The sequence below is a fragment of the Diceros bicornis genome, chromosome 10 (assembly GCF_020826845.1).
Source record: "Diceros bicornis minor isolate mBicDic1 chromosome 10, mDicBic1.mat.cur, whole genome shotgun sequence".
NCBI lineage: Eukaryota > Metazoa > Chordata > Mammalia > Perissodactyla > Rhinocerotidae > Diceros > Diceros bicornis.
The window spans coordinates 43,951,213-44,482,847 of NC_080749.1; the positions used below are offsets into that span (position 1 = coordinate 43,951,213).

Sequence of the window (531,635 nt, forward strand, 5' to 3'; positions counted from 1 at the left end):
AGGTGTACACTTCAGTGGTATTAAATACATTCACATTGTTGTGCAGCCATCACCACCATCCATCACCGTGACTCTTTTCATCTATAAAATTGAAACTCTATGCTTATTAAACAATGACTCCCCATTCTCTCCTTCCCTAGGCCCCTGGCAACCACCACCATTATAGTTTCTATCTTTATGATTTTGACTACGTACCTCATATAAGAGGAATCATACAATATTTGTCTTTTGTGACTGGCTTATTTTCACTTAGCATAATGTCCTCAAGTTTCATTCAGGTTGTAGAATATTGCAGAATTTCCTTCCTTATTAAGGCTGAATAAGATTCCATTGTATGTGTATACCACCTTTTGCTTATCCACTCATCTGTCAATGGACACTTGGTTGCTTCCAGTTTATAGCTGTTGTGAATAGTGCTGCTATGAACATGGGTGTACAACCATCTCTTTAAGACCCTGCTTTCAAATCTTTTTGGTATATACCCAGCAGTGGAATTGCTGGGTCATATGATAATTCTATTTTTAATTTTTTGAGGACCTTTCATACTGTTTTCCACAGCAGCTGTACCATTTTACGTTCCCACCAACAGTGCACAAGGGTTTTAATTTCTTCACGTCCTTGCCAACACTTGTCTTTTCTCATTTTTTTTTTGATAGGCCATCCTGATGGGTGCGAGGTGGTACCTCATTGTAGTTTTTATTTGCATTTCCCAAATGATTAGTGATGTTGAGCATCTTTTCATGTGCTTGTTGGCTATTTGTATATCTTCTTTGGAGAAATGTCTATTCAAGTCCTTTGCCCATTTGAAAGTTCATGAGGCATATTGGTCTGTTGTTTTCTTTTCTTGTAGTATTTTTGTCTAGCTTTGGTATCAGGGTTATGCTGGCCTCATAGAATGAGTTAGAAAGTGTTCCCTCCTCTTTAATTTTTTAGGAAAGTTTGAGAAGGATTGCTATTAGTTCTTCTTTAAATGTTTGGTAAAATTGACCAGTGAAGCCATCAGGTCCAGAGCTTTTCTTTGTTGGGAGATTTTTGATTACTGATTCAATCTCCTTACTAGTTGCAGGTCTATTTAGATTTTCTGTTTCTTCGTGATTTAGTCTTGGTAGGTTTTCGGGTTTCTAGGAATTTTTTTCATTTCATCTATGTTATCCATTTTTTTGCCATACTATTGTTCATATAATATTTTTTATTTCTGTAGACTTGGTAGTAATATCCCCACTTTCATTTCTGATTTTAGTAATTTGAGTCTTTTCTCTTTTTTTTCTTAGTCCATTTTGCTTAAAACTTGTCCATTTTGCTGATCTCTTCAAAGAACCAACTTTTAGTTTCATTGACTTTTCTCTGTTGTTTTTTACTCTCTGTTTTTATTTATCTCTGCTCCAACCTTTTTATTTCCTTCCTTCTGCTAGTTTTGGGTTTTGTTTGTTCTTCTTTTTCTAGTTCCTTAAATTATAAAGTTAGTTTGTTTATGTTAAATCTTTCTTGTTTTTTTTTTTTTTTTGTAAGGAAGACCAGCCCTGAGCTAACACCCGATGCCAATCCTCCTCTTTTTTGCTAAGGAAGACTGGCCCTGGGCTAACATCCGTGCCCATCTTCCTCTACTTTACATGGGATGCTGCCACAGCATGGCTTAACAAGCGGTGTGTCGGTGTGCGCCTGGGATCCGAACTGGCGAACCCTGGGCTGCTGCTGCAGTGGAGCGCGCGTACTCAACCACTTGCGCCAACGGGCTGGCCCCATTGTTTTTTAACGAAAGCATTTATAGGTAAAAATGTCCCCCTTAGCACTGCTTTCACGGCATCTAATAAGTTTTGGTATGTTGTGTTTTCCTTTTCATTTGTCTTTAAGTATTTTCTAATTTACCTCGTGATTTATTCTTTGTTCCACTGGTTGTTTAAAAGTGTGTTAATTTCCACAATTTTCTGACTATTCCATTTTTCTTTATGTTATTGATTTCTAACTTCATCCTGTGTGGTCAGAATAGATACTTTGTATGATATCTATCTTTTAAAATCTATTGAGACTTAATTTGTGGCCTAATATATGGTCTATCCTGGAAAATGTCCCATGTGCACTTGAGAAGAATGTGTATGCTGTTTTGGATGGAGTGTTCTGTATATGTCTATCATATTGAATTCGTTTATTGTGTTAAGTCCTCTGTTTCCTTACTTTTCTTCTGTCTGGTTGTTCTGTCCAGTATTTTAAGTGGGGTATTGAAGTCTTCTACTATTGTAGAACTGCCTATTTCTCCCTTCAGTTTTGGCAGTTTCTGCTTCATATATATTCTGTCATTAGGTACATAAACATTTGTAATTGTTATATCTTCTTGCTGTATTGAACCTTCTATTAATAGATAATATCTTTCTTTGTCTCTTATAACCTTTCTTTAAAAAAATTATTTTATTGAGGTCATATTGGTTTATAACATTGTATAAATTTCAGGGGTACATTATTATATATCAGTTTCTATATAGACTGCATCGTGTTCACTGCCAATAGTCTAGTTTTTATCTGTTGCCATACCTATGTGCTCCTATAACCCTTTGCCCTCCCCCCACCCCATTCCACCTGGTAACCACTAATCTGTTCTCTTTATCCATGTGTTTGTTTTTCTTCCACATATGAGTGAAATCATATGGGGTTTGTCTTTCTCTACTTGGCTTATTTTGCCTAGTATAATGCCCTCAAGGTCCATCCATGTTGTCGCAAATGGCAGGATTTTGTCTTTTTTATGGCTGAATAGTATTCCATTGTATATATATACCACATTGTTCCTTATCCATTCATCTGTTGATGGGCATTTGAGTTGCTTCCATGTCTTGGCTATTGTGAATAATGCCGCAATAAGGATGCATAAATCGCTTTGAATTATTGATTTCATGTGCTTTGGATAAATACCCACTAGTGGGATAGCTGGATTGTATGGCATTACTATTTTTAATTTTTTGAGAAATCTCTGTACTGTTTTCCGTAGTGGCTGCACCAGTTTGCTTTCCCACCAACAGTGTATGAGAGTTCCCTTTTCTCCACATCCTCTTCAACATTTGTTATTTCTTGTCCTGTTAATTATAGTCACTCTGACGGATGTAAGGTGGTGGACTTTTGATTTGCATTTCCCTAATAATTAGTGATGTTGAACATCTTTTCATGTCCCTGTTGGCCATCTGTATATTTTCTTTGGAAAAATGTCTGTTCATATCCTCTGCCCATTTGTTGATCAGTTTGTTTGTTTTTTTGTTGTTCAGTTATATGAGTTCTTTAAATATTTTGGAAATTAAGCCCTTGTCAGATATATGATTTGCAAATATTTTCTCTCATTTGGTGGGTTGTCTTTTCCTTTTTCTCATGGTTTCCTTTGCCTTGCTTTTTAGTCTGATGTAGTCCCATTTGTTTACTTTTTCTTGTGTTTCCCTTGCCTGAGTAGACATGGTATTTGAAAAGATACTGCTAAGACTGACCTCAGAGAGTGTATTGCCTGTATTTTCTTCTAGGAGTTTTATGGTTTCAGGTCTTACGTTCAAGTCTTTAATCCATTTTGAGTGTGTAGTCTAAGATAGTGGTCTACTTTCATTCTTTTGCACGTGGTTGTCCAGTTTTCCCTACACCACCTATTGAAGAGACTTTCCTTTCTCCATTGCATGTTCTTGGCTCCTTTGTTGAAGATTAGCTGTCCATAGATGTGTGGTTTTATTTCTGGGCTTTCAATTCTGTTCCATTGATCTGTGTGTCTGTTTTCTGCCAATACTATGCTGTTTTCATTACCATAACTTTGTAGTATATTTTGAAGTCAGGGATTGTGATGCCTCCAGCTTTGTTCTTTTTTCTCAGAATTGCTTTGGCTATTTGGGGTCTTTCATTGTTTCATATAAATTTTAGGATTCTTTCTTCTATTTCTGTGAAGAATGTCATTGGGATTCTAACTGAGATTACATTGAATCTGTAGATTGCTTAGGTAATATGGACATTTTAACTATGTTTATTCTTCCAATCCATGAGCATGGATTATCTTTCCATTTCTTTATGGCTTCTTTGATTTCTTTCAATAATGTCTTATAGTTTTCAGTGTATAGGTCTTTCACCTCCTTGGTTAAATTTATTCCTAGATATTTTATTCTTTTTGTTGCGATTGTAAATGGGATTGTATTCTTTTGTGTGTGTCTGTCAGGAAGATTATCCCTGAGCTAACATCTGTTGCCCATCTTTCTCTCTTTGCTGATGAAGATTGGCCCTGGGCTAACATCCGTGCCCATCTTCCTCTACTTTATATGTGGGACACCTGCCACAGCATGTCTTGATAAATGGTGCATTGGTCCTTGCCTGGGATCCAAACCTGTGAACCCCAGAACCACCTCTGTTTGGGAGCACACAAACTTAACCACTACGCCACCAGGCTGGTCCCAGGGCTTGTATTTTTGACTTCTCTTTCTGCTAGTTTGTTGTTAGTGTATAGAAATACAACTGATTTTTGTATATTGGTTTTGTACCCTGCAACTTTGCCGTAGTTCTTGATTATTTCTAATAATTTTCTGGTGGATTCTTTAGGGTTTTCTATATATGGAATCATGTCATCTGCAAACAGTGAGAGTTTCACTTCTTCCTTTCCAATTTGGATTCTTTTTATTTCTTTTTCTTGCCTAAATGCTCTGGCCAAAACTTCCAGCAGTATGTTGAATAAGAGTGGTGAGAGTGGGCACCCTTGTCTTGTTCGTGTTCTCAGAGGAATGGCTTTCAGTTTTTCACTGTTAAGTATGATGTTGGCTGTGGGTTTAACATATATGGCCTTTATTGTGTTGAGGTACTTTCCTTCTATATTCATTTTATTGAGAGTTTTTGGCATAAATGGATGTTGGATCTTGTCAAATGCTTTCTCTGCATCTATTGAGATGATCACATGATTTTTATTCTTCATTTTGTTAATGTGGTGTATCACATTGATTATTTGCAGATGTTGAACCATCCCTGCATCCCTGGAATAAATCCCACTTGATCATGTTGTATGATCCTTGAAATGTATTGTTGTATTCAATTTGCTAATACTTCGTTCAGGATTTTTGCATCTAGTTCAGTAGCAATAATGGCCTGTAGTTTTCCTGTTTTGTGTTGTCCTTCTGGTTTTGGCATCAGGGTGTTATTGGCCTTATAGAATGAGTTAGGAAGCTTCCCGTCTTCTTTACTGTTTTGGAATAGTTTGAGAAGGATAGGTATTAACTTTTCTTTGAAGGTTTGGTAGAATTCTCCAGAGAAGCCATCTGGTCCTGGACTTTGTTTTTTGGGAGGTTTTTGATTGCTGTTTCAATCTCTTTACTTGTGATTGGTCTGTTCAGATTTTCTATTTCTTCTTGATTCAGTTTGGGGATGTTGTATGATTCTAAGAATTTATCCATTTCTTCTAGGTTATCCAATTTGTTGGCATATAGCTTTTCATAGTATTCTCTTATAACCTTTTGTTTCTCTGTGGTATCCTTTGTAATTTCTCCTCTTTCATTTCTAATTTTATTCACTTGAGTCTTCTCTCTTTTTTTCTTCATGATTCTGGCTAAGGGTTTGTCAATTTTGTTTATCTTCTCAAAGAACCAGCTCTTAGTTTCATTGATCCTTTCTACTGTTTTTTTTTCAGTCTCTATGTCATTTATTTCTGCTCTGATTTTTAGTATTTCCCTCCTTCTACTGACTTTGGGCTCTGTTTGTTCTTCTTTTTCTAGTTCTCTTAGGTATAGTTTAAGATTACTTATTTGAGATTTTTCTTGTTTGTTGAGGTAGGCCTGTATTGCCATAAATTTTCCTCTTAGTACTGCTTTTGCTGCATCCCATAAGAGTTTGTATGTTGTGTTTTCATTTTCATTTTTCTCCAGGAATTTTTTGATTTCTCCTTTGATTTCTTCTTTGATCCAATGGTTGTTCAGTAGTCTGTTGTTTAGTCTCCACATATTTGTGACTTTACCAGCTTTTTTCGTGTAGTTGATTTCTAATTTCATAGCATTATGGTTGGAGAAGATGCTTGACGTGATTTCAGTCTTCTTAAATTTATGGAGACTTGCCTTGTTTTCCAAGATATGGTCTATCTTTGAGAATGTTCCATGTGCACTTGACAAGAATGTGTATTCTGCTGTTTTTGGATGGAATATTCTATATATATCTGTTAAGTCCAACTGGTCCAGTGTTTCATTTAAGGTCACTGTTTCCTTGTTGAATTTCTGTCTGGATGATCTGTCCATTGATGTAAGTGGGGTGTTGAGGTCCCTTATTATTATTGTGTTGCTGTCAATTTCTCCCTTTACATCTATTAATAGTTGCTTTATGTACTTTGGTGCTCCTATGTTAGGTGCATATATATTCATAAGTGTTGTGTCCTCTTGGTGGAATGTCCATTTTATCATTATATAGTGCTCCTCTTTGTCTATCATTGTCTTTTTTATCTTGAAATATGCTTTGTCTGATATAAATATGGCTACACCTGCTTTCTTTTGCTTCCCATTTGCTTGGAGTATCATCTTCCATCCCTTCATTCTGAGCCTGTGTTTGTCTTTAGAGCTGAGATGTGTTTTCTAGAGGCAGCATATTGTGGGGTCTTGTTTTTTTTTTTTTTTTTTTTTTAATTGATGTTTTAATGGTTTCTAACATTGTGAAATTTTGGGTTGTACATTTTTGTTTGTCCATCACCCCATATATGACTCCCTTCACCCCTTGTGCCCACCCCCCACCCCCACTTCCCGGGTAACCACAGTCCAGTTTTCTCTGTCCATGTGTTGGTTTATATTCCACATATGAGTGAGATCATACAGTGTTTGTCTTTCTCTTTCTGGCTTATTTCACTTAACATAATACGCTCCAGGCCCATCCATGTTGTTGCAAATGGGACGATTTTGTCTTTTTTTATGGCTGAGTAGTATTCCATTGTATATATATACCACATTTTCTTAATCCAATCGTCAGTCGAGGGACACTTAGGTTGCTTCCACTTCTTGGCTATGGTGAATAATGCTGCAATGAACATAGGGGTGCATAAGCCTCTTTGGATTGTTGATTTCAGGTGCGTTGGATAGATTCCCAGTAGTGGGATGGCTGGATCATAGGGCATCTCTATTTTTAATTCTTTGAGGAATCTCCATACCGTTTTCCATAGAGGCTGCACCAATTTGCATTCCCACCAGCTGTGTATGAGTGTTCCTGTTTCTCCACATCCTCTCCAACATTTGTTGTTTTTTGTCTTGGTGATTATAGCCATTCTAACGGGCGTGAGGTGGTATCTTAGTGTTGTTTTGATTTGCATTTCCCTGATGATTAGTGATGTTGAGCATCTTTTCATGTGCCTATTGGCCATCTGTATATCTTCCTTGGAGAAGTGTCTGTTCATTTCCTCTGCCCATTTTTTGTTCGGGTTGTTTGTTTTTTTGTTGTTCAGTTGTGTGAGTTCTTTATATATTATGGAGATCAACCCCTTGTCAGATGTATGTTTTGCAAATATTCTCTCCCAGCTGGTTGGTTGTTTGTTCATCTTGATTCTGGTTTCATTTGTCTTATAAAAGCTCTTTAGTCTGATAAAGTCCCACTTGTTTATTTTTTCTTTAGTTTCCCTAGTCTGGGTAGGCATGTCATCCGAAAAGATTCCTTTAAAACCAATGTCAAATAGTGTGTTGCCTATATTTTCTTCTATGAGTTTTATAGTTTCAGGTCTCACCTTCAGGTCTTTGATCCATTTTGAGTTAATTTTTGTGAATGGCGATAGCACATGGTCCACTTTCATTCTTTTGCATGTGGCTGTCCAGTTTTCCCAACACCATTTATTGAAGAGACTTTCCTTTCTCCATTGCATGTTCTTAGCACCTTTGTCGAAAATTAGCTGTCCGTATATGTGTGGTTTTATTTCTGGGCTTTCAATTCTGTTCCATTGATCTGTGTGTCTGTTTTTGTACCAGTACCATGCTGTTTTGATTACCATTGCTTTGTAGTATGTTTTGAAGTCAGGAATTGTGATGCCTCCTGCTTTGTTCTTTTTCTTTAGGATTTCTTTAGCTATTCGGGGTCTTTTGTTGCCCCATATAAATTTTAGTATTCTTTTTTCTATTTCTGTGAAGAATGTCATTGGGATTCTGATTGGGATTGCATTGAATCTGTAGATTGCTTTAGGTAATATAGACATTTTAACTATGTTTATTCTTCCAATCCACATGCATGGGATATCTTTCCATTTCTTTATGTCATCGTGGATTTCCCTCAATAATGTCTTGTAGTTCTCATTGTATAGGTCCTTCACCTCCTTGGTAAGATTTATTCCTAGGTATTTTATTCTTTTTGATGCAATTGTAAATGGTATTATCTTTTTGAGCTCTCTTTCTGTTAGTTCATTATTAGCATATAGAAATGCAACTGATTTTTGTAGATTGATTTTGTACCCTGCAACTTTGCTGTAGTTGTTGATTGTTTCTAACAGTTTTCCAACAGATTCTTTAGGGTTTTCTATATATACAATCATGTCATCTGCAAATAGTGAGAGTTTCACTTCTTCGTTACCTATTTGGATTCCTTTTATTCCTTTTTCTTGCCTAATTGCTCTGGCCAAAACCTCCAGTACTATGTTGAACAGGAGTGGTGAGAGTGGGCAGCCCTGCCTCGTTCCTGTTCTCAGAGGAATGGCTTTCAGTCTTTCCCCGTTGAGTATGATGTTAGCTGTGGGTTTGTCATATATGGCCTTTATTATGTTGAGGTACTTTCCTTCTATTCCCATTTTATTGAGAGTTTTTATCATAAATGGATGTTGTATCTTGTCAAATGCCTTCTCTGCGTCTATTGAGACGATCATGTGGTTTTTATTCTTTGTTTTGTTGATGTGATGTATCACGTTGATTGATTTGTGGATGTTGAACCATCCCTGCGTCTCTGGTATAAATCCCACTTGATCATGGTGTATGATCTTTTTAATATATTGTTGTATTCGGTTTGCCAATATTTTGTTGAGGATTTTTGCATCAATGTTCATCAGCGATATTGGCCTGTAATTTTCTTTCTTTGTATTGTCTTTGTCTGGTTTTGGTATCAGGGTGATGTTGGCCTCATAGAATGATTCAGGAAGTGTTCCATCTTCCTCTATTTTTTGGAATAGTTTGAGGAGGATGGGTATTAAATCTTCTTTGAATGTTTGGTAAAATTCACTGGAGAAGCCATCTGGTCCTGGACTTTTATTTTTTGGGAGGTTTTTGATTACTATTTCAATCTCTTTACTTGTGATTGGTCTATTCAGATTCTCCATTTCTTCTTGGTTCACTTTTGGGAGGTTGTATAAGTCTAAGAATTTATCCATTTCTTCTAGATTGTCCAATTTGTTGGCATATAATTTCTCATAGTATTCTCTTATAATCCTCTGTATTTCCATGGTATCCGTTGTAATTTCTCCTCTTTCGTTTCTAATTTTATTTACTTGAGCCTTTTCTCTTTTTTTCTTAGTTAGCCTGGCTAAGGGTTTGTCTATTTTGTTTATCTTCTCGAAGAACCAACTCTTTGTTTCATTAATCCTTTCTACTGTTTTTTTGGTCTCAATATCATTTATTTCTGCTCTGATTTTTATTATTTCTCTCCTTCTGCTGGCTTTGGGCTTTGTTTGTTCTTCTTTTTCTAGTTCTGTTAGGTGTAATTTAAGGTTGCCTATTAGGGCTTTTTCTTGTTTGTTAAGGTGGGCTTGTATCGCTATGAGTTTCCCTCTCAGGACCGCTTTTGCTGCATCCCATATGGTTTGATATGGCATGTTATCATTTTCGTTTGTTTCCAGATAGTTTTTGATTTCTCCTTTAATTTCATCAATGATCCATTGGTTGTTCAGTAGCATGTTGTTTAATCTCCACATTTTTGTCACTTTCCCAGTTTTTTTTTCCTGGTTCATTTCCAGTTTCATAGCCTTATGGTCTGAAAAGATACTTGTTATGATTTCAATCTTCTTAAATTTATTGAGGCTTGCTTTGTTTCCCAACATATGGTCTATCCTAGAGAATGTTCCATGCGCGCTTGAGAAGAATGTGTAGTCAGCTGTTTTTGGGTGGAGTGCTCTGTATATGTCTACTAGGTCCATCTCGTCCAGTTTTTCATTTAAGTCTAATATTTCTTTATTAACTTTTTGTCTGGATGATCTATCCATTGCTGTAAGTGGGGTGTTAAGATCCCCTACTATTATTGTGTTGTTGTTGATTTCTCCTTTTAGGTTTGTTAATAGTTGTTTTATGTACATTGGTGCTCCTATGTTGGGTGCATATATATTTATAAGTGATATGTCTTCTTGATGGAGTGTCCCTTTTATCATTATATATTTCCCTTCTTTGTCTTTCTTAACCTGTTTTATCTTGAAGTCTACTTTGTCTGATATGAGTATGGCAACACCTGCTTTCTTTTGTTTGCCATTAGCTTGGAGTATTGTCTTCCATCCTTTCACTCTGAGCCTGTGCTTGTCTTTAGTGCTAAGATGTGTTTCCTGAAGGCAGCATATTGTTGGGTCTTGCTTTTTAATCCATCCTGCCACTCTGTATCTTTTGATTGGAGAGTTCAATCCATTTACATTTAGGGTAATTATTGAAATATGAGGGCTGAATTTTGCTGTTTTGTCACTTATTTTCTGGTTCTTTTGCATTTCCTTTGTTTCTTGTCCCATTTGTTTTGGACTGCCAATTCAGTTTGGTTGTTCTGTCTTATGATTCTTCTAGTTTTCTCTTTGTTTATCATATGTGGTTTTAATTTGATTATTTGTTTAGTGGTTACCTTGAGGTTTGGGCAAAAAATCTTCTGTATGAGATAGTCCATTATCTGATAGCCTCCTATTTCCTTATACTAAGTCAATTCAGTCACTTTCCTCTTCCCCTTCTAAGTTGCTCTTGTTATACCTTATTCTATCTTGTGTTGTGGCTGTGTGTTTACAGTGATGAGGTTAAATTTATTTTTGGTGAATTTCTTCCTTTGATCTTTGAGTTTAGTATTTAAGTGGTTGCTAACCTATTCCGGTAAAGATCTACTATTTCTCTGATTTTGTCTACCTACTTTTCTCCTTACTCCAAGCTTTGTGTTCCCTTTCTCTTCTTGTTTTCAGGCCTGAGGGCCTTCTTGAGTATTTCTTGTAGTGGGGGTCTCGTGGCCATGAACTCCCTTAGCTTTTGTTTATCTGGGAGAGTTACTATTTCTCCATCATATTTGAAGGATATTTTTGCTGGATAGAGTATTCTTGGCTGAAAGTTTTTGTCTTTTAGTATTTTGAATATATCATTCCAGTCTCTTCTAGCCTGAAAAGTTTCTGTTGAGAAATCCGCTGAGAGCCTGATGGGAGCTCCTTTGTACGTTATTTTTTGTTTTTGTCTAGCTGCCCTTAATATTGTTTCTTTGTCGTTGACCCTGGCTAGCCTTACCACTAGGTGTCGTGGTGAAGGCCTTTGTCTGTTAATATATATAGGCGTCCTGTTGGCTTCGCTTACTGGTATTTCCTGCTCCTTCCCCAGATTTGGGAAATTTTCAGCTATTATTTCCTTGAATAGGCTCTCTGTTCCTCTTTCCCTCTCCTCTCCCTCAGGAATACCTATAATTCTTATGTTACATTTTCTAATAGAGTCCGATATTTCTCGGAGTCTTTCTTCATTTCTTTTTAGTCTTAGTTCTCTCTCTTCTTCCATCTGGAGTATATCTGTATTCCTATCCTCTAAAGTACTAATTCTTTCCTCCATATTGTCAGCTCTGTTCTTTAAAGATTCCAGATTCTCCTTTATCTCCTCCATTGTGTTCTTCATCTCCATCAGCACTGATAGGTTTTTCTTTATGATTTCAATCTCTTTTGTGAAGAAACTCCTAATCTCATTTAATTGTTTGTCTGTGTTGTCTCGTATTTCGTTGAGTGTTTTTATGATAGCTATTTTGAAATCTCTGTCATTTAGTTTATGGATTTCTGTGTCTTCGGGGTTGATTTCTGGGTGCTTGTCATTTTGTTTCTGGTCTGGTGATTTCATATATTTTTGCATTGTGGTTCCTGTGTTGGTTTTGATTTTCCTCATCCTGGAAGTCTCTGGTTGCAATTTCCACCTGCCGCCACTGTCTGGTGGTAAAGGGCTGTGTAGTCTAAGCCCCCTGCGCTCTGCCCCAGTTTTTCTGCTGCGATCCGCAGTTTTGTTTTGTTTTGTTTTGTTTTGTTTTCCCCACTGCGATCCACGGGTCCAGTCCAGTTTGTTCAGGTCTGCCTCGGATCGCTAGATCTGGTCGAGCTGCAGACTCCGGGTTGCGGGGAGGGGGGAGCTCTCTCTTTTGCCCTCTGGGTCCCTGACGTGGGAGGCTTCTCGTTTGCCCCTCTTTATCCGCTCTCTGGGGTGCTCAGATGTTGATGGTAGCCCTGTGGCTCCTCTGAGCCCTCTGTGCGGGAGTTTCCCACTGGCTGAGAGAGCCCGAAGAGCTACAGTTTCCCGCCGAGGGCCGCCCCTCCCCCCTCTCTGAGAGCCGCGCGGACCGGATCGCTGATCTGATGGGGAGGGAGCGGAGTTCTCCTTACCTCTCCCCACTTCCTCCGGGGGCCCAGCACGTTCTGCTCTCAGATGTGCCGCAGTGTGGATCCCTCTGCTCTAGCTTTTCACTGTCTGGGATTCCGTTGTTGGTCTGTGGCTGTTGCTTTTATTGTATCTTGTGGGGGAAGAATTCACGGGAAAGCTCACTCCGCCATGATGCTGACGTCACTCTCCGGGTCTTGTTTTTTTAATCCATCCAGCCACCCTCTGTCTTTTGATTGGTGAATCAGTCCATTTACAGTTAGAGTGATTATTGATATATGAGGGCTTAATACTGCCATTTTTATCTCTTGTTTTCCGATTGTTCTATATTTCCATTGTTTCTTTTCCCTTGTATTTCTGACTACAATTTCAATTTGATGGGTTTCTGTGATAGTTTTCTCAATTTTCTCTTATGATTACCATGAGGTTTGTATAAAAGATTTCATAGATGAGATAGTCCATGTTCTGATAGCCTCTTATCTCCATTTTCTGATAGCCTCTTATCTCCATTAGCCTAAGCAGGTTCCATCCCTTTTCTCTTCCCCTTCTGTGTTTTTGTTGTCAAAAATTATTCTGTTTTGTGTTGTCAGTTTGTGACTAAGCTGAAGTGTTTATAGTTATTTTTGATGGTTTCTTTCCCTTTATCTTTTGTGTTATAATTAAGTGTTTGCTAGCCTGTTTTATTTTTTGTGAGGAAGATTAGCCCTGAGCTAACATCTGATGATAATCCTCCTCTATTTTTGCTGATGAAGATTGGCCCTGGGCTAACATCCTTGCCCATCTTCCTCTACTTTATATGGGATGCCGCCACAGCATGGCTTGACAAGCGGTGCATTTGTCTGCACCCGGGATCTGAACCTGCAAATCCCAGGCTGCCAAAGCGGAGCACATGAACTTAACCGCTATGCCACCGGGCTGGCCCCTCGCCTATTTTAATAGAGATCTGCAATTTTTTGATTTTGTTTGTCTGTTTATCTCCTTGCTCAAAGCTTTTTTTTGCAAACCTTTGCCTTTTTGTTTCAGGTAGGAGGGCTCCCTTCATCATTTCTTATAAGGCAGGTCTAGTGGCAATGAACTCCCTCAGCTTTTGCTTATCTGGGGAAGGTTTTATTTCTCCATCGTATCTGAAGGATAATTTTGCTGGATAGAGTATTCTTGGCTGATAGTTTTTGTCTTTCAGTATTTTGAATATTTCATTCCATTCTCTCCTAGGCAGTAAGATTTCTGCTGATAAATCTGCTAAAGCTTAATGGAGGGTCTTTTGTAGATTATTTTCTTCTCTTTTGCTGCCTTTAATATTTTTTCTTTGTTATTGACTTTTGACAGTTTTAATATTGTGTGCCTTGAAGAAGGTCTTTTTTCATTGATATAATTAGGAGTTCTATTGACTTCATGTACTTGTATGTCCAGTTCCTTCCACAAGTTTGTGAAGTTCTCAGCTGTTATTTCTTCGAACAAGCTCTCTGCTCCTTTCTCCCTACACTCTCTTCTCTCTCTGGGATACCTATTATCCTTATGTTACTTTTCCTAATTGAGTTGGATGTTTCGTGAAGAACTTCATTTTTTAAAAATCTTAGTTCTCTCTCCTCCTCCACCTGAAGCATTTCTAGGTTTCTATCTTTAAGGTCACTAATTCTCTGTTCCATAAGGTCTACACTACTTTTTATGATTTCTACGTTATTTTTTATCTTATTAATTGTGTTCTTCATATCCAGAGTTTGTTTGGTTTTCTTTTAGAGCTTCAATATCTTTGGTGAACTATTCCTTCTGTTCCTTAATTTTATTCCTGAGCTCATTGAACTGTCTTTCTGAGTTTTCTTGTAACTTGTTGAGTTTCCTTATGACAGCTATTTTTAATTCTCTATCAGTTAGATTGTGGTCTTCTGTCACTTCAGGTTTGGTTTCTGGAGAGTTGTCATTTTCCTTCTGCTCTGTAGTGATACTGTAGTTCTTCTTGGTGTTTGATGAGTTGATCCTCTGCTGGCTCATTTGTGGTAATAAGCACCTTTTCTTGTTTAGGTACAGCTTTGGTTACTTTGGTTCTGGTCACTTGGGTCTTGTGTTCCTCTGCTGCCTGTCCATGGGCTCAGATGCTGCTGTCCCATGCACCGCCTGCGCTGCTGTTTCTTGGTTGTCTTGGGGTGCTGGTTGCACTGCTGGTAGAGGTGTTGGGTTCACTAGTGTCACTGTCATTGGTGGGGGCCTGGGGACCCGGGGACTTGTATACAGCTCTCGCTGCTAGTGGAGCTGATATTAGGGATGCCGCCACTGGGGGTTGGGTCACCGGTTATGCTGTGATTCCTGTTGCATTTGGTCACAGATTCCACCTGCCACCATTAGGGGACAGGTGCTGTTTTTTTCTCTTCCCACCCCATCTGCTCATAGTTGTGCCAGTTGGCTGCTCTGTGTTCATGTGGGCCAGGCTGCATCCACTCGGCAGGGTGCCTTTGCACAGGCTGGGGCCCTGTGCTTGACAGGTTTGTCCTGCTTGTGCAGGTGGTGCTGTCCCTTGGGCAGGGTGCCTTCACATGGGCTGAGCCACTGCCATTTGGCAGGGAGAGTTCATGCAGGTGGGGCTGCCGTGGCATGGTGGGTGGTCCCAGAGGCCAGGCTACCGCTGCTTTGCAAGTGTTCACCCACGTGAGCTGGGCTGCCCCTGCCTCCACTCACAGTCATGCTGGCTGCTGTGTGAGGATCCATGACCTGGATCACTGCTGCCAGAAAGGGGGAGGGGCAGATTCCCTAGTTCCACTGCTTTCCAGGGGTCCAATCTATCCACCTTCAGATGTATAGTTGCATGGATCTTATAGGCATCCTGTTGTGCTGTGTAGGAATCTTCTGTTGATTAATGGGTGTCCGTTTAGTTGTAACTTAGAGAGGAGAGACAAAGGGAACAACTCACCCCACCATGATGCTGACGTCACTCCCTCTTGTAACCTTTTTTGATTTAAAGTCTATTTATTTTGATATTAGTTTAGCCACTTCTGTTCTCTTGTGGTTACTCTTTGCATGGAATATCTTTTTTCATCCTTTCATTTTCAACCTCTTTGTGTCTTTGGATCTCAAGAGAGTGTCTTGTAGACAGCATATAGTTGGATTATGTGTTTTTATCCATTTTGCCAATCTCTGTCTTTTCATTAGAGTTTAATACATTTACATTTAAATTAATTACTGATAAGGAGGGACTTATTTCTGTCATTGTGCTATTTGTTTTCTATATGCCCTATAGCTTTTTTGTCCCTCATTTCCTGCATTCGTGTCTTCTTTTGTGTTTAGTTGATTTTTTGTAGTGAAATGTTTAAATTCTTTTTTAATTTCCTTGTGTATGTTCTATAACTATTTTCTTTGTGGTTACCATTGGAAATACATATGGCATCCTGAAGTTATAACATTATCATTTTAATTTATAGCAGCTTAACTTTAATAACATACAAAAACTGTGCTCCTTTATAGCTCTGTCTCCACCTCTTTTGGTCGTTGATGTCACAAAATTACATCTTTATATACTGTGTGCCCCAAAACATAAACTAATAATCCTTTAAATGCATTAGTTTCCTAAATTATGTAGGAAAGAAGACTTGAAATTACAAACGAAAGTAGCAGTAATATTAGCTTTTACATTAATAATTGTTTTTTTTCCCTTTAAATGTGTTAGTCTCTTAAGTTAGGTAGAAATAAAAATCACAGTTACAATCCATTGTGAAAATAATACCAACTTTTATAATTGCTCATGTATTTACCTTTATTGAGATCTTTATTTCTCCATTAGGCTATGAGGTACTGTCTGGTGTCCTTCAATTTCACCTTGCAGGCCTCCCTTGAGCATTTCTTGTAGAGAAAGTCTAGTGGTCATGAACTCCCTCAGCTTTTGTTTATCTGGGGATGTCTTGATTTCTTACTCACCTTTGAAAGACAACTTTGTCAGATACAAGATTCTTGGGTGACAGTTTTTTATTTTAGTTATTTGAATATATTGGCCCACTGTCTTCTGGTCTCCAAAATTTATGATGAGAAATCTGCAGATAATCTTATTGAGGACCCCTTGTATATAAGCTTTGCTTCTCTCTTGCTGCTTTCAAGATTCACTCTTGTCTTTGTCTTTAGAAAGTTTGATTATAATGTGTCTTAGTGTGGGTCTCTTTGAGTTAATCTTACTTGGAGTTTATTGGGCTTCTTTGATGTTTATATTCATGTATTTCATCCAATTTGGGAAATTTTCAGCCATTATTTCTTCAAATATTCTCTCTGTTCCTTTCTTTCTCTCTTTTTCTGGGACTACCATCATGGGTATGTTGATCTGCTTGATGGGTGCCACAGGTCCCTTAGGCTCTGTTTGCTTTTCTTCAGTCTTTTTTGTTTCTTTTTCTCAGCCTTGATAATTTCCATGGTCTTGTCTTCAAGTTCACTGATTCTTCCTTCTGCCTGCTGAAATCTGCCTTTGAATCCCTCTAGTGAATTTTTCATTTCATGTATTGTACTTTTCAGCTCCAGAATTTCTTTTTGGCTTCTTTTAGGTTTTCTATCTCTTTATTGATATTTTCGTTTTGTCCACATATCATTTTCTTGGCTTCCTGCACATCTTCTTTCAGTTGTTTGAGCATCTTTAAGATAATTGTTTTAAACTCTTTGTCTAATATATCTGCCATTAAGATTTTTGCACACAGATTTTGTTGAATTATTTTTTCTTTGAATGGGCCATACTTTCCCGTTTCTTTGTATGCCTTATGATTTTCTGTTGAACACTGGAAATTTGAATCTAACAATGTGATAACTCTGGAAATCAGATTCTCCCTCTTCCCCAGGGTTTGCTGTTTTCAGTTATTGTTTTTGTTTGTTTGTTTATTTATTTATTTATTTACTTATTTTATTGTTGTAGGCTGTCTCTGTGCTGAGCATCAGCCTGAGGTGTAAATATAACGTCGTCTTATGTTTTTCTCTGAGCCTTTCCTTGGACATGTGCCATCAATTTCTATTTTTTGCCAAACATGCAGTTGTGTTTGAATGTCTTAGTCTTTAATGTCTGGCTCCCAAAAGGAGAAAAGCAAAAAATAAAAGGGGGTAAAAATGGTGCCAGCCTTTTAAATCTCCTAGAAGTCACTTCAGCCAGAAGGGGAGGGGCTTGCAAACATGAGGTGAGGTGCAGCAACAATGGCTGCCCACTTCTTTATCTGTACCTCTGTGATCAGAAGCAGCAATCAGCAATCAGATTACAAATCTCCAATATTTGGAGGACAGGGTCTATTTTACCTACCCTAGCTCCCACGAGCTATATGCAAGCTGCTCAAGGAACACATGCATGTTTGCTTGCCAAGTGGCTGGGAGTGGGGAGTGAGTAGCTGCTACTGTGCTAAGAGGTGAAATTGACCAAAATTAACTGAAATGTACTGTTCAAGCCTTCTCCTGGAAGTTTCAAGCCTTCAACAGACTCCAGAGTTCCAAAATGGTTATATAAGAGAGATTTTGCCAGTGAAATTGTTATCTAGATGGGGAGACAGATTCCTGGTGCTTCCTGCTCTACCACCTTCCCAAAATGACACTGAGTTTTTACAGTATGATTTATCTAGGCAAATTTTTTCATGCTACTTTTTTTTTCTTTTTTTTTTGGTGAGGAAGATTAGCCCTGTGCTAACATCCAATGCCAATTCTCCTCTTTTTTGCTGCGGAAGATCGGCCCTGGGCTAACATCTGTGCCCATCTTTCTCTACTTTATATGGGACGCCACCACCACAGCATGGCTTGACAAGCAGTGCGTTGGTGCACGCCCGGGTTCTGAACCTGCGAACCCCGGACCGCTGAAGTGGAGCATGTGCACTTAACCACTGCGCCACCGGGCAGCCCATGCTACATTTTTTTAAGAGACTAAAAGTATTAAGAGAGAGGGGTTGGAGTTACCTTTTATAATTGATAAAGTTTCATACCTATTTAAAATATTAGAACTTTTTCTCATTTTCCATACTTAATGGACTGCAGAGCCATAGGATACATTAATTTTCATGATTCCTGAAGAAGAAAGTAAGAGTGGAAAGGAGCTAATTTTTCAATCTGAAAATAAAAACAGGAATTTTAAAATTTATTATTCATTATGGGCAGCCATGAAGACAGTGGATGAGGAACTCATTTGGGATTTGGATGAAGGAGGAGATGAAATAAGGACCTTAAGGAGAAGGGATCTCTTAAAAATGGCAGGCATTAAAAAGGATCTCACAAAAAAGGAAGAGGCAGACAGTGGGTAAGTTATTGTAAAAATAGTAATATCTAATGTTCAAGTTCAAGTTATTTCCTACACAAGTATCCATTAATATAAGTCTATTACAATGGCTGGTAATACTTTAGGGAGCAAGGAGTAGTGGTTATATTCTTTCTTAGGGCACATCAAGGTGAAAAAAAGGGTAGCAGTTGTAGGAGGTAAGATGATGAGACTGGATTGAGAATTCAGATGAAGGTGGAATTCAGAGTAAAATATGATTGAAAATAGAAGGTAGGCTTTCTTAGTCCCCACTGGAAATCTTTGAGTGTACTGGGGCAGAGGTGGGGTACTGAACTTCTCAGGGATCTATGAAATGGGAGCTTGAGTCATTTTATTTGGCTCTTAATGGAAAGGCCACAGGAAGTTGGAGACTTAGGGACATCCAAATTATAAATAAATGAATGAGTTACCTAGTAGGGTAAGTCTGAGAAAACTTTCTAGAATGGTAGTATGTCTGTGGAGGGCTGTGAAGAAAGCAGCTAGAACAACTCAATGTAATGGTAAATTCTAGCTGATTATGAGTATTAAATCTATAGGTTCAAGCTGGAGGCTATAAATAAAAGGGAGGGATTTAGAAGTCTTTTCAGATGTTGTCTGCCTAGGAAATTCTTGCAGTGAGGTCAGAGTATAACCTGCTGGAACTTGATGGCTACCTTAATGTGATGAACATTGATTCTTTTTTTTCAGGCAGGTGTTAAATGTTTAAGTTTCTTTTCCCTATATAAATATTTTATATTTATGTATTCAAATGTATCAAATTTTCTTTATGGCTTTTGTGTTTGGTGTTTTACCTATAAATTATAAAGTAATTTACTCCTCGTGTTTTCCTCTCCTATATACATATTGGCTTTATTATTATTATTTCTTATGTTTAAATCTTTACTTTATCTGAAATATGTATTAATATAAGAAGTGAAATAAGAATTCAGCTTTCCTTTATTTTTAATAAAAAAAAAGTGACTAGCCTGAAGTGACTTCATCAGCATGGTGGAATAAGAGTTTTCTACCGTGTTCCCTCCCCAAAACGGCAATTTAGACAGTCACCCATGGACAAAGGAGGCTTTGTAGAAGTCCAGGACTCCAGTGGAGCAATTCCAGCACAACACTGCGGCAAAAAAAACCCCTCAGATTGGATGCGTTGAAGAGAGTAAGAGGAATCGTTTCACTTTACCCATGTCATTCCTCTCCTAAGGTGGCACAGCTCAGTGTCAAGAGATATCTTCTCAGCTCATGATTTCTCCCATGGGGGAAAATGAGAACATGTGAGTGAGCACCTGTCTACTCCAGCTGTGCAGGATGCTGTCAAAGAGACCACTTCTTTCCCACCCTATCTAGAATACTCTGAGGACTGCTGTGTGACTAGGTGGTGGGGAGCAGCTGGGAGAACAGCAGACAGTGGAAGGCATCAAAAGGATGCAGATTCTACTAACTGTGTCATGAACTCCATCAGGAAGCCTGCCCATGAGCCACTGGGGACTCCTTATTGCAGATCCCCCAAACTGGCCCACGGGCACCCCCAATACTCTGCGTACATCACCAACACCTCACTCACCACTCCATGGCTGGCTCTCTGTGTGCCACCCCTGATGGTGGCTGAGTGAGTCTTTGCAGATGGCTAGTGAGTATGAGCAGAAAGCCAGTTCGACTCTGTCAGATTAGGAGAAACCAGGCAAACTTGAGCATTTAGCACCACCCTAGGGACAGCAAAAGAGAGGCTATCAGCACCTGGCATGGCTTTGTAGGATTGAGAGAAGGCATACAATCTTAAGAATTCCCCTACAAGGGGGAACAAGAAGTGTGGATCAGGTGTATTTATAGAAAAAGTCTGAGAAAGTCTCAGAATTCCTAACAAGGCTGACAGGAGGTAATTCTCTCCTGAAGCCAGTCGGTAAAGATTGGAGGATTTGACTACTGCTTCACATATGATGATAGAAATGCAAGACTTCAAGGAACATGAATAATCAAAGAAACATAACACCACCAAAGAAACATAGTAATTTTCTAGTAACTGACCCTAAAAAAATGAAGATCTGTGATTTTCCCAATAAAGAATCCAAAATAGTTGTTTTAAGAAAGCTCAGTGAGCTACAAGATAACACACAAAGACAATTCAACAAAATTAGGAAAACACTACATGAACAAAATGAGAAGTTTAACAGAGAGATAGAAATCATAAAAAAGAACCAAACAGAAATCCTGGACCTGAAGAATCCAGTGAATGAAATGGAAAAAAAAAAAATACAATAGAGAGCAACAGCAACAGAGTAGATCAAGCAGAAGAAAGAATCTGTGAAATGGAAAATAGGTCATTTGAAATCATCCATTCAGAGGAGGACAAAGAAAGAAGAATGAAAAAGAGAAAAGAAAACCTACATGAACTATGGGTCTCTGCATTATTAGAGTGCCAGAAGGAGAAGAGAAGGATAAAGGGGTATAAAGCTCATTTAAAGAAATAATGGCTTGGAACTTCAAAAACCTGTGAGAGATTTGGATATCCAAATTCATGAAGTTAATAGATTCCACCAAAATTTCAACCTAAAACAATCTTCTTCAAGACAAATTATAGTAAAACTGTCTAAAATCAAAAACAAAGAGAGAATTTTAAAAGCAGCAAGAGAAAAGATATTCCTCACGTACAAGGGAATCCCCATAGGGCTATCAGTGGATTCCTCAGGAGAAACCTTACAGGCCAGAAGAGAATGTAATGATATATTCAAAGTGCTGAAAGAAAAAAACCTGCCAACAAAGAATACTCTACCTGGCAAACTTGTCCTTCAGAAATGAAGGAGACCTAAAGACTTCACCAAACAAACAAAAGCTGAGGGAGTTCATCACCACTAGACCTGCTTTACAAGAAATGCTGAAAGGAGTTTTTTAAGCAGAAATGAAGGACACTAATTGGTAACATGAAAACATAAAACACATGGGTAATGGTAAGTATATAGCCAAATTCACAATACTCTAATACTGTAATATGGTATTAACCACTTCACTCTAGTATAAAGATTAAAGCATAAAAGTATTAACAGGGACTAAAGCCACAATAATTTGTTAATGGATACACAACATAAAAAGTGATAAATTGTGACATCAAAAACAAAATATAGGAAGGGAGAAAAAGGGTAGAGTTTTTTATGCGATTGAAGTTATCAGCATAAAATAGACTGTTATATCTATAAGATATTTTATGTAAGCTTCATAGTAACAACAAAGCAAAAACCTACAGTAGGCACACAGAAGATAAAGAGAAAGGAATCAAAATACACCGCTATGGAAAATCATCCATTCACAAAGGAAGAAAACAAGAGAAGAGAGAGGAATAAAACAACAGCAAAACTCACATAAAGCTATTAACAAAATGGCAGTGGTAAGTCCTCACTTTTCAAAAATTACTTTATATTTAATGGACTAAATTCTTCAATCAAAAGGCATAAAGTAGCTTAAGGGATAAAAAAAGACTCAACTATATGCTGCCTACAAGAGACTCACTTTAGATTTAAGGACACATATAAGCTCAAAGTGAAGGGATGGAAAAAGATATTCCATGCAAATGGTAACCAAAAGAAAGCAAGGATGACTATATTTAGACAAAATAGACTTTAAGTTAAAAAACATCAGAGATGAAGATCATTATATAATGATAAAATGGTCACTTCAACAGGAAGATATAACCATTATAACCATATATGAACCAACACCAGAGCACCTAAATATATATATATAGTGAGTACTACCAGGTCTGAAGGGAGAAATAGACAACAATACAATAATAGTAGGGGAATTCAATACCTTGATTTCAATAATGCATAGATCATCCAGACAGTCATTAAGGAAAATCAATAAGGAAACACTGGACTTGAACCATACTTTAGACAAAATGCATCTGTCAGACATATAAAGAACATTCCATCCAACAGCAGCAGAATACATATTCTTCTCAAGAATGAAGTGGAGCATTCTCCAGGATAGATTATATGATAGATCACAAAACAAGTCTTAGCAAATTTAAGCAGATTAAAGTCATACCTAGTATCTTTTCCTACCACAATGGTATGAAACTAGAATGAATAACAAGGGGAAAATTCAATGTCTCTTTTTATGCAAAGTGAAATAAGTCAGAGGGAGAAGGTCAAATACCGTATGATCTCACTCATTAAGTAGTAGATAATAACAACTACAAACAAACACATAGAGACAGAGATTGGATTGGTAGTTACCAGAGGGGAAGGGGGGAGGGAGGAGGGTGAAAGGGATAATTAGGCACATGTGTGTGGTGATGGATTGTAATTAGTATTTGGGTGATAAACATGAGAACATGATGTAATCCATGCAGAAATAGAAGTATAATGATGTACACCTGAAATTTATACAATGTTATAAACCAATGTTATCACAATAAACAGAACAAAAAAAGAATTTAAAAAAAAGGAGGAAAATTCACAAATATGTGGAAATTAAACAACATGCTCCTGAACAACCAATTGGTCAAAGAAGAAATCGAAAAGAAAATTAAAAAATATCTTAAAAACAAATGAAAATGGGGACACAGCATACCAACACTTATGGGATGCAGCAAAAGCAGTTCTAAGAGGAAAGTTTGTAGTAATAAATGCCAACATAAAGAAAGAAGAAAGATCTCAAATAAACTAATTTTACACCTCAAGGAACTAGAAAAAGAAGGATAATATAAGCTCAAGGTTAGCAGAGGAAGGAAATAACAAAGGTCAGAGAAATAAATGAAATAGAGACCAGAAAAACAGTAGAAAAGATCAACAAAACTAAGGCTGGTTTTTAGAAAAAATAAACAAAATTGACAAACATTTAGCTAGACTAAGAAAAAAAGAGTGAGGGACTCAAATAAATAAAATCAGAAATGAAAGAGGAAATATTATAACTGATACCACAGAAATATAAAGGATCATAAGAGACTACTAAGAAAAATTATATGCCAGCAAATTGGATAACCTAGAAGAAATGGATAAATTCCTAAAAACCAAGACTGAATCATGAAGAAATAGAAAACATGAACAGACCAATAATGATTAAGGACTTTGAATCAGTAATCAAAAACCTCCCAACAAAGAAAAGCTCAGGACCAGAGGATTTCAAGGGTGAATCCTAGCAACATTTAAAGAAGAATTAATGCCAATCCTTCTCAAATTCTTCTACTAAATTGAAGAGGAGGGAGCACTTCCAAACTCATTTTATGAGGCCAGCGTTACCCTGGTACCAATGCTAGACAAAACAATTGCAAAGTGGCTGCTGGCTTAAAAAAAATAACAATTTGTCAAAATTGGTCATGCATACTTGGCAGTTGTAGATATTAAAATGTTAGCTATGGCTGTTGCAAAACATTTATAAAGTCAGGAAGACAATTTTAATACAAAGTGTGATGTTCCCCCTTTGTGTCTATGATAGTTAATGTTAGGTGAAGAAAGCCAGTTGTATATTTGTACCCAAGGAAATATTTTCAAATACTGACAATGAGTATCTTTAGGTGGTGGAATTGCAGGTTATTTTTATTTTCTACATCATACTTTTATTTCCCATATTTTCAGAAATGAATATTTATTTTTTTACTGTTACAGCCAACCCTCTGACAAATACTACCCAAATGGGCATGATACAACTTAATTCCTGGAACTACTTAGGGAAGAAAAAGTCTGTTTAAAAATCGTACTTATCGTGGTATCATCCCTTTTTTAAATGTGTGAATACAAAAATAAAAGACTGAAAAAATATGCAACTAATGTTCCTATTTCTAGGAAGTGGAATAAGAGGTACTTTTTTGTTTTTTCCAAAGTTTCTGATGAGTATAATTATTTTGTAATTTAAAGCTTTTCTAAATGTATAACTACATGTTATTAAGAGAAAGAGTTCACAGGTGAATTTTAAGGAGTCTGTAAACACTCTGAAATAGTGTGTAAAATTGTGCGTGTATATGCAAATATGCTTTTATAACAAATTAATCTATATATATTTAACATTATTTACAATTTTCATTTTGCATATGAAACATTTACTTTACCACATGGTAGATTTAGTAACTATCTCACTGCTGGCCCAAAACTTTAGAGGATAAGAAATTTCAAATAATTTCCAAGAATTCTCCCTTGTATTTCTCACATTGAACTTCAAACTCCTCATCCATCTTGAAAAGTAAATTCAAAATTCTGAGCACAGGTATTTCTCTCTTCTTCCTCCAAGAAAATTTCCATTGAAATGAGAGAAAATTCATAAGAAAAAGAATGAATCCATAACCATGCTAGACACAGGACAGGAGCCATTGCTGGGTGAGAAAATTTGAGGATTTTCTGGAAACAAAAAGCTAATGGGATGAGAAAAAGGGAGAAATCAGAGCAGAGCAACCACAACCAAAGTAGGTGCAGCTGAGGGCTACTAATGAGATAACATCCTTAAAGAATTCTAACCTCAGGGTTAACAATAGGAGCAAAAGCTTACTGTGGACAAGCCAGTGTTTCTCAAACCTTAATATATACTTGGGGATTTCAGGTCTTATCGCATAATTTGCATTTTAAGACTTTGCATTTCTAGTAAGTTCCCAGGTGGTAACAATGCTGATGGTCCATGTATAACACTGTGAGTCTCAAGGACTAATCCAGTGCACATTAAAATCACCCAGGGAGTTTTTTAAAAATGCCATGTACATGTCACAGCCCTTACCATTTAAATCAGAATATAGAGAGATGAGAACCAGGCATAAGTATTTTTTAAAGACCCCAGGTGATTCCGAAGTGCAGCAAAGTTTGGGAACCACTGGACTAATCAACAATAAATTAAAAGACTGCTTGAAGGATGCTAAAATATACTCTCCTTCTGTCTGTTCTTGTGAACACAAGGTGGCTGTTTATGCCATTTTCATTGTGATAAAGCTATGAGAGTTCTTTAAACAAAATGGAGGGGCCGGCTCAGTGGTATAGCAGTTAAGTTTGCGCATTTGGCTTCGGTGGCCTGGGGTTCACCGGTTCGGATCATGGGCAGGGACCTACTCACTGTTCATCAAGCCATGCTGAGGTGGTGTCCCACATAGAAGAGCTACAGCTCTACAACTATGATATACAACTATGTACCAGGGCTTTGGGGAGAAAAAAGAAAAAGAGGAAGATTGGCAACAGATGTTAGCGCAGGGCCCATCTTCCTTAAAAAAAAAAAAAAAAATGGAGATCCACCCAATTAGTGGGGACAGGAGGAGAGTGGAAGACATGGCTCCTGACATATATATAAGAGCTGGAGAGAGAACCCAAGTAGAAACTGAGGAAGATGATTTTAAGTCACCACAGGGTTTTGGGAGGAGACACTCAACCTAGAAATGAAGGACCTTAAAATACTTCATCTCTGGGGAAAAAACTTCCTTTACTAATGCTTCTTTGCTTACTCTCTTTCCACACATATAACCGCAATTAATCCTGATGACATTTTTGCAACGCATTACTGACAAAAAATAGTATCCAAAGGGTATAATGAACTCCTAAAAGACGAAAAACCCAATTAAAAAAATGGACAAAAGACGCAAACAGGAATTTCTCTAAATATGGAACACAATGGGCCTATAAATACAGAAAAGCTGCTCAACCTTGTTAGTAATCAAGTAACTGCAAATCAAAATTACAAGATAAAATTTCACACCCACAAGATTGGCAAGAAAAGATTTGATGGAAGTTATCAAGTGTTGGCAAGGATATGGAACAACAGGAATCTCATTCTTTACTGTTGGCCATGGAAAGTGATACAATCACTTTGGAAATACAATCACTTTGGAAAACAGGATAGCATTACCTGGGACAATTGAACTTGTTAATACTTTAAAATCACACATTCTCTTGTAAGAATATGCTTTAGAAAGGCTTTTTCACAAGTGTGCCAGGAAAAATGTATAAAAATGTTTATGGCAGCAAAGGTCATAATAGCAAAAACTGAAAATAACCTTTATGACTATAGAAGAATACACAAATAGATAGTAGTAATGATAGTGGTAATGGTAATAGTAATAATAAATAGCTATCAAGCTATTATTATTTGCTAAGCAATACTCTGAGGGCTTTATACATATTATTTAGTTAATAATTCTCCAACAGTTAAATGAGATAGGTACAATTATTATCCCCATTTTAAAATGAGGAAACAAAAATTTAGAGAGAATTACAGATTTGTCCAAGGCAGTAACTGGTTGAAGCAGCATTTAAGTCCAAGCCCGAGCTCTTCATCACCATGCTAACCAATTAGAATATAGCAGTAGTTCTCAAAGTGTGATCCTTGGACCAACATCATTAGTATCACTTGGGAATGTGTTAGAAAAGGTGGGGCACAGTAATTTATATTTTAATAAGCCTTTCAGGTGATTCTGATGTGCACAAAAGTTTGAGAACCACTGGAACATAAAGGGATTTACCAAATGAAAAAGAAGTGGTCATTTCAAACAGGAGAGAGGGGTGTTCACTAAATGATAATGAGTCAACTGCTTAGACATTATCTTTCTTGAAACTTCTTTATTTTTTTTAACTTTTTAATTTTTTCCAGCTTTATTAAGATATAATTGACATATAAGATTGTGTAAGTTTAAGGTGTATAATATGAAGATTTGATGTGTGTCTGTATTGCAAAATGATTACCACAATAAGGTTAATTGACACCTCCATCACCTTACATAATTATCTTTTTTTTGTAGTAAGGATATGTAAGATTTACTTCATTAGCAACTTTCAAGTATATAATACAGTATTGTTAACTATAGTCACCATGCTGTACATCAGCTCTCCAGAATTTATTGATCTTATAACTGAAAGTTAGTACGCTTTGACCAATATCTCCCCATTTCCCCCACCCCATATCCCCTAGCAACCACTATTCTACCCTCTGTATCTATGAGTTTGGCTTTTTTAGATTCCACATATAAGTGAGATCATACAGTATTTGTCTTTCTCTGACTTATCACACTTCATATAATGCCCTCAAGCTCCATCCCTGTTATTGCGAATGGCAGCATTTCTGTCTTCTTTATGTCTGAATAATATTCCATTGTATGTATACCCTACATTTTCTTTATTCATTCATTCATCAATAGATAGGTTGTTTACATGTCTTGGCTATTGTGAATAATGCTACAATGAACACGGGGGTGCAGAGATCTCTTCGAGATAGTGATTTCACTTCCTTCAAATATCTTCCCAGAAGTGGGATTGCTGGATCATGTGATAGTTTTATTTTTAATTTTTGAGGAACCTCTATGCTGTTTTTTTTTTTTTTTCCATAATGGTAGCAAAGTGTCCTCTTCCTTTTTCTGGAATAGTTTGTCATGTAATTATATTAATTCTTTTTTAAATGTTTGGTAGAATTCACCAGTGAAGTTTTCTGGCTCTGGGTTTTTTTTGGTGGGAAGATTTTAAATTACTGATTTAAACTATTTTACTTGTTATAGATCTATTCATATTTTCTATTTACTTTTGTTTGAATTTTAGTAATTTATGTCTTGAAATATGTCCATTTAATCTAAGTTATCTAATATGCTGGCATATTATTCCAACATAATGTTCCCTTATAATTCTTTAAATTTCTGTAAGGACGGTAGTGAGATCCATGTCTCTAACTAAAATGATTACTTCTTCCTCTACCTTCTTTTTTTTTTTTTTGTGAGGAGATCAGCCCTGAGCTAACATCCGCCAATCCTCCTCTTTTTTTGCTGAGGAAGACGGCCCTGGACTAACATCGGTGCCTATCTTCCTCCACTTTATATGGGACGCCGCCACAGCATGGCTTACCAAGCAGTGCGTCGGTGCGCGCCCGGGATCCGAACCAGCGAACCCCGGGCCGCCACAGCAGAGCGCACGCACTTAACTGCTTGCGCCACCGGGCCGGCCCCCCTCTACCTTCTTGAAGTATGGAATATAGTTATAATAATTGTTCTGTCTTTGTCTCTAAATCTGTTTATCTGTTTTATTTCTGGGTCTGTTGTTCTTGATTGATTTTTTTTAATCCTCATTATGGGTTGTATTTTCCTGCTTTTTTTTACAGGCCTGATGATTTTTTATTAGTTACTAAAAACTGTGAATTTTGCCCTGTTGGGTACTGGATATTTTTTAAATTTCTGTAAATATTCTTGAGCTTTTATTTAGGACACAGTTAAGTTACTTGGAAACAGTTTGACCCTTCCAAACCTTGCTTTTAAGGAACAGAGCAGCCTTTAAACTAGGGCTAATTTTGCCCGACACCTGAGGCAATACATTTCTGAGTACTCTGTCCAATGCCCTGTGCATGATGAGGTTTTCCACTCTGGCTGATGCGAAAATGTAGTATTCCTGGTTCTGTTTAATTTCTGAGGATTACTCCTCTGCTCCTTTCTGGAGGGTCTCCCTCCCCCTACCTTTCCTCAGGGAGTTTCTCACACACCTGTGCTAATCATCATCCAGCTGAAGACTGAGGGGACCTCCTCAGATTTCCCTCTCTGTTCATTTCTTTCCTCTTTGGTGGGCCTTGCCAACTCCCAACTTCATCACTTCAACTTCAGGAGACCATCAAGCTCAGCCTGGATTCCCCCATCCTGTGCTATAGCCATTCTCTAAAGAGTAAGCTGGGGCAGTCAGAGGGCTCACTTCCTATCACTCTCTCGGGGTCACTGTCCTGCACTGCCTGATGTCAAATGTCTGAAAACTATAGTATCACATATTTTGTCCAGGTTTTATGTAGTTTCATGCAGAAGAGTAAATCTGGTCGCTGTTATCCCATAAAGGCTGGAAATGGAAGGGGAGCTTATGTTTTAGTAGGGGAAACAGTTAATAAATTAACCAAAAGATAATTAATGTAAATTCAGATTTGGGTTCTTTAGAAAGCGTTCAGGGAAAACTTCTCTGAGGATGGACTTTTAGCTTGACATCTGAATGATGAGAAGGAGCAAGCCATTCAAAGATCTAGGGCAAGAGAATTCTGGCATAGGGTAAAAATCAGGCTAGTGCAAATGCCTTAAAACTGGAAAAAATGATTTGACTCAACCCTACCTTTTTATCCTCATCATTGCAGTTGCCCTGCTATTACCCTATTTAGCCAATGTGAGCTCTTTTCAATCCCTTATTCATACCACTGCTTTTCCTTCTCCACTCATGCCATCCTTTCAACTTAAAATGCCTTATTCTTTCATTTCCACCTCTGGAAATCCTATTCCCTTGCTAGCTAAGACCAGGTGGCCTTTCCTTCATGGAGTCTTCCCTGATAACCTGGGTCAGAAATGATACCTTTTTCCTCTGAATTCTTATAGCACATTTGTGTGTGTGTGTGTCCAGGGTTCTAAACCCTAAATAAGTACCAATTTGGGTACTTTTATAGTCTGATTTTTAAAATATTTTTTGTCCCATATCCTCATCCTCAGTGCCTAGAACAGCTCCTGGCCTAGAGTAGAAAATTAATAAATGTTTGTTGGATGAACGGTTATAATATACTTATTTGTGTATATGTCTTTCTCTGAAACAGGACATTTTGATATAGCCAATTTGAAGTAGCCATTTTGATGTATATAAATTATAAGAGTACTTTGTAGAATTTAAGTAATGTGTGCAATAAGACTGACTTTTGTCCATCCATGCACCTTACCCTGTGCCTTGCTTCCAACCAGTTCCTGACCCCTAACCTCCCCTCACTACTGAACACTACTTCAAAATTAAGTTTTGCTAGGCTTAGTGATAGGGTAAAAATATCTGCTGCACGTGTTCCTTGGTTGTTATAACATTTTATTTTACACCAAAATGTCATTTAACAATATTTATTCCATTCTACTTTAAAAGCTTCTCAAGGATGGTTAATATGCGTTAATTGTTTTATCTCCCATAGTATCTAGCACTTTGCTACTCAAAATGTGGTTTGCAGACCAGCAGCACTGGTGTCACCTGGGGGCTTGTGGGAAGTGCAGAATCTCAGGGCCCACTTCAGACCTACTGAACCAGAATTTGCATTTTAGCAAGATTCCCAAGTGACTCATACGCACAGAGCACTGGTTTAGTGTTTTTTCTTTGCACAGAGTTGTCATACTAAAGAACTATTTGTTGAGTGAATAGAAAGTTTCCAGGTCAAGTATGAGGTCTATCACAAGTCCTTTATTAACAAATTATGTTGAATAGAAACTTAATCAGTTATTAAGATTAGCCCATTTGCTTGGTAAAGTAGTTCTGCAAACTCATCAGTTGTCAAGTCTTTTGAGTATATTTTATAAATAGTCCAGTAAATGTTGAGATGCCCATAATACAGTAATTTCAGCATAGGGTAGTGGTTAGTGAAGGTGCACCGGTTTTGGAATTTGGATTTGGAATTTGCTAAGAGACAGAAATCTGGTTTAAACTAGCTTTGGAAAAGAGAGTTATTGGCTTTAGTAATCAAACCACAGGAAGTGCTGTACTGTATTTAAGTCTCAGGGATAATTATTATTTGTCACTCGTTACGTCTCTCCTTGGTTATTTTCTGTGATTTAGATTCTTTTTCCCCCAGATATTTTTCTTATGGTGAGAGACATGGTCTTCATCAGCTCTAGAACCTCAAATTTCCTCCACTAGAGAGGTGTGGAGACTAGGCCTGTCTCATATTAAGTTTAAGAATCCAGAGGAAGGATACTGGTACTGATTGGCTTATATTGGGTCAGATGGCCATCCCAGGACCAATAAACTCTAGCCAAAATGTTAAATGGGACATTTTCCAGAAGAAGGAAAGGAGTACTTTTCATGATAGGCAAAATAGTAGATTCCCGGTATAATATCCAAAACACAACTATGAACTTCCATCCCACAGATAGGGTGGTTAAATTTTTTTTCTACTAGTTTCCTTTACCCAATTAATGTCTGGGACTACCAAAGGAATTTTTATATGTTTCACTAATCTATCTTGGGGTTTTTTATGCTCTCTACCAGTTGTTCATACTCTGAAGTATTGTTATTCTAGAGATGTGCTGATGAATAAAGACAGTCTTGTAGTTCTGCAAGCTATCTCCCCCCGTATCAGTTTGCTCCCATGTGACGTCGTGTGGCGGGCAAACTCAATTCCCACTAAAGAGAAATCTATAGGAATTCTGGGCCCGGAGGCCTGAACTCTCAACTCTTAGTTTAAAGAAGCTCCTGTTCATGTCCAGTCTAAGACCTGCCCCGAGATGACTGACAGAAAGAACCATCTGTTTCTTTTATGGGGATTCTCACCCCCAGCCACTGATAAGAAAATCATTATCCGGAAAAGAAAATCAAAATATTGAACAGTTTATTTCTAAAAGTCTGTGTTATTTCGTCAAAAATTATATCACGTGGGAGACAAATATGTATGAATCTTTCTCTTTTTCAAGAAGAGCACAGTAAGGCTAAAGATTAATCCAATTGATATTGTTTAAACGGCACACATCTGAATCATCAATACCAGCATTCATATTTATGGTGACTTCACAGATTTCTTCATGCTTATTCTGAGCAAAAGTAGTCTTGCTCTTAAAAACAGTAACTGCTGCAAGCCCCTAGTTCTGCTAAAACAAAGCCAAGTTACATTTTTCTTCACCAGGCACCCCAGTGAGGTTAGTAACAATATTTTGTTTGGATAATCAGTGTAGATAACATATGTGTAGCCTTTAAAGTGTTCTATATATGTGGTACAAGTAGAGTTAGGTGTGGTGGTTATTTATTGTAGAAGTGTTTTAATAGATGAGATTCTACCTGTGATTTATTGTCTAATATTGTTTCATAGGGTCAAGGTACTCTTTATTCATTTAACTAATTCTTGCATGCTTTCATTCATTCGTTTATTCACTCAAAAATATTTATTGAATTCCTGTTATGCATTTGGCACCATGATAGACCCTGGGAAAACAACAGAGAACAAGATAGACTTAGTCCATATTGTCATGGAACATAGACTCTAGTGGAATCTTTTGAATGAAGCCCCAAATAAGTATCTGTTTTCCCTCTTGGTGGAAAAAAAAACAAAAAACAAAAAACTTCCATGCCCTTATGAAGAGAGCCACACTGTTGTTATCCCTGATGTCCTGACCTGACTCTGGAAATTATATTTAGTTTACCTTAATGGTTCATTCATTCATTCAGCTGAATGGCATTCTTTGCTTCCTGTCTCCAGCAGATCAATGTCTACCAGACCACAGGAATTAAAATTTCATGGTGAGAGAACTGATACCATGATACAATTTAAAAATATTTGTGCACTTCTTATGTAATCAGGGATTTTAATAAAGGAAATAACTCTTATTTATTGCTGATCAAACCACTAAGCTCTTTTCCCAGTGGACATTCCACCTCCCTTTTTGATACAAAAAAGATTTGTTACTTATTTTATACATGTTCTTACAGTTAATTTGTTTGAAGCATCATTGTTAACACTGTTATAATTTGACTTGAGTGAGTCCAATTACTTCATTATTTTACTAACTTGCTTCTCACAGGGAACGAGGCAAAAAAAAAAATCCTTCACAGATGGGATATGGGAAATAATTTGAAAAGACAAGATATTTGTTTTCACTTTACTGGTCTAGTTTGCAAGGTAAACAAAAACTGATTTCTATTTTTTTTTTTTTTGTGAAGAAGATTACCCCTGAGCTAACATCCATTGTCAATCCTCCTCTTTTTGCTGAGGAACACTGGCCCTGGGCTAACATCCATGCACACCTTCCTCTACTTTTTACATGGGATGCCGCCACAGCATGGCTTGAAAAGCGGTGTGTCAGTCTGCACCCAGGATCTGAACCCACGAACCCCAGGCTGCCAAAGCAGAGCGCACGAACTTAGCCACTACGCCACCAGGCTGGCCCCTGATTTCTTTTTTTGAGCCCACTTCGCCCTTCAGCTCCTGCCCTAATTCTTTGCTCCTTTTTTCCAATCTTCGGGAGTATAATTGTCTATACTCCAATTTCTCTCCTCCTATATTTCTTAAATTGCCTCCTACCACCCCATGAACTGCTCTTGTGAAAGTCCCCAATAACTTCCTTGTTGCTAAATACAAGTGAAATTCTCACTCTTCATCTGTCGTGGCTAATGGAAATGCTATCCTTCCACTTGCTCTGACCAAAAACCTTGGCATCATTCTCAACTGCTGTTTATCTCTTACGTCCCACATTCTACCCTTCAGCAAATACTGTTGGCTCTGCCTTCAAAAACACGTCCAGAATTCCACCATTTCTCATCTGGTCCAAGCCATTATCATTTCTTGATTGGCTTATTGCAATAGCTTCTTATCTGTTTTCTCTGCTCCCTCCCTTGCCCACCTTCTGTCTATCCTTTGCTCTTATCCTCTTTGTCTGGAAAACTGATTTACCCAAATAGCAACATGGTCTACTACCTCATTTCCCTCAGATCTTTATTCAAATGTCACCTTCTCAGTGAGGTCTTCTCTGGCTACCCTAATTAACATTGGATATCCAGATACTCTTTATTCTCCTTTCTTGCTTTCTGTCTCTTCATTTTACAATTAGCATCATCTCACATGCTACATGTTTTACTCATGTACCTATTTATTCTTTGTCTTCCTCATTCCCCTTCCACTAACCAGTATTTTTGAATGTTTTATTTCCCTGCTATATCCCCAGTTCCTAGGACAGTGAGTATTAAGTATTTGACACATAAAAGTACTCAAATAATTATTTGTTGAAAAGAATAAGTTTTGTTGTAACTATGATGATTTTCCATTGGGTCAGTGATCGTCTGAATAGGTTTGTTTTCTATAGACATAGTTTACTGAGAGGGAGAATATTATGCTTTTATATTCAACTGTAATTTTAAAATAAAAACTATGCATTAAAACAATAAGTATTAATCTTACAAGCACTCTTTATTGCTTTGTGTGATTTAAGTTTACTTGAATTTGAATAGCACAAGTTTCATTTTTAGATCTTTCTTTTTATTAGAGTGAGAATTGTTTGGAATGGGACAGTGCAGATCAAGCTCCTGGGCTTACAAACGTTTCGGCAGGCATAAGAATAGAGCAGAGCAGTGACATCTTGGGTAGGATAACTACTCACTTGTTACCCAGCTGCTCCTCAGTCTCTTCTCATTGCTTTCATTGTCTTATTTGTTGAATATTGCGTTTTTCTTTTTGGAGGGCGAGCATCTCTGTCTTTGTGATTGCCCTTTTGTCAGGTCTGAAAAGCATCATGGTGTTTCTTGAGGAAGCTCTGGAATCCTCTTTTATTCTCTCTAAAGTAGAAAGAAAATATTAATAAGAGAAGCACTTTTTGACAATTTAAATAAGTGAGGACCTTAAAGCTACAAGGTAGACGATTAGATTAGCATGTAGGAAAACTCTGACTGAGATGGTGTAAGCAGTGCCATCAGGCAGATGCCAAGGGACAAGGACCTTTTCAAAACTCACTTTTGGTCACAGTGTTTTTCTGAGAACAACAATGCTCATGGGTCCTAGTAGCTCTTAAACAAGAGCCAAAATTGTACATGAATGCAGACATCATCGATAACTTTTCCATTATTTGTGGGTGGTATTTGTGTATCAGTGAAGAAATATTTTAGTGTATATATAGTGTTTTAGGTGTAGGATTTTAGTTTTCTAGGGGAACTGAAATAGACAAATAAACATCAGCACAGATTTATACAAATAAAAGCAATAATTTCAAGCATAGGTCAAATATAAGGATATTTCTGAAGGGTTGGGAAATGATTTGATTTATTGGGAAAAAAGTTTCTAGAGTTATAAACTGGGACTCAGCTATAGTTGATACAAATATTTAGGATATTGAGTGGGTTGATAAAAATCCTGGAAGGCTTTTAAATGTTGGTGTTTCCTGAGAGATCTATTCATTGAATTATTCTAACTCTCCATAACCTTTTAAAGAAACACAATCCATCCTCAGACTTTCTTCTGGTCCCAAACCCAAATTTTCAGCTTTTTTCTAACCATCTGCCTTTAGACCTCCTCCAGCCATCTCAAACTCAATGGAGTAATGATAACAGCCACTATTTGTTGAGGAATTACCATTTAATTTCCAATATTCTAAGTGCTTCATATATGTTATGTGGTATAATCCTCAGAACAATTCTGAGTTGGTTCTTTTATTACCTTAGTTTTATAGATGAGGAAACTGAGACTGTAGGCATTTAGGAAACTTGCCCAAGATCACACAAGGTATTAAATGACACTCCAGAGTACAAAGCCTATGTTCTTAACCATTGTTATTACTTTCAAAATAGGATTCTTGAGGTGTTCTCTCAAACTGCTTCTTTCACTGTTTTCCATATATTGTTGAATGTCACGATTACCCATTAAGCCAGAATCCTAGACATGTTTCTCTTCTTCATTCCCTGCATCTGAATAGTCAGTAAGTCATATCTATTTTTCCTCTTATATATCTCTCAGAACTGTTTCCTTTTATCCATCATTACTGCTGCCATCATAGTTTAGGCTCTTATCATCTCTTATCAGCTTACTAACTGGTTTCTCTGCTACTAGTCTTGCCCCAACATCTTTTATGTTATAGCTTAAGTAATTTTTCAGACTGCTTGTATTGGCATATCACTTTTTTGCTCAAGATCCTGAAAGAGCTTCCTGTCACCTATAGGATAAAGTCCAATCTCTTGAGTGTGGCAAACAAAGCCTTTCATAATCTGGTCCTTGTCTTCACTTACACCCTTCTTTCTTGCCACTTCCTTTTATATATCCCATGTTTCAGCCAAAAAGAATTTCTTACAGTTCTTGAACACATGCTATTCCTCCTGTCTGGAATACTTTTATTCTGTTCTCCCCTAGAATCCATTCCATACCTTTATTATAGTCGTTGTATATGGAATGTTAAATAAATGTTTGTCTTTTCCCACTTCCAAATATACTGTAAGCTCTCTGAGGGTTTGATTTAATATGTCTATTCATCTTTATATTCTTTATATCTTATTTTTCTTTATATAGTCTTATTTATTTAGCACATAATGTAATTTCTAATTTGTTATAGTACGTAATGTACCTACTGATTCATAAGCCCTGAATCAATGAGTAAATAGATGGATGGATGCATACACAAATAAACTCCATGTCAGTAGGTTTATATTTGATTTTCAAAGGAGGGAACGCTCTTCAAAGACTGAGTAGTAGTATAGATAGCTGTCTGATTGGATTGGTTAACACAGAGGCACAGAGTTGAAAGAGTTTCCTTTCTGGTGTTGTTTGAAGAATTGTGAGTGTATGGCATATTTAGAAACCCCAGAAATTGTTTCTTAGTGATAACATGCACAATGGTTTGGATACTGAGGCTTGGAGTGTTGACTGACTTGCTTGAATTTGAGTCAGAGTCCTCAATTTTACTATTCTGCAGGTGCAGAATGTATCACATTTAGTCCAACCCTCTTATTTCACTAGTAAAGAAAATACTAGGGTAAGTAATCTGTTCATGGTTCCAGACCTACTTGGGGACAGAGGTTTCCAATCCCTTGCTTTCTCCACTGTAAGAAGCAGTACAGTGTAGTGGTCAAGAAGCTCAGTAAAGCCGGCCTCTCTGGACTCAAATCTCAGCCCTGCCATTTACTAGCTCTGTGATTTGGGGAAATTCAGTATTCTTATCTGTAAAGTGGGAGAAAGTATCCACAACCAAGGGCTAATGTGAAGGTTAAATAAGTTAATATAGTAAAGCCCTTAGAAAGTGGCTGCCTGATATTAAGCCTTATGTAGATATTACTCATCATTTTTTTGATTAAAAAGTGCAATAATAATGCTTTCTCTTCCACTGTGTTCCCACTGAGTCTACATTGTAGGTTCTGCCATGCTGTATTGCAGTTATTCTCAGGTCTGTATCCCCCTCAGTACGGTGGGCTTTTTAAGGATAGAGATCTTGTTCTAGTCAAGGACCTAGCATAGTGTCTGGCATGTAAGAGGCATTTGATACATATATATGTATTTTTTTTTTAAATTTTATTTATTTATTTATTTTTTCGTCCTAAGCCCCAGTAGATAGTTGTATGTCATAGCTGCACATCCTTCTAGTTGCTGTATGTGGGACGCGGCCTCAGCATGGCCGGAGAAGCGGTGCGTTGGTGGCGCCCGGGATCCGAACCCCGGCCGCCACCAGCGGAGCGCGCGCACTTAACTGCTAAGCCACGGGGCCGGCCCGATACATATATTTTTAAAGAACTAATAAACTTTTTTATTCTTAGAAAATAACTACTGGGTAAATATTTCACTGTCTTTGACACTAAACCAGAATTCATTGGAACTTTGTGAATTATCATGTCTATAAAAGAGACAGTAGAAAGCATGCTATGCGTTATTTGGCCGAAGAAAGACTTAAACCACCTGGCTCAGAGCATCACCACTGCAGATTTCTCACCCTGACACAGTAGTTATCACTCCAATTATTTTCTGTCAAGACACAGGATCACATGCTTCCTCCTCAGTGTTTTCTGAACGAACTTGAAGAAGCCTAAATATGAGGCAGCATTTATATGCACCATTGGTGATAGAAATACTCCATTTTTGGCTTGACCAGGTTCATTCTTTTAAAATTTTCTGACCAATAGTACCAACTTTGAGTTTGGGTGGTGCTCTTATTCTTCCTTGTGGTAATTAGAATTTGGGCAAACGTTTCATCTGGCAACCTGAACAAATTAGAGGTCAGTTACAGCACGATGCAAAAAGTAAGTGCTTTGGAGGCAGATAGCCTGGGTTGGAATTCTGACTCTGCTGCTTAATAGCTTTGTGAATTTCAGCAAGTTATTTAACTCCACTCAGCTTCAGCTTTCTCATATGTAAATATAAGTTAAATGCACGCATCTGAGGGTTGATATGAGAAGTAAATAAAATAATTATGTGAAATACTTAGCACAGTACCTGACATGTAGTCAACACTAAATAAATGGCAGGTTTTTGTTTTTAAACAGTGGATGTTGTGTTAGTTCAACTAAGGTCTATCCTAATATAGTGCTATGTGTTATCTGCTAAATAACTACAGATGTTTAAGCCAATCATTTTTCTTTTAAGAAAGATAAGGGCTATAGTTAGAGTAACAGAAAGTGTGGAAATAAAATTTGGAATAAGTGATGCACAGACCGCCTGTATCAGAATCTTCTGTTACAGATTCCTTGTCTGCAACCCAATTTACTAGATTTAGAATCTTTGGAGATGGGACCTAGGAATAAAGAATTTTCGGAAGCACCTGAGGTTATTCTGATATAAATTGCCCATGGATAAACTGTAAGAAACACTTATCTATAAGGTACATGTTTTCTTGAGAATTGTCAACTGATTTAAATATTTTATTCTTATATGAAGTTATTTCTACTGAATTTACTTAGCCTCTAACACTGATGATGTAGTAAATGGAAAACTTCTTACTTAATTTGTGATTATCTGAAGTTATAGCATCTGTACTTTCTAGGTGTGATTTCAAGGTCATATAAATTGCATTAATTTTTCTATTAACTCTGTTTTCCATCTTATTTGAAAAAAATGCTCTGATTATAGTTTAACGTCCAATTTAAAATAACATTTGCAACAAATTCGAGTAAAGTATTTAGTTTCTTTCCCTGTGTTAAGTATTTAATCTTAGTTTAGAGACTACCAACTTTGAACACCGAAACAAAAACAAAAGCAAAAAAAATAAAAAAGCAATAAAAGTAGAAACAAACTCCAGCCCATTCTTGTTCCTGAATCCTGCACTGAGCAACAGTTAGTGTTTACGTGTATGCATGTGAACGTAGTAATGCTTTCCATGCTTTTTATATGCTGCTACTAGTCATATTCTCCTAGCTTTTTTTTTTTAGTATGGCAAGCTCTTCTGTATGCTTCAGAATTTATCTCAGATATCACTTCCTTTAGGAGGTCTTTCTTGATCTCCCCTGCCTCTGCCCCAGTCTGGATTAGGTTCTCTCTCAATTTCTTTCATATATCTGTCACTCTCTCCTTGGAAATGTCTGATTGTTTGTCTCCCTTCCAGACTGTGAGCTTCTTGGGCCAGGAACTTTGGATTTCCAGTGCCTAGCACAATATTGGGCCATAGGAGACATTTAGTAAATGTCTTTTAATTGAATAAATCAGTTTTTATGTCTCTCTCTTGATTTATGATATGATTGTGTTCCTGAGAAGTGGCATTGAATTCAAACACTTCAATCAAAATTAATTTTTTTACCTGAAATAAAAGAGCAATTTTCAGTTGTTTAGTTTTACCTTATTTTATTAATATTGAAGTAAAGTCATCTTTATCTTAATCAAGGTTTTTTCCCCCCCTACATTTACTTAAATGCCTTCTATTCCTTCATTTAGTCATTGGCATTTAATGTCCTGGGAATGGATGATAAAGTAGAAAAGCTGGCTTTAAATTTCAGAAGTCTAAACCCAGAGGCATACAGTTTACAGATAAAGGCATTATAAGAAAAGATGAAGACCTAGGCTGTCGTTAGCAAAAGATTCTCTGGAATGGAGGAGGGAAAGAATTGGATGGGAACAAGAATTTAGTTGCCAGTGTACACCCTTGAGAAGGGGCTGTGTGTTCTTTCTCCATTACTTGAGGCCTGGTTTGGGGTTGGAGGAGAGAGAGAAAATGATAGGTAATTTAGATAGGTGTGTATAATTTAAAAGTAGAGAGAACTTATGTTCTGTTCCCAAGTAGAGGCTTTGCAAAAGTTTTCCTCTTTCCTGATGCACCATGGGAGAGGTAGGATGGATACATTTTTAGAGTTACTAAGGGTCAAATTTAAGAGGTTAATTGGATGTTATGTTTTTCTAATCAGGACTTCCATTTCATATTTATAACAGATAATTCCATTGCTTTAAATGTGATGGAAATAATAAATAAAAAGCAATTGCCACTCCTCTCTGCTGAATTTTCGAAAGGAGTCTATAAATAAAACATGCCAAAATGTTAACAGTGATTATCTCTGGGTGGTGGGATTATGAATGACTGTAACTTTTGTCTTTATACTGCTCTGAATTTTGAAAAATTTCCAGACTAGAATGGCTTTTTCACCTTGGTTTGTCTGACTAAACATTACTCATCCTTTAGTTCAGGTCTCATCTTCCCCCTTACTCGTGGGCAGTGTATCCCTGCTTGATGCTCCTTTAATATTCTGGACATCTCATTCTCTTATCACCACAGTATGTTGAAATAATCATCTGTTTCCTTTTCTAGAGAGGCAGGGATCATATCTTATTTATTTTTGTACCAACATAGAGCACAAAATAGATGCTTAATAAATCTTTTTGTTGAATTGACTAATAAAACAATTCAACAAAAATTATTTTATGGTTTGCCCAAATTGCAATTTCAGATAAGGTTTTTTCTCCATTAGAAAAAAACTGTTTATAAGTAAGTAATATAGAAAGACGTGTGAATTGTGGAACTCTGTGAAAATTATAGTAAAATTAGAACACAACTTCAAGTTCTTAGGTAATGTAAGACCATGTATAAATATATTTGAACATCACGTATAAAATGTATCTGAATGCTGTGTTCACTAATAGTTTGGTTGCTTGTGATGAAGCTGAAATATTGCTATAAGAAAGAGTTTTGATTTTTTTCTTCCCTTTTTCCTATGTGATATTTGTCATCTTTCTTTGACAGTGTAAACACTGAGAGATTTTTCTTGTTTGTAATCATTTGAGAATGTATAGTAAAAATTCACACATGGGATACTCTGAATAGTGATTATTTTAGTGTAATTCTTCCTAACTTGGTATAGAAAAAGAATGAGTCAAGGATTATTTAGCTACAAGATCAACTCTGTAATAAGTGTGATATTGATTATTTTCAAGTTAGGGATAGAAATGATACATTCAGGACCATTTACGAAAGACAGTGATAATTAGGCTTAAAGCCTGATAATTGGAGAAGTAATAAGTTGAGGCATGCATATACTTCTTGTTTATATAACAAGTAGAGGAAAATTAGATTTTTTTCCACAAAAAGAAATACCCTTAGGATTTCAAATTTCTACAGTAAGGGTGAGAAAAATGCTATTAAAAGTTAATCACTTTGTCTTCTGGTATACCTCTGTCTTTTGCACATATTTTTACTTCAGCACTTGTCAAATGATATTACAGTTCTTCTCTTCTAATCTATGACCTCTTTGAGTGTAGGGTTCATGTCTTGTTTGCTTCTGTATAGTTGCTAGCACATAGTAGTACTCAAATGTTTATTGAATTGAGTTAAATTGGGTTAAGATGTGGCCCTCCAGTACTTAGTCTAGAGAGTAGGCCTCATATGGGTTTCCCTGAATGGGTAAATTGGAGCAAAGAGTGAAAATCAAGTCTTTATCCCAGTCTTCAGGATTGGAAAAGCCAGTCATGAACTAAGAGAAGTGGGACTTGGAAAGTCTCTTAAATCTGGACATTCGCCCAACATTGGAATGTGCTTCCTAATTGCTTATTTCATATACTCCTTTTCTGCTAGTTGATGGCTAGAATCACTGCCTATCAGACTGGCGGCCAAGAAGATCTGTGAAAAGGAGTAAGATTTGCCACCTTTAGGGCCGGCCCCATGGCTTAGCGGTTAAGTGCGCGCGCTGCACTACTGGCGGCCTGGGTTCGGATCCTGGGCGCGCACCAACGCACTGCTTCTCCGGCCATGCTGAGGCCGCATCCCACATACAGCAACTAGAAGGATGTGCAGCTATGACATACAGCTATCTACTGGGGCTTTGGGGGAAAAATAAATAAATAAAATTATAAAAAAAAAAAAAGATTTGCCACCTTTAAACTCTGGTGTTATACAGTGAGGCTTCTTATTGTATGCCAGGTTTGGGAATGGCCATTCTTCCCCTTTTCCTTAGTGGTCAAATGTCATCATTTTTTAAAGCTTTCAAGAAAGAGCGTTTTTGATGTTTCTTGAGTTTGTCAAATGCAACTAAACACTTTTGGATTTATAAATCTGCCAAATCTACATAATCTGCTTAGAGTTGTTCAGGACCTATGTATAAGTCCCGAAGGATAGAAGTACAAAGAGATAACACATAACAGAGTGATATAAACAGTGCTATTGATACATTTACATATGTGAAAATAGTCATTTTTTGAAATATTAATTCTGAGCTAGTAATATCATCACAAACCTAGTATTAATGTCAGAATATATTTCTGAACTTGTTGCCTACCTAAAGTTCAGCTCTTTTATACTAAAAAGGGTCAAAGCAAAGGACTTTGAGATCTAAGCCAGAAACCCAATACTACCAGGACTGAAATGTGTTTTCTTGAAATACTAGTGTTGGCAATAACCTTTAGAATCCAGTGTCTTCTTCAAATACAATTAATATTAGATGGCCTCTTCTCTAAGATAAACATTGGTTTACTGTGCATATCTTAACCCCTGGGGCTTAAAACAGCAAAAGGAGGTAGGAACTGAAAAGACACTGGATCCATGCTGACTTGCATACTTTTGGGATTAGTAAAAATTGAGGTCAGCAAGAGTCCCAGGATGCAGGACAGATCAAGGAAGGATGCACACCATGGTGGCTGTGTTCCTTTCCTACTGGCCACGACATGGGCAGCTGGAGAGGAAGGTGGCTCTTCTTTTTGGAGCTTTCTGTAATTGCTCTCTGTCTGTATGGTTGGCCTGTGGCCGATCACTATTTTTATTTCATTCTTCAGAGAGGAAAATTCCACTTTAATATTGCTGGGTATGACAGGAAATAGCATCAGTAGCACAGTGCCTCACACATAGTAGGACTGACTGAATGAAAGTCAGACTATTGTCTCATTCCAGTAAGGTGTCTGGAACATTCAGTTCCTTGGACAAATTCAGTCTTGCAATACTTAATGTGACATTTGAAATTACGGCTGTCAAATTGTACTAATGAAATCTCATCGGATTTCTAAATAAGAACAGGCTAAACAGGATCCCATTTTTAATCATCTAGGATCCAAGGAAACTTGGCTGTAGTAGGAAGAGCTCCGGACTTGGAGAAATATAAAATTTACCCGGGAATATTCGAAAAAATATATCCCCAGCTACTTCCTTTCCTAGCCTCCATCAAGGACATATCGGAATCTCTAAGACTGACAATATGCCGTTGAAAAAAAGCTGTGCATGCAATTTGGATTTCCTCTTCCTTAGCTTCTGTTTCTCTTCACCTCCTGAGTTTGAAAGTCGGTGGAGAAGATGACTCTCAAGGGCCTACCTGTAAAATTCTATGGTTTTTTTTAGTAAAAATTCCTCTACCTGGTGATGCTTTTCTTTCCAGAAGTTATCAATTCTATACATATCTTCTTCACTGGGACTTGTTTAGTATGTGGATGTATTCTCTCGGGTTATATCAGGCCTTAATCCTAAAGTTTTCAGAGCTGTAAGATAGAAGTAGTGGATTAAATGAGGATCACTTTCCCTTTCTCTGCTTTCTTTTTGCTACACTGGTATTCAACATCTTGGATCAGAGAACTTTAGAGATATGAGCTTTCTTGATCTTTAGAAGTAGAACATCTCTACTGTTGAAACTCTGGCTAAGTCCTATTAAACTGGTAGAAATAGTAGCTCTAGCGTATAGTAAGCATTCAAGAAATGCTTGTTCCAGCTAAGTACCTATGTGGTTTAATAATACACACTGTAGGAAAATATTGATTAAAAGCGATTAAAAATACAATCTTGTTTTCATTTTGATTCTTGGAATAAAGAGTCAGACTTTTTCCTAGTTATACTTAAATTCATTTTGAAGAAATATAAACTGGGTGACCTAGGGTTTCTTAATGAGATAGAAATAATCTTTCTAAAGAGAAGTTATCATTTTTATTCTAATAAATTGTTTGCAATTCTATTATGGTCATTTGAGTGGGAAGGGAGGTTTTATTCATCAGTCCGTGGTAGAAAACCAAGGTGAGCCCTAAATTAGTAAATTCGTAATCAGGCCTCTTATTATTTAAGTCCTTGTTATCATGTCAATGTACTGTGCACAAAGTTGCCACTCAAATGTATCAATTGTTATGGTTTAAAAAAAATGTTTCTTATAATTAAAAATAATAGAAGTTTATTGTAAAGAATTGTATTGAGAAGGGAAACATAAAAGTTGTAATTCCACCTGTGATGAGCATTATGGAAAATTTTGGTGTAATTGCTGAAAATAATTTAATATTCACTCCTGTTGATGAAAGTTTTTTAAAATCTGCTGAAAATTTTCTTAAGATAAACTATCGTAATAATTTTCAGTCATCCTCTCTTAACCCTGGAAAGCTTTTTACCCCTCTTCATTTGTCACCTCCATACTCTTATTCTGGGGTCCCATGACATATGGGCTTCATTACTTAAAATACTCTAGATCCATAATCAATTCTAGGAAATAAATGTAGTCACTCAATAATCACCATCAACTACTTTTCTGTATGCAAGAGCTTCTCTAACTGGCTCCTTTTCTTTCATGGGTTAGAGAATCCCCTACCCCTCTTTTGTTGAGACTTTTAAGGCACAGGGGTATATGCTTGGGCTATTCTTATCAGATTCATTGTCTTTTCAAAGTGCTTTAGTATCTTGATCGCTGCTACTATCAAAATACTTTCTTTCCCTGTCAATTTTTTTTGGGAAATCATAGAAAAAATATATTTTATTTGTAATAGTATGTGACTTACCTAAGTTTCTCACAATTAAAATGCTGAAAGTATCTGTCTGCCCGATTCTTATTGAGTCAACAATGACTTAAATGTCTGATTGTTTTGTTAGGGCATAGTTCAATCTTACTAAGACATATAAATTTTGATGTCATGTTATCCCTTTTTAAAGACCCAGGTACTCAGAGCAGGACACCTAGTAAACCTTATTAACGTCATCTTGTTTGAATTATGTCTCCTCTGGGGTTCTGGGAATGAAGTGAATTGCCTCCAAGTGTCAAAATCTGCCTGAGCTGGTTGGAGTCCTCCTCGAACTACTTTATATAAGAAGTTAGCATCTGAGGTGAAATTCTTAATGTCCATTAGACTTGCAGCACTGCAGGCTGTATTTTATACCAATAGCCAGGTGTGGGCAGTGATACAGGGCTTGGGAGATCTCTCCTACCAGCCCAGGGATCCAAGGCATTCAGTGCAAAACCTGGCCAGCAGCCCGAGTGAGTAGGAGCCATGTGACTCTGGTGAGTTGGAGTGTGCAATTGCCTCCTGCTTCAGAGCTACCTGATCCGAATACTAAGCAGAGCGAGTGCCGGGCTGAGTATAAGACACTGAAGACACTGCAGAGAAAGGTGCTTATTCCAGAGGCGTTACAAAACATGGAGATTAAAGACCAGGGAGCCCAAATGGAGCCGCTGCTGCCTACGGTAAGAGACAACCTGCTGTCACATAGATTAACCGCTTTTGCTGCAAAACCTGTCAGGCAAGCAGTCGGCTAGCTAGGTGCAGTGAGTGTACTTTTGGGGTGGTGGATAGCTCCCACGACATATGGACAGGGGTCTCCTCCCCTCTCGGATGACTGAAATGCATAACGCAAAGCACATGATGTTTTTCCCCCTTCTCAATATGGATGCACTACGGTGATGAAATGTCTCATTTGCTGCTGTTTGAAGAGATGGCTAGGTTTTAGCAGCAGGGGCAGCTGTGTCTCTCCCTTCCTGCCTGTTACTGCCTCTCTCTCTCTCAGTCTGTGCGGTGGTGGCTTAAGCCCCTGCTCAAGCCCCCTTTTTATCACAGTCCATCCGTGATAAATTTCCTCTCCAAGCCTCATCCCCCTGACAGTGAGGTAAGGGAGTCTGCTGCTGTTACAGCTCTACAGATTTAATCTCTGCAGAAACCAGGGGAAAGAACAGGGGGATCCATGTGTGTGTGTGTGTGTGTGTGTGTGTGTGTGTGTATTCTGTCAGTCTCAAAGGGAAATGTGTCATGGTTCACATACAAAGAAGGTATGCATTTCTGGGAGACAGGCATGAAATCCAGATTTGAATATCTGAAAGGTTCCCAAATTGTCATTTGGAAATAGCCTGTTTATCTCTGGGTCTTAAGCCGCCTCCCTAGATCTAATTCTTGGGTAAGTAGTTGATTTGCCTATCCTTTCCTCATTCCATTCTCTCTGGCTGGCTCACAGACTTTGTTGGTCTTCAGGCAACATCTTCTTTCTCAGCTTGGAGCAGCTGATGTTGCTATGTTCAAGGAAAAAAAGAAAAACAACAACAACAGTGTTTTCTTGACGCAACAGAGATGTCAAACGCTAGCTTCCAGCCCTCTATCAGCACTATCACAGCTCAGAACAGCATAAATCTCCTCCCTGCACCAAACCAGGCGGAGGGGCTATTCTCAGCTCTCTGTTACTCAGGTTGGTGGCCCACCTTGCAGACTAGGGACTGGTGGCAAGCTGTCCATTTCAGAGTCCGTTCCTAGGCTTTGAACACATCTCTACATTAAATGATACTTCAGGTGGAGTGGGCAGATTCTGGGCCACTGTATTTTTACGGCCTTACCTCTCCTGCTGGACTCAAAATCTGCCAAAAGATTCCAGTTTGCATCCCAGAATTGGCTGTGGGTAGGAAGCATGCCCAGTTCTCCTCAGGATGCCAGGTTTGGGCAGGGAGGGAGCAGGGAGAGGGGAAGAATACAGGAGTCACCACCAAGAATGGAGCCTAAATAAAGGGTAAGGGCAGTGTCAGAGAGGGGGAAAAAAGAAAGCATGCCAATTAGCCTGCCTGCATAAAAGTAGAGACATTTATTTGTCTCTTTGTGGATCAAAGACATTATTGAAACTTTGTGGATCAAAGTTTCACAAAAATGAGAGTAAAAGATTTGTCTATCTTCCCAAACTTGAATAGTTATATAAATTAGGATTCCCTGGGTACTGAGAATAAAAGTGTCAAGGATATCAGAAAGCTGTTGTTCCCTAGATGGGAGAGAAGAACTATACACAGAGATTGGGGAATGGAGATTTAGGGAAGATTAAGATATAGAGATAGAGAAGAAAACCTCTTTTTAGGGGGAAGCGAGTTTGAAGTTGTCCTAGAAAAGCAGGCTGAAGTCGTTTTGATGTGGTGTATGGATTGTCACTTATGGGGAACAGTTAAAGGGTTTAGGACCAAATAAGGATTAACTGGAGGAATTTAGAAGAGACATTACTGGGCTAGATGGGCAATCAGTTTGTGGCTTAAAAGAGCAGAGACAATACAAGTTTGGCTAGAAAAGAAAGTCTGCAATAAGTGTGATGGAAATTTTTGAAAAATGAAAAGTTTGCATTGGCTGTGAATAATGGCCAGTACAGAATAGTTACATAGTTTAATGGCAAGAGAGGATCATGTTAGCAGTTCATTATAAGAAAAATAAGCCTGAGAGGCTAAAAAGGATGCTGAATTGTTGGCCTACTTTTATACCTGTATAGTATTTTCAACTTCCCCAATTGATTTTATGGCTTTCTTTTTTTCTTCTTTCAGTTCTCAAAATAATCATGTTAAGTAAAGAAATTTTATTATCTTAATTTTGAAGATGAGAAATTGTGGCACAGAGAGTTTGAATAAAATGTCTAAGGTCACAAAGTGACGTAGCCAGAACTAGAATATAGGTCTTCTAAAAGTAGTTCAGAAACAAAAGTAGTATTATTTTACATTACATTATTAACCAAGCTTCATAATCAGATCCTGGACTGGAGTTTTTATGCTTGGAAGAGGAAGGAAGAAATAACTTTGCGCTCCGTTTTAGAAAATTAATCAGATGACTTGGCAAATAATTATGTGAGAGGCAATATGGCATAGTATTTAAAAACACAGCCTGGTAGGTCCTTGCACTGCTATTTACATGCTGAATGATCTTGGGCAAGTGATAAGCCTTAGTTTCTTCAACTGAAAAATGGGAATGGAATGGTGCATATCTTTTGGGTTTTGTGACAAGTAAATGAAATCACCTATGTGAAGTACCTGGCATTTAGTAAGTGCTCAATAAGAGTTAGCTGCTATTATCATTATTGATAGAAATATAGACATTGAGATGAGGTTTTACGTGTTTTTGAAAGATGGCTTGTCAGTACGATCTACTAAGAAAGTAAAGTGGGGAAATGGAACACTGGAAAACACTGTACAGTGGAGGTGGAAGGTGAAATTTTTAGTTATAGCTACAGAAACTTTGCAGTATGTTTGGAAAGCCAATTAGAAAGACATTAAAAGCCAAGATTAGATATGGGACAGAAGCAGTGAGAGGTAGGAAACAGAGAGTGAGAGAGAAAGAAAAATCATAAGAATGGACAAGTATGCCAAATGAGTGAATGTATTAATTCTGATTCAAGTGAAAGGGAGGAAAAGATTCTTTCTAAGCCACCAAAGGCTTACCTTCTTTTAGTATATCTACAGTACATCTCAAGGGTACGTGTGGAGGAGGCCCTGACGTGTTTCCCTTTTCTCTCAGTCCTTTTTAGGGAGCTTCAAAGATAATTTTCTTTTGCTGGGTGAGGCGTCATTGCATTTTGTAGGCCCTAGTCGCTCTAAGGGTTACATTCTGGCTTTGATAGCACTTGCCTGTTATGTCTAAAGCCATACAGAACAACCATGTTCAGAAGATTCTTTCACTTATTAAATGTCTACCATTGACCAAACATGTTCTTGGTGCTGGGGATACAGCAATGAACAAGACAGACAAAAACCCTGTCCACATGGAGCTCACAGTCTAGCTGGGCTAGAGACAGGCTCATTTTAACTTTTTAAGGGATTGCTGCTTTCTCCTCAAATATTTAACCATTTTTATAAGCTCTTTGAGATGGGTATAAATGGAGACTATATGCAACAGTGATGATGATGATATCACTTTAGTAAGGATGAATTCATCTTTTAAAAGTACGAAGCCAGGAATTTAGGATATTGCATATGACTTCAAATTTTCCATTATTCAGTGTTGAATTTGCTTCTAGGAGTAACCTGACAGTCTTTAATTACCAGGCCATGGAAGAGGCTTCTAGGGAAATATTTTTATAACAAATATTTCTATCTCATAGCATTTAATCTTGGGTGGTATGTAGTGGGTCCATGTTGGATCCCTTCTAAGATTCTGATGTCCTAAAAGAAACTTCTAAGTTTAACCTGTTTATAAATCTACTCTGAGGTATGGAACTAGAGTAAAGATCACTTTTTTAAAGGCAATTTGATAGTATAGGGTAGGTGGTGGAATTTAGCATCTTTTTTTAATGCTAATTCCAGATTTCCAAATGGCTCATTTTATTGAGTTTTATTTGTGGGAAAAATGTTATGAGAAATCTTCTATATTATTAAATTAGGGAAAGGAAAATGGGACTAAAACATCAAAGTAACAAAAAGAACACATAGGTTGGCTAAGTAATATTGGTATTTCTATTTTATTTGAATTGTAATTTAGGTTATAATATGAATTTAAAGAAATACTCATTACACATGGTAATATATAGGAAGCGAAATGCAGTATAAGAAATCAGTCCTCATTTCCATTTTCATCACTTGAATTGTTACTCTACAGTGGTGAGTTGCTATAGAAATAAAATATACATGTAGGATGCTAAGGTTGGTAATGAGTGGTAGGATCTACAAGTATTAAGTTTATGATTAAAATATTGACGTCAGATGAGGAAGTGGGATAGTTTATGATGGAGGGTTAGAAAATGTCTGGGCCAAGGTCTGAAATTCAAATAGATACAGAGAGCATGGCCAGAAAATAATCACACTTCCAATGTATCATTTCTTTCTAACCTTGGAATGATAGTTGTTTCAGAAGTGTAAGCTGGGCATAGATAGACTACGGTGCATTGCAAGATGCTTCAAGTGAACGGAGAAGTGTGGGTGCCACTCTCACCCCTTCTGTGTAGAGAAACTTCCACTCTTCCCTACTCATACCTCATAGGGTACATAACACTTGATCATTTGACTTCCTGTGAGGATACCACTTTTAATCTATGTGGTAAATATTAGTTAAGTTTTATTTATTTTTGGATAAAATATTGTAAGTTAGAGTTCTAATAAATTCTCCCACTTCAAAGAGTTGTCTCAGATACTCCTTAGGGTGTGGTGTTCTTATTATCTTATCATCAAAAAGGGGAATAATTAGTATGTAATGCATCTATTTTGTGGAATTTTATGTGTTTTGGTTAGGAAAGGACGGTAGAGATCAACTGGAGACTAGATTTTAGATTAACTCCTTAATTTACAGGTAATGAGGCTGAACATCAAAGAGATAAGGAGATATATTTAAGGGGATGTCATTTACACTAGTTAATGGCAGAGCTTGGCCTGGAGTCCAAATCTCTTGATTCCTAGTTTATCATTCTTTCCACTATTGTAGAGTCCCTATTCTAGCCTAGAATAAATAGCTGAGTACAAAATTAAAATGATGATGGTAATTAGACAATTTTTATGAAGTAATAATAGGTATTGTCTCAGACTTGTGCTAAGCACAGGTATCTCTAGTTCTCATGATACTTCTGAAAATTGTTAATGTTATCCTTACATTAGCCTTACAAATAAGAAACTGAGGCTCAGAAGGCTGAATAAGTTTCCTAGGTTCACATAAGTACTGAGCTAGGGTTTGAAAATATTGTGTCTAATTTAAAAGTGACTTTGTTCCTTTTAATAAAAGCCAATTAAAAAATAAAAAGGAATCCCATTATAAAATGGGCTTTTATATCTACCCCTTCAAAAATGAAAGTACTATGATACAAGGTGCTATAAAATGTGAAGCATTGTAGGCCATATATTGCATGATTCCATTTACATGAAATGTCCAGAATTGGCAAATCCTTAGAGACTAAAGTAGATTAGTGGTTGTCAGGGCTTGGGGTGGAGGGGAGAATTGGGAGTGACTACTAACAGGTATCCGGTTTCTTTTCGGAGTGATAGAAATGCTCTGGAATTAGATAGTGGTGATGGTTGCACAGCATTGTGAGTATACTAAAAATCACTGAATTGTACATTGCAAAATGGTGAATTTTATGTTATGTGAATTTTATCTAAAAAAAAATTGCATACAAAAAAGTAAGTTATTGTTTAGGGAGAAGGTTGAGAATCTAAACAATGCTTATATCAGTCGTATTTATATAAATCGAGAAAAGGACAAATAAAATATTAATGAAAATTAAAAATAACTTCTCACACACACACACACACACACACACGCACACACACGCATACCCCAAATGGTCTCTGCCACAACATTTATTCTCTTTGTGAAGATAATGCTGAGGTTGGTCAGGGTTTCATCAAACTATTTGCAGACTAGAGGTCTTTTGGAATATATCTTTAAAACTTAGTTGAGTATATGGCATTCTCTATGTACAAGAGAGGAAGAAAACTATTATACTTGGGTCAAATTGTTATTTCTCCTCTAAGTCATCTTTCTGATTTTTTTCTTGATATACTTTAAACTTTAACATAAGGAACATCAAAGCAACTTAATTTCTAAGGAGCTACTTTTTGTTTTTTTTCATTAAACCTCACTTTATATTACTAACATTTTTTAAAGGTCATTACTGGTCTAGCTTCATAAAGTATCATATTACTGTATGGTATAGTAAGTCAAACTCCAAAGGAGATATCAATTAATTATTAACCATTTTAAATTGATTTTTATAGTATGTTTCTTCCAAGATCTTATGATGTTTAAGGAGAATTTTTACTTTATAAAATATCATATTTCCTTCAAATACTTTAAAGGGAAAAACAAAAGGAAAACAAACAAATCAGCAGAAAGCAAATCAGTGGGCCCTTAGGGCTGGGGTGAGTGTTAACCACAAAAGGGCACGAGGGAACCTTATGGGATAATGGAAGTGTTCTGCACTCTACATTGAAGCCAAGATAGTCTCATTAATAATATTTCATGTCAGTTGGTTAGGAAATATGTTATGGATATTCTGAACTGTGTAACAGAAAATTATTTTAAAAATGATTTGATCCATGGAAAAATTGTTTGAAATTCATCAATTGATTCATTAATTCACAGCAAATCAATCTCGCTGTTCGATGTACTGCCTCAAAAGGAAGTGAAAATGAAAACACACAGGAAAACTCATTTGATTTGTTTTATTAAATATATAAAAATAGCTCCCCACCCCCACCCCCAATAAAAAGAATTTAACACTGCAGAGGATGTTATCTTAGTTACTTGAAGTAATCAGCAAGCATTTAATTCTGAGATCATTATTAAACCTTTAATAATTCCGAGGGTATCAGTAAAAGGTTTCAATAAGTTTTTTGGCCATGATAAATTGATTTCTCATTGTATATTGGAATTGGAATACTTATTTGTTTTCCTTTTTTAGATGTTGGAGATGGAGGGTATATTATCTTCCTAGAGCTGCCATAACAAAGTACAACAAACCCGGTGGCTTTAAAAAACATAAATTTATTGTCCCACAGTTCTGGAGGTTAGAAATCTGAAATTAAGGTGCTGGGAAGAACATGCTCTCTCCAAAGCCTTTAGGGAAGGATCTTTCCTTGCTTCTTCCAGCTTCTGGTAGCCCCAGGCTTTCCTTAGCTGTGGCAGCATAACTCCAGTCTCTGCCTCGGTCTTCACAAGGCTGTCTTCCCTCTGCGTCTCTTCTCTTGTTATACGGACACCAGCCATATGGGATTAGGGCCCACCCTAATGACCTCATTTTAACTTGATTACATCTGTAAAGACCCTATTGGCAGATAAGATCATATTCACAGATACTGGGAATTAGGATTTCAACATCTCTTTTTGGATGACACAGTTCAACGAGTAATGGCAGAATTTCCCATGTTTTAGGCAGAATTTCCTATTTTTACAATCATGTTTCAATGGGATCAGAGCACTTTATACTGTTTATATCAAAATGTTATAACTTTACCACTTAAATATCATAAATTCTAATATTATTAAAACTACTGAAGAGGAAAACTAACATCAGCCTCATGTAGAGTACATACTAATGATTACAAGGTGTGTCAGCCCCCTATGCACATATAGTAAGTACTATTAATCCATGCGATCATGTCCACTATCGTCTAGTAACTGGGGAACTCTTACTTTTTATTTATTTAATTTTATTTTTTAACAGCTTTATTGAGGTATAATTTACATAAAATTTTCCCATTGTATGTATACAATTCAGTGATTTTCAGTAAATTTACAAAATTGTGCAATCATCACTACAATCTGTTTTAGAACATTTTATTATCCCGCAAAATTTTCTCCAGCCCATTTGAAGTTATCATTCGCTTCTGGCTCTAGGCAATCATTGATCTACATTCTGCTGATTTGCTTTTTGTCTCTATAAACTTGCCTTTTCTGGACGTTTCATATAAACAGAATTATACAGTAGGCAGTCTTGTGCATCTGGCTTCTTGCACTTACGGGAAATGTTTTTGAGGTCCATGCATGTTGTAGTGTGTATCAGAAGTTTGTTCCTTTTTATTACTGGAAAGTATTACATTGTATGGGTGTCTTATATTTTGTTTATTGATAGTTTATGGTCATATTTATATAGTTTCTAACTTTTACCTATTACAAATATTGCTGCTATAAATTTTATGTATATGTCTCCATATGAACATATATTTACATTTCTCTTGGATAGAGTCCTACAAGTAGAATTGCTGGATCGTATATTAAGTTGATATTTAATGTTTAAAGAAATTGCCAAACTCTTTTTCAATGAGATTGTGCCATTTTACATGTAACAGCTGTACAGGTAATGTAAGGGTTTTGGTTTCTCTGCATTTTTGCCAACACTTGGTATTGTTTGTCTTTTTGAATAGCTGTTCTAATGAATGTGAAGTGATATGCTGTTGTGATTTTGGTTTGCATTTTCATAATGACTAATTGCCTTGGTGCATTTGGGTTGCTATAACAAAATACCATAGACTGGGTGGTTTATTAACAACAGAAATTTATTTCACACAGTTCTGGAGGCTAGGAAGTCCAAGACCTAGGAGGGGACAGATTTGGTGTCTGGTGAGAGCCTGTTCCTTGTTCATAAATGGCCGTCTTTTGGCTATGTTCTCACATGGTGGAGGGGGCCTCTTTTATAAGGGCACTAATCCCTTATAAAAGTCCTAATTACCTCCCAAAGGCCCCACCTTCTAATACTATTATATTGGGGATTAGATTTCAACATATGAATTTTGGGGAAACACATCAGTCTATAGCACTAATGATGTTGAACATCTTTTCATGAGCTTATTGATTTGTAGATCTTCTTTGGTGAAATGTCTATTAAAATTTTTTGCCCATTTTTCAAATTGGTTATTTTTCATCTTCTTGACTTGTAAGAGTTCTTTATGTATTTTGGATACAAGTTCTTTGTCAGAAATAGGATTTGCAAATATTTTCTCACTGTCTGGCCTTGTCTTGTAAATTTCTTGATGATGACTCTTAAAACACAAAAGTTTTCAATAAAATCGAATTTATCAATTTTTTCTCTTATTGATCGTGCTTTGGGTGTTGAATCTAAGAACTCTGCCTAGACCAAGTTCACCAAGATTTTTTCTTATGTTTTTTTCTGGAAGTTTTATAGTTTCAGCTCTTATGCATAGATCAGAGATTCATTTTGAGTTAATTTTTATGTGTGATGTGAGGTAAGAGTCTAAGTTCATTTGTGTGTGTGTGTGTGTGTGTGTGTGTGTGTGTGAGTATAGGTATCCAATTGCCCCAGCACAATTCGTTGAAAAGATTGCCTTTCTCCATTGAATTTTCTTGGCAGCTTTGTTGAAATTAAATTGACTATACATAGAAGGTATTTTTTCTGGGCTGTCAATTCTGTTCTGTTGATCTATATGCATATTCTTTAATACCTGACTGTCTTGATTATTGAGGTTTTATAGTAAAATTTGAAATCTGGTGTATAGGTCCTTCAACTTGGTTCTTCTTTTTCAAAATTGTTTTGGCTGTTGTAGGTCCTTTGCATTTCCATGTAAATTTTCGGATCTGCTCGTGGATTTCTACAAAAAGCCTGCAAGGATTTTGGTAGAGATTGCTTTGAATTTGTAAATCAATTTGGGAAGAATTGCCATTTGGACAGTATTGTCTTAAAAGCGTGATGTGATCTGTCTCTCCATGTGTTTAGATCTTTAATTTCTCAGGGCAATGTTTTGTAGTTTTATTTACTTTAGTGAGGACTTCTATGCACTGTATCAAGGATGCCATGAAAATTCCTGAAGTGCCGTTTGTATGGAAGTTCCTATATTAAAGTTAGGCCAAATTCAAAATAATTCAGAACTCCAGAGTTCTTCTCATAGGATATAAATGAGATTAGTCAACAGACTCAGTGGGAGAGAGTGAGAATGTATTATAGCCAAGGACTCTTTGTATAGTTTTGAGTTAGTGATCAAGTCCCCATACCAGTGTCAGAAAGACTTGCTCATTCTTCATGAAAATTATGCTCTAAGGATCTAATAAGCAAGTTTTTTAAGAAGAATTTTCCCCTTGCATATTGAACATGTTAGGTTGCCGAGTGCCTCCAACACTTATTTGTACCTCTGCTTCTTCTTGCTAATTTTGAGAAACCAAAATTATTTAGAGAAGGCTATTGCTTCCTAATGACTTTTTTTTTCTTTTTGACTAAAGAGGCTTTGATATCAAAGATGATGACCTAGTGAAATTCTGAAAAGCAGGTGCCATGAAAAGTAGTTAGGTATATAACAACTAATGGATGGAATTTAAAGCATAGCTCTGCTTATTAAGCACATTTTACTATTGTTAGATTCATACTGCTTCTTTCACGGATACAGTGGTGATTTTCCGTTGATATTTAAGCTGCTCTGGGAATAAACCTATCCAAAATCTTCTGATTTGCTCAGAAACAAGAATATGGTTAAAAAGTGGAAAAAAAATATAGACAGCAAGACATAGACCTAGTGTATAATATAATTTATATGAGTGCATAACGTGTACTTTGTGTTTTATTAACAAATAACTTATAAATGTGTCAAAAAATCTGATGTTATATACTAGACAGAACACTTCTAGCAGACACAAAAATTTAGCATTTTTTCCCTCCTAAACAAAGGGATTATTGAAAAGCTTAAACTTGAGGACCACCTGCATCAGAATCACCAGGAAATCTCATTAAAATGCAAGTTCTGGGCCTTACTCAAACCTATAGGCTTAGAATATCGAGGGGTGGTGCCAATAAACCGGCAATTTAAAGAACTCTCTAGGTAATTCTTGTGTACATTAAAGTTTGAGTTTTTTTACCTTAAAAAATTAACAAAATAGGAAAAGTATAGTATGATTTTATATTATTTCAGCTGTGGGAATGCTAAGAGACCAAGATTTGCAATAAAACAAAGAGATCTAATTTTTATAAATCATAATGGATTAGAAAATTAAGTGCTTACTGCCCATTTTACTCATTTAGTGGTTCTTACATATTACATGTCACTTTGCAATTTATATGTATATAAAACTATTTTTACTTATATATAAATACACATACATGCAACTTGTTTCCTCAGTTAGAGTGCTAGATTCTTAAAAGTAGAGTCTATTTCAGATAATTTTGTGCTGCTCTTACAGAGCCAAGTGCATGGAAGTCCTTCTTAAACATACCATGGGTGATATATTAGGCAGCAACACTAGTAGATGTTAATTGTCAAAAGCTTGGCCTTTGGAGTTCAGACAGTCTTAACTGTTCGAATTAGTAGGTATGCCAACTTTGCAAGTTACCTAGCTGTTCAAAGCCTCACTTTTCTTATCTATAAAATAGGAATGGTAACAACACTAGTATCTACCTCACAGGTTTGTGAGAACCAATGAATTATGTAGGTGTGTGTTTGTATATACATACATACATACATGTACATACAAACACACACCTAGATAATGTATATATTTATATCTATAAATTGGAGCAATAACTCAAAAATAATAGCTATTATTGTTATTGTTATTATTGCCTGAATATTTTTCCTCTGATTGAAAATAATTACACCAAAGATTTTTGTGTCCAGTATGCATAATCCATTCTCTCATTGATCCAATAATGCTTATTTAATAAGGCAGTTTATCCATTTGACAGTAATAAGATATATGCCAATAATATAATCTAGTAAGTATAATAAAATACATTTTTTTAATTATAAAGTTAATACTTATTTTTTAGAGTAGCTTAGAAAGCATGGAAAAGTAAATATAAAAGAAAACATTCATTTTGTTATTTTTTAGCTTTTTATTTTGAGATAATTTTGCACTTACAGAATAATTGCAAAAATTGTACAAAGAGTTCCCATATACCTTTCATCCACCTTGCCATAATATAACGTCTTGCATAGCCATAGTTAATCAATCAAAACCAGGAAATTAGCACTGATGTAATTCCATTCAGTAAACCACAGTATTTATTAGGATATCACCAGTTTTTCCATTAATGTCCTTTTTTTGTTCCAGGCTCCCATTTTGTGTTTAGATATCATGTCTTTTCAGTCATCTTTGATTTGTGACAGTTACTCTGTCTTCCCTTATCTTTCATGACCTTGACACTCTTGAAGTGTACAGGTCAGTTTTTTTGTGGATTATCTTTCAGTTTGTGTTTGTCTGAGATTCTCTTAATTAGATTGAAGTTATGCATTTTTTTTTTGTCAAGAATACTACTGAAGTGAGGTTCCCTTCTCAGTGCATCATACAAAGGGATAGATGATGTCTTATTTCTGGTGATGTTAATTTTTATTATGGAGGTATCTGTTGGGTTTTTCCACTGTAAAGTTAAAAATTTCCCTTTTTTAATAAGGAGTATCATGAAGGAGATATTTTGAAACTATGCATATATCCTGTTTCTCCTCAAAATTTTTGCCCACTAAATTTAGCATTCATTAGTGAGTATGTCCTTCTTATTAGCTACTTAATACTGTTGTGTTTGCCTAATGGTGATTTTCTATTTCTCTCATTCTTTCTGCATTTAGAAATTAGAATTTTTCTGTAGGGAAAAGCTGTCATTTCTCCTCCATTTATTTTTTCAATTGCTTATGTCAGTATGGAATCAAAGATATTTATTTTATTTTATGGACCATACTCCAATACTCTCAGTATTTACTTTGTTCCTCAAATGGTTTCATCTTTGGACATTAGGAGCTCCTTCAGCTGGCTCTCGTCCTTTCAACATGCTCCCATTCTTTTTTGAGCACTTTGTTAGTATGTGGCACCACAAGATTTTCCTGATCATCTTGTATTTTCCCTGCCTCAGCCCTGGAATCAATCATTTCTTCAAGGAGCTACTAGGCTAATTTTTGAGGCTATTTATAAACATTGCCAAACTTCCTTTCTGAAAGATTGTTTAACCAGTTTTCACTTCCATTAGAAGCTTCCTTGGTATTTTAAAAAACTTTGAGATTGGCCTGGTAAGCATTTTACTAACCCTTCCTTTTGTATTCCAGCTTTGTTTGCTATTAGATAGTGTTTGTCTATGAAGCAGTTTTTTTTTTTTTTGAATCACAGTTCAGAAGAAACATTGAACTGTTTGAGAAATTCCTCAGTTTAGTTTGCCTTACTTGAAGTATTACTGAAATGCTGCATAAGACAATACTAACTTATCTCTTTTATACATGGCTCCTTTGTACAGTGAAGATATGAACCTCTAGCCCTATCACTACAGATCCATACTGGATACCATTTTGGCCATGAAAATTTTCAGTCTTCTTTGAATGCATGAAGTGGTTCCTCTACTTTGTTATAAACCACACATTCTTTTTTTTTAAAAAAGTTTTTAAGAACGAAGTTGAGAAACGTCCAATTATCAGGATGTTTCGGTGTCTTATCTGTTTCCCCAGCCTGTTTATCAGTCTATGATAGACTAGATATAAACGTTCATATTTTATTTGTTGTATTAAGATGATGCTTATGTATATACTTTCATCTATATCACTCCTTGAGACTGTCATTCTTATTTGAACTATCCAGTAACTTTCATGTCATCAAAACCATGTTGAAGAAATACCTGAAGATCCTGATAGATGACAAACTTGACAAAAGTAAAATTTCTAGACCTCTCTATATGTTGTTACCTAAGTAAAACATAATGATTTGGACCTTGCTCATAATCTCTGATTTAATAATTCTTTTTATCTTTGTGTGGTTTGAAAAAAATAATTAATTCTTAAGAACTGAGATGAGGATTAATCTATTTTAAATCAAAATTTAGTAAAGGTTATACAACAGTAATTGTTTTACATTTGTCTGGGCATTGTGAGTATGATAGTTCTTTCTATTTAGGTCTTTAACATAAATATGCATTATAAATGGTTATTTTGAAAGCTAAACAACAACAAATCCTGAACTTCAATTCTCTTAGCCTGCTATTGGAAGCTGTTTAGATACCAGTGCCAGTCTAATAAAGGGAATTGGAATCTCCAGTGCAGACCATTTCTGTAATGTAAAGCAATATATTATTTTGTCAAATTTTTGTGAGAGCAAAAATGCAGAAATGGTGAACTTAATATTGACTTTGTCCATTAAAAAATCCATGAAGCTGTCTCAAAATTCAAGAAATTCTGACCATAGTATATTCATTTAAAACATTTTGAGTCAGCCTTGAACCCAGCTTTAAAAAGATCAACCTTTCACAAAATTACTTTTAGTAGCTTATAATTTCACTTGTTCTGTTTTATAATTCAAGGACATTATTCCACTTCCTTCCACATACTTAACCTTCCCTGTCTCCCTTAGCCATATAATTCAGTATTCCTAGTCTTTCTCATCTTATCTAAACAGATTTCTCACATCTTTGGAGACGTTTGTGTGGTCTGGTATAGGACAAAAAAGGGCTTATATCTTTAATTCCCTAGGATAGTGATATATCTCAATGCAAAAATATCTAGTTAGCTCAAAGCTCTCTTTATGTGAAATAGACCAAATATTTTAGAATGAATTCTAACGCCTACCTTTCATGGTTACATTGAAACTTTTGACATTAAAATCAGTTTTTCTTGGAAAAATGCACCATCTGGATGTTTTTCTTGGTTCAGAAAATATCTTGAAGAGGAAAAGGAAAGACTTCAAAAGTTTATTGAATCTCAGATGGTTCCATAAAACAATAATTTGATGATTATGTTTCAATAATTTATAAACACATATTTGCATTTCTCTTAAAAAGTACCTGCATATTTAGAAAAGAGGAAGCAAGAGTGCTTGGAAAAATGCAATTGAACTTTAATACAAACATTAATATATGAATGGTTCACATAATTTAATGAATCTGAAATTTTAATTAATTCGTTTACATTAATTACCTTTATGGCAGCCTTGCTATTGAGTGAGAATGAACAGGGCAAAGAAGCAGCTTTCCTGTCTTTTGAAACATGCAGCAAGGGTTCCACCCACTTATGGAGGTGTGGCAAAGTGTTTCAGTCATGGGCATGAGAAACATTTGCACTGCTTTGATCATAACATCTTTGTGCAGATATCCATGATGAAGGGAGAATAAGATCAGTACCAAGAAATAAGAGTCAAAGATAATTCAGATTATCTTTTTAAGTCAATAGTTTCAGTGTTCCGTGTTCTTTTACGAGATGGTCAGTACTAGGGGAGGCTCAGGAAAACAAAGTTTTCCAACCCTATCACCTTTCTTCAAAGAAAAAGCAGACACACACACTAAAGAAAATAAAATTTATTTATTAAAACATTTTGGGGACTTTCTGGACAACAATTTGAAATGACAATAAGGTTACATTAAGATAAGGACAGGTGGATCTTAATCCACCTAACACTTCACAATAAGTGATTAGGCATGAGAGAGTTAAGAGACCATTTGGTTTTCAGAAGTAATAATTTAATAACCAGAAGCAATTGAAGAGGACATTATACTAAGTGAAATAAGCCAGACACAGAAAGACAAATACTGCATGATCTCACAGATATGTAGAATCTAAAATAGTCAAATGCATAGAAGCAGAGAGTAGAAGAGTGGTTGCCAGGGGGTTGGGGGCAGGTGGAAGTGGCGAGCTGTTAGTCAAAAGGTACAAAATTTCAGTTACGCAAAATAAGTTTTGGAGATTTATTAGTGAAAACGTGAACAGAAAATATATAAAAATACTAATGTGGGAGCACTATTATACAAAATATTTGTCAATATTAATTAAACAAAAGATATGATTAAAACTATTAGGTCAATTGATCAGGTATTGATAAATATATCAAGCCAAAATTATGTATGTGCCTAGAATAATATGATTACAAGTGACACTGCAAAATAGTGAGATAAAGAAAGAAAGTGATGCTAGGACATTTAGCTATTTTGGAAATTAAGTTTAGATTCTTGTTTCTACCTACTTCAAACTAAATTCCAGATTGAACATGGTAGAAATAGGTGTGGCAATCTATGTATCTCTTTAGGGATGTAAAACTGTGTTTAAACATTAAAGAAACAGCAGAAATTATATTTATATTCTTTCTTTCTTTCTTTCTATCTATCTATCTACCTATCTATCTATCTATCTATCTATCTATCTATCTATCTATGTAGTTAGGCAATTGGGAATTGGAAGGACTATCTTTTATCCCTAAAAGTAGAGTTTTGTTCTGTGATTTTGATGAGATGGTCAGTCAGGTGTGGCCACAAGAGGAGACACAGCAGAGGCTCAGGAAAACAATGTTTAGTATTCTCACAGGTCCCTAAGAAGAGGTGGCTGCATGCCACGCAGGGTCAAGCGGAAGCTCCTGATTTTGGTCAGGTGGCGGAGGACAGGAGCAAGCAAAAAGTCTAGGCTGGAGGCTTTATTGGGGTTTTCACAGGAAAAGCAAGGCAAAGAAGGGTAAACAGTTTAGAATTGGCCAGTTAGAATAATTCCGGCGGGCTTTGGGCTATAGGTGTGGTCCCTGGTTGTGTGGTACCTAGCCCTGGGATGATTTAGCGTAGAGCAAATATTGGCTTGGTTGTGTGACTTAGATAAGGATGGAGTTGGGGGTATAGGCTTGGGATTGGTTGGTTTGCATATGACAGGTATGTTTGTGGGCAGGTTGTTAATTATCTTTAGAATTTAGCTAGCCCTGGGAGGGGCAGTCTCTCCTTGGGTCTGTAAGGCCCCAAAATGCCAGAGCATCAATAATACAGAAAATTAAAAAATATAGTTCTATAATTAGCCCTGTGATAAATGGATGCCAAATAGACAAATACAGAACCTAGGAAAACGCAGAACAAGTGGATATCCTATATTAATCCATAAATTCTCTTTAAAAAGGAAATAGAAAAAAAATATACCTGTCAGGCCAGGTGTGAGCATTCCACTTTATCTATTGACATCCATGTATAGGAAGGATTTTGGGAATTCTCAGTAACTTTTTTTCTCTTGAAACTATGGATTTTGATGGAAATTTTATTAAAAATTACAGCTATATCGGTAATACTTTTCATATTACACAAACTTTTGTGATAATATTTGCCTATAGCTAATATATATTTGTTTATAAACAAAAACTTAATAAAGAGAAATATACAGGGAAGACAGCATATGATTTTCACTAGCCTCACTCTGATTTTTCTCCCCAGCCTTTCACAAGTGGATTAGTGATTATTTTGCATTGGTCTGACTTTCTAATTACGTATTCCTTTCTTATAAGCACTTGCAATGGTTTTATATTATGTGAATAAAGATACAAGAGTTCACCTTTGGTTATTTTGGATAACGCCTGTACAAGAAAACACATTGTATTATTTGGACTTTGTTATATTTTCAGGAAGCTAAGATTTTTAAAAATATAATATTCCCAAAGAATTTAGTGTTGGCTGAACATTCAAATTGAAAACCAAGTAAAAGAATTTTACATAAATCTGAGAGCCAGTCAAAATAAAGAGCAATGAATGTTTATCAAATGCTGAGGATGTTTTGGAAACTTCATCTTAATTCATGTTCATTTTTGTTTACCTACCTGTATTATATACAAAACTCCCTTTAATATGAGTAAGTATTTACCTATGGATGAGGGAAAGGAAGTAGCCTAAGGAAAAAGTGATAATGAAATTCGATACAGACAACTTCTGTTACTGCACATGACTATTCTATGAATTGAATCAAGTTTCTAAAAAAGTTTGACAGAAACTTAAATTTCCACTGAGTTTAATAGTTAACTATGTGCAAAATTTAGCTATTGCCCAAAGTTTTTATAAAATTTCTGGTTTTATAAACTAGCTTAGTGCTGGTGGCTTTTTTGGAAAGTCTATGTTATTTTGTGATCTATTTATAATGCAACTAAACAGATAAATTGATTAAGTTTCCATGAGTCAGGTTCAGAATCAGGGTAGTGATGCATAAAAGTAAAGTATGGGTATGGCTCATAATGCAATTGGAGTACTCTTTGGCCTCTTGGCTTAATCTCATTCAAGACTAGCTACATTTCTTTGTGTTCTTCAGTTTGAGCAGCTAAAATTTGTGTAACAATTCCTTTAAACTAAGTTGACTCTCAGGGTGCTAAAAATAAAACAATGCAAAAATTTCTCTTCAACTTGTTTTTACCAGTTTGAATTTTGCATCACAAAAAAATGGGAAATATTTTGATGCTGTGAAGCAAAAAACCTCAGGCTAAATTAATAATTTTCACAATATAATTCCAGATAGTGTGGAAGTCTTTATGGCTACACATTAGAGCTCAAATTCATTCTTGTAACGACCATTCACTGATTTAGAAGTCCTATGTAGGATTCAAAAGAGATTTGTGAACATGTTTTCAAATGTCTAAATAAGTAAATATATATTTTATAATCAGCATTGCTGATAATGCTCTAGAATTTTAACTAGCAAATGATTTCTCCCTTGTAAATTAAATTAGTTGCTTCAAAATTAGATATAACCAATGCCATAGATATTTTTATCCTTGATATATTGATAAAAGCTTATGGAAAGCCTAGCTACTATGATGATATAAAAACATTACGCATTTGTTGAAATCTCCCTTTTGCCTAGTTTTTATATGTATTGTTTCTGGAATATTCATTATCTTAGATAGCAAGAATTTTCTGACAGCATAATTTCTAACTTTTTCCTCATTTATTCACAATTCTGAAATAGGTACTATTCTTGTAGCGGTTGCATACTTTTTATACTTAGAGATTTTAGAGCAGGCTTTTTAAAAATCAACTTTTTCTTTTTCTGGAATGATTATTCAGGATCTTCTTAATTGAAGACTGTTAAAATCTATTGTAGTTGTTCTTTCAGTTGGAGAAATCAAATACCCTGATTTAACTTTGAAACTAGGTGCTTCCTTAAATGTCCTTCTAACTGTGTAGTTAGCAACATTTATATGCCTAGCAACATTTATATGCCTATCATGTTTAATAGTGTTGTAATTCTTCAAACAATTGAATGAACTAATTTCAGGTATTTCAACATCTGTCAGAGTGATTGTCAAGAAACATATTTATTTTTGTGTTCCAAATTAGAGGTGATTAAGCCATGAAGAATTGGAAAAATTAATTGATAATGAAAATGATATGTCCAAATCAATGTACAAGTCTCATTTTTCATGTCCATGACTGCAAAAACAAAAGTAACTTTTGATGTGTTTGATCAATATTTTAGAACATTTAACACAAAGTAATTTGTATTTTTAAGCTAGTGTAGACATCCACCAAAATTTGAAATTAGTTTTCAAACCAACTTAGAATAAATGTACAAATTAATTTGTCTAAGAAAAGAACTCCTGGAAAAAGATGTAAGACAACATAGTTATGGGAGGGATTAGTTATCTAATGTGTTTCTATTAGACAAAAATGGGAAACCTAGGTTGACTGAGCTAAAAATAAAAGTATTAGTACGATTATTGAAATTTATAGTAATTCTCTTTCAAATTCTTCTTTCTCTAGATTCAGGTTCTTTAAAATTTAAATATAGGTAATTTTTACTTCTGGATTTTATATGTTATAAAACTTCTTTCCAACATCCAGATGTCATATAGACCAGACAGATTGGGTTAGAGGGTTAGGTCTAGTGTCATAGACCAGTTCTTCAGTACTTAAGGTAGAGCAATGATAACAACCCAATTAAACAGCACGATTACTGGTATTTAAAAGTTCTTCAAAAGTTCTGTTGCTAGTATAGCATCCATGCAGTTTTCAAAATATTTTATTGTATCTGTGGTCTCATTTCTGTCTCCTCCTCCCATATCTCTATGAGGTAAGTTGGGCAGACAGCATTATTTTCCAGAATATGTGATCAACAAATTCAGGTTCAGTTGGGCTAAGTGATTTGACCATCATGCAATAAGTTAGTGGCAAAATCAGACTAGAACTCAGATGTCTTAAATCTTAATTTGGTCAACATTTTCCTGTTACTCAGTGAAATGGCAGAGTTCCCTTCTAATTTCCTCAGGTGAGGCTGCAACTGTGCTTTCCAAAACAGGCATTTTATGTAGTCACTCACTCACTCACTCATTCATTCAGATATTAAACACAAACTATGTGCCTTTGAGTGTTAAGGACTTGGCTCAGTTTCTTGACTTGATTTCAGTTTCCCTTATAAGCTTGGTGCTTCCTTGGTAAGAACTTTGAAGGGATGATTGTGATATTTATTGGAGTATTGTAATTGCTGGGACTCTAATAATTGATAAGTAGGACTAGAATGTTCTTAAGAACAAGAAATTTCTGAAGTTTTAAAAAATTTAATGTACTTGTGAAAAATAAAGAGGCTAAGGTTTCTATTGATCACCACCCTGAGTGCTGGCCTCCTCTGTTCTCACCAGAGTTAACCATGTTACCAGTTTGGTGAGTATGCTTCCAGACCTGGCATGTACCCATAGATAATACTTGACATTGTCGGTATTTCCAAAAATGGCATCATACTATTGCTTTATAAACTGCTTTTTAATTTAAGCAATATGTTTTGGAGATCTATGTATGTTGAATGAATCGATCTAACTCATTTTGCATTTCTGTAGTCTATGTTAACTGTTTCCCTATTATGGGCATTTAAGTTGTTTTCAAATTTTTTCCCCTTTATAAACAATGCTTCAGTAAAAAATTTATATATGTTCTTTGGAGTAGATACTGAGATGTCTAATTGCATTAAAAATTTTAATAGATGCTGAGAAAATTACCCTCCAGATTGGCTGACCCGATTTTTATGCAGTCTGTGAGATTTTTTTGTTAATCCATGCCTTTTCCCAGTGTGATATTATATAAAAAATTTGTTTTTGCCAATCTAATGGATGACAACCAATATGTGATCATTTTTAAAATTTGTATTTCCTTAGACTATATTTTCAAACTTATTGTCCATTTTTTCTTCTGTGAACTGCCTATTCATACTATTTGTCCACTTAAAAAAAGACTTTTTCTTATAGATTCTTATAGAATTCTTATAGATTCTAATATTTGTCTATTAATTACATTACACATTTTATTTTCCAGTTTTTGCCTGTTTATTTGTGGTATTCTTTCTATAGATGAGTTTCATTGTGAGGCAGTCGAATGTATTAATCTTTTCATTTGTCAATTTTTGCTTTTTGTATTTTATTCAAGTTCATAAGTATATTCTCCTATATTTATAGTATTTTAAAAAAATTGTTTGATCTTTAACCTAGCTAGACATTGTTTTTGTAGTGCTATGAGACAGATATTTGACTTTATTATTTCAAACCTAATGACAAAAAAAACGTCATTGGAATAAATTGAGATTTGCAGAAAAGATGCAGAGATGGAGAGTTCGTATATACCCTTCACCCAGTTTACTCTAATATTAACATCATATATGGTACATTGGTCAAAACTGATAAATTAACATTGGTTTATGAATTTCAACTATATTACAAATTCTATTTAAGTTTCACCAGTTTATTCACTTATACTCTTTTCTGTTCTGGGATCTCATTGAGAATACCGCATTGCATTTAGTATTCATGTCTCCTTAGTCTCTTCTGATCTGTGATAGTTTCTCTCTTTCCTTGTTTTTCATGACCTTGGTAATTTTAAGGAGTATTAGTCAGATATTTTCTAGAATGTCTCTCAATTTGGGTTTGTCTGATGTTTTTCTCGTGATTAAATTGAGGTTATGTAGTTTTGGGAAGAACACCACAGAGGTGAAGTGCTTTTCTCATTACATCGTATCAACGTGACTTACCATTGATCATGTTAACCTTGATCACTTGATTAAAGTACTGTTTGTCAGTTTTCTCCACTGTAAAATTACTATTTTACCCTTTCTATACTCTCTTCTTTGGAAGCAAGTCATTAAGTCCAGTTCACACTCAAGGAGAGAGGAAGCTCCACTCCTGGAAGGGAGGAAGTATCTACATATATGATTTGAAATTCTTCTGTAAGAAAGATTTATCCCTTCTCTCCCGTTTATCTATTTTTATAATAATTTATTTATATCAATATGGACTTATACATATTTATTTTATACATTGGGTTATAATCCAATACTGTGTTATTTATTTTTTGCTCAAATTGTTTCAGTTTTGACCATTGGGAACTTTCAGGTTGACTCCTAATAACTTTTTTTATTGTTCTTTTGGGGAATCATGTTAAATTAAAGGGAAATAATATATATGTAATGGATTTAAAAAAAACTAAAAAGTAGTAACATATACAAATATACTTATTTTTCCAACATATTGACATTTTGCTTTGAAAATACTTATGACTTAAAGTGATATAGAACATTTCATTTTTCAGGATTCTTTTGTATTTTGACAGATCTCTTTATAAAGTTGTTTCAACTTATTACTATCTAATTATATTTTAGTGGCAGAGTATTAAACAGTGAATGACTTGTTACTATATATAAAGGTTGATAAATTAAATTAAAATATAAACAAGAAATATATGAAACAATGTTGCTTATCAATTGCACAATTATTTGTTTTTAAATAAGCGAAGATGTGTAGAATATATTAAAACAAAAGTGACCACTACTCAACAATTACTTACTCAGAATTTTTTGAAAATCTCTTACCTTTGAAACTACATTCTAATAATATGTATAAAATAAGAGTATAACTCATATAAAATTGAATAAGATTTTTTTGCATAAAAGTGATAACTTTGAAATACTGTTTGGTGCATGAGTCACCTGTCATTCAAAAATTCCTAACTTGATGCTAATATTCAAGCCAATAAAACTTAGGCCTCAGAATTAGAACATTCTTTTGTAAGATTTTTATTTTAAATGTGCTTTGCTTTATAAATATATAGCTATATTGTGAAATGCACATGTATTCTTAGTTAATATAGGCATTTATTTTATTTAGTTTCACATGATGAAAACCAAAACTCATTTAAAATAAAAATCGAGAATGTTATTGGCTTAAAAATGATACCTTGAACATGAAGAACATATATTATGTGTTCAAATTTGCAAAGATTTATAATTTGCTGGATTCTAAAATATAATATTCCAGATGATATTTGAGAGGTATTTGATGATTTCTCTTTCTACTACAAATAGTAAATTTATTGTCATTAAAATGTTGTCTAAGTGTAGCAAGCTAAAATAATAAAAACAACAATAAATTTGCAGCATTACAGAATAAAGTATGTTCCCTTTTGAATATTTTTTGTTATTAATTACGCTATATGGATACCAGGTGGAAAGATAAAGGGCACTGAGTGTTAACTAGTTTACTCTGAAACTCAGTTTGCCTATCTGAAAAACAGAGATCTAATGATAGCTATTTTGCATGTTTTTTGTAGGCATTAATGAAATAATGTATTAGAAACATCTAGCATTAAGCCTGACACATAAAAATAGATCCACAAATGTTAATTCCTTCCTTTTCTGTTACACCAGACAAAATAAAAGTGTTTTTTAGTTTACTGATCTCGATTTTTTTCTAGAGTTAAGCTATTAGTTGTTATTTATAACATGTTCCTCATATTTGATCACTATGAGTACCTATAAAGAATCAATAAAAGCAAAAATTCTATAGGAGGTTTTTTTTTTTACAATGGAGCAAATGTGCATAATTGGCTGGGAACATGTTTTATCAAGAAATTATGGCACCAATTTTTATTATGTATGATATGAATATAGGCATTCATGGTAGATTTGATAAATTTTTAACAGATTTTTCTGTTATTTGGAGATTATTAAATGGGGAGAAAATAAAATTTTTCTATGACATTAAGGAGCTAGCTTAAAGAGCTAAAATAGGAAATTATAATAGACATGGTCCTCAGGCAATCCGCAAGATACAATCCTCAGGGCGGTGATAGTAAATGAGAAGAGTAATGTAATGGTTATAATATAATAACCATGTTATTACTTTTAATAACGTGGTTTTTTTTTTTCTATTTATGGTGAGCTTGTGTCATAATTTTTTATATATTTTTTCTTTCCCTGCAAGCAATGTGGCTTTTAGATGTTAACTGACTTGTTAATTTAGGAGATAGTCACTCTCCTCAACATATGTTTACATTTCTTCTAGGTTATCCAATTTCTTGGCATAAAAGTGTTTATAGTAGTCTCTTATGATCCCAAGTATTTCTGTAGTATCAGTTATAATGTCTCCTGTTTCATTTATTTGAGTCTCCTATCTTTTTTTCTCAGTCTAGCTAAAGATTTGTCAATTTTGTTTATCTTTTCAAAAAACCAGCTCTTAGTGTTGTTGATTTTTTCTATTGTTTTTCTGGTCTCAACATATGTTTACAAATTCCTTTGCCATTTCTGCAAAGGTTTAAAGTTCTTGGTTGGTCTTTTTTTCTTCTTCAAAGTCTGGGCTTCTTAAATCTGTGACTTGGTGCTTTTCATTAATTTTTGGAAATTCCTAGTAATTATATTTTCAAATATTTTCTCTTTTATTTTTATCCCCTGTCCTCCTGAAATTCAAATTGAATTTAAGTCAGATCAGCTCACAATATCTTCCATATCTCTTACTTTTTCTCCTGTATTTTCTAAATTGCCTCTTCATCCATTTTTTTAGATAATTTCTTCTGACCTAACCTTCATCCATTGAGGTCTTAGTTTTAGTCATGATAGGTTTTAGTTCTATATTTCTAGTTGATTCTTCCATAAATATACAATGTTACTTTTTATAGTTTTAGTTCCTTGTTGAAAATTTTGTTTGACTTTTATATTTGCCATAGCCATAGTAAATGCAATGTTTTTTTTTAACATTCTATCTCTGATAATTCTTCTCCATGGGGAACTGTTGGATCTGTTTCTCTTGTCTGTTGTTTATGGTTGCTCTTATTCATGTTACCATAGCTTCTTTTTTTTTTTTTTTTTTTTTTTGTGAGGAGATCAGCCCTGAGCTAACATCCGCCAATCCTCCTCTTTTTTTGCTGAGGAAGACGGCCCTGGGCTAACATCGGTGCCTATCTTCCTCCACTTTATATGGGACGCCGCCACAGCATGGCTTACCAAGCAGTACTTCGGTGCACGCCCGGGATCCGAACCAGCAAACCCCGGGCCGCCGCAGCGGAGCGCGCGCACTTAACCGCTTGCGCCACCGGGCCGGCCCCACCATAGCTTCTTTTTTGTCTGGTTAGGTTTGATTATGTGCTGAGTTCTATGTTTGTAAAATTATCCATAATAATTTACTGTCTAGGATGATGTTATAATCTTCCTAAGATGATTTTTATTCCTCTACTACTGTCAGACATCCAGGGAACCAGCCATTCTGGATCATCTTAATCTGATTTCAGTGTGTGAGATTTTCTGTGCTATTCAGACAACTCATTGCATGACTAAAGTCAATGTTAATGCTGTTTTACTCCCAGTTCATCCTTACATCTAGGTTACAGCCTTTTGACATCTCAGCCACAGCCACAAGTCCTCCAGATTTTGCTGTCTAATTCTAAGAGGCTGTCAGAAGTATGATTCAGCCTCTCAACCAGAGCAGATCAGCCCAGAGCAGCAAGTGGCTCCAAATCTGCACTCACCTATTTGGTTTTCAGTCATCTGTGTTTTTATCCAGTAATTCCTTACTGTTTCATAAGCTCTTCGATGCTTTTTGAAAGACGTTATTTAGAGTTCACCCAGATTTTTTTAAGTTCATATAAAGGATTTTAGAGTTCTCAGTAGAGGAGTGGTCTGAATTACCTAGTCCACCATCACCAGAAGTGCAAATTCCTCTACAATGTCTGTTTACATTGAAATTAAAATATATCTCTAGGTGTTTCTTTGCAGGAAAACAGGGACATAGAACTAAAACTTTAACCTGTCCTGAAAATTAAAAACAAATCCTGATAGCTATTTTTTGCTACTTATTTGTTAGTTCAAATTGAGATCTATTCTTATTCAGAATGTCTCAGAGTGGATGACTACATTGTAAATTAAAAGCTTTAGGGCCGGCCCCGTGGCTTAGTGGTTAAGTGCACGCGCTCAGCTACTGGCGGCCCAGGTTCGGATCCCCGGTGGGCACTGACGCACCGCTTCTCCGGCCATGCTGAGGCCGCGTCCCACATACAGCAACTAAAAGGATGTGCAACTATGACATACAACTGCCTAGTGGGGCTTCGGGGAAAAAAAAGGAGGAGGATTACCAATAGATGTTAGTTCAGAGCTGGTCTTCCTCAGCAAAAAGAGGAGGATTAGCACGGATGTTAGCTCAGGGCTGATCTTCCTCACACACAAAAAAAATAATAAAAAAATGAAAGCTTTACAGGAATCTATATTTCTGATAAGTAATTAACTTTTAAGGCAAAGCATTAGTGAGTATGCAGATGGCCATGTTGTTCCAATAAAAATAAAATTTGTAACATGTGTTTAAAAATTTGAGGCAACTAGAAGGACATGCAACTATGACATACAACTATCTACTGGGGCTTTGGGGAAGAAAAAAAGGAGGAGGATTGGCAATAGATGTTAGCTCAGAGCCGGTCTTCCTCAGCAAAAAGAGGAAGATTAGCACGGATGTTAGCTCAGGGCTGATCTTCCTCAAAAAAAAAAAAAAAAAAAAACTTGAGGTAGATTTGAACCCTCCTTTGCTCAAAACTTTTTAAAGATGAAATAATGTTGTGTCAGAAAATAGCATTACAGTAGTTAGATTATCCCTAATAAAAAGATTTAAAATGTTAGTTCTTGTCTAAGGTGTAGAATTTGATTTTACGTCTTCCATTTGATAGCGATCAGCCATGAGCATTGTAACTAAAATGTCAAGGTCATGATAAACTACTATAAAAAGATATATTTAGTTATATATTTAAGTTTTTAAAGATTTTTAAAAATAATTTTATAATTTACTTTATAATTTTTATAGGTATAGGAACAATAAGTAAGAGTGAAGGAAGTATTTCCTTAGTTGGTATTTGGGAGAATCCTATTCATTAGCTTTTAGAGGGAGAGTATCTTTAAATATAACTTTATCATTTATTGCCAAGCACTGTGCTCCTTTGTTCTCTCTCCTGGGTCAAGTGGTTACCATATATTTAGATTTTAACAGAGTTTTGTGAGATCACAACTCTTGTCTTCCCTAGCAGAAGTGATTCTACTGATGATCATATGGGCAGAGGCGAGTCAGTGAGAAGTATTTTGGACAGGAAGGGGTTTCAATACCACTCTTATTGCCTTAGTCATAGTACTTCTGCACCTTATGTGCTGACAGTGGTGACCAATGAGTAAGGGACCAAGTGGAGCATAGGAAGAAAAGATTAGCAAGTGATAGTAAATTTGATAAAAGCTTAATTGGTAGATGCTTAGAAATCAAGGACATATTTACCATTTCAAACATTCTAAAACCTATTTACCTTTTAGTAATAAAACATTTGCTTTTTTTGGTTTGTTTTTCTTTTCTTTTTTGTGTTCAGAAAAAAATATTGAATTAAAAACATTTTAATTCTATATTACAGATAATATGATTCCTAGAGATCTGATGAGGGCTTCCAGAACCAGGTACTATAACAGAGCAATCTGAAACTCTATAGGGAAAAAGAAGATAACGGTGTTAGAGGTTTGAAGGAGGAGTTAGAGGAAAATATGGAGCAAATAGGAAGAAGAAATTAAAAAACAGCTATGGATAGTGCAAAAACTAACAAAAGCATATGAAAGAGCAAGAGTAGAGAAATTAGGGCAGTCAGCTTTGCATGTCGTTTTTGCAGAAGGCTGGCGAAGGATAAAGGATAACAAAGGCAAAGGATATGCCAGTAGATCCCTCAGGTGACATTGTATCTGTGGATTGCATCTACTTTTTTGGGATTACAAAAAAAGGAAATACAGCATACGCTGCGAATAGAGAGAATTTAGTGACTGATGGAAGTAACTAGATTCTTGATTGTAGAAAATGGGGCCTCATCACTGTTAGAGGACAGCTGCAGTCAGAGCTACAGATGTGTTTTCTTTTCTTCTCCTTTTTCTCCCTTCCCAAATTCTGTCCTTGGCTTCGTCTCTGAAGTGTTATGGAAAAGAGTATTGTGGCAATGGTAGGAGAGACTAGGCATCTGAAGGCCAGGGGTCTAGTCCTCATTCACTAACTGAGGGACAAGTCAACCTCTGAATGGCAGTTTCCATAGCTATAAAGTGGAAATAATAACAAGTATACTACTATCTTACAAAGTAGTTTTAGTATAAGCTGAAATATTTTTGAAAAATATACAAAATGTAAGGTTTTATTTCAGTACTTATGAGAAGCAGTATGTTATAGAGTCTTAGCGACCTAAGTGTAAATCCTGTTACTCCCCTCTCCTCTTTGGTCTAGTTACTTAATCTATCTGATTAGAAATATTCTTATTTATACAATAAAGATGTAATAACTCCACATTATAGAATTGTGAGGATTAAATATGACACTATATGTGAAGAATCTAGCCAGAGTACCTGGCACACAGTAGGTGTTTGATAAATGCAGGCCCCTTTCTTTACATGGTGATATTAGAAGTCTGCTCCATGGCTACTGGTCGGTCGATTTATGTGGTGCCATTTCTTTATTCATAATTTATACCTACCTCATTTACACTATGATGTACTTTGTTTTTATGTTCCTTGTAGCTTATATGCCATGTCCCATAGTTATCTGTATATTTCCAACTCTACCAACAAATGTTAGCTGCTGAAGAATGGGAATCTATCTTGGTCACTTTATATTCTCCATTATGCACAAATCATAGGCAATTTGTCAATAAATGTTCACTATATTATAAGGGTCAACAATTAGGTTCTGAATGAAACTTCTGTGCTTGATAGGGTCTTTGGTTTGACTCTGAAGAGTGATTAACATCTATACTACATAATGGATGGTTATTTAGAAATTCAAGCATTTATTTATTCATCTACTTTTAGATTTTGTCCTCATGCAGGTACATGTAAGTGATGTCTTCAAGGGACACTTGAGTAGGTGCTGGGTATCTTTGTAATGTTGATGCTTCCTGTCTCTAATCTCTAGATCCTCTTTTAAAGGATATTTAAAAGATCCTTTAAAGGGTTCAATTGATTAGGTCAGGCCTTCTCAGAATAATCTCTCTTTTGATTAACTTATTAATGAGGAACCTTAATCATACCTACAAAATTCCTTTACCTGTGCTACATAACAATCATGGGAATTACACCCCATCACTTTTGCCTAATTCTTTTGGTTAGAAGCAAGTTACAGGTCCTGCTGACACTCAAGATGAGGGGATTTCACAAAGACGTGAATATCAGGGGATAGGAATCACGGGGCTCATCTTAGAATTCTGCTTTCTACAGTATTGATATAATTTTGTGTCTCCAGTTGTAAATAATGTTAACAAACAAATAAGAACTTATATGACTTGAGAAGTTCTACTTTGTGAGTGCATTAAAATTTTGCATCAAAATTGTTTAGACTGAATCTATTACCTTTTATATTCAACATAGAACCTCAACCCAGAAGCAAAAAAAAAAAAAAAAATCAATTTAAAGAAAAATCCAGGTGAATAAAAACATTTAGAATAAAACAAATGGTCGTGTTTGCCTTGCTGTTTAGTAGGTTCATGCCTTTTTGGTTTCCTTGGAAGAGAGCAGGAGATAAAGAGTTCTTGAAAAATTCCTGGCTTTGCTTCTCTTGAAACTTAAATCTGGTGATCATTTTAATGTATGGTAATTTCAACTGAAGTCAATCAGCAAAATAGAAGGGGAACTGGAATTGCATATAGTATGATGAACTTTATTTATGTTTTACTGATGATCATAACTACCAAGAAATGATTTTGAGGAACTTATAAAATGTTTCTACTATGCGTTTAAGAAAATACTTTCATATTTATTTTTTATTTTTTATTTATTTTTTGTTTATTGCATAACATTGGTTTATAACATTGTATAAATTTCAGGTGTACATTATTATACTTCTATTTCTGCATATATTACATCATTTTCACCACCCAAATTCATATTTCTTTTTTAAATGAGTATACAAAAATGAAATTGCAAAGGAAAACATACACCCCCAGAAAAACTTGTACAAGAATGATCTTAAGAACATTATTCATAATAGACAAAAAGTAGAAAAACACAAATGTGCATCAGCTGATGAATGTTTAAATAAAATGTGATATAGCCACACAGTGGAATATTATGTGACAATAAAAAGGAATGAAGTAGTGATATATGTTACAACATGAACAAACCTTGAAAACATTATACTAATTGAAAGAAGTCAGTCACAAAAAGACCACATATTGTATGATTCCCTTTATATGAAATGTCCAGATTAAGCAAATCCATAGAGACAGAAAGTAGATTAGTGGTTGCTTAGGACTGGTGAGGGGAGGAGGGTTGGCAGGGGAAGGAAAGTGACTGTTAATGGGCAGAAGGTTTCTTTTTGAGGTGATGGAAATGTTTTGAAATTAACTGTGGTGATGGTTGCACAACTCTGTGAACATACTTAAGATTATTGGATTATACACTTTAAATGAGTAGATTATATGTTATGTGAATATCTCAATAAAAATCAAAAATATAGAATTGCATAGCATTCTAGCATTTTGATGCAACCCTATTATTTACTGCTCTCCTTACGTCTCTTGACTTTGTTCTGAACATTTTTATTGTGTGGCATGTTCCCTCTGCTAAGGCATGAGTATCCAAAATTGAAAAATATAATTCCGTATTGACAAATTTTCAGTAAGAACCAGTGGAAGGATGTGAGAGCATTATTGTTGTCCAGGACTTTTACCAAATTTGGTCAAAAGCAGTATGCAAGTCTCTTGGATGAAAGTAAAGGGCAGAACCATATTGTTTGTGTATTCATTAACTACTTCAGTACCTATTTCTATTGAATTAAATTTAGAGATAAGCTCTGATTATATGACTAAGATTTTAGGAACACCCCAGATCACATGTTGTCAATTTAAAATTGTGGCCTGAACAATTTTTAATTTATATTGTATAATTTTCTTTTCTGACTGCTGCTCATTAGGATATTTTAATTTAATTCGTTTTTTATCTAGTGTAATGATAGAAAGGCAAATGAGAATAATGTTTAATGACAATGTTGATGAAACAGAATGGATGGAAGTCTTCTGATTAGATTCAGAGTAGAAATCTTCAAGACAGTCTGGATACTTAGCTTCTGTTTTAAAATGCTTTACAGAATTTTCTTAGAATGCCTCTGAAAATGTATTCCCATGCCTTTTAGCATTATTTGTTTATGGATATCTGATGAATTCATTAATATTTTTAGGCTTTTTATTTGCTGGTTTTATTCCCATTTTGCAGATTGAATTACTCAAACTGCATAAGTAACATGATTTGTCCAAAACTGAGTAGGCAGTACAAGTGTTGAAATGTAAGCTTCCAGCAACAAATTATTTTTTTTTTCACCGCAAATGAATATTTTAGTACATTAGAATAGTTTACTTCAGGCAACAGAATTTTATTTTAGCTTGTAATATTTATAAGGTAAACACAGGAACTCATATCTGTTACTTTTAAAAAGTAAAAATAGTAATCTTAAGAAATATGCTTTATGGAGATATTGTACTCATTAATAATTACTTTTAAAGTGAATAATATCCTGACTCTATGGAGTCTTTAATTTATTCCCAATGCTATGGCCTATATGAGTGTGTTAAGTGGTGTATACATTCTTTCTTTTTTTTTTTTTAAATTTTATTTATTTATTTTTTTTCCCCCAAAGCCCCAGTAGATAGTTGTATGTCATAGCTGCACATCCTTCTAGTTGCTGTATGTGGGAGGCGGCCTCAGCATGGCCGGAGAAGCGGTGCGTCGGTGTGCGCCCAGATCCGAACCCGGGCTGCCAGCAGCAGAGCGCACGCACTTAACTGCTAAGCCATGGGGCCGGCCATATACATTCTTGATATCATAGACAATTGCTAAAGAGACTCTAAGAGATCATCTAGGCTCTTTTCTTATCTCTAGGTAGATTATGTCTAAATTGTTTTAGAGATTGCTTTTTCTTTCTTTTTTTTATTGAAGTATAATTGACATACAATATTACATTAGTTTCAGGTGTACAACATAGTGATCGACATGTATATACATTATCAAATCATCACTATGATAAGTCTAGTTACCATTTGTCACCATTTTTATTACTGTATTTCAATATTATTGACTATATTCCCTATGCTGTACATTACATATCCTGTACTTATTTATTTTATAACTGGAAGTTTATACCTCTTAATCCGCTTCACTAATTTTGCCCATCCCCTCTCCCCCTTCTTTTCTGGCAACCACCATTTTGTTCTTGGTATCTATGAGTCTGTTTCTGTTTTGTTTTGTTTGTTCATTTGTTTTGTTTTTCAGATTCTACATATAAGTGAAATCATATAGTATTTGTCTTTCTCTGTCTGACTTATTTCTCTTAGCATAATACCCCCTAGTTCTATCCATGTTGTTGCAAATAGCAAGACTTCATTCTTTTTTTATGGCAGAGTAATATTACATTTATATATATACAACATTTTCTTTATCATTTCATCTATCAATGGACACTTAAATTGCTTCATATCTTGGCTATTGTAAATAATGCTACAGTGAACATAGGGGTGCATATATCTCTTGGAATTAGTGTTTTCATTTTGTTTGGATACATGCCCAGAAGTGGAATTGCTAGCTCATATAGTAGTTCTATTTTTAATTTTCGAGTAACCTCTAATCCTGTTTTCCTTAGTGGCTGCACTAATTTACATCCCCACCAATAGTGGGTGAGGGTTCCCTTTTCTCTACATTCTCACCAACACTTGTTATTTTTTGTCTTTTTGGTAATAGCCATTCTGACAGGTGTGAGGTGATATCTCATTGTGGTTTTGATTTGCATTTTCCCTGATGATTAGTGATGTTGAACATATTTTCACTTATCTGTTGGCCATCTGTATATCTTCTTTGAAAAAATGTCTGTTTGGGTCTTCTGCCCATTTTTTAATCACATTTTAATTGATTTGTTTTTTCAGTATTGAATTGTATGAGTTCTTTGTATATTTTGGGTATTAATCCCTTATCAGCTATATCATTTGCAAATATCTTCTCCCATTCAGTATGTGCCTTTTTGTTCTGTTGATGGTTTCCTTCTCTGTGCAAAAGCTTTTTAGTCGATGTAGTCCCATTTGTTTATTTTTGCTTTTGTTGCCTTTGCCTGAGGAGACAGATCCAAAAAAATATTGCTAAGACTGATGTCAAAGAGCTTACTGCCTATTTTTTTCTTCTAGGAGTTTCATGGTTTCGGGTCTCACATTTAAGTCTTTAATCCATTTTGAGTTTATTTTTGTATATGGTGTAAGAAAGTGGTCCAGTTTCATTCTTTTGCACATAGCTGTCCACCTTTTCCAGCACCATTTATTGAAAAGACTGTTTTTTCTTGATTGTATATTCTTGCCCCCTTTGTCATAGATTAATTGACCATTAAGCATGGGTTTATTTCTGGGCTCTTGTTCTATTCCTCTGATCTATGTGTCTGTTTTTGTGCCAGTACTACACTGTTTTAATTACTGTAGCTTTGTAGTAGAGTTTGAAATCAGGGAACATGATATCTTCGGCTTTGTTCTTCTTTCTCAAGATTGCCTTGGCTATTTGGGGTCTTTTGTGGTGCCATACAAATTTTAGGATTATTTGTTCTAGTTCTGTGAAAAATTCCATTTTGATAGGGATTGAGTTGAATCTGTGTATTGCTTTGGGTAGTGTGGACATTTTAACAATATTAATTCTTTCAATCCATGAGCATGGTATATCTTTCCATTTATTTGTGTCATCTTCAATTTCTTTCATCAGTGTCTTATAGTTTTCAGAGTATTGGTCTTTCACATCCTTGGTTAAATTTATTCCTAGGTTTGGTTCTTTTTGATGCGATTGTAAATGGGATTTTTTTTTAATCTTTCTTTCTGATAGTTTGTTATTAGTGTAAGGAAACACAACGCATTTCTGTATATTAATTTTGTATTTTGCAACTTTACTGAATTAATTTATTAGTTTTAATAGTTTGGTGGAGTCTTTAGGGTTTTGTATTTATAGTATCATGTCATCTGCAAATAGTAACAGTTTACTTCTTCTTTTCAAATTTGAATGCCTTTTATTTCTTTTTCTTGTCTGATTGCTGTGGCTAGGACTTCCAGTACTATGTTGAATAAAAGTGGTGACAGTGGGCATCCTTGTCTTCTTCCTGATCTTAGAGGAAATGCTTTCAGCTTTTCACCATTGAGTATGATGTTAACTGTGGGTTCATTGGCGTTTATTATGTTGAGGTATTTTCCCTCTATACCCACTTTGTTGAGAGTTTTTATCATAAATGGATGTTGAATTTTGTCAAATGCTTTTTTCTGCATCTATTGAGATGATCATATGATTTTTATCCTTGTTTTGTTAATGTGCTGTACCACATTGATTGATTTGTGGATATTGAACCATCCTTGCATCCCTGGAATAAATCCCACTTGATCATAGTGTTTGATCCTTTTAATGTTGAATTCAGTTTGCTAATATTTTCTTGAGGATTTTTGCATCTATGTTCACCAGGGATATGGCTTGTAATTTTCTTTTTTTGTAGTGTCTTTGTCTGGTTTTGGTATCAGAGTAATGCTGGTCTTGTAGAATGAGTTTGACAGGGTTCCTTTCTTTTCAATTTTTTGGAATAGTTTGAGAAGGATAGGTATTAACTCTTCTTTAAATGTTTGGTAGAATTCGCTTGTGAAGTCATCTAGTCCTGGACTTTTGTTTCTTCGAAGTTTTTTGATTATTGATTTAATTTCATTGCTAGTAATTGGTCTGTTCAGATTTTCTGTTTCTTCTTGATTCAGTCTTGGAAGATTGTATGTTTCTGGGAATTTATCCATTTCTTCCAGGTTGTCCAATTTGTTGGTGTCTAATTGTTTGTAGTAGTCTCTTATGATCATTTGTATTTCTGTGGTATCTGTTGTAACTTCTCCTCTTTCATTTTCTATTTTATTTATTTGGGCCCTCTCTCTTTTTTTCTTGATGAGTCTACCTAAAGATTTATCAATTTTGCTTATCTTTTCACAGAACCAGCCCTTAGTGCCAATGACCTTTTTCTATTTTTTTTTTTAGTGTCTATTTTATTTATTTACACTCTGATCTTTATTATGAACTTGCTTCTGAGGACTTTGGGCTCTGTTTGTTCTTTTTCTAGTTCTTTTAGGTGTAAGGTTAGATTGTTTATTTGAGATTTTTATTGTTTCTTGAGGTAGGCCTGTATCACTATAAACTTCTCTCTTAGAACTGCTTCTCTTGCATTCCAGAGATTTTGGAATGTTGTGTTTCCATTTTCATGTGTCTCAAGGTATTTTTTTATTTCCTTTTTGATTTCCTCGTTGACCCATTGGTTGTTTAGCAGCATGTTGTTTAGCCTCCATGTGTTTGTGTTTTTTCCAGTTTTCTTCTTGTAATTGATTTCTAGTTTCATATCACTGTGGTTGGAAAAAATGCTTGTTTTGATTTCAGTCTTCTTAAATTTATTGAGACTTGTTTTGTGGCCTAACATGTGAACTATCCTGGAAAATGTTTTATGTGCACTTGAAAAGAATGTATATTCTGCTGTTTTTGGATGGAGTGTATTGTGTATATCTATTAAGTCCATCTGGTCTAATGTGTTGTTTAAGACCAATGTTTTCCTATTGATTTTCTGAATGATCTATCCGTTCATGTAAGTGGGATGTTAAAGTCCCCTACTTTTATTATATTACTGTCAATTTCTCCCTTCATGTCTGTTAATATTTGGTTTATATATTTAGGTGTTACTATGTTGGGTGCATAGATATTTACAAGTGTTATATCCTCTTGTTGGATTAATCCTTTTATCACTGTGTAATGCCCTTTGTCTCTTGTTACAATCTTTGTTTTAAAATTGATTTTGTCTAAAATAAGTATTGCTACTCCAGGTTTCTTTTTGTTTCTATTTGTATGGAATATCTTTTTCCATTCCTTCACTTTCAGTGTGTGTATGTCTTTAGATCTGAAGTGAATCTCTTGTAGGCAGCGTATATTGGGTCTTGTTTTTTATCCATTCAGCTACGCTTGTCTTTTTATTGGAGCATTTAGTCCATTTACATTTAAAGTAATTATTGATAGGTATGTACTTATTGTCATTTTGTTAATTGTATTCTACTTGTTTTTGTAGTTTTCCTCTGTTTCTTTCTTCTTCTCTTGCTCTCTTCCCTTGTGATTTGATGACTTTCTTTATATAATTTATTTATTTTTTCCCCCCAAAGCCCCAGTAGATAGTTGTATGTCATTGCTGCACATCCTTCTAGTTGCTGTATGTGGGACGCGGCCTCAGTGTGGCTGGAGAAGTGGTGCGTCGGTGCGCACCTGGGATCCGAACCCGGGCCGCCAGCAGCGGAGCACATGCACTTAACCGCTAAGCCATGGGGCTGGCCCTGATGACTTTCTTTAATGTTCCGTTTGGATTCCTTTCTTTTCATTTTTTGTGTATCTATTATAGGTTTTTGGTTTATGGTTACCATGAGGTTTATATATATCAACCTATATATAGAGCAGTGTATTTTAAGTTGATAGTTGCTTAATTTCTAACATATTCTAAGAGCACTACTTTTTTACCCTCCCCCACATTTTATGTTTCTGATGTCATATTTTTCATCTTTTTATTTTGTGTATCTCTTAACTATTTATTGTAGTTATAGTTGATTTTGCTACATTTCGCTTTTAACCTTCATACTAGCTTTATATGTGGTTGATCCACTACCTTTACTACATGTTTGCCTTTACCAGTGAGGTTTTTTCTCTCATAATTTTCTTATTTCTAGTTATGGCCTTTTCTTTTCTGCTTAAAAAAGCGCTTTTAACATTTCTTGTAAGGCTGATTAAGTGGTGATGAACTCCTTTAGCTTTTGCTTGTCTGAGAATCTGTGTATCTCTCCTTCAATTCTGAATGATAACCTTGCTGGGTAGAGTATTCTTGGTTGTAGGTTTCTTCCTTTCAGCACTTTGAATATATCTTACCACTCTATTCTGGCCTGTAAAGTTTCTTCTGAAAAATCTGCTAATTGTCTTATAGGGGTTCCCTTGTGTGTAACTACTTGCTTTTCTCTTGCTGCTTTTTAGATTCTCTCTTTATCTGTATCTTTTGACATTTTAATTATAATGTGTTTTGGTGTGAACCTCTTTGGGTTCATCTTGTTTGGGACTTTCTTTGCTTCCTGTCACATTCCTTCATTAGGTTAGGGAAGTTTTCAGCTATTATTTCTTGAGGTAAGTTTTCTGTCCCTTTCTTCCTCTCTTCTCTTTCTGGTACCTCTATAATGTTAATGTTAGTATGCTTGATGTTGTCCCAGAGGTCCCTTAAACTATCTTCAATTTTTAAAATTCTTTATTCGCTGTTCAGCTTGGGTAGTTTCCACTACCCTGTCCTCCAGATTGCTGACCCATTCTTCTCTATCGTCTAATCTGCCGTTGATTTCCTCTAGTGTATTTTTCATTTCTGTTATTGTATTCTTCAGTTCTCATTGGTAGGTTTTTAGTTCTTTTTCTGAGGTTTTGACTTGTTCTTTCATTAGGAACATCTACTTTTGTCTCCTCATTTTGCCTTATTCTTGTGTTTATTTCTATGTATTAGGTAGATCAACTATATCTCCTGGTCTTGAAGGAGCTGCCTTCTGTAGGAGATGTTCTGTGGGGCCCAGCAGCACAATACTCTTTGGCCACTAGAGCCAGGTGCTCCAGGGGTGTCCCCTGTGTGGCCTGCAACTACTGCAGGAGTGCTGATGGGTGAGGTTATTGTCCAGCCAGCTGCGAGGTCTGGTGGAGTCACAGGAGTGAGCAGGGTGTGCACTGGTGCTAGCAGGCTAGAGAGAGAAATTCAAAATGGTACCCACTACTTAATGAAGGAAATCATACGGTATTTGACCTTCTCCCTCTGACTTATTTCACTTTGCATTATACATGTGTGTGGTGATGGGTTGTAATTAGTATTTTGGTGGTGAACATGATGTAATCTATGCAGAAATAGAAGTACAATGATGTGCACCTGAAACTTTTACAATGTTATAAACCAATGTTACTGCAATAAACAAAAAATTAAAAAAAACAAAAAACAAAAAACAAAATGGTACCCACGAGCACCCGTGTCAGCATGGTAGAACAAGATTGCAAAAATGGCTGCCACTGGTTTCTCAGTCCCTCGGGACAGTCCCAGCTGCCTCTTGCCTCTCCTCGGCGCTCCAAGATTAGTAAGTGGGTCTCTTTCACGTATGGTCTATGTGCTTTTCAATGTGTTGCTTTTACGCTGGTTTCCAGGTTGAGTGAGTCTGCAAATGAGCACTTTAAGAACAAGTTCTCTTTTCCCTATGGTTCTATAGTTTTCCTGGATGTTGATTCCCCTTTTGTTTTCAAAGCCAGGTATCATGGGGGCTCATCTCTCCTGTGCAGGATCTAAGGGTTGGGGTACCTGATGTGGAGCTTGAATCCCTTGCTCCTCAGGGAAAAGTTCTGTACCTTTGAGATCCCTTCCCACTGTGAAACACATGGTGTGGTTTTTTCCTTAATGGGACTGTATCTCTGCCTTTCCTACCCTTCTCAGTGCCATCCCTTGTTGTGGAGGCTCTGTTCATCCAGTTTCCAAGTCCCTTTCAGAGGGAATTTTTCCATATGCAGCTGTAGATTTGTTGTGTTTGTGGGAGGAGGTGAGCTCAGGATCTTCCTATGCTGCCTTCTTGAACTCCAACCTCTTGAGATTGTTTTTTTCTATAGTAAAAAGCATTGTTTGTGGTCAATTTTTTAAAAACTATATCTAAAATAACCAAACCTGTTTATACATTGTTTTGAGAAGACAAAACAGAGTAGTTCTCTAGCTTCCTTAAAATTGTAATTTATTATAATTAGCTTGTATTTAAAAGAGCTTTCTAAGGAGGTGCAGGCTTTTTTTTTTTTTTTTAACATTATCTGCCAGTAATCCCTGGGACTAGAAGTTATTCTATCCCATCAAAATAGGTAGGTTGTATTACAAACATAAAACAACAATAATAGCAGTAATAAAAACCAACTACTTTCCACTTGTTCCTAATCCCTTTGTTTCCCTGCATAGTTCCCCTCAGACATCTTGACCCATGGTTAATTAGATTTCCATATGATTTGCTAGGTGAAGGCCTGTATAGTTAAAATAGAAACTGGTACATTTCAGCCTTGGCCACAGTAGGATCTTTCAAAGCTATATGCATATTTTAAAATTTAGCTGTAGGCCTTAGTACATCCATATTCCAGTTTCTTTGCCCAGGAACTGGACCAGTGAACATATGCTCAGTAACAGTTACCTCTTGGTTCCTAAACCAACAAACCATTACTATCTGGGTATGTCCTAAATAAAGCTTCTTGGAAGTATCTATTGTGTTTTGAAGTGGAGGTTAATGAAAGAGTAACTAGTTGATGAGGATGATTGTTAGGTTGACAACATGGCTCACCTTAACTTCCAATTGAGAGGAAAGATAGGTGTGAACCTGGTAGTTTTGGTAGAGTGTGTTGCTCCCTCTGCTCAGCTATGTGTCCCTTTCGGGGTCCCCATAGCTAATCTGATAATCTGCTGTTGCAAATTAGATGAGGACTGTAATATCATGCTACTGCTCACAGTACCTCACTTGCCTTTTAGTAATCTCTTTATAGCGGTCAGTTTGTTTTAACTATCTATATCTTGTTTCATTTCTGAAGGGATTGAAATAATTTTTGAAATACTGGAACTAAGTTTTACACAGAAAAACAGACACTAAGTAAACCAATTTAAGAGAAATAGGAGTACTCCCCTAAAAAAATCCCCCAAAAAACTGAAGTGAAAAATGAGAAGTTTATCTTTGCTTATTTTGTGCTTATACTCACTCATCTTTTTCTTTAGTGGCATAGTGCTATTTCCACCACTTTTGTTCTTTCTGGGTTCTTGCTTTACCTTTTCAAGACCATATATTAAGTTGTGATATGGTATTGTGATTGTTGCATCCTGCTAGAATGTAATGTTATCTAACATTCCCTCTTAACATATCTGAATCTAGACTTAATCCTTATTAACAGAGAAAGAAGATATAAAGTGGAGGAAAATATAAGTTAAGAAACTATTTAGTTAAATGAGGTGGAGGCCAGGAAACTGTGGGGTGGGGGTGGTAGTATGGAAGGAAGGCAGGAAATTCTCTTTGAACATATGATCGTATTATCTCTGTTGCAATGTTCTACAATGTTGGAGCAGTAATAAGAATTTGTTTTATCTGTACATTATTTTTTTTGTGTGTGAGGAAGACCGGCCCTGAGCTAACATCTATTCCCAATCCTCCTCCTTTCCCTCCAAAGCCCCAGTAGATAGTTGTATGTCATAGTTGCACATCCTTCTAGTTTCTGTATGTGGGCCGCTGCCTCAGCATGGCTGGACAAGTTGTGCGTCAGTGCGTGCCCGGCATCTGAACCCAGGCCGCCAGTAGCGGAGCGCACGCACTTAACCGCTAAGCCATGGGGCGGGCCCCCTGCACATTATTTTTATTTCAGTTTGTTTCCAGAGATGTTGATAAAACAGTATAGTCTTGTCAAATTATTGCTATACTATAGTATGAATTTTTTTTAACAGCTGCTGGTTTAGTAAGAGACCTCCACATTTATGTAGAAATGTGGAGGCTGTACATCTCATAATTGTATATGTTTTTTGTTAATAGATATTTATGACATGTGTTTTCTACCTCCCAAGGAGTTTTCTGAGGCAAAAGCACATGATCTTGAGGAGCATTTCTCGGTTAGATTTGCTTTGTTGCACTAGTGAAATGTTAGGCTTCGCTTAGGAAATATTTTTAATAGTGGCTATGGCCTATTGGACATATAAAAACTAGAAACAAGAAGCTCTGGAGTTCTAACTGTGATTCTTCTTTTTGATCTTGCATGTAATACTGTTTTCTTAATAAAATACCTAAGAGTTTTGGCTGTCTCTATGACTTTTAATCCATTTGGGCTGCTGTAACAAAAATACCATAGACTGGGTGGCTTTTATTTAAACAACACAAATTTCTCTCTCACAGTTCTGGAGGCTAGGAAGTCCAAGATCAAGGTGCCAGCAGATTCAGTGTTTGGTAAGAGCCTACTTCCTGGTTCATAGAGAGCCATCTTTTTGCTGTGTTCTCACATGGAGGAGGGGGCGAGGAGCTCTCTGGAGTGTTTTTTATAAGGGCACTAAATCCCATTCATGAGAGTTCCATCCTCATGATCTAATGACCTCCCAAAGGCCCCACCTCCATATACCCTCACATTGAGGGTTAGGTTTCAACATATGAATTTTGGGGGACGTAAACATTCAGTCTATTGCAATGACCATCTCACAAAGTTAATATGAAGCAATGAACAGAATAGATGAAACTTTTGTGCAGTGTTATCGAAATAATACCTAAAAGTTACCTAGGCTAGCGAATAATCCAAACACCATTTGTGTTTAAACCTTGGTCAATTGAATGTTGATACAAGGTAAAATGGGGTATTTAATATCTAATGAATGAGCCAATAGGAAAGCATTTTAAAATTTGTAACCAGAGATAATGGCCCATATAGGAGCTATTGTACATTTCGTTGCAGTGGCTTTGTATAAATAAACTCCTCCAGTACATTTAGAGGCCAGGATATCTGTTGCTAGACCAAATTAGATCACTTAGATGTGTAGTTCATATTTGAAAACAGCCTTTTCCTATAATATTGCTCTTTTAAAAATTTACATAAAACTTAGAGAAAGACAATATAAATAGGAAACATTGACTTATTATTACTACATTTAGTGGGGATTTTTTTTCCCTTTGGTTTTTCTAGTTTATTAGGAGAGTGAAGAGAGTGAATTCATAAAACATCATAAAATTATGTAGTACCATAGTTGCTTTTATGGGCAAAGTTAGGTCCTTTAGCTGACCTGTGTTTCATATTCACGTGGTTTTATATGTACACATGGTTTTCTTGGTGGACACATTTTTTGTATGAGTTTTTGAAGTTTGGAGAAACAGTCTAAGAAGCAACGGCAACACCAAAAAATTCTATTTAATATTTTGACATTTATTTCACTTTAATGAACATGCTACAATTAAAATTTGAAATATATTCCTAGCAAATTCTTGTATGATGTTTAATATGCGAATTATTTCAGAAACTGAAGGATGTATTTCTGTAAGCAGAATTGCAGAAGCGTAACTGAAATCATCCTGTGAAAGATGAGTTTAATTTAAAAATAGTAGCAGCTTTTGATAAATGCTACTATGGCGAGTCCTTAGAATGAGTACATTTTCCCCTTGGAATTGATGACAAATGAAATAATCACACACTTTAACTTCTCAAAAGAGGTTATTTTGTTTTATTTTATTTTACTTTTCAGGACCATTTATCTGAGAGGCTGTGTAGTATAATGATGACAAAGGTAGAAGATTAACATTCTAGCCTGGCCTGTGACATGGATAGAGTCATATTTTGAAGGGAGCTAGCTGTGGTGTTCTGTATCACTAACTAAATATGACACATATGTTCTAATCTTGGTTGAATCAGTTTGTTTCTATAGTTAAACTCTGTGTGTAAAGTGGCAGTGATTTTCACAGAAAGAAGAAGAAATGGGAGAAAACAAGATAGGTGAAGTCCTATCTTCAAAAAGAAAGCATGTTTGAATATTGGTTTCACCTTTCATGTTGGGTTCTAGGGATTTCAAGAAAGGGCAGAATATCTAGTAGTAAATACTTTGGACCACTTAATTCTCAAAAAAGGGCCAAGTCCTAAGGTATTTGACAGATGGAAAGAAACATTTATTTTTATTTTCATGAGTAAACTTCATTTTAGTATAAAAATTGAGAATTTTGCACAAGCAAACTTTCACATATAGCACTGAGCCATAGAAAATTGGTTTGTGTAATTTAAATGGTCATGTTTGAGGTAGCTAAATAAAACTAGGAAGAGCCCAGAGGCCATCTTTTCAGTACAGTTTGTGTGTTGGTGTGTCATGAACATGCAAATGTTTCTCTTTTCTTTGTTTAAATTCAGGGCTTTCTGTGGAAACTCTTAATATAGCCTTTGAAAAGTTATGATTTAATGGGAAATTATTTTATTGAAATACACTATTTGTGATTTTTTTTTCTTGCCTTACCTACAAATAAACATGCATGCTTTCAGGCATTTAAAATTTCAGTGTAAAAAAACTCCTAAGTAATAAAACAAGGACAAGCATCATAGACTTGTGATATAGGCAGATCTGAATTGAAATAAAAAAGCTGTATTAGTCAAACTAATTGGTAACAATGAAATATTTTTGAGAATATCAAAATTAACATGTAGTTTCCTCATGACAGAATATTGTACCAAAGAAAATTTTAGAAGCTTTGAAATGATACTCTTTGTTAGAGTGCCAGTTCCTTGGTATGTGTTTCCTTTTGTCACCTGGGGCAATTTTTCCAACACGTAACACATGTGATGTTTTTTCCTGCATTTGGAATAATCAGCTTTTCCCTGTGCTCATTAAGGGGGAAAAAAACTGCAGCCAAGGTATTAGCACAAAGCAAGGTATTAACAGTGCCCAGTCTCTACCAAATACCAAGTTCCTTTGTCTATTACCTAATTAACATACTTTAATGAGTTCACCAAGTTTAATGAATACTTCATGTAAAACTCAGCGCTTTCTACCTCCTAGATTAATCTGACACCTGATGTAACAGATCTGAGTAGATATTATGAATAATTCATGAGCTAGTATTTCTCAAATAACAAATAATACAGAATATGAAACATTTAATATGGAAGGAGTTCTTAAAGATTTGCTATATACTTACTTGAATATGGTATAATTCTTTACAGCATCTATTGAAATTCATGTTCTAGTTAATAATAGCTTGAAAGAAACAATGTAATTTATGTAAATATATTTCTGTTCATGCTAATGATTTTTAAAATGCAATGAACCATTTACTAATAAAACACTGCTTATAAGTTATATTCTATAAATAGACTCGGTTACTTTGACACTACTGGGTTGGTCTGCAAAGTCTTTTTAGTTTAAGATGTGAATAATAAACATTTCTTTCATAAAAAATTGACTTTTTGAACTGTTGAAGTTGGAAAGAGTATTCATAATGATTTTGATACTTTCTATTGAGTTGTATTGACATATAGTTTGTGTATTCACATCTATGTACAGCATTTCATTTACCATTATATTTGGGGGTATAATAGGTCTGAGAATTTTAAGCACCCCATCTTAAGATAACAACTGGGTGTCAGGATCTATTTTCCCCCTATTTTGTTCATCCTACTGAAAAAAAGAGGAGCAGAGAAATATGGATAAGTTGTCTAGTTTTATGATGTTATTTTTGCAAATATTAAAGGTATTAGCAAGTATTGTTACTGTATTTCAGGATCTGTTCTAGGAGCTGGTGAAACAGAGATGAAAACCATCTCTGTCCTCAAGGAGTTTAGACTCCAATAGGGAAGACAAGTTAACAAATGATTGCAATACAGTATGACAAGACCTATGAAGGAGGTTATCAAGTACAAATACTTAATCGTTTATGATTTAGCAACAAGAAGAAAGGTCTAATTTGACATTCCACATAAGGGAATAGGAAGACATTGTGACATCCCTACTTACCATTTCAGCCATATGTTCAATATACTCTATAACCATAAGCTAATGTGGATTTTTTAACATATCAAAGTACATCTGTCACAATGAGTTGATATCAGTTATTTTGAGAAAAAAATATGTATATTCAAGTAATACTGCCATCATTCAAACTATTTTTTCTCTTCTTCCTTTGGACTTGTATTCAGGGCCTATGGCAAACTGTTTTGATTGTAGTAGCAAATTTTCATGCTTTGAGGGTAGATTTAGTTTTTCAGAAGAACCAGAAATTATCTAGAACAAAATATGCCAAATATGGTAGCTGAATAACAGTGCAAAATTATTTTTGTTGTTTACCAATAATAGTAGAATAACACATACAGCAATCAAACAAGAGTGTGACTATCAGGCAATGAGTCTGATTTTTTTCCCTGCTTGTAAACTGACTCTAAAGGCAATTTCAATAAAGGTATTATCAAAATATAGTGCACTGTAGCAGCAATGCTGATATAAGTTACTTCAGTAACAGGAACTTTATAGTTGCAGTATGTGTATGTTAGTTGTCTAATAAATATCTCTAACTACAAAACTTTAAAATACTCCACTGATGAGAGTAAGGAATGTCAGATTTTCATGAGCCCTGTTCTGGTCTGACTATGTACCTGGAATTTTGTGTTTCAGAGGAGGGCAGCTGGGGTTGAGGAGGAGGAGAAGAAATTTGAATATGCCACTAAGGGATGGGTGAAGGAATCAAGAAAATTTAGCCTAGAGAAGAGGGAATTCAGAGAGGATATGATAGCTGTTCGAAATTATCCGAAGGACTTTCTTGTAAAAGAATTAGGTTTAGTCTGTGTGTCATAAGAGAACAAAACTAAAGCCACGGAGTTAGTGATACAGAGGAACACTTTTTCCCCAAATGGAGCAGACAGCCTCAGAAGCAGTGAGTTCCTCATCACTAGAACTATTCGAGTAGAGAACACATGATCACTTGATTATATTGAGGAGGGAATTGAAATATTAGATGATAATGTTTTATCAACCCTGTGATTCTATCTATGACAGCTGAAGATTTTCCTTTCCAAAATAGATTTTACTGGTGCAGGGAATCCATAACTTTCTTTACATACATTTCAATTCTCATATCTTGGAATATATTCAGGTTATAATATAGTCTTTTGGAACACATTACTGGATTTTTTTTTTATCCCCAGAGAATATGGATATGTATAAATTTTCCCTTTTTAGAAAAGTCTTTTATAGAAGATTTCCAAATGGCTTAATTTATCCTTATTCCTGGTTCTCTACAGCTAGTTTGTGCACAGAGAAATGAGGCTGCATCCTCACCTTTAGGTGTGTTTCACTTTGAATGTTCTACAAGATGCCGTCTTGGGTTATTAAATGAAAGCGTTGTATCATGCTGTCAAGTTCTAGCTTTTCATGTTTTATGCTAAGAATTTTGTGTAGAAGGTCTTTTCCCCCTTTTGAATGAATGAGTTTGTATCTTCTTCATGTGGAAGCTTGCCTTCTGTCAGTATTTGTGATAAATTAACTTCTGAATATCATTTGAAATGCTAGCTACAAGCTATGACTCTAAAACAATTTCCATTATATCAGATGAAACAATTCGTTTTTAGCCCACTAGGTTGACTTTCTTTTATTTTTGTGAGGAAACAAGTTAAATTTAATGTCTTTGCTACCTAATTGGAATTATGGGACTGGGTAGGATTTGTGGCCTTTGTGGACAAGCTTTTCCTATTCAGGGACACTGAAGGATGTATCCAGCTGAAAAGGCACTTGGTCTGTTTCACCTATTTGAGGTTATATATTAAAAAAATACAGACTAGTATTTTCTTGGACTGCCCCTTTTTAAGTCTAAGCAGATTAATTTGGCAATTAAATGTGCCATGGGTACTTTGAGTGCAATTAATTTGGTATACAGGTACTGTTACATGCAATGCTAATGTGAGTTAACACGCTTGGATTTAGCGATCATTTTATAATGGTCGGTACCTTCTATAATATTAAGTTGGTAATAAGAATATCATGTGATGTGTAAACATAGGGCACAGTTAGTATTTTAAAATATGATTAACTCTCATTATTCATCTAGATTGTCTGTTGGTTGTCATACTGTGACGGCTGTGTGTTGCTGTGTTGCTGAAAGCTGTGCCACCAGTATTTCAAATACCGGCAGGGTTACCCATGGTGGACAGGTTTCAGCGGAGCTTCCAGACTGAGACAGACTAGGAAGAAGGAACTGGCCACCCACTTCTGAAAAAATTGGCTGTGAAAACCCTGTGAATAGCAGCGGAGCACCGTCTGATATAGCGCTGGAGGGTGAGAGGGTGGTGTAAAAAGACTGGGTAGGGTTGTGCTCCACTGTACACAGGGTTGCTAGAAGTTGGAATCAACTCGAGGGCCCTAACAACAACAAATTCATCTAGAGTAGGCAGAGGAAAGTATGTTACTCTTATTTTTATTTAAAGATGAGGCAACAGATGCTTATGTTGCTGTCACTCTGTAAAATAGTAGTGTAGTGAGTCATAATTTAGATTACTAATCCAGGCCTCCAACTGGGTGGCTTGGTGAAACTGACTAGACTCATTCTGAAGCCATGGTTTGATATATTCTCCAAAGGCTAAGGAAAACCATGACCTCCTTTTCAGAGTTGTAAGTGTAGGGTCTGGAGTCAAATGGTCTGAGTTAAAATCCTGGTTCTCCTGCGTACTATCTGTGTGTGTTTTGCTGTCTCTTTGATCCTCAGTATTTGCATGCATAAATTTGTTATAATAATTGTACCTGCTTCTTGGGTTGTGGTGAGAATTAAATGAATTATTACATATAAAGTGTTTGTAACAGTGCCTGTCACACAGTAATAAATAATATTATCATTATTATTTCAGACTCTAGAGTCTTTCATAGCACAGTCAGCCCTTTGTATCCATGAGTTCTGCATCCATGGATTCAACCAACCACCGATTGAAAGGCTTATGATGGTTGCATCTGTCCTGTACATGTGCAGACTTTTTTGCTTGTTATGAGTCCCTAAACAATACAGTTTAACAGCTATTTACATAGCATTTACATTCTATTAGATATTATAAAATAAGTGATCTAGAGATAATTTTAAGTATACAGGAGGATGTGCCTAGGTTGTCTGCAAATACTATGCCATTTTATATAAGGAACTTGAGACGCTGCAGATTTTGGTATCTGGGGGGGTCCTGGAATCAATCCCTGGTGGATACAGAGGGACTGACTGTATGCAGTTTTCTGAGACACAGCCTTTTAAGTTGCTGCTATTCAGAGCCTGCCCTCCCTCCCTCCCCCTTCCCCCACCTCACTCCTTCCCTCTTTTCCTTCCTTTCTTCTACCTGCAAGCATTTATTGAGCATTTACTATGCTCTAGGTATTGGATATGAGGGGAAGAAAATTTCATTTTCCCTGTTTGTTAGACTGAACAATCTGCTGGTCTAGAAGGAACTTTCTTTGAGTTTTTCAGTCATTCTAGAGTGAATGAGGCAAGGGTATTGGAAAATTTGATCCCCTAACTCTTCCTATCTTTCAAATTTTGAGTCCTTTCTGCTCTTGGCTAGGTTTTTGTCTTAGTCCACATAATTTACTCCCCTATTAACCTTGTTTTCAGATAATAATCAAGGTCACAAGATTAACTCTTTCTGCAAGGATTTTTACAGTCTGGTCCAACCCAATGTCTCTTCCTTATTTTGCAAAAATTACCTGTTTATTTCTCTTGAGCATGTCTATTTCCACACCTTTGCTCACATATCTCCTTGTACTTAAGTATAGTATTTCCTGTAGTCAGGAAATTAAATTCTCCAGAATCCAAATCAAACCTCACTCTTCTGTAAAGCTTTCTCAGACCACTGTAAGTGTAAGATGTTTCTTCCTCCTCTGAGAGCCTGTTATATTCATCTGAGGCTCTTATGTGGTCCTTCCTGAGTATCCTTTGAATGCAGAAACCATTTTACTATTTCTTTGTATTCTTCCTTCCAGTATTTTGTGCTGAACAGATACAATACAAATCTTTAGTAAATATCAGTTGATTTGATTTGTTGACATAAGGGGCAGTTTCTTTATATTACATATCTCCGTGTAAAATATAATGTAAATTAAAAAATTGCCTGAGAATAATTATGTTGTCTTTTCATAGCATTTCAGAGTTTAGGGAATTTTTAGCTCTTAAATTATAACCATAGTGCTAAGTACTAGGGGCACATATAGATAGATAAAAGTGGTGTTTGATCTCAAGGAACTTGCAATTCAGAAAGGGGAAAAAAAGCATAAATCAAGGCAGAAAGAAATAGGTTCTTGAGAAGTGGTAACGTATTTTGGTGGTGTGGGGCAAGGCCTATTTAATTTTGATTGGGTGAGTTAGAGAATGCTTCCTCAAGAAAGTGGCATTTGAGCTGAGCTTTGACTTCTGAAAGGAATTTGGTAGAAAGAAAATGGGGGTGTGGGCAAATTGTCATGGTAGGAAGATAGGGTACTTGGCGGGATGTGCTGAGAAGTGAGGCTGGTGAGGTAGTTTGGAATCAGTTCATTAAGAGCTGATGGCTTTTGAGAAGTGAAATAACATTGGCCAAACTGTCTAAGCACGACAGCCCTGGTGGCCTCTTTAGAGATAAATGAAATTTAAATGAGTTGAAACTTTAATTTTATAATAATAACTTTTCCTGCTTTATGCATTTTTAGAAACTTGAGAAATATCTGAAGAGTGCCTTTCAAAATTTAAGGTTTGAAAAAAAATCAAAATTCTAATAAGGGATGAAGTAACAAATATCCACTCCCCCCTTTCTTTTTTAAATTAGAGACAGCAGTCCTTCTGGTTAACTGAGTTCTTTCTTTGCCTCACTAGTTTTCTGCATCGTCTGATACTTGGAGGAGTGTTAAAAATTTGGAAACATATTATGATGCATTACTTAGCTTATTGTCCTTTCAAGTTTATACATAAACAAGCAGTTCACAATTCAGCAAAATGAATTGTGGCGTGAACAATTGAGGTTAATAGGCATTAACTTCATGATCCAAATCATTGATCTAATTTTCAGTCAGTATTAAATCTCAATGCTGAATTATACCAAAGTGATTATCTAATTTTGTACTTCTTTATGTATAAAGAATGCTGTGATGGATTTTTGACTTTTTCATTTAATTGTAGTTATTTTGGTTATTTTAAAAATATGTGTTCAGAGATACACGGTAAAGGAAAAACATCTTGGGATGGTGCAGTTCAGGAAATGAGGACAGTTATTTTAGGTCATCAAATAAAGGTCAAACCATTGTGGAATTTTCTATCAGGCCAATGCTTCCATCATCTGGATATGTTAATGTAGTGTTATTGCATAGGGAAACTGCCTTGGGCAGGGGGCTGAGGAATGAATTGTGTACGAACTGATACACTGAACTGTCCAGCTAACACTCTTGATGAAGCAAGGAAATAACTAAGAATAGAATTAGCTATCACATTCTTGGATGGATGTTGAAGGAGTCTGAGGTTATATGGACTCTTTCCCTAACTCACTGTGTGGCCCTGAGATTTTAGTTTCCTGTCTTTAAAACAAGGCACACAACACATTGCCTTGATTACAGTTGATGATGGATTTGTTGTGAGGGTCATTTTCATCAGGTGAAGGTGTACTTTTGAAATATTTGATAGAAATATTTTAGGGAATTTGCAATCACTGTTTCCAATGTTGGTAGTACTTTAAAAAAGAGAAATTAGCATTAATTTTGGATAAATGGGTGGAGTTGGGAGAGGGGAGGAGAAGAATTTTTTCAAAATTCTAGAAAAGGTGCAGCCTGGTAAGATTTTCCTAGCAGCAATGAGTATTATCTACTTTAATAAACAGATTAAACAAACCACATCTTTGCTTCTATATTTCATTAAAATGCCACATAGAAATTTTAAAAGGTTACCTTGAAACATGAGAATCTTGGGTATAAAGCAATTAGGTAGTAATGCATTTTTTAAAAATGAGGATTAGAAGTTCATTGTTTTCCAGATATGTTTGAAAAATAGAATCTGTATTTAAAAATAGATAAGTTTCAACAAGATGATCATATTCAGTATCAGCTGAAATGGTTAAAAACATGCTTGTACGAGTCATTAACTGGATAAATATTTATTAAATTGTTCCCAAGAAAGCAGTGCGGTCTACTGAAATGATGTGGAATGTAGCATTAAGTAGGTCTGATTTTGAAATCCAGATCTACTATTCCTGAATGTGAGACTCCAGGAAAATATCTTAACCCACCTTTGTGTCCTTATCTGTAAATTGGGATGGAAATGCCTGCTTCTCAAGAATCGGGAAGATTATGGATAGTGCATTTAAAGTGCCTGGTACCTGGTAGATACTAAATGATGTATTATAGCAGATATTGAATAGATGGTAGCTCTTCTAATGATTTCTGCTGCTGCTGCTGCTCCTAAGCACTGTGCTAGTAATTGAAAATAAACATCTTTCTATACCAAAAGGAAACTTTCCTTTTTGAATATACTGTTCTAATGAAAAGGGAGATATCTGGTTGGTCACCTAAAATTATATCACAAAATGTTTTGATTTTCCTAATATGATTGAAAATAGATGCCATGTGATCAAGAGGAGAAATATATACATAGCCTGTTTATATATACCCTAACTTGGAAAGAAAATTATCTTCCTCCCTTCCTGCTCCCCCTCCCTCTCTTCTACAAATAAGTAAATATTTTGCTGAGCACCTACTTGGCACAAGCTACTGTGTTGTGTCCTAGGGAAACAGCAGTGAACAAGATAGAAATGACTCCTACTATTAAAGAGCCTACATTCTAGTGAGAAACACAGACATAAAGAACCAAGGGAAATAATTTTAAGTTAATCGAAACATTTAAAAAAAAAAAAGAAAAGAAACCAAACACCTTTAAACATGACATTTCTCAAAATGGGCAAGCAGCTAGTACTTGTTTTTCCTTCCAAGTTATAGCAGCTTAATGGTACTTTTAATAAAAAGTTCTTAACACAGAAGACCTATCCCATTTCAATGATCTTAAGAAAATAAAATCCATTTCAAGATTAGAATTGTAAAGTTGCAATCGGACCAGCTTACTGTAGCTGTAATTAACTTTGTGTGACAGTGGCCTGTAAGGCCAGAGCCTGTATTATGTGACGGGAAAGCAACTCCCACTTGGCCACTGACTTAATTGTGCCCTTGAGGCCTTCTTGAAACATCATTAGTTTCCTCCCATTCTATTTTTGCATTTGATTCTCCTTCCCATATGCTAAAGATGACCTTCATCATGATGAATATCTTTCTGACAAAGGGAGGGTGGACCTGAAGCCAGCTCACACAGTGTCTGCCCAGCTTAGAGGATAGCACAGACAGGGCATCCAGGGGTTCCCACGACCCCTGTCTTGCTCTGGTAGCTTTTTTCAAATAATAATTTTTCCAAAAATAAAAAAAAATAAGTTTTTATTTTGAAAGACAGTTATAGGATTTTTAAAACTAGGACGTAAAAGTAAAGAAACCGTAATACATGCTACTACACTTGTTAGCTGTGTGACTTTAGGCGAGGCTCCTAACCTCTTTGGCTTTCCTTTCTCCTCATCTATAAAATAAGAGGACTCAACTGGATCTTTTCTAAGCTCCTTAACTCCCAAAGAATTCTGTACTTCTATAATTCCATGGACTCTTTTTTTCTTATATTTTCTTCTACATTTCTACATTTTGTTTATTTAAACATAAAATAGTAATTTTTCTGTTCCAATTCACTTTTACCAAAAAATTATGAAAAATGTGTAAAGCATATACTGTTTATTAAAAAATTTATTTCAAAATAAACACCATGTATGTTGGCTTTGCTGTCCTATGCCTATATGCCTATCTTTTTTTTTAATTGAGTTAACATTGGTTTAAAACATTATATAGATTTCAGACGTACATCATTATAATTGGACTTCTGTTTACACTATATTGTGTTCACCACCAAAAGTCTAGTTTCCACCTTCACCGTATAAATGACCCCCTTCTGTGCCTACTTTTTTTTTTGTCATGAGTATTTGAGTCCCTCAATGAAATAATGTATTTTTTTCTTTTGGATTTTTATTCAAAATTAGAATTCTGTTTTTTAATTAAACAGTCTGAGAAAACACCCTTTATGCTAAACCTCTAGACTAGAACCTGAGGGCCAGATTGATTTCAATGTTCCATGAATCACTTGAAATTGTAAGCACAACACTTTGTGGATATATGTGCCTTGTATACTTATGTGGGCAGAGAGCTGTCAGATTATCAAAGGAGCCCATAATCCCCCCAAATTTAAGAACTACTTACTGTATCAGGTAGGTCAGCAAAAAGGTGTTACTTTAAGATTTTTGGTGGCCTTTATGATATAGCCATGGGCTCAGGGTAGATGGGAATGATCAGCTATGTCCCCTCTGAGAAGAGTGTGGGCTCTATCATGGACCATGGATGCAAATGCTGAAATGCCATTTGAAATAAGTCATTCATTGCCTTTTTTGTTGGTCTTTTGTTGGTGTTTATATGTCAGATTTCTCATTTCCTTATTTTCTGCCTTATGTCTTATGTCAAATTTACACATATGGCGAAATTGGGTTATCTTTGCTAAGAGACTTGCTTTGTAGCTAATACAGATTTTTAAAACTATGTTATAAATTAAATGAAGTTGTTTAATGTAAAGGCTAAAGCATTTAAGTTTTAAGAAGAACTGTATTGAAGTAAATTGAATGTACCAAAATGGAATGGGCTGTTTCTCTACTTTGGAGAGTTTAATTATATCTATAAATATTGATGTATATGTATAATATAATATATATTTTATATAAAACACTGATACAAGAAATTGACCTTAATTCACAATTTCTGGTGATTACTTATACCTTGAGTTGCTTCACAGAAAAATATTCAGATATGTTTGGAAAATACAGGGCTTCGATGTGTTGCGCTCATGTTTGTAGTTTTATGTAAATGGTGCCTTCTGGAGTTGTGCTGTATGATGACCCTAGGTAAATGTTATACACATCTCCTTTTAGCTGATTAAAGGCTCTGAGAAGCCCTACAGTAACAGTTTTAATTTTGTTTATTTGGCTGGACAGCTTGAAAAAAATCATATCTATCAAAATTTGGTGAAGCTAGTGCTCTGCAGAACACCAGGAAATCAATGCAAATGGATTTAATCAGATATCTTACTCTTGAAATACAGAATGTTACATACCTTGAAATATTCTGTTCAGTTTAAATGGTATGGGCAGACACCCAGACAATTTCCCCTAAATCATTATAAAGTTTTGGTCAAGTAGTGGTAGGTAACATTTATTGAGCACTTACTATGTGCAAGTGACTATCCTAGTTATGCCATAGGTGCTATTACTAACTTTATTTTATATATGAAAAAACTGATTCATAGAGAAATCAGGTGACTTGACAAGATATGGCACAGTTAGCTAATGCTAGAGTCAGAAATGAACCTGGATGGTTTCATTATTGAACATGGCGCATAATCCATTTATTTTGTCCCCCAAATCTTTGATTCTTATCATGGCAATAGACTACTACTTTTAGAAGAGGTCACAGATGCAGGGAGGGCAAAGAGTATGTCCTGAAATCACATGATCCTCCCTTTCCCCATTTGCGCTGCTCATGGGATCTCTGATGTTGCAAAGGTTTAGATGGGAGGTCTTTTTGCTCATTATCTTCACCCGTCTCATTTTCTTGCTTTTCTCTTTTCCCCTGTGCGTTTAAAATATTAACTCTAGACAGGTTCATCTTTGCTTATAATCTGACTTCCTTTAGGCCCAACTGAATTCCTTTGAGGACCCAAATCTGTTCTAATCTGGATGATTGGCTTAGGTAATGAAGCTGGGAAAGTTTTGGGAAGTCATTGAGTACAAAATGGGAATAGATCATTGCATTCAAGTTCTGGGTACTTCTGAACACCTTCTAAGATATAGAGAAAGTACTTTACTATTTAAAAACTTGCTCATTTTTGCCATTTATAGAGAAGAAATACTGTACACAGGAAGTCAGATGCTCATCAGTTCCCCTCAGACTTTAAATCAATATAGAAAAAGTTGTTTTGATTAATGCCAAAATGAGGGATTACACAGATATTTAAAATTTTTTATTGAGTTATAAATACTTATGTTCACAGAATAAAGTATATGAATCTTAGGAATACAATAGGTGAATGTTCACCACTCTGATGAAGACATACAACTTTTCCAATGCCCAAAACGTCTCCCTCATGGCCCTTCCCAGTCCATTCCCTCTCTTACCCAGAAGTACCCATTATTCCAATGTAATCAACACAGATTAGTTTTACCTGTTCGTGAGATTCATATATGTTGAAATCATATGTATGAACTCTTTAGTGTCTTCATATGTATGAATTCTTTAGTGTGTGACTTCTTTTGCTTATCATGTATGTGAGGTTCTTCCATGTTCTTGCATGTAGCAGTAGTTCACTCTTTTTTTTCTATTCAGTATTCCATTGTATGACTATACCGTGATTTATTTATCTATATTACTATTGATGAAACTGAATTATTTCAGTTTTGGTTATTGTGAATAATACTGATATGAATATTCTTATACATTTATTTTTTATAGAGGTGTGAACTTCTTTCTCTTGGGTATATAACTAAGAGTAAAATTGTTGGGTCATAGAGTATGCATACATTTTGCTTTAGTACCTATTGCCCAACAATTTTCCGAAGTGGTTTTATCAATTTACATTCCTGCCAGTAATATATGAGAGTTGTAGTTGCTCCACATACTTGCTGACTCTTGGTATTGCCAGTCTTAAGTTTTAGCCATTCTGGTGAGTGTTTAGTGACATGGATATTTCATGCACAGGGAGGAATTCAAGACTTGTCTATCTTTAGTTTGTTTTGCTGTTCAACAAATATTTATTTGGAGCTATTTTGTTCAGAGTGCTCAGATGTACTTAGTTCAAGCTCATAGTCTAAAGTAAGTCATGTTTTGCTTAATGGAGCTTAAAATCACTTATTCAGTACATATTTACTAACACTTGCTAAAGCTTGGGTAGCTGTGTGCTGTGTTCTGAGAAGGATCAAAAAGTAAAAGGAGAAACCTAGTCCTTGCCTTCAGTGATTGTGAAGTCTATGTAGGGGGGTAAAAACAATGCACATAATTGAGAAATCCAAATGACATGATGCCATTGTAAGTGCTAAATTGTACGTGGTAGACTGTAAGTAATATAGGAAGAAAGAATTGATATTGGTGTTTCTTAGGTTACCTTTAGAAACTCTCTTCTCCCTCAGCTTCCCATGTTGAAGCAATCGCTAAGTGCTATCAATTCTGCTTTCTAAATATCTGGACTCTCTTTGCTTCTTCTACTGTGACTGTAGGTCAACATTTTTACTTGTTTGTGTGTATTGTATTAAAATTACCTTGGGGGTCGGCCTGGTGGTGCAAGCGGTTGGGTGCGTGCGCTCCGCTGCCGCAGCCTGGGGTTCGCCGGTTCGGATCCTGGGCACACATCGATGCACTGCTTGGCAGGCCATGCTGTGGCGGCATCCCATATAAAGTGGAGGAAGATGGGCATGGATGTTAGCCCAGGGCCAGTCTTCCTCAGCAAAAAAAAGAGGAGGATTGGCAGGTGTTAGCACAGGGCTGATGTTCCTCACAAAAAAAAAAAAAAAAAAATTGCCTTGTAAGTGGTCTCTCCACCTTCATTTTGAGTTCTCTTTTATCCATTCTCCTATTAGAAGGTTCTTCCTGAAGGCTGGGTCTCATCACTTGAAGTCACTCTCCTACTTAAAATTCTTTAATTGTTTCCCATTGTTTTTTCGGCAAAATCAAAACTCTTGAGCATCTCATCCAAGACTGTATCATACTCTATCCCTGGGCAGTATTTCTAGCCTCCTATATTGCCACCTCTCTCAGGTATACATATAATTTTCCATACATCCTGAATTCCTTCCATTTTTCTGAACCCACTAAGATATTTCATGCTTTTGCCTATGGTGTTTCCCTTTGTGTTTCTTTTCCTTAAAGATTTGGGTAAAAGTTCACTTATTCTAGGAAGCCATTTATGATCTACCATCTATGTCTGGTTTAAATGCCCCTTCTCTGTGCTCTATGCATTTATAACTCCATGCATTCTGTTCACAGAGTATTGTAATTGTTGGTTCATTTATTCATTTTCTCTACTAGACTGTGACCTCCTTGAAAGCAAGGCTGCTGTCATTCAAACTTAATAGATGGTCAGTAAATACATAGATTAGCTGGAATTTTGGCCACTTATTTTATAGGATTTTTATAGATGAACAGGATGGGATAAAGTATTTCTAAGAGGTGGAACATATTGCAAAAGCATGGAGATAAGTTGTGTGTATGGAGGAAAGGAGAAATAAGTGGAAGGGGATATGGGAAGGGTGGCCTGTTTTGGAAGTATTTGACTAGAGTGGATAGTTTATGTTGAAGGATACTGCAATAGAGACTGAAAAGGTGGGGCGAGGTCAGATATGAAGGGCCTTGAGAGTCTGATGGAGAGGTTTAGGCTTGATATGTATCCAAGAGGGAGTCATTATAGTTTTTTGAATAGGAGAATAATATGATGAAAGCAAGTTTTGAAGAATATTATTTTAATAGCAATTACATTTTTAGAGGATTTTTTTAGATTTTTAGAGGAGAGATTAGAGCCAGTGAGATCCAATAGAAGGCTTTCAAGGTAACGTAGATGAGATGATGAGAACTTAGACGATGGTAATGGCTGTGTAGATACAGAGGAAGACATAGATACAAATAATATTCTAAGGGACAAATTGATATGACTAGCAATAGAGTGGGACATAACTTCATTTCTCTTTAACTTTCCTCAGTTCTGTAAGAAGCCAGGGGTATTGGCTTACCCAATTTTACTTAAAGAATATAAAATTGCAAGCTTCTCTCTCCATCTTGTTTGCAGTCGATGCTACTTAATTTAAATCCTCATTATCGTTTACCATCCACACAAATCCATTTATAACTATCATAGAGAACATAACGGACTCACACTCTTCCTTCCCTACAGTTGGCTGCTAACATTCATCCTGATGACGCATATAATTCCTTGCTGTCATCACTTCACATCAGCCATGCGCTGTTAAAGACTTAATCATCATGTGGCATTAATCCACCTAGAATTAGAGGCTCAGAGAATTCTGAAACTAGAAAGAACTGTACAGTTCATATTCATTTTGGAGATGAGAATCTGAGGCCAGAAATATTAAGTGATTTATCTAGTGTAACACAACTAGTTAGTTCTAAGTCTTCTGAATTTTAGTCCAGTATGCTTTCCATTAATTATATCATAATGTATTTTCTAACCCCAATTTTCTATGTTCCAAAACATGATTAGCTTTTTCTTAGATCAAAAACTTAGTTACTTTGCTCCTTGTATTCCTATACTCACTCAACAAGCTCCGCATCTTTATCTGGATTCCTCTCTTGGGGAGCTACTTTGCTCTATTAAACACCGTCTCACTACATATGACTGCTTGTTTTTGGTCTGGAGGACATTTATATCTATTTTAATACTCTTCTTACTAATATACTAAGCTTTCTCGTTTTTTAAATGTTTTGATGTGATTGCTGTGGCTCTTTCTTTCTCTTCTTAATTTTTGTGTTTCTGTTTCTAGAATGCTGAACTAATTGAGGGAAAAAGATTATGGAAATATGCTGACATGAACCACTACACTTTCATACCTATCACTATCTCTACTTTGAGCTGATGCTTCTATTTTTCTTTGATTTTTATTAAAGTATAGTACACATATAGAAAAATGTGCTTTTGCTTTTGACTTTTGAGAAAATGAAGACCTTCAGGAACAATCAGACTTGTGCTTTTTTCTTGACCTTGTATGTTACCTTGCCCTTACGTTGTCCATTTTCCCAAAATGTATTTTGAAACAAACTAGTCCCAGCAAATACTTTGTAGAAAACAGAATTCCATGTTGAATATATTTTGGAAATATTCATTTTTATCCCTTTCTTTAATTTAACAAGCTCAATAGCAATGTCTCTAAGCAATCTAATAGCAAAGACAGTTTTATAATTTTATTTAATCTAGCGGTTTTCAAATTTACTTGTCTATGGAACCATTTTTGTTCTAACATTCATGAATATCCTCAATCCTAGTGTCCCATAATATGTGTGAGTATCGATGACGTTTTTAGAGCTCTATACTTGTAAGAATGGTAGGTACTACAGGGAACAGGAAATTGGTTAGGTGGAACTTGAATGGGAAGACAAAGGAATTCAGTTTTTAGTTTTTAAGATTGAGACGACATATGCATGGAAGTTGACAGGATTTAAATTCGGTGAGATGCTGTTTTGTTTATCTAATTCTGCTTAACAAACCACCCCGAAATTAATGGCTTAAACCAGCAATCATTTTATTTGCTCACGATTCTGCAGTCTGGGCTGGGCTCATCTGGATGGCTGTTTGGCTGTTCTTGAGGGTTCTCATCTGGAGTTGGCTGAGGTCTGGGCTCAGCTAAGATGCTGGTAGCCAGGATTTTTTTCTCTTTCTCCGTGTAGTCTTAGGACATCTCTGCTTCCACGTGGTGTCTCCTGTAGGGTAGACAGACTTTTTACACAGCAGCCGTGGTTCCCAACAGTGCAAAAGTGGAAGCTGCCAGGACTCCTGAAGGCATTAGCTCAGAATTGGCACAGCGTAATTTATGCTGCATTTTATTGCTTAAAGGAAGCCACAGGCCTAGCTCAGATTCAAGGTGAGGAGACTACAGGAGGATGTGAATACAGGGTAGCATGGTTGATTGGGGGCTACCGTGCAGCAGACTACCACAGATGCCATATAGCAAATGGACTAGAAAGTAGATCAGCTTGAGAAAGAAGTTTTAAATTTTTCCATTTAGTTGTCTGTTTTCCACACTATAATATTGAGGCAAGGACTGTATTTGGGTTACTATTATATTCCTAGCCCTTTGTACAGTGTGAGGGACTTAGAAGGAATTCAATAAACTTTTATTTAAGAAATAAATATATATAAAGAGAAGAGCAGAGGGTTAAGTACTGAACCCACGGAAATGATTCACAGAATGGGGTATATACAGGGACTAGTCAGAGAACCAGCCAGAGGGACAGATTCAAAGGAAAGGATGGTAGATGGTAGTATTCATTGTAGCAGAAAAGTCCAGGAGAATCAAGGTAGAGAAAAGCCTATAGGCTTTTATTAGCATTCCCTGAAGGTGCAAATATCATTCTTTATTCTGTCTTCTTTTGTTGGTTGGCGAAAATGTTTCAGAGATTTCTCCGGTCTTTAAATCTCTAATTTAACAAAATTTTATGCTTTTTAAAGAGCTTTAAGTGTAATGGCCCTAGTGAATCTGTATTATGGTAATTAGACTGAAAGAGGAATAATGCTTGACAAGTAACTAAAACATTTTTGTGAAATGTTATCATTTTGTAACATCTTTAATAATATGTAGGGAAAATAAGAACTAGTAAGATCAGAAAAGAATAGACTCTGGAGTTACAATCAGAAGCAGAAAGCATATCCCATTTTTTTTTATTGTGATAAAATATACGTAAGATAAAATTTACCATATTGACCCTGTTGAGTGTACAATTCAGTGGCATTAAGTATATTCACATTGTTGTACAACCATCACCACTCTCCATCTCCAAAACTTTTCTATCATCCCATTCTGAAATTCTGTATCCATTAAACATTAACTCCCCATTTTTTCCTCCCCCACACTCCCTGGTAATCACCGTTCTACTTTCTTTATTTGACTACTCTAGGTTCCTCATAGAAGTGGAATCATAGAGTATTCTTCCTTTTGTGTTTGGCTTATTTGACTTAGCGTAATATTTTCAAGGTTTAGCCATGTTGAAGAACATATCAGAATTCCATTTCTTTATACGGCTGGATAGTATTCCATTGTATGTATATACACCAGTTTGTTTATCCATTCACCTATTGATATACATTTGGATTATTTCTACCTTTTGGTTATTGTGACCATTTTTTTTCTGCATGAGAATAGTAATTTTGCATTTTTTTCCCTCCTTGTAGTCTGCTTGACTTCTCCATATTCTCTTTTCTAGTTCTGCTCATTCAGGAAATTTTCTGGAAAAGTGCTCTGGAGAGAACAGTGAAAGACATATTCCCAGTGGTAGGTAGAAAGCAGGGCCATGCTTTTCCCATGGTTGGAGAAGGGCTTGAACAAGGACTTGAAAGAAGAGGATGATGTTTATTTTGGGATAGGGTTTTTATAGAAGGAAAGGGAAAGAATTTTGCCATTTAGGTAGCTGTGTGACTTTGGATAATGTACTTGCTCTATCTGAGCCTAGGTTTCCTCAACTGTAAAATATAGAAATAATATCCATCTCACAGGTTTTTTTGCAGGAATTAAATGAAAGTATGTGGCTCATAAGAGGTTAATAAATGAAATGAAGTTTTATTTATGAAGTTATATATGTGTCTTTGTTCTTGCATCATGGATGGTGGATTTTCACAAATATAGGCCAAATGCTTGTGATGATATAACTTAAAATACAGGTTTGTTGCATAATCATTCAGGGGGCTGGGGAAAGTGTAGCCAGAAACAGGTAGTCATCTTCCCCGGGTTGCTGATTCTGAGGTCCCAAAAGAAGCTAGTTAAGGAGTCACATGCTATGCATGTTAAGATGCTGTAGGAAGAGAAGATAAACAACAGGTTCACATATGGACCTCATAGAAAAGCGTAAGGGCAGGCAGCCTAATTATGAGGATTGACTTGCAATTGAGCTGTTCATCACCTGGGCCACTCAATTTTGCTAGATTCAGGGTGACTGCCAGGAGGGATTTATTTATTCAGTTGTGGTTAATGATTCTTCTAAGCAACACTGGGCAGGTCAGTTAAAAACTAATAATAGCTACCATTTATTGAGTGTTTACTATGTTCTAGACGCTGTGTTAAGTGCATTACCTATGTCATCTCATATAATCCGCACAATTATTCTGAGGTATGTACCATTACCAATCTGATTTTATAGATGAAGTAGTTGAGGTTTAGAGAAATTAAGTAATTTGTCCAAGATTACACAACTAGTAAATGGTGAAGTTGGTATTTGATTTCAAGCACTTTGACTTAACTGTGTTCTTAAATACTACACAAAAATTAATTTTCCCTTTTCTTTTTATATCCTGATAACTATCATCCAAGGTTATTTGACTTAATTCCATTACATTTACACAGAATTTATCAAGAAGTTTCTCAATTAATAAGTTATAAAAGGTATAATCAGGAAGGTTAAAATGAGAAAAGAATCAGTATTTTACTTAATGTTAATTTTCTCTTTGATTAGGAAAACTAATTTAAAGAACTTTCTACATTACTACAAAGAGAGGCACCATACATCAGAATGATTCAAAGTCAAAGATGTTGCCTGGAGAGAACGTTTTGAAGTTATGAAATATTGTATTTTTCAAGTAATGCTATTATTATTAAGAAGTTTCTCTCTCTGGAAGTTACACCAGAGCAAAGATATATTCTTCCATTTCATTCAACCAGTAAATCTTTATTAAGCGTCTGCTGGAGACTATGTACTATAAAGGTTTGCAATATTAAGAAAGGCACAGTCTTGCCTTCATGGAGGTCATAGTCTCGTGGTGAGAATGGACAAGCAAGTACTATACACAATAAAGTACAAGGTCCTGGGGGCAGAGGAACTAGCCCCCAACAGGAAGGTGGAGAAAGGAAATCTAGAGGAGAGAGAATCTGGTTGAAGCTGAATTGCCAAAGGTTCAAGGGGAAATGATTGAAGATAGAAGAAATATAATTGAAAACCAAATGACAAACTTGAGAAAGGATTTACAGCATATATCATATTTAAGGTTTGATATTTTTAGTATCTAAACCACTTTTATAAACAATGTTAAAATCAAACCCCTTAGACTGGGATTTGAGAGAGGAAGTTTACAAAGCACATTGTCAATGTCCTTGTGGAAGAATAAAGACAAAAAGCAAGATTCAAAAGAATTACGAATGGCCTCAATAGTAATAGAAATGACAAATCAGTATAACATTGAGATATATTTTTTAAGATATCAATTTGTTAAAGATTAGAAGATTGATAATAACCAGTATTGATGAAGCAAGGATAAGGGAAAGAGGCACTATCATTCACTTACAGGTACAGATTAAATAGTTTCATTCTTCTTAGAGGACACTTTGGCAACATGTATTGGAAGCATTAATTTCTTCTGTCGGAGAAATTTTACTTCTAGTAGTTCATGTAAAGGAAACAATCAGAAGTCTGAGCAAAGTTGTATGTGGGGGCTATATTGCAACACTGTTTACAATAGCGAAATATCTGAAATCATGTTGTTTAATTAATTAGGTATGTCTTTGTGATAGGTTGCCATTAGCACAGGCTGTCAAGGACTTTTAAAGAAAGTATCAGAAAACGTGCATGATGAATTCTTAAGTGAAAAAAACGGTTATAAAAATATATATATTTTGATTCTCTGTTTATTTAAATATTGGAGAGACATACATCAAAATGTTTGCAGTGGCTCTTCTCAATGTGTTAAAACTGCAGCTAAATTTTTCTTCTCTGTGCTCTTTTTGTTTTCCATGTTTTCTGTAATATACAAATATATTTTAAGTAATTAGGAAAAAATAAATCGATATGACTTTAAAATAATATCTTGGATTTATAAGTTGGAATGATCATATAAGCCAATTTAACAAGTGTCAGTTCACTTATGTAATTAGGTGAATTATAATAATTTAAACCTTTAATATAGCCTTTCCTGATTTCACTGGTTTTTCTTGCTAATCTCTACTCTTTCAAAAGAAAATGTATTGTAGACATTTGTTGAACAACGTCTGCATGTGAAGAATTATGGTAAGCAATGTTCATTTTTCTCCCAATGTAATTATTTTTTATTGTTCATAAAAAAATAATAGTATATATATTTTAGTCAGTGATCAGAATAAAAGGAAATGGGCTGAAATTATAGTAAGAAAATTACTTGTAAACAAAGTTTTAAAAAATTTTTGTCTTCAAAGTAAACACTAAATAGTGTTACCAAGAAAAAGCTCTCCATTCTCTATCTTGTCTAAAAATAGGATGGAGAAATCATCTGTTTTGGAAGGCTTAGATGTTAATCTTCACTGAGGCGGAATCATTTGACTTAACCTCTTGCTATCGCTTATAACTTTATAATTTTACAGCCTTGAAGAAAGAATATTTTCTTCATTTTTTTTGTATCTAGAATAATGAAAAGCATATCCCACAATAATGATTATAAAGTTATTGACCCAAATAGAGTCTCTAAGTATGTCACTTGTGTAGAGTCTGAAATGCATTAGTACTCACTGAGGTTTGATAGTTAAGACTACAACTATTACATTATTTCATTTATTAGTTTTCTAAATTTATGAGGTAAGACTTAGAATCAAAACTATGGTTTAAAAAATTGTGTTTTGGGGCCTGCCCAGTGGTGTAGTGGTTAAGTTCACGTGCTCCACTTTGGCGGCCCGGGGTTCGCAGGTTTGGATCCTGGTTGCGGACCTTTGCACTGCTTATCAAGCCATGCTGTGGCGGGAGTCCCACATACAAAGTAGAGGAAGATGGGCATAGATGTTAGCCCAGGGCCAATCTTCCTCAGCGAAAAAGAAAAAAGAAAAAAATTGTGTTTTGAAACTATTTATTTAATGCTAAGGAAAATGCTTTTTTTATTGGGTAGGAAGCGACTAAAGTATTTCTTTTGGTGCTTTTATGTCCTTTTTTAGTCTTCTTCTCACAACTAAAGAATAATTTATATTCACAATGTTGTTAATGTAATTTAGTAATTGGCTTCATTAATCAGGAAGGAATAAAAGGAAAATTATGAAAATAAGTAAAGTGCTGTCCTACCAGAGATTATTGATTTTCCAGTAATTAAAATTTAGAAATCATAGTCTTTTAAAAGCAAGATCTTTCCAGATTTATAGTCTAATTTTTATTAATGCTTTTGGGCACCGAAGTTTTCTGCTAGTTAAACCAACTCTTTAGTGGACACATCAACTATGCAGTAAGTACGGCAGGCCCTTGACAAAATCGTAAAGTAAAACAAACACATCTTTGGACCTTTCACCTTTTCTTTTGGTGCATTTCCACTGAGATTCTTTATCCAGATTCTTTTTGGCATGCTCTGCCCTGAGCACCCCATGGTCCCAGGCTACTTAAAACTTTCTTGTGCTCCAAAGAAAGTAGTAAATTCATGGCTTATGTTAATCTTCAAAATAATTCTATCTAAGTAACATAATTTCTCAATTCAGTAAAATATGGAATGATAGCTGATGCTGAGAAGTTCAGGCACTGTTTGCATTTAAATCAGTGTATGAGTCTGCCCAATCCATGTTGCTCTGTCCCCAAGACTAGGTATTCTTTCATACTATGGCAGGTGCTATTAATATACTAAAAGGTCTGAGATAAACACCATAGGATAAATTTTCTTAAACTGGAATTTGGAAGAGGTGATGACCACATTAATGTAGATATTAATTTCATTTTCATGTGAATATAAACTATATATGTATGTATGTGTATGGAGAGGCTATAGAAAATATCTTGTAAATTGTGCTTTATTTTCTACAATCAGATATGATGCAATGAGATACAGTTTCACTGTACATAGAAAAAATAAAAAGCGCATTTATGCAGATTTAACGCAACAGATTATTCCCTTAAAAAAAGAGCAAGTTTTGAATTTAATTAAAAAATTAGAGACTATGTTCCTATGGATATGTAATTAATATTGTCATCATTTGAAAAAAATTAATATTATTGAGCACTTGTTATGCACTCAATTCTATGACTTTAAAGAATCATAAAATATGTGTCCAGCCCTCAGAAGGTTTGTAATCTCAGTGAGGAGAAAGCCTTTCATTCTTTTGTTCAGCAAACATTTATTGAATATTTATACATACAAATTAAAAATCCTTTCTTTTGAGGAGTTTACAGGCTATGGAGGAGATAAAACATGTACGTGAATATTATGAAACAAGTTCAGAAATGGTAAACTGGCATAATAGAAGTTCAAATAAAATGTTATGTGTTTGGAGGCTATGTACATGAAAAGAAAGATGTCAATGTGAAGTAGCATATGCTAAATGCCAAATGAGTGAGATTAATAACACAGAGCTTTAGAGGAAGGAGTAATCACCTAGGTACAGGGCAGTTGAGAAAATTTCACTTATGGGGTATGTCAAAATTGACTATAGTGAAGCCATTTTAATTGGAATCAGAGCTGCCTTTCCGGAGAAACTGCCTTGCTGTCTTGAACCTCAAACCTCTGGACTAGGCCAAAACGGCAGTTTTAGAAGCAATTGTTTTAGAAGTCAACAGGAGAACAGACATCCTGATCACAAAGACTGAGAATTGTGGACTTTCTGAAGATAGAAACAGTAGTCAATCAATGTTAGCCCAGGCTAGCTGTCTGCCTCCAACTCTAATTAAAATTCTTTGTAATACAACCTCCCTTCTTTGCCTTTAAAAGCCCCTGACTTTTACTCCCTAGCAGGACATTATTTGGGTTTCTACCAGAATCTCTGCTCCCTGAATTGCAATTCTTTGATCTTAAATAAATGTTTTGCTTCTTAAACTGGTTTCTGTTTTTGTATTGACAGGTAAGACTTAAGTTCTCCTTAAAAATAAAAAAAGCTAAGTGGAGCCCATGGGGACGACACTTCAGAAGAGGGACGTGTAAACATGTGGTTCCACACATTGAAATGCGATCCTTTGCCTTTTCATAAATTAGCATTTTTCAGAAACTTTAAAAAATTTTATGTATGTATAAATATAAAATTATATAATTATTCAAAGGAAAATATATAATAATAATTAAATATTGTGGCACATTTCCTTATGGGCTGAAATTTTGAACATTGAACATATTTGACTCATTTCATTGTGAGAAAAGTATTCCTTGTCTGCATTATGATAGAAATTTTGTTATAGCGAGTTGCATCCCAAGTATTTGAATGTAAGGTAGTGAGACTGTCCTGTGAGAATTAACCTTAAAGCCAACACTTAATATGTAAACATCTGAAACATTGCTTTAAAGGGACCAGATGACTCCCAAACCTAAAAAAGTTAACTAAAACCATTTTGAGTATTAACATTGCTAAAGAAAGATCATTCAATCAGAAGGAGGAATAGTCAGCAGCTAGGAGAGCATGGGCAAAGGAAGGTCACTGGGGCAAATGCTGATAATATCCATCAAGTCCAGAGTAAGGAATTGAGTGCTTGACCTATCTAACTCCTCTAATGACCTATCTAGATATAGATGGGCTATCTTTATTTTAAACAAATATTTGAATGTTACAACTCCTTCATTTAGGTTTGATGCTATACTCACTAAACAAACTTCTTCTTCTTTTTGTTTTTTTCTGAGGAAGATTTGCCCTGAGCTAGCAACTGTTGCCAATCTTCCTCTATTTTGTATATGGGTCACCGCCACAGCATGGCTGCTGACAAGTGGTGTAGGTCCGTGCCTGGGAACCAAACCCGGGCCACTGAAGTGGAGCACACCAAACTTAACCACTAGGCCACAAGGCCACCCCCCAACAAACTTCTATTTACAAATTGTCTTTCTATGGTGAGGTACTGGAGAGACAGTATCTCAGCAGTCATATATTATGAGTTAATAAAAATTTGCAAACAAACAAAATTGTATTTCTTAGGGAGCATGTTTAAGAGAAATACTCAAACTTGACACATTCGCTAAGGTAATGCCAATCTTTGAGAACTCTTGAGAGACAGCTGGCTTTTCTGGATGACAGCCCCTTTCCTTTTATTATTCACTGTGAGACTGTGATTTATAATAAGAAATATTTATTTGGTCTTCGTCCCCATTTCTGGCAAGAGCTTCTAAAACTCTTGGAATTTCCTAAGTTGAGGAGAGCCACGAAGATGTCTTTTGTTATGTTAGTGAGGTATCTGTTGGACCCCACCTAAGGACAGGGGCTGGTTGCCAGGAGACCCAACCATGTGATCAGAGAGTTGGAACTTTCATTCCAACCTCCATGACCTCCAGGGAGGGGAGAAGGGCTGGAGGTTGAATCAGTCTCTGATGGCCAATGATTTAATCAATCATGACTACATAATGAAACCACCATTAAACCCAAAAGGATGGGGTTCGGAGAACTTTCCAGTTGATGAACACATGGAAATTTGGAGAGAGTGGTGTGCCTGGAGAGCGCATGGAAACTCCATGCCCTTTCCCTATACCTTGACCTGTGCATCTCTTCCATCTGGCTGTTTCTGAGTTACATGCTTTTTAAATAAACCAGTGATCTAGTAAGTAAAATATTTCCCTGAGTTCTGTGAGCTGCTCTAGTAAATAAATCAAACCCAAGGAGGGTTGTAGGAAACTCTAATTTATAGTTAGAAGCACAAGTGACAACCTGGACTTTTGATTGATGGCTGAAGTAGAGGAAGGGGCAGTCTTATAGGACTGAACCCTTAACCTGTACCCCAAGGAGGGGGTCGTTGGAACCTCCAATCTATAGCCAGTTGGTGAGAAGCACAGGTGATAACCTGGGCTTGTGACTGGCGTCTAAAGTGTGAGTGTTTGTATAGGGGGAGGCAGTCTTATAGGACTGAACCCTTAACCTGTGGAATCTGATGCTATCTTCAGGTAGATAGTGTCAGAATTCAGTTGAATTGTAGGATAGCCAGCTGGTGTTTGAGAATTGTTTGGTGGAATGTGGAAACCACCCCCTCACCCCCACCCTCTGCACATCGGAATTGATACCGGCTCAACACAAGGTTGTCATAAGAGAAGCTATATTGTAGAAAAGAAACCATATTGTAACTTTGAATGACCTCTGATTAACTAACCCAGACATACTCTGTACATTTTATGGCCCCCCAGCTGCTACAAGTTGATAAGTTTGTTCTTTTGTGTTCTTTAGGAATGTGATGACTCCTGGGCAGAGAGTCTATGCTGTTAGCCGTCATCAGTGACAAATGACAGATCAGGGTATAGGGCATTGCTCCAGTCTCTGATGCATATCCAGTAAAACCAAAGACTATCAGGAACTAAGACCAGATGTCTGCCCCCACCCAGAGATCAGATGGATGCCCCTACCTGGAGACCAGATGCCTCCCCCACCCAGAGACTAGCCCCCTATATAACTGGCCTGTAATCTTTGTTCTGTAAGATAGTTCTTTCAGACATTAGTCGGCCATCTTTCCCCTTGCTAACAAGCTGTAATAAAAAGTCCTTTCTCTTCTACCACCTGGCCTCTTGACTATTGGCATGTCATGCAGTGGGCAGATAACCCCCTCTTGGGCAGTAACAGAATGGGTGCTCAGAACCCCTGACTCACTTTACCTACATTCTCCAATAGTTTTGTTTAGAACACGTGTGACTTTGAGACACATCATTTATTACGTATGACCTGATATCATAGCTGCTTAGTGTAAATAAACAAATCAAAATTGTGGAGTTAGGGAAACAAATAATTTGAACTTAGAAATTAACCATGAAAAACCTCCACAAGGGTTCAGACCCCTCAACTCCCATAAAACTTGTATGTACAACTCATATGTTTGCACTATTCTTATCTGTGCAGAGGTTTCCCGCCCCCCCCCCCCCCCCAAATATACTTCAATTTGCCTAGGGACCTCACAGGTTAAAGCAGCACACCAAAATATGAATGAAATTCAGAAACTACAGCAGGTTGTTAAAATGAAGGAATAGAGCATTTCTGTTTTTGTGTATACTTTTTTATAGAAAGGAATTTGTATGAGAAGGAAAAGAAAAAAAAAACATGGTAAGGACAAAGGCTTTAAAAGAGAAACATGGAGGCATAACAAACTACTTTGTTTGTGGCTGTGGCCAGTTTAATTCAGATTCTTGTTTGATTTATGTTCTGTGAGAGAAGTAAGTTTGATATGAGTTTGCTAGTTCACCTAATTAATTTAAAACAGGATTTAAAATCCCCTTAACCCAATTTAAAACTTGAAAAGTAACCATCAGTCAACAGAAAATAAGTTTGCAGAATTTTCTTTGGAAGGAATATTAACATGTCATCTGTCAGTATTTTATGCTTCTAAAACAGGTAGTTATTCTAGTTTAAAATTACTGTTGGATATAAATGATATTTATATAGATTATTTAAAAAATCTTAGTATGTCAACATTGAATAAATTTTTCTGTGTCCTGTACTCAAAGTCATTATGGCCTTTAGACTTGATTTTAGTAATCCATTTAATTCTCTGTGTACCTGTACACAAAAAGGATTGAATGTGAAATTGTAACTAAGCAAAAATATTTGTGTACGTGAATATGATGTAGCAATTACTTTTTGTCTTCAAAATAATAATAGTAAGATATCTATTATAACTTTCAAATACAGAGAAATTAAGAATCCTAAGGTCAATTGAGTAGAGAAGAGATTGTTTTTCTTCCTTCCCTTATTTCTGTTTCTGAAGTTTTCTTGTCCTGTGCCACAGACTGGAACTGATTTTTAGCACACCTGTAATCAGCATTTATTTTGAACATTATTTACGAAGTGACTCTTGTAGCTGATGTTTCATTTATACTACTTAAATTTACTCTTATGTACTCAACAGTTGTTGTTCTTGGAAAGAAAAAGAGAAGAGTAGTGTTGTTGATTTTTTAATTGTATTTTCTTGATGTTTTGTATCTAGTTTCATTTTCATCCTTTAGGAGGTATGATTTTGGAGACAAGTCCTCCTTGGCCATCCCCTCAATCTAAAATCCCAGTGATAATAACTGTTAGCAATTTAATGTGTTTCCTTGAAGACTTTTACACGTTTATAATCATTCATGTTTAACAAAACATTTATTGATTAACATATAGAGTTTTTCCAATATTTTGCTATTATAAATACTGTTGCCATAAACATTATTGCACTTATATCTTTGTACTCTCCTTCATTAGGATATTTTTCTAGACTATGTTCCTGAGTTAATATTTTAAAGATTATTATACTTCTATTTACAGTCAGGTTGAAGGAGCTCTCTTTCATTAAATTTAAGAGCTTCTTAATAGGCTAATTCCTGTATTCCACAACCAAAAACACTAAAGAGAACAAGAATTCAACAGAACAAATATTCCATGACAGCAAATTACGTGGTTACCTGACATTTATCATATTTCCCTTACTTGAGTCATCTTTGAAACTGCTCTTCTATTTGCCATGAGAGTACCAGTTTTGAAACAACCATCCCAGAACAGAAAGGTGTATTTTAGTGGCTTGAAAAATAACAATTGGACTTCATTCTTGTATTGATTCTATAAATATTTTCAAGTACATGTTAAGTTCAGGGAACTGTATTAGGTGCGATATGAAAATGAATCGTACATAGATTTTTCTTAAGGAGCTTAATAATTGAGAATGAGAGAGAAGATAAGGCCATATGTAACTCGAAAAGAAAGCAAAATGTTTCGGAGAAGTCAGGAAGGACAGTTGAGGATTAAAGAGCGAGAGAGAGGTAAGACCAAAAGCATGTGATCAGGGAAGGTTTCATGGAAGATGGGTTTTATTTAAACTTGAATGGGTGGATAGGATCTCTGTGGAGATAAGGGAGAAAGGCCTGCATTCTAACAACAACACATTGTTAAGTACTTATGTTCCAGGAAGGCACTGTGTGAATTAAGCACTTTATATTTTTAGTTCACCTAATCCTCAAGGAACACTATGTAGATAGATGTTGTTATTATCTCAACTTTACTAATAGGGAAACTCAGGTCTGTAGAAGTTTTGTAACTTGTAAAATATTCCACAGTTAATAAATGGAAGCACCAAAGTCAGAACCAAGATCAATATGTAATAGCATGAGCAAAACTAGAGGCCTTCAAGTATAGAACAATTATTGGGAATGGTGAGCTTTTGGGTTTAGGTGGAGTCTCAGAGTACTGAAAGAGGGCACTGTAGTTAATAAGATTGGAAAGGTCTGTCAGGGTTGGACCATGGAGGTCATCAAATGCTAGAGTAGGACATTTGTAGAGAGTTTTTGACTAGGTGGTGACACGGGAATTTCAGATAGGTTGAAAATAATAAAGACTAAAAAATGGTTGCTGGATTTGGTAACCTGCTGGTCATTAATATATCAACCACATTTCTTCAGGATTGTGAGGCAATTGTTGCCAAAACTGAGAATAATGAGGACAGAGAGATGGTCATTGGATGTGGTAAGGGGAAAGGAACCATTATGTACTTTCCACCCTCCCTTTGGCTTATCAACTTTTTAAATGACCCGTTGATTCTTCTGTCCACTGAGCTGATACTGCTACTACTTTACTACTACTACTACTACTAAATAGTAATAGTATTTATTGAGCTTATATATTAGTAGACTGTACTGATTACCTTATGTATATTCTCTTATTTAACCTTCAAAACAGCTTTATGAGATAGATAACATTATTTACTGTATTTTACAGATGAGGAAACTGAGGAAAGGAGCTTAAGCAACTTGCTCCTGCTCACTAATTGGTGAATCCAAGATTTAATCAAAGTTTGTCTTACTCCAAAGCCAATATAGTATGAAAGTTGTGTTATATAACCTGATTCTTTTTTTTAACATATTCTGCTCAACTAGATCTGGAGTGTCTACATAGCCATCCTCATATCTTGAAAATTCTGTTCAATCATGTATATACTTTTGTTTCATAATCCTATTTTATACAGTTGTTTTTTCTTCACTTTTTAATTTTTTTGATACGATAACAAACCTATAACTATATTTTTCTTGGAATGACGATAGAAATATATATTCTATATTATTCAAATATTTATTCAGTAATTACTCTGTGCCAGGCACTGCTTTAACTGCTTTATATGTATTAATTGCATTTAATCCTTGCAACAACCCTAGTAGGATTATCATCATTTTACATATAAGGAAACTGAGGCCAAGAGTATGTAGAGATCCCAAGGGCAGAGAACCAGGATTTGAACTTAGTAGTATGCCTCCATAGCTTGTGCTTTTAGCCACAGACCTATGAGGCATTCTGACAAATAAAGAGTAGGTTTTGAGGAGTTTTAATTTTTTTTAGTCTTTTTCTTTTGCTGTTAAAAATCATATTTATTTATGATCTGTGGCCCAGTTTTACATTAGAATTAAAAAGGACAAACCTGTTTTTCATTTTCCATAACTATCACTTTAAATGCCGTTTTAGTATTGCCAAAATTGCATTTTAATAATAGCTAAATCTATCAGAAAATTTCACTCAAAAGATCATTATTTTATTGACTTTTTTTAAACAGTGAAAGCTTTTAAAGATCAAGCACATTGTAAATTTTTATTTGTGTTTCCCCCCTGTTTACTTAGCACTGGAATGAATGGTGCTTGAAGAGAACAAATTTACACAAAAAATATTGTCTTTCCACATGGTATTTTGGAGGCTTAGTGGTCCTCCTCAGTGATTCCTTGGTTGAAGGTATATCTGATAACTATTTGAAAGATTTCCTAAGCCTACAAAAATCTGTTTTTCTGTTTTTCTGTTTGTGTGTTTCATATTTTGTAAGAGTAAAATAGCATTGTGCTGGGTGAATGATTCCCCTCTCTAGGTTCATTCATTCCACAGCTATCACAGAGTAAAAATAAGGACTAAGTTCACATTTATAATTACATTGGTTTTAAATGAGTCTCCTTTGCCATCTTTTGATAATTCTATTCAAAATGTTGTTGTTTTGCTTTACAATCCTAGGTATATTCCATAGGGAACACTGTTATAATTTTGTCAATAAACATAGAAACAAGAAAAGTTTATTCTAGGTTTTTGTTATTGTTGTTGTTGGAAAACTTATAAAGATAACTCTGTTTGGATTAATTATCCTTAATTTAAGCCTTTGTCTTAATGTATCCCTAGTTTTCCTTTGTCTTCATGTTGATTTGTTGAGACTATTATTTTATATAAAGTCTATGTGATAATACCTGGTTCTGTCAAGACAGTGAGGAAACAAAGTATTTCTTCTGGATAATGTAAACGGATATAACCCTTCTGTAGGGTAATTTGGCAATTCTTATCCAAAAGCTCCAAAATGTTCATATCCTTTGAACAAGTAAGTCTACTTATTGGAGTTTATCCTAAGGAAATACTGGAGGATATGTGTAAGGCTGTGTGCACAAAGATGTTTATTGCACTATTATTTATAATATTGACAAATGAAAAAACTGAAATATCTAAGAATAGGGGGTGAGTTAAAGTATGGTACCTCTATTGGTAGAATATCACCATTTGGTCACTAAACATTGTTATAGAAAATACTTATTGACTTAGGGAAATGTTCATAGTATAATACTAGGTAGAGATGAATAGTTTAATATAATTTTTAAGTGGATATTAATTAAAAACTAGAAGTGAAATATCAATAATGGTTTCTCTGTAAATGAAATTTCATGAGTGATCCCCCCACCTTTTTGATCTTGTGGTTTTCTCCTAAGTTGTCTATATAGATATGATGTAATTTTGTGACTGGTATAATTATTAAAATACAAAATCAATATTATCTCATAAATTGTTACATGTTTTATTTCCCTTTATTGTGTGACCCACTGTACAGATTTACTAACAGAACTAGTAGAATGACAATGGAATTAGAAAAAATGCAGTCTATTAATAATTTGAGAAGAACAGACATAATATATTATTGAGGTTTGGTGTTTAGACAGACAAAGGTGTTTTTTTAATGTACAAATACTTCATCTGAACTGACCCTTTGTGTTGTGTCGCTCTGCAATATCTACCCCATCCGGCAGCAGCGAGTATCAAAAGAATTAGGATTTCAATGGGAATGGTCAGTTTCCTCACGATCTGTAGGCTCTATATACTTAGTGACCTATGCCCTCTAGTTCAACCAATGTTCCTCGTAAAAGTGAAAATAAGATCATTTTTACCACTTCTCCAAAAAGAGAACTAGATACTTTGCAGTGCTCTCAGTGATCCCCTTTCTCCTATTGTTTATAAAAATCAATTTAGATCAAAGCACAATGACTTGTTAGATAAATAGTCAGTGGTACAAAGTCATGCTACACAAATTCTTTCATTTTTTTTTCATATCACATTGAAACTGGTGTGAGAGCTAATTTGCCAAAAACAGTCTGTACCAGTGTTAACCCAATATAAATAGTGTGAAAATAAACAATCACACACATATAATTAATGATACGCAAGGCACATAAAGAGTTATTTTTTGAAGTATAGATAATCTAATAGAAGTAGATTTGAATATTTTCATGAAATTAGAGCAAAAATATGAATAAAACATTAGACTGAAATTCAAGGCATAATTTTTAGTTCAAAGAAGCAGTACATGAGAAACAGGAGTAGTTGTTCAACTATTAAAGTACTCCTCAGAAACTATTTCCTATTTTTATTAGAAAAACATGAACTCGAAGGTATATATTTGTAAGACAAGTTATATTAGGGGCATCTTTTAAAATTCAATATTTTGTCTGTTTTTTTCAGTGTATATTTTACATAGTTGAGATTGCACTACATAAATATATTGGGATCTTGTTTTTTACTTAATATTCTATTATGATATACATTTTCCTTTGTCATTAACATCTGTCATTCATAATATTCAGTGGTTACATGGCATTCCATATTTTTTGTATCATAATTTAATTAACCTTTCTCTTATTGTTCCTATTTTTTCTTTTCTAATAATGTAGCACCAAACATCTTTGTGCATAAACCTTAATTTGCATTATTTCCTTTGGACAGATTCTCCAAACTGGGAATACGGGAAAGGGTTGAATATATTTTTTGTGTGTGTGAGGAAGATCAGCCCTGAGCTAACATCCAGTGCCAATCCTCCCCTTTTTGCCGAGGAAGATTGACCCTGGTCTAACATCTGTGCCCATCTTCCCCTACTTTATATGGGATGCCACCACAGCATGGCTTGACAAGCGGTGCGTCAGTGCATGCCCAGGATCCGAATCTGCAAATCCTGGCCCACCGAAGCAGAGCGTGTGCACATAACCACTGCGCCACTGGGCTGGCCCCGGGGTTGAATATTTTTAAGGGTCTTCATATACATTGCCAAATTACTTTGAAAAGTTGAACTAATTTACATTTTTGAAAGCAGTAGTATATAAAACAAAGTTATGCACATTATTGGAGGACACAGAAGGAATGTAAGATGAGTCTTCTCACACTTTTCTGGCTATTTTATAAAAACTAAACATATGCACATGAAAAGAATAAATAACAATACAGCAGAGCATGTGATGAAAGTATATTGATTGTCAAAAAGGAATCCGTAATGATGTAGGAGGTTAGGAATCAATCTTGACATTTCTTTCTCTCTCACTTCTTACACTCAATCCCCAAATCCTATCCCTTTTAACTAAAAAAATATATCTGGAATATATCCATTTCTCTCCATTTTCTACTGCCACACTGTTTTGGTCAGGCCCTCATTATCCCCTGCCCAAAATTATATAACTTGTCTGTCTTCCTCCAATTTTTTTTACTCTCTTGATTCTCCACCTTAGTCAGAATAATCTAAAACTGAAAAACTGATTATGTTGGTGGCTTCTCATTCCCCTAAGGATAAAGCTCAAACTCTTTAAATGGCTTCTGAGGCTTCCTGTAATTGGACTTTGCCTTACCCTTCTAGCCTCGTTTCTCCACTCCGTCCTACTTACGCTTTATGGTCTAACCATGCTGTATTTACCATTCCTTAAATGTGACCTACTCAGGATCTTCTCAGTTTTAATAATACTTCCTTAGGGAGATCATTTCTGATCCCTAGATTAGGGTCAGATGCCCTGTTATCACTCTCATATCTCCTCTTAATTCTTCTGTCATAACAAAACATACTTGTCTAATGATCTGCTTTTGTGATGGCATATTTTGTATTGTCATGTAATCTCTAGCACCTATATAGTATCTGACACATAGAAGATATTTAATACTTTATACATGAAAGAATGAATCTAGAAACGGAGACAGTGTATTTTAGGAGGGCCTTACTGAGAAGATAGGTCTTCAGGAATGAGCACCTATTTTGATTACAATAAGAGAGTAAATACTGCATAGATAAATCATATTTCCCTACATATGACATATGATTTTTCATCCATTGTTTCATTGTATACATACAGCCAAAATACCCAACCCCTTGTCTGAACTTCTGCAGTTAGAGGCAATAATTTCTTTAAAGGGATAGTGTGGATCAGGCTATTAAAGAAGCCCAAATTCTTTCTTTATTTTTTACAAATAAAAATTGTATATATTTAAGTTGTGATAACTTTTTTTCCAAAACTCTATGAGTAGCAGTGAAGCATTGTCTGGCATAGCACCAGAAGGTGAGAAGATGGTGCAAAAAGACCAGGCAAGGTTCTGCTCTGCTGTACACGGGGTCGCTAGGAGTGGGAATCGACTTGATGGCACTAACAACAAACTCTTTTTCCCCAGATTTGTTGAGATATAATTGACATATAACATTGTGTAAATTTAGGATGTGTTGATTTGATACACTTACATAAGACAAAATGATTACAACTGTAGCACAACATTCATGTATATAATACAATATCATTAACTATAATCACTTTGCTGTACATTGGATCTCCAGAACATATTCATCTTATAACGGGAAGTTTGTACTCTTTAACCAACATCTCCTCTTTTCCCCGACCCCCACAGCCTCTTAAAGAAGCCTAATCTTTAAGCCTCATTTTGACTAGTCTTCATGACAATACATATTATGCTCATCAAATGTTGTGAGTGGGAGAAGGGAAATTATACTGATTTGTTATTAGTTTACATTTATCTAAGACATTTTCTGTATAACACTTTAGCTGTCATTAAATTTCATTTAGTTTATTTCACAGACATACAAATAAAGTGTTCATAGGTACTTAAATAAAGTGTTCATTAATTCAGACTCTACATAATGGGAGGGCTGTTTTAGGGAATATGTTGCACTTGGTGTCCTAATTTTGAATTCAATTAAATTGATTATAATTTTAGTCTATTTTTGTTTTATTTCTAAAATACAATCTTTTGTCACATAGTAAAGAGAAAGTATTTCCATTTTTAATTTTAGAGGATATTGGTTCTCTATTATCAGACTACTTTATCAGTCTTAAAATTTACTGATTCTACTATGTTGTGGTAAAAGAAAGCATTATAAGAACCTTGATGAACACAAAGAAGACAATGAAAATCACAATAAAATGCCAATAACTTACATAAGTTTCATTCCTAGATTTAACCATGCAGTTTTGGAATTTGATAATAGCACATTGTCTTTTGCATGTTAAACTCTTTAGAAGAAGAGGTTAAATAGAAATATAAAAGGTATTTTCATTTGAAGCATGTTGGTCTGAAGAATATGAAATAAAAATGAAGTTCCTGAGCATTAAAAGTGAATATGCATTTACTTATTTATCTATCTACTGCTATACACAATTATCAAAGATTGCTGGAATAAAAATTCTTCATTTTTAGGGACTTCTAGTTTTTGATGGGTTGGGTGAGTGAGGTTATACATGGTTTGGATGGAAGAGTCCTTTAAAAGAGAATACAATTTTGCTACTTACATCATTATACTAAAGCTTATTTGTGTATAGAGAAAACTGCCTAATAATTAAGAGTTGACATTTTAACATGGTATTTGCAACAGACACATTGAATGCTTAATTAAATAGAACATTGCTTATTTTTAAAGGACCGACAAAAAAAATCAAACTCTGCTTGGCAAGTGAAATCTTCATAGTGGCAGAAGTGGGAAACCTGAAGGATGTGGCTCATTTTCTGTTTGGATGATGCAGAATTGCTCTAAGCAGTAAGCTTACTGTTTTCAGACAGCATTAGCAGCTTCAGCAAATACAACTGTGTCATCCTCTCTTAATACGGGGTGTTTGTCACTGCAAAAGGGAGATGATAAACAGTGTATGAGATCTGATATCTACATGATGGCTTAAACAGATACTGATGCACAGATCTGCTGTTTGATGTTTTCTTCACTAGCCCTGAAGAAGCTGAGACATAGAGATGGCTGTGATTATCTTTTATAAGACAGGAAATGCAATCTTTAGGGGTTTCTGGAAATAGAAAGGTCATGCAGTCTGGAACCTGTGAGCCTTTTCAATCTCTAAGTCATCAGGTATGACCTCATAAATTATGATGATACTATTAGATTGCAGAGTTATTGCTTTTTCTAGATCTTAGTCATTTAGAATATATTAATCAATGTAATTATTTATTATCAGATTTTCCTTAGGATGTTTGAACAAGTAATATTTATAGTAATAGACACCAGCTAAACAATATGAATTTTAGAAATGTGTATGTGTGTGTGTGTTTGGTCTTGTGTTTACCTCAATTTTTTTTGCGAGGGAGGAAGTGGGGAAAGGAAAGAGATTCTTTATATGTGATTAAAAGCAAGGTTTGGGGATCTACAGATTTTTTTCAGATTAAGTCTGAATACAGTCAAACTGCATCTTTTATTTTGAATGATAAAAATAGCATAAATTGTGCAAACTGATAAGGGTACAGCATAGCTAGCTGCTTATAGATAGTGACATATTAAAAAAAATTTTATCTGGAATTTCTTAAGCATGAAAATAGATGTTACTACCGTTGTAGTGTGCAACCCCACAGCAATACAAGTTTGATGAGTACAATCTTGTTCATCAGCATGAGCTATAAGCTAATTTCCTGAAATTTATATTTCAGTATCTGAATTGTTTTAAAGGCATTAGTTTTAATCATTTCTCAGATCCATTGAAATAATGATGCTCTTGGTCCTCTTCATGGAGAAATCTGCTAAGGCATTGCTGATAGATGAAAGTAGACGATAAATCTGTTTTTTTGTTTTTGTTTTTTTTTTACAAAGAAAGCTTGTGACATTTACGATTGTTTAAGGTTTTTGACCCAGAGATACTCCACATTTGCTTACTTTCATTTTCAAATGAGAAGACTTGACCACCTTATACATGTTAACTACAAAGAGTAGAGAATCATTACAGCAAAGAATTTGGATTTGTATATCCATTTTATCCTGAAATTCTGTATTTATTTAAACTATTTTTACCTGTCAAGTTATAATGCTTTGGTTTGTTATAGCATATCCTCAGAATTACGTGCTTGGGTAAGAAACTGTGCCTGTGTTTGACATTCAGATTTTGAAGGAATATATTTTATATTTTTTATATTACACATATTTCTGCCTCAATTTTAGAGGACCTGTCAGATACTTGACCAGGTAGTCCATATTAAATGGGCAAAAAGAGATAAAATGTTGCAGCATTTCTCCACAGAAAGATAGTTTTGTCTTCATGATTCTGTAGCACCCTGATGAGGGTGAAAAGATATAGTATTAAAAATGAATATGTTTATCAAAAGACTGAAGTGGAAGTCTGAAACAGTGATTTAATTCAGTCAAGGTGTCAGTTTCTCCTTTTTAATTAAAAACACATTGAAAAAATTATACCTACTGATGTTGGCTATAATTTATATGTTATTCAGGCTACTTAGCCAGCTTATATTCTTATTAGTAGGGAAGATTGCCATATTCTTAAGCTTGCTTAGTTTTGGAATGATTTGAATATACCTTTTAGTTGCTACAAAACCTGTTTAATCTGTTAGAATTTATTTCCAGTATTTGCATGTATTAGTCACCATGAGTACATTCTGTTTCTTGGCATTGCTTTGGGATTCCTCTAGGTATTGGTTTCACAGCATTCTGCTACTTTTAACTGTATTTATGACCTTTCAAAAGCACCAAACCATAAAGATTTTTGGTTGTTTTCCTTTAGTGGCAGTTAAATGAAGATATCTCAATAATTTTGTAAGGTGAAAAAAATTACTGTCGTAGAGTTATCATTTCTTTACAAATTGGAGAGAAATTTCTCTCTGTTGCTATGTCAAAATACATTACACTAAAAAGTAAAGACTGGTTAGAATGTTGCAGACATTTAAATGTAATGCCAACCTTTTTTCCTGAGTAGCAAGATGATCTTGACCTTTTGAGTGGTGAAATTGATTGTAAATCTGCCCAGTAATGATTGGCCATCTTCTTTTTACAATGGTTGCCTCTGTCTATACTATTTTACACATGCATTTCATCATACACCATAAAGGTTTCTAAAAGTAAGCTGTTTATAAGCAACTATTTGAGTAATTGTTCAATTCAGTAAGCATTATGTGAAAGCTGATCATTTGCATGATACTGTAATTGGTGTTGTGAGGAATACAGAAAAGGAAAAGTTGTTTCCTGCTTCCAAGGAGATTATAAGAAAATGTACACAATGAGCTATGCTCATATTTGAGTTGACTTTTCAAAGATGAGATACTACAATCAGTTTTTTTTTTTTAAATTTTTTGTTTATTGCAGTAACATTGGTTTACAACATTGTAAAAATTTAAGGTGTACATCACTACACCTCCACTTCTACACAGGTTACATCATGTTCACCACCAAAACACCAACTACAACCCATCACCACTACAATCAGTTTTAACTTAACTTACAAACTGATGAATCCTAGGATGAGTTACATGTAACTCTTTTTCTTCTCATGTAGATTTCTTGGTGTTAGAGAAATAAAAGATTGAGTCAAACTGTATAATCAAGCGTTCCATAATTTTGACAACTGCATTAAATTCCTTTATAATGCATAATTTGTTGTACCAGGGCATTATAAACTGTGAATCAATAAAATAACTTCGTATGTTTTATAAGCCATAGTTGTCAATTTATTTTGAGAGTGAAGGTGGATCTAGCCCATTGGCAGGAGGCAGGGCAAGAACCTCAAGAATCAGCTCAGAACAAAAATGTGACCAATCTACTCTTATTCCAGGCTAGACATAGGTAATTATGTATTATGGAAGGGGTTTTTGTCTTCATAGAGACTGAACTTTGGAAATAAAGAATAGCAAGTTTGGAAGTGTTTGATGCTAACTAGGTCATTTGGGGAGTCCTTTGAATAAAATGGGGGGAATAGGATTCACCTCAGTCTCTGAGAAAGGGGACTGGGAGGAACTAATATGGAAATAGGCATTAGCCAGCTGGCTCTTGGATATCCAGGCACTACACTCTTCTCTTTTATACCAGTATGCTGGCTGAAAGTAGCTGGGGGTTGGGTAGAGTCGATGCAAAACCCTTGTTTCTCCAGAATCCTAAGCTGGGGTAGGCTGCCCAATAGTGCCGCCAAAGTGCCTGTTTTCTTGTAGTAAAGCAAAAGAAAATTGATTTTCAAATTCTTCTGGTTTGTAACAGCTGTTTGCAGTAAGAGGTATGTAGTATAGTGGTTAAGCGTCCAGACTGCCACATTCACTGGATTCAAGTCTTAGCTATATCGCTTATCAGATATATGATCTTGGGCAAGTTACATAACCTTTCTGGGTATCATTTTCCTCGTTTGTAGTATAAGGATAATAATGGTACTTACCTCAAAAAGTTGTTGTGAAGATCAAATGAGTTAATGTATATAAAGCATTTGTAAGAGTACCTGGCATAGGGCAAGCACATTATTGCCAACATTATTCGTTGACAGACATTATTATATACATTGTAAGAGCTAGGATGGGCTATTGGCAGGTGTTCGTAGTGGTAGTCATGCAGTTTACTTTTGTTCCCTCTCCCTCATTCTCCTTATCAAATAAGAAATTCAGTGAAAAACATATGGTACACTGAAATAAAGATGGTTATAAAAATGCAAAGAAAAACATGCTACATCCGATTAAAGTCTTAACATTTACTGACTATCGGAATTGTGACTTGATGAAAAATTTTGTGTTGAAATTTTTTTTGCTTCTGCTTACTAGGCTGATTTAAACTTCTATTAGGATTCCATGTGTATAGATGCTTTGCTTTCTTATGTTGTACCAGCTACTTCATTCATGACAGAAAGGTTGCTGGGCCTTTGGGAAAATTTAACAGCAATGTCAGGTCTTTTTTAGTTATAGTTGAAGATAAAAATTAAGGAGTAAAAATCAAGGTTTAAATAAAATAATAGAGACAAATTACATAGCTTAGATTTAATGATATGAGTTTTCTTTTAATCATTTAAAAACGTCCAGGACAAAAAACTTCGCTGAAAGTTAAACATAACTTGCTTGGTAATTTTATTTATTAATGAATATTTTTATTCTTGATGAAAGACTAAAATGAAATATGTTATAAATACAATACTGTATGTGAATAGAACAATTTTAGTTCCTATTTGATAGAGTATAATATTTTGAATTGCTGGTGATTATTTAATGTAAAGACATCTATTTGCTTAAAAATTGTCAAGCTCCTAAGTACAAGTGAGTAATCTGGTATCTGGATGAAATATAAGTGCTTGAGTGTTACATTTTGTGACATCTTTGCATTTTAGTTCTCTTCCCTTGAGCAATTTTCTTCATGTGCAGCTATTTCCCAAAAGTTGGCACAGGGTCAATCGAATCTCGTCATAATAAAATTTGTTAAAACAACATACAAACAAACAAACATACAAAACCCTACATTGTTCTAGCAAGTGCAGTACAGACCAAGGATATAAAGACCAATAGGTCCCTGCTTTCAGGAAGTCGCAGGTAGTGAGTCATAAACACTAAAAACAAGTAACTATAACAGAATGTAGAAAGTTGTGAGTGCCATTGAGATTCAAAAGAGAGATGAAAGAGGCACAAATTATTCTGCTGTGAGTTCTATGGGCAGCTTGTTTCAAGCTGAATGGCAAGAGGAGAGAAGAGGCTAGATGGGGAGTTAGGGAAGTATGGAAAAGGTAGCTTTGAGGTAGACTTTGAAGACTGGCCAAGACAGGGGAAAGGTCATTTCCGGCAGAGGAAACAACATGAGCAAAGGCAGGGAGGCAGAAAGCAAATAATCTGTTTGACTAGTACGGAATAGTTCATTCTGGCTATAGCCTAGTGTGGTAATTCAGACTATCATAGGAAAGGTCTGTTGGGACCAGATAGTGTAGAGTCTTGAATGTTAGATTATGATTTCCAACTGAGAACATTTCTATGCTGATCCACTTATTCTTGGGAGAAAATAAAATCAAAAACAAAAGAGCAGTACCTATATTTTGCAGTCATTTTCAGAGCTCTAACCCTCTTGAGACTTTGAAAATGAAAATTAAATTCCTGAGTAGATTTAGTAGTTAGTAGACAAGGTAGGGGGTAGAAGCAAAATGAAGGACTTTAATAAGATTCTCTATCAAAATTGCACGTGAGAGCATTTCTCAGTCTATCCACAACCACTCACAAGCCCTAGATTTCAGATCCTAGGAGACCTCCTGCTTGTCCCTGATGTAAACTCTATTTTATTGGTAGGTAATCTGATTTAGCTTTGGCTTTGTTCTTGACATTTCCTAGACCAAGGACAATCTAGAGGGATCATTTTGATACAATGAATATGCATGTCACTGTGGTGAATATTTGGATAATAGAAACTTTGTCGTAGGGAAAATTGGAAATAGAAATTGCTATTTATAATCATGGAAGTCACAAGAATATTTTAGCTTTGCTCTTTGTTCATTTAGAAATGATAAAGTAAATTGTCATTGCTAATACTTTTAATATCACCTTTAAATTTTCTTCTTTATATACCAGAAGCATTGCAGTATTGCCTGGGGTTAGTAAAAAAGCTGGGTAACATCCAAGAGCAGATTTCCATTAGATGTGACAGCTGGGATGTGACTTTTGTTATCAGACCCAGAAGATGATATTTGTGCATGGGAATTGTGAAAAAATTGGAATCGAATACTCTCATTTAGTATATCATCCGTATAAAGTATATCAGAAGTAAAACTCATGGAATTCCACAAGTGTGAGTGAAAATGAAACCAGACACAGTTGCTCTTCTGGCTCTGTATTTAGGGCAATAGCAGACCCATATAGTTGAGAATACTCTGTTTCTTCCTGTAGAAGTCTGCAGTATTTGAAAACCCCATTTTCTAGAAGTTCTTGTGAGGTTGTTCGTATTAATCCTTGTGACTTCACACTGCCTGGGAAAGAGCCATACATATGGTAGGGGCCGAACAAATTTTCAGTACTTGTTTTAGAATCACAGATCCATTTCTGGGAGAAACCTTGGAGATCATTGGGCTTTGGATTGCTTTAAAACTTTTAAACATTTAAAAAATTTTTTTCCTCAAAAATCAGATAAAAAACATTTAGTGAAGTGACCCTTTGCCCACCCCACACCTTTTAAAAAAATGATAATAAAGGAATATAAATAAGAATAAGTTAAAAAGGTAGTTGATTATTTGTTTATCAAGCTCCTCTTTCCAAAAGGCAACAGACCCTGGTTTCAGTGAAGTACATTGCAAAATGTGCTGCACATAAATGTATACCATCTATTCCTATCCATTTCTTCTTTTTTTTTTTTCAAATTTTATTCGATCTTGTAAGGATTTATTGAGTCTATTGTATAGTATGGAGGGAGGCAGTATAGCACAGTAGTTAAGAGCTGGAGTTCTAGAGCTGGACTCCCTTGTTTGGATGCCATATCTTCCACGTTACTGCAGTGTTGATTTTAGGAACGTTACCTAATCTCTCTTTTCCTCGGTATTGTCGTCTGTAAAATGGGGATACTAATATGCTAATCTCTAGAGTTGTAAAGAGAATCAATTGAATTAATGAATTAAAATAAGTATTTGAAATAATACCTAGCTTATCAAATATTAGTTGTTATAATTTCTCCCCATTGGTGTAGGTAAAGTTGAAAAGAAAGCTACAAATGATATAAAACAAATCCATCCCTTCAAGGAACTTATGTTACAGTATATGTAAATTATTATATACATACACACACATATTTAGTACATTCATGTGTGCATACATTCATACACACATTATACTTTAATTACATACTAAGCAAGAGACTAAGTAGCTTGCCTAAGATCAAAATTGCTGGCAAAGGATAGGGTGATATGGGATTCAAACCAGGCAGTCTAGCTGTAGAGCGCTTGCTCTTAACCACTGTGTTATACTGCTTAGGGTTATATACCCCTGAATGAGATACCATGTATAAGTGTGTTCTAAATGCCAAATTGAGATGAAAGACATCAAGGTAAACTGAAACTGCTGTGGAAGACTTCATGGAAATGTGTGACTTGATGTTCATTGACTTTCATTATACTCTTTCTTTCTGGTTTCTCTTCCACTACAAATAACACATGTAAAGTTGTTAGCACAGTTCCTGCCATGGGTGCTCAATAAATTATAGTTTTTATTATTATTATCATAATCTTTCTGATAATTTCTTCTCAATCTCTTCTGATTAGTGCACCATGCTATTTGAAACCATGAATCTAATGTATGCTCATGACTTAAAATTACCCACCAGTGATTCTTAATTGTGACTATGCATCAAAATCAAACGTTTAGCTTTTTAAAAACATTGATGCCCCAAGCTTATCTTAGAGGTACTAAATAAAGTCTATGGTGATAGAACCCAGGTGTCTATATTTACAGCAAAGCTTTCCAAGTGAATCTGATGGGCAACCAAAATTGAGAACTCCTGCTTTATATGGTGACGAATTTCAAATTTATAGCTCAAGTCTATATCTTATCTTCTGTCTAGTGTTCCAGACATTGCATCTTGTTAGACATCGCTCATTTATCTTATAAATATCTCAAACTTGGTATGTCTCAAACTAAACTTACTATTCACTCTTCAAAACCTCTTTGTCTTTCCTAGCATGATGATCTGCTAGTCATTTTCAACTTTTTTATTCCAACTTTAGATCCAATTACTCACCAAGTTATGTAAATTTCTTTCTCCAAAGGAGTCCAAAATTTACTCTTCTGTCCATTTCCCATTGTCTTGACTTCAGTATTAGTACACATTAATTTCTTACCTGGAAAATTGTGCTCATTTCTTACTTGGTATTTTTCTTCCCATCATCCATCCCCAAAGCAACCTATTTACCATTCAGCTGCCAGAGTACTCTTTCCAAAATGTAAACCAGGAATAGGCATATTTGCCTACTTGAACTCATTCTAAGGTTCCCCATTACCTTTAAGTAAGATAATTTTCAGAGTTCAGATAAGTGAGAACATGTAGTATTTGTCTTTCTCTGTGTGACTTATTTCACTTAGCTTAATGCCTTCAAGGTCCATCCATGTTGTCACAAATGGCAAGATTTCCTTCTTTCTCATGGCTGAATGATATTGCATTGTGTTTATTTTATCCATGAATCTATTGACAGACACTTGGGTTGTTTCCATATCTTGGATATTGTGAATAATGTGGCAATGAACATGAGAGTGCAGATGTCTCTTTGAGATGATGATTTTATTTCCTTTGAATATATACCCAGAAGTGGTATTTCTGGATGATATGGTAGTTCTATTTTTAATTTTTTGAGGAATGAGGCAGTGACATTTAAACTTAACTCTCTTTAGTTAAACTTAATCTAAATTCTACTAGTTAGAGAGAGAGAGCTTTCTCAAACCTTTTAAAATGCTGTTCTCTCTGCTGTAATGCCTTTGGCCCCTCAGTTCTCTTTCTTTATGCCTAGCTGACTCTTTCTTATGCCTCCAGATTTATTTAGATTAAGCATGGCCTCCTTGTTTTTTTTGGTGAGGAGGATTGGCCCTGAACTAACATCCATTGTCAATCTTCCTCTCCTTTTGCTTGAGGAAGATTGTCCCTGAGCTAAAATCTGTGCCAGTCTTCCTCTATTTTGTATGTGGGACACTGCCACAGCATGGCTTGATGAGCGGTGTATAGGTCTGTGCCTGGGATCTGAACCTGCCAACCCCAAGCCGCTGAAGCGGAGCGTGCAAACTTAACCACTACGCCAGCGGGCTGGCCCAAGCATGGCCTCCTTTTGAAACATCCCCTCATCCCTTCAGAGTGAGCTAGGTGTTTTTTCCTTATCTTCTTCTGATTCTTACCTTAATTGGAGCACAATACATGCTGCATTGTAGTCATTGATTTTCCTGTCTTGACTATGGACTGTTTAAGGGCAAAGGCAGTGTCTTTTATTTCTTTAAAGCCAGCACTAATACAGTGCCTGGCACCTGGTAACTACTTCATACATTTTTGTTGAATAACAAAATGGGGAATGAGTATGAAATGTTCATGAAAAAATATGGCCTAGGTCACTTTGGATACCATGAAGAATTCATATTAGCTGAGGTCTATAAGTAGGGTTGAACCAGACTCTGAAGTGTTTTAAAGCTAAATCAAGGAATTTTGGATTTTATGCTTAACTGATATACCTTTGCAGTGTAGCATATTGGTTAAGAGTACTGACCTGCCTTCAAGCCCAGTGTCTACCTCTTAATAGCTGAGGGTTCCTGGGAAAGTTTCTTAGCCTCTTTAAGTCTCAGAACACTCATCTTTTTTAAGATTTTTAATGAGTAAATATGTGTAAAGTTCTAGCACTGTGCCTGGCACATTGTAAGCCTTACAATGAATGTTAGCTCTTATTATTGCAATTGTATGCGACACAGAAAAATCAGACTAACAGTTTCAGAATGTAGAGTTAGAATTATCCAATGTTTGACCATTCAGATGGCAATCAGAAAACCCAAATATTAGTTCTAGTTCTAGCTCTACTATTGGCTTACTGTAAAGCTTGAATGTATCTTAATTTCCTCATACAAAAAAATCACAGTAAAAATAGTAGTACTAATACATTCCACACCAGGATGTTGTAATCATTTGGGATGTCTAAAACAAAAAGACCGTCAAATTAAAAAGAGTGGAGGTTTATTTCTTCTGAAGTCATTGATACCACCATGCTTTTGTACAAGCTATGCCATTTGCCTGGAATGCTCTTCTTCTTATTTAACTTGATAATCCTATTTGTGCTTTAAGACTCTAAAGGGCATCTAACTGATGCCCAGTTTAAGCATCGGTTAGTGGGATTAGGTGGTTATTTGTATATCCCTTAGAATACTAAGCCTACTTCTGGTATAACATTCACCATGTATAACATCTGAAAAGATACATACTTGTATGTCTTCTCCCTTAGCATGTGAAATTCTAGAAGGCAAGTGTGTCTTTTAATTTAGTATCCCCACTGTCTAGTTCAGGCACATGTTAAATGATTAGTAAATATTGACTCAATAAATAGATTATGTCATATAAATTTAAGAATACTGAAGTATGCTTTAGTGCAGCAAAAAAGATTCTGAAGCTCATTCAGAGATTGCTTACTGTGAACTGGAGATTAGAGAAATGTGTTAACAGTTATAATGAGCTATAATAGTAGCAGAATAGATATTAGTAATAGAATAATAGTAATAAGAATATATTATCCTGTTGACATGTCCTGAAAATATAGTAGAGTTAAAGTTGAAGTAAAATCAGGAAACTTTAGGTAGAACTGTCAGATAGAATACACACAGCTACTTTTTCTTTCTCCCAAAATCCTATTAAAAAGACAATTAAGGGTATTTTTTAACCTTCTCACTCTACCAAAACTAAATGAAGGTGAGAAGAATGGGAGAGGAAAAAAACAGTGATAAAATTTTGTGAGCAAAAAGGCAGAAGAAAATGTCAAGTGGCTTGGCTAGCTGAGAAAGCAGAATTGTAAACTGGCAGTGGCAAAAGCTGAGAAGCAACCCAGTGTATACTGAAGCATCCTGAAAAGGCACCAGGTATCTCTGAAAGAGAGAATCAAGCTAGTAAAGTAAAGAGTATTGCGTTAAAATTCAATCACATTTCCAGATCCTCTTCCTCCTTCACTTCAGCCAACCAGGCAAATATCCCGCCTCTACTCCAGCAGTAGACTGGAGTTCTATTCTCTGGAGAGGATTCAACAGAATCTCTTTGGACTGAGTAACCCAGGTACAGTTGAGGTCAGAAAGCACGATATTTGAAAACAGCTGGGTTCAGTGAGAATGCTGTGATCCCAACTCTCTTCCTCCATTTTGCTCTCATAAAGCTGGCAGCCAGACCTTCATCCATCAGACAGGATATTGGAGGATCCAGCTGGAATCTAATAAGCTCAAGAGGAACTTACCAGACATATTGACATCAGAGTTCCCCAAAGAAACTGTCAAACCAAATTACTTTACAGTATACTCAAAAGTTGACAAGTCCTATCCACATACTCAGAGCTTCCGATTAGCTTTTTAGTTTCATACTCTTATATATGAGCACACAACCAAAGATCATGAGACCTCTGAGGAAGACTTCTAACATAAAAAATAGAGGCCAATGATTTTTTGGATTTGATACCAAAAGCAAAGGCAACAAAAGCAAAAATAAACAAATGAGACTACATCAAACTAAAAGCTTCTGCACAGCAAAGGAAACAATCAACAAAATAAAGAAGAAACCTATTGAATGGGAGAAGATATTTTCAAATCATATGTCTGATATGGGGTTAATATCCAAAATATATAAAGAACTCATACAACTCAATAACAAAAATCAAATAACTCGATTAAAAAATGGACAGAGGATCTGAACAGACGTTTTTCCAAAGAAGATATACAGATGGCGAACAGGTACATGAAAAGATACTCAACATCACTAATTATCAGGGAAATGCAAATCAAATCACAATGAGATATCACCTCACACCTGTTAGAATGGCTATTATCAAAGTGTTGGTGAGGATGTGGAGAAAAGGGAACACTTGTGCACTCTTGGTAGGACTGTAAATTAGAGAAACCACTATAGAAAACAGTATAGAGGTTCCTCAAAAAATTAAAAATAGAACTACCATATGATCCAGCAATTCCATTTCTGGTATTTATCTGAAGAAAATGAAAACACTAATTCGAAAAGCTATATGCACCACCATGTTCATTGCAGCATTATTTACAGTAGCCAAGATATGGAAACAACCTAAGTGTTTATCAACAGGTGAATGGATGAAGAAAATATGGTACACACACACACACACACACACACACACAATGGAATATTATTCGGCGATAAAAAAGAATGAAATCTTACCATTTGCAAAAACATGGGTTGACTTTGAGGACATTATGCTAAGTAAAATAAGTCAGACAGAGAAAGACATATAATCTCACATATGTGGAATCTAAAAAACAAAAGAAAACAAAAAAGACCAAGCTCATAGATACAGAGAACAGATTGGTGGTTGCCAGAGGTGGGGGTTGGGAGGTGGGAGAAATGGGTGAAGAGAGTCAAAAAGTACAAAATTCCAGTTATAAAATAAGTAAGTCATGGGGTAATGTATAGAATGGCAATATAGTTGATAATACTGTATTGCATATTTGAAAGTTGCTAAAGAGTAGATCTTAAAAGTTCTCATCACAAGAAAAAATTTCTGCAACTATGTATGATGACAGATGTTAACTAGATTTATTGTGGTGATGATTTTGCAATATATACAAATATCAAATCACTATGTTTTCCGCTTGAACTGTTGGGAGCAAAGAGCATAATGGGAGAAGAAAACTTTGCAAATTCTATTATTAGTATTTTTAGAGAGAGAAGATATTTCACCCATTAAGCAAAAAGATGGTGCTATTATACAGGAATATTGAAAGAACAAATAGGAGTTCTTGGAAATTAAAAATATGATACCAGAAATGAAAAACTAAACAGAAAATATGAAAGATAAAGTTGATCTTCAAGATCTTCAAGAAAATTGAGAGGAAAGTGGAAAATAGGACAGAAAGAATAAGAAAGTTAGAAGACGCAAGGTCTAATATCTGAGATAGCAGTTCTAGAAGAGAGAAGAGGGAAAAAGAGAGAAGAAATAATTCCAAGTAACCTTTAAATATTACAAAATCATAAGGACATGTGTTTCCAGATTTAAAGGGCACACCAAGTCCCCAGTACGATAAATAAAAGTAGTCACACCAAAGCACATCATCGTGAAATTTCAGAAGACTGAGATTAAAGAGATCCCAAAAACTTTCAGAAAGAAAATCAACAAATTTCTGTCAAGAATGACAAAGAAAAATAGAGAGAAGACACACATTACCAATATTAGGAATGAAAGAGGTAATATTATTGTAATCTCTTCAGACATGAGGTTAATAAGGGAATACTAGGAAAAACTCTATGTATATAAATTTGTCAACGTAGAAGAAATAGATCAATTCCTTGAAAATAACATATTACCAAAACTCACCGAGAATGAAATAGATCAACTAAATAGTCCTATAACATTTAAATAAATTGAATTTATAGTTAGAAACATTTCAAAAGTAGAAATATACAGGTTCAGATGTTTTCACTGGAGAATTCTACGAAACAAGGAAGAAATGACAGTCTCTTCCAGAAAATAGAAGTGGGAGGAACACTTTCCAATTCATTTTATGAAGACACAATTACCACGCTACCAAAATCACACAAAGGCAGTACAAGAAAAGAAAATGTACAAACCAATATCTCTCGTGAACATAGATGCAGATATCCTCAACAAAATATTAGCAAATTGAGTCCATCAATTTATAAAAAGAATAATACTTCATGACCAGATGGGTTTTATCCTGAAAGCACAAGGCTGGTTTAATATTCAAACCAATCGATGTAATCCACAACAGATCAAATAAGAAAAACCACATGATCGTTTCATTGACGCAGAAGAAGCATTTGACAACATTTCACATTCATTCTACATAAAAAAAAAAAAAAAACTTCAGAAAACTAGGAGTAGAAGGAAACTTCTTCAACCTGAAAGGGCATCTCTCAAAACCTACAGTTAACACGATACTTAATTGTGAGAGACGGAATGCGCTACCCTTAAGATGAGGAACAAGGCAAAGATATGAACTCTCACTGCTTCTATTCAACATTGTAGTAGAAGACTTAGCAAATGCAATAGGCAAGAAAAGGAGAGGAAACCATACAGATTGAAAAGGAAGAAATAAAACTGTTCCTCTTCAGAGACATGCTTGTTTATGTAGAAAATCTCAAAAAATCTAACCAACAAACAAAACTCATAATACTAATTACTTTAGCAAGGTTTCTGGAAACAAGGTCAACACCCAGATATCAACACACAAAACAGTGTGGTTAAAAAGGGATAGCACAAAGGATTTTCTTGGGGCGATGGAACTATTCTATATTTTGATTGTGGTAGTGGTTTCAGAATCTATATATATGATAAAATGCAAGAATTATATACCAGTTTTTTTAAAAAAATATATTTGTAGGAGATCAATAGATTTACAAGATGCAATATAATAGGAATAAATCCAAAAAAAAGTCCTGACCGTAAAGTTTAAAATAATTTTCAAAAATACATCATGTTGGCAGATTCCTCAAAAAATTAAAAATAGAATTATTATATGATCCAGCAATCCCACTTATGCATATGTAACCAAAATAATTGAAAACAGGATCTTGAAGAGATATTTTTACAACTCTGTTCTTTGCAGCATTGTTCACAATAGTCAAGAGGTGGAAGCAACCTAAATGTCTATTGATGGATGAATGGACAAACGAAATTTGGTATATACATATAATGGAAAATTGCAGCCTTAAAAAAGAAAGAAAGCCTGTCATATGATACAACATGGATGAAACTTGAGGATATTTGCTAAGTGAAATAAACCAGTCACAAAAAGATAAATACTGCATGATTTAATTTATACGAGGTATCTAGAATAGTCAAATTTGTAGAAATAGAAAGTAGAATGGTGGTTGCCAAGGGCTGGGGGAGGAGGAAAGGAGGAGTTGTTCAGTGGGTATAGGGTTTCAGTTTTGCAAGATGAAAAAGTTGTAGAGGTCTGTTGCTCAACAATGTGCATATAATTAACACTACTGTATTGTACACTTAAAAATGGTTAAGATGGTAAATTTTATGTTGTGTTTTTTACCACAAGATGAAATAATATGTTGGAGAACTGGTTTATGACCTGTTCTTGTAGAGAATAGGCTTTATTGGCTTTAATCTTTATTAGTAAAAGATTTTTAATAACTAACAAAAGTGCTAATATAAATTTAGATGGAATGAAGGGAAATGTAGTTTTTTCACCAGAAGAAGTAATACCTCTCTATTTCTTAACAATTGAATCATATCTGGAAAATTGTGCTCAAATTTGGAACCTACATTTAAAAAAAGATGTTAACTAAGTAGAATTTCCAGAGAAGGTAATTCAGATAGCAAAAGATCTAAAAAACATGTCATATTAGAAACTTTTAGTAGAAGGCTGTTGTTGCCATCCCACCACATTTCACTAGATCTTTTCCATGGAATGGGAAGTAGCTTATTTCATTGGTGAGACAAGGAACGTTTGGCTTTCACTAGCCTCATTTATGTACGGCACTGAGTTAATGTGGCTGCCCAAATCAATATTAGGTTTGTTGGAATATAAGCCAAGATATGGCTAACTGGGTTCCTGAATACTCTGCAGATCCAAGCAGTCTGACATGTGTATCCCAAGGCCTATATATGAGAGGAAAAAAGTCAAAGAGCATTTTAGCCACAGGCCCAAGCTGTATTCTCCACAGCAATACATTAATAGATTAACAATGGCTGATAATTTGATTACTATTTTACACTTTTATCTCTACCCCAGAGAGGAGAGGAACATAATTCATTCTTCTCTATTGGAACTGTCCACTTTTACTTGGCAAAGAGAAGACTTAGGACTAACAGTAATTATCTTCAAATATTTAAATCATCATCAAATAGGAGAAACAGAATTAGTTATATAGCTCCAGAATGGGAAAAAAAACTAAATGGGTTGAAATCATAGGCAGATTTAGGTCTCATTCATCTATTCATTCATTCACTTTCAAAATTATAATTACATATATTAATATTAATTAACAATTAATTATTAATCCATCAATTAGACTATATATAATAATATATGTGTGTTTTATATATATAATTTAGTGAGTGAGTGAATGAGACCAAAATCTGCCTCCCTGTGATTTCAACTCATTTATTTTATAGATAGATAGATAGATAGATAGATAGATAGGTGGATCAATCCTGAGAATACAAAGGTGGTCTTATAATCCAATAATATTTCTGAACATTATAAATTTCCAAAAATGGAGTGGCCTTTCTTGTGCAGTAGTTAGCTCTCTATCACTGGGTTTGTTCAAGCCAAGATCAGACATATTGTGATATTGTGGGTGGTATTCCTATGTTGGAGAGATATTGGACTAGATGACTCTATGAGTATGCCTGGAAAGCATAAAATTGGAACTGCTCATTGGAAGAGATGAGAAGAGCTAATGCTAGCAAAATAGAATTAGAACCACCCCTCAAGGTACACTTTTGTTTTTCATGGATAATCTAATATACTATTGAACTTGATTTTAAACATTCATAAGTGGCAAAGAACTGTGAAGGTTGCCACATGGGAAAGAGCTGATATTATTTTTATTTCTCTTCTGCAAGTTGACATATAGTACTTCCAATTAAGTAACAATAATGGGATCCTAAATGCAATACAGTTGATGAATGATGATGACATATATTTCTAGTTGTTTAGTAAATGCTATTATGAATTGAAATTTTGTTCTAGTTTACTTGCTTGATCAAGCCATCAACAACTTTGATGAAAATAAAAAGCATTGTTTTTTTCCATTACAAATGGCTTTCTTCAGTCTAATCTTCTTTTTTCAATTCTCCAGAAAAATGTCATTAAGTTACATAGTGTCCTTTCATTGCTTCCATTAAATGAAGAATCAAGTGTCACAGATTGTATAAATGAACAAATAATCCAAATAGGAGGTTTTTTAAAATATGAAATTCCATTATATTAAATGCATACCTGTTTACTCATACACAAGTATATCTACTCCTAACCTCCCCATGTCGCAGTCTTTTTGTCAATAAATTGTATGAATTGATTAGTTTAGATAGAGGGCTTAGCTTTTCCTACATAGGATATATTCACTTTTTCTTTCTCTCTTTTTTGTTTTTTTAAATTCACTTTTTCTTGATCACCTCTTGAAGCTAAAAACTTTTTTGCTGCTAAAGAAAAGGAGGTCTGGGTTAGTGTTTACATTTTCTGAATCTGATCCTAATTGTTAGTCTATTTTAAAAGAAATACTGGTTGATTTTCAAACAAGAAAGACACAATCTGTTAAGGGGTGACCTATCTCACTTGAATAAGTTTTATATATGCCTTCAATAATTTAACTGCTGTCTGGCTCCAGTAAGGCCTATTTTTTGCATTGTCTAATGCTCTCTTGAAGAAGCGGTCAAGAGAATGAGGCACTTGTGTCTTTTATGGCCCATGAAGAGCTAAAATTCAGAAAAATCTTACAATGTCCTCCTTAACACACAGTAGTTTAAAATTAGATGGCTTCTCATCTCTGAACCATATGTATGAGTCCCTGCTTAAAGTATTTCTTTTATGCAGAGAAACAATTTCTTTAAAATTCATTAAATTGTAAAATAATTCATAATCTTTGCGTGAAATATGTGAGTCACACAAGGATCTTTGTTATGTAGAAACACCCTCACTTTCCAGCTTCATTTTTATACTTTCAGTGGGTACCTTGTGCTCTAATAATCATATCAAACAATTGGAATTTCCTAATTAAGCATAACTTTTTCCTGTGCCTTTGTGTGTGCTGATCTCACTGCCTCATTTCACATCCCCCTCACTGTCAAAAACTTTATTCTTTAAAACTTAGCCCGGCTCAACTTCCTCTCTGAAGATTTGCTGAAGCAAATAACATGAGTTTTGGAGTTAAACAGATCAAGGTTCAAATCCTGTTTCTGCCACTTACTAGTTCTATAATCTTGGGTAAATTACTTAATTACTGAGCCTCAGTTTCCCCTTTGTGAAGTAGGGATAATATCCTATAAAGCCTATTCAAGTGATATTTGAAAAGCACCTAATATTATCCATGGTTATTATTAGTAGTAATTGTCTTAGTCTGTTCAGGCTGCTATAACAAAAAATACTATAAAATGGGTAGCTTATAAACAACAGAAATTTATTTCTCACAATTCTGGAGGCTGAGAAGTCCAAGATCAAGGCTTCTGCAGATTCAGTGTTTGGAGAGAGCCCACTTCCTGGCTCACAGGTAGCCATCTTCCGGCTATGTCCTCACACACGGAAGGGGTAAGGGAGGTCTTTGGGGTCTCTTTTATAAGGGCACTAATTCCATTCAGAGGGCTCTGCCCTCACGACTAATCACCTCCCGCAGCCCCCACCTCCAAATACCCTCAGAAGGGGGGTTAGGTTTCAATGTATGAATTTGATTGTGGGCACAAACATTCAGTCTGCAGCAGTAGTAGTGGTGGTCTTAACTTTGATGAAAGAAGGACTGATAGAGGTCTGAAGGAAAGACTGAAGTTTCCTGGTTATTTCACTTTTATTCCATAAATTACATAAATCTGTAATTGTTGTCAGAAGTTCTTTCATAAAACTCTCAAGCTCCTTGTAAAACCAGTCATATCTTGAAATTCCAAGGTCCTTCCACCTTTAACAGTTTACTTTGCTGACCTCTTGAGTTATAGTGTCTACTTCTAAATTGTGGAGGGGCTATGAAGTAGACCTGTAGACAGACTTGGCTTCTGATTGGGAGGCTTAACATAATGCCTTTTTTAAAATTATGAAATTGAAATTGTTCAATAAAACACCTCTGTGACAAAATTAGGAACCAAGCACAAGAAAATTAAGCTAGGATCAACACGGAACATCCACTAAACACTAAGTATCTGTCTACAAGACATTGTTTCACTTATAAATTATGGATTTTTGCCTTAAAAATGTGTTGTCTTCAAAGCAGAAAGTCAATCACTAGTTCTTCTCAGTTATTTGATGTTAGGATAGTGATAACTAATTGTGTCCGGCTGCTTGTCAATCATTTGATTGACTGAGTCACAGAGCTGTAATATTTCTGTAGAATTTGAAATCATGTGTCTTTCTTTGTTCTTCCTATTCCCTTCCCTCCTTGAAAATTCTCTAGAAACTTAGAAATAGATAAATACAATGCATTTCAAAGTATTCTTTTCCAAATTACTATTATTAAAGAAAATAAAAAAAAATCTTATATATTAGACGCTGTATATAAAATCCATATTTTATCTATTAAAAGTGCTTTTATTCATTGGAGATGGCCAGTTCATAATTAACTAGATTTACTTTTAAATAGTTTCAAAATTTTATTTACAAATGCAACTACTGCATGCTCAATGTTAAGGAATTGTGCATCTCAATCAAAAGCAGGCAATTTAGCATTATTAGATGCAGGCAAAAACTTGAACATAGATATGAAAAACAATATAACTGACAAAATTTTTATATTTTCTGAACTTATTCTTTTTACTGTTAAGTAGATATAAAAATATTATTTTAAAACTAAGAAGTAACCTATACAAAAAAATAAATTAAACATCAGACTCATTGAACACAAGTTTTGCCACAAGGAATTTTGTTTAATCAGTATGTACTTTTTATCCTAAATTTCTTTCTGATCCCTCCTCTGATCCATTTTGTTGTCATCATGGACTTCTGAAAGCTGATTATCTACCTAAAATGAGAAAAGCTTATCTTCAGTGTCATATTATTTCATTTCTTGATCTGGTGTGTGTTTTCCAAACTTAGACTGATTTCTTTCTCAGACTTCAAAAGATGGAGGAATCTGAAGTAGAGAAGAAATGGAAGCTATGTTGTGTGATTAACTGAGATTTTGGCTTAATCTTTTGGGGAACTAAATTTTCTCATCTTTAAAATAGGATCATGGATTAGATGACATTAAAGAGTCTTTCTAGCAGCCATATGCTAAGTCCATTATTCTAATATTTCTGTTTTTTAAATTTTAAGCCAATATCATTCTCTCTTTTTTCACATACTTGCAAATATCTATTGGGGGCATATACATGTTTTTCTCATTATTTTTTCCCCCATAATGTTGACTCTGTTTTTTAAACATTTTTTATCTGGTTTTCTCACAGTTCCAGTATCTTCATCCCTTTTCATTTTTAAATTTCTGCTCTTGTGTAGCTATTTCTGCACCAAAGACTATCTTCTTTACTGTCTGTTGTCTTAACTTCTTCAAGTCCTTTCTTTATTTCATTAGAAAAGTATGTTCTGCCATTCTATTGCATTTTAAATGAGTACTTTTAAATATGTAGTCAATTGTGTCCATTGTTTTGATGCAGTAGGCACCAAAGATAGTAATCAATTTATCCTCTATATGCTTCTGTTAAATTTTCCAGCATTTAATCTCTACAAATATAGATATTGAAAAATTATTTATATTGGTGAGAAAGTAGATAAAAATCTTAAGTGGCCAATACTACAGGAAGTATTAAGCAAACTATATGAGATCAAACTGGATGAAATATTATGTAACAATTAGAAAGTATAATTTGAGAAGTATAAATATAAAAATGTTTATTTTCGTCTTAGGATAGACTAAGGTATGCTGCAGTAATAACTCCAAAATCTCAGTGGCTTAATTCAATAAACATTTATTTCTTGTTCGTACTATGTTTCTAGTGTGTTTGGGGCTGAGATTGGGAGCTTCTGTTCCACACAGTCACTCAGGAATTCAGGCTGACAGAGGCTCAATGATTTTATAGTTGCACCACCTGGACCACCTGATCTCCTTGATCACTGCACTTGGGAAGAGGGAGGCCTGGATCACACCCATTCTTCTGTTCTTCGGCCCAGATGTGACACACCATATCACTTTTGCTTATCACCCTTTGGTCAACACTAGTTACTGCAAGGGCCTGGGAAATGCATAATACTCATCTAGTAGTCCAGGGAGAGATAGAGGACAACATATTGTAAGCACTAGTAATAACCACACTTTAAGATTAAAAGAATAAAAATACATAACTATGTTCACATATATTTTTATTGACATAGATTAGAGGAAAATATAGAAAATTCTAAGATTTCAGAAAGAGAGCTTGAATGTCGTTTAATTTTTTTTCTATCTAAAATTTCTGTTATTGTTAATGTTATTAATGTAGTATGTAAAAATTGGGAGAAATATGGCTTAGCTTTTGAGAAAATGAGGCAGTATGTGACATGGTAGAAAGAACATGAATTTTAAATTTGTATATTGGGGCCAGCCCCGTGGCTTGGTGGTTAAGTGTGCGTGCTCCGCTACTGGCGGCCCAGGTTCGGATCCCGAGCGCGCACTGAGGCACCGCTTCTCTGGCAGTGCTGAGGCCGTGTCCCACATACAGCAACTAGAAGGACGTGCAACTATGACGTACAACTATCTACTGGGGCTTTGGGGGGAAAAGAACGGAGGAGGATTGGCAATGGATGTTGGCTCAGAGCCGGTCTTCTTCGGCAAAAAGAGGATTAGCACGGATGTTAGCTGAGGGCTGATCTTCCTCACAAAAAAAATAAATAAATAAAAATAAATAAATTCTTATAAAATTTGATTCACATTCTAATTCTGCCTAATATTAATTGAGCAAATTATACTCTTGGACAAGTCATTTAAACTTTCTTAACTGAGGTTCAGATTTCTCATCTTTGAGGTCGGGATAAATCTATCTACCGTCTGGAACTATTGGGAGGATTGTATAAGATAAAGTATATCTACTTGACTAACACTAATATGGAGCTCCTAGGTACTGTTCTAAGTGCATTAGCAACATGTAACTCATTTAATCTTCACAATAACCATATGAAGTAAATAAAATAATTCCCATTTTGCATATGAGGAAAATGAGGCAGAAAGAACTTGCTCAAAGTCACCTGGCTAAGTAGGTAGTAAGTGTCAGAACTGGATATGAACCCTGGCTGTCTGGTTTCAGAGATTTTCTTAGCCAGCATTCTGCTTGTGATTAGCTCAGTGCCTATTGATAGAATGAATTTAATAAATGAGAGCTATTTATAGCTATAATGGGAAATATAAATTAGTTTTGGCTGTTTCTATTATATATAAATACAGAAGCATATTAATTACATGTATTTCTAATAATTGGAGCTTGGTTCTTCCAAGTGGTAGAAGAAATTCTCACATCTCATTTATACACAAAATTAATTTAAATAATAGGTAGTTTTGGTCTTGTGAAGGGACTAAATAATTGAGGAAATTTAAGAAGTTATCCATCGAAAGTGTTTTATACATTTTTACTCATCCCTTTCCTTTTTCCTCATTTCCCATTTCAAATCTAATTCCATTGTTTTTCCATGTTTACGGTAGTCTTTATTTTCTTTCTCTATATCCCTTGAATTTTGAGATAATTAGAAAATTTGAGTACAGGTGTTTTTTTGTTTGGTTTTGTTCTTTTTTGGATCTAAAGGGGAAAGTAAGTACAGTGGCCCTTCCTCACTCACTCTCCCACATTTTTGGCATTTGTGCAATTAGGAAAATCGATTTGCTTAAAGTTGCTATTAAATGTAATAGACAATTTTTTAGTAAATTGCATGGCTACTCATATTTCTACTACTTTATCAGTAATATGATAGAACATATTACTAATAAACAATCATTAAAGTTAAAGAAAAAGATATCACTGAACTGGTTATTGTTGCTTACTTTACTTTTTTTTATTTTTTATTTTTTGTTTATTGCAGTAACATTGGTTTATAACATTGTATAAATTTCAGGTGTATATCATTATACTTCTATTTCTGCAGAGATTACATCATGTTCACCACCCACATACTAATTACAACCCATCACCACACACATGTGCCGAATTATCCCTTTCGCCCTCCTCCCTCCCCCCTTACCCTCTGGTAACCACCAATCCAATCTCTGCCTCTATGTGTTTGTTTGTTGTTGTTATTATCTACTACTTAATGAGGGAGATCATACAGTATTTGACCTTCTCCCTCTAACTTATTTTACTTTTTAAATTAATATTTAAACACTATAGTTTTCATATCTCATGTGTATACCTGAAGTATCTCTTTTCACTACTTGTTTTCTTATCATTGAAGTTCATCTACTACTGTCTTATTTATCTTCCTCCTCAATGCCCATTTTAGTTATTTAAAAATATTTTGGAATTTTCCGATTTATTTAATCTGTAATACCTTACAAATATTATTTTATTATTCACCTAACTGGTTTGATTTGTCTGTTTTACTTATATCAGGAAACTTCTTTCCATCTTGAGTTTGAAAATTATTGAATGTTCAAATCCAATTCACCTATAACTCATTAAAAGACAGACATCATGGGCTTATTTCAGTTTAAATAATTTATATAATTGACTGTTCTGTGTGTAGGCCAACAGAGAGCTATCCTAATTTATGATGAGAAGGCTAAATACTTGTGCAGTACTCTGATTTTGTAGATTCTTACAAAGTTGTAAAGAACACACCTTCATTCATGATGAAAAATGTAGAAATTGCTAATTTTATTTTAAAATGTATATGTATACTTTTATCCCCTTCCTATAATTGATACTTATGTCTCCTACAAGTCTATAGTGTATTAGTAAAAATATCAAGATTTTGAGTGGCAGGACTGGAGAGGAGTATTGATATATGGGAGGATTATAAATGTTATTATCTTAGGCTAAAGCACAGATGAATCCTTGAATACAGACAAAGAATGACCCTTACACTGAAGTATAAAACAACTTAATATAAAAAAATTCAAGTATTTTACAACTAGAAAAGATCTTAGAGATCATGAAGTTGATTTTTAAACTCATCTTATTTTTTTACTTATATTTGTTTATGTCCTTCAGTTTCTTGGCTCAGCATTCCTTCTGCATCTCAGACATCCTTTCTGGGATCATTTTATTTCTTCCTGAAGTATATAGTTAGAAATTCCTTTAGGAAGGATGACTTGGTAATAAATGCTCTCAGTTTCTGTTTGTCCAAAGTGTTTTTCTTGAATGACAGCTTAGCTGGGTATATCCTTCTAGATTAAATATTATTTTTCTTTAGGATTATGAAGATATTATTTTACTGTCTCCTGGCTTCTATTTTTATTAGTTTGTCATTCCTTTGTAGGTAATCTTTTTTTTCCTGGCTGCTTTAAAAATGTGTCATTCTGCAGTTTCACATGATATGTGGAGGTGTGAATTATCTTTTAATTATCCTGTTTGTCATTCATTGTGATTCTTGAATCCAAGGATTCATATCTTCTGTCAATTCTGGAAATTTTTCACCTATTATTTTCAAACAGTACTTCTCCCTCATTCTTATCTCCTATAACTCCAATTACTTTCTTATATTATCCTCCATTTTTTAAATGATCTGTTTCATACTTTTCATATCCTTGTCATTTTGTGCTATATTCTGTGTAATTTTTTCAGATCTTTTTCTCAGTTCCCTAATTCTTATATCATCTGTCCAGTCTACTATTTCACCCATCTATAGAGTTTTTAGTTTTAAAAATTATATATATATCTCTATATATTTTTTCTAATTGCTAGAAGTTCTACTTTTTTCACATCAAGATTTTTAATTCTGTCCAAGATTTTAGGAGAAATTTTCCCCCCAGCCATTTGGATTGTAAGAAAAATCAAATCAGTAGCTTGGCAGCTTAGTATCAAGTCAGTCTTGCTTTGGGTTCTACTAATATCTTTCACCCTTATTCAAATAACTAGGCTCTTGTCTTGATACTTAGGACCAAACTACCACTTTGTCCACTTGTCCACCTGGCAAAGATATGTTGATCTTTTAAAAATCAGCTCAAGTGTCTCTTTTAATGGAGTCTTTACTGACTTTTTTGGAGAAAAATAATCACCTTTATAGTTGAGTGTTCCCTGTGTGAATTTCTTTCACAATACCATTGTGTATTGTATTTAACATGAAGTCTGTAAGCTGTTTGAAGGAAGAAACCATGTCTTATTTATTTTTGTGGCTCCAGTAGTACAAATAATAATATAAATAACAATAATAATAAATGACATTTATTGAGAACTTAATACATGTCTGGCAAATTCAAGAACTTTAGATGTATTAATCAGTCACTCGAGACACAGAGAGATTACATAAAATGCCCAAAGTCACACAGCTAGGAATTAACTGAAACAGGACTTGAATCTGGGTGGTATATGGCCTCCTATACAAACTCTCAGCGTCTATCCAACACTGCCTTTCTGTTGACCTCCTAAATGGGAGCATCAGCAGCGGAGGGATAGGTCATACCAGCAAGAACTTGGACTTGAGCACCGAACAACCTTATGGGGGTGTGGCAGATGCTTAGGGAAGGACACAATGGGACAGATGAAGGAAAGCCGACAAGACAGATGGAGACTTGTATAGCATTTATGAGAAAGCAGCATGAAGAGAGTAAAGACAGCCTGAGGCAGCAGTAGGGAAATCTAGCAGCAGTTAATATCATTGTCTGGGTACAAAATTGGGTTCATGGGCAGAACTGAGGCTCTAGAAGGACTCTTAAGAACAAGGCAGGAATCAAGTCCAGAAATCAAAACAAACAAACAAATCTGGAGAATCAGGTGGGCAAATAAGGCAGTAACTCAATCATGCAGGTATCACTACTCTTTAAAATACTTTTGGCTGATTAAAATTGTTTTTAACTTTTCCCTTTTTAAATCATCAGATGTTAGGCCCACTAGGAGAGATAGTATTCTTTAGGTCACAGTGGCAGTAGTAAGTACAAAACTGTATGTTGTGATGAAATTAATACTGAGACAGAAATAGCCTAGCATTGGAAGACTTGCACCCCTGAACCTGACTGTGGACTATTCATTTCAACAGGCGAACTTCCCTGACCTGTGTAGTCCCCCAAGTGGCCTTTAAAGTTTGCAGGGGTGGAGTTTTCCCAAGTAAATGAGATAAGAAAAATCTTGAAATTTTTACATGGTGGTTTAGTTTATACATTCTTAACCCTATTCCTATGACAGAGGACTTCACTCTCCAATTCTTATTCTCAGTTCTATTTTTTCTTATATGTGTAAAGATGAAATAACACATTTACTTTGCATAAGTAAATGAAACCTAATTGCTACTTCCCCAATTAGATACTTTAGAAAGGAACTCATTGCTTCTTTATTGAAAATACATAGAGGAGGAGAAAGAGTGATTCACTGGGCTAATTAAGAATAAATAAGCATCATATGATTTAATTGATGTAGTATATAAGATAGATTTAACTTGTATTACCATGAGAGAGTATAGTCTATATTTTAGAGTACGTACCAGATTTTAAATACCTAATTTCAAAGTATATGCTAGTAAAATTAGATGGGTTCATTTATTTTATGAAAATATGATGTGATCAGTGAAATTTAAAGTTAGGCTTAACTTATGCTTAGATTCCAGTTCAGCTAGTATTTATCGAACTCTTCTCTTATGTTAATTTCTGAGCTGATGCTTTCACATATATTGTCCTATTTAACACAGCATAATACAATTAGATATTAAACAGTTGACCTTTTCATATTTGTATCATACTTTAGCTTATTTGGTAATGAAAAAATGGAACACCTCCAGAGTAAATACAGATGCTTGTGTTGAATATTAACATTGAATCTACATGTTAATGTTCAATTTTCTTAATTTCTTAATTTAAGAAAACCAAGAAGTTAAAATTCTGCATCTGTTATTTAATGAAAAAATTGCAACACATTGTTAAAGAAGAGTAAGAAAATAACGTGGTATGTGAGATGTTACAAGTTTGGAAAATACCTGTTTTAATGTTAGTGAACTGAATGAAATCAACCTTAGTTTTCCATGAAGTCTTTTAACATTAATGAGGATTGACAAGTTTCAAGCCTTTGGAAATAATAAACACTTAAAAAGCTAGCTCTCGGGTCATGTTTATAAAATATATGTGTCTATATATTTCTACTACTCCTTAAAACAACTGGAAAATCATTCATTCATATTAGCCAAGAGAGACCTTTTGAACTCAATTGAAAGGTAATTTCTGCATGGAGCTTCATGAGTAAAAATATACACATGCATTCCTTGAGTTAAGGGGAACATTCTTTGCAAGTGTTAAATACTTATATTTGATAACTCTTTTTCACTCCTTTTCACACATCCAGAAGTTTATTCCATACCCTCTTTCTCATGTCTTTCAGAAATTAAGCGTTCTTGAGTTAATCGTGATATTGTGAGTTCTCTGATGACTCAGAGTCTCTTCCCCACCGTTTTTTCCTCTTCTCTTCATTTCAGCAGTATTTTTTGATAGCTGTTTCTTAAGGTCCTGTATGTAGGCTGACATTTTAATTATATGTCCATCTCCAAAAAATTTGATGTCATGGATTTTTAGTCATTAAAATAAACGTGAGACTTATGTGTAGGTTAGGGTCACAGCAGGAAACAGATGGTCACTCAACAAGGGTGATAGAAAGAGCTTAATGAAGGGACTATTTTTAAAGGTGTGGGCAAGATAAAGGGATATCAATTAGGGTTAGTGAAATCACATGAATTTGCAACAGCCAGAAACTGTCACTCCTCCTAGGCCTAAAGGAGCAAGGTGTGGGAGCAGTCAATGCAAACTGGCAAGACCTGTAGCTGTAGAAGAGTCACATGACAAGAGTTCTGGTCTTTGATAGAGGAACACAGCCATTTCCAAACTGTGACCCGACAGGGCCTATGTCTCTCTCCTTCCGCTCTTCAGTCCTCTGTCATTATCTCTCATTGGCTAAACTCAATTGGAAGCTAGAAGGCAAAGGTGATGCAGTCCATAAAGACATAGAGCGTGGTGGAGAAGAGGGGAAAGTGGATCTGTGAGGGCTAGTGAGAATATACAGCACATGATACCATTCTAATACCTAATAAAAATGTCAGGAAAATTGGTTGCTTTTTAAAAATTGGTATGGTAAATAGTTCTAGGGAAGAATGAATTCTGAATTGAAAATGAACTGTTTTCTCCTCTATTAATCCATTCTCAGATGAGAGGAGAATTATCAAAAGGACTTGAAAAAGTTTGAATTTTCCTGGAAATTCATGGGAATACTGTTAGATTTTGGTTTGTATAACTAGAAAAGTTTATTTCGTTGAAGTCTGTGCTCAAGAGTTATGGTAAATTAGAAAAATGCATTATTTACATATTTATAGAGGGTTTAATGATATTTGTCAACAATTCTAGAAGAAATTGTTAATATTTTGATCTGAATATTTTAACACTTAAATGTGCTGGCCCATATTAGTTGCCCTTTCATAAGTGAGTGTATTGGTTCAAGGTCACTTCAAATATGAGAACTGAGCTAGAAATTTCTTTTTTCTGCTATTGCTCTCTAATAATTGTTCAGTAAAAAAAAAAACAACAAAACTCTTCCTTTAAAAAAATTTTTTTGGAGGTAGATATACTCTCAATTTACCTTCATATATACATTTGTATCCAAAACACAAATGTCTAAATGTTTAGAAGTAATCAAACTGTGGAAAATCATAGAATGCATTTGAGTTATGCCAAGTACATGGAGTTTGCCTTTAAAATAACTGAATACAAATCAATTTAGTCATAAGCAGGGTTTAACTGGAGAGGATCATAGATAATACTATGTTTTCCTTCTTTCCTGGGAAGGCATGGGAGATATGTGCTTCAGTGGAACTAGGAAGAGCAAACCATTTCCTGGTGGAAGGAAAAACAAAGTCAAAATAGTTCAGCAAAGGATATGTGATTTACATATATGTAATACATACATACATAATATGTCCCCAAACTTAATGTATCAGAAACTTCAAACCTTGAAAAATATTGATTTGAGAAGTAATTTATTATTGTTTGTTCATTTGGTTAGAGGCCTATGTAAATGGATTTAAGATATGATTTCTCTGTGAATTACTTACTATTACTTTGTCCCAGGGTCATAGTCTATACCAGTGTTTTTCAAATTGCAGGTCACAACCCATTTTTAAGTCCTGAAATAAATTTAATGGATAGTGACTAGCATTTTTAAATGAAATAGAATACCCTAGAACAGAAAATATCAGAGTGCATTGCTTATAGTAAGGGTAAATATTGGTTTGTGAAACTTTTGTTTTGATTACATATATATGAATATATGACTGTGCTGGGATATATCATATATTTCTGACTATAGGTCATATCCCCCCAAATTTTAAAACATTTCCTATACTATTTACTGGAATCAATCATTTTATAAATGTTTACCCAATGGTGTGGCAAGGGTAAATTGTATTGAGAGGTAATGTAGTATATCTTCACTTCCTACACAGTGCTAGAATTTATTCCTAAATGGCAGTTAGGATGCATTAATGTATTTGGTGTTCAACAAATCTAAAGAGAGTAACAGAACAACGTGAAATAAAAATCTTACCAGTGTATTTGGGATTACCATCTAGACTGGCAGTTAGTGCCATATGTCCCTCTGTATTCCCTTCATCACATCCGATGTTTACTTGCTCTTGGTAATAAGGGGGAAGGGAAATACTCCATTAAAAAATCTTTAATAATATTGAAATGATCTTTTGAACTGTAATCAAAGTAGAGGAATTTCACTATATGTATTTGTATTAATTTGTATCTTGGGAATTTTCAGACTGAAAGATCATATATTTGGTGTCTTTATGGAACATCCAGAGAATATTTAAGGAGGGTAATGTATATGAAACCTCAAAATAAGTCACTTACATTGAGTAACATTTGTATTCTAGCTCTAGTTCTTTTTTCTTTCAAAGTAACATTAAAATTAGGTCACTTCTGAGCCAGCCCTGATGGCCCACTGGTTAAAGTTCGATGTGCCTTGGCGCAGAACCACACCACTCATCTGTCAGTAGCCATTGTGTGGCGGCGGCTCACACAGAAGAACTAGAAGGACCTACAACTAGAATATACAACTATGTACTGGGGCTTTGGGGAGGCAAGAAAAAAAAAGAAAGGAAGATTGGCAACAGATGTTAGTTCAGGGCAAATCTTTCCCAGCAAAAAAAAAGAAAAGTTCTGTGGGCTTCCTGGAGCAAGGAAGTTCCATGGTGATTTTAAAAAAAAACAATTAGGTCACTTCTGTTTGCAACTTGTGTAGTAATTAAGTAATCGACTATTTCCTATTTAGATTCCACTTCTACTTCTGTTGCAAAATTTTATCTCAATATCTTAACATTTGCTATTCAATAGAATTATATTTTGTACGTGGGCAGCATGCATGCTTTTTATAAATAAGGAGATAAACCATTTTATATAAGTTGAAAATTGACTCAGGTCTTTGAAATCAAAATTAAATATTGTATAGGAGAGAACATCTTATTCCATATAAAGTGTTCCATTTTGCAGTTAAGAGACTGCCATTGTGAGATACAGTGGAATAGTGCTCCTTCTGACCTTTGAACATGGATGCATGACTTAGCTTTTGGCATTCTTCATAACAACACCCCAAGGGCGGAGATACATTCCAATGTGACATATATTTGAATATGTCTTGCACAGAGGATAAATTTAATTTGTAAATGTATCAATAACAGATTCTAAATAGGCTGAAACTTGCATTTGTCTGGTTCAGGAAAATTATATAAATCCCATCTTTAGTTTCTATAACAATAGAAACATTGTTATTTTGCTCAAACCAACAGATTTTTAGAACTTTGCCAAACAGAAGAGCAATGAGCTCTGAATCCTGTCTTCATTTTCATTTTTTCTCTCATTCATAGTGTAGGTTTCTTTAACTCTGATTTCAAACACTTTGCCCTGACTTGTCTCAGCACATGTTGTCAGAAAGACACAAGACTACAGGCTATAAAACATGTCCTTCTGCTGTATATTTTGCTGCATGTGAAGCACATGAGAGCCAATCTTTCTAGGTTGAAATATGTCTATAATGCTGCAGTTGAAAGTACTGATTTTTAAAACATGGAGGCCAAATCTTTATCATGATTATGTTCAGGAATTAAAAAGCTTTCAAAGAAGCCACACAAATCTTTTACTTTTCTAAAGTCTTATACTAGAATAGGCTTAGAAAAAGATCTTGGGAGACTCATTCATCTTCGGTCTACCTTTCCATTTCTCCTTTTGTGCTCAGTGTTCACTTTTAAGGCTATTTTTACATACGTGTTAACAATGAGATAAAAGTTGGAAATAATTTGTATTTCACTTCATTCAGTATTTTATATTTTGTCATTTCTGTATACTCAGAATGGATTATACTCACCCCTTCCCCTATTGTTTTATTGAGTACCAAATCAGTGAGTGTATTGTTTTGAGCATGTGTACAATGTCCAGAAGACAGAGTGTCTGCCCAGCCATTCTAAATAGGTAAAATATATATATATGTGTATATTCTATATATTTCTATATATATAGAAACCGAATGAAAGTTTAATGCACATGATTGTAATTTACAGTTTAGTTTGAATAAAATGCATTATGCTGAAGCAAAGTAATTAGAGTAGTAGTTTACCTAATAATTGCTACTAATTGCTATCAAGATATTAGATCCCCCCAACCCCATTTTTAATGGAAGTGGAATTATTTCACCTTACCATAGCATTAGTGATGTTAATATTAACGATTTTCATATTTTCCTTGTATAGTTGAAAACGTCATCTTGTTTACAAGAATTCTTTTTTTTTTTTTGTGAGGAAGATCAGCCCTGTGCTAACATCTGCCAATCTTCCTCTTTTTTTTTTTTCCTGAGGAAGACTGGTTCTGGGCTAACATCTGTGCCCATCTTCCTCCACTTTATATGGGATGCCACCACAGCATGGCTTGCCAAGTGGTGCGTCGGTGCGTGCCCAGGATCTGAACCGGCAAACCCCGGGCCGCCGCAGCGGAGCGTGCGTACTTAACCACTTGCACTACCAGGCTGGCCCCTACGAGATTTCTTTATCAGAGATAAAAATTCCTGTTACTAAATTGATGGGATAACAGTTTGTTTTCTGTTTTTCATCTCACCAACAAATGATGCCAACTAGAATGTTTGCCTCCCATTTCATGGAAAATAAAATGACATTCCTTCACTGACTATGTGGTCAAATTAATTTTAGTCTCCTCCTTTTTAAACTAACACTTGATAATTGCATAGAATAGTCATGTACAAATAGGTTTAAGTGACTGAATGAAACCCCTACACTATTAGATCATATTAAAGTTTATTTTCTGAAATTAAGAGAATATATGTACTATTATTTAATCCTCTTTGTTCCCATTCTACAGAGAAATGATGAAGAGGCAGTTGTGGATAGAGGTGGAACTCGTTCTATTCTCAAAACACACTTTGAGAAAGAAGATTTAGAAGGTAAGACATTTTTTCCCCTGAGATAACTGTTGATATGCTTTTCTAAAGTATTCCAAAGAGAAATGTGAAATTTGTCACAGTGTGGAGAGTTGGAAAAGTTGATATCAGAGTAATGGTGGTGGTGGTAGGTGGTGGATGTGATTGTTTTGGTGCAGTCCAGAATGCCAATGGGCAGGCCTGCAAACGATGAGAAGCATTCATTCATCCAACAGACATTTATTGAACCTCTACTCTATTCCAGGCACTGTGTTGTGTGCCAGTCTTTCAATAATCCTTGGTTCAAGGAATTATAATTGATTGGGGAATGAAAAGAAAAAAATTATGACAGACCAGCATATTAGGTGCTATGTGAGAGGGGAGAATAGGACAGGAGGGGCATCTAATCCAGCCTATGTTGTCAGAGTAGGCTGTCACTGGAAGAGAGTTAAAGACACTTGGTCTTCTAGTTTTACTCAGATATATGCGGGAGAAAGATGGAGGCACCATTTGCGTATGTTCTCTTTGACAGGAAGAAGGTCAGATAATTCAACAAGGAGGTAGTATGGTCTAGCAGTTAAGTGTACAGGCTCTGAAACCAAACTGTATTAGGTTCAAATATCAGTTCTGCACCTTATTAGCTACAGAAACTTCAGCCAATTAGTTAACTTCTCTGCGCCTCAGTTTTCTCAACTGTTAAACATAACAATGGAATATATTTCCTAAAGTTTTGTGAGAATTAAGGGAAAAATACTTAGAATAGTACCTGGTGTAAGAGTTATGTAAGTAAGGACAATTATTATTACACCACAGTTTAATGTACATACACCACTAGCTCATTTTTAACTTTTAACCACAAATTATTACTAGTGAGATACAAGATACATGATATTTTTCATCTTTTGGTTGAAAAGTGAAACCTAGGTGATCTGAAGTAAAACTAATCAGATAGCTCCTAATAATCTATTGCAGCTGAGAAGTAAGGGTTTATTCCCCTTAAGAATTGGAATGTAAACACTTAAATTACAATTAAATTCATTTTTCTTAGGTCTTATCTTTAGTTACAACAATTAAAGAACAGGAGAATTAATATAATATTTAGAGACAGCTTTCGACAACTATACCTACTCTGTGCCTGACATTTTGCTTGGTGCACAGAAAATACCCAGGTCTGGAAGGTTATACTTACTGGGTGGGTGTAGTGATTCACTGTGCTATCCATATTCATTTCACAAATTGAAGGGAACACAAACTTGAAAAATCTAACTGATAATGGATAATATGAAGATGATTTCTCCTTGGATTTGAAATGCCATTATATTACCTTTTTTTCTCAGCAACGTATTTACCTTCCTACTTATGTCATGCCATGACATATAAGCTATGCTTGTATTTACTAAACACACACAAGAAAACCTAATAAAGCAAGAAGTTAGCTTAAAAATATACTCAATTCCAGGGAAAAGCCATCTTGAGTTTAAAGATTATGATGGATGATCCATACACAGAAAATTGGAAGTTAACAGTTAATAATTTATAAATGATTACAGCAAAATATTGAGTGTTCCTTTGGGTGCAAATACATAATATAAAAATAAGATTTAATAAGGTAATTTTAATTATTATAGCAAGATGTATTACAAACATTTTCTTTTGTTGGGAATGGTTAGAGAATACAGATGACAGTGTATGATGATATTTAAAAGAGATTTCTGATTGGCAAAACAGAATTGGATAAGCCAGATTTTGTTCTGTTTATTGATGTTTATAGTGGGTATTTTAATCCCAGAAGTGAATAATTGTATCTAAGTCACTGGTGATTGAAATTAACATCATAGAATGCAAATGTAACATTACAAATTAGAATTTTGAAGGGAAATTGGAAAATCCTTATTTATATTGACTTTCTAAATATTTGTTCTGCTCTCAGACCGTACTAAGTAGATGAACATCCTAGCATTTGAGGATGCTATGGAGGATTCTGCTGTGATGCACACAAAGAATTAATAGATCTATTAGTGGTTTCTGGGTTGATTACTCTAACTCAGAAAATAATGCAGGGGCAATGTGATGGATGTCATGGTTCAGGAAAAATCAACTGGCAGCATAATATAAAATGAGTAAGTGGGACAGCACCAGTTAGAAAGATAGCATTACTGAGGGTAATGGTGGTGGTAGTTTCTCATTTTATGTAATTAAAGGAACAGACCAGGGCTTCACTTTTTAAGAGCTTCTTTAGTAATGCAGATAAAACACGCTGATAGATACGTATTGTAAATGAAATAGAGTTGGGAATTGATATTGAAGACAAACATTTTATAAACTCTTCTTTCAATTAAAATTTTAAATTTGAAAATTAGTGTTTCTCAAGACTTATATGTATATACTTAGGTAATAGAATTACTGGTATAGTTTAACATCCTGAGCACAGCTTGTAGAAATGCCAGGGCCAGCCCCGTGGCTTAGCGGTTAAGTGCGTGTGCTCCGCTGCTGGCGGCCCAGGTTTGGATCCCAGGCGCACACTGACGCATCGCTTCTCCGGCCATGCTGAGGCCGCATCCCACATACAGCAACTAGCAGGAGGAGCAACTATGACATACAACTATCTACTGGGGCTTTGGGGAAAAAAAAGGAGGAGGATTGGCAATAGATGTTAGCTCAGAGCCAGTCTTCCTCAGCAAAAAGAGGAGGATTAGCATGGATGTTAGCTCAGGGCTGATCTTCCTCACAAAAAAAAAAAAAAAAGAAATACCAGATAGTTAAAAATATCTATAAAGTCTCAGGTGAAATATATTTAATGGAAAATGATCACTTGACCAATATCAACCAATGGTGTAGTATATTAGTTAATATAGTCACATATGTTATAGATTCTGATGAATATGTCAAGTGTATAATTTTCTCTCTCCAAACCTATTTATTCCTTTGTTTTACATATATCTTGTACTTTTTTCTCTCTCTTCTCCTCCTATTATTTAAAATCAAGAGCATACAATTTTATTAGTTCTGTTCACCTCCTAGTTTTCTATATCATGCAGCCAGTAAATTCTTTGAATCTACCTCAGGGGTTTGTCTTCTCAATTCTTCCTCTTCATTCCCACTGCCACTGCTCTAATTCTTTCCATCTCCGAATACTGTGTACTATGTCTTTCCCACAATTTACCCTCCTTAATATTGCTAGAGTGTTCTTTCTAAGCATACTGTGCTTCCTATGGTAAAATGTTTGAGCAGCATTGAATCCCTATAATTAGTCCACCTCAGGATTCTGAGTAGAGCAAAAGTTGGTGAGGTTAACTGATATTTATTTTTGGTCTCCCACGTCCATGTGGGATTAGTACTATCTAAAGTATAAGATTATAAAAGGAGGAATGCGTTAATACCCTTGAAATTCTTTCTTCTACTTACCCTTTAATACATGTGCAGTGGGTAGAGTGGCCAGATAAAATACACAATGCTCAGTTATATTTGAATTTTAGATAAACAATGAATAACTTTTTAGTATAGGTATGCCGTGCAATATTTTTATTTATCATGTTTTATTTGCTAAATCTGGCAACCCTGCTAGTGGATGTTATGATGAACCACCAATATCTCCTCTTAAGGATTGAGGCACTTGTTTCTCCAGTTGCCATGGATGTTGCCTGCTGTTGTCTCACACCTGAATTCTTTCCTAGAAATTACCTTTACCTGAAAGGAGTTGCCTCTTGCCTTTGGGAGTTGCCTCCCTTGTGGCATATTGAATTCAATGAATGATCAGTGAAGGAATGTAAAGGCCTAGTCTCTTTGCCTCAATTTGGTACAACTAACTCTGAAGGGCTGTCTCAGCTTTAAAACCTCCTGTGGAATCAACTAGGCCTTTATTGCAACTGTACCGTAATTCATCTTCTTCCTGTACCGAATGCTGCTGCCTATATTTCCTCACAGGTGTTATTCTGACAGCTTTCTTCAACAAATCTCTACCTCAGAGTGTGTTTCCTGAGGAATCCGACCCACTTGATCATTTTCCTGGTCCCTGAGCAGTACCGATAGACATACTTGGTAACTGGCAGGACCTTCATACTGGTTTCTTAACCTGTGGAGTTAAGAACCATTGTAGTGGGTGAAAAGGCTCTGAAACTACTTGCCTTGGCCATGATAGTAAATGAAAATCAGTATTGCATCTGACGGGAAATGGCAGAGATTAGTGCCATCTTTTAAGACCTAAAGTATGTACCAATCTGGCCGCTACAGAAACTTGTCAAATCCTAGAGGATGGTGGTGGATTACTGCAGACTCAGCCAAATGGTAGCATAAATTGCAGCTGTATCAGATGTGGAGTCTTTTTAGAGCAGGTTGGCCTCAGGTACATAGTATGCAGCTGTTGATCTGGCAAATGCATTTTTTTTTCTACTGCTTTCAAGAAGGAGTACCAGAAGTAGACATTCCTTTGGGGAGTGCAGCAATATACATTTATGGTCTTGCTCCAGGGCTGTGTTAACTCTCTTACCCTCTGTCATAATAGAGTCCAAAGGGATTTGGACTGAGTGGATATTCTGCAGAACATCACGTTGTTTCACTATTGTGAACAAATGAACGAGCTGTGGCAAGTATGTTGAAGGTCGTGAATAAGACAGATGCATTTCAGAGTCTGTTTCCCAGTGAATCTGATGAAAAGACAACATGAAAGAGTGTGCAACGCTGTACTGAGTCTAAACGCTAGGATGTGGTCAATTTCCACATGGGCCCAATGAAAATAACCAAGTGCCCCTTGAATTATTCTTATTCACTTCAATTCTCTCTTCATTGTTCTCCCTTGTTCAGCTTTTTTCAGAATGGATGCCTGTACTTTAAAATTTAATGAATTTTTTTTCAGATATGACTATTATTATATCTTCTGCAGGCATAAAAATAAATTAATGACAAATCAGTAAAAACAGTATGTCTTATTAATAGTTAGATGTTAATAAAGAGAAGAAAATTCAATAGCTAAATATGAATGCTGTTATTTTAGCCATTTTGACAGAACTGATCAATTTCCAGTCAAGACAATACTGTCAAACAATTGAATTGTTTTTTTCTAAAATTTTGTTTAAATACTTTTTTTGTGATAAAAAATGCATAGCATAAAATTTACCATCTTAACCATTTCTAAGTGTACAGTTCAGTGGTGTTAAGTATATTCTCATTGTTGTGTAACCAATCTCCAGAAATTTTTCATCTTGGAAAAATGAAGCTCTATACACTTTAAACAACAACTCTCCATTTCCTCATCCCCCTATGCCCTAGCAACCACCATTCTACCTTCTGTTTCTATGAATTTGACTACTCTACATACCTCATATAAGTGGAATCATGCAGTATTTGTCTTCCTGTGACTGGCTTATTTCACTTAGCATAATGTCCCCAAGGTTCATCCATGTTGTAGCATGTGTTAAAATTTTCTTTTTAAGGCTGAATTCCATTGTATGTATATACTACATTTTGTTTATCCATTCATCTGTCAATGGACATAGTTGCTTCCATCTCTTGGCTATTGCAAATAGTGTTGTTATGAACATGGGTGTGCAAATATCTCTTCAAGATCCTGCTTTCAATTCTTTTGAATATTTCCCATAAGTGGGAATGCTGGATCATAGAGTAATTCTATTTTTAATTTTTAGAGGAATTGCCGTACTGTTTTCCATAGTGGATGCACAATTCTGCATACCCACCAACAGTGAACAAGGGTTCCAATTTCTCCACATCCTCACGAACACTTGTAATTCTCTTTTTTTAATAGTAGCCATCCTAATGGGTGTGAGATGATATCTCATTGTGGTTTTGATTTGCATTTTCCTAATAATTAGCAGTGTTAACCATCTTCTCATATGCTTGTTGGCCATTTGTGTATCATCTTTGGAGAAATGTCTATTCAAGTCCTTTGCTCGTTGTTTAATTGGTTTTGTTATTGTTGCAGTTGTTGAGTTGTAGAAGCTCTTTATATATTCTAGATATTAACCCCTTATCAGATATATGATTTGCAAATGTTTCCTCCCATTTAATAGCTTGCCTTTATACTCTGTTGATTGTGTCTTTCGATACACAAAAAATGTTAATTTCGAGGTAGTTCAATTGTCTGTTTTTACTTTTGTTGCCTGTGCTTTTGGTGTCATATCCAGGAAATCCTTGCCAAATGCAATGTCATAAAGCTTTCCCTATGTTTCCTACTAATTTATGGTTTTGATTCTTATGTTTAAGCCTTTGATCCATTTTGCGTTAATTTTTGTGTGTGATATAGAATGCCTGCACCTTTACCCTGCATATTGCTTTGTTGCCTAACCTTACACCTGTTATAGCTGGCAGTCCTCCCTACAGGTTAAATTTCTCCCCAAATCATTGATTTATAAAGAACCTCTTTAGTGAGAGAGAGACTGTTATTTCCATGTTTTTGGCAAGTATTTCTAACATAATACCTGCTATTTTTCTACAGTCTGAGAACATAGAAGAAGCAGTAAAACCTCAGGAATATTATTAAAGACTTTCTGTTTAAAACCTTTTAGATTGACCCATACCAAATTGATGCCTTCTCATCTCCTCCATTTGCTAGTGTTTTCCCTCCACACAGAAATAGAATGCCCGTTTTGCCCATTCATTAGTGTTACCTGATCCCTCCTGGTAGAATAATTATCTTCCTTCTCCACACCTTTCTGAGTTTACATCTTTTCTTATATTATTGTTATGCATATATTTCTTATCTTTCTTGTTTGATTATAAGCTTGTTGGGGGAAAAAATCTTCATCTGACACATATTTTCATTCTCCATGATATCCAACACTTTTTGGGTAGGTACTAAAAAATGTGTTGCATTAAATCTCATTTATATATAATTCAATAATATGTCACTAATCATGAAGGAAGTTAAATTTATGTAATGTAATTAGGTGCATAATTAACGCTCATCAAATATTTAATTACCTTGCAAATATTTAACATGTAAATACAGGAGTTTCTAATTATGTTGCACTGTACTAAGATAAATAAATCTAGTTACATTTTAATCTGATTTTCAGGAATTCATAAATTTAAAAGTTTAATGGAAAAGTTAAACTGATCTTTAAATCTTGGCCTACAAATTAAATAAAAAAGACATATCCTTTATCTTGTATTACTTTTGGCAGATGGTAAAATACTTTTAAGTCAAGGATTTAATAGAGAAAATTATACCTCAATCTTGATAGTCTTTTGCTCATTCCATTTGAGGAAAAAAAAATTGGTTTACTAGTTTATATCCTTTGGGGACCACTTAATATATTATGGACCTGAAGTCCAAAGATAATGTAAGTAAAGCACCTAGCATAAACCTATCATACAACATAATTCTACCAATGGTAGTACCCTCCTATTTTCTTCCTTTCACCCAATGCATTCCTGAGCTCTTAAGATAAATATAATCATTAACTATATTTTAATATATCTTAAGATAACTTTAATCATCTGACCATAATCAGTGTAATGTCAAAAGTGTTTTTCACTAAAAAACCGTAGATAATGAGTGCTGATCCTATAATCATGATACAATATTTTGGAACCGAAGTAAAAAATCGTTTGAAAAGATAAAGAAAAGAAAAAGCCAAAAATTAGGCCTAGATCTTTTCTTTCTAATCTTTTATCACAAAAAATTGCCAATAGAAGGAAAAAGTGGATTCTGCTGAGAGAAACCCAAGTTGACTTCACAGAGACAGAGATGGGCTTTGAAGGATGAATGGGAGTTCTGAAGGCCAAGGAGGGATCTGTTATATTCTGGAATGGCAAATATGGTGTGGCTAAAGCACTGGAGGTAAAGAGTGACTGGAGATAAAGTTTAAATATTAGCATGGGGTAGGTCAGATAGTGGAGAATGAATTAATCCTTGAAGTTACTCAATGAGGTAAGTACTATTGTTATCTCCATTTTACAGATAAAGAAACTAAAGCACAAAAGATTGACTTGCCCAGGCCACATGACTAGCAAGTGGTAGAGCAGGGATTCAAACCCACAAGAGTCTGGGCTTTTAATGACTGTGTTATAGAATTAAAGATAATGCTGAGCCTTGTTTTTTAGGTGACTGAATGGAGCAAGATGATTAGTAACTGGAAGACTTGGGTATATTTACTCACTTGACCATGACTATTTAAAAAAAGTTGAGACTGTCCTATTATGAAGCAATAAGGAATTGGATAGTTAGTTAGTACCCATATCACAATACTTTTCCAAATGATTTTGCAAAAATTTGAAAAGTTTATAGCTAGTAAATTCCCATTAGACAGCTTCATTCCTACAAATAGGAAAGCCTCTTTCCCACTGGAGACTAGTTTTATTAAAACCTCATGTTCTCTTATTTTAAATTCTTGTCTCTGCTGCATCAAAAAATGAATAATCTTTATTGTTTCCTTATTCCAAATGTCTTTTCTTTGAAAAAGAATCATTTTTCTGGCTATTATTGGTTGACTAACTTTTGTGTAATTTAGTATTGTTGATATAGGCTCAATGTCAATTAATGGGGCAATTCTAAGTGGTATTTGGTCTATTGGTAATAATTAGTGCAGTTAATTTATTATACAAAATCCATTTGAAATTGTACATTTTGCCTGCCAAACACTTTGGATATCTGAGGATGGAAATTAGGCAGATAGATGAATACTGAAGATTTCAGAAAAAAATAGCCAATAGTAAATTTCATTCCCTCATTGAGCTAACTTTGCCACCTATGCACATTTCATAATGAGCTGTTCTATTTTTCCATGAGTATCCTAAGAATAAGAACCAAATAAAAGAATATTCTTTTAAAGTCTTTGATAGTGGAATTTACTTTTATTCCTAAAATTAACTCTCAATGAGCTCTACATCATGTTCCATATTTCTTTATTTTAATTGTTTCACATAATTTTTGTATGTGACCCACATCAATTTATTTTGATATGTAATTTATTTATGATATTTTGTCTATTTAAAGTGAGTGGTAACTTGATATTTATAGTCTTCTTTTACAGTATATTGTAGTTTTAAGTGAATTTGAAAGATCTAAAGTATTTTTCTAAATTTGGTCATGGTTTATTAGATTAGTTGCAACTGGTTATAGACATGTGTTTGTATGAGGATAGTAACATATTCTAATGTGTATATGTGGCTAAGAAATCCTACAAATTTATGGTTTCATAATTTAGGGGTCCTATTTATACATTTTGCATCCCTAGCTTAGGAAGTCAGTTTTTAGGTAGCTGATTTTAGAACAAGAACCCATATTGTTCATTTACCTTCACCATTCCTTATAAATCAGGCTCCATTTAATACTGTACTCTACCTAGCAAAGGCACAGTACAGTATTTAGGGTATTTGCTCTTACGTGTGACTTAAGACATCTTCTCTGTGAAAACTGTGTGTTTGAGTTGTATGTATATGTCACATTTTCAATCAATTACTATTTCAGAGATATAATAGATGAAAAGAAATTCCTTTTCATTACATTACATGTAATCCTATGAATATTAAAAGAGGGAGCTTTACGGCAAAGAAATTATTCCTTTAATCCTTAAATATTTTTCTTGAAAAATACTTAATACTTTGAAGACAAACCACAAATGACAAAGCTTCTGTGTACCACATAGGTTTATATTAACATCATACTTTTCATTTGAGTTTTCCAGGCATCTGAGACTTAAGTGTGTTCGTTATTTAGTTACGCACTTCAATAGTGTGGGAGTAGTACTATGCAGGTGACATTGTGGAGGAGATCAGCTTAGTCTGCTTCTTAATTAAATTCTTAAATCTCTATTTCAGCTGCTAATCTTTCCCCCTAGAGCTATCCTACTTTAAAGCTCCTCGGCTGCATGTGATCATAGCCTCCACAGGTTATCTCCTCTCTACAGGATCCTCTCGCAGTATAAGCAAGGGTAGGCTACCAGTCAGTTAGGACTTTTCTTGGGAAGTCATCATCACTCACCAATATCTAAGTAAGTGCTAATAGGATACAAGCAATCAGCCAGTTTCTGTTTTACGCGCTTCGTTCTCTAAGGAGGTTTAGATACTGGTGCTGTCAATAGGGCTCTTGAGTTCTAGATCCTGTTGGAAAAAAAATTACAGTGACCACTTTGCACATAAATGTTTACATTTAAAATATCAATTGCTATAAACACTGATAATAATGAATAAATATTATTAATTTATTGAAATTGAATAAATATTATTCATTTATTGAAATAAATTGAATATTGAAAGAGGTGATGTTCTTAATTTTTTGGATAATAAACGCCTATAATTTTAGCAGTACTAGTACCACTGGAACCTTAATTGAATTAATTCCATTTTGAGCACCAGTATTCTGAGACTACTTTTCTGAATGCTGTCTTTTATATTTTCTCCCAGAGACCTTGTTTACGCCCTCATTCTATCTTCCCTCTTTCCTGGCTACCTAGTCATTCCTACTCCCTTAGTGTGTCAGAACTGCTGAAAGCACAGTGAAAAAACTGATTCTCTTGCCTTCCTTTCTCTATCATTTCTACCCCTTAGTGAGCTTCAGGTGGAAAGATAATAAAGGAAACCAAAATGACTGAAATCATGACTAGAAGGAAGTACATTTTTAATTTTCTGCTGGTAAATTAAGCTTTTGTCTCTGTGGCAGGGAAATTATGAATATTCTTTTTGACTGCTTTCAAAACTGCTTCTAAATTACCTTGGGACCATTTGTAATAAAAGTATTACAGTCTTACTAGCAAAGGATTTTGAATTTCCAGCTAAATTATTTAGAATTATACCTATTTTTTCTTTGTGTAACTCAATTTTTTTCTTGTAATGATAAATTGCCATGATTTAATCAGATGACAATATCACACAAAAGTATTTTATGACATCACCGTGATTAATACAAAGCTATAGTGTCAGCAACACCAGTGCAGTTAATAAGAACATCAATCAAGAAAATGAAAGTCATGTTTAGTAAGTTGAGATATTAACTGTTTATGTGAATGGCTTATTTCTCTCATGCTATCTCACTTTAATTTTCTCTTATGGTTTACTAATCTGCATTCTATCTATTAAAACAGTGCTCTTAATTGCCAACTACAGTGGACCTCTGTCCTCAGCCCTTTTGAATTCTCTGTTGCTTTTAAAACTGTTGATTATGCCCTAATTTGTAGATTGTTCTCTTTTCTCATCTCTCTTGTGTCTTCTTTGTGGTTGTTTTTTTTTATTTTATTCACTGGTCCCTCTTATTCTGCCTGACATTTCCATATTTTTCCCCAAATTAAAATAGTTTTATTGTTTTAAAAATTAAAATAATATGAATTCAGTTAGAAAAATCCAAGAAATATAAAAAGCATAAAGACGGCAAATAAAACAAACCAACAACCCTCAAAACTTACCACCTAGAAGTAATACTATTAATATTCTGAACAGAATAATAATGGAATTAATATTATGAACAGAAGATTAATTTAATTATATGTCAGAAACAGACACATGATTATAACTAAATTACATATAGTAGATGGAATTATGGTACATTTTTATTCTTAAACTACTCTATTTTTATTCAAAAAACTTTCATATCTTTCCCTGTTAATATAGATATTATCCATTTTAATCGCTACTTAGCATTTCATTGCATGGCTGTACCACGTTTTATTTAACCAATCTCTTATCAGTGGACATTTTGACTATTTCTCATTTTTCTCTTTTAAACAAAACTGCTCTGAACATTATTGTATACGTAGCTCTGTGTACTTGACCTTCCTGATATAATTCTCAGAAAGAGAATTACTGGCTCAAAAAGTTATAAACTTAAAATTTTGATACATGTTTTTATGTTGGCTTCCAGAATGATTGTACCAAAATATATTCACATTAACATAATGTGAGAAGTACCAGCTATTTCTTCAAACCTCTGACAATTCTCATATATCTTTTAAAAGTTGGTTTCTCTCCATATCTGTACTTGATTTTTCTTTTCTTCTTATTCTTCATAATCTCCCTAGATGATTCGCTTCCTGGAATGTTATTTCCACCTATAAGTGCTGTTGGAGTCCATGTGGACATTACCAAAATGCTCCTGATGTGTCCTGTGGACTTTCACACATTGAATGTACCTAAGGTAGACACACTGAAGAGATGGCTATGACCTCAGGAGAAGTCATCTCATACAAATATTAGTTGAGGAAAACGCTAAGGGAATACTTAGAAAGAACATGACTGCTGACTTAAAGTGTTTGAAAGATTGTTACATGGAAGATGAAATATACTATCATTTCATGTTATGTGGAAATAGAGTTTCACATGAGGAAAAAAAACTATTAAGTTGTTAAAATCACTCTAGTGGATATGGCTACTTAGCAATGTTTAGTTTTAGAAATGTTGTTAATTTCTTCAACTCCTGTTTATTTCACTTGTTAAAATGAGAAGTTTCAATCAGGTGATCTCTAAAGAATTTCCCAGCTCTAAATTCTATGATCTTTAGATGAACTTCTAGAGTATGTTTTAAAATAAAAATTCCTTATTAACTTTCATATTTAAATACCTTGAAGTTTTTCAGTTCTCTGACTGACAAGAAAAGTTCATTAGTTTTAAATTTGAAAAGACCTGCTCACTCTTTATAAACGAAGGGTTTAAAAAATGTCCTGTAAATTATTCATGCCTCTTGAAAACCACAGAAACTTATTCTATACCTTTCTTGAGGAAGAAAGCAATTTGAAGTAGAGATGTGGCAAAAAATACCATCAAATCTAAAATTTTTTTACGGAAAGGGTATGTCTGACTTCATTATTTTGAGATATGAAATTAGGTCATATTTGGTTAACATTCAATATACAATAACTCAGAGGTAGTACCTGCCTGGATATTCTGGAAGTATGGTATTTCTCCTGCAATTCTCCTCTCCAGGTTCCCTGGGGTTATTTAGACTAAATGGTTGAATCAGTCCTTAATGTTTCTAACTTGTTGCCACTGTCAGTGAGAATGAATGGGACTTCATATTCATTCATTCATTCATTCCTCCAACTCTCTATTGAGTGCCTATTTTTAAGTGCCAGACACTATTCCAGGTACTAGTAACACAGCAGTGAAAAAAAAAGACACTTTATCTCCTTTTTCTAGAATTCCCAGTCATACAACATATGCCCCTCAAGTTTGATCTCAACAAATGTTTAACACTGGGCATCCTAGCGCCTTAGTCTCAGTTTCTTCTACCACCAAGTACAAGTCTAGTGGCATCCAGGGAGTGGAGGTGATGGAAGTTGCACTAGAGTTATGTGACTACCCACCATCATTTGGTGTAAGACCTTGTCCATTAAAGCTGTTGATCCTTTCTGGTTTATCTGTACAGTCTTGTCCAGTCAGCCACGCAACCTCCTCCTCCACGTACACATATACCAAAACCTGCCTTGAGCCTTAAATGTTATACTTCTTAGTGACCCAAGTCTTTCATTTTCCTCATTGTCAGGGCACATCGGCATACCTTTTCCCCGCTCAAGGTAAGCTCCTTGTACCTAAGTGATTTTGTCAGAAGGGCCTTTAGCATCAGTCACAACATGGGCCTAGAACCAGCCACACACATGCACACGCACACACACTCATGCACGTGGTGCATTTGTGGTGGTTGCTGTTGAGTTTGGGAAACAGGCCAGGCTCTCCTCCTCGATGGGGATTAGTAGTGGAGGGCTGTGATCCATTCTTGCTTGTCCTCATTTAGGGCACTATATACCTTCAGAAATGGCTAATGACTTTAAATCTCAAAGTAAAGGGATTTGGGTTCAGCTTCCCTTCTTCCTGAAAGGCTCGTTGGATTCTATGTAAATCTGAGGAGGAAAATGGATGCAGGAGGGAGGATGACCCCTAATTGCACTTTTCAACATCATTTTAGCTCTACGCTTTTGCCTCGCCCAGAATAATTATTTTATTCTCTTCACTCAGAGGTGGGTACTTACTCAATATCCACATAATTACTGAACTACACAAGTGGGTCTTTCTAGAAAATGAAGTCATTCATTTATTAAGGTAATAATAATTTATTAAGGTAAATTGATCAAATTACTTGTGAGTATAGAGAATTGTCAGCAACTTAACAAGAAAAGAAAATTAGCAAGTTCCATCTTATGCCTCCACCAGGCACCAACCAGTGGTGTTCTGATAACCCTCTCACTTCCCTTCCCCCCTAGACTCCCATAGCCTTGATTTGTAGCATTTGCTAATTTTCGTGGTTAAATACTTTCTCTATGGCTGATTTCACATCGTCTAAGTGTTTTCACTGAACACAGCGTTAGGATGAAATGTGTACAGCTGGCTCTGGTGAACTGTGTAAGCCAGCTCCAGCACACCACTGCTGCCAGGTTATATATGGCAGAATGCGCGTCGTTGTTTTCACCTAAATTTTCCTGTAAAAAAATGGAAAAATAAGAAACATAGTTTCTACATGTCAGTCTAAATCCATGTTTATTGCAATGAATGTTTAAGGAAATAAAAATTCTTTTTACTTCCTGATAAAAACAAGGTTAAGTATGCTAATACATATCTCTGGACCCTCTGTGTTCCTGTGACTCTCTTTACAAGGCATGCTATCTATTTTTCACTTGCCAATACAAATCCTATCTTCTTTAAAGTTCTCTCTCCTTTGTCAGCCAATTTTTTAAATATTCCAGCCTACTACAGCATAAAATGCCGTGAAGAAGGGTCTGGATTTGTTGTCATTCATTTATTTATTCAAGAAACACTTATTGAGCTTTGAATATGGCAGGTACTGGGAATATAAACATGATTAGACAGACAATATTACTATCTATGGAGCCTATCATAGGCATTATATACCTGATTGTATGATTAGTTATTTAATTGAAATTTTGAAAAGTTTTATAAGGAAGTATATGGTGCTAAGAGAGTGTATACTGGTGGTTATATGTGATAAAATTAGACAGATTTGGTAGATCTGATTACACGGTGGTGTAAGAGTTCCCAGAAGCAACAGAGGGAAAATCAATGTACAAGCACTCTCCAAGCCTTTGTTTGTGTCACATTTGCTAATGTCCCATAGGTCAAAACAAGTCACATGGCCAAGCCCACATTTAAGGGTTGGAGGAATAGATTCCACCTCTTGATGGGAGAAGCTGCTAAAATATTGTGGCCATTATAAAAAATCTACCACATTTTCTATTTCTTATTTGTAAACATCTATACAGAATTGCCAAGTGTTTTTCATCTTTGCTTTCAGATGTTTCCATTGTTTTATTCCTTCAGTTTCATAGTTGAATTCCGTCAACTTTCTTCATGAAAGTCTCTTGTTTTTCTTCTCAACAAGTCTTCAGATTTTTCCAAGCATGCCCTTCTGTCCTTAATTTCCAGAATGAGCCACTTTCTGCATGTGCATACGTCTTTCAGATTAATACACTACAAAACTAAATGTGGAAAACTTTACAGTTTTACATTTTTGCTCATTTCCTAACCTATTTCCCTGAAGCAAAGTGGCAGGGCTGTTCAGAATTCATAATTTAATTAAAATGGGTTAAGGAGGTGGGGAGTACTACCTTCTCTTTTGCATTCATTTTTTAAGTATGCCAGAACATATGTTAATCTATTTTCTCCCTCTTCCTTGCAAAATAAAACAAAACATAAATGTTTTAAAATAATAGTGAAATTGCAAGCTTTTGTGGTTATAAAAATACATGCTCTATCTCACCTTCTTTTTTCCCCTGCTCTAACATACACCTCACATTGTCCCCAAAAATTACTCTTCCGTTTTTGGGCACTTTATCTCCTTTTTCTAGACTTCCCACTCATCTGCTAATCCAAAACCTACTTATTAAGACTCAAGTAAAGTCCTACCTTCTTCATCAGACTTTCCCCGATTGCCCACGTTATCCTTGATTTCGCTCTACAGTGAACTTCAACAGCATTTAATGGCTGGTACCACACAAGAACATTAGCTTCAATACAGATTGGTATTGTTTACTGCTTTTTATTTGTATTCTAATTTGTATTATTTACTGCTGTTTTATTTGTTGGATGTGAGTCCTCAACAATTGGACGGTTATCTTTTTTAAGTGCAAGGATCATACCCTATAAGCATTCCTTAATATCCCGTTTCTTGAATGATTTGAACTCCAGTCTCTCTTTGAGCACTGTAAGCACCCGAAACCAAGCTGTGTTACAGCCTATCAAAACTGGGAATTCTCCTGTCTTTTTTTTTCTTAGAAAATACATATTATTGGGATTCATTCATTTATTCAAGAAACGTTGAGGCTTACATATTGAGACTTTTTATGTCCCAAGATGAAAACTAACACTGCTATCTCAAGATATGAAGTAGTTTAGTTGCTATGTTTTGCTCAAGACAATGTTATAAACTTATAAGAAATAGTGTTTTTGAAAATATGCCACAGTACCTTTTAAACTAGTAAAATCTCAGACTATGGTTCTTTTCATGAGCAACATTAGCACTTCCAAGATTTCTATTTTCTGTCTAGAATAGTCACAGTCATGTGGGCCCTTTGTTTTGTAATGATTACAAATAAGGCCCTAGGGTCAGGTGACTGTGATCAGCACTGGGTTGACACTTTCTTTTTCTCTCAGCAAACCAACACAAGAAACAACAGTGCAGTAGCCTAATAGTATCTCTTTACTACATGCATACACTCACTCACACCCTCTTGGTCTCTTTTCTTTCTCTCTATTGCTCTCCCTCAGCAGAGAATTTCTGTTGGACTTAGAGTCTTTGATATATTATGATAAATGGTGCCTTGTTGTGTTTTCTGACTCTGTTAGAGTCTCCATGGAATTAAAGATCACATGCTTATTCAGCTTAATGTACTTGACCTTTTCCCATGATTGACACATCTAGATGGCTGCAGCAGCTCAGTAATTATGCACCAGCTGTGTTATATTCATTTCACGGAAAAAAACACACAATTCTTTTCAAGAGTAGATACCGTGACCCCTTCCCTGCCAGCTAACTAAAGGAGAGTAGTTTATTAGTATTATTATTAATCATAGTAGGATTCCTTTCCATCCCCAAATGCATCTGTTTCCTTGCTACATTTTGTAAACATCGGTGTAGTATGACCACAGCCACATCAAGAGTTGTTTTAGTATTATAATCCTCTAATGAAAACATTTACAATAATTCTGGACCTGCTCGACAAGATAGTATCCACACAATTTAAGTGTCAAAAATCCAGTGACAGCAAGATTTGTGCTCAAAAAGCAGTGTTACCTTTAATGCACCCTTTGTTTTTCTAATGGAGAAATTGTGTTTTCTCTCGACTGACATACAGGTAAATTCTGAATAAATTCTAGTGTTCTGTGCTTATCTCAAAAAATCTTTTCTTTTAACAGCACTGTTCTATTCTCACTCTTTTCAAAGTATATTCATATCCAAATGATTCTCTATTTTTATTTATCTTGGGGTTTTTAACATTATATAAAGTTAATTCTTGTTGATCATTTTGATTAATTTAAGAAATGCCCATTTGAAAAGATTCCCTCTTTTAACCAAATTTTTGGCCTTTATTTATCATAAAATAATATTATTCCCTATATAATCTTGAAAAATAATTCAGATTATGTTTAATAATTAAGTCATTTCAGAACAAAGACATTTATCATTAAGTTTCTGAATTCTTTGTTTCCTTAATTGATGTCTGCCAGAATGGAAAATTCAGTTTTGGACATAATATTGCAGGAAAAATTTATGGTAATATTAACCTGGAAATGTTATTTGTATACTATTTTCCACAGGATCTGAGGTGATTCTCTAGTTCCTTAGGCCAGGGTTATTATAGTTGAGATTAGAAAAGTTGGCAATGTAGAGAGAAGCAGGAAGACAATGAAATGGGACAGGAATATTTTATTTTGCTTTCTTACTCCTTTAAGCCACTGATGGTGAGCGGTATGAAGGAGAAAGGGAACTAACAAGTATCAGTGTCTATGTTAATGGGCATCATGTTCAATATTTTATATCTATTATGTTATCTCATATAATCTTTCTAGAAAATCTCCTAAATCCATTGATAAGTTTTTAATATCTACATTTATTTATTTTGTTCTAAAAGTAAACATGACGTTTCTGGATCGGGGCAGACTATTATTATTACTTGCAGCAATAACCACATTGGTTCTCCATGCCCCATTTTTCCCCTTCAGGATAATGCTATGAGAACTAGATGATTATACGCACCGGAGGGGAGCCCTAAAATTATGAATTGGGAGTTTGTATAGGAATTACTATACAGCTGTCTTCTCCCCTCCTGAGAGAGGGAGGGAAATCTTATCTCCTTTATATACGTGAATCTCAGGGAAGAGAAGGGGAGGGTCTCTAGTTTAAACCCTTTGGAATACAAACCAGTCAGGAGCTCTGAGGCTTTATTATCTTTTGAAATGTAAACACATAAATCTGGGAGATAAGTGTCTACATCTCTTGAAAGGTCTCTATCCATTCAGTCGACCTTTAACTTCCAAAGCTGTCCTTTAACCCAGATTCCGGTTTTCTGTGCTTTCGAGTTGCTAACCATACAGAAACATGGAAATATTTTCTCTGTGGTTTCATAGCCGTAAATTGTGGCTGTTTCACTGCTCTTGCTGTGAAATTTGTGGCAATAGCTTTGTTTCCATTCTTAGTTTCTTAATGTCTTTAGTAGCATAATGCATTATTATGTATGTTATATATGTATTTTATTTAAAAATATCATCTCTATTTATGCAGAAGATTTATATACTCAATAAAAGTTTATTGAGCACCAAGAACTATCAAGTGCTGTTTTAGATACTTGGAATACATCAGTGAACAGAGCAAAGATCCCTGCTCTTCTTAAATTTAAAAACTTCTGGGGGAAACTAGAAGTTAAACACTAAACATAATAAGTAGATTACATGGTATGTGAGTGCTATAGAAAAAATAAAAATAGAGGAGAATGACGGGCCTGAAGGGTTGGAGAAGGTAGGGTGTAACGTTAAATAGGTAGGCTTCCCTGAAAAGGTGAAATATGAACAAAGACTTGAAGGAAGTGAGGAATTATCCAAGTAGGAAGAATATTTCAGGCAGTGAAAAAAGACAGTGGGGAGTTCCCAGAGGCAGTGAGAACAGCTAGGAGGCCAGCGTGGCTCGAGGGAAATGGAGTGAAAAGGAGATCGGCAGGAGAGATCAGAGAGCTAACAAGAATGGGGTGTGCAGATCGCAGAGGGCATTGTGGAGCATTAGAAAAACCTTGGCCTTTTCCCTGAGTGAAATTGGGTAACATTAGAAGGTTTAGCTGAGAGATGATATGATCTAACTTGCATTTTAAGAGAACTACACTGCTGCTGTGTTTAGAACAGACCGTGGGGTCTAAAGATAAACTCTTCTGTTTGGGAGGCTGTTGCAGTAACCAAGGGTGGGTGTGATGTGGCCCTGATCCGAGTGATAAAGTGAAATAATAAGTGGACAAATTCTGGATATATTTTGAAAACTGTCCCAACAGGTTCCCCCAATGGATTGGGCTTAAGAGAAAGAGAGGAGTCTTAAATGATTCCACGGTTTTTGGTCTGAGCAAGTAGACAAATGTTTTGTCATCAACTGAGATGGACAAGATTGTGGGGAGCAGTTTATTGGAGGGGCTGGGGATGGGGAATATTAGGAGTTTAGTCCTGAACACGTTGATTTTAAAATGTCTTTTAGACATGCAGTAGAGGTGTCAGGTAAGCAATTGGATATGCCAGTTTGGAGTTTGGGAAAGAGGTTTGAGCTGGAGACACAAAATTGGGAGTTGTCCATATATCGATGGTATTAGGGGCAGATTTAGGTTTTGTGGGGACTGAAGCATATGCAGTTTTGTGGGTTCTCTAAAAAAAAGAATTCAAAATTTGAATACAGATTAGGTACAGAGGTGAATATTTATTTAGAATGAGAAAAAATCAAAACAAATACTTATTTGGAAACTGATAAATAGCACAAAGTCATAACATTTGGACAAATAGCATACTATTTTTAATTAACTGCCTGACGTACCTCTGTAATACTTTTTTACCTAAATTTTTGACTTATAATGTCAGCAATATTTTAGTATTATTTTCTGTAAAGAATATGGAAAATTAACTCAGTCTTTATCATGATTAATTAAAATTTATTTTTTTATTAATGATAGTCTAGAAAGATTTCTTTCATCTTTACAACTCATTTACAATTTCATGAACATTTTCAGGATTGTCTTAAAATTTAAGAAAACTTCTATCAAGCTTTTTGCATATATGACCTATAAGATCTGGATGAATTTTCCAGAGACTAACTCTGGCTCTATACAATTGAAACTTTGCTTCTTCTCCACTACCCACATACTTCTAATGCCTAGATAGATTGTGATACCTCTGCACATTGTGACACCACTTCAGCCCTGAACCTTTGTGTCACAGTGTCAGGTGAGTTTGGCGCAGTGAGTACTAGGAGTATTCCTGGAAGCTATTCCAACTCTAGGATCGCTAACAATAGCTTACTCATATATGGAAATGTCTGTGAATCACGTAAATATGTTCCACTAAACCCAACCTAAATGTTTCTCCAACTCTATTTCCTCTTAGTTTCCCAAAATGTCCATAGACACTCAAGTGCCCCCCATTATGAAGGTATCTTACATTCATAAATTTTCCTAAAATGTATGACCCTGAGAACACAATGCTAGCCCTCTCTCCTCTTACATGTAATCTACTCACTGACACAAATACCCCCTTATTTGCTTATGCTTTTGCTTCTACATCCTCATGAAATAAATTTCTCTATTGCTAGTCAGTGCTAAGCTACTCAGTGCCATGACTAGAGCTATGAGTCTTGACTTTTTTAAAAAAAATTAAAAGACAATTGTTTAGATCGGTTTTAGGTTTGCAGAGATTGCACAGAAAGTTCAGAGTTCCCATATGCCCCCTCCACTCGGTACATAGTTTCCGCTATTATTAACGTTTTACATTGGTGTGGTACATTTGTTACAATCGATGAACCAATATTAATATAATATTATTAACTAAAGTTCATGGTTTACATTAGGATTTATTCTTTGTTTTGTATATTTCTATGGGTTTTGAACAAATATATAACATTACATATTCACCATTACACTATCATACAGGACAGTGCCACTTCTCTAAAAATGCCCTATGCTCCGCCTATTCATCCCTACTCCCTCCCCCTGAATCCCTGGCAACCTTTGATATTTTTATTGTCTCTATATTTTACCTTTTCCAGAACATCATATAGTTGGAATCCTACAGTGTTTAGCTTTCTCACTGGCTTCTTTCACTTAGCAATACGCATTTAAGGTTCCTCCATGTGTTTTCATGGTTGATAGCTCATTTCTTTTCATTGTTGAATAATACTCCATTGTATGGATGTACCACAGTTTGTTTATTCATTCATCTATTAAAGGACATCTTGGTTGTGTCCAATTTTTTTTAGACAATTATGAAAAAGCTACTATAAACATTTGTATGCAAGTTTTAGTGTGAACATTGTTTTTCAACTTATTCGAGCCAATACCTAATGAATGAATTAGGTATTTAGATTAGAATCTAGACACTTATACCTTTCACAAAAATTAACTCAAAATGGATCACAGGCCTAAATGTAAAACACAAAATTATATAACTTTTAGAAGATAACATAGGAGAAAATCTAGATGATCTTGAATTTGGCCATGACTTTTTAGATACAGCACCGAAAAACACAATCCATGAAAGGAAAATTGATAAATTGGACTTCTTTAAAATTAAAACCTCTGTTCTGCGAAAGATACTGTTACAAGAATGAAAAGACAAGCTAAAGAGTGGGAGGAAATTCTTGAAACACATATCTAATAAAGGAAATATCCAAAATATACAAAGAACTCTTAAAATTCGACAATACAAAAACAAACAATCCAATTATAAAATAGGAAAAAATATGAACAGATACCTTACCAAAGAAGATATACAGATAGTAAATAAGCATATAAAAAGATGCTCCACATCATATGTCATCAGAGACTTGCGAATTAAAATAGTCAGATACCACTGAACACCCATTAGAATGGCTAAAATCTAAAACACTGACAACACCTAATGTTGACAAGGATGTGGAGCAACAGGGACTCTCATTCATTGCTGGTTAGAATGCAAAATGGTACAGCCACTTTGGAAGACAGTCTGGCAGTGTCTTACAAAGGTAAACATAAGCTTACCATATGATCCAGCAATTGTGCTCAGAGTTATTTACCCAAATGAGTCTTGACTTTTTCACCAGCCCTACAAGATTTGTCTCCGGAAATTCCTTCAGCTTGGTCTTCCTTGCATTTAATGTCCTCAAGACATCAGTTCAGCTGTGTGTCTTGGCGTCCTTTTCTCATCTTATGATGTTTGGATATGGTTTCAGATTGTTTATTTTAGCCTTGACTTGGTAACTTCTTAGGATGTTACTTCTGGCAATTGCCCATCAGATCCACATTCCACAAACAAAGGCAATATTCACTATATCCAGTCAGGCCCTCTGGACTTGCCAGCCAGGTCCATGGTGCCCTTTATATTTGTCCATCTGGGAATGGTTATCTTAATCAGTAATTGTTAGAAACCTTTGCAATCTTTAAATTTAGTTCAAGTACCACCTCTCTGAAAAGTCTTTATTTGCAACTCTAGGAGATATTCACTGTCTAAACTTCCTCAATTTTTATTCATTTCGCCATCCACTGAAAATGCTCTCAAGAAGGTTACAGATAAACATTAATTTCCAACTGTAATGGCTAATTTTTAGTCTTAATCTTGTTTGACTCATTTTTAGCATATAAACTGGTAACTGCACCTTCTTGAAACTCTCTTTTTTTTTTTTAATAACTGTGAAGTGAAGCATACATACAGAAAAGTGCAGAAAGCTTATGTATAAAGTTTAATAAATAAGTTCTTTTTTATAAAGGTTTCTTTTTTTTTTTTTTGGAGAAAGATTAGCCCTGAGCTGACATCTGTTGCCAATCTTCCTCTTTTTCTTTTTTCTCCCAAAAGCCCCAGTTCATAGTTTTGTATCCTAGTTGTAGGTCCTTCTAGTTCTTCTGTGTGGGACACCACCTCAGCATGGCTTGATGAGCGGTGAGTAGGTCTGAACCCAGGATCTGAACTGGTAAACCCCAGGCCACCAAAGCAGAATGCTCGAACTGAACTGCTACACCACCCAGCCAGCCCCTAAAGTTTAATAAATTTTTTTTTTGGTGAGGAAGAGTAGCCCTGAGCTAACATCTGTTGCCAATCCTCCTCTTTTTACTGAGGAAGATTGGCCCTGGGCTAACATCCGTGCCCATCTTCCTCTACTTTATATATGGGATGCCTGCTACAGCATGGCTTATGAGCAGTGTGTGGGTCGGTGCCTGGGATCCGAACCAGCACCCCAGGCTGTGGAAGCAGAGTGCACGAACTTAACCACTACGTCACCAGGCCAGCGCCCTTAATAAATATTTTTAAAGCAAAAACTTGTATCAAGAAACAGAACATTTCTAGCACCGCGAAAGCTCTTCATGTGCCTCTCCCCAGTCACAACTCCTACTCTCCTTTATGCCCGAGGTAGAAACTATCCTGACTTTTGTATTGATCTTTTCCTGTATATGCATCCCTGAACAATATATTTTAGTTTTTCTATTTTGAAAGCTTTATAAGGGAATTATACTTTTTTTTTGCTTAATAGTATGTTTGTGAGATTCATTTATGTTTTTGTGCATATCTGTAATTTTTTCATTGTTGTTGTATATATCCCATTGTGTGGATACACCCTACTTCATTTATACATTCTATTAATGGAGTTTTGGGTTGTTTCCAGTGTTTTGTCTTTATAAGCAGTGCTGCTATAAACATTCTTATATATCTCTTATACGTAAATACATCTGCATGCATTTCTCTAGGGTCCCGGGAAATTCCTGGGTCATAAAGTATGAATAATTTCAATTTCAGTAGAAAATGCAACACTGTTTCAAAGTAGTTCCACCAGTAGTAGACTACTACTAGGAGTACGTGAGAAACTCGTCTGTGTCACAGCAAGGCATAGAATTGTCAACCATTTCAATTTTTGCCAAGGTGGTGGGAATATAGAGATATCTCATTCTGGTTTGAATTTCCATTTTGCTAAGAGCTAATGGAGTTGAGCACGTTTTCCTATGTTTATTAGCCATTTTAATTTTCTCTTTTATTAAGTGCCTGTTCAAGTTTTTTTGCCTATTTTCTCATTGGATTTTCATCTTTTTCTTAGGATTTGTAAGATTTCTTTTTATAGCTAGTGTATTGGTCCTTTGTCAGTTATATGTGTTGCAAATATATTTTCATGCTTTGAGGCTCTTTTTCCCCACCCTCATATAATGAAGAGAAGTTCCTGATTTTAATGTAAAAATATTTGTTAATCATTTCTTTTATGGTTAGTGCTGTTTAAGAAATCATTTCCTAACTTGGCATTAAGAAGACAGTTTCCAGAACAGTAGAGATAAAAAGCAGATGTTTAATCTCCCATGTTTAATTGGAAGTCTGTGACTTCATTTTTTTTTTAATTGTTTTTAAGCCTTTGATTTCTCTTTTTCTGAGTCTTAAATGCTAGTTTTATGCAAGGCTCTATCTGAATTCTCTTTCTTGCCCTACACTTTCTCCCTGATTGATAGCCTTCAACGTATTAGAGATTACAATGTAGTGATGGTCCAAGTAATTTGGAAATTACTAATGTTTAAGATGCCAAAGTTTGTGAATTATTTGAAGTATTCAACTTTGTGGTATGTCTTGATATCTGGTGAGGTAAGTTCTCTCTCCCTGAACTTGGTTATTTTTCTTTCAAGTTTTTCCATATACATTTTAGATTGTTTGTTCAAGTTCCATGAAAATAATGATGTCAGAAATTTGCAATTGTGTTGAATGCATACATTAATGCATGTCTGTTTTTGGGGGGTGCACATCTTCTCATTGATTCTGATATATTCATCCAGGAGATACCCAGTGCAACATATACTACTTGTGAATGCCACTTTTTACATAAGTTGGGAGAACTGAAACCTGCTGATTTATGAGAATAAAATAAATTCTTATTTATACGTGTATCCCTGATACCTAGCACAATACCACTCAATAAGACATTCATAATTTCAGTAAACATTTGTTAGGCATCTGCTGTATGCCAGGCACTGTGTCAGGTGCCAAAGATACAAAATGATGAACACATGGGCCTTCCCTAGAGAAGATTCATAAGAGGAAAACTACTTATAAGTAAATAATTACAATCAAGAGTTATTGTGCTTTAATTTATCTGATTAAGTGCTAGAGGGTCCTAAGGGGCAAAATGGTCAACTATATTTAGAGTGGAAAAATTTTATAGATGGCATAATCTTTGAACTGAGACTTGGGAAATGAGTAGGTATTCATCAGATAGTCTGGAGAAACAAAGACATTTCATACAGTTGGAAGAATAACAGCATTAAGTAAAAGCAGAGAGATTTGAGAACATCTGGCTATTCAGGGATGAAGGCGCACACACTGGATTGTATTGTGTTAAGCAGAGTGTGTTTAGAAGCTGGCTGGAGAAATAGGCAGAGGTCAGATATAGTTTGGCCTCATAGAGTGCTAAAAACTTTATCTTATAGGCAACAGAGCGCAATCAAGGAGTTTAAAGCAGGGGCGTAATGTAGTCAGATTTGCATTTTTGAAAAAAAAAGTCATCAGCATTAAGGATAGATAAGAGATTGGACAAGGTTGGAGTTAGGAAAAAAAAACAATAAGGAAAATGTTCTAATAGTCCTGGTGAAAGATGATGAGGGTCCAACTAAGGATATTGAAGAGAGAATGGATTCAAGAGATGTAAAGTAGGACTGGTGATAAATTAGATGGGCTTTGAGATGACTGGACAGATGGTGCATTTACTGAGATAGAAGACAGGTAGTTAATACTTGGAAGACAAAGAAAAGGATGAGTTCCATAGATATATTGCATTTGACATGCCTGTGGGATGGATATCTAAGTAGTATGTCCAATAGGTGGATGGATACATAGGTCTGCAGTCCTAGAGAAAGATCTGGCATCAAGATGTAGGTCTCAGAGCCTGCAATATATATGTATTAGTTAAAATCGTGAGATCAAAGACAGAGCCCTAAGGTTCTCCAACCTTGAATGAGTAAATATAAGAACGAGCGAAGGAAACTAATATGAATAAAACAAAGGAGGAGGAGAAGAACCAAGAGAAAGTAAAGTCATAGAGAAGAGAGTGGTCAATGATATCAGGTGCCACGGATAGAACTGAAAACACTCCATGGAATTTGGCCTTACTAGGGGCCTTGGTGAAATCTGTTTTATTAGAGATAGTGATTGTTTCACACACTTAATTGTGAAGGGAAGGGAGCTGGTGAGAACGTGGTTAGTTGACAATTTTTTTTTAATGAGGAGAGTATGGTTATAAACTATGGGGAATAGAAGCAGAGAGATTATTAAGATAGTTAAATTAATGGTGATTATAAAATATATAACCAAATAATTAGTATTGTAAATGTTTGTGATAGACTTGTGGTATACTTAAATAGGTATAGTGCCAAAATAAAGTGCCAAGACCCAAGTTGTACATATAAACATTCAAAAACTGTTTGCTGGATTGAATTGAACTGAGTTTTCATTAATATGTAAATCATCATCTTCTGTGCTCTGGAATAATTTAGACTTTAATTTGTGCCTTTACTTTTGATGAAGGTCATCGGACACTATTTATTGGAGTTCATGTGCCCCTGGGAGGAAGAAAAAGCCATCGACGCCACAGGCATCGTGGTCATAAACACAGAAAGAGAGACAGAGAGCGAGATTCGGGATTAGAGGATGGAAGGGAGTCACCTTCCTTTGGTAAGAATCTTTCTCCTTGCTTTTATTAAATTTATGATTATAGTAATATTATACTTGTTTGTACAATCTATAATTAGCAGTAATACCTCATATTCATAAAATTGTTTATACTTTTGTAAATGATGTTGGGTTGGGCAGACTGGGGAGAAGTGGGAGAGAGAAAGCTTGATCTTTATTTTTCTTTTGTGTTCTACTTTGTGAAGGTGAGAATTGGCTTAGATTTGTGATTGAGGAAATATATTTAAGTAGTAAAGCTTAGTTGTATAAACTCTTGATAATTTATACAAAGTCATTGCTCTAAGTGGTTTGAAAATCCGGGGGAAATGCCTTTTTTAACTTCCCACTTACGCTATTGCTGATGCCGCCCAAATTCCACCTTAGAACATGAATGTTCTACTATTTTCAATGTTCTTCCTTTGAAAGTGTATACAGAATATCAAAGTATAGTGATATGGTACTTGTTAACAATTCCTGAGTGTCATGAGAGCCTGTGTACATGACATAACCAAGAACCTGGCTTTCGGTTCCTCGACCTTCCTATCTCCTATGGCCCTCTCCTTCACTGCACCTGGCTCACCTACTCATCCATAATTACTCCACCTCTGAAGTCACCAGTGCATTCACTTGCTCTCTGATCACAGCTTTTATCCTTCTTGCTTGGTTGAGTAACTACTTGATCTCTCTACTTTTTTCCAGTCCATGTTATTATCATTCTTTCTTTATTTCCTTATATGTCATCAGAAAGAATTCATTCAACTTCCTTCCTATTAAACATACACACCTATATGCCTACATCTGCAAATATCCTCCTATCTCTTGATATAATGTGGGAATTTTCTTTTCAATTATGTTTACTTCCTGTTCTCTCCCACCTGGAAATTTACACAATTTATATCTAGTTTACCTCTCCTCTCAACTGGATTATTCTCATCATCTTTTAAACATGATAGAGTCTCTCCCCTCTTAAACAGTCCCCAACCGCCCTCAAACCCACATTCTCCCTTTAGTCATTCAGTTGTATTCAGATATGAATTAAGTTAGTGGCGTATAAAGTTTGGGGTAACAATTTTACTTTTACTACTTTATAGATATTGCTTTCGTCAATATCTGTTTTCAATAAGTGTGGCAAAGAAGTCTGTAGTCTATGTTCTTTTCATTTTTTAAGGTCATGTCTTTTATGCCTGAGTGCTTATCGACAATTTTCTGTGTCCCTTTAACTAAGAAAATTTGCGAAGGTAGGCCTAATGGTGGCTGTATTAAAAAGCCTGTCCAATGTGCACACACTGATATTTTTCCACTTAGAGAACATTTTCCTATTTTATCTGATTCTGTTCCATTTACTTTGTTCTCTTCTTTGTGAATATTAATTATCTGCATATTGGATTTATGATATCAGCTCTTTGACCTTTTCCTTTGTAGTTTAAAGTTTGTCTCTCATTATTCATTTGATTATTGGCAATATCAGTTCTTCATTTTACTACTTCTATTATGGATTTTGATTTTCTAGTTACATTTTTAGTTTTCTTAAAATTCCTTCTTATCTCATCCTATTTTCTGTACGTTTCCTCCCATCCTTTCCTAATTAGGCTTTTCTTTTCTGCTTGGTAGAGTATGTTTTTCTAGTCTATTAATGATCCCCAGCTATTTCTGGACATTTTCTTTTGATCCTGAAGTAGATAATTTTCAGAGGTATGATCTTCCTTTGGGCCATTGAGATTATTTTGACTCTTCATTGATTTGTAGTATTTTTACAGACTGTTAATATTTTTTTCTTAGGCACTACCATCAGTATGCACCTTGTCTCCATCTCTGTGTATAGTTATGGGCATTAAACTTCCCCAACAACCATGTACTTCTGCCAGAGACAGAATGATTGTTGGTGGGGAGTGTGTAAATAAAACTACTCTGGATATCCTGTACCGCATGATAGAGGATGGCGTCTCAGAGTCAGTGGGCAGGGAGCGGAGATGTGAAAGTGTCCCCCTCGTTTTCAGGCGTCTTTTATTTCATGAAGTGGAGTCTGGGAATGTAATAAAGAGACAGTTGGGTAGATTTTTCTCATTCAAGCTCCAGCTGCTTATAGTTAGTACAGATTCCCTCTTAGACTCTGGGAATGGATTATATGTTGGATTAAGCTTTAATGGTTACTTAGAGTTTTCATCATCTTCTAGTGTTTGAGAAAATATATTGACATCATCTTGGAAACATTTAGCAAACAAACAAAAATAAGTTTGTTCCCTCTGCCTCTGTCCTCTCTTTCTCTTTCTCCACAGCTGGGTGCATTATGTCTGTTTTTCCAGAACAGTAGTTCTCAACATTGATTACACCTGGGAGTTTTAAGAACATATTGATGGCCAAGCCCCATACCAGTCAGAATCTCTGTGGTTGGGGTCCAAGCACAGGTGATTCTAATGTGCAGCCAAAGTTGAGATCCACTATTCTAGAAACTTTGCTATTCAAAGTGTGATCCATAAGTTAGCAATATTAGCCTCACCTCCAAGCTTATTAGAAATGCAGAATCTGGGGCCGGCCCCGTGGCTTAGCGGTTGAGTGCGCGCGCGGCGCTACTGGTGGCCCAGGTTCGGATCCCAGGCGCGCACTGACGCACCGTTTCTCCGGCCATGCTGAGGCCGCATCCCACGTACAGCATTGACATGTGCAGCTATGACATACAACTATTTACTGGGGCTTTGGGGGCGGGGGAAAGGAGGAGGATTGGCAATAGATGTTAGCTCAGAGCTGGTCTTCCTCAGCAAAAAAAAAAGAGGAGGATTAGCATGGATGTTAGCTCAGGGCTGATCTTCCTCACAAAAAAAAAAAAAAGAAATGCAGAACCTCAGGCTCCACCCCAGACCTCTTGAATCAGAATCTGTATATTAATAATATCCTTAGGTAACTTACATGCACATTAGCACGTTAGAATCATATGAGGAGCTTTAAAAAAAATATTGATTTTTTTTGAGCCCCACCCTCAAACTTTAATTAATATTATTTCCTTTGGTACTGGTATTTTAAAAAAATACCCCAGATGATTTAATATCCAGCTGGAATCAAGAACCATTGATCCTAAGAAGCTTCTGCCTCTTTATTTGGTGAAACAGAAATAAGTCGGGTGGCCCAGATTCTCTGTCTGATGTGTCAGCCACTATTTTTGAATGCCACCTGCCTCGTTCCTCCCCCAACCATCTGAGTATCTTCATTAACATTTAGACCTGAGATCTGTTTTATCAGGGACAAAGGTTTGGCACCTTGGTGGTCTCTAAGCAGTGGAACTTCCTAGATTTTACTTTTTTCAGTTTCTTCAGGACTAGTCATCTGCCTTTATTCCTGTTCCACAGTCAGTTCAGTTGCCTTGATAATCAAGTACTCAGTCATGTTCTGAGACTGAAACCATGTTATAAACACCATCCCACTTGATTTGGGCTTTGATATCCTGCATAGTGAGGATATATGAGATTACTATGCTGAAGGCTTCAAAGAAAATTTCTGGCTACTTAAGAATAATTATTCTACTTGGAAGGATTTCAGAGAAAATCTTTTGAAGACATTCCTACATGTGCCTGAAAATTCTTCAGAATTCACCGTCCCAAGAGGTGTAAGATAGAGGAGAATACGAGGAAGCATCAGGTCCCTCTGTTGGGAACCTGGAAGTTTTATATTGTAAACTGGAGTATGGGTTTGTGAAGATGTGCAATAATTTGGGCTTATATTTCTGGAGCAAACATTAACTTAAAAATATTTTGGGGGACATGTTTGAATTTTGGCACTCTTAAAAAGTTTTGTCAATCCAATATGTGAGAAATATCAACAACATCTTGCTTTATTGTATGACCCAATCATGTAAGGCAGAGTTGTTAGGAACCTGGCTGTGTTAGTGCTGCATCCAGGTACAAGTGAACAGGCCTAGTCAGTAGCCAAAAAAGATTATGATTATGTCACAGACCTGCAATGGCTGGTTCCAATCCACCAGATCTGATGGTCTGAATACGATTTCTAGGTGAGTCCAAGAGAGACCCAGCTTTTCAGCTGTGTGGTAGTGGTGGTGGTGATGCTTTGATTATACAAAAAACTTTTGATAACTGCAAATAAGTTCAACTACTTTTGTTACTGCACTTAATAAACATGATAGTTCATATAAGAATGTGGTGATTAATTAATTCTCCTTCCTATTACAATCAATTCCCTGATAACAGAAAACTGCTAAAATTTTGCATCTTGTTATTTTTAATGTCGTCTTTCATTCACCTTGTATAATTTGAAATTATATTTTCAACTGGGAACATGGATGAGTTGTTTAAAAAGAAGTTTGAAGCATAAGCTTGAAGTCAGTGAAAATATGAAAGATAGTGGGAGAAATTCAGAACACTTCAACGTTGATTTGTTCCTCAGCCTCCCAACAAAGAATGTAACAGGAAAGATGACAGGAGTCTGTCAGTTACAATTAGTTAATCTATAAGCAGTAAAAATAAATCTAAAAAAACAAAGACTCTCTTAAATGTTTTTTTAAAAATGTGGCACACAAATGTACTGTATAAATTAACACAACTCTGGAATTAGACCTAGGATTTTTCCAGTCTTAGATGGTAAATTGTACACACACAGGAAAAATGAAGCAAATATAGAAAACATGACTTCAAAAAGCTATTTTTTGATGGACAATGGCTTTCTGTTCCTATTTAACTCCCAATTGGCAGATATGTAAGAATATCAGTATACTTTTTAAAAATTATTTTATTATAAAGTATAACACAAGTGTTTATAAGTGTTAAAACATAGAAACATAAATGTGCAACTCAATGAATTATCACAAAGAAACATCTGTGTAACTACCATCTCAGCTAGCACTCTTGAAACCCCCTTTGTCCTCACTCCTAGTCATATTCTCTCGCTCCTCCCCAAAAGGATCTCTAGCCTGTCTTCTTAGACTGGGTGTTTTGCCTGTTTTTGAACTTTATATAAATGAAGCCGTACAAGAAGTATTTGTTTGTGTCTTGCTCTGTTGCTCACTATTGTGTTTGTGGGATTCACCGATGTTTTTGGCTATAACATTAGTTTATTCATTTTCATTTTTATATAGTATTAATTTGCTTGTATATACCATACATTCTACTATTGATGGACATTTGAATCATTTATTTTTATTTATTTATTTTTTTGCTGAGGAAGATTAGCCCTGAACTAACATCTCTGCCAATCTTCCTCTACTTTTATATGTGGTTCGCTGTCACAGTGTGGCTGATGAGTGATGTAGGTCCACGTCCAGGATCCAAACCCTCTAACCTGGGCCACTGAAGCAGAATGCGCTGAACTTAACTACTACACCACAGAGCTGGCCCCTGAATCATTTACATTTTGAGGCTACTATGAATAATGTTGCTGTGAACATTTTTGTATATGTCTCTTGGTGCACATATGCATTTCTCATACCTAGGAATGAAATCATTTATTTCTGAGTCAGAGGCTATGCATATTTTCAGCTTGAATAGATAGTGCCAAACCATTTTCCAAAGCAGGGTACGTATTTACACCCCCACCAGCAAAGTATGAAAGTTTATGTTGTTTTACATTCTTGTCGATACTTGGCAATTTTATTCTTTTAACATCAGCCATCTGGTAAGGTGTGAGATGGTATGTTGTTGTTTTAACTTACATTTCCTGATTACTAATGAGGTTGAGCAACTTTGTATGTGCTTTTTGGCCATTTGGATAGCCTCTTCCGTGTCGAGTCTTACGCTTGTGGTTGTTTTTTTTGTTTTGTTTTTTACTGAATTGTTTTTTTCTTATTGATTTGTAGAAGTTCTTTATATATTTTGGATATTAGTCCTTTGTTGCTTTTATACATTTCAAATATCTTCTCACATTTGTGGCTTATCTTTTCACTGTCTTAATGGTGTCTTTTGATGTCTCTGCAGATTCCAGAAGAGGCTGATAAGAGGCTGAGACCCTTATTCTCTAGTGCAAATTTCTCTACACTGTTATTTCCATTATATATTTTAGAAAATATGGAACCATTCCCTTCTCTTATCTACCATATTCTTGGCTACAGTTTGGATTACCATGCTCTATGTTTTCAGTGACCATCTTTAAAATAAATAAAGTACCTATCAATAGAGGAGAAATATTTATGCTTAAAAATTCTTTCTGATTTTGATGGTACTGTAATTTACATGATTTATGTCATACAATTTTAAGATGCATAGACATGAAAAAAATGGTCATTGGTTAACACATTTTGAACATATGCTATATTGAAACCTAATCTGAGTCCTTCTTTAGAATGCTAAAAGTATGGTTGGAAGAATGATCGTGAAAAGACTTTTGTGAGCATAACCTAATACCTATAAAATAATTTCTACTTTAAAGAATGAAAAGCCAGATACAGGGAGCCGTATGTTATTTTTGAATCCAAATAAAATGCGTCTAGTCCTTGAATAGATTATCCTACTTTAATAAATCACCATTTCTTATACTATTGCTCTTATTGTTATGTCTTAGAGAAGTCTTTTAAATACCTGATACCCTACCTTGAACTTTCAAATCCTCTTTATTCATAATTGTGGGGGTCTTATTTCCTCATTTTTTTTTTTATGACTAGTATTATAAAGCATTAGGGGAAACACTAATAAGTCTTAAATGTAAGGTTCATGCACATAGCAATTGAGTTTTGGGGACTGGATGCATGGTGAGTATTATAGATACCCAGATTACTGACGCAGAGTAAACTGAAATAAGTCATTAAAAACATGATGAGAGAAAATGTTTCAAAAACATCAGGAGCATATTCCAATGTTGAGACATGGCTGCTCTGGGATATGGTTGCTGACAAGTGAGTGAGTAGTTAGGACAGGCTGTCGTGAAACAAAAAACGCCTATATCTGCTCACACTGGATAGGTCCAATGGAAAAATTTAATTGATTTCTTAGAGTAAGTCTAAAATTGCAATTTATGCTGTTTTCTTAATGGCTCTTCAAAGTACTGATTTTTTTTTTTTTTGTCCAGATCAACTAGCTGCAAAAGTAGGCTGATTAGAAGTACTTCATTTGACTCTGATGAGATCGAGTTTAGTAGATATTAGATAATCATCACCCAGATAGAATACTTTCAGGAAAAAGACAGTACCAGGTTCTTATTTCAGATAAACTGGATCAGAAATCTATATATTGCACTGTTGATTTTCTTAAGTACATCTGATATTTATAGTAATGCATTAGTCTCATTTCAAAATAAACATTCATGTTCCATCCAGGAAACTGGCATCTTCCTTTGAAGAGGTAGTGAGCCACGAGACTTGGCTACTGATTGAATTCTTGTTCATTTTGCTGTAAAATTTGGTTTGATAAACTTCTTAAAGTATTTGGTAATGAAACCAAATCTCATATTTTTAACATTCTAAATAAGAAATACCTTTACTAATGTCTGAAGCAAATACGCTATATAAATGTAGTTTCTTTTTCCTCTTTCTTATAATTTCTTAAGTATATATAATCAGGTATAAGATATAGTGCTGCATAGTGGTGGGAACAATTAACATTTAAAAACCGAGATGCTCTATTCTTTTTAAGACTTTATTTTTTAGAGCAGTTTTACATTTACAACAAAATTGGAAGGAAAGCACAGAGATTTCCCATACACCTTCTGCCCCCGCACGTGTATAGCTTCCCTCATTATTAACATCACTCACCAGAACGGTACATTTTTTACCAAGGATGAGCCTACATAGGCACTTCATGACACCAAAAACCCATAGTTTACCTTAGGGCTCACTGTTGGTGTTGTAAATTCTATGGGTATGGACAAATGTATAATGACATATATCCATCATTATAATAACATATGGAGTATTTTCAATGCCTTAAAAATCTTCTGTGCTCAGCCTATTCATTCTCTCTCCCCTTGCCTCCCCCAACCGCTGTTTTTTTTTTACTGTCTCCATAGTTTTGCCTTTTCCAGAATGTCATATAGTTGGAAGCACACAATACGCAGGCTTTTCAGATTGGCTTCTTTCACTTAGTGATATGCATTTAAGCTTCCTCCATGTCTTTTCATGGCTTGATACCTGATTTCTTTTTAGCACTGAATCATATTTCATTGTCTGGATGTACTACATTTTATTTATCCATTTACCTACTGAAGAACATCTTGGTTTCTTCCAAGTTTGGGCAGTTATGAATAAAGCTTCTATAAACATCTGTGTGAAGGTTTCCGTGTGGTTGTAAGTTTTCAACTCCTTTGGGTAAATACCAAGGAGTCTGATTGCTGGATCGTATGGTGAAAGTATGTTTACTTTTGTAAGAAACCACTAAACTGTCTTCCACAGTGGCTGTACCATTTTGCATTCCCACCAGCGATGTAAGAGAGTTCCTGTTGCTCTACATCCTTGTCAGCATTTGGTGTGGTCAGTATTCTGGATTTTGACCATTTTAATAGGTGTGCAATGGTATCTCATTGTTGTTTTCATTTTCATTTCCCTGCTGACGTATGATGTGGAGAATCTTTTCGTATGCTTATTTGCCATCTGTATATCTTCTTTGATGAGATGTCTGTTAAGGTCTTTGGCCCATTTTTTAAATCAGGTTGTTTGTTTTCTTATTGTTGAGTTTTAAGAGTTCTTTATATTTTGGATAACTGTTCTTTATTAGATACACCATTTGCAAATATTTGCTCCTGGTCTGTGGCTTGTCTTTTCCTTCTCTTGACATAGTCTTTCACAGAACAGAAGTTTTTAATTTTAATTAATTCCAGCTTATTGATCCTTTCTTTCATACATAGTGTCTTTGTATCTAAAAAGGCACCGCCATAGGTTTTCTCCTTTGTTATTTTCTAGGAGTTTTATAGATTTTATGTTTTACATTTAGGTCTATGATCTATTTCAAGTGAATTTTGGCAAAGAGTATAAGATCTGTGTCTAGATTCATGTTTTTGCATGTGGACATCCAGTTGTTGCAGCACCATTTGTTGAAGAGACTATCTTTGCTCCATTGTATTGCCTTTGCTCCTTTGTCAAAGCTTAGTTGACTGCATTTATGGGAGTTTATTTCTGTTCCATTGATCTGCTTGTCTATTCTTTCTCCAGTATCACATTATCTTGATTACTGTAGCTTTATAGGCAGTCTTGAAGTCAGGTAGTGTCAGTCTTCCAACTTTGTTCTTCTCCTTCAATATCGTGTTGGCTGTTCTGGGTCTTTTGCCTTTCCATATAAGCTTAAGAATTGGTTGTTGATGTCCATAAAATAACTTACTGGAATTTTGATTGGTATTGCATTGAATCTATAGACTAAGTTGGGAAGAACTGACATCTTGGCAATATTGAGTTTTCCTATCCATGAACATGGATGCCCTATTTTCTAAGCTCCTTCGTTGTTTGCATTGCATTTTGAGATGAATATTATCAATGCCCTTTTGACTACGTCATTGTGAGACAGAAGAGATAGTATATGAAAATGCCTGACCCATAGAAGAAATTAATAAATTAAAATCTGTGTTGTCTTTTTTCTCTCTTTTTATTATCTCACCATAGTCAACTGCTATTTCAGTAAAATATAAAGTTTAAAGGTTAATGACTCATTTATGAATTTAAAAGAATTATGATAATTTGTAAGATTCTTGTAACTGTTTCATTGAATGAGCACTAGTTGTGGGATTTAATCGTAAAATAACTCTGTTTCTGTTTGCACCATCCCTTTGTATTTATTCATTAGGTCTAATTGTTATTCTGCTCCTGAATGAAAACTCTGAGGGGTTCCACAGCTTTTCTAGTCACTCTTAGGTAACTCAAAGTCCTCTAATCAGTAATTAAAATATTTAATCTCATGTAATAGCGAAAACTTTGAACTAGCTTTAACCATAATGCTTTTTCGCCTTTTCTTGCCCACGCCTGCTATAGTGGAAGAGAGAGGATGTAGTTGCTTTTTTTCCCCTCCTACTTTGAAGTTCTTCTCTTTCTTCTAGATGCTCCAAGATCTTCCTAACTCTAGTTTATGATCCCTTCAGGTTTGGGGCATAGCAAATGAAGAGAACTAAGAGGGATGGGTCAGCAAAGTTCTTACTTAACTGGTTCTATTGCAAGCTAATGTCACACTCTCTAGGCTTAGCAAGAATTTGAATTTACTCATTCTCTCCTGGGGGTATCTCATCTCTACTCTCTTCTGCCTTATTACTTATTCTTCTTCATCCCATAGGCATTCAGCTATAGTGATAGACTCTCTCTGCTGATGTCTTGTCACTGCTCCATGGCGGCCTCTTGGACAGGATCTAAGATGACCCAACATTCCACTTTCTCTCTCTCTCTCTTTCTCTGTCTCTCTCTATCTCTAATCTCCCTGTCATGTGTGCGGCCTAAATATGATTCACAGAAAACACACACACACTCATTGCTTTGATAAATATGGAGAGTGCATGTTATTCAAAGCAGCAATCTCAGCCATCAGCAGTTAGGCAGACTTTATGTTTCTCAGGCAGGACTCATACCCCAGTCCATTGCAGGGAACATATCAAGCTCTTCTGATGCCCTTGGAGCTCTACTCCTTGCAAGCTCCCATACAGAGGGAGGGGAGAAGATTTGGGAATAAGGAGATTTGGGCTCACATTACAGCTTTCTCTGAGGAAGTCCATTCCAGAATGTGTCTACTGTTTTCAACTCATGACCCTTTTATAGCCTTAGCATGGGTAAGGAGTTAGAGTTAGATAACTAGGTTTTTAGGGAGATGGTTTGTAAATTCTGCATATAGTCTTACATCCCCTTTGGAGAGAAATACCTATTGGTTCTTGGTGCTTCAGCTGAAATGTTCATTTTATCAATCTGTTACCCTATAACAAAATTAACCAATTAGCATTAATAATAATAATATATTATTTCAATTTTGTAAATGAATTAAAATATAGGAATCCAAATGCACAGATTGTATATGACATTTAAATAATATGAGCAAAATTTTAAAGTTCAAATGAAGATGGAAAATATTATTGAGCTGCAAAGAGACTGGAGACTTGAATGTGAAACAGAACCATTAAACTTGTCATCATTTCACGATTTCATAAGATAGATTATCTGAATATTGATTTATCTGAAGTGTAACAAGCATAAAGAGGAAGAAAAGTGTCTGTAATTCAGAAACACATATGGTAAACGTTTCGTGAATCTACTCCCTTCAGCTAAATGTCAGAGTACATGAGGCTTGTGGTCTTCATGATGGGAAGATCACGTACATAAAATGGAAATTTCCCAGTTCACTTCTCTGGTTATACTTATGAGACATATATTTTTCAACATATTTGTTGACTATTCTCCAGAAAGGGCCTGAAAATTAAAGAACTTTTGGACAGGGCCTGAAGAAAGGAGAATATTTTCATTGATTACTAGGAAAAATGTACTTAAGACCTTGGTTAATTAATATGTGAGTAATTAAAGCAATATGAGTAACATAGCTAATAATAAAAAGATGAAAGTTTACTAACGAACTTGCTATTTGCAATTATGATTCTTTTGGTGGCTTTCCTCAGATAGTATAACTATTAAATTTGATTTTCTTAACTAACAATTTATTGAAAATATGGTCTATATTCCAAATGGAAATAGCTTATTTATTTCTGAATATAAAAGTAATACCCGTTCTTTGGAATTTCAGTGGTTTGGAACATTAGATTACCCAAATCCTGTTGCTCTTACTCATTTCTCATCATTGATTCTACAGCCTCTGACATTCCTGACTTCTTGTTCTTTCTGAAATCCTATTCTACCTTGGCCCTGTTATACTACTTTCTGCGTCGGCTGAAAGCTCTCTGAAGGCAGAGATTTTTTTTCTGTCTCTATCTATCTAATTCACTGCCTCGAATAGTATCTGACCAATGGAAGATGCTTATTAAATATATTTAATGTATCAGTCCTTTTATATATCTGTCTATTCCTCTTCTGATTCTTTTGTTAACTCCTCTTCCTCCTTCCAAATCTTAAACCTTATTATTTCCCCGATGTTGAGTTTTCTTTCTCTAGTCTTTCATTTTGGTGTCTGTGTTTTTTGTTTTTGTTTTTCTTTTTTTTGGTGAGGAAGATTGTCCTTGAGCTAGCATATGTGCCCATCTTCCTCTATTTTGTATGTGGGATGTCACCACAGCATGGCTTGATGAGCAGTGTGTAGGTCCGTGCCCATGATCCCAACTGCAAACCCTGGGCGGCTGAAACAGAGCATGCGAATTTAACTACTGTGCAGCCGGGCCGGCCCCTCTATTCTTGCATTTTTGAGTCCTCATCCATTGTAAACATGTGACTTCTCCAGTTAAATGCCACCCGTATCTCTACCTGTCCTCTTTTCCAGAATCAAATGTCCAGCTGCCTTATGACCATCTTCATACGTTTGTCCCATAGTCACCTCAAACTCAGCATATCTAAAAATTGTCTTTTTAGCTCTCAGCTTACAATCCTGGCTGCTCATTCTGACAACCCTCTTTTAATTAATGGTGCTATTATTTTCTCATTCTCCCTGCTTGAAATCTTCAATCTCTCTATTTGACAGGCCTATATTATCATTATAACCATCACCACTGCCACTAGCATCAGCATCAATCATCATCAATAATATTTATGTAGTCCTTTATAATTTTAAAAGCATTTTTGCATGCATAATTTCCTCTCTGGGGACTTGGTTCTGTCTCCTTCCAGGAGACTAATTCTGGCAGATGGAAATATTTTCTATTTAAGATATGTAATTTATTATTGCACAATAAATTTTAAATTACAATTGAGATAAGTGTAAAAAGAGAAGTATAGAGTGCTATGAATTAGGATAACAGGTATCTGACTTAATTGTTTGCATATAAATGTGTTTATGTGTGTGTTTGTATGTGTGTTTTGCAAGGCTGGGTAGGTAGGCTGAAGTATATTACATTGAAGTAGACCGTGAAAAATATATAGGAGAGCTAGAGGAAACAGTATGTGCAATGATCCTGAAGTGGGAAGGAGCATGATATTTTAAGAATCTGAAAGAAGGCTAATGTACCTGGAATGGAGTAGCAAGGGAACGAGTGGCAGAAGATAAGGCTAATGAGGTAGGGAGGGGATAGGGCCTCACCACAAACATTTATTTATACAGAAAGTATGACATCATATTATATTTTATATTATATGTATATTTTTCACCTTTGACTTCTGAAATTCTCTCAGTTGTGACTTAGTTATAACCTAATCCTTTAAATAACTGATTAATTAGTTTATTTTCAAAAGTAAAATATTTAATATTATAGATTTCAGTAATCACTATGTGCTTGTTGCTGATTTACTCATTCTTTTGTGTTTTAAAAATATTTGAAAATACCAGATTGGGATAACATTGAATTAATAAGATAACTTTCCACTATTGAGCCTTCCCATTAATATACATGTATTCAATTATTTAGGTCTACTTTTATATCATTCAATGAAGTTTTATAATTTTCATCACAAATCTATTGCATAATTTAGTTGGATTTATTCCTAAATAACCTTATAACTTTGCTTCTAAAGTAAATGGAATTTTTCCTACTAGATTTTCTAATAATTTTTACTATACTATAGGAATGATAAACTGTCTTTTGTCTTTGATCCAGTAGTTTCATGTCTTTTGCCAGCGTCCATAAAGCTATCAGGATAAATGCTGATCCCTTTCACAGTTCTTGACAGTTTTGGCAATGAGGAAGGGATCCTGAAAGAGACATGGCTTTTTGAAGGAAGAAGGCTGAAGGCCTCATAGCTGATTAATGGGATTTGAGAGAAGTCCATTGGTATTGGTAGCAAATTTGTTGATCAATTATATAGTCAGCAAGGCAATAAATTTTCCTCCACTTTATTGCCTGTTAATAAAGAGAAATTGAGATGGTAGTTGCAGGCTGAGAATCAGGAAGTAGATTTAAAGACAGCTACCTGAATGGTTGATGCTAACTCTCCTCTAGGCAGGGGGATTTCCTTGACAATCTGGCAGTCAGTCTCGGAGAAGAAACAAACTCAAGGGGAAACCATAGATGAGGCATTGACTGGTATTGGGCTCTCATTGCCCCAGATTTGGTTTATGATGCTGATATAAGCAACCTGGTGAGGAATGAAAAACTCAATCAAAGAATTTTAGATAAATTCTTGTGGTCAGCCTGTGACCCTGGAAAAGTCCTTTAGCTCTTCATTGGAACCAGGCAAGAACTTAAGAAATTTTATCTTGATAGTAGGACTGCAGATGTCTCTAATCTGAGGTTATGGTGTTGCTGTACCAGTCTGATCGGTCGATTCTAGACACAACTGTGACCCTTGAAACTAATCTGTTATGTATTCAGCCTTCTGAACCATTTGCAGTCAGATAATCATGCTCTTTTTATCCCTAGAGCCATTCAACAATTGGCTGATAGTCAAGGTATCTGATGGATCTTCCACATTCCTTACCATCCGTAGGCTTCTGGTATTGTTAAGTGTTGGAAGAGCTTCTTCAAAAATCAAAATAAAAAGATTTTTGACTCAGCCTCCCTCTTTTCCTCCTGGTCCACACGTTAGGAAGGCAGTTTGGTCACTGAATGTGGCTTTCCCCGGGGAGGGATCATCTCCTCTCAGCTACTTTGTGGATAATGATCAGGACAAAAGTGTTTATATAGCTTATTTTAAATATCCGAGATTCCACCATGACCATTTTTGGGCATGATGCATCATCATTCTTTCCCCTTATAGCATCCTCAGGCCAGCCTGATTGGTACACTTTCCAGGTGGTAGTCCCGCTGAAAGGGGGCCTCAGGAATTCATACTTAATTCTGGATTAGGCACCTGGATACTCCTGTTGGTTGACATGGTCTTAAATCATATGTGTAATAACCACTTGTTTGAGTCCACTGCTTGCCAAGTCTGCCTACTGTGGCCCAAATCGACTAAAGTGGGGGACATAATGGGTCTCTATAAATTTTATAAAAATGCCCTTTTCTCTCTTACTTCTTTTTCCAACAAAAGGTCTAGGTGTGAGTAGGAAATGATCAGAAAAAAGGTGAAGTTATAGCTACTGGAATGGGGCATGCTCAGTGGTACAGGGGTGGGAGTGAAATTAACGATCTTTCAGAACTTCCCCTGGAGTCTTCCTCATAAAGGAAAATGCCTGGATCTGGCTCTCCCAAACTGTGCCAAGCAGTTCTGTTCATAATTGCCAAAAACTGGAATTAACCTAAATAACCTTCAACAGGTGAATGGATAACCAAACTGTGATATATTCCTACAATGGACTATTACTCAGCAATGAAAAGAATGAACTACTGATACACTCAGTGACACAGATAAATCTCAAAACCTCGAAAAACATTATGCTAAGTGAATTAAGACAGTCTCAAAAGGTTATATACCATATGTTTCCGTTTATATGGTTTCTAGAAAAGGCAAAACTATAGCAGTGGAGACCAGATTAGTGATTGCCAGGGATTAGGGGAGGGACGAGGGTGTGACTACAAAGAAGCATCACAAATAAGCATCACATCACTCTCTTGTGCTTCTTTGATAAATTATATTCAGCATAGTTTTTGTATAAGTGAATTTTATCATAGTCTGCTCTTCTGAATATTACCATAAAATATAGCATATATGATGAGAGAAAATGTGTATGTGTGTGTGAGAAATAGAAATAGTTTCCATGATGAGTGTTATAAATAATCCAAAATAATCACCACATTTAATTTTATTTTTGATAATATATACACATTATCTATTTACATTTTACACATTTATGCTTCCAAATTATGCTAGACTTAATGTAATGCTAAATTTAGTTTTAATTTCCCTAGCCTATCGTGGGTGAGAGTTGCAGTGGGGGGCAGGGGAGGTGTGAGTTTGGAGCGGTGTTGAAGGCGATGACTGGGACATTTTAAGCTTGAAGTCGTGGTAATGCATGTTCATGTCTCTGATTTTCCATAGACACGCCGTCACAGCGGGTACAGTTTATTCTTGGAACTGAGGATGATGATGAGGAGCACATTCCTCATGACCTTTTCACAGAACTGGATGAGATTTGCTGGCGTGAAGGTGAGGATGCTGAGTGGCGAGAAACAGCCAGGTGAGGATTTTTGTTGAAGAGTAAAGGTATACCAAAGAATTTTCATGCTATTAGAAAAAGAGATTTCTAATGCCATGGTTTTGCAAACACCCATCAGTGCTGCTGATTTCTGAAATTGCTCCTCTGGCCTGGGCATATCCTATAATGGGATATGGGTCAGAATGAAATCTGAAGGCAGTAATTATAGTAAACAGTGACACAGAGCCAGCAACAGCTGCAGTCTTAGAGATAAACGGTAGCATAATTTGTGTGTCATCAGGAAAACAATAGAAATCTAAAAGTAATTTATTTCTATCTTTTTAACAGCTGGCTTGTGCCCAAACTAGTGATATTATATGATAATTTGAGTGTGGGGCTTTTTTTAAAGAAAGGGCAAACATCATGGTAAGAGGCTTTAGGTGTAGTCCTGATTTCATGTACTATTTGATGAGGATAAAAAATATTTTGTAATGTATTTCTAGGATCTATGTACATTTAAACAGTGATTTTTCAAAATAACTTTTTCGAAATTACTTTTTTCTGTCATTTGTAATTAATATTTCTATTTTGCCATATAATTGATGAACTGCTATAAAAGAGTAATAAACTAAATTTTGTGTTTGCTTTCCCTTTATTCATTCTTGCTCATTAGCTCATTTATTTAACAAACATTTATGGAGTATACATTATGTACCAGGTGCAATGGATATAGAACAATAACAACAAGAAATCTTAGATCTTGCCTTTAACAATCTCATACTCTGATGTGGGATTTAGACAAGCAAACAAAGTTGTAAATACTGTATAATGAATGCTGTGATACAGGTATGCACAGGGTTGTCATTTACCTGCTGCTTCCCAAAGATTAATGCGAATACAAATCACCTGGGATCTTGTTGAAATGTGGATTCAGTAGGCCTCAGGCGTAGAGCCTCAGATCCTGCATTTCTATTAAGCTGCCAGGTGATGTCACACCAATGTGTTTGGTTTGGGGACTACAAAGATCTAAACCACAAGGATGAAGGAGAAGGGATCAAGATAGCTTTCCTGGAGGAGGTGATTCCTGAGCTGACTCTTGAAGGGTGAGTTGGAGTTAGCTAGGAAGAAAAGCAGAAAGGCAGTATTCTTGGTAGAGGGAGCAGGATGCACTTGAACACATCCACTGACACAGGTTTGACAGTTTTGTTAGGCTATCCCTTCTGTGGCCACACAGCTCTAATTGTTAGAAATTCTTTCTGTCTGTCAGGCCTATTTATCAATGGCCCTCAGATTGCAACAGCCTTCCGAAAGCCACAGTACTCCATTGGATCATATTAATCTTGTGGCCACATTTAATCATTGCCTTAACTCTACTCTGAGTTAGTGTGGAATTAAATGTTCAATCATGATAATATTATGAATAATACTGGTTTAGTTAATTCTTGTTTGATTTATTTTGAGTGGTCTTTATAGCTCTCTTTTATTTAAAAGGTATTAAAAGTAAATAGAAGAAAATCAAAATTGCTATCACCTAGTTCATCTCTGTTAGCATTAAAAGATAAATAAAACTGTCAATATTTAAAATTCAAAAAGTATAGAAAGATAGAAAAGCAAAAGTATTCTTCTACTATTGTTCACAGTACCTCTCCTAAAAGGTAATCACTGTTAATAGTTTCCTATGTATCTTTTTATAAAAAATTTAATGCCTAGGTCTGCATGTAAATGTATGCCCTTTGTAAAATTTATACAATAGGGTTTATATATAGTATTTATGCCTTACTTTTTTCACTTCATAATATATTTGGAATATTTTCCATATTATCAATACAGACTATCTTTTTCTTTTTGGTGAGGAAGATTGGCCCTGAGCTAACATCTGTTGCCAATCTTCCTCTTTTTACTTGAGGAAGATTGTCTCTGAGCTAACATCTGTGCCAATCTTCCTCTATTTTGTATATGGGATGCCGCCACAGCATGGCATGATGAGCAGTGTGTAGGTCCATGCCTGGGATCTGAACCTGCGAACCCTGGACCGCCAAGGTGGAGTGCGTGTACTTAACCACTGTGCCACCAGGCCAGCCCCAGACTGATATCTTTTTAATGACTGCATTACATTTAATTATATGGATGGACTTTTATTTATTTAGCCAGTATTTATGGGGATTTATGTTGTTCTATTTTTTTGCTATAAACATGGCTGCAGTGATTATTTACACATGAGTTTTGACATTATTTTGTAGGTATTTATGTAGGGTGAACTTCTAACAGTGGAACTTATGTACCAATGAAAGCAGACTTTTTTTACCTTGATAGGTATTGCAAAATTGCCTTCATAAAATGTTTGGGTAATTTACACTTCTATCAACAGTGTATGAGAGTGCTTATTTCCCCCAAACCCTTACCACACTAACTTTTCAAACGTTTAAAACTTTTTGCTAATTTTATACATGAAAAATAAATCTCATTGTTTGAATTTGCATTTCTTTAATTATTAGTAAGACTGAACATCTTTTCATATGTTTTCATTTTATTCTTGTGAGAAAACTGCTCATTTCATTTACCTGTGTTATGTCAAATCATTCATTATTTTCTTTATTTGCCTTTTTATAATTCCTTAAATTGGTGTTATGTTATTCTGTGTGAATTATCTTTTTGAATGAAATAATTTACATAAATTAGTCATTTTCCTTATGATGCTTTCTATTATACTATTTTAAATATAGAACCAAATTTGAAATAGTTTTCATATAACCTGATAAATTTTAAGATTAAGAATCTTCTACCTTACTTTTTTCTTCTAATTGCATCAAAAACTAAGTACTTTGGAGTTTTAAAAATACATAATATATGTACTCATCTTCTTTATCTGATGATAGAAAAACAATATATGATAATCTTCTCTACAAATTAGTGATATAACTTTTGCTCTTTCATGATTAAAGAGTTGTTGATGAGAATTTAAAGTGCAAACTTCCCTGTTTAAGGCTAGAAGCATCAATCTTCAACTGGTTATGAGAAATAGGTGTTTCTGGATGACTTGAAGGAAGGAGATGTGGTGGTTGTGATGACTAGACCACTCTGGCTACTTAGAGTCTCTTTATTGCTGAGAAGTACTTTTTGGAAGCATTTCATGTTTCTTTACTCTCATCCTAGATAATAGAACTGAGAAGTAAGATTGGATTATGTGTTTTGGCACAAGTAACTCCCTTGTTCTTAAAATGATTGATGATTTTTCACCTTCCAGATCAGATAATGATCTGTCCTTTTAACCAGTAACTTCCTGTAACTTGCCCGCTCCCATAGATCTAGGAGGTGACAGAGCAGTAGTAGAATCTAGTCTTTCACTCTGTCACAGTTGAGCGGGTGGGATTTTATCGTGCTCTAATGGATTAACTTGAACAACATGTTTATCCAAAACCCTCAAAATGTATTGCTGTTTATTTATAAAGAATAAAAGTGATGATCCAGTTAATTATTAGTATTCTCGAATATTAGTAGATAAGATCTATGTTCTTAGCCATGCTTCTGGAACCTTATGCATGGTGCAGCTGTTTGAGGTTCAGGGAGACATCTGATGAGCAATCAAAATAGTAACAGACATTGAAGAGGAGGGTAGATGAATTTTGGCTGAGATACAATACGTCGGGGAAGAACAGAACGTATTTATTGAAGACATAGAAATGTGGTGCTTTTTAAAGTGGCAGAAGTAATTTTGTTCTAGTTGCCCTAGTTCATCTGAAAAGGCTAATTTTAGTTAATTCATGACTCTATTTGATTTTTCAAATGAGATTTAATTCTAATAAATTATTAGCATAACCATTTGAAGTGCTTCTTTCTTTTGATTAGTATTCCAGGAGGGATTAATAATTTTCTACCCTAATCGTAGAAATAAAAAGGATATTTTATCAGCACATTGCACCTGTCACAAATCACATCTTGAATAATTCATGCCCACTGTTGCTGCCAAGTAGAACTTGAGCAAAGTTTTAGATTTTGAAGCTAAATTTTTGAATCATAATTATTTAATAAATGTTTGTGAAAACCAGCTGTTCGCTTTTAAAAACCCTAAAAGATGCCATATGACAAGGGCTAATGAAATCAACGCAATTATAATGTCCTGCTTATAAATAACATGTAACATTATTAACAGAAAAGTGCGTGAAGATACCACAGCTGTGCAATTGTGGAGACAACATGCTTGACTCACTGTGATTGCCCTTTAAAAGTGCTTTCCACAAATAAGCTCAGAAGAGGCAAAGCAGGGGGTAGCAGTTAGGCCTCTGATACAAACATGGTAGTGTGGAAAAGGATTATTACATCAAAACAATTTTATTGATGCTGTAAATGCATTTGATATTCAAAATTAGTAAAGGTTCAAGTCACCAGGATTTTTCAGTACAATGTGAGATGTGAAGATAATATGGATTAAGAACAGCTAATGTCAGTAAACTCTAGGTTTGGATATATTTCATTTCCCCTTTCCTCTTAAAGTAGGCACTTTATGATTACCTATGTTATTCTCTAGCCCCCACCCTAACCATGTCTTCCCTCTACCCTCCGTATTCCCAACTCCACCGAAAAGAGAATGTTTTCTTTTGAGAATCCATGATTTCCTCCAAGGCTATAATTTTGAATAATATAGTAACTCCTTTACTTCCTATCTGGATAGAATTAGAGAATAAAAAGTCTTAGAAAAGTTAAACTGAATTAGTGGGAATAGGATAAACAGAAAGAGTTAAATTCTATGCGAAACATCTATTTCTAATTTGCAGAAGAATTTTATTTTGTAGATTTTTAATATGAGTATTGTAGAGGAGATTATCATCAACTTAATCCTGAAAGAATTCATGAAACACTTATATTATGTTGTTGTTGTTTAGTAGAAAGAGATTCCAATGTGTTAGTCATGGATGAAAACAGATCCAGACAGATTGAAGGAAATGAAAATAATCTCCTCAGAGTTTAAATCCACCCCTCCCCCATAGAAAATGACATGGAACTGACCTACAATTTTGATTTTTTTCATTGTCCTTCACTTTTCTTTCATGCCTGTGAGACTTTTGTTTGCTTTGGTTTGCTATTCAAACAAATGTCAGCTGAGTTTATTTGGAAACTGGAATAAATTGCAGCACTTTAGGTCATTAACCGCAATCAGGCATTTTGCAACTGACGGTATATTCAGTGACTACAAATCTTGAAACAGGATTTGGTGTGTTCCCCGACCTGTTAATTTCTAGCTTTGAAGTATGAAATAGAATGAAAAAACAGAAAACAGAGATATACCTATGTATTTATGTATATATATATTATTTTTAATGTCATCTTTTAAAAATATTCATTTATGTATCTCAAAGCTTTTGGCATCATTCTGGAGCTGGCATAAACCACTGAATCTTGAAATGTTTAGTAACTTGATATTTGTAATTATGGGTTCCCTTTTATGGAAAGTATCTTCTGCCTTCTCCCGTAATGCTCATAAAACCTGTGGCTGTATCAAACCATCCATGCATTAAGTTATATTTGGTCATCTTAACTACCAAACTACTTGGAACTCCTAGAGACTTCATTCTTTTTTTCTAAAAGACTAAGCCCCGAGTTTGAAGGAACTTATTCCAAAAGAAGGAATATACCTTTTGGATTTGTTTTTAAAATGTCTTTTCAGATAGACACACAGATCAATGGAACAGAATAGGGAACTGAGAAAGACCAACACAAGTACAGCTACTGAGTTTTGACAAAGGGCAAAAGCTATTAAATGAAGGAAAAATTCTCTCTTCAACAAATAGTACTGGAACAATTAGACATCCATAGGTAAAAAAAATTAACCTCAATCTAAACCTCACAGTACACACAAAAATTAATTGAAAATAAATCATAAATGTAAAACATATAGCTATGAAAATTTTAGAGAAAACATAGGAGAAAATCTTCAGGACCTAGGGCTAGATAATGAGATTTTAGATATGAAACCAAAAATACAATCCATAAAAGAAAATATTCGTAAGTTGGACTTTACCTAAATTAAAAATTTTTGTGCTATGCAAGAGGATGAAAAGACAAGCTACAGATAGGGAGAAAAATTTCCAAACCATATATATGACAAAAATATTATATCTAGAATATATAAAGAACTCTCCAAGTTCAACAGTATGAAAACAAACAGATCAATTAGAAAAATAGGCAAAAACACAAACAGAATTTTCACTAAAGAGTAGATACATATGGCAAATAAATACATAAAAAGATGTTCAACATTGTTAGTCATTAAGGAAATGCAAATTAAAACCACTATGAGATATCATTGTACAACTAGGAGAAAAACTAAAATGAAAAAGTAGTCATAATAGCAAATTCTGGTGAGGATGTAGAGACACTGGATCTCTCATCCATTGCTGGTATGAAAGTAAAATGATAGAGCTGCTCTAGAAAACAGTTGGACAGTTTCTTATAAAACTAAACATGCATTTACTATATGACCCAGCAATCACCATCTTGGGCATTTATCCCAGAGAAATGAAAACTTATGTTCAAAAACCTCTACATGAATGTTTGTAGCAGCTTTATTTATAATAGCAAAAGCTGTAAACAGCCCAAATATCTTTCAGTGGGTGAATGATTAAACAAAGTCTGGTACATCCATACAATGAAATACAATTCAGCAATAAAAAGGAACAAACTATTGATATATATACAACAACTTGAATGGATTTCAAGGGCATTATGCTTAGTGAAAAATGTCAATCTTGGGTTGCAAACTATATGATTCTATTTATATAACATCTTCAAAATGAAAGAACTATAGTGACGAAGAACAGGTTAGTGATTGATGGGACAGAAACAGAGTGAGGATTGCGAATATAAAGGTGTAGCATGAGAGAGTTCTTTTGTGGTGTTGGAACAGTTTTGTATCTTGATTGTGGTAGTGCTTACTGAATCTGTGCAAGGGATAAAAATGCATAGAACTACACCTGCCCCCCCATCTTCGCAGGTTCTTAAAATTTAAATTTTTACTTTCAAAGGAGCCAAGATAAAATGATGTAGATGCTTTGTTACTTATTTAATCATCTTCACTGTTATCTGGAAGTAAAATTAAATTATAAATTTCCTTATAAGAAAGGGTTTGATCATCTTATGTAGATCCGGAAGCCCATGACTATTTTAAAAATGAATTTATTATTAGTGTTATCACAGCTTGCAAACAATATTATTGTATGGGTCAGTTTATAGATTTATACTTAAATAATTAAGAAACTATATAATTTTTGTAATGTATAAACACACTTTTCAGGATTTCTTACCTGAGTAAAATTTTTAAATACTACATTTTGAAGCAATTTCATATATAAGGATGACAGAAAGTATTATAGCTCCAGAAATATTAAGTGAGGACATTTTCCAATTAAGAGAAACCTATAGTCACTCAAACATTATTATACCCTTTCGTAACCCTGAGTCTTCTTTACTACCCAATAGACTGGAAACTAGATTTCAAATCTAACAAGGTTCTTCAGTCAAAATAACACAAGCATGAGTGCTGCTGTATAGACTCCCTTCTTTTGCCCTTTTTTGTCTGAAAACCACATCATTCGTGAGTAGTATATAAAGTGATAGAAGATTCAATAAAAGTTATATCCATTCTCTTGGTGCCATGTCTGTGGATAATGTAAAAAGAGAACGAGAGAACAGAGAACATTTTTCAACTTGAGATTTTTTCCAGAGGAGGATAAAAATCAAATGTTAAATCAGTTGTATCCACTATAGGCATTAGCATAAGATATTCAAGCTGAAAAAGTCCATAAATTCAACTGTAGTAATTGTATTATGGTGGAAAATGGGCACAGACTCCAGAGAAAAACAAGAACAACTTGAAGTTGAATCTGTTTTGACAAGGTCCCTGGCTTGGTGATCTTGGACAAATTTTTACTGTGTTGAGTTTGTCTCATTATTTTACAGATGAGAAGACTGTGGCCCAGAGATGTTAAAAGACTTTCTCTTGGTCATATGGCAATTTAGCTAGGGAGTAGGGACAAAACCTAGATTTCTTTTTATTCCCAACTAGTCCAAGACATTTTCCACAATACTATCCTATCTCAAAATGTCCGCTGAGAAGTTGATCTTTTGAGATACTGACATTCATAGTGTGACCATGACCTTACTTTTATATCTGGCAAGAAATATTAATTTCTTATATTTGTTAAAATCATATTCACTGTCCTCATTAATTCTAATTAGGATTTTGGTGCTGGTATGAATAGCTAAAATTGTGATCTGTAACAGTTGGGACAGGCTAAATTATGTTAGAAAAAATATCTTACAATCTCAATAACTTAAAATCACAAAGGCTTATTTGTGGCTCATGATACATTCCATCATGGAGGACATGATACACATCTGTTCTTTGTAGTTACTTAGAGACTCCTGCTGATAGAGTAGCCTCCGTATTGAACATTGCTTATCCTGGCAATTAAATACTCCAGTCTGGAAGTGATACACATAATTTCTGCTCACAATTCATTGTCCGGAACTAGTCAACAGTTACACGACCTCAGTTAAAAGAGAGCTAGGTAGTGATTTCCTACTTTTTACTAGGAAAAGAGGGAGAACTAGTATAGTTCATGAACAATACTAATGACCATCACATGATTTATGAAGTATTATGGCCCTGTTAAGGGCTGAAAAACATTAAGAATCACTAATATGAAAAATTCCCAACTGGGTAGACAAAAATATTCTATAAAATTGCCAGCACTGAAGAGATACTGTCAGTAATTTGGGGCTTAAATGTAAGTTTTTTCAACCTTCCAATGTTCTGTAAATTTATCATAGGCATAGTTACTCTTCCCTTTCTGTGAACTCTCGGCAGGCACGGCTCTTCTTCCCTATTGGTTTCCTTTTCACTTCCTGACAGCTTTTTGCTTGCTGAACACTGAGGACAGATCCATTGCTGTCTTTATCTTTCTTGGAACTCTGCACGTTAATCCTTCTCACTAGCCCTTTTGGTTAGTTATTTTTGGCAGATCCGCTGATTCCTTAACTAGTTACTGCAACATATTTGTCCTCTGTTCGAATTGGATCATTTGGTTACATGCAACAGTAATATAATATATAGATAATTTGAGTAATGTTGCATGGAAAGAGGAAGTTAGGACAAAAATGACTAAGGAGAGAAGGAACGAGGAAAATGGCAGGGAATACGAGGAGGAAAGGTGATTTAGGCTAGGATTCATTAGAAATGGTGGAATTAAACTGGTTATCTATTAAGATTAGAGGGCAAGTCCCTAAAAGAATAAGAGCTTTAGTGCTTGTGCCAGAGCAGTAAAATCATTGGTTTCTCTTTATTCCTTCCATTTATCTTACTTAGAAACAATCTCAGATATTACTATTCATTTCACTCCAAGAAGGCAGTGGTCTCCCATTTGGCACCATGATATCACGGTTCTTCTCCTGCTCTCTATCTCTGGCGGGAAGGCCCAGGAAGTGGGGGCTGAGCCCAGTTCTTATAGATTTAGTCCCCAGGAAGTGATTACAATCACTATATTTCATTCAAAGAAGCCTAATGAGTATTTTTTCTATAAAATAGGCCCCAAATTATACTAGCCTCCCTAAAAATCAAATGGAAAAATTATCAAGAGACTCAAATATTCAGATTTAAGGTCCCGCCACTACAGAAAAATGAGTATTCTTTCATTTTCTTTTGCATGTTTTTTAATTACCATTATCTCTCCACGCAGTATACTCTCTTTATTAGTTCTACAACAGATTCACTGGGACCACTGATTAAACATTTATTTTAAAATATTTTTTCAGAGCTAGACAAACTAGTAAAAATAAAATTTGAATTTGTATTTGTTTCCAGTATATCTTTCAATGACAGAAAAAATGCTTGTTAAATGGAATTAAAATGAAGTAAACCAAATGACTTGGACTAGCTTTTACTTACTTTCAAAACCCGTGAAACCAAGAAGCAATGTATCTTTCTATTTCTACCTTTTCTTTTTGGGATAAAGAGTCATTCATGTATAATATAGTATTCAATGTGCTGATAATATTTATCTGTGTAGGTGGTTGAAGTTTGAAGAAGATGTAGAAGACGGAGGAGAAAGGTGGAGCAAGCCTTATGTGGCTACGCTTTCATTGCACAGCTTGTTTGAGTTGAGAAGCTGTATTTTGAATGGAACTGTGTTGCTGGACATGCATGCCAACACTTTAGAAGAAATTGCAGGTGTGTCTTTTTTTCCCTGTAGTCTATTTCACTCTCATGGGTACAGTTGATTTTTGTTATTCCCTTTTCCTTATAATTCTCTACATGTGTAACTTCTGAAAAATTAATTCTCATGATCAATGTATGAGACCTGAAGAATGATTTTCTCCTTCGCCTTTTTTTAAGGTAAAAGAAGTCGAATCTCAGAGAAATATGGTCTAAGTTGTCAGTGGCAAGTCTAGAATAAGAACCTAGATGTCCTGACTCCCATTTAGTATTTATTGTTTTTCACTGTCATATTTAATTAGATTGTCACCATTAGAAAATTGAAGGAAAAGAACTTCATAAAGCTAGAGACTGATTATTTCAACATTCAAATACATGAAATAACCAAATGAAAAAATTTCAAAAAATAGGAAAAATGTTAGTTTAGAATAGAACAGAAAGGTATGACTATTTTTTAAAAACTGAATTAAAACTCTTGAATTCCAGAGGATACCACTTCCTCTGGAAGTGATGCAGTTGAGATTAGTTTATAATTTAACACTATGACTAGCCCTGGGATGAATGATTTGTATTAGAAGCCTAGTGTGGCTGTATAACACAGGCAGTTACATTTAGGAAGCATCTTACTGTTACTCTAGAAATAGAGGCAAAGAATTCCTGTATCTTTTGATCTGGAAGACAAACACATTTTAGTAAAAAAATAATACAAAAACACAGAAATGAAATTTGTAAGAGCATAAATGAAATGATTAATGGAGGTTTTTATTTTTAAATAAAAACCAAGCAAGAACTCAGGCAGTTTTTAGAAATTTCTATCTTGGAAAAAAAAATAAAAGCAATTTCATGTAGAATTTATTTGTGAAGTAGAAAGACTAAAGGGAGACTTCAATGTCTTAATTATATTGTAGAGAAGGAAAAAAAAGCAACCAAAACTCTGTGTGTGTTTCTTGACCACTTAAGTGAGAGACAATTGTATTAGAAAAATAACATACCTAATTTAATCTTCAGAACAGCCTCATGAAGTGTCATTTGAATTTTTCAATGAGAAAATAGAAACTCTGAAACTTTCATAGCCAAGGGCCTCTGACTTTAAAGCCTGTGTTCCTTCTGTTTCACCACAACTACCATCTGAAGAAAGAAACGGCTTGAAGTGGCTGTTGCTCAAATTTTAATGGCAGTTTGATTACTTTAAATATCATTTATTTGGTCATTGGTACTTACAGGCATGCGTACACTGCGATATGTGTGAAAAGAAAAGTAAGTATGGAAAGATATCTTGGCTCACAATATTAAGCAAAAACAAAAAAATGAGAAAGATAAGCCTTCCTCCTCTAAGTTTCATACAACATCTATAAAGAGGTTAACCTTTAAAACCCATAACTAGGGCCTAAAAGACCATATAAAGTTAAATACAGTATAGCTTTCAGAAGAACACAGCATACAGTAAGAAGTCACACCAAATGAAGACAAAGAGAATGGTTAACTTAGAAATTATCAAACTTCCTGAGAATGCTGGAATCGCAGCTATCCAACTCAATTTCTTAGCTTTACGTTATCGAGTCCTACTGATACCCAATAAACATTTTTATGTTTTAATTAAGAATCAAATGACTGGGCTTTTCACAGTACTTTGCAGTTTAGGAAGCTCTTTTTAGTAATTCTACACTATCTTTTTTGATACTCAAAACAAACTTGGGGCTTAGAGTTATTATTGTTATCCTTACTTCATAAATAAAGAAACTGAGATTCAGAAGGTTAAAGGTCTTGCCCAAAATAAGGAGTTTATTTCTGCTACTTACGTCAGTAATGGCATTATCTTTGAAAATGGATTAATCCAAATGAGTTTGGGTTTGGCTACATATAATGAAGCTGTCAAATTCCTCAACCTGGCAAAATCAGCCTCAGAAAATACCCTTCATAGTTTTACCAGGCTTTACATTTTTTTAAAGCATGTAATTTCTAATGCTTTCTTTAAGAATTTATTCCTACCAGGAAATCTTCTCCCATTAATTTGACTAAAACTCTGTTGTTCATTTTATCAGCTCAGCTCTGTGTTATTATTTAAATTTTGCTTCCTTTCCCTAACCCTGCCCTCTTCCCCAAGCTCAATACTGTAGAATATGTGAAGGTTCTTATCTGTGTTAAATCTAGCTTTTTAAAGCAAATTGCATTTTCTAAGTCTAACCTTACAAATGAAAGTAGTTCAGTGGAAGTCTCAGTACCCCAGATAGCTTTTTAGTGTTCTTTCTGCTCTTCTAATTAGTCTGTATCTTTGTCTCCAAAGTAGCTCAACTTGAATGTCTCATTTTCAGTGTAGAGAGGTTTGTAAAATGCCATTCAGAAGATGTCAGTAGTTTAGAGCTGACACCACCTAGAAAAATATATTACAAATACTTGTGTTGATCATTACTACTTAGATTCCCTTTCAATTATTAATGAAGAGATTCCCCCTCTTAGAGTAATTTTAATTTGACTTATTTAATCGAAAGGTATTTATTTCTGCCCTTAATAAAATCTCATTAAAACATTTTCTCCCTATGAGTTGTAATTATTTTCTTATTGTTTACTTACTGCTATTTTTACTTTGTGACAATTGAACTGTATTACAAAGTGTGCAATAAATAAGTATGCTTTACATTTGTATTGTGTGTGAGGAAGGTTAGCCCTGAGCTAACATCTGTTGCCAATCCTCCTCTTTTTGCTGAGGAGGATTGGCCGTGGGCTAACATCCGTGCCCGTCTTCCTCTACTTTATATGTTTGACACCTGCCATCCCATGGCTTGATAAGCGGTGCTAGGGTCCGCACCTGGGATCCGAACCCGTGAACCCCTGGCCGCTGAAGCGGGGCATGCAAACTTAACCACTACGCCACTGGTTCGGTCCCTGCTTTACATTTTTAAGACTTCTAACTTTGTGGAATATTTTCATATGCAGTATTATATTTTATTATCACAGCAACCTTATGAAGAAGGAAGGAGGCTATTTCCCCCATTTTATAAACAGATAAACAGAAAGTGATATCTCACAGGTGACACTTGCAGAGATGGGAATCATTTCTTTTGATTAACCTATGATCATAATCATAAATTTTGTTTTATTCTATTTCATGATAATTTGTGACCACAGTGATTAACAATAAGTCCTGGAACTTTTTCTTCACCCCTTATTTATCATATTTTTCTATGAGTTAGGCAGTTGCTAATGTATTAGTCACTAGTTTTAATTTTCCAAAAGCTACATATAATAGTTTATCTTTAAACGCTGCAAACCCTAGTACTTTGCAAATGCACAGGCTCTGCAGCATTAATGTTTTCTAGACATTTCCTAGTAGAGGAATACGGCCTAGATATTGTTTTAGAATGATCAGGATTTTTATATCAGTGTTCTGATATGTTTTTAATAGACTCTTAGGTAATTCTTTAAAGAGATTTTTGTAGACTTAGCAGGAGAAAATCCCATTTGTATCTGGCAGGTCTGTCAAGAATTTCTGGTATAATTAAAGTAGGATTTTCTTTTGAATAAAGTTAATTTAAAAATGTCTATTTGCTAATGTTTCAGGGAACTCAGAATGAATTTAAACTTCTTCCTTCAAAATATTACTTAACCTTTTCAAATCCAAAATTCTCCAGATGTATTTTCTTACCACAGTTTATTCTGATATGGAGATTAATTGTATTAAAATGCTTCTTAATTATATTCATATAAATTACGGGCAATTTTATGGTCTATGTTAATCTCTTTGAAATTCAGCACTGTAAGGATTAACAATGGAAATGTTCTCTCTGCAGTGTGTATACTTTAACCTAATTTTATCAATGACAGTAAGAAATTAAAACCAAAGCAAAGTTAGTACCATGGATAGATTGTCAATCATAGCTCTCAACACATTAAAATAACTTTTGTTGTTTAAAATCTTCCATTGAAGGAAAAAATTCATAGTTTGCTTTACTGGATATAATCTACAGATTTGGGAGTATGGGAGTAGCCAAATATTTTTTAACAGGCCTATACTATTACCATCCTTGGTCTGGGCAGTAAGTATTCTTATGGTAGTTTACATTTTTAGTACACACACTCCTGTTAGTGCTGTCAACCACACTGTAGCATTTAGACTCCTCCTACTCTCCCACTCCTCCCTCAGCATCTTTTAAGGTTAAGACAATGGGTTTTTAAGGCAAAGCATTTATATGATAATCTTTAAAGAGGCAGAGATTTATGTAGAATCTGTAAAATCTCACGGTCTCTAGAAGCTTTCATTCAGTAGTTAAGATGGATTGATCGTGATAAAATAATTGACTAATTAGGATGAAAAATAATTTTTCATTTTCTGAGACCCTTTTACACAAATACTACTAGTTTTTCTAGAGCCTGCTTAGTGCTCGAAGAGGGTGACCTATTTATCCTTTTCTTCCTGCTTTTCTTATCATTCAGATCCTGGCATTGTGCTTTGGCAGGCTAGACTGTGTTATTTAGGCATCACAGCCTGCTGAGATTGTAGGACTTGACTCTGGGCCCAAAACCATTATGGTCCATTATCCTTTCCTACTGTTCAAGGTTCGTACCAATATATATTATAGTGATGAAGAGAACAATGTAAGTGATTAGTGAATCAGCCTCCCTTTGGTACTTAAATCTCACCTCAGCATAAGTTATATTCTTAAGCAAGATGATTAACTTTTCCAGTTCATTAAGATATTATTTGATGCAGTTATACCTCAGAGGAGTTTACTGTGTGTTTCTGTGTGACTAATGAGCAGATGAGTGGAGTTTTTTTTTTTCTATTTATTTTCTCTTATGTAACTGTTTCAAATAAAGACTTTATCTCTGAAAAACTGTGAAGCTAGTGACTTATGAGTTTTTGTAGTTCTCAAGCCTGGAAAGACTATGCTTTGATAGGAATTAAAAATCATAACTATGTGCTTGGTTTATTATATGATTCATTTTAATTCTGATTAGAATCTGAAGATACATATCATGGCTTACAAATGAAATTGCCTTTCATTTGGTATCCTTTTGGCATTTTAATAACCTACTTTACAACTCATATTATGAAGTGTATAATGCATATTTTATATACATTTTCCCATGTTAGCAAGGTTTCAGTGTAAAGTCACGTATGTCGACAATTGAGCATTTCCTTTATTTCAAATTAATCCAGGGTATTATAACTACTGATCTCCAAAGAACTGAGATATAGGTTTAAATATTCTACACTATCATACATTTTCAGATTTGGAAGGAACTTTGAAGATAATTACGGTGGACATTATGGCTGACTCCCAAACATGCATTCTATCTCTTTCCATTGTAAATAGCAGTGTTAAAGCAAAAGTTTGGCAAATTATACTCTATGTGCAAATATAGCCCACTACCTGATTTTGTCAGGCTTATGAGCTAAGAATGGTTATTACATTTTACATGATTGAGAAAATAATGAAAAGAAGATTAATATTTTACAACATGAAAATTATATGAAATTCAAATTTTAGTGTCCATAAAAAAGTTTCATTGAAGTACAACCATGTCATTTGTGTACATGTTGTCCATGGCTGCTTTCTTGCTGTAAAGACAGAGTTGAGTAGTTGTGGCGGAGATTGTATGGCCTACAAAGCCTAGAATATTTATCGTCTGGCCCATTACAGAAAAACTTTGTCTACCTCTGGTTTAGAGAATTGACTTCAGAGTGAAGGGCAGTTCTTGATTAATCTAAGCCAATCACGTGGGTCCCATCTCCTGTGTCAGTGACTGGCTCAGCATAGGCAGGGCTATGTCAGTTGGACTTAAGAGAATTTTCCTGGACAGGGGAAAAAGAACTTTTCTTTTAAGAGAAAGTCACAAAAAGGCAAAGAATCTATGGAATTGAATAAAGATATGTATTTCCTTGTTGCTGGTGGTAGCCACCTTATGACCATAAGAAAAAATCAACCCGAGGGGGAAGCTGACAAAATCACAAAGAAATAGAATTGAATCCAGCCTAACTTTGATCTTTCTGTTATGTGAACCAATGAAATTCATAATTTTAGATAGTTTGATCTGGCTTTTCTGTTATTGATGAACCTAACTTTGCCTCCACTTGATATACTATACAGATGAATATATTAAAACCACTACAAAATTCAAACCAGGGTCCCATAGCCTACTTAATGAAAATTGCAGAGAAAATCTTGTACTGGGAAATATTTAGTGAGGGCCTCAATATTCCAATCAGTGCGTTAGGTGCCTTATATCCTTAGTCCTGGCAACAACATATGAGACAGATATTATCTCCATCTTACAAATAAGAACGCTGAGCTTATTCAGCCTTACAAGGTCACACAGCTAGAATGTGGTAGGGACCCGAGTCTGTTTTCCTAGTCCATTTCCCTTTCACACTGAAGGAATACATTATAAGGGAGAATTCTGTTAATTTTCAAATCTTCGGTGTACTCAGCAGGGCAGTGGAAGGCAATTCATTGTGATCTACTTGCTTTACATAAGAAGTTAGTGCCTCAAAAAATCAAAAAGAGTTACTATTTGATGATCTGAAAGTAGGTTAATTACACTGAGGTTTATTGAGGTGATCTTTGTATTACCAAGAAACTTAAAATGCCTTTACTCATCTACTTATTTTGTAGGCATTTCTGACACTATGTATGGTAAATATCAATCTGCTTAATTATAGCCTTCTGAAATCTCACCTTTTATTCTTTGTTTTATGGTTATAGAAGACATTTTAAAAATAAAAACATTTTTAAGGAAAGTTCGAGAGGACTGACTTTATAACATTGTGGAAGAGTTGTGTTTAATCTCTAAATGCAACCAACTAAATAGCTGCCTAAGCCGCCTTGAGTCAGATTTTTACAGATCGACTTTTGTTCACTTAAAGAGGAAACATAGAAATTATTCTCTACTAAAAAAGGGAGAAAAACCGTATTGAAATATAAAAATGAAATCACTTTCCAATTTTGAGCATACTAATTCTATTGGTATTACCTCTGATAGATTCCCTCCCATCAGTGTGAATAATGGAGACATAAAGCACTTTGTTCTCAATACAGCTATGTCCATTTGAAAAATAATAATCTATAAGATGATTACATATTTAAAATTGAATGGTTTATAAAGAAGATTTTCTCAAGTCTTTCTTGTGCAACATTTCTACAAAGAAACATAAACTTCTGTTTGTAAGATAATACTTAGAGGTTTTTAAAGCAATTCATTCCTATCTTAAGATGAGTAATATTACCTAGGGTATGTGTATTTGGACCCAGTGGTTCAGTGCTGGCACACCATAGGAAAGCTATGCTAACCTCCCCCGCTCCTTCCCTCTTCAGATATGGTCCTTGACCAGCAAGTGAGCTCAGGTCAGCTCAATGAGGACATACGCCACAGGGTCCACGAGGCACTGATGAAACAGCATCACCACCAGAATCAGAAAAAACTCACCAATAGAATTCCCATTGTTCGTTCCTTTGCTGATATTGGCAAGAAACAATCAGAACCAAATTCCATGGATAAAAATGGTAAATGTTTCTTTATTGTACTCTTTATGTTTATTATAGGTGTCTGAAATATCAAAGTCCTTCTAAATCCTTTAAAATATATTTTAGTTGAAAGTGATCTATTGAAATTTAGATTGTTGTAGTAGAATTGCTTCTTTTCATATGCTTATAGCCTTATTATCAAGCATCAAACTGTAGAAATTTTAACAAAGAATTTAAATTTCCTGAAAGGCTCATGAAAGAATGCAAGGGAAATTTTTATGTAATAAGAAGTTACAGACGCAAATGCGGCAAACATAAACTGAGCATCAATTGCATCCCAAACAAGGTCCTAGTCTTTGTCCCATAGCTTGAGAATGTAATGCAATGCTTTTGACTTATGGGCTTGTAGTTAAAATGAATAGTGATTACCATTTAGTGTTTGTGGAAAGAAAGATACTGGTTTCATGTTGCTCATAGTCAACAAATTTCATTAGAGATTACAATTGAAATGACTGGCTAGTACATTGCTGGTGGCTCTACATGTATTAAGCCTGATTTCCAGTGCATGGGCTCATTGCTCTTTGCAGTGCTGCATCTTCAACATCTGTAGAGCCTCCACACTTACCATCTTCACACACCAACATAGAGGACACCAACCATTGTTCTCTAGCAATCATAACTTACTCCTTATGGTTTATGCTTCAGACTGTTTTATCCTTCCTATGTATTTTGTTCTCTCCCTGCATCCATTTGACCATTATTTACACTAAGGAAGTTGCTTAGGAATCTCTTATCATCCATTCTTTCCATTAGTCTTGTGAAGTAAATGAAGTTATCATGAGGACAATATGAATTTGTTAAACTTCCATCAGCTATACAAGTTCCCAGTTTTAGAAGATAAAAATTAATGAAAAGTAATTTTAACTGCTTTACTAGAAAGACTCTGATTTCCACAAATGACTAAAGCATATATATTGACAGCATAGGATGTCTTATGTAATTTCACCACTATTTTCAAAAGCTTAAATACGAATGCATTAAAATAAGTTTTCTCCAGACTTTGCTTTATGTGGGATTTTTTGCCAGTTTTCATACTACTGAATCAAATATACAAAAACAAATAGAAGACATGCTTTTAATAAATCAATGAAGATGCTTAGATATACTATTGTCTCAGAACATAGAACCAGTTCTTAATGGCAAAATGAGTTTTTAAATACTCATTTGATTTTTTAAAGACCTTTCAATACTGAATGTAAGTCATTGTCATTGTATAGAAAAGTCTGTAGTTGTGCATGTTAAGTTCAATAAAAGTATTATGAGTACTTTATGGTATATACCAACTTGTATTTGTAGATTCCACTGAACATTTTGAGAATTTATAACTTGCTTTGAATCACATCATATATTTAAAATATATTCATATTCTAAATCACAATTTGCTTTAAAATGTTATACATGAAAATGACAAAATGAAGCTTTTATATTCTGAGACTTATTATAAATGTAGTACTTTGATTATGCTTACAATACTAGTATTTATTTGGTATTGGTGATATTAACAAAACAGACTCATATTTATTAATTTTGACTATGGGCTTATGTCTATGTGATTCCAAAGACCATATTAAAATATTTCTTTGAACTAGCTCTCTATGAAAGCAAGAACATTTTAAAAAAATAAACTTCTGCCTTAATTTCATTACTTTTACTGGAAATCAGACAATAAAATATATGTCCATAAGAAGGATATGTGTTTATTCAAAGATGTAAGGATCTTGGGTTGTGAACTAGCCATAATTTATATCTCAAATTTCACTGGGGATAATGTTTACTATAAAACGATTTTATTGCATTTTGTTTTTGGAGGGAGGAGAGTACTGAATTTTCTGAATAAATCACTTATTGTAATATCATGTAGACTGAGACACACTATTTGTTATTGCTTTAAACTTCTGTTAAACCTAAGAAGACAGGATAGAATTATAGCTTTTAATAACAAGTCCACATATAAATAGATATAGATACAAAGTTTTCTGAGAGCCTGCTTTTTGTCTAATTCAGGCAAATACTTAGTTTCTCAGACAACTAGGATGTGAGTAGTTCTGAAATGATTCTGTCACCATCTGTACAATCAGCCTTTATCTGAACACATACAAATCCTTTTGAGGCATACATTAGTGTAATAAAAACTTGGAAACATTTCTAATAAGATTCATATATCCAATTAAGTATTGTTGTGGAGTGTGCTGTCAGAAGTGGTTTTCTAAGGCTGGGCTTATAACACCTCCCCGTGACTTTGTTTTTCTTCCTCACACACTTTGCATAATTATGTGTGTTGAGAATTCTGAAAATGTGTATAGACTTCACCAATTTAGAAATAAACCTCCTATCCAGAAGTGAAAAAAAGTGTGAAAGACCTTTATTACTAAGGTTCTCAATCTACTTACGAACTCAAAAAACTGACAAACTCTAGATAAACAAACAAATCGAAATTCATAGCTGTAAATATAGATTTGACATTCTGTTTCAAAATATGCAATAGAGATTTAATTTTTTTGTGCAGTAGTACAGAGAGATGCAAAAGGATTTCAAGACATCCAAAAGGGTAAAAATAATATTCTTATTATTTTAAAAAAACTCTTTAGTAAAGTATTTCATGTAAAAAGATTGACTTTTTTCTTTTAAGATTATAGAATAGGAATTAGAGTGAGAATTTTCTAGAAATTTGAAAACAGAAAACATTTTTCTTCCCAAGCATAGGGATAGAAATAAGCCCTTTCTTGTTTAATATACTTTTACTTTAGAGGCAAAACAATTGAAATTCCCTCAAAAACAAACTGATGCTTACATAAAGTAATCTGAGAGAGTCATGTAGAATAAAGTTTCTACTTCCTTAATTGACTTCATTGAGCATGCTACCTTGGAAGTGGTCCCAAGGGTAAACATTCAGACGTTTCACTCTGAATTTCCAATGTGGATCTTTCCCGTTGTATAGGTTAGAGTTACAAGATAGTGATTTCCATGCTCCTTTCCTCCCCAAGTCTGCACTATTTTGCTTACAACTTTTTAGGGATTTGTGTTAATTTGTCAATCTCATCTGCAAATACACTAGCTTTACTTTTTTGTATAATTTTTTTCTTGGTGTTCTGCACATTCTCTTAAGGGCTGAGATGCAGGATGCTATGGATTCACCATGCATTTTTAATGCCACCATGCTGTGTTTAACTTTCACTTTTCATTAAGCATCAAAACTGTGAGAATTAAATGTCTGATTCTGATGTTTCAATAAAAAGTGACAGTTACATTTGGCAAAACAACAGTAAAAAATAATAGAAAAAAAATAATATCTTCCTTAACATTAGAACCCTGAAAAGGATATGGATGGAAAGTACTCAAAATAAATACATCAAGAATATTTAAATAATTCCTTGAAACTAGAAAGACTTTCTAAAAATAAAAATAAGACTTTTGTGTTAAATGATCTAGGAAGCAAAATTTATCAGTATTTATATTCATCATTTAGGTTATACATTCAATTAAATTTTGAGACATTTGAATTAGAAATCTATTAAGAGATGTTATTACCCTGTGATAACCTTTATATTTTAAAAAATAATTTAAGACTCTTACTTTCCTTAGGTGTAGGGTGTCTTCATTCCACTGTGTCCTTTACTAATAATTCTAACTTCATTCCTTTTCCTTCACATATCTTTCCTCCCTCCTATTCCGAATACTTCCCAGTTGTACCTTTTATTTAGGATCTCAAAAGGAGTTACAGAGCAGAAGGTCTCTGACTTACTTTCGAAACCACAGGTTATTGGAGAACATTTAGATTTGGAAGGATGGGATATAAGTTGACCCTTTAGGCCTGCATGGATTCCAGCCCTTAAAATAATGTACACATATGTATTGTGAATGATTTTTATTTATGGCTTTTGGAAATCAGTTTTATTGTTTTATAATTACTTCTTTTATAAATGCTGTACTTTTTATTTTCAGATGTATAATGTTTTTATGTGCATTTAGATATTTATATGCTTTCTTGTTTTTTAAATACTGTTGTGATCTCATAAGTAAGATACCAAGAGTTTAAAAATTTTCCCTCATAGTGTTCTACCTTCGAAGAAAAAAAAGCTAGAATAATAATTCTTGGAATTACTTGAGAGAAAACATATTAAGAGATTCACAGATGACAATTAAATGTTGTATAATAAAGGTATTTTCCATTGTTCCAAAAAAATCAAGATAACATTGTTGACACAACTAATGGGTCTGTTCAGAAGCTGTGTTGTTGTTACTGAGTCCTGGAATGTCAAGACTAGATCTTAACAGCAAAAATATTTCTAGTATGATGTGTTTAAATTTGTTATTTCTTATATTACATTAATTATTGTCAGTCATACTAATTTTTCTCTAAGTTTAATTATGTGCATACTTCTCATGTTTTTGAAGTGTAGCTCACCTAATCAACATTTTCTAAGTATTTAGCCTTTCTTTCTTCATGTTTTCTATTCCCATGAATAAATGTATTGCTACACATGTATGTAACTTTGTCATTCATCTTTATATTTCTTTATTTTGCTCTGTCTTGTGTCTGTCTCTAACAGGCTCATCTCATCTCTGTACCTCCCTCATCTCCTACCCTTTGGGTACTGTAAATGCGTTGAAGGTTTCTGAGGTAGTGTAAACCAGCTTGGTTTCTAGGTTAATAGTATGGTACCTCCATGTCTTCATCCCAGTTTCCTTCTATTACACATGATTTTCAATGGATTAAACAGAAGCAAATAATGATATACTTGTGATATATTATTCTATTGATTTGAATTTGGCCAAATAGAAATTTAAAAGCTGCTGTTTTACAACGCTTTTGTACATAATTTAAAGAAAAAGAATAGGTAAGGACTTAAATGAGTTAATATAATACTTAACAGATTTTTTGAGAACATATTTTATAGTTGTGTTTTAATAATGAGATGCTTTAATGATAGTGACTTAAAGTAAAAAAATACTACTTTTTGACATAATCTCATGTTCTTCCCCCACAACTTTATGATGAGGGAAATGACTATGCCAGTCTCACAATGGACTTAGTGAAAAATTTATGGAATAACAAGCAGAAAGGCACAGCTTCCATTTTCTAGTTAGTAGTCATTTGAATTACTCTCAATTTTTTCCTATGCTTGCCGTACATCTTTTATGATGTACCTTGGAAAAATACATGGTCTATAATAACGTTTTTTCTGACTGATATGTATGTGATCCCTACATGGAGGTCCAGAGGAAAAAATGAGTTCATGACTTAAAGGAAAGTTAATTCAAACCGTTGCTAATATGAACACTATATAAGATACACTTTAATTGGTAAGATGTATAACATGTGTTAGAATTTTGGATTTAAGATGGTGAACTCTGAGTTTAAAAGGTTGGAAAAATAAACATATGGTAAATATATAAGGATGATGTTAGGTTTCTCAAATGTTTACATTTAAATAGTCATGGACACTTCCCAGTTAACGCTAATGATGCTCACTTTTCATCAGGCTTTGAATAATTTATCTTGAATGTAATAGGGTTACTGAGTTAATAAATGTCTCTTTTTTTTGGATAGTTATCTTCATGCCTCAAAATTATTTAGATATTATAATAACAGATGTGATTAAACATTGCAGTGACATTTACTTATAGGATATATTAATATGGACAGTGATCAGCAGGCAAAGTGAGGGTAATATAAAGAAATAGGCAAAAACATGTATGTTTACAAGCATGTGGAGTAGTGATTAGACAAAATCTCATAAACAATTAGAATTCATAAAGTTTCCACACATGTATGTGAGTGCTAAATCCTAACTTTATAATATTTTGTCCTGGAGGGGGAAATATCCTAGCAAATTCTTTGTTATTCTATTAGGAAATCTATTCACTTCTGGTTGAAGGTAAAATCCTGTACTTGAATATTGTCACTGTATGAACTACTATTGTTTTAGCATCAGTGAGAAAATAAGGGATGCCCTTTCAAAATCTAAAGTTACTCATTCTTCTTATATAGTAGTATTTGAGTTAATGAAAGTCATTTTGAAATCCATCACCTTCTTCTGAAAGGCAGTAATAATTGGAATAAACTAAAGAAATCAGTGTTTAGACAAAGATTATAGTTGATAACAGAATTATAAAAGCTAATTTATGAGATTTCTAGTAGTTCAATAGACTATAATTCATGTGTGGATTTTAGTTTTATGTATATAGATAGACATAGAGATAGATATATAGCAAATAAAATTTTAAGCTTTATTTAAATTCTTCTATTTTTTCAAAATAACCCAAAGCAAACTTGTCAGTTTAATTTTTAAATAATAATACCTATACATTTTTCTGTATCCTGCCAAGTTTTTAGATACTGCCTTGAAGATATATACATTTAGTGTGTATTGCTTCATTTTAACAAATTAATATCTATACAGAGAAATAAGATTTTGAGTACTCTTTAAACTTGGGAGGACTTTTGATATATTAAATATATTTAATTACTAATATTTACTGCTATTATTTAATTATTAACTCTGAAGTATAAGAGATATCAAATCTGTGGTTTATATTCCTACATCATAGGCTGGTAGTTTTTATGCTTTTTTTTCCTGCATTAGCATACATTCTATGCACATGTCTAGAATCTAGAACTAGTAAGGAATTTGCTATCATCTAGTATGTCTCATGCTAATTAAATACTCTCCACTAGGTCATTATTCATATCACTTAAAATATTCATAGAAAATAGTTTTCAAATCCCTTTCTGATGATCAACTTTATAAGGTAATATTTTATAAAATTTTTATCATTTTAAAACAAGAATAACATAGAACAATAAATCTCAAAATATATTAATATTTACAAGAGGAAATACAAGTGCTGATGTTTTAAACATACCATATGAACTGAGAGTAATTTATAAAATGTTCTGCTTTTAAAATATATATATATGAAAACATAGGCTATTCAATTTCTTCAAATTTTAAATTACAGTGTATTTTCTATCCAATTAAATCTCTTCAAAGTTGATGGTTTTGCATTGGGTTGACTCTCTTTTTGTATATGTTTGCTGACTGAATTAAATAATTGTTCTTCCATGTAGTTTTATACCACATGAAATAAATTATTATAAGAAAGCAGATATATGTTTATTTAATTTTTCCATGGCTTGAATTTCACCACTGAATTTTAAGAACATTCAGTAAATTTAGGTTTAAATATATCTAATGTTCTAACTCATGAAAATATGGAGAAATGATGTGAAACTGGTGATTGAAGACATCTGTTAGTTGCGCAAATGCATTATGTAAAAGGTTTTTTTAAAATAACAGTTATTGTTTTGAGAATGATAAATTAAATGGCTGCTAATGAACAGTTCACAGTCATAGCTGCACATTGCGGTTAGAAATGGGAGAAGGAAAATAATTGATGCAGCTTAAGTCTGTCGTTTCTCTAAAGTTTATATATCCCTTGGAATAGGCTATAATTAGAATTTGTGTGCGTGGTTTGAGGTGAATTTGCTTTAAACAATTATTTTTAAAATCTTTACCAAATATATTCTTTTACTTTGGTGAAAGTAGAGAAATATTTAAGTTCTAAAAGAATCTTAAGCCCATTACGTTCTGTCAATATAACAATTTTAAACCATAAAAAATTTTACCTATAATAAATGACCCCTGCCAGAGAGGCTTAATAGTTCCAAAAGCAAGATTATAGTAATATTTGAAAGTAAATTATTAGTGTTTGAAATCACACTTAGTAATTTCTAGGTAACAAAGAATAAGTGAGATTTCAGGAGAGAATTTAAAGAAAAGGTTTCATTTGTATATACGCTAGTAGTTTAGAGAAGTTCAGATAAGTACAGATGCAGTAATTGGAGAAGATGAGACTCAAGGTGAGCGTTGAATAACATTGAGATTTAGATGGGTAGAGAGAAGAGAGAGTATTCCTGTCTAAGACTATGAGAATAAGAGCAGTGTTTTGGAGTCACTGAGTTATGATCATAAATATAGTCACAGCTTCAAAGCTGGTTTATCATTACTCATTTCACAGCAAAAGTAACTAGTGAGAATAGGGAAAGATTAGGGGAGAGAAGAGATATATGTAAAATTAAGCAAACCTCATTAATTTTTATCATTTAATTGCTAAATATGGGCCGATTTCAAGTAAGTTGTGATTGAAAAGAATGTTTCATATTTAGTGAATAATGGAAGCTAGCTATTGTCACATTCCTAGCTCTACTGTTTACTTAATATCATGATCTTCCCTATAATGAGGGAAAGATTGCAAAATAATTAAGTTGCTGGTTAGTGTTAATGGAAAACTGATACAATTCAAGTTTATTGATCTTTTCTCATGCAGACCAAGATCAGTATGCTTATGCGGTTGAATAGTGACAAGCATAAAATCATATACACAGCGTTTGTACTGTGTGAGCTAAAGGCAGTTGTAACTGAAACTCTCATATAGAAATCTCTAAAAGTTATAATCAAAGAATTTGTTCTCATTGGTTTGTTTTTTCAGATGCAACAGAAGCTAAACATATGCTGTGTACTTTTCAGATAAATATTTTTGCCCTTTTTAAAAAACTTTACATTTTAAGTTCTTCAGTCTGAGCTTAAATCATAATAGATGTCTATCTTGTCTTTCTCTCTCTAAATCATTAGTTTTGGATGAAATTTCGAAACCCATGATGTTTCAAAATCATGATTAGATTTAAATGTTTTTGTAAGTGATCTTTCTTCGTAAGGAAAAACTGTTTATTTGTGGTATTAATCTGAGAATTGGTTTACATTTTCTTGACTAAATTCTCCCATTTCTACCTGTAACTGACAAATAAGAATATTTGTATTGATATAGATCTGTTTATATTGACCCTTCATGCTTACCTCATACACTCATTAGTATGTAACACTCTGTGTTAGTGTAGTTTAATTCATATTTCACTCAATATATCTAGAATGGTGTAAGTAATTGTTTGTATTCTGTAATAACAATCTCTTTTAGCAGGTCAGGTTGTTTCTCCTCAGTCTGCTCCAGCCTGTGTGGAAAATAAAAACGACGTGAGCAGAGAAAACAGCACTGTTGACTTTAGCAAGGTAAGCTTTTCTCCCTCTCACTTAAGTAAGCTGCTGAATTATTACTAGAAATTACTACCCATTTTAAAAGGTGTTGACACAATTTTTTGCATGCATATTTTTTGTTTCTTAGCCATAGCTCAATATTGTTGTAGACAATGTTAGCATTTAAGTTCACATGTAACATTTTGCTTATTCACAAAACCAAACGTGTAAGCTTTATGCAGTCTTTAGGTTTCAGCCACTTGGTATGATGTATCTCTTCCAGTTAAAAGAATAACTAGACTTGACAGAGAATTTAACAGAAGTTTATTGTTTAAAACTTTTGCTAGTTTTCTTTCAAAATCATTTTTCCTCTATTTATGGAAAAGCAAATTATATAATAATAAAGCTTCATTGTTGTAATTCAAAGAAAGGCATTAATCTAAAGAAACACTGGAAGAAGATAGTAAGACTGAGCCGAGTTTTGAATAAAAACATATTGGGGACAATTCAAATGAAATCATTTACTTGAATGTATTCTAAGAAAATGATGAGTCTGTGAAAATAATGTGATTTTGGTTAGCAAATTCCTGACATTGTACTCTTGTAGGCTACAGCAAACTTAACACTTGAACAGGAAAGAGGAGTTTCAATATTGACCAAAAGTAAAGAGAGTCAACAATTCTCTTTATCTGAGTGGCTGAAACAGTAGGAACTCAGAACGATTTTTTTTCATAAAGCACTTAGCCCTGGCAATGATTGTAACAGTGGGAGGAGGTGGGAATGGGAGGCAGCAGTAGAGGAAGTTGCCTGCATCAAGCTTCTGAAAAGATTAATAGCAATCAGCTCCTTGTTGCTGTTTCAGAATCCCTCTGCCAATGCCTAAATGGTCTAGGTCTAGTCACGTGCATGCTCTCCCTCTGGTGCCTGGTGGAGTCTCTGTGGGAGCACGGTGTACCAGCTTAAGTCTGTTAATTGTGCGTGCAGGGACTGGGAGGCCAACAAAAGGGGCATACTAGTCCATGTGGGATGAAACAAAGGCATGAAAAAGGACCTCCACACCAGCAAGAGAGAGAGGTGAGGGCATACTCTGGCTATGTTTCTACAGTGGTTCAAAGCTCATTTCACTGTATGGAGGCGTGTGATTCACATATTAAGCCAGGTCAAATGTATTCCATTTGCTACTCCAGAAAATATCCTTTTAAAGCATTACATCTTCATTCATCTGCTAGCTGGAATAAAATTGTTGCAAACTGCCATTTACTTAATTTCGGATATTCTTCATTTGAAATACTATCTTAAAAGCAATGACATAAGAAATTGCGTACTTATTTATGCAGGCATTAACAGTATAACAAGGGCATATTTAACATTCTCAAAAACAATGATAATAAATCACATCTTTTCAAATAAATTACCTTTTAGCTTTTTTTTAAGGGTATAACCCTTTGACACTGAATTTTATATCTCCAGATCATTTTGCTTTTAGTTGTCTGACCTATCTTTGCAGCCGTCAAAAATGCTTCATCACATTTGGAAGAAAATGAGTACTGCCAATTGGAGACAGTAGTCTTATCTTCAGGTCCTCCAAAACAATTAGAACTATAGAAGAGTGAAAAATAGATTTTCTTTCTTTTAATCCTTTTCTTCCTTATTGCATTTCCAATCAGTCATCCATTCCATCTTTTAATAGGCAATTTAAATTTCTAGAGCCCTCTACTCAGTGCCAACTATCTATATTCCTCAGTCTTTTGTCCATAGCACGGCACATCAGAAAGAACATGGCTTTTGAGAAAGAGCCTTGCATCCTAACTCTAGCATTTATAAGCTATCCGATCGTGGAGAAGTTCTCTGAACTTCAGCTTTCTCATTTGTAAAATAAGAATAATAATACCTATTTATAAATTTGTTGTGAAGATTAAATAAGGTAATGTATAAAGAGAGCCTGGCAGAGTGCTGGGCATATAGTAGGTGTTCAAGAAAAGGTGGCTACTATTATTATTATTGTTGTTGTTATTAATATTGGTGTAAATAGTAGTGTCAAAAATAAATAGTAGACCAGAATTTAATGTTCTTTCTTCTCCACTGGATCTCTAGTGCCCTGAACACTGTTTGTTATGTATTTGTTGAATGAATCCTGTGAGATTCAAAATAATTTATGCCTTTAGTTCTGGAATTTTTTTGAAAAGCCAAGTAATACTTCTTCCTTGATAAGCTGGGAGGGCAGAGTAATAGAGTTTGGAAAGAACAAACGTGATCCATCATTATGGAAACAAACTTTAGTGCCAGGTTTTGCAGTACATGAGTTAAGGATTTTTAGCCTAATGATTTGAGTTTGGTAATGAATTTATCAAAGCTCAGCAAGTCTCCAGGTAACTTTGTCCATTTAAATATTTTAAGTTTTAATATGTAGATTCCAAACCCCAGCAGAATTTTGAGATGTTAGGGAAAAAAGAAAAAGTCTTTATTCATTTCATGTGACTTGATCCTATGTTCTATCTACATTCAATCTACATACTTTTATCACTTCCAATGGATAGGCTCATCAAACTTACTCATTTAAGGAATGTTTTTGAGTTGTCAGATTTTCGTTTCCTATAATACTTTTGAAAAACAAATGTGTCAAAACACTATATCTCTTTGTTTTTTAAACTGACATGTAAAAGATGGCCAATTTAATTTTTTTTTTTTTTTTGTGAGGAAGATCAGCCCTGAGCTAACATCCGTGCTCAATCCTCCTCTTTTTGCTGAGGAAGACCGGCTCTGAGCTAACGTCTATTGCCAATCTTCCTCCTTTTTTTTTTCCCCAAAGCCCCAGTAGATGGTTGTATGTCATAGCTGCACATCCTTCTAGTTGCTGCATGTGGGACGCGGCCTCAGCATGGCCGGAGAAGCGGTATGTCGGTGCACGCCCGGGATCCGAACCCGGGCCGCCAGTAGCGGAGCCCGCACTTAACCGCTAAGCCACGGGACCGGCCTGGCTATTTTAATATTTGCCAAACGTTGGTGGTATTTCTTTTATTTCAAATGACCCAAAGAAGCCTTCACATTCTTTTCTATGTAGAAAGAACTTTTTTCTGCATCTATCTTTAGTATGTGAAACATATTACAAAGTGTTGGATTATTAAATCCTAGAACTGTAGGAAACTTTAGAAATCTCCTCATTTAGAAGGCGAGAAAGCTGAATCCCAGAGAGATTAAGAGAGCTGTTCAAGATCACTGGCTGGTTAGTGTCACAACACCATTTCTCCCCAGAGAATCCCTATTAATTTTCTTATACTTTCTATAATGGGCTTAAGACTTAAACTTTCTCCCTAAAGTTCCGTCTGTATTCCTTTCACATCTCAGTGTGTGGCTTGTCCAGACCCTTGCAGTTCCACCACGATCTTCTGTCTAACTCTGTTCCCTGCGGACATAACTATTTCTCACCCACAGCTTAAGTACCAAATGCCCAGAACAAAGCATCTTTCCCTTCTTGGTGTAAAGGTCTGAAGAGCCCAGAAGCATGAGTGAAAATACAGATCCATAAGAGATTTCTTCAAGGTCCTATTCAGAGAATCAGAAAATTCCAGAATTTTTTTATGTTCACTCCAAGTGTTTGTGTCCACTTAAGGGTTGTCTTAGAGATGTAATTGAACCTAATTCCTCAGAGATGTTTTAGGTATTTGTAATTTTATAAAAGGTTAAATTGCAGTTCTTAAATGTGATCTTTTGTTATATTAAAAGGTAGTTTGCCAAATGATTCTTTATGAATTTTATATTAACACAAATAAAAAAATATAGGACCACCCCAGGACTAATATAATATATAATTGTATAATATAATAATATAATTAGATAATATATAATCTATTACCTCCCCAAATTTAACTACTCCAAAAATAATATAATGTAATGAGTATAATATAATGGCTACTCCAGATGTATAGTATTTAACTATAAGTTATGTTTTAAATCAAAGTTGAATTTGCTAATCCTGAAATTAAATTCTGTATATTTTAATACTTTTTCTAAATAATAGATATCAATCGATGATATATGAGGTATTATATAATGCAAAAAAAATCATATATAAGTACCATATATTTCCTTTTATAAAATTAAAATATTTTAGCATATTATATACTCCTTGATTTAATTAAATTGCATCTTAAAGCAGTTATTTGTATAATTGCCACCTGCCTGAGGCACAGACTTCAATAGTTAAGGCCATGGCATTTGTCAAGCAATAAATGAGTTTATAGAAAGTTTTCCAGGTAGAATTTAAACTTCTTATTAAAGTTATATTACCAGTATAACTCATACTGTTTGTCAATTACAGATTTTCTTAAAAAGCTATTTTCTTTTTTAAAATTTTATTCCAGTGTATTAGCATGGTATAATAGTTATTTTCATGGGGAAAAAAACGTAATTGTTTATTCTTTTAGGCTCTGAAAGACTTATGAAGATTTATTATATTTGTCTCACAGGGCTAATAGTGTGTAGGTAATCTTTTATTTCCTTCTTGAGAATTTATGCATTATAGTGAAATTGTAAAGCATTACAAATTTAAAGCATTTTCAATGTGTGCGTTTCTCCTAGCTGGAAAAATAAATACAAAAATGATAATAATCTCCATGAAATTTAACCTTGTATTGTTAAGGTAAATAAATAATTTTTGTATCTATAAATTAAAAGGTTAGATTCTATAAATTAAAATATTTGCCATATAATATCTCTATGTATATGTTCAATGAGTTTACAAGTTTATATTTGGAAGTATATTTCTAAGTTAAAACCTTTTGAATTTATAATATTTGTCATAATTTTTAATAGGCAATTTTGCTTTGCTAAATATTTATTTTCTTTAAAACAGAACATTGGTTCTGTTTGATATTTTTAGTGACGTACTGCAGATTCTTTTTATATTTAATCCTTGTGATAAAATGTATACTCCATCTGATGCGTTTTATGTTTTGTGGCACCCTTATCTTACAGAAAAATTAAGTAGTTATAAACCTTCTGAATAGCTGTACTGTCGTCTTGATTTTAGAAAGCAACATATTTAATGTGGTCACTAAAGTCTGGCTATGAACTTCCTAAGATATTCTTTCTAAAAGTTTTAATTTTTTTCACTTAAACTTCTTGGAAAAAATATTCTCCAGTCATTAAACTTGCAAAAGAAATATGTGGCTGAAAAAAATCTTCTCGTCCTCACCTGTATTTGCCAGAGCTCTTTTCTTTCTCTCTCGGCTATTCCCACTTTAATCTTTGGGCCCCATTTTGTTAACATGAGAGCATAAAACTAATTACTACAGCAGGTACACTTTTATTCTCCCTGCAGAAAGATTTTCGTAAAAAGCAACTCAAATGAATTAGAAACAAGAGGTAGGCCTTGGAAAATTGACTTTATTTATTTATTTTTTTTTATTGGTTTATAACATTGTAAAAATTTCAGGTGTACATCATTGTACTTCTATTTCTGCAGGGACTACATCATGTTCACCACCAAAATACTAATTACAACCCATCACCACACACATGTACCAAATTATCCCTTTCACCCTCCTCCCTCCCCCCTTCCCCTCTGGTAACCACCAATCCAATCTCTGTCCCTATGTGTTTGTTTATTGTTGTTATTATCTACTACTTAATGAAGGAAATCATACGGTATTTGACCTTCTCCCTCTGACTTATTTCACTTTGCATTATACCCTCAATGTCCATCCATGTTGTCACAAATGCCTGGATTTCATCGTTTCTTATGGCTGAGTAGTATTCCATTGTGTATATATACCACATCTTCTTTATCCATTTGTCCCTTGATGGGCACTTAGGTTGCTTCCAAGTCTTGGCTATTGTGAATAATGCTGCAATGAACACAGGGGTGCATGTACCTTTGCAAATTGGTGTTTTCAAGTTCTTTGGATAAATACCCAACAATGGAATAGCTGGATCATATGGTAGTTCTATCCTTGATTTTTTGAGGAATCTCCATACTGTTTTCCATAGTGGCTGCACCAGTTTGCACTCCCACCAGCAGTGTATGAGACTTCCCTTTTCTCCACATCCCCTCCAACACATATTGTTTCCTGTCTTGTTAATTATAGCCATGCTGACGGGCGTGAGGTGATATCTCGTTGTAGTTTTGATTTGCATTTCCCTGATAGTTAGTGATTTTGAACATCTTTTCATGTGTCTGTTGGCCATCTGTATATCTTCTTTGGAGAAATGTCTGTTCAGGTCTTTTGCCCATTTTTTAATTGGGTTGGTAGTTTTTTTGTTGTTGAGATGCATGAGTTCTTTATATATTTTGGAGATTAAGCCCTTATCAGATGTATGGTTTGCAAATATCTTCTCCCAATTGTTAGGTTGTCTTTTCGTTTTGTTGATGGTTTCCTTTGCTGTGCAGAAGCTTTTTAGTTTGATGTAGTCCCATTTGTTTATTTTTTCTATTGTTTCTCTTGCCCGGTCAGATGTGGTGTTTGAAAAGATGTTGCTAAGACCGATGTGGAAGAGCATACTGCCTATGTTTTCTTCTAGAAGTTTCATAGTTTCAGGTCTTACATTCAAGTCTTTAATCCATTTGGAGTTAATTTTTGTGCATGGTGTAAGGTAAGGGTCTACTTTCATTTTTTTGCATATGGCTATCCAGTTTTCCCAACACCATTTGTTGAAGAGACTGTCTTTTCCCCGTTGTATGTTCTTGGCTCCTTTGTCAAAGATTAGCTGTCCATAGATGTGTGGGTTTATTTCTGGGCTTTTGATTCTATTCCATTGATCTGTGTGTCTGTTTTTGTGCCAGTACCATGCTGTTTTGATTACTATAGCTTTGTAGTATATTTTGAAATCAGGGAGTGTGATACCTCCAGCTTTGTTCTTTTTTCTCAGGATTCCTTTAGCTATTCGGGGTCTTTTGTTGTTCCATATAAATTTTAGGATTCTTTGTTCTATTTCTGTGAAAAATGTTGTTGGAACTTTAATAGGGATTGCATTGAATCTATAGATGGCTTTAGGAAGTATGGACATCTTAACTATGTTAATTCTTCCAATCCAAGAGCACGGAGTATCTTTCCATTTCTTTGTGTCTTCAATTTCTTTCAGAAATGTTTTATAGTTTTCGGTGTACAGATCTTTCACCTCTTTGGTTAAGTTTATTCCTAGGTACTTTATTCTTTTTGTTGCAATTGTAAATGGGATGGTATTCTTAATTTCTCTTTCTGCTACTTCGTTGTTAGTGTACAGAAATGCAACTGATTTTTGTATGTTAATTTTGTATCCTGCAACTTTACCATATTCGTTTATTACTTCTAACAGTTTTCTGGTGGATTCTTTAGGGTTTTCTATATATAAAATCATGTCATCTGCAAATAGTGACAGTTTCACTTCTTCCTTTCCAATTTGGATCCCTTTTATTTCTTTCTCTTGCCTGATTGCTCTGGCTAGGACTTCCAATACTATGTTAAATAGGAGTGGTGACAGTGGGCATCCTTGTCTGATTCCTGTTCTTAGAGGGATAGCTTTCAGTTTTTCACCATTGAGGATGATATTAGCTGTGGGTTTCTCATATATGGTCTTTATTATGTTGAGGTACTTTCCTTCTATACCCATTTTATTCAGAGTTTTTGTCGTAAATGGATGCCGTATCTTGTCGAATACTTTCTCTGCATCTATTGAGATGATCATGTGATTTTTGTTCTTCATTTTATTAATGTGGTGTATTACGTTGATTGATTTGCGAATGTTAAACCATCCCTGCATACCTGGAATAAATCCCACTTGATCATGGTGTATAATCTTTTTAATGTATTGTTGTATGCGATTTGCTGGTATTTTGTTGAGGATTTTCGCATCGATGTTCATCAGTGATATTGGCCTGTAATTTTCTTTTTTTGTGTTGTCCTTGTCTGGTTTTGGTATCAGGGTAATGTCAGCTTCATAGAATGAGTTAGGGAGCTTCCCACCCTCCTCAATTTTTTGGAAGAGTTTGAGAAGGATAGGTATTAAGTCTTCTTTGAACGTTTGGTAGAATTCACCAGGGAAGCCGTCTGGTCCTGGACTTTTATTTTTGGGGAGGTTTTTGATTACTGTTTCGATCTCCTTACTGGTGATTGGTCTATTCAAATTCTCTACTTCTTCTTGATCCAGTTTTGGAAGGTTGTATGATTCTAAGAATTTATCCATTTCTTCCAGATTGTCGAATTGGTTGGCATATAGCTTTTCATAGTATTCTCTTATAATCTTTTGTATTTCTGAGGTGTCTATTGTAACCTCTCCGCTTTCGTTTCTGATTTTACTTATTTGTGCCTTCTCTCTTTTTTTCTTGGTGAGTCTAGCTAAAGGTTTGTCTATTTTGTTGATCTTTTCAAAGAACCAGCTCTTGGTTTTATTAATTTTTTCTATTGTTTTTTTAGTCTCTATTTCATTTATTTCTGCTCTGATTTTTATTATTTCCCTTCTTCTACTGATTTTGGGCTTTGTTTGTTCTTCTTTTTCCAGTTCCTTTAGGTGCATTGTTAGATTGTTTATTTGAGATTTTTCTTGTTTGTTGAGATAGGCCTGTATCGCTATAAACTTCCCTCTTAGAACTGCTTTTGCTGTATCCCATAAATTCTGGCATGTCGTATTTTCATTTTCATTTGTCTCCAGGTATTTTTTGATTTCTTCTTTGATTTCTTCGTTAACCCAGTTGTTGTTCAGTAGCATTTTGTTTAATCTCCATGTATTTGTGGCTTTTCTGATTTTCTTCCTATAGTTGATTTCTAGTTTCATACCGTTGTGGTCAGAAAAGATGGTTGGTATTATTTCAATCTTCTTAAATTTATGGAGACTTGTTTTGTGGCCTAATATGTGATCAATCCTGGAGAATGTCCCATGTGCGTTTGAAAAGAACGTGTATTCTTCAGTTTTTGGATGGAATGCTCTGTATATATCTACTAGGTCCATCTGTTCTAGTGTGTCGTTTAAGGCCAATGTTTCCTTATTGATCTTCTGTTTGGATGATCTATCCGTTGGTGTAAGTGGAGAGTTAAAGTCCCCTACTATTATTGTGTTACTGTCTATTTCTGTTTTTATGTCTGTTAATAATTGCTTTATATATTTAGGTGCACCTACATTGGGTGTATAGATATTTACAAGTGTTATATCCTCTTGTTGGATTGTTCCCTTGATCATTATGTAATGCCCTTCTTTGTCTCTTTTTACAGTTTTTGTTTTAAAGTCTATTTTGTCTGATATGAGTACTGCTACCCCAGCTTTCTTTTCATTGCCATTTGCGTGGAGTATCTTTTTCCATCCCTTCACTTTCAGTTTGTGAGTGTCTTTAGGTCTGAAGTGTGTCTCTTGCATGCAGCATATATATGGGTCTTGTTTTTTTATCCAGTCAGCCACCCTATGCCTTTTAATTGGAGCATTTAGTCCATTGACGTTTAAAGTAGCTATTGATAAGTATGTACTTACTGCCATTTTTTAACTTTTTTTTTTTTTTTCTCAGTGTTTTAGTAGTCCTTCTCTGTTCCTTACTTCTTCTATACAGAATTGATGGTCACTTTAGTTTGACCTCTGTCTGAAAGCTGTACTCTTTAACTCCCCTCCTCCCTCCTTTTATGTTTTTGATATCATATCTAACCTCTTTTTTGTACATTTGTATCCATTACGTTCTAATCATGGAAATGAATAATTTTTCCTATTTATGGTCTTCTCTTTTCCCCTTAAATCAGTCCCTTTAACATTTCTTGTAGCACTGGTTTCTTGGTGACAAACTCCTTTAATTTTTGCTTATCTGGGAAAATTTTGATCTCTCCTTCCATTTTGAATGATAACCTTGCTGGGTAGAGTATTCTTGGCTGTAAGTTTTTTCCTTTTAGCACTTTAAATATATCGTGCCATTCTCTTCTAGCCTGTAAGGTTTCTGCTGAGAAGTCAGCTGATAGCCTTATGGGGTTTCCTTTATATGTAACTTGACATTCTCTTGCGGCTTTTAGGATTCTCTCTTTATCTTTAATTCTGGACATTTTGATTATGATGTGTCTTGGTGTGGGCCTCTTTGGGTTTATCTTGTTTGGGGCTCTCTGTGCCTCCTGTACCTGGATGTCTGTTTCCTTCCTTAGGTTTGGGAAGTTTTCATCTATTATTTCTTGAAATAGATTCTCTGCCCCCTTGTCTCGCTCTTCTCCTTCTGGGACACCTATAACACGGATGTTAGTGTGCTTGATGTTGTCCCAGAGGTCCCTTAGACTGTCCTCACTCTTTTTAATTCTTTTCTCTTTTACCTGTTCAGCTTGGGTAATTTCTTCTAGTCGGAAAATTGACTTTAAAGTCACTGCTTGGTTTTCACTGAGGCCCTGTGTATAAAAATCGTTTTTTACTCTTAAGAATATTTTACATTCATTTTTCAGACTTCACCTTTTACTCTAAGCATTTCTTCTTGTTAATGACCACTTTTGTTTTGTGTGCATTCATTTCAATCATAGACATCTCATATCAGAAATTCAACTATGGTTCTTCAGCAACTCCATATGTTAATACTTTTATTCTTGTTTTCTTTGCTCTGCCATATCTAAATTCTCTGATGAGAAATTAAAATAGAAGAATGATCAATCCAAGTATAAAATGTGAAGGATACAGAATAGCTAGAATAAAAATGAAGACTAGTGTCATAATTTATACTTCAAGGAAAAATATGATTATATTTCCTTTGAAATAGGCATATTTTGAGTATTAATTGAGATGTATTATGCACAAAATTAAAATAATTTATTATAAAAATATTTAAATCTATTGGCAAATGCTAATTAATTTATGATTAAGTTATATTCATTTAATGGAGCATATGCTCTTTTTCCCCCCCAAATTTCAAGATTGCTGATGCTAAAGAAGCTTCTTTTTAAAAAATTAAGTAGAGAAACTAGTGTATTTGGCTTACTGATGGCAAATTAGAAAAATACACAAGTAAAGAAAAAAACATTATTTTTAAAGGGTAAATGAGATGTTTATTTAAAAAATTTCTTTAAACTATATTTATATAAGCTATATTTATTTAAACTGTATTTATTGATGGATTACCATATGTGAAGCACTGTACTAGGATATGATTTAGCAAATTTTTCCAATTTTTATTTATCTTATTTTACTTTGTGATGCTCGCAGGTTGATCTGCATTTTATGAAAAAGATTCCTCCAGGTGCTGAAGCTTCAAACATCTTAGTCGGGGAATTGGAGTTCTTGGATCGCACTGTAGTTGCGTTTGTCAGGCTGTCCCCAGCGGTATTACTTCAAGGACTGGCTGAAGTCCCAATCCCAACCAGGTAAAAAGTATAAGAGCATCTTTTGCATTTTTCTTAAACCATTTTCTTGTGGAAAAAACCAAGGAGTAAACATAATTTCCTCAGAGTTTTTTCTAGAAACTAATGTGTAATCCACAAAACTATTGTTTCTTCTTGTTTGTGGAGGAGGGGAAAAAGTGTTTTAAAAATTACTCTGTCTCTTCTTCCTTCCTCTCAAACTTCTATTTTTGTTTTTTAGGGCATGCTCCTCATCTCTGTATAATCTGGTCTATATCACCATATAAATCCTTTTTTACAATTTTGGTAAAAAGTGATAATGTGTTAGGCTTTTCTCAAAGATTGTATTAGACTGTGCGCTAAAGAGCGGATCCTGTATATGACTGTGGTCAGACTCAGAAAGATCAAAGTTTCCAAGGCTTGGCTTATGCTTGAATGAGTAGGCCTAACGTGTAAGTGCGATCATTAGGATAGTCCCTGCTGGATCTAATGTACTGTATATTTCAATCCTAGACACAGTATGCCTCCCATGCATACAGTCTGAAGAATCATTGGTAATAGCATCATGGCACTGTGGTTGAATCCACATCAAAAGTGCAAATTTAATTTGATTACCCAAGCTTGTTTTTCATTTAACAATACATAAAAACTAACAACTTAGCGATAATACAAACTGAATTATGTTGTTTATCATTTATCTCTATTTTATAGATATAAAACTGTTGGCGGGCAAAATTGTGAAGGAAAAAAAACAAGAATATTGACTTCAGCATGTTAGGTTCCTAGCAATTCATCCAGGGGACCTTGTTTTCTTCCCTTCTCCCTCCATCAAATGTGATTCCTGTATACAGACAGCCTTTCACTCTGATCCTAATCCCATGGTTGAATATTATGTAGGGCCCCATTTCCCACATGGCTGATGCCCTTTGTTTGATGCTGTAACTGCTTCAGATGCTATTAGTGTGCTTCCTCTTCCAAACAATGAAAGCCTTAGCCAAGTTAAAATGAGTAAAAGTTCGGGTGTTGTGGCAACCGGTTTTGTAGAATATGTTTCCTCTAGGGATCTTTGGGCTTAACTCAAGACATAGCAGGTTACATCACTCTGTGCTTTGATTACGGATAAGATACTCCAAAAATATGGCATAGTTTAATTAGGAGAGGCCTCATTTTGTTAAGAGCTCAGCTTACTGAAACGGGATTCAGTGTTCGAATACCTATGCCTGAGTCTGTGGAAGGAACAGATTTGCAGCAGGAACCTGCTTACCATTCGGATTGCAGAAAGAAGCGTCTGTTCATCTTGTTGGAGGGCTACTGAGACTTCTGATACATACCAATTTTTATTAAAAAGGCAGAGGATGAACTGAGCATGTTAAAGTGGCATCTGACTGTATGATTAAGACCATATTTTTATATATACAACCTGCAACCTATTCAGTGTTTCTGGGAATTTGGGATTCAGATTTAAGATGTCAAACTTACTAATTGTAGAGGTATTATTTAGTAGTGTAAACTTCCTTTTCAGTCTTCCAAGTGATGCATTCTTGTTCCACTGTTTAGGAAGGTGTCTGATGAACTCTCAGTAAACGATGGCTATTTATGACAATGATAGTTCCTGTATTTCAAAGGAAAGAAAAGAAAAATTCCCAGGAGTGGAGAAAAGCTGTAATGGGGTTATACATTCTCACTTTGAAAGCTGTCAAGGTTTGGGTGACCTCATTTCATACTGACATGGCAAAATATGTGTAGAGAACAGTGGAGGAAAAATTAGGGGCACAGTAGAGCCACTGTATAAGGAGAGATTAAAAAGACTAGACCATTTAGTTAGGAAAGGTGAAAAATGGAAGAAAATTTGTTAGACAAATAGAATAAAGAAAGCTATTCAAGGTTCCTAATTACGCTTCCTTAGGAGGACAAAAGAGCATACCATGAATATAACAGCAACACACAGTAGAAATGTCAGAAAGTAATCTTTTAGGACTTTATAAATAGCCCATGGAATGGAAACCTGAAAAATAGCAAGATGTACATAGGTTAGGAAATTTCTTGAAAGTATTATAGTTGATAAAGCATCTGCCACCACATTAAACTATTCCTGTTTTAAATGTACAGTGGACATTTCTGTATAGTAAAAATTGACTTGGATTCAGTTATAACTGACACAAAAAATTAATGTCAGATCCTCTAAGACTGTATAATATATGCATCATGTAAAAACATGTACAGTCTCTAAAGTTTATAACTAAATGAAGGGTAGAATGATAGTAACTATTTCAGTACACCTTGTAAAGCCATTAGTCTTCATACTTAAGAGCATAAACCATTTAACAAATTAACATCGTAGAATTATATTACTGAATATAGCGCATTTTTTAATTTCCACAATTTCCCTGCAGCATTGACCTTTTCAGAGACAGGACGACTACGAGTTCTCCAAAGTTAGAGCACGTATTGATTTCTTCAAAAGCTCCAGTTGTGATGAGTTTGCCAGACTTTCAACCTGATTTAGATGGAATATCACAGTGCAGCTGGTATTTTTATTCCTGCAGCATTGGAATTAATAGATCACTAACTCCCCATTTTCTTCTGCCTAACTGATCTTTGATTTCTGATAATAATTTCTTTATTTAATGTAAATTTTACATACACCTACTGTTTTTTTGACCATGTGTTCTCTGTTTACACTACTGTACTACCTTTTTCCCCTTCGAACTAGTTCTACAATTTACATATTAGTGAGTTCTCTTCCTTCCAATTCAGAAAGGTTTAATCAGATTTTACTTTTCCCACCTTTCTCTTCTAAAGATTATAGAATCCTTAAAATTCTCAATAACAACTGTGTAGGCTGTACAGGTAACTAAATGGGGGAAACACTGAGATCAAAATAACCAGGTGTTCCCAATCCTCAAGGATCTTAAGCATAAGAGTCAATCACTGTTAAATGTTTCAAAATAATAATAAACTGTGAAAAAATATGAAAGTGTTTTACATTCAAATCTCCATCTTCAGTAATTCCTTTGAGATGAGTGATTCTGTACTACTAAAATTATTTTTATATTTCTACCTTGAGACATTCGTGTGTTTTTTTCTTAATTACAGATTTTTGTTCATTCTTCTGGGACCCCTGGGAAAGGGTCAACAGTACCATGAGATTGGCAGATCAATTGCAACCTTAATGACAGATGAGGTATTTATTCAAGTTCATTGGGAACATTTCCCCCTACTAGGTACACCTAACTTTTGGAGTTCCTGTATTCATGATAATTTTCTGTGAATCAGATTTCTCTTTATTGAATCGCCCTTCTTCTATGCTTCCACTATGAAACTTCCTTTGGAAAAATTTGTTCGAAAGGGGTAGTAAATTCACATACATGAATATAATGCTTTAAAGCCTCAAATTCTAAAGAAAATTCATTATTTAGTGACATTTAGAATATTTATAATATTCCCCTTATACGTGCTGCCAAAGTGAGCACCATTGTTAATATCATTGCTAATCTTGTTTTGGGCAAAATAATTTTAAGGTCTCAAGAAAAAACAATGGCAGTTTATCTGAATAGTATACATGACACCCAAAAGCCATGCAACGTCTATTAACTGTCTTTACAAAATTTCCTGAATGAAAATGTTGTTAACCTGGGAGTTTTTGCAGCTTTAGAGGAGCTGTAGATGAATTTCAAGGGGCCCATGATCTCTCTGATACAGCACACAAGTTTTTCTATGTAAAAATTTAGATGTAGATTTTTCTTTCGTACTGGAAAAAGCTTTCATCAGCTTCTTAAAGAGGTGTACGTCTCAAATATAAGATCATAAAAATAAGAAGATAAAAAGTGGTATCATATAACTGGTTTTTTTGATTTCCCAAACACCTTATGGAAATCTGTTTTTATTGTTTTATTGTTAAAGAAGAGCAGATGCAAAAGATCACAGAAGGGACATAAATTCAAAATTAATAGTAAATAACAAATGGGATTATACATTTTCTAGAATCTCATCTAAATAATTTAATAATATATTTGTTGAAATACATGGCTTCAGATACCTGAAAATCTATAAAAAAAAGCAAATTAGTATTGTATATAATTTTTCCTAAGTTTATGAAATCTGAAAATTTGAACTTGTGTTTGGGGTTTGATATACATTCTTCTATTATATCTGTTAAAATTATGTTTTATGGTTTTATATGAGTTAGTTATTGATGTTTACACGTAGGAAAAGAAAAGCTAGAAGAAAAACATTTTTTTCGTCAGTTTCAGAAAGAACCAACTTAATGAGCATATGAGTTTCCTATGGCTGCCATAAAAAAATACCACAAACTGACTGATTAAAACAAGAGTAATTTATTTTCTCACATTCTGGGGGACCAGAAGTCTGAAGTCAAGGTGTCAGAAGGGCCATATTCTCTCTGAAGTCTCTAGGGGAAAATCTTTCCTTGTCTCTTCCGGTTTCTGGTGGCTCCTAGTGTTCCTTGGTTTGTGGCAGCAAAATTCCAATCTCAGCTTCCATCTCCAAACACAAGCCTTCTTCCCTGTGTTTGTGTGTGCTTCTCCTTTTCTGTCCCTTATAAGCATATCTGTCATTGGACTTAGGGCCCACCATAATCCAGGATAATCTCATCTTGAGATCTTCACCTTAATTACATCTGCAAAGACACTTATTCCAAATTAGCTCACATTCTGAGGTTCAGGTGGACATATATTTTGAGAGAACACTGTTCAATCCACTATAACGAGTAACATATTCTATTAAGGAAATCTGGGAGAAGACAGGAAAGTGAAAAAAGAGCTTCATGAGGACCACAAACCTGCTCTAGTAGAATTCTCTATGAGAAGACACTCATAGTATCTTTGCTTTTAGTGTTTCCATATTAATTAATATTTTGCAACTTTTACAGTATTGCAAAATAAATGGCACTGTGATTTGTGTTCCACAACTTAAGTACTGTCGCTTTCATGCACATTTGTTTCATGTTATATTATGTTTCCACATCTAAGACATTAGGACATTACATTAACATATCTCTAGGGCATGGGACATGTTATCTGGTGAGAGGAGCATATTGTGTCATGGGAGGTGCATATATACTCAAGGTATCTCTTTTCCTCATCCTCCCTTTCCCCAATTAGGAGTCAAGATTTTCTCAACAGAAAGACGTCACTTCCGAAGTTTTGTAGACTAGTCAAGTGCACGTAGAACAACAGAGAAACATCCATGTTTTATACATTTTAGATTTAGAATGAGAGCAGAGAAGGGACTTCCATCTATTTCCTTGATTAATGAGAACTACCTCATTTGGGAACAAGCATCAGCCGTCTAATGAAGGCTCGAACACAAATCCTTTAGACTTGAAAGTTTAGAGCTTAGCTTTAGGGCAATTTGTAACTCTCTATGAGCAGTGGGGTAGAGAAGCAGAAAGTTAGTCCAAAAGATGAAAGCTGTTAATTATAATAGGGCATGTGAATTACAATAGCACATTCATTGAATATCAAAAAAAAAAAATAAATAAATAAATAAATAAATACTTCTTAAAGAGAAAAAAGTTTTTTATTGTTCAAAGCCCTGGTAGAAAAATTGTTCTGCTTATGTAATTGCTTTGAAGGCTATTGATTAATTATACTCATTAAGAAAAAAATTTAATATGTTGATTCATAGAGGTTACTTTGGTTAAGAAAATGATGAATTGGATTGCATTATCAAACTGTGTAAATTCCATGGGAGCAGTTACCACTTAATATTCATTTTTGTGGCCTGATTTTGTCTGTTGCTCAAATAAATATTTGTTGACTGAGCTCTGTTTGATTTTTTTCTCTCTACTGGGAACTCCTTGTAGGTAGACTGTCTTTTCCTTTTGAGTTTTCAGACTTAGTGTAGTGTCTGGCCCTCAGTCAGGGTTCAATAAATCTTTTTTTTTTTTTTTTAATGAATTAATGATTGAATGTGCTAGTCATCCTAGCAATGCCTATTTTGAAGCAATCCAATAATCTATTTTCTCCCTTTCTGTTGAGTATAACTAGAGATAAATCATATGATTTTGTTTGTTAGTACTACTACCAATGTATTGATCCTTTTACATTCTTAAAAATTATTAAGCACTTCAAAAAGCTTTTGTTTATATAAATCGTGTGTCAATATTTATCATAATAGAACTTAAAACTGAGAATTTAAAAAAAATGTATTCATGAATTCATTTAAAATAACAATAATAAAGTCATTATATGTTAACATAACCTTTTTTAATGAAAACAAAAGCAAAAACAATAACAAAAAAATTACTAAGAAGAGTAGCGTTGTTTTTCTTTTTCTTGTTCTGGATTTTTGAGCTAATAATTTTCTGTCTCTATCTCCTAGATCTTAAGTCAACACTGACTCTTTCTGTTCAATCAGCAAACATGCCCAACATATAGTAGCTACTTAAGAAATACATGTGAAATAAATGTCCAGATTTTCCCCATCCTTAAAATGACATCCCTTACTGCTTAACATGGCATCTACCGCTGAAGAGGTGTTGGTTGAATCTGAATATCAATATCAAGGGCCCTGAAGGAGTGGTCTCTACTTGGTCCTGAATATCTTAGCTTCATTCATCTCCTAACGTATTGCAGTCTGATTTTTGTCCCTACCATTCTACTGAAACTGCTTTCAGTAAGGTCACCATTTACAAAATATACCATCCTATGTTTGCCACTCATGTCACCTAATCTCTTATTGGCATTTGACATTATTGGACACCTCTCTTTCTTTTTTTCTCATGAAGAACAACTAAAATTTGTTGTGTGCTTTGTTTTGACCCTAAATCTTTGAGATTTGTATTATTGCTTACCTCGAGGTCATAAATGTATCCTTCTATATTATGTTCAATGAATTTTATACTTTATCTCTCATATTTAAGTTTTTAGTATACCTAGAATTGCTTTTTGTGTGTGATGTGTGGGTAGAGTTCCAATTTCATTTTTATATAGATAATCACTTGGCTTAGTACCATTCATTGACTAGTCCATCATTTATTCAATGGTTAGCAATGCCTACCTTTCAAAAAAAAATTATCCACCTCTGTGCCATCACTATCTTAATTATAGTAGTTTTACTAGAATAAGCCTTGATCTCTAGTAGGACAAGTCCCTTCCTCACTTTGTTCTTCATTAATTCATTCAACAAATATTTACTGAATATGGACTATTCATCAGGCATTCTTGCAGTTGCTGGGGACATATCAGTGAACAAAATGGACAAAAGCCTTTTCTTTCATTGAGCTAATAATCTAGTGGAAAGACAGACTAACACATAAATAAGTAAAATATATGATATATGGTGATAAGTACTATGGAGGAAACCACGAAAGCAGGGAAGGGAGATGTGGGTGGGATGGGGAGAGTTGCAAGTTAAAATCAGGTGGTCAGGGAAGCCCTTCCTGAAGAGCCATTTCAGCAAACAACCTAAAGGAAGAGAGGGAGCAAGCTATTTAGATATCTGAGGGAACAGCTTTCCAAGCAAAAGGATAAACAAGGGCAAATGCTTTGAGATGGGAATGTGCCAGGAATATATGAGGAACAGCAAGGAGGATGACGTGGCTGGGTAGGAGGGAGAAGGGGAGAGGGCAGTAGGCGATGAGGTCAGAGAGGTAACGGGCCAGTCTGTGTAGGGTATTTGTACGTCACATAAGGATTTTGAGTTGGGAGGCAAATGGAAGATTTTGAGTAGAGGAATGACATGATTAATCTTACATTTTAAATGGATTACTTGGCTGCTGGATTCAGCCTTTGTGGAGGAGCAAAGGCAAAAGCAGAGAGACCACTTAAGAGGCATTGCAACAATCTAGGCAGGCAATATATAGGGAGAGAAACCAATGCAATTCCCACCAAAATTCCAACAGGATTTATCAAGGAGCTTGATAAGCTTATTCTAAGAAATATATGGGGCTGGCCCTGTGGCTTAGCGGTTAAGTGTGCGCGCTCAGCTGCTGGCGGCCGGGGTTCGGATCCCTGGCACGCACCAACACGCCGCTTCTCCGGCCATGCTGAGGCCGCGTCCCACATACAGCAACTAGAAGGATGTGCAACTATGACATACAACTACCTACTGGGGCTTTGGGGAGAAAAAAGGAGGAGGATTGGCAATAGATGTTAGCTCAGAGCCGGTCTTTCTCAGCAAAAAGAGGAGGATTAGCATGGATGTTAGCTCAGGGCTGATCTTCCTCACAAAAAAAAAAAAAAAAGAAATATATGGAAGAACAAAGGTCCAAAAATAGTAAAAGCGGGCTTGAAGAAAACAAACAAGAAAACAAATACATTTGCTGGAGTTTACTCCTAATTCACTGCTGCTTTTTCTCAGTCTACTTTTCTGGATCCTTCCTTCTTCCCACCCACTGCGTTGATGAGAACTTTGCTCCTTAATTATCCACTCTGGCTCCTACATTATCAGTTTCTCCCTCCCTACTATATCATTTCTATCACCTTACAAAGATGATCTAGAATCTCCTATCTTTTGAAAAGAAGAGAAAGAAAGGAAGGGAGGAAGAGAGGGAGGGAGGAAGGAAGGAAGGAAGGGAAGGCACTTTCTAGTTGTGTGATCTTGGGCAGGTTAACCTCAACTCTCTCTGCCTCAATTTCCTCATCTTCAAACTGGGAATGATAATAGTACATATTTTATGTTGTTATTGTGATGAATATATGTTTACTGCCTGTTATATCTTGGAGATAGTGGTGGAAATTAAAGACAAGGTGGCTGGCCTCATGGAACAACCCTGAAGTCATCTGGACTCCTCTCTTTCTTTCACAGACAAATCCAATCTATCAGTAAATCCTCCTGGCTCTACTTTCACAACATATCCGGAATCCTACTACTTCTCATTTTCCAACTATCACCTGGTTTTCACCCTTCTCACCTGGTTTTCACTCTTATCACCTGGTCCATTACCACCATTATTATTCTGTTATTGCAGTAGACTCCTAGTTGTTCTCTCTGCCCTCGCCCCACTTCCTTCTGTTATCAACACCATAGCTAGAGCAGTCACTCTTCCACTCAAGACCCTCTAATGGCTTCTCACCTCTTTCAGAGGCAAAGTCAAAGTTCTTATGATGATCTACAAACTCCTACAAGATGTCCTTCTGCCTCTTCCATCTTACCTCTCAGACCTTATCTCCTGTTACTCTCCCTTTAGCTCACTGCTTCCCAGAAATTGGCCTCCTTGCTACTTCTCAAATATAACATGCATGCTCTCACTGGAGAATCTTTGCACTGGCTATTCTCTCTGCCTGGAAGCTCTTGCTTCTGATAGCTACACGGCTTGCATCCTTGCCTCCTTCAGGTTTTTGCTGAAATATCTACTCATTGAGGCCTTCCTTAATCATCCTGTTTAAAATTACAACATCCCTCAGTCATACCCTGTTCCTCTTTCCTGCTTCATTTTTCTTCATAGCACTTTCCATCATTCATATGTATTCACCGATATTGCTTATTTCCTATCTCTTCCCTCCCATTAGAATGTAGGCTCCATGAGGGCATAGATTTTTGTTGGTTTTGTTCACTGCTGTATCCCTAGCACTTAAGTACTTTGATAAATATTTATTGAATGAATGTTCAGAGTTTATATTTTAGCAGAAAAAATAGTATTAAACAGCTAATTATAGAATTAATAACTAATTATAATAAATAATTATAATTACAGTGAAAGCTATCAAAAAAAGGACAAGGCGTTAGGAGAGTATTAGCAAGATATCTAATCTTGTTTGAGAGGGGATCAGGGCAGGCTTCTCGTAGAAGTCAGATGTATGTTGAAATCAGAATATTTGGTTAGCTAGACAGTGAGAAGGGAGAAGAGCCATTTAAAGTAATTAAGTTATTGGGGAAATTGGTGATAGGAAATCAATAGTAAATAAGGTTTTTAATTTAAAATCAAATAAATTTTGGTGTCTATATCTTTGAGGAACTTTAAAATCCTAGGAAATCAGCTGTTCTGAATGAATTTGGACAGTCGTCTGTCTAAAGCAGGTATAGGATCATGTGACGTCTTGAACTGTTTTTTTTTGTTTTTTTGTTTTTTTTGTTTTTTTTAATTAAATGAGACCAAATCAAGAAAGATTTCAAGAGAGTTGCTATGATCAGGGAAAGAGTAGAGTGGCTAAACTCTCACTGGGTTTAAGAACATTTGCAATTCTTAAATATTCAGATTATGTCTCATGGCCTTATAAAGATTTTATAAGAGGACAGATATTCTGAGCCGTCAATTCAGTGGCTTATGGCAGGGAAATCTATGTTTTCAATATTTAAAAAATCTCTCTCTCAAACTACAACTAAACTGTTAATATATCTTTGATGTCTTCATATTATCCTAAGCAAAGACTGTATATTTATCATATCACTGATCCTTTATGAAACGTTCTTAGCTGGAAAGTTAAAAAAAGACTTTGAAAATGATCATTATCACTTCTTCAGCAGTTTAGATTGAGTATCAAACCAGACACTAACCAATGGTCTAAAAGTAGAATAGAATATTCAAAAGCACAACTTTCCTGAAAATTTTGGAATATTTGGTCACTGTAATATAGAGCAGCATAAAGAATAATATAGTAGTCCCAAACCTCAAATATTTGTTCCATTTCATATTATGTGAAATACAAAAAATATCAGATGTATTTATATTATGCTTAGTGTAAATTAGTTTTTCCCCATTTATCTTTATTTTTACTTTCCCCACTTATTATATTAAGTATATCATTCCCCTGTATGTCAGACAGACGAGATTAGATTATGCTGCAGGAAAAACCAACTAAAATCTCAATGGCTTAAAACAACAAGGATTTATTTCTATCAAGCTGTGTGTCCATCACAAGCTGGCAGAGGGGCTCTGCTCATCATAGCCACTCAGGCACCCAGGCCCATAGAAGCTCGATCTCAACCTGTGTTTTCTCAGTCACTATGGCAGACAAAAGGCAATGTGATGAGTCACAGACCAATGCTCATAACTTCTGTTTGAAAGTGACATATGTACACCTAAATAGAGCACGCTGAATCCTAATATCAAAGAAGGCAAGGAATGCAGTCCTACCATGTGTCTAGAAGAACTGTGGTGTCTGTCAATAGCCTAAATGACTACCACAGCATGTGTGTGTGTGTCTGTGTGTGTGTCTTTGTGTATATAAATGTAACTGATACTTTGAATGGAAATATACTTCCTACACTGTGTAGATATGATATCCAGAAAATACTAATTTATAACCTTATTATTATTTAAAAATTGAGACAAAATTAACCTTTATAATTAGTTTATGTATGCCAGGGTATAAATATTGCTAAAATTTCTAATATATTCTATGAATTTTCTTCTCTATTTTTAAGCAAGGGCTTCTTTCAGAAAGTTTGATTTACCCACATGTAAATAAACTTTGCCAAGCTTGAATCATTAATTCCAGTTTAATGAGCTTCCTTTCATCTTCCTTTCCCTTTCCCTTACTCTTGTCTCCGGAAATTTCAACATTCATTCTAGCAGTCTAAGAAAAATGCATATCTGTGTGCATTCATAGAATAAACTAAATTATAATATTTTACATTAAAAACTTCTTTAGTTAGAGCTGTCTATTTCTTCAAATTGTTATAATCACATGTGAGATAACTGGGAAATGAAAACACTGAACACATTAAGATTTTATAATTATTTTTTATCTATAAATGATACTTCTTTTCCTTCTATAGGTATTTCATGATGTTGCTTACAAAGCTAAAGATCGTAATGACTTGGTATCAGGAATTGATGAATTTCTGGATCAGGTTACTGTTCTCCCTCCTGGAGAATGGGATCCAAGCATTCGAATAGAGCCTCCCAAAAATGTTCCTTCCCAGGTATGTATATTTGAAAATACTCTTGATTCCCATCATTTTGTTGTCATTTAAATACCTGTACTAGAGTAGTATAACCCATCAAAAAGGTGCAAATGAGGGGCCGGCCCGGTGGCGCAAGCGGTTAAGTGCGCGCGCTCCGCTGCGGCGGCCCGGGGTTCGCTGGTTCGGATCCCGGGCGCGCACCGAAGTACTGCTTGGTGAGCCATGCTGTGGCGGCGTCCCATATAAAGTGGAGGAAGATAGGCACCGATGTTAGCCCAGGGCCGTCTTCCTCAGCAAAAAAAGAGGAGGATTGGCGGATGTTAGCTCAGGGCTGATCTCCTCACAAAAAAAAAAAAAAAAAGGTGCAAATGATTTAATTATATCCTCTGGGAAGGCAGAGGCATGAAGTTACAAAGTCTTCCTTGATTCTATTCAACATGCCTCACTGAGAAATTGGTTTTAATGATACACTATTAAATCAAACAGTTTCATATGCCTGGAAAGATCTTAGACCCACCTTAAAAAAGGGTGTACCAGGGGAAAATTATAATAAAGACGTAAAATATAGCTTGGAAAAAAGCCCATTACTGTCTTTCTATATTCTGATACATTACTTTGAAATTGACAAGTGTTAGGAAAATTCAAAGGCATGACTTAGTCATATTATATAGAAAACTCCTTATTTCTGCTAATCACACTTATGATTAGGAAGAATTTTTTATGTTTATATTACCTTTGTGTGGGTGTATAGTATGAAAATTGTAAAAATTCTGCCTATAAAAATCTAATGTGCATTTTACTCATTATACAATCGAGAAAGATAGAAATACTGTTGGAATTGTTTGGCGTCATTTTCTTATTGCAGGCATGACTTTGTTGAGTGTGATGGTCAAATGTTTGTTAAGCCCACTCTTCATATTGCCTCTTCTATTCCTACTGAATCTGCCTCCTACAACGCTCCCAGTGTCATCTACTCAGCCTTGCGTTTGGGGAGTCCTGCCTGGTCTGATTCTATTGCCCTAGTTGATGTAACAGATGGCCTAATTGGCCCAGCCCTGGACTTAGAAGTTTTTCTGATTAGCCAGAGGTGGGCAAATGAGCAGGTCAACCTGTCAACCATGAGTGTTTAAAAAAGTCATCTCAATCCCACTATCAATTTAAGGAAAATATACTGATGTCTCATTTCTATATTTTCACTCTGAAGTCATTTCATAATTATTAAAGATTATTTGCTTTCCTTTTCTCATTAATTACAATTTTGTGATTCTATAACTGCAGCCACATAGTTTCAGTTGATCTACTACTAAAATAAAAGAAGTTGCTTAGGGAGTAATTGTAAGGGTTAAAGATTGTCTTATTTTTGTACTTGTATACTTCTTTGTACTTACAGTATTAGGAAAGACAATATAATGCTTCCTGAAGTAGTAAGAAAGGAACTCTTTAATTGATGTTAATTGGAAAAATTCAGTGAAAATAGTAATACATTGAGAGTGAGACTTTAAAGGTCACTTATTAATACCAATTAGTTCTTGAAACATTAAAACTGAAGTCAAGCATTTTTGAAAATACTCTGCCTTTGAGGAATGATGTTTTTGAGGCAAGTTGAGACATGGGAGCTCTGTATTTTTAAAAATATTTTTATGAGACTCTTGATGCAACTAAGTGTGGCTGAAGGAAAACATATAACTGCACTGACTGATCTCACATAATTTGTGGCCACATACCTCTAGTGGGCCCTTCATGTTGCAAGTTCATCATACTGTATTTCCCTAGTTCAATCATTCTTTCTAGATGACTATTTCACACCTATTTTCTCCCCTCAAACCTTCAGCCCATCCTTCCTGATCCTCACTCTCAAATGTTGACTTGCTTTCCACTTCCCTGATAAATTTGAAATGATCAAAAGAGAACTTCCAGAGACTCCTCCACCACACCTATCCACCCAGATACTCTGCCTTCCCGTGTATTGCTATTGATGAATTATCCAAAATCAGCCTTCTACTTGTGCACTAGATCTTCGTACCTACTCAAAGACATTACTTCACCAACTCTCCACTTTCTCCCCTATATCATCAGTTCTTTTGTTCTGTATTATATCATTTTTATTAGCATACACTGCCATCTACTCACCCATTTCTTTGTTCTCCTTTGCATTAAATGCCACAGAAGAGTTCTCTGTACTACCTGCCTCCAATTCCTCTTCTCCAGTTCTCTCTTACACCTACTCCAGTAAGGCTTTTGCCTCCATCACCTCACTAAAATTGCTTACACGAAGGTCACCAATGATCTTCACAATGCTAAATCCCATGGTCAATTCTCAGTCTGCATTTTATTTAGCCTATGGATCAGCAGCATTTGACAAAGTTGGTGACTACCTTTTCTTTGATATACTTTCTTTGCTTGGCTCCCAAAACACCACACTCTCTTGGTTTTCCTTGTACCTCACTGGTCATTCCTTCTCAGTCTCCTATGCTGATTCCTCCTCTTCTCTCTGATTTCTTTATGTTGAAGTGATGCAGGGCTCAGTCCTTAGTCATCTTCTCTCTTCAATCTACACTCATTCTCTTGGTAATATCATCCAATCTTATAGCTTTAAATCCTCTCCCAAATTTATTTTTCACCTTGAACTTGAGAGTTATTTATCCAAATGCCTATCCTGTGTCTCCACTTGCATGTCTTATAGATTTCTAAAACTTAACATGTCCAAAGTTTGAACTGAGTTGTAGGTTGTCTCATTTCTGTACCTTTATACACCTTTGCAACTATATATATAGTTGCAAAGATCATCTTGGTATATATATTTTGTTCATTTCAAAACCTATTTTTCTCATGTTTTAAACCTGTACCAATTTATCTAAATGTACCATTGTACATAAGATCATTTGGTAATTCCTTTTTGTTCTTCATGTTTACACTAAACATAAAAAACATGTTTACACTATTTTAGAATGGCAGTCAAGTAAAAATTTTAATTGCACCACTTTAAATTTTTTTATTATCCTTTTAAGCACTTTTGAACGCATTGGTGTGCTCTGAGATCACCAAGAGGTAGGATTTTCTGGCTTTTTAAAATCTCTGTCACTGACAAAAGTGGATGGAATAGACCTATGGGAAAACAGCACTTACATAAACTTCAGTCAGTTTTTCATTGCCTCAATTTAGAAGCTTCCTTTTGCAATAAGCTTTTGGATCTCTATGAGTCAGAAAGAACCATATTGTAAATCATTCCCAGGGTAGGAAGATATCAGCCAGAATCAATGAGGGAAATACACTTACAAAATATCTAATGATAATAGTTAATGTTTATTGAATAGTTGAACTATGCCAGGCATATAGCACCTCCTTACCCCAACCTACCCCAATCCTGGTCTCTCTTTGTCTCCTTCTCTTAGTTCATTTTTCTTCATAGCTCTATCTCTACCTGACCTTATAGCTTTATTGTTTGTCTCCATTAACAGAGCGCTTTTTCTTGCTCACATTTACATCTCTAGCATCCATCACAATGAATGGCACACAATTATGCCCTCAACAGTATTAGTTGAAAGAATGGATAAATGTCCGTCGCTTCATTTAATTCTCTCAACCACGCTCAGAGGTACGACTATTGCCACCAGTGAACGGAGGAGGAAACTGAGGCTTTAGGAGGCTAGATAACTTCCTAGTGGTCATGCAACAAATAAGTAACAGAACCTGGGTTCTTAGCCACTCTGCATGTTGCCTCAAGGGAAGAAATTTGTTTTTGTTATTTGCAACTAGCACCTGAAATTAAAAAACAAAAACAAAAAACCTTCCCACAGGAGAAGAGGAAGATTCCTGCTGTACCAAATGGAACAGCAGCTCATGGGGAGGCAGAGCCCCACGGAGGCCATAGTGGACCTGAACTCCAGCGAACCGGAAGGTTAGTGGAAAGCACTTTATGGACTTCAGAGACCAAATGATATACTGTTCTTGTGCGTCAGGAATTGCTGTTGTGAGATCTAATTTTTTTTTTATACTTTGAATTCCTACTCTTTGAGGGTGAAAAATGCCAATTAATTTGATTTCTCTGTAGTTACTAATGATTGTCATTAAAAACCAGAACAGTGGATACACCATTCCATTTTATCTTACCTAGTCTTTCATTTTGCTGTGCATAAAATGCATTCACAGATTCTTAGAATGAATAAGAGAGCTGTCAGTTACCCCTTCCAAAAGAGCCTGTTGAAAGCTTCAAGTTCAAGATGGAAATAAAAATAAACACCATGAATTCAGTCTTATAGACCCTATCTCATGACATGCAAGTAGGATGTATATAATAGTATTTTTTATTTTTCTGGTTGTAATTTGAAAGAGCTATATGATTTATTTTTCTAATCACACATCTTTGAAGAGATGAAAGCTTCAATTTATTTTTTAAAATGGTTCTTTATGGTTTTTTTGACAGCTTGTCTCTCTCTAAGCAATGTGTGAGCAGAAAATCAGAAACCCTTGGGTGGGTCTCTCTTCAGGGAATATGTGCACACAGCCTCCGTATAATTGAAGGCAATTGTAAAGGCTTTGCAGGATTGGCGCTCCCCTCCCCTCGAGGCCATTTCCTGTACTGCTTTCACTGTGTCCTCTAAGCTGACTTTCCAGTTCCTGACAACTCTGTGCATTTTAATTCTGCTCTCTTCTCTCCCTTTATGTATGTTTTGTCTCTGAGGAAATGTACTTTTACGTCTTCCTCAGGCTCCATATACCTATTTTGAGATGGTTCAATTTTTTCCTTTTCCCTTTACTGGAAGTGTTGTTACTCCTGTTTGCTTTCATATTTTCAAACGCTGCCTTTTCATTTTTGGTGGTTTTTTTTTCTCTCTGTCTCGGGTGTAACATGCCACATAGCTTAGATTTTTTTCGAAGTTCACTTTTCCTTACTGCTTCCTAAATCCTCCCAGGTCACCAATATCCGGTCTCTTCGCTTCTCCAGAGTTCTTCCACAGATTCTGTTGCTGACATGACTTGAAGTATCCATTGCTCATCTGCTCTCCTGGAGTTGCTGGTGTACATCTGGGCTGTTCTTGCACTGTTCTCTGCAATGACTTCCGGATTTAGATTTTTGCTGCTAAAAGCACGTTTATTACACAGTAATATAACACCTATTTAGACTAATGTGTGCCCTGATAAGTAATTAATTAAAAGAAGACAATGGTCTAATAGAAAGTGCTATCAAAACTATAAATATTCACCACTAAGTAATAGTTCATAACCACCTCAAATTCTTTTTGGGATTAGGTGGAATGTAAATCATAAATGAATGAATAATAGACTAGTCGATTAAATCTATTTTGAATTGTGACTTTGATAAATTAACAAATCATTCAGAAATGATCCCCCAGATTAAAAATATGCATATATTTTACCAAACACTAGTAGGGAACCTAAGATGGTCTGTGTGTGTGTGTGAATTTCACAGGTTCTCTGCAAGCCTGAGTTTTAAATGTCCTTTTTCTCAATTGAAATTTCATCCTTCTCAGCCTCTCCTACTCCATATCCCTCTGATGGAAGCAATCACTAGGAAAACATAGTGATTCTATCACTCCCATAATAGTAAGAGAGTTACTAATACGTTACTACCATGTCTACTTCAGTCAAATCAGAGCAATTAAAAATAATAGTGTCGGGGCTGGCTCGGTGGCGCAAGTGGTTAAGTGCGCACGCTCTGCTGCGGCGGCCCGGGGTTCGCGGGTTCGGAACCCTGGGCGCGCACCAACGCACTGCTTGGCAAGCCATGCTGTTGCAGTGTCCCATATAAAGTGGAGGAAGATGGGTACAGATGTTAGCCCAGGACCAGTCTTCCTCAGCAAAAAAAAGAGGGGGGAAGGATTGGCAGATGTTAGCACAGGGCCGATCTCACAAAAAAAAATAAAATAATAGTGTCAATGCAAAATAACCAATAACCGTTCTATAGATAAGAAAGATAAAATGAGTTTTACCTCAGTCAGGATGACGTTAATCTGGGAAGACAGTTTCCACAAGGGAAGAAAACCTTCTGGAGAAGCATGGTTTTCAGTACAGTCTTATACCTTTTTAGAACAAAGAACATACATTAAACACATCCCGGCTACATATTCACCCAAGTTTCAAAGAAGTATTCAGTTGCAAATTAGCAGGTCAACATGACCCTGAAGTCGGGAAAGGGGCTAATACAGGCATTACGGATAGGGTATACAGGGGAAGTGTGCATTCTTATCTTAAGAGAGATTATTCTTTACTTTAAAGGTTAAAGCAGATGTGCAATGTATGTTTGATAGGCCATAAGTCAGGCTTCTGTAGTTCAAGCCGAATCAGTTTTGAACCTGAATAGTTACCCCATATACCTCAATATGTGAAAATCTCTTGTCAATAGCCAAAATTTTCAGTCATTCTGAAGATGTCCATTTTCCAAGGCAAACCAGAATTTGTTTCTCAAGAAAACAGTCATTTTTGAGGTGATTCTTAGGTTGCCAAATGAATATTCTTGTTCAAAAAATAAATAACAAAAGATTAATATTTTTGCGTGATCCAAGTATATTCAGCATACTGGCAGTGTATTGGAACATAATAGGTTTTTTTTAACCTCCATGTAGGAACTTAATCATAGTCTTGTTCATTTTAATGTGACATCTTTATTCCACGGAGCACAAAGAGCTCTTAGTAGTCAAGTGTTAAGTCTGAATATTATTATTAAATGTTCAAAGAATGAGAAAACCTGTTCATTAATGCTTTCATTCCTAATAGATTGAGGAAAAATTTTAGTCCTCGAATTTTAGGCAACATTTCCCAATTTAATACTCTATCCCACCCCCCCGAAAAAAAAAGATTCTCTTTCAAGTGTTTCAGTGTGGTTTTTGGATATATTCAGAATAAATGGATTTATACCAAGTAAGGTTATCATTGTCTCATGAATGATAAATGTTGAGATATGCTTAGATGATAATGGATCAAAATTATATTTATCTAGGTTGGTTATTATAAAGTCCCCCTCCTTGTTTCCTAAAAATGAAAACGCCTATGGAACCTACCTGTCTCCACCAAGTATTACTGTCACCTATAAGGCCATTTAGATGCCAGTCTGGATCAACATCTGGTGAGGGATTTTTCTGGCAGAGAGAGTAGGTAACTGGATCCAGGGTTAAACACTACTTTTCTCTCTGGGGTGATGGTCACTGTTAGAGTACCCAAAAGCCGGTTTGCCCTCCCTCCTTCACTTTCTGCTATGCTAATGGAACGTAAACGATTAGAAAATACTGGCAACAATGGAGGGTAGTAGGCCAGAGTTTAGGAGTAGTTTGATGTAGAAATGGCACAGAAATTAGAGTAATCCTTAAATCTCGTTATTTGAATTTTGATTGAGGAACAATCTGGACCTTGTTTGAGGGAATCTGGGATTTTTTGGTTGTTGACACAATATTTGGTTAGGAATTGAGGTAACACGGTGGTGCAAAGCTGTCCCTGTAGATCATGATAATACAACAAAGCAGATTAACATGAGTCTCACCTCTGCTGATGGAAAACGTGTACTGTGACCTGGCAACAAAGCACATGAGCATTTTGATTTGTGTATTTTTTATATTTGGATTTCACTATTGTGTTTTTCCCCCCTGTCTTAGGATTTTTGGGGGCCTTATTTTAGATATCAAAAGAAAAGCTCCATACTTCTGGAGTGACTTCAGAGACGCTTTCAGCCTGCAGTGCTTAGCGTCTTTTCTGTTTCTCTACTGCGCCTGTATGTCTCCTGTCATCACATTTGGAGGACTGCTGGGAGAAGCAACTGAAGGTCGTATAGTATGTATTATGCTTTTCTCTGAACTTTGAAACTTAATTAGTTTTTAAGATTCATAGTTAGATAAGTGAGCATTTAATATTTTATTTCTTTATGAGGAGAGATTTGATGTATGGTCTGGCAGATAAACTGCATATGAATTTTCTGGATGGCTAGTCTCAGAACAGTTCATTGGTCCTACAAGGTTCTGATCTCATCCCTGGCCCCCCGGTCCTAGGCTAGCTTTAGGCTCTGGTTCTTACCTCCCAGGAGGTTCCATTTCCCATTTATACAGGCTGTGTTTCTGTCCAGACACTTATCATGAATACATGTAAACTTTTAGTAAGCAAAAGAAAAGCAAGATAAGGAAGGTGGAGAGGGCACATCCCCATTCACTACCATTCGTATTCTGCTGACTACCTGCCCCTTTTCTTATCCTCCTCCCCCACATCCTGCCCAAGGTTGCTAGGCTTTTCATAGCAAAGGAAAAAGAATATACCCATGTATCTTAAACATTTTCTCCACAGTTATAAAGTCTGCCTGTACAGCTTAGATAATGGAATCATTTATGTCTCTACACAGAGTGCAATCGAATCTCTCTTTGGAGCATCCATGACTGGGATAGCCTATTCTCTCTTTGGTGGACAGCCTCTTACCATATTAGGCAGTACAGGACCAGTTTTGGTGTTTGAAAAGATTTTGTTTAAATTTTGCAAGTAAGTGTTATGTACTTTTGGCCCTTAGCCCCTTTCTATTTCGCTACTGCACTTATACTTCTCCCAGCTTCATGTTTGGAGGTCCACTGGGAGAGGTAGAAGTGGCTGATTTGATGCAGTTTGGCATTTTTGTCTCTATCTGGAAATAAAGGAAAAGTAAAAGATTTGTGCATATTGTTATGTAATATTTATAAAAAATGATTACGAGTTCTAAGCACTGAGAAATCCCTTTTAGTTTTGTCTACTTGGATGTTCCCTTTAGACAAAGTCTTGAGTTTAGATACTCATGGGATGTGAAGCCTATTTACTTTCACTTCCTGAATTAGACTTATTTCCATCTATTTAAAATGGTGGCAACCTGTTAAATGACCTTCTTTCCACTGTTCTTTCTTTTTCCTCCTCCTAGAGAATATGGGCTGTCATACCTATCTTTAAGAGCTAGTATTGGACTTTGGACTGCAACCCTGTGTATCATCCTTGTGGCCACTGATGCAAGCTCCCTTGTCTGCTATATCACCCGGTTTACTGAAGAAGCCTTCGCTTCTCTCATTTGCATCATTTTTATTTATGAGGCCCTAGAGAAGTTGTTTGAACTCAGTGAAGCATATCCAATCAACATGCATAATGATTTGGAACTACTGACACAATACTCGTAAGTACCATTTCCCCTGTTGGCTATGGGGCTTTTCTTTTCACAAATATTGCTATTGTTATAAGAAATATGAGGAACTTACTCAGCAGATAGGGTGCCTTAAATTGATTCATGACCTACATCCTGGACTCTCACAGTTGAACAGGATTTTAAAAGTCATCTACTCAGCCATTCATCTGGTACTTGAGTTCTCATTATAACATCTCTGCCAAGAATATCTTTTTGAAGTTCTGTTTGTCAAACGTTCCCTATTAAGTAGATAATGAACCAAGGTCAATTTTACCATACAGAGATTTTGTTTTTGCAAAATATATACGATTTTGGTCTTCCTTTAAGGCCTTTTTGATTTGCTATAATCCAAAGAAATGTAGTACTAAAAATGTAAGATTTCAGATTTAGAACAATAAGGTAAAAGAGACTCATTGGGTCTAAATTGTGTTAGCTTGGTGTCTGAAAATATGATAAACACATAAATAAAAATCACTAAATTGAAAAGTAATTTTGCTTTTGGAAGTTATGACATTTATGGTGGAAGTACTCAGGTATTGCCTGTTGAAGGTGATATTATAGTTTAGGATTAAAGATGGGATTGGATCTATTGTACTTTCTAGTTTTAGTATGCCAGCAGTTTGGAATTTCTCTAAGGCTGTGTTTGCAGAGTATATGTGGACATTAGGTTACTCTTTTCTTTGATTTAACTTTAGGATTTTTTTGTTGCATTTATATATACATTTTTATATAGCAACTATTTGAAGCAATATGTTCTTTATGAGGCAGTTATAACCTCTCTGTCAACAACCAATGCTCTTCTTATAAACTGATTAGATATGGCCACAAATCTTTTGAAGATTTATTATCTTTATTTACTATTAGAAGAAGTTGAAATTGTAGAAAGTAGACCAAAATAGTGCAATGTTATAATTTTATTAAGAATAATGTAATGATACAGTGTTGAAATTAACATGATTTTTAGTACTTTGAATATTTCTTGGCCATTAGAGATATCTTTAACGGTACACCTCTGTTTTAGGGCAAGAAAAATCAGAGTGGAAATATAAAATAACTTTCCCAATAAAAGCAAATAATGAGGGTGTTATGAACAGGTTTCAGAAGGGGGTGAGGAAGGTGTCAGAGACACTCAGAAAAAAGGCAAGTGGGAAGAGCAGTTTGATTAGAAGGAGGGATAGTATTGATAATGTCTTTTCATTTCTCTTTAGTTGAAAAGAGAGCAGTGTCACCTAATTTGGAAATCCTTGCTGGGGTATATAATTATCTCTGCTTAGATTTTCAAACCTACTACATAGCAGGCACTATGCTAGGTGCTAGGGAAATCATAAATAATATTCTGTTCTCAATGAGCATCCCGTTTAGTAGGGAATGTAGACAGACAACACAACGAAATAAGTGCTGTCTTAGGGAATTGGTACGGAATGCTGTGGTTCCACATCAGAAGAGCACCTAACCCAGATCTTGAGTTTTGAGAAGACTTCCTGGAGGAAGTGACGTAGAAGACCAAAAAATCAGTGGGAGTTAGGAAGGTGCTGAGGAATAGGGCAGGAGAGTGGTCAGACGGTTGGAATGGCACAAGCCTGGATGCAAGAAATTCATTAATGCTTTGAGATTTAAAATATTGTCCAATATTTCAAATATTGTCTGAAGTCATAGAGATAGTGGTAAAACAAGAAATTAGACTCAGGTTATATGCCTTTTATGTAATTTTCAGTACACTGATGAATACAAATAAGCTCTCCAAAAGAAACAATATGGAACCAAAAAGAAAAAAAAACACTGATAAAAGGAGAACTATTCTGTTTGAAGTGGTGGGGAGGGACCAATTGTCCACCCTTCCAGCTGTTCCCTGAACCCTCAGTGGCAGCTTCTAAGGTACGTCACACTGAGGAACACGGTTTAAAATCTCCTGGTCTAGAAAGGGAAAAGATCAGAAAAGCAAGAGCTGAGCCCTGGATAATGGTCACAGCTTGAAGGTAGAAGAATGAAAAAATGTAACCAATTAGGTAAAAAATAAGAAAGAAGCATCAGAATAGGGGAAAACCAAGGATAATGTCAGATTGTAAAAGGCAAGGGACAAGACTGTATCAAGAAATCTTTAGAGAGGACAGGGGTATAGAGATCAAACAGAATGAGAAATGGAGATCATTGTTAACTTTAAGAGACAGTATTGGGTGGCAAGGGGAGGCAGGACTAGAAGCCAGTTTGCAAAAAATTAAGAAGAAAGTAGGCAGCAAAGAAATGGAGAACGTATGCGTAGGCCATTTTAGTGTCAAAGACAGTGAAAAACAGTGCCTGCTGGAGAAGGCAACGAGATCATGAGAATGGTAATTTGTAACAGAAAAGAGCTATGTGTGTTTGAAAATGAGAACAGAGAGACAGTAGAAAGAGAGATGATGGAGAGCAAGTGGATAAACATGGGATTGCAACCTCCCAGGGGTCAAAAAGGGATGAGATCAAGACAAATTGTGGGGTTAAGACCAATGCTCAGAGGATAATTTGAGAGCAAAAGTAGCTTTATTTGTCCCTAATTCCTGCCAGTTATGGTGATTAAGAGGAGAGTGGCACAGGTCCGACTGGCTCAATGTTCCCATTTCTGCTTTTTAAAAAAAGATCCCCAAGTTTGAGTTAAAGTTATGCTTTATCACAGTGTGGACATCTGAAACCTAATTATTTGAAGGCTGAGCAGGAATGTGTGCTAATCACTGTGTTTGGTTGCCTAAGTCCCTTCTCAACCGAAATTAGGGGGGTGGAAGGGATGGAAAGACTGGTTCACCCTGATGGATGGTGAGGTTTTAGTGTCGCCTTGGCCCTGAAATGGGTGTCAGAGAAACATGGAGAATAACAGTCTCTTGGGAAATGTGGTCCTGACAAGATACCTTTACTGCATTGTCTTCACTTTTGTTTTCAACCCACGATTCTCTGGCTCCCAGTACCACTCATGTTGTGTAAGTGAATCTGATCAGGTATTGCCGTTACGTGCTCTTTGGAGAAGCAAAACCAATCTTTTTTGCCCTGCATATATTCGTTAGTATACTTTTAGTCATGTGCACTAAAGAAAATAAAAGTTATTGCTAACAATAATGGCTACTTTAATGTATTGTATAATCTCACACTTTTGTACAAAACATTTTCTGTTTCATGAAGTCCACACGACACTTTTGGTGGTTTTCTTGCTCTTGTCACTGTGACCTTTTCACACTAATCAGTTTTTAAGTGTCATTATACTCATGCTTGCCTAAAGTTTTCTCCTGATGTTGCTGGCCTCATGCTTTCAGTTTTTAGGAGAAAAATTCTTAGAAAATGTCATAGCTAGAATGCAGTATATCTGAGATTGCAATCATTGCAAACTTATATGCTTATGCTCCCACATATTTTGTTTAGGTGTAAGGTATTGAAAAAAGAGGCATCATATTCAGGATCTACATTTTAGGTATTCTTTATACATGGGCCTCCTATATTCAGATTTCTTTAAATTCAAAGTTTTACCAACCAAATAACAAAATGTCTTTGATTTTTTTTAAAAGACTTTTCTAGTTCCTCTGGCATCCTAACCTTATAATGTGATAATATGCAGACCTTATATTTGAAGCTAGAAGCTTTCGTTTCATTGTGCCAAGAGCAAGTGTCAAGATAATCAATTTAGTTTCAAGAATATATACATTACACCAGATGATCAAGCTGAATATGTCAAGTTAGCAATGAGACATGAGTTTGTGGGAATAACTTTTTCTAGGTTGCTTGATTTTAAGAAAGGGCAAAAATAGAATAAAGCATTCTGCTTACGTAAGATGAAATGTTCCCTCAATGTATGGTAATAGTATAAAGCTCTCAAAGATGGCTAGCTAAAGAAAGAATAGGGTTGTATTAACTCTTTGCAGTTGGTTGGGTCAAAACAAAGAGCAGGGTCTAACTATTACTCTAGTTTCCAATATATTAGCAGACTGGAGTTAAATAATATTCAACAATTACCAAAGCTATTAGAAGGAGTAACCTTACTGTTAGGTTGTGGGAAGTTTTTTTTGTTTTTATTTTTGTTTTCCTATCCCTTTGTTGTTTTTTCCAATACTCAGTCCTCTACATAACCCAGGACAGTGATCTGTTCTGGATAAATGTTATTTACTGACTGACATTATCCTCATAGAAGAATTTTATTTTTCTCATCTCCTCAACTAGATTTGAGCCTACTTTAAAGTAGAAAACATGTAGCAATTTTATCTGCCATAGACACAGCATAATAGGTATAATAAGTGATGCTTAATGTATACTGATTAACCGAACATGTTGTAGAATGATGGACATCACCTGGCCAATCTTGTTTGACAAGTAAAGACAATTCTGCTCTTTACAGTATCTTTAACACTACTCTTAAAGATTTCAGCTAGAAGTTTTGAATAAACTTGAGATGTTATGAGAATCTTAATGTGGGATAAAAATGTACAAATCTGCATCCATAAAACTAGTTCTGACTGAAAATTTAGACGGGGTGCCAACATAGTGGAGAAGTCATATGTAAGAATAAAGAGAGGCAGGACTGCAACCTACAGCAGAACTCTAAAAGTTGATAAGAGATGCCAGGAGAAAGACGATGAAAAGGAAGTTATCATAGCTCATTGACCTTTTAGCATTCACTAGTCAAAAAATAAAGAATAAAATTCAGATTTAGAGAAACCCCTGTGTTTCAACTTTTTTTAATCACTTTTTTTACTACATACACACTTGATCAAATTTATACAGAATTGATTGCAACATAACATAATAATTATATTTTCATGTATTTATTTGTGGAATGTATGTGTAACTCCACTAGATTAATCTCCATAATGCTAGGACCATGACTATTAGGTACATATTTGTACCCACTGTACTAGCAAAGTGCTTGGTACATGTCATAAAATGAACATGTTTGTTCATATTTTTACATTTCTGAAAATGCTTCTTACAACTGATATGCCCATTTAAAATAGAGTTTTGTCTCCCTTAAAAAGCTAATATTAAGAAAGTGGATTATCTGACATCTTAGAATCAAATAAATATAATAGTAGGCACTCAATAAATGATTATTCAATAAATAAACTTCTGGCAACCCATCTCATTCTTGATTCTTAATTCAAACACTTGCTATTCTTGTTTTTCCTTCCTGCTTTTGAACTAAATTCATATTTTAATAATAAAGTCTTATCTCCAGTAGCAGTAGTATCCAGTATAAGTTTGTTATTTACTTGCTTTAGCCTCACTGTTCCTAGTGGACTATGAGCCTTTTGTGTAGAAGATTAATGTCTCTTCATCTTGCTGCCTCCAGAGAGCCAGGGGGTTGATAGATACCAGTAAGCCTTTGTTAAGTGTCTTTCAACAATGTTACTTCTCAGATCCACCTTTAGCTACTATTTTCCTTCTCTACAACTATAGATTTGAAGACTTTAAATAGAATTATCTTTCATATTTTCTTGTCAAATAGCTATGAAAGGGCAGAAATTTACTTGAGCATCCAATATTAGAGGGAGATTGCTAAGCAGGAATTGGTGGTTTCTTCTTCGAGATGCATTGAACATCCACAAGTCATGTGGTTATATATCAAATACACAGTATTTCACTTTGTTGAGATGTGATGACCATTCTCAGAGAGTTCACAATATTTGAAGTACTGACCCCATTTCTCTTCACTTCCTGAATTGACCTAGATTTAAGGAAATATTCTGAAATATTAAAAATGGAATATAATTATGTTTTAATTTACATTAAAATACCTCAGCACAGATACTGTAGTAATATGTGTATGTTAGCTTAAGTTACAAGTATGGGCAGCTAGTATTTTAATTAGGAGTCTAAACTCCAGGAATGGTCAGCTAACATTAAAGCAAAGAGCCTAAACTCCAGAAAAGATTACTGCAAACCCATCTATTAACCACATCTCAATCAACACTAAGCCTTTGCTGAATGTCAGAAACGAATTTTCATTGGTGAAAGGACTGGCTTGTTAATCAGTGTACTGAACTGCACTGGTAAAATTAAAGGTAATCATTTTGAACTCAATGAAAATGAAAACACAGCTTATAAAAATTTGTGGGATGCAATGAAAGCAGTGTTTAGAGGGAAATTTATAGCATTAAATGCATATATTTGAAAAGAGATATCTAAAATCAAGTATCTAAGCTTCAACCTTAGGAAACTAGAAAAAGAAGAGCATATTAATTAAAAAGTAAGCAAAAGAAAAGAAATAATAAATATTAAAGCAGAAATCAATGAAATTAAAAATAGGAAATCAATAGAGAAAATCAATGAACCAAAAACTGGTTCTTTGAAAAGATCAATGAAATTGATAAGCCTCTAGCCAGGCTAACTAAGAACAAAAGGGAGGACAGATTGCTAATATCAGAAATGAAAGAGGGGACATCACTAAAGATCCCATGGGCGCTAAAAAGATGATAAAGTAATACTATGAACAGCTCTATGCCCACAGATTTGACAACCTAGATGAAATGGACCAATTCCTTGAAAGACACAGTCTGCCAAAACTCACACAAGAAAAAATGGATAATCTGAATAGGCCTATATCTATTAAAGAAATTGAATCAATAATTAATAACCTTCCAGAAAAGAAAGCAGCAGGCCCAGATGGGTTCATTGTTGAATTCTACCAAACATTTAAGGAAGAAATTATACCAGTTCTCTACAATCTCTTTCAGAGGATAGAAGCAGAGAGAATACTCCCTAACTCATTCTATAGGGCTAACATTAGCCTAATACCCAAACCAGACACAGACATTATAAGAAAAGGAAACTACAGACCAATATCTCTCATGAACATACAGGCAAAAATCCCCAACAAAATATTAGCAAATCAAATTCAACGATGTCTAAACAAATTCTCACCACAACCAAGTGAGATTTATCCCAGGGATGCAAGGCTAGTTCAACATTCAAAAATCAATTAATGTAATTGATGATCAACAGACTAAAGATGAAAATTCACATGATCATATCAATAGATGCAGTAAAAGCTTTTGACAAAATCCAATACTCATTCATGATAAAACTCTCAGCAAATTAGGAATAGAGGGGAACTTCCCTAAAATGATAAAGAATATCTACAAAAAGCCTACAGCTAACATCATTCTTAATGATGAGAAACTAGAAGTTTTCCTACTAAGATCAGGAATAAGTCAAGGATGTCCCCTCTCACCACTCTTCTTCAACATCATACCGGAAGTCCTAGCTAATGCAATAAGGTAAGAAAAGCAAATGAAAGTTATACAGATTGAAAAGGAAGAAATGAAACTCGCTTTGTTTGTAAATGACATGATTGTCTATGTAGAAAATCTAAAAGAATTGACAAAACACTCCTGGAACTAATAAGTGATTATACCAAGGTTGCAGGCTACAAGATTAATGTACAAAAGTCAATTGCTTTCTCGTATACCAGCAATGAACAATAAGACGTTGAAATTAAAAACACAGTACCATTTACATTAGCACCCCCACAAAGAAATACTTAACTATAAATCTAACAAAATATATACAAGATCTATATGAGGAAAACTACAAAACTCTGATGAAGCAAGTCAAAGAAAAACCAAATAAATGGAGAGATAGTCTATGTTCATTGATAGTAGGACTAAATATTGTCAAGTTGTCAGTTATTCCAAACTTGATCTATAGATTCAATACAATCCCAATCATAATCCCAAGAGGTTGTTTTATGGACACCAACAAACTGATTCTAAAGTTTATATGGAGAAGCAAAAGACCCAGAAGAGCCAACACAATATTGAAGGAGGAGAAGTATAAAGTTGGAGGACTGACACTACAACTTCAAAACTTGTTATAAAGCTATAGTAATCAAGACACTGTGGTATTGGTGAAAGAATAGACAAATAGATCAATGGAACAGAATAGAGATCCCATAAATATACCCCCATAAGTATAGTCAACTGATCTTTGACAAAGGAGCGAAGGCAATACAATGGAGCAAAGATAGTCTCTTCAACAAATGGTACTGAAAAACGGGACATCCACATGCAAAAAAATGAATCTAGATACAGACCTTACACCCTTCACAAAAATTAACTCAAAATGGATCATATCTCTAAATGTAAAATGCAAAACTGTAAAACTCCAGGAAGATAATAGGAGAAAATCTAGATGACCTTGGGTTTGGAAATGACTTTTACGTACAATACCAAAGGTACGATCCATGAAAGAAAGAATTGATAAGCGGGACTTCATTAAAATTAAAAATTTCTGCTCTATGAAAGACAATGTCAAGAGAATGAAAAGACAAGCCACAGACTGGGAGAATATGTTTGCAAGAGACATGTTTGATAAAGGACTGTTATCCAAAATATACAAAGAACTCCTAAAACTAAACATTAATAAAACAGAGCATTTTTAGGAGAGTGCAACTACTCTGTACGGTACTGTAACAGTGAATACATGTCATTGTAAATTTGTCCAAACTCGTAGAATATCCAACACCAAGAGTGAATCCTAATGAAAACTATGGACTTTGGGTGGTAATGATATGTTAAGGTAGGTTAATAAAGTATAGCAAATGTACCATTCTGGTGGAGAATGTTATAATGGGAGAGGTGATGCATGTTTAGGGGCAAGGGGTATATGAGAAATCTCTGTATCTTCTGCTCAATATTGCTGTGAACCTAAAACTTCTCTAAAAAATAGATTATTAAAAAAATTAAAGGTAATTAAGATATATGATATAGGAATCTTGCAAGTGAATCATGTAGCCTCAACAACTCCTAGAGATGGAACTCAAGACTTGATTCCTGATTCTGTGTCCAGCCATTTTTGGTGCCTAATGACAGCTACAACAGTACCAGAATCCTGCTCCTATAATATTGTCACATAATCCTTGAATTAACCTTTTATGCAAGATGAAGTCAAAGTACCTGAAATAACAGAACTGGAGCTTCAACAAGCTGATGAAACAGGTTATAGGAAGTATTTTGCCCATATTTTCCAATAAATGTTTGTTTAATATATATGTCTGTATGTGCAACCAAAAAAATAGTATTTCTCATCTTTGCCTTTCTGAAACACGTTTGGAACATAATTTATCTATAGTGTGTGAGATCATGCAGCTTCTTAATATTTCTTCCAGCTCCTGGAATTTTAAAATTTCTTAAAGCACCATATCTCAACCAGTGATAAACATACAAGCAGAGAAAAGCAGACAAAGCTTAAATGCAACACAGTTTTTTTTAATTAAATATTCATAATAAAGTGTTCTTCCAAAAATTCCATTGGATTTTTATATCCTTATAAACCATTGTAAATAAAAAAGATAATGAATAATAAAAGCATGTAGATATTTGACAGAGCAGATAGAAATACATAGCTATAAAAAGTTGTGAACCATTGCTCTAGCAACAATCTAGCAATTTCAGTTTCTAAGCATCAGTTAAAATAAGTTCACTAAAGTTTTCATTTTTAAAACTAGTGTTTTTTTTGTTTGCTTTGTTTTTTTGGTGAGGAAGATCAGCCCTGAGCTAACATCCATGCCAATCCTCCTCCTTTTTTTTTTCCCCCTTTTTCTCCCCAAAGCCCCAGTAGATAGTTGTATGTTATAGTTGCACATCCTACTAGTTGCTGTATGTGGCATGCCGCCTCAGCATGGCCCAACAAGCGGTGGGTCGGTGTGTGCCCAGGATCCGAACCCTGGAGGCCAGTAGCAGAGCGTGCGCACTTAACCGCTAAGCCACGGGGCCAGTCCCTAAAGTTTTAATTCTAGGGAAAGAAATATTTTTGTTTTCAATGTCCCTTTAAATATTTCACTTTATATTTACTGAAATCTTATGGAGCAGATAAGATCTATTTTATAGAACAAGATAATGACTTATGACTCACTAATAATCATATAAAGCATAATGAAAGGTAGAACCCACTTTTCTCAATGTTACGCTTTCTCTATCAGGTGGTGTGATCTCGTTCTGCCACTCAACTTTCTCTCACCTCTTGGGCATGTTGCCGTGAATTCTTTATGAGATTATTGTAATGCCAGTGTTGGCACTTTGTATATGATTTGATAATTTTACTCAAAGTATCTGCCATTCCTATTGGGAAATTTTGAGTAAATTATGCTAGTCATGTAAAATGTTGCTACATTATTCATTCATTCATCTCTACTTTGCTGGGTATTTTAAGTGTCACCACTACATAGTTTATAGTATTAGTCATGCTAAATGAATGCTTAGAGACATTGCTAATAACTTGTTTTAGGAGAAGAAAAACTTCCCTTTAACTATGGAAATTAATATGTTAATTGCTCGAAACACTATTTCTACTAGATATTTATAGAACTAGCCAAATTTTGTTAGCTTAACATATGTTTCTCTTTATACAAGCAATTCTTGATAATATAAGGTGTTCAGCCTATGTGCTCTACATTTATTATTTAACAAGCAGGAAAACATCAAGTGAAGACATATATATACAACTCCGGGAAAGGAAGAAGTTTACTTTGTAAAAACATTCCATGGTTATAGCTCTCAGTTGCAGGCAAAACAGTTTGTATATACCACCTAAAAAACTATCTTTGTAAATGCTCTCCCTGGAAGACCTTTCAAATATTATGTGAAAGGTAACAAAACGTGTTCTGTAAATGAATGCTCATTGCTGGTCTCAGTGAAGTTTGTGTCCAGGCTGGCTCTGCTGCTTTCATTCACTCCACTATGTCGCTCATCTCTTCATTACCTAGGTACCTGGGATCTTCTTGTTCTATCAGAACTTGCTCTAAAGATGATTAGTAGAATGCTAATTTTATTTCTTCCAAAAATTTTCATTTTGATATTTAAAAGAATGAAGGACCCACAGAATTATTTTTTAATCATGAAAGCAGGTTTTTAGGGGATAAGAGAGATGGTCCTTCTCACTCTGAAATCATATCACTGGGTGTTATGGGCTGAATTGTGTTCCCCCAAAATTTGTATGCCCTAACCCTCAATATCTCAGAACGTGACTGTATTTGGAGATAGGGCCTTTAAAGAGGAAATTAAGGTTAAATGAGGTCACATGGGTGGGTCTTAATCAAATCTGACTGGTGTCCTTGTAAGAAGAGGAAATTTAGACACACATAGAGACACCAGGATGCACACACACAGTGAAAAGACCATGTGAGGACACAGCAAGAGGGCAGCCGTCTGCAAGCCAAGGAAAGAGGCCTCAAAGGAAACAAACTCTGCCAGCACTTTGAAATTGGATGTCCAGCCTCTAGAACTGTGAGAAAATAAATTTCTGTTGTTTAAGCCATCCAGTCTATGGTATTTTGATATGGGAGCCCCAGCAAACTAATGTACTGGATAAATGCTTATCGTTCAGTCCTTTTCGTGTTTGGAGTGCTAAGAGCAAATAATTTCAAGTCTTTCCCCCTGTTAATGGCAATTTCATCCTTTTAGCTGTTCAGACTAACAAAAAAAAACCACGGATTTGTTATTGATTACTCTCTTGCTCACACACCCAGATTTCTCAGCAAATATAATGGCTCTCTATATGGAATTCGAACACTCTTTCCACCTTCTCCACCTCATAATCTCTTGTCTAGATTATCACAATTGACTTCCAGATGGTGTCCCTGACTTTACACTTGCTCTTCCACTGACTGTTCTCTATTAAGCAGCCAGAATTATTCTCTTGAAGCACAAGTCAAATCATGTCACTGCTTCTCAAAGCCCACTGGTGGCTTCCTGTTACCTTCAAGGTGTCGCATGATCTGTCCCTCAGTGCATCTCTCGTCTCCTCTCCTACTACTTCACCCATCTGCTCCAGCCACACTGACCTCCTTGCCCTTCCTTAAACACACTTGGCCTGTTTCTTCCTCTCAGCATTCACACTTGCTATTCGTTTTGCCTGGAATGCCCTTCTCCAGATATCTATGTGGCTTGTTCCTTTACTTCCTCCAAAATCACCTACTTGAGGACTTTGTTGTTGTTGTTGAGGAAGATTCACCCTGAGCTGTATGCGGGTGCCTCCATAGCATGGCTGACAAGTGGTGTAGGTCCTCGCCCGGGTCCCGAACATACAAGTCTGGGCCACCAAGCAGAGGCTGCGGAACTTTTTTTTTTTTTTTGTGAGGAAGATCAGCCCTGACCTAACATCCATGCTAATCCTCCTCTTTTTTTTTTTTTTTTTGCTGAGGAAGACCAGCTCTGAGCTAACATCTATTGCCAATCCTCCTCCTTTTTTTTCCCCAAAGCCCCAGTGGATAGTTGTATGTCATAGTTGCACATCCTTCTAGTTGCTGTATGTGGGACGCGGCCTCAGCATGACCGGAGAAGCAGTGCGTTGGTGTGCGCCCGTGATCCGAACCCAGGCCGCCAGTAATGGAGTGTGTGCACTTAACCACTAAGCCATGGGGGCCGGCCCAGAGCCTGCAGAACTTTTAACCACTACGCCATGGGGCCAGCCCCAGAGGATTTTCTATCTAAAATTTCAACTCCTGTCTCTCTTTCCCTTTCGTACGTAAAATATTATATAATTTATTTATCTTTTTTTGTGTGTGTGAGGAAGATCAGCCCTGTGCTAACATCTGCCAATCCTCCTCTTTTTTTGCTGAGGAAGACTGGCCCTGGGCTAACATCCGTGCCCATCTTCCCCCACTTTAGATGGGATGCCGCCACAGCATGGCTTGCCAAACAGTGCATTGGTGAGCGCCCAGGATCCAAACCGGAGAACCCCGGGCCGCTGCAGCAGAGCGTGCGCACTTAACCACTTGCACCACCAGGCCGGCCCCTATTTATCTTTTTAAAGTAAGATTTATTGAAATATCATTTACATACAATAAAATATACCCCTTTGAAGTATACCCTTAAATGAGTTTTGACAAATGAATAATACCATAATTGAAATATAGAACATTTTACAACATGTTTCCTCATGCCTTTTTAAAGTCAGTCTCTCATCCCAACCACCAACCCTTAACAATCACTGATATGATTTCTGTCTCTAAAGTTTTGCCTTTTCTAGAATTTCACATAAATGGAATCATAGATTACGTAGCCTTTGTGTCTGGCTTCTTTCACTCACCATAATGCTTTTGAGATTTTCTCATCTTGTTGCATGCATCAATTTATTCCTTTTTACTGTTGGGTAGTATTCCACTGTATGGATGTACCAGAAATGTCTATCCAATCACAAGTTGATGGACATTTGGGTTGTTTCTACTTTGAGGCTATATTGCTTCACATGCAGGTCTTTATTTGAACTATATTTTCATTTTCTTTTGGGTAAATACCTAGAAACAGGATTGCTGGGTTATACAAAAAGTATATATTTTAACTTTATAAGATACTGCCAATGTGGTTGTACCATTTTGTATTCCCACCAGCAATGTTTGAGAGTTCCTCTTGCTCTGCATCCTCACCAGCACATAGTATTGTGCTTATGTGTAGTGGTACCTCTACCTATCAGTCTAATTTATTGTCTGTTCCTCTCCTAGAGTGAAGGGTTCATGAGGGATGGGGATTTAGTCTGTTTTAATCATTGCTTTCTCGGTGTCCAGAAAAGTTCCTGGCATAAAATAGATGTTCAATTAATGTTTGTTGCATAAATGAATGAATGTTAAATGAATATCACCTCTATTTAGAACTAAAAAAACAGGTTCATAAGGGTTTATAGCTTACCCAAGTGAAAGAACTGGGGTTAAAATCTAAGACATCTAACACTTAGTTGAACACTTTTGACGCTGTACTACATTATAGGCTGCTGGCTTACCCAAAGTAATTATTGTGATTAGTATTTATAGTATGGGAGAGTTTGGATACATTTTTATTTTATTTAGGTCTCTTGGATATTATCTTCAAGCAGTTTTTAATTTCTAACAGGAAATAAAAAATACAAAAATAGGGGGATTTAAAACATAAATATCTGAATAATATTATAAGGTAAAATGAATTCTTATTTTAGAGCTTATTAGAGTATAAAAGTGCTTATTTTGATTATAACAATTCCCCGTGAATAGGTATTTGACAAGGAGGGAAAAAATCTTGAGATTTTTAGAGATGAGTTTTGCTGCATCACATTGAAGCCCCACTTCACCTTGTTATTTTTAAGAAGCTTGGTAATAACCTGGCTGAAAAGATTAGGATAGCAATCTATGCCAATGTCCTAGTTGTGGCCTTAGGTAAGCCCCTAAAAGCAGCCTTCTAGAGACAATGTCTTAACTCTCAAAAATGCATAGGAAGTACATGTGAAATACATGGGGAATAAGAGATTTGGAAGGATACCTACCAAACTTAATACTTTGAGGACAGTAGAAAAGATTATAAAGAAGAAAGGCTTCTTTTCTCTGTATATTTTGAAGTGTTCAACTGGCATTGTGTGCATGTATTATTTTGTAATTTCTTTCTAAGAATGAGTTTTATGATGGGAAATTCAAGTCCTATGACAACCCATAGGATAAGCTAATTAGGGCCAGATGGTGCTCATCCAATCAGTTCCCGGTAACCAAATTTATTTTCCATTTTAGGAAAATAGCAACCTACAAAACTCAAAGGTAGAATACAGCAAAATGTTTAAGGTATAAGAAGTAGATTTGCCATTCTGTCCATACATTCTCTTACTCACTCTCTTGGCTCCTTCCTTCAATATCCATTGATGTTCTCTTTATTTAGTTAGCATTGATAGTATGAAAATGAATGTGATGTGGCCTCCACTCTTAAGGAGCTCTGTGATTATCAAGAAGGGTCTGGAGATGTGCTTTGTACATAATGGCTGGACATAGAGTATTTGTTGAATCATTAAATGAAAAAGGAGCTAGAGGCAATGCATAGTCAAATAATTGCAACATGGCATTTTAAGTATTTATACTAGTATAAAGGCTCGGGGGAAGAAATAACAAACTACCCTGAGGAGCTGGAAAGCATTCATAAAAAATAAACCCTAAGTTATCACTCCATCTCTGTTGTACCTGTCACTTGAGTTTATTATATATGGCATATCTATGCTTTTCTCTCTCTTCTTTGTATCTGTGAGTTCTGCATGAGCAGGTCATAATTAGAGTTGAGGGCACTTAGGTAGATAGAATGGACTCCTGGGACCAATTGGCAGAGAGCCTTGAAAATTGTGATAAGTTTTATCTGACAGAAAGGCCATTAGGGATAATGACAAAACTCTGGGAAGAATTATGTGGTAATAGATTAGAAGGTGATCATAAGAAGTGGAGCAAGGAGCAATAAACCAGATGTGGAATGTTTAAGTCCTGATTATTGACTGAGATAATGGCAATGGGAAGAAAGTGAACAAACTGGAAAAAAAAAAAAAAGAAAGAAAAGCAAAAATTGGTAAGGTTTTATTCATTCATTCAACAAGTAATTATGGAATGCCTTCTAATTTATAAGAGCTATAACAAAAATTTTGCATACATGACGTTATTTAAACCTCACAACAACCTGTGGAACAATTATTACCCCTGCTTTACAGATTATCGATCTGAGGCTCCAAGAAATTAACTAATTTGCCCAATATCACATAGCCAATGGATAGTAAATGAGGGTCAAACTCAGGTCTATTTGGTTTTAAGGCCCGTGAACTTTCTCCTAAGACATATGAAAATAAAAATAATAGTAAAAGGCCAGCCTCGTGATGTAGTGGTTGAGTTCAGCACACTCCGCTTTGGAGGCCCAGGTTCGCGGGTTCGTATCCTGGGCGCAGACATATACCACTCGTCAGCCATGCTGTGGCGGCATCCTACATACAAAATAGAGGAAGATTGGCAGAGATTAGCCCAGGGACAGTCTTCCTCAAGCAAAAAGAGGAAGATTGGCAACAGATGTTAGCTCAGGGCGACTCTTCCTCAACAAAAACAACAACAAAATAATAATAATAGTAAAGGATTATTATTATTATAACTCCTTAAAGGCAGGGACTATCATATATTTCTACATATCCCCCATAGCACTTAGCATAATGCTCTGTACAAAATAATTTTAAACCATTAAATCAATGAATGAACAAACAAGACTGCTTGCTGTGTGCCAGATACTTGGGTGTAAAAGTGACAACACAGATGGGGTCTCTGCCCCCACGGGGCATATTATCTATTGAAAGAGTTAGACATTAAGTGTTACACAAATAAGTACTTAATTATAGTTGACATAGGTGCTATCACATAAAGTTACAGAGTGTCACGAGAGTGAGAAAGACTTCCAAAGTTACGTATTTAGAGGCCAAGGAGAAGATATCGCTATTTGAATAGAGATGGAATTCAGATGAGAAAAAGTTTGAAAAGAATTTAACGGAGAGAGTATTTATGTTTTTACTATTAGCTAGTAGTGGTGGTGTTTTACAGTTATCTTGTGTAATTTTGAAAAGCTATTTTCTTCATAATGTGATATAGCTATAAATTTAAATAATTTCCTAGGAAAAAAGTATAATACTCAAAGAATCTCTTCTAAGAATAAAATCCAAAATATGGAAATAGATGTATGTATTCATAAAAGACTTATCACTGTATTATTTAAATAATCATCTTAAAAGAAACAAATGTTGAGTAATAAAAGAATGAGTAAGTAAACTATGTCACATCCATTAAAAATGATAGTTATGAAGAGTAATGTAGCAACATGGAAAATGCTTACATTTTACTGCTATATAAAAATTATTTAAAACATTGTATGCTCATAAATATGTTGAAAATATACATAAGAAAAACTACTGAAAGAAATATACCAAAAAATTACAGTAACGGTGGAAAGACTATGAGAGATTTCTTTTTCATTTTTTATTATAGAAATATTCTGTAGTGTGGTTTTATTATTTTTGTAATTCAGAATACTTTATGAAAAAGAAAAAAGAGTAAGCATAAAAACATATTTGGCTTCTACAGGTAGGTCATAATTCTCTGATTTTATGCCTTATCTTGATACCTAACTTGCCACCCAGCACTCTGGGGGCTAATTTAGTCAATCAAGAGACTTCAAAAAAATGAATCACAAACCATTCCTGTTCAGCGCACATAGGAAGATACTAATAATAACTACAAAGGCAAAGGAGAGCATATGTAGCTCAGGGACTAAAACTAGGAATAACAGTGAAGGGAGTTCTACCAAATTATGTTTTTCCAGAAGACAGCCACAGGCTTTTCTTGTTTAAGGAAGACTGATCACCTCCATTAGCCTTGAAACAAACACAAAGACTTCTGGATGAGGGCATTTAATTATAATGTTTATCTAATCACTCTGTAGCCATTTAAATAAATAAGATGGCTTAGAGCACACGCTTCTCTGGGCAGTGAAGAGAAGTTTAGTGAAGAGTGTATTTTAAGCCAAACAATCCAACACCACAAGTCAAAATTATTGGCGTTTTATATGGGTGTTTTTAAAAATGTAAAAACAAGTACAGATATTGCCCATTCTTTTGCCTTTGGATTGCTGGACTTTCCAGTCTATGAGCTGGTGGTAGCAACAATTATAGTAACAACGGTAACAACAATGATGATACCTAACACCTCATTAGTATTTACTTATGTCAGAACCTGTTCTAGGTGCTTTTACCTATATTTATTCATTTTACCCTCATAATAACCCCGTGAGGTCAGATGGATTACTGTCATTATCTCCACTTTAAGAAAACTGAAATATAGAGATGTTAAGTAACTTGTCCAAGGTCACTCAGCTAAGTGCTTGGATTTGAATGAGATAGGAACTCTGGCTGGAGAGTCCAAAGCCCGGTGTCCTAGGCACCAGGCTATCTTATGCACCTAAAGATTTTGGGGTTTTTTGCATTAATACTTCCCTCTTGTGGGCAGTCACTAAAAATTATTTTAGATGAAATTAACCGAAAAACTTATTCCAAGTTTATTTTCCGTCTCCTCACATTGCTGTCTCTAGTTTTATTTCTTTTTCTTTACTCTTCTTTTCTTTTTGTAATTTTGAGTTGGAGTTATTTGGACTAAGTTCATCAGTATAGGTGAAAAACAGGAAAGTGGGATTTTTCTTGTTTTGTCTTGATTTATTTATTTAGAATACCTGCTTTTGATGTTTAAGAACATAAGATCTAAATACAGAGCCTTCTTTGAGCCACCAAGGGTTGGCACAGAGATTTTTTTCAAATTCCCTGTACAAGCGTACTGCCTCTGCTGAGATTTCACATATCAGAGGTGCAGACTCAGGAAAGAACAGTGATTTGGTTGGCTATACATGATATCTGTGATGTATCAAATAAATCTTTTAGGTTCAAGTATGTATTTTTCCTCTTTGGAATTGATTTATGAATGAGGACTGTTATTAAGAGAGATAGGCCTGATAATGAGGTATGGGTGAGTAATGTCCACTTATAGAGCCAACTCTCCAAACAAATGTCTCTCCTCTGAGCTTTCCATTTTTACACCAAACTTTTTAGTACTTTTAGAAAGTCACTATTGAAATTTAAATATACTCCCAGGAATAGAGTAACACATTATGCCATTGTCCTCACTAACACGGTACAATCACTTTGGAAAACAGAGACCATGGCCCTGAGGGAATGGTGCACCCAGCAAGCAAAGTGAATGGAGAAGTGATGCCAGCTCGGTGGCCAGGTTTAGATGAGGCTATGAGAAACATGAGAAGAATCTGGACAGCTGGGCTGGGGGTGGTGGTGGTGTAGTTGTCATCATATGAGGGCAGGGCTACAGGGTGTTTTAGAGGAATATCTTAAAGGAGAGGGGTCTTGAAAGGGGAAGCTGAGAAGACCACAAGAGTGAAATGTAGATTACTTAATTTGTTCTGGAGCCATCTCACTCTTCTGGCTATGGTGATGGAAATGGCACAGAGTTACATCGAGAGGAAGCATATTATAGTTAAAAGAGCAGAGTTTTCAAGGTCAAGCAGACCTGGATTCAATTTGATCAGTATGGCCTTGGATAAGTTATCACTTAGTTTCCTCCATCTATAAAATGTAGAAATCAAATTATTAAACTGGAAAACAAAGTGCATCCTTCCATGCATATGGTAGCTGTATGCATATCATATCTAGATGCATAGATATACAGTAGCTAGAGAAAGCATATACATATATATACACACACACACATACATTTATACATAGATGAATTCATGTGTCTACTATAGTGCTATCTTTCTCCCTTGTTATGTTATTTCTGCCAGAAACTTGCCATATATTCTTTTTTATTTTAGTTTCCTTTTATCATATATAAATTTACTTTTACTAAATTGTCAGAATATTCAAATAATTCACTATTAAGCTATGGTGCTGGACTTTTATTTTCTGAGGTAAATTAGCAGAATGACCAACTTGGAGAATTCTAATTGTTAGCTACCTACGAAGTAGGATGTTTGCCACTTGATAACAGATTCACACAATATGTTACTAATTTACTTGAACAAGAAAGAGACTACTACTCCTAATGAGTGATATTAGCTATGTTCTTTTTTGGTAGCATGACTACACAGTAGTCATCTATGTTATCATTATTTGAATTCATGACATGGCTGGGTAAGGATTTGAGGCAGTTCTTCTGTATGTTCATATGATTTAAACCTGAACCATAGCATATATATGTACCTAGGCAAATATCTAAAATAATTATTCTAATCTCTGTAGCAGTTTTAATACTTTTTATGATTCTAAAAAGGAGACTTGAGCGAGCATATGCCAGTTTCAAAAACCAGGCACATGTTCACATGGCCCTAAGTTAGGGATCCCTGACCAATGGATTGGGCGCCATCCATCAGGAGGACCTTCAAGTTTTACCTGGCAGATTTATGAGCAGCCCTCCAAGTCATTTGCTGCTTCCTCTCTCCCACGTGCTGAGTTAGCTGGAATTCCCAGTGGGGAGGAGAAGGCAGGTAGCATATTTGTCCCTCCCTCTCACTGCCTTCAATATACTTTATTCTCAGAACCTTCCCCAGGGATCTAAAAACTTCAGGAATAATGAAAATATCTCTTACAAAGTTGGAGGCCCCAGACCCAACCTTTAAAAGATTTATTTTTACATTTTTTTCAAATTCTGACAATTTATGCAGAAAAAAAGTTAGATACCTGTTCTTTTTAAAAAATTTCTTGCCGTATTTATTATACAACAAGAGTATTTGTAAGAATAAAGTGGTTAAAATGTATTCGTTTTCTGAGTATAATTTGGAGCACAGTTATAGTTATTTGAGTTTATGGATTAATTCTGTACTCTGTCATCTCTTAGCCTACCTGGTCTTTCTCGGACTAATACAATATATATCCTTGGGGCCAATATCCATAGTTCCAGAATATTCTTAGTCATCTGGTTCTGCTACAGAATAAAGTTAGACTGGAAATAAGACAATGTTAAGTAAAACAAGCTTCCTTTGCCCACCCCACCTCCCATGGGCTCCACTTGTAAAAGGAGTACAGACCAGAAATCCTGTGCCCTACTAGATCTTTTCCATGGTACCAGCCTACTGTTGAGCTTCAGTTTCTCATTTTTAAATGGGGACAAAAACACCTGTCCTACCAGTCTTAGGATTGATTTGTAGATTTAATGAGATTATATCAAAGTACTTTATAACCCACGTAAACTTATATAATGATATAGCTACTTTATATTGAACATGTACTAAATTCTAGGACTAGTACTAGAAGCTTTACATATATTACGGTACCTCATTTAAACCTCAACATGACCCTTCACAGTTGTTATAATTACACTTGATGTATAATGAGTTAATAGATGCTCAAAGAGGTTGTGTGACTTTCTGAGGTCAAATAGGTTGAGAGAGGCAGAGTCAAGATTCAGCTCCATATTACTTCCAAACAAAGGCTTTACTTTTCTTTCTACTCAGAACTAAGGCAAGAGCCTTATTTAAGTCCTTAAGAATGGTAGGGGGCATTAAGAAAGTGGGGGAAAAAAATCACTGAATAATCTGTGCCTTCACCCAAGCTGATGAAGAAAACACCCTGATAAAATCAATGCTTATATTTTAGAACAGACCACCTGAAAACCCCTGGGCTTCACACATGTTAAAAATAGTTTCTACGTATTGATTATAAAGTGAAAAGGAAGAAATAGATGTTTTAGATGCAGGAAGAATATGGTATGCCATCCCAGGCAGATCCAAGCTTATATTTTTCATAAGTTCCATTCTACTTATATTATCCAGGATATACACAAATCACAAAGTGACACAAAATAGAAAAAACATAAGAATTTCCTTTGCTTTTGGAAAACAGATGGGAAACAACAGAAAATTCTTTTCAGAAATGCAGAAAAATCATTTTTTCATAATAGCTGATATGCCTTCCTTAAGCATTAAGATACATTTCTGTTTATAATCTTAGTACAGCTATATTTTTACTCTATGTAAAAATCAAGTCTCCCAGGAAAAACAGGGTATTTCACCACACTGATATTTAAATTCCATCACTGAAAATGTAGGTATACACTCCAATTTCTAACCTCTTAGACTATTTTGCACAATGAGTTTTAGTCATTGGAATGAATAAGTGCTCAGGAAAGCAGCACTGCCTCATACAATATGATTTGGTAGTCAACATTCTTGTTTTCCAGTAAAAGGGAAATTTCAGGAGCAGAAACATTGGGCTTCTTGAGATGTCACCGATGAAGAGAATGTTTCTGAGCAGCCTCTGAGTGAGTATATCTTAACAGATTGATCACAGATCTGGAGTCTTCATTCCTCATAACAGCACTGCCAGACATAATCTTGTTAGCCCCCTGTTTGCACAGTTGTGGATAGCGTTATGACCCACTTCATCACTGACCTCAACCGGTGAACCTTTGGCATCACATCTTCCATAAATTTCTGCCCTCCAAACCCAAGTTCCACTGGCATAACCAAGGCTGTATCTACATTAGCCCATGCTGCCAAATACTCAGCTGTACTTAGTTTGACGGCAAGTCCAACCTTCATTCCATTCTCCTAAATGTCTTTAATCAAAGCCTCTGGTTGTCAGTATCCTCACAATGAAAGGTATATTGATTGGCTCCTTCTGCATCCACTGGCTTTACTCACTGTTCCAGCCTGTACACCATACTATGCATGTCAAAGAAAGGATCCTGGTCTAGCTGCTTTGGGACACTCTACCGCAGGGTGACGAAAGGTAGTCACCGTTACATCCAGGTGCAGATAATTGGCTCAGGAGGCCAGCATCCTGAGGTACTCAGCTCCCAAATTGACCAGGTTCCTGTTGAGGATGGACAGGCCAATCTTACAGCTGAACACCATGGTACTGGTTCCCAAGAGCCAAGTTTCCCCACGATTCCTCTGACAAGATGAAAGCATCATCCTGATTTATCTTTTGTGTGTGTGTGTGTGTTAGTACTTTAATCTTTAAGCAGTGACTAAATTTTCTTTTGAAATAATGGTTAACTTTCCCCAGTGTAAATCAAAGTAAAGGCAAGAGTTATAGCTTTTAAGAATTTATTTTAGAATCAATTATGTCTTAAGTTTACTTGCCTATTATTCAAATGAATCAGGACTAGCATTTTGCTTTGTTTTTGTTACTTGGATGGGGTAAGATAACAGAAGAGCTGACTTCTTTAGTGATTTTGCTAAAATAAGCAAACAACCTCAAGTCTCCATTTATGTGCCTTTTGTTAGTGACATAAATGGGATCAAAGGGCTAATAAATGTTTTTGTTCCCAACTTCTTTTAAAATAAATTCTGTTATTTCAAATAAAATTCTTCTTTTCAAATAAAATTCTATGCGTATGCATATATGTGTATGCATACGTACTCATTTAATGTATAAATCTACTCTAATGCTAGTTCTCTCTTATTATGTTACTCCCACAAGAAATTTGGCATATTTTCCTTATTTTGCATTTTAATTTCTTTTTATCATCAATAAACTTATTTTACCAAATTTTCAGAGTATGAAAATGTTTCTCCATCAAACTCCTATGGTGTTGGGCCTTTTTTTCTGCGATAATGTCACAGAAAGTTCAATTTGGGGGAATTTTCCACCATGGGAACACACTGCCTCTTACTAGTAAACTGGCTTCCAGATACAGATTGGCAAGTTCGTATATGAGCATGAACAGTAACAAGACATTTGAAGGTCTGTGAGCTTTGCTTTTTCTTTTCTTTTTTTTTTAAATATAATTTTATTTATTTATTTTTCCCCCAAAGCCCCAGCACGTAGCTGCATGTCGTAGTTGCACATCCTTCTAGTTGCTCTATGTGGGACGCGGCCTCAGCATGGCCGGAGATGCGGTGCGTCGGTGCGCGCCCGGGATCCGAACCCGGGCCACCAGCAGCGGAACGCACACACTTAACTGCCAAGCCACGGGGCCGGCCCGAGCTTTGCTTTTTCACCTAATGCTTTTTCATCTAATCCTGGCACAACTGCAAAATTGGAGCCAGATATTCAGGACAAGACATTCTAGACACAACCCACAGTTTTTTGGAGGCTACTATAGGTGTATCAGACTCCACTTGGAAGATCAATGTGGATACTTTAGGTTCTACTTTTTTTACTAAGTAGTCGTCTTATTTCAGACTATAGATATGCTACTGAGAGCTCTACTGTTAATTGTTGGTCCCTAGACCAGAGTCTAGGTATCTTCATTAGGTATGGAAAGGTTATTCATGTGAGAATTTGTCCCTGGATCCCAACCTCAGACTCAGAAATCAGGTCTGGGAGTACGATGCAGCTCTTATATCCATGATAACATAGATTAGGCATCTGTGGTGGCTCCAGAACTTCAGGACTCACCTAATCTGTCTTCTGGACTTCCTTTTGGTGGATGCCAGATGCAGGATCTTTCCTACCACAATTCTCTGCAATGTCCACTGATTCTTCTTAGAAGACATCTCAGTGACCTGAGTACTTTCCTTTAATGTCATTCCTTGAGAGCTTGAGCTACAATTATACTAGATAGGCCTAGATCTGATCTTTTCAGTTAACCATATGGACTTTATCTGAGGGCTGCATAACTAGTACTAACCACACCATCACCTGCCCACACCATTTCTTACTAAATTTTGTTCCTTTTTTAAACTTCAGCTTAAGCCTCATTTTCTTAAAATTTTCTTTGAGCACCCAGACTCAAAGTGTGGCTCACCTTTTATTTACCTTCTTAGCAGCCTAGACTTCTTTATAGTACATTTCACAAATGTATTTATATAATTATGTAATTGACTGTTTAATATTTGTCTCCTGCATTTAAAGAAAGCCACCAAGATCATGTCTATTTTATTCAATACTACACTTACCATGGTGTCTTGCATGAAACTCATTAACTTTTTATTGAGTTAATTAAGCATTGTGCATAATGCCTTCATGACTAAGGTTTCAAGGGATCCTTTTTTTCTGGGTTGTCACACATATAGAACAAAACATATTGTAACCTGGGTTCCCCTGAAAGCATAGCCTAAGACAGAGGTTTCCTTGACGGTTAATTGATCTTAAGGAGCAGGAGTGAAGAACAGGGAGAGTGATTGCTATAGACTGAATTGTATCCCCTCAAAATTCATATGTTGAAGCCCTAATTCCCATTGTGACTGCATTTGGAGATAGTCTTGAGAAGATAATCAAGGTTAAATGAGGTCCTAAGAGTGGGGCCCAAATCTGAAAAACTGTGATCTTATAAAAAGAGGAAGAGAGAAAGAGATCTCTCCTCTCTCTCTGCCATGTGAGGACACAGTGAGAACGTGGCCATCTGCAAGCCAGAGAGCCTTCACCAGAACCCAACCATGCTGGCACCCCGATCTTGGACTTAAAGCCTCCAGATCTGTGAGAAAATAAATTTTTATTGTTTAAGACACCAAATCTATGGTATTTTGTTATTGCAGCCCAAGCAGACTAATATAGTGATCTAGAAAAGGAGATAAAACCATTAAGAAATTGTGTTATCTAGTTGGTCATAAGTACAGGTGACTGATGCTTGATTTGATGGGATCTTTATTTAAGAAGGCTTTTGAAATACACCTCACAACTGTTTGCCCTGGGAATGAAAAGGGGAAGCATATATCCATCAGCCCCTATCACCCATTAGTTAAGGATGGCAGCAGTATAAGAGCAGGAAGCAAGAGATGCATGGTGCAGCCTGAAGAAAGGCACCAAGGGGTTGCACTCGAAAGTGACCAGTTGAAGCCTGTGCAGAACTGGTCACTGCAGCGGAGGCTGGAAGAAGAGTGGGGCTGATAGGATTTGAAGTGGCACACAGATTGTCTAACACGTAGACTGCCGCAAAAGTATCGTGTATTCAACATCCACAAATAATTAATTTTGTACAATGATTTTTAAACAATCTTCATATTCTTAGTATTTCTATAATGCTTATCTACATGGAAAAAGATATAAGGCTGTTTTTGTAAACTAAAGTGGAAAAGTAATTATGGCTGCAAGTAAATGCTGACTCTGACATTATTTTAATGATGCTTACAAATAGAATCTTGAAACATCATTTTTCAAGATGCCAAAAGAAATGATAATGATTATTTAAACATTGTTTATCTCAGAATCTAGACAGGATGGATATACTAAGTTAATAACCAAAAAGCAAGTTTAACATGTTTTTTTGTCACAGAAGCAGTAAGCTTTTAACTATAATGAAAATGACATTGAGAAATAACCTGTTTTAAAAGCAGCCAGAGACAGATACTACCTAAGATGATCATTTTTTGAACAGTGATGACATGATAAGTTGCCTTCTACTGTTGAAAATAATCCAAATAGCTTGAGCATACAATTCTAATCGAGCAGGGTATGATATGTTTAAGAGAGATACTGGAATGGTTTCCCCATGATTGCAACCTTTTGAATTTTTTTTTTTTTTTTTGGTGAGGAAGATGGGCCCTGAGCTAACATCTGCCAATCCTCCTCTTTTTTGCTGAGGAAGACTCGCCCTGGGCTAACATCCACGCCCGTCTTTCTCTACTTTATATGGGATGCCGCCACAGCATGGCCTGACAAGCGGTGCATCTGTGCGCGCCCGGGATCCGAACTGGTGAACCCCGGGCCGCCGCAGCGGAGTGTGCGCACTTAACCCCTTGCTTCACCGGGCCGGCCCCCAACTTTTTGAATTTTTAAAAGAGAAAAGAAGACAAAGCTAGACACAGGCTGGACTTTGAGATAATTTGTACACCTGGAAATAAGAAAGTAAATTTAGAGCTGCCACAAGGAGGACCAATTGTTTTTTCCAAATATATTTTATTATTATCAAAACAATCCAAATACATGCTGAAAAATGCAAATAGTATAGGAAGATTATAATTAAAGCACCAGTTCACTCAAAGGCAACACTTTTAACAAACTTTTTTATTTTTGATGGTAGTTACATATCTCTAAATAATATGCTTACATTACTATTTCTTGGTTTACCAATGTTAAATGTGACTGATGTACTTTTGCTCTTATAAATATGGATTTAGCTCACTTTCTACTCTTACCTCCAACCTTCCTTCTCACTCTAACTCTCCTTGCAATATAATTGTATCACATCCTAAATTCCAACAGTCCTATAACCTCTGTAACCATAAATTAACAAATAACATGTATGAACTTCCATTTCTTGTTCCATCAGCCTCAGATAGTTCTCTTTACTCCCTACCTTGTAAGAGGAGATGAATAACTCTCACCTTTCCTTCCAACTCCCTATTCCTCCTTCTATCTCCCCACCCCTAATTCTATTGTAGTGATTGTTAACATACCTTTTATTCTGTAACCATAGTTAAGTGTTAAATAATTTGCCTAAAGATTGATTCTAAAATTTTTTTAAAACCCCACGTTTTTAAAACCTTTACATAACTATAGCTACGTAAATATTGCTCACTCTAAAGCCAAGTAGTGTGCAGTTATTACATTTCTTTCTCTATGGCTCTCGTATCATGATTCCTATGCCATTTAAAAAACAACGTTCTGTACTTCCTGAATGCTGGTATGAGGAGCTCTGAAGACCCTCTTTCTGGTGAAACAACCATACTGGTGAAAATCATTTTAAAAAGCAATAATGGAAAGTCTCTAGACTTTGTAGCCTTTATCCTGAAGTCTCTAGAAATTGTCTTAAGGGCATGCAGCAATAAAGAAACATTTATTAAAGGAAATCTATTAAATCTTGATGAGAACAGCAAGTCTGGGGTACTTGAGCCACAACCCACTTCCTCCTTACCCACCTCCTGGTTCAGTATAACAGAAGCTTCACTCTAGGCAGGTATAGCCAAGAACACAGGGCTCCCTTTCCTCCTAGCTCGCAGAGGAAGGCAACGGTAGCTTCCCAAGAAGGGCAGACTGCCAGCATTTATCATCCCACTCCCACCCCTGCATGTGTTGAGGAAGCTAAATTCCAAGTCAGTGCATCCAAGAGATTGGGGCTTCCTTCATTCGCCCAGCCCCCATCCATAGGGTGGAAGCTCTACCTCAGGGAGGGACAGCTGAAAATACCATGGCCCCAATTGCCAAGAAGACCCTGATCGCTGCCCCTGCCCAGCTCCCTACTCCTAAAGCAAGGAGTCACTCAGAAGGAAGCACGCCATTGTCCCTGCCCCCAGCTCTTGAGCCAAACCTCAGAGATTTTGTCCAGGGGGAGCTCTGAAGCTCTTTCCAAAGGAACTGGTTTTATTTGGAACAGGGTATAACCTAAATGTGCTCTCAAAAATGATGGAAGTTTCGGTGGAAAGCAATTAAGAGGAGATAGTAGGTAGCTTTATGAGAGATATAGGCTAAACATTAGGCCAGTTAGTATACCAGAGAGAACCAGGGAAAGGGACAGCTAAGAAGAGCCCTTCTGGGGTGAGAAAAACCTCAGACAATGATCTCAACTGCGGAGGAGCTAGAGTTTAATTGGATCAGACTACCATAGCAATTTATACCCCAGGTTACTGTCAAAAACAATAGGGTAATGAGCCAGCAATTAGTGGAGCCTAAAGCTGGATGTATGGGGTAAGCCCTAATAGCTACTACTAAGAAAATAACTCAAAAAATATATACTGAAGAATAAAAAACCAACAATGTTCTTAACATCATGGTCCAATGAATTCTCCTTTTCAGCATTTCATGAGCTGCTCAAAATCATTCCATATTTTTGTTTTCTTCCTCTTTGGAACATGCCTTTCTTGGAAAGTCTTTTTTTTTTTCTAGAATTGCTGACTGCTTTCCTTTTCTCTTGCCTTCTGTGCTTGAATATCCTCAAGCTTTACCAAAAATTCAATAATTCTATCCTATTGTCTCCTTATTAAAATTTTAAGTGTACGGGACAGTGGATGTTGTACAGCAGCTCTGTAGAGCTTTTTCATGTTGTGTGAATAAAACTCTATACGCATTGAACAGCGATTCCCCATTTCCCCCTCCCTCACCCCTGGAAACCACCATTCCACTTTCTGTTTCTATAAGTTTCACTACTTTAGATACTTCATATAAGTGGAATCATGTGCTATTTGTCCTTCTGTGACTGGCTTATTTCACTTAATATAATGTCCTCAATGTTCATCTGTGATGTAGAGTGTGATAGGATTTCCTTGTTTCTTTTTTAATGGTTGAATAATATTCCATTGAATGTGTATACCACATTTTCTTTATCCATTCATCTGTGGATGGACATTTAGATTGTTTTCACCTCTTGCTATTGTGAACAATGAACATGGGAAGGCAAATATCTTTTCAAGATCCTGGTTTCAATTCTTTTGGATAAATACCCAGAAGTGGGATTGCTGGATCATATAGTAGTTCTATTTTTAATTTTTTGAGGAACCTACATACTGTTTTCTGTAGTAACTGCAACATTTTATGTTCCTAACAACAGTGCACAAGGGTTCCAATTTCTCCACATCCTCACCAATGCTTGTTATTTTCTCTTGTTTTGTTTATAATGGTCATCCTAACAGGTGTGAGGTGATATCTCATTGTAGTTTTGATTTGTATTTCCCTGATTAGTGATATTGAACATCTTTTCATATACCTGTTGACCATTTGTAGGTCTTCTTTGGAGAAATGTCTATTCAAGTCCTTTGCCCATTTTCAAATTGAGCTATTTGTTTTATTGCTATTGAGTTGTAGGACTATATATTTTGGGTACCAATGTCTTATTAGATGTAGTTTGCAAATATTTTCTCCCATTCCATAGGTTGCCTTTTCACTCTGTTGATTGTTTCCTTTGCCATGTAGAATCTTTTTAGTTTGATGTAGTCCCACTGTCTATTTTTGCTTTTGTTGCCTGTGATTTTGGTGTCATATCAAAGAAATATTGTACAATAAGACCAATGTCATAAAGATTTCCCCCTGTTTCCTTCTAGGAATTTTATAGTTTCAACTCTTGTATTTAATTCTTTTATCCATTTTGAGTTGATTTTTATGTATGATGTGAGATAAAAGGGTACAATTTCATTCTTTTGCATGAGTATATCCAATTTTCCCGACACCATTTGTTGAAGAGACTATCGTTTCCCCATTGTGTATTCTTCACATCCTTGTCAAAGGTTTGACTGCATAGGTGAGGGTTTATTTCTGGGCTCTCTATTCTGTCCTATTGGTCTATATATCTGTCTTTAAGCAAGTATCACACTGTTTTGATCACTCTGGCTTTACAATATGCTTTGAAATCAGAAAGTGTGAGGCTTCCAACTTTATTCTTTTTTCTCAAGTTTGTTCTGACTATTTAAGATCCTTTGTGGTTCCATATAAATTCTAGGATTATTTTTTCTATTTCTGTAAAAATGCCATTGGGATTTTGATAGGGATTGCATTGAATTTTTTTTTTTTTTTGGTGAGGAAGATCAGCCCTGAGCTAACATCCATGCCAATCCTCCTCTTTTTGCTGAGGAGGCCCTGGGCTAACATCTGTGCCCTTCTTCCTCCACTTTATTTGGGACACTGCCACAGCATGGCCTGACAAGTGGTGCATTGGTGTGTGCCCAGGATCCAAACCTGGGCCACCAGCAGCAGGGCACATGCACTTAACCACTATGCCATGGGGCTGGCCCCCAGGATTGCATTGAATTTGTAGATCATTTTGGATTATATGGGCATTTTAACAATATTAAGTATTCCAATCCATAAACACATTTATATCTTTCCATTTATTTGTGTTGTCTTTAGTTTCAGCAGTGTTTTGTAGTTTTAAACATACAAGTCTTTCATGTGTTTGGTTAAGTTTATTCCTAAGTATTTTATTCTTTTTGATGCTATTGAAATGGAATTGTTTTCTTAATTTCCTTTTTGGATTGTTCATTGCTAGTTCATAGAAACTCAACTGAGTTTTGCATGTTGATTTTTTATCCAGCAACTTTGCTGAATTCTTTTATTACTTCTTACAGTTTTTTGTGTGTGAAATCTTTAGAGTTTTCTACATATGAGATCATGTCATCTGCAAACAGAAATAATTTTACTTCTTCCTTTTCAGTTTGGATGCCTTTTATTTCTTTTTCTTGCCTAATTGCTCTAGGACTTTCAGTACTATGTTGAATTGAAATGGCAGGAGTGGGCATCTTGTCTTGTTCTTGATCTTAGAGGAAAAACTTTTGATTTTTCCCCATTGATTATGATGTTAGCTGTGGGGTTGTCATATATGGCTTTTATTATGTTGAGATATTTTTCTCATTTTCCTACTTTGGTGAGTGTTTTTATCATGAAAGGATGTTGAATTTGTCAAATGCTTTTTATGTGTCTATTGAGATGATCATGGTGATTTTTATTTTTATTCTATTAATGTGGTATATCACACTGAATGATATTTGAATGTTGAGCCATTTTTACTTGGTTGGATAAGGAATATCCTTATTCCAAGGATAAATCCCACTTGGTCATCAGGTATGATCCTTTTAATGTACTATTGAATTTGGTTTGCTAGTATTTTGTTGAGGATTTTTGCATATATATTCATCAGAGATACTGGCTTGTGGTTTTCTTTTCTTATAGTGTATTTTTCTGGTGTTGGTATCAGGGTAATGCTGGCCTCATAAAATGAATTTGGAAGTGCTCCTGCCTCTTCAATTTTGTGGAAGAGTTTGAGAAGAACTGACATCAATTCCTCCTTAAATGTTTGGTAGAATTCACCAGTGAAGCCGTCTGGTCATGGGTTTTCTTTGCTGGAGGATTTTTGATTACTGATTCAATCTCCTTACTAGTTATATAGGCCTGTTCAGAATTTCTGTTTCTTCATGATTCAGTCATGGTAGATTGCATGTTTCTAGCAATTTGTCCATTTCTTCGAGGCTACGCAATTTGTTGGCAAATACTTACTCACAGTAATCTCTTCTAATCCTTTTAATTTCTGTGGCATCAGTTATAACGTTTCCTCTTTCATTTCCAATTTTGAGTCTTCTCTATTTTTTTCTTAGTCTAGCTAAAAGTTTGTCAATTTTGTAGATCTTTTCAAAAAACCAACACAGTTTCATTGATCTTTTCTATTGTTTTTCTAGTCTCTAATTTATTTCTGCTCTGATCTTTATTATTTCCTTCCTTTTGCTAACTTTGGGCTTAGTTTGTTCTTCTTTTTTCTAGTTACTTGTGGTTTAAAGTTAGATTGTTTATTTGAGATTTTTCCTTTTTTTTAATGTAGGCATTTATTGCTATAAACTTCCCTCTCAATACTGCTTTTGCTGCATCCCATAAGTTTTAGTATGTTGTCTTTTCATTTTTATTTGTCTTAAGATATTTTCTAATTTCCCTTTTGATATCTTCTTTGACCTATTGGTTGTTTAAGAGTGTGTTGTTTAATTTCCACATATTTGTGAATTTTCCAGTTTTCCTTCTGTTATTGATTTCTAGTTTCATTCCATTGTGGTTGGAAAATATACCTGGTATTGATTTCAGTCTTCTTAAATTTATTAAGACTAGTTTTGTGACCTAACATGTGTGTGCATGAGAAAGCTGTGTATTCTGCTGCTGTTAGGTGAAACGGTCTGTGTATGCTGTTAGGTTCATTTGATCTATAGTGTTATTCAAGTCCCCTGTTTCCTTATTTATCTTTTTTCTGGATTCTATCCATTATTTAAAGTGAGATATTGAAATCTCCTAATATTATTGCATGACTGTCTATTTTCCCTTCAATTCTGTCAAAGGTTCCTTCATATATTTGGGTGCTCTTCTGTTAGTGCATATGTATTTTTAATTATTGTATCTTCCTGGTGAATTGACCATTTTATCATTATATGGTGTCCTTCTTTGTGTCTTTTGACAGTTTTTGACTTAAAGTCTATTTTGTCTGATATAATTAAGCACTCCCAGCCCCCACCCAGCTCTCTTTTGGTTACCATTTGCATTGAATATCTTTTTCTATCCTTTAACTTTTACCCTATGTGTGTCCTTAAATTAAAAGTCTCTTCTAGACAGCTATAGTTGGATCTTGTTTTTTTAATCCATTCATCCACTGTATGTGTTTTGATTGGGGAGTTGAATCTATTTACATTTAAGTAGTTATTGATCAGGAAGGACTTGCTATTGTCATTTTGTTAATTGTTTTTTGTCTGTTTTGTAGCATTTTTGTCCCTGTTTTCCTCTCTTTCTTTTTTCCTTAATGTTTTTTTGATTTTTTGTAGTGACATGTTTTGATTTCTTTCTTATTTTCTTTTGTGTATATTCTACAGGTGTTTTCTTTGCGGTTACCATGGGGTTACATAAAACATCTTATAACTATCTAATTTAAGCTGATAACAACCTAACTTCAATTGCATACAAATACTCTTAACTTTTACTTCTTCCACTTTACACAGTATTGATGTCACAAATTATATCTTCTTTTTAATACTTTTATATACTAGTTTATACTAGTATACTATACCTTGTACAATTTTTTTATATTTTTGTCCTTCAACTTTTATACCAGAATTAAAAGTGATTTATGCACCAACCAGCATTACAGTATTCTGTATTTGTTTTTATATTTACTATTACTAGCAAACTTTATACTTTCATGTGCTTTTGTGTTGCTGTTCAGCATCCTTTTGTTTCAGCATGAAGGATTCACTTTAGTATTTCTTATAAAGTCAGGTGTAGTGATGATGAACTTCCTCAGCATTTTTTTTTTTTAATCTAGGAAGGTTTTATTTCTGCTTCATTATTGAAGGATGATTTTGCCAGATATAGTATTCTTGGTTAACAGTTTTTCTTTTTCAGTACTTTCAGGCATACTCATTTTATTGTGCTTTGCTTTATTGCTCTTCACAGACCTTGTGTTTTTTTAAGACCTGCTGCCAGCAAAAAGGTTATGACTTGCTGAAGGCTCAGGTAATGATTAGCAGTTTTTAGCAATAAAGTAGTTTTAAATTAAGGTATGTACATTGTCTTTTTTAGACATAATGCTATTGACACTTAATAGACTACAGGATAGTATAAACATAACTTTTATATGCACTGGGAAACCAAAAAATTTGTGTGACTCACTTTATTGTGATATTTGCTTTATTTTGATGATCTGGAACCATACCTGCAATTCTCCAAGGCATGCCTATATGTCATCCCACTCCCATCTGACCTGCAAAGTTCCTACTGAAAAGTCCACTGATAGTCTTATGGAGGTTCTGTTGCACATGGTGAATTGCTTTTCTCTTGCCGCTTTCAAAATTCTCTCTCTGTCTTTGATTTTTGACTGTTCGATTATAATGTGTGTCATGTGGATTTCTTTGGATTCACTATCGTTGGAGTTTGTTGGGCTTCTTAAATCTGGATGTCCATTTCCTGCCCCAGATTTGGGAAGTTTTTGGCCACTATTTCTTTAAATAGGCTTTCTGTCCCTTATTCTCTTTCTTCTTCTTCTGGGACTGCAATGATGCATATATTGTTCTGCATGATGGTATCCCATATGTTCCTTAGGCTTTCTTCACTCTTTTTATTAATTTTTTCTTTTTTTCTGGATTGTCTGATTGGATAATTTCAAATGACCTGCTTTGAGTTTACTGATTCTTTCTTCTGTTTGATTGAGGCTGATGTTGAACCCTTCTAGTGAATTTTTCAGTTCAGTTATTGTATTCTTCAGCTCCAAAACTTCTGTTTGGTTCTTTTTAATATTTTGTATCTCTTTGTTGATAATCTCATTTTGTTCATGCAACGTTTTCTTGAGCTCATAGAGTATCTTTATGATGACTATTTTAATCCTTTTCAGGTAATTCATACACCTCCATTTCTTTAAGATAAATTTCTGGAGATTTATTTTGTTCCTTTGTTTGGGCCATGTTTCCCTGTTTCTTCATATGTCTCTTAACTTTGTGTTGGGATTGGTATGTTTGAAATAACAGTCACCTCTCCTAGTCTTTATGGACTGGCTTTGTACAGCTGAAGACCCTTACTAAGCCACCTGACTGGACATTCTGGAGGCCTCTGTAACTTTTTTTTTTGTGGGGGTGGAATGCAACTTCTCTGGGCCTATGTGTGCAATTTCTCAATTAGAGACGGTTGCTGATTTATTTTTCTAGACGTTCATAATCTCTTGCTCCCTCTGGTGTCTATCTGTGGCACTACAATTTCTCCAGTTCTATACCAAGCTGCCCTGATCTCCCTTGTTCTCAGAGACTACCAGGTATCCATAGTATGCTGGCTCTCCATCAGCACCCCGAGTCAGGTGAGACAGATACCTGTACCTTGGGCACTCTTCCCCAAAGCTTGAACACCAAACACATGCCATACTCCTCTTACTATTTCCAGAGGGAGAAGCCTCAAGTTTTTCATTTTCTCCTCATCTCACTGAGCCATCCTAGTCACAGCAATCCACTTTCCCCTTTCATCTTTGTTTTCAGTGCACCTAGGCATCCAAACTATGATGGTTCCAATAGTACTCTGAATGAGAAAAGACAGAAACCAGTCCCTCAGGTAGCCCTCTGAAGAGCTGGAATGTCAGATGTAGCCTCTACTCTTTTCTCTCCCCCTAATGTGAAAAATATGAGCTAGGGTGCTCTCTACCACTGCTGAGCTGTGCCAGCTTGGAGGAGGGGCTGATGCGGTTGTTCTTCCTACCCACTTGAATGTGGCTGTTCTCAGCTCTGTGGTCACCTAGGGTACTGCAACATCTTAACTGGATTCTGGAATTCTCATCACAGTATTTTGGTCCATATATTTTCATTAAATTGGTGTTTCTGCAGGGGAATGAGGATTAGGACTTTCTAGTCAGCCATCTCGTGATGTCACTCCTTCCCTGATTTGCTCTTGAGCTCTACCACACATTTGTCATTCTGAGAGTTCTTTCACTGCTTTCCTAGGTTGGAACCACTCTTTTCTTCATCCCGTATCTTCCTTTTTATTTATCAATTTGCTTTCTAATTAAGGATGCATGCAAGAAAAACTGAAATCTACCAAGAATTAACCTTTTTTATTCTTCCTTACATTTGATTTGATGGTGTGGCTCAATATATAACTCTAGGTTCAAAATAATTTTGACTCATAATGTTAATAGTATTACTGAGAGAAAAGTCTGATGCCATTCTATGGAGAAGGAGTATGTGTGTAAGTATATAGTAGTGGGGAGAGGATTTCTGGAATCAACTGTTATGTAGTTGGACTCTCAATTAGTTCCCATATTTTCAGTTCCACCTCTTACTCTACTTCTCGTTGAGTGTGAGCCCTTCTCTTAGTCTAGACCTTCCTTGGGATTCCACTGGGAAGGCTAGGTCCCTCCTTTACTGCAGTTGGAAGGAGATATATATTCTAGTGATTAGGAGTGGACTGCCTAGGTTTAAGTTCTGGCTCTGACTTTTCTAGCTGTGTAACCTTGGCCAAGTCACTTGTGCCTCAATATTTTCGTGTGGATTATTTTAAGGATTAAATGTAAAAGTACTACTATTGCTGTTATTATTACTCTGTTCTGCTTTTTCAAACATCCTGCTTTCATATGCTTTTCATATTCCATTTATTTACATCTCTCTTTTGCTGGTGTTTCCTCCTATGTTTCTTTTTATATTATTCTTTTACTTAATGAATTCTAGGTAATGAGAGAAAATAAACATGTGTATTCAGTCCTCTTTCTTAAACCAGAAACTAAATCTGATTCTTAATTTTAGAAAATATTTAGCAACTTAATAGTTTTAGTGTTATTTCTTTTTTAATAATTTAAGCTCTTTTAAAACTAAATTATTCTCTCTGTGTGCATATATTATCTTTAATATATTTTCCTAGTGACCTAATGACCCAGAGTCAAAACTGAAAGCAGGAATTTTGTTTCTTTTGATAGATTGTAGTGATAGTAGCCAAATTGTTCTAATGCTGGTCATAATTAAATTCTCTTTAAAGCATTGGAAGGAAAATGAAAAGAATATCAGAATATTAGAGAAAGCCTACTGTTTTTTTGTGTTATATCAAGGTGAAAGTTAACAGTTTTATTGCATTTTGTGAAAGATGAAAAATGAACCAGAATATAATATTGATGATGATCTTCATGACAATAGCAGTCACAAATTTCAAAACTGACTAGATTTAAACCAGGCACTTAATATGTATTGTGTTACTTATTCTTCAAAATAGCTCTACTAGGTAAGCATTTTTATCCCCATTTTACTTATGAGGAAGCCAAGACTTAGAGTGCTTAAATAATTTGCCCATGGCCACACAGCCAGTAAAGGACAGAGCTTTCTGACACAAAGGCCTGTGTTCTACGACACTATGTATATCCAATCTGGGACTTAGGAGCCTATAGCTTTAAATCAATTGGATTTATTAATGTCTATTACTGCGTCTCAGGTGCCTTTGTTTCCCTTTTGCTGTAGCTCTTCCCTCTGCTATCATGGAGGTCATTGCAGCTGCCTGGAGTAGCTATGCTTCCGTATCCCATTCCCTTAAAACCCTTGTCACCAACTTTCTCACTGGAATCCTCTGTCCTCGTAGAGGCCCAGCCCCAAGTGAACCCAGCTGGGGAATCCTCTAACCTCCCTTAGTGAGAGCAGGAACTATGCCTGTCTGTATTGCCCAAGTCAAGTAGAGTTTCTTGGAATAATATACACTCAATACTCTTTGAAAAATGAATGAGTGGTGGTAGAGAATAAACTAAGTTCCTGATATAGAAGACAAGAGAGACTGTTGCTCAGGCAGAGGGATTTACCAAGTAGAAACTGTAAGATATTTTCCTATAAAAACAATGTTAGAAATGGTAGTCAGGGTTCTACATTTCAATTAATATCACTAAAACATGAGTCTAACTAATTTTCAAGTTATATAATGTATGTGGGTTAATCTGGAGCCCAACCACCATTTTTATAAAATGCTTCTATAAGAAAATGCTTTCTGAAGGACAAATAGTAGGCTTATGAATGAATTTTTGGAAACAAACTATTTGTAAATTCAAGTTAACATCTAGACCATTAATTTGTTGGTAATCTTTGCTTGTCTTCTTCTCATTTATTTGTAAAGTTATCAAGAACATGAGGTTAAAAACTAGTTCCTATTACATAATAATACCACTATGCCCAACTCTTTCTTATTGTCTCTGCTCTTACCCCCACCTAGCATTCACCATGTTACCTTATATAGGTACTCAAAAAACTTTTGTGTATTGATTGTTTGATTTTTAATAGGGCTATCACTCATCACAAAGAACAGTATATCCTGAGATACCTAGGATTCTTGCTTCAACCTAGCTTTAATTTTGAATTACATAGCAAAATTATAAATGATCTTAAGAATATGAGTTAAATATGATATGGTTGTACAATATTAATAAAAATAAGTAAATTATAATAATAGATTTGGATGTTTATCATTTTTTCTTCTTGACTTATAATTTAGGGGTAAATGGTCATTGTAAGGTCTGGAAGGCATCCCGGTTTGAAAGGCCCCAACAGCCCTGTGTTCTAAACTACGCTTTAAAAAATTTCCTCTGACTGGGGCAGAGAGGGAATGACCTCTCATTCCAGGAAACCTTATAGAGTGGTCTAGTGTCCTAGCAATATATCTATCCTGCTTTCTGGAAATAATGTGTCTTTGAGTTTAGGATGACTTAATTACTTGTCTCTCAGATGGAGGAAGGCTAAGACTGGGAAGAAGGACCCATTACACATTTGTTTTGAGTACATTGACAAAAAAAATACTTATTTCACAAAAGAGACTATTTTCCCTTTTCAGGTGTAACTGTGTGGAACCACATAATCCTAGCAATGACACATTGAAGGAATGGAAGGAGTCCAATATTTCTGCCTCTGACATAATTTGGGAGAACCTAACTGTGTCGGTAAGTGAAACATTGAAAAATAAGTCATATCTTGAATCTTATTACTATAAGGGCTTTTGTTGACATTTTGAATGAGTTATTGTGAGTAGATTAAACTGTTTTGAATGCATACTATTGTAAAAGTGATAGTTTTGTCTTAATTTTAATTTCATTCATTTCAAGTATTCATCAGTAAACTGGGATTTTCTTTTATTATTAAATTTTTCTAATAATAGTAGGCTTGAGTTGCTCTAAAAGCACACATATACAGTGTCATATGACTAGGTTAACTGAAAGCACATTAAATAAGAGTGGTGTTGACCTAAATGAAACCATATGGCAGAACTAAGTCGGCCTTCTGTGTAAAGAACCCAGAACGCTTTTACTTTACTCTTGTAACACTGCTCCAGCTGTTCAGAATATGCTGAGGGGGAGGGGATGTTTGTTAATATTTTAGTGTAAATGTTGAAGTCTTTGGGAAGAGCAAAAGTCACTTTTCTTAACAAAATTCTGGCATCTCCCTCAGGAAAGGCTTTCTTACTTCCATTTTCTTCTTATCTCCTGCTTAACAAAGGGGCTGGCAATATATTTTTCACCTATCCAGGTTAAATCCTGTACCTTTTAAGAATTTTTTCTGGCTTCCCTCTGTTTTGTGATTTCTTTTTTTTCCTCATAGCTGCATTTCTCAGTTCTTAATCTCTTATAATGTTTGTGTACCTCTTTATTAAAAAAATTCAAAATATTCTGCTTTTAATAAATATTAAAATCTGAGTCGTCCTAGTTTATTTTCTATTCTTCCCAGTTACAAACATTGCAATCCAGAGTTTCTGCCACTTTACCTACCTATATAAGCTCAAATCCCATTATCACTATCAGCATAAAACTATATGAATTCTAGTTCATTTTATGAAACATACATCATTAGTAAGTGAGCCAGTTAGTGGCATGTAGAAATCTTTTTTGTTGTACAAATATTATAAAACTGTAAACGTGATTCTTATAAGACCACTAACCTAGTGCCTATTTTCTCAATTTTCCCCATTATATGTTTTCTTTCAGAATCAAAATCAAATGATTTACCCTCCATTTAAAATTCTATCTTGACCTATATTTTACTACCATTTTTCTTTTTTTTTTTTAAAGTTTATTTTATTTTATTTTTTTGTGAGGAAGATCAGCCCTGAGCTAACATCCATGCCAATCCTCCTCTTTTTGCTAAGGAAGACGAGCTCTGAGCTAACAACTATTGCCAATCCTCCTCCTCTTTTTCCCCAAAGCTCCAGTAGATAGTTGTATGTCATAGTTGCACATCCTTCTAATTGCTGTATGTGGGACGCAGCCTCAGCATGGCCGGAGAAGCAGTGCGTCGGTGCGCGCCCAGGGTCCGTACCTGGGCCGCCAGTAGCAGAGCGCGCCACTTAACCGCTAAGCCATGGGGCCGGCCCCCTACTACCTTTTTTCTTACCGTACTCATTTTCTCTAGAATAAACCTTTACTTACTCTTGTTGTTTTCTTCTGTTATAGTTAACAGTTATTCTGTTCTATTTTCCCCTAGAAAAATAACATTACTAGACTGCTTCCTCTCAGACAGCCATTTAAATTGACCAGTAAAAGAAATGATGAGCTGAACAAGAAAGAATGCTATCGTTATTCAGAATTTAGACATGGGATTGTGGTTGATCCATTCAGCAGTGTATCTTCCATTTTGTAAATTATCAGGATATTAAGTCTAATGAGTCTCTTGCTGTGTCCCTCACGTTGGTGTCCACTTCAATGCAGAAACCCAATAATCCCATCTCTAAATTATTTAAGATGATAATTTACTCTATGTGTTATATAATCTCTGAATAATTTAAGATTAAATAATAGTATTCATTTTATGTAATAGCGAATCCTGAATAATTACCTTCTAAGAGACTCACAGCACAATTGATCTGGCTAACCATGAGTTAATTTTAGATATTAAAAGTTTTAGGGTCAAGCAGAATACAGTGAAAAATATTTTGCAATCAAAGCAAATCCAGCACTGTGGATTTTCTTTTTTTAAAGTTCTGTACTAGGTGCTAACATTCTGGCAGAAATTTTCATACTATTTTTCATTAGTTAAAAGCAGTATTTGCAATGGATAATTGCTAATCTTGACCAGAAATAGCCTTTATCACCAAAGGGAATGCTACATAATGAAAAAATCTTGTAATTGTTAAGGCAATGAAGACCATTAAATTTTTTTTGTCTTAATTGTTATGCTAGGTTTTTTTTCCTCAGCGTAATCATCAGTACCACCAAAAGCATTTTATTAATAAAGCACTGTGCTAATGGCTATTACAACTAGTTTTATAAAAATAGTGGTATAACATTTACTTTATATATTATTCATTTGATAATTTTTTTATTGAATTGTTACGTATCCCATGAATTGTAATTTATATCTTGCTAACTCAGCAAGTGCAAAGAACTTTAGCTTTCTTTGATTCTCCCAAACTGCTGTGTGCATAGTAAGTGTTCCATAAACATTTAATGATTGTTTTGAAAAATAGTCCCATATTACAAATTTACTATTTACTGCAAGTATTTGGTTTTGGTTCATTTTATTTTCCAGCTTTGTTAAGGTATAATTGACAAAAAAAAATTGTATATAGTTAAAGTGTATGATACATACTTGTCATCTCACATAGTTACCTTTTTTTCATGAGAACAATTAAGATCTACTCTCTTAGCAAATCTCAACTGTATAATATAGTATTATTAACCGTAGTCACCATGTTATACATTAGATATTCAAAATTTATTCATCCTGCATAACTGAAACTTTGTACCCTTTGACCAATATTTCCTCATTTTCCCCTCTCCCCCCTGCCCTTGGTAACCATCATTCTACTCTCCACTTCTATGAGTTTGACTTTTTTAGATTCCATATGTAAGTGAAATCATGCAGTATTTGTCTTGCTGTGTCTGACTTATTTCACTCAGCATAATATCCTCCAGATTCATCCATGTTGTTGCAAATGACAGGATTTCCTTCTTTTTTAAGGGTGAATGATATTCCATTATAAATTTATATCACATTCTCTTAATCCATTCATCTATCAACAGAAATTTAGGTTATTTCCATATCTTGGCTATTGTGAATAATGTTTAAGTCTTTTATGGCAAGCTAGTATATTTGAGTTTCTCTTTTTATATATATATTTTAACAGTATCTCAAAATAAGTCGTTATAAGGAATTCCTAGGCAAGGTTTAAAATATTCACAAGCAATTAACTAGCAGCTGGTTAAGAATTGTCTCAGTGCCAGAATTACACATTTAGCTTGTATGTATATACGGGGCAAGACACTAATGCCAACTTTAATTTCTTATTTTATCAAACTTAATTTCTACCAGCTTATAAAACTGTTGAAACTTAGAACGTGTTTGAAGAATAATTAGTAGAAATGAGTTTGTCAACAAGCATTTTTTTCATTTTTGTAAGTGAAACCATATGTTAGGCTCAAAATAAGAACAAGATTTAGATTTGGTTTTCATGTCTAAGTCTCCGGACTTATTTTGTGCGTGTGTGTGTGTGTGTGTGTGTGTGTGTGTGTGTGTGTGTCAGGGGTACAGTTAGTATAAACCAGGAAATAAATGTATAATTTGGTAGGTCACAATTTTTTTTGGTAACATACTGTCCCCCAAAAAGGAAGAAAAAAATAAATATCTTTTTCAAATTTGCTTTGAATTACAGTAACTAGACAAGCTATTGGCAATTTATTATACATTATAAGACAGTTAAATGATCCTTTAAATGGCATCTGTGTTCTTAAGAATTGAACATAAGACCCAGCCAAGTCCAAGCAACATTTAGAAGACTTTTATATCTGCACAAAAGACTGAGGATGATCACAAATCTATAGATAATGTGTTTAAAGTGGAGCTTCTAGCTCCTTGTTGTATTTAGCCATTCTGCTTAACTGTTACTTTGCTTAGTAATACTCTACTAGCATCTCTGGACAGGCACAAGAGAAGGGACTAAAAAATGCAAGGATTCATTTTTGCTACTTTATCTGCTTTTACAGAGTTTTGAGAGAAGAAAAATTAAAGCTATAATTTAAGGCCTGGGGGATTTTTCGTTGGTTTTTCAATTAGCCAAGTTATTGTGCTCTGTATTAGCTTAACATAGATAATTGGAATTCAACTTTAGCTAGCAAGGAAGGTGTTTGCAGTTAGATGAGAAAAGGGGACAGAATTCTTTTAGATAATTATAAGATATACTAACAATATTTCTCAAGAATCCTAGCCTTAGGGATAGCTGCCCCAAGTAGATCTTACTAGTTGTTTGTTTGTTTTTGGATAACAATGTAGCTATCTGTAATTTATTCTAGAATCTTTTGAAGGTATTTATTTTCTGCTATACAAGGACTCCAGGGCCTGAGGTTTTGTTCATTGGGCAGACGCTGTGTTGATGATCAGTCCATCAGTTCACATTTTTCTCCAAGATCTTTCTGGCACGATTCAATTTGTGTTCAGCTCTCGAATGTCTCAAGTACTAATGAGGTCACTGGATCGCTTAAACAATTCTTTTCTCTGTTTTGAAATAAAAATTAGTACTTTGGTAATCTAATCTTTAAAATAAAATAAGATAAACCAAAATGAGTTTGAAAGAAAATTTTTTATTTCAAAATATTGACGTTTGAAAGGCTCAGTTTTTCTTGGAGAAAGGAAATTTTTTTGACTTTGCTGCCACCTCATGGCTAAGACAGTAATTAGAAATGATCCTTCAGGGCCTTATAAAAATACATACCAGGAAAAAAAGTCCACGGAGAAGTCAGAGTAAATGTGAGTTTTGCCTTGCTCATGTAGTAACTTCTTCTCTTTTGTCCTGTAATCTAAGTTTGAGCCCTATCTTTGACCCCGAATTTCATTCCAGTAATAATATATCATAGTCTTCTTGATGCCTTTCTCACATTTCTTGGTTGCTTTTGGGCTAGATAATTCTACAAAACCATTGTTCTTCTTTAATATGCAATAATAGTCCAACCATAGGCAGCACTTTGCTGTCCCCATGCAGCGGTGAGGCCACAGCAAATTACTTAACTTCTCTATGCCTCAGTTTCCTCAGATAGGAAGTAGAAATAATAACATCTACCTATTTTATAGGGTTGATGTGAAAATTAATTAGGATGATGTAGTTAAATGGCTTGGCATAGTGTCTGACTCTAGTAATTCTAGTAACTCACTTCTCAAATGTGCCATATTTTCAATAAATCTGGTGTTAGGAACTTAGTAGCTATTAGGTTAAGTACACAATGATTGGTAAATCAATTAGTTTTCTAGGTTTAAATTTAATTTGAAAAAGGCAAAAATTTTAAAAGTGGTTCATGTTCAAATGTAACATAATATAAATCTTTGGTATTTTTCACTACCTATCCAAATAGAATTCATAAAACATACTGTGCTATCTATTAAATCATTGTGAGAGCAATAGATGAAAAACACAGCATCTCAACTGCAATTGGATCTTAAGATGTTAGTTTTCTGGAAGAAATGTGTCCATTTGTTTTACTTCCTCTGGCAGGAATGCAAATCATTGCATGGAGAGTATGTTGGACGAGCCTGCGGCCATGATCACCCATATGTTCCAGATGTTCTGTTTTGGTCAGTGATCCTGTTCTTTTCCACAGTTACTCTGTCAGCCACCCTGAAGCAGTTCAAGACCAGCCGCTATTTTCCAACCAAGGTACTTAGACTACAATTCTCCTGATCAAAATGTAAACCAACATAAAGCATGTTATAGAGTCATATATGTTTTAGGACAAAAGAAAGAGCAGTTGCTGTTATAAAAGGAGCCACTAAAAGGCTTTTGTGTGAGTGAGCTGTCATTTTAGGAGTGTGGTGCAGCGAGGGAGAGGAAGAGAAAGCATTTTGTGATACAGGGTGTTGGGAGTGCACATGCCCTCTAGGCTTTTCACCTAACTTCAAATCCCAAAAATAAACTTTCACTTTCCCACTCATGTTTCTGGAAATCAAAAGCACACACTGCATTACTGATATCACAAGAATAATTATCATTATTCTTGCCCAGTGAACAGTGGGAACTATTCCAGCCTGACAGATACCTCATAGGAACCCCTGTTACTTTCTCTAATTGGGAAAGCCCTGCAAGGCTCATTGGAACACTATTTTCTTTTTCGTTTTTAAAGTGTCAGTCCCTCCCCCTAACCCACCACGTTTGCATCTGCATATTTGGAAAGGAAAGTAAACAGAGAAACAGCTTAGTTCAATATTTAACACTGTAAAGTAACACCTATAATGTCTGACTCAGCCAAAAAAAAAAAGAAAAGAAAAGAAACAAGAAAACAAGCTTTTTAGGGATGAGCTAAAGATTATGATCAAAATTCCACTCTGGGAAAATATTTTAAGAAGTTTCTTCCAGAGAAAACTTCTATAATGTCACCTCTTCCTTCCCTAAGGTAGAAGATTCATTTCTTTCCCCTGAAAGCTTAATTCAATTAATACAAAATTATTTTTTTGTAAGTTGAAACAATAATCTCCTGCATTTCGTGTGTTTCTGTGTGTATTATAAAGGCAACCTAATAGAAGCCAGATCTTGATAATTGTATAAGGATTTTTGCTCAAAGATAGCTTTATAAATGAGAAATGGCTTTAAAAACTGGTTTACATAGAATGACTTCTAAATTTGCCCACTCTGTTGTGCACATTCCATGCTGCCACACTTATATCCCAGATAAACTAAAATATTATGCTTCTTCAATAAAAGTAGATAATTTTATTTTATGGTTCTTCAGGTTCATCATATTACAATGATACCTGTGTGAGAAAGAGTCTAAAATTCAGCCAAATTCTGGCCATGAAACCTTATTCTGTGTTCTAAATACTCACACACTTGGGTTCATAATAAACAGATTTTAAATGAATACTGAAAACAGAACAATCACCATTGTAGCTATTCCATAATGCCTCATTCTGGAAAGGTTGAGTGTGTATCCATCTTAATGACAGAGATACATAAATATATATTCAGGTTCTGACAGAGCTAATGGTAATATTATAGTATGCATAAAATGTAATATTATGATATTATGTCATAAAGTGTTTATAAAGTGTGACTCTAAATTATGTTCCTGAGTACTCCTCACTATTTATAGTTCCTTCAAGTGACAAGTGTTTTCATTATTTTTAGGTTCGATCCATAGTGAGTGACTTTGCTGTCTTTCTTACAATTCTGTGTATGGTTTTAATTGACTATGCCATTGGGATCCCATCTCCAAAACTACAAGTACCAAGTGTTTTCAAGGTGAAGTTATCATAGCATTTGCTATCTATTTCTCCATCTCTGTAGGTCTAATCTTCCTTTAGATGATGGCTCTAACCCTAGGACTTGGGTTTTCCATGAAAATATAAAAAATATCAATTAAAAGAGCAGTAAATCAAATGCCCACAGCATGACTAAAATTTTGGTCTAATATTAAAAAAATAAGAATCGGAGAAATAGAAACCTAGAGGCCACTTGAAAAATTTCTTGTCAATTATTCCAGTTGTAATATCTATATACAACAGTCCTAAATGATAAGGAAGCATTTTGAAACTAAGGGAAATGTATTATCTTGATGCAGAATTGCACAGTGCATAGCGCTTGGAAAACAGATAAAACCGGGTCTGGAATAGAATTCTGACCATGTTGCTAACTATGTATGTGACCTTGGGCCAGTAACTTAACCTGTCTGAGCCTGAGTTTTCTGACCTGGGAAACAGGGCTGGGGACTTCCTCAAAGAATTGTTGTCAAAATGAAATCCTTTGGGACTCATTCCAGCCACCAACCATGTTTAGAATCCTTCCCTGAGCCCGTGATGTGACCAAGTGTCTTTTTTGCTGTTTTCACATGTTGGCCTGTGCACACATCTAAAATAAGAGTTACACAGTTATCAACATGCTATTGGAAATGTAAGTGAATTTGCCAATCGTAAATGATAAATATTAATATTATCTTATTTAATATAAGCATTGAGTAAGAACACAGCTTTCTGGGCTTGTCAGAGTTCAAATCCTATCTCCACCACTTACTAGCTTTGGGACCTTAGGCAACTTACTGGACCTCTCTATGCCTCAGTTTACTTATCTGTATCTTCTTTAGAGTGTTATAAAGAAAAAATAGGTTAAAATGTTTAAAGCATTTAGAATGGTGCCTGGTACCTTATAAATGCTTTCTGAATATTATTATTATTATTAATCATAGCTCACTCAGCATATCAGTTTATAATTAGGGCTTTCCTGGTAGCATCTGTAAGACTTAATTTGATTAGGTATTCATTAATCTGGTTAATAACTATGTACATTCTTTTATTTTGCACAGCCCACCAGAGATGATCGTGGCTGGTTTGTTACACCTTTAGGTCCAAATCCCTGGTGGACAGTAATAGCTGCTATTATTCCAGCTTTACTTTGTACTATTCTAATTTTTATGGACCAACAGATTACAGCTGTCATCATCAACAGAAAAGAGCATAAGCTAAAGGTATATTTTAACATCCATTTTAATGTAAATAATTATGACTTAACTGATGTCAATTGATGTTCATTATACTTTGCCTGTATTCTGTAGTCATTTGTACAGTGAAATATTAAAATAATGTGTTCAGGTTCATAATTTTTATTGTCTGTATTCATGACACTTTGTCCTACAATGAGCTTTAAATTAATTAATTAATTTTTATTAATTAATTTATAGCACTTGGCTGAGCTATAAACTCAGAAACCTTACCTCCAGGACTTAAAATAAAAAAGATTGCCCAAGTTCTAACTTTCTTTACCATGTTTAACATATTTTAATGAAATACCAATTTGTCTTACATCTTGGATTCCTCTTTTTCTCTATTTGACCCTAAGTATCTCCATTAGATTACATTCATTATTAAAACAACTTACATCTTCAGATATTTCTCATTGTTTTTAGTTATTCTTCTGATTCTTCTGTCTATAATGCCTATGACAACAAAACCCAGACATAAATGTTGTAGTTTGTAAGTGACATTTTTATTGAGTTTTATTGCAGATTTCAATGACTTCTTTTTTTACAAAGAGGATAAATATGGATACATCTTGTTTATTATATTCTGACCCTACTATTTTGCAACAGTGAATAATCGAAGTTGTTCAGTGGTGTGCAGTTTGTCTGAGATATGTAATGTGAGCACTATCACTTACTGGAATATGTGAAATAAAATCAACAAAACTATTGAAGGGTTAAAAATAATCTGAATCAAACCTTGTAAAAACAGAACATGAACAATGTTGTTTTGTTCTGGTATCATGGGAAAATTGCCGGCTATCTTCACATACTCTTTAAACTTTGGGAAAAGATTCATTGTCAGAGCAATAGAAATCTTGCTTTATAGGCTTTTATAAGTATGCTTGTTAGAAAGATTTTTTAAAAATCTCTGAACTGTTTAATGGAAAATACTAATGACATAAATGTGAGAAAGCACAATTTTTTGTAATAAATATTACTAAAAAGGAATTTTGTGTATATATTGAAGAGAGTGTATGTCTATCTTAAAACAAAGAGCATTCTTCATTCTCTTTGTAAAAAGTAACTTAAGCGTGCTCAAAAACTTTTTCATAAGGAGTTCATTCAATTCACTTGTTTTTGTCAAATAAAAATTTTAATTATTAAAGGTATATTTTACAAGAATATTTTATAAAGTCTTAGTAACTAGACCAGTGGTGTGCTGGTACATGTTTAACAATCAGTTCTGTGTGTATAGAAAAAGAAAGAGACCCTGATTTATAATGTTTGCTGATTTTCATGGTGTGAATACTCCCACTGTGGTCCATTTCAAGCTACCAATGTGACATCAATTGGCAGGAAAAAATTTTGAGAATTGAACAATTGGCTCTCATAAGCCTATGTGAGCTGGCTCCAAAACACCGCTGAACTACACCATTCAAAATTGGAAACTAAATCATTTACAACCCTCAAACAAGGAATTCAGATTTCCAAGTTTAATAGCCTACTTAATATCAATTATTTAAAAATATTATCTGCTCTTAAAGTATCAGCTTTCTGCAAAAACAAATACCACCACAACTTAATTATTAAAGTTACATAGTTGATTAAGTAGATCTATGAAACAAGCATAAGTTCTTTATGTTGAATATTGTTAGTTTGCTATTCTCTTAGAAGTAGGAAAACATTCCTAGACATGAGTTCATTTTTTAAAACTGAATACATCTCTATTTCTCTCATTATAAAGTAATATATGATTTTGGTTTAAAAAATTACACAATATAAAAAGTTAAAAGACAAAAGTGAAAAACACTGTAATTTCATTACCTAGAGATAACATTGTTAATATTTTGATATATACCCAAATATATATCTTTATACTACATATGTTGGTTATATTTTTTTCACATAAGAGCATTATCATGGTAATCATCCCATGTCAACCATATAAATCCGTATTATCATTTTCAGTGGCTGTATATATATTTCATTGTATGACACTTGTTTTAAAATGAGCTAAGACTCCGTTTTAGGAAGAAAGTGGGCTGTATAATCATTGTTTCTCCTTCAAAGGAAGTTTTTTTTTGTAGCCTTTATAATTAGGCAGAAATCCCACTGATTTCACAGAAAAATTATCCTTTGTAAAGGCTATCAGCTAAATTGATACAGGGAGTATTTTTTTCTAAGTATTAATGGAATCATATTAAAACAAAATGTGAAACTAAGGGAAAACTGGCTAAGGGTGATATTACCTTTCTGGCCATTCTGTATCCTTGCTCTTTCCAGGACTTGCGCTTTGTTCTTCATGAGCCTATGGTAGGCCCTTGACATTCACAGCCTTTCCAAAGCTCTAAATCAACAAATATACTGTATTTCCCCCTTTACATATCAAATAGAATAGCTAAAATATAATAAGCATTCTTTAAGTGGTCCTTTCAAGTACTTGCATTTATAGAATTAAATGTAGAACTAAAGCATTTAATATTTTTGTCACTGAAATAAACTTGAGGCTATATTACTAAACCATATTACATTATTTGTACATTACCTTTTTATTGTACAAATAAATGACTGTGTAATCAAAAGATTCATATTTTGCCCCTTAATAGCCTAGATCTAGTAAGCAAGAGAGCAGATCTGGCTTAATCATAAACTCTGTTGTATTGCCACAGGTAGAAGATCCATTCCTTTCTTGGCCACTATAAGTCTGAAAACTCCATCCTCCTCCTTGAATATGGATATTTGCAAAGCAAGTTCCATGCAGCAAAGACATATTTTATCTACATGGAACACTTCTTTTTTTTTTTTTTTTTTCAGCCTATAACCTTTGTCTTCTATAAGCTTCAGTATAGTGTGATCTGCTGCTGCTGCTTTTCCTGTTAACAACAAAAAATCACCTTCTCAGAACATTCTTTACTCAGAGTAGTGGTTTATTCCATAGCTGTTCTCCCCGCCTGTTGCTTCACCGAAGTGTTTGCAGTCTCCTGGCTTTGACTTGAACCACATTGTCACGAAAAGACACGTTTCTTGAGTAAATCCCCAGACCACAAGTTAACCACATTTTCAGCTTTTACTAATTTTCCTTTTTCACTTGAAAATCCATTTTTGCCTTAGTTGGCGCATTCCCTGATGTAGTGTAATGAATCATGTTTTTTAGTTTCTTTATCGAGCACCTGTAGACTGCATGTCGTGTTTCTAAGTCTACATCATATATCCAAGTCACCTTAGAATTCATCATTTCGTTCTTTCTCTCTCCCAAACTTATATTTTAGATCTTTTCACTCCTTTCTCACCTCCATCACCAAAACTAATTGTTGGTTTTCTTTTAGAGGATGTTTTTCATGCCATTAAAAATGGTTTTTATCATTTTATGAGTGTTACTACATACACAGTAAAGTTGTGTTGAGCTGCAAAGGCCAGACCCAACTCACTGGCTGAGTGACCTCCTCCTCTCACAGAATGAAGAAGCTCAAAATTAGCAACACCCTGGTTCACTGCGCTTCATGATCCTTTGGGTCGCTCTAGAGTAACAGAAGCTGCTAATGTAAAAATTTGAGAATACAAATTAACATATATATTATATATAGAAATAGATGTAAATCCATACTTTCTAGGATTTTTTTGTTTGTTTGTTTCTTCCCTAGAGAAGTAGGATGGGCATGGGTTAACTGAATCACTTTGAAAAGCGTTAAAACTATCAGCTATTTTTTTTAATACATTCTCTAAAAGTGAAAAGAAAGAGAAATATTATCTTACAGAAAAGAAAGTTTCTGTTAAGATACAACTGTGGGATTTTCTACATGTTTCTGTAGACAGTTCAGGCTTCTTTTGACATCATTTTTAATAAACAGCAATACAACCCCAGATCACTTGAGTAAATGAATGCATTTGCAACATTCATTTGGCACCACATTCTCTTGATGATTATGGCATTTGATATGTTCTTTTTTGCCCTCTTTGTCAGCCTGGTTCTTCATGTCAATCTATAGTCTTTTATGTGGTTAACTTGACAGATGCAGGAAATTGCTGCCAAGCTTTGAAATGAATTTTTTCAGCAGTGGCATCTGGGTATCAGATGGTCCTCTTGGCTGGCCTCTTGTCTTGCTGCATGTTGGTTTTAGTGGGGTCTGGTGTAGCATCACCTGTTGCTATGCTCCCTTTTCCTCCCATATGTCCATTTCCTGTGATTCAAGGATGAATGTGAGAATAAAAGCTCTGGTTCTGTCTTTATTTCAGAAAAAAATCTACAGAAATATGTTAGAAGGTGAAGAGTTCTCTCTCTGACAAAGGGATACTTCCCTTTGGCTGGCATGCCTATCAGCTAATAATTTGGTTACAAAGACCAAGTTTTTAAAGACGTTTTAAATGAAAGGCAAGGAGAAGGATGATGATTAATTAGTGGAAGTTCCAGAACTGCTTTATTTCCTTTGATTCACATTAAATTAAGATGGTCCCGTTGTTGTACAACATAATCGGGGGAAATTGTATTTTTGTTTTTATTATATACTTGTACTTTACAAAGCTAGCTTTCTAAATGTAAAAAGGAAATTATTCCCTCTGAAAGCATTATTTTGTCTGCTTTCTGCAATTCAGAATCCCACTGTTTACATTTGTATTGTATTTTTTTCTTTTTTTTGGTGAGGAAGATTGGCCCTGAGCTAACATCTTTGCCCATCTTCCTCTATTTCGTATATGGGACACTGCCACAACATGGCTTGATGAGTGGTGCGTAGTCTGCACCCGGGATCCAAACCTGCGAACCCCGAGCTGCTGAAGCAGAGCACGCGGATTTAACCACTACACCACCGGGCCAGCCTCTGTATTGTATTTTTAAAACCCTAAATAAAAGCTGTAGGAAATCACTATCACGAAGAAGGCCTTGCTCATATTATTAAGCCATAGTGAAAGTGGACCCTGGGAAAGTCCAGGGTGTGCTAAAAGCACAAGCCCGACTCGCAAGGCTGCCCGTCCTCTGCCCTCCTCTCATGTTTGCCTCACGGCCACTGTCACCTCTTCCATCTTCCATTCTCTCTTAGCAGTACCACAACTTTGCAAAACAGCCCAGAGGGCACCCTTCGCACTGTCCTCCCTCAGATGCAGGGGCTTAAGTGGTTAGGTCCTTTACTGTTCTATATCCTTCTCACTCCAGAGTCCCTAAGACAAAACACTCTTCTAACTGGTTAAGATGTTGTCTTTTAAAGGGATCAAAATTTGATTTCTATTCTGTGCACCTCCATCTTCCAAAATGTTCTGCCAAAGGACCAGGGGACCAGTCTGGGCTGGTGAACTTCTTCCTATGCCTTTTTGGTTAGGCTGACATCAGGGTGTTTCTCTCCCCTCTCTTCAGCTTGTGATGATGAAAATCTTTCCTGAGTTATTTGCAAAGAAAAGTTTCCAGAGTCACAGTCATGAGGGAAATTGAGTTGAGGCATTTTGGTAACTGTAGCATTGCACCAGCTGAGCTCACCCAAGGAAGGGCATCCCAGAATTGGTAACAATGCAGCAGGAAAAGGTCCTTATGTGGCTAGCTCCCATTTTCTCCTCACAGTCATCTCCTGAGTTTCTATCATTTGGCAGGCATAAGCAGAAAAAAAAGCAAGTACAACTGACTTTTTGAATGTTTTTTCCTAATAAAACAATTAACAAAGCAAAATAGCAGACAGAAAACACTACTATGACAAATATGGCACAAATACTCAGTATGTTTCACACTCCAGGCTATATGAGCTTTCATATTAAATAGAAACTGCTTGCAGTTTGGTAAGACTGCCTGTAAAAAAGCCAAAATTGGTCTTCGAGAAGAATTGGTAATCTCTGCTCCTGTTCATAATAACAAATTTAACAGCTATATTTATTTTGAAATAGTTATTAAATTTGACTCTAAAAGGTGTTTCAATGACGCATATTTCCTTTTAAAAAAGTCAATCTGTAACTTATTGATGGCTCATTGTGTGCCAATGATTGTGCTAAAAGCTATGGGAAATACTGAGAAATTATATAAGCTACCTGCCTTTAAGAAACATATACTTTTATTGAGGAGCCTTGAAACAAATAAGTACAAAAGAAACATTTATTGTTCAACTGCTAGAATATAATAGTCGCTAACGTTTACTGGGTGCTTACTATATACGAGACATTGTTCTAACTGATTTGCAAAATTAAATAGTTTAATTCTTACAACAATCCAACGAGATGCCTCCTATTATCATCATCACCATTTTTCAGTTAGGGAAATAGAGGCACAAAAGGTTGAATGATTTGCCCAAGGTCATTGGTTGAGCCAGCATTTGATCCCAAGCCACTTGTCTCTAGAACCTAAACCCTTAGCCACTTTACTGTACTACCTCTCATGAAGCAGTCATTAAGAGTTAGAATGTAAAGTAGGCCAAGCCTTTTGCTACCTCTGAGGAGTTACACTGTCCATTTCCTATGGGGGAGGGAGGGAGAGGGTAACCCTGCTCTTCCCCATCTTCAGTCTCTCTCCACAGAGAGACCTTACCTATCACCATCTCCAAGAGAGCATCTCCAGCTCCCCACGTTTCCACATGCCCCTTGCACCCACCTTCCCTTATTTACATTTCCTGCCTGGTCCTGGAAAGCACTGACGTTTGCAACACCTGGAGCTCAATGATGGTGGAACAGGATCACAGAGAGCTAGAAAACACAAGAACTATCATTTTGAGGAGATGTCAAATTTTCTAGTGCTGAAACTGAAACAAATGAGAACAAGACAGTACTATATTAGGATCAAAATGAGTATATATAAGGAGCTTAGTTTCCGTGATATTATTTTTCCCAATAAAGGTCACTCATGGAGATAAAAGAGGGCAATTGGAAACTACGTGTTTTAAGCAGAGTTTATCTTTAGGAGATCTGATAGGCAGGGTTTCTTGGTATTGTCAGGAAGTGGTTTCTATTCACAATTAGGCCATTCTTATCTCTGTTGTTGACACAGTCCTTACTTTGTTTTCTCAGCCTCATGCCTGGTATATGGTCGGTGCTCAATAATTTTTTGTATGAATTAATAATAAATGAATAGATATATGAATTGTGAATTAACTTCCCTGATTAAGGAAACTAAGAGAAGTGACTGTGTTTGATAATGACTTTATTTATCCCATAGGAATAGAATAAAAACTAATGTAATATTAACCCAGAAATACATTAAACCTATTCAAGTATGTAGAAGTCACTATAATAATAATTGCAATAGGAACATCTGCAAATTTTCTTTAAGTGGATTATATATTTTGAGACTGTTACCTTTTTATCTTTAATTTATTTTGCATTTTGGAATCAGTTATATAAGACTCAAGAGAGTATCTCTTTTCTATTCTTACTGTTCTATGGTGGTGGTGTCCTTTGTGTTTATATTAAATTCCTATGAGAATCCTCTTTTGTTTCTTTTAACAGAAAGGTTGTGGGTACCATCTGGATCTGTTAATGGTGGCTGTCATGCTTGGTGTGTGCTCCATCATGGGCCTGCCGTGGTTTGTGGCTGCCACTGTCCTCTCCATCACTCATGTCAACAGCCTAAAACTGGAATCAGAATGTTCAGCTCCAGGAGAACAACCCAAATTTCTTGGCATTCGAGAGCAAAGGGTTACTGGGCTTATGATTTTTATTCTTATGGGTTCATCGGTCTTTATGACCAGTATCCTGAAGGTAAAGAAATCTGCCTTTATAAATTTGAGAGAAGGCAGAATATATTTATTATTGTTTAAGAAATTTCGTTTGAGTCTAAGCCATCAATTTGCAAATATTGTATGGCATGTGATGAAAGTGATGAATTTCTTTACTATGTTTATATAGCTTCTTAACAGGGGAAATTATGTGCTATATGTTAGAATCCTTAAATACATTAAAAATTTAATCAGGCAAAGGAAAATTTGACATGTAAATTATTACTGTAATTTTGAAATGATGATCAACTTATGGGAAAAAGGTCACACTGACTTGTGACCTGAGTTTACTGCAGACCTATACAAAATAAAGTTTCTATTTTCTTATCAGTGGATGGATATATTTGCAACTAACATTACCTAGTATAAGATAGAAGTGCAGAGATGAGTGACTTCATGGTCACTCATGGTCATAGCCACATGTGCAGTTTTGTATTGTAAATGTTCCATAGAACTACTACATGGACATCATCGTTGTATATTTATATTGTATATTATACATACATATTGTATTCTATATTATTTTTTCACATTTAAAATTATTAAATCTATTTTGAAGAGTGTAAAGAGTAATTATTTGTTATGTAATTTTGGCAGATATTTCCAAAGTGTGTCCATTATATTTTAAATTATAACTCATTTTAGTTGTATATAATTTAAAAATTCTAATTGAATTATTAATCATTTACACAAGTTTACTTGTATTTAATCATTTATGCAAGTACATTTGCAAGAATTAATTTCTATGTTATTTAAGTAAGTATAGTAATAGAATGATGCTGAGCTATTCCAATAAAAAGAGAAAAATTGAACAACCCATGTGTCTACAAATATCCGGTATAATGTAGGAATAATATCTACATGTTAGTTCTGTTGTTCACCTTTAAATCAAATATCTTACCATTGGGAAACAAAATTCAAATTTTCCTAAAGTAGTATAATAATAATAGTTAATATTTATTGTTTACTATGTATCATGTGTATTTTTATAGATTTTGGCCTATTAAATACTCATAACAACCCTATTATTATCATCCCTTTTTAGATATTGGGAAACTAAGGCACAGAGAACTTAAGTAACTTACCTAAGTTTACACAGCTAAAAAGCGCGAAAGCTGGGATTTGAACACATCTTTTCTGGCTCTGCCCTATGCTGCTTCTAAAATATTTATTTTTCTGTGTTTTTCTTTGGTAAGTGCAAAATGGCACGACCACATGATATTTGAAAATAACTTGCGCCTTTTCTCCAATTGTTCTTTTACAGTTTATTCCCATGCCAGTGCTGTATGGAGTGTTTCTTTATATGGGTGCTTCATCTCTAAAGGGAATTCAGGTAAATTCCTTGCAGTAATACAGGCACATCTGTGAATGACTTACCTTAAGGTCTATTGACACTAAGTCATGTGATGGTTAAGAAAATGATATCATCTGGGGAGCAGCCTTCAGACCACAATTAAATTTCTTCAAAGTGGTTCATAATCTTAGAGTACTTGTGTCTCCCATAAGTATATTAAAACTGTAAGAGGTTTAGACTTTACAACCATTTTAGAAAACTAATAGGAGTGCATTTAAAAATATATCCAAACATTTTTAATCTTTAATACTATAATCATGTGTATGGACATCTATCCATAAGAATAGAAAAAAACTTTATGCACAAGATGTTCATTGAAACACATACTATCAGAATACTGGAAACAACCCAATTATCCAACAGCAGTAAAATAATTAAGTAAGCTATGGTACATTCATTTAAAATTGATAATTATGATGACCATAAAAGTAACATGGTAAAAATGCTTACAGCATAATGCAAAGTGAAAACGTAGGAAAACAAGTTGTACCTCCCTTAGGGTTATAAAGTCATGAGTATGGGTGGATTTAAAAAGAAGCTGGAGAAATAAAAACAATTTATTAAGATCATGAGATCCTGAGTGATTTTTTTCCTTTTATGTTTGTTTTTCTGTTCTTATTATAATAGTATTTATAGAATTATTTTGTAAGTTAAACTAAAAATAAACGTATAGGGTAAGGCAGTTTCAAAGTATAAGGGAAACCTTATTAATTGTTTAAGTAAGCATGTGTTAAATAAATATAGTTGCTGTATTAATTTTCTATTGCTGCATAACAAATTACTATAAAACTTAGTGGCATTAAACAGCAAACATTTATTATCTCACAGTTTCTGTGGGTCATGAATTTGGGAACAGGTTAACCAGCTCGTTCTGGCTCAAGATGTCTCATGTGGTTGCTGTCAGGATGTGGACAAGGGCTGCAGTCGTCTGAAGGCTTGAACTGGACTGGGGATCTAGGTCCAAGATGGCTTATCACAGAGCTGTGGACAAGAGGCATCAGTTCCTCTCTGGCTGTTGCTGGGAGGCCTCAGTTTTTTGCCACATGGGCCTCTCCATAGGACACGTAAGTGTCCTCACGATATAGAAGCTAACTTCTGTCAGAGTGAACAATACCAGAGAGAGCAAGAGTGAAGTCACCGTGCCTTTTGACTTAGTCCCCAAAGTCGCACATGGTCACTTCTACTTTTTTTCTGTTTGTTATAGGTGAGTCATTATGTCCAGCTTGCGCACAAGGGGAAGGAAATTAGACTCTATCTCCTGAAGAGAATTGTATCAAAGAATTTGTGGACACATTTTAAAACCACCCCAAGTGTATTCTAAATCTTTGTAGAGGCTGTTGGCAAATTATTCCTGCTTATGATACTGTAGTGGGTTGAATAGTGTTCCCCCTAAATTCATGTCTACCTGGAATCTCAGAATGTGACCTTATTTGGAAATAAAGTCTTTGCAGATGTAATTAGTTATGGATCTCAGGATGATCTCATCCTGGATTTAGGGTGAACCCTGAATTCGGTGACTAGGGTCCTTATAAGCAGAGGAGAGGACACAGAGAAACACAGGGGAGAAGGTCACAGAAGATGGAGGCAGAGATTGGAGTTTTTCTGCCACGAGCCAAAAAACATCAGGAGCTACCAGGAAAGTTTCTTCTCTAGAGCCTTCAGAGGGAGCATGGCCCTGCCAACACCTCGACTTCAGACTTCTGGCCTCTACAACTTCCAGAGAATAAATTTCGACTGTTTTAAGCCACCAAATTGTGGTAATTTGTTATGGCAGAGCTAGAAAAGTTGTACAGATTTCTACTTAAATTTGCCTTTGAATAATCTTGTTTTAAACTTAACATTATTATCCCAAACACTTAAATTTTCTTGAAAGGAGACTAATTTTGAGGGTCATTTGTTGTAAAGTATCATTTATTTTTTGTTGACTAAAAGGAAAATACAAATTGCTGCTTTTTCTGTGACACAGCTAGACTCATTGCTGCTCAAAGACTTATTAAAGAAAAGTCACCTGACTGAGGATTATGAATTTGTCAAATTAACATGTAAGTGGAGCACAGGGTGTTAGATGGTGAGCTGAGTTTCAACAACAGACTACAAGAGAAACTGAAATAGAGAAGTTTATTACTCACAGGACCTGGAAGAAGTAGCCGGCATGCCTTGAGGGACCACATGGGGAGGTCAAGACAGGATGCAGAGAGAGCAAGAGAGACAGGCCCTGGGGCACATGCTTTGCTAGGATCCGGGGTTGGAGTGCTTTGGAGTGGTGTGGGGTGCTGCTATCTAGGGCGTGTGCTTGCGTGATGGGCTAGTGTCAGTTTAAGGTGCTTGCAGGCCGCTTGACCAAACAAAATGGATCCCGAGACAGCAATACCAGGGAGGAGCTTAGCTAAACTCTTGACACGGAGGGACAGCCAGCACGGGCACTCTTTTCCTGAATGAACAACTAACCAGCTTCTGACTTTGGGAGAAGGAAAACCACTTAGTCCTCAGGACAGTGCTGGATGTCAGGACTGAGGCAAAACTTCAGTATGAAGTCACTGTAAGATCACTCAACATCCCAAGTAGCTAGTATGACTGTTCATCCTGACACTGGGTAAAATTAACTTGGAGGAAGGAGATGGTTGAGAAGTGTTATGCATTTAAATTTTACTCAAGTTAGATTTAATTTTCCCATTTATAATATCATGTATGAAAGTGTATTTTGAAAGAATTGGTTTGGTAAGGCAGATAGGGAAGAGTACTGAAGAGGTTTGTTTATTTGTTTTACTGGGTTTTTTTGTTTTTTTTTTTGCCTTTGGCAAAAGTTCCATGAGTACTAATTTCATCTGTAAGTGAAAAGTATTTATTATTAGGCCCCAGGCTCACATAAATACAGCAGCAGAAGTTTAAGAAACAAAGTAAAATCGTTTTGATAGATTTCAACAGATTTTCCCCCTAATTCCACTGACGTGATTTTATACCCATGAGGTTTAGAACTAAACAAAAATGTCAAGTTTTAGCATTATTTGGGGTGTGAATCTTTCAAATGAAAATTGAGGAAAACATTATCAAAGGCCCATGAGAAAAATATAATGAGTTTTAAATAGCACAAATGAAACAGCAAGCAAGGTCTCACGCTGAGAAACAGGGTTAGTGAAAATTTAAGTGAGCCCTGAGCTTAGGGTGTTGAAATTCCTATTTGGAATTTTGTGGCTAACTGGGTGGGGAAATGGGATATTGATATCAGGACAAGATTAAAGCCAAATGCAAAACTCAGAATACATTTATCATGATTATCATTATTGGAGTAGTGGTAATTAATCATGTGCTAAATACCAGCCGTTCAAAGAGCATGTTAATTTGTTACCTTATATGTTGGAGAAATCGATACGTTACTTTATTGTTTGGCAATATTAAGAAACTTGTTATCTAGGATTATCACTGTGCAACACGGCAGAAAAAATAGATCACAGTGTTCTCATGAATGCTGTTTCTGTACTCAGATATATAACCACATCTATATTCATTCCAACACTTCAGGAATCCAAAGTAAAGCAACTGTGCCATTTAAACAATAACAATTGACGCACCCACACACTGAAGTACACTTATGCAATAACATAGCCTCAGAAATGGAGAAATGGTGGCTGGGAAAAATGAGTTCTATAGAAACTGAAACATTCAGCTGTAAGTCAGAGGATTTTACTTTGTTTCTTCCCTATTCCCACCTCCACCACACCAAGTTTTATTTGTTTGTTTAATGACATGTAATTTTAAGAGATTTTGAGGAGATAGAAATAAAAAGACCTAATTAAATATTTGTGGACAGAATGGAGAAGGATGAACCAGGAAAGAATTCAGCATTTAGTACTCTGCAGAGAAAGTTTTCAATAAATGTTTTTGGAGGTTTGAATAAATATGAATAACTAAATGAACAGGGATGAACTAATCTGCATATGATTCTGGTTTAGATGACTGACGGAAGAAAGGTCATGCCATGCACACAAAAGGAAAGATGGGTTTATTTTGAGTTTGAGATTCCTATTGTACATACCAGCAAGTTTTGGTAAAACAGGAAGGTTTGAACCTAACGTTTGAGTCTATGGACATTTGTTCTTTGGCATACTAGAGTAATCTTGGAATATTTGATGAGAATTGCTTACAGCTTTCAAACAACTTAGCTAGGAAATAAAATCTAATATTATCCTTTTGAAAATGATAGATTGTACTGTAGAAATGGCATGAATTAGAACTGACAGTGATTGAAATCATCATTTTCTAAATAATCACTTCTTGCTGGAAACATTAAAAACTGCAAAAATTGGCCTGAGAATAGTTAAACAAAATGATCCACATAAAATAAAACTAAAATGCAGTACAATTTTGTTAATAAGTAGAGTATGATTAAAGATTTAAGCTTCTTGTGAAAACTGTCACAAGAAATCTATGGTTAGATTAAACTGTAAAATTTGAATTGAGAAAATTTGCTTTCATTAATAAAAATGGCCTCAAAGTCAAAGCTATAACAGTAATATTATGTTATCCAAAAATAATTGTGCTGTCTTTATGGTAAAATTTAAACAGAAATAACATTGATTGAGATGAAAAGAATTTTAATAAAATACAGTCGAAAAGATACATAAGTTGTTTGACAGTGCAGTATAGGAAATTGATCAAGAAATTAAGTTGAATTAACAATGTTTGATCTGAAAAATACTCTATTAACAATAATTCATCTAGGTTAAATCTTTATGGCTAAGATCTTTGTGTTTGTAAAGACAGCATCAAAACCTTGTTGGGAATCAAAGTGGCAAGACCAAAACAACAGAGTCAAAATAAGGAGACAAAAACATTCTGCTCAGCCCCTGGATGGGGGTCGAGAGCTTAGGAGAGAGAGAGCTGAAGTAGAGATCTAAGTCTGGGAGACTTTAGAAAGTATACGAAAGTTGAAGCCATGGATATGGATGAGCCATTCTGGGAGAGAAGAGGACCAAAGAATTGGAGTCCAGTTAAATATAGGAAAAGATTGTGACGTGAAAATGAAAAAGAGGACGATGATTACGTTTTGTCTCTCAAGGTTCTACTCTCCCGGGTAGCAACGTTTAGCATTGACTTTGATATTTTTAAACTCTCTAAATTATAACCTGTATCCATATTCAAGAAAATGTGCGATATTATGAAACTGCAATTGTAGCATTTCAGAGTGTATGCAGAACAGTTCTATTGTCTTGATGCCCAGATGTCAACTTAAGTATGATCCAGATGCAACATATTTTGGACCATATTAAACATCTACTTGTCCTACTTTTATTGTTGTATGTAAAAAGCAATGTAGTCTGTTTATCTTTTAGCTCTTTGATAGAATAAAGCTCTTCTGGATGCCAGCAAAACATCAACCAGATTTTATATATCTAAGGCATGTCCCACTTCGAAAAGTCCATCTCTTCACAGTTATTCAGATGAGTTGCCTTGGCCTTTTGTGGATAATAAAAGTTTCAAGAGCTGCCATTGTCTTTCCCATGATGGTATGAAACTTCTAAGTCAACTCTTTTTCTCTTCCTCTAATTTCTGCTCTCTTTGGAACCATGTGAACTGAAATTGTAACAATAGAGTCATTTTGAAGAATTATGGGAAAACTTGGTATAAACTTTAGCCACAAAAACTAGTGATTAGGATAGAGTTTGAGATTATAAATGAATTTCAGTGATTTATATTAGTTTTGTCTCTATCATTCTGAATATTGGTAGCAGTTTGAATTAATTGAAGTTGAATGGGAAAACGTAAACTTTCAAAATTTAACATTAAAGATATACTAGCAAATCTGAAAAGGTAGGGGATTTTTAAAATTAAATTTCATTAAATATTTCAGATAAATTTCAAATGCCTCCAAAAATATAGCGAATTTGAATGACTATAAATAATTTAATATATTATCAGCATAGATAAGAATGGTTTAATGTTCATTTGAAATAATGCAAAGTATTAACTACATGTATGTAAGGAAACAGTCAAATGTCTTTTGTGGTTTTTTTAATAGCTTCTTTAAATGACTCCTATAAAATCAGAGCCATTATTCTGGGGATGTGGTAAGAAAAGGAAATGAAGGAAGCAAAAGTACAGACGATATCTTTTATACACATATATCTTCAAATTACACTTTAATCTCAGCTCTGATTGAAATTGATTTGTTTCCAGCAAAAAACAAACAAACAAACCTACATTTCTCATTTCTATTTTTTTCCCTGTTTTAAACTATTTTATTATTTACTTCAGGTGTTAGCTCTGGTGTTTGTAAGAAAGTTGATGGACTTTTTGTTTACCAAACGGGAACTCAGCTGGTTGGATGATTTAATGCCTGAGAGTAAGAAAAAGAAACTAGAAGATGCTGAAAAGGAGGTAAGTCAGAGCAAAATCAATATCTTATAAAGAAAAAGAAGTACTTGTACAGGAATAGCTCTTTGCAAAATTAAATTATTGTGCTTATCTTTAGATAGTGATTACTAACAACCACAGGTGGACTAGTTTGGAAGATTAATGTTTAAAATCATAAAGTTGGAACTTGAACAGAGAGAGCACACAAATCTTACATGAGGAAACCAAACCCTAATGAAATATGCAAGTACTTTGTACTTCCTTATCCTCTAAATTGTAAGGTTTATTTTTCTGATTCCTACCCTGTGGATGACAGAAACTTACTGATGCTTAACTATTTCCAAATTATGCTCATGCAATGATTGCTTTTTGGTTGAATATGTGAGAAGAAAAAGGAGACATTATTACTGTTGGTATTTTTCTAGGGAACAAAATTTTAATCAAAAGATTCTAATTCTAATCAAAAGATAAAATTAGTTATTCTTGAAATAGATGAAATGCTTAAGAGGAAAATGTTGATCTGATTTACTTTCTAAGTGATGTAAGATTGAGTAAATGTTGTTTGAGGAACTTTTGGGATTTAATTACTTTCATGAACTACTGATTTATCCTATTATGTTTTGTATGTTAAAACAATTTGTTTTGGGGCTGGCCCAGTGACGCGGGCGGTTGGGTGCGCGCGCTCCGCTGCCCAGCCCCGGGTTCGCCAGTTCCGGTTCTGGGCGCGCACCGACCCACTGCTTGGCAAGCCATGCTGTGGCGGCATCCCATATAAAGTGGAGGAAGATGGGCATGGATGTTAGCCCAGAGCCAGTCTTCCTCAGCAAAAAAAAGAGGAGGATTGGCAGATGTTAGCACAGGGCTGATCTCCTTACAAAAAAAAAAAAAAACAATTTCTGTTAAGTTTTATGGCATATTTAAAGTTCATGTGTAAGTCTGGGTCTATTTTGAAGGCTAGTAATCATAATATTTTTAAAGTATATTAAAACTACAAAGAATATAAACAAAAAAAATGAACAGCTCATCATTTAGCAGAATGATTGAGCCCACAGATTATAAAACATAAGAACAAAATTTCCATGTGAATAGAAATGAAAGTGAAAGGAAATATTTGGTGAGAATTGTGCATTATTCTTTCCATTTTTCCTTCTTCTACAAGGTGGTCAGTAAATGTATTCAGTTTCCCATCTACAGCATATTTTCTCAAACCATGGAAATATTCTTCTCTTCTTTGGGGAATTCATTTGCAAACATTTTAATGGTCTTATGTTTTACTCAGTCATTAGGTGCAGCCAGATAAAGCCACAAAGTCTAATGAGATTTCTTTTCAGATGTTTCCACAAATATGGCTACATAATGTGAGACTATCTGGCATTCCTTTACTTTTCCATGATGTCCCATCACTGACAATGGATTCTCACATTTAGAGATTGATCATGATGATGTATCTTAATTCTGTATGAATATTTCAATTTTCCCAAATATTTTGGAAGACATACTTAGAATCATACTTCTAGTAATATTAATATAACATTAAAAATATCATATTATAAAATTTTTGTTGTTATTTCTTTATTTTTCTGTTTGGTATATTCTTATTTAAGCATGAAAGATTTTTTAAAATAATGCTTTAACTAGGATATTTTGATAGTCTCTATTTCTTTTTAGGGCTTTGGTAGAAGTTTGCTTTTATCCTCAGATACTATTCAAGAAAAATATGACAGAACTTGATATAAATTAAATGTAAATAAGATGGGCACCAGAATATAGAAATTCTAAAGCCTTAAATTATGCATACTTGATGTAATTAAAATTATTCAGGTTAAAAACAATTTCCAAGAAGGTTTAAATTCCAAAGAAGACGATTTTGAATACAAAACTCATTGACCGTAAGCTTACCCTTAGTCTTTCTAGTAATGAGACTACTATTAAGTGTACTAAAGCAGTTACTTATAAATATAATTTTGCTTTGATTTTCTGTCAAATATCTTTACTACTTCTGTAGGAAAAAGCTAGCAACAGTCCCAGCCATATAATTATCCTGTCTACAGCATTCTCCTTCCATATCCATACCATGGAACATTCTTGCCCTTCTAGAACTTTGTAAAATGAAAAATGATATGTATATATAGTATATTATGCTTAATATTTTTCCCTTTTATCATGCAAAGAAAATTTCAAATTCTCCCTTTTTATGTCTGTGAAGTAGGAGAGAACAAATTTGATAGTTATCATAAATTTATTAAAATCTGCTATTTTCATTGCCCAGAACCACTCACAGAGCTGCATGTGTATGGTACTTATATGTATGTGTGTTATATGTCCCTTTTGGAATTTATTAATCTCAGATAGGCAGGCACCCTATGTAATGAGCTTCCAACCTTTTTACGTTATGGACCCACTGTACTCCAATGGGTATTTACTGTTTCCTGATTATGAAGATAAAGATTTTAGAAGTAGTTAAATATTACTAAATTTCCTAGAACTCATGTTTTCTAAAAGGATACAAGAACAGATTAAAGATCTGTTGAGGCGAATTTATAGCTGTATCCTTCAGATCTTGACTATGAAAAAAAGTAAGGGAACATGCCTTGCAATACATTAATCAGGCAGGTTTACAGACCCTTAAAATCTCAAATAGATTAATATGATGATACTTTCATGTGATCCTCAGTACATGGAAGAAAACAAGAAAACCAATGGTACAGTGAAGATATAATCCATAATTGAACATTAAAATATAGTTCTGACCAGTGCAAAGAAAGATAATTCTCCATCTGACAACTGGAGAGAGAAAAGGAAGTTTGAAGAGGTTCATTTTCTAACTTGGAATTAGTATTAAAAAAATATGATCTGTATAGAGAGCAGGAAGATTTAAGAAGGATTTCACCGAAACTTCAGTTCTGGTTGATTTTCTACTTGGTCACCCAGATCTCGGTATTTCATTTTCTTGAGGTTATGGACTCCACTGAAGGATATGTTCTTCTTACTGTGGCACCTTATATCAAGGCCCAGTCTTAAAGAAATTGTACATTAAGGTGGTAAATGGACAAGTTCTCCAGAAATGTTGCATTTCTGCAATTACTCAAATTAATTGAGTAACTTTGTGATCTGGAAAGATGGTAAATAGCAGAAATATCTCAGCTCCCTGAGACTTGAATTTAAAGTAGGCTCACCTCTTGTCCTTTTGATGATAGTTACAAGCTTGTACCTTTATCATCCAGGGTTTTACTATCAGTAGCCCACTTCTGGTCTCATGGCATTGAGAAAACATTAGTTTGACCTTAAAATTCAATAATGAGTTAAGCAGAATAAATAGCTACACAGGCCAGTCCAAGGTCGCAGAGCTTCTGTTCCAAATTTTCATGTACTTCATGCATATGCATACGCATATGCTTCAGTTTTTAGAAAGAAAGGATTATAATCAGGATAGAAATGAATATTGGAACCCTGACATTTTGCACATTGCTCTGTGTAAAGGGAAGACTGCAGAATCAAATTCTGAATGTCCAAATTTGCTCAGAGTACCAACATGCCTTCCTTCCCACTTAAATATTCTTTAGGACATTATACACATTTGACAAAAGGGCTGCTGTTAAAAGCAGAAAGCCCCACCAGAATGTTTGCTCCTGGGTGGGGGAGAAGGAGGTTAATGTTAGATAAATCCTGGAAATTCAGCTCTGGGCAGCGATCAGGATATTGACATATCTTGGTTTATGGGAGGTTCACCCTAACATACATGGTATAGGAAAAAACAAAAAGGGGGCAAATGAGGCATGTGATCTGAATGAAGCAGGATCATGAGCAAGGCCAAGAAGATGCAAAAGCAATCTAAAAACAAGGGCAATTAAACAAATTACAGAGCACATCGTACTGCTAAAAAAGATCAGAATTGGTTATGGATTTGGGAAGCATGGCCTGATTATTACACAGGCAAATGTTATTTCTGATTGAATCTTAGGGTGAGGAAAGCATGTTCTTCTTCCTCAAGTGGTGATTTTCAAAGTGTAGTCCCAGGACCTCTGCTGCATCAGCCAATGCCTGGCCGCTTGTTAGAAATGCAAATTCTTGGACTCTACTCCAGACCTATTGAATCAAAACTCTGGGGATTGGGCCAGAAATCTGTGTTAACAAGACCTCCGAGGTGATTCTCACGCATGCTAAAATTTGAGATAAGACCTTTCCTAAAACCACAGAATCTGTATCTCCAGAATATAATCTTCTAAATCCAAGGTTACGTTATCAGAATTTTTGTGTTTTATAATAATTTAGATAAGTCACTTAGAGACACTGAATCAAATATTCTGATGAAAAACGTATGAAAAACATCCATCTGTTTATATGAATTCTATGTGGACGACCCCTCTTCCTCATTTTTTCTTTTCAGCTTTCATTGTTAAATGAGTAGTTTTATGTATTGGCTCTTCTATCTATTGGAAATTTTAAGAGATAACTCTTATAAATATAACACTTTATGGGTTTCAAAGTATTTTTAACATATATATGTAATGCTTGCAGCATTATCTGTTCTATTTGTAATTGAGGAAGGATATGATCAGACTTCTTATGTTCTGTAGGCCTTGTTTTCCTCTTGGTTAAAATAAAGGGGTTAAACTTGATTTCTGAAGTCTCTTCCATTTCTTAAGATCTATGAATTCTAAAATTTCTGAATATTTTCTCTAATACTCTAGGATCTTTGTGAACATTGGCTCTCCGCTGTTGTACTTTGAGCTATTTGAGGGTTCCTACATAGATGCAGACTTTACTGAGAAATGGATATAGTAACAGATGCTACCTGTTTCACTAAAGGTAGAGCATTTGCTAGGTGTCATGATATATGAATCATATTTTTTATGCTATCACAAAATATAATTCAGATTCATGATGTAGTTTTGATGAATAACAACCTATTTGTCAAAACACACTACAATTTGACTCCAATTTTATTTCCACTTATACTCAGCATAGGCCTTTGGCTTCAGCCAGGCTGTTCATTGTCGTATAAACACATCTTATTTATTCCCACCTTTTATCTTTGGCCCACATTGTTTCTTCCCACCTAGGGTTTCTTCCTTTCTACAACCAAACTGATAAATAAGACTGGCTCAGATACCACTTCCTCTGCTCCTGTACTTTTTACGATGATCCTTCTGATCCTCTGAGAGTAGGGTTTACATTTTTCTTTTCACTGTTGTATCCAAAGTACCTAGCAGACTTCCTGTCATGTAGATTGTGCTTAATACATGTTTGTTGAATTGATTCATGAATAACTCCTGGATTATTCTTCTTATTCACTGTGTGCTTGGCACATAATTCATGCTCCATAAATGTTTGAGTGCTGTTGAGTGGATTAGTTTTCTTAAGCCTCAATTTTCCTGTCTTTTACTGGATATAGCATTAACTGTCCTTTGCTTATTTAGTATCTGAAAAATGCTTTGACTATCTTAAATACAAGATGGCATTTAAGTCACAGTGTGAATATTCCTCTAGTGAAATTGGTAAAACCCCTCAAACGTTCTTGAGTAAACTTTGATCATCATCCTTTTAACATCTTCACCATGTTGTAGAACTCAGCATATTTTTGATGAACACTGTGTAAATGAAGCACGGAATGGAACTCATTTTCAGGTACTTCTGACTTGTAAAGTGATGGATACCCGGTTAGCTTTATGCTCTCTCTGTCTCTCTTTTCTGTGTGGTTGAGACAAACTAGGTTGTGATTGTCGTGACGGCTAGTGCCTGATTTGACTGCTCCTCCCCAGAGAGTCTAAATTTTTGGCTTCCTCACAGTGCTGCCTGGGATGCAGCCGGCCCTCCATCCCCGAGCTCCAGGGCCCACCCAGCTTCCTTCTGGCACTGAAGGCAGCGGCTGCTCTGCCACCCTTCTCTTCAGATAAGCATGGCTTGGAAAAGCTATCTTTAGAGGTGATGAGTTTTTGTTTGGATAGAATTATGACTAGTATAAAGCCCACACATGCTAACAAGCCACAGAGTGCAAAATAATTATTGAAAGCAATTTGAAAGAAAAGTGGAAAATCATCTGAGGAAAAAACAAAATTGTTCCCAAAGCCTTCGTCCAATTTTTTGCTGTTAGATTGAATCTTGAGCCTTAGCTTTCTGCTGCCAGGTAACCTAAGGACTGATGGCACTGTTCTTCTCTTCAGCTTTTTTGAGTTTTACTCTTTATTAAACCTTTGTACCTTGCTTCTTGACATTTTATTCTCAGTTGATCAGAAAACATCCTATATACGAAGCTTATCTTTCAGTGGACAACCTTGTATCTTGGGGTTTACTTAAATAGCATTTGGGATTGCTAGATTTCTTCTATGTCCCTCTGTGTCCATTAAGGTAAGCTTTTCTATAAAAAAGTAACCTTTTCTACCTGAAAGGATACATATGCTCTGCTCATGGCCTCAATGATGTGCATATAAGTTAATATGAAATACGTATTATGTTCCATGTATAGTGACTAACCCACTTGCCAGGCATGCCTCATTCTAGGCTGCAGATTAGCTCTGCTCAAATGCCTAAATGTGTAATTTCAAACCAAGATACTATCTACTCACGTTAAATTAGTTCTAATAGTACTGCCAAATGACAAGGGGACTAGGCATGCATGAGTAATAGGTACATCTGATGGGTCTTAAAAGAAAAATTTTCCTTGAAGAACAACAGAGAAAGAGAATAGAATTAATCTCCATAATGCAAAGGGGTAACAGACACATGTCATTAGTACTGCAGAGTCTAAATGTAACATAGGGCTTTGTGGGAAGGGGGCACTTATAAGCAAAGAAGTAGCAGAGCTCATGGAGTCTCCTAGCCTCTCCGTTATTCCACAGCATAGGCTGGATATAGATATTCTGTGTGCAGCATGGCCGAGGTCCCAGCAGAGGGGAGCCTGCCTTGGTTAGCAAGGTAGATGTGTACAGAGAACATTCCAAGAGTGAAAACGAGACCTGCCCCTACATTGTTTTATATAGTCATAGGTTAGCTGAAGAGGCTCTAGAAGGCACTGTTTCTTTAAGTAGCAGAAATATGTCAAGGGCTCTTCAGACTAGGCAGTGTGTAAGTTGAGAGTCAAGATCGGCATACTGAGGACCATGCGAACAGCCTTGCATACCAGGAATGATGACATGAGCCAAAGGTTATGTCTTTCTGGAAAGTGACTTAGACTAGCCAAGCTAGCTCTCTGCTAGGCTACTAAAAGAGGGAAGGCAATAAGCCCCCAGGGCCATCCCTATTTTCACTCCTCAGTTCCCGTTTGGTCAGGGGATCACCTAGCTCTTTATCTCTAAACATCTTAAAATTCCATTTCTGGAGTTGGAGCCAATAATTCTAACATTTTTAAATGGCCCCAAATAGTTCTCTGTACTTGAGCAATGCTAATTGACCCATTTGAAAATAAATGCATTAAGTAGGAGCTATAATCTATGGATAACTAAATTTTTTTTTGGTACATGGAAAAAGATTGATGATAAAATTATTGAAAACTAAACCAGGACATTTCAACATGGTAGAATAAGATTATCTTCATCCCAAAAATATAGTCGTAAAATGTTATATATGAAGAAATGAATATATGAAGCATTTCCACCCTTTAGGGAAGAGTGGAATATTGTCATTGTAAGAATGAATCTGAGGCATAAAACAAAAGCATAGGATGCATCTAAGTAGAAAGGCACACCTGTGTTTTGGTCCATGCAGAAGCATATCTTCTACTGTCTCTTTCCAAGTCGCTAGAGGTGTGGTTCTCAAAGTGTTGTTCTAGACCAGCATAATCGGCGTCACCTGGAAACTTGTTAGAAATGAAAATTCTTGGGCCCTATTCCAGACTTACTGAATCAGATACTCTGGAGGCGGGGCCAAGCATTCTGTATTTTTAACAAGCCCTCCAGATGAGTCTGATGTAAACTAAAGTTTTAGAACCACTGCTCTAAATACATCCGTCAGCCCCTCCTAATAGAGCATTTTGGAAATGTAATTTCAACTTTGTAACAACAAACTGATTATGTTAACCATACTCTTTTTCTCATAAAATTTAGATTAATTTTTTTAAAAATCTGCTTGGAAATTAACCATGTTTTACATTGAGTGACATGAAGGGGATTGTTGTTAGCATTTAAATTACTTTGTGGTATGAGACTCTCATTAATTACTTTATGTTCTTGGTAGCTGATGCTTTATTGAAAGGACCTGTGCTAGCATTAATAAATGCAAACAAAGTGGAAGGTTCTTAGGTTAATGAGACAGTGACACATTAATCTGTGTTTCTTCTTTAATGTAAAATGGAGACTCATCAGGTTCACTTTATATATTTTACATTTGTCTTTCCAGGAAGAACAAAGTATGTTAGCTATGGAAGATGAGGGCACAGTACAGCTCCCATTGGAAGGACACTATAGGTAAGATATAAATGTAAAAACACAGCAATTTGAGGAATGGAATGTGTTGTTATATACTCTACTTAAGAATTTCATACTATGTGCATTTGTATAGAGGTTTGTTGAAGCTCTGTTAGAGTAGAAAGAACTGAGACTAGGAATTAGATGACCCTATCCCAGTTCTAAGTTCTGCCACTAATAGCTCTGTGAGTATAGCCAAGTAGCATAAAATGAAGACATACAGGGAGCTGTTAATTGAAGTCTTTTCTTCTCATATTTTACAATGTATATGAAAGCTCTCTTTCACATCCTTTGAAAGTAGCACCTGAAGGCAGGTGGCGATTCAATTCTGGGATAAATGAGCTATGTATTCACTAAGTTGATCACAGGTTAATGTTTGAACTCTGGGAATTTACCCCTTAAAAAAGGCACTTCCAAATAGGTAATCTATTTCCTGAGTTGAAGGAATCAGTTATACCAGTCATTTTAGGAAATATTTATGTAACTCTCCAAAATATGCTAATGTTCTTTATGCACAAAGACATAGCAAAAGAAAGCAAACTCTTGTAAGTTTTAATAAAAAATTTTGAAAATATTTGGCCAAAAGTTATATGTACCGTCTCAAAGTGCTTAAGGATAATTTAAAGCCATCCCAGTAAAAAAGCAGAGAAGACTTTTTTCTGAGGAGAGAAGTTGTCATAGTGTTAGAAAATAAAACATGAGAGAATCTTCTGGATCTTCAAGGTCTGACTGTAAAATCATATTTCCTAGATTTTTAAAATATAATTATCTACCACTTAAGGGTTAGCACAAGTATAGAAGGTGTTGTCTTCCTTTTTTTTTTTTTTAACAATATTTATGTTTTAAAATCCTGTTGATTGTTTAGTTGAATCGGCATATTCCCAAGTGTGTTTTGTAGAAACCAAGTCTCATGTGGTACCCCTCTCAAAGAATTCTGTGGTTAAGTAAGTTTGGAAAATATTCCATACTGCATTCCAGTTTGGAGTTTCATAAAGCACATGGCATATTAAAGAATCTAAGTAGTACTGCCTTAAAAAGAAAAGTTTAACTTTGTTTAATCTAGCATTTTCTAAAGTGTTTTGCTCACAAAACTCTTTGTTATATAATATTACCAAAAACTTATATTCCACATGACAGTCTTTTGGGAATTATTTGATCTCCTGCTTCGAGTTATCAAGGGCTGGATGGATTAGAGGAATTAACACATGTCAGATTGGGCAAGGGAGGGAGCATGTGAGACCCAAGGCTTTGCTCCCAACTCTTGGTGTTCCTCTTAAAAGTTGGATTTGTTGCATCAATAAGGGTCATATGAAGCCTAGGCTATCTGTAGAAGTGGATTTTTTTCACAGCAGAGTATCTTTCCTACATGTGGTAAGAATAATGCTGTTTTCTCACTTAATGAAACTTTCTTTGATTTGGCCTATGATTTATCTCTGCTACCATTTGGTTGTGTTTCTAGCCCTGGGCATTTGGAGCACTCTGAATGTCATGTATAATTGGTGCCACTTTAAAATGTAAAAAAACATAGTATAGGTGCTGATATTACAGGCTCTCTCAGCCATTTGGAAAGACCTCTGCCAAATACACAGGCTGCATTCATTTATTCAACAAATATTTATCTAGTGGCTTCTAAGTGCCAGGCTCCGTCTAGGTCTTGGGGGAACAGCAGTGGACAAATGGTCAAGAAACCTTGTTCTCGTGAAGCTTGTATTCAAGTAGACTGGAGGTAGGGGGAGACAGAAAATAAACAAATGAACAAGTAGGGTAGTATAGTATTTCAGATGGTCAAAGTGGAATAAAAACAAAAAGCAAACAAGAAGGATAAGGGTGCTATGAGGGGATGGAAATAGAAATTTTAAATAGAGTAGTCAGAGAAGGCCTGTCTGAGTAGGTGACATTTGAACAAAGGAGGGAAAGGGCTGTACCATGTGAAGGAACATTACAGGCAGAGGGAAGAGCACGTACAAGGCCCGGAGACAGCAGCAAGCCTATAGTGTTCCAGAATGGTCAGGGGGCCATTGCATGTGGCTGGAGAGGAAGAAGCAGAGGTGTAATAGCAGGAGATGAAGTTGGAGGGGTGGGGTGGGGTCAGAACCTATAGTCCATCTAGTTGGCTTTGACTCTGAGTGAGTGGGAGCTATTGCAGAGTCTGAGCAGAAGAGTGAAGTGCTCTGCTGAGCTACAAACGTTAGGGGCCAGAGGCTAAGAATAAACATGCAGAACCTAATCATTGTAATTTGAAATGGTCATTTGACATTAATTAGGAAAACTGTAGCCAAAACCAATTCTGTAAAACTAGAATCTTTCATTTAGATTTTTATTTTTTACATTTTTTAATAATTGAGAGAACTATTCAAATTTTCAATTTTTAATTATCAAAAATACTATGCAAAGGCATAAGACTGTCCTATATTTAGTTTCTATTACTAGATAACTGCAGTTACTTGTTTAATGTTTATTATTTCATTTTGGGTAAACTCCTGTCTAGAGATGATCCATCTGTGATCAATATTTCTGATGAAATGTCAAAGGCTGCCTTGTGGAGGAATCTTCTGATTACTGCCGATAACTCAAAAGATAAGGAGTCAAGCTTTCCTTCTAAAAGGTTTGAACTCTAAAATAATGTGAACTTATACTAATCCCAGTCATTTTATGACATGAATCCATTAGCAAAAGAATAGCATTAGTTTCCATTGAATTTAAATCTAAAATGTTTCAGAAGATTCTTTTAAAAAGTGGGTAGAAATTGTAATTATCACATTTGTTTGTTTTTCAACATCTCCCTTTCAAATTAAAAGCTCACTCCAAAACTATGACAGTGGGGAGAAATGGTGCTATAAATGAGTCCCAGTGCATGACATTTTTGGACATTCCTTTTAGTCTACCCTTTTGCAGTGGGATTTTCTTGTATTCTCTCATCACCACTGCCCAGCATCCCTTAGATGTCTGTCCACATTTTGCTATCCCCCATTGTCCTTTTTTAAAACCATATGGCACATGCAATGGTGATTTTGTATTTAGTATATTTCTAATCCCGTATTCCAACCCCGTAAAAATCTTCCCTAACCTCTTTACCCCAAAACTTTCAATTCCAGAAAGTTCTATCCCTTCTTACTTCTCTGTATGCAAACATTACAAACTACTTCTGTAGTTGTGGATGATAGTTTTAAATGCATGCTGGGGGAAGAGAGTATCCTTAAGTATCAAGACCCTACATCACAGGATTTCCAATTGAATTTTCCAGAATATAAGTAATAGCTTAAACTATCCAGTCTTCTTAGATGCTGATCTGGAGAAAAATCTTTGTGTTATGCTGATATCTCTTCTTATTAAAAGAGTGATTGAGGGATTTGGGACAGTGTTTAATAATTAATTTCCTTTATTTTCATGACATTAAATTAACTTTTTCTACTTAATTTTTATATTACATTTTTGTCATAAGCTCCCCTTCCTAATCACTCTAGAAGCTGATTCCCCAAAGGTAAGACCCTCTCCCTCAAACCTGTTTCTTGGTTGCATTTCCTTATGTTAAATGTGTCTTCTAGAAATCTGGTCAGCCTGTGTTCTTTGTGTGAGTTTTGGGGAGGCAAAAGGCATGGAGAGTCTTGGGCTTAGATCCAGTATCAGACTGTCTATGGTGTTCCCATAACTACTCAGCTCTTTAAGAGGGTTTGGAACTTGAGTACACTTTTTCCCCCACATGATTTATACAGATGCATTGTATATAAATCAATAAATCTCACAAAACTGTATTTAGTAATGGCATCAAATTTCTATATTGGAAAAAGAAAATTTATCCCTATAATTAAGAAATTGCAAACCTTGGAGCTTCAATTTATGTACCACCATGCTTCCAAACCTGCATGATTTATCTAGCTTCATGAGAATATTTGGAAACATGGGCTAGAAAAAGAGGCTACATTAGACTAAGAGACTATATCTCTTGTTGCTGGTTTTTGTCACCCCAAAATGGCATGCTGCTTCAGTGTCATCTCTGTCCCAAACAGCATAAACAAGACAAACAGTGGATGTGCAGATGTCTTCACCCCAGAAGATCTGGGGATTAGTCACACCTCTCTCTCTCTCTCTGTCTCTCCTATCTCCAACAATTTACTCCAAAGGAGGTTAATATGAGTTACTCAATAGGCTCTCTCAAAGTCTTTTGGTTGATGTTTTCTGTCTTTAAAATCTTCATGTATTTCTTCACTTGGCTCAAGCTGAAGTATTATTTTATTCTAAAACGTGCTTTATCTTCCTCTCCCAAAGATCCTTGCTATCTTCTGATAGAGGCATCCTCACAGTAATTCTGTTTTGCCAGAAGTCTTGGAAGAAAATCAGAGTTATGAGAAGTATTTTCTCAAACTCATTGAAATATGTGCTTGTGGGCCCTTTCACATTAAAAAATATGGCATTTCTATGATTTTTAAAAATGTGAACTCCAGGTTTATAGGTCAAAGTAAAATGCCAGCCATGGAAAATATGTGAAGAATTTGAGACAATCAAGCTTGTAGATTGCTTTCCTTCCTGTATTGTATGGATCCATAGTCCAAAGTCTTTCTCTATTTTACTTTGGTTCAAGCAAAAGTTTGTATGTCATGATGTTTTAGGTACTCCTTAAAGTAAATAGTAAAGTCAAGTGATGCTTTTCACCAGAAAAACCTAGTTGTTTTAAAAATACATATCTAGATGACTTCAGACAGTAGATTAACTCTAGTGAACAATGCAGTGTGCTTTAAGCAGGTCCAATTTTAAAGAGACTATCCTTTATATTTTGATACAACCACTTGTTTCATATTCTTTGAACATATGTTCCCACTAACATCAGGTTCAGACTATTGTGGAATGAAAGTTTACCCAACTTTCTTTACCTTTAGATGTGATAAAATCTGTAGCTTTCCATGTAAAAAATATCTCTTGGTTAATGGTTAATGTCTTTCATCTTCATAACAGTAGAAATTGGCAGGAAGAGTGTGGCTTCCAGAAATCCTAAATCCACCGGCACTAATAACAGCAATACCCTCCCAAAGCCACTGCTTTCTCTTGGTATCTGTTGAAGACATTGAAGTATGATGACCAGGAACTGTAAAAATTTCATGTCTGCTCGAGTATCCATTCATTACAAAAAGCCCTGAAGAGCAGGTTACCCGAGTCTTCATCTCTTGAGACCTACGCTGGCTTCTGTGCAGTCTTGACACCCCCCACCCTTCCATCCTATCCCTTGCTATAGGCCCTACATGCTTATCAGAGAAGCCTAGATACCTTTTCTTAGTGGAGTTTAGAATAGCAGTTATATTTTCTCCATTATTTCATTTTTTGTTGTCAAAAATATTTTATCCAGTTTAACAGAAAGAAGGATATAAGAACTACTTGTAAATTCTACCACATCTGCAGGATGTGTAATCTGATCCTAGTTCCACAGCGGTATATGTACATGGGACAGGCTCCTCTTCAGCTTATTGAATGGATTGGTGGAAATAGGTCTCATTAAAAACCACATTGTATCAGAATAGGTGAGCAACTGCTATGTATTATAAAACTGACACCCAAGATCGACATTTCTTGGGAAGGGGCCTGGCAACACTAGGAAAAGCAGCACTTGATTTTGCCCTGGTGGCAGAGGCTAGGCTCTGGGACCACCCTCCCTGCTCCCCTCTGTGCCCCGACTCCTACCACCTTCTTCTATCCTGAATTCTCCTTCTTTGCTCTGATTTCCTGGGCCGAGGCTCTCTCTTGACTGCTTGGTAAATGTTGTTCATAACAACTATTTTGGTGTCATTGAAAAGTAACAGTTTCATAGATTGCTTGGCAGCATGAAGGTAGGGCTCACATTTTCTTCTCTCTAGAAATAGTACTTCTTTATATTCTAAACTGTAACTCCTCAAGGGTAGGGACACTGTCTCATCCATGTTGTATCCCTCGATCTTTGCAGAGTACCTGGAATATAATAGATATGCAATATACGTTTATTGCAATAGCACACAGTAGATATGATATATTTTTAATAAATATGTATAATGTATTTATTACAATGAAAGTCTAGAATTGATTGACGTCCTAAAAGATGAAGGTAACAAGGAATAAAGCGAGAGTAGCCGTACAGTGAGATTCAAGTCAATAATGTTTTTCATAGAAGTCTTCAGCTGGTTATAAAATTTCTGCTTCATAGTTTGCTGAAATCTAATCTGATATAAAAACCACTGGTTTTAAAGAGGGAAAAAAAAGAAAACCCCAGTCTTTTAATTGATTACTGTTTTGTAATCAAACCACCAGCATGACCAAAGCAGGACGGCAAGAGGAAGCACATCTGTGAATCAAATCGACATGCAGAATCTCTTTTTTCACTGCTTGGTGACTAATAGTGCCACTGGGAATTGGCACATTTATAAAATTTTATGGAGCAGAGCATTGTGCTCATAGGAATTGTGTGTGTGTAGAGACCAGCATGACTCTGTCCCCACAATCTCCTACAGATAAGATCTGTTATTCTGTCTTTCAAAAGATGGAATTCACTGGAATTGAGAATGCCGGCCTCAGAATCCTGGCATTCAAACTACAAGGGAACTTAGAGGCCATCTAGCTCAAAACTAATTTACAGATGAGGAAACCAAGTCCCAGGGAGATTAAACAACTAGCCCAAGGTCACACAGCTCCTTCTTAGCTTCTGGGAGCTGAATATAATCTTCCAACTCCAAGCCCAGGCCTTCCTCCACTGCCCCATGCTGCCCTTTTTCATTGGCTTTGTTTGGCAGAAGAGGCTAGGAGCCAGGTAGTGCCCAAGAAAAAGTTAATTTGGAAACTAGGGTAGCAGACACTTGTCATATGAAAGGAACTTAAAGTAGAAAAAAGTGAGTCATGCAGATAGAAGAGTTAAAAATACAGAGTTAAGGCTCTCAACACATCATGTGCACACTGTCATCTCTTCTCATGGAAGGAAACAAGAAAAGGGAAAAACGTTGCTTTGCTCTGACCTGTAAGTAGTGTGTGCTGAGAAGTGTGGCAGGCATAAACCCGGGTGCCACAGACACTCGCTCACACCAGCGCTCAGCGCTGGCAGCGTGCCACAGATGGCAGAAGCTCCGGCACTTCTTACCTGATGGTGCCGGGTGGTGGTGACAACTGAGAAGGGCTGTTTCTAGCTTGAATTGGAGGAAAAACAATTTAAAAAACACACTCTTCGAATGTGTCTAAGTTATTGACCACTAAGAAAGCTGCCAGGAGGCCCCGTAGAAAAAAGGGGTTTTTAACTGTCACTTGGTTACTTGCAGAAGAGTTATAAAACCAAGGATTTCCCTGCCATCCACTGTTTTATAAATTTATATTAAGGGCCGAAGTTAACAGTAAAAATGTGTGGGTTCTTCCAGCTCAGGGCCTCAGAGGCTGGCTATGGGTTGCCCTTCGTGTCAGCGGCAGGGAGGGGCATGGAGAGGCCCCTGATGTGGAGAGCTCTGCCCTGGGCTGGAAGTAGCTGGGGAGTGAGCAGTTCTGCCCCTCTGGAGGCATGTACTCTTGGTGTGAGCTTCATGCACGTGAGCACATTATTTGAATTTTCCATGCAAACTGTCAACGTGAGAGTAGGAAAACTGTACATCAGAAAAATATCAAAAAAAAAAAAAAGACAGAAAAGGTAGAGTTGCATTACCAGCTCGCCCATTGATAAAGTTAATTGGAGAATAGATAAAACATAAGCCAATTGGGAATGAGTTTATTCTGGAAGGAGTGAGATGGAACATGGTTCCTCTGATGGACAGGGTGAGGGTTTGTCTGTGAAGACATAGCACAGGTGTGTGGAGGTCAGCGTGTGGGGGGACCGCCTCCTCCAGACCAGTGGAGCTGTGTCTGTCCTGCTGACCACGACACAGTTCTCACCAAAGGTCAGGATCCAGTCTGTGCACAAAGGATGAGCCACTTGCAGCCGAGCCCAGAAATACCTACTGCGACATCTTGTTTGTGCCATTTATAGTGTCAGTGCTATCTTGAGATGGGGCGTGACTGGCATTTTCAACAATCATCAGTGACTCATTTGCCCAAATGAAGACCTTGGTATTAATCTTGCATGCTTTTGGAACTGTTTTAAAAATGTCTGGTTTTTGTTTGTTGGTTTCTGTTTTTTGAATTTCCCTCTCTCTGTAGTTCTTGGTTTCTAGCTCACTGAGAGCAGGGGATTTTAATTGTTGCTATCTATCTATGCTTCGCAGCATGAAAGAGCAATGCCTAAGGGCCCTTGTGGTGCTTTGGGGTTGATGGGTTTTGTGTCTCAGCAAGCAGACCTCACAGTAGCCATGCTGGATTGCAGTAACAAATTTCTCCTTTTTTTTCCCTGTAGCATTGAAAGCCGAAAAGAGAAGAAAGCTGACTCAGGGAAAGGCGTTGACAGGGAGACTTGTCTATGACTTGATCTTCAAATTATTTTTACATATACATGAGAAGAGTGCCACAATTATTAATAAAACTGCTTTGATCATGTATTGTAAATTCTGTCTCTAGTCCCAAATCCACCTTCATACTGTAAGTAGTGCAATACTTGTTTCATTTCTGTGTTTAAACTTCTGAGCAGTGAGACACCCTTATGAGCATATGCAGTAGCTAATGCAAGAATCTCTGTGTTCCTTGCTCTATGTTAGACATTTGTAAACACTGGATTCTCATTGTCAGTTTTATGAGAGCAATAGCTTTCTTAAAGAGATAAGTCATATTTACCTAGTTTGTATTTTCCTACTTTAGTGACCTGAAGATACCTGATAATTTCATTCAGAAGAATTTTGAAAGGTAGTTTTACTTCTTTTTATTTTTTTAGTGACTTATTTCAAAAGACCCCAATCAAAAAGTGAGTTCGAAGGCATTTTTTAATAATTATATTTATGCATTTCCTTGATTTAATATGATACATTTAATACATAAGAATTTGTATGTAACTAAAACTTAAAGTCATTTGAAAAAATATATAGAAACCTGTTCACAACTTGTTTAAAAGAATCAGACACTAATGCAAAGAGTCAAGTAGTATTTGCTTAAAATTCAAGTTGTGATTACATGATCAAATACTAGGCTTGTATGAAGTGCTTTAGAAAAACTTTGTAAGTTTTGTGAGATTTTCAATATAAACCTTTATCAGAAATATGCTGTTAAATTTCTCTCCCATTGACAACAAACGTTTTCCAAGTAAACCTATTATATACATACTTGTGGAATGCCACATGGTGAATCATTGTACATGAAATTCCACTCCTGTACAGTTATTCTGCTGCTAAAGGTCATGTACTGCTTAATGCTGCTTTTGGATCATGTTCTAATGTTAGACTGACAGGTCTCCAATTGTAATTTTTTTCTGCAAAGCTCTTTTCCACTTTTTAATTTAATTAAATGCATGTTGTAGAAAAATGATTTTTTTAAATGAAAATTTCAGATTCTGTTTGAGAAGGTTCTACAGATATTTCAGTCCATATGAAATAATCCATCTTTACCAAGCTTATGTAAGAGGAAGGAAAGTTAAGAATTTTTGAGCTTTACTAAAAATACGGTATTTCATTTCATTTTAGATGAATGTGAAGTTAATAAAGACAAAATCTCATAGTGCTCTGGTTTCCTAAGAATGACCAGTGATCATCAACCTTATAATCTTCAGTGTCCAATTTTGTAATAATTCAGAGCCCTGTGGATTTTCCAGACTATTAATTACATATTCTGTGTATGAGTGCACAAGAAAAGTGAAAACAAATCCTCTTGTGATTAAGCTTATGAGAGAAATGAAAAAACAACAAAGCCTCTATTAGGTTCAACATTTTGATACCTTCTGAAAAATTCCCCTCACAGTCTTTTAAGGAGCCATTTCTTTTATGGAACATAAGCCTAAAGAATATAAGAAAAATTTGCAGTTAATAAAGTCTGTGTTTATAAATGCCAAGGAAAAATACAGAAACTTTCCATTCCAAATGTGTTGCCCTGGTGTGTTTTATAATACATATACTACATTGTAAGCATTTCCATTGTTTTATGATTTAGATTAGCTGTACACACCAGTCAGTTCCAAAAGCAGCCTCCTAGTCTTTTAATATATTAATAGCTGTTCTATTGAAAACGATCATAGTGAATTAAAACCTTCACATGATCACCTATTTGAATAAGCAATCATATCCAATGAAATTCTGTATTTCTGAGTATTTTTATAGTTATTTTGTTCTTGTGTGAATTTTAATGCTATCCCTATGTTAATCCTAATATTTTGAAATCATATAAAATATAAGAAAAACGTAGTGTTATATATTTCCTCCTAATTTCAGATTCCTGGTCAAAATTACTGAATATCTTGAATGTAATTTATTGCAAAGTTTAGGTAATGTGTAAATGTGAGTAGGATATTGTGTTTTTCACAACTAAGAAATGTTATGTGGAAATAAATATTTATCCTAACTAATTTTCTTGCACATTTTAAATTGTGATGCAAAGTGTCTTGTCTTTTTTTTCTTAGTGTTAATCAGAATCAATGTAGAACATTTTGATTGTTTGAACATAGTATTTAAATTTAGACACCTTTGATATTAAGAAAACTTGGTGATGTAGACATTTCAAGACTGTTCAAACAATTTGAACTTTATGAACAAAATATTATGAGAGCTATAGTAGGATGTTATCTCTTTATTTTCCCAGAGAGCAGTGACTTGGGTGCTAATGGCCTTGCTCCCATGACTAGTAAAAGCTTCCAAGGTCATCAGTAGGATTTCCCATTATTAGAACTCCTTAGACTTCTGTTTTTACCCCTTATGGGAAAAGCATTTCTTGAAATTTGTCTCCTCTTTGTTTGTTACAGTAGGTCAAATGGGACTATTATTCTTTTGTAGCTCTCTAGCAGTATGTTGTAGAGGTAATTGCATTCAGAACTCTAATGTACTGGTTAGTATTTTTCTCTTCATTTGTGAGTTTACTTTGTAATTGCTACCATTTAACAGCGTTTCATATTGGGAAGTTTTTTCCTAAATATAATCGGAGTATCTCCTCGGTATACTTTAAACCCATAGCCTGATAGAAACTCTCCACTGACAATTCACAAGCAACTTACATTTCAACATAATTCCTAGATCTTTTAGGATTTTTCTTGGCTCTTAAAAGTGTAGCTTATTTTTTTCCTGTCTGCACTGATCTACCTCTGTTTCTGTTCAACTGTAGCTTGTTTGCTCCTGGGCACTTGACTATTTTACTATCATTGCAAGATTGCTCTCCAAATTTTCCAATATATCTATCGCATATATTCATGCAATGAAATGAGATGAGATCACAAGCATTTGAAAATTTTATGAGAGTAATTTGGATAATATGGTGATTCTCTAACTATCTATTTTGAAAGGCTACTTGTAATCAGTCCCCTTGAAGAAGCCTAATATTCAAGGATTACTGATAACACTTTATTTAGAGATCTCTTTGGATGTTTTCCTTGGAAAGCTGCAACTCACTGATACAACTGTCACTCCAGTTCATTTTCTATTGGTGTATTGGCCACTACCCCTTGTGCTGGAACTTTGAAAATAGGACTGTGATCCTTGCTTCTCAGAGCAGGGTAGACATAACATAATATGACATGTACTGACTTGGTTGTGTGATGAAAGCCATGAATAACTGAAGGATGGAACTTTGAGTAGGGCAGAGTTTGAGGAAAATGTTATATAAGAGGTAGCATATGAATTAGGATGGAAATAGAGAAGGAAACCTACTCCAAGAACTGCAAAGATTCTCAAACACATGTCAGTATTGAAATAAAAACGAAATAAAAAAGCAAAGCTATGTGGTGTAACTGGAGCCTGACATATCTGATGTATGGCATTTTTGGAATCCAGCAAACAGCCCAATATGGTGAAGTGTTAGGAGAGTAGTGGAGACCTGTAAGAAAAGGTAGAAATACAAGTTAGAGACATCATTATAAATGATGTTAAGTTCTCTATTAGGACATTTGAACTTTATCCATTAAGAGTTTTGAATAATGGAGAGCATGAATTTTTGGAAAGATTAGCCTGGCAGCACAGTAGAGAATATAGTGGGGAAAAAATGGAATCATTTCCTTAGGGATCCTGCACCCAGGATGACTGTCAAAGGCTCAAAGCAAACTCTTTCTGAGTGGTCTATAAACTTGTATTATGATTGAAACCAAACAGTCTCATTACGTCTCCTTAGGGACGTAATAAGCAACTCCAGACACAAAAGCTTTATTGTAAATCCATTCATGTAGAGCATTCCTTTATATATTATGTTTTGGGTCCTATTTGAAAAATGTTCTAAAAAGCGTGGTATCAACAGTAATCCTAAGACTATTAACGAAATCTAAGTGTATACAAAATTCAGCCTACTGGCTGGCTCTTATGAGTCCAGAAACCACCTTTCCTCTGCCCACCTTTTCATCTTACTCATCTCATCCATTCTTGCCATAGACTTAGCTTTGTCTCTAGGTACTCCTGTCTTCTGGTGTGTGTAGAGTCATAGATTTCTGCCAAGCAACTTGTTTCTTCCATTTGCTTATAAGCTTCTTAAAGGTAGGAGTAGTGTTTTATCCCTCTGTAACTTTCCAGAGCCTAGTTCTGTGCTCTGGTCTTTATCCAGACAGCAAAGGCTATGTACAGAATCATAAATAAAATCTACAGTAGTCCCCCCCATCCGTGGTTTTTCTTTCTACTGTTTCAGTTACCCACAGTCAACCGTGGTCCAAAAATATTAAGTGGAAAATTCCAGAAATAAACAATTCAGAAGTTTTAAATTGCACACATATCTGAGTAGCATGATGAAATCTTGAGCCATCTCGCTCCGTCCCACCCGGGACGTGAATCATCTCTTTGTCCAGTGTATCCACACTCTATACTCCACCTGCTCATTAGTCACTTAATAGAACCCTCTTGGTTATCAGATCCACTATTGCAGTATCGCAGTGCTTCTGTTCAAGTAACCATCGACATCGTCTACTCCTGACCTCCAACCATCGACATCGTCATGGCTCGATAATCCTTCTGATGAATCATCAGGCTAATAGTAGCCTAACACTATGTCACAATGCCCATGTCATTCATCTCACTTCAACCCATCCCCTAGGCATTGTATCATCTCACATCATCACAAGAAGAAGAAGGGTGAGTACAGTACAATAAGATATTTTGAGAGGGAAAGAAAGACTACATTTATATGACTTTCATTACAGTATATTGTTGTAATTGTTCTATTTTATTATTAGTTATTGTTGTTAATCTCTTGTGCCTAATTTATAAACTTTATCACAGGTGTGTAAGTATAGGAAAAAACATGGTGTATATATAGGATTCGGTACTATCCATGTTTTTAGGCATCCACTGGGAGTCTTGGAACATATCCTCAGTGGATAAGGGGGGGACTACTCTTTCAGAAGATGCTGCTGCTCAGTTTATTAAGAATGATTAAGGATCCAGAGAGGATTCTCACTGACATGTCAGTGTTGGAACAAAAGCAAATGCTCATTGAGCACCTTCGTGTGCCCAGCATCTGCGGACACAGACGCCTAAGGTGAGAACTAGTATAATCTATGGAGTCACCAAACCAGGAGAAGAAGCTGAATAGCTGTGACTGGGAGGAGGGAAAGGGGAAGGGAAGGTGCCAGGCATGGATACAATGCCAGGCATACTGTATATATAAATCTTCACAGGAATGCAACAGTTCTGTGAAGTAGGTATTTTTGTGCTTCTTTCAAATTAAGAAACTGGGGTTCAAAGAGGCTAAGTAATGTTCTTTAAAATGTTTCTCACTGTGAGTGGTGACCTGAGATTCTAACTCATATCCATCTAGCCTCGGCTGCCATGCACTGAGTCTCCAACAGGAGGCGAGATGTGACTGCCTTCCTCCTTACCAGAGCACTCATTCTGGCTCATGCAACCAGAATCAGAGTAAGATGAGTAATATTTCTTCTCAGTATGTTACATTTTCTTTGTCACTCATCTTTCTGTGATTGACATTGGAAACCAAACCTACCCAATGAAATACTTTTTTTGCTCACGAGTCATAAATATCATGACTTTGGATAGGAGAAACTTAATGGAATAATTAGGGTTTTGGTTGTTTGATGGGTCACGCTTCTCACCATACATGCATTTTATTTTATTTTTTTTCAAGAAGGCGGGGCTCTCTCTCACCAGCTGAATCTCCTCTTTATTTATTTATTTTTTTCCCCCAAAGCCCCCGTAGATAGTTGTATGTCATAGCTGTACATCCTTCCAGTTGCTGTATGTGGGACTCGGCCTCAGCATGGCCGGAGAAGCAGTGCATCAGTGCATGCCCTGGATCTGAACCCGGGCCACCAGCAGCGCAGCGCGTGCACTTAACCGCTAAGCTACGGGGCCGGCCCCATACATGCATTTTAAATAATCTGACAAACTTGGGATGATTGTTCAGATGAAAGATTATGTAGAATAGGAACTTTGAATTTGTTGAAGTTTAAAGTCTGTAACACCAGGAAAGATACCCTTCTGCATTTAACAGTAAAGGAATTATCTTTCTTTTTATTAATTCAAATTATTGAGTTTAAATGTTAGTGCTGTCACAGATAGGTGACATGCAGAAAGATAATAAATTTCTACTGAGCATGACGTTGATCTTATTAATACCACGCTCTGAGCTTTTCTTATGGGTAGTGATGTTATGCTTTATTACCCCCATTCATCTCTCATTCTCAACCATCTGTAGCCCTCAGACATCCTGAATACACACTCCAGATCATTCAGGATGTATGTAAAAAGGTTTCTTGGACACTGCTGAAAGAACTGTCACAAAGTTGGCACAACAAAATTCTCTTACTTTATGAAAAAAGCCATTCTTTTGTTTTGGTATGTTTTTCATTTAGAGCTTATTAAATCTTAAATATTGTACAAATCTAGTAGTTTTATAAATTGGAATTCTCACATCAACTTAGAGAAACATAGAAAAAGCAGCAAATGCCAAGTGGAACTGGTAGCCTCAGTGACCAGCTGTGAATAAGAAAGGAAACACCCAGAATGACATACAGCCTGATGTGATCATTGATCTTTATGGTAGTGGCCTCCAGTTATCCAGACACATTGAATTATGTGCTATGCCTGCTATTTAAGAAAACTATTTAAGAAATCATTTTCAGCAAGGTTTCCAACAAAAAAATGTTCAAAAATAATTTTATTTTTTTATTTATTTTATTTTTTTTTGGTGAGGAAGATCAGCCCTGAGCTAACCTCCATGCCAATCCTCCTCTTTTTGCTGAGGCAGACCAGCCCTGAGCTAACACCTATTGCCAATCCTCCTCGTTTTTTCCCTTTTCTCCCCAAGGCCCCCGTAGATAGTTGTATGTCATAGTTGCACATCCTTCTAGTTGCTGTATGTGGGATGTCGCCTCAGCATGGCCGGACAAGTGGTGCGTCGGTGTGCTCCCGGGCCACCGGTAGCGGAGCACATGCACTTAACTGCTAAGCCACAGGGCCGGCCCCAAAAATAATTTTTAAAGTGATTTTCTAAAAATATTGATCAAAACTTAAAAAAACTTCTACATTCATAGAAGAGATGTGAACATTTCTCCCTTCCTATGGTGTTTGCACCCCGGGTGCTGGTGCACTCCACAGGTGGTTTACAAAGGGAGTCTTAGCCATCCACGTGCCTGCTGAGGCTGAACTGTCGACGGCAGCCAAGTCTACACACACATGTTAGCGGTATGGTTAGTTCCTGTGTGTTGCAAACTTACCTTCAGATTAAGTTTTTCTCTAATTTACTTGTCAATTTCTTTACCTTCGTTTTCCAATATGCTAGTTTAAAACTCTTATTGGAGAGTAAAGCTTGTCCTATGAAGGTCAAATGAAATCTACTTTAACTTCAATCACATCGTTATCATATGCAGCGCTCATTATGTGAAAAATATGTGCTGGGATTTTTTTGTTACCTCTGGACTCCAGAGAAAACTTTTAGCTTGTTTAGAAACTAAAGGAATAATAAATTCATATAGTTTTGGTATTGTACAATAGTTGTGCAATATCAAATCAGATATTGTACAATATTAGATTTTATACAATTTTCTTAATATCTGTATAATAGCTGATATTATACAACATCTACTATTATACAATGGTCTTACTAATATCTGTACAGTAGCTGATATTGTACAATATCTGCTTTCAATTATGATAAAAGGAGAATGTCTATTTATTTTGCTTTTATGACTGTTAATTCAGTCCAGGATGTGAACACATGATCTATGACTGCTATCTCTGGATATAGAGCTCTGCAAAGATTTGTCCAGCTACTCATCATGATTGAATTCTATTTAGAAATAGAATTATGACAAAAGCCCTACAGGTTTGAAGTTTGGTTTATGGTTCCAAGGGATGAGTGCGATTTGAGACTTAATTAAGATGAAGCTACTCAATGGCACACTCTGAAAATATAGGTGAAGCTGAATTTCACAGTCCTCTGTCCATTCCTATGCATAACTCACTGGCCTCATGTTGAATTGATAGTTTTTTTTCTATTTCTTCCATTTTTATATTTTTATGCTGTAGCTCACTCTGTCTGGGATAACTTTTTCCTGCAAATGGTCTGAAGCTAAGTTTAGGTTCATAAAATCAATTTTTTTTTAAATGAGGCCATTTTCCAAATAATTGAACAAAAAAATCATGTTTCCTCAGTTATCTAGATATTACTTAGGCTAAATTCAGCACCTGAAATCTGTAGTTATTTCATGAATATACTTATGTCAACCAAAAATAATTAGTCAAACAAGTGACTGACTTGGCTTTCTTTTTTTTTTTCCTTCTACTGAGCCATCAGAGCTACCAAGATGATATTGTTGATATTATTTGTCCTTATAATATGAGCATCAAAATAGTTCCCTGGGACAAAATTATAAATTATGCATTATAAATAACAAAAATTATTTTAAGTTGATTTTTCAAAAGTTATATATATGTATGATAACAGAAATTGTATATATATTAGATAAAAGCTCTATGAACTGCTTAATTTAACACATTTCTATGTATATAATTTTTTACAAAAACTGAACTCTCTCCATGTTTACAAGGCAGTCTGGGATAACAAGCAAAATAAACAAGAGCCTTTTGGATAGACATGTCCATATGCCAAGTGGTTTAGGTCTGATTCAAGACACAAAACTCATTACCTCTGAAAAAATGAAGGCACATTTATTAAATGACCAGGAGAAATTCCACAGAATGTAGAAAGGGAATAATAATACATTACTTTCTAGTTTATTTTCAATTTTTAAAAACAAGTGCAAGGAAATTAAAATATTCTTTTAATTCAGATGCTCAAAGAAATGAAATAAGAAAAATGGATGCAAGGGCTCCTTCAAGTTAGGATTTGCAATACAAATATTTTCATCTTTTAACAGGGCGAGCGGATGTGTTCACATCTCAGTTCCAAGCTGCCTCTTTCACTAGGCAACATCAGCATTTTTTAAAGCATATTTACAATGCATTCCCATCACCCTTGCTGTGTTTTTGTAGCACCTATAGCCATAACTGGCACCTGGGGGCCTTGCATTGTTGGCAGTTTCCCTCTCATTTCTTTGGAGTCTATTCAACTGCTGTGGTTTTACTCAGAAGTCAGTGCTTTGCATATATGATTTCCTGAGACAATTTGAATAGTCTTTCTCAGAAAACTGTGCCAGTCTGGCTGTGAACAGCTCTTCTCTGAGAGTAGCTGACAGTAGCCTGGTCGGGTCAGCATGCTTGGACTCGGGTTCCCAGCCATGCCCTGCTAGCTTCTCTCTATCCCCACTCTTTTCTTACCCCTGCTTCAGTGACATCACTGCCCACATCTTGCTATCCCTTTAAAGAAGAGAACAAGATTTGGACTAGTCCAGTTAGAAAAAAATAAAATGCCACCCAGGGAACCTATGCAAAGCTCCCAGGAAAACAATTCATATTCATTGTTTCAGCAACTGATGTGGAAATGATTTTAATAAACAAAACCAGACTGAATAATTCAAACTTCTGTAAGGTAATAATAATCTCTTGCAAAGACAGAAGTCCCTATTTGGGGTTATAGATATGAAATTTGGGAATAAAGATAACCTTAAATTTTTTGAGTGTATTTTTTTTAAGATCACCGTCTTGACAATGCAGTTTTGAGATAATGAGAACAACAATGGCTTTTAATAAGCTTGAAACGGCATGCTGTTTCGAGGTGCTAAGATGAAGAGAAGCACTGTTGTATGAAGTGGCTCATGTGAGTATATATATGTTGGTGTGCTGTACTGCTGTCGATTCCATGGTCTTCATCTGTATACCACTGGAGAGGGAAAGAAAAAGGTCAGAATTAGGAAGTCAGTTGTCTTTTCTTTCCTAAATTAATTCAGATGAGCTCTTGAGCATACGTGGTATAAAACAGGATGTTTTAATTCCTGAATCCGTTTACAAACCGAAACGTGATCAACGAGGGTATCTAATTTCCCTCCAGAGCTTTTCCAGGGTGTGGTGTTCTGTTCTGCAGAAAGTCGCTGATTGTCCTTTGCAGGTGCTAAGAGAAGTTACTGTTGAATTTGGCTTTACTGCATAGTGCTTTAAGGATATGTATATTCTAATTAAAATATCCAAATCCATTTTCAAATTTGACTCAAAGGACACTTAGAACCATATCATGGATAAGAAGGAATATTTACCCCATTAGGCCCACTAGTTTTAATTAAGTGTTACCAAGGGTCAAATTTCTCCTACACGACAGTAAGATAAATTCTATTAAAATAAATGTTTTGTAAAAATAATTTTTCCTAATATATATCACTAAGGAACTGAAAAAATCTATTTCAATATTCCATACATATGTTTAACATAAGTGAAGTCAAAAGTCAAATGTATTATTTGCCAACACTTAGATTTTTCACTGGAAGTTTTTATCTGTATGTCTGACATTTATGTAGAAAGAGTTGATGACCTGAGGCAAAAATTTATCAACTCATATAGCATTAAACAAGGGGGCAGGGATTGCCAGGCAAACATATATTATGGAGACATAAATTAACTTCTAAAAATTGCCTAAGTAAATTGTCATGTCTTTTCTTTGAATGGTGGGAAAAAAACCCTCAGCCTTTTATAAGAAATCTGACCCAAAGGATATATACCAGGTTTTTTTGTATCAAAAGACTGTCCCACTCCTATACAGTGGGCACCGTTTGAACTGAGCACAGAGCAAAGCATATATGTTAGAAGAGAGTGAGGAAAAGTAGGCTTTTGTAGTTAATACAGACAAGAAAGCATTTTACACAAAAATATTTAGTGCAACACATAAATATACATATAAATATACATACACACATGTATATACATACATATATGTACATGTACATATATGTATGTATATATATAAAATATTTTTTCTTCTTAATCTCAAAAGGTCTAGTGCAGAAAATGAATTTGAATTTCACTTCAGTTTACCTAGAAACATCCTTCAGTATAGGCAACAACAGCTCTAACCATTTCTGACTTTATATAAAAAAAGCCTAATTGTTTATTGCCTGTGGTTGTTCAACAAAAGATAACACAGCAATTGCAAAAGCCGAAGCATGCTGATTATTAATATCCCACTGTTGTTAGATCGGCTAGTAATACATACTAGACAGAAATGGATTTTCATTTGAGCTGAGCTATTATCATGCTGGTTTCACTTTAGAATTACTCTGCCACACATTTACTGAGTAAGTGATTACTTTTGAATCAAAATAGGGAAAGATTGAACAATCACATGAATAGGAGAGCAGTGTTTTGACACTCCCAGGATATGCAATATTGTGCTTCTCAACCCCAACTCTCTAATATGATTGAACATTACTCTGTGTCTGGCTCAAGGATATCACTTCTCCAACTTCTCAGTAGAAAAATAAAAACCCTTTTAATTCTGTCCTGTCTCCTGGAACCTCTGTGAGGAGAAGTAGCCCAGAGAGGGGATACCCGCCCCCACCAGCAAGCTCCCTCTCTTTGCACCAAGTTTTGCTATACCATTGCCTGGAAGTCCACTCCAGCATCCACTAGGGCTTTGGAGAGCTGAGCTGACTGCTGAAAGTGCACGTTATCTGCAGGGAGAGAAAGGAAACATCAAGTAACTAGTAGCCGCTCCAGTTTTCTCATTTTCTCTTGCGGAAGGGTAGGAAAGACACAAGAAGAAAGGGACTGATTGAAGTTCTAGGACTCAGCATCCCATTTAGCCCAAGACAAGTGAGTTGTGGAAAGCAACACTGTTTTATTGAAGTAAATGTAACAGTCTTGCCCCTCATGCTTTTGTTTTGTCAGTAGTGAAATTGCAAACCTGTCTGTGATACTAAAAAGTCTAATTAACTGAAACTCACCATCTGCTGTTCCATGAATAAGGAGGTACTCAACTTGTTTAAAATTTTCAGCTCTGCTCATGACTGTTGAATTCTGGAATTGGGAAAAAGAATGTCATTATTCAAAAAAAGATCTGCCATAAACTGATTTTTCACTTCAGTTTACAAAATAAAATGTTTTCAGCTGGGGCCCCCTTTGATACAAAATATAGCAAACCGATATTCAAGCAAATGCTGTCTCCATGCATGGCAGAATGCACAGCATGCCCTGTGCCTGGGAGACAGGACTGGAAAGGGAGGATGCCACATCTTCCCTGCACATGCAGGAAGAGGGCACCTGCCACCCAGGCTGCATGCAAAACCCCTTGATTCCTAGATCCCAGATTGGCTTTGTCCTATGCATTAGCACAGGGCAGAGTCTCATATTAGCAATGTATGTTCCATGGGCTTATGCTGTAGTTCAGCCAAAAAGTGTATTGCCATGGCAACCATGTGTCACATGGTGCCATACATGCTACATTTCAAAAAGCCTGTACATAGCATTTGCAACTAAACATACTCTGCAATATGTCATATGAACTTTGGTCCACACTGCTAGGCTCCAAAGGAGAGGCAAGTATTACCTCTTTTGGAACAGATGTTTAAAACCTAGTCAAATGTAACATATGGGAGGGGTATGGGTGAAAAAGATCAAGGATGGCCTTAGAAAATCAGTGGGATGTTGTTGTCTGCCTCGTTCTTTATTGGGGAAAATGTTGCTATTGGAGCAAGTTGTTCCCAAATCAGCCAGGGAATTAGGACAAAAAATGGTGAGGACAGCTTTTTAAAGACTGCTTTGTCGCCTCAGTCAAGCAGGACTTCTAGAATGAGGGTGGGGTCTTGGATGAAAAAGCCTTTGAAAGCATGGCTCTGCTCATCTGATCTTAATTTGGGTATGTTTACAAAGTTGGGATGAAGGTAAAAATGTCACAGAGACATTGTAGTGCCTTTGGGAGGGGGTGAGCTGGAGTCTGCTTCTATTGTCTCGTTATGGCTTGGGCACAGGAAGGGCCAGTAGCCTCCCTATGGGTTTAAAATCAGCCAGCTGGTCCTACAGCATCTTGGTGAATCAAAGTCAACTTTCTGAGAGCCAAGGTTTGTATTTCACAGGTATCTTTGTAGCTAACACCAGCTTAATATTTCTGATGAGAACCCTGATGGTCTGGCAGGAAAGGGATGGGGCTAAGGTCAGAATATTGGTATTCTATACTCAGCTTCAAAATCAATGAAGTGTTCACCTGGAGAGATGCTGCTCTCTGAGCCTTGTTTTCTGTAAAATGAGAATAAGGGTAATTCTCTTTCCCACAGAAATAGGAATCAAGAGATATGGCTTTTTTTTTCCCAGGCTAAATTGATGATGCTGATGTGAGAATGCAGAACACAGTGTTTCTGGATAAAAGACATTCTGTCTATAACTTTCAGGTCAGAGTCACCCAACATGTTTTGCTTGACTGAGGCCCCCAAAGTCGCCTTATCCTGGAAAGCTTAGAGTGAATGCCCTCCCATTCCTGTGCAGGCTGGTTCCCACTTATCCTGACTATATTGCATTTCTGACCTAAATTGCGAATTTACCCATGAACTTTCAGAATAAACACCTAGGACTCACTAAAAGTCACACTTTCATTTTACTTTATTTTTAAGAAATGTTTTATCTGGTGTGATGTCCCAGATAAACCCATCCATGTATGAATCCACTCATCCATCCATCCATCCATCCATCCATCCATGCCAATTTTACCCCATTCATTCTTCCATCTATTCACTCATTTTTCTCATCTAGTCAATGAATATTTATTTGTTATATACCCCATTTTACAATAAGATCCATGAGAAAAGAGATTTGTCTATATTGGTCATTATTCTTAGCATCTAATACATCTAAATATAAATTAAATGAATAAATAAAAGAAATTTAAGCACTTACATCGTACTGTTAACTGTATTCAGTCCTAGTTTTGCAAAGGCAAGTGGGAACAGCTAGCAGAATAAAATATTCTCATTCTGAAACTTACTGAGATATGTTTTGCATACTTTCAACATATACACCATGCCACAAATAATAATAGCTAACATTTATTGGGTATTTACCCTGTGCTAGTCCCTGCCAAGCATCATAAAGGATTTATAAAAAGCACTGCTCTATTTAATCCTTACAACCTCCCTGTGAGATAGGTCTGTAGCAATCCTGCTTTCTATGTGGAGACAGCGAGATTCAGAAGTGAGTCACTTGCACCAGGTTACATCTGTGGGAAGCATCAGAGCTGGACACAAACTCTGACGACAGAATCTCTTTTACCTCCTATGCTGCCCATGATGTGGTCTTCCAGCAAAGGAACAGTGAGAAATCAATTGTTGATTAACTGTCCTGGAATCTGTAGTACACAAATACTCTGGGTATCCTTTGGCTCCTGTGTCCCCATGGCTTCTCAGACAATTAATCAGAAGAGAGCTGGTCTGCACAGCCCTGCGAGATTTGGGAGGCGTGTTTTCTGACTGTGCAGCTGATGCAGAGCCTACGGCAGCAATAGAACCCTGAGCAATTTTCTGCCCTTGAGAGAGGAAAGGGTCAAAATCAATCTCCCTAAAGGACAGTGTAGGGTTCTAAGCTGGAGACAGCAGAGGCTGGGCTTTGAAAGCTGACAGTGAACATTATAATCTGAGCCCCGGGCCCTGGTGCCCCTATCAGAGTGCTCCTTGGTGATCCTTTCTGCTAGTCTTGCTCTCAGCCTGTGCTGACTGCACTGCTGTCTCCTCCAGCTTGTTTCTCCCCACATTAAATCTAGCTCTTTGCTTGCGGAAGATAGTCAACTTGAACGTCCAGACCTGACCCACATATACAGCTGTGTCACCTCACCCCCAAAAGCCTCACGCACCTTCCTGGCTTGGCAGCTTGAACAGCAAAAGCTGCTCCTGCAACCTCCCTGAGCCATAAAACCGAGACATGTCAATGAAACATAGAGTAATAGTTAGGAGACATATAAACACGCAGGACAGTTAGCAAGGAATGTGATAACTACTGGAGTTTGGACCAAAACAGTTTCTGGCTGCCTTTTTTTTTTTTTCTTAAATGGAGTGAATACAGGCTGAAAGAAGACAATTTTTATAAACAAGTAAAACCCTGAGCCTAAGATAAATGTTGTGATGTACACACTGTAGCTGTGATGAACTAGACATGGTGAGAAATGCAACATACTGAGAAAAAGACGAAAACTGTGATAAAAGTGTCATGATGCAAATTGTTTTACATTAACAATATTACACTACAAAGAAAGAAAGACAAATACTTTAATGCAGCAAGAGAAAAATAAAACAAAAGCTTCCCCTGCAGCTGCAAGATAAGTGTGCCATTTCCAATGCATACTTCCCCCTGCTCCCTGGGAGAAGCCTCAAGAAGGACCTCTCTGTGCGAGGGAGACAGGCAGCCTGGAGGCACGCACCCACTTTCAGGCTCTCAGGCTGCAGAGAACGTCTTTCTCCCCAGAAAGATGCAGCTGTGGCACATTGCCTCTGGAACCACCGATCATTCCCTACTAGACTGAGCATCTTGGCTTCCCAATCAAGAAAGACTCTTGACAGTCCACTATATGGTACACTTTAGCCTGTGAAAGGCAAAACTCAAAGCCAGTGAAAGAAATGCACGCACTAATTTAAGGTATGATTAATGATCAGAAATAATTTAATTGTGCTATTTTAACCCACCAAAATAGGATAATCCTCATTTGCCAATCGATGGAAACAGAAATAAAAAAGGAAATGGATGACTAAGTCAGAAGCCGAATAGTCTATCACCAACTACTAAAAAGGAAGCTCAGAGTGATAAATGGGCAAGGATGCAATGGTGGTGCAGTTGGCACTCTCCCGAGGCTAGAAACTTCCGGAGAGCCCCGCTGCCAGCAACAGTCTGGCAAAGCGAAGTGGGAAGGATTGGTCCAGTGGCAGTGCCGATTCCACAGCATCTCTGCGAGGAGCTTTTCCTTCAAGCCCTAAGAAGAACCATCTGTAGCTGCTTGTTGGATCATGCTGGTTCCTCAGTTACCTTCCAACAAATAAATCTTTGTATTTTTGAAATAAAAGAGAGAGCTGATAAAAGTGGGGAAGTATTGAGAGAAACAGAAGGTCTAACAATTTTTAAGCTACCCTTTGTGCCATCTAGGAACCATAAGGACAATGTGCTTCCTCAGGATAATGGTGGCAGCTGCCATGTTTTGAAAGCTTACTTCATGGTAGGCACAGGTGTCTCATTTAATCCTTTCAATAACCGTGTGAAGTAGATCTGATTGTCCCCATTATCTAGATGAGGAAACCAGGGTTCAGAGAGGTTAAGTAACCTCCCCAAGCTCATACTGCTAGTAGTGGTGAAATAGAATTTGAGTATAGGTCTCTCTAACTCCAAAGCCCATGACCCTGAACATCATATTCCAGTGTTCCTTCATATTCCAGCCAAGCAACTCATCACCATTTCCAGGCTCTTGTGGAAAGAGCAAACAGCCACTGGTCTAATGGACAATCCAGTACTTCAGTGAGATATTACGAGTATACCGACTTGCTCTATGCATTCTCCCACTTGCAACCAAAGCCTTCTAAATAACATTAAATGATGTTATTTTGGGAAGCACCATTAATGCCACGGAAAACACGGGCCACAGAAAATTTTTAAGAAACAAATAATTCAACCCACTATATCAGATGTTTTACTTGTTTACGTCTATCAAACAACTGTACCTGTGAGATGCCAAGGAAAGATCTGCTGTTAACCCGACAGGGGGCTCTACCTCAGGCCTCACCAAGCAACACTGGCTTCTTTAAAGATCACACAGCAGTCAACATTTTATCAGCACTCAACAAACAAGTTAAGGTTTGGCTTAAATCTGAAGGTCTCTCTCCCTTTGGCATATTCTGGGATAATAGAACAAATGTCAAATCAGTACAAGATGGCATATTTACAAAATTGCACCCTGTTTTGCATAACCTAACGATGCAGCAGTTCTTAAGGATTGAACATTTCAAATCTGCTAGCAGAAGACTGCCAAATCTATGACTGTTTCATACACTTGCCAAAAGCCTATCAAATTTTGAGCAAAATGCAAAATAAATCTCCTCTACAAGTTAAATCAGTCCCTTCTGTGTGTTCCAGGCTGCCCTCTTCTCTTGGCAACAAGGCTCAGGACTTGGGCCCTATTTCTCTTGCCCTTGATCTTATCCTTCTCTCTGCGTGTGTTCATAAACCCATCCCCTCCCCAGTCATGTCCTGCCTTATTTGCCACCATTTGGCCTGCTCTTCCCACAGCCCTTCTTCCATGTTATCCCTCGGTTCATCAGATCTGCTTCACAAAGCCCCAGAAAACCAGCTCTACCCGCTACTCATGTGTCACCTGTACTGCTCTGCGTCGTCCCTTTCTGCAACCTATGGAGAGCATCTATGCTCTTCCTCTCCATCCTCCTAAATCTTTCTCCATTGGCTTCAGATACGTGCCCTCTCCCTTTCTTAACCCTCAGTATCTATGTGTTACATAACATTTTTGTGCCTCAGTTTCTGTGTCAGTAAAATGGAGATAATTAGAGCACTTATCTCAGAGAATTTGAGGAAGAATTGAACCTGATAGTCCATGTAAAGAGCTTAGAATAGTGTCTTGCAATAAAAGCGAGCACTTAATAAAGGAATGAAAAAAATAAATGAAACTGGATCCCCCTTGGTTGAGAAGAGTGGGGGGAAGGTGAACCCCTAGCTTCTTGGCCACTTCCCTTCCCCTCCCCACCTGCTTGGAAGGTACAGAATTCCTGGGGCTCCACAGTCACAATTTGGAAACCACTAGTCTTTTTCATACATATTGGGCACGTTGTCATACTTAAGTTCATGCTTTATTGCCTACTCTCTTTAATTTCTCTCCAAAAATTTTGTGTGCATGTTTTGTCTCACCAACAAGGTAACAAACTTCTGAACAATTAAAACATCAGGCACCTTGAATGGGTGAATAAAAGTCTACCACATTTAATATTTTTTATAGGTTTGACTAAAAGACCTATCATTGACCATGTGAGAGACCATTCGTCAATGCTAGTCAGGAACCCACTCCTCAAGGTGTGCCCACAGTTGCTATTTTCTTATTACTCTTGGGGGTGAGGGTTGTCTCATTGGCTGTCTGATTGCTTTTCTCAAATCTATCACCATTTCTGTCTGCTGTGGACTGAGACTCGTTGCAGAAAAGAATTGTCCACAGAGCTACACTGCCTATTACCGCTGGTTTGTCACCCCTCCACTTTGGCTGCCTACTTAGAGCTTCTGGGACCAGCTCCTTGGAGTTTTAGGGAGATGAACGTCTTCCTTCTTCTTTGAGTTCCTGGTATCCTATCAAAGTGCTCCTGCCTTGCCACTTGTCAGTAAGTGGGTGTTATCTACAAAAAGAGACTTATGGAGTCACTGCTTAGGTCACTCCATTGGGTCCAAGCCACAGTTCCAGGGTCCCCTAATATTCTGACAGCTTTGTAAGAATAGGAAAGGGCACTCTCTCTGGTTGGACAGAGCTCCAGAGGTGCATGCCTTAGTGAATGGAGCATAGATTAGCTTTCAGCAGTGCACAAGCTGAACAACTATCCATGGCATTCCTGCCTGTTCTACTGGTGTTTATAAATGGTTCCTCCAAGTTCCTTTCCCAAATGGTAGGTAGGACCTTTATTTCACAAAATATGCTTCTCTTGCTGATGTGGGTTTCTCTAAATTCTTCCAAATCTGGGTCATCAATGACATAATAATGAATCCTTTTACTCATTTGAGTTTTATTAAAAATTGTATTCTCTTCCAAAGGCTATAATTCTGGCTACTGTATTGATGATTCTTTAGCTGAAAAAAGGACAAAGATCAGGGCCTTTCTTATTACACACTTTGGGCATTCTCATCCTGGATGTGCTGAGGAGAGTCAACTGGCCGGACTAAATGTGAATCATGTTCAAAATATTTCCCTCTGACCCATGGAAATGTACAGGGCAGTGAAAGCCTCTAAGGAATTATTTTCTTTGTCTTTTCAAAGAGGGTGGGAGGAGGGAGGGAGAGAAGGAGAGAGAGAGAGAGAGAGAGACAGAGAAATAAAAACAACCTGGGAAAGAAAAGTAAAAGAAAATGGGGTCCAGAGGGGCAGCTGGGGCCTTGGAGGAAAATAGAATCTTTGAATGTATTCTTGCCAGAGACAAAAGCACAGGCTCATTTAAAAAACAAAGGAGGGCAGCTTTATTCTAAAGCCTGCTGTGCACCAAATATAGGCACTTAGATTCAGTTCTCCACATTCTGTGGAAGCAACTTACCAGGGTGGAAACAATTCAGTTAATGCATTTGCCTCACTTTCTCCTACCCACCTTAACTATCACCCACCCAAATAATTCCTCTGAGTAACACGTTGGGAACCTTTAGCTCCCTGGTACTGGCAGTTTTAATGTGTCCATTGCCAGCAATGAATTTTGTGCCAAGAAAACCCGACTCCTGGCGTGGAAGGATTAAACAGTCCTCGGGTGCCATCTGTGCAGTGAAGTGAAAGAGTGACTTTGTGCACCCAGTGTGCGTGTGTTGCCATTGGCAGTAGGAAGTGACTTCTATTTACATGACTACCTCACGCAGCGAACACCTAAGGGGAGAGATGAAAATGGCCACCGCAGCGGGGGGTTGAGCTGGAGAGTAGAGGGATCAGTGTGGGAATGAGGAGCCTATGGGAAAGTCTGGAAAAAGATGCAGGTTGAAATGGCAGATTAAAACTAATTATCCCATAGGGTGAGGGCTAGTTGAAGAGGAAACACGCTATTGGCTAATGTTCATCGGGGGAAGTAGGCTAGGTGCCATAGACTTCCTTAGATGTCAGGGTTTGGACTAACCTTGTGCTTCTAGGCTCAAAGACTTTTCAGAATGGGATTTTTTTTTGACTCATCAGAACTTTTGACTCATCATCTACCAAGTTCTAGAGTCAGGGTTAGGGTCCTGGGCAGTACACCTCTGATGTTTCAGGAGTTTTCAGTTCTTTGGGATAAGTGAGAAAGCCCTTCAGCAACTCAGCAAATATGGCATACCATAGGAGGGGTGGTTTTCAAATGTGAGCATCCTGGTTGGTCATTGACCAGAAAATTCCAGCTGTAAAATGGGAGAAATGATGAAGATATACAATTTTTATAATACTGTTTCCCTTCAAAAAGTTTTTAAATTAAGTCAGGAAAGGTTTTAAGGTTTATACTTCATACTGGATAATCCAAAGAAAACATTGTTGAGTAAAGCCATGAATAGCTAATAATACTGCAGAGGGGAAAAGGGAATACAAAATAACTATGAGTCCAAGATAGACAAACTGAGGATTGAGAGATATATAAGGAAAATATCATGAGAGTCAAAAGGGGATGCTAGTCCAGGGGGAGAGCAGTACAAGTTTCCTAATAGATGGAGATGGAGGGGAAATGACATTCCAGGCAGAAGAAGCAGAGGACAAAGGCACAGAAAAGAAAGGCTCAGAAATATTCAGAGAACAGTGAACAGTCAGGTAAACTGGACCACTGTAACAAGGGTGTTGGACACTTGATGAATGAATGGGAGCTGGACTTCACGGAGTCCGCAGAACAGGTCTATGACAGTGTTGTGGGTGGGGAGTAATCTCATAGCTCTGTGTGGTGCAGACTGGAGTGTAGAAAGACAGCTAAGAGGAGACAAACTGGATTATTATTATAAAAGGAGATAGGTCATGTGACAGGGGCAATGTGGTTACGAAGAAGGGAAACGATGTCTAAGGCAGCTTACTGCATGTGGAGGAGAAAGAGTGGGAGGAATTGAATCCAAAGTAACATGTGGGACAATTAGCAGAAATGAGGGCAGTCCAATTATGGGACTGCTTTGTCCCATAATATGACATCATTTGTGCACCTCACTTTACAGGTTGTTACCTTTCTATCCTAACTGAAAAACAGAGATGAAAACACACACACAGCACAAACACAGACGCGCACCCCTCCCGCCTCTCCCCCAACGAACCTTGCGAAATAAAGCTGAAAGTAAGGGGTAAAACTAAACTGTCTGCACTTATCTTGCGAAACTATAAATTTTAGTTGAGTTTTATTGTGCTACGATTAAATGGCTTCAGAATCCATAGTAATGATGACATCTTACAAAAATAGTCAAATATTGCTCAGAGCAATGTACTAATATGGAGCTCATGTATTGAGCATTGTGGCACAGATGAGAAATTGTGTTCTTAAATTATTCTTGTTTTTGTTTTTCTTTCTTTTTTAATTCACTGTCTTGGGAAGAGTTTTGAATTTCCTTTGGAGAATGTAAACATCAGATGATTTGTCTTGTCATCTGTAAGTTTCAGGGTTTTCAACTAACATGACAGATAGACTCAGGAAAGTTTTGGAAGGGCCAGAGTGCTAGAAGGGTCCCTAGTACTTGGGCTAACATTTCTAGCTGCATCAGCTTGACACCAAAGAGAGTGCTCTGGCTTTGCAGTGGCATCCACACTAGCACACGGGGCTTCCAGGGATAGTTGCACCCAGACCATATTTCCAATGCTATAGCCCATCTGCAGGGCAACCTGCCCACTGGTTCTCCCATCAGGCAACCAGCCTGCTGGATGCTATTTGGTAATTTGGGTTCAAGGACTTTTCAGGGTAATGCCCCACTGTACCTACTCCTCACCTGCTTTACTCATCTTGTGTGAAAAAAATTGTACATATTTGGCTATGAACAAGAAAATTACAGGCTTGTATATACATATTAATTATGATAATATCATAAGAAATTTTAATATATAGTTAAAGGTTTAGAGAGTCTTCTGGGCTCTAAAGGAATATGTTGAATTTGACATGTTTTCTAAACTGTAATTTTTATAATTAAAGTAATTATCTGATGTTGCTTTGTATTTCCAAATGAATGCATATTGTGACCTATATAGCATACGATAAAGATTGTAATTATGCAGAATATAGTAGAGGAAGCTATTGGAGTATCTCTAAACCACCTGTGTTATTTCTTTTTAACAAGAATTTTGTTGGAAATAAAAAATATATATTTTCTAGAATAGATACACTTAAAAGTGTTCTTAAACCACTTATAAATAGGTTATAGCATGGAACTAGTTCCTCATCTCTTACCCTGTAATGGTCAAGGTTGTCTTCTGGAGTTGGGAGACCCATGTAACGTTCTGTGTACACTGAGTCTGTGGTGGAGAAAAGAAAAACACTTAATTCATAGAATAGAAACTTTTCTTCGTTTTATTGGGTTACTTTATGTGCTTTTGTATGTCTTAACTTGTGCATGGGTCTTTCTTTGGTATTACCCTCAGAAATATCTCCTCCAGATCATTTTTATTTGGCTTGTTAATGCAGCCAGACTCCTGCTCAGACTCATGCCTTTCCATACTCAGCCCTAGCCATTCCCGCTTAGCCCTTGTGACGAGGGCAGAGGGATTTCAAACCATATGATTTAAAATCCAATCAATAATCCACCTGCAGAAAAGTCAAATATGAAGCGCTAAGAGGTAAGGACTCTACATTACCATCTGACCCTCTCAAAGAATCTTAATTAGAAGTCACTTAACACCTCAATTGTCTGGAATCTTTTGGTCTTGACACAAGTATATGTCCTAATTTAGGATACTCTCTTTCCTTTTGGAAACCCCTCATAATGTTCAATTACTAGCTGCTTACTTAAATCATACTTTATTTTTTTGGTAGGTTGAAATTCATGATAATGACAAGAAAAAATTCAGTTTATCATTTATTTGCTGTATAACTCCATATCGACTCAGCTACTCCATCAAAATGCAAGTTTGTTTGTTTTCTCTCATTTTGTGGAGCGGCCTCAATTTTGGTGTTATAACAGTTGAGTATTGTGAAACAGATTACATTAATATCTGTCTACTGAAATGACATAAGCTCTTGTATCTATAAATATGGCAGAAAAACATATGCATTATTACTCTTGTTATTTTGGATAATTAAACATATTTTTGACCTATTTTTTAAAAATTAAATAATATATCTACATATATCATATAATATATATCATATCTATCATATTATGTATATCATGTATATGATATATATCATATCTATATCTTAAAATATCAGTGAGAAAATTTACTGTGGCTGAATTTCAATATAACTTTAAAAATCTGAAATAACTGTTTTGAAAGATGCCCCTCTAAATGACCTGATTACAGTAATTTTTTTTTTAATTTTATGTATTTATTTTTCCCCCAAAGCCCCAGTAGATAGTTGTATGTCATAGCTGCACATCCTTCTAGTTTCTGTGTGTGGGACGCGGCCTCAGCATGGCCGGAGAAGCGGTGCGTCGGTGCGCACCCAGGATTCGAACCCGGGCCGCCAGCAGCGGAGCGTGCGCACTTAACCACTAAGCCACGGGGCCGGCCCTGATTACAGTAATTAAATAAGTATAAGAATAATATGTTGCCATTGTGCTATTTAAGTTAATGGCTTGAATTTCATTGTAATCAGACAAGTATATTAATACTGAGCTCATTAATTCTTTAAATGAATATAGCATCTAAACAACAACCTTTGGCAACATGCTGACTCTTTTTGAATGACTGGCATTGTAGATTAAAACTACATTGATAATGAGTGTTAATTGTTCCACATGTATTCTTCATGCCATTTCTATGGAAATCACAATATTTTCCTCCAAAAAGAGTAACAGCATATTTTATCATTTTGATCAAAATGAATACAGACTATACGTAATTTTATATATCTAGAGGACACTAACATAGAAAATATAATATTTTAAAGGACACTTTAAAATACAAGATCTTCCTAAAATGCTCATATCTTTTAATATTATTAAATATGAATAACTTAGGTTGTACATTTGATAGGGGGATAAATGGCCTTTAAGGGCAAAATAAATTTTTCCCCAAACAGCCATAGACTTTAATTCTTCTTGTCCTAGAACACAATGTCCCTTTCTTATTATGCTAACCAGGTTTACATGTGTAAGAAGATCTGAAATTTTAAAAAATAGTATTTAGGGTTGTAATTAGTATTTTGGTGGTAAACATGATGTAATCTATGCAGAAATAGAAGTATAATGATGTACACCTGAAATTTTTACAATGTTATAAACCAATGTTACTGCAATAAACAAAAAATTAAAAAAAAACAAAAATAAAAAAATAAAATAAAAATAGTATTTAAAAAACGCAAATGCAGTTATTGTAAACTTATAGAAATATGCCTTGACATACCATTTACATATTCCTTCTATCTGATCTTTGAGTAAAATTGTTCAAATTTACACATATATAAGAATTCTAGAAAGTTCTTATGTGTTAGGTTGGTCCATATACATTTAACGAATTTCTCTTCTTATCATTACACGTTTCTAAACTCACAAAGATTGTTTCTGTTATTTTATTGACCACCAGAGGTCTTCAAAAAGAAGCCATCCAAAGAACAATTAATATCAAGCAGAAAAGTATTACATGAAAACAAATCCATTGTGTAAGGATCAAATCCTAACTCTGCTCTCCCATTTTTTTTTAACAGAAAGATAGCAATGTATTTTTACATTGACTTCTCTTGACTTGGAGAGGCTTTAAAAAATGGTTTTCCACAGTATTGGTACTACCATATATTAGGACATAAAATATTTAATGAGCATATTCATCATCAATGATTTTATCCTTAAACTACATAAAGGGCTTGAGATGGGGTCAAAAGAGGCACAAGAAAAGAATTCATCTCCTCACCACCTCTGACTCTTCCCCCCTAGCTAGTATTCCACTGCTGACTCCCTCCCCCTTGGGAATTATAGTCTTACATGTTTATGATGCCTTAGAGAATAATATTTTCTCAATGATGAAGAGATATTCTAGAGTGGCTTTCACCGACTTAAAGACAGTGTTAAAATCCAAACCCCTCAGGAATTCGTCTGTCCCTACTCTCTTCTTTCTACCCAAAGCCCCACTTATATTTGACATTTACCTGAAGGGAAAGAGATACATATTTCTCTTACTCTGCTAATATGGGAAGCCCCAAACTCATATTAGAATAAAGATAAGGAAGGGTTTATCTGAAGAAATGTAGCATTGAGGATGTTTTGAAATTTGGAAAACAGAATTCATTGATAAGATTTGATAAGAAATTTGGAAAAGAGAATTTGTTAATACTAAATGTATATATAACATATAATACCATCCAGCCTTTCATAATAACAGAATAAGTCAGATCTTTTCATTATAGGTATCCATGAAGTACTTCTAAGATGAATCAGCTTATTCACTGCAGAAACATTGAAACTCAAAAAGGAATGGTTTTGTCATTGAAATTTTAAGGTCAACACTTAGTATCTCTTTATACCTGATAAGCAATTACGTACCATAATACTCCCACCGTGACACAGGGGCCACGGCTATTCCACACTTGAACACGCCACTTCCTGCTCCCAGGACCATTGAGGTTACGTACCCTCCATATGACTAAGGAATGGAAACAGTTATTTTTATGGAGGTAAAGGAATTAGGGACATATGGTAAGCGAGTCGCAGTTTCCACATTTCTCACATCTTTATATACTGTGCCTCTTTAGAGATAGAAAACATGGTAGAGGAGGCTTAAATTGGTCTTAATTGGACAGTATCTAAAGACTACACTTCCAGAGCTCTGGTCCCTTTTCTTGGTAGATGTAGGGGGGAAAGCATCAAAAATTTGCTGGGTAGTACCAATTAAACTTAAAAAAAAACCCAATAAACACTAAATCTTTACTAACTTTGATGCATCGGAAAAAGTCTCTCTCCTTCCCTCTCTCCCTCTAGCCTTCCCTTCCTCTCTCCTTCTTTCTTTCCCTTCCTCTTTTTCTCCCTTTCTCACCTCCCTTCCTCATCATAATAAACAAAAGTGTAAGCCTGGCTAGTAGGGACTCATTGCCCAGAGACCTAAGACATTTTATTTGGACCTTCTTAGCTTAAAATGACAGATATAATTTTTATCTTCAAATATTTATATACAAAAGATATATTATCCTGCTCTGGGTTATATTCACTAAGAAATACACACAGATTCATCAGCCCAACAACTACTCACCCAGCCCCAAATTGCGATCCGTTTGTCGTCCACAAATCCCATTTTTAAAAATTGTCTAAAATACATGGAAGAAGTTCACGATTAGTATTGCACTGTGATACAAAACTAAGATCACTGCCCAAATGTGAAACTCTGCCATTTGTTCTCTATTTAACTCTATTAGAAACTAAGATTAATTACAGCAAGTAAATAAACACCTGAGATAAATGTCTATCATTTTTAACTTAAGAGCCAGATACACAAGGTTTATTTTTGTTGGAGTCCATAAAAATTTGTGTGTGTGTGTGCGTGTGTGTGTGTATGATTCACAGAAAACAAATCCTGGCAGTTTTTTTCACAGCTTTATATAAAAATTTGCAGCCCAGATGCACTCTTCTTTATATAATTGAATTTAAATCTCTCCAGATGTTTTTCAGTTTCAGAGCGGCTACCCCCGAAATGGAGATATATAGGGGCAGAGAAAATCTGGGTAGGGCTTAGAAGTGTCTTTGGGCCCCCTACCTGAGAACTTAAACACCATTCTCTAAATAAATCCCTTCTTATGCTGGGTGTTGATTAGTTAGCTCAGCACCATCAAACAGAAGCAATTTTTCCTTGATGGATTAAGAAGTCTTTTTGCCACTAAATTGTTTTCGGTATTGGAATCCACATAAAGATATGAGAAAAATGCTTTATGCACCTACTTCTTAATCTTAGCCTTACATCAAAAGGCAATTTGTTTACTTAAACAAAAATGTAGTAAATGGGGCTCTTAACTTTGTAGTATTGAAGGGGGTGGGGGACCCTTGCATTGACCCATATGTGACTTTGAGAATCTCTGTGTTTTCTATTGATGATATATGTCTTATGTTGCCCTGAGTTAAGCAACATTAGAAAAAATTAAAAATAGTTTTCAACTCATTATCTTCTCACTGTAAACTTTTAAACTTAGAACACTTATGTACAGAAATGTGCACCAAATCATGAATGTACAAGTTGATAAAACTTTACAAAGTGAGCATACCCTTGAACCAAGATACAACGCATTACTATCACTCAGAAGCCTCCAGGTCATTTCTCCCTTTGCAAAAGGAAAAAATGAAATGTTTTCCTTTTATTGGATTCCATAAAAATTTCACCCAAATTTGTGCCTGGTTTTGAACTTTATATAAATTGGGTCATGCAGGTTGTATACTTTGTGCCTGGCTTCTTTCATTCAACATTCTATGAGATTCATCCACATTGTTGTGTATAGTTCTTTTTAGTTGCTGAAATAGTGTTTCATTGTGTAAATACACTACATCTCATTAATTTTTTGACTGGAGTTGTATATTGTGGATACTCAATTCTGTAATTTTAGAACTTGCATTGATCAGATTTGAGAGGCCCTGGAATCTATGCCCTCTCTCACAGAAGACCAATGTGGATAAATAAAAATTTATTTCTAAAATATCATAGCTTCACTCGAACAAATTTGTTCTTTCTCTAATCTAAACCTCTCTTTTTTTTAGTTTTAAGGAAAATAGTTACTCATTAACTTTGATAAAAGAGACGCAGGAGTACTTTATAAATTGTCTGTCACCTTTTCTTCTCTTTGGTTGTTGCTTTTCTTAAAGGCGTTTTCCTCCACCCATTTAATCATTCATGACTTTTACGCATTTCCTAGTTTATGATTTCACATTATTTTAAGTCACCTACTTATTATGTTTCCCCACACATCCATGTAGTTGGTTATAGAAACTCAAAGATTACACTTCCCATTTACTAGTTGAATGCAATTGAAAGTAAGAGTTGGAATGAGACCTGGATTCAAATCCTGACTTACCTTGGCAAGTTACCTAACCTAAGAGCCTCCATTTCTTTCCCTGAAATATGAGGTATGAACATGCCCCTCCAAAGGTTGCTGTGCAGCTTCAATGACAACACAGGTAAAACATTTCCCATGTCGTTCAGGAGTAAAAATCTCTCTTAAGCCAGACCATATCTATTTATAGTCCCATAACTGAAGAGCACAAGAATGAGATTTGATTCATACTTAATGTAGCCCTTATTATTAAGAGTGATGAGGTTTGTGCTCCACAATTTTCCCAAAATAAAGGAGTAACCCTCATCGAGACTGTAGGAGCCACTCCTAGGACTTCATAGCTGTCACCCTCCTACAATGTAAATGTACACTAAACTCCACTATTTATCCTTGACTATAGGGATGGTTTGCTTGTTATTTAGATGTTTACTCAGGGGTATGTTTATCCTGTAGTTTGTCCATATGTTTGATGAATTTTGAGTCTCTATTCCTAGAACATGGTAGCACATATTCAACTCCCTTTGTAGAGACACATACAGAGAGTAATTTAGGAAATACCTTTTTTTAACTTTATATAAATCTATGATGACATACATTCTTATCTAAACATGACACTAAAAATCTACCCCAGGAGAGAAAGATTACAAATTCATCCCAAGATTCTTTAAATTCTTCACACTTTACAACTTTAAAATATAAATTGAGGGGGAAAAATCAGATGACCTTTGAATTTATCTCCTAGTCACTCACCTGGTTGCTTCAATTTGATCTTCAACTTCAAATGTTCCCAGTCTTCTGTTGATTGCGTGCATGATCTTATCTCCTTGGTAACCACTTCCTCTGCCATCAAAGCTAGCTACTATAATGTTTTCTGTGCTTGCAAGGTAAGTAGCCCAGTTGAGTCTGAAGACAGCATCTGCTTTTTGACTACAGGGGCCTGCATATCTGTGAAAAATCCCAAACTGTTAGCCTTTGTGGTTTTCCTGAATCAAATGAGGAGTGCTTGCATTTCTATTCCCTGTCGGCAAGAAGTGTGCCTCTTTCCTCATCATGAGCCTGAAAGCGTGCCAACCACCAGGGTGTCCACAACACGTTCTCTAAAACTGGGCAACATGACTATAATGGCTACGTATTTCCTTCAAAGATGCCCATCAGTTTTATCTTTGAAGATTCTTATCAAACAGACTTCATAAGCCACCATCTTCGAAGTTATATATATCTTGGAAATCAAAGAAATAAATTCTCTAATAGTTGGGGTAGGGGAGTGATGTTATGAAAAAATAATGAGGATGATAATAAACGCAACTTTGAATGTATCTTACTATCTCAGCTTACAAACACATTCCCAGACGACGAGTGTATTTCCTAGGTTGGAACTTCCTTAAGGACTTTGATTGCTGTATAATATGCATTGCATTTCCCCCAGTACCTAGCACAGCGTTGCACACTAAGTCTCCACAAGTCATTGTGGAATGGGCCAAAGTATGAATGAATGCTGTTCCTTAAAACGTCAAAGGAGAAAGAAATAGACTACATTGGAAAGTGGGTATGTTGTTCAGCATTCTATTTATTAACAAGTTTAACTCGCTCATATCTGCAATCTTTATAGGCTACAACCTACCCCCCACACAACTGTATGCACAATCTCCATCAAGCCCTCTCATTTCCATTTGTTAATCAAGAGAAGCTCTCTATAGCTTGTTGCATCTCATTTAAATATGTCTTCTTTGCACCATCTACAGGACTCCTGGACCCAGATCCTCCCCAACAACTCTTTGCATCCCCAGCACATCTCTCCTACTCATCTGCTCACTGTCCCCTCCACAGGATTGGACAAGTCCTGTTTGCCTGCCTTCGCTAACATTTTCCTCTATCTCCTTAGAGACCAGTTAAAAGAACTTTAGTTTCAAACGAAATATTGTACTACTTTAATTTTAAACTAAATATTGTAACATTCTAACTTTAAAAAGAAGAATGCACTCATACATGTCTAGGGCAAGTAAACATTTTTTACAATGTGAAATGCCTTGGTCCTTTCAATGATATTAAATTTGGTAGAGTAATAGCTTCCCTTAATATTAATTATGTACCAAGTTACCTAAACCCCTGAGAGTAAACAACATTATTTTTAAAAATAGAAAACAAAGATCTAGACATCTAAGGACATGAAGAAGAAAATAACTGAAAAGAAATCGGCACTAAATTTAACCTGTTTTTTAAAATTTTCCTAATGAAGGGGAGGTCCAACTCTTACTGACTGGAAAGTCAAAGAAAATAAAAATATCACTCTTTTCAAAAGGATCCTTTTTTAGTATTGGGGCTAAAGCCTAAAGCAAATTAGAGTCACTGTAAGTTAGGCTTAATGAAAATCAAATAGCACATGAGAAAGTTTAAAATACCTCTTTTTCTTTGAGATTTTTTGTTTTATTTACATGGAACTGTAAACGCAGTGGAGCAAAACTGTGTCTGATGCTAATATCTATACCCTTCTTTTTTTTTTTTTTTTGGCTAGTTACAACAAAAAAGTGATGTCCTTGAGTTTCAGTTTTCTTTTCTATATAATGGGCCCAATAGAACTTACCACATCGGTTTGCTGTGGTGAACAAAATAAGGCAAATTGCCTGGCATGCTGCAGGCATCCCGCTCATTTGTTGGTTTCTTTTGTTTTGTTTTTAATAAAGAAAATGAGCAAGCCAGGACAGAAAGAGTGGCAATGTTGCATTATGCATGAGGTCAGGGCAATTTTAGAAGGATTAAAGGAAAATGTATTCCTAATAATTTTATTTTACAAAAATAAAATATTTTGCAAAGATGCCACATTTAGAAATCACATGATTTCAAATTTACTGCTTAAAGACTTGTGATCTCAGAACTTTCTCTAAGACTTGAAGAAGTTTGGATTATAATGAATACTTTCCTATATCACATCTCTTCACCAAAAGGGGGAATGGAGAATACCAGGCAGTGATAGTTCAGGAACTAAAGGAGGAGAAACCTGACGTCCTAATGAATCAAAGGCAACCAATGAGAGATGGCTGGCTGAGTCTGGGGGTAAGGAAATTGTGAAGACTGTTAATATCCATCTTTTGCTTGTTGAAATGTCCACGAGGTAAGGATGAACATGGGGACTTGAGAATTCCTTTGGAATTCCCTTGGAGTTCAGGGAAACAAATCAAAACGAAATTCATTTACCATTATGATGGAGGAAAAGCATCTACCTTCTCCCATTAGAAAGATGGTAAGAAACACAGGTTTGGGTTTGCGATTGCAAAATGGAAGGGGGAAATAGTAAAATTGCTCACAGTGATTCAGGAAGAGAGAAAGGATGCATTTGGCTCTATTTTCCAGTAAGCTGCGTTGGGCAAAAAATGTACGATGGTTAACTTCTAAATTGTTCCCTCCTCTTGAATACTTACACTTCTATTAGTAGAGGATATTTCTTGGATTTATCAAAATGAGGAGGCAAGATCATCTGATACCAAAATTCTAAACAAACAGAAAGATTAATTAGTGAATTAAGAACAATTATTAGCACATGATTTCAGTTCCTTATCTGTCAGTGATAAGTCATACCTAGTTTAACAATTTGTTAAAATAGAAGTGAAAAAGAAAATGAATTGCTTACATTCAGCATGTTTTTAAGGTATAAAAACATTCTCTTGAAGGTTAAAATACTAGTTAAGTTTAAAACAATAAAGTTGTTTCTAATGTATCTATTAAATACATTGATGCCTTGTGAAATAAAAGTGCATCTCAGAATTGCTAATGTTTTGTTTTTATGATTCTGTTCTTTGGCATCTGATCTACTTATCTAGTTTGTTTATGGCTTATGTTCTAAGTTTTCCTCCAAAATGTTTTCCTCCTCTTGAATTTCCTAGAAGATGTTTAGGATTTTTAGTTGGCCCCAAATCTATTTTAAAATTCTGATTTAATAACATTTTTGTAATTCTTATTGCCATCCCAGACCGCAGAGCTGAGTTCCCATTTTCGGCTCTGTGTTTAACAGAATGAAATCAGGTTTACACAGAGCAAACTGTTGTGTACATTCTGTATGAACTTCTGTAGATCTGTTTAATTCTCTGTGCTTGATTTAACATCAGTTTAATAAAATTTGTCCTTAAATAATAAACCAGTTTCTTTTGCTCCCAAATTCAGGATGACAAATTAGACTAATAAATCTAAAAAATAAAAAGAGAGTGAGAGAGAGTTGTTCCATATTTTTTTAAGATTATTTCCAGCTTCAGTAGATTTAACCTGTAGGGAAAAAAATCCTTATCTCTAGAGCTTCTTCCTTACATTTATATTTTTGTGTTTTGTTTGTTACAATTATTTTAGTCGAGGAAAGAAAGTAAAATCTTTATATAGATAGATTTCTCTTCAATTTGTATTTTGCTGCTTACTTTATGCCTTCTGATTAAATGTGCTTATAAGAACAAAAATTTAAGTCTGTATTATATTTCAATAGAATGTCAAACTGTCAGTTGATCATGATGTTTTTAATGAATATGCCAAACCCATCATTTGGTCTCTCCTTTGTTTAAATCAGCACTAGTTGATTAGAAGAGTTTTAGTTCCACCTTTTTGAAGATGCAGTCTTTTCTTTGTTTTTGTTTTTTTTTTAATCCCCAGTCCCACCCCCCTCTGCTCCCTGCTCCCTGACTCCCCCTCAAGCCCTCCTTCCCCGGAGTTTCTAACATATAATCACCTCCCAAGTGGACCCTCTCCCTCTGGTAGCTCCAAGCAACACTCCCTGTGAGGTTATTCATCCAATCATGTGGCTTCTCTGACCCCAAAACTTTCAGGGGCTCCCCACCATGTACCAACTGAAACAGAATGTCACATCTCAGTATTCAATGCCTTCTGCACCAGGCAGTCCAGTTAGCTCTCCAGAACTGTAAGCCCTTGCCACTCAAGCCTGATTCAAGGGCCAGCAGCACTGGCATCACCTAGGAGCTAATCAGAAACGTGGAATCCTGGGTCCACCCTGATCTGCTGGATCAGACTGTGCATGTTAACAAGGTCCCCGGTGGCTCACGCACATTCAGTTACAGTAGCACTGCCCTAAGCTGTTCTTCAGAAGTACCCTACACTTTCCAGTGCTGTTCCTGCCATTTAAAACTAGATGAGTTGAATCTTTTCTATTATTATCCTATATTACAAAAAAAAAACTAAAATAAATCAATCCTGATGGATTCCCCCTTCTCTGTGAGTTGTTAGCCCTTAAGAGAAAAAATAAACAAAAAAACTACAATATTTCCTACTCAAAGAAACCTGTTCTTTTTAGTGGTTCCTGAATATTCATGATCAGGCTACCAGGGACTAAGCTAACTATGGGAGAGGGAGGGTTAGGAAAAATTCAAGATTTCTCTCATGAGTCTGAAATTTCAACATTTTATAGCCAATTCTAATTTTTTTATATAATCATCTCAGATATTTCCGATTTCTTTGGGTTAAAAGTAAAATACGTTAGGATATCATTAAGTTAAACACACAATTCATACTTAGTAGAACAGAGTTACTAACAGGATGAACCTAAACTAGCAATAATGCATTTTCTCCAAATACCTTTCCTCTTAAAAAAATGAATTTTACTTAGAATGGTATTGTATTTCAAGACAAAAAAATATAAAACTATCAGTTCCTGTGACAGAACATTTCATAGAAAAATAATTAGATTTTATATAATATAAAATGTATGTTTTCAGTCAAATTAACATATTTAGTTCTATTTTTATTGGTATTGCCATGAAAAGTTCTGTTCCAAGAGAAATTTAACTTACTTGTTTCATTCAGAATAATGAAGTCCAGTGTTTTTGAGGGCATCTGGACATTCTCGAGCATTTTATCCAAAGCTGAATTGTCTTCTAGGACTCTCAGTTCTAAGCAAATATGCAAGACAGCAGTAATTCATTACAACGTGAAGAATTTGGATTGTGCAAAGCAATAACAAACAAGCAGGCAATTCACTGACAGGACTATACATCAGGTTATAAGCCTTGTGTTCAAGTCATTGTTAAAGACACTCTAAAGCCAAAGAAAATCACACTACGCTAAATACATGTTGGTCCTATTCACACACACTTTCCTGAAAAGCAAAGGAAGGGTGAAATATGAGAAAATACCTTGATCATTCCTGCTGCTGTGCAGAGTATAGAGGGGCAGACCAGGGCCTGTTAATGTAATCAGGAAAAAATATGTTTTAGACGAGTTTTTTTTTTTTTTTAAAAGAAGATAGCATACTTTTCAAAAATAACGTTTATTACCATTTAACTTCGATAGAAATTTGATACCATTTAACTTTGGTATAATAAATATCTTGTGGATAAGGAGTTTAATATGTGTTAGCTGTTCTTCCTTTTCCTTAAAATAAACGCAATTTGAGTGTGAGAAGTATTCCCGGAAAGGCACAGGGCTCAGCAGAATGAAGCAGGAAATGAACCTCAGGTCCTGCTGAGCGCCTTGGGCACGTTATCATCCCTGCGACCATTTCCTCGTCTGTGAGCTAAGCTCTGGGGACCCCATGAGACCTGCTATCCTCTGCTCTAAATCCAGGATCCAGCGCTGACCACTCCAGCTCTCAGGCCCCGCCCTCCTTAGGGCGGAGCTCCGGAGCCAGCCTCTCCTGGACCAAGGGCAGATTCCCCTCCCTCTGCCCCCACCCCACTGAGCCCTGGAGCCAGGAGACACATCTGCACAGCGCCTGACTTGGATAAGCGATTCCTTTCTGGCATGCAAAAGTGTTTTTCTCACACACACATATCTTCACTATTTATCCCAACTGTGGTAGTTGCAGAGTGAAAGGTAATGTATAGAAAGCTATTCTATGAGCTCTTTAATTTTGACACAATTGGATAATAATATTAACTTTTACACTTGATCAGAACCACAGTGAAGGCATTATACAGACCTGGGCTTGAATCTTGGCTTACCTGCTGTTAGGACAACATATCTATGTTTCAATCTCCTCACATATATAATGAGGATAATAATATTTACTTCATAGAGTTTTCTTAAGGATCAAACAAGATCATGAATACAAAACTTTTAGCACAGTGCCTAGTATAAAACACATGCCCAAAAAACACTGACTAAAAACAGCCATAGTAAAGAACCATAAAGAAAAATATAAAAGTAAAGAAAATAAGCTACTAAAGAAAGATTCAGATAACTGGTTTGGAGACCCCTTTTTGGAGATGAACAGTTCTTTTCAGAATATCCAGATTCTTTCCTTTTGAGAAGTAATCTAGCACAGTGCTTAATGGAGGGGTTGGGAGGCAGAGGCCTGTGTTTGAATCCTGTTGTGCCTCTGATTAGCTGTGTGACCTGTCTAAGTCACTTTGCCTCTCCTTGTCCAGGTTTCTTCATTTATAATAAAGACAACAATAATAACAATAGCAACAAAAGATGCAGCAGTGAGCAGGCTGGGTGACAGGCACCACCCACATATATTTTCTCATCTAAAGGGGCAAGTGCATAAAATAATAATTTAAAAACCCACAATACATGCATATATCAGGATGAAGTACTTCTGTTATGCATAAGCTCTGGGGTGTGTGTATGTGTGTGTGTGTGTGCGCGTGTGTGTGTTTTCAGTCAAAAGCAAGCCAGGCAAGTCTCTTGGTAAGAAGGGAAAGGAAGGGTGATTAACTAACTACTTAAATGTGAGTGAAGAGAAAGGGACTTATATGATTTCAAGGACTCCTCAGTTTCAAAAGGAGAGAACTGAGCAGGGCAGAAAGAATATTTCCCAAACTGGAGACAGAAAGGGAGACTTCAGGGATGGGGAGACTGAGCCAGGAGGGCGGTAGGAAGGTTGTCCAGAGAGAGGTGGTGAGTGGAAGGGGAGGGAAAGCATGCAAGCTGAGGGGATGGAGGGAGCTCCTGCAGACAGACAATCTGAGAGCCCTGCTTCTCTCCCTCCTGGTCCCCTAGTCAGTTCAAACTTACCAGAACATCTCAGTTGATAGTACTTCGCCTCTTTACTAAATGAGACAGAATAGTACTGACACCTTTCTGGATTCAGCTCACAACTAAGGCAGGTCACTTTTGTGGAGTCATTAAGTTGGATTCTGTAAAACCAATCACGGAAATGAAGTGCTTGATGAAAGGATCAATGAATGGGAGGAATTGAATAATGCCATATTCTAGTTTCAAAGATATCAGAATGCCAAAGCAATCCTCAAAAACTTTTCTTAACAATGTGAAATAAATACATGAATTAATTCATAATACCTCAAACCTCCTATTGTTTGGAAATATCACAAAACATCTAATAAAGTCATTCTCCTTTGTTGACAGGCAGATTGATTTATAAAGGAATAAAAGCACTCAGCAAATCCAGTTTAATATATTACTTAGGACAAGGCAACAACAACAACAAAAAGATCCCCAGAACTTGTTCATCAGGTAAAAAGACTCAATCCAATAACTTGATAGAGCTCTTACTTATAAAGATTTCTTCCTCCTGGCATTCCTTTATATTCATTACTAATGTAGTATCTGGGAAAAAAACAAATGAAATAAATATTAGTTACATTTTTAAGAAAAGTCAAATACATTCCATTTAACTCAAACACCAGCATTAGAGCTCCTACAAGTGCATGTACATTACTGCTTGCTCTCTTTCGTCACTGCTGCCCAGCCCCCTGCATCATCTCTGAATAGGAGATTTTTTTTTTTTTCAAACAGACTAAACTGTCCAAATGTAGGGATTTCTCCCTTATTTAAAGTGACAGATAAAAACTCAAATGTCTTTTGTAAGAAAAATATGACGGGACAACCAGCCTGAAGCTGAGACCCCATTTATCTATACTGTTTTCCATATTTTCTGTTTTATAACACAAACTACTCAATGGCAGAGGCCCCACCCTCCTGAGAGCGGCAGAGCCACTTCTAAAGAGGACCTTCAAGAATTGCTTTGGGCAGTGGCAAAATTCCTCCGTGGTGAAGCCAAAAGAATTATAAAAGTGCCTAAGATTCTAATGAAAAATAATACTCCCTTTCTCACCAACTCATGCGTGGTAGCTGACAGCCTCTGCAAAGCTTTCTATTTTCCAGGGAGTAAGGCCGAGACCTGGACAGACAAATTAACTTCTCCAAGTCTTCCAAAATTCAATGCCAGTTAAAATTTAACAAAATGCCCCTGAATGCTAGTTCAGTGTTCCAGGACGTTTAGGAACAAGAGGCTACAGTTCCTCTAATGTAAAGCAGGTGAGGGGAAGAGGTAGCGCTGCTTGGTGGCATGGTATCAAGTCTGCTGAGCATCTGTGAAATCATTAAGCCTTCCGTATGTTAAAAAGAAAAAAGTACTGAACACATTCCAAATAGACTTCTCTTTATTTGTGGGAGATTTTTCCCTATTTCTGGGCAAAGAGGGCGTGATTTGACAAGTACGTTTACATCCTTTTGATTATTAGAATACTCACAGGTAATCAGTGGTAAGAGCTTCTATCCCAATGACTTCCCAGGCTCCTGTTGTAATAAATGTGCAATCCTGATGGGATTTTTTAAAAAGAGCTTTATTAGACTCTCTAAAAAGCTAAGAGGAGGATAAATCATTTATATCAGGAATTCAGATCATCTCCGGTCTTCTTCTTGGGTCTCCCCACCCCATCCCATCTGACTCCAGATACACCGGGGAATTTGAATTAGTCTGATTATTTGTACACATTGATCAACTTTACCAAATGATTTCCACTTCAAGTTAGTTTCATAAAAAGGAGATCAACCTGAAACAAATTAAGTATACTCACTTCCTTATCTACTTGGAAATGACAAATGTGTTTGTAGCCCTCTTCATTGCTGATGATCTTGTAGAAGCTGTTCCCATCAGAGGTAAAATGAGGTTCTGAAGGCCCAAACTAGGAAATAATAGAAAACAAAAAACACATTACAGCATATGAGTTTCATCTCTGTACCAACGTTAGTTTTAGAAAGTCCTCCCAACACCTATGCTCAAAACTCATGCTTCGTTTACTTGCCAGATGAAACCAGAGTGTCTCAAAAGAAAATTCTCCTTCTAGAAAATGCAGACAAAAAGATCTAACTCCCAGGGAATTTCTTGTATGGAGCAAATGAGAGAATGCACGTAAAGAGTCTTACGCAGGACACTCAACACAGCAGTGGATGTTGATATCCTTGGGCATCTTCTCTCTGAGGAGGATAACTGTGACTTCTGGCTCTAAGTGTGCAAAAATTAGCATTAGCCTTTCAGTTTAAAGAAGTAAATTTCCTCAGTGTCACAAACGTACTTTCTTGAAACAGACTACTATGATTTTTGACTGTTTCAGATTGGAGGTGATTTGCAATTTGAGGGATTTTCTCCCCTTTTTTTACACATATTTCTTTTTGAAAGTCAGACTTAGAAAGTCTTGAACCATTTCTGGAACAGATACTATAAGGAATGTCTGTCGTATATTTCATATAGAAACATTCATATAGTTATCATTTTTATTATAAGCCTCTTCATTTTGCTAAATAGGATCAACAATTTACAAAAAAAATAGTTGTATGGAAATATAGAACAAAATTTCCATTTTTTACAGTTCCATAAAAGATAGTTCCCAGAACATAATGCAGTTTAAGCAGAAGAGTATCTATACCAGCCTGAAACGAGTATGTCTCTTTATGACTTCGATTCCCTTCCTACATTTAAGAGCAGGTAGGAGATGGTCTTTTAAAATTGTTGGTTCACTTCACCCTCGATGTTTCCTCTCTCATCAGCTCCCATTTTGGGAAAGAAGAAAAATGCTTCCCTCTTCTATTTAGTGATTCAAAGCAAATTCATTTATGGAGCAAGCTGAGGCATGCAGTACACTTGGTGTTCTCATTACAGAGCTCTGAAACACATTCCCCTCTCTAGACCTGTGTTCACAGCCTTATCTTTTTAATACATTTCCCTGTTTCCCCTGGATGGAGTTGTGCCTAGTAGAAATGTGTGAAAAGTGGCATCTGTCTGGTTAAATACAGAGAGGAAAAAACATATTTTTTTCAAAGAGTCGTGAGGAAGTGTAGCATGTCTCTTGCCATGGAGGAAACCACTTTTCATGTTGGCAAACCTCTCCCCTCTGCCCAATCAATGCCTGAAGAAAAAGGACGTGTGAATGCTATCGGAGCTCCAAGCCCAGCTGGAAGAAGTCCTGTTCCTGGACCAGGGGGCCTCACCTCTGTGCCCCTCTCTGTGAAATCTTTACATTTTTGTGTCACTTTGTTTTTCTCTTAAAGGGAGAAGTGGCCATAAAAATTAGGCGAGATTCATTCTTCATCGTTCACACGAGGTGCCACCATGGCTGGAGTTCTTTGATCAACTTGCTTCATTCCATGGTCTTGTAGCAACGTGGTTGGTGATTCTGCTCAAGGCATAGCACAGTGGGGGTGCGAAGCATGAGAAGTCTCTGAGGGTCATCTTGCTTTCTTGGAGAAAGCTCTGCATTGAGGGGCCTAGTAAAGTGTGAACCCACATGAGTATGATTTCCTCCAAGGTGAGGTGCATAGCAGGTGTGGTGTGTATGCTGCTGGGTTTCTGCTGGATGTAGTCACACATCTCCTGATGCATTCGTGCAGGCTGTGGATGGAAACTGTGTTTTCTGCCTCTAAGCACATAACTTCAAATGTGGGGTCAACAAGCACATTCTGCATCTTGGCCGCCTTTCAGCAACGGTTGCTTTTTAACTTACCAGGAGCTACAATTTGCCTAGAGTATATGTTTTGTCTTGTCTGCCCTTCTCTTGACTTTTCACTTGTCCTCTTCCTTTTTCCAACTGAGCATGACATATATGGTCTATAAAAAGATGTCTCTACAGGGGGCATTTAAATATTTTGAGAAATAGGTCAACTAATATCTCTATTAATAACAAATAACATAGGACCCTCATTTGGTATCTCTATATATTGAATAGCTTTGAATATCTACCCAAATTACAGAAAAACCCATAACTCTTAAACACTTACTCTTCCAACCCAGCCGGTAGTACTCATTTCAATGTGTTGCCATGCCTAGGGAGGGAAAAATATAGACAGTATTTCAAAGAGAAGTAAGATAATGAATTCTATTCTTCAGCCACAATTTGTGGTAATATAAGCAAAACTTGTACTTAAAATAATTGAAAGCTGTCTCTGTTCATGTATTTGTATTTGTGTATTTATGTTAGCATTTTTAATGTAATTACATTAGATCATTTACCTCTCTTGCCTAGAGCACTGCCCTGGGTCTATATCCATTTACTTCCATTCCACTGGAAGCTCCCCTAGCCTTTTCAGTTCAACAGGTACAGAACTGAAGAGAATGATGTTATCTTTCCTCCACCTCCACCAGCTTGTTCTTACTCCTTCATTCTTCCCCTGGTTAGTGCCACCGATTCACCCAAGCCAGAGACGTAGGAATCATTCTGGACTCCTAGTCTTTTCACAGTCGCCCCCCTCAGTCCCTGTCATCCACTTCTTTGGCTTCCCTTGTCCTTCTTGACTGCTGCTGCCTTAGTTCATGCCCTGTCAGGTTTCCTTGGTCCATTGCCCTGATCTCCTGGAGGGAGACCCAGTTGTTCTTCTCTCCTTCCTGCTCAACCCCTAGCTGACCTCATTTGGCAACAGACAGGTCTATCTTACTACGATCCTCTCCTATTTAAAACCTTGAAAGAGCTCCCCATGTCTTACAAGATAAGTCTAAACTCCTCAAGCATGGCAGCTGAGCCCTAGCCTAGATCTCTAACCTCAGTTCTCAGCATTGTGCCTCTCTCCCAAACCCCAGTCCTAGGTACCCCAGACCTTGCATGGTCCAAGCTATTCACACTGGATGCCTTTACATAGCCTCTGCTCATAAGGTCCTTATGCCTTTATCTGCCCAGCATAGGGCAACTTACCTAGACTGCTCTAGCTGTCTCCATGTCAGCTCCCATCCCGCTGCGCCTGCCCCCAGTCCAGTCGATCATCTTCTTTTGCCTTTTACCCTTTCTGTACCTAGTTTATACCATTTTAGGGCACAATATCTTGATATTAGGATGATTTAATTGGCAGGAAGCAAAGATTTTGGATTTTTTAAATTTGGATTCTGGCTGTCATGTGACCTAAGTAAGCTCCTTAACCTTACTGAGCCTCAGACTCCACGGTGTGTGGCTACTGTGAGTGTTCAAGAAATGGTAACTATTATTATTGATTTGCATAATGGTATTCCCTACTAGAGCAGAAACATTTTGGGGACAGGCATGCTGTCTAATTCATTTTTCTTCCTATCCAGAGCTATGCACAGAGCTTGGGACACAATAGGTATTGAATGTTTGCTGCATAAATAAATGAATGAGTGAATCAAAATACAGGGTGCCCAAGCTTTCTGCAGTGAGAATCTGCCCTGTGCTCAACCAGGATGGGAGGAGGGAGGGGAAATGTGTGTTGGAGGGGTTCCAGCCAAGAGAGCACAAGGCCCGTTACTAGAAAAGGCTTGTAGAGTGTCCTTGACATATGCTAGCAAACCTCCCCCAGCTCTACCCCTCCTGAGACTGGTGGCTCCCAAAGGGGCTTTAATTCTGAGCCACCAGCTTGGATGGACCTTGTGCTCTCTTGGCTGGAACCCCTCCAACACCTTAAGGTTGGATTAACACTTGCTTTTGCCTTAATGTTGCTATCCTCTCAGCCTGGTAGCTATCTATTTACATTCTAAAGCTGTTTAAAGCTTAAAGATAGTCACAGGATGGTAACAGATTTGTGGCCTCTTGATATTTGTTTTGTTTCACATATACTCAGCCAGTCATTCCTCATTCCCTGTATTCTCTCTACTGAAATACACTTCATTGACCTTGCAGCCCCTGGCCCTCTTGGACTTTTTGAATTTTGACATCAAATTCTGTTTTCTGGGTTTCCACTCACCCACCCCCTTCCCAAGTGATAGTATCCATAACTAAAACAATATGACTCATAAGCGATGGTGAAATAGAAGTACCACCAGATATCAGACTATCTAAAAGTTAGTCAAGACTTACCCACTGCCTCAGGGTCAGACACAGAGTCAGAAAGAAGAGACATTCAAACTTTATTTCCTGATTCCCAGCCATTCACTCTCTCCCTGTTTTCGTACAGCCCTCGGATCACATGCAGCTTTAAAAGTGGAGCATCTCCCTCAGCCTTACCACTAAGCAAGTCCATCTTCCGGTGGACTCATCATAGTCACAAATATCCATGATTGAATAGTTCTGAATCCTCCGGAGCCACTGCAAAGAAATCCTTTCTTCGGTTACCCATGTCACGTCACTCAAGTAGTGATCCCTGGAAGGAAGGAAGGTAGAAAGGTAGGTAGGAAGGAAGGAAGGAGAGAGAGAGAATAACTATTTCCAGACCTTGGTATAAATAGACATTTTACTCAATGAAATCAATCTTAATGGGAATACAATTTTAAATGGTTGTTGAAACCATTCATTACCATAATATTTCACCTTTTCTTAAAGCTTAAAGTGTAATTTAATTTTCAATGGAAATTAAAATGTCTGACAGGAGAAACAGCAGCTAATATCATACAGTGGCTTAGCATAGTGACTCACACCACGGCTCAGGAGTTTTCAAGTCCTCCACTTGGCCATTGGTGGTGCCAGGGAGTCAAGGGTGACATTTTCCCACCTCTTTTCTGCTGTCTTGAGGGAACATTACAGTGAGGCCAGGGACATGGGCTGGGATTTGAATATTTTCTGGTAATTTGATGTGCTTTTCTAGAAAATTCTTCCTATTAGGGTGAAGCTACAGCTGACCCTTTTCTCAACTTCATTTTCAAAGGGGAAAAATCTTGACTCACATCTTTACAAACTTTGAAAGTCAAATAATTATATTGCAAAGAAAACTTTTCTCAAGAGTCAAAACATGAACCATGTGAAGAAATTAAGGAATCTTTTTGCATTTTAACACAAATTTATACAAAGAGAGATATATCTAGCAGTGCATCCTCCTCCAACACATACCTTTAAAAATTTTTGGAAGTACATTTTGACTTATTGTGAAATGCATGGAATTCATAATTTACTTTAGTGCTAGCCTCCCTAAATATTTGCTCTGGATAGTTTATTTTATTTTATTTGCTGCCTCCACCCTCCAATGTGATTGATTTTATATGACTATTCTTAATCACTCTTCTCCACTGTCTGATCAAAGCCTTGCTTCCTTTTGTCAGAAGGATTCAAGGAAATCTTTTCTTCCGCCTTTTCCTGTCTGGCCCTATGGCCATATCTGTTCCCCCACAAATGCTCTAAAAAAAACGCTCCCTTGCTCTTCCCTTCACAGGTTATGCCCATCCCCTCCTCTTGTCACTTTGCTCTCCCTGCTTGACTGCAAGCTATCTGCAGCAGGACCACAGCTGTCCTGTTCACTGGGTATCCCCAGGGCCCAGCAGACTACCTGGCACAAAACAGGCACTCATTAAAATTCTGTGAAATGCAGCACTGAAGAAAGGGACAAGTCCTGTCCTGTCCTTTGTGGCCTAAGGAGCTCTGTTCTTCCTTGGAATTCACAGATCACATCTTGTCTCTACTCCCTTCACAGACACTAAATCAAACAACAAATGTTTATTGAGCACTTAGGATGGATCAGGTACTGGATGAAGCACTTTTAACACATCACCACTTCATTTCCCCCTTCTACAGCTGGGGACACTTACTGTCTTAACACACCAGGAGTACCTGGGCCTCCAGGTTGTCCCCGAAGAAGACCAAACCCCCTCACCCAGCAGCAAAGCAACACACTGGCACAAATAGGGACTCCTCTCCATTTCACTCCTTTCTTTTGCTTATTAAGACCCTCTATACTATCTAGTCTGCTCGGCTGGTATTCCATGAACACCCTATGAGGTCTCTCAGCTGCCCCACTTTGTTCAATCTGTCCTTCAGTCTGACAAGACTGTCATGCTTTAACTTCTTTAGGTCTTACTCAAAACCCCCCTTGTCCATGATGCTTTCTTGGAAAGCCTCTCCTTCTACATGGCTAGCACCAGTATTATGGTGCTTATCACCAACTGCTCGGCTGCAGGGTCTGAGAGTGTGACTGCTTCTTTGCATGCCCAGGAGCGAGGGCACCTCAGCTCATCTAACTTTTCTGCATTGTGCCCAGTGCAGGGAGTTAATGAGAAAATGGAAAGGCAAATAAATCTTATTGGGGATAGGGAATAAATACTTGCAAAGGAAATGGAAGAATGAAATGCAAGATAGAAAATAAAACTTTTTGAAATTAATTTTCTAGACCAGGGATCAGATAACTTTTTCAGTAAAGGGTCAGATGGTAAATATTTTAAGCTTTGTGGGCCGCATGCTCTGTCACAACTATTCCACTCTGCCTTTGCAGCACAAAAGCAGCCAGAGACAATACGTAAGGAATCAGTATGGCTGGGTTCCCATGAAATGCTGAGATATGAAGTTCATACAATTTTCACATGTTGTGAAGTATTATTCTTCTTTTGATTTTTCTTCCCAACCACTCAAAAATGTAAAAACTATTCTTACTTGTGGGACCATACAAAAATGGGAGGGGGCTGGATTTGGTCTTGGGCCCTGGTGTGCTAACCTCTGTTCTATACCAGTGGTTCTTATTGTTTTAGGTCAAAAACCCTTTGTAAATCTGATGAAAATCATGTACCTCTCACTAGGGGGGAGAAAAAAGCCTCTCCACATACATGCACATATTTTCCAAGAGTTTTATGGACATCAATTAGGAACATGGGCTCCAGAAACAGCCTTCTCCTTTTCTAAAGTGTCCTGGTGGGGGAGGGTGTGGGTAGCAAGTGAGGGGGGAAGAAAACTCTTTAACATGATTTGTGGGTCACCTGGTACTAAGTAGCTTTATTTACTAAATGCCATAAATTATGCTTTAGGTTCAGAAATCAGCCATATAAAAGTAACTTTGCCCTATTTGAAAACATAGAGTAATGGAATTTGGGAGGTCTGCCAGGAAACTCACATGCATCTGGCATCTTTCCTGCCCATTTCTAGATCAAAGGTTCATGAACCCATATCCCCCACTACCTTTGTCACTCTCCATAGGCCAAGATGTACTCTGCGCCCTGTGAGGCCTCAATAAAGGTGGGTCACCAAAGGAATAGACAGTCAATTTTGAATTCTCATATAAACATACTCCTCTTCAATCAGTTTCTCTTTAGGATTTAGAATTAAGTGGAGATGGAATAAGGGTGCATAACTGAGTTGAGATTATGTCAGGCTGAGATATCAGTGAGTCATGGAAAAGATATAAAGAAACCAACAGCTTAATTGTATTTTTTACTGAAAGGTTTAAGTCCCCATTTAAGACCAGGAAAATCCAACAAGCAGGATTATCAACTATACTTTGCACTATATGCCAGTTTTATTCTGCAAAAGCAGAGAGGCAAATATTGAGTAGATTTTGGTTATGTAATGGTTGGGGGAGGGGAGGAAGAGGGACCATATAGACAGCCTGGCCTTCCCTTGAACCAGTGACTGCCTATCCGGAGTTAGACATAATGATTCAACAAGCTCTTCTAACTTCTGGAACAGGAGTAGTCCAAGGGGAATATAGTTGATTTTAATACTAAAGTAATGAAGTAATTTCTGGACATAATAATAAGAGTTCACACCTATGTGGAGTCTACTATGTGCCAGGAACTGGTCCTCAGTGCTTGACATAAAGCTCATGACCACCCTATGAAGTACGAATGCTAGAGTTCCTGTTTTGCAGGCAAGGAAACAGAAGCACAGAGAGGTTAAGTAACGCCCAAGGTCACAAACTGGAAGGTGTTGGAGCCAAGATTCAAACCAAGCAGTTGGCTTCAGATTTTCTGCTCTCAGTTGCTTGCTCCTCCTGTAGAATCTCCACCCATCCCTCTGGTAAACATTACTAGCTAGCTTCAGCCTCTTGCTTCTTTTCAGGATAAAATTCTTCATTCCATGCAGTCTATTCCTAGAGAGTGTGTAAACTGAAAAACTGAATTTTATAAAGCCAATCATATTTGAATGCACTGGAAGAGACTTGCTTTTGAAAGTCATAGTACCGAGAATCCCTTTGTAAAGTGACTGTTGCCTTGCAAACAGTAGGCATTTAATAAATGTCTGTTGAGTGATATTAATTCCCCTAATTTGTGTAAATGTTTCTTTTGATATATTGAGGACACTTAAAATAAGGTACTCATTACTAACTGAAAAGAATATTGGAGAGAAAACTGCTAGTAAGAGCCACTGCAGACGGTGGACTGATTAATTCAGTGAATCACCCAAGGAAGCGGGCGTTCTGCCAGTGCTGGCCGTGGGCTCCATGCCACCCTCTGCTCTGATAGGGATGCCAACCCTCCCAGGTCCGCTGACAGATCGCTGAGGAAAGGAATGGGTGGGGTGAGATGGAGCAGATTTGAGGGCTGCAGTACCCATAGCGTGTGAACTCCTCATCTGCCTCCTTTCTTGCATGTGTCTAGCTTCTGGGGTATTTCAGTCCAGTTCATTTATCTTCTGTGTGACAATCCCAGGCCCTGAAGTCCCTAATTGATAGACCAAGGTCATCAGCTGTTCTGAGGAGACACAGCAAGTCTTTATCTATTGTGTCTCTCAGGAGCAGAGAGAACAGGGTGGAGCAAGTCATGAGCTGGGTGTGATGGAACCAGGAGCCTTTCAGCAGATATCGGGTGGGGTCATCTCAGTAGGACACACCCTCCCCAACCCTCTAGTTTCAGGCCACAGAATTTGTAGATGCTTGGGAGGAGGCAGAAAAGAGGAATTGCTATGCAAAGTCATTTTGAAAGCCATCTTTGGTGCCGACTGTGTAAACTCCTATTCCACAGACACACAGTCACGTGTATAACACACCTAAACCATTCATCCATCCATCCATCCATCCATCCATCCATACATCAACTGATCTATTCATTTATCCTACAGATATCCTACAATATCTGTAGGATTATTGATTGGGCACTCGCTTTGTCCCAGGCACCCTGCTGGGTACTGAACATATTATTATAGGATTGGCCCGTACCTGTAGAACTTGTCTTCAACTCAGCAATGTGAAGCACTGCTCTAAATAAAACACTTAGGAGATTTATGATTTCACATGACATGTTGTTTTCTCTCAAATCCCCACTATGAGTAGTCAATACAAATGATCAGCTTAACGAATCTAATCAACTTGAGCTCTAAATCAATGAGGGTTTCAGGGAGGCTCACCCTAATTCAGGTTTAGGCCCGTTTAGGCCTGGGTCGCTGGAAGAATGACCTGGATGCATTTCTCACAGTTGTCAGAGGAGCCCACTCCTAACAAACGACAAACCAGCCTTATCCTCTTGTAGAGTTTCACTTGCTGGAAGCTCTGTGATGAAAGGACGTGGCCTAATGGGAAAATTAGTGATGGGCACATGGGCAGAGGAAGGAAGAAATGTGCTGACCCTGGCAGGGCCTCACACTCCAGGAACTAGTGAATCACTAGGTAACACATCAGAGAATGCTGGGAGGTTTAGTAAGAGGCATAACTTGCCTGGATTAACTTGGCCCTGCTGGATCTTTGTTTGAGGCCAGAAAATGGAGCATCACCATGTACTAGAATATTTTCCCCAGAGGACCTTGAGCCTGGTTTTAGATAAGCTGCGGCCTTACTAGTATTAACAGAGACCAAAGCCAGATTTGCAGTTCCTTGTACAATACATTCCTGTGGCATTTCCAAAAATGATTCTTTGGTGAAATATCTTCCACACAAAATATCCCCAGTGAGTGAGGCAGCCCTCACAGCGAGGGTGGCATAAAGAACCACAAAGAAGGAAGACTTAATGATTCGTTCATAAAGGGCAAAAAATAAGTCCTTAGAACTGCTTAAAGTTCCTGAGCTCAGCAATTCACAACTGCACCTTGGAAAGTGATTTCTAAGGGGGGAAGATTCCATCTCTTCATCTGTGAAATGGCCATGAAAATGATACCATAGGGAGTATATGAGGAAATAAAAGAGATGTGAGCAGAGCACCAAGCACAGTCCCCACCCATGGGAAGCACTCAACACATTTTAACTGGATTATTCCATTATTCTGGCCTCTGTCCTGTTCCAGCTCCCACACTAACTTGCTGTGTGACCTAGAGCACATGAGTTTACCTCTCTGAGCCTCAGTTCTCTCATCTGTGTCTCACGGTGGCGTTCTGAGTGTGTTCAGGAGTCCCCACATGTTCTGTCTAATTTTCTGAGACTCCTGGGGGAAGTGAGGAGACAAGGACTGGGCCTGCCAGTCTTCCGTTTGTTTTCTGGCACTGCATTTCTGTCTTATATCTCACTCGAACAAAGGTTTCTGGGTCCTTAAAAAAGTTTGTAAACCACTGGTGAGGTCTACAGCCCTTTCCAGAGCTCCTATGTTTTAGAGCAGGAGCTCATGGCTCATCCTCCCTGCAGATAGATATTGGCTGTAGATCAAGAGGTCACGCTGGGCCCTGCCGGACTCTTCCTGGACAGCCCTGCACTTTCCCATGCTCCCGGTTCCTTCCACTTCGGTGCTTTCCTCCCACTGTGCCCTGCTGGGCTCTTACCGCTCAATCCCCACCTTCTCCAGGAGGCTTTCTTTAATCACTGAGGTCATGGAAAATCCATCTCCCCCCACCTCTGGAATGCCTCCAGCCTTTTGTTTATACCTCAGTCATATTCATTCTTGGAGTCATTTATCCGAATGTTTTATATCCTCCACGGGATCACAAGTGCTAGAAGGGCAGAAGCTCAGTCCTACGAACATCTGTGAGTGCGAATAGTGGGTGCTCAATCAATGCTGACGGAAGAGATGGTTGGACAGGACCAAACAGTGGATTTTTACCTCTGGGTAAATTTTTACACCCTTAGACAAACTCAGGAAAAGAATTTTTTTTGATTTACCGATAAATGATTTTCCCCCAGAAAGCATAGGTTACTATAGATATTTCTAACCAAGTCAATGAATTAATAACCACAGAGCAAAGCTGATAGCATGCCTGATGTGGTAACACAACCCTGAGAGAGTGGATGCTTCCATATTGCTCTGATGATAACTTCAGGAATCTGAGGGCACCAGCTGAATTCACCCGGAGGGAGGGACCTCGCGGAGTGCTGACAAGCTCTTGCTTTCAAGTCAGAAAGACAGGTCTGAACACAGACTACTGCTTGGTCATTTTCTTAAGCTCTAGACCCCATTTTCTCATCTGTAAACAGGCATATAATAATAGTTGTTGGAAAGAGAGAACGTTACTTTAAAGATTAATAATATAAAGCATGTGATAATGCCCTGTGTCTGGCATACAGTGAGTGCTCAATATATGCTAGTTATTGTTTAAAAGCAACAACACAACCAACATAAATAATGGAAATGAATAGAGAGCAACTTGATGGCCATAAATTGCATGCAGCATGGTGGTTATCTTTATAGGAAAATAACAGGGGGCTGAGGGTGCTCAATGGCAGAATTTCAAACCACCAAGGATTAATTAAGCAAGTGGCATCATGAGGCACATCAGTGACATTAGGCTCCTTAAATTTAATTCACAGTTTTCCTGAATTTCTCTAGTTCTTACAAGGACCTCCAAAGCTGTGTGTGATCTGACCTTACTTCTATCACTGTTCTCTTCACTCAGACAGCTCCGGTCACTGTGGCCTCCTGGAAGGTCCTCTAATGCACCAAGCACGTTCCCTCTGCTGGGTCCCTGCACTTGCTCTTCCTCTGCCTGGTACTGTGCCCCCAGTGATCCCTGTGGCTAGATCCCCCCTTTCTTCATATCACTGTTCATAGGTCATCTCATCACAGAGCGCTTCCCTGACCTCCCTCCACCATCACCATCACCTTTGCCCTGCTTTGACTATCTTCACATTTATCAACACCTGACATGTTACATTTTTACGTGTTTACTTGGCTGTTGTCTGTCTCTCCCACCTTAAGTGTAGGCTCCATGACACCAGGGGCTCTGGCTGCTCTGCTCATCATGCAGCCCCATCGCTGGAACCGTGCCCAGCACGAAAACATGAGGTAGGTGCTCAACAAACAGTAGTTAAATGAAAGAATGAATGACTGTCAGCCTAGGTGACACAGCGGGTCACCAATGATTCTGCCATTCACTTTTAAAATGTTCTCTATGAAACTGAGAGCTATGAAACTGTTTACAACTCAAGCATTCAGGTCAAGAGTCTCACCCTATTAACACAGAAGCAGGAGCAGTGATTTGTACAGAAGTTGCATTAGTGGTTGGGCTGAGAGTGTCAGTATTTACAACAAAGAACTTCACAGTTGGATTCACAGCTCCTGCCTAGGAAAAAACAATCATGGAATTAGTATTGACAAAAAAACATAACATCACTGCACAAGTTTAAAACTGCACAAAAATGTCTGCATTACAGCCATGAAATTATAACTATCAGACACAAACAATTTAATATAGATAAAATGAACATAAGGGAGAGTAATGAAATACAACCTTTTCATGCTCAGGCAGAAATATATATATATATATATGACATATATGTATATATGACTTGAAGGCCCAAAGCACTGCTGCTTAAATACTCAATGTTCATAATTTACATACTTCATGAAAACAAGGATAAATTTCTTAAAATCAATTCTACTATTTTGCAAATATACCCTGGTTCCAGAAGACAAGAAGTCTGATGGCTGACCACTAGGAAGAATACCTTGGGTTCAGCCCAAGACACCATGCACCAAGAAAACTAGTTTACCTCAGCCAAGAGCCAATAATGCTAATTAGGAAGCCACCATTTCCACTCCAAATTCAGGTTTACCACATTGGAGCTTTACAATCAATATTATGACAGAAATCTATGAAACCTTTTTATATATACACATACATCTTCGATTGACAAATTAGTTAGAAATAATATGATATTTTTAGTGAGTACATTTTATGGTTTTTTTTTTTTGCCAGTTTCACTCATCAAAAAATAACATTCCACTGAAAATACATCTCCATATTTAGTCTTTGATTTTTTTTTTCTTTTAACTTCCTCTGTCTTCCTAAAATGGCAGCTCTTCATAAAGCAAATTGAGTGAGCTGGTAAAAATAAAAATCCATTTTCCGAAATTGCTTACAGCAAAACCACTTTACTGTGAGATTTTCCTATAGACAATACTGTGGCCATTATTATTATGATACTAATGAAGAATCCCAGTTCCTTTCTAAATCCCCCTCTTCCTCAGCTTACACTGCTTAATAAAGCTCTTCAATTTTCAAAAACATGCACCTCGGAGTGGGAGAACAGCCTTGAAAACCAAGACGTGACACTATTATTCCAAATGTAGGACGCATGAAATTTACATTAGTGCCAAATCTATAATAGAATCACTAAAACTAGTCATGTATCTGTTAATTAGTAATGCAACCTGATATATAACCAAGCTTTTCAACTTCATCTCGGGCACATTCCAACTTCTACAAATGAGATGAGCTTGTGATTCAATTATAGCCTCTCTTTTCCTCCATTTAAACATTTTCATTCCCCCTACCTCTTTCAAAAGCATTTTCCCCATCTTTTTCAGCTTGTCATTCCTCAAAGTTTTTGGAGAAATTACAAAACCTTAAATCACACTCTTTCCTGGGATAATAAAAATACTTTAAAATTGCCAGATGCTGTTGACTTCAGCAAGAATAATCACAGCAAGCTGTTGAAGAGAGACTGACAATATTTTCATTAGCAGGAAAGGATTAAATGAAACCATTCTCTTCCCATCAAATCACGGAACCACTATATGAATAGGAGCACAGACCTTTGGATATGGAATCTGCACAGTCCTTGGGTACTGCAGTGACTCATCAGAGTAGAAGGAGTATTCAATAAGTGGGACTTCTGTGTCGTTAAATTGGGCATATGCTAAGAAAGTGCCGTTTGGAGACCACCACAGAGCGGAGTAGGAACTGAAGACTTCCTCTGAAAAAAGACATAAATTGTTCCGTTACAAGAAGTAGCTGATAAATTGGCTTTGGCATTCAAAATATTGTTCTCATTAGCTTTAGTAATTACAGTAGAGTTCAACTAATGAACCACTTTGCATTTGCTGGGCTTCCAAAATCAGAGTAATACAAATGAATAAAAATAAAATCTTCACGGATAGATCTGGATTGTAAAAATAAGTAACCCGTTGGACCATTTTAGAATATTTTAGCACACAATATTTAATATAAGCTCTACATTTTTTTCTTTATCTTATAATCCTCTAAATTTATGCCACAAAACATACTAAAAGTAAATTTCACACAAGGGGCTGATTCTCCTTTCTAATTTTCAAACAGTCAACATGCCAGCTTACTCTCCCCAACTGGGCTCAATTTGTACTGAGCCCGCAGGGTACTAGTGGGTGGTGTGTGGCTCCAGGCTATCAAACCAATATGGTGCCCAGAGTTTACTACTCTTGGCACAAACAAGGTGTGGGAAGGATGGATTTAGAATGGCAAAGAGCTCCATGAGACCCCTACTGAGAAACATCTCCTTTGCCTAGCCTAGAAACTGAAGACTCCCTTGCATTAACACCCTCCTCTAGTGTGTATACACTGATGGGTGAGGGAAGAGGGTCAAACAGGGAGGCAAATGAAAGGAAAGGTCTTGCTTTCCAGAACATTGACAGATTTGTTCTCAAGTTATGGCAAAGGTAGCTCCTCCTTATGTTTATTATGGAGTCTATTCACAGGACTTTTGATCTCCGACTCTTAAAATGCCAAAACCTCTTTTACCAACTGGGAATGGAGGACTCAAGTAGACTAGATGGTCCTTTATGCAGACTTAATCCACAAATCTCACGTTCTTCTGGGAGTGTAAAGGTAAAAGCAAAAGCATAGACACTTGAATCTTAGAGTGAGGGAATCGTCTAGCCCAATCACTTTTCTGATTCTTGAGAGCTCTTTAAAAGTTTCTTCCAAATGCTTGTTTCCAATAATAATAATGATAATAGTAGTAGTAACAGTAATAATAATAACACAATGTAATAATAATTATCATGATGAGCAGCTGACATTTAATGAGTGCTAACTATGCACAAGACATTGATAAACAACTGACACCTATTATTTCAGTTAACCCTCACAATAACTCATTGTGCAGATGAGCAAAGGGAGGCAGACAGGCTTAAAGAGAATAAGTAACTTGGCCAGGGTCACACAGTCAATAATTGATAGAATCAAGAATGAATCAAGATTTGTCTGGTTTGAGTCCATGCTTTTCATCTCCATGCTCTACTGTCCCTTTCTGCCTATTTTAGCACTTTTAGTAACAGAAAACCTTCTACTTGGTAAGGCAGCCTGCTCCCCCTTTGACTATTTTACATCTATGTCATTGAGTTACATTTATGTAGAAATTGAGAATTCAGAAAACAGTTATCTAATTTAGTCTTCACAAAGATCCCTGGATGAGTCTGTTCATAGCCCATTTTACAGAGAAGGCAACTAAAGCTCAGAGAGTTTGAGTGAACTCCCAGAGACAAGAACTAGGATGCAGGCCTTGGGATTCCAAGTCAAGGGGGTTTCCCACTAAGAACTTCGTATACTGAGTTGATGTCTCATTCCTTGTGGCTTCTACCCATTGCTTCTAGTCTAAGATCAAGATGCAATTACATAAAATGAATACAGTTACAGCAAGCATATGGTTTTAAAAATTACTTTTAAGTACTGGTAGCATGTAGTGTTCTATGTTTTGAATTAGTGGTTATTTGGAATACAGAAAATATTTTTCCAAAGTGATGATGTATTAAAGTCATCTTTATAAAACTACTTTTTGTCCAACTCAAGGCCCTGAGAATGGAGGGACCATGGGTAGGGAGAAGGGAGAACAACAAAGGAAGGAAAAGATTTCCAGCCCTTTTGATACAAAGCTGGCCGTGAGCACAGGTGTCTACGGCTCCCCTCTACCCCCACACTCTGAACCTCCCCCACCATCCTGTGATAACTCCTGTCTCGTCATTCTGACCTTCCTTATATACCCCCTGGACCTAGAGTCCTCCCTGAATAGGGCATTTAAATAGCTCCATGACAATTATTTGTTGGCACTTTTGTTTCCCTCTCTGGGCTGAATTCCCTGAGAGCAGCAATTGGGTAGCATTTGTCACTGTGTCCCCAACACCTGGCACAGTACCTTGCAAGTGACTGGCACTCAGTGTGAATTACATTGAATTACCCACACCCCCACTGTCAACATTACTACTTCAGGAGGATAGGGAGTGCTCCATCTTCCAGAATTATTTCTTTCTGTATCCCTTCTCATCCTTGCTCTCCCCAAAATTTTGATTTTCAGCTCTGGGTTAAGTAAACTATGTTCATACTCAAGAGTGAATGTCATGTAATTAACTTCAAATGAGGAGATTAAACTATTACCATTTCAAAAAAAGAAGACATTTATTACTTAAAGTAAAGAAGTAGGTAGATGGTGGTGTAGGGAGACTCTGAATTCACCTCCTCCCACAGACAGAACAAATTTACAACTACTCATGGAACAATGATCCGTGAGAGAGAACTGGAAATTGGATAAAAAGAACCCCCACAACAAGGGGCAACACTGGCAGAGGTGGAAGAGGCAGAAATACCTTTCTGCTAAAGAAAAAACCACACTCTAGCCATGGTGCTTCACAGCCAGCAGCAATCTTAAGGTACAAAGCTTTTCCTAGAGGAGCAGGGGATCTGAGTGGGAGGGCTATGCCACAATAAGCAGCCTTTGAATTCAGCACAACAAAGATGAATGCCATAATGCCTGGCTTTGCTGGATATTAAAATCAACGAGGAATACCCCCAGTAAAGCTGTCGAACATAAGAAAAGGAAAAGCCTGCTTTTAAAGGGCCCATGCACAAATTCACCCATACTGGAAACCAACACAAAATCACCAGAAAGAAAGCTGCATAATCCTTTGGAAAAAGACACTCACTTGATAGGATTGGGGAACATCTCAGAGAGGCAGGAGGCAGCTGGGCTCACCTCTTCAGGGACTGAGACACTGGCGGCAGCCATTATTATGACCTAGTACAGGTGTGCTGACACAGATGCTGGCAGATGCCATTGGATTTCTTCCTCTGGCCTGTTAGCACAGGAGTTCGCACTAAAACCCACCAGAGCACCGATTTAATCCAGCTCAGCCAGGGCAGGCAGCATGCCCTAGGGACTGGCCCTGCCCACCAGCAAGCTCTTGGCGAACTTGTGGGCCTGTGTTGGCAGTGCCTGTGAGACCTCTGCAGTGGGGTGAGTGGGTCCGCCTCAGTGGGGTGGGGCATGCACCCTGGGCAGGACTCTTGGTGGGGTGTGTGGGTCTGCGGGCAGTGAGGCTTGACAGCTGCAGCAGACTTGTGCCACTGGCCTTCTCAAACAGCCACAGAGGTGATCTGCCCCACCTTCCAACACCTGAAGTGATTGTGTGCTGCCACACCTGGGGCTGGCCCCACCCAGTTGTGCTTCTGAGAGAGCTGAAAAAAGCCTTGCAGGCTGGAGGACTCCAGTAATTGTGAGCCCCTAAGCCTAGCAACCAGCAATGCTGGGGCCTGATTCACTTAACAGCAAAACAGCAGCAGATGTGTGCTATCAGACCTTGCAGCCAGCTGTGCTGGGGCTCACTCTGCCCAAAAAAGTGACTAAAGTGACTGTAGTAGCAGCATGCAGATGAGCCTTACAATTAGCTGGCCCAGGGGCCAGCCTAGCCTACCCATGCACCCACAGCAAGAGCAACCCTGCCACAGCAGAAGGGCACATGTAACCCACATGGAGGACACTCTTGGAACATATGGAATTGGTGATGAGAGGGAAGCACATTGTTGGGTCCCATAAGGCATCTCTTACATAAGGCCACATCTCCAAGATCAGGAGATGTAGCTGATCTACCTAATACATAGATATAAGCACAGAGAAGTAGGCAAAATGAGGAGACACAAGAATGTGTTCCAAATAAGGGAACAGGACAAACCCTCAGAAAAAGAACTAAACAAAACAGAGATAAACGATCTACCTGGTAAAGAGTATAAACTAAGAATCATAAGGATGCTCACTGATCTTGGAAGAAGAATAGATGAACACAGTGAGAACTTCAACAAAGAATTGGAAAATATAAAAAAGAACCAATTAGAACTGAAGGAAACAATAATGGAAATGAAAAATTCACTAGAGGGAATCAATAGCAGAGTAGATAACACAGAAGAACATATCAGTGAGCTGGATGAAAGAGTAGAGGAAATCCCCCAAGCTGAAAAGAAAAAAGAAAAAGGAATTAAGAAGAAGTAGGACACTCTAAGGGACCTCTGGGACAACATCAAGCACACTAACATCTGTACTATAGCTGTCCTAGAAGGAGAAGAGAGAGACAAAGGGGCAGAGAACCTATTTGAAGAAATAATAGCTGAAAACTTTCCTAACCTAAGGAAGGAAATAGACATCCATGTACAGGAAGCACAGAAAGCAGCAAACAAGATGAACCCAAAGAGGCCCACACCAAGACACGTTATAATCAAAATGTCAAGAATTAAAGATAAGAGAGAATCCTAAAAGCTTCAAGGGAAAGGCAAGAAGTTACATACAAAGGAAACCCCATAAGGCTATCAGCTGACTTCTCAGCAGAAACCTTACAGGCTAGAAGGGAGTGGCATGAGATATTCACAGTGATAAAAGGAAAAAGCCTATAGCCAGAATATTCTACCCAGCAAGGTTATCATTCAGAATGGAAGGAGAGATAAAGACTTCTCCAGACAAGCAAAAACTAAAGGCGTTTATCACCACTAAACTGGCCTTATAAGAAATGTTAAAGGCACTTATTTAAGTGGAAAAGAAAAGACCACAAATAGGAATAAGAAAATTATCAAAGAAAAAAATATAGGGTAAAGGCAAATATACAGCAAAGGTAGCTGATCAATCATCTATAAAGCTAATATTAAGGTCAAAAGATAAAAGTACTAAAATTATCTATTTCCATGATAAGAGGTTAACAGAAACAAACACACGCAAGAGGTTAAATATGATATCAAAAACATAAAACGTTGGGGTAGGGGAGTAAAAGTGTAGGTCTTTTAGTAAGAGGTCAAACTTAAGAGACCATCAACTTAATATAAATTGCTATTTACATAGTTTACTATACATGAACCTCATGGTAATCACAAACCAGAAACCTATAATAAATACACAAAAAATTAAGAGAAAGGAACCCAAACATAATACTAAAGAAAGCCATCAAATCATAAAGGAAGAGAGCAAGAGAAGAAGAAAGGAACAGAGAACTACAGAAAAACCCAGAAAAAAGTGACAAAGTGGCAATAAGTACATAGTTATTAATAGCTACTTTAAATGTCAATGGACTAAATGCTCCAATTAAAAGACATAGGGTGGCTGGATGGATAAAAAAACAAAACCCGTATATATGCTGCATACAAAAGACACACTTCAGACCTAAAGACACTCACAAACTGAAAGTGAAGGGATGGAAAATATACTCCATGCAAATGGCAACGAAAATAAAGCTAGGGTAGCAATACTTAGATCAGACAAAATAGACTTTAAAACAAAAACTCTAACAAGAGACAAAGAAGGGCACTACATAATGATAAAGGGAACAGTCCAACATGAGGATATAACACTTGCAAACATCTATGTACCCAACATAGGGGCACCTAAATATATAAAGCAATTATTAACAGACATAAAAGGAGAAATAGACAGTAACACAACAATAGTAGAGGACTTTAACACTCCAGTTACATCAATGGATAGATCATCCAAATAGAAGCTCAATAAAGAAACATTGGCCTTAACTGACACATCAGACCAGATGGACTTAGTAGATATATACAGAACATTCCATCCAAAAACTGCAGAATACCCATTCTTTTTGAATGTATATGGAACATTCTCCAGAATAGATCACATAATAAGCCACAAAACAATTCTCAATAAATTTAAGAAGATTGAAATAATACCAAGCATCTTTTCTGACCACAACAATATGAAACTAGAAATCAACTACATGAAGAAAGCTGGAAAAGCCACAAATACATGAAAATTAAACAAATGCTACCGAACAACTATTGAGTCAATGAAGAAATCAAAGGAGAAATCAAAAAATACCTGGAGAAAAATGAAAATGGAAATATGACATGCCAAAATTTATGGGATACAGCAAAAGTGGTACTAAGACGGAAGTTTATAGCAATACAGGCCTACCTCAAAAGACAAGAAAAATCTCATATAATTAAAGAGTGCACCTAAAGGAACTAGAAAAAGAAGAACAAACAAATCCCCAAATCAGTAGAAGGAAGGAAATAATAAAAATCAGAGCGGAAATAAATGAAATAGAGACCAAAGAAGAATAGAAAAAAATCAATGAAACTAAGAGCTTGTTCTTTGAAAAGATAAACAAAATTGACAAACTGTTAATTAGACTTACCAGGAAAAAAAGAGAGATGGCTCAAATAAATAAAATCAAAAATGAAAGAGGAGAAATTACAACGGATTCCTCAGAAATACAAAGGATTATAAAAAAATACTATGAAAAGCTATATGTCAACAAATTGGATAATCTAGAAGAACTGGATAAATCTTGGAATAATATAACCTTCAAAAAGTGGATCAAGAAGAAATAGAGGATTTGTATAGACCAATTACCAGTAAGGAGATCGAAACAGTAATCAAAAACCTCCCAAAAAACAAAATTCCAGGACCAGACGGCTTCCCCAGTGAATTCTACCAAACATTCAAAGAAAACTTAATACCTATCTTTCTCAAACTCTTCCAAAAATTTGAAGAGAAGAAGAGGCTTCCTAACTCATTCTATGAGGCCAACATTACCCTAATACCAAAACCAGACAAGGACAACACAAAAACAAAATTATAGGCCAATATCACTGATGAACATACATGCAAAAATACTCAACAAAATACTAGGAAATTGAATACAAGAATACATTAAAAAGATTATACACCATGATCAAGTGGGATTTATTCCAGGGATGCAGGGATGGTCCAACATCTGCAAATCAATCAACATGATACACCACATCAACAAAATAAAGAATAAAAATCATATGATCATCTCAATAGATGCAGAGAAAGCATTTGACAAGATACAGCAACTTTTATGATAAAAACTCTGCATAAAATGGGTATAGAAGGAAATTACCTCAACATAATAAAGGCCATATATGACAAACCCACAGCTAATATCATACTCAACAGTGAAAAACTGAAAGCTATCCCTTTAAGAACAGGAACCAGACAAGGATGCCCACTTTTGCCACTCTTATTTAACACGGTATTGGAAGTCAAAGCCAGAGCAATCAGGCAATAAAAAGAAATAAAAGGGATCCAAATTGGAAAGGAGGAAGTGAAAAGGAAAATCATGTCACTATTTGCAGATAACACGATTTTATACAGAAAACCCTAAAGAATCCACCAAAAAACTATCAGAAATAATAAATGAATATGGTAAAGTTGCAGGATACAAAATCAACATACAAAAATCAGTTGTTTCTATACCCTGACAATGAAGTCGAAGAAAGAGAAATTAAGAATACAATCCCAACAAAAGGACAATCACAACAAAAAGAATAAAATACCTAGGCATAAATTTAACCAAAGAGGTGAAAGACCTGTACATTGAAAACTATAAAACATTGCTGAAAGAAATCCAAGAAGACACAAAGAAATGGAAAGATATTCTGAGCTCATGGATTCTAAGAATTAACGTAATTAAAACGTTCATACTTCCTAAAGCAATCTACAAATTCAATGCAATCCTGATCAAAGTCCCAACCACATTTTTCACAGAAATAGAACAAAGAATCCTAAAATTTATATGTAACAACAAAAGACCTCAAATAGCCAATGGACTCCTGAGAATAAAGAGCAAAGCTGGAGGTATCACTCTCCCTGTTTTAAAAATATAGCACAAAGCTATAGTAATCAAAACAGCATGGTAATGGCACAAAAACAGAAAAACAGAGCAATGGAACAGAATCAAGAGCCCAGAAATAAATCCACACATCCATGGACAGCTAATTTTTGAAAGGGAACCAAGAATATGCAATGGAGAAAGGAAATTCTCTTCAATAAATGGTGTTGGGAAAACTGGACAGCCACATGCCAAAGAATGAAAGTAGACCATTATCTTACATTACACACAAAAATTAACTCAAAATGGATTAAAGACTTGAAAGTAAGACCTAAAACCATCAAACTTCCAGAAGAAAACATAGGCAGTATGCTCTTCAACATCCGTCTTAGTGGCATCTTTTCAAATACTATGTCTCATCAAATACTATGTCTTTCCAAGCAAGGAAAACAAAAGAAAAAATAAACAAATGGGACTACATCAGACTAAAAAGCTTCTGCACAGCAAAGGAAACCACCAACAAAATGAAAAGACAACCTAACAACTGGGAGAAGATATTTGCAAACCACATATCTGATAAGGGGTTAATATCCAAAATATATAAAGAACTCATATACCTCAACAACAAAGAAAAAAATAACCCAATTAAAAACTGGGCAAAAGATCTGAACAGATATTTTTCCAAAGAAGATATACAGATGGGCAGTAAGCACATGGAAAGATGTTCAACATCACTAATTATTAGGAAAATTAAATCAAAACTACAATGAGATATCACCTTACACCCATCAGAATGGCTATAATTAACAAGACAAGAAATAAGTGTTGGAGAGGATGTGGAGAAAAGGGAACCCTCACAAACTGCTAGTGGGAAGGTAAACTGATGCAGCCCCTACAGAAAACAATACGGAAATTCCTCAAAAAATTAAGAATAGAACTACCATATGATCTAACTATTCCACTTCTGGGTATTTATCCAAAGAACAAGAAAACACAAATGCATAGAGATATATGCACCACTATGTTCATTGCAGCATTATTCACTATAGCCAAGACTTGGAAACAACCTAAGTATCCATCAATGGATGAATGGATAAAGAAGATGTGGTATATATACACAATGGAACATTACTCAGCAATTAAAAAAAATGAAATCTTGCCATTTTTGACAACACGGATGAATCTTGAGGGTATTATGCTAAGTAAAATAAGTCAGATGGAGAAAGTCAAATACTGTGTGATTTTACTCATAAGTAGAAGATAAAAACAACAACAACAAACCAATACATGGATATAGAGATTAGACTGGTGGTTACCAGAGGGGAAGGCGGAAGGGAGGAGGATGAAAGGGGTGATAGGGCACATGTTTATGGATGGTAATTAGTCTTTGGGTGGTGAACATGATGTAGTCTACACAGAAATAGAAATATAATGATGTACCACCTAAAATTTATATAATGTTATAAACCAATGTTATCTCAATAAAAAAAAATAAAAAAACAGAGTAAAGTAATAGTCAATTAGAAAATCACGAAATAAGACAAAGTGAAAATACAGAGAAATTGAGAGAGAAAGCCATCTGGAGACATGGGGTGGGGTGAGGGGCACAAGTTCCAGAACGTAGGCTCCTTCCTGAGCGTCCCTCTACACTGTGGCACATGGCACTGTCTGGACCTTGCAGCTTTGTTTGTCCTTTTACTTATGAATTTAAAGAGTCTCAAAATGTATTCTTTTTCAATCCCAACAAGTCTTCACAGCTGCAGCGGAAAGGGTGGCTCCAATGGGAGGATGGATCTGATATATGTAGAAACAGGTATTCTCTTTTCTAAGTATGGATCATCTGTAAATATACAAAACCAATTGTAGGAATTTCCCTTTAGGGACCAAAGTCCTGTTTTTAGAGACAGGCCCACATTGGAGTTGTGAAGCCGTTCTTCTGCTTGTGAATGGTTTAGTCATGAACAGGCAAATGAGACCCCTCCAGCTATTATCTACCTTGGAAAGGTAGTGCTAGGGGTGTTCTTATGTTAGAGATGCCCAGTGGTTCCGAGGAAGGGTCGGGTCACAGCTTTGGGAACAGGCTTTACCCAGTTCACGTGGGGGATCCTGTGCTGTGCTGTCCCCACAAGTGTTCAAGATGTTTTCAATCTCTAAGTGACTAGTGCTAGTAAATTTCATTATAAGCTTTAGTCAAACACTTATTTCTGGTCCATGGGAATTACCTTTCTTTTAAAGTGATTTTTTGTTGTTGTTATAATGTTTTCCATTTAATTGAACTTGACTTAAACTGGATAAGAACCAAAATTAAGTTATGAAGAAAAACCAATTTTTTAAACTATGAAGAAGAAATAATAGGATGAAATAAAGAAGAGTCTTTAATAAGCATGAGGCAACCACATGAATGGTTTGGAACAGCCTCAAAATGCCTTTTATCTCGGCAACTATTAACATGAATAATGTTTTTCTAATATTTTCTAAAACTCTTTAGTCTAAAAGAGAGAATAATCCTTCTTAACTTTTTTAGTTCTGTTTGTTACACATTTTTTTTCCTAAGCCCTTCTAATTATTTTTTTCTTCTTTAAAAACAGGAAATTATGATTTGTCCAAGTTCAAAAGAACACAAATCCACTATAAAACAGGCATTTTCTTCCCCTCTACTCCCCAATCTCTAGACAATATTTTGTCATCTTTTGGAATGCTGTATTTAGCTTTCCTTAGTAACTTCTGGGTTAGGTAGGCCCAGGTAGAAAAACATCAGATGTTAATCTGGAGGCTTTTATACCCCAGTGAAGCAGAAAAGCTACCTACGCAGTAAGGCCCTTTGTAGCAGTGGACCTAAGACAACAGGAGCATTGAGAGAAAATGAGACCTCAGCAGCACTAGCTACTGCTAAGAAATTCTTGTTATATGAGATATCTGGTGCTGTAAGTGCTAAAAGAGTTTGATGACATTTTTTAAAATGCAACTTATTTTGAACACCATTGAGTTTTCCTGTTTTTAAAGAAATGTTAACTATCTTTAAAAACTTACAGATTTTCTGATTTGAAAAAGCTTTAAAGTCTCTACCTTCATAAACCCAGTCGGTTATTCCATTAAATATTACATCTTGTTCCCCAGTCCACGTGATCCTCTGACTTGGCGAATTTGGCTCATTTTTAACATAAATATCACTGTTCCAAACATATGCCTAGGAAGATTGAAAAAAATATTGATAAATAATAACATGTTTACTATATTTTGTCCTGGAGTTTTAAAAAACATTTATACATTATTTTATCCTAAAAAAATACTGGTATGCAAGTGTAATGATTATCTTAGGTTATACAATTTGAGCAAGCTAAAGAGTCATTTACCCCCTCCCCCTCACATTCTTAAATTAGAAGTATACAGGGTCTAACCCCCAAATAACCCTAAAAACACTCTTAATATATTAAAAAGAAGAAGCTTACAAGCACCGCTAACGACACGCTAAAGTGGATGAGAAGACCTAGAATACTGAGCAGGGCTATGGGACGATGTGTGCTTGTACATTTCTTTCTGGGGGAGGTGAGTAGAGGAAGTACAGTTGCATGTTGGAAGGGACAAGTCCAACTACAGATAAACACTCTGTCTTCCTGTTTAGATTCTTTTAGACTTCGGACATTCACCTGGGATGGTGGACATTCGGACATTCAATGACCTTCGGACATTCACTTCTGCATAGAACATGAAGATATATCTATAGTGACACAGAGAAAGTCACAGAACTAACAGAAAGCAGGTATGCCTCTGAAAAAAAAAATATCTAAGTACAACATAAATTAGAATTTAGGAGTTTAATGAACATTTTCCCAGTAAACAAAAAATTCTCTAATGGTAGTTCAGAAACTTTCAGGAATTGTACTTACAGTGGTAGGCTAATAAAATATTATTTTAGGCAATAACACTATATTTGATAGTGAAGTATTGGCTTCCTAAGTGTCTGCTCTGTATCAGGGTTAGTAGCTTCTGCATATGAAAGATATGAGTCATTATTTTTCTGACAACAGGAAAGACTCACTAACCAATTTATGACCCTCTGGTGACCATGCGATCCACTGCGTGTTGTCTGGAATTCTGTCTTCTGTAATCAGCTGCCTGGAGAAAAGATAAAAGGAAACATTACCAAATGAATAAATCACAGTGGGATTGCTTTTTTTAAAAAAACTATTATTACACTAGAAAAGCATAATAGATTTTATGTGGAAGTAACTGACCTTTTATTTAAGTCATAAATGTCATATGAAGCTGTGTAGGAATGCCTCCATTGCTATAAAAGAAAACAGACATTTCAGGCTTTTGTGATTCTTGATAGTTTGGCTACCTGCTATAGGAGCTCAAGATGAGAGAGAAAGTAATGTATCATTGTATAATTTCAAATTTATCCTATCTTATAATTCCCTATCTAGAATTTTGGAATTAGAAAGTATCTTAAAGACCATCTAGTATAAACTCCTTTGGACTTCATCTATAACCTAGCTCTGCATCACCTCTGCCAAGGAGCCTCCCCAAGACCGTGGTGGGCTGAAGTGCCACTTCCTGTGCAAACAGTATTCCTAGCACTTACCACAGCATGTTAAGTTCACCTGTTTAAGAAAATGCAAATTTTCACTTTTCAACCATCTTACTGGCAAAATACTTAAAAGATCTATAATTCTATCGCTGGTGGTGATGTGCAGAAATGTTTACTTTCCTACATTGATCATGAAAATATAAAGTGTTACAGATTTTTAAAAAGCCACTTGGCAATATAGATTAAAATTGAAATACATATGCCATCAATATTTTAAACAACCATCTTAAGAAGCTAAAAAATGAAAAGCAAATCAAATACAAAGAAATTAGAATAAAAGAAATAATAAAGGTAAAAGCAGTAATTAAATAGAAAATATACAATAGAGAAAAATCAAAGCCAAAAATTGGTTCAAGACTAGTAAAATTACTAACATAATAAGAGTGAGAAACAAAAGTATGAATGACTAACATCAGAAATGAAAAATGGGATACCACAACAGACTCTGTAGACATTAAAAGATTATAAGACTCTATTATAAACATTTTTTGCCAAGAAATTTTACAAGTTAGAAAAAAGGACAAATTCCTTGAAAAACAAGTTATCAAAAGTGAGACAAGAAAAAATGGAAAATCTGAATAGCCTTACATCTAATAAACAAATTGAATCCATAAATAAAAACCTGAGGACAAAGAAAACTCCAAACTCAAGTAACTGCACCAGCATTTATATATAACTTTATGTGAGATTATATATAACCATATATAAGCAAATAACCTTATCTTATCATTTATCCAAATGAGTTGAAAACTTTTACCCACACAAAAAACCTACACACAAACTTTTATAGCAGCTTCATTCATAATGGCCAAAACTTGGAAGCAACCAAGACGTCCCTCCACAGATGAATGGATAAACAAACTGTGGTCCATCCAGACAAGGGAATATTATTCAGCAATAAAAAGAAGTGGGCTATCACATCACAAAAAGTCATGGAGGGATCTTAAATGCATATTGCTAAGTGAGAGAAGCCAATCTAAAAAGGCAACATACTGTTTGGTTCCAACCATAGGACATTCTGGAAAAGGCAAAATTATGGAAATAGTAAAATGATCAGCAGTTGTGAGGGGTTGGGGCGAGAGGGGGATGAATAGGAGGAGCACAAAGGATTTTCAGGACAGTGAAAATATTCAGTATGATACTATAATGATAGATACATGCCATTATATATTTGTCAAAACCCACAGAATGTACAACATGAAGAGTGAACCCTAATGTAAACTCTGACTTTAGCTAATAATAATGTATGAATATTGGCTCATCAATTGTAACAAATGTACCACGCTAATGCAAACTGTTAATAATGGGAGAAAATGCAATGGAGGCGGGGGGGGCAGTGAGGGAGTATATGGGAACTCTCTGTACGTTCTGCTCATTTTCTGTAAACCTAAAGCTGTTCTAAATGATAAAGTCTATTAATTTAAAAATAAATGAATTAGAGCTATACCAGATGACTTGGAGAAAGTTCCACATGGTATCATTGAGTGACAAGTGCAATTTACAGATAAGTATGGAAAATACGATTCTATTTTTATAAAATAAGCAATAACTAAAAATAATCTTTATGTTCATATAATTATATGAATAAGGAGAAAATATAAAATATGGAAAGATATACACTGGATTCTTAACATGGCTACATGGGGAAAAGGCAAGGGAATGAGGAGTAAGGAGGCAAGCAAATAAAAAAATGACTGAAGATAAAAAATATATATATGATCACAGATTTCCATTTATGAAAAAATATGTTTATATGTGGATGCATATATAAATTAAAGATATTTTAAAATAAATTATTTGTCTATACATCTGTCTTCTCCACCATACTCCTAGAGGTAAGAAATCGTTGTATTTTATCTTTAAATACCTGGAGTCTGGTCTAGTACAAGCCACATAGTATGTATTCAAGAAATGAACCAAACTAAAATAAAAATCAAATTTTACCTTGAGGATAAAATAGATGAAATGGGTAACCCAAAGACACTCAGCTGTATAACGGCAGAGCTGAGACACAAGCCAGCGTTCCTAACCTTGAAGAATATTTCCCACTTATCATTTGTGACCATCCTATCCTTTCATGTCAACAAATATTTATTAAGTCCCCAATTTTTGCAAGTCATACATTCCTTTTTGAATCCTAGATTATCTTGACACAATCCATGCTTGTTTCTGGGAAACCTCTGAGTATAATACTTGCTAGATCCAAAAGGTGTGGTACAGGCTAAAACTATTAAGAGGTTTAAGAAAGTTTGAGGTCATCTCAGGAGGACAGATCCATCAGGGGTTATAAAAGGAAACCCAAGATGTTTGGTACGTTCACTTCATGTTTTGAAACAGACCATCAATCTATTTGGGTTATAAACATTGGCAGCTATCCTCCATCAGGCATTCCTGGATAAGATAGGCTTCCTCTCCTTGAAGAGTTCATAGTTGAATGCAGGACATGGACAAGTAAATACAAGAAAAGAGTCACAAGAGATATCATGGAGGTGGGTGGGGAGAGGCAGGAATCATAAATTAGGCCTTGGGGAGTGAGAGAGGCCCATAGAAAAAGTGATTCTCAGACTCAGTTTCAGTGGCAGGGGACTGCCACACAGAGAAGTGGGGGGAAGGCATCGTAGCAGAGAGAAGTTGAAACACAAAGATGGGAAAGATCATGTTTAAGAGCACAAGCTTTGGAGTCTTCTAACCTGGATTCAAGTCTTGCTATAGACTGAATGTTTGTTTCCCCTCCAAAATTATATGTTGAAATCCTAACCCTCAAGGTGATGCTATTTAGAGGTGGGGCCTTTGCGAGGTGACTAGGTTATGAAGGTGGAGCCCTCATGAGTGGGATTAGTACCCTTATAAAATAAACTCCAGAGAGATCCCTTGCCCCTTCTACCATGTAAAGACACAGGGAGAAAACAGCCAACTATGATCCAGGAAGCAGGGCACCACTAGACACTGAATATGCTGGCACCTTGGTCTTTGACTTCTCAGCTTCCAGAACTGTGAGAAATAAATTTCTGTTGTTAAGCCCCTCAGTCTGTGGCATTCTGTTATAGCAGCCCAAATGGACTAAGACAAGTCTCCACTGTGTAATATCAGGCAATTTCTTTCTAAGTTTCAATTTTCTTTTTAGAAAAATGGGGATAATGATAGCAACAATCTCAGGTGCATGAGAATGCATGTGAAGTGCTTAGCAGGACTCCTGGAACATTGTCAACTTGTATACATGACGCAACTACTATTATCTCTAGAGTATTGTGCAATAAGTGGAGATCCTAGGAGAACATCCATATCAGGCTGTATGGTACTTATTTATTCATATTTTCACTCACTCACTCACTTATTTTTTTGTAGCCACAACTTAGAAGTAATAATTAATCTTTCTGGATGCACTAACTCAGTCATGGAGAAGCCATGGAAGAATCTAAAGAACACTGCATAGTAGACCTCCAAGGAAATGGAAGAAAACCAGACTTGTCTTTGTTCTGGATATGTTTCTTGAGAGTTGATTAGTCAACACATTTATGCTGTACAGAAAATTCTATTGGATATGCTGGGAAGTAAAATAGAAGATATATTCTCTACTTTCAATAACCTTATAACTTAGTTCTTTGCAATAAAATGTATGAAGAAAGTAAAATAAGCTAATGTGATAGAGAGTGAATTGTCGAGCGTGGGGGAACAGAGTGGCAGGGGTCAACGTTAGATAAAGGGATCCAAGAAAGCCTGAACCTGTGTTACTAAAAAGGGAGAGCCATATCATGATCAAAGGAAGAAGGTTCCAGGGGGAAGCATTAGCAAATGGTTTGGCCCTTAGATGGGAATGAAAGGGATGTTTGAGAAAAATAAAGAGCCATGCACTTAAAAGTCCTTAACTGTGGATTATTGACTCACCTAGGAGCCCTTAAATCTACCCATACCTGGGCCCCACCCATAGCTAAGCTGAGTTTTGCTGTGGGGTAGTCTGCAGGCATCTCTATTTTTTAAAAAACCTCCCCAGGTGATTCTAAGGTGCAGGCAGAGGTGGGAAGCACAGGCCAAGCATGGTGAGTGCAGAGAGGGTGGTAGGAGATGAGTTCAGAGGGGCTGACTGGGGTCCAGTCACACAGGCTTCTGAGGACGCTGAGGTTAGAGTTGGTGTTTTACTCTGAAGGTAATGGGAAGCCACTGATCACGATCATAACATAATATAACTAAGGTTTTAAAAGGGGCATTGTGGATACTGCCCGAAAAGCATAGACGGTGGGATGTGGGGGACAGAGTGAAAAAAGCAAAAGCAGTTAAAACTCCAGTGACACAGCAATACAAATTACCAATGATGGTTGTCCAGCTAAGGTCTACCAGCGAAATACATCCATTAGTCCGCATCACATGGCACTATATACTTTGTTTTCAATGCAGAATCTCTCTACAGGTTTTTAATCTTTCCTACATGTCTCAAAACTTCCTATACTCAACAACTGTCGTCAAATCCATGAGTAACCAAAAAGTTGCAGTTAAAAGTTACTGGCAATTTGGGCCGGCCCCATGGCTTAGCGGTTAAGCGCGCGCTCCGCTGCTGGCGGCTCGGGTTCGGATCCCCGGGTGCGCACGGACACACTGCTTCTCCGGCCATGCTGAGGCCCGTCCCACATACAGCAACTAGAAAGATGTGCAGCTATGACATACAACCATCTATTGGGGCTTTGGGGGAAAAAAATAAATAAAATTAAAAAAAAAAAAAAAGTTACTGGCAATTTGCAGCCATTCCAAACATGAAGAGAGTGTGTGATTAAGCTGTAACCTTTCCTGAGTGTGTGAGAATTTGACGTTGGGCTGGGTGACTGGAGGAAGCTGAGTGCTCTCTGCAGGGTGTTGATGACCAGTGCTGAGGTGCCCCCTTTAGACTGGTTTGTATGTGGTGGGACCTGAAGGCTGGGAGGTGGTCTGAGTCTCTTCTAGAGGAAGAGAAGTTTAACTTTTTTTTAAAGCAAATACTTTTTGAGACTTTTACTGTATCTAAAACTGAGATAAAGGAAGTAAGAGGTTCTAATACTAGAGGTACAAGTCAGACATGTAAATTTACTTTCAAATTATAAGTTCTATTTTATTAACTTAAGGTTTTAATATCTATAATATACTATTACTTATACTTTTTAGTATTTGAAAACACTGAAAATGAATTTCTTTTAAAACATTTGTTGGAATTATCCTTTATGAATGAGAATGATCATTTCTCCTTTTGATGCTGAATTAATGAGTTTTTAGTGCCTATTATATTACTGAGGTGTCAATCTTAAATATTCATAGACTTGAAATCAGCTATAAAATAACATACTCAGAGGATTCTATAAATGTCACAGTAAGAAAGCATTTCCTTTACCTTCAGATAGTTGTACTCTAAGAGAACAAACTGTCCATCAGGAGATACTGAATAATCATTTATAGAATGTTCAAATTCATCCTGTCAATCAAGGAGAAAAAAAACAACAATTGAACAATTTCATTTAACTGCCATTATTGACCACTTACTATGTAGAGGGTAAGGTTCTAAATGTGTGGTTCATGCCTTGGAAGCTCCCAGCCTAGGAAAGATGGTACATTTCCCCACACAAAGGACCATAATGCAAGTGGATGGTGGTCAGGGTAGGAGAACCTGGGAGGGAAGGATTAATTCTAATGGAGGAAAGATGGCTGTGAGGTTGTGAGGCTGTGAAGGATCAGGTACAGAGAGAACTTTATCAGTAGGGGGAACAGCATGAGCAAAAACTCAGATGCGAGAAAGGACATGCATATTTAGAGACTGTCTACAGGTTACATGTAACAGGACAGGATGTGTCAGACAAAGTAGAAGGTGAGAGGACACAAAATTAGAAAAACAGCTCGGACCTAAATATAAGAAGTGGAACTATGAGCTACTTTTTGCACATAAATGTGATAGAATCTCATCTGTCTTTTACAAAGATGCTCTGGTGACACAGTGGCTGAGATAAGATGAGAGAGGCTGCATCAGCTTTGAACTTGGGCAATGCAGTGGTCTGACCTACAGAACGGAGATAGGAACACAAGTTAGAATACTTACTATCACGAGATTAAACAAGGTCTTGAACCAGGATTATACAGTGGAAATGGAAATCCGAGAGACACTTGACATTGCAGAGGGAGAATCAACAGGGTTTGTTGAGGACTAAATATGGGGGATGCCAGAGGAATCAAGGAGGATTCTGAGGTTCTAGCTTAAGTAACTTGGAAGAGGGCACTATTTACCAAGATTGGGAACTCGGGAAAAGGAATAGGATGTTTAAAGTTTGCTAAGAGAATGAAGGGAGATAACTAGTTTAGCTTGAAATCCTGAGTTTAACATGCCTGCAGGCCATCCATGTACAGAAGCCAGCAAGTTATTGGAAACAGAGGTTTAGATCTTGGGAGAATGTTAGTGTTAAAAGTGTGTATTCGAGAAACAGGACCAGAAAGGAGAGTGTGGATGCTGTGGAAGTGCCTGAGATTCACTGAAGGAGAACATGCAAAGCGAGGAGAGAGGCCAGCAAGCAAAGACAGAGCCCTGAGGAGCACTTACACTTAGGAGTATGGGCAGAGGAGGAGGAATCGTCAAAGGAGACTAAAAAGTAGCCAAGGCAGGGAGCATTCCAAGAAGGAGAGAAAGATCCACTGTGCCATATGCTGCAGAGAGAGTCCAACAGGATGAGAAACGAAAGTACTCATGATTTGAAAGGTTATGAAAAAAAATCCCCAGAATTTCCTTAAAGTATGAATTAATTATATGATTAAACATACAAATGTACTGTTCTCCAAGAAAATGGAGCTGTTTCCATATTCAGCATTGAATAGCAAGATATTATTTTCTTGTTTGTAGAGATATTCATGATCTAAAGAGAGAAAATGGCCAGATCAATATTTCAAGTTGCTATTAAACATCTTCATAAGCTAAAAATTATGCAACAAAAATTTAATATTTAATTTCACACAAGTACTAAGTAAGCATTTGTAAGTTGGAAAAACATTAACTGATGAATACTACATTAGTAGGCATTCATTTTTCCATCATTATTGTCAAGATTTCAATTCACGTTTAACTTTTTTTTTTTTTTTTTTGTGAGGAGATCAGCCCTGTGCTAACATCCGCCAATCCTCCTCTTTTTTTTGCTGAGGAAGACGGCCTTGGGCTAACATCTGTGCCCATCTTCCTCCACTTTATATGGGACGCCGCCACAGCATGGCTTGCCAAGCAGTGCGTCGGTGCGCACCGGGGATCCGAACCAGCGAACCCCGGGCCGCCGCCGCGGAGCGCGCGCACTTAACCGCTTGCGCCACCGGGCCGGCCCCAATTCACGTTTAACTTTTTATGGTTCATATTAAAGAAATACTATGGTTTCTTTCTGTCTTATCTCCCTTTGCAGCCTTAAGTAGAAAAAAATACTCTCCTATAGGGTTTAAAAAAACAAGGATATATTCTCAGTGCCACAGAAGTGCTCCACAATCTAACTAGAATGAACGTAAGCATAAAAATCTGTCCCTTCTCCCCAAAAAACTCCTTACCTGAAACCCATTGCAAGGAGTAGTACTTCAATCTATAAGTACTTTTTAAATAATCAGTTAGAGTGTAAGTTTTGCGACTGTCAGCTGTAGCATCATCTGCTGGTTGAAAAAAAGAGCCAAATGTTCAGTAAGATGGAACAACCTAACTTTTGCACAAAATAAACAAATGGATCTCTATGCTATATACTGGTCACAAAATACAGAAATATACTCTCAGAATGCAAAACACATTTTGAAAGATTTCAGACTGAGTAGATGGAGTAAAAATACATTTAACTGTCAAAGTGCATGTGAGTGTGTGTGTTTCATGGCACTACGTTAGTGAGCTTCATTATGAAGGTCCAGATCAGCAACGTCCAATGGAAATATAATGTGAGTACATTTTCTAGTAGCCATATTTAAAAATTTTTAAGGTGAAATTAATTTTAATAGCATATGTTGTTTAGGTTAATATATCCAAGATATTATCATTTCAACACGTAATCAATATTTAAATGTGTTAATGAAATCTTTCACATTCTTTCTTTTCATACTAAGTCTTTGAAATCTGGTATGTAGTTTATGATTCCAGCATATCTCAGTTTGACTAGGCACATTCCCAGTCAATAGCTACATGCGCCCTCGTAGTGGATGGCACGAGGCTAGATGATCATTTTTGAGGCCCTGAGGTCCTCTTCGAAGCCCTCTAGCTCCTCACAGACCTTGAAGACATGCCAATCACCCAACTCTCCATTCTTTGTTTCTAGCATCACTTTTCCTTGAACTTGGTGAAAGTTTACATGAACTCCTTCCCTTGGATTCTCTGACACCTCAGTTGTCCTCCTAATTCTCTGACCATTATTTTTCCATCTCTTGTTTTGACTCTATTTTTCCCATTGACTTCTAAGGCAGAAATGCTCTGATATTCAGTCTTTAGCTTTCTCCTGTTCTCTCTACGTTCTTCCTTCCAGAGAACTCCAGAGAATCTGACTTCCTGGGCTTCAGGCATATTTTCCATTTAAATAGATAACAAAATCTGTACTCATTACTTTAGCCTACCACACCTCAAACTCACATTTTCAGGGCTGTGTTGGGCCTTCTTAGTTGACTTGCCCCTTTCTAACCCTATACTTACCTTGTCTAAAATAGTTGTCTTCCTTCCCAAACTAGCTTTCTTTAGGGAATTTGTGTGGTTTTATATTCTGTTACTGGTGACCCAAATCAAAGTCTGAAAATCATTTTTGGTGTTTCCATCTCTTTTACCACCACCCCATCCAATCAATTCTGTTGATGCTTCCTGTGAAATATTTTTTCCAGGTATCCCTGCCATCAGGTTCTCCTCAATCCAATCCCTCCACTGAACCACCACTGGGATGATTTTTCTAGAATGCTACTTTCATCCTGGTCACCTCTTCCTCAAAAGCATTCAATGATTCCCCATTGCCTACAGGAAGATTCAAACTCTGGCACTTGCAGCCTCCACAATCTGACCTGAGACTCTCTTTCCAGGCTCATTTTCACTCTCTCCCTGCATGGACCTTCTAACCTAGTCACACTGATCTGCCTACTGAACCTAGTAGATCTTCTTAGGCTTTTCCGCTTCTGCTCCTTGTCCTAAGACACCTCCCTGCAATGTCTTCAACTGCTTCCCTGGCTGTCACAATCCTCCATCCTCCAACTCCCACCTCTTTCATGAAGATTTTAATTCTGCCTCCTCAGACTTTTGCCCCTACACTACTCATTACGCTCCTGTCACTTAGTGACTTGTGTTGATAACTATTTTTTTCATGCCTACCAGTGCGGTTTATTCAGTTAGGCCATGTATTTGTTGAAGTCAGAACCTTGGGTTTTTTTTTTTTTATTTTTTTGTTTTTGCACCAACCTTAGCATCTAGCACAGTTCTATGCCATAGCAGACACACGCAAAAAAATTTTTTGTTGATTGACGTAGGATACCATCCTACAAGCATAGTCAAGTCAATGTGATTCCTCTTCCCCAACCCCAGAGCCTCCACTGATGACAAGGAGCCTAAAGTCTTTTTTTAAATTCTCTACTTTTTCCGCATACATGCAAATATACACTCACAAAATCAGCCACCATCATAACATTCCTATAACTGCAATTCTTACTCTTTTGGGGATTTCAAAGCCGTCAGCATCTACTCTTGTTAATTTTTTACAGCATGTGGAAAGGTAATTCTCTTTTAAAAAATGTCCTTAAGATTTTATTTCTTTGGATCTTATCCGATAACACAGTCTTGTTTCTGCCTATAAAACCTTCAGCTTCACTAGGTAAAATTGCTACACTTCACTTTATTACTTTATTGATTTTGTTTAAGCCTAGTTTGTTAATTAAGTAAAAGAGGTTTAAAAACAAAACTATTTTTTTTCAATTCAGTTCTGCATTTCATTTCTGAAAATTAGTAGGATATTTGTGTTTGTTAGCAGAAATAGAGCAAGTGGGTAAAACTAGACCTTAGACTTGTCAACCTTCAAACAAGAAGCAAAGCCTTGTGCTACAGAAAATATTATTTGATACTCATATTGGACTACAAAACTACAAATCTGCATTTGTTCACTAAATTCCCTCAATTATTTGTATTCATCCAATCATCTTTTCATATAGCAAATAGTTACAAACTAGGTACTGTTTGAAAAACACTGTTGGGGCCGGCCCCGTGGCGTAGCGGTTAAGTGCGCTCGCTCCGCTGCTGGCGGCCCAGGTTTGGATCCCGGGCACGCACCGACGCACCACTTGTCAGGCCATGCTGTGGTGGCGTCCCACATAAAGTGGAGGAAGATCGGCACGGATGTTAGCTCAGGGCCAATCTTCCTCAGCAAGAAGAGGAAGCTCAGGGCTGATCTTCCTCACAAAACAAAAAAAGAAAAAAGAAAAACACTGTTGACAATATATATACCCTACTATCAAGAGCTATTAGTCTAAAATGGACATAAAACACATCCCCAAATTAGTACAATTCGAGGTACAAATGGTTATAAACATTCATAATCCTAATATTATCTGCTGATATAGATGTCTACATAGACCTATAGATAGAACAATTTATACACATACACACATATGTATATTGCAATGGTCTGAATGTTTGTGTCCCCCCAAAATTCATATTTTGAAACTCTAACTCTCAATGTGATGGTATCTGGAGATAGAGACTGTGGGAGGTGATTGGGTCATGAGAGTGTAGCCCTCATGAATGGGATTAGTACCCTTAAAAAAGTGACACCAGAAAGCTTTCTCACCCCTTGTGTCATATGAGGACACAGGCAACAGGTCCTCACCAGCCACCAAACACTAAATCTGCTGGCATCTTGATCTTGGACTTCCCAGCCTCCAGAACTGTGAGAAATAAATGTTTGTTGTTTAAGCCCCCCAGTCTCTGGTATTTTGGCTATAGCAGTCCAAAGGGACTAAGACATATATACATACAATAAAACAGACATACAACACAGAACACCTATCATTGACTCTTGATTTTGTAAGAAGAGAAAGAACTGAGTACCTACAATAGATCACATACACTTAAGTTATCTCCCTTAAGTACTATCTCACATGAGGATATTTGCCCAGGTTTTCCAGGACAACACACTTAAATCTGGAATATTAAAATAATGGAAACAAAATTCCCTGTGATGTCACTTGCTGTCCAAGGTGCTGCTCTTCATGTTCGTGATGGGTTCCTCACTGAATAACTTACCTCTCCTGCCCGCCTCACATGTTGCTGGGCTAACTCTCATCAGGCCATAGCTTTTCTACACTCATCACCTCTATCAGATTTGGGCTCCCTTCTGCTCATAATGGGCTCAACGTGATTTTGATCCATCTGCTGATGTTCCAGATATCAACAGTGATGCCACATTCTTGCCATCTAGGACATCTGTGCAAGGCCCAGGCCTACCTCAGCTTGTGTTGGGCTCACTGAGCTCCTTTACAATGACCTGCAAGCTGGTTTCCAGGGATCCTGGCTAACCAGTCCCAGAACAGCACTGCTAAATTGGAGCAAGTAGAACGACAAATGTTCCTTGTTTTTTGCATTGCCATTTGATAAGTAGTGCACATTGGAAGACACTTTTGAAACATCCAGATAAGCAAGTTCTGTGAGACATGAGTGCCAAGCCCAGGTTTTGACCTTTAGCAAATTCATAGTTTGCTGCCAAGTTACAACCTATTCTGTCAAACACAGAGGACTTGCTCACGTTTCTTCTTCCTTGTCTACTTGCTCACTGACAGGGCACTGCTGCGGCAACAGATGAAGGTCTTTGGCTGTCTGTGTGGTTTTCCTGGTGGGCCTGGGACATGCCGTTCATTTGACTTATCAGTTCAAAGCACTGTGCTAGCCAAGTAAAGCAGCTAATCATATGTTACCCATCAGCTTTTACAGAAACGTAGATTCGCATCTTCTTCAATTTAAAACTCAAAAAAAAGGTTAACAACTTTATATTTTACTTCTTTGGTGAGAGTAACAATTACATTAAAGTGTATGAAAATGCCATTTTTATCAGTCCAAAATGGTAGAATGGCAGTATTTAAAATAGTTCAACCTAATAATAAATTCTTATCAAAGTGTATGATATCTTAATGAATCCTTGTTGCAGGATCAAAATCATTTCTGAATAAAAGTAATTCTGGAATGATAAGATCCAAGTAAGAGAGTAGCGTAATTCCATAGAATATTCTTGCCTTGGCCAATTGTTACTTTATGATTACAGGATATTTTGCATATTTTTATACTCAATAATAAACTTTTTATCTGTATTAAACTATGATATATAATATTTCTACTTTACAAAGATAAACTGTTTTCATAAATAAATGGCTAATGAAATGCCACTAAAAAGAAATGTGCTCTTTACAGCTCATAAACTCATAAAGTTGTTAAACATGGGAAAAAGATATCCAGTTATAGAGTTCTTATGCTCCATACGGTAATCAGTTAACATTTTATATTGATGCTAAGGAAATAAAATGAGTGTTACTTTAGAATTTGCTCTAGCAAAATAGTAGCCTTGACATAGGGACAGAGGAAGAAAAATCAAGAAGGCAGAAGAAGAAATTGACTGGAAGGCTCCTTATACTCTGCATTATCCAGCAGCATATGCAGGCTACCACCATTGATTCAACAAATACCAGTAAGGGGTTGGGTTCCTACTGGCTTTGAAATCAGAGATCCTAGCTTTGAGCCCAGGTCTGATTCTTGTACTGTAGCCTTGGGAAAATTACTGAATCTTTCAAAACCTCAATTTTTAAATCTATAAAATGAGAATAATAGCACTATCTAGCCCATAGGAATTTGTCATGATTAAATGAGATAATACGCTTAGCTCAGGACTTAAAACTTAGGAAGCCCTCCAGACATGGTACACTATTTATTATTGTTTTGTTCTAAGTATATGCTAGACAATCAGGATACAAAGATGAATGGAAGAGTCTTTCCTCTGGAGTACCTAGCATTGGAGCTGAGATTAGGAAATTCACTGCAATAAAATAGTAGCCAATTAAGTTTCACTATGTTCATATGCCAAAAGATCCTAAGAACACAGCATATGACCATCACATTGAGAAAACACTTAGGATAAGTACAATCTAATCATTTGCTGAGTACCAATGAACATCACTTTCTCCCTTCCACATGTCTAACACCATCCATAGCGGCAGTCAGCAGTTTATAGTATGGAGGGAAAATGCTGGACTTATGGAATTAGAGGATTTGTGAAGAGCGATGTTTCTGTGGTTACTATACACAAGAGGCATTAGAATGCAATCACAGTCACCAGATTTACCTTCTCAATAAGAGAAACACCGCAGGTACATCAAGCGGCATCTGATAAATGCATTGCCATTGAGCTGGAGCCTGTAGAATGTGGGACTGTGCACTCTAAGCCTTTACCCTAAGATCAGAGTGTCAGATGACCAAACTTTTGTTAGGAATATAATCACTATATTCTCAAAGGTTTACTCTGAAAGACCAACCAAATAGTACAACGCACATTTCCCAGAATATTCCCAGATGTTCCCAGAACAATTTGGAAAAAAGGAAACAACTTAGTGGGAGGTTGTCTGTTACGACTCCAGCCTCACCTCCTCCTCCTCCTCTCTTTTCACTTCACTACATTCACAGCGGCCTCCCAGCTGTTCCCCCAGACACACTCAGCCCACTCCTTCCTCAGGGACTTTGAATTTGCTGAACCCTCTGCCTGGAATGTTCTTCCTCTCAGATATGCTCCCTCATCTCCTTCAGGTCTTTATTTAAATGTCACCTTCCCTCCCTGGACTAACACTTGCAAACCGCTTGCTCATGGCATTCTCTCTGTATTGTCCTTCCTGGCTTTATAGCTTTTCCTTAGCAGTGATACCATCTAACATACTATATTTTTTACTTATTTGTCTTGTTTACTTCTGCCTCCCTTGATTGAATGTAAGCTCCAGGAGGACACTGTTTCATTTTGCTTACTATTACATCACCACAGCCAAGAACAGTGACTGGCACATGGTAGGCACTCCATAAATACTTGTTGACTGAAAAAATGAAAGCCAGACAATACAAACACAAGAATACAAACACAGGACACAGCTCTAAATATCAGCACTGTGAACTCCAAGTGACTGAGGTAGTAGGCAGAGCAGCGCACTCGGCCAGAGGGGTCTAGACAGAGCGGGGACAGGAGCCTCAGGTTCCAGCCTGCCCCTAGCTCTCACTAGGCTGTCTCACTTCTCCAAGCCTGTGCCAGTCATTGACCTATTGTCCGGCCGCTCAAAATGTACGCTTCTATTCTTTGCTCAGTAATGCTGGGAAGGGGATCTACAGCTGTGTTTCCCAGACCCCTTTGTCTGCAGGCTTCCTGTTAGGTCCTGCGATTAGGGAGAAATAGGGAAGGCCTGGAGTCAGTAGGAGAGGAGGAGGAACTTCCTTTTTCTTGCTGATCCTGTAAAGCATGCACCCAGATGTAGCACCTGTCCCAGCCTCTGGCTTCTTTTGCAATACCTGAACCTGCTTCCTCATGCCTCTCAGTGGTGCCAGGAGCAGCTGGGGACTTCACACTCCTTAGAGCTTTGAGCCCAGATCTTCTGGGTCCCTCTTCTCCCCGGTTCCCAAGCCCCAGAGGCAGCTCCTTCCTATAGCTACTGTCTCTGGGTTACCACAGAATTGCTCTTTTGCTCTTTAATCTGTGTAATCAATTTTTATATTAAATCCTTCTGCTGAAACATCTAGTGTGATTTCTACATTTATCACGTCTCTGTACTCTAACTGATATAAGGACCTACACATCTTACCTATAAAGTAAAAAGGTCTCTTTCAGCTGTAAGAATATAGTATCTAGCCCTGGGGTTGGCAAATTTTTTCTTAAAGGGCCAGATGGTAAATATTTTAGGCTCTGCAACTACTCAATTCTGCCACTGTAGCCTGAAAGCAGCCGCAGACAAATGTAAATGAATGGACGTGGCTGTCTTCCAATAAAACTTAATTTACAAAAACAGGCGGCCATCCCTGACTATAGTTTGACAACCCTATCTCAACATTCCTCAGAATTGTGAGCAACATAAAAAGAAACCAAACTTCTCCCAAAATCGGTTTTGAAAGACAGATGTTGAGACTGAAACTGTAATCGCCTTGAAACAATAAGAATATCAATGCAAGACTCCAATACTAACAGCAGAAAAGTGAAAGTGGGCAGAATATTCAAGTCTCAAAATTCTGGTCAAGATGAAGATATCTATACCCACTGGTGAAGAACTGCAAGGCCAAAGGGACTGCCTGAACTAGATCCAGTTTACACTGCCCGATTCACTCTGCCTTCCCCCCAGCAAAGAGCCAGGAGGTTCAGTACACGCTGGAAGCTGGCACGAAACAGGCATCAGCACTGCTTTATTCCCTTTCGACATGGAAATTGCTTTCTTTCTTTCTTTCTTTTTGATTATAGTCACTCCCTCTCCCCTTGTCAGGACTCTTCTGGAAATAAATAAGATTGGTACAATAATGGCCAAATTTAATATCGATAATGCTTCTATGCCCCACTATGTTGACTGACATTAAGCCAGTGTAACCCAAGGTGACGAGAAAGAGTGAAAGGTGGAAATGTCTTAACTATATGGATAAATGACCCACAGGCCTGTGAAACATGCAACTATTTTAGCAAAGGGCTGGTTTCTCTCAAAAAATGCTCAAAAGTAATTGTAGTAAACGGAAGCTGTTACAGTGCAAGCTAAAAACGATTACTTTGTGTTTCAAGGAAAACTGATTAGAGAACATCAGTATTTGGGGAGGCTGAAAGCTCTAATACTGAATTGTTGAAGAACTTCCCAGAAAGATTTATAGGCATAATCAATAAGGTTACTCTGTGTGACAAGTGTTCGTCTTCCAGGACACAATGAAAAATGATCACTGGAAAACAAAACTGCCACAGAAATTACCCTTTCTAGCATTTACCAGGCAAAACTTTCACCAGTAGGAGATAAGTGTTATCACAGTACCTACCTCTGGGACTGTTAAAAGAATAAAAAAGTTAAAAATATATAAAGAATAATAATTGCAAATGCTTATAGAGACCTTCCAGTGCATTGGATTATTCTGGGCGTTGTACACTTATTACCTTACTTTCATCCCCATTTTACATGTAAGAAAACTGAGGCACAGATAGTAACCAGACTCAAGTCCCATGACTAGTAAGCACCGAAGCCACATTTGAACTAGGCAATATGGCTCCACAGCCTGTGGTTCTAATCACTGCTCTAAACAGCCTAAGTATTCAGGAGAGTGATTGCACACGGTAAGCACTATGTTGGCAGTTTTTGTGAATTGGTATAGATGGATTAGACTTTATGGAAGTGTTTCAAGTCAATGTTTGAAACTATTCTAAACAGGTACATTGGTGGTATGATTTGGGCTTAGGTCAGTTGGTAGCTTACATTAGAACATAATTTGTTCTAGCACTCAAAGTCAAAGAGGTACCAATTCTTTCTGAAAATCCTAGAATTTTCTCTCTGGACTGTTAATAAGGATGGCAACTCTGTGACTTCCTGGAAAGGAAGTTGTACCACCCTCATTCTCTCTTCCCTGGTACCTCCAGTAACTCTCATCACCATTTCCCTAAACTCATAAAAAGTAGTCATGTAAGCTTTAAACAGATTTCTTTCCTTTTTTTTTCATGTTTCCTAGATTTTTTTTTTTTTTTTGTGAGGAAGATCAGCCCTGAGCTAACATCCGTGCCAATCCTCCTCTTTTTCCTAAGGAAGACCGGCTCTGAGCTAACATCTATTGCCAATCCTCCACCTTTTTTTTTTCCCCCAAAGCCCCAGTAGATAGCTGTATGTCATAGCTGCACATCCTTCTAGTTGCTGTATGTGGGACGCGGCCTCAGCATGGCCAGAGAAGCGGTGCGTCGGTGCGCGCCTGGGATCCGAACCCAGGCCGCCAGTAGCGGAGCGAGCGCATTTAACCACTAAGCCCCAGGGCCGGCCCCATGTTTCCTAGATTTTAAACATAACACAGTCCTGAATAACTCAGGCCCTGCAGTACACATTTTCAAAAGAGTATGAAGTTGTCCAATGACAAGATTCAATGATTCCCCTCTTAGAGCAAAAGCTACTACAGGGGCTTATTTTTTACTCTGTTTTCCACTTCTATCTGAAGTGGGCCTGACTGTGTCTTGTCTTCTTTATCCTGAGGGACTTTGTTTGTGTCTCTTCTCCCTCAAGCATCTTCAGTTTCTTTTCACTGCTTACTTCCACCCTGTCCTTAAGCCTGCACAGGGTGTACCTATCTTAAAAAATATTTACCTGACCCTGCTGCCTCCTCAGCTATCTCCTTACTTCTCTTCCTGTATTTATGAACAAACATCTCAAATAAACAGCCCACATCTGTCGCCTTCATTTTCTCACTGTCCCTCCTCTCACCTCTTGATCTCTCTGTTACTACCTACACCACACTCATCTCTCCCTCCTCATCGTCTTTAATGTTTATTTTCTACACTATATATTTTGCCGATTAATCAAGTAATTTTATATTATCATTTAAGTATTTAATCCAAACAGTCTTGTCTTAATTAGACTATAAGTAAGCTGAAATGATGAATTTATTCTATCTTTGATTACCAGTGGCTAGTACTGTACTCTACAAATAAGGGGTACATGTGATCTAGTACTGGACAACTTGGCCCCATGTTTATGAATATAAGAACTTTAATCAGAATTAAAGCAACATTAAGAAATGTTCATCAAAAAATACTTTTTTGCATGAGCTCTAAGATAATTCTTTTAATTCACCAAATATTTTATCAGGCTGTACTGGGTTGAAGAGTATTCCCCCCCTCAAAATCATGTCCACCTGGAACCTCAGAATGTGACCTGATTTGGAAATCAGGTCTTTGCAGATGTAATTAGTTAAGTTAAAATGAGGTCATACTAAATTAGGGTGAACCCTAAATTCAGTGACTGTTGTCCTTTTAAGAAGGTCATGTGAAGACATGCTTTTGCTAACTTGGAAGATGGAGAGGACCATGTGGAGACACAAAGGGAAAAAGCCTGTGTGAAAATGGACGCAGAAATTGGAGTGATACAGCTATAAGTCAAGGAACACCAAGGATTGCCAGTAACCACCAGAAACTAGGAGAGAGGCAAGGACGGATTCTGCCCTGGAGCCTTCAGAGGGAGCATGACCCAGCTGACACCTTGATTTTGGACTTCCAGCCTCCATAACTATGAGTAAATAAATTTCTGTTGTGTTAAGCCACCCAATTTGTGGTAATTTGTCACGGCAGCCCTAGGCAACTAATACAACACCCACTGTATTCCTCGATGCTCTGGGCACCAGAGATATGAGTGAAAAGGATGTGAAAAACTCCTGCCCTCAGGCAACTTACATTCTAATGGGGGGGGGGGGGATAAAGGAACAAATAGTAAGTAAAAAATGCCGTATGTTAGATGGTAAGTGCCACCAAGAAAATAAAGCAGGGAAGGAGAAAAGGAGTATCAGGTTTGGGGATGATGCCACGTTCAGGAGTATGGTGAGGGCAAGTCCCACAGATAAGGTGGCATTTTAGCAGAGACCTGAAGGAGGTGAGGGGGTGAGCAAGGGACAACCCCAGGGAAGAGGAATACCCGCAAAAAGATCAGCAAGTACAAAACCTCGGAGGCATGATGAGTGAGCAAGAGGGAGAGAGTGGGGGAGGAGCTCAGAGAAGAGGTGGGGCTCAGATCACATGGGGCTTGTAAGCTGTTGTGAGGCCTCTGGTGTTTATTCTGAGAGAGATGGGGAGCCATCGAATGGTTCTGAGCAGAGAACGATGTGAACTGACTTATGTTTAAAATGATCACTCTATTAGTTTTCTATTGCTGCATAACAAATGACCACAGATGTAAGGATACAACACCAACATATTAGTTCAGAGTTCTGTAGGTCAGAGATCCAGCCTGGTATGGCTGGGCTCTCTGCTCAGGGTCACAAGATGGAAATCAAGGTGTTGGCTGGGCTGAGTTCTCATCTGGAGGCTCTGGGGGAAAAGCTGAGTCCAAGTTCATGCAGGTTGTTGGCAGGATACAACCGCATGGTTGTAGGACTGAGAGCCCTGTTTCCTTGCTGGTTGCCAGCCAGGGGCTGCTCTCACCTCCTAGAGGCTGCCCACATTCCTTGCCACATGGCCCCCTCCATCTTCCACGTCAGCAGTGGCATGTCAAATCCTTTTTGTACCTCAAATCTCTGATTACCCCTTCTGTGAGCAGCTAGAGAAATGCTGCTTTTAAAGGCCCCCTGTGATTAGCTCAGGCCCACTCAGGTAATCTCTTTTTTGTAAAGTTGACTGTGTCATATAACATAACCTAATCACCACAATAAAATCTATCATATTCCCAGTCTCAGAGATCAGGCAGAGATTAGTACATGGCAGGGGAAGGAAATTGGGGGAGTTATTTTAGAATTCTGCCCACCTACCACAATCACCTTGCCTGTTGTGTTGAGAATACACTGTAGGGAGGTAAGAAGAGAAACAGGGAGATTTTTTTTAATAATTCAGGTGAAAGGTGATGTTACCTTGGAGCAGGGTGCTAGTGGTGGAGGGGGTGAGATATAGTCAAATTCTGAAAGAACACAAAGGTAGAAGTGATAGGATTTGTTGAGCAATTGGATGTTGAGTGTGACTGAGAGAATGGAGTTGGGGAGAACTACATGAATTTTGGCCTCAGCAACTGGAAAAATGGAATTACTGTTTGCTGAGACAAGATGTGCTAAGGGAGTAATAGGTTTGGGACAATAAAGAATTTTGGGAGATGTTACTTTGAGATGCCAATGACATCCAAATGGAGACGTCCACTTAGTAGTTGCATATATGTACAAAGAGTTCAGGAAAGAGATCTGGTCTGAAGATAGAAATTTGGGCATTGTCAGGTTATAGATGGTGTTTAAGGCCATGGGAGTGGATGAGATGACCTAGTGGAAAGAGGGAAGGGGTTCCAGGATGGAACCCTGGAGTAATCCAAGGTTAGAAGTCAGAAACGAGGGGGAACCTAAGGAGAATGGGAGGGAGCATGTGGTGAAGTAGAACGAAAACTAGGAGGCAGTGGAAATCCAGAGGGAGGTGGAAAAGAAGGATGATCAACTCATAGGGCATGTAAGACTCAGAGGGAGAACTGAGCTCTGGGTTTAGCAACACAGAGGTTAGGGACCTTGACAAGAACAGAGGCCTTTCAGTGGGGAGTGAGGATAAGCCTTATTCTGGTGGGTTTAAGTGGGAGCAGGGAGAGGAACTGCAGACAGTGAAAATCAAAAACTCTTTGAGCGGTGCTGGCCCTATGGCATAGTGGTTAAGTTTAGCATGCCCCGCTTCAGTGGCCTGGGTTTGCGGTTTTGGATCCTGGGTGTGGACCTCCACCACTTGTCAGCCATGCTGCGGCGGCAACTCACATACAAAACAGAGAAGATTGGCACAGATGTCAGCTCAGGGCGAATCTTCCTCAAACAAACAAACAAACAAATTCTTTGAGGAGTTTTGTAGTAAAAAGAGCAGGGAAAGGGACTGGGAGTTTGGCAGGGATGTGGGGTCTGGAGAGAATTTTTCTTTTTTTTTTTTTAAAGGATGTGAGAGATTATAGCATGTCTATACAGCAGGGGGAAAATGATGAGGAAGCAGGCAGAAGAAACAGCTGGAGCTATGTCTTTGAGTAAGCAAAAGGTGAGGGGGTCAGTGCACAAAGGAGGGCCTGGCCTTGGGCAGGTGCTGGGAGAGGTCATCCCTTGCTCTGGGAGGGGCAGATGTAAGTGAGTGTGCAGACAAGCTGGACTGGTAGGAATTGAGGAGGTTCTCTTCTGATGGCTTCCATTCTCTCATTAAAATAGGAAGCAAGGTCATCAGCTGAGAACGAGCATGGGGAGGAGGTGCTGGAGGCTTGGGGAGAGGAGACGTGACGGAGTCCAGCAGGAGAGCAGGCCAGTGCAGGCAGGGCTCACCTGGGATTGCCAGGCAGTATGAAGAGGCCACTTGATGCTGCGTTGTGGATTTTCTTTTTAGTACAGTCAAACTATTTTCATCTTAATGAAATTATTACCATGAAGATTAACTTTTTCCCCTGGAGATTTAACAACAAAGATTTGAGTCATCAACGAGATTCTTTTGGGGCCATGTCAAATTAAACAGATGATAGCTTCTAGACATTGTGAGGTTATTTTGTTTGCTTTTGTTTATTTTATTTCATTTTTATGGCCATTAATTATTTCAAATCCTACTTTCCTGGGTCAACTTTTGCAGGTCTAATTTTTACCATGTGTTTTTAAACATTTATTTTGTGTTGATTGTTTTTGCCACATTTTCCCATTATAAATTGGATAAAATATGACAGTTATATGTGCTTTTTATGAGAAAATTGAGAGTAATTATCCTCAAATGTTTCTGACCCACTCTACTGTTTGACATTTGTATCTTAAATATTGCAAATTCAATTCTTCCCTATTCTTAATCACTTTGGATGCAAGTGCTGGGCTCAAAATGCCTTCAGGATCAAAAAGACAGTATCAAAACACCCTGCTTTGCAATAAACTCAGGAGGTTAGGAAAGGAAGTGAGAAGAGGGGAAGGAGAGCATTCTACGATCCGATTCTTTAGAGATCAGAGCTGACTTGACATCTATTTTCTTTTGTTAGAAACTGAATCTTTCCAATGTAGTGAAAAGAGGGCAATAATAAAATACACGATATACCTATGTAGACTCTCCCACCCCCTACTCACCGCCGCATTTCTTTCTTTAGAATTCCCAATTCAACTTAGGTAATTACCCTCCCCCTTCCATGTTGCTAAGGAGGGAGGTTCCTCCTCATCCCTAAAAGGTGAGTCTTGATTAACCTAGTCCAAGCTTGGTACTTCATTCCCTTTGCCAGTGATTAGTTTCCAATAGACAAGTGGCACAAATCTGCCCAATGAGACATGAGGGAAAGTCTGCCTTGGGCCAAGGCACTTCTGGAAATGATTTTCCTCCCTGATACAACAGGCTATGAATGAGGGACAGCATCCTCTTCTGTCTTGTGAAATAGCTGTGTGAGCAAATGATGTGTTGCTGCAGCAGCCATGTTTGACCCTGAGAGGACCAGCTTGAAAATAAAAGCCAAGAGTCTGAGAATGGCAGAGCTGAAAGATGGAAAGACCCCGGGTATTTGAGGATGTTGTTGGACCACTGCATCAACAAACTCTAGAATTGCCTTACTTCCAATGACAGAAGATGCTAATAATAGCACAAGAGTAAAACTCTATAGTTTAAACAACTTTTGGTCAGGTATTCTGTTACTTGCAGCCAGAAACATTCTATCTGATAAAATCCTCATACAGAATCTGGGGGCTCTAAATTGTTGAGGACTAAACATCTAGGTGAACTACATGCCTGGGGGCCAGTCTGGTGGCTCCAGGATGGAAAGGACTGTATTTAGGCCCATTAATTATTAACTCTTTGCGCGTGGTTGGTTTCTGTACAGACTTCCAGGGGCAGCATTTATCACTTGCTCTTTGGTGCTCCCAGTGCACTTTGATCATTTACTAGAAGGATACTTAGCCCTTTTTATCATAGTTAATGTTTATGTTTCCTTTAATATTATGAATTATTTGAGGACAAGGGCCATATCTATCATTTTTATATCTCTAGTGACCAACAAAGTGCCTGGCATGTAGGAAATGCTCAATAAATATTTGCTGAATTGGAGAATTACCTTCTGTTGACAAGTGTGTGCTGGGCGCATGATCCCTGAAGCGGATCCAGTAGGACGAGGGAGTTAGGTCAGAGGAACTACTGCAGATTAGCTCTTGGGGGAGGATATAACCAAGAGGGCAAGAGAAAATTCTCCATGCTGACTATCCAGCCAGCTGTTCAAAGAGTCATCCTTATCTCTGCCCCTTCCCGCACTCTTCACATTCCCATACATTAAGTCCTACCTCCAAAATACGTCCTGTTTCCTTTTACATCTCCAATGCTACCCCTCTGTCCAATCTGCTATCATCTTTCACCCGGACAAGTGCCCCTCACCCCCATCATTATCTACACAGGAGTCAGAGACATATTTTAGAAATGGAAATAAGATCATGCCACATTCATGCTTGGAATAAAGCGAAACTCCTTTCTGTGTCCCTCTGTCCTCTCTATCACACTTTATATTTGTCCTAGCACATATTACTGTCTGAAATTACTCATGTGCTTGCCTACTACCTGCCTGCCCCATGGATTGTAAAGGCCCATGGGAGCAGGCTGCTCATCTCTACTGTTTAGGGCCACATGCCCTGTACCTGCAATAACACCTGATGTGCAGTAAGCATGCAATACATGTCGGTGAGTTAACAAATACTGCATCTGGCCACTATAGGACCTTAGCCTGAAGAGGTTTTAAATTTCATACTAAAAGAGTTTCCTTCCTGGAATAAAAGAATAAAGGAAAACAACAGGGTAATACGAGCCATCCATGAAACTCATGGACCTGAGCGTGAGCAGGCCGGGCTTTAAAACAAGTGAGGAAAACAAGGAGGTCTTAGCCCCACAGAGATGGTGTTAAGACTACAGGGGCCACTCAGGCAGTTTTGGGGGATCCAGTGTGAAGTCAGGAAGAGGTGGGTGGTAGTACCCACTTGACAGTCACCCCTCCCACTCCCTCTTCCTCTGTTATACATCCTGAGCCACCGCGGCCCTCAGGGCGCCAGGAACAAAGTCCCTGTCGGCTTTTGGCTCTGCCTTAAACTACTTCTGTTTCTTGGGTCTTAGATGCTGAAATATGTGACCTAAGCCCATGGGTCTACTTGCTTCCCCAGTGAACCAAATAATGAAGAAAGGTGCACATTAATGTGTACAGTTAACTAAAGCAAACGATTTATCATTAAGTTCAAAAAAATTTCCTAGGAAGTTACAATTTGGAAGTACGATATAAAACTGCAAATACAGTACTTGGCAAAAATAAAACAGCTAATTCAGAAGTTCTAATTTTGTGGTTTCAGTTTACTCTCAGATTGAGAGACACACCCTCTTTTGGAGGTCATAATGGAGCTGTGAAAACTAAAGGTAAAAATATTTACAAGATACTGATTTACAACAATGAAAGGCTATAAAGCAACGATTAATCATTAACTTAGAAAATATCCCACCAAAGCATTTCTTTAAAATAGTTATTTATGGGGATCAGCAGACTCAGGCAAGGCTAGAAGTCAAAAGATTTGGATTAGTACTTACTCACAGAGCCCTAAACTTCTATGCCTCAGTTTCTTCAGTGTAAAAAGTCAAGATATTAGTATCTTTCTGTGACATGGATTTTTCCATGAGGTTCAAATGAAATAATACAGCGTGCATTAGAAACAAAGCAAGTGTCATTCAGTGCAGGTAGTAAATGTGGACCTACTACTACTACTAAAAATACCTAATAAGACTAGCCAAAAGTGGGAGATATCAGCCCTAGGCTGGAAGTTGTTGTCTAGCTACAGCTTTATATAGGAAAGGGGGTATCAGAAGCAAGCGCATTTCCTCAGAACACTTAGCATACAGGGATCAGCTGCCATAAAATTATAATACAGGTATATAAATGGGAAGTTGTAACATTCACACTAATAGCATCACATTAATTTTTTTTAGTTGAAGTATAATTGACATACAATATTATACTAGTTTCAGGTGTACAACATAGTGATTCAATATTTTTATATGTTATGAAATGATCACCACCATATGTCTAGTTACCATCTGCCATCACACAAAGTAATTACAATATTATTGACTATAATCCCTATGCGTACATTATATCCTCGTGACTTACATATTTTATGACTGGAAGTTTGTACCTCTTAATCCCCTTCACCTATTTCATCTATGTCCCCCCAGTCCCCACCCCAAAACCAGCAGTTTGCTCTCCGTATCTATGAGTCTGTTTCTGTTTTGTTTTGTCTGTTTATTTGTTTTGTTTTTTAGATTCCACATATAAGTGAAATCTTATGTACTTGTCTTTCTCTATCTGACTTATTTCACTTAGCATAATATCCTCTAGGTCCATCCATGTTGTCACAAATGGCAAGATTTCATTCTTTTTTATGACTAATAGTCCATTGTATACACATACCACATCTTCTTTATCCATTTATCTATTGATGGACATTTAGATTGCTTCCATATCTTGACTATTGTGAATAATGCTGCAATGAACATGGGGTGCATATATCTTTTCAAATTAGTGTTTTTATTTTCCTTGGATATACACCCAGAAGTGAAATTGCTGGATTGTATGGTAGTTCTATTTTTAATTTTTTCAGGAACTCCATGCAGTTTTCCATAGTGGCTGCACCAATTTACATGCCCATCAACAGTGCACGAGTGTTCCCTTTTCTCCACATCCTTGCCAACACTTGTTATTTCTTGTCTTTCTGATAATAGCCATTCTAACAGGTGTGAGGTGATCTCATTGAGGTTTTGATTTGCATTTACCTGACGATTAGTGATGCTGAGTATCTTTTCATGAGGGCCACATTAATTTTATACTTGATCACAAGCTAACAGAATGATTTAGAGTTTAAGAGCACCAGCTCTAGCATCACACCACCTGAGTGTGAATCCCAACTCTGTGCAACCTCGAGCAAGTTCCTTAACTTCTTTGGTAGCCAGCCTCCAAGATGGCCCCCAGTGATTTCCAACCCTAGTATTCATGCCCTATCACATTGTATCAGGGTTAGTTTGTGTGACCAACAGAATACAGCAGACACGATGGCACACCATGTCTGAGATTAGCTCATAAAAGGCACTGAAGCTTCCTACTTGGCTACTCTCTTGGATCCTTCATGCTAAGGGAAGCCAGCTGCTCTGGCACTCTATGGAAAGGCCCACATAGTGGGGAACTGAGGCCTCTAGCTAACAGCCATGTGAGAGAGCTTGGAAGTGGATCCTCCAGCCCCAGTCAAGCTTTCAGATGACATCTTGAATGCAACCTTATGAGAGACCTTAAGCCAGAACCACACAGCTAAGCCACTGTGAAATTCCTGACCCACAGAAACTATGAGATAACAAATGTTTGTTGTTTTAAGTTTTGGGGTAATTCATTGTTCAGTAATAAATAACTAAAGCATCCTCTCAAAGTTTCTGTAAATTGTCTGTAAAAATGGAGATGATAATAGTACCTCTTTCAAAAGGTTGTTGTAAGGATCAAATGAGAAATATGTTGAATGCCCTCAGCCCAATACCTGGCACAGGGGGAATACATGTTAGCTATTACTACATCCTTGTGTATTTTCTCTTCTACAAGCAGGATGGTCTTGCATGTATTTACAGTCACATTCCCCATAGGCCTCAGCACTTTGTTAAGTCAAGTCATAACATTTCAAGGACACTGATCTGGCTCTAGTCAGTTCCTTTACATCGTCTTTGTCTGACCATCAATTGGGCAAATAGTCTTCTCTTTTTCTCTCTGATCCCTTTAGGGATGAGAGGCAACATGTCTAAGGGGGAAGTATAAGGCCCATGCTATGGCAAGGGAACCAAAAACCAAAATAGCTGGCCTGAAAAAGACCAACCCACTGACCTCAGGAGCTCTTGACAAAGGTTGACAACAGTTAACTGAGCTACCTGGAGTAAACTCAAGCTGTCACAGAGCACACTGTTTAGAAACTGTCCTCAGAAATATACAAAGCTTTCATTCAGGCTCATTTCTGTGCTTTTCAACCTGGAATAGATCCTGGACTTCCTCAGGTAAACTTCATAGATGTTATCTTTTTTTCTCTGATTATTCCTGTCTCTTTCACATTCAGGTTTTCTTTTATTACGGATAAATGGGTGAGCAGTCAAATTTCCTATGCACTGAAAGAAGGTATTGAGGAATTTACTGCTAAAGCATTGAAAAGAACAAAGGAAGAACAGATATGTTTCTATCTCCTAACAAAACTCAATAATAAAACTATTTGACAAATAACAAAACAATAATAAAACCATTGACAAATACCAGAACTCAATAATAAAACTGTCAAATATTTCAAAAACTCAGCCTATAAGACAATGTAAAGGAGGAAACAAAGGGATCACAAATACTGAGTGAGAAGGTTTTATTGCCACTAAGCCACGAGGATTTCTATAATTCCACTAAGAATAAAATATTTTTATATATTTTACTGCTGAGTCTTTGGGAAACTGAACGTTTAAATATGCAACATCCTTCTATAATAGAATATTTGAGGGATTTAAAACAAAATACAATCCTTTATTATATATACAGAAGGAGGTGAACTTTTAATTTTGCTTGGTGAAATGCGTAATTCCTGACCTCAAGGAGTTTTTATTCTAAAAACAATTATGACAATAGTATTAAGTGTCTCTCTCTCTCTTTCTCTCTCTCTCTCTGCTTTGGGTGGGTCTAGTTCTGCTAAAGTCAGAGTTTCATAGGGAAACACTCGACTTTCTCTTAAACCAAGCTCTCAGGATGAATTTCGGTTTGCTCATTTCTTCCTCCTTTCTTTTGGCTGTTTAGTTCTTTGTTTTCCATGTAATCTAGGACTTTGTTTCATTTTTCTATCAACATCTTTCTTTTTTTTCTTCCTTCCTTTCCTTTCCATTTATATTTCCTCTCTCCCACCTCCCTTCTTTTCTTCCTTCCTGGTATTTGTTTGAGTTTAAACCTAGATTGACAATCTGGAGGACATTTCTTGGTTGATGACTCTGGATCCTTTGTAAGAATGTTGTCCCTTACTGTGGCACAGCCCAGGATTGGTATTGCTGATTTAGTGAAAATGCTGCATTCCTGAACTTTCATCTCTGTCCCCTATGATAAGGCAGGAGTTGACACAAGATGATTTCTCTTTTCTCCTGAAATATACATACGTGCCAATTAGGAAATATGAGAAGGAAATAACTTAGTGGTAAGTGTAAATAAAGCACACAATGAAACCACATCTCCACCCAGTTGCCCCAGAGGCAACCTTAGCTACCCCCCCCTTATTTCCTACGTTTCCAATTACCAAAGTCTAATCGTTCACATTTCTGAGTTGCTCTATAGCCTCCAAATTCTGCTCTGTACCATCGGTTTCCCAGGACACTTCCTTGGCTTCCCCTCCAGCCTTGGCCCACTTCAACCTCCCCTGCCACTGCCATGCTCAACGTTTCAGGCATGCTCGGATTTCTCCAGTATGCTCCATCATCTACAGGTTAAAGTCAAACTCCTCCTGCTGCCCACCCTCCTCTCTCGCCGGAGTCCTTTTACAAGCCTAGATTAGACGATTTGATCTTGTGTCTCTGTGTTGACTCACAAGGCATTCAAGTTTTCTGGAAAACCTTATCAGATGGTTATCTGACGTTAACTATTCAAGTCTCCCCACAACAGAAACCTCTTGTGAGAAATCTTCCCTCACTTTCCCAGAAGTGATCCTTCTAACCACCAGGGAAGTTTGCTCAAGCCTGTCTAAACTATCTCATTGAATCATAATCATAGTTCGATGGACACATGTGAATCTTTCAGGAAGTCCCCACCAAGCGGACTTTCTTGAAATCTGTTCAAATTTCATTTGGAGAAGAGACTAAGTGCTACTTAAGGGAAATGGCAGTCTGCATGCCCCACCGAGCAAAACAAAATCCCTGTGGTTAACTTAACCAAACCACAGGGAAGGCAGTTGCATGACCCTGGCTCCTAGGCGATTTTGCTGTCCATCTCAAGTGGCTTATTAAAGTTTAGTGTTCCTTCCAATTTGCCTTAACTGAAGTTCCGATAGTTACAGTTATACCCATCCTTCCAGTGATGCTGTGGTGCCTCAGCGATGTTTCGGGGACAAATGGGGGATCCAGGTTACTTTGATTTGTTTGTATATCTGTTTCCCACTAGACTGTAAACTTCTCGAAGTCAAGGACCTTCATATTTATAAAATTTAACCTTTGTATTTGCAGCAACTAGCACAATGCCTAGAACATAATGTCAGCCATGTGAATAGTGATTGTATGGATGATGCATCCTTTTCCCACAACACAGCTTTGTGTGTGTGGTTGTTTAAATGTACCAAGTATCACTTTATGAAAACAGTTATATTTTAACAGTTCACCACAAGAGTCAAATGTAAGTGGACTGATGTCTGCCATTTAATAGTTTAAAATGACGGTAACCATTACTTTCTTAAGTAACTAGAAGTCATTATCAATAGGTCAACCCACTCAGTTATTTAACCTTTGGCACCTTTGCCCTGGCCCTGAAATGGCAAGGCAAACACAGTTTTTGACAGCTCTACAAACTAATCCCAAACTGTCACCTTGAAATCTGGATAAGACTCCCTCAGTATGTAAGCACTGTCTATGCATTTCCTGGTTGACTAGACCATCCAGAGACAGTGCTTCAGTAGGCTGCCAGAGGGTGTAATACCGAAATGAAAGTAAATATTTAAAAAGAAAGTCGGGCCAGAGGAGACCCAAACTAGTTATTCTCACTTGTTTGCATCCAATAGTGTTTATTCCATAATATGGATGTTTTATATTCAGAGTTAGGGCTAAACTGGAAGTCAGGCAAGCTAAAAGAAATGAAGGGGGCTTGATATGAAAGAATCCACCAAAATATCACTGATCCCACCCCTCTCTGAACATTACCTTGATGATTCAGCTCTGCAATACTGACTTCTAAAATGTTCAAATAGTTATTTGCCTGCATCCCAACTCTCAAATTGATGAATTTCCATCACCCCTGAAGGAAAACGACCTGGGTGCCCTGTGCGCTGTCTTTTCTCAAAACTATTTTGGGGCTTTCTTTCTTATATTTTCCCTCCCCTTAAAGACATCCTGACTGCTATTTGGGATCTTTAAACATTGCCTCTTTTCCTTTGAAGATCACAACCACAAACTTCTTTCTTAATTTGAATTTAATACGTATTCAATTTAAATTTAATAAAAAGAAATTCTAAGACTTTCCCCTAATTTCAGGACTACGTATGTGTTACACATAAAAAGTGGCTGCTGCAAGGCTCGCAGCCTCAACACTAGATACGAGGTGAGGTGCATCTAGCTGCTGCACTAGAAGCAGCAACAACGCCAGGGAAGGCTCAGCCACAAGCTGGTGCACTGGTCCAAGCCCCCAGCGGAATCCCCAGTTCTCCTCAGTGTGGTAAGACACTGGTCTCCAATTGTCTTATCTTGTTCAAATGTTTCAAACTTACCGTCTTTGTTCAGCAGAATCACGGGCACAGTGATGACGGTGACGAGCACAGCAGTCCCCAGCAGTCCCAGCAGCACCTTCCACACTGTCTGCAAGCCAGTCAGATGAGGTCCAGTTAGAGCGAGCCGTCTGGCCCCACTCTGGGTAAGAGGGTCGGGGCCCGGGCTGCACTTGAGGTAGCAGGGTTTGCCGATGGGCGCGCACTGGCAGAGGGGCACAGTGGGCTGGGAGGGTTTGAGTGTGCCAGTCGGAGTTTGCAAGAGCGGTTGCCCTTGAACTTGTGGCTTCGGAGCACATTAGTGTTTGCTTCTCTACGCCTGCAGGTCAGAAGCCAAGTGAGGATTCAAGCGTGCTTTTGTTGGGTGGCTCCACGGGTCCTCCGAGGCTCGGCGACCCGGTTCTAGCAGAAACCCCGCGGGTCCGAGAGCTAGAGCTCTAGGATGTCCCTTCACCTGTCAGAGGGTGGCCCTAGAGCTTCCGCCGAATGGGAGTCTCTGGTCCCGTTCTGCGAGCTTTGGGGCAATTTAGGGAGGGTTTGGTGAAGAGGCGCCTACAGCTCGACCCTGGCGCTGGGGAAGTGGGAGGCGCGCCGCTCACTCACCTTCATCGCTGGCGTCTGCTCAGGTCTGAGCTTTCGCGGCAGCAGCGCAGGCAGGAGTCAGGCGAGCCGCCCCGACGCGCGGCCAGCTCGGCTGCTCCGGGCCGCGGAGTCACTCGGCGCTCCCAAGTTGCGGCCCGAGTTAAACATTAGTGAGCGCCCAGCCCGCTCGGGTAAAGGGGCGCGGGCAGGCTGCGGGGCGGGCGGCGCGGGAGAAGGCGCGCAGGGCACCGGGCACTGGCATCCCGGCCGGGGGGCGCCCGAGAGGCGCCTCCTCCCGGCTGTGCGGGGCGGGGGGCGGCTGCCGGGGCGCGCAGGGTGCGGGGGCCCCAGGGACGCGCGGGGTGGGGTTATGAGAGCCCGAGCTGCGTGAGCCGGCGCCCGGCATCCGACGCGGAGACTCGAGGCTGCCGACGCCGGGACCGTGTCTGTCTTAGCAGTAAGGGACCTTCCCACTCAGCTCCTGCAACTTCGCGCGGACAGGCGACTGAGCCGAGAGAGGGCATGGGGCTCTGCAGACTCACACAGCTCACTGCTAGCAGCTGGAACTAAAACCCAGGCCCCTGTCACTTGCCAGTGAAAGGTATGTTGGGGGAAAGTGCGGTGTCTGGAAGGCAAAGAAAGAGAAAAGGTGATTGTTCGCTAGTGAATGGCATTTAGAGGATTCATCCTCCACAGGGAATTTCTGGCTTGTTTTGCAGGCTTACCTTCTCATCAAGACGGCAAAAATAACACTAACAATAATGTGGAACTTAACTTTTTCCCAGCCGTTGCTTTAAGCATTTACTGTGTTTATTTTACAGGGAGGAAGCCTAGGCACAGAAAGGTTAAGCTGTTTGGCCAAGTCACAGAGCCAGGAAGTCGTGGAGCCTGAATTCAGAGTCCATGCTGTTAACCACTACTCCACGTGGCCCCTCATTCTTCAGTCTTGCAGAGAGGATTTGGGGAGGAGAAAAAGGTCGTGTGGCTTCTCCTTCCCCCTTCTCTTCATTATGTCTTGTAGGTTTGTTAATTCGTTCATTCATCCCCACATCCTCCCATTTATTCTACCCATTCCGCAGATATTGGAGTGGCTACAATGTACCAGACTCTCTTCTGGATACTGGGGATAGAGAAGTGGGACAACACAGATGAGGTCTGTGCACTTGGCACTTTCAGTATAAAATACACAGGTAAACATTTGCCTTTAGGGCCCCTCTATGCCCTCTTCCTCTCTTGAGGATAAGTACTCCTACCCCCAAGAGGCCTCTTCAGCTTGCTCACTGCAGCTGAAAAGCAAAGCCTCTGCCCATAGTTAGAGGTAAAAGACTAAAACTGAAAAGTCATCTGAGGCATTAACACATGATTATGAGTAAATTCAAGTTTCCGTCCTTTATCTCCAATCTAGACTTTGCTTCTGAACTCAGGGATTTTTTCCCCTCTTGACCATTAGTTGCTTATGATACGTACATACATACATTCACCCACACCCACCTCCAGAGGCTCAAACTTCATCTCCTCTATCAGCCTTGCCTCACCCTTCTCTCGTCATCTCTGTTGTCATTAAAAGTCTCCCCAGAGCCAGCCCTGATGGCCTAGTGGTTAAAGTTCAGCACTCACCGCTTCGGTGGCCTGGGTTTGCTTCCTGATGGCAGAACCACACCACCTATCTGTCAGTTGCCATGCTGTGGCAGCAGCTCACGTAGAAGAACTAGAACAACTTACAACTGGGATATACAACTATGTACTAAGGCTTTGCGGAGGGAAAAAAAAAAGGAAGATTAACAACAGATGTCAGCTCAGGGCCGATCTTTCCCTGGCAAAAAAAAAAAAAAGGAAGCAGTTACTTTAAAAAAAGATAAAAAAGTGTCCCCATTCACCATTCACAAAATCTGAAAACTTCAGTCAAAGATTTTCTTCTTCACTCTCCTGCTCCATTTACTTAGCTGCATTTCCTTTCAATTCTGCCTTTACAAGTATCTCTCAAATTCATCCTCTCCTCTCTCTTCCAACTTCTGGGGGAGGTGAGTCAATAGTGTTACTGGAACTTGTGAGCTGGAGCTGTGAAGAGAGGCCATCCAACAAGGACTACAGGGAAGGGTGTCATATTGGGGGCTCAGTGTCGGCCTCTGCTCTCATCGGTTTGTACACTCAGCAATGAAGGAGGGAAGCCACAAGTCACATCAGCCTCGGTGGGGGGATGTCCATACAGTTGAGCCCATGCTTAACCTCCATGCCTGCACCGTGGCACTGCACATACAGCAAGCCCTGGGGAAGCTGGGGGAAGTTGGCTGACATCCACGGGATAGATCATCTTGTTCTCTGGAGGCCATTCCATGAGGCACAAATATCTTCACACTTTGCCCACTTTAACAGATTCTTTCGCAAGTCTCCCCCAACCTGACCTCTTTGTCACCAGTCTTTCAATCTTGTTTTTTCCAAGTCCCTAAGGAGCCAGCTGGCCAAAACATTAGCCACTATCTATGAGTCAGTGTAGATCTTATATCAGGCCATCTCTCTTTCCATGCAAAGTGGAAAAAACAGATGTACTACTCAAAGTTTTGTCTGTTAGGAAGATTTCTCTTTCTACTGTATTTCTGGGCATCTCTGAGTGGGGCTATGAAACAGCAGCCATCCACTTATGACTGGTACCAGCTTACTTTGCATAAGGCTGACTCTTTCCCCCTCTGTTGTCTGGTTATGGGGAACTCCCTATGAAGCCGTGAAGCCATAGGTGTGTGTTGAGGGAGAGACATTGAAGCAGTGGGAGAAGGCACCATGGAGTCTAAGTTCTCTGCTCATGCGATTTGTTTGTGCCTTCTGGACCTCTTGTACTCATCTGCTATATCTTATAGATACTATTTTCACTTAATAATGGGATGCTGCTGAAGATGCCCAACTTTATCATTTGGTGGATCAGGTAACAACCAGTTCAGTATGGGTAGCTCAGGTTGTATAGTTGGTGTTGTGAGTTGAATTGTGCCCCCTCCAAAAAAGACACATTGGAGTCCTAATCCCCAGGATTTCAGAAAGTGACCTTATTTGGAGATAAGGTCTTTAGAGAAGTAATCAGTAAAAAGAAGTCATTAGGGTGGGCTCTGATCTAATATGATTGGTGTCCTTATAAAAAGGGGAAATTTGGCCACAGAGACAGACACACATAGAGAGAAGATGATGTGAAGAGACACAGGGAGAAGATGACCATCTACAAGCCAAGGAGAGAAGCTTAGAACAGATCCTTCCCTCATAGCCCTCAGAAGGAACCAACCCTGCTGATCCCTTGATTTTAGACTTCTAGCCTCCGGAACTGTGAGACAATACATTTCTGTTGTTTGAGCCACCCAGTTTGTGGTACTTTGTTACAGCAGTCCTAGCAAACTAATATGCTTTCATTCTCTACCAGGGCTCTGTAGAAAGAGTAGAGTTGATTTTCTTATAGTGAATAGTCATTGACTGTTGTAGCCAGCATCTAAGATGGGCCCCAAAGTTTTGTGGTATTTTATTATACATCAATAGATAACTAATAAAATTGGTAAAGAGGGCATGAATTTGTTCTGGAAACCCTAGACGTTTTCTCTGTGATTCTTCTATCGGGGCTTGCCAGAGGCTTTGTACAGTCTCTCTGGCTGTCACCAGCACTTCTACTATTGTGTGTGCTAGGTCATTAAGATCCAAGTATCAGGGCAGCTTGCACTATAGCCTAGACCTGGGGAGCCCTCTCTTGCTCTAGGCTTCATTTGAAACAGATAACCTTAGAGGCTACTGAGAAAATGGGTTGGAGAAGCACATCCAGTTGTGGTATATGGTGCCTCCAGAATGCAAAGAGTTCTGGCAAACATTGTTTCCCTTTGTGATGGGCATGGAACGGGTAGTGACTTATCTTTTACTGTGGAGGGGATATCCTGACATGCTCCAGACCTCTGACTCCTTTGAAACTTTGCTTAATTTTCATGGGATTTATCCTCTACCCTGTGGTCACATTTTGTTTTACTAAAGCATGGAAGGAACTTGCTACTTACTGTACTTGAGGTGCAATTAGCATAATGTCACTAATGTAATGGACCAATGTGGTGTTCTATGGGATATCAAGATGCTCAAGGTCCCAGGAGACTATATTATGACAGAGAGCGAGAGAGTTGACATAGCCCTGAAGTAAGAGGGTAAAACTACACTCCTCACCCTTCCAGGTGAAGGCAAACTGTTTTGGATGGTCCTTATTAATTAGATTCAAGAAAAAAAAAGTGTTCTTCAGGTTAATAGCTCCAGATATTAGGACTGACTGTGTTGTTTGATTCAGTAAAGTTACCACACTGGAAATGGCAGCTGAGATTGATCCATAATTATTTTCCATAACCCATCTTACTTTTGCACGGGCTGAACAGGGAAGTTAATTGTGTATAGGATAGAGAACCAGCATTCCTGTATCTTTCAAGTTCTTAGATAGTGACACTAATCTCTGTACTTGCCCAAGGATGCAGTATTACTTTTGGTTTATCGTATGGATGTGGAGGGACAGTTCAAGGGGCTTCCACTTGGTGTTTATATACCATAATCTCTCTCTGTGGATCAGGGGATAAATGAGCCAAGGAATGCAGGCAGACTCTAGAAGCTGGAAAAAGCAAGGAAACGAATTCTCCCCTAGAGCCTCTAGAAGGAACGCAGCTCTGATGACACCTTGACTTTAGCTCAGTATGACCCATTTCAGACTTCTGATCTCTGGAACCGTGAGATAGTACTTTTGTGTTGTTTCAGGTCACTAGGTTTGTAGTAATTTGTTACAGCAGCAATAGGAAACTAATATACCACTGGACCACAGTGGTGTTTTAACTCTATAGAAATTAGAATAAGCCTCTGACCAGTATTTAAAAACTCCTGGGAGGTCTGGGCATATCTCTTTTCACAGGGTGTTTTCAAACTTAGCTGTATGTCACCCATCCTTCTAAAGAAGATTTGGAAGAAGATTTTAAGGTATGTACTGTGGCAGCATTGCAGGCTCCTTCCTCTAAAAGATCTGGCCTCCATTTCAAACAAGGCATTCTGAGTCCCTGAACTGATTTGAGCCTGGAAAGTGGATGAGAGGCCATGAATTTCTATTGTGGAAACTTAAGTGAAATTTCTGCCCCAGATCTAGAATTTTTCTGATTGCCTAAATCAAGCCATGGTTTAAAATGCTGCTCATCCACTTCATTCTTAGGTATCCCATGATAAATGAACCACCACCAATGCAGATTAAACACTCTGATCGCCATGTTATGCCTGCAGCTGTTTAGGTTAATAGCCTATTTTAAGAACCTGAGTCTTGGAGGTGGGGTCACCTAGAGTGAGCTGTTGCCCTAGAAGGATGCAGCCAGTGTTAGATTGCAGCAGAAAGCAGATAAAAAGCAGAAGGAATAAATACTTTGGTCTCTTTCTCATATTTCTCTTTAACATCTTGCTTGTGCCTCATACTGGCTGAATCCAACTAAAGGCAGAGGGTAAAGGAGCCTGGATCATAGAGGATGCTATCTGCAGGGGTCAGCTTCCTAAGGCACTGGGCAGGGAAGATAAGGGCGAAGAAAGGATGGGAAGGCCCAAATGAAAAATAACCGGGGGCCAGCCCCGTGCGTGGCGGTTAGGTTTGTGGGTTTGGATCCTGGGCACAGACCTACCCATTGCTCATCAAGCCATGCTGTTTGGGTGCCCCACATACAAAAAATTGGGGAAGATTGGCACAGATGTTATCTCAGGGACCATTTTCCTCACCCCCTCCAAAAAAAAAGAAAGAAAGAAAAATAACCAAATAAGCAGCCCAACCTGGTTGTAGTGTGTATTATTTGCTTAATTGTCTCCTCATAAAGATTGGAAATGTTCCATTTGTTCTTTTATCTTTCTCTTCCATCCTTCTCCTTCCAGTGTCCAGTAAAATACCTGGAACACATCAGTAGTCAATAAGTGTTGGTTGAATAAATGAAAAAATGAAATGGTAAACGAAGGAAAAATAACATCAGACCTTTCTTTGTGTTCTTGGGAGCTGGAACCAGAGGTGTGGAAGAAATGAGATCTCACATGTAGATAGAAGAGAGAGTGGGAGGATGGCAGAGGTGGGGGCGTGGTGAGGGAGCTGAACAGATTTTACTCTCGCCTGCGGCTCTGGAGGCTAAGGGAAGGAAGTACCAAGGTATTTATTTGTTCTTTTGCTCGGTGGACACCTGCCCTCCACCTGTTTGGGGAACTTTGCCCATCTATGTGGGAATGACTTCCTGCTGCCCCAAAGCCAAACTTCACATCTCACCTCCTTTGAAGTCCAGGTCAAATCTCACTCTTCCTTGTTACCTTCAACATTAACCCCAGCTGTTTCTGTTCGATTTTCTGCTTTCCCTACCAACTATAGTTTGGAATATTATTCTTCTCGAGGTAGAACTTATTTACAACAAAATTCATTTCTACCAAGAGATGCATAGGTGATAGACAGATAGCTGGCTGGCTAATCCTATGAATTTAGATATATGGAAAGAAGAAATTTCAGGCTGAAGGAATAACTATACACGAAGGCTTGAGAGGAAAGATGGAGGAGCTTTAGGGAATATCTGTTAGTTTTGTTTCACCAGAATATAAGGTATTCTAGAGAGTATAGGGAAATAAAGGTCAGTCATGGATGTGTTCTTCAATTTTAAATTCAATATTCGGTATGTACTAGGGAGCCACTGAAAGTTTTTGCCAGAGAAAGGAACCCAATCAGACTTAAACTGGTTTCTGCTGCTTGAGTTTCTCTTCGTGAAGGGGATTTAGGATGGAAAAGAATAACTACACGGGAAACTGGATCTTCTTAGTGATATCACATGGAGGTCTTTGCTATGGGTGTGTCCAAAGACCTTTATTCTGGTGATATTCCTTGTGCTTTGAGGGGAGAAAGGACAGTAGTTCTAATCTTTCAAATAGAAGTGAAACCAAGTGGGAAGAAGTTTGAAGAGCCAGAAACTACAAGGCAAACACAGTCCAACAGGGATGGTCTGATGCTCTTTAGCTTCCTGGCTAAAAGCATAATTTTAGTGGAGGTATTTACATAGGCTCTACAGTGTCTTTCTCAAACTTTTTTTCTTTATTCTTTACCTTTCCCCACTCTGAATCTATTTTAGATACTTTTTTCCTAACCACTCTCCCATGAAATTTTTTTTTTTTTTCGTGAGGAAGATCAGCGCTGAGCTAACATCGGATGCCACTCCTCCTCTTTTTGCTGAGGGACATTGGCCCTGGGCTAACATCCATGCCCATCTTCCTCTGCTATATATGGGACGCTCCACAGCGTGGCTCGACAAGCAGTGCGCCGGTGCGTGCCCAGGATCTGAACCGGTGAACCACGGACCGCTGCAGCAGAGCGCATGCACTTAACCGCTTGCACCACCGGGCTGGCCCCTCTCCCATGAAATTTTAATACCACAGATATACTCTATGTCTGTTTGTGTACTATATGTACTATATATATATATCTGCACTTCATACTAAGAGAATAATTTTTTTGCCCCCAAGAACCACTCCCTTGGAGGCAATATTGCCTTCATTGATAATGCATGCTCTATAGTTACACACAATTCCTACATGAGCGTGGCAATTACTCAGGATCAGCAGAATACCATTACTCTTTTAGAGTACTGTTTCCAGCATATGACAGAAATACTGAGTTCACTCTGGGAAAGCTAACCCCTGAAATCTTAATGCTGAGAGACTGAATATGCAAACAGACGATGGCCAGACCATATACGACGATTGGATTCTGACTCACAACCTCTACAGCAATCTGCCCAGAGTGGTCAGGACTTGGTCAATGACTGTCAGCTTTCCTGTTTTTACCTTTGCTTCCAACTCAGGACCAACCAGAAAAAGATTAATATGCTCCCCAATCCAATCTTGTAAGATGCTCCCCTTCTACTTAGCCTGTCTCGTGTTTTCCCCTGCCAATAGTCTCCAATCAGCATATTTGAAGCCTCTCCTTTTCACCATAAAGCACTCTTACTGTCCTGCCAGCCTTTGAGACCAAATGCCAAGTGATGCTGGCTGATCCCTTTGCTATAGCAAGCTCTGAAGAAGTAGCCTTTACTTATTCTCATTTGGGTGGTCATTGTTTATTTCCATAATATGGAATGGGGATGTAGCCATGGAAGACCTTACGCATTTAAACAGATACTATAGATAATAATTCTCTCATTTATCTGTTCCAGTGTTTCAGCAGCGAGAATGACTCATTCACTGATCTCTGTTTTCTTTAAGTACTCCAAAGGTTACTATAACATTATGTACCTTGTTCTTTATCAGCCACAGTATTCAGATGATGTGTCCACATTTTTTGACTATTTGACTACAGCAGTCATAATATTCAAAGATGCTTGGAAATGCAGGCAGGTGCTAAAAGACTTAGATAAGTCATTCAGTAGGAGTCTTATACATATAAAGACACTATTACTGAGTTTATTGAATTCTTATATGTTAACTTTGACTTTGATGTGGCCCGGAAAAATGCTCAGTGCTCAAATGACTACTTCTTGAGAATTTTATCACAAATGTTTGTCTCTTTAGAGTTAAGACTTCCTGTCACATCCACCAGTGTATTAGCATTAATATGTTGACAGTTAAACTAAAAATGATTTCAAGAGAAGCTGAAGGATGAATTGTGAATTTGATTAGAAGATTGATTCTAAATCAGGTCACGTAGTTATGAGTAACAATGCAAAGACCACCCAAAGTCTTTTGGATACAAACTAGATGATGCCATGAATATTGAGAAAAAAACTTCATCAGAGGCTCCTGAGTGGGCAGCTCAGGACTCTGGCTTCTACTAATGGAAAAACAAAAAATTTCAACATGCTAAATTCGTTGTGTAAAATACAATATATATTTTAGACAACTATATTTTAGAAAATATAAAAAATATTTTGAGTATAACTAATTGTGTATTTACATTTGGCTTTAATTTAATCAGGGTTCATACTTATTGAGACACTGCTTTGCCAGGCAGTGTACTAGGAATATCATGGTAAACAAGTCAGGCCCATCATGGGGATCACAGTATTTACAAACAAGTTTATAATTGCTAATCCATCCAAGCTTCCCAGCAAAACTCAAGACCAAATCTTAGAGATGATTAGTCTTTACTTTAACTTTACTAAAAAAAAAAGCTTTGTGGGGGGAGCTGGGGGAGGATATTAGAATTTCCAGAAGACACATGGATGCGCTGTGCTGTGGACCTGATGTTTGGAGTGTGCTAGTCCTCTTGGCTCCTTCCTGTAGGTGCCCGTCCTTCTGTTTCCCTCCTAGGTCTTGCCGTCTCTTCTTTTTTATTGTCTCTTCTATGCTGAGTATCCCCTTCAGTAATATCTCCTTCAAACCAGTCCTTTCAGGCAAAGGCCCCACCTTTCTACATCTTTCTCCTCCCTCAAACTCCATTTATTCTGATGAACAGACTAGATTGGAGGTTGACATATGTGTTTTATCAGGACTTTTGAGGCCAGAAGCCTTTCCTGATTCTTAACAGTTGTGCCAGTGATCCTGCACATACTTCCTTCACTGCCCTTACCACATCACGTTGAAATGAACTCTTAACATTCTGTCTCTCCTCCCCTGCTTTGACTGTGGCAGACATGTTTTATTAATATTTGTATTTCCAGGAACTACAACAGTGTTGGGTTGGAGTGAACTCAGCAATGTATCAAAGCCAGGAACACAGAAACAACTGCTTTTTCCAGCCACTCAACATACCACCTGGAACGCAGCATAAAGAGCAAAGATTTTAAAGTCAGAGAAGCCTGGGTCTGTCATCCAATTATTATGTGCTTCTAGGTTTTTTTTAACCTACTTCACAGAGTTGTGAAGTTTTAATGAGATAATAACCCAGTAATTTCAGCTACTCCCTGAGGCTTTCAAATTTATCTATATGTTGATGATGTGTCCACATATCTCTTAGTGAGGATCCCTCTGCTGGATTCTGAGCCACCGGGATGTCCTGGCCTGATGACTCAGAGGCCTATCAAATGCAAGTTAGCCAAGAGTAAGTTAAGCATTAATTATTGCTGGTATTATCCCTCCTCACCCCCCATCACACACACCAAGTTTGATCCTTTTCCATCATGGCCTACCTCAGTGAGAGGTATCACCTGCCACTTTGCCCAAGCTGGAAACCCAGCCTAAATCCTAGTCAAGCTTCCAGACTCCAGTGCCATGTCCTGTAAGAGGCCTTGCCTACCACCTGTCCAAGTGAGGTGCTTTGCCTCTGTGCTCCCAGAAAACCTCATGCCTCGATTCTTTTTAACAAAGCACCTATAATTCTGTAGTGTAATTTTCTAATGTAATAATAGCTAAGATTTATGGACCCCTGTGCTGGACATTCTTCTAAGTCCTTTATTTGTATTAGCTCATTTGAGCCTCCTAACAACCCCATGCAGTAGGTACTGTTATAATCCCTGCTTTGCAGATGAGGAAACAGAGGCACAGAGAGGTAATATTCCTTCCAGTATTACACAACCACCATTTGAACCCAAGAGGTCTAACTCCAGAGTCCATATAATCATCTACTATGCATTTTCATATCCAATAATCGCCAAGGATTTTGTCTGTGTTATTCGCTGATGTACTCCTAGGGCCTAAGATAAAGTCTGGTATGCCATAGCTGCTCATAAAGTGTTTACAGATTCACTGAATGAATAAATGCTAATTCATTTGTGTCTCTCCCTTCTGAAGGGCCAGGAACTGGGTTTTATTCTGTTTATTCCCAGCAGCTAGCCTGGGACCTGGCACATATAAAATTGTTAAGCTTGTCTCTCTGCATAGGTTCATTGCCACTCTGAGTTCCAAGATTACACTTTTCCTCTGTGTTTTTTTGAGACCTTGCATCCACCCTACCATGCCATAACACACTTTACTGCATGTCAATTTTCAGTGTGTAGCAAAAAATCTTGGTCAGCTGCTGCTTGACAGCTGCAAAAACAGAGCTGCACTGGAGCCAAACAATTTTGTCTCTTAGAGAAGCAGGGAGGAGAGCCTCCTGCCACCTGTGGGTGTGTGGGTGGAGGCCTGAATCATCGAGTTCTTTGCATTCCTTACAAAAAGATAACTCAAAGGAATATTACACAACATGGAGAAATAGGAGGAGAAGAAGCAGAGACATAAAAATGACTAAAATGTTGAAAAATATGATCTACAGGACTAAAAATAGTTGTGATCAAGTTTGGAGAGGAAAAATCTGTGGATCAATGTTCCAGTGCCCTGAAGGGCCATGCATGAATGGGCTCCAGTTTGATAGAGGTTGAACAGATGTTCACAGGCCTCATGGAGGAGAGAAATGTGCAAAATGCCTGGACTGCCCTCTGAGGAGCTGAGACAGGGGAAAACGGACAACTTTACTAGGGGAAAGGCAGCCTGAGCTTCAGCAAAACCTTGTGAAAGAATATCCTTGAGTCCACGTTGACCCAGGCAGAGCGGAAAGGAGTGCACAAGTAATGATGGCATTTCCTGGGTAGTAGGTGTATTTTACATTTTTCTTTTCTAAATGAGCCCTTTACAAATCCCAATAGAGTTTTAAAATGCATTGCAGAATTTCTCTAGAAACTCTGAAACCTTTGGGTGACATGGGGTTGAGGGGGCAGGTCAAACTTTCGTGGTCATGCAAACAAACAAACCATTCTCATGTTCCAATCTCCGGCTCATTTGATGGCTAGCGTTTGAGAGACAAGTTGTTAGAGGAGCCAGAGCGTGGGTGAGCTGCTTGCTCAGGCTGTGCCTCATTGTCTCTTTTGAGCAGCACTTTGCAAGCAGCATTGTGAGGATCAAAGAGGCACAGAAAATAAGCCACACACTTACTAAAGGGCTCATAGGAGGCTCCACAAATGGCAGTGGATTTATCATTAGTATTATTTTTCACTAGCGTTATTTTCTTAATTTTCCAGCTAGGATTTCTGAGGTATTGCCCCATCATGACAAAGGTTGATTAAGGAAGATCCCAAAGTTAGAAGAGCTTTTGACTAGAATGAAGGGACTGAATTTGTTCCCCAGATGGACTCACTGGCTAAAAGGGGATTGTGGAAAGTATTTTAATCAACAGTTTGTTCCACAGCCAGTGTTTGGGCTGTTGAGAAGGGGGGCTGCTATGTAAGTGTATTGTGATAACGAATGCCCTGAGGGCAGAAGGGAATTGTGTAAGAAGATGTATTCTCTCATTCTCTCATGTATGGTCATCTTTTCTGCCCAAGAAGAATGTACACACTTTATGAGCAGGAACAATGTCTTCTAATTTGTATTTATAATCTTTTTTTTCTGTCTCAGAGTTTTCAAGAACTAAGAATGTGCATATGGATAAAATAAATCCAGAAATTCAAGCTACTTGTATTGCTAAACATATGTAGAGTTTCATTTAAATATAATTCATAAAAGGTATAAATGGCAAGAGTTTCTTTCTATTCAATGATTTTGTGCAGCACCTGGTATACTACCCATAGTGGCCAAATACAACAACCCTCACCTTGTGGAGACCCTCTACCCAGCAGATCTGACCTCCTTCCTGGATCTCAGAGGTTCAAGGATGCAATGTGCCTGCATCTGTACCCTTGAGGTCCTGCTGTCTTCTCCAGGCCTTACAGCTGCTTTGAGAGAGGAGTGACCAAGGCATTCTCAGTTTTGAGGGCAGTGAAATAAAACCACCTGGACAAACCAGGTTCTCTTATTAAACTCCATGTTTTCCCAAGAAGAGCCTCTGTTTTTTTTCCCTATACACTATTGAAGGCATTGCTGGTGGACAATTTTTAGCAGCTTTCTCCTCCCTATTGTTTTGAAAGGCACTGATTAGTAAGTAGATCATTTATATTTAGCAATTGACGTTTGAAATTTTATTCAAACACAGGATTTACTGTAGAACAAATCAGTCTTCATTATTTTAGTGAAAGCCATAAACTTAACTCAAACATAACACAGAGTCAGATTTCTGGACCTCTTATCTACTCAGTCATCCCTGTGGGAGGTTAATTCTTATGGATGGGTGAACTACTTTTGGCAAATGGTTAATGGGATATATGTTAGATGGGTATTATTTCCTTTAGGCATTCACTTAATGGTTGGGTGACCATTTCTAATTCCTCCTGATAATAGAAAGGGGTAAGAAAACATGGAAGGGAAGGTTAGATTTGAACCATATGAAATTGCTGATCCTTGACCATTTTTGACCTACAGAATTATAATTTGTTACAGTACAACTTAATATATCTAAGGTTTGTTCATAAAATAATACATTCTATACTATGTCCAGTATAAAATTGACATTGGATTAGTAACATAGTACACTTAAGAAGAAAAGTTCAAAAATTGTTTTAAGTACAGCTGCAAAATAGGAACATGATAATATGTTCCAGACTGTAATAAACCAGTAATTGATGAAAGAAGACATCATTATGTTATTTTGTACCCAGTAGTTAAATATGATTCTTATAATTATAAAAAATATGTTAGTTTACTATAAACCCTAAAGTCAATAACATTTTGTGAAACAACTCTTTATTGTGTTATTTGAGTTGGAGGTAAATTGTCTTAAGGAGATTTAGGAAATCTTCCTTTATCTCACTGATGACTATGTATTTCAACAAGAAATGCTTTAAAAATTTTTTAACTACTCTGTACATGAATAAATTGTGCTAACACATAGAATTAAATATGATTGATAATAATTTTAATTAACTTATAAAGAGAATTTCAAGAAAAAATGAAAAATTTTGGCTTGAAAATTTCTGAATAATGTCCAAAAGTAACCTCGCTCCTTTATATTTTGGTCTCAGATAAAGTAATAATTCACAACTCTAAATTATACAAAAGAACTAATGCTCTTCTTTTTGTGTGCACCTAATAGACAGTCTTAATAAAGGAGCTAATGAGCGTCTGATGGCATGGTGCAGCATAAACAGAAGGAGGAAACTAACAACCTCACTAATCATGGAGTAAATACTTTTATATGGAAAACAAGAAAATGCGAAATCATAGAATGGCTGCATCTTGACCAGAGAGGAAAAAATGGCTTCTCTCCTATCAATTATAGAAAGTTAGGTGATGACCCCTAACCTCTTCAAAGATAAATACCTTAAAATGCTTGAGTACTTTCTTACTAGAGATTTTCCCTTTAGATGCTGCAGTTTAAGATTCTTAAAGGAAGAGTTATACTTTAGAGTTCATGAGAAGTGTCCCTTTTCATCAATGGGGAGTGTTCATTTATAATTGTTTCCCATGGAGCTCCATGTGATGGGCTATGACCAGTATTAATTGTTTTAGTGCTTTCCTCTCAATATTCCTGAGAAACCTAACAAAGCTTTATGGACAGCCCACAATGTGCTCTCCCTCCCTCACATCCAGTCCCCAGAACCACTCAGAGTGCAGGCCACAGCCACTTCTCTCGGTGGCTTCTCCTTGCTCCTTGCCCTCCTTGGTCCTACCCCCAATCAGTTCTCTGTACTCTGCTCAGAGAGATTGTCCTCAAATGCAAGTGTGGTCCTACTGTTTCCAATCCTTTGAGCATGTCTATAAATTCCTTTGTAATGTTGCCTCCTTTCCCACCGTTCCTGCCCGCTACTCAGGCCTGCTCTTCATTCTAGGCCTCTGTTCATTCAGTACCCTCTTCCAGGAACTCTTTCCCCAGCAGCATCCACCATTTCCTGTACCTGGATAATCCCTGCTTGTTTGTGACGTCTCTGCTTAGATGCTGCTTCCTCCAACTCACCTTCCCAGATCCTCCAAATCTGAATTCCCCTAACACCTCTACCTCCTCTCCTTGTAGCGGTGACCATGCTATATTACCATTGCCTTTTTGCTTTTCTGAAAACCTCTACAGTCTGCAAGCAACTTGAAGGTAGGGCCTCTTGTCTGTCTCATTCACCGTTGTATTCCCAGGGCCTAGCACAGTGCCTGGCTCAGAGTAGCCACTGAATGTGTGTTTGTTGAATGAATGAATGAAGACAGACAGACAAACAGGCGTACAGATACACAATGGTGCTTTGGGCAGAACTCCTATCTTTGAAGAGCTTATAGTCTGTTTTACTTTCTGTACATTGGAAGACTATGTGGAAGAATAAAAAGAACACAGTTTTTAATTAGATCTGGATTTATACACCAGCTTTAAAATCTACCAGCCCTGTGAATTTGAGTAATTTATCTAACCTTCCTGAGACTTAACATATGAATCAGTATAGGGATAAAAGATGTCTACCTCATGGGGTTCTTGTAAGTGCTAAAATAAGATACATTAAACACGTGCTATAATAAGCATGTGATAATGTTGGCTTCCTTCCTTTCCAACACGCAGCTCTCCTTCTACTTAACACAAATCTTGGCTCACCTTTCCAGTGGACTAGAGATGTTCCTCCCTCATGTATGTGATCACACAATTTTAAAAATCATATTGAGAAGAAGGTAAGAGAGTTTACATTTATTAAAAATAATATAAATAAATATAACACATTAAAAGAATATGTATATATCAAGAATTTTTAAGTGTTTAAAGCATTGTATGTCAAATATCCTATCCTGCTATATAAGATAAGTAAATTTAAAATTAGATTTCAATGGGCAGACTCAGTTTTATGGTGTTGGGTTCAAATTTTAGGCTGCTGTGAAATTTTATAGTGCATCCTTTTAAATATTAATTTTTTGTAATTGAATAAACTCAAAATTTTAAATTTTGAATGAAAATTAAAAATAGAATTGTATTTTTTTAAACTTGGTGATAATGCTACAAATTTTAGATCAAAATTTTTTTCTAAATAATAATGGTAATTATTTATTTTACTTGACTATGTAATGAGTTAAGAGATATGCAGAAAAAAGATCTAAGAACTCCTTCATTGCTATTATTTTTTCAGTGAAAGCATATGCCCTAAACTAGGACACAAGAGAGTCGGCTGAGATAGCCTTCCTTCCACAAAATTTACAACCCAAAGGCTAGTTTTACATGTTTTCTTTGCCGGCTGGATTGTGGCTGATCATGGCCAAGTGTTTTGTTGCTGCCGGTTTGGCTCTTAAAGGAAACTGGATCCTGACAACAAAGTTCAAGAATTATTGTCGGCTTCTCTGCATAACTTAGAAGCATCTCCAAAGGCATATGTACTATTGCCCTGGCAGACATATATACACGAGTACAGTGTAACACCTCCATCCTCCATGCTTGGCAAGTTAATGTGGATGTTCATTTTTATAGCCGCTAACTTATTAGCTGTGGATTACGTTGTCACTTTGTGTGTTACATTTCCAAGCATAAGAAGTGTGAGTGAGTTCTAAGACATGTGAAATGAAGGATCAACTCGCAAAAGCTGGTCTTGAAGGCATCAGAGAGTAGGGATAAAGACTTCATCATGCGGTTCATAGAGCCTGCCAATTCTTTGATTGACAGCTCTCTGTATGGCAAGTCTTGAGGGATTGGGTATTTAAATCTTAATTACAAAAAAGTGTTACAGAATACTAAAAATCATTCAAGAAAACTGGAAGGCGTATAATGTAGCATTCCTGTATTAATCTCTTATACAGAATTAAATTTGATTGACAAGATCCATACAAATTGTGTAAAGGAATTTAGGAAATCAGTACAAAACTGAAGGGAAAATTTTAAGCCATGTGCCATGAATGTGTCCTATATTATAAATGAAATTGCTCCACAATTGTATACACAAAAATAAAACAGATTAAAATAAGCTTTAATATAAGATATAATCCTAACTGGCCTAGAGAACTAAAATCTCAGTAACAGGATTGAAACAAACAAACATAAAATACAAATAGCTGCTTTGCTTAGGAGAAAAAGTCACAAGAAATTATTATAGAAAAAAAATTGGATTCCAGAAGATAAAAGTAAAACAACTGTAGAGAAAACATTTTAAAATAAAAATAGAACATTTAAGAACATTGTTTACGCCCTTGGTGTTCTTATATATGCCATTCCCTTCTGAATTCGTAATTCAATAAATACTTATTAATACTTATTACTCTGGTCCAAATCCTTTGCTAAGTACAGAGAATATGTAGATAATGATGGCAGAGTCAGAGTCCAGTGGAAAAGCACTCATGAAAACAGTCATAGCAATAGAATGACTTCAGAATCCAGAAAGACTTCACAGAGGAAGTGGCACTTGAGCTGAAGAATAGCATTTCCTGAGAAGATAAGGGAGAAGATCAGGGTGGCTGGAACATAGGGCAAATGAATGAAGTGAAGAAAGAAGCCAAGTCGATTTTGGAGTGGATTGTGAAGTGCCTTGTGTTTCCTGTAGAGGTGTTTGGACTAAATCCAAAGGCAATAGGCAGTAGACAATAGGGTATTTTGGTGGGCTTTTAAGTAGAAGGTAGATGATAACAGTATAAAGGAGTGTTTCTCAAATCTAATTATCACATGCTTATCACATGCATCCTTTTAATGGAAATATTTTTTGAGGACTTTTTCAGGGTTGACAAATTATTTTTATTATGATATGTATCCTATATATATCAGCTTTAACTCATTATATATAAATTTCTTTTGCTTATAATTTTTATACAACTAAGAACCAAAATTAATTTACATACGGGTATAATGCAAAGTGAAATAAGTCAGAGGGAGAAGGTCAAATACCATATGATTTCCTTCATTAAGTAGTAGATAATAACAACAATAAACAAACACATAGGGACAGAGATTGGATTGGTGGTTAGCAGAGGGGAAGGGGGGAGGGAGGAGGGTGAAAGGGATAATTCGGTACATGTGTGTGGTGATGGGTTGTAATTAGTATTTTGGTGGTGAACATGATGTAATCTATGCAGAAATAGAAGTACAATGATGTACACCTGAAATTTTTACAATGTTATAAACCAATGTTACTGCAATAAACGAAAAATTAAAAAAAATAAAATAAAATAAAAAAATAAAAATAAAAAAGAAAATGTTAAAAAAAAATTAATTTACATAATAAATAAAAACTAACCCATATGAATTCTAAAATTCAAATTAATATTAATTTAGTGTGAAGGATTATGTTTTGCTGAGATAAAATCATGAAAAAAAATAAAACAGTTCCATCAACATGCCTACAATACCTTGTGTTTTATGATGATTCAATTCTTCTACTTACTGCTGCTCAACCTATTGTGCATCTTTCATCTATACAACATGCTGTCAAGTCATTTGGCCTTCATTTACTATATTGTCTCCCTCAAAACTTAGCTGCTTAAACAATCATTTTATTATGCTTATGGATTCTGTGAATCAGGAATTCAGATGAGCACAGTGGGAATGGCTTGTCTTTTCTCCACAATATCTGGGGCTCAACTGAGAAGATTCAGAGGCTGGAAGTAACTCAACATCTTCACTCTGGTAGTTGATGCTCTGAGATCACAAGTGTCCCAACTCACCAAGTAGAATTTGCCTCACATTTTCTGACCTAGCTTCAGAAGTCATGCAAAGTTGTTTCCACGGTATTCTATTGGTTACAGTGAGCCACAAGTCTACTCAGATTCAGGGGAAGGGGGCGTGGACCCCATGTCTTGATGGAAAGAATGCCAAAGAATTTTCAGCCACTTTGTACAACTGCCATAGACTATGCTAACTAATCTTATTAAACATAAACACAGATGTGGGACACTAAAATATCATCTTTTTTTGTTTATATGGCAGTCATCTGGATGATCCAGAATATGCTTGTTGATAGAATAATAACTGGAGGGTTTTTTCCTTAAGTTCTAAAATTGGCAATTAAGTTCCAAATCTGAGGACAGATGGGTGGTAAGTATCTCCCATTTTAGAGGGCGTACTATTAGGCATTAGATATACCATTTAGGATTTAAGAAATGGCCAAAAGACTTTGCTTTCTCTTTTCCCGTAGGAAGACAGATGCCACGAGGTCCCCATGGAGAAACATTTAGGACTTATTACTCTGACACCGTATTGCATGCTCAGCATGGCCGACGTGGCACTCTACCATCTGGGCATCTACCTATCTACTTCAACAGCCAATTACAGGCTACCCATCCTGGACAAAGGGTCAATATTGAACACCACTTGTAGATCACTCTAAATCGTCTCAGTTCACCTCTTCAGCCACTGTTGTGGTGACCAGTTTCCACACAGACTTGCCAGCTTCCCACAGGTGCAATCTGACAGCACCTTCCTCGAGACTCTTCAGTGTGCCTCTGGCTTACTGCTCCTGGGCTTCTCAGGTGCCACAGCTTTGGGTTCCTGTGAGAATCAGTTTGGCACTTAAGCATGCACAACCTGGTGGTGTGGGAAGATGAATGTCCTTGGAGCAATCTTTGACCAAGTGAGTGGAAACTGATGAATCAACGCTTGCCCTGTTCATCACCTGGCATCATTCTAAGATGCATTTCAAAAGGGTCCCAAGAAGGTCCTATAGGATTAAACACCAGTCACCCATAATGCTGGTCAATTTGTAAACATATCTTTTATTAACTTTCCCACCTTTTTGCTTCACTCTCTCAAGCCCTAATCTGGACTCATTTCCCAAATAAACTACCTGTATGTAAGCCTTTGTTTCAGGCTTTGCTTTCAGAGACCCAGACTATGACAAGGTTCATGGAACTGCTGGATGAGTTCATATGGCAGGTGCCCAAGGAACATTGTCCTAATCCAAAGCCAGTAGTGGGGGGAAAAGAGGGGTGTTGGAAAAGCCAGGCTGAGTGTCCTGTGATCTAGAGGCCCCAAACTCTGTTGTTGCCTGTACTGGTCGTCCGTCCATTTCTGGCTGATGTGTTCTTTAGTGGCATGGAAACTATACTCTTTCAAGCCATAAATGTGTCTGTAAACTAGAGCTTCATTATCATTTAAAATACTTGTGTGTGCTAACCAGATTCCAAGATGGACCCTAATAATTCTTGCCTCCTCAAATACATGCCCTACATAGTCCTCTCTTACCTTGTACAGGGCTCACCTGTGTAACCAGTAGGATGCTGCAGACGTGACGGAGTGTGATAACCAAAGCTAGGTGATGAAAGATATTGTGGCTTCCACCTTGTTCTCTCTTGGGTCACTTGCTCTGGGAGAAACCAGCTGCCATATCAAGAAGACATTTAAGAAGGTCTATGGAGATGTTCATGTGGCAAGAAACTGAGACCCCCCGCCAATAGCCAGCACTAACTTTTCAACTGTAATAGTTTCCTATTTCTACTCTAACAAATTACCACAAATGTAGTGGCTTAAAATAACACAAATTTATTATCTTACAGTTAGGGAGGTCAGAAGTCCAAAAACAGTCTCATTGGGCTAAAGTCAAGGTGTTAGAAGGGCTGGTTCTTTCTGGACACTCATAGGGGAAAATCTGTTTCCTCACCTTTTTCAGCTTCTTGAGGCCACCTGCATTGGCTCATGAGCCCTTCCTTGCATCACTCCAAACTCTTTCTTCGGTCTTCACATCTTCTACTACCCACCTCAATCCTCTTGCCTCTCTCTTATACGATAACCCCCTATGATTACATTGGGCCCATGTAGATAATCCAGGAGTGGTAGATAAAGCCGTGGAGTGATGTGGAATCTACGGCTTGTCATACATACAGGTCCAGTGTTTATGTCCAAATGGAGACCAGCAGCTTCTGTGAGGAACAAGCGTCAGAAGTAAACATGATCTGAAATGCACTAGGTAGTTACTAGCAAGTGGGCAAAGAAAACGTGTCTACATATGAGTAAAATTTCTATGCAGATATTTTTCAGTGATTCGACTGCAGGAAAGAGCAGAAATTTCAAACACACCTGAAGTCTTTTTACTCATTAAGTATCTTGTTCAAGAACCACTGAGGTGCATGATTTCTGTAAATACTGACTGCTCTACGTTTACAGAGCCAATAGCCCACACGGGTACCTGGTTACCTGTGTGCACGTGACGTGGTTGGGGACCAGGAGGTAAATAAAGGATCTTGCTGAAGCCAAAAAATATGTATATATATGTATGTATGTTTTAAAAATAAATTATTGTATTATGAAAGAATAGGGTACTTTGTGGGAATGGTAAGTAAACCTCATCTCAAGATTCTTAATTTAATCATGTCTGCAAAGTCCTTTTTGTCATGTAAGATGCACATTCACAGATTCTGGGGATTAGGACATGGATACCTTTGGGGGGCCATTTTTCAGCCTACCATACCAACTATATGAGTGAACCACCTTGGAAGGAGATCCTCCATCCCTAATCAAGTCTTCAGATGATTGCAGCTTCTGCTGACAACTTGACTACAACCTCGTGAGAGACCTGAGGCAGAAATGCCCAGCTAAGCCATTCCTAAATTCCTGATCCACAGACACTGTGTGACATAATAAATTTTTATAATTGTTGTAAGCCACTAAATTTTGGGATAATTTGTTACTGAGCAATAGATAATTAACACAAAATGGAAAAGTTCAGTAGTATTTAAAAATCCATTCACGTTTTCATAGGAAATAGTAATATTAGATTTGTTAAAGGAAAAAATGCCTTTTAGATTCTTTATAATTTCAGCTGTTGGAAATATTTGATTAGTTGCAAATAAATTATTTTAATTTTCTTGTCATCTATTTAAGTGAATGAAGTTTTTGTTGATGTCAAATCCCAAAGAATGTAAAGAGATAGTCATTTAAAAATCTTATTCAGGGCTGGGAAGGAGAGAGGAAGAGTAGGGGATGACTGCTAACAAGTATATGTTTCTCTTCGGGGTGACGAAAATGTTCTAAAATTAAATTATAGCTATGGTTGCACAACTCATCAATATATAAAAAACATTGAAAACTGCAATTTAAATGGTTAAATTATGTGAAATGTGAATTACATCTCAACAAAGCTGTTTTAAAAATTTTATTCAAGCATAACTAATCTATGAGGTTAGAAGTCAGGATAATAGTTTTCCTGCTATTGGGGGCAGTGAATAAGAGAAGGCACAACATTGGCTCTGATGCTGGTTTTTTGATCTGGCTGCTGGCAATATGGATGTATTTTATCTGTGAAAATTTATTAGGCACTTACAATTTGTATGCTCTTCTGAATGTATATCATACTTCAATAAGTTTTACTTTTAAAAAAGCACACAAAGGGCCGGCCTCGTGGCTTAGCGGTTAAGTGCGCGCACTCCGCTGCTGGCGGCCTGGGTTCGGATCCTGGGCGCACACCGACGCGCCGCTTCTCCGGCCATGCTGGGGCCGCGTCCCACGTGCATCGGCTGGAAGGATGTGCAGCTGTGACATACAACTATCTACTGGGGCTTTGGGGGAAAAAATAAATAAATAAAAAAATTAAAAAAAACAAAAAAAATCACACAAGAAAGCCAAAACGATATTATATGAACCCTAGTTCTCAGTGATGTGTACAGAAGTTGTAATTGTCATTGCTGTATCAAACAATGAAAGGGATGCTTAGAAATGAGAATTGGGACAGGGACAATGACTTTTTGATAGAATGTGGTTTACTTACCATTCCCATAAAGTACCCTATTCTTTCATAATACAATAATTTATTTTTAAAACATACATATATTTATTGTGACATTTATAGAAATATATAATTATAATAGTTATGATAAAACTCTTGTTTAAAAAGAGCATGAGGCCACTTCATTTAAAAAATCTGATATGAAAACTATGTTCAAGGAAGCAAGCTCGAGTTTCTTATTTAAAATTTTGGGAAGATTTTATTTGGACATTTTATGGAAATTCAATATTTGGTATCCTCCTTCATGCGTTGTGTTGTGTTTTTATCACAATTCAATGGCATAATATAAAGAAAATGTAATAAATTTTGCACCAATCCCCAAAACTCCTGGAGTTCATCCATGATATTCCTGAGTTTTATGAGTTTATGAAATATTGAGAAATCTCTAGGACCATGGTTTTAGGAAGGGTATGGGATTTATCCTACTGCAAGTTAATTCGTTAGCCTGCCACAGTGTCATAGATGCTGGCAGAAGACATGAAACTCTTTGGTCAGAGACAAAGAACAATCTATTATTCACAATCATAGCGGCAGCCAGAGTATCATCATTTTTGCACCATTTTTACCAAACCTCAGTTCCCATAGAGCAATGTGAAAAGTGTAAGGTGACGTTTGCACATGCAGTGGACTGTGTTACAGGAGAGGAAACCGAATCTCTTATAATGGACATTATGATCTTTTATAATAAACTTTGCCCAAGAGGGAGACGTTATCTTCATTACATTTGACAGTAAACAAACCTGCACTTTTCTCTGGAGGGAGACGCTGTCTCTATTTTTCCAAGGTTGTTCACAATACAAACATCCTTGAAAAGACAGTGATCAAAGGTAGTTGGTGCCTATGCTTGCAAGGCATGCAGAAACACAAGAGACTGGAGAATTGTCTTCAACAACTGATGCAGAACTCTAAAGTTCCCTGAGATGTTTACCTGAGGGGTCAATGAGACCAAAACATTTATAAATTATCCTAAAACATTGTTTGCCTTTTTCACTCTTATCCTCTCATAAATGTACAGCGGAGATTTCCAGAGGCTACATAAAATGTGTTGATGTCATTACTCTGATGGCTAATAGAATGTGTGCTTCTGTATTTATGTGTTTTAAAAATTTTTCCACTTTAATTTCTAATACAGTCATTTCAGTAGACATAACCCACATAAACAAAAGCTCTTTGAGGTTCTCAATATTTTTTAAGGGATAAATGTGTCCTGAGATCAAAAAGTTTGAGAATTGCTGCCCCAGGAAAATTATCGGGGAGATAAGACCTTGGGAGTGCTGTTATATGTGATGTTAGTTCTTCCCCTCTCTGAGTGAGAAGGAGACTCCAGAAGAATTGCTTCCAGACATTGAAGATGCCCTAAGAACAGAAGATCAATATTTCTTTCCTGAGCTATACGCCTTCTTAGGCAGTTGATTGCTGAACTGCTACTATCCTAATTTGAGCAGAAAGAGCAGAGATTTGGAGAGAGATGACAGGGTAGAGTGAAGAGCCAACCGTGCAATTGTTGGCACTCACACCCTTCAGTGTGGCAAGGGTGCATGATTTACCTCTGAGTCACTTGAACAGTTCGTCCAGTAGTCAGGCTTCAACCGTTTTGTCAGTACCCTACCCAAAAGGGCTGAGATGAAGAGGTTCCAGCAGTAAGGAGCTGTGGGGTAGATCACTGGAGAGAGGAGATGAAAGCTGTGGACGTGCTGGTAAATACTAGTAAATGTTTAACAACTAGCTCTCCAAAAGAAGAAAAATAGAACTGATCTGTAGTTTTTGCCAATTTGTGTAGTGTGAATTCTCCCACCATGGCTGATTTCAAGTTACCAATGGATTAACAACCAGCTCACAAAATTTCTGAAAATTTAGCGATTGGCCAGTATGAGCTGGCTCTGGAATACAACTGAATAAAGAGATTGGAATGAGTTGAGCTGGATCAGATCTCCTATACCCAGAACTAAATAGTGAGGTGGGCTCTCCCACAAGAACAAACTATGTCCTGAACTTACACTGTGCCTGCAAAAGAGGCATCAACTAGACTTCTCCCACACAAGGGAGTAAATAACCAGTGTGGCCAAGAGAGAACCATAACAGCATCCTTTAAGTAGGACCCAATTATCCCTATTCCCCCACCCAACTCCCCTCACCTGAGTAGTGGAGATGCTCAAAGAAAGGTGAGGACTACACCTCTTGTGCCCTACAGGTTTCAGGCCATGCATCAAGCAGCATGAGCTGGGGATGGCAGGGGGAGGGAACCCTGTGAGAATGAAGTTTTAACAGGATTAAAATGGACTGGACTGGACTGGAAGTAATTTGAAAGCAACTGGAAAGGAGGGTTTATCCTAGCGCAAATGAATGTGGCAATTGCAGAAAAAAAACTGTTTCAGGTTTGATCTCCCACCAAGTTCAGACTGTTTGATAAATCAATTATGCTCATATTAAATTGATTTGAAGTTTATTGAAATAAAAACCAAAAAAGTTAATCTTCTGGATAACTCGCAGAAAGACACTGTATGAATAGACTGAAATGAGGAGGTGAGTTAGGAAAATTTTAAATGTCCAGAATTCGAAGTTGAAAATCTGATCTAAGGAAGTGGTAGATGGAGGTTGAATGGAGATTGGGGCCAGATTGAAGAGGCAAAGTTACCTGACTGGGTGACCAGTTTTATAAGATGAACAAGAAACAAAAGGTGTCAAGATTGACTCCTATTTTCCAACTTGGAAGGCTAAACATAATTTTGTGTTTTTGGAACTAAGAGTTTTTTAAATTGACATGAATTTAGAAGTCATTATTTTACATGTATGTTGAAGTTGGAAGGGTCCTATCTGAATAATAAACTAAGATAAAGATGATGAATATGTCTCATAGTGTTAACATTTATTAAGATTCATGCTAATAACATTGTTTTGCTTGTTTCAGAGCTTTCTATAAATGGTATCATATTCTGTTTGATCTTCTGAGACTTAATTATTCCACTCATTATGTGTGGCTGTAGTTCATTCATTCATTTCCACTGATGAGTATTCTATAAGGTGAATATATCGTAATTCATTTATCCATTCTTTGTTTGATGCATATTTGTATTGTTTTCAGTTTTGTACTATAATTATGTTTACTACTATGAACATTCTCCTGATGCACATATCAGGGATACAATGAGGAAGACAACAGGGTATTTAAAATGTTTTAATTCTTAAGTTGTGGTGAACTTCATAGGTGTTTATTTTATTGTTATGATTTACAATTTACATATATATTATGTATATTCTTTTGTATGCATCAAATTTTACATTTTAAAAGAATAAAATAGTGCTATGGAGAAAATAAGTGGAAAGGGGAAATACAGAATGTCAGTGTCTAGAGGGAAGGGCTGCAACTTTAAAGGGGGTGGTCAGAGAGGACTCATTGAGCAGGTGACATTTGAGCAAGACCTGAGGGAAGTGAAGGAGCAGCCACGACGAGATCTGGGGAAAGAGTGTTAAAATACAGCTATCACGTAAAAAAGTGAAAAAGACGACTTTAACAGCTAGTAAAAAGACTCTGCAGGAGAGGTGAGGGGTGGAGTATCAGTTATAACAGCTGCTCCCATCCTTCCTCTGAAGTTTCTCCCCTGGCTGTCCAGTTGAAACAGCTACTGCCAGTGGGATATACGGCCTCTAGAAGCAGATCTCTTCAGCTAGCTTCACCAAAGTGAAGAAAATCCCCTTTCCTCTTTGCTTCTGGGAAACACACGCGCACACACACACACACACACACCCTGGACTTTACCGGAATACATAAACATAGAAATGGATCCATTTACAAGACACATTCAATTTGTTCTAAAGAAAGTAAAATATAGCCCTAACCAACCTTGGTATCACTTCTGTTCTACAAGTCAAACCTGTCTGGCAAACTGTACCCAAAATTTCCTCCGTTGAATCTTTGGGCTATCCCCTGTCTTCATTTCTATTCTTCCTCATTTTCCCTTAGGCTTCACCTCTTTTTTTTGTTTGTTTTGTGACGAAGATCGGCCCTGAGCTAACATCTGCCAATCTTCCTCTTTTTGCTGAGGAAGACTGGCCCTGGGCTAACATCCATGCCCATCTTCCTCCACTTTATGTTGAAGGCCGCCACAGCATGGCCTGACAAGCGGTGCGTCGGTGCGCGCCTGGGATCCCAACCGGCGAACCCTGGGCAGTCGCAGCGGAGCGCATGCACTTAACCGCTGCGCCACTGGGCCGGCCCCAGGCTTCACCTATTTAGGACTGGGACAAATAGCTAAATTGTGGGCCCCTCGCTTAGGTGAACAGGTGCTTAGTGAGTTTACAGATTCCTTTCTGAAGAAGGTATCCTTGTCCACAAAAAAACAGGAGAAATTTATCCTGGCATTTCCCTACATCTCCTTACATCACCTGCCCTGTGGTAAAGATGTTTTCTTCCATCCAGTTTACTCTTAAAAGTTTGATAATAAACCTTACAGGAAATGAGACTTTTAAATAAACTTTAAAGGGAGTTACTAAAATCATAATTGCTCCGAAAAGAAAGACCTAAGTATAAATGATTTTCCTTAAAAATACTGTAACTGGTACAGTTTTGTTTCCTTGTGCAGTCATGTGCCACATAACGACATTTTGGTCAATGACAGACTGCATATACACTTATCCAATGGTGGTTCCAGGAGGTTAGTACCATAGGGCCTACGTGTATAGTGTGCTATACCATCTAGGTTTGTCTAAGTACACGCTACAATGTTCACACAACGACGAAATCACCTAATGATGCATTTCTCAGAACATATCCCCGTCGTTAAGTGACACATGACTGTAGATGTTAAAAACTTCCCCATTATTCTCTTATAGCAACTAATATTGCTTCTATTGATAATAAGACATGGGAAAGCTCATGCAACTTGAAGTCATCATAAGGAGCCCATGCATTTGCTGGTGGTGGAAAGATACTTTTGGCAAGAAAGCACCTGCTATGACAAATATAATCAGTGTATTATGCACGTGAAATTTAAACTGTACTTTCTCCAGCCACACCAATGGTGGAGATGGTCACCAAGTTGTGACCCATCCAGTGGGATTTCCGCAACCCCCAAGCTTTTGTCCCCTAGCTCCCAAGCTGATTCTTAACCTTGCCGTGAAAGCTAGTGAACTCAGGGCTTCCTTGGCAGCCATGACAGCCACTGTTGATGTCCTGGTACAGCTCTGGCCTGGATATTAGTTTTCTCTGTGATGGCTGCTGTCCTGGTTGCACTTGGACAAGACATCTGTTGATCTCTCTTCTTTCATTCAGCTGAGCTATGAGTAGCCTGTTCCTTGAGGATTGCCGAAAGCCCTCTGTCTTAGAACTACCACAATATACCTAATTTCAAAGCTTTTTTATTTTCTGTCTCACTCTTACAAAGCTGAGCGATGGGAACAGGGAAGAGGGGAAGAGGGAAATCTCCAGTGAAGCTCTCTTTGTCCTCTGGATCTGCTATGGGGTCAGAAACTGGGCTTTGGTGACAGTGAAAGTGAGAACTCATTGGTGGTCAGAGTAGCCACCATCCAGCTAAGGCCTGCAGCAGGCTGGGTGCTCAGGAGCATTGGGCACCATCCAAGAACAGTGCTGTGTGTTGAGTCGTAGCTAGAATGGCCTGACAACAGGCTATCTGGGACAACTTCAGTGCTGGCTAGAGATAACAGGTTGCCTGGTTCAAGTAGCTTGGAGAACTTCCTACCATGGAGGAGGGAGGATGAGGTTGGGAGTGGACAGTTGCCTACAATTCCTTCAGCGCTTTGGGTCTTGCTGGAACGCCAGGGGTACTAAGCAAATGCTGCATTGAATGGGATGATCTTTCAGCCCCAGGCTTTCCACTCACTTACTTTGTGCATCACTCACCTTAGTCTAACTTATATGACGGGAATAAGTGAACATAAAATAAAGACAGTGTTATTTCTTGCTCAGCTTACATGTTCATTGAGCATCGGCTATGGCTCAACTTGACATATTTTATCAATGACCCAGCTTCTACCTGGGCGTGCAGGTCTACGGCAGGGAAAGGAAGGTAGAAGAATCATCCTTAAAGCTTGTGTTTAGAATTGGCACCAGGCCCTTTACTCACATTTCATGGGCCCAAGCAAGTCACATCGCCAAGCCTGATGTCAGTGTGACAAGGTCTCTTCCTACCACGGTAGGGGGAGCCAATATTTGAGAACAATAATACAGGTTGACATATTATGTGAACTTGAGCAAGGCATTTCACTTCTCTGAGCCTCAGCTTTCTCCTGTGTACAGATGATGGTGATAGCATTTTACCTCTCAGGGTTGTTTAGAAGGTAAAATGAAGTAATACATTCAAATGCCATATAAGTGTGAGAGCTAAAAGAATTAAAATGCTGCCCCAGAATTGCTCTTTCTCAAATATTATCATCTCAAAAAGCTGTAGAATTTTTCTCTCTTCAGTTTTTCATTCAATACAGGAAATAATCATAAGGAAAAAATACACATTTTCAGTAAAGCTATTTGCACATGTAAAAAGGTATCTTGTCAATATTGAAATTTTTTCTTAATTGTTACACTTCCAAAAGAGTTGTGTGATATAGCAAAACTTATTAATGTATGAGTCTTTCCACAGCTTTTGGCCCCGTCCCCTTCCTCCTAAAGAGAGTTTTGACTGAGATTGCTTGGTTTCCTCCCCTCCTGCCTTCCAAAGAGGCCCTGCTGTTGCCCACAGGTCATGTGGAATGTGTGTTGCAGAATCTGAGAATGAGGACAGGCAGCTAGAGCCTCAGGGTCGTAAGGAAAGCAGGTGAAATGACAAGGGCCTTGTCACGGGGAAGTGAGATGTTTTTCTCTTGGGAAAGGAAAGAAAACCCTCTTGGAGCTGGGATTCTGGAGACTGCAAGTAGGGAGGAGTTTTTCTAGGTGATCTTAGAAAAGGAGGGTATAGAGATGTGGAATGTAATGAATTTGACTTTGAATCAGTGTAAGATTACGTTTCCCTGCAAGCAAAGAAAACCTCTAAATAATAGCTTACGTAAGACAGACTTTTATTCCTTGGTCACTTTAAAAAGTCCAACGTAAGTAGTTCATCACCCTTATGGAAGTTCCATGACCATCAAGGACTCAAGATCCTTTTCTCTTCTTGTTACGCCATCCTCAGCGTGCTCTCCCATGGTCCAAAATAGGTTTTTCAGTTCTAGCCGAATCTTATGTGTTATCGCCAGCATAAAGGAGGCCTGCTGACACCCTTTAAGGAAATTTCCCAGGAGTTGTACCCAACGCTTCTACTTAAACTCATTGCCCAGAACTTAGTCACATGGTCACACCTGGGAAAAGTTTTATTTTATTCTAGGTGTCCAACCAAATTAGGGGTTCCTCTTTTAAGGAAGAAAAGGAAAATGGATAGTGGGGCAGATGACTAGCAGACGTCTCATATAGAAGGAAAATTGTAAGATGATGTTGTGTACTATGTACTTCAATATTTTCAACAGTCCTTGAAGTGGAGAACTTGAGTTATTTTGAAATAAAATCTTGGTTTTTGTACTATGTTTCATTGACTGTGACATAGATTTGGGGCTGAGTCAAGTGAGCCATGGCTCAGTGCTCATCTGGCCACTACAGTCACGACTAAGTTCTTATTTCTAGTTACCGCTCATGGCTCTTCCCACTGAAATCCCTTTCTGTTCCCACCTATATAACCATCTGTGAGCCAGGAAAGGACTTTCTCCCTATCATCCTTCCAATTTATTGAATTCCCCAATGGATGGCCTTGATTTCTTGTTCTCATACACTATGGAGACATATATATTTGATTATATTTACTCTTTCACCTTGTTTTATTCTTATACTCCTTTTTGGAAACTTGGGAAATAGATCAAATGATAGCACACAAGTATCATGGCCAAAAGCATTTCTCTCTTAAGAACCTCAGTGTTCCAGGAAAAAGCCCAGGGACCTCAGACTCTTTCCTATGTCAAGATGAGGTTTCTGCTCATAGGAGAATTTAGGAAATACTCTGTATCCTTACTCCTCTTATATAAGATTGTTAACATCGAAGTCCTGTGAACCTTACCCCTAGCCACCGTGGGGGAGGAAGAAATTTTCCTCTACCCTTCTAGGTTCTTCTGGCTGGTCTAAGAATTAAATTGAGACAGATTAGGATAAAATCAAATTTATTTAATTTTGTATGTATAGGAACCCCACATACATGAGAGGTTCAGAGAGAAAAAGGTAAAACGGGGTATGTATGTTATCTTGAGCTGAGGAATGGGATAGGGGCATGAGGCTTCAGAGGGGTGGAGGATAATTCATGGGACCATAAGAAGAGTAGATACTCACTACTTAGAGGTTTGCGCTGTCATTCAGGTAGGTCATAAAAAGTTATTTCTGGTAATAACTCTTATTATGGACAAGGTTTCCAATTTAAGTTTTCTAAGGGAGAGGTAAAAGTTTCTCTTGAGCCTGTAGGGACTCGATTGCCTTTAGCTCAAAATATTCCACATGCCGAGTTGCATGTCTTGGGGAGGCCTATTCTGAACCCCTGCACCACCTTGATGTCTTCATTTTCATTTTTACGAAGTATCGTATATTAGGACTCAATGCTAATATGCCATTCTTTTATGGTTGTCTTGGAAAGCCCAAGTTCCAGAAATAGGTGTAAAGGTTCACTGTTCACTTTCCTTTCATCTCAGGATGTTAGCTATAAATATACTATATTATAATATAATTTTGTTGTAAAAACAATATATGTTCATTGTGGACATTTGGATAAGAATAAAGAAGAAAAATAATTCCCACTCGTATCCTAACCATCTTAAACATGTTCATGAGATTTTTTCTATGAATTTCTGTGAATTTATATGTGTTTCTATATATGTGTGTATGCATTTGTGTTTTAAGCGTAATTGGGAATATTCTACAAACATATACTGCTTATATGTTCTGCTTTCCACTTGAGCACTTTCCATCCACAAATATTCTTTGAAAGCATGATTTTTAATTGCTGCATGATACTTAGTTTTATATACTATTAAAAATCCATATCAGTAGAGATTTCAGTTAAGCTTTTTGTTGTTGTTTGTTTTTTAAAGGTGAAATGACTTTGGCAACCACACGGCAAAGCCAAAATTAGTCGTCAGAACTACAACTCTTAGTTCAGTGTTTATTTAACTACTGTAAGTTTCTTGAGGTAGGGACTATGCTTGTTTATCTTGGCTAGTCTCAAAGACGGCCCCCCAACAAACGACACCTCCCTGCAGTCATGGCCTTGGGTAGTCCTCTCCTAGAGTGAATCTGGGCTTGCCCTGTGTAGGCCATAGAATTCAGTGGAAGTGAGGCTGCATGACTTCTGAGGCTAGGTTGTAAGAAGCTTTGCAGTGTGTGCCTTGGTCTCTTTGTGCTCTGGGGGAATTCATAAGTCTGACTACTTGGGGCTGCCTGACTGTAAAGAAGCCCAACTTGGCTTTGTGCATAGGCCACATGATGAGAGAGAGAGAGAGACTGAAAGAGAGAGAGACAAAGAGAGAGATGTCTGGCCAGCCCAAGCTTTTCCAGCCATGCCAGGTGTAAGAAAACAAGCCAACTTGGGCATCAAGACCAGTCAAGCTTTCATATGACTTCAGCCCCAACCATTGTGTGTAAATACATAAGAGACCCTGCATAAGAACTGCCCAGCTGAGCCCAGTCAATCCACTGAACTATTAGAAATCGTAATGAGTTATAGTGTTAACGCATTAAGTTTTGGGGTGGTTTGTTATACAGCAATAGAGAATCACAACACTGTTATATTAACTCCTATATCTTCAGCATCTAGCCTGAGTTGTCATACTTGGTATATTGTAGATGATTGGAGAACATTTGATAGATGAGTAAATAAACTTACAAGATAATTTGTGCACAAACACACACGTGTGTGTGTATAATTGTGAAATTTCTCTTGGAATGCTAAAAAATGCCACTTTGTATTTTCTTGTTTTTTTGGTCTCCTTCCTCACTGGACTGGATCAGTGAGGACTGATTTGGTATTTGTAAAACGGAGTAAAGCCAAATGTCATAAATATTGGATTGGAAAATTTTCTTTCAAAATCATTTATTATTTGGTTTGAGAAACTTGTTTTTTAATAAGTACAATTTGGTTTTGCTTTGAAACTTCAGAATTAAAAAAAAAGAAGAATTGAACATACAATAGTCCCCCCTTAGCCACAGGGGATATATATGTTCCAGGACCCCCAGTGGATGACTGAAACCTCAGATAGTACCAAACCCTGTATATACTATGCTTTTTCCTATACTGTACATACATACCTATGATAAAATTTAATTTATAAATTAAACACAGCAAGAGACTAACAACAATAACTAATAATAAAGTTGGCTTTGGGACCGTTATTAAAATAAGGGTTACTTGAACACAAGCACTGTGATACTGCTGCAGTCCATCTGATAACTGAGACGGCTACTAAGCGACTATTGGGCGGGCAGCACATACAGCGTGGATATGCTGGACAAAGGGATGATTCACATCCCAGGTGAGACAGTGCGAGACTTCATCATGCTACTTGGAACAGCATGCAATTTAAAATTTATGAATTGTTTATTTCTGGAATTTTCCATTTAATATTTTGAGACTACGGTTGACCATGGGTAACTGAAACTACGAAAAGCGAAACCATAGATAAGGATAAGGAAACCTACTGTACACAAGGCTGTGGAAATGGTGTTGTGTCCTGGCTCATGTTGCCACTACAGTACAGGGAGGACAGGTGAGGTGTGGCAGTGGAGCTGTCATGGAGCCAGCGCAACCATGGCAGGCGCTTAGGTGGGTACATTGGACATGGGAACAAGTATGGTTTTACATGGTGTCTGGGACTTGAAATAAGAAGAAAAGAACTAGAATTGTTTTCTAACTTTCTTTGCCCAACCCTGTTCTTTACCCTCTTGTGGCAAAAGATGGGCTTTAGAAAAAAGAGCCAAGACAATAAGGGTGGAGGAGGATAGATGTGGAAAGAGGAGGAACGGGACACTCTCCTCAGTTTGTGCTTTCTCCAGGGAAGAAGAGATGGCAGCCATCACATGAAAAGCAGAGCACTGTTTCCTTTGTTCCCCTTTTCTCCCACTCCCCCCTCCCTCTGTAACCAAAGCACAGAATGTACTCCAAGTGAGATTTGGCAAAATAAGAAAGGACGTTAGCCTTCCTAGGAGTTGCAGAAAAGAACTGGGACCTTGACTGAGGCACAGAAGTGTGTTCCTGCTATGTCCTGAGACAGGTGCTATGGGGACAAATTTGCAGGCATGGCAATGAGGGTGTTGGTATTTCAGAATCAGAGAGCCCTACTTCTTTGCTAAGACAGGAAATAATATGAAGAGGCCAGCACAGAGCAAACGCTCAACAAATCTTTGTTACCCCTTGTTGGTCAGACTGCAGCACTGAACACAGGCAACCTGCAAAATGTCCAAGGAGTGATTTGTAAGTACGAAGTATCATCAAAAATAAGGAGCATCTTGGGGCTGGCCTGGTGGCGGAAGCGGTTAAGTGCACGCGCTCTGCTGCGGCGGCCCGGGGTTCACCTGCCGGCCGCGCACCGACGCACCGCTTGTCAAGCCATGCTGTGGCAGCGTCCCATATAAAGTGGAGGAAGATGGGCAGGGATGTTAGCCCAGGGCCAGTCTTCCTCAGCAAAAAGAGGAGGATTGGCAGATGTTAGCTCAGGGCCGATCTTCCTCATTAAAAAAAAAAAATAGGGAGCCTCTTGTGCTATTGAATATCAAAGCGCCTTTAGGTATTAGAATAGTAGACCCCGAGATGGGCCCTGTCATGTTGTACAGGGTATCCTTTCCATCCTAAACTTGTACTATCTTGCTTCAAACAGTTAAAAACATGGCAAGCATAAGCGAACCTTAGAACTCCTACAAAGTAGTCCCATGACCACGAATTTTATCCTGAGGGAAAATTTTAGTGGAAATTACTAGCACCCATTTGAGACTTCTATAAAAAAGACATGAAACACACTGAAAAAGGTGTGCCTACTTAGGTTGCTGCTGAATTTCTAATTCACAAAGGGGTATGCTTTTCTCAAGGTTGTTATTGAAGCCTGGCTACTTGCTGTGTACAGTTGGAGATACCTGGAGAGGCTCCTTCTTACTTTAAATTTTTTTGAGTAACCTAATTCTGACTTCAGCTTCCAACATGACTCTGCTCAGATTATCCGCTTTAAACAGACAACCCACTGGCTCTCTCCTTTGTTCTCCCGAGAAATGAGAGCTCTGAGTGGCTTTCTGTGGTACGTGTTACTTGATCTCACCATAGAGCAGAGATAATTTTGCCTTATACAACTTCAAAAGGCTCCTTTGATAAGTTGATTTTGGTTTCTTACTTAAATATTGAACAATCCAGCTTATTATCACTTCTAGTTTGTTTTTAAAATGGATTCTGTTTTCTCACACTCACTAAATTCATCCAAAGAGTGTCCGATTTCTCCTTAAGCAATTAAGAAAAGCCACCCAGAGTATTAGGTACAGGAAGGCTGAGAATTATGGTGTGATGCAATGAGCTGTCCCCTCTGTCCTGGGGTCTTGTGCCTCAGTCCTACCAGGTCAGAATATTCCACTGTCAGGCCACCTGTGTGGTCTTATTGTATAAATGAGCCAGATTATGTCAGACCAATTCTAAGTGATCAAACTCAGCAGGCTCATTGGTGAAACAGTGGGCCAACTTACATAATTTACAATGAAAGAAGTGCTAGGTCAAACCACAGAGCAACTGCTGCTAATTGGGATATTCCATCATCTACAGAATAATTATTGGTATTAAGCCAAACATTAGTGTTGCTTCAAGCATAGCTTGAGAAGTGCTGAGTTAGACAATATGCACTGAAGCAATTTTATTAGCTTATCTCCACTTTAGGATTCAGCTAAGTATCATCTCCTCTGGGAAGCCCTCCCTGATTCTACAGCAGACTCCATTGTACCACTTACTCTCAGGGCAGTGTTTGAATTACCTGTCTCTGTTCCCCATTGGACTGGGTGCTCTTCAAATATATTAACCACAAGTTTGGCTTTGAAGAGTAAGTGAATGAGCAAATGAGTAAATAAATGAATGAATGAGTGCAGTATCAGATGTGTGTAATATTGGAAGAGCATTGCACGCAACAAGCTGGTAGCTGTATAATCCCATGACTTTCCCCGAGTAACAATGATAGAGTTTGTTGAGGAGAAAAAAAGGAGATGAGCTATCTTATTTTATTTAATAAACTTAAAATTGAGTGTCTACTTGGAGCCAAATACTGTGAAACATTACAAAGTGCTTAAAAATGATATCATTTCCATTTATTTCATAACAGAATTTGGTTGGCCAATTTCTCCAACTGTACCCTAACCCTAACCCTAACCCTAACCCTAACCCTAACCCTAACCCTAACCCTAACCCTAACCCTATACGCCACTAGGTAAGGCAGCTTTCCGTTGTTCTCTAACATTCTGTTTTTGGATTTTCCAGCTAGGAGTTCACATTCTTTCATAGCTTACTGCTGTTACTACTTTGTAGCACTAGAACAATATGAAGGGTCCCTTAGGGAACCCGAACGTCATGTATTTTGATAACGTTACCTTATGATCACGCTTAGTTTAATTTGGACATAATTCAGGAAAAAGAAGAGAGGAAACAGAAAAAAAAGCTTCACAGATTTGTTTTTTAATAATTAAACATAATCCCTTAAGGAGAGAATGAAATTTTATTTTAATTTCTTATTTTAATTTTTATTACGCTATTATACAAATAATCAGAGTGCAATTGGGGTATAGAAAACAAATTTGTTAGAAATCTGAATCTAAGTTGGTTTGGCAACTGGATACCAAAGAGAAATGTATGAAATATTTTGAAGATTTGGGAATAATCAGATTTTTAAAAAGTATGTATTATGCAAGTTAATGTTGACATGGCATTTGAAATGGTACATGTACTAATATATGACTTACAGGAAAAGTCAGGAAAAAATGGCATCTTCACTTAGGAACAGCTAAATTTGGGAACTAACAAGAGTAGAGCAGATAATTCAGTTAGTTGTTGCACGGAAGAAACTTACAATGATAGAAACGCCATTTTCTTTGAGAACTTTCCTATATTTTTCAAAATAACCCATAACATCATTTTGTATAATGGATGAGTTTCCTTCAGTGGTCACGTTTCATAATTTGTAAAACCTAAAAAATGCCTAAGCTCCTAGTTAGAGTTTTTGTTTTTGTGTTTCTTTTCTAGAGTGCCATGGCATATTAAATTGCTTTGGGTTGAGTGTTTTAAATTCCAAAGGATATGGCCCCCAGAGGCACTCAAACAAATAGGCAGAAAGACAGAGTCATTGGCCTCCAACAGCTATTTAAGTCAAATAATGGATCGTACGTGATTCTGGATGAATTGTGGTTCTTAAGTGGTAAAAAGATTGCGTTTCAAAACTTTGAGGTGTTGGTGTCAGACCTTCATTTTCACAGAAACCCTGATATAAATGGTGCATAAGTTCTGAAATCATTCCATCAGGCCAATTTAATGTACGTGGTTGCTGGAAGGGTAGCCCCAAATGTGAAATCAGGGAGCTTGTCTCATTGGTGAGTGTACCTAAAGTGTTGTCCGTGGTATCAGGGCTGGGTAGTCTCAATGTTCCTCCAGTCCTGAGGCTGAAGCCCCAAAGGGAGCTGCAGAGCCTTATGTGAAGAATGATAAAGGTTTGACACTGGCAAAAGTACCAAAGGCAGGGCCTGTTTCAGGTGAAGAAGGAGGTTTGGGGTTCTGTCACTAAGGTGTTGTGGTGGCTGCAGTCCAGAGCGTTGGAGCTTTATCAGCAACACTAGGGAGGACTCTGGTGTCCGAGGGTACAGATGGTGGGCAGATGCTCACATAGCAGAAAGAGGGCAGATGTGACTGGGGTGCATGTCTTTCAGAAGCTGTGTCTATAAATCGTGTTGTTGTAGTTACCACGGCTGTGTAACAACCCCAAACCTAGTGGTGTAAAAAACCCTTTAATTATGTTCATGAATTCTTTTTTTTTCCCCCAAAGCCCCAGTAGATAGTTGTACATCATAGTTGTACATCCTTCTAGTTGCTGTATGTGGGACGCGGCCTCAGCATGGCCGGAGAAGCGGTGCATTGGTGCGCGCCCGGGATCCGAACCCGGGTCGCCAGCAGTGGAGCACGCGCACTTAACCGCGAAGCCACGAGGCGGGCCCTGTTCATGAATTCTTTGCACACAGCACAGCAAAGGCAGCTTGTTTCCATGAGGTCTGACGTCTCATCCAGAAGACTGGAAGGCTGGGGGCTGACATCGTCTGAATGCTTGTTCACTCACATGCCCGGTGGCTGATGTGGCTGCTGGCTGAAGGTCTTTCCTGGACTGTCAACTGGAAGATCTACACGTACCTGTTTCTCCGTGTAGCCTGGGCTTTCTCTCAACACGGTGGCTGGTTTTCAAAGGTAAGCATCTTCAGCAGAGCTGGGTTCATGGGCTTGTGGCCTGTGCAGTCACGCAGGGCCCCACACTCAAAAGGACCTCGTGCTTGGTTTTGTCTGGAAATTTTTAATTTTTGAATAAGGGTCTGCTCATTTTCATTTTGTGCTGGATCTCACAAATTATTTAGCTGGTCCTGATTGAGAGACAGAGAGAGAAAGAGAGAGAGAGAGAGAGAGAGAGAGCTAGAAGCTGTATTGCCCTTTTTGACCTAGTTTAGAAAGCCAGACTTCCACTACATTATATTTGTTAGAAGTCAGTCACTGAGCTGTCTCATATTTTAAGAGAGATGAATAGATTCCACTGCTTGACGGGAGGATGTCAAGGTTCTGGGAGAGTATATGGGAACATAAATATTGCTATGGCAATTTCTGGAAAATACAATCTGCTGCAAATGCTCTGCATATATTTCTGTAGGTGCCACCTACTGGGTAGAGTTTTTATTTTGGATAATCTTGTGTAATAGAGTGTTAAAATTAAAGTTAGAGACTGAGACACCAATGTAATGTTCCATGGCCAGATCACAATATGCAAAATTTACATTCCACGATTTGAATCCCCTCAACCACTTTCAGATGCAAAGAGTTGATATGGAGGAGAATTTAGAAATGATTTGTTTGGAAAGAGCAACTCCTCCATCCTAGAGACTTAGTGGGATTATCTTCTTTACCCCAACTTTAGCAAGAGGAGACCTCAACAGGTCCATTTGGAGAGTTTTGAACCATGTTCCCTGCAGTTGGTATTCTCAGAGGACTAGTGCCCAACTTATACCTTAGAAAGCCAAGGAGGTTAACGGCAACAAGAGAAAATGTTATCCTTATTTTTTATTAAAAATCTGATTTTATTAAAATTTATTATTTATTACTATCATTTTATTTAAAATAACAGTTTTACTTTATTAAAATTTACTATTACTTTCTAAAGGTAACTTAATCAATAAGGACTTTATTATCCCACCGTAGAGAGTAAACAAGGTAGGCGGCTCCAGGTTAGGGTTGCCTGGGCCATCACCAAACCCTCTCAGAGGCAATAGGAAGGAATCTGTTCCAATGGTCCCAGGGAACACTTGATTCTCTCCAGGAAAGGGGAAGGGAGGTGCAGGGAGCTGCTTTCTCTGTGCATTTGGAGATGGTCACTGCAAATATTTGGATTCAGGAGGGATGGAGGGCTTATACCCCCAGATTTTAAAGGAGCAAAAGCATATTTTCTGTGGAGCAGATACGTGGGTCACTGGGGTGAGTGAGTCAAGGTGGGTTTATCATCGGTTTAGTTTAATAGGGCCCTAAAGGGGTAAAGGACCAGAAGCAGAAGTTGGAGTTGATACCAGATTAATTAAGGGCTGTAGAAGCACCCACAACTAGGGTGACCCACCATTTTGGTTTGCCCAGGACTGGGATTTCCCAGGACATGGAACTTTCAATGCTAAAACAGGGATATTACCTGACAAACTGGGATAGTTGGTCACCTTACCCTTGACAACCCATAATAAGATGCATCTTCTGCCGGAGACAAGGGAATTGCAGGCGAGGGGTCCAGGAGAGACCCTAGAGAACGCCTGTGCAAGTGTCCGAGAAAGACTCACTTGTAAACATTGTAAATATTTAACCAAAGTCAGTTCATGGAGAACATTTCCTAGCCCCTTACCATTTCTCTCTTTTCTCCTGCCTCTGACTCCAACCCAGAAACTGGCTGGCGAGCTGCAGGAAGGACACTGGGAGGGAGGAGAGAAACCACAAGGTGGAGAAATTGAGAATAAGCCACCCACAGAGAAGCAGCCCAAGCAAAGGGGAAGGAGAAGGCTTAGTGCTAAATCAGTTCTAGCTTGTGATTATATAAGGTGTTCTAATTACCCAATTTAACTCTATTTGTACTAAAGTGACTGTAGGATGTCCTTGTCCTGACATAAATACCTGAGAGTGTCTAGGAAAGTCCGGGGATGTGCCTGAGTGTTCTCCCAGGGGCAAGGGAAGGTCAACTCCACTGAACGTGTGTAGAGGGACTGGATCATAAAAACAGAGGGGCTGTGAATTTGTCATGGGCCACACTTGTTCAATCTCCACTACACTTGAAAATTCAAAACTCCTGCTTTAACAAAAAGGAAGAAATTGCACATCAAAGAAATGATTTGTCAATTCTTTTACTCCATTTTTTAAGGATTATACATTTTCCATGAACTGTTTAAAATTCTTCAGATTCTGATCTAGTTCTATATAGGAAAAAATTCTACCCTTCACACCCCTTGCTCAGCCCCCAATAGTACCCAGTGGCCATCCCACTAGATGCCAAATATTTGCTTCTTCCTTAGGCTAAAGGATTCCAGGAGATAAACATTAGGTCTTCCACGGAGAATTGTGGGTTCATTTATCCTCCGGGATGATTGTAAGAAATGACTCATCTTCCTCCATCTCCACCCCACTCCCTCAAGTCGGGTGAACCTACCTGCTCCTTCCACCTGTGTTCAGCTCGGTTTATCTGCTTCTACTTGAGTTCTGGCACCAAGAAAGTTCCCCTTTTTGCTGGCTTGTCAATATTGCTTCTTATTCCCACCCCATCCCTACACTCACCCCATCCCTACACTCACCCATTTCTAGTATTCAATCGCAAGACGTGATGTTGATTCCCTGGTCATTCTGGATCAAGCCATCTGAAGCTTCTGACTCTGTTGCCCAGGATTTCTGTGTTAGCGCCTTGGTTGCCGCGGCCTAGACACTGCTTGGTTTTCTTGGATCTGGGTTCCAGTCTCAACTCTGTTAATAACTTTCAGTATAATTTTAGATAATTGTTTTGTCCTCTTGGAGCCTCGGTTTCTTCTGTACAATTGGGATAAAAATAGCTGTATTTCCCGGGGAAATTGTGAAGAAACAATAGACACAAAAGCCCTTTGTACAAATTAGGTAGTAAATATATGAATGGTACTATTATTAGTACAATCCAGTTACCCAGCTGGAGTTGGGGTTTCTAACCTTGCCTTTATCCTTATCTGTCTTTACTGCATCCCTTGCCCCTTTGCCTGGATCCCTGATCTTTAGGACCTGATGTCCTGAACGCAAATATCCACCTGCCCACCTAGACGATCTTCCTAGGGTCAGTGCCCTCCTATTGCATCATGCAAGGATCAATAACTCTCTCTCCTTCAATCCCAGGTGAGCCTCCTGGGCCTTCTCTGTTTGGCTATTCTCTCTAACCCAGTGACTACAGAGACCTGTACAATTCCAGTTCAACCAATACTCTTCTCCCTTCTGCCCTCATAGCAATCCTCCAGAGGAAAATGAGGAGAGCAGAGTGTTCTGGAAGCCAGGTGAAAAAAGAGTCATAAGAAGAAAGGAGTGAAAAACTCTGTCAAATGCTGATAATCAAAGAAGATGAGCCCTAAGAATTGATCATTGGATTTAGCAAAGTGTAAGTTACTGGTGAGCTTGATAAGAACAAATTTGGGGTAGTAACGGTAACAAAAGTTGGATTAGAGTAGGTTCAACAGAGAGCAGAAGGAGCTAAATTAGAGACAGCAAGAGACAGCTCTTTCAAGGAGTGTTGTTCTTCTTGTTGTTAAGGGAAAGAGAAGAATGGCCAATACCTGGAGAGAGAAATAGGATTAAAAGAGTTTTTATCAGTGAATACAGAAATAAAAGCATGTTTTTAGGCAGATGAGAGAGACCCAGTAGAGAGGAATCAATTGATGAAGCAGGAGAGAAGGAGAATTGCTGAGCAATGGCTTGAGTACGTTAGAGGGGAGGAATTAGTGCACCATCGGAGGGGTGGTCTTTAGGAACGTAGATGGCTCAGCCACAGTGCAAGAAGGGAAGTGGTGCACGTGCACACAGGCAGGTGGGTGGGTGGATGTGAAGGGGCTCTTCTGATTGCTGTAGTTTTCTTAGTTACATCAGAGGCAAAGTCATCCTCTGAGAATGAGGCTGGAGGAGGTGTTGGAGCTTGAGGAGAGAGGAGAAGGTAAGACATAGTCACTTAGGAGAGCAGAAGTGTAAATGATCTAAGGAACTACAATATAATTGCTGGACAGGGTTAATTATCCACATAACGTTGGTGATTATGAATCTAGATTGATGTCATCAGTGGATTTTTCTCTAGATATGTTCATCTGTGTGGGTGTAGGCACAGAGGAGGCAGAATGTTGCATATAACCAGGATTGGGCTTTATCCAAGAGAGTTTGATGAAGCAAGAGCAAGGCAAAGGGGCTGGGGACAAATTTAAAGGAGGATTATAATAAGTGACCATGGAATTTAAACTGGACAGTGGCGGAAGTGAGTGAAGATACAAGGAGAACCAGTGAAAATGTTGTAGAATCGATGGATTGAAAGTGTTTGTGGAGTTGAGGGATTGGTGGAATTGGAGTAGAGGAAATGAGCTGGAAAAAAAAGGTAATTTTGGCGAGAAATTAGGCTGTTTAAAATTGAGATTATGGAAGATTTACAGTTACTGATATAAGTCCAAGGGTATATCCATGGGAATGAGTGGCCAAGGTAAAGAGAAGGACAAGATCACTGAAGAGGGGAGGGCAAGGAATTGAGAGGACAGACATGGGAAGCACTGTCTATATGGATATTGAACTCACTGAGAAGTGTGAGAGGAGTAGAATTAGAAAGAGAATTAGAAAGCATTTTCAAGGAATAACAAGGAGTAACCAAGTAGTGGTGGGGGCGGTGGTGGCGTGGGAGTGTAGATGACTTCAACTGAATCAGTCACCTCTCGAATGACATGCAAGTCTGGCTTACAATGTTCTCCTAGTTTTTCCATATAGGCAAGTGGATAATGAGGGACCATTGTTTTACGATAGCATTCTTATTCTCATCATTTTTCAGTTTCAGTTGCGTGGGTACATGAGTATTACAAAAGAAACAGAGAGAAGAGAATTTGGAGTAATAATAATTCAGTTACTTTAACCCAGCTAAGTAGTTAATCTCAAAGTGCTGTCTAGGGGCCCCTGGAGTTTCCCAAGACTTTTGTCAGGTCATAGCTATTTGCATAATAATGCTAAGATGTCATTTGCCATTTTCACTTTCTGTCTTAAGAGTGTACAGTGAAGTTTTCCAGAGGCTACATGACATATGATGGTACAACAGATTGAGTGCAGAAGCAGACATGAGAATCCAGCTGTCTTCTACTAAGCAAGAAATTAAAGAGATTTCAAAAAATGTAAAACAATGCCATTAAAAAATTTTATTTTTCTGTTTTGGAAAATATCAGGGATTTTTCCCCCATAAAAATTGTTATTTATGTTAACTTGTAATGGGCTTATTCTTTTATTTTATTTATTTATTTTAAAATCTAACCATTTATTAAACAAACTTACTGTGTGTTTGCTATGTAATAAATGTTGAAGATTCTGAGATAATTTGTACAGCTCACTGGATGATGGAGAAAACAGATACAGAAACAAATAAAACACAATGTTATAAAGGTATGATATTTTCTGTCTAAGGTATAGCTACATTTCCCACTTTCTGTTCCTTCTTCCCAGAATGCTTCTCACCTCTATCCCCCATCTTCTCACAGCTGGTTCCTCATCATTTGAGGTCTCAGCTAAAATATCCCCTCTGCAGAAAGACTTCCTCACTCTATCAGATAAATTATCTGAAGTATCCTACAGCCAGGCCCCTCCACGAACACGTTTGAAGACACTAACGAATAGAATATGCCAAATGTGGTGGCTTATACGTGATGACATGGTTCTCTTACCTAAGACTGTAGTGCCCATTTTGCTGGAGTTGCTCGCTCTCTCCTTTCCTGGCTTTGAAGAAGCAAGTGGCCATATTAGGGAACCCCACGTAGCAAGAAACTACAGGTGGCCTCAAAGAGCTGAGGACAGCCTCCAACCCACAATCAGCAAGACACCAAATCCCTCAGCCCTACAGCTGCAAGAAACTCAGTTCTGCCAATAGCCTGAGTGAGCCTGAAAACATATCCTTTTCCAGTAGAACCTCAAATGAGGCTGCAGTCTCAGCCAGTCTTTTTTTTCAGCTTTATTGAGATATAATTGACAAATAAAATTGTAAGTCTACAACATGATGATTTGATATACATATACATTGTGAAAGGATTCCCCTTCAAGTTAATTAACACATCCATAACCTCACATATTTACCTTTTTCTTTTTGTGTGTGTGAGAATATTTAAGTTCTAGTCTCTTAGCGAATTTCAGCTATACAATACAGTGTTATCAACTATAGTCACCGTGTTGTACATTAGATCCTCAGATCTTATTCATCTTATAAGTGAAACTTTGTGCCTTTTTACCAACCTCTCCATATTTTGCCCACACCCCAGCCCCTGGCAACCACTTCTCTACTTTCTGTTTCTAAGAATCTGACCTTTCTTTTTTTCCTTAAATTCTGCTTATAAGTGATAGCATGCAGTATTTGTCTTCCTGTGCCTGGCTTATTTCACTTAGCATAATGTCCTCCAGGTTCACACATATTGCAAATGACAAGAATTTCTTCTTTTTTAAAGCTGAATAATATTCCATTGTGTACATATACCACATTTTCTTGATCCATTCATCCCTTGACAGAGACTCAGGTTGTGTCCATATCTTGTCTATTGTGACTAATGCTTCAATGAACATGAGAGCACAAATATCTTGTTGAGATATATTTTTGTTTACTTTGGATATATACCCAGAACTGGGATTTGTGGGTCATATGGTAGTTCTACTTTTAATTTTGGGGGGAAATTCCATAGGGCTTTCCATGGTAGTTTAGATTCCCACCAACAGTGTAAAAGGGTTCCCTTTCCTCCACATCTTCATCAACATTTGTTATCTCTGTCTATTTAATAGTAGTCATCCTAACAGGTATGAGGTGATATCTCATTGTGGTTTTGATTTGCATTTCCCTGATGCTTAGTGATGTTGAGCATCTCTTCATGTACCAGTTGGCCATTTGTATGTTTTCTTTGGAAAAATGTCTATTCAGGTCCTTTGTCCATTTTTTACCTAGGTAACTTGGCTTTTCTGCTATTGAGTAGTATGGGTTCCTAGTAGATTTTGGCTATTAACCCCTTATTGGATATGTGATTTGCAAATATTTTCTCCTATTCCTTAGGCTGCCTTTTCATTTTGTTGATGGTTTCTCTTGCTGAGCAGAAGCTTTTTAGTTTCATGTTGTCCCACTTGTTTATTTTTGCTTTTGTTGCCTTTGCTTTTGGTATCAAATCCAAAAAATCACCACCAGGACCAATGTCAAGAAGTTTACCCCCTGTGTTTTCTTCTAGGAGTTTTACTGTTTCAGGTCTTACGTTCAAGTCTTTAATTCATTTTGAGTTGATTTTTGTGTATGGTGCAAGATGAGTCCGGTTTCACTCTTGCTTGTGACAATCCAGTTTTCCCAGTACCACTTATTGAAGAGACTAGCCTTTCTCCATTGTATATTCTTGGCTCCTCTATTGTAAATTAATTGATCATGTATGTGTGGGTTTATTTTTGGGCTCACTATTCTGTTCCGTTGGTCTATCCGTCTGTTTTTATGCCAATACCATACTGTTTTGATTGTTACAGCTTTGTAACGTAGTTTGAAATCAGGAAGAGTGATGCCTCCAGCTTTGTTCTTCTTTCTCAAGATTGCTTCAGCTATTCAAGGTCTTTTGTGGTTTCATACAAATTTTAGGAATATTTTTCTTTTTCTGTGAAAAATGTCATTGTCATTTTTACAGGAATGGCATTGAATCTGTAGATCGCTTTGGGTAGTACAGACCTTTTAACAATATCAACTCTTCCCATATATGAGCTCAGAATATCTTTCCTTTTATTTGTGTTTTCTTCAATTTCTTTCATCAATATCTTGTAGTTTCAGTGTATAGATCTTTCACCACCTTTGTTAAATTTATTCCTAAGTGTCTTATTCTCTTTGATTCTATTATAAATGGGATTGTTTTGTTAATTTCTCTTTCTGATAGTTTGTTGTTAGTATATAGAAATGCAACTGATTTTTGCGTATTGATTTTTGTATCCTGCAATTTTATTGAATTTTTTTTATTAGTTCTAACAATTTTTTGGTGGAGTCTCTATGATTTTCTATATACAATAAAATGTCATTTGTGAATAGAGACAATTTTACTTCTTCCTTTCCAATTTGGATGACTTTTATTGCTTTTTCTTGCATAATCGCTCTGGCGAGGACTTCCAGTGCTACGTTGAATAAAAGTGGTGAGTGGGCATCCTACAGGGAGGATCACAGCCAGTCCCTAAACGTACATCAATTAGAAGCCTGACCCTCCAGCAGCAGCTTTCAAAGTTTGCAGATGGACCCCTTTTAGGGAAAGACTGGGAGACGGGCATTTTTCTTTGCTCCCTCTGTGCTGAGCCCTTGAAGGATAGCTGTCGCGGGTGCTTGAACACCTGTTAAGAACTGTTTATTTGTTTGCTGTATTCTTGAGAGTCTTGTGGATGCAAGCCTCGTTGGCTGTCAGAACTGGGTGTGTGTGGGCCCATCCATCAGATGAGAGTCTTAAAAGCCGGAGCACTAAATGTGGGTTCCAAACCCTTCACTTCTTGGGGAGAAGCTGGGAGGTGGGAGCACTCTTTGGGGTAGTCAATAATTTTCAAGAGGATAAGGGGGCCCTGAGACCAGAAAATTTTAGACTCACTGATTTTTATCACTTACTGGAAGGTGACGACTTGCTCTCAGGGAAAGGTGGAGAGGTTGGACATGTGCAAAAGAAGTTGAGGTGGAGAGTCCTTTAGCAGTAAGCTTGCTGGTGACCGCAACCTACAACTTGAGATGTCACATCATCTCTCTGAGGGAATAGCAGGGAACATATGTAGAAAAAGTATCAGAAAGGTACTTTTTGAGCTCTGAGAGGCTTCCTAACTTTGAATAATACAAGAACATTTATTTAATAAGTTTTTGAAACTTTTATGAAAATTGAGCAGTAAATCAATTTTCATATATAGGTATATGTCTATCTTTATACAAGAAAATGGTTTATCTTTGCAATCTCCATAAAGCCCATTTGTTTTAAAGGTTTAGAAGTTTGTTTTTTCTTTTCTGATTATGAAAGTAATACATGTTCACTATAGAAAATTCTGAAAAGTCTCAGGGAAATATGAATTGGTTGTAATTCCACCATCCAGAGAGAATGAGTTAGCGTATTATCTATTTCCTTCTGTCTCTATTTTTTAAACAAAATTGCTATCATATTGTATATATAATTTTACATCTACTGTATTTACCTAACCTCTTATTATGAGCATTTTCTCGTTTGACAGTCATTTGAAATCGTTATATGTAGTGGAGCAAAATATTCCACCGAGATTATACAATAATTTATCTAGCCAATCGGCTACAGTTGAACATGAGTTTCCTGCCCATTTTTCCTCTTTTATCAAGGATATTTGAATGTGTCTCTCTCCATATACTCATTTATTCTGTACACATGCACACACACTCTCAGGCACATGCCAAGAACTTTGCATATGTTCTTGTCTACATCACTGGTTCAAAAATATTCGTTCTACTGAAGGAAATAAATATTGCAAAGATATAACCTCCTCTAAAATTAACTTATAAATTTATTGCCAATTACAATATAATTGCCAGTGGATATTTTTTTAGGATGATGAAATTAGCCTAAATTTCATGTGGATAAGTTAAAAGATAAGAAAGATTTTGAAATTGAAGACATAATTGACGAGTAATGGTCCTGATAGAAGATATTAAAATGTATTGTAAAACTAAAATAATTAAAACAGCATGGTTTTGTAATAAGGATTGACAGAGAAAATAATAAAATTGCCTGGAAATATAGTGTAGCATATATAGAAATTTAGTATATGATTAAAGATAGTATCATAAATAAGTAGTGACTCTGATGAATATTCAATAAATGGGGGAAAAAGTACCATTAACTCTTTGCAAAACTATAAACAAAAACAAAAAAAGTAAATCCCATTTCTAAAAAGCTAATTTGAAATAAAATTAGAAGGAAAGATGTATGGTGCCATCTAGTGGTGAAATGGGTAACTGCATACGTATTTCTTAACGCAGCATCTACTGGCAGAAATTTAAAACGCGTGGAGATTTGAGGGAGGTAAACTATTCATTAATAAAAAGATTTATACCTCACGCTTCACAAATATAAGGAAAGTTTTGTTAATCCTGATAATATGATTTTACTGTTTCAGAAATATTATAAATGGTAGCCTATATAGTGATGCTAAGTTAACATGTAAGATATTATGGTTGCAGACATTCACATAAACAAGCTTGCCAACCTGTCATACTTTTTTTTAGTAACACGATGAAACAAAAGAACTGCTTGAGAAAACGCATGCTGATTGGAAATTCATATATGAGAGTAGAACCTGCCAGTAGTTATAGCTTTGAATAAGAATACTTCCCCAGAAAACTGTTCTCTGGATTGTGGAACCTGATGGTGTCCAGAGCTTGCTCTGGGCTTGTGGCTAGTGTGGCTGAGTGGCTTAATAGAGGCTTCAGCTCTCCTCATTGACCCCAGGTACAAGCTCCACACATGAAGCCGTCTCCACATTAGCTCTGCCTCCAGGCTCTCCATCAATCCAGCTAAGTTGCAGCAAGGACACGCAGGCGAGTCTGCAAAGCAGCCCTTCTATTTTTGGGAACAAGCCCTCTTTCCTCATCCGAGCGGCTGCAGCACAGCTGTCCTGTTGTTGTGGACCTTTGCTCCCTGGCATGGTTCTTTGGTCAAGAGATGAGCTCCTAGACTGGGCCTGGAAATCCCCTCCATTGGCATTTTGGATTTAGGAATGAGAGAATTGGACCAGTCTGTCTCTGGGTTGTCAAGACTGAGAGCGTAAAATTCAGGAGCTCTGCGGGACCATTGATGGAACTGGAGAAACAGAAAGCACAAGTGGAAGGGACAAAGCCCGAAGGAGCAGCAATGGGAGATGGACGGAGCGCCACGTTGCTCCCACGCCTGGCTCTGTGGCTCCTATGAATATCTCTGCCCTCCGCTTAGCATGGACGTGCAGTTCCTCCTTGGATTCCTTATATGCCCAGTATCCTTCTGATAAACTCTTCCTTTTGATAAAACAAATGTAATGTTTTTCTGTCCCTTTAATTCAAAATTGTGCTAATATATCTTTCGAAAGGACAAACCTGACCCATAACTTTCGACGGCTGCTCATTACCCTCACATCAAGTCCAAATTTTTTAGCATGGCCCATGAGGCCTCTACTGATCTTGCCGGCCTCATCGCTGACTTTCCTTTGCTCTCTCCTTCTTCCTATCCACCTTTTGCCCTTCTCCTCCCCTCTCCAAGTTGCAGCCATACACAAAGACTCTCACTTCCCATACCATGGAATTCTACCAGCCTCTGAGCCAGGCTGTTCCCTCTCCACGAACTACACATCCCACCCTCCTCCCCTAGCAGTTCCCATTCACCCTTTAGCTCCCAGCTTAAGCATCACTTCCTCCAGAAATCCCCTTAAGTCCCCCAAAACTGGGTTGGTTTCTCCCCTTCTGTTAACACCATGTCCCTAACCCCATTACAGCTTTTATTGCTTTGCATCAAAATGGCCTGTTTAAGGAACTTACTCAAAGATGTAGGAAACAAACTGGTGGATATCAGAGAGGGGAGGGAATGGGGGGCAAAATAGGTGAAGGGGATTAAGATGTACAAACTTCCAGTCATAAAATTAATAAGTCAAAGGGATGTGAAGTACAGCATAGGAAATACAGTCAATAATATTGTAATAACTTTGTGTGGTGACAGATGGTAACAACTTATTGTGGTGATCATTTCATAATGTATACAAATATCGAATCATAGGATATACACCTGAAACTAACGGGATACTGTATGTCAATTATACGTCAATTAAAAAAATGGCCTATTAATTTGTTTGTCTCTCCTAGGAGACTCTAAGCACCGTGAGGGAAGGGCAGAGTCTGCCTCACTGTTGCATCCCAGTGCTTTGTACATAACCTAGAATACAGTCAGCTCTCAAATATTTGTTCAATGAAAAAATGCATATACATGGAGAACTATATCTGTCATCTAAGTGAGAAACACTAAAGTCCGAGTGAGCTGTGAATCTTTTCAGAGCAAGGTGTCCGATTGGCCTCACTTCTGCATAGATGAGGGTCTGTAAATTTCTAATAACATTTTTGAGAGCTACTGCCTCCGATTTTAAAACCACACAAATATTTCTAACATATGAAACTTTCTCTTTTGCTAAATGGAAGCTAAATGCACATGAGTCAATATAAGGATTATCTGTATTTTGTGGACATGGGTGGTCCAGACACCCACGAGGAGATAAATAAATGTTTGAGGTGGGTCCTTCAATGATTTTTACAACTGATGCCAATTTGGCAAGCTTGACCGGGCCCTACCAGTGTGAGGAACCATGATTTTGGTATGATGTTGGGGAATTTGTGGCTTCCATCTGCTGGTTATCTCACAAAATGTGGAGCTGAGAAAAATCACATACTGATTAAATCATAGAATCCCACACTTGGAAGGGACTTCATGAGATGATCTGGGCCCGCCTCCTGAAGGTCAATGCATAAATCATCTTGTGCAGATGGCTGTTTATACTATTTTTAAAGCTCTTTAAGGATGGAGATTACACAGCTTCCCTTGGTAGTCTGATCTTTGTGGTCAAGAACTTCCTTTTTTAAAAGCTCAGTTTCTTGCTGCAGTTTGGCCCATTTCCTCTTTTTTTCAGCTTTCTGGGAATATGGAGAGTACATGATCAACCTTTCCTGCTAATTATCTTTGGCCCACATTCCATACTCTTGCAATTAATTATTAAGATTTATGCTACCCACCCCAAGCTACACAGTTACAATTCCTTTATTTTTCAAAAGACTTATTTTTCCCTTCTACAATGATTTCTGTAATTAAAAATTTTTTTCCTTAGAATCTATTCCGTTGCTCACTATATAAAACCGGTAGTAGCATTTCTGCTCAAGTCCTAATCAGCTGTAAACAAACAACAAAATTTTCTTCTTATCTTATCCCAGTATCATATCTGCTGTTTAAATTACAGCATTTCCTTTTTGTTTCTGGCATAGATTATGTTCCACAATAAATCTCAAGCCTTTTACTGTCAAACTGCTACTTTCTACATGTCATATGTGTGTAATTTGCTTTGGGGATTTGTGGTAGGCTAAAAAATGGCTCCCCAAAGATGTCTACATCCGGATCCTCAGAACCTGTGACTATGTTACCTTACATGGAAAAGGGGACTTTGCAGTTGTCATTAAAGCTCTTGACATGGGGAGATGATCCTGGATTATCCGGGTGGACCCAGTGTGATCACAAGTGTCCTTAGAGAGATAGGAGGATTAGGGTCAGAGAGAAAAGAGACAATATGATGGGAGCTGAGATTGGAGCGATGCACTTTGAAGATGGAGGAAGAGGCCGTAAGTCCAGGAATGCAGGAAGCCTCTAAGAAACTCGAAAAGGCAAGGGAATAAATTCTTTCCTAGAGCCCCTGGAGGGAGTGTGGCCCTGTGGGCACATTGATTTCAGCCTACTGAAACCCATTTTGGGCTTCTGACCTGCAGAACTGCAAGGTAATAAATTTGTGTTGTTTTAAGCAGCTAAGTTTGTGGTAATTTGTTACAGGAGCAATAAGAAACTAATACAACTTCATTCATGAAAATATCTGTGCTCGTCTTGAACTTCATGGTTTTATTTAACAGACCACTTTCAGATTTATAGAGGTTTCATAGTATTATGTTCCCATCCTCCACAGCCACAAGAAAACCAGTGGGTGTTTACTAGGCTATTGATAACCTTAACTTCTTCGCAATTGTTTTAAAATAATTTATGTAATAGAGGATTCCATTTAGTGAGAGGGCTTGTTGTGCCAGGTACTGCACTGTGAGCTTGGAACGTGCTGTCTCACTTAAGTGTCACAACAAAACCGTGGGACAGGGATTCTCATCCGCATTTTACTGGGGAAGTGAAGCAGCTCGGCCAGCCGCTGACAGAGCTGACAGTTAAGCCCCTGTCTGCCTAATTTTAAAGCCCATCTTCTCTCTCCCCTGCCAGTTAGCCTGCCTCTGCTCTGCGCTCAATTTCTCTAGCTGGGGTGTAAAATTGTTAAGAATCTGAAGCACCATAAATTTTCAAGGAAGATGTGTTACTATAAGTGTAACTTTCTTGGGGAAAAAAAATGCTACTTTCCTAGAAATGCCATGTATTTGTTCCAGATGTCAGAAGGAAATGATTTCGAACATCAAAATTGAAAGTATAATTGTTGGAAAAGTGAAAGAGATCACTGAAAAACATTGGGAGAAAAATAAGAACTCTCTCTGTCTTGGCAGGAACCTGTAATTTCCCTGGGAAAGTATCATTTATAAAGTGCAAAACTTCAGATTTAGTTTCCAGCAAAGTTATGGTTTAAACTCATGTTCTGCCCTGTGCAAGTTTCTGAAATTGTGTTGTTCTTCAGTCAGTTTTTGTTACCTAGGTAATTCGACAGGTTAGGTAAGGAAGATGCTATTTTATCTCTGTGCCCTTTTCCTTCTCTCAGTTCTCTCTGTTTAAAAGAGAAGAGAGTACAATTTCATTTTCATACCAACTATTCCCAACTCTGCTTGCCATGTGATGTGCCCAGGCTGGGAGGAGATACAAATTTGTTCTCAACTCCTCTCGTCTTAACAAACCCCACCAACAAATGTTCAATCAACCAACAACGACCTCCTGGTTCTACTAATCAGGCCTCTCCTTTTGCCTCTTTCCATCTGAAGAATTAGTAAGTTTTCTAAATTTTATATAAAATGTTCCACAAATATAGTGTCAAGTCCTACCCCTCTTCCAACCATACTGCTCCTATGTCCTTCTAAAGTATAAACCTTACAGCTGCCCCTACTCCTTTTCTCTCCGGCAGAACTTGAAAGACCACCGTGGTACACTTACGTGTTCCCTTCATTTTCTTGTGTCTTCTTAATCCACTATAATTTGAGCTGCTTCATCATTCCTTTGTGGGACAAGTGTATTGGGTTCTTGTGGGGTAAGGGTGGGTATAGAAGCCAACTGGATATCTGTTATATGCACCAAAATAAACCTACTGTTCTCCCTCCAGCCTCTAAAATCTGCTCTTCATCCGGTATTTACTCTTCAGCGAATGATACCATCTAGATGCCAAACCAGAAATCGAGGAAGCAACCTCCACGCTGCCGCCTCCTATCCGTGCCGCCCTCTTAATATTTTGCCTGCCTCTTCCTTTCTGATCACTCTCAGTTTTTCAACTCAAGTCTTCGTCATTTTTTGACTGAATTACTGAAATACTCTCCAAACTGCTGCTTCCTTCCACTCTTTAAAGTTGTTTTATGAGATTAGTAGTTTATTCCAGGTAAAAGAAGAAAGAAGAAAAGAGAAGGGACTGCTCAGGTGGAGGAGACCCAGATATCCATGTCCAAAGCAAAAGACATCCAGAGCAGTAAGATGGCCAAAGGAAGCATTAAAGAAAATGATAAGAAAAATTGAAATTAGAAGACAATGTGAGCATCACAGTGACTGCCCTAAAATGCATGTGGACTCGTGTGCTCCTAACACTCCCCATCTCCCAGAACACCATGGTATAACTGGACATGAGCAGATGAAATGTAGTCTATGTACGCATCTATTATGCAATGAGAGTTGTTAGCGTGATGAGAGGAGCTGAGTTTATAGAAGCATGACCAGAGTCACCAGCCATGGCTACAAAATAGTGCATTACTATTACTGCTATTATTATTCATTATTATCATTCTTTTGTCTTCCTGGGTATTTTATTGGGAAGTTGGAACACAGTAGCCTTTCCTTCTCATTCTCTTTCCTTATCGTCACTTCATTTATAATTTATTATGACACATTTAAGACATTCAAAAAGATATGAAGAATAATTAAATGAACACCCATATACTCACCACCCACCTTAAAATATAAAATTCCAAATACCATAACGATTGAAACACTGTGCTCAGTGCCCTCTTCTTCTCCTGACTCCCAACCAGAGAAAACCCGCTGTTCTTTCATTCCCACATGTATTTACTCCTAATGCCAAAATTACAATGGCTCTCACTCACCTAATGTGATATCTCTGCTACACTGCCCAGCTGTTGAAGATAACTTAGAAGTAATCCTTGATTCATCACTTTTTCTCATCCTGTGGAATGATGATGTGGGCTCACATACTGGGGAGAGGCAGTAGTGCACATTTCTTCCCAAATCCATGTCCAAATCCAAGTGTGTGATTGGCCACGGTGGGAGTACTCGCACCATGAACATTGGCGATAACTACAAAGCAAAGGTCTTCCTCCTATCCCCCCAGAGAGCGAGTGTTAAATATTTACCATCACACTGCTGCTCACCTCCCGTATCCAATTAATTCTGTTAGTTCTCCCTCCAGATTACATTTCAGATCTGCTGATTGAGCTAAGATTCAATATATTTATTGCTGTTATCACTCTCCCCAAGTTAACAATTATTCCTTTATATTATTTAACACCCAAATTATTTTCAAATTTCCCTAGTTTTATCGAAATGTCTTTCTACTGTTTGAATCAGGATCCAAATGAGGTCCACAGTTGCCTTTGATTGCTATGTCTTTACTGCGTCTCTTTTATTCTGTAACAAATCCACCTCCCCTTTTAAACAATTATCTGATAGAGAAACTGAATAATTTGTCCTATAGAATGTTTCACATTTTGCATTTGGTTCACAGCGTCCCCCTTATTTCTTATTAGCTGGTATTTAGATTAAGAAGTTTTGTAGATTCGGGCTCAATTCTTAGTCTAGTTCAGGGTGGTGTTTTCTACTGCATCGCTTCACGATTACTGGGTTTGGATGTTGTCAGCCTGACCCGTGCGTTACACAGTTCCTCATCAAATTTTCACCTAATGGTTTTTAGTATCTTTTGATGACGATTGTTGTCTGGATCTGTTATTTTATTAAAGACTGCAAAAAGGTGATTTTTCTAATTCTATAATTTTCTTTTTATTATTTAACTAGAATTCTACAAAAAATTTTTTCTGTCACCAACCATTTAGTTACTCTGAAGAACAATCTGCAGAAAAAGTATAACAAATACTTGCTTCTTTCTTTATATTTATCACTTTCTTGGAGTAATGGGTTGACATCCCAGCAATCTTCAATGATAATGAATATTTAAAAAAATATTTTACATAGAAAAAATTGTAAACCTACAAAACAGTTGAAAAAATAGTACAATGAACACTCAGATATTCTTCACATTCTAGGTATACCGATTGGTAGTACTTTGTTACATTTCTACACTCTCTCCGTCAGCCGTTGAACATTTCCTTGTTTTCTGGCACAGGATGTTCCAAGCTCCCCTTATAATTTACATACTTCAGGGAAATCAAGCATTTCTCCAAAGAGCTCTTGATTTTTTAGTGGGAAATGGTATTTAAAATCGCACACATGGGTGCATGTGTGTGTGTGTGTGCTGTGACCTTGTTAGATTAACATTTGTTAAGTAAAGCCCTGGGATATGGGATGGTGAGCCAAGATTCAACAAAAGACCACAAGAGGAAGTAAAATAGAGAAGTTTATTACTCATATGTCCTGGAGCAGGTACACGGCATGCCTCGTGAGGCCACACAGGGAGGTCAAGGCAGGGTTCAGGCGGAGAGAGAGTGCCGGAAGACCTGGGGCACATGCCTTTATTAGGATCCGAGAGTGGAGTGCTTTGGGGTTCCTGGGCTAAAGCCAGATTGGTCAATTCAAACCAAAAGAGTGGGATTTTGGTAAACTTTGCGGGGTCTTATTTTAAGAGGCGCACAAGTGGAAGGCCTGGGAAGCAGGGAGAATGCTTATCACAAGGGCGGTTTGGGGAGTCCTATCAGAGAGTTACATTTACTTGTGACTCTGTTGGCTGTTATCTAGGGCATGCGCTCCCTGGAGAGGCTAGTGTATTATGGAGTAGTTTTGCTAAATTCTCAACATATACATGTATAGGTACACTTATATATGTATATAGACACATATATGTATATAACATACACAAATATATAATTCATGTACGTGTATATACACAAACACACATACATTCACGCACATATGCACTTGCTAGTATATCCAACTCAAATCCACATAGTACTTCCTCACCTTCCTATTCCATGTTTTCTTCTCTCTTCTCATGCAGCGTGAACCTGATCCCTAACAGTTTCAGAATTATTATACTAATAATACTACTAAAAACAAACCCATCTTTATGAACTGAAGCTCATTCTTTTTTAATTTTTTGAATGGCTATATAATTCCCCATTCTGTGGATGTATCTTGATTCGTTCAGCCGGTATTCTATGGAGGAGTACTCAGGTTGTTTCTGATTTTTTGCAAGGAATGATCAATATCCACAAAGATTGTACATATGTAATTTTTTATTTTTGAATGTGTATCTTCAGGGTAAATTTTTAGAACAGTGACTGTTGAGTCAAAGGGAAAATGTGTAAGTAGTTTTGGTATACTCTCAAATTCTTCTCCATAAGAGGTAATAAAATTTTGCATGCTCATCTGAAGTGTTTGGAAGACTGTGTACCCACACGTTTGTCAACAATGTATTGTCAAACTTTTGAATTAGAAAAAATATCTCAGTATAGTTTTATTCATATAGGTTTTGCATATTTAAATTTATTTAAGGCATAATTTATACACAGTGGAATGCACGGATCTTACGTGTACATTTTGATGACTTTTGACAAATGTATACACTCATGTAACCCACATTACAATCAAGAAATAGAACATTTTCGTCACTTAAGAAAGCTCTCTTGTACTCTTTTCTACTCAAATTCCATACCTCCCTCCCCCAGAGGCAATCACTAAGCTATTCAACCACCATTGCTCAGTTTATACTGTTCTTAAACTTCATATAAATAGAATCATGTAATATGTTCCATTTTGTATCTGGCCTCTTTTGTGCAACATGCTATTTGTGAGATTTATTCATGTTGCTGAATGTATTAATAATTTGTCCTTTTTATTGCTGTGTAATATTTCATTTTATGAATATGCCAGTTTTTCTGTTCATTCTTCTGTTGAGGGATGTTTGGGTTGTTTACAATTTTTTGGCTATTGTGAAAGCCATTAAGAGCATCCTTGTTCAAATCATATATATACGTATACACACACTTTTTTTAATGTCTATGTAGTTTTCCATTTTGTTGACATAACTTAATTCATTCAACCAGTGTCCTGTGGATAGATATATGGGAATTTAGGTTGTTTATAAAATCCGTTTCTTGTGGTTAATGTATATTGGGTAGGTGTATGTCTAATTTTATAACAAATTGCCAGTTTTCCAAGTGGTTGTCCCATTTTATCTTACCACCAGGAATGTATGAGACTTCCAGTTGTTCCACAACTTTGCCACAACTTTAGTCTACTGGATTTTTCAAATTTGATATAAATATATAATGCATTAATTCCATTTTACTGAATTTTTGTATGAGGATTGTATGTTGATTTTTGTCCAAGACCCATGCCGCATGGGTGGGGTTAATGATAAAATTTTTTTTAGATCTCTTAATATGGTATATCACATTAAAGATTTCCTAATATTGAAACACCCTTGACAATTTTGCAATAAATTACATTTGGTTATAGTGTATTAATATTTTTAATGTGATGTTGAAGTCTATTTGCTGATTTTTTTAGGATTTTGAAATCAATATTCACAAATTAAATTAGTCCATAATTTTTTTTTTCCTTCTATCTTTATCAAGTTTAGGTATCAAGATTATATTCACTTTATAAAAAGAATTAGGACATTCTTCTTCTCCTTTCCCTCTAATCTCTGGAATAATTTATGAAGCATTATAATTACCCACTCTTTGAAAGTTTGATGTAAGTTCCATGTGAAGCCATCTGGACCTGGTGCCTTTTTCTGAGATAGTTTTTTGATACTATTCTCCATTTCTTCTATGGAAATTGGTTTATTTAAGCTTTTTTTATCTCTACTAGTGTCAATTTTTAAAAATTACATTTTCTTGGTGCTGGCCCAGTGGCGTAGTGATGAAGTTCATGCACTCTGCTTTGGTGGCTCGGGGTTTGCAGGTTCGGATCCCGGGTGCAGACCTACACACCTTTCATCAAGCCATGCTGTGGCAGCATCCCACATACAAAATAGAGGAAGATTGGCACAGATGTTAGCTCAGCAACAATCTTCCTCAAGCAAAAAGAGGAGGATTGGTAACAGATGTTAGCTCAGGGCCTATCTTCCTTACCAAAAAAAAAAAATTATATTTCCTTTAACATTTTATGCATCTCTTCTAGACTTTCAAATACAGTCACGTATTACTTAATGACAGGGATACATTCTGAGTAATGCGTCATTAGACAATTTTGTCATTGTGTGAACATCATTATAGTTACACAAATCTAGATGGTATAGCCTACTACACACCTAGGCAATATTGGACTAATCTTATGGGATCACTGTTGTAAATGCGGTCTGTCATTGACTGAAATATTGTTATGCTGCGCATGGCTGTATATTTGTTCAGCATTTTCAATAGTCTCATATCTGTTTTAATTTCATCTGTTTCAGTGGTTGTTTCCCAATTTGTTTTATTTTATATATTGTTGTTTCCTTTTTTTTTCCTTTCGCTGAGGAAGATTCGCCCTGAGCTGACATCTGTTGCCAATCTTTCTCTTTTTGCTGAGAAAGATTTGCCCTGAGCTGACAACTGTTGTATTGTAATATTCCTTTTATATATTGCTAGATTTGATCCATTGATGCTTTCTATAGCATTTTTCACCTATGTTGAGTGAGATTGGTCTGTCATTTTCCTTTTCTGTAAAATCTCTGAAAGATTTTTGTATCAAGGTTATCCTGGTCTCATAAAATGAGCTTGGCAATATTCCTTATTCTCCACTTATTTATAAAGAGTTTATGTAATATTGATGTTTGTTCTTCCTTAATGTTTAGAAGAATTCACCTGTTAAGCCATCTGGGCCTGGAATTCTTTTTTGCAAAAATTTTTTCAACAACAGATCTAATTTCTGTAATAGACAGAAGACTATTAATATTTTCCTATTATTTTTGTCTATTTTAGTAACATTTTAAAAGGAATTTGTCCATTTCATCTACTTGTCAAATTTATCAGGCATATAATTTTGTATAATATATTCTTATCATCCTTTTATTGTCTATTAGATCTTTAGCAATGTCCTCTTTTATTATAGGTGTTGGTAATTTTTCATCTTTTCTTCTTCCCTGGTCTTGCTAGGAGATTTATTAATTTTGTTAATCTAGTCAAAGAACCAAGTTTTGGCTTTGCTCATTTTTATTGTCAATTTTTCTCTCTTTCATTATTTTCTCTTATCTTTTGTTATTTCCTTTCTTTTACTTTTTTGAGATTTGCTGTCCTTTATTTCCAGTTTTTATAGGTAAAAGTTTAGGCTATTGATTTTCAAACTTTCTTCTTTCCTAGCAAATGCGTTTAAAGCCGTATTGTATCCTTAAACACTGCTTTAGTTATAGCTCCAGTTTGTATTTATGGTTTCTTCATTATCACAGAGTTCAAAAGTATTTTTTGATTTTCTTTATGATTTCATCTTTGACCCATAGTTTATTTAGAAGTGAGTGTCTAGTTTCGAGCGGTTGTGAATTTTTAGGGTATCTTTTGTTTTTGATTTCTGGTTTAATTCCGCTGTGGTCAGAGAACATACTCTGAATGATTTCAATGTTTGAAATTTGTTGAAATGTTTTGATCCAGGATAAAGTCAATCTTCATCAATATTCTATGTGTATTTGGAAAGAATATTCATTCTACTGTTATTAGGTGTAATGTTCTATAAATGTTAAGTTTATTTTATTGATTGAGTTTATCAGCTCTACTGATTTTTCTGTTTGCTCTGTAAACTATTGACCAAGTTATTTAAATCTTCCACTATGATTGTGAATTTGTCTACTTTTAACTCAGTCATTTTAGACCTCATCTATTTTTGAAGCTATGCTTTTTGTTGTATAAAGATTTAGAATTGTTATATATTCCTGATGGATTGATTCCTTTATCATTTTTAAATGCCCCTCTTTATCCCTAGTAATGGTAGTTTCTTTAAAGTCTACTTCCTGCTATTAATATATCTATACAAGCTTTCTTGTGTATTTGCGTATTATAAACTTTTTTAGTCTTTTTATTTTAACTTCATTTGTCTTTATATATAAAATATGTCTCTTGTAATAGTTGGGTGGATTTTTTTAATCCAGTTGGATGACCTTACTCTTTAATATGAATATTTAGTTCATTTACATCTAGTGTAAAACTAGTATATTTGAGATTATATCTGCCATTTTACTCTGGTTTCTATTTGAACTGTAGTTGATCCTCTTTATTTGCTGATAGGGTGTATGTAAATTCACATACTCACTAACATTTATTTGTAACTCCAAAATCAATACTTCTAGCAATTTCATGGTCATTTGTGGACATACACAGAGTGGTGAAAATTTAAGTAGCTCTATGCGCACATTCCCAGCTGAGGTCAAAAAAGGTGATGCTCTGCCTTCTTGTTTCGGCGCTCATATTGTAAATAAGCGTCTTGTCTGTGGTCTAGTTAGTTCCATGTTTTTCACGTTTTTGTATTTTTTGTTGGTGATTTCATTTTACATTTCCACCAACAGTGCACAGGGGTTCCAATTCTCTACAATATATTGTTTTTAATAGACAGTCGGATTCTCTTTTTAAGATATTTGCATCAATGTCCATAAGTGAAATTCATCTGTAGAATTTTGTGCAATTTGCTTTCATATTTTGATATTAATGTTGCACTCATTCATTTCAGAAAAAAATTTACAAATTTTTATTCTTTCAGTATTCTGCAATAGCTTAAATATCATTGAATTATCTGATGTTTCAAGGTTAAGTAGAAATCCACTGTGGAACCATCTAGTCCAGGTGTTTTTTTTGTAGAGTGATCTTTTAAAACTCGTTCTATTTCTTTAATGGAAAATGGTCTCTTTAGTCCATCTCTATTGGGGACAAGTTCAGTAAACTATATATTCCTATAAAGTTACTTTTTAGAATCTAAATTTTTAAATGTATTAGCATAGACATGTTCAAATTAGTCCCACTAAAAAAGAATTCCTTTACTTTGATAATTATTTCCTCTTTTTCACTTCTTCTTATAGTATTTGTGCTTGCTTTCTTTTAAAAAAACTGTTTTTTTTCAGTCATTTGTCTATTTTCTGGTTTTTCTCCCAAAGAATTAGAATTTTTATTTAATTATAAGTTTTACTATTTGTATTCTATTTCATTATTTTTTGCTTTTTTAATTAATTTATTTCTTTCCTTTTACCTTTTATTTCTGTTTACTTTTAGTCTTTTTATAGCTTTTTGAGTTGCATGTTTAAACTATTTTCAATTAAATTTTTTATATATTACAAATATTTCATAGTAGGAATTTTCCTTTTAGTTCTACTTTGACAATATCCTTTAGATTCTGGTGTGTGGTTGTTTCATTGTTGTTATTTTCTATAAACTCTGGAGATTTTGTATTATAATTACTTTTTGACAAAAGAATTATTTAACATTGTGTATTTTAATGTCCAGGTGAAAAGAAAGCTTTTAAAAATAATTTGTTATTCATTTCTAGTTTTATTTCATTGTGGTCAGAGAAGACTATTCGTATCATTATTGAGGTTTTCTCTGTGGTCTCCTATGTGGGCAATTTTTGTGAATTTTCCATGTGCTCTTGGAGAACGTGTGTCCTCTTTATCAGAATTCATAGTTCAATGTAAATCTCTAAGATCTACCATATTGATTATGTTGTTTAGGTCTTCTGTATCCTAATTTTTTGCTTCATTGGCTCTGTCTTGGGCTAAGAGAGGAGTGTTGAGATCTCCTATTAATAGTGTATTTCTAACTACTTCTCCTTGAATCTCATGTAGCCTCTGCTTTATGAAAGTGGTTGATGTGTTATTAGGTGCATAGATACTAATAACTGTTATATATCTTCACTATGATTCATAATTTTAAAGTGTCCTTTCCCTTACTTAATCTTTTTTGCTTGAGTTCTACCTTAGGATGCCAAGAGTGCAACCCCTGCTTTCTTTTATATGATATCTGCCTGGTTCATTTAACTTGACTTCTTTACCTGTTTATCCCCATTACTTAATCTTAGCTGTATAATTAAAGATATAAAATGCTTGTACAAGTCTTATGCTGAATATTCTCCAGTAATTTCTTTGTTGAGTGTTTTACTTTTATTGTATGGGATTCAGAGGTAGTCCAGAGTTTTGTAAACCTGCTTGAACTTAAATTAGGCCAACAAAACTCTGTACTACAAAGGTGACACTCAGTAAAATGAGCCTTGGGCATCTCAACCCTAACCGTGGTAATACATATGCCTTTTGATTTTAATTCCCTATGTAATATTCATTCTTTCCCTTTTCCTTACTAATAGAATCTTGATTTTATATGAACTGCAATATATCCAGCTAAAGGACAATGTTTCCCAGCCTCCCTTGTAGCCAAGATTTGATCATGGGACACATTTCTGGCCAGTGAGACATAATTGAAAATCTGCTGGGGATTTCTAGGAATGTTTTGCTTTCTCAAAATTGGTGTATTCTCTTCCTGATTGTCAATTCTCTTTTCCTATGCTTCTTATTCTTGTTTTCCTCCTCCTCTTCCTCTTTCTTCTCCCACCCATTCTTCTCCTTTTTCTTCTTCATCTTCCCTGGAAGATAGACAGAAAAATGAGAGATGAACCAGCCATCTTTCAATCTTGAGGTGACTGTGAGAGGAAAGCCATTTGTTAATGATGGCAAAGCAGAAAGATAAAGACCATGAGCTATTACTGACCTGTTTACCTTTGGACTTGCTGCCTCTGGACTTCTTATTTTGTAAAAAATATAACCCCTTATTTAGTTAAGTCTCTGTGGTTGGGTTTGTATTACACACAGTTAAACATAATAGGTAACTAATATCTTCAAATTTATTTCTACACTTACATGGCTTCTTACTTCTTCTGCTTCATTTCCCATTGTCATCCCTTAGTCTGCCTCTTGAACTTAAGGTAAAATTCATCTTCTCAGGTTTTGATCTTTGGCATTCTTTTGGGCTTGATTCACATTCACTGTCTTATGCTTCCTTTTTTCCATTAACTCCAGCCAGGTACCAGTTTTCTTAGATGACTACCTCCCCTCCTTTGTATGAGCACATCCTATGGTTCTGAAGGCTGCTGCTTAGCTGGAATGTGCACAGAGATGTTCTCAGGCTTTTGACTTCAATATCATGGAACACATATCTATTCAGCTTCTAAACGAAATTTCAGTTCTAAATGGAGCCCGTTAGGTCATCGGTGTGTACATTGTTTTCAGAGTGGAAAAGGTAACAATTTGCATAAAAGAAAGCATGGTGGACATTATGGAGTTGCATTGAGCTCCTTAGATCAGAAATGGGAAAAATATAGTACTTTAATCTTAATTGAATACCTTAACAAAAGAAAACACGGTGGACGTCAGAGAGTCACCTTGAGCTCCTTTGATCAGAATTGTAAAACATATGATACTTTGATCTTATCAGTTGAATGCCTTAGCAATCCACAAAGCCATCTCTTACCTAAAAAACAAGCAAATGAACAAACAAAAACCCTACTCTGAGAAAATAGTTGTGTGGCCTATGAGCCTCCCCATTCAGAGGCTTTGGAGGAAAACATCACGATTTTGGTTCTGGAGAAGCTGACAGACATAATCTTGATACATACAAAGGTAACTTCTGCCCGGAAAAGCTCCTTAACAATGATCTTAGGATGAGTACTTCAGGATCCTATTATTACTCAGACCTCATTTTAAGGTAAGTACAGAGTTATAAACAAAGATTTTTGTAAGATATGATAGTGATTAGACAATTTTAATCTTATTTTTTCACATGAAGCACTTAGGCCCAGAGAGCTTAAATTACCTGCTAAGGGTCCTACAGCTAGCACTAACCTTACTTAGATAACTCTAGTTTTATATTTTCTATCCAACTCAGGAAATCTCATCATTATGTGAATGGCTGAGAGGATTATTACAGGTATTAATTCAAATTCACTCCCATTGATCAAAATATATAAATAATTTGTAAACTTTGGAACCTTATTAGTGGGTAATTGGGAACTTCTAGCTTACAAAAACACTTTAGAGATAGAGAAAGAGGATCCAACTCAAAGTGATATCAGCATCATGGTGGTATAAGACATCCCTCCTTTTTGTCTCCCTTTTTAACAACTAAAACTCAACATCTATCCATGAACAAAAGTACCTCTGTGGGAGTTGTGGGACCCAGAACCCTATGCCAAGAGACCTGGGAGGAGTCTCACCCACCTGTGTGTCTGGTAATAGGCAGACAGATTTTGATATAGTCTATGGAACCAGCAGGAGCCAGTGTCCTGCCCTTGGCTGTGATTAGAAAAAACCTGGAGAGTGCTGACTTGGGCAGACACCCTCAGGTGAGAGAGATTTTGTAGAAGTCCAGCCTTCTCAAAGGGAGCTTCCAGCACTCCATTTCATAAAAAATAAATTTAGACTCACTGGAGAGGGTAACAGGAACTTTTCTAACTCTGCCCCTTTTCTAAGGTGACACAGCTCAGGGCTGAACTAGCTGGTGGCAACCTCTCCCATGGGAGAAAGGGAGAGTGATGAGAGAGTGCCTGGATACCCTAGCTGTGCAGGATGCTTCTGGAGAAACCCATTTCTCATCAGCACCCAGAGTACTGAGGTGGGACCTCCATGACTGGGAGGAGAAAGGAGATCAGGAAAGAAGCAGACAAGAATATCAAAGGGCATTAAAGGAACATGGTTCGTGTTGATTGCTTTCAGGACTCTGGCAGAAGCCCACCCTTAAGCCTTTGGGAGAACTTTACCCAAGGATTCCTTTATCAGGCCCACAGATACCTTCTATGCCCCAAGGGCTAAACCCATACCTCTCCCCACTCTGCAACTGGCTCCTCGTGCATGCTCCTGAGTGTGGTGGTAGGAGTTAGCTCCAGTAAATGAAATGCGCTCAGAAATCAGATCAGGGTCTACGGGCAAGGGAAAAACCACAAACTTGAGCTGTAATGCCACCTTTTGCAAAACAAAAGATAAGTTTCCAGCAGCCAGCCTGGTGAGTTATAAGAACTAGAGAAGACATAGAAGCTTAAGAATTCTGCCACAAAAGAGAGCAAAAAGTGTGGAGCAGGTGTATCCCTACAAGGTCAGAGAAACTCTCAGATATATCAGGATCAATGAACAATATATCCCACCTGAAGTCAACTAGTACATATTTGAGGAGACATCTGCTTCTTCAGTCATGAAAGCAGCAATGCAAAACTGAAAAAACATGAAGAATTGAGGAAACCTGTCATTACCAAAAGATAATAATTCTCCAACTACTTAACTCAAAGACATAGAAGTTTTGTGATTTAGCTGGCAAAGAACTGAAATAGCTGTTTTGAAGAAACTCAATGAGCTACAAGAAAACACAGAAAGACAATTCAACAAAATCAGAAAACAATATAAAATGAGAAATTTTACAAAGAGATAGAAATCATAAAAAAGAACCAAACAGAAATTCTGAAGCTGAAGAATTCAAAGAATGAAAGATAAAGAAAAAAAGCCATAGAGAACATCTACATCAAAGTAGACCAAATGGAAGATAGAATCAATGAGCAAGAAGGTAGGAACTTTGAAATAACCCAATCGGAGGAGAACAAAGAAAAAAAGAAAAGAGGAAAGAAAGCCTTTGAGTTTTATGAGACATCATCAAAAGTAGAAATATTAGAATAACTGAAGTTCCAGAAAGAGAAGAGAGGGAGAAAAGGGAAGAAAGTATATGTAGAGAAATAATAGCTGAGAACTTCCCAAACCTGGGAAGAAACTTGGACATCCAAGTTCACAAAGCTAATAGATTATCCTATTATTTCAATGCAAAATGACCTTCTCCAAGACACATTATAATGGAACTGTCAAAAATCAAAGACAAAGAAAGAATCCTAAAAGCAGCAAGAGAAAAATAAGATTGTAACCTACAAAGGAATCCCCATTGGCTATCAACAGATTTCTCAACAGAAACTCTACAGGCCAGGAGAGTGGAATGATATATTCAAAGTGCTGAAAGAAAAAAATTCCAACCAAGAATACTCTATTTGGCAAAGTTATGAAGGATATGAAAGAGAAATATGATATATCAAGTCTCAGATTACAGATTTCATCAGCTATAAGAGAGAAATAAAGATATAAAAGAGAAATAAAGACTTTCCCCAGAAAACAAAAGGTGAGGGAGTTAATCTCCACTAGATCTACCTTCGAGAAATACCAAAAGGAGCTCTTCAAGCTGAAATGAAAAGATGCTAATTAGTAACGTGAGAATATATGAAAGTGTACAATGCACTGGTAAAGGTAAATATACAGTCAAATTTAGAAAACTCTAATTCTATAATAGGATGGTGTGTTAACCACTTAACTATAGTGTGAAGGTTAAAGGAAAAGATAATTAAAAATAATTGTAGGTACTATAATTTTTCAACAAATACACAAAAAGAGGTAAATTGTCACATCAAAAATACAAAAGGAAGGGAGTAAAAGGGCGGAGATTTTGTCCATGACTGAAGTTGACTTGCTATCAGGTTAAAATGAACTGTTTTATCTATAAGATGTTTTATATAAGCCTCATAGCAACCACAAAGCAGACACCTAGCGTGGGTTCACAAAAGATGAACAGGGAATCAGAGCAGAAAATTAGAAAGGAGAATTAGAGCAGAAAAAGAGGCCAAGTCTTGGCTAATCCAGAATGGCTACTCTGATCTTTGTTGTTAAAGAAAATGGAGAACCAGGCACTCATGTGGCTCCTAAGGATGGGCTGAAACTGGGGTCTAAGACTTCAGTCGAAGCCTTAGATGGGAGATCTCCGGTTTCAAAACCACATGTTGGCAAAATGTTTGCTGCTCCATCAGCCTTACCTACAGCTGCTAGAAAGGCTTTGGGAACTGTCAAGAGAGCTATAGAAAAATCAGTAAAGACTAATGGACCCCTCAAACAGAAACAGACAAACTTCTCTGCCAAAAAGATGACTGAGAAGATTGTTAAAGCAAAAAACTGTTCCTGCCTCAGATGACACCTATTCAGAAATAGAAAAATTCTTTCCCCTCAATCCTCTAGATTTTGAAAATTTTGACCTGCCTGAAAATGCCAGATTTCACACATCCCCTTGAATGGAGTGCCTCTCATGATCCTCAATGAGGAGAGGGAACTTGAAAAGGTATTACACTTGGGCTCCCCTTCACCTCTGAAGATGCCCTCTTCACCATGGGAGTCTTATCTGTTGCAGTCTCCTTCAAGTATCTATTGACTCTGGATGTTGAATTGCCACCTGTTTGCTATGACTTAGATATTTAAGTTTCTTAGCACTTTACAGTTTGTGTGTGTATGTTTTTGTATTAATAAAGCAATTCTTTTTTTTAACAGAAAAAAAGGGAAAATCACAAACTGAAAAAGGTAAGGAGAAACAGAGGAAAAAAGAAACAATTGAACTATAAAACAGCCAGAAAGCAACTAATAAGATGGCATTAGTAAGTCCTTACATATCAATAATTACTCTAAGTGTAAATAGATTGAACTCACCAATCAAATGGTACAGAGTGGCTAAATGAATAAAAAAACAAGACTTAACTGTATGCTGCTTTCAAGAGACTCACTTCAACTTCAAGGACACACATAAGCTCAAAGTGAAGGGATGGCCAAAGATATTCTATGCAAGTGGAAACCAAGAGAAAGCAAGGGCAGCTATACTTATATCAAACAAAATAAACTTTAAGTTGAAAATGATAACAAGAGACAAAGAAGGTATATAATGATAAAGAGGTCAATTCATCAAGAAGATATAATAATCATAAACATATATGCACCCAACATTAGAGCACCTAAATATATTAAGAAAATACTAACATATCTGAAGGGAGAGATAGACAACAATACAAAAATAGTGGGAGACTTCAATGCCCCACTCTCAGCAATGATAGGTCATCCAGACAGAAAATCAACAAGGAAATGCTGGACTTGAACCATACATCAGAATAAATGGACCTAACAGACTTTTATAGAGCATTCCATCCAATGGCAGCAAAATACACATTTTTATCAAGTGCACATAGCACATTCTCCAGAAAAGGTCATATGATAGGCCACAAAACAAGTCTTAGCAAATTTAATAAGACTGAAATTACATCAACTATCTTTTCCAGCCACAATGGTATGAAACTAGAAATCAACAAAAAGAGGAAAGCTGGAAAATTTACAAGCATGTGGAAACTAAACAATACATTCCTAAACAACCAATGAGTTAAAGAAGAAATCAAAAGGGAAATTAAAAAAATATTGAAACAAGTAAAAATGGAAAAACAACACCCAAAACACATAGGATACTGCAAAAGCAGTTCTTAGAGGGAAATTTAAAGTGATAAATGCATACATTGAGAAAATACAAAGATTTCAAGCAAACAACCTAAATTTACAACTCAAGGAACTAGAAAAACAAGAACAAGCTAAACTCGAAGTTTGTAGAAGAAAGGAAATAACAAAGATCAGAGCAGAAATAAATGAAATAGAGACCAAGAAAATAATAGAGAAAATAACAAAACTAAAACCCGGTTTTTCAAGAAGGTAAACAAAATTGACAAACCCTTAGACAGACTAAGGAAAAAAAAGAAGACTCAAATAAATAAAATCAGAAAGAAGAGACATTACCACTGATACCACATAAATATGCAGGATCATAAGAGACTACTATGAACAATTATATGCCAACAAATTGGATAACCAGAGGAAATGGATAAATTGCTAGAAACATACAGTTTACCAAGACTAAATCATGAAGTAGTAAATTTGAACAGACCAATAACAAGTAAGGAGATTGAATTAGCAATCAAAAACCTCCCAACACAGTATAGCCCAATGGCTTCACTGGTGAATTATACCAAACACTTAAAGAAGAATTGACACCAATCCTTCTCAAATTCTTCCCAAAATTGAGGAAGAGAAAATACTGCCAAACTCATTTTAAAAGGCCAGCTTTACCTGATACCAAAGCCAGGTAAGGACACAAGAAAAGAAAATTATAGACTAATATCCTTGATGAATATAGAGACAAATATTCTCAACAAAATATTAGCAAACCAAATTCAACAACATATTGAAAGGATCATACACGACGACAAAGTGGGGTTTGTCCTTGGGATGCATGATTTAACATATGCAAATCAATAAACATGACACACCATATTAATAGAATGAAAGAGAAATATCATGAGATCATTTCAATAGATGCAGAAAAAGCATTTGACAAAATACATCCTTTTATGATATAAAAAAACCTCTCAACAAATTGGATATAGAAGGAATATACCTCAACATAAATAAAGGCTGTGTATGACAAAGCCACAACTAACATCATACTCAATGGCAAAAGATTGGAAGCTTTTCCTCTTAAGATCAGGAACAAGACAAGGGTGCTTACTCTCACCACTCTTATACAACATAGTACTGGAAGTCCTAGCTATAGCAATTAGTCACGAAAAGGAAATAAAAGGCATCTAAATTAGAAAGGAAAAAGTAAAATTATTGTCATTTGCAGATTATATGATCTTATATATAGAAAATCCTAAACACTCAACCAAAAAACTGTTGGAACTAATCAGTGAATTCAGTCAAGTTGCAGGATATAAAATCAACATACGGAAATAAGTTGCATTTCTATACACTAAAAACAAAATAACTGAAAAAAAAAAATAAAGAAAACCATCCCATTCACAAGAGCATCAAAATTAAAAAAATACTTAGGAATAAATTTAACTAAGGAAGTGAAAGATCTATACAATGAAAACTGTGAGACTTTGATGAAATAAATTGAAGAAGACATAAACAAATGGAAATAATCCCATGTTCATGGATGGGAAGAATTAATATTGTTAAAATGCGCATGCTACCCAAAGCCATCTATAGATTCAATGCAATTCCTATCAAAATTCCAATGGAATTTTTCACAGAAATAGAAAAAATAATCCTAAAATTTGTATGGAACCACAAAAGACCCCAAAAAGCCAAAACAATCCTGAGAAAGAAGAACAAAGCCAGAAGCATTACACTTCCTGATTTCAAGCTATACTACAAAGCTATAGTAATTAAAATAGTGTGGTACAAGCATGAAAACAGACACATAGACCACTGCAGCAGAATAGACCCCAGAAATAAACCCCCACACATGTGATCATCTAATATTTGACAAGGGAGCCAAGAACACTCAATGAGGAAAGGATAGTCTCCTCAACAAATGGTGTTGGAAAAACCGGATAACCACATGCAGAAAAGTGAAATTGGATCCCTATTTTACACCACCCACAAAAATTAACTTGAAATGGATTAAAGACTTAAACATAAGACCTGAATCCATAAAACTCCTAGAAGAGAAGACAGAGAAGCAGCTCTTTGATATTGGTCTTGGCAATGTGTTTTTGGATACAGTACCAAAAACATAAGCAATAAAAGCAAAAATCAACAAACAGGACTACATCAAACTAAAAAGCTTATGCACAGCAAATAAAACCCCCCAAAACAAAGAAATCAACTTAATGAAAAGGCAACCTAAGGAATGGGAGAAAATACTTGCAAACTGTATATTAAATAAGGGGTTAATATGCAAAATATGTAAAGAACTCATACAAGTCAATAACAACAACAACAACAAAAACAATCTAGTTAAAATATGGGCAGAGGGACTGAATAGACTTTTTCCAAAGAAGACATCCAAATGACCCACAGTGATATGAAAAAATGCTCAACATCACTAATGATCAGGGAAATGCAAATCAAAACCACAATGAGATATCACCTCACACCTGTTTGAATGTGTATCATCAAGAAGACAAGAGAAAACAAATGTTGGCAAGGATGTGGTGGAAAGGGAACACTTGTGCTCTGTTGGTGAGAGTGTAAATTGGCGCAACCACTGTGGAAAACAGTATGGAGGTTCCTCAAATAATTAAAATTACAAATACCCATGATCCATCAATCCCACTTCTGGGTATACATCCAAAGGAAAAGAAAACAGGATATCAAAATGATATCTGCACTCCCGTGTTTACTGCAGCATTATTCACAATAGTCAAGACGTGGAAACAACCTAAGTGTCCGTCGATGGATGACGGATAAATAAGATGTATACACACACACACACACACACACACACACATATATGTAACACACAAACACGTGTATATACATATATATAACGGAATATTGTTCATCCATGAGAAAGAAGGAAATCCTGCCATATGTGACAACATGGATGGACCTTGAAGGTGTTATGCTAAGTGAGATAAACCAGACAAAGAAAGACAAATATTGTATGATATCACTTATATGTGGAATCTGAAAAAGCCAAACTGATAGAAACTTAGAGTAGAATGGTGGTTACCAGGGCCTGGGGGGTGGAGGAGTTGGGGAGATGTTGTTAAAGGGTACAAACTTGCAACTAGAAGATGAGCAAGTTCTGGAGATCTGATGCACAGCATAGTAATTATAGTCAACAATACTGTATTATATACTTCAGAATTACTGAAAGACTAGATCTGAAATGATCTCACCACAAAAAAGAAATGATAGTTATGTGACATGACAGAAGTGTTAGCTAAAGCTACGGCAGTAATCACACTGCAATACATAAGTGTATCAAATGGACACATCGTACACCTTAAGCTTACTCAATGTTATGTTTATTTTATCTCAAAAAAAGGAGGAGACAGAGAAAGAGAGTTGGCAACATTGCATACAGCAAAGAAAAATCTCCACCATGGCAATCAGCACTGGACTGGCCCAAGATACTGGACATTGCAGGACGGGGAGATAAGAGTATGACAAACTTAAATGTCTGCAGGTGCCAGGCAAGTGAGGTGTATAAATAGAGTGGGCCAGGGGAAAGTGCCTACATGTGTGTATTATGTGTGTGGGTGTGTGTGTGTGTGTGTGAGCATGCACAGGTGTGTCTTCTGCACACGTGTGTGTGTAGGGGGCACAATAGTGAGCTAGAGAGCATGTGAACCTTCCGAAGGAGGCAGCCGGTACTCAGCTCCGGAAGAGATTTGTTTTGTGTGTCTACTAGGCCTGATGGCCTACATTTTTAAGAGAAGTCAGAAATCAATATGTTTATGTAAAATACTTTGATTTTTCAATATTGGCTCAGAATGTCAAAGCATTGTACAGCCATTCAAAACATGAAGCCATGTCTGGATACCAGATTTGGCTTGTTGGCTACCAGTTTGGGAAGAAGGGGTGTTTGGAAGGAATTGGGGCATGAGTAAGAAAGAAAACAGACAATGGTGAAGAAGCTTGAAAATTTTATTTTAAGTCTATCTTTGATACATTGAAAGCGAAGCATTTTTATGACAAAAGTTTTAAGAAGAAAATTCTCTTTCCCATGTCACCACTGTGGCTACCAGTCCTTCCTTATCTACTATTATAATGCAAATATGTTGTGATTGGAATAATTTATATGTACAAATCATATCGTAGAAAAACCATTTCATTGCCAAGTTAAGCAGGTTAAGGTACTTCATCCAAAATAAGAAGAAAATAAGAGAATTCTGCACTTTCAGATTTTAAAGCTGACATTTTAGCAATATTTTGACAATGGTTTATTCCATTTACAATCTTTGGCTACATAGTATTAAAAGAAAATTTATTTATTGGCATGCAAAGCAATATGGCTTCAGAATACACCTCTTAAATTTACAGAACTTAAAATTCGAAACATCCCACGTGGCTGGTAGGTGATGTTGTGAAGATGACCTTGAATAGTGACATACTTACTTCCTAAAAAAAAAAAAAAAAAGATAGTGATTTAACATAGCAATAATACCAAGATGATGTAGTTAACCTATCCAGGAAATGTTTCAATGATTTATTTCGATAAAAGTTGTTTATCAATCTTTTCATCTTATAAATCTCTTAGTGTTGTGGACTTTTCAAATATTTGCATTCAAAGACAGCTTATCCTCAAGTTCTCCTATCAAGAAATATAAAGTGTATGAATAATTATAGAAAGCAATTATAAGCCATCAAGATAAGTGGTTAATTTTTGGTGTTTAGACTTTTACTACTATTCTTATTACATTAAGTATATAATACCATATATCCTGGTATTTAACTTTGTGCTAAAATGTATAGCAATTTGTAATGTGACATTAATATGTGAATGACTTGACATCTCCATGCTTTATTCATATCTGTGTTCCTAATGCCTCGTCCTGTATTAACAATCAGGAAATGTTTTTGGAATAAATGGGTGAACGGGTAAAACTGTAATGATCAAAAAGTAATATAATAATGTACTCAAATGATTCATCACGTTAATTATATGCCAAGAAAGTAAAGACTCTCTCCCTCGCATAGGGAACAACCTGTAGCAGTATGATAATATCTATAAAAGTTTTGATGGTTTTCATAATGAATTAAAATGCAGTCACCTGTCAGTAATTTTGGTCTGAAGCAACCAGTTTATAAAATCCCGGGTGGCAAGATTATCAAGAACTGTGTTCATCTCATCAGAGAAGGAGCCATCAGCATGTCTGCGGCGGAGTTCTTCAACGATGGTGACTTCTTCTGGGAAACTGAGAAAAAGAGAGGTGACATTAGTATTGGGTTAGACGTTTTAAATAAATGCTTATTGATTGCCTATCACTGGTAATATGTGTGCGGGTCATTGAGAAAACAATAAGTTTCTATTTACAGAGGGTCTACTATGAAAAGCCTCATAGACACCTGCATGAACTGGTGCATGTTGGAAGGGAAATTATGTAGACAGTAAAAAGCAGAGCTGGGATCTGAAACCAACCCTGTATAATTTCATGACCCTTTCAAGATTCCAGCTGCTTCAAAGATTTTAGTATATTGGCCACACAGAGGTTTTTGAGACTATTCATTTGTCTATAATTCAGAAAAATATATTATATCCTATAAAACTAGTGATTATCAGAACAGTCTTGCAAAGTGCAGTATTAAGGAATTAAACCTTAGCCTATAATAGATTTTCTCTTTGGTTTAATTAGCAGAATTTTTGGTATTTTTTAAAAATCCTATAAATATCCTCAAATGTGATTATTTTACCATTGATTTTGTAATGTTTTAAAAATCAGCAATAATACTAGTTCTCTTTTGTCTTGAGATCTCTTTAAGTCTCAGTAAGCTTGTTTTAAATCTCACTAAAAAAAAATAGAGTTGAACATGAATTTTCTGCTTCTCATAATTCAAATGTCAATCAAAATGGTCATTAGAAAGTGGGGTGGTAATTAGAAAATGGGTTTGGTTGTGGCAAGATTCAAGAAAGTACTAGAGGTATTACCTTCATTTTCAACTGTAATAATTTTATGGTTATCTATATGATAGTCCCACAAAAAATGGATATGTTGTTAAATATACAGATGCTTCCACATATCTGTATTGTGAATGTCATTTCATTAAACATCTTAAGTTTAGTTCCTTTCAGTCTTCATCACATTTTTACCTGAGTACTTACTAAAACATAAATATATGTTAATCCTGTATGTAAACATTTAAAATCAAACTTTAAGTTTTCAACATTATTTCTTCTTTTTCCTTATTCCTGGTTTTCCTGGGACAGCCCTAGTTTATGCTTGTCTTGGTGTACTTATCAAAAGCACTCTATTTATTCTCAAAAGTGTCCTGGATTGACAAATTAGTACCGTAGTTATAACACATCTAAAATGGGTGATAAAAATGTAACCTGTTTGACTCTATTATTTATACTCGCCACCAATGAGAAATCAGACTAGACTTTTGTAGACTGTCTCCCACCACTAGGAGTTATTTCTTTACTTTGTGAGACTATACTAATTGCTTCTGTAATCCAGATCCATATATAGATAACTGTAGTCTAAGTTTTCAGCATCAAGCGGAAAAAAAAAATGTTAAATAAGAATGTACAGACTTACTCTCGCCTTCCTCGGCCTTTCACCAGCCAAGCAATGAATTCCTTGGCAGCTTGGCCTTCCAAATAAGAACTTACATCACTGGTAAAGGTCCCTTCAGCATGTCTCTCAAATTCATCATGACGTTTGGCAATGTTATTCCTGAAAGAAATGTGAAAGTTAAATTGAAGATCTGTCTCCTTAGCAATATGGTTCTCACCTATAAGCAGTGGCAGCTTTGGGTTCAGGATTCTCTGTAGAAGGGGCTTAGGGAGATTTGGGAGATGAGGGTGGCTAGGGGACTCGTCTTGAAGCTACATTAATTATCTGGATTGAAGGTTGATGGGAGAGGACTAACAACAACTAAGGGAGGCTAAAGGTCCACCCAGCACACCCATGTTCACCTCCCCTGCTTATCTGTGCCATTGATTATTAAAGCTGCATTTACTCCATGCTCAATATATGTGGGCTATCCACTGTGCTATACTACTTGCAAAAAAGCAGCTGTTTGTTATCAGTACCTATAGGGTCAGATTTAGTTAATTGATTCAAGAGAAAACAAAGGACTATCTCAAAATGTCATCACAAGGACCACTTGATAAAAGATTAAAGGAAACGTGTGATGGACTAGCCATGAGGAAAGCTAAGAAGATGACCCCATATCACCCTCAAGTGTGGGCAGAAGGCTCTGTGGAGGTGGTTGGCCAGCTGCCCTCAGTCTTCCCTGCATATATTACCCCTGGAAGGCTTCATCTTAAACACACAACAGAAACCGCCTGAGAGTGAGGATTGTTTTGCATTAGTTTACCAAGTTGTGGCATTTCCTTTCTAGGAATGAGGACAGTTGTTTTCATTTTTTCAGATTTGTGATTTCTCACATTTTACCAATGGCCCCATCTGTAGTCCTTAACAGGGACTCCTCCCAGTGTCTTCTCTGACCACGACCGCCATCTTCTCTGCAGTTGTACCCTCCACTTTAAGAACTTTTGGTCAACCACTCTCTCTCTCCTATTCCTCCTGCTGGCTCATGTTCTCTTGCTTTCACTCCCTCTTCTCCACTCTATCCGGATAAATCTACGTCCTTTTCCTAATTTTTAGATTCCTTCAGCTACTTTGTATGCATAACTCCCCCTTGTGGGCCACTCTCCAAAGAAATTGTAAAATCCCACCATCTCTGTGAAACCCTTGCAGATGATTTCCTCCAGTAGCCTAGATGCAGCAAAAAACCCAACACTGTCAAAGTAAATCGAACATTAAAATGTATGCCTTATGATAAGCTTGTGTTCTTATTTGCCTTCTTCTCGCTTTATGCTGTGCAGCTAGGCTGTAATTTTAAATGTGTATCTTGGATTGTATTCTACAAGAAAAAGACTGCATCTGTTTCCATTCCTTACCATGATTAACTTGGCTAGAGGATACTTCGAATGTGATCACAGTCATGAGTTTGAACCCTACAGGAGAATGTTGAATTTGCTCTTATCTTTTGGTCAGAAATTAGATTCCAAACCTTGCAGATCCACAAAAGTCAGCTTCCAATTTTAAATGAGAATGCTCAAGAGAGTAAATATTGCTAAGACCACAGTTGGGAAAATAATTTAAAGTCTATGTCCCATTGGAAGGTGGGTAAGGAGTTTGGAGGGGTGAAAGGTGGGAAATCAGAGGCATAATACAAAAGATAGCATCACCAAGCCTGAAAATCATCAAAATTGAAACAGCTTATGGACACTATTTGGCGAGCACGATAACTTAAGAAAGTCCGGAGAAACTTTAGATATATTTAATTAATACATTTGTGTGCAAATTTTGGACCAGGTTCAGACTCTTACTTGTTCCTCTTGGTGTTCATCAACCATTGCACAAAATCCTGGGCACGCCTGGAGTCCAGGTACTTGCTGTAGTCGCTGGTGAATGTGCCCTGAGAATGGCGCTTGTCTTCATTCATTTGATCCAGATCATTGAGTGGGTCTGTCTGGGGAGCTGGGAAAGATCTGTGGAGAACAGTGATTGGTGCAATTAAATCTCTCCTCAAGAGTAGACTCACTTGAGGAGCATCTTCTCTAAAAACATAGGACCATATCAAGCTGGAAGGCAGGTGCCTTGAGTATTTCCACAGGTTCAGAGAGACCTTAGCTAGCTATGGGAATGCCATAGCTTTATTAGAGTTGAATACACTCTGATTCTGAATTCTAATAACAGATTTTTCAACTGGCTTATTTTTTTCTGAAAAAAGATTAAATAAATCTTTTTATATAAAAATAAAAATCTTTTTATATATAAATAAAATCTGTCATTATTAGCAAAATCATGAGTATATGTATTAGTTGAAAAAAGATTAAATAAATCTTTTTATATAAAAATAAAAATCTTTTTATATATAAATAAAAAAGATTTATTTATATATAAATAAAAAAGATTAAATAAATCTTTTTATATAAAAATAAAAATCTTTTTATATATAAATAAAAAAGATTTATTTAATCTTTTTTCAACTAATACATATACTCATGATTTTGCTAATAATGACAGAAGAGAACAATAACTTAAATATTTTAAAAGAGTAAAGAATCCCACGTCATTTGTTTGGGCAGCAAATTTATGTTTCCAATACTGTTTTTCATATATTAATAAAAAAAGTAGCTCAAATACCTGATTATATGGTAGCTAATGGTGGAAGAGAAACAATTAAAAGTTCAAAGAAAGACAAGAAAAAGCTCACTTCGTAATTTGAAACTGTATAGTGAATAATCCACATGCCAGTAATCAACAGTTGTTTGGCACGGTAAATAAAGGGAAATATTCAATGTGATTAATATTCAGAAATAGAAATGAGATACTATTTTTCCCTGTCAAATTAGCAAAGATTAAATACCGAGGAGGATCGTGTGAGAGGAGTATTTCTATATTGCTGATGGAAGTGTGCATGTGTACAACTTTTCTGGAAAGCAAGTTGGCAAGATATTATAAAAGATTTAAACTCATTCAAACCCTTTGACACAGAAATTCTACTACTAGAAATCTATCCTCAGAAAATAGTCAGAAACGTAGGGAAAAATGTTATTTGCAGCATTCTTTGTGGGAAAATTCGAAGAACTCAAGTGTCCAACAGAGGAGAAATAGCTAAATAAATGCTGTACATTGATGAGATGAAATAGTATGAATAGTATTAAATACATTTAATAGACATTTTTAATTATATGAGAAAAAGCTAACAACACAATGCTGAGAGAAAAAGCATGGTACAAAGCTGCATAATGATCTGAGATATATTTATATACAATACAAATAAAATTTTTTGCATCATGAACATGTATGACTTTTACAATTAGCAAGAAATGTTATTTTTTAAAAGGAATAAAAAAAGAAAAAGTCGGTGTGAATAACTAAAATAATCTAGTATGCAGTGTGAGTAATGCATGGATAGATAGGATCAGCTGAAGATTTCAAAGAGCTATAATTTCCCATGTAACACATTTTTCAACATTGCCCACCCCTTTGGTTATGAAACAACATACTCTGATCTATACTCCAGAAAAGGCTTTATCTCAATGATACTTTAAACATTTGAGAATTGTGCAGAGTATTTACTCTAAATTGCCTAGACCTATTCACTAATCACAGTTTTCACAGGCTATATTCTAACCACAGTGCTATGCTAGTTCAAGTCTAAAGATTTAATACCTGGATGTCTCCTCTGTGTCCTGCAGGGAACGTTGCCAGCTGCCCTGTACCAGCATCACAAACAGTCCAGCCACAAAGTAGATGCTTTTCATTTTTGCTGCCTGTCAGAACACAGAGTCAAGGGCAGGTGAGGTGGGGGGAGACAGGCAACCATGTTTAAACATGTCAGGCTAAATTAGTTCGATTTTGACTCAGTAAATATTACAAATAGAAAGAAAAAGCCAGTTATCAATTTTATTCTGATTGTATTTCCAGCTTAATATTAAATAGTAGATTACATTTTTCCCCAGTTTTTTTGGTGGCAAAAAAGGATACAAAAGATGTGTACCACCATTAAGCTTTTTCATTAGTGTGGGACACTTCTGTTAATGATTAGAAGGCTCACTTCCAGACTTGAGATTAAAAATGTCCATGATAAACATTTAAAATATCCACTCTAGATGATATGCTACATATGGTTAGCCTGAATGGCACCTTATCCATAATGCCACCCCCTTCACTATCAGTCTGGCTTTCAATTAATAGTCCTTCACTTCCAAGCATTTACATTATACTGCATTTCAACCATCTTAAAGCAGCCTCAGGCTACAACTTGGCATACCAGCTGTCGGTTCAGATGTATTATTCATTTATATTTTAAATAGTGTAACTTGGTCTAGACTTTGTAATTATAAAGCGGCCAACAGATTTGAGGTATTTTAGGGTGCTTTGACCTGTTCTAAATTAAAGGAAAAAAATCATTTTAAAGACAAGCAATTTGCAACAAGAACTAATGCTTCTGGCAACTTGAACAATCACAACTAAGAAACTAAGAGATCACTGTCATAACAAAAATTAATTCTTGCTTCTGAAGTCTTGGAAGTCCTCAGGTTGTTCTATAATTGGACTTAGTCCAGGACATGTCATTCATTGCTATTGACACCCTAGACCTGGTTGTAGGATACACCTGGTTGCTTGTCCTTGTATCACAAGCAGATGCCCCGTGAAGACACAGGATGCCAATGACATGATGGTGCAGTGTGGATGGGGCGGGGACCAACACGAATGTGGGGCAGAATGTCCCCACAGGGCTAGCTCCTCTATTTTCTGAATGGAAACCTCAAGTCCAGTATTTGTCATGGACTTTTCTTTGCTTCTTTCAAGTCTGACCATGTTTACTTTGAGAAGTAGGGATTTCAATCCAAGTTTGATTATGCTTATCCATAAACAATTTGAATGAGTATTTTTAGCAAATGGCATTTGGTTTCAAATAAGGATTTTATAAATATTATCATTTTAAACTATCAGTCTTTTCTTTAACTTGCTAGCCATATTTATTATCTATCTTTGGCACTAAAACATGGAAACTGTAATACCTGCAATGGTTTTTTTTTTCTTTGAAATATTAAGTCCTTTTACATTAAGTGGTCAATTAGACAAAGTAATATAATAGGAATTACATATTCATCCTTCTTCATTCAGCAACATTAAATTAATTGTTTGGTGTTTTGCTATTCCTCAGTTCATCTAGTCAGTAAACTTTAGAAACCTTGTCATATATGTAGGTAGTGTCTCATGGTTATAATTCTTAATTATAATTCATCCTTTCAGGAATTTTGAAAAATTAAGGCAAGCATTTCTTTTTGGGATTACATCGCTGTTGGAAAGTCAATTTAGTCCTAAATAATTCCTTCAATGCAAAGTCCCTAAAGGTTTTTGTAATGTCTTCTATTGTGTTCTATGTAGGCAGATTTAGAGCAGGTGGTATTCTGCCACTGTGGGAGCTGATGGAAGAAGAAACAACAAAACAAAAGTGAATATTTGAAGTCCTCTACAGGCAGTAAGATGAGTTCTACTGAAAGAATGAACTGATTTTTAAAATTTCATTTATTTATTTTGTGAAAGTCTACAGAATTATGAAAAATTTAAGAATAAGTCTGGTTGTTTGAATACCACTATTGAGAAGGCAAATATTTATGTTATTTTAGTATCAGAATCTTATTTAATAGGGGAAGAATTATTTCCAATTACTTTCCCTCCCCTTTAGGTAGTTTAAGGAGAGAATCTCTGGTTTTGTAAGAACCACACAGTTCCACTCAGATTTAAAAGGAAAATATAGAAACACTAGTATTACCTGTGTAGAAGGTCTCTTAGAAAGTTTAATTTTAGACCTAGGCAAAGTGACATTATATTATATCCCTATATATTGGTGTCGTAGGCCAAAGAAATACTTTTTAAACTGGTTAGCTAATTTCCTCTCATGGGTCCTTAGTATACGTGGGAAAAACACACCACTTAATCATTTACTCTATTGAAGATCTTTGTAAAAATTTTCTTTATCCTTAAGAGCTTAAAGAGGTACTTTAGAACAACTGATTTTTTTTCTAAAGAGATTTTCTAAAACTTCATTTCAGAATGTGAACATTTAGATTTTTATTTATTCCTATTGGTCCTCAATACACAGTAAATAATTATTAGTATATAGTTTTACTCAATTCCATCCAAAGAATTCCCAATAATCGATATTTGTTCTCTGCACCAAATACGCTACGTCTTATTTACAAAAAGCCAATTTCATGGACTTTGATTTTTTGATAGACGTATTAGAAATTTGAATATTTGAAAGATGATGTTGATTCTGCTCTTTTGGAAAACCATAAGTTTTCATTGGTAAGGAGCAATTGCTGTTATAGCCTCTCTAAGGGACACATTTCTGCTAAATTTCAAAGGCACCTTCTGTTCAAAGTAATATACACATTTATCAAATCCAAGGAAAAATATTTATTTTTTAAAATGTCACCACTTATTTTTAAAATGCAGTTCTCATAACAGTTAAATCTTGTAACAAGTACATTGATTTCAATCTTTTTTTCTGTTTTATACCTTGCATTGAATAATTTCTCCAATTCACTTTGCGGCTTCACTATGTTGAAGTATATGTAAATGTATTTTATATCACTTTTTCTTCTCAATTCTGCTCCATGCGTTATTAGTAATAGAGTATAAGATGAGAGAACGACGCTTTAATTCATAACACTCTGTCCCCGTAAAAATATTTAACTCTACCCCAAACAGGGTTTGCGATCTTACAGTCACTCAATGTTAATCTTACCTTTTGACACTGTGACGTGGAGCAGAGCAGATGGAGAGAGAGCGAGCCCTCCTTTTGGAACTTTGGATGTGCTGTATCCTGAGCTCTGTACTTCTGCACAAAGCGCACTGCTTTTATATACTCTACAGCGTTGTTTAGCCTCACAGATATTATGCTGACAATATAAATTTCTCATCTGTGAATAATGGGTTTTTGTTACAAACGATTTCACTCGCCCACTCACTTTGCTCATCTGCATTCTACGCTTTTATTGGGTGGGACCTCAGAGACCAGGAAACTTTTTATTTACTCTCGTGCCTTTTTTTGTTGGGAATGGAAAGGGCAGTTTGGAAATTCACCTTTCACTCTCAGTCAGGCATGAAAATCACATAAGTACTCTGAAGGGAATTTTGAAGCTGAAGACTAACGAACTTAAAATTACATAGTCCATGACTAACCCCACTTTCAGCCTGGGCTTGTTTGAGGGTCAAGTCCTTCTGTTTGCTATCGTCCACGCAAATAACCAATAACCATTCTATAGACAGGAAAGATAGGGCGAATTTTACTTGAGCTGGAAAGGCAGTCTCCACAGAAGGAGAAAACATTTCAGAGAAGTGTGATTTGCGGCACGATTATATATCATTTCAGAACAAAGAACATACATGAAGCATGACAGGATACATTGTTTTCCTCAAAGTCACAAGGAGATATTCTGCTGCAGTTTAGCATATATACAGCAGGTCAACATGACCCTGGTTTCTGGGAAGAAAAATTTACCTTCAAAAGAGTACTGATACTGACGTCAGAGGAAGGGAGGCATTTATCCCTATCTTCAAAGATTGCACCCTTTGCTTTGGGATAATGTTTGAAGCAGATGTACAATGCATGCTTGACAGGCTATAAGTCAGACTGCTCTGGGAAAAACAACTTTAGGCCAAATCAGGTTTAAACCAGAATGGCTTCCCCATATACCTCAATATGTGAAAATTTATTATTATTTTCACCACTATTTAGTTATGATGAATTTATCTGAATATAATCAATTCATTCTTTCATCTACCCAAATAATGTCAACACATACTTATTAAGAATCTTCTCACACCCCCATATGGAATTAATTTGTATTATTTTGGTGGGGAATTTTAAAGAACATCAATTAAGAGCTAATGTACCATGTTGTAGTAAATTGGATTCAAGCAGAAATGATAAAGCAAAATGAAGATCAAACATCCAAGATAAGTGACGCTATAAGACAGGCTCTAGTATTTCTTTTTTCTTCTAATGGATATTTAAAGGCTACGTCTACTGAAAAGAGAACCGGACACTAATTACAAAAGAATGAGACGTGAGGAAAACTGTTGTGATAAGATAAATACTGTCATATTTCCTGAGTTTTGTGATCTGCCACTTAGGACCTTAATGATCTATAGGATTTAGCAGATATGAGTCCGGTCACATTAGAGAAAGAGAAAAATGGGATATAATCTGGACAGACAGCATGAGAACAGTGTCAGTGTAATTAGATTTTAGTCTGACTGCTATCAGCAAGCTGTGTGACCGCGGTCAAGTCACATACTCTCTCTCTGCCTCAACTTTCTGATTTGTAAAATCAGAGGGTTGATTAAATGACTCTTCTAAAATAAAAATCTGATTCTATATGACAAAATCATCACAACATGTCCTAACTAGATTCCAATATCCTAATACCATTGACTGCGTGCAGAAGCTGATGACTTGTATAGACGTAAATCATTGAGGCAGCTGGAAAAACATTCCCAATGAACTTAAACTGTTCAGTGGTCGATGGGACCCATTGTTGTATGTAGAGCTACTTAAGGGTCATAGAGATCAGTGCTCTGTGAAATTGGGAGACCTCAGGAAGGGGTTTTGTGCTGGTGATTAAAGCCTTTCTATTTAAAGTGTGGTTCAAGGACCAGCGTCACCTGGGAGCTTGCTAGAAATGCAGACTCTCAGGCCCAAGCCCAGACTTACTGAATAGGAATCTACATTTTACCGAGATTCCCAGGCAAGTTGTATGCATATTAAAGTTTGAAAAGCATGGCTGTACAAAACACCCATCTCATTTTCTTCAGATCCTCCCTGGTGCTTGCTGGTATCTTGACCTGAGGACTGTTTTTTAGCACTACCAGCAGAGGGGGTGAAAAAGCAGAGAACGGTGGCGCGCCTCAGGGCCATCTGGATTAACACCTATAAATACAGTAATGACTTGAAAACGTGGATTAGTTTAATATATGATCAAATTGTTCTGCTCTCTTGCCTCAATCCTCATGAGTATGTTGACTATATTTTAGTCAATTGTTTGGCATTCAGTTCTATGTTTTTCCCTTTGCCTATTTGAGTAGATGTTTCTTCACCTGTCTGTCTCTGTCTGTCTGTCTGTTTCTCTGTCTCTCTTTTCTTTTCAGATGCTACCTGTTTGTGAAGCAGTCCTAAGATGGGAGCTCTGTGGATGGTGTGTGTAAAGCCCTTAACACAGCGCCCGGCATCTCAGTGAATGCCACCCCCCCCCCCATATCTCACTACAAAACTTGTCTCTTTCCCTCTACTCCACTTGCTCTCTATTATTTCAGAAGTGACTATCCCAAGTTCTTTCAGGAAATTTCCTCTAGCTTCATCTCCAGACCATCAACACTGATGCTTGGGAGTCCCCAACACCATAATGGTAACCATTCTGAGAATGCAGAAGCACTAAGATCGCCACTGTATAAGGCACCGCTCCCCTCTCTAGGAGGGCAAAGTGGGCTCCTTAATGGATTTTGTATGATCAGAAATTAAGACAAACATCAAGTGCAGTTTGGACTTACGGTTCTTCTTCCAATGACTGTCCCAACACTATCCTCCACTTGTTCTTCAATTTCCATCATTGCAGTTATTCAGTTATTGAGATGTGAGGCAGGGAAAGTGGTGGCCCTGTATTTATATGGCTAGTGTTAAAAAGCTTGTCTGGAAGCAGGGAAGTTCTGCGAGATGTTATCTAGAGTTGTCCCATCAGGCTGCGTGTGGGGTGCCTGGTGGTTGCCGGGGGGGTATTGCCGCACGATAATACAATATGCCTTCCTGAAAGGTCAATTTAACTTGATATAAGTAATATAAAACATAATTATTATGTGAAGTGGAGTGCAAAGATGTGTATCGAGTTTAAGATAAAATAAGGTACTTGAAGATTTCTTGCTTTCTTTACGATGTTTAGGACCAGGGACAACTTCCATGGGCTTACAACCTGTGCCATTGCATGGTGCTGCATGCTTAGAAGGGACCCCTGCTTGGCTTAATGCTCTACTCTTACCATCTTGAAATCCTTAATAATTTTTGAACAAGGGCTCCACATTTTTGTTTTGCACTTGGCCACATAAATTATGTAGCGGGTCCTGCTTAGGACCTCATCTCACAAAATCATGGCATGTGGGGTTTTTGTATGTTTATTTTCGCCAGGTGTTTAGGATACTTGGGTTGAAATGCTTGAGAATGGCAAAGATCCAGATTCGCAGTGCACTCGGGTGGCAAGACTATGGGCAAGGGATACTCTTATGCATTGCTGATGGAAGTACACATCACAACACATTTGGGGGCGCAATTTGGCAATATTATCAAACTTACAAATACCTATAACCCTTGGCCTAGTAAGGCTAAAACACCATTCTGAAATTTAGCCCATATATATTCCTATATATATATGTAACGATGTAGGTACAAGGTTCTTCATTACAGCATTCTTTATAACAGTAACAGGTTGGAACCACTCCAAGGGTCCATCAATAGAGCAGTGTTTAGAAAAAGAATGAGGAAGCTCTTTATTCACCAATATGGAAAGGCTCTAAGATATGTCCTTAGGTGAAAATAGGGAGATGCATTATGGCTATATAGTAGGCCACCTTTTGTGTTAGGAGAGGGAGGGGGACAAATACATATTTATTTACTTATCACTGCATTTCAAAAAATCGGGGGGCCAGCCTGCCCAGTGGTGTAGTGAAGTTTGGTGCGCTCTGCTTTGGCGGCCTGGAGTTCTTGGGTTTGGATCCTGGGTGTGGACCTACGCCACTTGTCAAGCCATGCTGTGGCAGTGTCCCACATACAGAAATGGAGAAAGATTGGCACAGATGTTAGCTCAGGGCCAATCTTCCTCACCAAAAATACATAAATAAATAAAAGAAAAAATGGGAAGAATACACAAGAAACTAATGGAAGTGCTCACCTGTAGGAGGCAGTGTAGGAATGGGGTGCAAAGAATACCTCTCAATATGTACTTGTTATGCTTTTGAATTTTTTGACCACTTGATTTAATTATCTATTCAAACCAACAACAAAAAATGCAATTTAAAAAGAAGTGACAGTACACCTACTTTGGGAAAAGGTTAAACTTGAAAGCTAAACTCACAACTACCCTTTGACCTAGTAATTCCACTTCTGGGTATTTTACCCAGGAGAAATAAAAACATGTATTTACAAAAAGACTTGTACAAAAATATTCACAGCAGCTTTATTTGCAATAGCTAAAAGCTGGAAACAACCGACTATCCATCAACAAGAGAAAAAATAGACAAATTGTGGTATGGAATTCATACAGTGGAATCCTACTGAACAATAAGAACAAAAAAGAACCTATAACTGATACTGGTATGAATTGCACAAATATTATGCTGAGTGAAGGAAGATGGGCACCAAAAACTGCATACTGTATGAATCCATTTTTAGAAGTTCAAGAACAGGCAAAACTGAGCTCAGAAAAAAAAAAGACTCAGAACTGTGGTTGTTCCTTGGAAGAAGAAGGGCGAGGATAGTCTGGGAGGGAACTTTCTGGGGAGATGGAAATATGTATTCTATATTGTGAAAGGGGTGTGTGTGACCCAGGCATGTCCAATTGCCAAAATAGTGCAGCTAAAATATGTTATTTCAATTTATGTAAATTTTAACTAAAAGAAAAAATAGCAAAGTTAAAAAAGGGAAAAGGAGTGTGGGTAGAGGTATAAATAATACAGGCATGGCAGAATATTGATCATTGTTGAAATTGGCTAGAGAAAACAGGGTTTATTATGCAATTCTGCTTACTTTACAGATGTTTGAAATTTTCTAAACTAAAAAGTTAAATTAGAACTGTAGTAAAATAAGTGTGGGGGAGGAGCATTAGCACCAACTAATCAGTCACTTTGGAACTTAAGAGTTTGACCCTTCAGTTACTAACTAAAGCTAAAGTAAATGTAGTTGGGAGACAGGTGGCAGCAACAGGCTCGGAGGTCAGAGGGTAGCACAGGAGAGCGTGGGTAAGGGGAAAACTGTAATGAAGGCAGGGTGAGGAGCCACCCTTCGGAGGTAATGGGATAATAATTACAGCTCCCTTCTCAATCTTCTTCAAGGCCTGCCTGAGGGTATGCCCCTACTCTGTTACAGAAGACTCAGTATTAACCAGTAAAACTTTCCTTTTGAGTTTGAGGTCCACTTATGTTTCTCAGAGATAATCCTTCCAATACACCTTGCTCTTCCTAGGTTAGAACAGTATTCTCCATAACAAGGGTCTTCTGAAATACGTATGAGCCTTCAAAAGATAACAAAATAAATAAATAAGTAAAATAAAATAGATCATGTATAGCATCATGAGAGAAAAGTTGACATTAATTGAGATTTTTTTTAGCTTTGCAGAAAAAGTATGGAGTCATTTAACAATAGCCTTTGAAAATTTAAAAATTGAGTACATAGACTGTCATAATCAGATGCCCTTTAGCTCTCTTTGAGCGACTTAATGGGCTCAGGGGTGCAGCGGCAATAAAACTTCCTCCGGAAGTTCCGAGTTTGCCAGAGGATGTGAGAAATATCTTTACTGAGAGATATTTAAAAAACAGTTCGTGACCCATCCATCTGGAATGATTCTCAGGAAGCCTGCTGGGTGGGGGGACGATTTGGTAATAAGTTCAGTGGACAGTCTTCCCGCCCTGAGGCTCTGAGACCCTGTAGACAGCCCTGCTCACAGTCTGAGCAGGGGACCGTGTGGCAACATGGTTTTGCATACGTTGATTTTGTCTTTTGCTAGGTTCCTGGTATAATGAGATGTTTAAAATTGTTCTAAGTTTCGGTTGTTATTTTTGTTCATAAAGGGAACCAGAAAGAGAAAGAAAACAAAATCACATTTGTACAAAATAATCTTATCTTATAATTTATAAGCAGAATATATATTTATATGTATAATACATATATATCATTGAATACATGTGTTATACTTCTATTTTTCGCATATTGTAGCTATAAAAAACAAACCATATGTCATTACATTTATCCAACCTCTTGCTCATCTGGAAAGACTTTTTCTTCAAGCTTCTAAGTGTCTTTAATGTAAACCAATTAAAACATTGCAATTTTTCAAAGGCTTCTGTAAAAGGAAGTAACTTCAGCCATTAGAAAATTAAAATTTGAATTCTATATACTAAAAAAATGCAGAAAATGCAAAATGGTGTTATAAACGCTTTTTCCTATTCATTATGCCTTGTAATCAGACTTGCCCCCTGCCTGAAACTTGCTCAGTGTTGGCAACTTGTATTTTATTAGATATATTGTAAAGATATGCCCAGTTTTTTGGTGATATTGAAATGATATAATTATAGAGTGGAGAATAATGTATAAAGCCCTCTAGGCTATTGTCCTATTTTTAAGTAGAGTTCAATTTATTACAATTCATTGTTTGGCTATTTTATTCTTCAAACGTAGAGAATTAATTTCTACAATTTCTTTTTGTAATACATTACCAAAAATAATTTATTTTTTCACTTAGAAATGATTTTACGGCCAGGAAGTCTTCAGTACTGTGTTCTAATCCTGGCTCTTTCTTGCTGAAAAGTATATCATTTCTTTGTTGCCATGTTGTCAGAGGAAGTCAAGACTGATTTTTTTCACTTCCATTTTAATAAAAATCTTTTTCTCTTCATAGAGCACACTGGGGTACTAACTAGGAGCCCTTTCTATGTTGAAGAAAGGTAGATTCTCCCTTTCTTTCTCATAAACCTGGTCCCTGATGATCAGCATCCTCCTCCATAAACACTGATCAGCCAAAGTCTAGAATTCAAAGACCATGGCTCTGATGCCTTATTTTTGTATCCCTTCCTCTCAACCCTCAGCATAATGCGCAGCAAAAAAGGTGATTCACTGAATATCTTAAAATTTGGGTGGATTTATTAAGCACCAATTTGAATCTAATGTTTTTATGGACACTTGTCCTACATGAATGTATTGTTTAGAACAGTTGACATTGATGAAAAGAATCAAGTATAAATGATAAATTCAGGGCTGCATTTGATGAAACACCTGGATGAAAGCGTAACAGCCTTTCATTCTAGTGGTTAACACAGAGTACCAACCACCTGATTAGGTGATTACTTTTTTTCATTTTTCACCTGGAATTCATATAAAGACTTAATTATAGGCAATAGATTTAGAAAATAATAATAATTTGAATGGAATAGAAAATATTTCTATTGTTGAAGGCCAGATTTTTTTGTCCTTCGGAGATGAGGAGCAAGTCCCCTAAGATAATACAAATAGCTACCATTAATTGAATGCCTACTAAGGAAAAAGTCTTCTGAATATATTATTGTCTAATTCTTGCAATATACAGTAAGTTAAATATTTTTGTCTTTGTTTTACAAATAATGAGACAAGGCCTTACAACAGGCAACCAAGTTGCTTAAAGCCACATCTGGGTCTGAATCCAGACCACAGTGCTTTTCTAGAGTGAGGCTCTGCAAAGCAGTGATGGGAGTCCAGGCAAACTCTCCCAATCTCAGAATCTGCCTTGACTGCTGTCTGAATCCACTCACAACCACCAGATGGCTAAGATAGCAAGACATCTAATGATTAAACAATTGGCAATTCCAGGTATTTTATAGTTTAGCTTTTATTTTTAAAGTGTATGATTCAGTGGTTTTTATTATATTCACAATGTTGTATAACCATCATCACTGTCTAGTTCCAAAACTTTTTCATCATCTTTGAAAGAAACCCTGTAACCATTAGCCGTCACTCCACATTGCCCCTTTCCCAACCCTTCCCAGCCCTTGATGACCACTAATCTACTTTCTATTTATATACTTGCATATTCTGTTTATTTCATAGAAATGAAATCACTCAATATGTGGCCGTTTGTGTCTGACTTCTTTTACTTAGCATAATATTTTCAGGGTTCCTCAATATTGTAGAATGAATCAGTACTTCATTTCTTTTTATGATTGCATAATATTCCATTATACGTATATACCGCATTTTGTTTAACTATTCATGAGTTGATGGATATTTGGGTTTCCACTTTTTCGCTATTATGAATAATGCTGCTATAAACATTTGAGTATAAATTTTTGCCTGGTGTATGTTTTTAATTCTCTTAGGTAAAGTAGAATTCTGGAAGAATTCTAAAGAAGAATTTTAGAAGTATAATTACTGGGTTATATGATAACTATGTTTAACTTTTTGAGGGACTGCCAAGCTGCTTTCCAAAGTGACTGTGGTGATTCCATTTTTTAAGAATCAGATCCATGAGTTTTGGATATATCACACAATTGACTTTTCACTTTCTGCAGATTTCACTTTCTGCTGAAGAAGCTGGGGATATTAAAAGAACATGGGATTCAGAGCAGGGCATGGGAGTGGAACAGTTCTTGGCAAGAAGGAGAGCCCATTCTTATTATTTTCTCTAGATTGATGTGAAGACAGAATGGGAGGGACAAAGAAGGAGGCAGCCTGAGGTTGGATATTTGAGAAAGTCACTTTGGAAGAGCTGCTGTGCTGAGTGCAGCTGAGCAGGAAGTTAGAAGAACAGAATTTAAGAGTCAGACAAGGGAATTTCTGATATTTGAGAGGTCTAAGTGTTTGGAATGCTCATGAGGTATAAGGGATGGATCTGTAATGACTGAGGGGGGTGAATCCTCTGAGTTTCCTCTCTTCTGTGTCCAGAGTTGTTGTGGTGTGAATGGCAACTGATTAAAATAGGTATAACAAATTATAATGTTTTCTTTAATTGAGAATGAAAATATTCCTTTTATTGGCAAATGAAGATGGGTCAAAATAAATATTCATAAAGCACCCAAGAGCCTAATTTCCTGGAATACACTCTTCTTTTATATCAAAAACTTGAGTCTACTGATTCTAGAAATGATGCCATCATTATTATAGATTACTTTTACTGAAAATCATTACAAATGAAGTTTTTTAAAACAGATTTTTAAAAAATTTATTGAGATGAAATTCACATAACAAAATCAAACCTTTTAAAGTGAACAATTCAGTGGCATTTAGTATATTCACAATGTTATGCAACCACCACCTCCATCTTGTACCAAAACATTTCCATCACTCCAAAATAAAACACCCTATCCAGTAGGCAAGTTCTCCATTTCCCCTCTCCCCATCCTCTGGCAAACACCAATCTGTGTTCTATCTCTATGGATTTAACAATTCTGGATATTTCGTATAATTGGAATGATACAATAGCCTTTTGTGTCTGGCTTCTTTCAGTTAGCATGTTTTCGAGGTTCACTCACATTGTAGCATGTATCAGTACTTCATTTTTTATGGCTGAATAATATTCCATTTTATGTATATACCACAATTTGTTCATCCATTCATCCACTGTTTGGACTGTTTCTACCCTTTGACTATCATGAATAGTGCTGCTATGAACATGCTTGTACATGTGTTTGTTTGAGAACCTGTTTTCAATTCTTTTGGGTACGTACCTAGGAGTGGAATTGCTAGGTTGTATGGTAATTCTATGTTTAACTTTCCTAAGAGCTGCTAAACTGTTTTCCACAGTAGACTAACTGTTTTATATACCTACCAGCAATGTACGAGAGTTCCAATTTATTCACATTCTTTCCAATGCTTGTTTCCTTTCTTTTCTCTTTTTTATAGCCATCTTTGTAGGTGTGAAGTGGTACTTCATTGTGGTTTTGATTTGCATTTCCCTAATGACTAAGGATATTAAGCATCTTTTTATGTGTTTCTTGACCATTTGTATATCTTTTTGGGAGAAATATCTATTCAAGTCCTTTGCCCATTTTTTAATTGGCTTGTTGAATTGTAAGAGTTCCTTACATATTGTAGATACCGGACCCTACAAATAAATTTTTATATACATATATAAAATATACATACACACATATATATGCATATATATGTAAATATGTTTATTATACATATAAAACATATATACAAAATATGTATATAACATATATGAAATTCTTTTCCAAAAATGAATACAATTTAAATGAAAAAATTATACATTTTAATAAATTACACATCTTAACAATTGCATTCATAGTTTCCATGACTTTACTTATTTTCTGGAAAATATGACACAAGGATGATGTGAATATTGAGTAGCTATTTATAAAGTACCACAAATTTTTAACACTTTGATAATGATAAATTTCTAACATTTGTTAAGAGGAAATACCATGTAAAAGACTAAGTCTTTGTCAAAAAACTGATACTAGGGTTTCCTATAGCAGGTTTCAGTGGGCACGGCTCTTTCATCAAAGAAGATTATGCAAACAATATTTTATGGCCCCTGATATTGTAACTTGAGAGAGTAAATACTAAAAGTACTCCGGATATGTTGAAAGTGCTTTGGCAATCTGGAGGCACACATGATTTTTTTTTAAAGCATACATTGATAGGCCCTAACTAAAAACAGGAGAGAGATACAAAATGCTTATTCAACATGGAATCTTTTAAATTTTACTTTTGTTTTTCTGAAAGTCTGATTTGGAGAAATAAAACCTCAGGTTTGCACTTTCATTTTTCTTTATTTCTGGAGCCTCTGCTTAGGCAGCCGGAGTGCTGTTGGCAAGACACACACACCCAATGCCAATTTGGGGACCGTTCTTGTGTGATATCTTAGAAGCTTCCCCTCTATCTTGCCCCCTTTTGTAGCTCATGGCCATGGTGTGGGAGTTGGTAGGGGAACAGGTGTGGGAAGATACAGAGCAGGAGTAATATTAGAAGATATCCAGAAGAAATACTGATAAGTGGAGAAGAGGTGATGGGAGATTGGAATGCTAATATTACTTTGAGTCCAGTCACAAAATTGGATTTACATATTGGATGGTTTGCCTGTACATACACACAATTTTGTTGAGGCCAGAAACAAGGTGCAAATCCTGTAGAAGTCACCAAGTTATAAGGAGGCATAAAATTCCATTTTCAAAGCCACTCTACAAATGTTTATTTAAGCAGTCACTTAATGGCTACTTCATTAACTGTACTTAAATCCTAATAACGACTGATAAGGGCCTGTTATTGGGGTTGTGTTTATTTATACTCTTTATTGAACATTTGATTAATGACGATAATATGTAACAAAGCCATCTGAAAAGGCATTCAAGATAATCCTTCTGGAATACCTGACAAATCATACTGCCTGTATTACATGGAGGTGTGGTGGTGGTAGGAAGATCATGGTCCAGCAGACCTGAACCTATGAAATCTTAGGTAAGCTCCAAACTTGTAGCTCATGTTCCTAATCAGAAATACACATACTTTAACTTCTAATTCACAGAGTTTGGAGAATTAAATGGAATAATGTATATGGAGTATTTGGTATGTAATTGACATCCAAAAAAAGGCAATTAAATTATTACTTAAAATAGAAATTGAAACCCACAGGCCAAATCTGGCACACAGATGAGTTTTCTTCACTCATAAATTAGTTGTCAAGGGTTCAAAATTGAGACAGAGTTTACACTTAAAAATCCAGTTTTCTGGTTTCTCTTGACAAAAAACAGGCCAAGAAACAATAGGCCCATATTTCTACATGGCCACAGTTTGAACTAGTAGTTGCTATGCCTTTAGATGCACTCACCAGCTCACCAGAGTCCCACACTTAGGTTCCTGGAGACCTTGCTGAACCCCTCCTTGGTTTGCTTCATTCCTTCTGATTGCCTGGCTGGGCATAGCAGTTGCTTGAGATTGGGAGCTCTACCCCAAAGCATCTGTTACATTTATTCAATACAAGATTCTCAGCTATCAATTTAATTCATATAAAATCCGTTTCATCAAGGAAGATGGTGGATGGTGATGGTGATGGCAATTCCTTTGAGAATGTTATCATACCAGCAGCAAGCAAGGTGTCATGGTGGGTCCTTGGACCTCACTTTTATCCTCTATATCAGGGAGAAAACTTCAACCTTGGTGTTTCTAGGAGATATAAGATTGTTATCCCACCCCATCTTTACCAATAGAGCCTCAAAAGAGACCCAGGGAAGCTCTATATTGAGAGGAAACAGAAATCCTCAGTATAAACACTGTAATCCCAGAAGATGATGAGATGCAGAGGAGAGAAGAGTGAACTAAAACATGAGGTTGACTCCTATTATCCAACTTACGGGCCTCAGTTTTTGGAAGATGATTTAGGGCTTAGGAATTACCTTGTGATATCCCCTAATGGAACACAGAGGAATTCTTAGGGCTTGCAAAGCCATGGATCCAGCCCTAACTAAAAAGCTCTCTGTGGCATACAGACGGAGAATGGAATCTCAGGAAGAGAAAGAGCTTGCCACATCACAAGAATTAGAATTCAGTTTTCTTGATTCTGTTTGGCAATTTTGCAGACACACAAGGCCACACTCAGCTGCATCCACGGGATCTTAGAAAGTTCAGTTCACTCATGTTGAATGGTCAACGAGAAAAATATGATCTAAAATGTACAACTTTTGGAAGATATATTTCACTGGTTATTTTTGATGACTCCAAATTTATAATCTGCATTTAAAGGAACCAATCAACTAAACTTTCGGGGTTTGAACTTATGACCTACCTGATCAGGAGCTGGAAACAGTGTAAGGCATGGGTATCCTTGTTTCATAATGTGAAAGAAACCGTTAGTGATGGAAATATATTTATTAAGTAAAATATATTTTGAAAACTACTGTTTTTTTTTTTCTTAAAGAAAAGCTTCTAGAGGAATGAATAGCATTGGAGAAATTTATTTGACTTTTTCCAGTCTGAACATTTTGTGCCAAACTTCCTTAGTCTGTCGTGTCCTGGAGATTCACCTAGAGGCAGTGAATATTGGAGGTAGGACAGCGCAGTGGGCTGTGTTTCCGTTTCCTAACCCAAATTATTTTTGTTTCAAAGACCAATCTCTTTTAGATCTCTAGCTAATATTCATGTTCTCCCTAACTCCATTCTCATGACTGTGGGCCACCTGCTGCTCAGGGATTTTTCTTTCTCTTCACTTTGAGGAGAAAACAGTAAGTTCCTATTACATACTAAGTTCCAGAAAGGGCAAGATCTGTTTCCACTTTGAGATCACACATCAGGATTCTAGTTTCATGGGCCCTCCTATCCACAGAACATAGGACTACATTCAGCAAATATTTATCAAGCTCCTCCTACCTTATTCCAGGGACTGTCTAGACCCTGGGTGCAGAGATGTGAAAAGACAGATGGGGTCACTGCTCACAGGGAGCTTATATTCTAATGGGGCAATAGGTAACAAGAGAGCAGATACATAAATAAAATAATTTCCAATGTTTATAAGTGCTATCGAGAAAACAAAACTAGATAATATGGCTGGAAGTCTCTGGCTGTGGTAGAAGCAACATTAGACCCAGTGACCAGAGAGGTTCTCTCTAAGGCGGTGACACCTGATCTGAGACGTAGATGACAAGGACACAGCCAAGTGAAAATTTGAGAAAACCACATTCCAGGCCCTGAAACAGAAATAAGCTTGGCCTGCACACACATACAAAAACCAGAAAGGAGACCAGCGTGGCTAGAGTTTGGAGGGACGAGAGAGTGGTGGAGAGAGGGCCAGAGCAGAAGGCCTATGTGGTGCTTTATAGGTTGTGTATGAAGCTGGGTGAGTGAACTGTCCAATTCCTTCAACCACGCATTTCCCTGGCAGTCTGTCTTCCCCAAAGATGTTTCCATCACTACCGTCAAATGTTCAACTCCTCAGACAGGTATTGAGATACGGGGATGAATGACACATTTAAGATAAAGTTGATGAGCTTCCTTGGACACTCATGACTTCTATATTGATATTCCTAAAAGGCCACGTTGTTTCAGGAAAAGACAAAGATTCATTTATAAAGTGATTGATGATTCTGAAACTTATATTAAATTCACTGATATGGGAAAGAAACTATTGGCTTCAGATTCAGACTATTAATTTCTTGAGAATTAATTTCTTGAAAATGCAAACTAAAAAGTAGTTTGCTTTATGTATCTAGCAAAGCCCTACCAAATACCTACTATATGCCAGACACTGTTAGCTCTACAAAGAACAACTAATTTAAACCTCCAAACAACCCTATGGGGTGGGAACTATTATTATCCCCCATTTCATATATAAGGAAACTGAAGCAGAAAGGACTTATGAAAACTGACCAAAGTTATGCAGCTGGTATGTCACTGAGCTGGGATTCAAACCAAGTAGTCTGACTTTAGTATCCATGCCCTTACCTATTATAGTCCACTACCTCTAAAATGAGTTATGATGAACATAGTATATTGAAAAGAATTGACATATGAGCTATCTTATATTTCATGTGAAAGAAAGGAATTTGCAATATTGCAAAGCATTACTTTAATCTTCTAAAGAAAAACAATACCAATTGTTTCCTATTGGTGTACAAAGCACGTGTATATATTAAAACGTCATTACTTTTTGTCATCTCTTTTTTCTTTTTGTTTTTGTCTTTGTTTTGTGAGGAAGATTAGCCCTGAGCTAACATCTGACGCCAATCCTCCTCTTTTTGCTGAGGAAGATTGGGCCTGAGCTAACATCCGTGCCCATCTTCCTCTCCTTTATATGGGACGCCGTCACAGCATGGCTTGACAAGCGGTGCATTGGTGCGCGCCCAGGATCCAAACCTGTGAACCCCGGGCCGCCGAAGCGGAGGACATGCACTTAACCACTATGCCACCAAGTCGGCCCCCTTTTTATCATGTCTTAAAGCTGGAAATTTAGCTTAATGCAATGTGATATAAGCAAATTTTATGACTTATCTAAAATTTCTATTATGTCCATGAGTATCTGAAAGGATATTTCAATAGCAAACTGAATATGTGTGAATGGATAGTAGTTTTTGAACATATAAATAATTTTTATATTATTAAAAGTTTCATAAAGACCTTTATTTCAAAAATTCACCCTCTGTAACAGTGAGAAAAATTCCTGCCCCCAATGATGAAGGATCAGCAGAGATGCTCCTGTCTTTGCTTGTCAATGAACAGTACTTACGAAAGAAAGAAGATGAGTTGTCAAGCATTGTGGCATGACCTTAGCTTGATTACAGCTCTCTCCTATTCACAGGGTACAGACTTTGGATAACCACAAAATGAAGGACGTAATGCTCTACCAATGAATATTTATTAAACATATACTATCAAAGCAACTTTTTAAGTAAGAAGAGTAAGTAATGGAGTATTAATTAGAGGCCAATAGAATGAAATCTTACTGCTCTTGTTTGCCAAAGACATTACCTGTATGTCAAAAAGAAGTGCTTATGACCAGCATGTTAGTATTGCATGCCGATAATCTGAGCAGGTGGTCATTAGAGACCTTTCCTAGGAGCCAGATCATTTGCCCCATGAATAGCTCGGTAAGGTCCAGGCACTTATTTCTCCCTGAATTCAAAGTTATTCCACTTCAAATTGCCAAGGTACCTGTCCATAATGCCAAGGAAATGTTTTAGCAGTTCTCCTTTCACAAGCTGAGAATAATTTACTGTGTTCAGAATTTTTTTGATCTGTTTTATTGGATAAACTCAAAATATCTGCTTTATTAGATATATTTAAAATATCTGCTAGGTGCCTTCTTTCTTCTTTACAAACAGTATAATTGAAAGCATTGTTTTGGTAGAATCTTCTCAGAAGACCACGTAATCACCATTTAAATTAGCTCTAATTCATTTTACATTTGCTTATTTTACTGTTAACTGTCCCAGAATTGTATTTTTTTTTTTTTTTACAATTAGAACATCTGAATTTTAATTACGTTACCATCAAGAAGCTCATTAAAGTCACTTAATTGGCAACATTTCCAAAAAAACCTTAGCTGGGTTTAATATATTTTAAAGAGTTACTGTCAAAGTATAATTTCACCATTACAAACAGCTTGGCAACAACATTTGCATAAAGATCTGTCAGTTTCTGAAAAATGCTCAAATGTTGGGAAAATCAGATTCGTTAAGTCGCCGTTGCTGAAACAGTCTAGATATGGAGAAATTGTCACATATATTCATCTTTGTAACCCCTGCAGTACCCACAATACTGCCATACACAGCATAGGTATTCCCAAAGTTTCCTAAAGAAAATAAATCATATATTTTATACTTTGGGATATCTTAAAAAAAATTTTAAAACCTCAATGCAAGTTTCCTCATTTGTGTTAAATTTAACAAAATACCCCTTTTCTTGTTGCTTCTTTCTCACTCACTCTAAGAAATATTAGATGATGACTTAGATTTTAAAACAGATCTAAGGCCAGCATTGTAGGACTAGAATTTGAGATTGTTTTGAGATGGTATAACCTTTTGTGATTTCCCTCTTACACGTACTAGAATCCCGTCCCTAGAGTTCTGATCTCACTTGAAATTGCATTGTAGTTACTCATATTCATTTCTCACCTTTACAAGACTTTGAGCCCTGGCCTATACACAGACATCCTGTTTAATATACACGTCTTTTTCTGGGGGGGGGGGTCACCTCTAGTACCTAAAACAGTGGCTTGCAATTGCATTTGATGAATGAATGAATGAAAGTCTCAAGTTTGTGATATATGAAGGATGATTATACTTTGCAGCATTCATTAGGGTGTTGGGATATCCTACTCCCCAAATCTCGAATGCAAGAATAAAATGTGGTAAATGATAGTTATCATTACAATTTGCTTCCTACAAATAGAAAAGGTAAGACATTTTTAAATCATCCCTTTTAGTTTGGTATTTTCTACTAAAATCTTTCCCCTTTGTACTTTATGTACCTTTTTTTTTTAAGATTTTATTTATTTACTTATTTATTTTCCCCCCAAAGCCCCAGTAGATAGTTGTATGTCATAGCTGCACATCCTTCTAGTTGCTGTATATGGGACGCAGCCTCAGCATGGCCGGAGAAGCGGTGCCGAGCCCGGGATCCGAACCTGGGCCACCAGCAGCGGAGCTCGCGCACTTAACCGCTAAGCCACGGGCCGACCCCTTTATGTACCTTTTATCTTCCAAGCCAGCAGAAGAATCTAGTGAAGCTGTACGAAATGTGAGCATTTTTTAAAAACTGCCTCTCAAATTGCTACTTTGCTCTTCACTGCATCCTTCAAGTCTTGCGCAGTGTCTGGTAAACAAACAGACTCCATAAATGTTTGCTGAATAAATGAATAACTACATAAACACATGCTGACGGTCCTGAGGAGCACCCAGATGATTCTACTGGGGGTCAAGGAAAGCTTTATCAACAGTCATGTAGAAAAACTGAGTCTTCCGTGAACACAGAGGCGTTCACTCATTTGCCAATTGGTGAGCTTCAACCATATGCTAAGTTCCAAGATACGGTCTGTGAATACTCCTCTAGGACAGCACCATCCACTAGCACTTTCTGTGACGATAGAAATGTTCTACCTCTATATCTACAATATTATTGTAGACCGTGGAGAACCACTGGAGGTTTCTATAAGGGAAAATGATGCAATTAGATTCACCTTTTAGAAGTTGCCTCTGTGGCAGTGGGAACAGAGGCCTGAGGCTGGAGACTACTTCTTACACATTGCTATTAAACGCCAACTTTGCATATTCCACAAAGGCAGAAAATAAGTTGGAGTAACAAGATTTTCTTATTATTTGTTATTGCCCTGTTGTCTGCCTTGACGGAATACTAGGAAATGACTGTTGGTTATTCTCTTCTGCCTAGTTGGAGAGAGTGAATGATGAGAAAATTAAGAGGAAGTCTCCTGGGCTTGCCACAGAGGCTGCTGCATGCAGAACAGAAAGGGAAGGTAGGAAGGAGCTTCTCTCTGACCCTCAGGACAGCAGCAATTGCATGGATGTGGAGAGGAGGGGCTGTGGCCAGTCCCGAATCTGTGAGGGTGTAGCCCAGGCTCCCTGACTGCCACAAAGCATCCTTTCCTTGACAGGTGGGGTGAGGCTATGTGGCCTGAGTAGGGGGCACAATTTCAGAAAGCAGTAGTGGAAAGAGTGCTGGACTCAGAAATGTCTGAAAACTCCAAAGGAGTCTGTGGTCTGTGATCTTCGAGGTCCCTTTCTGCTGTAATGGTCCAGGCCCGGATTGGTTCTACTGGCTATAGAGCATGAGAGAAGGCATGAGGGTCTTCTACCTACAACTGGGAAGAATCAAGCTAGAGATGGGGAGAAATCATCCAGGGCAATTCAGGGCTGGGAAACATGTCAATGAAAAGTCCCCTAGGCAGTGGCTTCATGGATACTTCCAATATTCATTTAAAAAATAGCTTCTGGTCACCTGGTGTACATCTTTATAATTCTGTGGC

At 36.6% G+C, this 531,635-nt stretch overlaps 3 protein-coding genes, 1 long non-coding RNA gene and 3 pseudogenes across 6 annotated transcripts; 4 read left to right on the top strand and 3 right to left on the bottom strand.

The window, feature by feature from the left end:
- Positions 1 to 124,446: 124,446 nt before the first annotated feature.
- On the top strand, positions 124,447 to 336,766 carry SLC4A10 (solute carrier family 4 member 10). 3 transcript variants are annotated; one of them, XM_058549098.1, is made up of 26 exons: positions 124,447 to 124,527; positions 156,259 to 156,340; positions 182,969 to 183,115; positions 199,014 to 199,152; positions 209,172 to 209,332; positions 216,631 to 216,819; positions 225,817 to 225,908; positions 226,857 to 226,946; positions 236,997 to 237,154; positions 240,227 to 240,314; positions 248,816 to 248,962; positions 252,742 to 252,842; positions 256,552 to 256,726; positions 257,286 to 257,419; positions 257,826 to 258,071; positions 296,001 to 296,106; positions 301,638 to 301,799; positions 303,264 to 303,377; positions 304,435 to 304,596; positions 312,001 to 312,252; positions 313,534 to 313,602; positions 318,954 to 319,127; positions 319,876 to 319,998; positions 328,309 to 328,376; positions 330,865 to 330,981; positions 336,700 to 336,766. In XM_058549098.1, the coding sequence occupies exons 1-26, from the start codon at positions 124,447 to 124,449 to the stop codon at positions 336,764 to 336,766; spliced, it is 3,444 nt and encodes a 1,147-aa protein (XP_058405081.1). The 3 variants fall into 3 exon arrangements, with proteins under 3 accessions (XP_058405081.1, XP_058405082.1, XP_058405083.1); XM_058549099.1 differs by lacking the exon at positions 226,857 to 226,946; XM_058549100.1 differs by lacking the exons at positions 124,447 to 124,527; positions 156,259 to 156,340; positions 182,969 to 183,115; positions 199,014 to 199,152; positions 209,172 to 209,332 and having other exon boundaries at positions 225,820 to 225,908.
- Positions 279,616 to 280,246, bottom strand: LOC131410772 (ribulose-phosphate 3-epimerase-like; annotated as a pseudogene).
- Positions 336,767 to 345,521: 8,755 nt separating the features above from the next.
- DPP4 (dipeptidyl peptidase 4) lies at positions 345,522 to 431,838 on the bottom strand. The gene is made up of 26 exons (XM_058549102.1): positions 431,638 to 431,838; positions 431,038 to 431,125; positions 408,441 to 408,536; positions 407,679 to 407,770; positions 406,267 to 406,347; positions 400,558 to 400,610; positions 400,366 to 400,438; positions 399,389 to 399,509; positions 388,253 to 388,413; positions 386,665 to 386,777; positions 378,675 to 378,810; positions 376,507 to 376,551; positions 374,310 to 374,417; positions 373,983 to 374,050; positions 373,003 to 373,056; positions 372,505 to 372,626; positions 370,680 to 370,727; positions 370,338 to 370,436; positions 367,974 to 368,043; positions 365,308 to 365,502; positions 362,775 to 362,829; positions 362,072 to 362,171; positions 358,825 to 358,889; positions 348,694 to 348,766; positions 348,347 to 348,420; positions 345,522 to 346,643 (listed from the first exon to the last, which is right to left on the bottom strand). The coding sequence occupies exons 1-26, from the start codon at positions 431,641 to 431,643 to the stop codon at positions 346,542 to 346,544; spliced, it is 2,298 nt and encodes a 765-aa protein (XP_058405085.1). The 5' UTR covers positions 431,644 to 431,838; the 3' UTR covers positions 345,522 to 346,541.
- Positions 431,839 to 432,712: 874 nt separating this feature from the next.
- LOC131410441 (eukaryotic translation initiation factor 3 subunit E-like) lies at positions 432,713 to 440,426 on the top strand (annotated as a pseudogene).
- Positions 440,427 to 440,705: 279 nt separating this feature from the next.
- LOC131410504 (uncharacterized) lies at positions 440,706 to 448,664 on the top strand. Its single transcript, XR_009221269.1, has 3 exons — positions 440,706 to 441,631; positions 446,915 to 447,021; positions 447,471 to 448,664. It is a non-coding gene; the product is annotated as an uncharacterized LOC131410504 (long non-coding RNA).
- A 49,539-nt stretch (positions 448,665 to 498,203) lies between these two features.
- LOC131410505 (securin-like) lies at positions 498,204 to 498,808 on the top strand (annotated as a pseudogene).
- Positions 498,809 to 504,923: 6,115 nt separating this feature from the next.
- Positions 504,924 to 510,158, bottom strand: GCG (glucagon). Its single transcript, XM_058548618.1, has 4 exons — positions 510,067 to 510,158; positions 508,215 to 508,376; positions 506,413 to 506,550; positions 504,924 to 505,071 (listed from the first exon to the last, which is right to left on the bottom strand). Exons 1-4 carry the CDS (start codon positions 510,156 to 510,158, stop codon positions 504,924 to 504,926), a joined length of 540 nt encoding a protein of 179 aa, XP_058404601.1.
- Between the last annotated feature and the right edge of the window lie 21,477 nt (positions 510,159 to 531,635).

Coding starts and splice junctions, on each gene's coding strand:
- GCG (XM_058548618.1), bottom strand. CDS start 510,158: ATGAAAAGCATCTACTTTGTGGCTGGACTGTTTGTGATGCTGGTACAG. Junction 506,551..508,214: donor ATGAACACCAAGAGGAACAA/GTAAGAGTCTGA, acceptor CATTTCTTTCAG/GAATAACATTGCCAAACGTC. Junction 505,072..506,412: donor AAAGGCCGAGGAAGGCGAGA/GTAAGTCTGTAC, acceptor TCTTTTTCTCAG/TTTCCCAGAAGAAGTCACCA.
- SLC4A10 (XM_058549098.1), top strand. CDS start 124,447: ATGCAATCTTTAGGGGTTTCTGGAAATAGAAAGGTCATGCAGTCTGGA. Junction 209,333..216,630: donor CACTTTAGAAGAAATTGCAG/GTGTGTCTTTTT, acceptor TTCCCTCTTCAG/ATATGGTCCTTGACCAGCAA. Junction 225,909..226,856: donor GCACTGTTGACTTTAGCAAG/GTAAGCTTTTCT, acceptor TTGTGCGTGCAG/GGACTGGGAGGCCAACAAAA.
- DPP4 (XM_058549102.1), bottom strand. Junction 400,439..400,557: donor ATTTATGACTTAAATAAAAG/GTCAGTTACTTC, acceptor TCTTTTCTCCAG/GCAGCTGATTACAGAAGACA. Junction 374,418..376,506: donor CTACCGGCTGGGTTGGAAGA/GTAAGTGTTTAA, acceptor ATTATTTCCTAG/TTTGGGCCTTCAGAACCTCA.